Source organism: Eublepharis macularius, chromosome 7 (assembly GCF_028583425.1).
Source record: "Eublepharis macularius isolate TG4126 chromosome 7, MPM_Emac_v1.0, whole genome shotgun sequence".
In the NCBI taxonomy this organism is placed as follows: domain Eukaryota; kingdom Metazoa; phylum Chordata; class Lepidosauria; order Squamata; family Eublepharidae; genus Eublepharis; species Eublepharis macularius.
The window spans coordinates 71,044,671-71,621,386 of record NC_072796.1 but is presented as its reverse complement, the minus strand read 5'-3'; the positions used below and the strand labels follow the sequence as shown (position 1 = coordinate 71,621,386).

At 43.8% G+C, this 576,716-nt stretch overlaps 3 protein-coding genes across 6 annotated transcripts; 2 read left to right on the top strand and 1 right to left on the bottom strand.

The window, feature by feature from the left end:
• Positions 1–132,065: 132,065 nt before the first annotated feature.
• Positions 132,066–159,786, bottom strand: METTL4 (methyltransferase 4, N6-adenosine). Its single transcript, XM_054986050.1, has 9 exons — positions 159,516–159,786; positions 156,644–157,095; positions 153,686–153,748; positions 149,601–149,967; positions 147,893–147,962; positions 145,513–145,687; positions 145,130–145,242; positions 143,827–143,918; positions 132,066–133,263 (listed from the first exon to the last, which is right to left on the bottom strand). The coding sequence occupies exons 2-9, from the start codon at positions 157,058–157,060 to the stop codon at positions 133,118–133,120; spliced, it is 1,443 nt and encodes a 480-aa protein (XP_054842025.1). The 5' UTR covers positions 157,061–157,095; positions 159,516–159,786; the 3' UTR covers positions 132,066–133,117.
• Positions 159,787–159,889: 103 nt separating this feature from the next.
• NDC80 (NDC80 kinetochore complex component) lies at positions 159,890–231,045 on the top strand. Of its 3 annotated transcripts, none has more exons than XM_054985393.1 (17): positions 159,890–160,004; positions 173,402–173,516; positions 175,479–175,595; positions 175,850–175,976; positions 176,485–176,657; positions 183,128–183,230; positions 186,361–186,450; positions 187,651–187,744; positions 191,987–192,093; positions 192,229–192,373; positions 193,111–193,316; positions 193,581–193,733; positions 194,368–194,457; positions 195,733–195,825; positions 196,518–196,648; positions 223,562–223,664; positions 230,808–231,045. In XM_054985393.1, exons 2-17 carry the CDS (start codon positions 173,416–173,418, stop codon positions 230,943–230,945), a joined length of 1,971 nt encoding a protein of 656 aa, XP_054841368.1. In that variant the 5' UTR covers positions 159,890–160,004; positions 173,402–173,415; the 3' UTR covers positions 230,946–231,045. The 3 variants fall into 3 exon arrangements, with proteins under 3 accessions (XP_054841368.1, XP_054841366.1, XP_054841367.1); XM_054985391.1 differs by having other exon boundaries at positions 159,890–160,052; XM_054985392.1 differs by having other exon boundaries at positions 159,890–160,061.
• Positions 231,046–253,643: 22,598 nt separating this feature from the next.
• Positions 253,644–538,997, top strand: SMCHD1 (structural maintenance of chromosomes flexible hinge domain containing 1). 2 transcript variants are annotated; one of them, XM_054984491.1, is made up of 48 exons: positions 253,644–253,980; positions 258,804–258,879; positions 259,373–259,534; positions 297,341–297,423; positions 297,506–297,636; positions 301,590–301,704; positions 302,229–302,348; positions 302,640–302,806; positions 303,856–303,949; positions 304,272–304,482; positions 315,243–315,372; positions 315,484–315,667; positions 324,054–324,251; positions 324,757–324,870; positions 326,457–326,563; positions 326,718–326,800; positions 326,912–327,025; positions 334,822–334,899; positions 335,009–335,128; positions 336,935–337,079; positions 353,213–353,309; positions 354,065–354,137; positions 354,757–354,896; positions 356,755–356,889; positions 359,346–359,573; positions 368,293–368,441; positions 368,887–368,975; positions 380,265–380,383; positions 388,501–388,668; positions 388,841–388,966; positions 400,151–400,230; positions 409,041–409,198; positions 411,182–411,294; positions 412,392–412,453; positions 413,203–413,290; positions 418,865–418,996; positions 430,400–430,552; positions 431,687–431,813; positions 432,441–432,560; positions 458,928–459,013; positions 460,306–460,428; positions 467,933–468,123; positions 481,503–481,612; positions 486,263–486,333; positions 495,270–495,441; positions 507,434–507,592; positions 518,926–519,043; positions 538,645–538,997. In XM_054984491.1, exons 1-48 carry the CDS (start codon positions 253,840–253,842, stop codon positions 538,742–538,744), a joined length of 6,060 nt encoding a protein of 2,019 aa, XP_054840466.1. In that variant the 5' UTR covers positions 253,644–253,839; the 3' UTR covers positions 538,745–538,997. The 2 variants fall into 2 exon arrangements, with proteins under 2 accessions (XP_054840466.1, XP_054840467.1); XM_054984492.1 differs by lacking the exon at positions 430,400–430,552.
• Positions 538,998–576,716: the final 37,719 nt, after the last annotated feature.

Below are 576,716 nucleotides of genomic sequence, written 5' to 3'. Positions count from 1 at the left end.
AGAAGCCGAAGTCTTCAACTACGGAATACGGTTGTCCATCCACTGCTATCATATTGACGACGTGGCGCGTGATGCGCCTGCTCGCCCTCCGGATCCCCTCTCTGGGCACACTAGCGCCCTGCACACCAAGCATCTCCAGGAGAGAGGCTTGGCGTCCCTTTCCTGCAGGTACCCTTAGGGGGAGCGCACCAGAGGAGCCTGCCTCCTTCTGGCTAGCTGGCGGCCGTGCGGCGCCACTCGAACCCTCCTCCCGAAGAAGCACCGCCTGGTGGTGCCTCTTCATATGGTACCTCATCCCAGACGTGGAGAGATGCCGCACATCTTTGCCACGGCTGACGCGCTGCCTACAATGCAGGCACAGGGCTGCTCGGGGATCCTCCGCTGTCTGGAAGTGCTTCCAGATTTCGGAGGAAAAGGGCATCCCACGCTTCCAAGGAGAAGCACTTTCTGGATCACCCTGAGGCACCTCCTGTGAGGTGCTCTGGCCGGACACACCGTGTCCCACTCTCGGCCGGGCAGGTGGGGATGGACGAGGCTGAAGGGGCAGAGATGTGGGCTCTTCCACCACAGTCTCTGCCTCTTCCTCCCGCATCCTCTCCTCCTGCACAGCCGTGAGAGGCCTGCTGCTGGCCTCAGAGGAAACTGGGGTGGACCGCCCCAGGGGGGGTCTCACGGGCAGTTCCTCCAACATCCTCTGGGTTCCTGGGGTGAGTGGGAGCGCAGGGAAAGTCATGTGCTCCGCGCCCATCCCAGGAGACACCACATGCTGCCCCTCCTCCAGCAGCTGGCTCGCAACCACTGGAGGAGGAGGAGCCTCAGCAGCAGGCCCCCGCCCAGTGCCAGCACCTGCCTCACGCCTCTGGGTTGGGGGTGGCCCTCCAGCAGCTGCCTCAGGAAAGAGAGTCTTGCGAACCCTCTTCCTGTCACCAGAAGCCAGGCTGGTGAACGGCAGCAGCGCAGGGGAGGGCCTCCTCCGCTCAGATGGGGGGCCTGCCGCAGCAGTCCCCCTCCCCCTCCCCCTCCCCTCCTCCCCTCTAGATTTCTCCCTAGCCTTTCCCCCGGGGCCCCTCTCTGCTTTCCTCTCTGACATACTGTCCCCTCCCGAAATCTACCCTAACTAATCAGAAAAGATTTGGAAAACAAAGGTCAACTTTGTTTTCAAGACCTAACTAACCTGCTCTAAATCTGTGCTTCTAGTGGCTCTGTGACTTGGAGATGAACAATCAAGTGCCTTTTTAAGCAACCCTATTTATGTCAGGGAACCTGAGCCTGCCAATCAGCTGAATTCCTCTGGAATTGAGCTGGCCCTAAACCCCAATAACAGAGGTGACTAAGCCTTAAACACTCACACACTAGTATGCCCGGGCCGGCCTGGCACCACCACGGGTGCCATAGATGAGCAGTGGAACCCTAGTTATGGGGGCACTAATGGGAAGCCTATTGACAGCTATTACAAATTTTTATATATATATATATATATATATATATATATATATATATATATATATATATATATAGAATTCAAACCTAACACTCACTCACTAATGCTTTCCCTGCTGAGTAGGGACTCAGCAGGGAAAGCATTAGTGAGTGAGTGTTAGGTTTGAATTTAGTTTTTTTTAAAAAAACTAGGCTTGGTTTCCCTAATAATTATGTTGAGGGCAATTATCCACTGATCACCTACCAACTGGCCTACCTACCTAAGAGACACTATTTAGCGGGACCAATGTATCTGTGGTATGTCGGTGTGGGGTGTGGATGTGGTGTTTTGAAGATGAGCCTCCCCCCTCCCAAGCTAGCAAGAACCCACCCCCAAGCCCACCCAAATATGAACCCGGACTTGCTCACACTAACACCAGTCCTGCAGTCCAGCGATGTTCAGGCGGTCTTGCAGCTGGTCCTCCTGTCCTCCGCGATGCTGTCAAGAAAATTGGAAATGTTAACAGAGTCAACACCACACGCCGCACACGCAACCCCCAAAATTCAAGGCCCCGTTGCACAAGCCAAGTCAGCCCCCCCCCCTGAAAGGCTAGGGCCAACCAGCAGCAAAACAAAACACATCCACCCAGCAGAGCTTCTGGCCTGTGCAGGCCAAAAGCTGGCACGCTCATTTTTTAGTCCTGTGAAACAGTAGTTCAAGCCCACCCCACACTCAAACTTGACAAATGAAACATGAAAGAAAGCAGGCACTGCAATCAATGCTGCCCCCCCCTAACCCCCAAACAATGTCCTCTTGCCCAACCAGAAAATGCCCCCCCCCTAGCCCAAGCCATAAAGACCGAGCCAAAGCATATGCTCGCAGGTAGGCACAGCAGCAGACATAAGCTCAAAAAACAAATTTTACAACAACCCTACCAGTCCACCACTACAGATGTCCAGCAATGTTGATCCTCCACGCAGAGATCTGCAGGCCGATGTCCACCAAGTGCAGTCCAGTCCAGAAGAGGTCCACCAACGATAAACAACCTGATTGTGAAGCAAAACAGTGAGTGCCAGGCTAGCAAACGGGAAGGGTTACCAAAGCCAAAGCAGCATACCTGTGTGTGGGCCACAGGCTGGCACAGTTGTTCAGGATGGAGCCTGTTGGAAAGCCTTGCAAGCAGGGGGCCAGTCACAGGAAAAAAAGCCCACACCATTCCAGTTTGTGAAGCACAACTGTGAGTGCCAGGCCAGCAACCAAAAAGGGTTACCAAAGCCGGAGCAGCAGACCTGTGTGTGGGCCGCAGGCTGGCACAGTTGTTCAGGATGGAGCCTGTTGGGAATCCTTGCAAGCAGGAGACCAGACACAGGAAAAAAGCCCACACCATTCCAGTTTGTGAAGCACAACTGTGAGTGCCAGGCCAGCAACCAAAAAGGGTTACCAAAGCCAAAGCAGCAGACCTGTGTGTGGGCCGCAGGCTGGCACAGTTGTTCAGGATGGAGCCTGTTGGGAATCCTTGCAAACAGGGGACCAAACACAGGAAAAAAGCCCACACCATTCCAGTTTGTGAAGCACAACTGTGAGTGCCAGGCCAGCAACCAAAAAGGGTTACCAAAGCCAAAGCAGCAGACCTGTGTGTGGGCCGCAGGCTGGCACAGTTGTTCAGGACGGAGCCTGTTGGGAATCCTTGCAAGCAGGGGACCAGACACAGGAAAAAAGCCCACACCATTCCAGTTTGTGAAGCACAACTGTGAGTGCCAGGCCAGCAACAAAAAAGGGTTACCAAAGCCAAAGCAGCATACCTGTGTGTGGGCCACAGGCTGGCACAGTTGATCAGGACGGAGCCTGTTGGGAATCCTTGCAAGCAGGGGACCAGACACAGAAAAACAAGCCACACCATTCCAGATTGTGAAGCATAACTGTGAGAGCCAGCCAGAAGAAAGGCACCAAAGACACCCAGCAGAGCTTCTGGCCTGTGTAGGCCCAAAGCTGGCACACTCTTGTTTTAATCTTAAAACAGTAGATCAAGCTTAAAGAAGGCAAGCACAACAACCAATGCTGAATCCCCCCCCCCACCATCAAACATTGTCTGCCCAACCTGTCCCCCAGGCCATGCCAAGAATAAACTGCAACACCGTTTTGCAGAGGCAGGCCACAGCAGCACATTGCCCAGCATTAAAAAATTTTTCAAAAATTTTAAAAAGGCCTACCAGGTGTCCTCTCAGGATGTCCAGCAGCACAGTTGATCCTCCAGGCAGATGTCCTCCAGGCTCCAGGTGCAGTGCAGTCTCTCTTCTTCTCCTCTCTCGGTCAGCAGCAGCAGCAACAGAGGTGCTCCAGACAGTCTAGCTCCAAATTTAAACCCCCTGCTGCAGCCTCAGCCAAAGATTTAAATCTATTGGCTGGCATGAAAATGCAGCAGAGGGATTGGTGACTCCTAAAGTCCCCCCTCCCCTGCCTTTCCCCACCCACACTCCAAGAGTCACCCTCCTCCTGCTCCCCCTCCCCTACCTGTTAGTTTTGGCGGGAATCTCTGCTGCTTTGCAAATGCAAAGTGCAATGCAATGCTTGCACCTTGTATTTGCAAGGCAAAGCAGGATTCCCTATCCTCCTTTGCAAGAGGGGTGGGGGGTGACAGAAGGAGTGAGTGATTCACTCCTTCTCCCCCCCTCCCCTCTTCTAAGAGCCTGCAGGAAGCCTTTGCTTCCAGCAGGATTTTGCTAGCCGCTTGCTAAGGCAAACGGCTAGCAAAAACAAAATGGCGATTCTCGAATGCCGAAAGAAAGCCGAAAGAAAGCCGAAACATTTCGGCTTTTTTCTTTCGGCTAAGCCGAAACATTTCGGCTTCCTCCGAAACGTTTCGGCTTATCCGAAAGAAGCCGAAACACTTTTGTTTCGGCTTTCTTTCGGCATTCGGAATGCCGAAACGCACATCCCTAGTCCATAAATAGGAGTGCCATCCTGAGGGGAGGTCATGTCCTTCAAGAGTTAGCGTTCTTTCGTCTGCCAGAGTTATCTATTCTTTCATCCATACCAGGCATGATGCCTGATAATATAATGGCCAATTTGGTAGTGCAAGGCCTCCGTTTTCAATTCTGTCTTGGAGGAGTTTATATCTAATTCTTGCTTTTTTGTGTAGCCAAATAAACTTCTTTATTTTTTGATCTAGTTCATCGAGGATTTTAGACGATGTCAGGATGGGTAGATGTTGAAATAGAAAGAGTAGTTTTGGCAGTACATTCATCTTTACAGTGGCTATTCTGCCCAAAAAAGTTAGGTGAGTTTTACTCCACATGTCCAAGTCTCTGTATATTTCCTTAAATAGTCTAAGATAGTTATCTTCGTAAAGAGAGCTGCATCTTGCTGATATCTGTATACCCAAGTATCTAACTTTCTTTGAGGTTGCAAATTGAGTTTTGGTTTCTAGTATCTTAATTTGTTGTTTGGTCATATTTTTGTAAACGGTTTGTGTTTTCTGTCTATTTTTAGACCAGCATAGTCGGCATATCTTGCAAATAGGGATAATAAAGAACCAATGGAGTCTTCTGGATTTTCCAGGATAATCAAAAGGTCATCTGCGAATGCTTGAACCTTATATTGCTGTCCTTTAACCGTTAAGCCTTTAATTCTGGAGTCTTTTCTAATCTGTTGTAGTAGGACTTCTAATGAGAGGATAAACAGTAACGGAGAGAGTGGGCAACCTTGCCTAGTACCTTTTTGTATTTGAGTTGATTGCGCTAGTTCACCATGAACAATTATTTTTGTAAACTGGGATGAATATATCTGGTCTATGGCATGTAATGTTCTTTGTCCAAATTCCATATATTCCATCTGGGCCTTTAAGAAATACCAGGAAACGTTATCAAACACTTTCTCTGCATCTAAGAATATCAGAGCAGCTGTTTTTTCACTGTGTTTCTCATAATATTCTAGAACATTTAGTACCGTACGTATATTGTTCTTCATATATCTTTTAGGTAGGAAGCCGTTTTGATCTTCATGGATAATAGTAGATAGGATTTTCCTCAATCTTACCGCCAGAATAGTAGCAAAGATTTTATAGTCTACATTAAGTAATGAAATAGGACGGTAGTTTTGTATTTCCTTATGGTCTTTCCCTTCTTTTGGAATTAATGTTGTAGTTGAGTATTTCCAAGATTCCGGTATTAAGCCACCATCTAGTATATTGGAAATCAAATCTTTCAGATTTTGAGCTAAGATGTTTTCAAATTGTTTGTAGTATTCAGCTGGAATTCCGTCTGGTCCGGGGGATTTATTTGTTTTTTGTTTAGAGATAGCATTTGAGATCTCCATCATTGTGATGGGTGCATTCGTACTTATTCTCTGGTCTTCTGTCAGTTTAGGGAAATTAGTTTGTAATAAGAATTCATGAAAGTTCTTTGATTTTCCCTCGGGTTCCTTAAAGAGGTGATTAAAATAGTTTTCTACTATTGCCTTAATTTCATCTTTTTTTGAGCAGAGAACCCCACATTTATCTTTGAGTTCAGTTATTCTTTTTTTTGCCTTGATTTTACTGAGTTTCATTGCTAACCATCTACCAGGCTTGTTGGCATTTTCTTTTTTTCTTTTCTTTTTTTATTAAAATTTTTATTGGAATTAGAAATATTTTGTCATTTATAACAATCAAATTACTTTAATATTCCAGTTCTAACCCCCTCCCTTTCCCCCCCCCGTTTATTGACTTCCAACAGTTTTCCAACCCTTTGTCTATTCTTCCCCTACTTATTTCAACTTATTTTGTCAATTAAACATATACTTTCACACTCTTCTAAGCTAGTCCATTATAACACAGTGCTAAGTCAATTTCCCTTCACTTATCAACTAACTAATACATTCCTGGCATGTTATTCAATAGTAATAATACTGGTAATATTCTCAATATCCTGTACTCTAACTTATTCATTCTAATGTCATCAATATGGGACAAACAATTTATCCCTCCCTATACATAACTTGAGTACTCATAAGTGATGAATACATTTATAAGTCAACCAATTTAACTTATACTCTATATGTTACTCTTTACTTCCTCTTATATCTCTTATCTTTATAACATAAAGTCAATCAATTTGACCCATGTTCTGCACATTTCTAAATCGCTATAACCAAAAATACCTTCAGCATAAGTCAATCAATTTAACCTATATTCTATATGTTACTTCTCATTCCCCCCCCTTCTTGTATTCATGAATTTTAATTCTGTTAATTCTCAATTACACCCCTATCTGCCAGCAACATAATTAATTAATTAATTTCTATTCTTATATATCACATAATAACTATTACTTAATACTGTATAGAATAATCAAATAGAATAATTGCTTAGTAATTCTTCTTTAACTCTCCTCCCCCCGGTATAGTCACTTCTCTCTTCTTTTGTTTTTCTTCAATAATTTTCAAACTGCCACAGTTCTCCTCCCACCTCCCATTTTTTCACCAAATATTGTTTCAGCTTCTCCCAATCTGTGTTAAACTGTCCTGGATCAAGGTCTCTTAGTTTTCTTGTCAGTTTATCCATCTCCGCCATGTACAGCAATTTGTGAATCCAGTCCTCGATAGTTGGCACTTCTTGTACTTTCCACTTTTGCGCGTACAAAAGTCTAGCCGCTGCTGTCATGTAAAAAAGCAATGTCCTATGTTGTGCTGGAATATCTTCCATTCCCAAGTTCAGTAGCAGGAGTTCTGGGTTCTTATTAACTTGAAACTGTAAAATCTCACTTATTACTCTTATTATTTCCCCCCAGTACTGCCTGACTACCTCACAAGTCCACCACATATGGTACAAAGATCCTTCATGCTTTTTACATTTCCAGCATTTATTAGACATGTTCACATTCCCTAGCGCAATTTTCTTTGGTGTCAGGTACCAACGATAGATCATTTTATAGACATTCTCTTTAATGTTAGTGCATGTCGTAATTTTCAAAGTATTTTTCCACAAGTATTCCCATGCCTCCATTGTTATTTCTTTATTAAAATTTATAGCCCACTTCACCATTTGCACCTTAACTACCTCTTCTTCAGTATACCATTTTAACAACACTTTATAGACCTTTGAAATTTCCTTTTTGTCTTCTTGTAAAATTACTTCCTCCAAGTCCGAATTCTCCATTCTTACTCCTCCCTTGGCACAATCCGATTTATAAAGGTCTCTAAGCTGTCTATATTGAAACCAGTCATAGTTTGGAGACAACTCTTCTTGCGTCTTTATTCTTAATTTAGAAAATTCTATTCGTGTTATCTCCTTATACGTTAGACACTGTTGTTCATTATCAACAGTTCTCGGATCTATCACTTCATAAGGAACCACCCAGGAGGGAATTCCTTCTTGTAGGTAATCTCTGTACTTTTTCCATATTGTGAAGAGGCTTCTCCGAATGTAATGGTGTACAAACATAGAGTCCGCTTTTACTTTATCATACCATAAGTATGCATGCCATCCAGCTTGTTGGCATTTTCAAAGTAGTTTTGATTTGCCAGCTTGAGCTTGAAAGCCATTTCTTGAGATAGATATAAATTATACTGATGTTGCAGAAGCTGTATTTGGTTTGTCACTTGCTGGTTTTTGGGATCAGACTGGAGTTTCAATTCCAGTTCCTTAATACGTGCTATTAGATCTGTATATTTTTGTTTTCTCTCCTTATTTTTCTGAGCCATCTATTTAATTACAAATCCTCTAAAGTATGCCTTACCGGCATCCCAAACTATGTGAAGTTGGGTGCCTTTGTTTAGATTATTAACAAAATATTCTTGAATATCAGCCAGGGCCTCCTCTTTAAATTTTTCATCTTGCCATAATCTATTATTGAATCGCCAGGAAGAGGGTCTTTTACTAACCTTTAATGTCCACTGTATCTCATTATGATCTGAGAGAATTCTAGGCAATATTTCTATGTCTTGTGTTTCCAGTAGAAGATCTGGGGTCCCCCAGATCATGTCTATTCTGGATAGGGAGTGGTGTCGCGCTGAGTAGTGTGTAAATTCCTTTCTCTTTGGATTCTTGAATCTCCAAATGTCTTTAAGATTATGATCGTGTATCAGATCGAAGAAGGACTTGGGGAGCTTATTCCCTTTTTGTAACTTTCTATTATTAGTTTTTTGCTTGTCTAAGTCTAGGGAGGTCACCCCATTAAAATCTCCCATGATCATTGTGGATGAGTATTCATATTGCTGTAGTTGGAGGTTCAATTGCGTTAAAAAATTTATTCTCTCACTTGGATCATTGGGGGCATATACACCGCATAGAAGAGTTTTTCTATTCTGTATTTGGATCTCAACCAAAATCCATCTGCCTTCAAGATCTGAAAGTAACAACACGGGTTCATATTGCGCTTTAACATATAAGGCAATCCCTTTTTTCTTGTTGTCTGTTACAGTTGCGAGTAGCATTCCTAGTTTTGGATTGTTTAGAAGTCGAATATCTTTTTGTCTAATATGTGTTTCTTGTAAGCAGGTAATATCATTTTTAAGTTTCATTAAGTGTGTAAAGACCCAACTTCTTTTAGTTTGCGAGTTCAAACCGTTTACATTCTATGAGAGGATCTTAAGATTTGCTGTCATAGTGAGATTTCTTTTTGTTTGTTCTATCTCTTAGTTGTCTGGGTGATATAGGACGTTCCTCTTGTTCATCATTTTCACTGGGAGTTTCTTCCGGCGAACTTTGGAACCCTAACTTTTCCACATTACGTTCCAATTTTTTTTTGCTTTTTCCGTGGAATCTAGTCTTTTAGTTTTCTTGTTCCATGTAAAGATTATTCCTTCTGGAAATAGCCATCTGTATTGAATTTCATTTTTAATAAGGATTTTAGTCAGAAAATCATATTATTTTCTTAATTGGCGAACCTTCCATGGAATTTCTTTCAGTACTAAAATTTTTGGGGATTCAATCTCAATTGCTGTATCTTGGGTTCTTTTAAGTAGTCTATCCCTAGTGGCTCTTCTCACAAATTTTATATGAACCTCTGGGATATATTTATTTTTCCTAGAGTAAGCAGTAGAAAATCTATAAACATGATCAAACTCTTTACACATTTCCGCAGGTGTAATGCTAAGTAGAGGAGCCAAGTATTCTGCCATCAATGAGTATAAGTCTTCATTTGCATTTTGTGGGACATTTTGAAATCTAAGGGTATGAGCTGCGTTTTGCATCTCCTGTTTGGTGATATCTTTTATACAAGTCCTGTTCTGTTCTTCCAGGTCTTCCATTTTGATCTCAATCTCATCCTGTCTTGTTTCTAAGTCCGTAAATTTTAAAGATATGTTTGATATTTGAGTGTTCATATCCTGAAGGTGTTTTCTATTAGACGCTATATCTCTCTTAAGGTCCGTTATTGAATTTTTAATTCCCTCTAGGTTCTGATCTATTTGAGTGAATTGTTGTGTATATTCTTGGATAATACTGGCCTGAGAGGAAATTGCTGTCTGGATTTGTCTAAGCATTTCCTCAATAGATACGTGAGGTACAGCTACAGAAGACATAGTTGCTAGAGAAGGTGATGAGAGTTTAGGTGTTGTAAGAATAGTAGATTGTATTTTTTTGGATTGTTTAAGAGTTTGCTGTTGTTGTTGTTTACTCATCCTAAAGTACAAGGGGTCCTATATATAGTTAGCCTAGAAATACCTTCTAGGTTCAACTAAAATATTTAAACATAAGAAGTAGTGCCCCCCCCCAAAAAAAGTCAGATATTTTTTGTCAGTGTCTGCCTATCAAAGACCTGTTAGAGTATACTAAAGTTTTGGAATGAGTACTATAGTTAACTATCCATTAATATTGCATTAATCACCCTTCAAACCACCTGAACAAAACCCAAGTGTTAAAACAGACAGTTAAATATTATTTCAGGAGTATCTCAGTGAAAGAGTATTTCTGGTACATTAAACAAAGCAAAAAAGAAAAAAAGGGAAAAAAACAGACAAACAGAAAGGGAAGAGAGCAGAGAGCAAAAGTCCAAATCTTCAGACTGCCAGTCCCCTTGCTATTCGTTATTTGTACTCCCTTAGTAAGGTAAAATAATATGTAAGGGGATCCTCTTCACCAGTTGCACTTCACAGGTTCTTGTCGTACAGGTTAGCAGATTTCAGGAGATAAGCGTTAATTAATGACTTGAAAAAAAAAGTCCGAGCAATCAGAAGGATGGCAGCCCCTTTGTTCTTGTGAGTAGTCTTCCAATCATCCAATTAAGCATGGAAGATTAAGAGGTAGAAAGCGGCAAAGGAAAATAAGAACTGTTTTTCCTCTTGCCTTGTATGTTATTGTCAATTATTTCAGAGCTCTTTCCACTATGCGGGTACAGCAAAATTCAGAACATTGAGCTAACAATTAGTATAAGAAATGTCTCTGGTATGCAGGCTGCTATGGCTCCAAACAGCCCCAAACAGGAACTAAGGTTATCCTGGTTCCGGTTCTTTATATTCTGTGTCTTTGAAATTCAGATTCTCCAATTTCCCAGACCAGAGCTTATAGCTATTTTCATGCAAAGGAGTAGCCTGCTAAAGGGTAGAATACAGGCAAGAAACGAAGATGAGCGAAGAGAGAAACCAGTCAGTTTGTTCCCTCTTTAGAGATATTTTTCCCCCCGTTGCTGGCTCACTAAGAAGAGGGAGGGGAGAGCCCTTAGATATTCCTTTTAAAGGAAAAGTTGCTGTTTGGAGAAAGAAGAATCTGGCTGAAAGGAACTTTGCAGGGTCGAGGAAAAAAGTTTCAAAGAATTGAAACTTACAGCTTATGTTTCCCGGATCTGTAGGCGTTTGTCGCCATATTGGCTTTGTTGTCTCCCGTGTCTTTAGGGAGGGTAGCTGAACCTGCCCCTCAAGCTCTGTTGTCAGTAGAGAGGGGGGTGTCAGCTTGTCCTCCAGACTTCTTGTCTCCCTCTGAGAGGCAATTAGCTCAGTCACCGAGTGTGACTTGCCCGAAGAGACAGCGTTCAGCCTGGCTTCCCGCGGAGCTCCAGATAGCCGAGGTTGACAGCACGCCGGAACCGGAACTCTCCAGAAATTCTTAATGTTATATTGAAAGGCCAAATTCTATTAATGTTATAAAAGGTAGCAATTTTTACTCCTTTCATGGTAGCCCACGGAAAATCCAGGACATTTGAACTATGAAGCTACTTCTATAGCTCTGTAAACCACCCACAACAAAACTATCAGCTACAGGGACAAACTTAAATTATTTATAAAGAATCTGAAAAATTACAGTTTTGTTCTTAATATTCTGGAGGGGGGATGGTGCATAATTATAATTAAACAATTAAAGTGGCTGGAATTACATTTATAAGGAAATATAGTAATGCGGCACTCGTTAAAATCTCAAGAAAACGTTTATTGCTTTCAAAATATTGTAACAACTGTTAGGGGAGGACTGAGGTTCTTTCCTCAATCCTTTTATTAATCAACAGAGACATTAGTTTTCAAAGGAGCTTAATTTCTCAGGGGATTATCTTGTCCTGAGTCACTGAAACTGGTGTAAATTATCCAGAGCAGTAGCAGATGATTAACACCGAAGAGAATAGACGGCAGAAAAAACATCACATGCTTATGAAACAATATCAACTAAATAAAAGTTCCAGAAACAATGTGCACTGTTTTTGTTTCTAAAATGTCTATTAATCTTTAATTTGTGGATTATTTATGCCATTATACTGAAACTGAGGATTTTCAGATATATTTTTCTCATAAATTACATTTTGTTATGGGCTGGAGGGCTGTCTGGACATCTGGAATAACCCTTTCATAGGCATCTTGCCATAGGAATAAATCTAAGGGGATAGAAGGCAGCTTTGAGCTCTCACCTACCCTAGCTAGACAATTTAATCAAAGTAATGAATTAGCATTTTCTAGTTGCTAGGGAATGGCACCTCTGAACATCTGACAAAGAAGAGCACTACAAGTTGCTGTCTGAGACAAGAGACATATTAAGGAAAGGTTAATTTGATTTCATCCATTTTCCATTAAAAGGTGAAACTATTTCTACTATCTTGTCCAACAACAATAATTCAGGCATTGCTCTGGATGATCCTTCCAAAATTCAGTACTTTGTTGTCTCTAATTATCCAATAAACGTATAAGCAAATTAGTATCCAAGTGCAATTTCATTCTCTTTGTAAATAAGAGTGGACTCAGTCACAGGCTGAGTCATTATTTTATCTAGGTGTCACACTGATAAGCCCACTGGCAATTAATCTGTTTTTTCAGCTAACAGTTTGATATTTTTGTTTAATATTACATAATCAGAGAACACTCTGAAAAGAAGCTACATGATCACAATGGCATATGGCTTTATTCAATAATTATAATCAATTATTGCATACTGCAGAATTGCTATCAAACACATTTTTAATTAAAGCATGCTGACAATAATAAATCATTGGTGTATGAAACATTCTGATAGACTAATCATAAAGGGATGATTTTGCTGCAACTGGTGCTGTTAAAATCAAAGAAACTTTCTTCAAAAGAGTTTTCTTCTATCCACCTCTGTGTCACTTGTGGTACAGCTCAAGATATGGGACTGCAACCAGTTGTTGGGATGCAAGACCACTCTGTTAGCCCGCTCCATCAGGCACTTTGTTAATCTTTAAAATCTTTCTTAAACAACTAAACAGGAAAAAAAATCTTGTGCCGTGATATATGAGCAACATTATACCTTTCCATTCCATGTAACTCCTTTGTGCAAAACACCTGAGGATGGAGGGAAAGGGACTCTACACTTGTGTGGCACTGTGGTTAGAATTAGGTACTCATGCCAGCACAGAAGTATGTGTTGGCTTTTGCATCTTTATCGGGATTGTTCCTGACCCTTTAAGTCTCTCTTCCACCCTACTAGCTCCCAATGCCAAGCTGTAGGGTTGTCTAGAAACTGACTGTAAACTCAGTGCCAAGATTTCCAAGGAAGTTTTATTATTCAGAAATGACTCTGAATGTTATATCAAAAACAATAATATAATGTGAAATTACTTCTAGGGGCAAACCCTGCTGAAGTAATGGCTAGATGGCTAGATACATAATACGTAGAGGCAAACCCTGCTGAAGTAATGGCTAGTATGGCTAGATACATACTTAATGAGTACCAGAAAAAGGGAGTGAAAGGCCATCCCACAGTTGGGAGAAACTGAGTGGGTGGCAAATGCCAGGCAGAGTCTGGGACTGCCACTAGTTAATTCCTGGTTGTGTTCCATCAGAAAGCTAGCCAAGTGGGTGATAAGAATCTGAAGAATGCAAGTCCTCAGTTAGGGAATGATGAGCCTTTGAAAAAGTTTTAAACATGAAAGGGGAAAGCTGATATGCGAGCAACCCCCATCAGGCTCTGCCCTGCAACAGGATTATTACATTCTGGAGTAGGAATATCATTCCAGGGGAACATCTGGTTGGCACATGGTGATTGTACCTGTACAGAGAAAGAATAAGGATTGCCTATAAGAAGACACTGGAGAATACTTACCTGCAAGACTAACTTTAAAGACAACTTTTTCACCAATTGGACTTGTGGACTATATATTTCATTGCAATATTGTAACATTGAGTGTATGTGATGACAGGAAGGATTATTATATAGTTTTCTGATATAAGGCTTCATTATTATATTTATAGGTTCTCTTGGTCATTGATTATTACATTGCACATTTCATATAACAAAAAATATTTTTAAAAAATATACAAAAATATTTATTAATGTACCATTGAAGAATCTTATCAGTTTTTTCCCTTTGGAGGATGGTCTTTTCCCTTTACAGTTACTAGTTAATTCCCAGACACCTCAGAGATCAAGATATTACAATCCTCATGGGTCAGTGGGGTTGTTCCAAGACAAGACAAGATTTTACCATTGCTTCTGTCACACACATAAAAACAACAAATTCACAGTAGAAAGAAGTGGAAGTGGAATGTAAAGAAAATTATTATAGATGTTATGTTGTACAGAAAATACAGATGCAATAGGATCCTCTGAGGCTGTGCTCTGTCTGTGAGGCATTTTATTTTCATTTTGTTATCTTAGTGTTTCGGTTTTTGCTAATGTTTTGTTTTCTGTCTAATTTAGCCTTGATTTACTTACTTAGTTTTTAATCTTTATCTCTCCCCTCCCCCCCCCCATTTGTTTATAGCGCCAAAAGTTATAGATTCAGTGGTAAAACCTCCTTTCCCTCCTTCGTTTGGGTGGGATCGGAGCAGCATGAATGTTGAGTAGATGAAAAAACTTGGAGGGAGTTTGGATTGTTAGCCTATTTATTATATCATTTGTAAGTTTAGGGCTTTTGTTTTGTTCTTGATTCAAAGCAGTTGAGATTTTGTTTTGTTTTGATTTATTTTCATTATCGTTTTGGTTTGGTGGATTTTTTGCTCATTTCAGTGTTTCTGGCAGTCTTCATTGACTTCGAGTGGGGGTTATTTGAGGGTTGTGTTTTGTGCTTTAGTTTTATCCATTCTGTTTGATATATCTGTGAGCTGCTTGGTTGGTTTTGGGTTGTTATGTCTTCTTTTGGTTACTCTGTGTTGGAGCTGAAATTATTAAGGGTTGTTGTTTTTAGTGAGTGAGTGGATAACAGTATGGGGTTTTTTTACTCATGTGGTATGGGTTTTTTTACTCACTCAGTATGGGTTTTTTTACTCACATCCTCATCCCTCCCATTCTTGCCTATAGATCAGGGGGTGGGAAAAGAATAGTTTTCTGAGGAGAGAAGAGGAAATCAGTTTAGCAATTTTTGTGCAGTTAACGCTTGCATACATAATAATAATAACATTCAATTTATATACCACTTTTCAGGGCAACTTAATACCCACTCAAATCAGTTTACAAAGTTTGTTATCATTATCCCCACAACAATCACTTGGTGAGGTGGGTGAGGCTGAGAGAGCTCTGGAAGAGCTATGACTGACCCAAGATTACTCAGCTGGCTTCAAGTGGAGGAGTGGAGAATCAAACCTGAATCTCTAGATTAGACTCCCGCTGCTCTTAACTAGGGGTGTGCACCAGGGAAATATTCAGTTTTCCTGCTTCAGGTTTACTCGAAGTGGGGAAAAGATTCAGAATAACCCAAAACCCAAAGAAGCAAGCTGCTTTGGGTTCAGGTTATCAGAATCGCTTTGGTATGCTTTGTAAAGATTCGGAGCATACCAAAATGAGGCCCCCACCATCCTGATCCCCCCTTCCCCCAACCCAAACCCTACCTACCTTTCCTGCAGGCAGGGGCCAGCTCCTTCACCACCCACGCCACTTCCTCCGCCTCCGCAGCAGCCATCTGGGTGTTGGGGAAGGCTGGAGCAGGTGCCTCCACCACCACAGCGGCCAGCAGGGTGGACAGGAAGGCCAGAACTGGCACCTCCACCACCCATGCCACTGCTTCCACCTCCACAGCAGCCAGCTGGGTGGCAGGGAAGGCTGCAGCTGGTGCCTCCACCACCGCAGCAGCCAGCTGGGTGGCAGGGAAGGCCGCAGCTGGCAGCTCCACCATCCACGTCGCCCGCACCACCAATGCCAGGATGTCCCAGGTAAGTGGGGTGGTGGTGGGAAGGAGCCCTTTAAAAAGGCCCCAAACCTGCCAGAAGCAACCCAAATCACTTCAGGAAGCTTTGATTCAGTGTATCCAAATCAGGGTCATCATACTGGCCTTGATTCGGAAATACTGAATCCTTAAGAATCAGGCCCAACTCGGGTTTTTTTCTGAACCGGGAACCCAAAGCACACACCCCTACTCTTAACCACTGCACCAAACTGGCTCTGCACCAAACATATGCTAGACAATTGAAATTTCCATGCTGAGTCACTGAGTTTTATTGTATATAAGTATTTAGAATTTTGAATTTTAGCTATATTTTACCTTGTTCGCTTTTAGAACATTTTGATTTTTTTTTACCTTTTTCCTTTGGTAATTTTCTGTTTTAAGCCCCCTCCCTTAATTTAATGGGCTCAAAAAGAGCATTCCCAGGCTCCTCCCTGTCAGCAAAGGTTTCAATTGTACCCCATCGAGGATTGGGAGCCGGGTCCCCAGCTCGATCGCCCCACGACCCAGACACAGAACTTTTGTCTTCAGGGGATTCAATTTCAGGCGACTCTGATGTAACCATACCATCACAGCCTCGAGACTCTTGGCCAAGGAATCCAGAGCAAGATCAGACTAGCTGTCCATCAGCAGATAGAGCTGGGTGTCATCACATACTGCATCAACCATGCTGGACAGGTCCCAGTGGAGTGACAAGATCTTATCCGCAAAATAGTCTCTAAAAGCCTCACAGCTTATTACCGAATTTACATTTTTATTTGTCCCATGTGTGAGGGTTGTTAAAAACCAAATCACTTTGGAAAGTTGTACTGGGTGAGAACTAGCCTTCATAAATGTCCTATAAGATGTTCTTGTCACTTCATCACGGAGTCGCCACCACACTCGCTCTAGCCATCTCAGCTCCCATTTCATTTGTCATAGCTCATCAGTATACCAAGGAGCTACTCTAGTTCAGGGGCAGAGAGGGCAACGGGGAACAATCTTATCGATAGCTTCAGAGAGATGGGCATTCCAGTCCTCTGTTAGCTCATCCAATGAGCCACTAGGGGGCATTGGCTCCCACAGAGCATTCTGGAATTCAATTGGATCCATTTGACTCTGCAGGCAAGCATAAATCAGTTCGTCGCCCAAGCATGAGGGGGGGGGGGTCATGGTGCCCAGATGAGCCCTCAGGATGAGGTGGTCTGACCATGGCACTACTATAGGTTCATCCAGATCCACCTGTATCCCCACTCCAAAGATAAAATCCAGCAAGTCTCCTGCTTGATGTGTGGGCATTGATACAAGCTGGGAGAGTCCTAATGCCACCATTGAGGCTATCAGGTCCATGGCCCGTGAGGAGGTAGCATCATCGGCATGGACACTGAAGTCTCCCAAGACCAAAAGCCTGGAGTACTCCAAGGCCCAGCCAGCTACTGCCTCCAACAGGCCAGGCAAAGCATCTGCTGGTGCGCTGGGCAATTGGTACACCAGACAGATGGCTATACTCTCCTCGGCATCTCACACCAGGCCCACACAATCAATGCCGGCAATCTTTGGCATGGGGAGTGGCCTGATGGAAAAAGACTCTTGAATGAGCACTGCCACCCCATCCCCCTGGCCACCGTCCTGCGACTGGTGAAGATCAAGAAACCTGGGGAGGCCAGCTCTTTCAAGCTTACACTTTCACCTTCTCATAGCCAGGTCTCAGTCACGCACACCAGGTCCACCTCTTCCATCACAAAATATTGCTGAAGGATTGTGGTCTTGTTATTAATGGACCTAGTGTTGCACAGCAGCAGTGACAGGAGAGGGCATTGACTCCTAGCCCCACTACCAGCATCCCTTGGGATGGGGCAAAGGTTGGAAGGAACCCAAGTATAGACATATCTCCAGCTCCTTCCCTTATAATACCTAGCCCCACCGCCATACCTCCCTCGTCCCATAACCACTGGGATCCCCGACCTCACATCAACCACCAATTCAAATGATTGCCACCCTCGGCCACTTATCCCACAGTGCCTATTGCACAATAACACAAGTCTATATAGACAATAGTTTTATCACTAATAACATTAATGCTATCAGTAATATTAAGAATTGAGTTCCAAATTTCCCATCCCCCTTTAAATTATTAATTTCCCAACTTCTCTACTAAATTCCTATCAGAATAGGTTTAGTTTAAACAATTCAGCAAAGGGCTATACCTAGTGCAGTCTGCCATTCAGACATACAGTACAAACAGAATTCCCACTACCCAAACCACCCACCCCAATAATAGTAACAATCATAGAGAGGAGAAGACAACAATCAGGGTAAGATAGAGAAAATAAACATAAAACAATCAAAAATAAACATAAAACATAAAACTTCCTCCCAATAGCCCAGTACAACCTGGCCACAAAGGTCACAATCGGCAGTCAATTAAACAATTTAACAAATTCAACAGAGCAACAACAGAACCACCCCATCCATTCAATAAAATGTACACAAGACATTAACAAAACAATTCCAAGCCCGAGCAGTCTGGGGACGGGTCTGAACAGCTGAAAAAGCTCAACCCCAGGTGGAACCGCCTCCCCAACAGCAGCAGCACAGGTGCTCGCCCTGCAGTCCCAGGCAGCAGCTCTCTTCAGCCAGGGCAGTCTGGGGGCAGGGCTGAGCGGCTGAATTCAATTGACTATTGAATAATGAGAATGGGGTTCTGTGAGTACTTTCTTGGAACCTAGCAGGTTAGAAGGGTTGCTCACTGGATTTAGAGGTTTTAGATAGGCTAAAGGAATTCCAGGTGATCCTTCTGCAGGAAACCTAGGAGTAGCATCCTTTTTATTTAAGATGATATAAGACGATTACGCATCAGTAGGGATTGGGGGGGGCACCCCCAGGCTGGGCTGGCTTGCTTAATAGCTATCTCCCTTGACACTATGGTTTTAAAAATCAACTGTCAGTCATCCTTGGCCTTACCAGTCCTTTTAATTATTAATGGTCAGGTTTTCATATTTATCTCTATTTATATCCCTTCAGCTAGTTCAATGCAAGCTCTCTATTCTAACTGGGCAGAATTATACCATCTACTTGAAGGACTCTTCATGAAATTCCCTTGAGCAAAGTTCTTTCTAGAAGGGGATTTTAATGCTAGGGCGGGTCCCTCGGATGAGACTCTTCTTAATAAAATCCCAGATTTATCTACTGATCTTAAATTACAGGGGTGTTTTTAAAGAAGAACTAGAAATCAAAAGATCAGTCAAGCAGGGACTCTGTTATTTAAGCTGGTTATTCAGTTTGGTCTTTTAATATTAAATGGACTGCTGGGTCTTGATCGTCTGGGAGAGTTTACTGTTATCTCTATAAGGGGATGTAGCATTGTAGATTATTTTTTGGCAATTTTGCTGCTCTCTCTCTTTTATTTTTATATTATTAGATTGTTAGTCAGCTCTCACTGCAAGCAGATAATACAGCATAATAATATACATAAAAATAATATACATAAAGAGATAAAAACAATGGTAGAAATTATATTATATTAAAAACATCATAGTACACTGACTTTGGAGTTGGTGAATTCCTCGGAGGTGATCATTTGCCTCTGATAGCTACTCTCTACCTATCCAGTCCTCTTAATTTATCAAAAGGTCCACAAGATAAGAGTTTGAGAGATGTCCCCTGGTCTTCAAACTTAGATTACCTTTTGAAAGTAGTCTTGGACTCCAAAGAATGTCAGACTTTGTATACATTGATAATGAGTACCACTGACCATGGGAAAGAGATTGGTCTCTTTTCTAGACTGATAGAATTTTTTATTCATTTCTACTTAAGTCATTTGTTTGCAAAGCAGTTCCAAGAAATAATTGGTTTGACAAAGCTAATAGGAATGCTAAATGTTTGGTATCCCACAAGTTGTGACTTATGAGACAGCATCAGACCGACAGGTCGGTGAAAGATCTTTTGGCTGCTAAGGGTGCTAATAAGCGAATTGTGAGGGGAAAGAAAGCTGCTGCCAGAATGAGACCCTGGCAGAAGTTATTCAAGACTGCCAGGTACAATGAGTCTTCTAGATTTTGATTGATTGTTTCTTCCTCTTTAAAAACTAGAGGTAGATTTATCTCATGCTATTACTGCTCAAACTTGGGTATCACATTTCTCATTATTGTATCCTAAGACAAAAAATGGCAGCAATCTAGATACTTTACTGTCTTTTGGTCTGCCAGAATGGCTGCCAGTCCTACCTTCAGTGATAGCGGACCTTATTCAAGGACTCCACACTCGGAAGGCTGCTGGCCCAGATAGTATTCTGGCAGAATTCATTATTAATAACATGAACTGGTAGGTGCCTCTTTTGGCTAATTTTTTTACTAGAGTGTACTCTACAGGTGTGCCCCCCACCAATGGCTCTCTAGGATCATGTTCCAATCCATATAGTTGAAGATAAGGACAACCCTAAGAACTATTGACCTATTAGAGTCTCTCTACATGAGACATCTTACAGGGGGAAGCTCAAGTGTAAGGAAATGCAATGTTAGCTGGCAAGCATAGTTTAAGAGACAGAGCTGGCAAAGATTGCTCCTCAGAGAGTTTGTTAATTTCATCTTCAACTCCCCAAAGAGGAGGTGAAATTGACAGACCCTTTGAGAAGGCAAAGAGGAAATTAACAAACCCCCTGAGGAGCTATCTTTGCTGACTATGTCTTTTTAAACAATGCTTCCTGGCTAACTGCATCTCTCTATACTTAAGCATCCCTGTGTAAGATGTCTCGTGTAGAGAGACTTAGTCTGTTGTCAATTGTAGGTAAGATCTATGAAGCACTTCTGTTGAGCAGACTTCAGTCTTGGATGGCTGATTCGAAGATCATTGGCCTAGAACAGATGGGATTTCATAAGGGACAGAGTATGTTGGATCATTGTGATGTTATCCCACTTGATTAGCAAGTATTCCATTTTGAGGAATGGTCTTTTATATACAGCTTTTATAGACCTTCCCTATGCATTTGATTCGATATCTAGAAGCAGCCTATGGACTAAGTTGAAGCAAACAATTGACAGCAGATTGTTGTGGTTTATTAAAAATCTTTATATTGATTCTACCTCTCAAGTGCTGTGTAATAGTGAGGGTCATTTAACTGTTATCTTCCCCATTGTCCAAGGGGTCTGATAGGGGTGCTTTCTAGCACCATTTTTATTTAGCTTGTATCTGTCTGATTTGCCAGGCTTATTAACCAATCCCTTCTTGCATCTGCCTAAATTATCAGACATTTCAGTTCCTCTTTTACTTTATGCAGATGATTCAATTCTACTTTCTCATACCCGGATCGTTCTTCTTTGGGTTTTAAAAAGGTTCCATTTTTATTGTCTGCATGAAGAACTATTAATTTTACTAAAACTAAAATGGTTAAGCTTGCTCCTCACTCTTTGACCAAAAGAGAGACATGGACAGTTAATGGGAGAAAGATCTTGCAGGTTTCCTTTTTTAGGTATTTGAGTGTTTTATTTCAGTCTACCTTGTCCAGGAGATATATTGGTCACTCAGAAATCTATGGCCACTATGAAGGCAATTTTGCTTTTCTTTAATGGGACACATTATATCTCAGCCGACATTAGATTTTTTAACTCAGAGGTGATTTCACAACTTTTCTATGGAGTCCCTATATGGATTTTAGCAGTAGATGAACATATAAACAGAGTACAGTCCTTGTTCCTTTGAGCAATTGGAGGGCTCCATGGCTGTATCTCATCACTGACCTTTCATTATGAACTTGGTCCTAGCTCTATAGAAGCCTGTACTTGGGTACGTGCCTTTAATTTTTGGTTTCATCTATTTTTGAGGCCCCTGTTGATAGCTTGATAAGCCTAACCCTCAAGGACTCTTATACGGCTCCCTGGCTTCAGCTTTTTTAACAGAAGTTATCTCTTATAAATCCTAAGGTGGAGGATCTCTCTTCTTCCACTGTAACTTTCTCGGTAATGCAAAAAAAAAACCCCACCACCACTATGTTGCCAAACTGATTTCTGCTAGAAATAAGAGCTATACCTATTTTGATGCTGAGAGGACATGCTCTCTGCTTGCTTGGGCCTTCTGTCTAAGGGGTAAACTCCCTTCTTATTTAGACTCCTTGGTTAACCCAAAGATCTGTAGAAACTTTATGCACTCACAATTCAACTGCCCTTTTCAGTGATATTGCTGGGTTGCCTGTTATGGATCCCTTTTTCAGATCGGTTATGCCCCTACTCCCTTCAGTCAATTGACTCTCTTGTACATATTCTCTTGCAATGTCCTTATATGTCTCAGTTTAGGCTAAACTGGATTATGCCATGCTTTGATAACTGTACTGTGCTTTATCTAGCAACATTAGAGCAAAAGGTTTAATACTTAGAGGATTCTGATCCTAAACATATTTATTTTGTTGCTCGATTTCTAGAGGCTGCAGAGAAGTTTCAAAGGCAGGTGTTTTTAGATACTGGCTTTATTTAAGTTTTTCAGTTTTATTGTTCAAGACTTTGGTCTAAAAACAGTGAAATGAAAAGATGTATAGAAAATACAGCAAAAAATATTCATCATTACCTGGCTTTGATGTTAACTTTGAGAGGTAATCTAATGCTTTGATGGTAAAAATACCATTCAGCTGTAAAATTTTGATTGTTATTTATATAAGACTATGTTAAAAACTAAATATTAATTTTGAAATTTTCATATTACTGTTCTAGTTAATTTGTAAAGTCGTTTTGCTTGCAGATTTTTTTCACCTACAAATTAGTTAACCAGCAGCTGTTAATAGTCAATGGTCCGACATCTCAGTTCTTATTTCCTCTTATGAAATAATACTTTGGAGCCTTTTGTTCACAGACAATCTCTGAGGCCCCATATTCATACAATGTGAGACACAGAATGTCTTTCTATATAAACACTTCCCTCATTAGCAGTAGTAACAGTCTCTACTTTTTGAATGTATAGAGTTTCCTCAACATAGAAATCTATAGGCCTGTCTAAATACTTCTGTTTTTAACATACTTTTAGGTATCAAAAGTAATCCAAATGGAAGCAGTCATCCATGCACATATGTTACCTAAATGGGACTCCTTGCAAGTAAGAGGGGGAATTAGTGGCAAGGAGAAGGCTGTGCAAGAGGGGTAACAAAGCAGGATACTCCACCAATTTTTACGTGGTCCCCACTCCAATGAGACTAACGAGATGGGTGTTTTTCAAATAAAGAGTAATTTTTATTGAAAGGGGAAAACACACACACAAGAAGTAACTCACAAACATACAAGATTCCTAGGAAAAGCAGTGGTGAAACTGGAATAGATTTGAGGGATTTCAGGCAATAATTACCTATCCAGGAAGCAGGGGTGGTCCACAGAAGAAGAGGGCTTCTGATGTCCTGTGTCTTCAGCCAGGGAGGAAGGCTCAGAGAGAGAGACTCTGAGGGCACTATGCTTGGGTGCCAATAAGAGTGTACGATTTGAATGGGGCAAAGCCCAGATTCTTATAGGGCAAATCACATCCTGAGGCTGGGAAGCCCCCTCAGCCATTAGGACAAAGATCTTAAAAGTCACCCCCTGGGAATGATAAAGCTTTGGGCACCTTTGATTGGTGCTTTCAGGGTGGTACAAAGGAATAAGACTGAGTTCTCCTGGTGCTTCACAAAGAAACAGTTGCTAATTAATGTTCCCGGAGCTTAGCTAATAAATTTAGATCCTTGATTAGATGTTCCCAGGCAGGAGTTATAATCAGAGCTGATTGATGGCCCTCGATCATAGGATAAGATTCAAATCATGGAAAAGAGGGGAGATTGGAATGATTGGGTGTTGACTCACGAGTACCCGTATTGTCCAGATTGCACATTCTGCAGCTTGGAGGGGCAGGAGTCAATCACGTCCAGTCCTCGACATTTGCATTCGCATTCCATGCATGACTCACTCTCCTGGGAGGGACTTGGCAATGCTTTGCTGAGCCAGCTGGGACTCTAATGTGAATTAAGGTGCATCAAATTCAAGGGGCTTGGGTCTTTTGTATCACAAGCAGCTCTTAAATTGGCCCAGGTTGACTGCTCACACAGTCAACAACATAAAAAATAATCGCATTAATAATTTGTTACAATAGTTTAATAATCTAAATCTTTTCCAGATTGTAACACTTTAGACAACAGTGGTTCCCAGTTATAGAATTTTGTGGCAGTCACTTGGCAGACTACAAGTATTTCTCCTAATCTCTTAGCCTTGAACCACAGCATGTTTACATTTACATATTCGGGCAGTGCAATCCTGAGGCCTGCAGTGCTGCTGGTGCCCACATGCCTACATACCTGTGATACCACTCTTCTGCTCCTTGAGGACTTTTGCGGGAGAGCCATGCCAGCAGCCCAGCCCCGCAAGGTACAGCAAGGCAGCAGCTGGAAGTGTACGTCCCACTGTTCCCCTGACAACCCTATCAGCATCCAATGGCCACACCAGCCCCATGACAGGTGCCAAAGTGGCAAGCAAAGGGCAACCAATGCACTGGCCACAATCTCCACTGCTCATCAACACCTCCATCTATCTCACCAGAGAGCACATACCCTGTGGTCAAGGCACCTGCATAGAGGTGTGTGGATGGTGGAAGCTGCCCAGCCAAGCGTCAAGTGGGGTGTGCAGCCTCCCTCAGAGGTTCAGCACGCATTGAGGGAACATGTGGTGACCCTCCCAGTGGACAATGAGGGGGCCGTGCCTCACTGGGGGCAAGCCCCACTCACAGATGCCCAACCCCCAGCTGCACACGTGGGTGAGAGGGAATGGCCAGCTCACCACCCCACTCCTCCTGCCACCACAAAGGATCTCTCTATGCAGATGAAGGGGGCATCCAGACAAGAACCACTCTTGGTAGTGCCTTGCTGGGGAGATCATCATGGGAACTTTGCACCAGCATCTGCTGCAGCCATCTAGAACCCCCCCCCCAGAGCTTCTTGTTGGCATCTGCATGCCAGGGAGGAAGGGCTGCTTGCCATGACCCAAAAGACCTCTTGAAGATGGTGGGCAGGTAGATTGCGAGCAGGTGGCTCATCCAGTTTTGGCAGTCTTTGGCCTACCTGGGCCAGGCCACTGAGGCTGTTAACCCTGAGATTACCACTAGAGAGTGGGTGCATGCCAGAGGCACTTGGTGAATCCTCAGGGCCAGAAATTCCCTGGTGGATCAGGATAAGGGACCATCCCCAGAGATGTGCTGTGGGGCTACCCCAGAAGGAGGGGAAGCTGTTGTCAGTTGCAGGCAAGCAAAGAGTCAGGGAGGGAATAGTTGTTAGACAGACTTTATTGAACTCTCAACAGTGATAAGGATATCTGGGTGCGTGTTGCCTACTTCACTTGGCCAAGGCGAGAGCCGCACTTGTTTGTGCAGCAGTCAGATATGCAACAGCCACTCCTCATGCTGCCTTCTCAGGAGTGAGGTTGAGTCACGAGCTGCCCTGGGAACGGTTCAGATGGCAGCCAGGAAGCATCACTGGGGACTGGAACAGTCATGCTCTTTGGCCTCCCTTTCAGGTCACAACCTGCCTGAAAGGGAAACAGACACATGTGCAGCAAAGGGCTGGGCCGTGTGCAAGCCACAGCCAGGTCTGCCATGCCCTGGTAGGGTATCAGCGGCAGCTCCATCTTCACAGGTGCACCTAGCAATCAGATTATGTATGCCCCCTCAACAGGATAGTGCTCCTTGTCTTCATCTGTCTGTTCTGCTCCGATGGCTGTTTGGAGTTCTGATCCTTTGAGGGAAATAGTCAAGGGGTCATGCCCCCACCATCATGCAGCAATTGTGAGAGTGAATACCCAGTCATCTCGATCCACCACTACAGTCCCTCCTCTGCCCAAGGAAGGGAGCCTGCCTGAGGGGGCCCAAGTGGGCCCCTGGCATAGGCTGCTCGGGGGCTTCCCCAAGAAAACTGTATTGGGTATGGCTCCCTGGGTGACTGCCTCTGTAGCAGGCATGGGCTTTGCCAGCTCACTGACAGAAGCTACACACCTCTAGTCTAGCAACCTGTCTAGCACCTAAACCAAAATGAAGCAGGGGACACTCTTGCAACTAGAAGCAAACTGAAGCAAGGGAATGGACCACCCCTCCCCAGAACCAAACTGAAGCAAGGGACACTCTTGCAACTTAGCCCAACAGAACCAGTTTCATTCACAACAGCCAGACACTGGGTTCAGCCAGTGGGGCAACACCACAAAACAGAACTGAGCCGTACCCAGCCTGAAGCATAAGACAATGGCATGTGCCAAGCATAATTGCATAAGATGGATCCCATTCCCACCCACGGGCCTCAGGCTAAAACTGTCTGTGAGAGGTACTTTTAAGAAACCCAAGTAATTCTCTCTCCGAAGTAGCCTTCATCATCAGCCATCCCTCCCACCCCTGAAATGAGGAAAGTTTACAACATTAGAACAACATAACACATTACATGATTTACATCAGCCATCCCTCCCTCCCTTCCCTGCAATCAGGAAAGTTAACATTAAAACAACAACCACACAGTGCATCAGCCATCCTTTCCACCCATGCAAAGAGGAAAGTTAAGTTTTGTTAACATTAGTTTCATTTGAGTGTTTCTGTGGTTTTCCTCTGTAACATGTGGTGTATGTCATTCTCTACTTTCCCTAACATCTTTCTCTGACTTTTCCCATCCCAGGGACAAAACAGCAACATTTCTGGGGCCTCTTTTATCAATTATCTGCAGAAATTTGTGCTAACATGGGCTGGTGATTTTGCTGTTGTGGGTGGGGAGGGGTCATCCAAATTGCAGTGTGCATTTGTTCTGCCAACTGAATCAACTGTCTTTCTGCTGGTTTCTACCAAATATATGTCTTGGGAAGAGCCTTTTTTCTCACCTCACAGACTTCAAGAGGATGCAGGCCACAAAGTGGGCTCACTTCATTCACTCTGAAAGTCCAAAGTGAAAATTGAAGAGTGGCATGTTGACCTTCAGGAAGACCAAATGCTCAACTCTCCAGGGGAGTAGGCGAGTGTAATGCAAGCTGACAATGTCACCCACATGCGAAAGGGCATGCCCACTCTCCATGATCATTGGAGGGCATGTGAGGAGCTTCTGAGACTCAAGAGAGGTCTGGCCACACCGCTTCCTTGGTCTAGTAGCTCAGCAGATCGGTGGAAAGCAACTCACAGGGATGTGCAAGTTAGTCCCTGACTATTACCTCCACTGAATCCTGGCTCATGCACCACACATTCCCAGAGAGGCTGAAGGAACATTGGAGTATCTCCAGCTCCGTTGATATCCCAGTGCTGGCCATGGGGAGAGCCTGCTGAGAAGAGGCGGGGGGCACTAGAGCTGGGCCTCTCACCTGTACCCTCTACTGGCAGGAATGCTGGCATTTCTGGAGTAGACACTGGAACTCATAAGTTGCGGGATCTTCAGGTTCCTCAGAGGAACTCAGACCAAGCAGGCCAGAGTCCCAAACCACAGAGAGCCAACCACCAGCAGCAAGCAGGCGGACTGTCTCTCGATCTCCAGGCCAGAGCAAAATAGAGGCTGCTCTGCGGCAAGCCTCCTAATTTAACTCCTTGCAGTAGTTTTAAAAATTCAATAAACTTAAATTTGGTATTACTGAATCTGATTTGGTAATCCCTTTTAAGATCAGTAATACCAAATTTTACTGAATCAGGTAAAATTAGGTATTTTTTACCAAATACTGAACCCAAATTGCACACCTCTAGTGATAGCATCAAAGGAACATCATTTCTCTGCAACCATTGCATCAGCTGGTTCACAAGCATCCCAACTTTTTAAAGTATCTTGACACCTTCTAACTGCTAGAAAGAAATTGGAGGGAAACTATCATTGAATTGGATAGAGTATGCTATAGAGCCCACTGGAAGACCTATGAAGCAGAGGCTATAGTAGCAAAGAAACATTGTTACTGTTTCATCAGCTGGTTCATGACCACCCAACTGTTTAAAGTATCTTGATACCTTTTAACTCCTAAATCTTAACCTATACTGTCTCAAGAACAGAAAATTGGCTGTGACACCTTTGCAAAGTTTTTTGCTGACAAAATAGCATGAATCTGGATGCTGACTGATCTGGATGCTGACTGTAATTTAGGAGAGGCAAAAGAAATGCTTAATACACTGACTGGTCCTTTTATGGACAATTTTGACCCAGTTACAGTGATGGATATTACAGGATCCTGGCATCTGTGACCACTACTTCTGCACTGGAATCTTGTTCATCTTAGCTACTAAAATCATATAAGTACCATATAAATGACCCACCTTGGTGCCTATCATAAATCAGTCACTATTTCAAGGCACCTTCACTTGGCCACTCAAAGAAGAGGCTATCATCCACTACTTTAAAAAATCCCTAGAGAAAAATGATATGACCAATTATTATCTAGACAAAGTGAATGAAAGAGAAGTAGCAGACAACTATAGGTCTTGAAGCTTGGTCTCCAAGATCCTAATCTTAAACTCTAATCACTACACCACACTGAGTTTTGTGGGGTGCCTGCTGGGTGAGTCTAGCAAGTCAGATGGTAGTAAAACACATGGTGGTTAATGCCAGGCCTGGCCCCAAAAAGTCTTCCCTCAAAGGCCAACACAGCTCTATAAAGAGCCCTGCCCCCTCCCTACCTTTTACTCTTAGAAACTAAAGCTTATTGTTTGGCAATATTTTTCTGATTGCCTAGCAATGTCCATTGAGGGCATTAGCTTCTTAAAGCTGCTGGCATTGCTTCTATTATTTGGGGGGGGGGGAGACACCACTCATTTTTTTTAGGTTTCTGATTTTTCTCCATACTTGGGCTTTTTTCAAGTTTGTAGAAAGATCTGTCTGTTCATGGAGCCAATATCTGGATTTAAATATCCACAGACTTGGTCATGTTGAGAATTAAATATATTGATGATGGAACTGTGTCCAATGTAAATGTGATTTGTTTAATCATATCTTGACGTACTTCCAATTAAGGGTGTGCACCCCCCCCCCCAAAATTCGGTAAATCTGATTTATTTATTTTTTACAGAATCTGAGAAAAAGTTCAGAATTCCCTGAATTCCAAATTGATTTTCTAATTTGGTTCAACTATTTATGAAAAAATCCAGTTTTTTTTTCCTATGGGAAAAATCACTCTTCTTGGTGGGTTGGGGAGGGTCATTTTTCAACCAAACTTCATCAGATTTAGAGGAAACCTGCTCCTGAAGCGAGGGAATGCCTTGTGCTTGTGGCTTGGTACTGCTTGGTGCTGTTCTGTGGTGTTTCCCCACTGGCTGAACCCAGTGCCTGGCTGCTGTGAATGATACTGGTTCTGTTGGGCTAAGCTACAGGGATTCCATTCAGTTGATGCAGTTTGCTTCTGTTGGGCTAAGTTGCAAGAGTGTTCCTTGTTTCAGTTTGGTTTGGGTGGAATGGATGTGATTCTCTGCGGTGATGTTGGCCCCCTTGCTTCCCTTTGGTTCTGGAGGGATTCTATTACAGTGCTTCAGTTTGCTTCCATTGGGCTTTCTCTGTGATGAGCTCAGCTTGCATTTGGGAGTGTTTCTTGGCCATGGCAGTGTGTTTCTGCAGTGAGAGTCAGCTTTGACTTTCTTCCCATAGGAAACAATGGCGTGGCTGGGGACAACTTGTTCAGGGCCCCAAAGAATTGGCACCCAGGTTCAGTCTTCCTGAAATTTGTGGGTTCCTTAGAGGACAGTTAGGAGTAGATTCTTGAAAAAAATTGGTGGAGTTTTCATGAAAAATGCCCCCTCGAGCCCCTCCCCATATAGTCCCCAGATATTTTCTCCATAGGGAATAATGAAGAGTGCATAGGGGCACCTTGTTCAGGGGCCTATAGAATTGAACCCCTGGGTCCAATCTTCATGAAACTTTGTGGCTCTTTAGAGGACAAATAGGAATTAGATTCCCTCCAAATTTGGTGGTTTGTTTGAAAAATGATGCCTCCCAGCCCACTGGGCAGCCCCCAGTGATTTCCTCAGAAAGCAATGGTTGGATTTTACCGATTTTTTTTAAAGTTTCATAAAAAATTCAGGATACCTGGTTTTTTGATTCAGAATATCCAAATTTTACTGAATCAGCCAAAATTTGGGATTTTTAATCTGAATTCTAAACCAAACTACAAACCCCTACTTTCAGTTTTTTACTTTAGCTATATATGCCAGTTTTCTGAGCTGTATTCCAGAGAGAAGAGCAGCAAAAGAGAAAGCAACATATGTAGAAACTAAGAGTGATTGCTTTTGATCTTTAACAAAAGAAAACCCTAAGGGGTCCCCACTCAAGCTGTACTACTCAATTTTTATTTCAAGTTTGTGTTTACAGATTTGTTTAATCAAAGGCAATTTGCAAATGAAAAGGCTCAATGAATGAGGACAAGAGCCCCGAAGCAAGTAAATGTTTTCTCACAAATGTTTTTTTTTTCCTTATGAGGGGGCAAGATTTTGTTCTTTTGGAGGTCACAAATCAATACAATCAATTACATATTTTTAAAAAGAAAGAGACATTTGAGGTCTAACACATATTGAAACTGAGTTCAGTGCATCATAGATTTACTCTAATGCAACCCCATTCATTTTAGTTAGTAATCAGCAACTGCTATCCCCAGAGAGATGCCACCTGGCACCCCTCCCACAATTGCCAGCCTAGAAACAAAGTAAAGAGAGGGGAAAGCAGTATCTGAAATTAGTGATGCCACAAAATAATTTTAATGCCAGTTTCCTCTAATAATGTATTGTCATAATCAGTCACCCTTGCTCTCAAATATTAATCTTTTCACAATTTAACACAAGATGGATTTTGAGTTTATGTGCTGCTATGATATATTTGCAATCAGCACTGCAGCATTCATTACACTGGACTGTCAGCCTTTATTCACAACTAGTGCCTTAGCAGAACTTATCTGATTTCCATCTCAAGAAACTACCTAGGAAAATCTTTATTTCTGAACCTGACTTGATCTTCCAGCAAACAGGAATTTACAAAACAGTATCAGGAGTCGAGTATGTTCCGAGGTATTGTGTAAACATATGTGTCTTCCTTATAAGAATACTTTGCTTTAATTCCTTGCTTGGCCTTTTGAATTAAATGGTGGTTAATGAAACCATCCTGAGTCTTTAAGTATTGAAAACAATGAGATGAAAAGAGGAACAAAATCTTTTTGCTCCATCTTGAAACCAAAGCACAATAAATGCATGTATGCCCCAGAAAGCAAGAATACACATGCATAGATTATTTGCAATCCTACTTAGTACTTTAGATTTAAAAGGTGAACTTCTATTGTGTGCTCAAGGATGTCGCTTGTAATTGTTGTTATCACTTGTTATGATTCAAGTAGAAGAGATTTTGCCAATGTGCTAGCTAGTCATTTCCATGGGGGCGGGGTGTTGACCAATTATAAAAGTATCCTTGTTGGGGTCCAACCAAGTGGTTGGCCAAACACTTCCAAGAATCTTACAAATAGGACATGAAGGAAGCTGCCAAAAAGTGCATTGAATTTATACAGCCTGTTTTCCCTCCATTCTGTTGAAGTCACCCATCTACTCTTCATATAAAGAACTCTGCTCCTACTAACTTACTGAAAATGGCCTCAATGTATCTTCAGATATCTGTGCAAAATACATGAGGCAATTAGATATGACTAGGAATATTCTTCTTGTTTAGTTAAAACATAATTATGTGATTAATCAGGAGCACACAGCAAGATAGCTAAACTCCTAGGAGGTATTTCTTCTCCTTCAAAGACTGTATGCAGTGATTAAGTATGTAAGGGTGACATTTTCAAAAGGTAGCTTCTTGATAAAGGGCTTACTATATACTGAAAATCAAATGGCCTGGCAACCTCTCACAATATTCCTATGTATATTTAAATGAAAGAAAACTCCACTGAGCTCAGTGAGACTTATTTCAAAGTAGACTCATATATACTGCATTCTTTTTGAAAAAGGAAATTGGCATTCTAAGGCTGTAATGAAACTACCATTTAAAAACATTTACTTCAGAGTAGACTCACTAAAACCAATGCTAATGCTTTGGAGCAGTTTCAGTCTACTTTCCTAAGCACACTTACCTGAAAGTAAGTTCCATTGAAATTAGTGTAGTTTTCATTTGTGTTGCAATCTGTATGTAATTCTATTGATTAGAATTTTGTGCCCTTTAAAAAATTCAGTACTTATTTCAGATAGGAGTGCCCTTACTGGTTCAGGAGTTTGATTTGAGGGATTTTACAGGACCAGAATATTCCAGGTACTGGAACAGCTGCTTGGCAGCCCCTAGGCTCTTTAAATTTTAAAGAGTTATTATTTTCTATCGCAGTAAACACGGCCTTTAAAACTGAAAGTATAAGGTGCTACTAAACAGCTAAACTTACAGCTGAGACTCAGCTTCTCCCCTCTCACCCATCCATTTAAATTTTAAAACAAAAGGAAGGACCAAAATGACCAAAATTTAAGTGACACTGTTCTGCTGGCAGCTCTGGAGCCAGGTTTCAGTCCTTTCCCATTCACCTCTATCCTCTGCTGCCATCCTCAGAGGTGGCAAAGCCCATCCTGACTGCAGGGACATGGTGGGCCATCTGCCTGGATGGAGCCAGCTGCCTGGAGCCCCACAAGGCTTGGCAGGGCAGCCTAGAGAGCAGAGCCCATCCTGACTACCAGACATTGGGCCAGAGGGCAGGTCCTGGAGTTCTGTGAGGTTTGGCTTCCCTAAATGAACCTCCCTCACCTACTGTCCCTAGGAAATAATGAGGCCAGCATGATGGTTAGCACCTGGCAGTCACCACTTTTATTGTTTATTGTGACTGCACCCCTTGGGCTGGCTCTGACTTTATTTATAGCTTAGCTAGGGGTTGCCGGATGGTTTCAACCCAAATACCAGACACACTCAATGTCTTTTGTGCATATGCATAGCACACGCATGCTCCAGAGGCCCCAATAACATCAGTTCCAGTTGAAAACCAGAAGCTGCAGGGTCTCAGTGGGGTCAAAACTGGCCTAAAACATAGCATTTTTGCACACAACCTCACAGAGCACAACCCTAAGCCTATATATTCAGAAGTAAATCCTTTGGAGTTCAGTGAGTCTTACAGCTTAGTTTAAGATTCAGTTATGCTACAGTAAGAAAGAAACATGCCTTGAATCATGTACAGAGTGCCTCCCCTTCTCCCCTGCCCCAATTCATACATACTCTTTTCTCTCCCTCATCTAGCTTTTCTCCATCAGCTTCATTCAGTCTGATGTCATGTAGCAAACAACGCCTCTTGGTTTAAGCACTTACCTTCCCAGCCTTCCTTGGGCTCCATTTCTAGCTTTCCATTGCTGCACAAGCAAGGTGGGAAAGCAAGAACAGCTCTCCCAATCTCCTCTGTTCCACTTCCTCCACATCCTCAAGCCCAGGAATAATGTGGGAGCACTGGCAATGCAAGCAGTGCAATCATTTTGGAAGAGAGCAGCAGAATTTAAATGCTTTTTTTGTCAAGGGAGCCTGAAACTGCCTTCAGGAAAGAAGTGTGTGTGTGTTGAACATTTAATTGTTCTCTTATATTGAGATCAAGGAGGCTACTTGAATCTTTCTGCATTGGGATAAGGTGGAAAGTGAGAGTTCAAGAATATCAACATGTGTTCCCATCCTAACATTGTCAGTTATTCAACTCAGGCAGGGTCAATTGTTCACTCTGGCCATTAACTTGAAAAGGAGGACAATTGAGAGAAAAGGGGATTGCACAGAAAATTTGAAAAGCATGCTGCCACCTTGAGATGAAGAATATGATACTCTCTGAGGTGACTGGGCAGGCAACCAGCTGTTGTGTAGGAGTGGAAGGGGGTGAAGTCAGGGAGGCCCAAGCTCTGCCTCCTCAGCAAGAACCTGTTCTTTTATGGTCTTCAGCAGCAGATTGTCTGCTGGGTTGAAACAAAGGGGAGAGAGGCAAGGAGGTGGAGCCCAAGCCTGAGTCCAGCTCTCCTTAGTGAGAAGCTGTGCTTGCCCTCCCTTCTTACCCAATGCTGAGACACCTGCCAGCCATGTAGTGTATCAGCAGCCATAGCAACCTGCTGGTGCCACCAGTCACCTACCAAAATTCTTGTGCACCCAGACACAGCAGTAGCTGGCACAAGCTGTTCATCTTCCTTGCCTCAGTCACTCCTCCTCCCCACTGCACAAAAAACCCAAACATTTAAATTTCTGGTATTTTCTCTGAAGTTTTCCCAGACAGTCCAAGAAAATACTGGACTGCCTGGGTGAAAACCAGACACCTGGCAACTCTTGGTATGCTACCAAAGAAGGAGGAGGGAAAGCTCTGAGATGACTGAAATGTTCTGTCACTCTTACATTCTGGCCTCTCCTTTCCTTCTGTTTAAACCCTAACTGCCACAGTATCCATAAAAAGGTGGACACAAACTTTTACTGGATAGTAGCATGTAGCTTTGTGGTTCCTAAAGGGCTTTATGACCCTACTAATGTGGTACTTTACCATGAGGCTATTAGAAACCCCTTTCCTACACTTATTTTTGACTTAACAGAGAGAGATGAAACAGAACAATAACCAAAGATGTATTGACAGAAATTAAGTTGAAGAAACAATTCGAGGTTTGTGTGAAACAAATAGTAAGAGAAATGCACAACGGGCTTGCAACCTCACTCCCCAGAGGGTGTGTCTTTCCTCCACTGGGATTTAACTGGTTGAACCTGAGCCCAAGTTAAAATACACACAAAAGCTAATGGATGAAAATAATTCCTTTTCCTCCAAATAGGGCTCATCAACATATAAGATTCTTTTGCAACCACTTTTCCACAGCTGACAGGCTTCTATCCAGTATGAGGCTGCTCTAGCCTTGGGAACCAGAACAGTTAGATTTGGGGTGGGTCCTTCACAGGGTGCTTTTTTACTTCCATACCCAAGGCTCCTATCCTACTCAGACCCAAAATTCTAACTGTAAGCCCAAAATAAAAGCCTAACGCAGCTTACACTGTTATCCACAATCACAAAATGCCCTATTTGAGAGCGTATCATTTCTCTGTATTAAAGCTGAGGAGGCTCTTCCTCCCATTCAGTGAAATTCCAAGGGCTCTGATTGGCTGACCAGTCTCTAGGGCTTGCTTGCTTGGATTTCCCAGGATTGGTCCAGAGCCTTGGAGACAGACTGGGAATAATTGCCACAGCCAGTATTTCCTATAGGTAGACCTAGCCTCTCTAACATATATTACTTCCTATGGTGGGGGATGGAGGTGAAGTGGAAGGACTGAAACTGAAACCCAGCTCTGGAGTCATCAGTGAAGCCACAACAATTTAGATCCAAGCCAATTTGATCCTTCCTTTTGTTTTAAAGAGAAAAAGGAGCCAACTATCAGCTGTTTAGCATCACCTGTTCCCTTTAAATTTTAAAACAAAAGGAAGAACTGAACCGGACCAGCCCCAAATTACATGCCATTGCTCTACTGGCAGCTCTTGAGCAGTCTCTTTTAGAAAATAATTGCGTTTAGAATTTAAAGGGACTAGATGCACAAAACAGCAGTTAGCAGGTGCCTCCAAACCCAAAATACTTCTGAAATTCCAAGTGAATAATTGCCATTATTCCTGGAATTTCAGGAGCGTTCTTGGAATAACCGAGCTGACTCAAAAGAGCAATTTTCAGGTATATTTTCATGTCAGGTATACCCAAATGCATATGTCCACTGCTTTTTTTTTTAATTACTAGTACTACAAAAGGGGAAAAGTGGGAACAGGGAGAAGGGGAAGAAACAACACATAACAACACAAACACTACATCTACAAGTAATGCATTCCCTTCATACTGCAATTATTTAACATTAGAACTTTGTAAAATGCTATTAGATTGGTAGATCTTATAAAATACAAACTACAATCAGGATTAGGTCTTCTTCCCCCCTCTGGGTCTCGGTCGCAATTCTCTCTGAACAGCTACAGTCACTGTGCTCGTTCCCTCCTCCCCTCCTCCTTCAGGCTTGAAATTCTCTTCTTGCTGAAAATCTTGGTGTTTACACACAAAGTCCCTTAGCTGATCTTCTGATGTTATCTTGTGAGCTTGATCTTTGTAGCTAAACCAAATACCTTCCGGAAATAACCATTTGTACTTTATTTCACGTTTCCTCAGAAGAGCTGCAAACCTTTTATATTTAAATCTTCTTTTCCGAGCTAAAAATGGAACGTCCTTCAATATCTTGACCTTATTGCCCAGAAAGTCCAAATCCGCATTGTATGAATTATATAGGATAGTGTACCGGATCTTCTTAGATGAAAAGTCAATAATAATCTCGCGCGGCAGCTGACGCTTCGTTGCATATTTTGAAGAAGCCCGACGGACTTCCAAAATGGCGCTTTTTAACTCTTCTTTAGTTGCCTTCACGGGTATCGCCAAAAGTTCCAACACCAGATCTTTTAAATTCCCATTTTCCTCCTCCTTCACTTTTTGGAGACGCAGTATTGTCTGAGCACAATCCACTTGCAACCCGATCAGTTGGTTCTCCAACAGCTTTAGGTCTTTGTTCGTTGCCCTCATGAGTGCTGCGTTTTCCCGAGCAGACTTTTCCGCCCCGCCCCCCCCGCTGCTTCCTTAATGGTTTTCACTTCACTCTCAATTAAGCCAACCCTTTGATCAGTTTCGTTTAACTTGTCAACAAAGGGCTTTATTGCTTCAATGACCGACCGCTTTACTAGCTCCTCCAGAGACTCTCCTTTCCCCTGCAAAGCAGCCGAGATAGATTTGCCCATAGCGGGGCTCTGCTTTTTCATCGCCATCTTAGGGGGGGGGAATCCGCCAGCCAAGTTTTGATACTCAGTGAGGGGGAAGAAATCCGAGCCTTCTTAGCTTCAAATCCCACCAATCATTCGCATACGCTTGTAGTAACAGAAGGGATTCGCTACTTACAGGTTTTCACCTTAGATCTGCTTTTTGCCGTTCTCCATGGCCCGGCAGCACATGAAGTGTTGCGCAAGTCTGCCGGTCTCCATAGGAGCAAACGGGCAATTTACCCCCAGCATCGATTTCGGGGAGTTCTTCCCGTCGCGCTCCGGACCCTGACACCCTCACTGGGAGTCTTGGGGGCTAACCTTTGCAGGTCAGCCACCCGGTCAGGCTGCTCGGGCGCTTCCTCCCGGACCTGCGGAGAGGAGCGTCCGACATGGCCGAGAAAACAAAACTGAATCCTGTCCACTGCTGACTGTAAAACATCTTTTTCACACTGTTGGGTTGTCTTTATTTAGTGTCTGACTACACATTTCTAATATGATGAACCTTCCTTTAAAATGCAATTATTGTAGACAAAGTGCCACTCAGATCAAATAATGGCAATCCTAGTTATTTTTGAATGTAAGAAATGTTATGTTCTTCTATCTAACACCTACTGGCTGTTTATATTTAGTTTTGTTCATTAAAAATGCTATTTGACCATAATTCTATATAAAGTAGTGGATCAGTTTGGTAAAATATGGAATAGTAATTCTTTTACTATTTCCTTGTAGGTGTCATTTTAAGAGCCCAAATAATTATTTTTTCTGATTTCTTCTCTAGATATGCAGCCTCCATGAAATACAGCTTTTAAAGATTCAGAGTAGGGTCCTTGCTCTGTTCAGAACTCTCCCAATTTGATCTGTCGCTTCCCCTGTGTAATCACCTCTCCCTGTACATCTAATTGGCTCCTTGTTTGTCAAGGTGAACTTTTACAATGTCATATTAATTTCTTGAAATGTGCATGATTTCTTTGACAGTTATATAACTTGTAGATATTGGGATGAATTCCATTTTAGTGGACACCTTTTTTTCTCAAGTGAAAGAAGTTAACACTGAGCTGTATCCATGTATAAACAGTACTGTAATATTTTTTTTAAAAAAAACATAAAAATGTCCACCTAACTGTTGCCAATTGGATTCTTCAACAAAGAATTGCATTATCATACAATAATTACATTTATGCCTCTGAATCAATGGAGTACTAAAGCCTCTAATAAATTTAAGTTACTACAGCGCAAATCATATAAGTAGTTGTATTACTATCCATGTGTGTAATAGCATTCATACTTCAATATGTATTAGTTTTTTTAACAGATTTGTCTTGTTTCTGAGCTGTCAAACTTGGTGTGTCAGAGAGAGATTGTTGGGAACCACTTTGGGGGATGAGAGATTTGTAAGGTGTGAAAGAAAAGGGTAAGACAAGGGATACAATGGTAAATCTTCCCACGGGATCCTCTTAGCTGCTGGAAGACTAAGAAGTTTGCTGAAAAGAATCCCTTCCCCTTCAAACTATCTTTCGATCTCTTCCTTTTCACTCTGCTGCCAGCCTGAGGAGAATTCAACATGGCAGTAGCAGCCAGAACAAATAATTTAAACCCACTAGGATAGTGCTCCTAGATAACCCAAATTAGATCTTCTGTGTGTTCAGCAACCTGCTGTCTTATGGTGCTGGGGAGGAAGTAAGGGGACGTATGTCTGCTGCACTTAACAGAAGAACTGGAACAATGGATATTAGAGGTGATCTGACAGTAATGGAAGGTTACCAAAGCCTTCCCAAAATACTGCACTCAGCCTTGCCCTGAAATTTCACTAGTAATACATTAGTATTTTATAAAATATACATAGGTGGAATATCTAGAAAATGTTGCTAATTGTACTGTCAAAAAGAAGACAACTCCAGGAAAAATACTGAAACTTCCCTTAAATAGAGGTTTCATTTGAGGAAATGGGCAGCAGAAGATTTTCATGCTTGAACATTCATTATATTTCCTTTCCTGACAATGCTTTCAAAGTTTTAAAGTGTGCTTAGCATATGTTTTTGAGGACAAACAGTATGGAAAACATGCAGGATTATGATAGTGAATTTCATTATCCTTATACAAGCTCTAACCATATTAGGCATAATGTATAGTACTAATAAATCAAGAGATAAATTGCTCCTGTTACTGTTCTCCTGTTCTTTAATTTTTGCATTCTGCTTTTTAAACAAACCGCTTTAGAAGATGGAAGTGTCATATTTCCTTTAACCTTAAGAATATATAGGTTGCTCTATTTTATGCAGAGAGGTTTATACTCATATTTCTAGTCCATATTTTAATTATGTCACATTCTTCTTTCTTACTCTTGCCTACATTTCTTTCTTCCTATTGTTTGTTATTCCCAACTATCCCTTCCTTATGTTATCTCATTTTAAGCTCCTGAGGGCAAATGAGCAGAATAGGGGCACAACAGACCATTTTGCTCAGTACAGCGGCTCCCTTTGCTCCATCCTAAAGCAAAAGTGAAGTCAAGATGGGACAGAGCATACCTCCAGGACTTTTCTGGACTTGCAGCAGTGACATCGTTTACTTATTTATTTGTTTAAAACTGCCTTTCTCTCCAATGGGGACTCAAAGCAGCTGATATCATTCTCCTCTCATCCATTTTACCCTCACAACAACTTAACAGGCTATATTTTAATGTACTATTGTACTAATGTAGTATAAGGCACTTATGCATGTGAAATCAATGTTAGAATTATTTGAGTTCAGCTTTAATGCTGCAAATTAGTTTTTCTCCATATACGCACTAGAAAACCTTTTCTGAAGAGTTCTATTTATTCATTTTGGCTTAAAGACGGCATTATATGTACCAAATGGACAGAACTCTCAAATGTGACAATAATACTGTTTATAACTGCAATTCTATGCAAAATAACCTAGGTGTAAGTCCCATTGAGCAAAGTGGGACTTATTTCTGAGTAAACATGTACAGGAATGTACTTTATGAGACCTAAGACCTAATTCCGAGCATATATCCTCAGAAGCAAGCCCCACTGAGTTCAATGAGGCTTATTCCTTAGTAAGCGTACTTATGATCGCAGAATTCATCATTTTAAATTTGAGAAAGGAAAGATGTAACTATATGAATGAAAGTCAGAGATAAAGGCAGCAGTAAAAGAGGATCAGGGATGCCAGTTTCCCTCTGGGGGAAGGGATTTCCTGCTCTCAGTTCCTGTTGTCTGCCGCTGTCCAGTTGAGCTATAAGAGGAAATACAGGGTTGAAATGTGGGCCTTAACAGGCATCCCTCACATTATAATATTGTTGCTAGAACCACTAAGAAAGCATATCATTGTGTTGGGTAATGATCTAGCATTCACCCAAAGCCATATGGTTAAACCACAGAGTTTTGGGTGAGTGCAAGACTGTTACCCCAGCATGATGACGTAACTTCAAGTCATGCTGGAACCAACATCATCATACCAGGGATGCTGATCACACACACACACACACACACAACTTAGAAGTCACCACTTCCCCATCATTCCAGTTGCCAAGCTTTGCCTGGCAACCTTAACATAGGAGACAGAGCTTGAAGGAGAACAGGAAATGAAGAGACAGAGAGGAGCGTCTCTTGATAAAGACAACTGCAAGGTCTGAAGTACATTTGGATAGGTCACTCTAATAAAATACACTGTTTATGTTGAACTAAGAGTCATTTAAGAACATAAGAAGAGCTCTGCTGGATAGACCAGTGATCCATCTAATCTAGCATCCTGTCTCACACAACCAATTACTCTGAAGGGCCAACAGCAGGGCATACCCAGAAGCCTTCCCCTGAAGTTGCTTCTGTAGGCTCTGGTATATCTTAGGAAAGATCTTGAATCTGATTAAGGAGTGAATGAAGAGAGTTTATTCAGGAATACAACTTTGATAGAAAGCAGAGAAACAGGATACTAACTACCTCACTAAACAGGGAGAGAGGGACTTCCAGGAAGAAACAGCCTAAGAATACCAATCTGGAGCCATGCAAGAAGGACAGAAGAGAGGAGGAAAGAAGGATTCCATCCTGCTATCTACCTGTCAGACCTGCTGCCCCCTGCACGTATTCTTCTGCCTTCTCAGTACACAAGACATTGTATTTCCAACACCCTTTCTCAAGGTCTAGTGTACAGAGTCCACAAGGTTTAACTTCTTGCGTAGACTTTCGAACTTAGGGAGTGGCTTAGTGAGTATATTGGCAATCATCTCTTCTGTGCAGCAATACTCCAACTCAATAAGTGCATCCTCTTGCATATTTCTCACTAGATGTTGTTTCACATCAATATGTTTGGTTCTAGAGTTCATCTTTTCTGTTTGTGCAAGTTTTATGCACCCTTGATTGTCCTTGAGGAGTTTTATCAGTTTGGGTTCTTCTATCCCAAAGTCATTCATCAGTTGCAGTATCCACTTCAGTTGTCTGCATGCCTCTGCTGCTGATACATATTCAGCTTCAGTCGAGGACAGAGCCAGAGTTTCTAGTTTTCTGCAGCTCCAGGTCACTGCTCCATTGCCATAATGAACAAATGTCTACTGGTAGACTTTCTGTCCTTGATATCTCCTGCCCAATCTGCACCCATATATCCCACCAATCTGGGAATTTCACTTGTTGGCAATTTCATTTTCAGATGCATAGCCCCATTCAGGTGTTTGGCCAGTCTCTTGACAACATTCCAATCTCTTTTGCTTGGTGACTCAACCTTCCTGCACAACATGCCAACTGTTGCTGCTATATCTGGACGCATTAGCGTACTTATGTACAGCAGTTTTTCAATTGCTTCCCTGTACTGTTTATTGTTGGGCAGGAGTTCAACATTTCCTTGTTGCTTTAGGTAATCTAGTTCCATAGGAGTATCTGCTGCCTTAACATTTTCATTTGTGTATGTTCCAGAAATTCTAAGATTTTCTTTGGCCGAGAAGATAGCTCCCATCTTCTTCTCTTTCTATTTGGACTTACAGGTAGTAGGTGATAACTCCTAACTGTTTCACTTCAACCTCTTGACTCAGGTGTTGGACTATTTCACCATAGTCCTTCTCCTCTTCATAACACAAAATCAGATCGTCGACGTAAACCAGAATGTAAGTCCATCTATTGTCTTGGTACCATGAGTAAAGGCATTGTTCAGCCTTGCCATATTTAAAACCTTCTTTCATCAACATTTAGTGTATTTTTTCATTCCATCACCTTGCAGCTTGTTTGAGCCCATATAAGCTCTTTTGCAGTTTATACATGAGAGACCAGTCCTGCAATTGATCAAATCCTGGTGGCTCTTCCATGTAAACTTCCCTTTATTTCACCATGTAGAAAAGCTATTTTTATGTCTAGATGCTTCACATGCATCTTTTGTGCTGCAGTTATACTCAGGAGCACCCTTATTGAAGTGTGCCTCACCACTGATGCGAAGGTCTCATCATAGTCTTCACCATATTTCTGAATGTGGCCTTTGGCAACCAATTTTGCCTTGTGTCTTTGCACTTTGCCTTTTGCATCATGTTTGGTCTTGAAAATCCACTTGCACACAACTGTTCTCTTCTCTGGAGGGAGTTCTTCAAGGGTCCATGTCTGATTTTTTATGAGAGATTCAATCTCTTCCTCTGCAGCCCTTCTCCACTTCTCTAGCAGGCATTTTTGTTACGTCTTCCCATGTGGAAGATTCAAGCACAACTTCTGTCCTTGCCAGATAGGAAAGGCTTTTCAGTGGTTTGTTTTTGTTTACTCTTTCTAACCACCTGATTCTTGGCTCTACAGCCCCTTCTGGCTTTGCAGCCCCTTCTGGTTCTGTGAGTTCTGTGAGTTCTGCAACTGTGTCATGTGTGCAGTACACGATGGGTGGTTGTACAGCTCTTTGTTGCTGTTCTTCATTTTCTCCTGTTAGTGCACTTTCACCAATGTCTGCTATTTTCGTTTCATTAACATAGACAATGTAGCAGATTTTTATTGTTTCAGTTGTAAGCAGTTGGCTATATTAAATAGCTACCTGTGATATTAAATCACAAGACCCCTGGATTAAAATAGCAGTTTGGATTGCAGTCAGGGGGATTCCAGATAGCAGTCATTGAGTCCCACCCAGGAGACCCAAGCATGAATGGAATATCACATGAAAATGAAGAGTGACCAATGGTGATTAGTTTTACAGGCTCTCCAGCCCTGAAAGGAATCCAGAGCAACAAAGGTCTCACAGAGTCACCCCACTTAACACATTCCTTTCCCTCCTTCCATGATGAGATCTCCTGTCCGTGATTGAGGAGAAAATCAACTAGCATTCATAAGTATTTATAATTCATTCCTGGAAAGGTATATTCCCCACTAAATTCATCAGCTCCTGTGGACTCCATTAACAAACTGCCCCTTTTGTGCAGTTCCATGAGAGATTTTGCATTCTCTTTCACATGTCCCAGCAGCTAGCAATCAAGGTAATAAAACCTTTTGTTACTCCCAGGAACTGACTGTTGGAATGGACCTTTCAATGGCTAGGTGGGCTCTCCCACTTCAGGGCATGTTTTACCCTATAAGAGTAGTGCCTTGGCCCCATTCAAATCGTGCACACTTATTAGATCCAAAGTGCTGCTCCATTGAGGTCACTCCAAGCCTCTTGCTCTCCTGGCCGAGAACACTGGTGTTTGAAGCTACTCTAGTCTCCTGTGGACTGGAATACTCTTCAGGATAGGCAGATATACTTTGCACTCCCTCACCCTATTCCAACTTCTGACTAGCTTCCTAGGACTCTCTCTGTGTGTGTAACCATTTGATTAATTACTCCTGTGTGTGCGTGCGTTTTTCCTCTCCAACAAAAGTTTGCTCTTTGAATTTAAAGCACCAGCCTCGTTTGCTCTCTTGGAAGGGACCCCTTAAAAATTGGTGGAAAAGATCCTGTAGTTATTGCCTCTCACATAGCCGTCTTCCTTGCTGCTAAATCCCCCACTCTTTATTATTTGCAAGGAGACCAATTCAGGTAACACAGTCTTTGGGTTAAGGATTCAGTATCCTCTACAGTCTTATGCATACCCCATAACAATTCTTTCTTCTGCTCCGAGATCCATCTTAGACCTTTTTTATTTAGGAGCATAACTGTAGGCTTTTGATCCAAAGACCTTCTAGTGATTCACACTGGGTTTGTGCCCATACCATAGTTTATATGGGGTAGTGCTTGCACCTTTCAATAGTCTATTTTGCAGGTAGGTAGCAGTGCTAATTGCTTCTCCCAGAATTTCTCAGGTAGTCTTGCTTCGAGGAGCATGCACTCACTCATTTCAATGAGAGAACGATTCTTTCTCTCTGCTACTCCATTCTGCTCTGGTGTGTATGGCACTGTGACTTGATTCTGAATCCCCTGCTCAGTCATGTAATTTTTCATTTCATGTCCTACATATTCACCTCCATTGTCAGCGTGGAGTGCCAGCATGGAGTGCCAGCGTGGAGTGCCATCTCTGGAATCTGTTACTGACCACTGCTACATAAGCTTTAAATTTTTCCAGCACTTGACTTTTCTCCCTGACCACGTATGTTACAGTATACTTGGAGAATGCATCAATGAAGGCGAGAATATATTTGTTGCCACTAGGTATCACCATTTTCATTAGACCACTTAGGTCACTGTGTATTAAATCTGGTGGCTGCTTTGCCTCTTTTCCTCAGCTCCTTTCCCTCTAAAGCTGGATCTGACTGCTTTGCTTTTAATGCAGCATATACATTTTTCTTCAAAAGTATACTTTGTAAATTGCATGCCTGTTGTCAGATTATTGCTTTGAAGTGGGCTGATTGCATTTACATCTCGTTGCCTAAAACGTTTGTGCCAGATTAATGAGCAATTCTTATGTTTACAGGTCTCCTTTGTATTTGCAAAGTCAGCTACTTGCTGGCACGTTTCCAGGGCATACAGACTTCTTAATTACAGCTATTATTTATCTGTCCTCATTAATGAGACATTTTTTTCCTTTGTTCTCTCTCATATACTGCTCATGAAGGAAGCCTTGTTGAGTCTTATTCCTTTAATCAGAGATCAATCTACAAACCATCCTCTGCTACCATGTAGGCTCTGGTATATCTTAGGAATGATCTTGAGTCTGATTAAGGAGTGAATGAAAAGAGTTTATTCAGGAATACAACTTTGATAGAAAGCAGAGAAACAGAATAGATACTAACTATGTCACTAAACAGAGAAAGAGGGACTTCCCGGAAGAAACAGGAAGTAGACTAAGAATACCTGTCTGGAGACATGCAAGAAGGACAGAAGAAAGGAGGATAGAAGGATCCCATCCTGCTATCTATCTAACTGTCAGACCTGCTGCCCCCTGCAGGTATTCTGCCTTCTCTGTACACAAGACATTGTATTTCCAACAGCTTCCAGGCACTAGCATTCAAAGTTTTACTGCCTCTGAATGCAGAGGTTCCCATTAGTCACCATGACTAGTAGCTATTGATAGACCTGACCTCCAAGAATCTGTCTAATCACCTTTTAAATTTGTTTAGGCCTGTAGCCATTACTCATTGCATAAAGAACAATTTCCTTTTGTCTGTCCAGAATCTACTCACTGTTAGCTTCATTGGATACCCTTCAGTACTACTATTTTGGTGGAGGGAGAAAAAATAATCTCTGTCCACCATCTCTACCCTGTGCATAATTTTATAAACCTCTACCATGTCATCCCTTTAGTTGTCTCTTTTCTAAACTGAAAAGTCCCAGACTCTTCAGCCTTTCCTCATAGGAAATGTGTTCTAACCCAATAATCATTTTGGTTGTCCTCTTCTGTACTTTTTTCAGGTCTACAATGTCCTTTTGGAGATATGGTGACCAGAACTGCACACAGTATTCCAAATGAGACAGTACCATACAGGGACATTATAATACTGGTTTTTATTTTCAATCTCTTCCATGCTATGGTAACATCAAGGCTTGACTATTGTAATGCATTAGATACAGGTCTCCCATCTAAGCTAACTAGAAGGCTCCAATTAGTGCAAAATGCTACAGCTTGACAGTTATCAGGAGCGAGCTGGAGCAGGAGCATCCCATCCTACAATCACTCCATTGGCTACCTATCAGCTACTGTGCTCAGTTCAAGGTATTGTTTATTACATACAAAACTCTTCATGGCCTTGGTCTGGCATATCTATGGGACCGCCTCCCTCCCTATGTTCCTCTACGGCAGCTTCACTCATCTGAATAGGGTCTCCTGCAGATGCCAGGCTGCACATGGGCAAAATCAACAGCAGCCCATACATGGGCTTTCTCTGCGGTGGCCCCTACCCTGTGGAATGACCTGCCTGAGGAGGTCAAGAGACCCCCTACTCTCCTGGCTTTCTGCAAAACTAAATTATTCAAAAAGGCTTTTTACTCAAATGGGAGGGCTGTATTTTAGGGATGGGGTCTCAGATGCTTCGCTAATGAGTTAGGGACCATAGACTTTCCCCCCCAAAATTTAATACAAGAAATGATAAAACAATACAGTACAAATAAGAAAGGGATTAAAACTAACCCATAAAAGACATTATCAAAACCACTCTTGGCAAATTGTTAAAAACCCAAGAATTACAATAAAAAAGCATTTAAATTTTGTTGCATTGGGGGAATTACTTCTTTGGCATTTAAAACATCTAAAATTGGTTTCCATATTTCATCGTATTCAAATAAAGGGACTGCCATATGCAAGTTCCCATAAAATGGATTATGCATAATCCTACCCATCAAATATTACTCCCAGATTTTCTGATACCATTTTTTTTAGCAATGGGCCTTTGAGGGATTTCCAATTCCCAGCAATGACCAGATGAGCAGAGGCAACTAATATTGAGACAAGAGATCTGGTATTCCTATCTAACACAGAGTTGGGCCAAAAATCCAATAGGAAAAATTCCGGGGAGTATGACAACGAAAGACCCATCACGTTGAATATCTCTTTGTGAACCACTCTCCAAAATTCCTGAACAAAATGGCATTCCCACCACATATGTAGGGTCGTGCCTTCCTGTTTGCAAGATGTCCAATACAGAGGGCTCAACAACCTGTTCATCTGATTCCATTTATGTGGTGTTAAATACCAATTGGACAGCAGCTTGTAAAATTGGAGTTTAATATTCCAACAACTAGATTTGTTGGAAGGGGAATTCCATATATGTTTCCAATCAGATTCCGAGATAACCTGTTTTAAAGAATCAGACCATTTTCTTTGGTATGGCAGAGGGTCTTTATGTATCACCCTTAATAATAATTTGTAAAGGGTTGAAATCCTACCCTGTTTACCATCTTCCCCATTCCAAATCATTTCCTCAAAAGGAGTTAGGGGCTGAAGGAAATCCTTGGACCTGATCAGCTTGGTGAACAGATGTTTCAGCTGAAGATATCTAAACCAAGATATCCTAATTCTGAACCTTTCTTCCACTATAGATTTTTCCAGAAATGTCCCATTTTCAATCCAGTTAGTAATCAACAATATCCCAGAGTTTTTCCATTCCCTAAACTCACTTAAATCCTTTCCTGGGGGGAACCACTCTTGGTTAATGAAAGATGTTAGGGGAGAGATACCTGGAGCTAAGATTTTCCTATATTTATCCCAGGTTTTCAGCATGTTGTCTAATAGGGAGTTGGAAGAAGTCATAACTGGCCTGTTTTTAGCTGAGGACCAGATGGTTACTGGTAAGGAAAGTGGTGAAGAAAAGAAACTTTCTACAGAGATCCAGGCTTCTGCTGGGTTCAGTCTTAAAGCCTGAATCAATGGAGCCATAGAAGAGGCAGCATGATATAAAGACAGGTCTGGGACATTAAGACCACATAAATCTGAGGGCTGACGTAATGTCCGTAATGTTCGCTAATGAGTTAGGGACTATAGACTTCACCACTATGTTACCTTACATATTATCTGTTGCTTTAAATATATAGTCCTATATACTACTTGTGCTTTATGTTGTCTAATGTCAATCCTAGAAGTGATTTGTTCTGCTTCAGTATTTTCTTCTACTTTGCATTGGATTCTTGCTAACGCTATGTCTTTTAAATTTGTATCTATTTACCCTATGGCATTGTTTATGGAATTGTCCATGATACTGTATGGAAATGTACTTGATTCGGATAGTACTAATCTCATACTATGTAAACTGACTTGAGTCTCAGTGAGAAAGGTGGACTATTGATGATGATGATGATGATGATGATGATGATGATGATGATGATGATGATGACGACGACGACGACGATGACAACGACGACGACGACAATGATGACAACAACAACAACAATAATCCCCAGTATAGATTTTGCCTTTTTCACTGTTGCAGCATACTGAGTTGAAACTTTCATTGAGGTATCCATTACAACCCCAGGGTCTCTTTTCCTCTCAGACTCAGCAAGTTCAGACCACATTAGCATATACTTGAAGTTGGGATTTTTTGTTCCCATATGTATCACCTTACACTTACCTACACTGAACTTGATTTATCACATTTTTGCCCAATTACCCAATTTGTGGAGATTCTGCTGGAGCTCTTCCCAATTGGCCTCAGTTTTCACATCTTGAATAATTTTGTGTCATTTGGAAACTTCTTCTCACCCCCTTGTTCCAAATCATATATGAACAAATTTAAAAGTTTGATTGCAGGAAATGTGTTCAAACTGTGGAAACTTAGAAGCATACAAATGGATAGGCAATGGAATACGCGGCCTGAAAAACTGGAAGATCTTTCCTGGAGGTTTTTAAAAGGAGATTGATGATCACCTACCAGTGCTAGGAAACCCTGACATTTACATGTAAGGAATAGGTGGTAGAGGCCTTTTCAAAACTGCATAAATACTGTACAAGACCTTTCCACATCTTTGGGTGATTTTTTTTTGAGTGAAGAGAGAAGGGGAAGAATTGTTTTATAAAACTGATTGCCTATAATTGCCAGGGAGGGGGAGAGTCTATTAAACTAAAACTGAATTAGTCTAATCTTGTTGAAGGTCATCTTTTTATCCTATCATCTCTATAGTTGTTGAATGTTTCCTTATGCTATTCAGTACTGGCATCATGCACTTGAATTCCTGAATAACAAGAGAATATAGCATCCACCTCTGCAATCCTCAGATACTGCACATGTTGGTAACCAAGGTCAATAGTTTGTTCTCAAGGTATTCTAATCATAACAAAACATTAAAATTTCAAATTTTAATGTCAAGGGTAATTAAAAGAGATGCATATTACTTTGCTGTAAGTGTTACATGTCCTTCAGAATAGTTTGAAAAGGCCAGTAATTAACCCCAGACAAAGCCCCAGATCTGAATTTTTAAATGTGTTGTTTAAGCTTACCTTTTGCTATATTATCAGTATGTTAATGTTTCATAAACTGCATGAGAACAAATGTGTACCCATATTTCAAAAAGTACATCCATAAGTGCTACACTGAAGTGCACACTCCTCTTCCTTACATTATTTTCAAATTGCTTAAATTCCATCTCAGAATGTGAAGTGCTCTAGTGTGCCCAAACAAGAACCTCAGCCAATCTGTTCCCAGCACTATGGAATACAATCAAATGGGAAGAAGAGAGATAGAGTGAATGGAGTTTAGCAATATTTTACACATGCCCACTAAACCAAAACAATTTGCCACATGCCAGACCAAGAAGAATATAGCCAAAAGTCACCCTTGCTGATCACTGAGGTCTGGGCAAGCTCTGAAATCTTCAAAAGCACAATTCTATGCCCTTGGTGTGCTAAGAAGTTGCATAGTGCCCACTGCCCACCATCCCCAAAGTGTATGTACCCACTTTCCCCTGAGCTTCACTAGCTTTTTGCAGAAGAGGTTAAGGCCAGGCAATGTGTAACAATGCCATCAAAAGGAGAATTACAGCCTTCTATGACCTTTGAAGTAAATGTGCACAGGTGTACTTCTGATGAAGTGGGCCATGACTCACAAAAATTCATAGTGAAATAAATGTCATTAGTCTTTAGGGTACTACTGGACATCTGTTTTCATTTGCTACAGCAGGCTAACATGGCTACCCCTTTTGCAATTAAAATGGCTAAGCCCAACTCTTATAAGGCTAGAGTTATCCTATAGCCCTTGCTATATGAGCAGCTGCTAATGTCTACATAACATTGGGACAAAGTCTACATCCTGTGTTCACTCAACAGAACAGTTCAAGGGCAGCCCTATGTAGAGCATGTTACAGAGATCTGGCTTTGAAGATACAGAAACATAGATCAGTGTGGCCAGGTCAGCTGTATGCAACAGAGAGCCAGCTGTCTAACTAGATGTAACTGCAGGGGGAAAGCATTTTTGCTGTTATGGACACCTGTTTGTCCAACAGGAGACCAGGATCCATCAACACTTCCAAGCCAGTGTGCTGTAGTCAACAGAGGGCCAGACTAGGATCTGGGAGACCCAGTTCAAATCCCTTCTCTGGCATGGAAACTTGCAGGGTGACCTTGGGTCAATCACTCTCAGTCTAACCTACCTCACAGGGTTGTTGTGAGGATAAACTGGAGGAGAGAAGAATGATGTAAGCCACTTTGGTTTCTCATTGTTGAGAAAAGTGGGGTATAATAATAATAATTACACTTACATGCCACTGTTCTAGACAGATTAGTGCCCCATTCAGCAATGAACAAAATCAGAGTTGTTATTATCTCCACAATACAGCTGGGGCTGAGAAGAGTGGCTTACGCAAGGCTACCTGCTGAGCTCTTGGCAGCTGTGGCATTTGAACCTGCAGAGTGCTGATTAACAACCCAACCACTTAACCACTATTAATTAACAGAGCCTTTAACTGATAGATGCATACCTTCAATTGTAGGGGGGAAATCCCATTTAAATCAGTATCCAATATATAATGTAGATTTATTTAAAACATTTAGCACCTTGCACTTCCTTATCTTATTGTGAAATCCTAAGCAGGATTTAACTTTCTGCAATGGTCCAGGCTCACTCCGCCTTAAATGTTTTCTGTGGCTGCCTCATGCCTGTGGAACCACTTCCTGGAAGATGTCAATGGTACTTGCACCCAGAGACCTTTGGGGGTACCTAGAGCTGAGTAAAGGGGAATATCCTTCTTGTGGGAGCATAAGATGTTAGTTTTTCAGATCTGTTGTTTTAATATTTATTTATCAAATTGTTTTTTTATACATTCTATATTTTTGCTGCCTAGTTTGAGTTTTGAGATGCTTAGGAGACAAACAGGTATATAAATAAGTACATCAGCAAAAAATTCCAATTTCTTTTTAACATGCAGGTTTCTTTGCATCATGAAAAGAGACTGAGGGAAGGTACACTGTGATGCTACTAAGGATTCCTAATTTTTGTGCAAAACAAGACTAAATACCGTCAAGTCATTGATTTTACATATACAACACAATCAACTACCTATAGCATTGGCATAACTCTGAAAGCTTTTATACAAATATTATCACAACTGCTTAGAAATTATATTACATACATTAATTCCTGGATTTTTATGTTCAATTATTTAAAGCAAAAAAATCAAATCCTTACTAATTTTATTTCTATAGCAATTAAAACATTACCAAAGGAAAGTTTTCTCACAGAGAAACTTTGTTGCTTCTGTGTTCCAAACACTCAGCTAAAATACTGGGTTTGTTCTTTTAGAAAAAATGGGCTAGCTACCTGACTCGGTATCCAAGGCAACAAATCTCTGGTTAATGATCCTCTAGAATCACACTGTGGAGGTGGTTTATTAGTTTTATTAGCTTTGCCAAGTGTAGGAGAAAGAGGCTTCAGCTGAAATGCCTCCTTAAACTCATGTGCAGCATAGACTGTGATATAGTACTGCAAAATGAGTGATTTGGCAAACATTTTTAATATTGTTTTAATTTTAAGCAGATTTAAAAATGAGTTTAATAATTTCCAGGCCAAAACCCTGCACCTTTGAACCTTGTTGGTTTGTTACATGGGTACAATTTTATGTAAACAATGCTGCCTTCTCTGCCAGCACTCTGACAAGCTTCATTTCTGTGAGATCATATTGATGAATTAACAGTAGAGATCTAAGCAGAGCAATGGTTTTCTCATGGTAAACTGGGTTGGAGAGGGGGAAGGGAATCAACAGTAGTCTTGGGTACTTAAATCCATGGGTTAGGACCATGAACAAACAAGACATATCTTTCTACAAATCTGAAAAAAGCCTTGGGTTTGCAAAAAAAAAATCTGAAATCTAAAAAAAACTACATTGGGAGTTAAAAACCCCAAAATAATAGAAGCAGTACCTGTAGCTTTAAAAAACAAATGCCCTTAGTGCTATGCTGTTTAACATTGCATCCATAGTCTTTCAGGGCTCTCTCTTTTTCTGAGTCAAATGGAAAATGTATGCCTTCTCCCCCCTTTCAAAAACAGTCCTGCCTGTCCCCAAAGCAAGAGGAAAACTCCTGCCTGCCTGCCTGTCTGCCTGCCTGCACTTCAGCAACAGAGAAGATTGGCAGCAAGAATGCTCCATTTCACAGCAGAATGCTGAACATCAAAAGGAAGATGGTTCTTGTGGGTTTTCCGGGCTGTATTGCCGTGGTCTTGGCATTACACGGCATTACACGGCAATACAGCCCGGAAAACCCACAACAACCATCGTTCTCCGGCCATGAAAGCCTTCGACAATACATCAAAAGGAAGAGTTTGGATTTGCCCTTCATTGTAGGAACAAAACTACAAAGTACAAGGAAATAACAGCAACATGCAACAGCAGAATGCAAAGATATTAAGTTATTGGTCCTATAAAAAAAGAAAAAAGTGAACATGAAGCAAGATTGTTTTTTAATGTTGCGTTGTATTTGTTGGAGCACTCTTCTACTTGGGAATGCCCCACTGCCACTGCAACACCCACCAACACTCACCTTCTACAGGTCCGTTGTTGTGTGTATATATGTCTGTGATTGTGCTTAAGGAAAAGCTCAGTGCATCAATGGTTTAGACTAGGAGGAGGACTAATGGTTAATGCTGATTTTGGTTAAGCATGAAAACAGGTGCCCCAGAGCCTAATTTCCCCACCAACCTCTTGAAAAGAACAGCACATGTTTGCACATTTGTGGCCAGCACGTGTACAATGGACCAAAAGTCATGAATACAAAAAAAACCCCAAACAGATCAGTCTTGAGCCATCACCAGCTGACCTGGAACAAACTAGAAATACAACAAAATTATTCCAGAACCACTCAGAACCAAAATTGAAATTTTCTTGGTGCACACCCCTGGTCATTACACTATTTCTTATTTCCTATCAATGCTATAACTCAACATCTAGTTTGCAATTTTAGTAAATTAATGCTGTGACAGTACAGTCTGCATTACATTTCTGAACCTCATGCCCTGTATCCTCATGTTAGTACCTTTCACATTAAATACATATGCATGGTTCTTCCTCTTGCGGTGCAGTGAATTCATTTCATGTATATTCTTGTGACATCTCCTTTAGCTTTTTTATTGAAATGTTCACTAAGAATATTAGATATTTAGGATAGTTTTAGTTGGATAGCCACAGGGCCGGATTGAGGGGGGGCAGAGGGGGTAGTCTGCCCCCATCACCACCAGGGAGGGGGCACTGGGAGCAGCTGCCAGCTGCCAGAGGGCGCAGGCAGCAGCACGGGCAGCCTCGCAGACCCCCGCGCTGCCTTTTGCCTGCCCCACAGGACAGGGGGCGGCCAGCTTGCCACGTACCCCCTGTCCTGCAGGGCAGGCAAAAGGCAGCACGGGGGGCTGCGGGGCTGCCCGCACCATTCACCTGCGCTGCTTTTTGCCTGCCCTGCAGGGCAGGGGGTGTGGGGCAAGCCAGCCACCCCCTGTCCTGCAGAGCAGGCGAATGGCGCGGGTGGCCTCACAGCCCCCCACACTGCTTTTGCCTGCCCTGCAGGGCAGGGGGGTGCGCGGCAAGCCGGCCTGCCCCCTGTCCTGCGGGGCAGGCAAAAGCAGCACAGGAGGCCGCACTGCCTTTTGCTTGCCCTGCAGGGCAGGAGGTGCCCGGCAAGCTGGCCGCCCCCTGTCCTGCGGGGCAAGCAAAAGCAGCGTGGGGGGCTGCAAGGCCGCCCGCACCATTTGCCTGCGGGGAGGCAAATGGCGCGGCTGGCTTCCCAGCCCCGCACGCTGCCTCCATTCTGCCCTGCGTGATGACGTCACCAAAGTGACATTATCATGCAGCGCGGGGAGCATGTGCGCGCTGTGCGTGCACGCGAAGTGGCTGGCCAAGGGTTGCCTCAGGCACGGGCCACCCTAGATCCGGCGCTGGATAGCCAAGTTGGTCTGCAGTAGAACATCAGAATTTGAGTTCAGGGACATCTTAGAGACTAATAAGATTTACAGGATTTAAGCTTTCAAGAGTCAGAGCTCCCTTATTCAAACATCAGTTTTGGGTTGCAAATTCTGTTATTTCTGTTATGTCCCATATCTATGCTAGGCTAGGGATCCTGACCTTGGTATAATGAAGATGGGCATTCCGTACTGATCTCCTTGAATCCAGAAGTGCCAAAGGATCTCTCTCTAGTCTAGTAATGTACAGTGCAATCTTATGCACGATCATTCCAGTTTTAAAGCTACTGCAATAGACGGGAGTAACTTTGTGTAGAATTGCACTGTTAGAGATGCCAAACTTTGGCCCAAAGGACATCCACAATCTATCCTAAGCGTTCCATACTTATGAAGCTGCACCTTTGATTTTCAAGATGTAAAGAGTACTCAGTAACATCGTATCCTTCCTTAACTGTCAAGTTATGACAACTCTGAACAAAAAATAGTCAGTTAGCCTTATACCCCCCACACCCACACACACACTACTTTCTCAAGCACTATACACAATCAAATCTTATAAGGACAATATTAGGAAGTTAGCAAAATGGCTTCAAGGCCCTCATTCATGAAATAGCTGGGAAATGATCTTAGGTGGTTATTTATAATAACCAGCATGCAAAGTACTCAAACAATTTTCTGCACCAATGTCCAGTCATAGCATCTTTGTGGTTCCTGAACTCTGTGATTGTCATTAAATTTGAGTTAACATGAAATTATTACTTCTCAGAGAAAAGCATTGTAGATTTCATCAGTATAGCAAGAACCCCCTTCAGAATCTACATGTTCTGCTTTCCTCCTACAGAGATTCTACCATTTATTGCCATCTTCTTTCTCCTTCCAGTCTTGCTATCCCTTTCTGCTTTTGCTATTTTATTATTTTTATTTGTGTTGTTAGAACCAAATCCAGGGAACCTCACAGCAATGGGAAGGTGAGGGCCAAAAAGTAATGACAATCCATTGATAGACAGGATGTAATGAAATGCTACATTGTGTAAATTGCTATAGGTTTACACAGTGAGCTGTAGAAATACTGCAGACAAAAAATTAATTCTGCTGACGATGAAAGGTAGATTGACACACGTAAACAGTCCATGGTTAAAGTCTCAAGAACAAGTTGCTTGTTAGCCAATGGAGGTGACTGGCTAAAGGAGAAGGAGCCGAGGAGAAAAACTCAGAAAGGTATTTGGTTTAATGTGGGGCAGGACAAGACCATAGATTAGAACTGCATTTATACATTATTTTCACTGTACATCTTCTGTATGTTGCTTTGTTATTTTAAAGACAAGAAATAAAGATATAATTGGTTTTACCCTTTAATAGTTGGAGTGAGTGGTTTGCCGGAAATTTGTGAATATTTCCCCCACCAACAAAGAGCTCTACTTACATACTGAAAATGTTAACTTAGAAATATTTGACACCATCATAAAATAAAAATGCAGGCTGCAGCTGGTTATCCTTCCTAATGATATCTTTGCATCATATGTAGAAATATCTGTTCTTTTCTTCTATACCTTTTTTAAAAATTGCAGCTGTTGAAACTAAAATGGTCCTGAGAGTATATGAATGTGGTTCAGAGACTTCCCAGTCTGCCATCAATAAAGAAGTATGGGCAAGATTTCGTGAAGGAAATGGAATTGTTAACAAGGTATAGTGCTTTAAATAGTCCTCATTATATTCATATCTTTGTCAAATGCAAAATCTTCTAGATAACAGCAGAGGGAAAAATACATGAGAGGCATAAATCTCTGCAGGGTTATATTTGATATGCCCTAGGTTCTTTTTCACTATCGCCTCCATAGAAGTCTCCAAATAGTCACCTAAGAATGCAGAATTTAGCTTCCTAAGAAAAAACAAGAGGCCTGGGACAGGGCTTCCAGGGGGCATGGGACAGAATTTTGCATCCTGCATAATTCACCATCCTTTCCTTTAACATTCTTCCACTGCCAGCTCATATTTTATTTTCAGTGTTGCCCTATTACCCCGTCACCACCATGGTAATACCCCCAAACACCAATATTTGTGTAATCCAGAACAAATTATTATTAGATATGTGCTGTTGGAAATTAAATGCGTTTATTTATTTGAAATAATTGTATCTTCCGTTTCCACAAAGCTCAGGGGGTCTAACAATACAACCTTTAAAACAAGCTGATTAAGAACAATCAGTCCACACATTATGCTGTTATCTCAAATTGCTACAAAAAAATCAACCCAGAAATAATACAATATATACAGTCTCAACTGGTGGATGGAGAGTATACAAGGATGGGGAGAAACGTCCCGCTTGAGATGAAATTCAGACCATCAGTCCAAAGATGGAACTGGAAGTGCCAAGGAACACTGCCGACAGGCTTATGCGCAAATTTCCATTTCCCGTTTCGTTCTTACTTCTTCTTGGGCATAATGCAATGGACTATGATGGAAATTATTATGCAATATTAATTAATAAATTATTTCTTATAAAACATAGCGTCTTGTATAGTCATTCATATGCATACTCACTGGTCACAGGTCTCTCTCCTCACACCCCACTCAGTTGGAAATACAATGAAGGCTCAAAATGCAATGAGATGACAGATACAGCTAACAGATAACCACCCCGTATTTCAATAAAATGCCTTGGGCCATATCATTAAGACAATTAGGATCTACCGTTTCCTTAAAGCGGTCTAAACCACATAACAAATTTGTGTGATACAGTACACCAATTAATATTAGTTCATATAAATACATACATATAATATCTACATACATATAAATACATTCATATAAAATACATTCATATATAAAATACATTCATATATAAAATACATTCGTATACAAAAGGAGCAACATAATAAATATTTTTTATTTGTATGGTCGTAGAAGCGATGCTTACCGGAAACCTGAGGACCATAGGTCCCTCCAAAGACACAGTGGGCTGTATGCAGTCTCTCTAAACCAAAAATGGTTCCCCTAGCCTAGAAAGCAAGAGTAGTCTATTGAAAGATTCAGACCACTGGGTGTTAAATTCTTGAGTTCAAAGATCCACTTAGATTCCGTTTGTAGCAATTTCTTAGACTGGTCTGTGCTGGAAGGTGCATCAATCACCTCTAAAACGGAAACCTGCAGGTCATTAATGTTCCTATGTTTAGATAAATAATGTTCTACTAAGGGAGCCTCTCTAATGTTGTTTCTTATACGCAAGAGGTGCTCCTGAATGCGTACTCGCAATTGGCGGCTGGTACTGCCAATATAGTTAAGTCGGCAGCTACACTATATAATGTAAACTACATTGGCTGTCTTGCATGTTGAGAAGCCAATAGTTAAGCCTTTCCTGTCCGGTAAAATGGTATCAAGTCTAACCATCAAGTGGCATATGGTGCATTCTCCACAAGGAAAATGGAGTGGAGGAGAGCAGAGTGAGAGGAGGCAAGGAGGTACGTTGATGGCGGAGATCAAAGGGGGTGAGTGGCACAGGTTGAGCAGGCCAGCGAGTGGACTGAGAGGGAGTCTGGGTGAGGTATACCACCCCTCCTTCCACAGAGCAGGGTCCTGCAGCAGCCCTGGCACCCCTTTAACGTCAGGGCTGGACAGACCAGCGCCCGCCCAGCGGCGGCTGCCACAAGCCCTGACACTAACCACTATGGATGTTGACAGAATCTTAGAATCAGTGACTGCCACTATTTGTTCACTGGATCTGTGCCCTTCTTGGTTGTTGAAAGTATGAAGATCACATCAGTGAAGTCCTGAAATACATCATAAATCAATCAGATATTCTACAGATCATTCAACAAGTATTCATCCCCTACTGGAAAAAAAATCACAAGAGAAGGATGATGTGACCAATTATCACCAGATTTCCAACCTACCTTTCCTGTGCAAGATGACTGAGAGAGCACTGGCAGAACAACTCCGGGCCTTCCTAGATAAATCATCTCCCATAGATCCCTTCCAATCTGGCTTCAGACCAGGCTATGGAATAGAGATGGAGCTGGTGGCTTAAGTCAGTAATCTGTTTGAATGCAAAGACAGTGGCTCTCTGTTACTCTTTTTGAATTTATTAGCAGCTTTTGATATGGTGGATTGTGTCATTTTATTGAGGCACTTGGAAGAAGTTTGGGTTAACCTTAGATTGGCTTAAATCATTCTTTACGGGTGGGACTCAGAGGGTCACTTTGGAAAACCAACTCTCACTAATGAGGAACTTGCCTTTCAGGGTTCTACAAGGTTGTCTTCTTTGTCTGTTATTTAAGCTCTATGTAAAGCCCTTGGGAGAAATCGTTCACAGTTTTTAATATAGACAATCATCAATATATTGATGACACCCAGCTTTATATCTCTTTATCCAAATAACCTTACCTGATGGTTCCATAGAGCTCTGGAACCAGTTTTTTTACTGCTGTGGTTAATTGGATAAGGGTAAACAAGTTGAAACTGAATCTTGATCAGATGGAGGTAATGCTGGGCAGAAAAGCTAAGCTCTTGACAGACGCTGCACTTCCCACTTTTGATAGTATCCAGCTGACAGTCTCTGATTCAGTTAAAAGCTACTACTGGAGAAGCAAACCAATGCAGCTATTTAAAAAAAGCATTCTATAAGCTTCATTAAGCTCAGTAGTTGGCCCCCTACCTGGCTCAGCCAACTTGGCCCCGTGGATTCATACCGTAGTTATCTCTGAGCTAGACTACTGTAGTACACTCCTCATGGGTCTTCCTTTGAAGTCAACTTGGAAACTCCAGCTGGTACAGCATGTAGCTGCCCAATTATTAGCTGGTGTCATACAGAATAGGCAAGTCACGTCCATCCTGCAATCACTCCATGGGCTCCCAATCAGTTACAGGCTAAATTTAAGCTACTAGTTATTACCTATAAGACCTGCAAGACAGGCTCACCTACTATGTTCCACCACAGCAGCTCAGTCATCTGACCAGAATCTTTTGAAGGCTACTCTGTGTAAATTGGTAAGATTAGAAACCACCCACTTACGTACATTCTCTGTGATGGTTCCCATCTTGTGGAACAGCCTGGCTGAGGAGGTCAGGAAGGCTCCCACAGTACTATCATTCTGCAAAATATGTAAAACAGAAATGTTCAGGATGGCATTCTTGTAATGGAATTGATCTGTAGAGGGAAAGAAAGGGGTCTTCATATGGGAATGTGGAGTAGAGACTGGATTGCCTTGTAACTTTATAATCCAACGCTCAACATTGTTCACAGTATGCCAGCCTAGTCGCTTTTCTGATTATATTGACTTTTAATGTTGTATTCCTAGTCCTAATGCACCCTGATCTGGGTAGGCCAGGAGAGTCTGATCTCATCAGACCTCAGAAACTAAGCAGGGTCAGCCTTGGTTAGTAACTGGATGGGAGACCTCCAACGAAGACCAGGGTTGCAGAGGCAGCCAACACTTCTGTTAGTCTCTTGCCATGAAAACCCCACCAGGGGTTGCCATAAGTCAACTCTGACTTGAAGGCCAGATTTCATTCAATCAGTCAGTCCTAATGCATTGTTCATTTGCACAGTTCATTGTATCTCATACTGTATGTTCACATTGTCGCATGCATCGTCATTCAGTTTTGTACACCCAGTCATATTGCATTGTTCATCCAATGTCCTATACTGTATTATTACTCCCCCCTCCTTTCTGTACTCTGTAATTCACCTTGAGTCTCAGCATGAAAGGTGGGCCATAAATAAGCGAAATAAATAGATGATTGCAATTCTATCAGTTGCCTGTTGGAGGCAGCAAAGAGCAAACTCTATTTGTAAAAGAGAATACATGGGATAAAGTTGGAGGGACGAACTCCTGATCTAACAGTTTGATACCCGGGCCTGCTAAGTAAATCCCTCATTCTCTGCGGTAAAAATAAGTGCCAGAATGGCTGTTTTACAACATAGAGAACTATACTTCTTGCTTCTCTGTATGCTATAGCTGTCAAAGAGCAGAGCTTCTGCATAAATGAAAGGTTGGCAGTGCCCTTTTTGCAACACTGTCAAAACTCATCCCTGATGTTGTTCATAAAAGCTGTAACTATTCCTTCTGTGTTCATAGTTATCTGATATCCTGGACTATGTTATTCACCTCAACTTTCTTCAGGTTAGTGTAGGCACACTAGAGGTGGAAACCTTAAATGTTACTAAATATTAAGGGATGCTCAAATGAACCTTATTTCCATGTTCCCCTTCCCATTTCCCACGCACTTGCTCACACAGTCACACTTCCATTTGCTCTGCATGAGTACATTCACATGTTTGATACCAGTTCCTCCTGGACTGCTAAAAGTATCCCATTTATTGTGATGCATCAGTGTTTTCTATTTTTCCCTTTAGGTAACAATGTGGTTTGAAATTGATGCAAACTGTTGCATTATATTTCTATAAAGAAATAGCTCTGGCTATGCCTTTCTTTGCTACCCCTGTAGCAAAGAAAATTGACACGGAAATTTTCTATTTAGAACTGCCAAAATCCCAGTTTCTCCCAGTTTCACCTCCCACATCCATTCATTGAAATACAGATCTTGACAATTTATCACACCTTATCTAAATGCAAATCAGCAAGTCAAAATGAGCCTACAGTACTTGGTCTTGCAGCAAAAACAGAGCTGAATTGGAGCTCTGCCTTCCCAACTCACTTGCAGATGCAATCAGACAAAGGGAACTCCTGTGAAAGTGGCATGCATGCTGAGCATGAGACAGTCTGCACATGAATTGAGGACCACAAATATAATCTTGCATTTGGGGATCCCCAGGTACTTAATAATGTATATTTCCATTCTAGGATTACAAGCATTCTGAGACATGTGGAAGTCAGACAATTGCTCAAATTGGCGTATAGCTCCAGGTGCCACTCCCTTTTATTAGCTATGGCACTGCAAAGCCTCCAGTTTGTCTTGGTTCCATGGAGTCTTCCAGCTTTTTCTTATGTGAGACCAAATTCCAGTTTTAAATCTTAGACCTCCTGTAGACAAATTTCTCCTGCAATATGTTACTAGGTATTACCAGTCAAACTTATGTATGGTGTAGATGTTTGTATTGTGCAGGCTAACAGGATGTAATTTGTAGCTGGACTCATGGTGAAACTATTCTCTGCATCTTTCTTCACTTGTCTAGATGAATGTTCAGTACTTACTACATGCTACTTAAGCATGCTGCAAAGCAAACCAGCAACAATTTCACCATATACTCTTCTGTAGCATGCATCCATTCAAAGTCAGCATGTATTGTGTAAACTGTTCTTTAGAGATACTTTTTCAAGTATACTTTTGATTCACTGATCTGTCATAAGGGACATTTGTACTTTTGTGTGAAATAAGCACCCTCAGTTCAAAGCAGGTGCCTTTACCTTGATGTAAGATTACAATGTTGTATATTTCAATAACAAAAAAATCTGTAGTTTTATTGAATAAACACAAGAATGTGAAATGAAACACAGGGGCCAATGAGTTCCATGCTTCTGATACTTGATAAATCTGTTTCTTTGATAACAGAGATAGCTTCTAATATTACAGCTCAGGTTAGAACTAGTGCTCCATGAATTAAAGGGGTTATACGAAATAAATTTGCAATCTGTAACACCATTTCCTTTTCCTCAGATGAAAGATGGTCTGCTCTTTGAACAATACTCAGGATGCTCTAGGGATTTAGAAAAAAAATTTCCATCAATTTTGTCTGGTACATCCAAAGGCTGCCCATGTATCATCTCACTCAGATCACAATAGATTGTCAGTGTGCATCTTAATTACTGTTTGATTATTGGCTATGATTATGAAGGTAACTCCACAAATCATAACACAGTAATACAAGGTGACACAATAGAACAATCACTGTATTAAATAAAATTAATCCACAAATATTAGAAACAAAAAGTAATTGTTACATCCTGATTAGCATTAATACTAAATATTATATCCTACATGGTAAGATTTTTTTAAAAAATCAATCCATCCCTAAGTATGTATCACAAATATGTTTTATACTCCTACCCTTAATATTAAATCCTAAATAAAACTAAAACCAAATAAAATAACTGTTCTATAAATTTAGGCTGCAGTAACTTGTTCATACAAAGCCCTATTGTCTGGAATGGTAGTAAAACCAATTATGATCCTCAACTCATATTTTCAGTATATTGAACTCTACCAAAATCTCTTCTTTTGAAGGCTAGTCATGTCTATGATCTCCTTAGCTCTGCTTTAGAGAGCACAGTAAAGGTTGCTTTTTAGCATATGACCATTCCAACCTCTGAGCAAACAAAACCAATCCAATACCTATCTAATATTAAGGACTCATATATAGAGTTGACCTCCAGTATCTCTCACTAAATTTCTTGTCAGCAATGCAGCTGTTATTATCCATTCATTTAGATGTTCCCTGATCTATTTGAATACGTGTTTGAACTTTAATTCCAAAATGTGGATATATGTTGAATAGTTCAGAGTTTTTGGATTATCTCTGAAAACTGGAAGTTTCCAATAAAATAGGTGGTTCTTTTTTCTACTGTACTAATTGAGGAACCAAGTAGAAAAAGTGTTTTCTTCAAAACAAATAACTTAATTTCCCAAGCTGCAGCCCATTATGCCTATTTGCATTACTCACAAGACATTAAGTTTCACAATGGAACGTAACACATTGTGACTAATGCATCAACCTCTGACGCACTCATTTCTCAACTGGGTCTCATTACTTGGTATGTCAGCCATTTTTAGACCAAACTCTACCTCCACCCACATAGTCCTGTCATTACTTTGCTGTTTATTACAATACATTTGTGACAACTTGCAAGAAATGCTATAAGCAAAAAATGAATCCTAATTTTGGATCAGACCTCATTTGTCATCTGTAAAAACATTGTTTAAGGCATTTATTGCTGTTCTTAAACATTTTCTTAAGATTTACAAATGCAGATCTTGGGGTGCAGAGGCTCAGACTTAAGCAATATGCAATACACCTGCCACAAAAAGGCCATTAACCTAGAGGAGATGTTCAGAGGAACATATGTTGACTTCAACAAGCTTAGAATACTGTAGCTCTGTTTAGGATTACACAGCAATGTATCTCTGACTTGGCCCCTTTTCTTAAGCAGCTTCCTACACTCTTAGGTCAGGGCCATTTCTCCCAAGACACATTTGCACCAAAATTGCAGTCATTTAACATTTTTTTACTCTTAAGATTTATGGCTTTGTAAACAATGTGCCAACTTTTAAAAAATACTTACAGAACTTAAAGAATTTCTCCCTCATCCTATAGCCATAATTATACAGATGCAATTGTGAAGATTTCCACAATTTATAAACATTAAACTGTATAGTATATACCATTATCTAGCAGATGATAATTTGATGGTGAAGGTTAACCAGATCCACAAAGGAGTGTATATGAGCATGGCAGGTATGGTTACAGTTCTCTAATTACATATTGAAATAACCTGGAAGAAATTGTAACAATCATACACACCCATTATCAATGCTTTTTAAAGGGTATATAATTTATTAATATAATTTAGGAAAATATAATTCACTTATGAGTCAATAAGTAGAGAGTAAATTGTGATGAAATAGCTGATCATCTGTAACTGCAAACAGAGAAAAATCTGTGTTTTTAAAAGAATCTTCCTAAACCACAGTAGATGCTCTCCAGTATCTTGTGAATTGTGCTGAATGCTAACAATTCCTAAAGTAATATTAAATCCCATTTCCCATCATATAAATTTCCAGCTAGATCATACAGCATGAAATATTTAAGTAATTTTATTATTTTTACTAGTACTCTAAAAAGCATGAAAACAACAGGGGGAAAGAAAGGAATGTGAAGAATTTTTAGATAGAACTAGCTTTCTCTGAAAGGACAAAACATAGCAAATAAAGTTATGCAATGTTAACACCAGGCAGAGAAAAGAAATAAATTTACCTTGTGAACTCATATGCTAGTCCATTTTTTTCTCTTCACAATTTTTAAAGACTTACCCCTTCATCTGCAATGAAAAAGCTTTTCTTCCACATGATTGATACAATAAGGCAGCAAACCACAGTATATGTAGCTGTCAAGCCCACTGGCGACAGTAGGACTTATTCCCACAAAAAAGCATACATAGGACTCGGCTGCATGTCATCTATCCATCCAACCCACATTCACAGGAGCAAGCTGTTAGAATCTTGTACACATTAGCTTTGTTTTATGAATATGTTTTATTCAATATGAATCCTAGGAAATACAGATCCCTTAGTAATTCACAAACTTGCTCATGGTTTGAAAGTAACTTGTTTGAAATTGTCAAGACATTTGTCTTCCCTCTTTGTAAATTGTGTATCTATAACTTTGAAGTGGTAAACTCTACAAATCCAAACTCTTTAATTTTATTAAGAACTAGGCCTGTAGATACCTTTTGTACTGATTGTTAACATATTATGGAAACTAGCTTCAAAGGAAGTACTGTGAGTACTCAACTAATCAACAGTCTTGTTAGCACTGACTTATCCTAAATTAGCATTATGAATTAATTCATCCCCAAAGAAGATGATTGGACCACTGCTTCAAAATCTACCCCAGTTCTTCCCTAGGGTTTATTTTGAAAACAGAGGCTTGCCTACAAATAAAGTCAGATTGCTGTTCATCACATTATCAGTAAAGATGTAAGTGACTAGCCTAGTCTAGTAAGACTGAGGTTTTAGAATTAAGAAGTAGGGAGCCTATAGGACTCTTATGCCCCAATAGTCTTACTCCCCACTAGACATGGGCACGAACCAAAAAAATTTAACGAACTGGCAGTTCGTGGTTCAGTGCTGACGATCCCGAGATCACGAACCGCAACGAACATTTTCTGTTGCCGAACCGGTTCACGGTTTGCGGTTCATTGGGTGCGGAATGGCCCCCATGGTACTTAGAGAGCCCATATTCCCGGGGAGTGTTTTGCAAGCTCTCCTACAGCCATCACCCAAGTTTGGACAAGATTGCAAAAGGGATCTTGGAGTTATACCCTCTCCAATCCAAGGCCCCCAGGAAACTCCCACAAAAATCCAAGCTGAATTATACTCTCAGTCTCTCTCCCCAAAGGCTAGCAAGTGGCAAGCAAGAGCTCTGTCCCACTCCACTGCTCGCTGAAAGTGAAACCCAGCCTAGAAGCCCACGGCTATTTATAAGCACAAGTCCCATTGAGCAACGCAGGAGGTCTGTGTTTGTCCATCAGAACTGCCTATCAGGGTTTGCAGGGATGAGATTGGAGTGCCCATGGCTACAGAACACCCCCTTCCCCCTCCCTCCCCTGGGTGTCTTCTCCCAACTTATAACCACTTTGCAGCTCTGTGGTTGGAAGGAAGACCTGCCGATCAAGGTAAGCTAGGCTTCCATTCGGGTTTCCAGGGCGACAGAAGGAGCACAAACAGTTCAGGCATTCCCCCGGCTCCATTTCCAGGGGAATTGATTGCTGGCGCCTGACTGTCTGGCTTCCCGAACCGCAGCCGAATGCACCGAACCAGGCCTCTCCCAAATGCTGGTTCGTTCGCCACGGACAATCAAGAACCACCAGATTGCAATTGCGCGATCGCCATTTTCGTGGGTTTTTGAAGTTCGTAATGTGGTTCGTGCCCATCTCTACTCCCCACACTATCTCTGCTTTCCCTCTTTCCCCTAGCAGCCCCTACCGCTCTACCCTTTTTCTTCTCTCCCACCCATACCTACCATTATATGTCACCCCCAACTTTCTCTTCTTCCCTCCCCTTCACAGCCTTTGTGGCTTCTCCTCTTTCCCTGCTCTTTCAGATCCTCTATCTACTACAGTTCTCCAGTTCTTCCTTTATTTCACCTTGCAGCTTCTTCTCTTTCCCTGCTTCCTTCCCTCTCCCAGAACCCATTCCCTGCATTTTGCTACAATTTCCTTCCTTCATTCGTTCTAGCTTCACTTTCTGCTTCAGTCTTTCTTGTCTTCCCACTGCAGCCATTTTGGATTACTTAGGCAACCACAGTTCTAAAATCTCAGCATTTTAAAACTTTTATTTTATTTTACTCCTTCCTTTATATTTTAATTTTTTTTTACTTCAAACCTGGGGGTTCTCCCTGGTCTTTTTGATCTACATGGGCCTGGTTCAGAACTGGAACCAGTTTTAGAGATCATAGTAAAGTTGGACATATTTTGTGTATTTTTTGTAAGTTATCTTCAATGCTTTCATACCTAAAATCAGTCTCTAGAATTGTTAATATAAGGGCTACCACAGACTTTTCCCACTCCTCTCTGCTTACCAGCAGCTGAAAAGCACTTTGACCTCCATTTTTTTCTTGTTTAACTCCATTACACTATATCGGCTCTAATTTATAATGATCCTAGAAATATAATTTCAGTGAAAGACCCATTTTTGGACTGGGAACTAATGAAATGATATTTTATACCTCCAACTGAAATATGGACAAGTTGAAAATTTCACAAAGATGTCATCAACATCTATGATGACCAGGAACAAATGTGCTTAGTTGCAGTAAGAGGCGCATGTTACTGGCTAGGTGATCAGCAGCATACTTAGAGACACTCACGTTTAGCAGTCATCCCAAAGCAGTCCAAACCACTACTGACTGTCTGTGTGTGTATAGAGTTTTGTACAACTGAAGCTCCCCCAGTCTCTTCAATATTCATGTCTGTAATATGGCACCTTCCCTGACTTTGATGTAAATAGAGTCACTTGCCAACAATGATGAAACATGTATTTGAATATGCTTTCATTATAACAAGAAAAGTTTTTCTTTTTTTCTCAGATGCAAAGACTCTAATTAAACACTGAGATGAATTAATAATATAATTCTTATAGTTGCATTGTTTATTTGCTTTTTTTAAAAATGTGGGAGGAAAAAAGAAAAGACTTCTGTAATACAAGAGAGATCATGCTGTTGAACATCTGTTGTTATTTTGGCAGAACAAAGCTATCAAAAAGCTGAGTGATGAGCTAGCAAAACCAAGGCATGTATATGCATGCCAGCAAAATCCTGGATCAGCTCGGCTTGTGTTGAAAGGCAATTGCCACCTCATTTTGATAGAAGAAAGGCAGGAATGCAAGAGGATGGAACCATATGTTCATGTCAAGGTTTCCTTTCTCACCCTCATTCATTCAAAGTGAAATTAGCTGGGCAAATTGCTATCATGTGATCAAAAATGGCTGGATCTGATGCTACTTGAGCATTCTTCCAACAGTGCTTTTATATACAGTGTATGGACAGAAGTGTTGATTAAATGGGATATGTGTAAATCCATCAGAAAGTGAACAAAAAATGAAGTCAGACATGAACAGGTGGGGAATGATATGCCTGTATTTAATAAAGCATCCTGGTCCTTCAGCCAAAAGAAATTGATGACTTTTATAAAGTCAGATGCAGGCATAAAGCTCAAAGTAAGAGCAAAGTGAATTATTAGATGGTTGGAAAGCACTTAAGAGATTCAACCATGATGAATCTTCTTACCTTCCCAATCTGTCGCTCAAGATTAGACAGCAAATTGAGACCTGACTTTTTTTGCTTAAGGTCAGCTGGGTGAGCTTTCCTCTTTTTGCCAATTGATTGCCAAAAGTAGACACAAACAGGCTTTGGAATCAGTATTTGTAACTCCTAGCTCTAATGAAAGGTCCTAGGTGATTTTGCTTCAGGGTTGACTATCAAAAGAAGGCATATTGTGTTAGGCACTCCAAGAATGTATATCTATAAAAGAAGACATAAGTAAATTAAGCTGGTGGAGGCATACAGCTGTTGTGGGATTTTAATTTAAGATTTAGTTTGAACTCATTTCAACGACATTTCATTTGTCAATAACGCCGTTAGTTTTCATTCCTCCAAACCTAGCGTGTGTTAGCAGTATCCCAGGGGAAACCAAATAATTTTCTTTCTTCAGCCTTTTATGAAGTTGATTGATCAATATGAGAAAAATTAATGAACAATCTTTTGTTGTCGTTCTTTTTTTTAAAGGTTTTCAGCAATACATATGAGTCTACCACACCCTTTGTGCTGTGTAGGATTTATTTATTTCTCACCTTGCAAATTGTCACAAGTCTCAAGTGATACAACCACTTGAGAAGTATAACATGAGTACATGCATGCCAGAGAAGTCTCATCACTGCAAAAGTCTGTGGCTTAGTGATAGAATTTTTTTTTCTACGCTGGGAGAGGGAATCTGTTAGAATTTAGATTTGTGAGATGGGTTTTGGATTTTTAGAGGCCCCCTCCTTCTTGCATATTTTAAAATATGATTCCAAAGAAATGAAATGTTTGAGAAAGTGAATGGAGGATTTCACTTTTTGTAGAGGAGACAAACCCTTTCTCATAATAGTGTAATTTTCCAAGCTTACTAACATTTATCTCGTCATAATGCATTGTGCTGGGTTCCGGGAAGCAGCATCACTTCCAGGAGTGATGTCACTTCCGGGAGTGACATCGTCACACATTTCTGGGAGCGTGTGCATGCTTTGCACACGCACATATGATAATAGAGAGTTCAACCACCTCTTTTCCCAGAAAAAAGCCCTGTTCTGAACTGTGTATCTTTTGTATAAGAAACATTCAGAGAAAGATGGTTGTTCAGCCAATGCAGTTTTCCTATATTGTAGGTACAAAGGAAGGGAGAAATGTGCAGAGATGCTGGAGTTATTCTTTAAGACATGGTCTCCCCTTTGTGCACTGCTTTGTCCTAGCATCCCCTGTTACACCTGTGGAGTTATTTATTATTTATTTAAAGCATTTCTATGCAATCTTTCTACCCAAAATACAGCCCCCAGGGTCAGGAGTTGAAGTTGCTATTGGCTATTTGATTTTGGAATCTTGAACTGGCATACCTGTGTATATTCTTAGAAAATAAATGCTAGCAACATGCCCTTCTTTTTTTGTTAGCAGCCCTGCCTGTTTGTTGTTTATGCATGTCACAGAATGACCCCACTGACAGAGGCTGAGACACTCTGTTGCTGTCCCAAAGCGGAACATGTTCATGGGTCAGCAGAGCTATCTTGTGTCAGTGCACTCTCTCTCTCTCTGCAAAGATCACCAGGGTTCCCATCATCAAAGTTTCCTTTAGTGTGATTTAAACACACTACATAATATGCACAGAAAATAATTTGGAAACTGCAACTGGTTCACAATACAGTGGCCAAGTTGTTATCAATGGTTAGTTGCGTCACTCATACTTCCTCAATGCTGAGATGTTTACCATGGTCACCTGTTTGTTTCCAGGATCAGTTCAAGGTTCTGGTTCTTATTTTAAAGGCCTTCTTGACCTATGACCCACATACTTTTATGAACCCAAGTAGAAACTCCAGTCCTTTCAGCAGTGCCTCCTTCTTGGCCCTCTAGAATTATTGGAAATGCCCCTGCACTTAGTCCTTGGAATGGGCTTCTTGACAAAGGCACAAAGGTTCCTGTCCCCCTGGTTTCCAGGTGTCTTTGTAAGGCTGAGTACTCAAGAAACCTACTGAGAGTAGGCAACTGATCATTTGGATTGTTTCATTCTATTGTTTTGTTTTGTATTTTTTAATATGTCATACTCCCATATCCTGGGAAAACAGGGTGTAGAAAAGTTTTGAATAAATATAAGAACGAAACCAACAATTTATTCCATGCCATGTACCCTGATGTTAGTCCTGACTGTTGCTCATATTGGTGATGGTGTATCACAACTGAATCCAGAGATAGGTGGAATCATACCTTCTGTTGTGGCTATACTGGACACAATGATGACACAAACATTTCTTCAAGCTTTATTAGTAGCAATCCTTTTTTCTTCTAGTGGGCATAACTCATAGGATTACATTACCCATCTTCCATCTGTAAAAAGAAAAGAAAACAGCCTTTCTCAGTGGGCTGTTGTAAAGATAAACAAGATTGAACTGTACAATGCCATACCTATAATAATAAAAATGGATCCATCTATCTGTCCATTTGTGGCAGGCATAACTCATCAGAAAATAAAGTTGGCACCTCAGAACTGACCACTACCTTTAAAAGGATCATGAGAGTTGCAATACCAAAAATGAAGGGACTCAGAACATCCTGGCCCAGCTTTTCTCCATAAGCCACTCTTTCACCCCCATGCCCAGCTGTTTCCAATAGGAGCTAAGGTACTCTCATTTTGGCAGGTATAACTCATCAGATGAGAATTCTGGGCATTTAAAAATGGCTATCAACTTCAGGATGATCATAGGAGTTGCAGGGTCAAAAAACGGGGGATTGAAACATCAAGACCCCTCCCCCACACACACAATTTGAAACAAACAATGGTAATGTATTTGTGACAGTCATAACTCATCAGAAAATAAATATAGTCATTTGAAAGTTGGCCTCCAGCTTCAGCATGATTGTGGGACCCATGCTCAGATCCCCACTCTTTCAAATGTAGGGGCAGTTTTACCACAGGTACCTGAAAACAGTATTCTGTGAAAAACATTTTATCTGAGAGAGCTCAGAATAAACATAGACACACAGACAAAGAGACAATGATACACATAGATAAGATTTCACTGCTGTGGACCTTGCCCAGGTAGGCGAGGCTACAGGCATTTCCAGCATACATTATATACTTTTCATAGACAAAGAACTCTGATGTAAGAGCAGTGATACATCATGTGGCAGAGCGGGCCTGTGTTAACTGGCAGACACTGCTCTGCCTACCCCTCCAACGCGTACCCTGGCACCTGATGGGGTCATCTCACTCCACTGCCTCAGGGTATTGCTGCCACCACTGTCCCTGTCTTGGGCTTTGGTTAGGTGAGACAGCCTCCCCTCTGGTGTCACTAGGAACTTGTCTCTGAGCTTCCCAGGAATCTTTGGGGATCCCCTGAAGAGTTGGCAACCAGAAGTATTCTTTTTCTTAAGAATTTCCAGACCCCCGCCCCCCTTAGCATTTCCAAGCGGTTTGGAGAAACTCTGTGGCACAGAGGAACTTCACTCCTTCAACAATCAAAGGATTTATTTAAAACTCACAACTATACACAGGCATATTAGAAGTGAACAGAAGAAATAAACTAACATTGACAAAAACACATCATCTCTCCCTCCTCTAAACTCATGCCCTATCTAGGTGGTATGTAGGGCAGGCACATTACTTCATTACTTGGGGGCAAGGACAAACACAGGGGTTTTTTTGAGGGGGAATGCTCTGGAACAACGTTCCAGCAGCTCTAGAATCTGCCCAGGTGATTCCTTCCTCCTTCGGCCCGGCAAGTGAGTGAGTGAGTGAGAGAGAGAGGGAGAGAGCTGGGGCCCAGCGCTGGCTCTGCAGAGGAGACTGCTGTTTTGAGTTCATTCTGCTGTCATTCAGGCGCTTCTCTGTATGTGTGTGCTGCTTTCATTCTGTTTTATTTTCATTGGGGGAGTGGGTGGGTGGGGCTGTGTGTGTATGTGTGCTGCTTTGAGTTCATTCTGCTTTCTTTTTAGGGGGTGGGGCTGTGTGTGTATGTGTTCTGCTTTGAGTTCATTCTGCTTTCTTTTCAGGGAGGGTGGGAACTGTGTGTGTGTGCTGCTTTGAGTTCATTCTGCTTTCTTTTCAGGGGGTGGGTGGGGCTGTGCACACACGTGTGTGTGTGTGTGTTGCTTTCATTCTTTTGTTGACTGAAGTTGACATTGTTATGGTCCCCACAGCTTTTGAATGCAGATTGGTTCTGTGTTAGTTAAATATATCAGTTATGGTTATTTGTATTAGTTAAAATATCAGTTATGGTTATTCCAGTTTTATGCTAGGAATGGATAGCTGTGTCCAAGTCACAGAAGGCTTTCTTCAAAATATTCATCAGCATATAGGTGTTCTTATGTCTTAATAGCTGTAACTCAAATGGTTCTCCCCACCCTCAGCTGATTAACATCACTGAAATTGCAGTGGACATATCGGTGTTAAGCAAGTTTTTATGAATATTGTTTTGTCTGGGACATTGGAATATTTATGAGCATTTCACAATGTCACAACGGCTTAGCCATTGGTAAGGTAGAGTTGGCAGGCAACAAAAAAAGGCCATTTTAAACTAAGTATAGATCAAATGCAGCTAAAGTTGAGTATCTAATTTTGAATTGCTCCAGTAAAGCAAACCCCTCCCTGAAATTTTGAAAATTCAATATTGATTAGATTAGGAATTTCGAATTCTGTGGAATTTTAAGAAAGAATTTTGGATTTTTTTTCTACGCTGGGAGAGGGAATCTGTTAGAATTTAGATTTGTGAGATGGGTTTTGGATTTTTAGAGGCCCCCTCCTTCTTGCATATTTTAAAATATGATTCCAAAGAAATGAAATGTTTGGGAAAGGGAATGGAAGATTTCACTTTTTATAGAGGACATAGAAAGGGAAAAAACACTTTATCATAATAGTGTAATTTTTCAAGCTTACTAAAGTTTATCTCGTCGTAATGCATTGTGCTGGGTTCTGGGAAGCGGTGTCACTTCCAGAAGTGACGTCATCATGCATTTCTGGGAGTGCGCGCGTACAGGTGATAATAGAGAGTTCCACCACCTCTTTTCCCAGAAAAAAAGCCCTGGACAAACATATCCCTTCAAAATGGTCTCCCTCTCTCTCCAACTCCAACTGAATCCCTCCAACTGACTCCCACTAATCAACAAAATCACTGTTGCTGGTTTTATCTAACCACACTGTTTTGATTTATCTTGTACGTCCTGTTTTTCTTCTAAGACCCTTTATCAGACAGAAAATGAAATAGCAACCTCTGATATCATATGTGACAAGCATATTACACAACAAAGAAATGTTTCAAAGAAATGCATTATAATAAACTGGCTACATCACAAGTAAGCTTAATGGGTGATCCTGGGCCAGTCTCAGCATAAGCTACCTCACCAGGTTTTTGTGAAGATAAAATAGAGGAGAATGATGTAAGGCACTTTGGACCTTCACTGGGGAGGAAAGTGGGGTACAATGCATTGGAGAGGAAAGTGGGATACAGTGTTTTTGTAATGAAAGTGACGTTTGTCTGTGGCAGACAACTCATCAGAAAATATATTAGTGTAGCAAACTAAATGGTTAGTGAGCAGAGCGAGTGGATTAGACCTCTACTAAATAATAAAGTGCCCCCATTAAAAAACTGATTTTGTGACGAGAATATATCATATACTTTATATATATTTGCATAAACTGTTTACTGCTCCTAATCATTCTACTTGAAAAATCTGTAGGTCTTCCATGTTAGAAGTTCTCCCCCACCCCCCACACACAAGACTAATATAGGAGCTATCTTCAGATATTTGAAGGGCTGTCACATAAAGGATGGGGTGGAATCGTTTCCTGGTGCTCCAAAGGGTCAGACCAGAACCAACAGTTTAAAATTAAACCAAAAGAGGTTTGGGCTAAACATTAGGAAGAACTTCTTGATGGTTAGATCAGCTCCTTAGTGGAACAGGCTTCCTTGATAGGTGTAGGTTCTACTTCTTTGAAGGTTTTTAAGAAGAGGTTACATGGCATCTGTCAGGACTCAATATAAACTTAGGCAGATCATGAGAGAGAGAGCAGAAAGGGATGAGCCAGTGTTCGGCACTTATGGCACTTTCTTATGTGACCAGGATGATGCCACTCAGCACTTTGGAATCAAGAAGGGGTTTTCCTGCATGCCAGGTTTGCTAGGGATTCTGGAGATTTTTTGCCTTCCTCTGAGCATTGCACAGGGAATTGCTGTGGGAGTGGGGAAGGGTTGCTGTGAATTTCCTGCACTGTGCAGGGGAGTTGGAATAGATGATTCTTAGGGTCCCTTCTAGCTCTATTATTCTATAATAAGAACTTGGGCCTTGTCATGGATTTCTTAATAGCTCAATGATTTTTACTCAGCATACTTCACTGGCTTTCACAAATTTCAGCAGCCAGCAAAATACCATGAAAATGTTGCTGGAACCCTGCTAATTATACATAAGTGATGTCAGCTCTGTATGGAAGTTGCTAACCTAAGACTAGGTCTTTAGAAGAAAATGGCTGAATTTTGGTTCAAGCTGTAAGTGCTGTAAGGGTTTGTGATCTAGCACTAAATTTCTCATAGTTGCAATGGCTTAACCCTGCTTGGTTCCTGTGTTGCAGAGTGATTCAGTGAGGCCTGAAAAGATGGCTTCTCAGATGACTCAGTGATGATGCTAGAAGTAAGAGAAAAGATGAGGAAGCTACATGCTGGACACTGAAAGCTGCATGCTATTTTATCATCCTTAGCATGTTCCTATGCTGAATAGACTGAGTACAAGAGAGATGGCTCACTGTATGATGAATAGGTGAGCTATGCAACTATGGAAACCTCTCAGAGATGTTTAGTTAGCTAGCTTTTAAGTTTAGACAGAAGGTTTTAGTATTTAGCAACACTGATTTCTTGTTTTATTACTTGTTGCCTGAATAGAGTACGTCCATTTCCTCATCGTCTAAAAATAGTGTGATACTCATGGAAGGCGCGGGTTTTGACACCATCCACTTACAAAACACCACAAATCACATTTCTGGCATTTTGTAAATGGATGGTAAAAAATCGCGCCTTCCATGAGTATCGCACTATTTTTAGACTGTAGGGAACCATGTTTGTAGAGACGCTCTTTATCTTTTATTAAGCTAAGGTCTGGAATTCATGTCTTGTGCATAGGTGCACCCCAGAAATGGACCAGAGATTGGGAAGCATGGTCTTTGAGAAAAGAGAGCTTCCAGTCTCACAGATAACGCAAACTGCATTCTGTCTGCCTGGTATCTGGAGTGACTGTGGTCAGCACATAGAAACATGAGTTGCGAGTTTGTGCAAGTTCATATGAAGAATTTCATTTATTTAATTATCTCAAGCTATAACCAGGATGCCACCATAGTTATAACAGATGGTTAATGAGCAGACCTCTGGATTCTTAGGGAATTAATGAAACTGAAAAAAAACCCTTAATTAACAGTTGTGAGGGATCAGAGTGGTGTGTAAGTTTTCCTCACAGAAGATTTAACGAATCAGGAAAGAGAGTGACATTACTTTAAAAATATGATTTCTTCCTGCACTTATAAAAACAAGCTCGGGAGATTGTTTTTAGAAGCACAGCATTAGACGAAAGGAATACTTTTCTTCCGATTTAAGGATTCGGCCAAGCCATGTAATAAGAAATGTAACTCCAACATTACACAGAGTTGGGGGAGAATAAAAAAATAATGAGGAGTTTAAGGAAGCTCACTTTCTGTTATTACCCCTTCTGTTGCTTGTTCTTCTACTGCCACAAATTATAATTCAGAAATTGGTGACCCCAGGGTAAGACTTGAACATATTAGCCAGACTTTCTGACATATAACTAAGTTGGCTCTAAATTTATTCATGGTCTCATAACAATCCCAAGCTAATCATATGAATAGTTTAAAGGCCAATAGATGGAAAATAGGTGCGATGTGTAGACTGACTTCAAGAGCTCTAGGTAGCAATTGTCTCCATAAAGCAAGCTACTCCTGGGCAGCAATTGACCATAAGAATCAGATCTCTTCTCCCGTATCACCATAAATCTCCCACCAAACTATGTAAAAGTGTGGAGAAAATCCCACAATACCTCTGAGAGACCACCATATACAAATGTGTTGCCACACAGCAACAGTTGCCATAGCCTACAGTTTAGAACAAGCATAGTACTTGTTCCAAAATATACCAGCCTTTATGCAAGTTAATTTTCTCAGTGTATATATGGCATAACCTGGACCATTCCCCACAAACACACTCAGACAATGTAGATTATTTCTGTACACACGAATCTACTGTAAGTTCAAGGTTTGAATCAGATCAACTTTCTATACAATGACTTTCAAGTTCAAAATTTGAAATGAAAAAAATGAATGACAAAAATGTAGACGCTGGTGTAGCAGAAAGATGTGAAAATTTAAGTTAATTTGCACTTTTTAATTTTTATTTTAGGTAATTTGCTCATATATCTCTCAGACTCAAGTACTTTGGTACAGTGTATTTGCAAATTTTACATCAAGTAGCCATAAATAAAATATATTGGCAATCAAATTTTTAATACAAAATTATCCATAAAGATTATTGGTGCCCTCCAAACGGCAAATGCTGTCATTTTTTCATCCTCCAAGGAGGATAAGTTTGGGACAAACTAGATTACTTGTGTTGGTCTTCAGTGGGAAGATGTTGGGCAGATGCTCATGCCTGAACTGCTTTTTAGGGAGGGCATCTGAAGAACTACATCAAACAATAGATGCTTTCCAAAGGCTAACTGAAAATAGGACAATAACATGTAATTAGGTCTGAACAGCATATGCCCAAAAGAGCTTTAAAAATGCAAATGTGAAACTGGTCTTTAAAAGTAATACAGCCTAGTACAGGACCAGCGGAGTATAGCGATAGACCCAACTATATGAGAGAACAAGATTCTAATGCCCACAGTGCCATAGAAGCTCACTGGATAATCTTGGGTATTCTGTCTGGGGTTTATATAAAGTATGAGAGAGCTGTGACCGACTGAAGACTTAGGTGGTATTGTCAGTTGTGGCAGAACCCAGAATTCGATGGGATTCAAGTACAAGTGTTTATACAGGCCAGCATATACACCAGTGTGATGTTACCCAGGCACCAAGTCTGGGACATGAGCTGAGGGGCTTAGGATATGGATTAATCCCTGCTTCTCTCCTGGCACACCAGTACCACCTATTTTTGGTCTCTCCACCAATTCAGTCATGCCAGCACCAGTTGGCACTGTCGGGGCCTTATGCCAGCATATCTCCGTGTTACACTGCTGCATCTCCACATTGGGCTGAGTTGTTATCCTAAGCAGTTTGCAGACTAGGATTGCACTGCTAATCAGATATGCAGCCATTAACTTTAAAAAGAAAACTTTTAACATGGTTTACAAATTTTGTGTTATCATATTTTTGTATTTTAGTAATGCATACACAGTAATGGCATAATTTACAGATCTCAAAAGCCTTGCAACCCCCCCCCCCCCCACTCCATTTATATTTTGCAGTAGTATAGCTGATTTAAATCCAGTTATAGCTGAAATAATAAAAACTGTGAAAGAAGATTTAGTGCTCTGCCCTATGTTAAGAGCCAGAGTTCAGTTCCTATTGTGATTAGGAACATCTCAGTTTATAGGTTGTGGTTGTTTTTTTAAAAGTACATCAGTTCATTTTAGATTTAGGAGTTTCCAGTACTTAACAGGTATGTCAACTTGAGCTCTGTTCCATTCATACCTTGAACTCATTCTACCAGGGCAATTGCACAAGACACTCGAAATGCAATTTCCAATATTCTTTAAAAAAGAAAACCTGCAGAAAGTGATGCCTTGGACGGAATCTTGTATTTCTACCTGCACACAGCTATTTCTGTGTTTGCAAAAGGCTCCCTTCATAGGCTCAGAAGTAATTCCTGGGAGCATCCTGAGGGCTAGGCTTGTCGTCCATTCCTAATTTCAAGGAACTATTTCTTATTTGTTTTATTTCAGAAATACTCATGATGAAGAATCACCATATGTGCAAAAATTATCATAAATCTGATGCTTTATCAGAACACTAACAACAGAGCTCATTGTAAAAATAAATACAATGGCCTCTAGCAGTGAAGGCCCCTGTGCAGCCTTCCCATGGAAGCAGTGGGAAGGTTGCACAGAGGGCGGAGCTCCCTCGCACTGTACCTCCCTGCCAGTTCTACAGTCCCTCATAGACCACGGCATGGAGGCCCGGTGTGGAGCTCCCAAGGCCCTGCAGCAGCTGTGGGGAGACCCATCACCACTGGAAAGGCCTTCCCACCACCTCTACGGCAGCTGTGGAGCCATGGTGCACCTCCCTGCTGGCTCTGCAGGCCCCCTGTGCTGTGCCTCCCCATCGGCTCCATGGCCTTTCAGAGGCCTGCCGCTGACAACTCTCGCTTTATCCTGGCACAGGCACGTCATAGGACCCTCAGTGCACTTGCGCCAAGATAGAAAGTGAGTCATCGCCAATAAGGCTCAGCTTTTATGTATAGGATAATGTCCCTGAAATGTAGCAGTAATTGTTCTTTTGACACATGCAGGACATTGGCGGGGGCAGTCTTATAATGTATTCCTTCTTATAGCACTCTTCAGGTGAACACACAGGCCTGCCTTATACTGAGTCAGCCATTGGTCTATCAGGGTCCATATTGTCTACTCTGACCGGCAGCATCTCTCCAGGGTCTCTGGTAGAGGTCTTTGACATCTCCTACTATCTAATCCTCTTTTTTGAGGATGGTGTGCCAGAGAACACCTCTAGGATTTTTAGCATGCAAAGCAGATGCTCTACAATCATGCTATGGTGGACCCAGCTTTTCACACAACCTGCCACCCTCCCTAAACCTCCCTTCATAGGTTTGGGGCTACTCAGGCAAGTAAGGGCTGGTTACGCCACTCCACCTGTCTAGCCTCCAATTTAGCAGGCAGAAATCCCTGACACAAATCCTCACAGGGTCCCCTCTCTCCTCTTCCAGAGGCTCCACCAGACAGGCAGTCTGTACCCTGTTTTTATTTCCCCTCACCCAACTGCTTCCCAGGGCTACCAGGGAAATGGAACGTAAGAGTTTATTTGCCCTATATACACTGCCACTATTTACTTAAACTTGGCCCATTCAACATGACCAGAGCATTTGAGGTCTGTGTAAGATATTTTCCACTCAGTAAATGACTTCAAGCCAGCCAGGGTTAAGTAGGGGGGGGGGGAAGAATCTTTATTTACAAGATGGAACATAGGAGTGAATGGTTTTAAACTCATAAATATACTGGGGTTAAACAGAGAATATTTCAATGTAACAGAACAGATCTCTAATCAGCCAGCAAACATCTCTGCTGCCTTCTCTCAGCAGTGTCCAAAACCCTTCTCTCACTCTCTCCCACAGATTCCATGCTCGGCATTCTGCCCCCTCTTATTGGTTGGTTTCTCAGGAGGGGCAGAGCTGGAGCCAGGTCTGTCCATTACACATGTCATAGCCTACCTCCTGCCAAACCTATTGAGGTCTGTCAGCTCTAAGTAAAGAATGGGCCAACAATATCATGACAATGGGTCTTCTCTATTTTAGAGATCATACAGGATTTTAGAAAGCAACTCTATCCACGATCCTCTTACTATTTCTTCTATATCCTAAAATTCAGGCTTTTATTATTCTAGAATACAGCATCCTTTTAATCAATCCATTAGGATCCACCACAAGCTCTTCCCTTCTTTTCAGCTACTACAATGAAAATCCATTGTTTTTTCAAGAAATGTAGAGGAAGAAATCTTTATATTGCTATTCCATTCCTCATTGCAGCGGAGTGCTATAATATCTGCTTGAACTGCAGTGGCTATAAAATACTTTTTCTTACATTCCACAAAACTCGAGAGAAACATTTTGAGATGGTAGAAAAAATGAACATTAAATAAAGATTCCAAAGCAACATTTTTTAAAAAGTTAAGGTTTCTTTTTTACTAGTAACACTAGTATGAGAACTGATTCAAATGTTCAGGCAGTTAATAGTACAGTATGACTATACCATCTCAGAATGTGTGTAGGCTGTTTGAAAAGATTCTCACATAGGAAGCTAGCACAGCACTGAGAAAATTGAGCTGTAATACAGTTTGTAATCTAAAAGATACGAAGTATATAAATGATTTTTAACCTAAAAAAAAATAAAAACATTTCTTGATTGTATAGAATGCTGATGTGGAAACTGAAATGAGGTTCATGGAATGAAGCCATATTGCTCTATGGCTTTCAACAGCCTCCAACAATGATTTGAAGTTGTCCTGTTTTGGATAAAGTCTATTAAAATAACCTATTCCGCAATTCTGCCTAGGTATGCTGAGAACTTCATGGTGAATATCTTCACCAAACAAACATATCCTGTTCAACCACCATGACCAGCCATAAATAAAGCCTTGGCTCAGATCAGCTCACGTTCATTGCTCACTACCTGGCTTGAGCCCTGTGCTGGAAATTTTTCCAGCTACACAATAGTTGTGGTTGCCAAGTTTCATTCCCTTCTACCTTGTGGCCACTTCTGCGCCTCAATTGTAGGGATAATCTCTCTCACCGGGAACATGGTTGGGTCAGATAATTAAAAAGCATTCATTCTGTTTTCCCTCTCTTTGTGCTTCTTATAAGTGACTAATGTTGGTCACAATTCCTGCCTGCTATTGGTGGTGATATCTGTATTGATTGCAAAATTTATCCTCTAGGGACAGATAAACCTTCACATAAGGAAGCTACCTGAGATACACTAAATCAACCAATTTGAAAGAAAACATACTAATGATGGGGGGAACCTACTGCTGCCATGGGACCATCACGTGCATGAGGCAACCATTGTAGATCCAAACCATTAGCCAGTTATCTTGCTGCATCAGACAGACTCAGAAAAACACTGAACTGTGAGACTTTTTAAAAAAAAAAACTTACATAGTGCTTAAGTCTGTATGACCCTGATTCTTCATTTAAACAGTTCGTGGCAAACCTTCCTAGTTCTTTGTCACATCCCAGAGATGGTTTACCAGCTTATTGTCCTACTTTGGAGACAATTCACCAGCTCTTTGTCTTGTCCTGGAGCCAACTTCTCAATCCTTTGTTCCACCTTGGGAACAACCACTTTGTTTTTGGGGTAGAAAATGCAATCTTGTCTGTGGGTCAAGATAAATTAGGCCACCCTTCTGCCCTAAACTGTGTGCATGCTTTGGATCCAGCATCCACCCTCAAATTCCAGTCGAGCCCTTCCATCTTGAAGTGCAGGCCGCTCAACGTTCCTCCTGTCTCCTAGACATCTGGATGGTAAATACCACCCGATCTTTACTCTCTTTCCTGGTTAGCCCTGGACATGTTTTGTGTGTGAGTGTGTGTGTGTGTTTTCTGTGCTGTTGATCCTTATTCTCAATACAAATTTCCTATTTGTTGAAATATCTGTATGGTTATTGAAAGATGTTCTCTAGCTGGGACAATCCTTGTATACATTGGTAGAAATTTCTCAGTTACCCCCTCTCGCTGCCTTGTCCTTGCTGCTAATTCCCCTCAACTTGCAAGGAGACCTTCCCTTGGAGTAGCACCTGTCCCTCAAAGAACCCCATGTTTCAAGGAAATTTGACAAAGAATTTGGATTCTTTAGGACCCTAAACCAAGTCCAGGCTTTCTATTTTCAGAGAGAAAGAGAACACACTATCCAACGCACTAAGGAGAGTGGAAGGAGAATAGCAGCTCTGTGCAGCTTGGGATTGGCTGGGATTGCTCTCGCTTCTCCCTTGCAAGATCTTGATTGGAAGGGAGAAATGCCATTTCCATGAAATACTATCAAAGACTAACACATGTTATGCTGCACAGCTGGTAAGCGTCAAAACTTGAAAAAAAATGTTTTTTCAAGGACTTTTGCTTTGCATACACCTACTGTTGAATAAAAGCTTTACCACATGTGATGCAGCAAATGAAATCATTGTGACAATTTCTGATGTGACTCCAATTCAGGCCGTGAGACTGGTGCACAATATTAGAACCAGAGGTAACAGTAAGCCAGAACACATTACGCTATCATTCTAGAATAATATTTAGTGTACGAAATGTGATTCTAATAGCTGTCAACCACCTACACGTTTCATCCACCAAACTTTATATATGCCTTCTGCACTCTTTTCTCTCAGTGTCTTCTAATAGCAATAGGACTTCTGAGCCAAGCCTGACAATTATATGGGGATTAAGAGAATGTTGGTGTACGAGCAAGTTCTATTTTTTGTTTCTGAATGAGTCTTCACTTGGGATCCAGAATGCTGTATTAGGATTAAGCACAAACTATATGAAAAGCAAAAGTTCCCTGATCAGAATCCCATGTTGTTTTGTTTTTTAACATTAAAAGTAAGGGGGAAGGGGAGGTACAAATCAAATTAAAGATGTAGCACTAGAGGAAATGAAATTAGCCTTTTATTCTTGTGCTATTTTCCCAATTTAAATTATCCCTGCACCTGTTAATTGCCCTTTGGAAGAAAAACATTCAGCAGCTATAGGGCCCTCATTCCATTCCCACCCATATCTGTTTTTAAAAACATTTTAAAAGAAGAGATCTAACTATAGATCTCCTGCCATTTGGCTTAGATTACATTTGAGTTCAAAACTTTTGCATAGCCATAAAGTTTACTGGTGTTATAACTTACAAGATAAATCTCTCAAACTTATGTGTTGGACAAGTCCAGTTATTCAGTCCTTTTGGGAGGAAGTCATTACTCATTTTAAATTTGTATTAGAATGCTCATTTGTTTTTGAAGATGTTTACGTACTTCTAAACTATTTGCCTGTCTCCTGGAGCCTAACTGATGGTCAACAGAAATGGACCCTCCATGCCATTACAGTCGCTAAAAGACTTATACTATAGCATTGGGAAGACAAAAGCCCGCTTCCCATCCGTCACTGGCCTGAGGATCTTATAACATTTGAACATATTGCATATAGATGACAATTGCATTCGGACATATTTTTAGATATTTGGAAAACTTTTATAGAAGCATATGTATATATTTGCCACCACTGTTGTTTTTGTTTTGTTTTGCCTGAATAAATAAAAATAAAAACAAAAACATTTACTAGTCATATGGAATTGCTGCAAAGATAAAAGCAGGGCAACCCTATATAAAGCCACACAGGCATAGAAGCTTAGAAGAGAGGTTCAATGAAAATGTGGTAAATACATACAAAGCGCTTGGTGGGCAAGGACCATGATAGATTACAGAACCCTATTCCTGATTATTTCCCTGAAGTTTAAGTAAAAAAACTTTTCTACTTACCTCACTGATCATAACGAGTTGGTGGGAAGCCAGGACCAAACTTTGTCCTCTTCTGCCTTTGTGTCATGAATCATAGGATTGGGCTGATGGCAGAAAGACAGTAAGATGAAAATTATCCTTATCATTCTCTGGAACCAACAGAGTAAGAAGTCTCCACACAACTTTGCCTGAAGCGGATGTCTCACTGTATGTCACCATCTTTTATTTTTTATTGTACAAACTGTGGCATGTTATTAAAAGCTTTAATAAAACCAGAAGGAAAATAACCAACTTTGTGAAAGAGTGACTTAATATTACATAGCTTTTCAGAAAGTAGATTTTCATTATTTCAAATGTCTCACAGTCAGATATTTCAGTTATCTTTTTGGGAATATGCCAATTTATTTCAATTTGCCACAACCTTATAACTAACATCAAGATATTTTGCAACTCAGCTGTTTGCCAGGAAATTTTCAGATATTATTCTTTTGCATGTTATATTCAAAAGCTTGCCCTGTTCTCTGATTCCTAGAACACTTGAAAGACAGGTTTCCTATGGATCATTATGCCAAAAAACAAGCAGTAAGGCATATTTCAAAGATAATGACTACCATATCAATTCAACATCAGGGGTGTGCAATCCAGCTTTGGGAACCATCTTTTAAAGATGGGTGTATGCTGATTTGGCATAATTCAACACTGATGGTTCCCCAGGTTGACTCTGAGATCAGATCAGGGGACCAAACTCTGCTGGACCAGATTATCTAGCCACAGTAAGCAGCTGCCATAGGCAGCTGTGGCCAGATGGCATGGAGCTGCCAAACTCTACACCTCTGCTACAAGAGAGCAGCATGAAGCTGGTGGAGTAGGGGAGAAAGCAGCAGACAGAGTGGATTCCCATCCTATTCTACTCCCCATCCAAGCTCCAAATGAGCCCCTTAGAGCTGCCAACAACTGTCTTTTAAACTCCACAGCTCAGCAAGCCTCATCCCTCCCCTTGCTTCAGAGATTCCCAAAGGAATTAATCTGGTTTGACCTTGGGATTTGCTGATCCAACAATGGGATTAATATAAAACCAGAGAATCCCAAGCAAGCAAGAATCCCAAAGGAATTTAAAAGCCACTCTGCATAGGAAACAATGGAGAGTGGCTGGGGCAGCTTGTTCGGAGCCCATAGGGGTCTAATTCTCAGGGGTCCAATTTTCCTGAAATTTGGAGGTTCTTTAGGGGACAGACAGGAGTAGGTTCCCTCAAAATTTGATGGAATTAGGTTAAAATGCCCCTATCCCCTCAGACCTTATTGCCCATACAGATCAAATCTGAGATTCTCTAACCCAGATCAGAGAATCTGACCCAGATTTCAGGAATCTCAGATTTTTTTTTTCTTTAATTAAAACTGGATCCAGATCACTCAGATTTTTTATTGACATCCCTATTCAAAATCTCAGTCATCTTGTAAAACCATACCTGCCATAGCTTCCACACTGAGCATAATGCCATTGTAGAAATTTACTAGAGCAAAGGATAGAGTATGGAGAGGACTGGGGACCTTTCTGGCAACTTTGTTATCTAGTTATCATGTATGTGTACTCTGGTTTCTCTGCAGATCAATCATATGCATGTCCTGAAGCCCTATAAGCCTGTCACAGTAACCAGTTACTTATTATTGGGTTGCAACTGATGTACACAGCAGAAAGGAAAACTTACCTTAAACAATCTATTGCAAACCTGTTCTCTTTTTTTACTCTATATTTAGGAACGCTGAAGAAGGTTGCCCTCTGGAAGTCTGAATCCATTACCTTGTTCACCTCAAGATAGAACTCAAACCTCGTGATATATGCCTCCCAGTCCTCGGAGGTTGAGTCAATAGGTTCAAAATGGCCCTTGGAGGCCTTGATTCACTGTTAGCAAATCGCAACAGAGTGGCTGTGTATCAACTCTGGGTCATGTGCACAGTTACTTGGATTAGACCTATTGCAACGTGCTGTATATGAGGCTGCCTTTGCAGACTGTCTGGAAACTTCAAACGGTCCAAATGCTGCTGCACTTCCAATCACAGCTTTCAGTTACTGAGAACGGATCTTGGAAGACATACATTGGTTGCTACTCTCCTCTGGGCACAATTCAAAGTGATAGTTAAAATTATAAGTTCTAAACAGCAAACTGCTTGCACTCATAGCAATCAGTCTGCCATCTTCAGTCTTTATCAAAGGCCCTGCACTCTGTTCACTCACGTGCTGAGAGAAGGGGCTTCCACTAGTGGCAACCCATCTGTGAAACACCCTTGCCACAACCATTCACTTTGATCTTTGTTTTTTAAAATATAACTTTTAGGCACAGAATTAAAATATTTCTATTCACTCTGGTCTTTGGTTGTTTTTTCTCCTTCCCCTTCTCTGTATGTTAAATTATTGTTTTACTGAAGCTTGTGTTTCATTTTAGGTTAATTTTATAATTCTCCTTCTCTTTGTTATTTTAACTTGCATTATCATTACTTTAAACTTATTTTGTTAGCCACTTGTAAAACCTCAGTTTGAGAAGTGGGCTACAAATATATGTTTTTTAAAAATCTAAACAATTACATTATATTGGTTTTTCATGCAGCCTCAAATGTATGTACTCTTATATAAATTCCATTTCCCCTTAGCCCTGATTCTCTCTGTGAGCATGAATAATTAATCTATGGGTAAGGCTGCATCCAGTTTTTTTCCTAACATTACCATGACCATTTGGCTCATTTGATGTTGCAGAGCATGGCTATTGTCATAAACACAGAGGGGGCAATAGCAGGAAGCTTTTGCCTTCTCAATCCAGCTCTTTTAACAAGATTTGCTGATGCAATATTGCTGGTCATTAACAAAATGGAAAGTAGCTGCTTTACAGTTATTGTGCCGATATTTTTCTCTTACCCTTTCCTTTATGTTCTAATTGGCAGCTTTTTAACTAAACGAGACAAGAGCTTTTATTCACAAATTCTAATTCCCTCCAACCAGACTGTTGCTTGAGCTGGGTTGCTGATTTCTAACCTTGTAATATATACATACATTTCTTGGCAAGAGGGGGTAAGGGCAAAATTTATAGCAATGTTTTCTTTGGAATGCTGCTTTCATAATGAACACAAATTGTTAGCATTTATCATCATGTGATGTAATCATATAAAGGCCTTTTCCATCTTCATCCCCATAAGGTACCGTTCGTTATATTGCATTATCATGACAAATGACAAGATTGCTTCTATGACATTTAGGCTATTACAAAACCCTGAAGGGAATGGTGGTGTATAATGCTAGCCAAAACAAATGCATTCATTGAAAATATGCAGTCACAAGTCTAGAAAATAATCAGCATCCTCAGAAAATCTATAGGTATCTACTTTACAATATTTGTCTAAGTAAAAATACCTTATTTTAAATATAACACCAGTTATAATTTAGAAAAATGTAACTTTCTGTAGGTATCTCTGAATGGGTAATAAAAGGTGTTTAGCCTATTTGTCTAATAATAGGGATAATAATCAGGAATGGTTGCAATAGCTAAGAAGACTGCTAGCTTCTCTGAGAATAGAGTGGGTGTGGAGTAAGGCTCTGTTGTGTTAGCGCTGACAGAGATAAGTCCTGTTCAATGAAGTGGAGGACAGAATGTGTGTCTTCCTAATGTGTCCATTTACCTGATGGATAAATCTGTTTCAAGCTGAATATAGACTCGGCTGCAAGGAGCAGGAACACCCCTATATTCTTATTTAATATATTTATATCCTTCTTTTCTCCAAACTGGACTCAAAGTGGCTTACATTAATAGAGAGCAATGGACTTCATAAAATAAAATAGGACCCTGATAAAATAGAGGGCTACATTCAAATTAACACACACAATAATATAACCAAACATCAAACAAGAATTAAAAGCCCTTGAAAGCAATGTTGCCTAGCTCCTCTTTCTGAAAATCTGCGAGGAAGGAGGCTCCTTGACTATTCTGCTGATCTGTTCGACACAATAGGCACCATGACCAAAAAAGTCCACCTACCAACCAGCATTGCTATTGTTCTGTCACAATTAAGCTTCAGCTTTTTTCCGTTAGCCTCAATACACCAATTCAGACCAGAGATGAGGACTTAAAGAAATACAGAACTGGTTGGCATCATTATATTGGTGACAGTCAATCCCCATTGTTCCTGATGATCTCACTCTGATATACATTTTAAGTAGTGCTAGGGACAACCAAAATCCCTATGGTATCCTACAGGTCAAGTCCAAACTGCTGACCCAGCTTCTCTGTACAACTCTCTTCCATTCTTCTGCCTCTCAGCCAGGAAAGAATAAAACCAGAGCAATTCTGAGCCTCCCCTATCACTAGAAGGGGTGGAGATGTCCTTATGTCATGATCCACTTTAAACAATTCAATTTGGCAAGAATCAGCTGATGTAATCATGAAACAGTAGGCCTCATTTTCCTCCATCACTGTCCCCTCTGAAACCTGCAATTTGACTGTGTGGAAAGGTTTGTCTGATTCAGTCTGAGTATTCCACAAACATCATTTAAAACTTCTCCTAAGTCTTTTCATTCCTGCTAACCACAGAGCCAGAGCCCTATTAGAGGGAGAGGGGATATGACACTAAGGAGTAACATAGGCCATTTGCACACATCTTAGCCATCAAGCAAAATTGCGCAAAACTCACGGAACGATGGCATCTTCATGGCGTGATTTCCCATCATGATTCCGTTTCGTGGCACAATGACATCAGAAATCATGCTGCGAAACAGAATCATGACAGGAAATCACACCATGAAGACGCCTTTGTTCCGTGAGTTTTGCGTGATTTTGCGCAACGGTTAAGATGTGTGAAAATGACCATTATCTATACACATCAGGCTGCCTTATACTTAAACAGACCACTGGTCCAACAAGATCAGTACCATCTACTCAAACTAGCAGCAGCTCCCAGTGTCTGAAGTAGTGGTCTTTCACATCACCTACCATCTGATCCTTTTAGCTGGATATTCTGAAGTGAACTGGGACCTTCTGCATGCCAAGCAGATGCTCTGCCATTGAGCCACAGACCTCTCTTTGTCTCCAGGATAAAGAAAGGCCTCAAGCCCTGCTGAGATAGAACAACATCAGAGGAGACACCCAGACAGGTTTCAATCAGTAGCCAGGTCGACATGTGCCAGAGACCAGAGTCTCGCACTGAAAGGAACTTCCGGAAAGGCCATTTGATTGGGTCAAACTCTTGATGACATCTGTAGAAGAAGAGAGCTGCCTATCCCAGAAGTAATGGCTCTCAGCCAGTCACCACAGCCAGGTTGTCACCCTTCAGTCTGGAGTGCTGGCTCAGCTTCTCCTCCTCCCAGGAAATGACAAACTTTCAGCCAGAACACATACCTCACAGACAGGCAGCCCAGCAAGGACAAAAATTACAGACATTAGGAAGGGGGAAAATAAGATGAAAATTGCCTCCCTGCCTTGCAATGCTTAAAGCAGCATGTCCTGTAACCCCAACACCTTCTCCTTTGCTCTTAGAAAATTCATTGTAACTTTTGCTCTACTCAAGCTTGAGCCAAGAATACCATTCATGAGCCTCAGAACACTATTCAATAAGCCAGAAGGACATAGACAAACATCTCTGTTGTGTCTGACACAGCAGCAGCCATTGAGAAATGCCTCATCAGTACTTCTTGCTGCTTGTATAATGATACAACTGTGTAAAGTCGCCTTTCATAACTCTACCAAGGACTGGAGACAATGGAATTAACTATGGCAGTAATTCCTAATCAAATATCCTATAGACTAGCAGACCATGTTGCAGCAAAAAACAATTCATAAGATCAAACCGCAAGTGCATTAATGCGCTTTAAAAACAACAACAACCAAAAAGCACTAAAGGTAAGGAAAATGCCAACAGCCAGTCCAAAAACTTGCTCATAAGTAAATGCCACACATGCCTCTCCTTTCCCAGCACTTCAACCTGCTTTACCTGATAAAAACACAGTCATGGCATTTCATGTTGTCATAAAATAATGATGTCATTTGACATCAGAGATGATCTTTTATCCTTTCAGGTGAGGAGCCAAATGCAGGCTAATATTACAAATTTAAGGAGCAAGGATTTATATTTTAAGTCAATCACTGCCAATTAAAAAACATGAATGGTTACCTGAAATATTTCATGAACTTCTCTTACAATATATAAAAGGAGCTTGAACGCAGTTCTTCATCTGAGACTAAACAATAACTGCAGAAAAAAACAGCAAGACATCAGGATCTAGCTTTTAAATTATATAGACTGGTAAACTAAATATTTGTTAACATTCAAAATGTACAGAACAATTTTGGGCTACTACCCTTATCTTGGACAATCAAAACCTTTGCTTGCCTTGTTGTAGCTGCCCCCAAAAGTTACAGGAGGTATGCATGTTAACTTTTTTCTGATAAGGAAGCTATGCAATTAACAACTACCACCACTGAAAAGCAGCTTCTGCTGGAAGGGTAAAATCACCAGACAGATACATATGTATGAATTTTGTCTTGTTTACTCATTTGCTCACCTTGTCCCAGATAGCCCAGGCAAACATGATCCCATCAGATCTCAGAAGCTAGGCAGAGTTGTCCTTAGTTAGTAATTGGATGGGAGACCTCCAACAAAGACCAGGATTGCAGAGGCAGGCAATGGCTGTCAGGCCTGTGGATGACAGGCTAAGGCAGATAGATCCCTGTACCCTCACAGCAAGCACTCAATGGTCTGGGTTGAAAAGGCTTTATTCAAGGAATCAAATCATGTTCATAGATATGTCCACAGGTTGATCAGAAGTTGACAGGAATAACAAGGTCTGTAAAACTATGGCCCATATAGGTCCCAAGTACTCATCTCCCCCTCCCAACAGGAAAACATATTTTTTGGCATGAATCAGTCCTGAGAACTCCCTAAATAGTTTACATGCTTCGTCTAGACAGGAGAGAGGCAATAGATTAAAAATGAAACACGGTATTCTTCTTCCCCCTGAGAACTAGCAGTTTTGCAAGGTCAGAGACACTGAGCTTCAGAGCACAAGAGATAAGACACCCTGGATACAGCAGGCCTGTGAATACAAAGCAAGTTACGGCATCAGCAATATGATATCAAGACACAGCATAGAACAATGTTTCAGCACAAAACAATGGTTCATAGCAAAACATCAGCTGAAAATAATGGCATGGATGGGTGACAGACATGACAATGGCAAACTACTTCTGTTAGTCTCTTCCCATGAAAACCTCATCAGGGTCACCATAAGTCAGCTATGGCTTGAGGGCACTCTCCACCACCCCCACTCATTTGCTTAAGACAAGCCTTTCAAAGGCTATTTGCCATGATTGCCAAATAGGATCTCCGCATTCAAAGGCAGAATTGCAGGGAAGTAATGATGGAGGGAGGCTTTGAGTCCAGCTTGGAGCCTTCCTGGAACTATCTGGATGGTCAGTTTGGGAAACAGGATGCTAACTAGATGAACCTTTGGTCTCATCCAGGAAGGTGGGATTTTTACATTCTTAAGACTTAACAGGGCGGTGGTGAGCTGTATGAAGAAATTCTACCTATATATTCCTATAAACAGTGAGATGGGTTTTGATGCTGCTTATTTTAAAAAATCATAACATCCATATCACATGCTTTGAGGAGATTCTGCAGCTCAATTACATTATTTAACTTGACCAATAGTATTGTCGAAGGCTTTCACGGCCGGAGAACGATGGTTGTTGTGGGTTTTCCGGGCTGTATTGCCGTGGTCTTGGCATTGTAGTTCCTGACGTTTCACAAGCATAAGCAAAACTTCAACAGGAAAGAAGAAACCTTAAGAATGAACAGAGCATGGTTTCCAGTTCTGAAAGACACCAGGCTAACAAAACACTCTATACTCAACAATAGCCCTGCAGAGAAGATTAGCACATCAAGCCCCAATCCATATGTAAAAGAACCTCCTCAGGATACAGTGAAGCCTCCCACCATTAGCATTCCACACCCTGGGAAACTCTTACAGGATGACTCAGCTCAACCCCACCCCTCCTGAGTAGATACAAATGACCTGCCAACATCTTTTCCACACTGTGACACTGAGAGATCTCTGTCTTTTGGTGCTACACCTCTGAAGATGCCAGCCACAGCTGCTGGCGAAACGTCAGGAACTACAATGCCAAGACCACGGCAATACAGCCCGGCAAACCCACAACAACCATTGACCAATAGTGTTTTGCTAATTCAAATTTATACTTCTCTTAAAAAGTAATAGTTTAAAAATCTACAGAATACTTCCACAGTTGACCAACTGCACGGGACTTCTTTGAGGGATACATTTCATATGTAAATGGAATGTATCCATTTGGGAGGAGTGGCAAACACCCAAAAAGATAGAGTGAAAATTCAACAAGACCTCAGTACTCTGGAGAAGTGGGCAGTTGTGAACAGGATGCAATTCAGCATAGATAAGTGCATAGTATTACATCTGGTGATACACAAATACAGGATGGGGGATACATTTCTAAATTTGTATAAAGCTTCTTCTAAAACAAAAAAAGAATCACTCAAAATGAAGCTACTGCATACTGCTAAGAATCACTCAAAATGAAGCTACTGCATACTGCTATTGTACTGATAATGTTGAACTTATGTGTCTTCTTTACAGGAGAGGAAGAGGGGACAGGAGGACCAGTAACGAACAAGGCAGCTGAAACTCTGTGTCTATGTTTCTCTGAACCAGTGAAAGTATAGGAAGCATATTGAAGAGAGAGAACTTTGGTGGGTGCCCAAACAACTCTCCTTCTTCCTTTCTGAGGACTTCTTTAGGAAGACGCAATATGAACTTGCTACGCTGTGTGTGTGTTGCTTGCTGTTGCCAGTTCTGTCTGGCTATGCTTGTGCCAAATTTGTTGTGCTGGTTGGTTGATGTCGGTACTTTATTCTGTTTTGTTGCATTACCATATTGGCTCTGGGTTTTGCCTGGCTTCTGTGAGTGACAGTCATTCTGTTGGGCTTGCAACAGTGTCCCTTCCATCATTTTGGTTTTTCTTGGATTCTCTGGTGTGACATTGGTTCTGCTGGGATTCTCTGATTTGACATTGGTTCTGTTGTGCTTGTTTGGTTCTGTTTGGAGGAGAGTAAGCTTTGGCCAGTACTTGCTCTTGTATGATTGGCTAAGGCTCTCTCTGTGCCCTGCAAAGAAATCTTTGGGGTTTTTTCCCAGCATAGGAAACTATGGAGGATGGCTGGGAGCACCTTGTTCAGAGGCTCATAGAATTGCACCCTTGGTCAAATTTGCTTACATCTTGGGCAGTCTTTAGTAGACAGGCAAGATGATGTCCCCTACAATTTTGATGGAGTTCGCACAAAAAACTAGCCCTTAGCCCCTGGCCCCTAGTCCCTCATAGGGACTAGTGGAACCAAATATATTGGGATTCCTGAATAAAACCTCAGTCCAGATATTGGAACTAAATATCCAGAATACCAAATGAATATGGTATTCTGAATATCCAAAACCTACTGAATTTTGTGTGTATGTGCGTACGCATGAAGAAGCATGCATGAGACACTGGATATGCAAGAACTGCTTGAGAATAACAGAGCGAACATTACTCGCTTTCATGTACAATTGATGAAAAAATTGTTTGACCTACTTTGAGCCTCAGAATGCAGATGGTTACAAACAGAAATAATTAAACAGATGTTAATGTATTCCTTCCCATTGTAGACCTCTTAACAATAAGGTCAAAACATCTTTTACGATTTAATATTAAATGTGTATTGAAAGTATTGGTAATGGTAATACACCCTGAGTCTCAGTGAGAAAGACAGTTCTATAATTTTTTTAAAAAATTAGCCCTATCTTTCCTCAGAGGAGATCAGAACAGCACACGCAATTCATTTCCACTTTAACCACATCATAATCCTGTGGACTAGGTTAGGCTGAGAGAGTGTGGCAGGTATGTGGTCATCCTCTGAGCTTCACTGCTAAATGGCTACTTGAATCTGGGCCCTCCCAGTTCTCATCCAGCACTCTAAATCCTACATCCCACTAGCTGTCATATATGTCTTCCATTCTTCTGGGTTCAACAAAAATATGGACTAAAATCATGATGGAAGACTCACAGAATCTCTTCAAGATGCATTAACTCCAAACTACTTCTGTCTCCTCTGTCCTCATCTTGTTGAGTCGCAGAGGGAAGTGAAACCTGGCTTGTAAGGAATGTGCAGGAATGAAGCTGAAACAATACATTCTCAACCATCACCATAGTAACACTCACAAAAGGGAAAAGATAGAGACCCTAAGTCAGGACAGGAATCTCAAACTGTGAGAGGATTTGAATGGATCCTGGTTTGTAGCAAAAGTTGAAACCAAAGTAACTATATATGGCAGGTTGGCCCTTGATCTCTTCAAACCTTCTGTTCTCTCGCGGTGGAGACAACAAGCTGCAGTGGTTTTGAAGAGTTTTTTAAAGAAAATATAGAGAATAAGTTCAGAGTTTACCACTGGAATATCACATATTATCAGCACAATAGCATGGCAGCATCTTTCTCTTTCATGCTGGAGTATCTCCTTGGCATTCCACCTAGGCACTGTTGCCTTCTGCATTTCTTTTTGCTTTCAATGGAGATAATTTGCCCTTCAGAGACTACCAGTACCTTTATATATATATATATATATATATTGGCTATGAGAAATAAGTTATATCATAACAAGTCATCCATGTGTCACATATACCTCTAAAATATGGTCCTACTTTAACGCTCTTCCTGTTGCCAAAGCATGGAGATAACAACATATGTAACTAAGCTGTAATAAATAGTATAGCACCATCTATTGGCTATGCATTGTTATTACACATTCACATTACTTTCCCTTAGCTTCACCTAAGTGACTTCACTTTGATGAATTTCAATTGTTGTAGAGTGTTTGGAAAAGTGCAGCTTACAACTTGCATGTTCACCCTTCACCTGCCCTGCCTTATAACAATTCAAGATGGACTGACTGACTAAGTCCAGGAAATAAATGAGAGAGAAGTCCTAGCTGCCTTATAGAGGTAGTTGTGAGACTAGTCCTTCAAAAAAAACACTCCCTGGGCTCAAATTGTTTTGCCAGCTAGCCCCTAGTCACCCTTTTTCTTGGCTTGAGTGGGTGGTGGATACTCATCTTCAAATATTCCTGGATCTCATATTCTCTAGACCCATTTCAGTCTATCTTTCTGCTTGGTTATAGGTCTGAAAGTGACACATGTGCCCTGGTGGATGAACTATGCCATGATAAAGACAAGGAAAACGTGATTCTGTAGGTTGATCTGGACCTCTCAGTGGCTTGAGATACCATTAGCCATAGAAACATTATGAGCAGCCTGTCTTGTATGAGAACTGGATTTATCATGTTCTAGTGGTTCTGGTCCTACCTCACTTGGCAGATCCAGAAGGTTGCGCGGGAGTGGGCTGCTGCTCTGCTCCATGGCCTTTATGCTATGGGATTGTGTAGCTTGTCTCTCATGGTGTTTAACATCTACCCAAAACTGCTGGCAGAGGTCAATGAAAGATATGGTATGAGGCACTAACCGAGTGTTGATGAGGCCCAGATCTAATTCTCCTTTGCATCTAAATTCAGATGAGGCTGCAGATATTCTGAACAGGTACCTGGATTCTGTAACTGGCTAGACAAGGGCCAATAAACTGAAACTCAATCCAAACAAGATGGAGGTTGTGTTGGTATATGGAAAGTCTCATGTGAATGTTAGTATTATATATCTAGTTGTCAAGTGGCCTCACTGATTCAGGCCACTTGGCTACAAAATAGATGTTTCTATCAACATGAGGGAACCCCCATGTTTGCAAAAAAACTGAACCTAGGAAAATTACATTAGAGGGGTTTAAACCCCTGAAAAACCAATACCTACCTGTGGCCTGAGGTCTTGAGGCTAAAGCTGAGTGGGTAGTTGTTGTTGTCATTGCTGCCACCAAGCAGGCAATGCTGTCGTTGGGCGAGTTGGGTTTTATCACTGCCCCTGCAGCTGAGGGGAAGAAACTTGGGCCAGAGGGGCCCAGTGGCAAGCCTGGGAGCCACAGCAAGCCTGATAGCAAAGATCTAGAGACAACCTCCCTGCATTTCTTGCACCGAAGTGATGTGGTCAGGTGACTGCCCAGGAAAATCACTGACATGGCAAAGTGGCAGGGTACCTGCCCACGTCATTTAAGTGCAGGAATCACTCACCTATGATGCTTCAATGCAGGGACCACAGGCGGGGGGGGGCAGCCCCTGCTGGTAGCAAAGGGCAGGGAGGCTGTCATGGCTCCCTGCAATTCACCCCTGTGATTCTCATGCCTCCCCTCCACTGATCAGTCTGTTATGGACAGGTTCTAGGATTGCGGATACTTTTAGATCAAGCTTTGCTACTGGATGGCCAGATGGCACCTATAGTTGTAGTGCTTTTTACCAGATTCAGCTGCAACATCTGCTGCAACTGTTCTAAGAAAACCTAATCTTGCCCCTCTTATTAGTGCTCTAACATCCAAATTAGTACTGCAATATATTATATATGGGGCTGCCTATGAACAATGCTTAGTAAATGCATCAGACAGGTCATTAACAGGTGCCTGAAGATTTCATCACATTTCTCCAACTAGCTATTAGTTTATTTCCAAGCATAATTCAACAAAAACTGTAGGACTGGGGTACCTGAAAGAACACATCTCATCCATACCTTGAAATTTTCTCCTGAGACTTTGTTCTGGGTAGCATCTCTTTCCGAAGTAAAGTGGGTAAGCACTGGAAACAGGGCCTTTATGAACTGATACTCAAATTTTGTAATATTCTCCCCAAACATGTTTGTCAGGTTCCTGTGTCTTTGTTTTTCTTTAGGTTGTCATTAAAAGGTGTTTGTTTAAACAGGCTTTTAAAAAGGGTATTTCCCACACCCACCCTGCTGGCTGCAGATTTTTGTCTTATTCTGTTTTGTTTGTTTTTTATCTTGGTCTTGAGTACCTAGATTAGAATCATAGAATCATAGAGTCATAGGGATGGAAGGTAAACAGAGTGCACTGACCTCTCTATCTTTCTAATGGTTTGGTTTGCCCCCCTCAGAAACTTGAGGAGAGAGACAGCACTGGATCCTCTTCTTCCAACTGAAGGGACCTCCAGGGTCATCCAGTCCAACCCCCTGCACAATGCAGGAAACTCACAACTACCACCCCCCCCCCGACTGCCCCACTGACTTCTGCTCCATGCCCAGAAGATGGCAAAAGACCTCCAGGATACCTAGCCAAACAGGCCTATGGAAAATTGCTACCTGACCCCAAGGTGGCAATCGGCATTACCTTTGGCATGTAAGAAGGCCATGAGAACTAAGCACTAAATTAGATTCGATTGAATAGTATAAATGGATTAATAAATACAGTTAATTTCTAGAGGCCATCAGTTCTACCCAACCCAGTAGGCTTGATTTGAAATGTATAAGGGTTATAAACTTATATTTTAGAGAGCCAATGTAGTGTAGTGTTTACAGTGGTGGACAAGGATCTGGGAGAATCCCCTCTCTAGCATGGAATTTGAATCCCCTCTCTAGCATGGATGCTCTCTGGGTGGCCTTGGTCCAGTCACACTCTCTCAACCTAACCTACCTCTACATAAAATGTAGAGGCAAATAGTGTAAGCTCCATTTACATTGTGTTTCAGTGAAGAACATGTAAGAATAAAACAGTAAAATTTACAACATTACACCAACTCATTTTAAAAGAATTGGTTTTTCTTTTGCTTTCATACAATGTAGGCATTGTATACAGTTCAGTAGAAGAAAAAATTCATTCTGCAATACTTTAAATTTTATTTATTAAATTGCTTGAATACCATGCCCTTAAGAAGTTTAATAATACAATCTTACTGCATTGTGTTAGAAAACAAAAGAGTACCTTTAAGGTTTACTCTGATTACATGATTACAAATATGCAAAATTATTCCACAATATTTACAGTACAAAGCCCTAGAGCTATTATTCTTATCAAATGGGAGGTTCAATGGTTATAAATTCATTCATCACTTTAATTTTAACATTAGAATATTTAATTGGAGGGTCTTCTAGAACAGATATTCTAACAAGTAGCTCCCAAACCATGTTCTGTTTCAAGGGACAATGTTCATCAGTCTCTGCAAAACATGTAATTACTGAACAATACATTAAATCCTTGCTTAGTCTCATAAGACTCTCAGTATGAAAATGTATTCATAAATTTCAGTGTGAGCTACACATTTCAAATTGGACTAGGACAAATGAAATTCTGAGAGAGGCTGGTCCTCTCCAAAAATGATGGAATTTACCTCTTGAGATTCTTTCCCCACGCACCATGAGACAAAATGATTTTGCCCCAAACAAGCAGTAAAGGACCTGAGTATAACAACAACCCCATTTGATTTATATACTGCCCTTCAGGACAACTTAATGCCACACTCAAAGCAATTTATAAAGTGTGTTATTATTCTCATGACAATCACCCTGTCAGATGGGTGGGGCTGAGAGAGCTCTGAGAGAGCTGTGACTTATCCCAGGTCACCCAGCTGGCTTCAAGTTCAAGTGAAGGAGTGGGGAATCAAACCCAGTTGTCCAGATTAGAGTCCTGCTACCCTTAGCTACTACACTAACGGGAAATGCAATAATAACCAGTTCATGCAAATGCAATGGAATATGGAATAACGGAATATCAACGATAAGAGGGACAATGAGTTTGATAGTTAAAGTATTGATCTAGGGCCTATTCCACATGGCACATGGCACACTTAAATCAGCACTTCTGAGTACTGGCAGCTATGAGTGCTGAATCAGCTCAGGCTTCCTGTGTTCTACATGATGTGACACAAAACTGATTTGTCATCTGATTTTTCTTTCCAGACAAGTTTGGATGCACCTGTTTGGAGCTGCCTTTTGCGGGCATTCAAGCTAAAGTTGCTTTTTAATTTAAAAAAAAATAGTGCATGCATGATAACATTGCAACATTTCAATGTTGGAACACAGGGGGCTTGCTCATCCCCACCCCACCCCTTGTCGCTACATTCACTAAGTGGACATTCCTGTGCCCACCAGATTTTTTCACAATTCTGGATAGTTGATTTGTCATGGACTTGAGAGAGACCTGTAAAGTGTTTTTTCCCACTCACACTACCTTGCAGATTCTGGCAACCGGTGCAGTTCTTTGTATGTGCTCTAGTGTGTGTTGAATTGTCTACTAGGCACTTTAGCCTGGCTGTTTTGATTCTGAAGGCTCAATGAGAATCTGCATTTAAAAGTATTTTAGAAATGTGTCATGTATTCAGGCTGCTTGAATGTGGAGCTTCAATGAAAATGGGGTTTTAATAGTATGCTGGAGCGATCTCTGCTGTGTGTAGCCATATCCCACATATGGCTACGCACAGCGGAGATCACTCCAGAGGGGATGAATTCTCTCACAGTCCTCTGCTGCCTCTGGCATGCCAGACTGTCTCCCCTTCCCAAGCTTTTACTCTGCTGTCCTTGCTGCTTAGAAGTCTGAATTAGGGCAAATGCTCCAGAAGGGGAGATGCCAGAGGCAGCGGAGGGCTGTGAGAGAATCTGTTCCCTCCAGAGCGATCTCCGCCAGTTCTGTCTTCTAAACTTCCCAGCTAACATTATGATTCCCAACACATGAAAAACACAGGTCAGATGTCTTGTGTAGAGAGACTCCAAGTAACCCAGCGGGATTCTACAGCAGAATGGAGAATGAATTTCATGGGACGTCTGTTGTTGAAACAGTAGCAAGCAGCCTTGTGGTTGCTGTTGGCCTGGCCCAATAAGTTCTTCCTTAAAGGCCAAAAAGCCCTGGAAAGGGCCCTGCCCCTCTCCTCTGCCTTTTAAGTGACAGAAACCAAGGCTTGAAGGCTGACAATGGCCACTGAGGGCATTCACTTCTTTACAGCTACAGACACTGCTTGAATAGTTGTGGAGGATTTTAACCTTTTTATTTTTTAAGGTTTCAGATTTTTATGCAAACTTGGGGCTTTCTCAGGTTTGTAGAAAGATCTTTCTTGTCTGTCTATGGCTTCAGGTTTAAGTAGACAGATTTGGCTATATTGATTCCTTTAATATGCAGTTTGACATCCCACTGATGTAAGTGCATGGCTCCATGCCTGTAGTGTTTCAGTGCTGAGAAAGTTATAGTTCTAGAGTACAGTGTGGAGAATGATAAAAGTCTCCTGAGTGTTATAGAGTTGCCTAGTGGAAACAGTTCTGTGTGAGAGAGTACTCATACTGATGAACAAATATCTATATGGAGCAGGGCTTTATTTTTAGTAAAGAAATATGAGTCCTTTATTTAAGGAACTCTACTCAGGATAGGAAATGAGCAGAGATAGTTTTCTATTCTAACTAGTTAGACTAGGATTCCCAAGAAATGCAGGAAGCATGCCTGTCCTCATGGCTGCAAGATGGGGAAGGAAGAAATGAAGAGATGAAGCTGAAGATGGAAGGAAGTCCCTAAGAGTGGCAATCTACAATTCAAAGGGATAACGCCAGACCAGAGAGAGAAAGCATCTGTCACTCTGACTCTAAATAGTCCCCCACTGTAACCTGAGACTAGGGGGCAGCATAAAGTCCTTAATTTCCAACACTGAGCACAAACAGAAAAGTATACCTGATAAACTGGGTGCCAAACTAGATGCAGATATCTCTTTAAAGACAGATCTGCCCCAGTCATTTATAAAATGATGTGTTTGGGGGCTTGAATGTAAGAAGTAAAGGAAGAGACAGAGATACAGAACCACACATCTTACCTCCCCTCAGTCAAAGGTGGGAGTTTTTTTGGTTTGTTTGAAGTGTTTGTTTTGCCCAAAGTTGCCTTTGAGCTAATGGCTATGCTGGGATGAGTATTCAAGTAGTCTTTGCCATGTATTCAGACACTGAATATTGGAGGAAGAGAAATGTCTATTAGAATTATAGCATAAAATATTATTTTCAAATAATAGTTTCTGCTAAACGATATAGGCATCTCATGAATATTTTAGCATTCAGTAGAGACACAAGAAGGCTTATCATATGAAACCCTTGAAGGACAATATAAGAAATCCATTACAAAGCTAATTAAAGTGCATTTTACTTAACAGAAAATGTGGACAATGGAATACATGTATCAAACACTCATAAATATATTTGAAAATTAGGATGCAAACTTCTAGTCCTTATAAAGATCAAAATATAATTGAATTGAAGTGGACAAGAAAATCAACATTATTTGACAAATCCTGCAATATAAGTATCTTGAATGTATATTACTGCTGTTAAGCAGTTTATACAGAAGGGTTATGCAGAATCTCCAAGCAGATCTCATGCCACACTATTGTACAAATAAATAAGGATGCATGGTTTTATGCAGAAGCTCTTAATTTTCATTCTGAACAATGGGCAGAGCAAACCCTATGGTCCTGCTTGCCAACTGCTGGTAATCTCAACATCACATCAGCATAATTTAATCTTAATCCTGCACATTCTCGGTAGCAAATTAGAAAGCAAAACAGTGCCTGCAGAAACAAGAGATAATACAGCAACATAAGGAAGCATTTCCACCGCATCCATAACATAATTGTCACCACCCATCAATCGTAACATTATGCACTGATGACACTCTGCACTATCCATGTCTGTAAAATACCAATCACCATACAGCAATGGAACCATGACTTGATGATGTCACCAGTACACATTCTACACATGCACATACCAGCAGCCTGGGTAGGGCCACAGCACTATCTCCTTTGCCTTGGATGATCTCAACTGTACAGTAGAGAAGAAGGCAGCAGAAAACATCCAACAGGCACAAATACTACATCTCACTTCAGACAAGAATTCAACATCCCTAGCAACCCATTCAGCAACAGTGAGCCATCATTTTTTTCCAGTCAGACAAAGAATTTATCTGCCCAATAGCCCAGTAGGTAGGGATTCTTTTGAGAAGGGTTTGTATCTAGTAGCAGCTGGAGGTAAAAGTAAATAGGATATGGCGATTTGAGGCCTGCCAGCATAAGTGTAAACTATGGGAGGGGGGGCTGAGGGGCTCGAGCCCCCCCTGGATTTGGCCGGGGGGGCTGAGTGCTCCAGGGCAACCAGAGAACTACATGGGGGCTGAGGGGCTTAAGCCCCCTTGGATTTGGCTGGGGGGGGCAAGCAGTGACAAACTCACATGAGGGACTCAGTTATAATGGCAGATGAAGCACAGGACTGTCCATCCTTCCTGTTGTATCATATTACAATTTCCGTGATTCTTTGGGGCTTTGTTCCTGTTTTTTGCGCGTATGTATTTCTGAGTTTATTAAGAGTTTATAATTTTAAAAAGGAGTTGCAGTTTATATAAACAATTTACAAATAAATGTTACAGAAGAATTAAGAGACTCTGACAGAAGATATATGATTTTGAAAATCAGACTCCTGGAAGGCAAAATTTACACACTAGCAACAATATATGCACCAAACAATGCAAGAGAAAAATTTCTATGAAAATGTTTTCCAATCCATTTTCGATTTTCAAGAAGATAATGATCTTTGGAGACATGAATGGGGTAATGGATATTTTTAAAAAAAGATAAGTGAAAACAAAAACAAAAAAGGCAAACTTCCCAAAAATGTGTTTAATTATATGGAAATGTTACAATTAGAAGATGCTTGGAGGATCAAAAATCTGAATACTGGAGACTATACTTTCTTTTCTGACAGACACCAAACACATTCAAGGACTGATATATGCTGAATTATGTTTACTCTTTCTTTTCTTTTTCTTTTGATGTAATTATAATTGTGCTATCATTTTGATTTTATTTTCTCTGTTCTGCTTGTATTTATAAAAATAAATTATATATAAAAAAGAATTTATACACTGCCTTAAAATACCTTTGGTTATGGCCCACAGTAAGTAGCTTAGTCCTTAACCCTGGGTGGCTGCACCTACTTTCAATGTAGCAACAGTCAGATTGCAAGTCCTCTGTTGGATATAGTGGCAACATAATTGTCAAGGGCTGGGCTTGTCCAAGCTGGTAGTCCCAAGTCTAAGCCCTCACATGAAAGCCCAGGAGGTGTCCAAAGTACAAAAGCCAAGTTCAGTCTGTGGTCAGAGCATGAGGTAAACACTAGGAGTGATTCCAGAGTCCAAGAGCCAGGTCAGGTCCAATCCAAGGTCAGTTACCAATAGCATTGGATCCAAAGGCAGGCGCAAGCAAGCTGCACCACACAGAGTATAGTTACAGGTAGTTTTACACTTTGCTTCCACGCCTGGCAGTTCCCTCAGCTCAGCTTTTATAGCAAGATGTGGATTGCAGCCAGCTGCTGGGGCTCCAGTCTACTGCTACTCATCATCACTCTTCAGCAGCTGGCATTGGTTCAGGAGACGAACACTGCACTGACTCTCCTGCAGTTCCAGCCTCTGCCTTTGTCTGCGGCTTTCTTTAGGTGTGGGCGAACCTGGGAGGGTGGAAGCCCCTTTTTGGGCTTCCCCTGTGGTGTTGGCAGTCCCTGGCTGAGCTTCTCTTGTGGTGCTGGGGCTGGAGAGTACTGGTGGCTCTGCTTCAGCTGCTGGCTGTAAGCTCCAATTAGCCAGCAGCTGCAGCTCCAGATTACTGGCCTCTGCTGAGTCAGGGCCGGCTACATGCAGCTCCTCTTCTCCTGAGGAGTCCTGGCTGGCTACACAAAGCCCCTCTCCTCTTAAGGAGTCCTTGCTCTCACTGAGCTCAGACTGGGCCATGACAATAATTACTTGGCTCCAATTTACATCTGGAAAACAAAACAATGGCCCACAGACGGGAAATGCTCAATCTACATTACAATTCCCCAAAAAGGGGATGCCAAAGAGTGCAGCAACTATCGATCTATCATGTTAATTTCCTATGCAAGCAAAGTGATGCTCAAAATTGTAAAACAAAGATTCTTACCATATATGGAACAAGAAATATCAGATTTCAAGATGGATTCAGAAAAGAAAGAGGCACCAGAGATCACATTGCAAATCTATGATGACTAATGGAACATACCAGGGAATTTCAGAAGAAAATCACTGTGTTTTATAGATTACAGCAAAGCTTTTGTCTGTGTGGATCATGAAAAGCTATGGAGACTGTTAAAAGAAATGGGGGTGCCACAACATCTGATTGTTTTGATGCACAACCTGTACTCTGGACAAGAGGCTACTGTTAAGACACAATATGGGGAAACAGAATGGTTTACAATTGACAAAGGTGTCAGACAAGGATACAGATTCTCTCCCTACCTGTTCAACCTCTATGCAAAGCATATCATAAGGAAAGCTGGATTAGAGCTAGAAGGAGGAGTGAAAATTGGTGGAAGGAACATTAATAATTTGAGATATGCAGATGACATCACGTTACTGGCAGAAAACAATGAAGACATGAAATGACTACTGATGAAGGTTAAAGGATAAAGCACCAAAGCAAGATTACAACTGAAAATCAAGAAGACAAAAGTAATGACTACTGAGAAATTACACAATTTTAAAGTTGACAATGAGGAAATTGTTCAAGATTTTCTATTCCTTGGCTCAATCATCAACCAAAAGGGAGACTGCAATGAAGAAATCAGAAGAAGATTGAGACTTGGAAGAGCAGTTGTGAGGGAGCTAGATAAGATCTGTAAAGATAAAGATGTCTCTTTGGGAACCAAGATCAAGATAATCCAAACTATAGTATTCCCTGTTGCTATGTATGGATGTGAAAGTTGGACAGTGAAAAAAGCTGACAGGAAGAAAATTGATTCATTTGAAATGTGGTGCTGGAGGAGAATTTTGCAGATACAAAAGACAAGGAAGTGGGTTCTGGATCAACTCAAGCCTGAATTCTCCCTAGAAGCTAAAATGACAAAACTGAGGCTATTGTACTTTGGTCACATCATGAGAAGACAAGATTCTCTGGAAAAGTCAATAATGCTAGGAAAAGTGGAAGGCAGTAGGAAAACAGGAAGACCTAAAACGAGATGGCTTGACTCAATAAAAGAAGCCATGTCCTCCAGTTTGCAGGATCTGAGCAAGTCTGTCAATGATAGGACATTTTGGAGGTCTTTCATTCATAGGTCAGAAGCAACTTGATGGCACATAACAACAACAAGACACTTCTAACGCTGTCCCTTTCCTCAGGTTTCAGAGGGGGAGAAACCAGAGAGTTAGAAAGATAGACAGGTCAGGACATCTGTTTACTATTTACTCCTTTACTGCCCTGAACTATCCTTCGATGTGTAGATTGCTAATCTCAGGACTTCTTCCTCAGGAATAGATCGGTAGATAGGAATCTATCTCTCCACTTTCCTATCTAAGTATGGAATTCCTATAATAAAGAACTCTTACTTCTCTTCTAAAACTAAGGCAAGTATAAGTTTATTTTCTCTTTCTCATTCACACTCACACCAGCCAGCACGCTCCAACCACCCATCATCACGTTTTCTCTGCAATCAATGCTACTCTGTTGAGGAGCAGTTTCTGTTCCTTTTAATAGGGGAAAAGTGAGTCTCTGTTTTATTTTACTTTTCAGTTACTTTATCCATACATTGTATTTTGGAAATGGAACACTGGGAACGGGTATACCCCATGTTTCCTTGTAGAAATAGCTTTGTTTGTTTGCTTGCTTGCTGGTTTTTGGGGGGCGGGGCTGCGTGTGGGAGAACAATTAGTTTTTTCATGGTAGGGGGGCGCTGCTTCAGCCACTCCTAAGCTCCTCTTTCAATTTCCATTCCATTTTTAAATGGAGAGGTAGTATTTATTGCAGAAAAGGACAATTCCTAAAACATCAGCCTGAGTGCTGTCTCTCTGAAACAATGAGAAAGCCCATCTGCATGAACAAGATAGGGGGGATGCAGATCAGAGGCCTGCATGCAGCCTGGAGAGAACATTGGCAAGGAATGTGCGCTTAATTATGTGATTTTGTTAATAATGTGTTCTGAATGTCTGTGTTTTTAAGGGAGTTTTTAAGCAGTGTGCTAAGAAAGCAAGGTATTTACAATCCTAGGTAGTAAAACTGTGAGTTTTCTTTGGAGTCGTGACTAGCACTGTTCTGAATTGCCTCAAAATATGCTTGTACTTACTTATTAGATATGAGTTTGAAATGAGAAGGAGATTGCTACTACTCTGAACATGCTCAGAAATCGAGTGCACAGCAACTGTTTTGTACTGTTTTGTATTCTGCCCTGGTTCAGACTTTAACTACACATTTACCAAATGAAGGCATCTGAGATGCCACAATTTAGTAAATTTCAGTACTAAGTCACCCTTATGAATAAGGCAGAATCAAGACTCCAGTAAATGAACATCCACGAAAACTTGAAAGATGTTCCCCTACAGGCTTTTCTATGTTGCCTTTCTTAGTGTCAAATTTGTGACCATTAGTTTGTCCTATATACATGGTATGTATATTTGTAGATCTTAAAGTGACTATCCTAAAAGTGAATTTCAAAAACAGCAGGAGATCGCTGAGATAGTATTATAACTACTGGCTAACTCCTACCTTTTCCTAGGTTTGGCCCAGCCCAGTGGCATTGTTAGGGGGGTCCCCATAGGTGCCTAGGTTTCCCTAAATTTGTAGGGAGCCCCTCCCTAAATGTCCTATGGCCCCACCTCCATAGATGGTGGCAATGGAAGCCCCTCCTTGTGATGTCATTGGCTCCTCTCTATGATGTCACTGGGCCTCAGTTCTTTTAAGGACTGGATATAGCAATGCCTCTGGCCCAGCCCCCACCCACCCAGCCCGGGAAATTGGAAAGTCTATGCCCCTGCCTGCCAGTGATATGTATGAAGAAACTATTACAAGTTTATTTGTTGTGTTTTCTGACAGCACTTCAGTGATCATGGCTCAAGCCTTTCCTGTTCAATTTGCTATCACATTAGAAGCAATAAATGGCCTTTTCTGTTCTCCAAATGGAGGGTTGGCTGGGTGCTTCTGGAGAGCCAAAACAGGCACAATAATGAAAATGATTAATCACACCAGGTAGTTCTTGTGCCTAGCTGGTTCATGGGCATTGAGGAGCAGTCAGCCAGCCTTCAATCGATCTTTTTTCTTCTACCCTTCTTCCATCTTTCTCTCTTCCTTCTCCTTCTATAATGAGGTTATTTGTGTGTGTTCTTTAACAAGGGATATATTGAGAAATCAATTTAAAAGTGGGCAGGGGACAGATTAGGTGTGTCTTTGGCATGCTTGCACTGGAGAACTCTGCAGAAGCATCTTGCTTCTTGCAAGACCACAAGGCAAGAGGAAACAAAGGGCACAGAAAGAGGAGGAGGAGTCAGAGAGAAGCTTCTAGTTCAGACAAAAAGAGGCTTCATACATATTCACAGTCTGGTCCTAGAGAAAAGGGGAAATAGCGCCCCGCAGTGCCCAGGCATGCTGAGTCACCTTTAGTCCAACAGTATCTAGAATATTTCTGTTCAGACAGCACACGGTTCATCTCCTCTCCAGGAATTTTTCTCAAAATAGGTCAGCAATCTGCCATCTGAATATTTCAGACCACACAATGCCATGTTTCCTCTGCAGTAATCCTACTCGAAGGGAGATGCAGCGGAGTGATATTGTAATACAAAAATATTTCTTCACCTTCTTAGGGATTCAAGCAGTGGACAGCTGCTCCTCCATCTTCAGTAAATTATATAAGAGGTGACACAATAATGTACTAGTTAATGCCTTTAAGCCATGCCTGCTTTGGAATAGCTTTATTTATCAATGATGTGCAGGAGGAGCCAGCATGCAAGAACTAGATTGGGGAACGTTCTGTGATTGTTCAAACACTGAAGCAAAGTTTGTATTGCTTTAACAAGGTCCTATTTTTTACTGAAGTAACCCAGATGGGGCTTTACTGGAGAGACAGCTTGGGGTGAGATGTGAACTACTTCCATTCTGAGAGATATCACATGAAATCTCAAAGAAGAAACATAAAATACAGCTGGAATAGACCTAACCTGAAGTGTAAGATTTTATTTTAAAAATAATTATATTTCAAACTGCCTTAAGAACTAAGAGTCCATAATATCCAAGGGCACAGTTTGTAAATATTGATACACAGAAAATGAATGACTTTTTTTTCTAAAGATCTTAATTGCTTGTAGATATTTGAACCTACAGCCTTGAATGTACTGAATACAAAGTACAAGAGAGCAAAAAGAACTATCAAGATATAGACAGATGAGTACATGTCCACATACAAGTAGATAATGGATTGAGCGGATATATTCAAGGTTATCCCATTATCCCAACATAGTACATTTATAGAGGCACAAAAAAATCATAGCAATGCAGTAACAATGTGTCAAGCTCTCCCCCCCCCCCCACCCCATCCATGCACATGTACACCAAGGATACCTCAATTGTAACATACCATATTCATTGAAATCTCTGTGTTCTTGCTGCATTGGAGAAAAAGGGAAGGAGGAAGTTGTGTGTGTGTGTTGTCCAAAATCACACATTTACGTATTATATTGGGGGGGGGGGGGCGGGAATGCAACTATCTGTAAGCTTTTTTTTTAGTTGCAAAAACCTGAATGCAGCTGATAAAGATAGTGAATTATTTACTGGAGGAAAATGAACCCAGGAATACATATGGGAATGCTACCCAGTTTGGTTTTTTACCTTCTGCCCCAACTAAAATTAATTTGCAGCATTGTTGATGCAGAGGCTACCATGTTCCTCTACTAGTCTGAGCCAAACTCGGTGTCTTACCTAGTGTTACAGACCTTGATCCAACTGCTGGTTTTGTATTTTTAATGGGAAGCATCACTTTTACTTTCGTCTCCCCAGTATGCCAGGGGCACGATCTGATACCTGCTAGCCACACCCTGTGCCCATTAAAGTAAGCTAATCTTACAGACACCTGATGGCATGCAGTCAAAGATATGTTTTTCTCTCCCAGCCCATTTTTTGTTTTCAGCATCTAGCCTGGTGAAGAGACCTGGAAAATTCAGACGTTTCTACAACTTTTGCGTCATTTTGGTTGGGTTGATAAAATGTATTATATCACTTTTGGCTTTGGATATTTAGGCTAGAAAATTTCAAACTTTATAACATGGTCTTCTGCCATTATCAGAGATATTCAGTGTATACACAAGCAGCAGAATACATAGCACTAAGAAAATGGATTAACTGGGTCCAAAGGAAAAAACATTTGCCATCTCATTTTCAAATGGAGTTCTAAGATTTCCATGTCCTTATGCAGATGTCTTTCTTTGATCCTTTCATTCCCTGGGTGACCTCGCTTCTTGCTTCCTCATCACATTTAACTTTTCCTGCTAGCAAAGGTAGCAGTAGATAAACTAAAATGTTGGCCCTCCAAAGCAAGGCTCTACATTTCATGCTACTTAGGAGAGGGACTGGACAGTGTTTCACACATCTGCTTTAAGCATTTCCTGTGTAACATACAAAGAGAAAATTCATGCATTTTCCTTTCCTTCCACACCAAAAAATTGCATAGACACCAGACATGGGGGAAGCTCACAAAGATGTATGACATCTCTTTGGATGTCACAAGGTACAAAGAGCAGATGCCCAAATCACACATTCATCATAACTCGAGAAGCTACTTTGACAGTGCTACCCTAACCAGAATTATACCCTTCTAAACCCCAATGATTTCAAATGGACTTAGAGATCAGCTATCTCAAATACTGCCAAGGCCACAGACTACATTGCCTGCTTTGTTGGAAGTGAAGGACTGTGCAATGTCTATTTGCACCAAGCACCCCAAGTACCGTAAAGGGGACAGTAGAGCTAACAAGGTGGACAGATACTTCTGCATGCATGCATGCATACGTGCTGTCAAGTCACAATTGACTCATGGTGATCCAGTGAGGGCTTTCAAGGGAAGTGAGAAGCAGAGGTAGCTTTTGCCAGTGCTTTCCTCAGCAGAATCTTCTTTTGCTGGTTGCCCATCCAAGTGCAGAGCCTGCTTTGCTTCTGAGATCTGATGAGATCAGGCTATACCATGGTGCTTTCCCTCCCAGATCCTTCTGAATGCTTTACTATTGTCTGTTCTGCCAAAATCCTTTTTGTAGTAAGACAAGCCTTGCAAGCACCTGTTTCTGCACCACAGAAATGAGCAAGTTCCTCAGTTAACCTGGGGTCTCCTGTCTCTAGTGTTGCCAGTGACCCCGCCCCCTCCTGTTATGGAGCCTGCTCTGAACTGTGTCAGTTTCCTGCCTTGATGTTTTAGAGACTTTGCCAAAGACTCTGTTAGGGGCAGCACTGCCCATGCCTGCTTCCTGGCCTCTCTCTGTGTATGGACTGTGTTCACCAATGCCTGTTTCCTGCCTCCTTGGACACATACCCCACCTGGGCCCAGAGCCATGCCCCTAGCAGCACAGTGTCAGCCAGAGGGACCCTCTGCAAGCCTGGCCAGACACCCTCCGGTCAGTTCCCACAGGGAGCTCCTTGCAGGACTGTCACTGGGTCTGCCCTCGCCACTAGGCAGCCTGCTAGACAGCCCATGAAGAGTGCCAGGAGAGAAGCCATGTTCTCAGGCAACAGGCAGTTACTACAGACAGTTCTCCCTGAGTCCACCATTTCACTGCAAGGCTCCTGTCACATCCAAAGCTATGCCTCGCCCTGATATGCAGATCTCTTGCAACAGCCCAGGGTGGGAGCAACATGCCAACTGTCCAGAGCACCTAATGGACACATATCAATGCAGCCATCACATTCCAGGGGTGGATCCCATCAAGACAACTCAGCTTCCTGACAGATCCAATCAACCCTCCCAGCTCTCCCTTGCCTCCTTTGTCCCCTCTTCCCAAGGTGTCACTATCACACAATTAGACTCTAAAGTGACTCATCAAAGTCATAATACTGGCCCATCATATCTTTTGTTAACAACATCCTGGGAACCAGTTCAAGGCAGGCCAAAGGGCCCCCGCCCCAGGACACATTTCGGCTATTTAAGCAGGCTCTGCCTGACACTAGGTGCTCGGTGCTTGGCGCCATGCCCAGTGCCTGGTGCTGGACTCAGCCAGGTGCTGCGCCCCATCCCCAATCTCGCTGCTGGAATCTCTGCTTCTTGCCGTGATCAGGTAATGTATTGCCTCTCTCTGCCATCGATCTCAAGTGGGAACCTGCTAATGCAAATGTTTCTGTAACTTTCCAACCTTTATTTCTGAGTTCTTGTATGTCTGCTGTATGTAAGTGCTATGTTAGGCATATGCAACACTGTTAGTAAACATTATTTATTTGAATATTAGCCTCCTCTTTCTTGTCTGAGTAATCTGATAGACTGACTCTGGTATACATTGGTTAAAGATCCACGCTAGCTCAAGCCAAACTGTGTGCTAATTTCCCCTATAAAATAGCAGTTCTGGTAACACTAGACCCCCCTCTTCTTCCTCCACTTCCTTCTCAGGGTAGGCTACCACCAGCAAACCAATTCTAAGGGTGTGTATCTGGCCTCATCTTTCTTTTAGGTTACTTAAAGACCATAGTACCGATTTGTGGCTCTCTCTCCTTTTCCACTTCAGGTACATGTGGACCAAATGGAGCTAAGTGTGGTTCACAGGAATCAGGCTAACTGCATTTAAAATAAAAAGCTTAATAGAGCCAGTTTGGTGTAGTGGTTAAGAGAGTGGGACTCTAATCTGGAGAGCTGGGTTTGATTCCCCACTCCTCCACTTCAAGCCAGCTGGGTGACCTTGGGCTAGTCACAGTTCTCTGGAGCTCTCTGAGCCCCACCCACCTCACAGGGTGTTTTATTGTGGGGATAATAATGACATACTTTGTAAACCGCTCTGAGTGTGCATTAAGTTGTCCTGAATGGTGGTATATAAATCGAATGTTGTTGTTGTTAATAAAATAATAATATTTGATTCTGTTACGACCCTTTCTTTCTCTTGGGTAGATTTGGTCTTTAAGCCTTTTATTCTTGCCCCTCTTGGTAGATTGCTGCCACCAGGAATATTATATTCCAAGATACTTTATTTTAAATTTCCCCTTTAGTAATGTGCCCAAGGGTCAGGCTTTTTCCTGGTACTATGTGACCTTGAGGAAAGGAATGGAATATAAGAATGACAGATACTCTGGGATATAAAAAAAAGTAAACTTTTATTTTTATAAGAAGCGTATCGGTTTCATATTATTTCTAAAACTTGATGATTTCAAAAGAGTAGTTCTTAATTCTTAAAATTCCTTTACTTAAACCCAGTCACATAGATCTTCTCTCAGGTTTCACACACAATTTGCCTGCTTTTAATATTAATTTATCTCTTAATTACAAGTAAGACCTTTTCCCAGGCACACACACACAGTTTGCCTGCTTTTCCCTGACCTTCACAAACACCAGTTCAGGCTTCCACACACGTTATATTTCTCTCAGACAACATACTCAAGCTCAGGCTGCACACAGCTTGCCTGCTTTCTCCTGACTCAATATTTCTCTCAGAACTGCTTAAAAATACTCAGGCTGCACCAGTGGCATAGCATGGTCCGGAATCGTCCGGGGCAGGAGGTGCTTTTCCTCCCCCTCCCCACTCCAGCCCAGCGCGATGATGTCACCGCCAGGGCCACCTCCCTGCTCACTTCCCTACTTGCCTCCCCACCTGCTGTGCCGCTGGGTGCCCAGCAGCACCGGCGAAGGGGCGGAGAGGCGGCCCACCTCCCCACTTACTGCACCGCCGGAAAGCCCGGCTTGCTGGGCGCCAAGGCAGGTATCAGTGGCAAAGGGGTGCTCCCGGGGGGGGGGCTGTGGGCGAGGCACCTCATCAAAATTTTGCACCCGGGGCAGCCACCCCCCAGGCTCCCTGCACACTATGCCTCTGGGCTGCACACAGATTGCCTGCGAACACCAGACTAAATATTTTTCTCAGAAATGCTTAAACATGCTAAGGCTTGCCTCTCTTGTCCTGACTCAATAATTTTCTCCATTCTCAGTCTAAAACTGCATTTGCTCCGCCCACACTCTCAGTCATCAACCAATCATATCACTCACTCATCCCTCTCTTTCACCCCACTCTTCATCTATACCAAGCATTTAAAGACACATACACACATTTACTTAAAATCATTACAGAATCATATACCACCCTTCAGGACAACTTAACACCAACTCAAAGTGGTTTACAAAGTATCACATTGTGAGGTGAGTGGGGCTGAGAGAGCTCTGGAAGAGTTGTGACAGACCCAAGGCACTAGGTGGCTTCACATGGAGGAGTGAGGAATCAAACCTGGTTCTCCAGATTAGAGTTCTGCTGCTTTTAACCACTACACCAAACTGAATTAAAAACATGCACACACTACATAGGTTAATACCACAGACTGAGAAAAAGAAAATAAAAGTAGTTTAAATGCCTCCTCCTGTCCCTAGGTAAATTAACTTATCTCTCTGATGTTACTAAGAAATAGGCACTGCAGATCCTTAAGCTGCATTCATTTACCATGATTTCAATATTTAGGAATCATCCTTGGCTTTCTCAGGACCTTGTGCTCATGGCTGCTTACTTGAGCTAAGATGGACTCCTTCCTCCTCCTGATGGTAAGTAAAAAAATGGCTTCTTCTTCAACAAGCTGTAAAGTTTTATTTTCTACCTTTGCCCACTCCCCGCTGATGTACCATGAACAGACTCCCCCGCAGGGACCATTATATTTGCCCTTTCAAGAAGCTTCTCTGGTGTGACTGCCAGAAGCCTGGGTAACTGGTGTCACTGTATCTAGGCAGAGGTTACCTGAGAGTAGTCTACTTGTCTGGAAGCTCACAGAAACATTAATCAAGGACCCATTCAGACTCTGGACCTGCTTGGCACCCATTTGACCATAAGGAAAGGCCCAGAAATGCAGAACAATAAGCAAGTCTCCCACTTCCTCCGTACTTCCTCCAGTCCCCAGCATAACTTAATGAAGAGCCTGCCAGGACCACCGAGCATCTGCCCAGTCCTTTGTTAAACCAGCCCAAGCAGCTATGCTTGGCAGGTAACCTAATCACCCCACCTTGACTTTTCCCATACTTTCCCAGTATTTTCCTAGACACCTTCTTTCCTTTTTGGAGTTCTTTTAACCCTCTCCCCTAAAATTCAAACCTTCCAATAAGATTCAAGTTTCTAACCTGAATCCAATCCTGTGTCAGCAGTAACACTGCTCCTCTCTCTCTCTCTCTCTTTTTGCACTTGAAGGTGCATAAAAGTCACCTCTCAGTCCCCAAATTTTTGCCACTGGTTTTTGGATCCTGCCTGTTACGCCAGCCTCACAATTGGTCTACTCCTAACTCTTGCTGAACAGCTGACTCTCTTCTCTGACCCTTGAGACTTTTACCCTATACCAGATATTTACTTCCCTTCCTTTCTAGAACCTTTGCCACTAGACACTGGACTTCCCTGAAAGCCTCTCTTCTGTCTGGATCAGGCACCCATTTCTCCTGGACCAGGTGTAGTATAACTTTCTTTGGCCATTTTTTGCTAACAACCTCACCCCCGCCCCATCTTTCTCCAATAGCAGAAATGCATAAGCAGATACAGTTATGAATAGTTGCTTGACCATTCCATTTGGAGGGTTGTTTGTTTTGGAATGGGTTTTTTTTGCCATTTCTTGCATCCTGTTTTCATGGCTCAACTCTTTTATGGTTCCACCTGGAGGAGAGTGCACTCAAGTCATAGCTGACTTAAGGCGACCCCTGGTGGGGTTTTCATGGCAAGCGATTAACAGAGATCGTTTGCCATTGCCTGCCTCTGCAACTTGCTTAGGGAAATAAAAACCTTTCTATCTAGTTAGAATACCTATCTTTGTTTCCTATCCCAATAGCTCCAGCTAACATGCTTCACCTTCTGGGCAGCAGCAAGGATGGCCCCCGATCCTCAGTGCTATTCTGCAACCTGTGGCAAAGGTTCCTCCCCTTCCACCTGCATGGAGAGTGCAGATGATGGTGATAGATGCCAGTCTTTGCCACCCTTGTTGTTTGCCCACCCACCCAAGTGATATATAGTAGAAGTGGGGCAGTAAGCAATAGCACCAGTACCACCTTCAGCTACCTTAGTCTTTGTGCCATCACTGCTCATTCATGACAAGTGTGCAATCAGTAATAGTGGTCAAGATTGGCAGCAACAGCTAAAGCCTTTTTCAGTGGATGAGGTGGAGGAGCTGCCACCACTGTGCCTACCAGAGGGCATTTTATCAAGGGTCTGACAATATTTTTAGAGCTTCCTGATCCAAACTCAATTAACCAGCTAAGCTTGACCCCAGGGGAAAAAAGTGTTTGTAAAAAAAAAAAACTCCCCCTCCCTCCAAACTTTTGAATTTTTGGATTAAGGCTTCAAAAGTGACTCAAAAATTAGTTACCTGGACACTTATCTGACAAATTTGACCCTCAAAATCTCTGGGTTCAAATCTTGCTCTTCTACTGCAGACCAACATGGCTAATCATGTGGATTCCTTTGTAAACCATGTCAAATCTAGAAGAGGATCAGCAGATAAACTGTATTATTTATTAATTATCTATTAATTATCTTCTGGAGAAATGCCATCTTGGGTGTGTGTTTTTTAGACATGGGCACGAACCAAAAAAAATTAATGAACCTGCAGTTCGTGGTTCAGTGCCACCAACAAACCTGAACAAATGAACCGTAATGAACATTTCCCATTACCGAACTGGTTCACGGTTCGTGGGCATCGGAATGGCCCCCATTACACTTAGAGAGCCCATATTCACAGGGAGTGTTTAGCAGGCTCTCCTCCAGCCAGCACCCAAGTTTGGTCAAGATTGCAATAGGGATCTTGGAGTTATACCCACTCCAATCCGAGGCCCCCAGGAAACTCCCACTCGATACAGTTAGAGCCACCAGTTGACGTTGGCCCAGTGTACAAGGGGTTAGCCATCAGAATTGCCTATCAGGGTTTGCAGGGATGAGATTGGAGTGCCCATGGCTATAGAACACCCCCTTTCCCCCTCCCTCCCCGGGTGTCTTCTCCCGTGTAACCAATTGTAACCAATTTGCAGCTCCATGGTTGGAAGGAAGACCTGCCAATCAAGGTGAGCTGAGCTTTGATTCAGGTTTCCAGGGCAACAGAAGGAGTGCAGACAGAGTTCAGGCATTCCCCCAGCTCCGTTTCCAAGGGAATTGATTGATGGTGCCTGACTGTCTGGCTTCACGAACTGCGGGCAAACGCAACAAACCGGGCTTCCAACGAACATTGGTTAGTTGGCCATGGACCCTCATGAACTGCCGGATCATGAACAGATGATCAGGCGGTTCATGGGGTTTTTTGGTTCATAATGTGGCTCGTGCCCATGTCTAGTGTGTTTAACTTTCTGTGGGCTGGATGGGAGAAGATATCAAACTTTAGGTAGGCCGTGGCCTAATCTCCTCAGCTCCCCTCCCCTCCTGTTCCTAATCAGTAATCTGAGGGCAATTCCCTAGAGAGGACAGGAAATCCATCAAGGTGATGAGGAGATCTGCCCCAGAAGGCTGCAGGGGGGAGGGGCCAGTTTTCCTACCGAAACGGTCATGTGTTAAGTGAGGTCACCCCCTCTTTCCCTCAGTTCTCCTGCGCCGCCGTAAGCCCTATCTACAATACTCAAGAGCTCACAGTGGGGCAGGAGGGAGGGAATGTGTGCCTGCACGAAGACCTAGATGAACAGCAGTTACAGGTAAGTGCAACTCTGTTTTCATCTATGGTCTTCAGTGCAGTCCCACAATGGGAGATTCCCAAGCTACTCACCAAGGAAGTGAGGTGATGTTCTTATGTAAACAGTGACTGTAGAACTGCTAGTCCTACTGCTACTTCTCTGTGAGAATTCACATCAATTACGTAATGTCTCACAAATGTCTCCTCAGATAACCGAGTTGCAGCTTTACAAATGCTGATCAGTGGGACTCCACAGAGGAAGGCTGCCAATGCTACTTGTCCCCTTGTCGAATGAGCCCGCAGAGGGAAGGGACATGGGACACCTACATAAGCTAACCTAATCGCTGTCAACACCCACCATGAAATGGTTTGTGAAGATGCTGCTTTCCCTTTGGACCAGCATAACAAACAAAAAAAGCCTGGCTCTGCCTAAGTGACCATGTCCTGTCCAAATAAAACAATACTGCCCTTCTACCATCCAACGTGTGTGATGTTTGCTCTCTAGGGGATTCAGGGTTTGGAAAAAACACTGGGAGAGTTATAGTTTGCGACACATGAAATCTAGATACGACCTTTGGAAAAAACTGAAGACTCGTACGCATTACTACTCCATCAGGAAATAGTTGCAAAAAGGGTGGATGTATCCTCAAGGTCTGTAACTCACTAACTCTGCAAGCTGAGGTTACTGCTATGAGGAAGGCCATCTTAACTGACAACATCTTAAGGCTACACCTGGCCAAGGGTTCAAAAGGTTTTAACATTAGGCTTGAAAACACCAGAGATAAAGACCATTGAGGGACCATTGGGACTCTCGGTGGATATAAATTGTTTAATCCCTTTAAAAATAACTTAGACAGAAAATGGGAAAACAGCGTTTTACCATCCACATTAACATGAAACACCGAAATGGCCGCCATATGGACCTTAATAGATGAGGATGCTAGTCCTGACCTTTGTAAACAAACCAGGTATTCAAATACATCAGATAAGGGGCAGGGTCCAGGTGAAATACCCCTGTTCTCTGCCCATAGCACAAACCTGTTCCAATTCAGAGAATAAGATCTCCTAGTTGTGGGCTTACATGCAATCAGAATAATATGTGCCACTGCGTCAGAAAACTGCCCAGTGTTCCACTAACCATGCTGTCAAATACAACTTCTCTAAGTCATGGTGTAATATGGGACCAAAGTGAATCAGGTCCGGTACTGACGGAAGATGAATGTAATTCCCGTTGGCCATACTCTTTAATGTATGGAACCATGGCTGACACGACCAAAAGGGGGCTATCACTATCAGTGGTCTGCCTGAAGTTTGCTTATTACCCTCTGCAACAAGGGACTGGGGGGAAGGCGTAAAACAACCCGCCTCTCCAAATTACTTGAAAAGCATCCCCTAGCAAGCTGCTTCCAATACCAGCCCTGGAACAAAACTGGGGGGGGGGGCTTTGTATTCTCCGCCATGGTAAAGAGGTCCACCTCTGGACACCCCCATGCCATAAAAATTTCTTGAGCATAACTGTCCCCCAGAGACCATTTGTGATGTGAAATGCCTAATCTGCTCAAGTAGTCTGCTCTTATGTTTTGTGACCCTGCAATACGCAGGGCAGAAAGAGTAATGTCTTGGGAAATGTCCCGATCCCATAAACAGATAGCCTCTAAGCAGAGCTTCTTCAATGCTGTTCCACCTTTCTTGTTTATGTAATAAACTGTCGTAATCTTGTCTGAGAGAATTTGAACTTTTTTCCTAGTCCCAATATCTGCGAGTGCGTTAAGGGCATAAAACACAGCTCTCAGTCCCAGGAAATTAATATGACATTGTTTCTCATCGTCCGTCCAAAGCTCATTTACAGACACTTCCCCACAATGTTCCCCCCAGCCCTCCAAAGAAGCATCATTCGTCAAGGTCATGTCGTGTACAGGAGACCCAAATTGAACCCCTTTGTATAGATTTTCTAAGAGGGACCACCATTTCAACGATTGTAGAATCCACCTGGGAATAGAAAATCATTTCAGGGGTGGGGTTGTAATCGAGGACAAAAAGTGTTAACGAACCACAACTGAAGAGGCCTCATTCTCAAACGTGCCCAGGGAACCACTGTTGTTGTGGATACCATGAGACTCAGCAAAACTTGGATCCATTTAACAGATTGAAAACGGTTAGCCATAAAGCGTTGTGCTAAACCTACTATTTTAGCACAATGATCTGCAGGTAAGAATGCCTTCCCTTGTACAGAATCTAAGAATGCTCCTATAAACTTTATCATTCTACTAGGAACCAAATTAGACTTTTTCTTATTGATAATCAGCCCTAAAGTCTCGCATGTTGATAAAATTAAGGCAATTTGAGACTTTAATGCCTCAGCAGAACGTGCTGTAACCAACCAATCGTCCAAGTACGGGTAAATGGCACAGCCTTGTTCCCTCAAGTGAGCAACAACCATTGCTACACACTTGGTAAAAACCCTTGGGGCCATAGCCAACCAAAAGGTAGCACTGTGTACTGAAAAACTTGGTCCTGGAATACAAACCGGAGGAATCTCCTATGTTCCTGACACACAGAAATGTGGAAATAGCCAACTTATAAATCAAGAACTACAAACCACATATCAGGGGAAAGCATGGTAATCACTGCTGGCAAAGTGACCATTTTAAACCTTGATACTACTAAGTAATCATTGAGACCTCTCAAATCTAGTATAGACCTCTTTCCTCCATCCTTTATGTCCATCAAAAAGAAGCAGGAGAAAAAACAATACTGAGTCTCAGTACTGGGATCCTTCTGAAGGGCACCTTTACATAAGAGTGACTGAATCTCATCATGAAGCTCTGGCAAGACATTGACTGGTGCCTGATCAGGTAAACAAGTAGGAGGCAAAGAGTAAAATTCCAACCTGTAACCGTTTTTAATAATTGCTAACACCCAAGAATCCCTCGTAATGCACTCCCAACTACTAACAAAATGCTTTAATCTGTTCATAAGCAACATAGGAGATTCAGCCATCTGGCCTAGTCAGAACTGATCTCTGCGACCCTGGGAGACATCCTTCTGAGCCTGAATTTGTTGAGCAGGCTTCTGTCTCCCTGACGTACAGCATCGAGATTGGTTAGAAGCAGCATATTGAGGGCGATAGGGATACTGAGCCCTATAAGGCTGGAACCGGTAGGAACGATAGTCCCTTCTCTGTTGGTATCCTCGCCTTCCATTGCCTCTACTCTGTGGCTGACCAGCATACTGGGGCGGGATTCCACAGGATTTTGCCAACCGGTGATCTTTCTTTTTCTTGGCCAAATATTTGTCAGTGGATTCTGAAAAGAGAGTCGTACCCTCGAAGGGCATATCTTCAATCTCCTTTCTGGTTTCTTTTTTTTTTTTTGAAAATTTTTTTATTGGGTTAGAACATTTTTATTTTTACATTACAATCAATTTTCCCCTAATTTTTCGTTTCTAACCCCCTCCCTTTCCCCCCCTTTTGTTGACTTCCAACAGCTTTCCCACCCTCTGTCCCTTTTCCCTTACTTCTATTAAATTCCTCTGTCTAAAACAGATATACATTCTCCATTATATTAAGCAGTGCATCATTAACTCCTTTAATTATTATACACCCAAACTATACGTCTTTAGATAAACAATTTATCCCATTTTCCAGTTTTGAATAATTCTATATAAACCTATAAAAATATATAAACCATAAAAATTTCCCACATTTAAATCAAACAATTTGATTTATTCTCTATATATTACTCATTTCAACTTTTTATGGTAATTCTATATAACTCCTCAGATACTCAATCAATTTAACTCTTCTATACATTCAGTTTGGTGCATATAAATCTTGTCAAAGAAAGAAAATATTGTTAGTTAGTCAATCCTCATGTTTAAACCTTATCATTAATTATTCTCTATCAGTTGACCTATACATATCTATATATATCTCAATCAATTAATCTAACTGCTTATAAATTCACATTTCTCTTCCTCCCCCGGTAAAGTCACCCCTCTCTTTTATACTTTTATTATATTTCAGTAGTTCTCAAACTGCCACAGTTTTCCTCCCACCTCCCATTTCTTCTCCAGGTATTGTTTCAGCTTCTCCCAGTCTGTGTTGAACTGCCCTGAGTCCAGATCTCTCAGTTTTCTTGTCATTCTGAAAAGAGAGTCGTACCCTCGAAGGGCATATCTTCAATCTCCTTTCTGGTTTCAATGGGCAGAGCTGTGGCTCGAAGCCATGCGTGTCTCTGCAGGACTACTGCTGTGGCTAAGCCCCTGGCTGACACATCAAGAATATGTTGACTTGTACTAATCTGTTGTTTTGACAAAATTGTAGCTTTGTCTTTAATCAGCTTGTCCAGGGTTTTCTTATCGTCAGGTGACATGTCCACAAAAGAAGACATCTTGTTCCACAGGAAAATCTGATAGCCACTCATAATGGCTAAAAATTTGGCCATCTTAATGGTAAGGGACAACCCAGAATACAGTTTCCATCCCACTGAATCCAACTTCCTGCCTTCCTTGTCTGCAGGAGCAGCCATACTACCCTGCCTCTGTTTAGCCTGGAACTCTTCCACAACCATTGAAGATGTTGGTGGGTGACTGAAGAGATAAGGGCACTTATCCTTCTTTACTTAGTATAACACCTCCACTTTTTTCATGGTCATGGGAATTGATGCTGGCCTCAGTCGCACTTCATTCATGATTTCCAGAAACCTTTCTATTATAGGGAATGCAACCACCTCTGGGGTATCATCATAGATATACTTGAAGATCTTATCTGCTGTCTTTGGTTGAGGCGCAGAAACACCAATTTCTAATGACTTAGCCATGCACAACATCTGCTCTGCATAGAGCTTGTAGTCAACAGTTGGTGACCTCCAATCCGACTCTCCTATGGTCTCTTCAGGCATTGGATCTGACAAGATACTTGAACTGCACTCCGAAGTGAGAGGTTCAACATCTCAGTGTTGGAAGGAACCGATGTGGAAGGATACTAGGATACTAGGTCGCCAATGGATACTAGGTCGGATGTGATGTACAGGACACATCACGGCCCGAGCGCACCAATCCCGGTGCCGAAAACGGATAAGTCGGGTAGCAGTCCCAGTCCTGCGGGTAACCAGGGGGAAAGTACGGAGGATACCAAGGAGGGCGAAAGAAACGTTGCCAGTTCCTCTAACTGGAACTGGAATGCCGATGGCGCCCCTTCTCAGCCCCACCAGCTCCGTTCTTGGACTCTGACAACAAAGAACATGATCTTGCTTTATGCCTCAATACTGGGGATGCATGCTCCCTTGTGTTTGATCTCTCGCTTGGTTCCTCCATCATGTGCTGCCGCTTGGATTTATCTTTAGATTTATCCTTGTGCTTGCGCTTATGTCCCTTTGGGACAGCTGCTTCAGCAGCATCTGGAGCTGGCGACTTTGAGGCTGTATCACGAGAGGCAGACCGATTACTCTCTGCCATAATCACACTAGGCATAGACTGCACAGATGCCGAAGTCTCTCATGATCGAGAGCAAGGTCGGCTCCGAGCCCTCGGTACTGACGGTTCCGATATAGACTCCATGGACCTAGGAACCAAGGCTTACACTGGATCCAACCTGGATTCACCCATCAGGCACGGCAAGTGCTCTGCAGGAGTAGATTTTTTTGCTGGGTTAGTGGGGTTCAACATAGCCTTATTCCAAAGCATTGCTTTAAGTCTAGCTGCCCAATCCACCCTTGCTTCAGGGGTAAAGCTTTGGCAAATCTTGCATCTCTCCACAATATGGCCCTCACTCAGACAAGAAAGGCATCAGGTATGACTGTCCATTTTGGCCATTTTAGTGGTACACTCCTCACATTTCTTGAACAACAATTTGTCCGCCATCATGTTGAGGAAACAACAAGGGGAGGAACCCAACTAACGGCCGGCTGACTCACTGTTGAAGATCAGTTCCACCGGATGGTTTATAACGAAGTATGAAGAACACTAAATCCTAACTACTGTAACTACGTTAAACTTCAAACTCTAACTATAAACTATGAAACAGTAAACTTTAACTTTAAACTCTCAAAAACACTATCTAATACACAAGCCTAAGATAAAACGTCCATTCCTCGTGGTGGTAAAAAACAAACTGAGAAAAGAGGGGACGACTTCTCTTAACATGCGACCGTTTGGGCGGAAAAAATTGGCTTGGAGCGGTCTGCGGGGGAGGTCACACACACCCCGAACAGTCTATAAGGTGAGAAAAATCCTGTTCCAAGAAGCTGGCCTGCAATGAAGACTGTAGATGAATAAATAAATCCTTTGATTGTTGAAGGAGTGAAGTCCCTGTGTGACACATAGTTCCATAAAACCACTTGGAAACACTGGGCGGGGAGGGGGGGTCCAGAAATTCCTGAAGAGGTGATAAAGTGATACAATGGATATTTGCCAACTCCCAAAGACTCCTGGGAAGCCCAGGGACAGATTCCTAGTAACACCAGAGGAAGGTTAGGAGGCTGTCCCACCTAACTGGAGCCCAAGACAGAGACAGAGGTGACAGCAATACCTTGAGGCAGTGGAGTGAGGCAACCCCTTCAGGTGCCAGGACAGGTATAGGAGGGGTAGGCAGAGTGAGGTCTGCTAGTTAATGCAGGCCTGGTCTGCTACAATCTATAATAATTATAATCTGTATTGTCATTATAAACTCTTATAATTAAATGCATCATTACTATGAATTAATTGATTTAAGCAAATTGAGACAATATGAAGAAGCTTGGTGTAATGGTTAAGAGCGTGGGGCTCTAATCTGGAGAACCAGGTTTGATTCCCCACTCCTCCACTTGAAGCTAGCTGGGTGACCTTGGATCAGTCACAGCTTCTAGGAGCTCTCTCAGCGCCACCCACCTCACAGAATGATTGTTGTTGTGGGGATAATGATAACATACTTTGTAAACCACTCTGAGTAGATGTTAAGTCATCCTGAAGGGTGGTATATAAATCAAATGTTATTATTTCAAATGTTATTATACTGCTTGGAGCAGTGAAGATGGGTGATTTATTTCATGCTATCAACAATTATTTTTGAAACATTTTAATCACTTTAATACTGTAAATGAAATGGCTTTATTAAGTTCTTGGTCTCCTGTACCACCACCCTCTATAATATCCAGCCTAATAAAGAGTTCTGGAGAACTCTTTGCACACTAGTTTGTGTTATTTTGATTGGTTCCAATAAAAATATTATGTGGCTTTTGGTTTGGGATCTGTCTTTGAATCTATGCAACCTCTATGTTTACCATGTATTTATTATACTGTAATATTATTGCTGTTCTTGATCTATTTCTTTGTGCTTACTTTAGGGTTGTTATGGGGGGTAGAATTTCTTTTTCTGGAATTTTCTTTTCTACATATAAAGATTGATTCCTCTTATTCTCTTTTCCTCTTTCAGAAGAAGAATTCTCTTTGATTTCTCATTAATTTATCTTTGAGGTGTTTTGGGTGTTTTTTACTATGTGATAATTTAGGTTATATTACATAATAGTGCTACATGTGCCCTTTTGCAACTTCACCCCTTTCAGCCTTATATATCTCACAGAGTTGTTGGGAGGATAAAAATGAAGACACTGTGGTGTAGGGATTAGGATGTCAAACTGGATCAATTCTCACCTCTGCCATGGAAGCTTCCTAGGTAACCTTGGGCCAGTCACACACTCTGCTAACTGACCTCTCAGGATAGTTGTGGGGATAAAATTGAGGAGATCAATATAAGCTGCCAAGAGGGGCAGCAGTGAGGAGGAGGGTGGAAAATATCCCATCTTTACATAACTGGCTGTGGGGTGGGGTTAAGAACTTTTCTCAGCTATGCGAGATAGTGTGGTGTAGTCCTTATAATACATTATTTCTTTGAGTTCTCATTGAATCTTCTTGTTCATGAAAGAGGAATTGATTAGAAACTGACCCAAATTTCTAAAAATAGATATAGAAACAGATTGCTGGATTTCCAGAGGGAAATCGGCAAAGAGGAATTAAGACAATTGCACTTAAAAATCCTAACTCATTTGGGCTGCTTGGTGTAGTAGTATAAAAGTTGAAAAACCACAACAGTGAAAACTAAAGAATTAAAAAAGAAGAGTTCTTGCAAGGTCCTGCTGAAAATTTCTTTGGGATTCAGCATATAAAGGATCTAGAAATGATCCGTATACGCCTCTTTCCTCTTTCTTTTCATTCCTCCCAAACGTGTTCCATCCTGAATGGGTATGTACCCTAGGAGGGTCTTTTAACCCTTGTGCATCTCCTAGAAGATTTAAGACTTTATGCATTTTAACGTTCATAGTCAATTTATAGTAAATAAAGCTGTGCATTCTTGCAGTGGATATAATGTGTCAAGTTGGTATTTGAGGAAGGAAAAGAATTTCCAAACAGAAATGTGTTGTTCTCTGACATAAATAAAAAGCTTTCTCTAGCTTTAGACAAATAAAATGTATTTGCCAATTAACCGAAGATTATTACTGATTCTAAATAGTTTAAATTATGGATTAAAACCAGAAGTATGCCAAGTACTGGATGAACTTTTGTTAAGGGGTTTCAATGGCTACAATGCTCTTGGCAAAACTCGTAAGTGTGAAAGTAAAACCCAACAGACAAATTGTTTCTATTAAAATGAAAAGAAAAATTACATAGAGAAATTAAGGTTATAAAATGTAATAAACAATGATAAAACATCTATAAACTGGGTGGTGCCGAAAAATGATCAATATGCTCTGTCACTGGAGTTACAGGGATTTTAAAGCAAAACATTACCAACTGAAAAACAAGGGGAAAATCCCTCTCAGAGACAGGAGAGTAATCAAATTGAGCAAGTGAGTTTTAGAAGTATAACTCGTGGCTCTGGGGCTCAGAAATACCAACACTGGGTTCATATTTTAAAATAAAAATGTGAAGTAACTGAGAAAACAGCTATGTATTGCATTGTCCTTGGGATATGTGGAAACTACACAAGGAATTTTGGCATCATTCAGTGGCTCCCAGAAGAAATTTTCCAACATGTTTTTTTTTCTTTTAAAGAACCTGTTTTGAATATCTTACATAGGACAAGAAAAAAAGTATCAGTTTTGGACACTAAGCGGTTTAAGAGCTGTTTAAATCTGGACTGATCTGATATTGTTACCTACAGCAAATTGTTATTTTGTGGTTTGCACAAACCATTTAATACAACATTGTTTCCATGGCAACTTTTGATAGCTTCTGCATTGTATTATTGTCCTTGAGGCAAACATTTGATATTGTTATTCCATATAATCTTTCGTTTGGCAGCATCAACACTGTGTAGAGAACAAAACCATTACCTATGTAGTGGTTTCGGCAGCATTTACTACAGTCTCTATTCCTGGACTTCTCCAGTTTTTTATTACTTTAAAAAGTGCCCATCTGGGAGCCTGTGTATTGGAATGGAATTTGCATATACACAGTGGGGTAGGATGTTGACAACTTTTCTGCTTGGACATACCCAGTTTTCCTCCCCACTGCAACTCTCTGATTGCATGATTGTTGTACATAAAGGTCTCATGATCCCAAGTATAGTCTTTCCTGCAGGGCCTCTGGTGACTGAACAGTGAACAGCCAGTCATCGAAGTAGTAGATGGTGCATCCCTCCATCTGGAGGTGAGCAACCACCATCACCATGCACTTAATAACTATACACAGGGCTGTTGCCAGACCAAATAGTAAGACCCTATATTGGTGTGTGGCTCCCACACTGAAAATGCAGGAACTTGAAGTGAGAGGGGTGTATGGAAATATGGAAGTACGCATCATGGAGGTCTAGCATAGCAAACCAGGATTGATGCAACAGTAACTGCAACATCATTGTTAAGGTGACAATTCAAAATCTGGATATTTTGACAAAGGAATGTGAACTTCTTAGGTCAAGAATGGGCTTGTGCCCCCCTATCTTTCTTGTCTAGCTGGAAGAACTTGGAGAAGAACCTATATGGTGACTCAGAAGGGGTCACCTCAGAAGGGGATACTTCTTGTACTGTACCCTTTGATAGCAAAATTTGCAATTCCTAATTAAGTTTAAGTAAATGGTTATGAATAGCCTGGCTAGGAAAACACAAACATTGTGTTTTAACAAATTCAGTTTTATAATCATGTTCAGTAACATTTAACACCCAACAGTGTTACCTGATTGCCATCTGGGCAAGTCTCTCCCCAAACGCTACTGTTTGAGAGCAAGGCACAGGTTCTAGTTAGAAGGCAGGCTTATTTCCCTGTGCCTGCTGCTTAGAGAAATGCCCTTGATTATTGTGCCTGTGCCTGTTAGAAGTCTTACACTTGGATTGGTGCTGTTGTGGTGCACAGGTACGATGCTTAGTATACTGTTGACAAGGTTGGTAGAGAAAATTTCTTCCACAGTACTGAGGTTGCTGCCTGCTAGAGTATCTATCACCTGTAGACTGTTGGGCTGTGGTAGTGATACCATAGGATCTTACTGTTTGCTTTTCTGCCTTGGGGAAAGGTATTCATTGTTTTCCCAAGATAAAGCCCTTCCCTCAGATTTTGTCATGGGCTCTGAGTCCTCAGAGGATGAAGACCTCAGGGAGGATGACAGGGGAGAGAGTATTCCAAGCCCCTCCAGAGTCAGCCGCTTGGAAGACCAGCAGGGAATGGAGCAGCAGGAACCCTTGCCAGAGCAGGTTGAGGAATCCAGGGCAGACTCAGAGACAGAGGCTGTTCCCTTACCTGCACCAGCACTGGAGACCAGGGCAACATCTCCACCCAGCTCCCCTGAGCCTGATAGGCAGCGCAGAGTGCGGCGGCATCTTGCTGCACAGGAAAGGAGGCGAAGTGCAAGGCTTCAGGCACTCAAACAGCAGCGTAATGACCTTGAGTCTTAACAGGATGCAGCACTGCCCTGAAGGCGAGAGCTCTTAAGCCAGGACGCCCTTTCCCTCGTTGCAGAAGCACCTGCACACAGATCCGCCCCGGTCTACTGCGACCCAGCTCTGCTCTGACTGCTCTCTTGGCTCTGACGTTTGAATTCGGCTCCCTGGACTACGCTCCCTGCTTGCTCCCCGGTCAGCTTGGTTGAACTCTGGACTTTTAGAGAAGCTCATGGCAGACTCCCTGCCTGCATTCCAGCACAGATTTGCTTCTTGTTTCTACTGATAACACCATGGTTGCAGTGAAGGAGAGGGGAAGTTGACAGATCCTTCAGGAGGAAGATGAAATTAACAAGCCCTCTGAGCAATCTCTGCCAGCTGTCTTTTTAAACTACCCTCATGTAAAGGTGAAATTGACAGAGCCTTGGGCTCTGTCTTTTAAAACTATGCTTCCCAGTTAACATTGCGTCTCCCTACATTTGAGTGTCCTTGTTTAAGATGTCTCATGTAGAGTCTTCTAGCTTTCCTTGCTTGTTTTTAAGGTGTTCTTGCCATGGCCCATTTGACCAGTCTGTTCTGTGTATTTTTCATTAAGCCAATTGCCATTCTTGTAAATGGGGACAATTTTACTTCTACCTGCAGTGTTTGACATTTTAAATCAGTTGAAAAGCAGTGTTCCTCCCCGCCAGACCTCACAGTCTTACTACTGTATCACTGCAATGAATTTAATAATACACTTTCCCCACAATATCACTAGTGTATCTACTGTTTGCCTTCAATTTCAGACATTAACTTTATGAAAAATGCTAAGCAGATTGCTAATCACTATCCATTGCCAATGAAGATGCAAGTAATCCTCCTTAATCAGGCTGTTATGAGACTTCCATTCCCCCCCCCCATAATAAAGCACTTCTATTGCAGATGCCTGGACAGATTTTACCATGTTGCCATTTTATTGATTCTTAAATAGGGAAGCTATCAGAGTTCTGACTGCTTCTCGTGGGGGAACTAATTAGATTATTTGATTGTCTGGTTCATCAGAGAAGGAAATACTTAAGTGTAACAGCTGGTCTCAGACTAAACGTCTTATGATTTTAAATGAAAACAATTATATCTTCAATGGAAAAATATTTTATAAATGACTGGACAGTAAAAATGATGGTCAGAGATATTCTATCATGCTTACATGGGAAACCTTAGCAGCTGCAGCACTTGTGACTCTATTTACAATCATTCTTTTTTCATGTTGATGCCAAGAGCTCTCTTTACAACAAAGAGCTCTTTAAAAACCAGACACCTAATTAGGTTGCCTACAAAGACCTAAGGCTGACATTTCAGGAAAAAGAGGCAACTTCTCAATTTTAACTGAGCCCCCAACAGCTGTTCCTGAAGTAACCTTTCCAAATGATTTGTCTGTGCCTACAAATTGCTCTGCCAATGAGACTTTTAAAGATTAAAAAAAAAATCAGTCTTCTGAATTAATTTTGCATATATGCCCATTCTTTACCATCCTTTTCTGATCCTACTGGATTTCTAGCCCTTCCACAGATACTGAAAATAGGCAAGGAACATTGTCTTCAGGAAGATGGTCTGACTGCAAAGGTGGGAACCATGCACAACTGCAAGCAATTTGAAGGGCATTATATGGTAACCTGGGTTTGGAGACGGAGTCAAAACATTGTAGGACTTGATTCTGCACGTGGGGTAAGGACTAAAGAAATGCAGAGTTTGGAGCTGTTGCAGTGAACGGTGTGCGTTTGTCTGTAGGTGGAGATATACAGAACCACTGCACTTGGCAAAATGAATGCCATTTAATGAGCTGTCTCATCCCATGGTAAACATGTAGAAAACCAGTCCATGCTGACTTCCAGACTTGTCTGGTTATAGCAAAGTTGTTGCGACAAGCTGCCATCACTCTTAAGCAGACCACTGTAAGCACTCTTATGGGAACAGGCTGGACTTTTCTTGCAGCTGCCAGATTGAAATGGAAATGTGAAGAGGACTCCACTGAGAAACAGATGCGACCAAAAGGTTTGCTAAACTTCTAAGGGGCAGGAGGTTACACCATTTTTTCCTGAATTAAAATTAGAGGCACATTTCATTCATACATCTGAACATTTTTACTTTGTTGCCAGAATTATATCATTTTTAAGAGAGAATTTTGTATTTTTGCAAGGAAGTAATGATTGTATTTACCTGTAATTTCAACCTGATATCAAACATTAAGGGATTTCTGTGCATTTTTCTAGAATTTTTTTTACAGTTAAAAGTTATCAATTCTATTGCTGTGCAGTTATATATAGATTGTGGTGAGTGATGTAACTTCTATAGATGGGCAGAAGCAATACAAATCCTTCTTCTCTAGAGCATCCATGCTTTGATCTTGCCTTCTTGAGAGCAGTCACCAGTTCCCATGCATATATGCAGTAAAATGACTCATCCTCAAAGATCACCTGCTGGATCTGTGGGCATGGCTAGCTATTCTAGATTCATCTTCCAGCTGGAGGGAGGAATGCCCAATGCAGTCTGATGCAGAATTTCACCCTGCTCTGAGGGAGGATAACTAGCTTATTCAATAATGCCCAGTACAGATAGATCAGGAGGTATGATAGACCCATAAATATTTCTCAAAGCACACTGTGTTTCTCTCACCCAGTTTTGGAATGACTATACTACTGAAAGTCACCTTAGAGAAAGTTGAGCAAGTCCTGCACGCAAGTAATAAAGATCCATAAAATGAGTCATCATGAGTCTTCCTTTAACAATGTGAATAAATAAGATTCCATGCCCCCACAGCCTTCTTCACTCCATCTATTAACAGTGATTTATGCAGAACTTCCAATTTGTATTTCATGTCTGCCTCCAGTGATGGTTGGAGGGTGACAAACAAAGCCAAAGCATCATCTCCTGAACAACCACAGTAATGTCTTTTGAAAGAGTTTTTCAAACTCTTCTTTTAATCATATTAAACACTGAGCTAGACTGAAGGCAATACAGCTTGCAAGAGAACTTTTGGATCACGCACATGTGCTTCCTTTCTGCATCAGATTTCCCCTTCACATAAAGAGGTAGTTCTGGGGTTGTAGGAAGATTCCCATACATGTTAATTTCAGAGTTTTCTTACATCAATATGTCTTCTCCAAAAATATCTTATAAATAATTATTGGTCATATTTGCTTATTAGATTATAAAAATAAGTAAAGGTCATATGCTAATCTGACATTTTAAAATCAAATTCAATCCTTCACTTTCATTAAAAATAAGTTTGATTATAACATTATATGTATAATCTAAATACAGGTTTAGAATATATTCTAATAAAGCTGTCTTTTCAAATAACAGACTATCGGAACACCTGTTACTTCCATAAATTTGTTGTCCAACCATAGTCCAAGAACTAAAGTAAAAGTGGTAGAACCTGGACCATATACCGCAGTTATGATACAGCACCTTAGAACAGGTATGAAGAGCTTTTTATCATCCTTAGCTGACCACAAACAGCATTCATCTACTTTTAGAGAAACGCGTTTCTCGGCCGCATTATATAATTACAGCATACAGTGGTACATAATGTGTTTGACTAGGATTGGGAGACAGGTTCAAATTTTATTTATTTGTGTTATTTACAGTCCACTTTTCTCACTGGGACTGAAGGCGGATTACACAGCGTAAGTCAATACAATCAATGACTGGTTCATCCAACGAACAATATGGGTACAGATTGCAGAAATTTGAAAGCATAGAATCAAATGCAGATATAAACAATTGCAGAAACAGAACACAAGTCATTTGACATGGACATATTCAATGACATAAACTCTCAGGAGGAGCATATCTACATCAAGAGAGTACCCAGTAGTAGGACTACAGGCCCTATCCCTTTACCAAGATATCTATCTGATCCATTTTTGTATGGGACAGGCCTGTTTCCAAAATAAAAACTCCTTTTGATTGTTTTGTATGGTCTGAGGAAAGTTAAGAGAGTAGGTGTTTTCCTGACCTCTTCAGGCAGGCCATTCCATAAGGCAGGGCCCACCACAGAGAATTGACATGTAAAGGCAGCTGTTGATTTTGGAGAAGACCCTGTATCTGCAGAAGGCCCTGTTCAGATGAGCAAAGCTGCAGTGATGGAGCATAGGGGGAGAGGTGGTCCTGTAGATATTAGGGACCAAGGCCATGAAGGGGTTTGTATGTGATAGCCAAAACCTTGAATTGATCCCTGTAACTGATGGACAGCCATCAGTTGGACAGATGGACAGTGACTACAGAATAGGAGTAATATGCATACTTTGCCTAGCTCCTGGTAATAACTGAGCTGCCACATTTTGAACCAGCCCAAATTCTCCTCAGTCATAAAACTCAGTGAGTGACGGGCCAGTCATGTTTTCAGCCTCATCTACTTCCTAGGGTTGCTGTGAGATTAAAACAGAGGAGAAAAGAACTATCTATGCCTCCTTGAACTCTTTTGAGAAAAGCAAAATAATATGACAGACATCCCAATTATTTAAAAATTATCAGGCACATATGTATTTATTAACATTTGTTAAGTTCTACTCTTGGCTTTGAAAAGCAGGACATTCACATACTTAGAATATATTTGTTTTACTATTCTTACTCATTTTTTGCTTGTCTGAAGGGACATGGTCTTCCTTCTCATCAAATACAGGAGCACACCTGGCTTGGATGAAGACTTGCTGCTCTTCTCCAAAGTTCAAGAGATGAGGAGACAGAGGGACCCTTAAAAGAGTTTCTTTGCTAGGAACCAAGTCTAGTATCTGATTGCTGTTCATCTATTAGGGCTAATAAAAATGTGTTGACACTTGGCAGACTGAATGAAAAATTAAGGGGAGTGGATATTCAACTTTGAAGAGAACTTTTTCAGTGCTTTCTCTGACATGTTCAGTGGAAAGTTTTTTTTAAGGTCATAGTGAAACCTCTGCTTAAAAACTCTGGGAGTCACTCCCCTCCTATTCACTAATGAAGGCCTGGCATATTCTAACTGTTACAGCGGTGTGAAGTCTTCAGGAACAGAAGAGGTTCAAGGGGTAAGAGTAACACTTTGAAGAACAAAGTTCACCTAGCCACAAAGTTGGAAGACATCACTGAAATGGAATGAAAGCATGCGTTTTGAGTTAGAACTCAGACCTTAGAAATAGCTTGCACTAAACATCTGATGTTCAACTTTTTTCCTGTATAGCATATGAGAATTATTTTTATCTTGCTATACAGCCAAAGTTGACTCTCCAAACAATTTATAATACTATGACTACTAAAACCCAATACAACTGATGTTAAATACAAAGATTTTGGGGGGATGAGATTCTCAGCTATGCTGGATCCCAGTACAATGCAGCTAACTATGCAGAATGGGAAACACCACTCTGAAATGTAAAGAAACAATATATATATTTAATAAGAACTTTTATTAAAAGATTATTCTAAGATTTATTTTTAAAAAATCACAAAAATAAAAAACAAAGACAAAAAAGATAAAAAGAAAAAAACAATAAGAATTACAGATATTTCACAACATATTATTCTTATCTCTAATAAGAAACAATATTTTGTGAAATAAGCATTAAAGAAAAAAGTAGATCATTACCGGATCAATTGTCATACATTAGGAGTGAAGTCCTAAACTTAGACTGGAGTAACTCTGTTTAGGATTGCTCTGTAAGTCTGCAATCTTGTGCACACTTCATTAGGAGTAAGACCCACTGAACTAATGGGGTATACTTCTAAGTAAACATAGGTCCACAAGCAAGGGTTCTTTAACCACAGCAAACACAAAGAACTAAAAAGCAAAGAGGATATTCAGGAAACCTCAAAAATAGTCTGCAGTAAGAAAGGTGTTCAAAGGGAAAGAAAAGACCATGATTCATCTAGATGAGATTTTTGGATAGTGACTATGTAGTGTGTCCCGCTTGCTACAAAGGAAAAGGAAATGACTCGTGCAAGTTAAAAGGAGCCCAGGTAGAGGAATTCCTCCCCATTTCAGTATGCAACTTAAAAAAAATAGTTTTTTAAAGCTTTAATGGTCTTTGGAGACAATATACAAAAACATTTAAAATCACATACCTAAAACAAAGAGACCTGTAAATAATGCATCAAGACAAATATTCCTGAAATTGATCTTTTATTATTCAAGGTACAAAAAAATCTATTTGTAAACTTCCTGGGCTTATTTAAAATTTAACAGCACACTGATCAATCCAAAGTATATCCAATTTATTGTAGAAAAAGATTTATTCTTTAAATAATGATTTCTTCTTAAGATATCCCTTTCGATACAATCTTGCATATTGATGTATGGTAATTTTTATTACAGTGGTTTTGTCAAGCTAAAGCAAGACACAGGCAGTTTGTCATTCTAAAAAATAATTTAATTATTGTTGTATTTATTGTAGAACATCATTTCCAGCAAACATACAGATAAGTATTTACTCAATTAAATTTAAGTCCTGTAAGTATCAGGGGGATGGAAAATGTTAAAATAATGCCTAAATCCAGCAAAGGAGGTCCCAGTTAAGTCCTACCAAAACCAACAGAACAAGCTAATCACTATTACTGTAAATTATATGGCATTCAATGTGATAGTCATAATTAACTTAAGCTGGATAGAGGTTTTCTTTTTTACTTTTAAAAACCACCTAAAGCAGCTAGTAAGAACCAGTGCCTTAGAAATAATAGTAATAATTTTCAACTTTTACCTACAGTTAATTTATAAAACCTTCATTTCCAAATGAAAAGGGATATTCAGACATATAATGGACAAGAATTGGATGATAGTAAAACTAGTTATACATAATATAAACTTTAGATTTAAAATTTCTTGGGATGCACATGGGAATGCAAGTTCCTACTTGGGCATATGGGTATTCTTCAATATTGGGCAAACCATTGTACTGGGGCAAAATAGTATGCTTCAACATGAGAAATACATACCTGTTGGCAATACATAGCATTGAACATGCCTGATTGCTCAAACATATTTACCCTCTCTCTTCCTTCACTGAAGTATACACATATTGTAATTACTCTGCAGACAAATCCATGTGTGATAGTTTCTAATCCACAGAAATCCCGAGAGCCCTACTGCAATGGACACGCATAATTACAAAGTTCCACAAGCTGATTGCAAAAACTTAATCAGACTGCCACCAAAGCTCTGCCATTCCAGTCACTTTTTATTTTGCACTTCAGTAAAGTAATCCATATGCTGAAATTTGAGAACTTCGTTGCCCCAACTGGTCCATCCAGGCTGCAAATTCCGAGCAAATAGCTCCAAACACTCCACATCTGGTCTAGTATATTCTTTCAGAATCTCTGCAGGAAGGGGAAGGGGAAAGCCATAAGGCTGATGATAATGAAGAACTAGAAGAGTTTAGGATTTTTTTTTTTAAAAAAATCAATTTCCTCTAAGCTTTAGGTAGATGGAAAAAAGAATGTTTCATTAAAAAACGGAGAGAGCAAATTAATTTCAAGGATTTCATCAGCCTATTCCACTATTTATAGTCAGAAAGGCATATGAAATAAATGACCTTGGGAGTATGAACAATACTGTCAAAGCTTTCAGTCATTCTGATTTATCGGTATTCATTTGGAAACGGGGAATGAGGATTTCAGCACCTCCACAGATGACCTTTGAGTTTTCAATATTGTTGCTATAACATCTTGACTGGGCTTTTAAAAAATGCAGGGAAAGCTATATGTAAAGTACATTTTAAAATGTCTTCCTTGGAATTGAAAACTTCTACAGATGCAGAAGTTAAAAGGGTAAACCAAGACATGCTTAGAATTACAGGTTTTGAGGCTGTGGGCTGTTTGTAAGTTTGGGCACATCTGTTCTTAAATCAGTTACATTACCCTGGTTTCCCTCCAAGTATCTCTGGAAATTATGTGAGCATGCTATAGACCACTTTTTCTTTCCCAGGACTCCAGCTGTATTGTTCTTTTGACTGGAGCCATCAGTTAAACCAGATTTGTGCTGGTTTAAGAAATGCACACTTGGTTGTTAAACAACTAATTGTCTACACAGTAGTTTGTATGCACAATTCAGACACATTTTGCAACATTCTTTAAAACTGTTTGCCATCACTACATGGCCCTTCAATGAGAAGCTAGCAGCTGAAGACACTGCACGCTGTCCCCTAAAGTCAGCACCTACTCAAGGCAAAAAATTTAATGAACGTTTGCATGATGGATCACTGCAGTGCTCAGCATCATATGAGGCAGAACCACTGCTGATCCAGTTAAGGATACAAGAAGTTTTGTTGTATCAGATCATCCAATAGTGGCCAGTCTGGCTGTTCAGGGTATCCTACAGGAAGGCAGTAATCCTCCTCATTTGTCTGTCTCCAATAGCTTGCAGTCACTAACATATTGTGTCTGATGGAAGTTCCATGTAGGTATGTTAGAAACTGCAGACATGATCACAGAGTCATATACCTATTTATTTGGTATCTGAAGAAGTGAGCTGCGGCTCATGAAAGCTCATACCCTACCACTAATTTTGTTAAGTCTTATAGGTGCTACTGGACTCTTGCTCTTTTTCACTGCTACTGATAGATTAACAGGCTACCCATCTTGATCTATTTATTTAGATTTCCAGCCAGTTCTTATCTTAGTACTACCCCCATTTTTCCTTTGCAATTTTAGCAGCTGGATGGCAGGCAGGAATTCAGCTGGTACAGGTTTCTCTAAACCTTCATTTTATGCAATGAAAGGACCTGATGAATTTCAGCCTATCAAACAGCTGTTAAAGGCAAAGGAGCTAACAAGAAAAGGCATGAACCTTATTCTAGTCAAGGGCTCATAATTGGAACAAAAGTTGTTGGCATTCAGCACTATAAGGACTTTGGTATCCATGATATTTTACTTCACTGTGAGCTACTTGAGCTCCGGCTGCATTCAGATGACAGCAAACTGCGGCTTATCATTAAGGAAACAAGCCTTGGAAATCCTCAAGTTTGCATACTCCTTCTCCTTTCATATAAGGCTTGCAGATTATTCCTGGTTTGGAGTGCAGAAACTGTGATTCAAAAATCTGGTATGTAGCAAAAAAAAAAATAAAAAAAAAATCAAACCACTGTCCATCTTACTTAGTTCAGGCCTCAAGACAAATCTTGGTCTGCAAGGAGATTGATAGGGAAGGAGCATGGAAGAACATACAAACGCAAGGACTTCCAAGGCTTGTTCCTGTTGATGATGAACCAGGTCTCAGCCCCTGTGAGCACTAGTCCATCATAGTAAAAGAAAGCACTCAATTGGTGATGCTAACATACTAAAACCAAAAGATCAATACCATACCCAGCTTTGCTTTTCTTACGGCAGCAGATGGAGTAGAAACCTACCTACACATATTTTATAGGTCTAAAGTTGGTTAATACTGCCTCGTTGACTTAATGAAGGCTCAGATATATGGAAAACATGATGGTAAAAATTGTAATAGCTTGCAAATAAGGAAACGAAATCACTAGGTTTTTCATCACATGCATCAAAAAGACAAACAGAAGATTGAATAGAAGATTCCTCTGAGAACAGAAGGCCAGATACACACCTATTATTTTTAAGTCCATATATTTAAAAATTTTCAAGTGTTGGTTTAGAATCGAGAATTCTTCCTGTTTCACATTGGTCCAAATATTACAAAGTGATTTTTTTTAATAATAAAATCAGCATGTCCACCAACTGTTCACAAAATGCAAATTAATTTTAAGTTGCACTTGCTTAATATGGACCTTAATGACTGGTTACAGCATGTAGTATGAAGTTTTTGATGGCAGCTTATAAAATCCATCAGCTAATAAAGGCATAATAATTTAATTGAATTTTTTCAATAGAAATTCAAATTTTATTCAGTTTTTGAGCATATGAACGCTGTTACATTTTATGCTGGTCAAGGACCATTTTTAATAAAGATTGATTGACATTAGTGGCAGTCCAGACATTAATGGCAGCTCTCTGTTCTGATCATATTGCCTACCTCCTGCTGCATTATTTCCAGAAATTTATCAGCAGTAAGAAATGCATATGGTAATCATATATAAAAAAATTAGAATGTGTTTATAGAACAATCATATATTCAGCTTACTCATCATCAGAGAATTAAAAATTAATGGGCTCATGAGAACTTGAAAAGTTCCCACATCATACATTAAAACACGCCGTGCACAAAAACAAGGTCCATGAAAAACTTCAGCGACTGACAACTTTACAACTTAAATTTCTCATTCTACTCACATATACCTGTTCTAGAAAATGCTCTGCCCTTCTCCTGACTTCTCAAATTTACTTGCAAACCAGAAAGAGTTAAATCTCCTCTGCTGCCAGTCATCCCTACACATAAACTGACTGCTAAAGTTTGCTTCCTCATATAAAACATCATTATTACCAGAAAAGGGAATGCTCTTCAGCCAGAAAACTAGATAATTTAGTAACATTATCATTTACACAATTCTTAGTAGGTTTAGAAGAGCCTTGAAAACAGTAATTTAAGGGAATGAAGGCCCACGCCTTACTTTGCTTTCCTGTGTTGCTTCTGTCTCCTTTCTTAGCTATGGCATTGTTCTGAAGCTCCTGTCTTGTCCAGCCTTAAAGGGCCAGTAGCCTTTTGAGGCAAAGGAAGAAAGGAACCAGGTTGTACTTGAAGGTGGCTTAGTGCTACCCTTGGCTCGACATAAGGCAGTACTAAGCTGGCTGCAGTCAGAGAATACACACAAATTCAAACTTTCTCCTTGTAAAGGGTGAGAGCATGCCACCCATCTGGATGCCATAGTGCTGTGGAATCCAGTGCTCAGATGAATGTTAACAAGCAAATACTATGTGTTAAAATCAAGGAAGAGACTACAGATTACAATGCGGACTGAGAACAAATACACTTTCTGAAAGCAAAGCTCAAACCTTCACATAGCATAGTAGTTAAGTCATTGGGTAGGGTTGCCAGGTCCCCTGGAGCCCAAACTGAGGGAGGAGCAAATTGGGAGTATTTATCTTGTATGCACAGGCCTTCATGCACAGGGACACACTGTGGGGCTCCTGGGCCCATTCCCTGCACCTTTTCCCCCACCAGACAGGTGAGTGGTGGCAGGGGGCAGAGGCTCGGAGTGGGGAAACAGGATCCCTATTGAGCTGTGATGCAGCACTTTGCTACCATTAACTCATCAGGTGGCCTTGGGTGAGCCACTTCTATAATAATAGTAACAAGGCACTTAGTGCCCAGCTCAGAGCAGTGAATAGTCAGTGTTATTATTATCCCCACAATACAACTGAGGAGCTGGGGCTGAGAGGAATGGCTTACTCAAGGACACCTGCTGAGCTCAAACCAGCTGACTGCTCATTCAAAACCCAACTATTTAACTACTATACTACAGTAGCTTCCAGCTCAGGTTCTAAGGTACCTGGTGGTGGGCAAACTACCAGGGGTTTGCACCTTTGCCTGCCGATCTGCAAATGGTCAGCAGAAGGTGACAAGCCCTCGGGAGGTCAGCTGCCACCAGCAGATACTCCAGGAACACATGCAGTGCACGCACTCCCAAGGGGTGTAACAATTCCACTCCTGGAAGTGATGTCATTGCATTGGCCATGGGAGCACTCCCAAATCAGCCCCAAATGAAGCATGGGAGCACTCTCATGGCCAGCGCAATGACATCACTTCCAGGATTAACATCATCGCGCAAGAGCAGAAGACAAACATGCTGCCAGTAAGTGTCAGGTCTTCTCCCCCCCCACTCCTGCTGAGAGGATCTAGGGACCTGGCAACCCTATCCCAGCTGCATTGTGGAGATAATTACACTGACTTTGTTCACTGCTCTTAGGCACTATTCTGCCCAGAATAGCAGTATACAAATGAAATATTATTTTCATGTTTCATATTAATGATGAATCTTCTCAAGTCCACTATCAACATAATATGAAGTTTAGCTGCTGTTTGACACATTCACACTCACGGTGTTTAAAGAGTGAAAAAGATGGATTTATTCCCTAACTTTTCAATGCATGCTTATGGGTAAAAGAGGCATTCTGTTCCACATAAAGGGCAAGGATGGAATAAGGAAATAGTAGGGTTAATTATTCATTGAGCATAAATGTCTGATCTTGTGAAAGATCAAACTCAATTTGTGCTCCCATGTAAGGACACTCATAACCTTTTAGAAAAATCCAAAACATATAAAAAATTTTGTAAAACACTATTTCCTCCATATCTTTATGAACAGGATATGGGAAAATCTTGTAATGTCTTGTTTTTAATGCATTTAATTTGAATTTTATTTCTGCTTGCTAATATAGGTTTTTAATTTTTTTTTACTGTAAAAAGTGCAGACCACTGAGGAAAGGAGGGGGGCTGGATGAGTGAATGGAGTGCAAAATGATTGGACAGTAGCTATAACCTAAGGGGCAGAGTGAACAGCAGATTTTAGTAAGTTCTGAGAGAACGTGTTCATTCTGATCAAAACAGGCAAACTGTGTGGAGCCTGAAATAGTCTGTGTGTTTCTGAGAGAAAAATATTTACTCTAGTTAAGTCAGGCAAACTGTGTGTGAGCCTGGGTCAGTCTGTGTATATCTGAGAGATAGATTAATTTATCTAGGTCAGGCAAGCTGTGTGGAAAGGCCTGAGTGAATCTGTCTGTTTGGATAAGAGAGTTTATTCTGTTAGTGAAGACCTGTGTGACTGGGTCTGTGAATATAATTTTAAGAAGACATCATTATTTTTTAAATGACCAAACTTAAAAACTATACTCTATGAAACCAATACGCTTATCAAAACTCTACAACCATCACTCTTATGTTCTTATTAATAAATTCTACTGTTGTTTAAGCATAAAAATCCCTTTTTTCCTTACAACTACCCTCACATACTGAACATGCAGTTGAACTACCCTCTATAACAAGTCTTCCTCTATTACCAGTTAAACTGAGGAGGTGTAAGCCAAAAGTCTTTGGTGGCAGTGAAAACCTTTTGAGTGAGTCAGGGAGGCAGCAATAAAAAGGTCACACAAATACAAAAGGGAATGTGTTATTGAAGTAAAAGCTTGTGTAAAATAGAGAACACCTGAAGCTCTGTGTGAGTGGAAATAAAGAGTGCTGGATATGACTAAAGCCCTCCTGAGGCATACGTTTAAGGTAACGTAAGGAAGAGTTGGATTAAAGATCCGAAGGCAAATGTTTAAAAAGATAATAAAAACTAAGCAAACCATTACAGATCTCAGCAGCCCAATCTTTTCAATGCACTCCCAACTGAATATATAGGGTGGAAGCAGACCTTTTTCTCTTTATAGCTCCCCGCATCCATGTCCAATACCATGCACCAAAAGCACATTCTTGAATGCATGATATTTGAATTAGTAACCATTTAACATAGAAAAGATATATGGCTAAATAAAAGATTCTGGCAATCTGTGCTCAGATTCTCAGATGAACTGAACTGTAAAAAATTATGGATAGGAGCCACACAACTGGGAAGAGGTTTAACTCCCCCTCCACAATGTCCCTGCTTCAAAATCACTCTGCTGTGCTGTTGAAGCCCCAGAAGAGAGGAAAAAAGAGACACACATTATTATATGTCTTTTCTATCTCCAAGGGCTTAAGGCAGTGAGATGGGGATTTTCAATTGGAGAAATAGTATGTGTGAGGATGAGGGTAGCACCAACTGACTTCAATCCATACTGGAGCCTCCTTGGTTTCTTTTTTGCAGCTTATTTACTTGTAACAACAACAACTGCACTTATATACCGCTCTTCTAGACAGAGTAGTGCCTCACTCAGAGTGGTGAACAAGTTAGTGTTATTATTATCCCCACAATACAGCTGGGGAGCTGGGGCTGAGAGGAGTGGCTTACCCAAGGCCACCTACTGAACTCATGGCAGTAGTGGGATTTGAACCAGTAGAGAGCCAATTCGCAGCCAAACCACTTAACCACTGTGCTACAGCAGCTCAGCTGCATGCAGATCTTAAATTGCTCCCCTTTCTCATGTGTGCTTGTTTATTTAAAGCAGTATTCAGTTCATGGCTCATAGAGAGCCACATTCACAGTTACCGTCAACCAAAAGAGCCACATGACTATTGTGCATACTGTCCACCATCCCACCAAACACACATTTAATATTAGAATGTCTCTCTCCACCTCAGTCAGCCCTTGGTATCTCGAGTGAGAAGGGCTTTCATCTCAGCCTTCTTACTCGACCATGAGTCACAGTATCTCAGTGGGAGATTGCCAAGGGACCTGTGTGATGTATGGGCAAAGTTCCTGCCCCTTTCTGTCCGTCATCAATCCTCTGTATGCCTGTTTGATGTGTATGAAGAGCAGCTAACAGCCAAACCTGATCCATGGAATGGTGGAAGAGCCCGATGGGAGGGGGGAGTGGAGATGAAAATCTGTATGAGTCAGTTTGAGTCACACAGGGTTTGAGCCTCCAGAAAGTGAGAATGAAGGAATCCATAAAAGTGGGAGCAACCAAAGAGTCTCATGGGTTCTAGTTGATGGAAGGTGGGTTACCTTTACTGAGAGAACACTGAGGAAGTGGCAAGCTGAAGACCATAGCTGGTGCACAGGGACTTATGGAGAAGGATGGTCCCATAGGAAATGTGGGTCTCAGGCTGCGAAGGGCTTTAAAAGGTTATAACCAGAGTCTTGAACTGAATTCAAATAAAACAGCAAGTAGTGTTGCTAGAGATTTCAAAAGAGTAGCATATGACAGACGGGACCCTCAGAATTTTCACTTTTGGCAAGGCAGGCACTAACCACTGTGATCCAACAAATGGATTACAAGTTTTGGAGTTAAAGTTACCAAGATTCTTACTCAACTCCCCAGACACAGCCTAAGCCAACTCAAAGTTAGGAATGGAGATGGTGTGTCTAAAAAAATATTGTGCTAGCATTCTGCTCCAAACTTTCCATCCCATAGTGCTGTATGGCTGTTTCAACTTAAGTCACCTGACAGTATACAGCAGTGGCTAAGTTAAAGCTAGCTTAAAGGTAAGGGCCAAGCAAATGCCAGCATTCCCAAGTCATCTCCACAGCCCCCTGAAAAGACTAGGTCATTAGTAAGTCAGCTTAGAAGGAGAGGTTCTCACACAGTATCATTATTGAGACACTGAAAATCAGCAAAAGTTTAGTTATGTTGACTGCTCCCCTATGTGTAGACAGGCCACAGTCATGTAATCACAGAAGCGTCTGTCAGATTATTAATTTACTTGCTGAATGTCTAATTTGTTTCAAAAGAAGTAGAACCAGAAAAAAAAGGGTGGGGGCTGCTGTAATGAATGTAATTTCATTTTCCCATATTTGCATAAAATAGTTTAAAAATACATCTAAATTTACACATCGATACTTTGAGCATTAAACAAAGAACATGTATTATTAGAAACTCTGAGAATCATGATTTCATAGTTAATGTTCTGTGGGAAATAAAATGTCTTTTTGATGGCCTACTTTAATTTGTAAATTTCTTCTTTCAGGAAAAGAAATTGTTGTAATTAGTCAGTAAATGAGTATATCAGTACTTTGCAACTATGACACAAAAAAAGGGCTAGACAGTAGTAATAAATACTAACATGCCAGATTTTCATGTTCCTTAAACAAAACATTGATATATGTAGGTTATTGGGATTTCCTGTGTTTCATTCCAACTTCTAACTTTTTTTCATATTGTCCAAAATAAGGGAGGCATTTGGGACCACTTCCCTCTACTGGCAAATTTAGAGAACTATTTTTTTGCTGTTATGTATTTTTCCTTTTGTCTGAGTAAGGGAGCTGACTCTTGAAAGCTTACACTCTAAAAATCTTGTTGGGTCTCTTCATTCTTGTGCACTCTTGTGCATTCTTGTGCACTCTTGTGCATTCTTGTTTTGTATGCACTCAAATCCTACATTTTCCCTTCTTCATCAAATGAAAAAAACCTTAATATTGAAATATACCAACTAGTCTGGTTCAGTTACCTACATTCAACTGTACCCTTCAAAAATGGCTTTTTTCTATCCAAAGAGCGAACCTGTAGTTCTTGTAGAAGAACTAGAGAGCAGCAGTGTGGCTGAACAGTGTGCTAATCAGACGCCTTTTTCTGGCAAAACAACTGCAAAATTCTCCAGGAAGACTCCTCCCCGCCAACAAATGCATGCTAATTCTTACTGATTTCCTCTAGTCTTGCCAACTTTGTAGCTTTTATGCTTCTTGTTGGCAAAGTTCAGTATTTTCCTTTAAGCAAAATAAAACTATTTATTTCAATTAGTACTTTAAATAGTATGCCTTCTTTCAAAAGCTAAGAGACATGCATCACAGTTTTATTCACAGGTCAAAATAGACACAACACAGAATCTACAACACAGAATAACACTGATCAGGATCTTCTGCTTTTAAAGTTAAAAGTATCTACAAGGGAGGGAACAGTCAGTAGAACTGGCTGAGGACCATGGTATGTTGTGCATGCTAATCTTGTTTGCAGTCCCTTTTATGCCAGTTCAAAAATCAGCCCTCCCCCCTCCCCAGCTGATGTTTGCCCTGAGCAGAAGAAAACTACAGGCATTTGTAAGTTTTCCCTGCAGGGCAAATGTCAACCAAGGATCTGTATATTTCTCCCTCACAGGGCAAACAGCAGCTGTGGCAAAAGCCAAAAAGGACAGCGCAGAAAATGTAAACGCTTATTTCCTTAAAGCCATGGCTGTGACCTGGGTCATTCCCATGGCTACTTTCAATGGAACAGAAATAGTGGTTAGGATCTAGAAGAACCAGATTCAAATTTCTATTTTGCCAGGGAAGCTTGTTGGCTGACCTTGGGCCAATCACACATGCTAAGCCCAACCTACCTCACAGAGTTATTGCAAGGATAAAACAGAGGAAAGAACAATGTAAGCTGCTTTGGTTCCTCATTGGGAAGAAAATTAGGGTATAAATAAAGGGAAAAAAAGAGATCAAACAGCAGATCTTCTGCTTCCCATTAAGTTGCACCCGATGCCTATAGGATCACTTGGCATTTGTGTGTGTGGAAGGTGTTCCTTAACCCTGATTATTTGTTGGATTTTTTAATTCTATACACATCTTGTACTTGCATGGGGACATTATGATATTTTGAACAATGATAAGCTTAGGAACACAAAGTTACCATTTCCCAAGAAAATCCACAACTGCTATCTTTCTCACTTGGTTACGGTTTATTCAGTATACCATAATAAGCACATTTGAGATCCCCCACACTAAAAATACATGTGAAGGGGGGGGTGTGGGTGAAAGGGAAAGGAGGAGAGTCTCATCCTTTTGTTTTGCTCCAAATATGCTGCCTGCAAAGTGCCACTGTTACCTCTCCCACCTTGAAGTCAGCCTAGAAACCCTGAAAGCTCAACTTCCTTCATTCCGCTGAATTTGCCTGTCATAGTTAAGGCAAGATCTTTTCACATGCTGCTTTTTTCAGAAGACAAGTTAATGAATGTTAGGCAGTAATCAGCATCTTGAATTACACTGGAGGAATCCTATATCCAAATAAAACTTTCCTGAACATCTGTAAATGCCAGCAGTATCCATACCTACATTGTGGTCTAGCTCTTCTAAGGTAACTTCAGACGAAAAATGTTGAACTAATATAATCTGCTAATCATCTCTTCAGTATCAAACTAATTTTAAAATCAGTTATGATTGTTGCAAAGTATAAATAGAGTATCTGTGCCCAAAGATGTCCATCTTGAAATGTGGTGACTGAAATCCACACTTAGGTACTTAATTAAATTGCCGAAAATCTTCCACAAATGTTTATCCTTATAAGTTACCAGGGCTAAAATATTTTTTAAAATCCCACACACACAAACAAAAACATTCAGCCTATAAATTGGTGATGCAAGTATTTGTATTTTGAAAAAATCACATATTGATGCATACTGAGTTTTAAGGAGCTATTTCATACCTGTAAGAGGAGGTTTATGTGAATGAAGAGTGGAAGGCACACTCACAATTAATTTATGGCCTGGAATTGGAAGTGCTTCATCTCCCGATATTCTGTTATATAAATCAGAACAAATAAAAAAAGTACTCAGATAAGAAACTGAAACGCCTTGATAAAGATCTGTTTTTCTTAAATGGAGTAATAAGTTCTCCCACTGTCATACTGCACAGTAAGCCTCAGGGGACTAAATATATAAATGTTGACTGTTTTCTTGAAAGATAAAGGGCATCTTATAAAACTGCTTAAACTTCTGTGAAAAGACTCATAGAAGGAATAAGACTACAGGAAGAAGATAAACACAACACAACCAGTATCTGTTTGAACTGTAGAATATTACTTGCCTTGTCCAAACAGATCTACATTCAATTCAGTAGGGGCACGGTGTGTGTGTGCATGTGTGTAATCGCTTGTGCAGCAGCAACAATAGCCCTGAGGGGCTAACATGACATGCTGCAGAGGTCTAGATAGATACCCGAGTTAATGGGCTTACAATTTACAGTCAGAAGTTTGCTTGTTTTGTTGTTATGATCCTTTGTCTATGCTAATAGTAGCTATTTCACCCGCTAACATAGGAGGCATGCAACTTCAGTAAGTCACCAATTCTCAAGCTTTTTCAGTGACAGACAATGGTACTTCTACAAGGCCTGAGGAGCTTTAGACTTACACACACACAGAGCAGCTCTCCCTCGCCCCTCAACTGCTCAAATAATATAGCAGAGATTCAAAAGCAGGCTGTGACACTGAGTATGAGTCACCTGTTCAGAGAGCAAGAGACCATGAAGTTCACTGGGCATACTTGAATTCCAGCCTCTGCCTCCACATAAACTGATTAAATTTTGCTAGGGAGAAAGCAAATAGGATGAACTTGGGTCTGTGATGACTTCCCATCCACCTATTTAGTAATAGTTTGCCATGAGTTAAAGGGCATTTGTTTACAACACTTCTCAATGCCACAGCTCTGAAAAGTGAATTTTGCAGCACCATGGAAAACAAGGACTACGCTGACCACTAACATAAGAGGCCACAAGTGTGTGTGTGTGGGGGGGGCGTTAAAGGAGAAGACTGGAGCAGTCTCTTTCTTAAAGCAAGCAGTTTATAGAGACTGGAGTATAAAGTGTACTTGAGAAAGTAGTGTCAAAGAATTCTGTTAGGAAAGATTGTTGCCTGCTTCTTGAAAGTTGCTTGCAGTCTCAGCACAGTGTTCCTAATGGATGCCTTATAATGATGTACATTAATAAAACATAGAGGTCAGTGGATTCCATACTTGTTCCTTAATGGCAGATCTCTACTTCCTTGGATTCTGCCCAATACGAGAACTTCATAAGGCTTCTTGTGAGGAGAATCTAATGGAAACACAAACTCTCCAGACCTTGTAATCTGATGGAAAGAAAGTGGAAGTCAATTCTGGGAATGCAAATCAATTTTCTATTAATTTATCCTAATAACATTTCTTCATTAGTCTAGTCTACACATATGTTGTGATTATATATGTGAAACAAGGATATTTACAACAACATTGAAAGAAAAAAGTTTTTAAAATGAATGTTGGTAAAAGATCCATATATTTTCAATTCTTTCTGTAAAATGTTTAGGAAAGCATTTCAAAAATGCACTGATCGAAAAAACATGAAAAAGGCACTAACCTACCTTCACCCAGTACCACTCTACCACTCCATGCACAGCCCAGTGGGGATAAAGTTCATCCTTCACAAAACGGAGATGCTTCTGTCTGTTAGTCACCCATGTGATCACAAGGCATTCTGGGGCTGCCAGGGCTGGCACAGGAATTTGCTTGATTTGCCATGGTGGCAAGTGGCTATACCTACATTGGATATATGTAGAACATTTAAACCGGTCCAGGGCTAGAAAGGAGAAGAGCAGCAAGAAGACACCTGCATTTATTCTGACAACCTTTTACAAACTTTTTCTGGCACCAATGTTTATACAAATTAAAATCTGAGGCAAGAGTGACATCCAGTGGTGAAATCTGTTGGCATTAAAGATAGGTGCTTGTTTCATTACATTCTGATCCAGGGCAAGGGGCAATGCTAACAAAATATTATTCCATTTCCAACGACATGTGCAAAGAGAATGAACCTCTGAAGGATGTAAAAATTACATTATATTACAATTCCTTTACAATCCAAAATATTTATTGTTAGCCCCCCAGCATAGCCATTTAAACCTTGTAATCTACACTGAAGTTATACAACACATAACATTGAATTAAGGCAAATAAATGCCTTGTTTTTGTTCATCAGCTGTGACTATGGCAAAGCTTTATTTCCAGGTGTACCATTTGGACTATTATTGCCCACAAGTTCAGTAGATGCAAAAAGGAGTAGGCAAGGACTGGCTTTCCTTTAAGAGGTTTCTCAGATAATACAATTTCCCTGATTTCAGTAAGTCAGGTACTTCTTGTATTTGCTTTTGTGGGCTTTGCACTTTTGTTGAAGGAGTGGAAAAGAAGAATTTAAGCACAGCCCATGAATGAAGGGCAAGGCTAGGTTTGGAAAATGAGCTGCACCCCTTATTTATTTTCTAGCAACAGAGGCAGCAGCTGTGGAGCAGGGAGGGAGCCAGAAGGTAAGCCTTCCCCCTCCTTTTCCATGGTGCAACCTTTCTTCCAAGCAACTGCTGTCATCGTTCTGAGAAAGAAAAGACAGCACCATTCTTCATGAGCCTGGAAAAACTAGCGACAGAAGCGAGGCAAACACACACACACACACGCACAGAGAGAGAGAGAGAGAGAGAGAGAGAGAGAGAGAGAGAGAGAGAGAGAGAGAGAGAGTTTGTGTGTGTTATAACGCCCCCTGGGCATAGTACACACTCCCTTAGTAATTGTCAGTGTGCAACACTGTCCATTCTACGCATAAGATGTTACAAAAGATGTTTTATAAATACCAATGGAAACCCTTCTCTCCAAAGGGCAGAAACAAAATCACAGATATGAATGCTAACAGGTTTTGTAAAACAGCTATTCAAAAGGAGATTAAAATAGCAATAATACACATTTGTAACAGATTACACATATGCTTTGCAAAAGGATATAGTTCCTGACTGGGAAAGCCTGAAGAATGAGTTAGTGGAGCAAATCTTTCCCCACCTTCCCCTAAGAATCCAATATTTGTCATGAGAAGCTATGCCCACAGCCTCGCTAACAAAATGCACCACGGAATGGGGGGCTATGGCTATGAAGAATTAAGTAAAATGGTAGCCTTCTCCCCCCTTCTTGTAGATGCAAGCAAGCAAGTTCCATCAGTAGAGGTTGGAAGGAGGCTGCTTTAACTTGTTTCAAAACATCCACTATTGTAAATTAATGAACATACTTTACTTAGGGACTAGCTTTTCCTGCCTGGCATCCTCTTTTAAATGAAAATTAATTAGAAGCATACCTGAGCTGCTTTAAATTATTAGTGCTCTCCACAGGCATAGATCTCTTTTTATTTTGATTGACCTTGAAACAGTAGAGCACTTTGAGTATCATATTGTTCATAAATTAATATTTTGACTTACGAAGTGCTAATTCATTTCAGTGCTGTATTAATATAGTCTTAACAGTCCACTGTGTAAGAACATGCTGCAACCTTGTTCCTCTACCCCTTCCCCCAACTCTACTGTAAGTATAATATTTTACCTTAGAAAGCTATAAGACCAGATTCCCCATTGCATTATAACACTTTAATATGAAAGCCATTGTATTTTACCAATAGAAAATTGTGGTAATCCACTGGAGAATAAGATCCATGCATTATAATATAGTTGTTGTGCCTAATAGAATGCATAATATCAGAGCCCATTACACTTAAGAATTCCAATAGAAAAGAATTATAAAATGCACCCACACACCAAGAGGCTTAAGAGTTATCTTGAAGCTTGCACAACTGACTCTGATCTGTGCAAATATGCTGGTGTATGCTGCTACAACTCTCTCAATGAAACTAAGACCAAAAGTTATAGCATTAATAATAAAAATAGGAGATGCTGTTTAATATAAAAATGTAAGTCTTAAAATTTGTAAACATACCGATTGCTTCTTTTAAGAGATTTGTTCTCCCATGGTGGATCTATCACAATTACATCAAATTTTTTATTATCTAAAAAGCAAGAAAAATATTTTAACTTATTTCAAATAAGATATATAGTTGGCTTCTAAAATATAAACACCTGACTTCCAGATTTTTCAGACAGCCAGAAACATGCTACTATCATTCCTTTAAAAAGCAATGATGACTTATTTTTGCTACTCTAGTGTACCGATAATTTTGATCACACAAAGATAAAAGATTCACATCTGACTAAACAGAAATTGTTCTCGTTTCAGAATCACCAAGTTGGAAGGAGCCATACAGACCTTCTAGTCCAACCCCCTGCCCAATGCAGGATGAGCCTAAAGCACCCCTGACAAATATTCATCCAGCCTCTTCTTGAAAACTGCCAGTGAAGGGGAGTGCACCACCTCCCTAGGCAGCTGATTCCACCTTTGAACTACTGTGACCATGAAAAAGTTTTCCTAATATCCAGCTGGTACCTTTCTGCATGTAATTTAAGCCTGTTGCTTCAAGTCCTATCCTCTGCTGCCAACTGGAACAGCTCCTTGCCTTCCTCCAAATGACAGCCTTTCAGATATTTAAACAGAGCAATCATGTCCCCCCTCAATCTCCTCTTCTCCAAACTAAACATTCCCAAGGCCCTCAGCCTTTCCTCGTAGGGCTCACTCTCCAGACCCCTGATCATTCTCGTCGCTCTCTTCTGCACCCTCTCAATTTTGTCCACATCCTTTTTGTAGTGAGGCCTCCAGAACTGCACAGAGTACTCCAGGTGCGGCGTGACCAAGGCAGTATAGAGAGGGACTATGACCTCCTGCGATTTCGATGCAATGGCCCTTTTGATACAACCCAAGACTGAGTTTGCCTTTTTTGCCACTGCATCACACTGACTGCTCATAGTTAGTTTACAGTCCTCTCTTACTCCAAGATCTCTTTCGCATACACTACTACCCAGAAGTGTATCTCCCATCCTGTATCTGTGCTTCACATTTTTGTGGTCCAGATGTAATACTGTGCACTTATCTATGTTGAATTGCATCCTGTTCACTACCGCCCACTTCTCCAGAGTATTCAGGTCTTGTTGAATTTTAACTCTTACGTTGTTGGGTGTTTGTCACTCCTCCCAATTTGGTATCATCAGCAAATTTAATGAGTAGCCTGTGTACCCCTTCATCCAGATCATTGATACAAATATTGAAAAGTACCATGCCCAAAACCGAGCCCTGCGGCACCCCACTGGACACCTCTCTCCAATCTGATGAAACGCCATTGACCACCACTCTTTGGGTGCGGTCCTCTAACCAGTTCCAGTTCATATTCATTCCACTTAACAGGCCATCTATCAGTTTCAAACGTACCAAAAAATCTTTCCCAGTTATTAGTAGGACAGAAGCCTGCTCTCTTAATCATATTAAGGTGACATTATTATAGTCAAGTTCAAGTTAGCCTTTACTGGCATATATCAATAATTCAGGTTATCCACTTACAAAAAGAAAAACAAATTAAAAGGATACTACATTACAAATACATAAATACAACTGTAACTTTATGAACTGATGCTAAAAGTCGAGTACTCCAGCAATCAGGTTCTCTCTCTATCACTGCACTTTCAAAATCAGGACAAATCCCATCTGGCACTATCACAAAAAAAAGCAAAAGTGTACTTTAAATAGGAAATGTACTTACAATTCAAAAGTGGCTGCATACAAGAAATATCAGATAAAAGAAAACAGCTTTTGGGTGGAAATAAATATTTATGTCCCATTAATGTTATTAACTTTGTATAGTTCATGATGTTTTGTGTAACACAGGAAAGTTGAACCTGTTCTGGTAGAAAGGCTTCTTCATCTATCTTGCTTACAGTTGTTTGCTCTGTTTCATTCACAGAAGAATACTGTTTTGCCATCTCACATAATTCAGCCAAACCACAATCACTGGGTCTCATATCATGAGTCTTGGAACAGACTGGCTTCATAGAACTGGGCTGAAGAAAGCCACTTTTGAGTCCCTCTTGGACTAAACTTCTGGTACCCTCTGCAATCACCTTGCTTATCTGTACAATAGCCAAAGATACAAGGGAAAAACCAAGTAAATTCCAGCCACAAGACTATACACTATTGTAATGCACTCTACACAGGTCTGCACTTGAATTCAACTTCAAAAGGCCAGTTAGTAACTGAGTTGCAACATTGGGAGCTATGTAGAGTATGTATATTACTCCCATTCAGTAGTCACTGTGTTGGTGACCTATCAGTTAGTGGGTTCACTTCAAGGTACTTTTTTTTGCATCCAGTTCACAGACACCCTGGAGCCCATCCATGCCCCCTCTATGGGGCCATGGACCACAAGTTAAAAACCTCTAGTTTAATATAATTATCACTGCAATTCTAAGAATGCTTTGTCACAGATATGGCTAGGAATGTATGGGAACAGTTACTGACTTGACTGAAACAGATGATGGAGGATACTTCTGCAGGCCAAAATCAGAACTGGCCTTGTCTCTCAGCTAAGCAGTGAGACATGCTGAATAGAGAGTTCAGAAGACTACAGCAGCTTTAGAGGGAGCAAAGAACAGAGGAGTAACAGAAAAATATAGCTTCTTGTAAATAAGAAATAATATAATTAATATCGATAGATATATGTCTAGGTCCAGGTGACAGAAGTGTCTGAGAATGGCAAGGTGTCCAACTAAATACAGAAGTGATGATATAATTCAAAGATGGGTTTATTTGTTGGGAGTCCAACAGATAGCCATATCTATGAGAAACTTGTAATCTCTATTTTTGATATTCTTTGTTATGATAAAAAGTAGCAGGAATGAATTAACATCGTTTTTTATATATTTTAAGAAAATAACATGTAAATACCTAAGAACTTGAGCCCATCTAGAGATGGTACCAGACACGACAGGACACCTCGGGGGGCTAGTTGACATTGACAGAGGTTGTGGAGAGGCACCTGGCTGCACTGGATTAATACAAATCTCCTGGGTTGGATGGTGCGCACCCAAGAGTGCTCAAAGAACTTTCTAGAGAACTTGCAGAGCCTCTGTCCATCATCTTCAAGGCCTCCTGGAGGACTGGGTATGTGCCACAAGATTGAAGAAGAGCGAATGTTATCCCAATCTTTAAGAAAGGGAAGAAGGATGACCTGGGAAACTACAGGCCAGTCAGTCTGACTTCTGTTGCTGGGAAGATATTAGAGCAGATTTTAAAGGGATTGATCTGTAAGCATCTGAAGGACAACTTAGTGATCTGGGGAAGTCAACATGGTTTTGTCCCCAACAGATCTTGTCAGACCAACCTGGTTTCCTTCTTTGATTGAGTGACGAGCTTACTTGATCGTGGGAACTCTGTCGACGTGATTTACCTGGATTTCAGTAAAGCTTTTGATAAGGTTCCCCATGACATTCTAATGAGTAAACTGGAAAACTGCGGACTGGACTATAGGACAGTTCGGTGTATAGGGAACTGGTTAGAGGACCGCACCCAAAGAGTGATGGTCAATGGCGTTTCATCAGATTGGAGAGAGGTGTCCAGTGGGGTGCCGCAGGGCATGGTTGTGGGCCCAATACTTTTCAATATTTGTATCAATGATCTGGATGAAGGGGTACACAGGCTACTCATTAAATTTGCTGATGATACCAAATTGGGAGGAGTGACAAACACCCAACAACGTAAGAGTTAAAATTCAACAAGACCTGAATACTCTGGAGAAGTGGGCGGTAGTGAACAGGATGCAATTCAACATAGATAAGTGCACAGTATTACATCTGGACCACAAAAATGTGAAGCACAGATACAGGATGGGAGATACACTTCTGGGTAGTAGTGTATGCGAAAGAGATCTTGGAGTAAGAGAGGACTGTAAACTAACTATGAGCAGTCAGTGTGATGCAGTGGCAAAAAAGGCAAACTCAGTCTTGGGTTGTATCAAAAGGGCCATTGCATCGAAATCGCAGGAGGTCATAGTCCCTCTCTATACTGCCTTGGTCACGCCGCACCTGGAGTACTCTGTGCAGTTCTAGAGGCCTCACTACAAAAAGGATGTGGACAAAATTGAGAGGGTGCAGAAGAGAGCGACGAGAATGATCAGGGGTCTGGAGACTGAGCCCTACGAGGAAAGGCTGAGGGCCTTGGGAATGTTTAGTTTGGAGAAGAGGAGATTGAGGGGGGACATGATTGCTCTGTTAAAATATCAGAAAGGCTGTCATTTGGAGGAAGGCAAAGAGCTGTTCCAGTTGGCAGCAGAGGATAGGACTTGAAGCAACAGGCTTAAATTACATGCAGAAAGGTACCAGCTGGATATTAGGAAAACTTTTTCATGGTCACAGTAGTTCAAAGGTGGAATCAGCTGCCTAGGGAGGTGGTGCACTCCCCTTCACTGGCAGTTTTCAAGAAGAGGCTGGATGAATATTTGTCAGGGGTGCTTTAGGCTCATCCTGCATTGGGCAGGGGGTTGGACTAGAAGGTCTGTATGGCTCCTTCCAGCTCTGTGATTCTGTGATAATTTTTATGGTGTTTGAAGTTACAAGATAATTAGTTAGCCAAGAATATGCATCCTTCCCATGTGGGACAGTTAGCCATTGTTAAAGATGATTTTGAAAACCTACAGAAGTCTGAGCTGATTTTGAGCTGCTTCTTAGAAGATGCTCCTTACTTATCTTTGCATAAGACACTGATGCTCAAGTAATTGCTTGCTTTTAATTATCTATGTAGAAATGACAGATGGTATTGTTTTCTTTTAATTTAGTCAAAATAGTTATGTTGTAATAAAATAATAAAATTTAGTCCATATTATACTCAAAATGAACTAAAAATGTTGTTGAAGTGTACCTTTTGCCAGGAGACTAATGATCTGATACAGAAAATTTAACTAGACACCTAAGGCTTCTTGAGTGCACGGCTATATCTGAATTAAACCTGACCAGTCATAAAGAATGGCTTTTCTGAAATTAAGACCATTTAATAAAATGGCATTTACTTCTGAACACACCTGCCTAGTATTGCTCCCGAAGCCTGCAAACATTCCTATAGTCTATTTTAAAACTATTGCAAATTGCAAACTTGAACTTTTTAATCATATATAGAATAATTTTTTTACGTCCCCTCTCCTTTCTATTTTCTCCAGAAATTAATGCAACTTTATCTTTTTAGGCAAACATACCCAAACAGTTTGAGAAATTCACAAAACAAGAAAAGTTGACGTTTACAGTGCCATCTTAAATGCAGTTACACCCTTACACTGATGTCAATGAACTCAGAAAGAGCTGCTGTAGCAAAGTGGTTAAGTGACTGGGCTCTGAGCCAGCACTCTGCTGGTTTGACTGTCACTACTGCCATGAGCTCTGCCGGTGACCTCAAGGTAAGCCACTCCTCTCAGCCCCAGCTCCCCAGCTGTATTGTGGGGATAACAATAACACTTTGTTCACTGCTTTGAGCGTGGCACTAATCTGTCCAGAAGGGAGGTATATAAAATGTATGTGATTAGGACAGCACAGCAAGAGTCTAGGAACTAAAATCCAAACATACCAGTTTAATTTATGCATGTAAAGGAAATATTAAACCAGTTTTCACTTTCACATGAGCTAACTTCTAGAGATCACCAGTATGAAATTCAGTTTTTTGTGTGAGAAATGTATGCAATGGGCATCTGTTTTCATAGAAAACTTCTAGACAAGATAAATGTGTACATATACATTCTAAACTAACAATGGGAGGATAAATCTGCAAATAAACAGTTCCATGGCTACCAATATTTTTCAGACTTACTTTTAAATGATATTCCAAAGCATCATGTTCACCACGGTTGAATTCACGGCTTCTTTTTCTTTTCTATAATAAACAACATGCATAGATGTCAATAATGTTACTGTTTAAAAATATTAATGATGTGACAGCTGCTATGTTCTTTATACTGAGAAATACAGGTTGCCTGTTTGAAGAAACAGGACAAAGAGAGACAACCAAAGGTTGATTCATTATGTTCTTTCAACAGTACATATATTTTCACATTAGATCCCTTCCACATTCCAGTAATAAGCAACAGAAGGTATGCAAATTATATTGTTCTTACCCACACTATCATTGCCTGAACCTAACTTATTTCACAGTCTTATAGTGGTCAGTGATTTGTGGCATGACCACAGCTACTTCAGTCTAAATCACATTATCAGAATTATCAGGCCAACCTTTTTGGTCTAGACTAGAGCCATGATTCTTGCATTAGAACAACATAGGAAAAGTGAGGTAAAAATGACTTTTATCCTGATCTCTTAATTCTGTAACTCAGAGTCACTTAACAAATATAATTCCAAAACAGAGAAATGGAAATTGCTTCCATTCTGCAGTCACTCCATTGGCTACTTATCAATTACCTGGCACAATCCAAGGTATTGGCTATCACATACGCACTTCATGGCCTTGGTCTATCATATCTATGGGACTGCTTCTTAAGAGGGCTTTTAACTCAGGTAGGAGGGCTGTATGATAGACCATAGATTCTACTGCTATTGCTATAAATATGGTCCAACTGGGTATTTCATATGTTGTTTAATATGTCAGTCTTAGAATTGCCTGTGCTCTGTTCCAGCATTATTCAGCTCTGTATTAGATTTCTGCTGGTTTTAAATCTGTGTAAATTTGCTTGTATATACCCTATTACATGTTTATTGAAACGTTTTTGAAATTGACTACAGTGATCCGCACTTTGTAATCCGCCTTGAGTCTCAGTGAAAAAGGTGGACTATAAATAATGTAAATAAAATAAATTAAAATAAATAAATATTTGTTTCACACACTGCATTGCCATGGTATATAACACTGACAGGTAAATCAGATAGTTTTTTAAAGGGAGGTTAGACATATTTATACAGAAACAGGCTCATCAATAGCCATGATAGATAATTATAATACTAGATTCTGAAGATGTACAAGGCGGGGAGAGGCAGGGGGGGGGGAGAACACTGCTGCCTCATACCTTGCACATGGGCTTCCTAGAAGCATCTAACTACCCACTGTTGGAAACAGGATGATGGGACTAGGTAAGACTTTGGGAAAGATTGCAGCTCAGTACGAGAGTATCTGCTTTGCCCAGAGAAGGTCCCAGGTTCAATCTCTAACATCTAGTTAAAAGAATCAAGCAGTTAAGTGACATGAAAGACCTCTGTCTAAAATACAATACTATGTCAGCTTCATTTCTCAGACCCTCTGTTTTATCTAGCTAGGCTATTCTTAAGTTCATACAGCATTAGAACAGAGGGCAGAGGGCAGACTGAGGAAAGAAGAGAACTAGTATTCTTCCAGAAATGCTGAGAGGTGCCAAAGACAGCAAAGAAGACTTGGAAGACGGGAGAAGAGAGAGGTAGCCTTTGACCTTCTATAGATGTATTTATTTAAAATACTTGAATCCTGCATAATTTCTTTAGACTAAAATATTTGAATCCTGCATAATTTCTTTAGACTCCATGTGTCTAAGATTGCAACAAGCTGTTAGGACACAAAACATAAGAATCTACTAACAAAACTGGAGCAATGCACAAAGCCAAATCTGCTGAAAGAGTTCACTGTCACTCAAATGCCCTCTGTATTGCATGCCCTCTGTCCCTACTCTAGAAAGCCATTCTGGAGGACAGACCACCTAGAGAGAAAGCCTATGGCCTAGCTGTTGTTGGCAGCACAAGAAGGCTGTCTGGGGAATGTAGCTGGCACATGGGAATATCAAACAGAAAGATGGACTTTGTCTTTTCAGACTATGAAGCAAGTGAATGGGAGAGGCTACTACCTGAAAAGCTTCTATTTACAGTCAAGCAATAAACAAAAGATCTGACGAGCACTCAAGCAAACAAAAGTTGCTAGTTCCTTTTCAGAAAAAAAGATTTTGGAATTCCCCTATTTCGAACTTTCAAAAATTGTTTTACCTTATTCATGCCAGTCAATTTCTATTAAAAGATTTGGTAGTGGGGCATAGGCATTTGGATGTGCAGAAGAATGAGGGAAAATACTGTCTCACTTTTGGTCCACAGAAAAAAAAGGAAGCAGTGCCAAGAACCATTAGTTTCAATGGCACCACTGCAAGTAGATTCCTCTTGCTTTGGTTCAAGGCAAGATCCTTTTTTAAAATAAAAGTTGTCCCTGATAATGAGAAAACACTGAAAGTATATATTGCAGAATTATGGAAAGTGCAACTGTATCTCAAAAGTGATACTTTACAGCTTTACAGCTGTCATGAAGATGTTTTCCAAGCAAGCCTTGTTAAATCCTTCCAAATCTCTACATGTTACTTCCCTCCAAGACCACAACTCAATGACATCAAGAAACCTGGACATTAGAATGAACTCAGAATAGAATCAACAAGTATTAAGATGGCATAGAAGGAACAGCACCATTAATTAACCCAAAAGAATGGAATTCTTAGCCCATAAGCGTACATGAGTAAAAAATGCTTCTGTCCCAATATTAAGCTTTTACTTGTTTCCACCAGTAGCTGACTTAGTGATATATAACTTGAGTGTTTAAAAGAGCAGTATAATGGTTATTAGCACATCTAAAGAGGTGCTAAAGTTGCAGGTGAACTTTAGTTGCACATCAAAGCCACTGAATTTTGGAAGTAATCAGCTACAACATATTTTATAATAAGTTACTATGAGATTTGTTTCCCTTTCTGCAACTATTCTGAACACAACTCTATTCCAAGGGTACTCTGCAGAAACATTTCTCTTTGTAACATACCTTTCTTGGAGCAACAGAATGAGAGACGTCACTCTTGGCTCCTTCCTGCCGTTCTTTTCCATCTTCCAGACCAACCTCAAAGCTCTGCTGCTGGGGTTCCTTTTGAAAGTCTACAGCTATGTGGGGTTTAAACACATTAAAAAATTCTTCCCGGAACATGTATGTCTTATTTAGCATTGCATCTGACTTTTTCCCTGCAGTTCCCAGCTCAGAAACAGATTTTTTTCTGCAACCGTTTGAAGTAGCTGGGCTAGCATCCACAACAGGATATTTATCTGAGGAAGCAGCAGCAGAAGAAACACCAAGGAAGTCTCTGGCAGAGCGTTCATGGGAGTGGCACAATTGGTAGCCAGACTTGTTTACGAAGAAGAGGTGATCCAGTAGCCATCCTTCTGATAGACAATGTACAATAGACATTGCCAGTTTTTAAGGTATTATCCTTCTCATGGGACCTAATAACAGATTAAAAACCAGTATCTCGTTGAAAACAACAGAAGTAAACAATATCAAATTATTCCATTTTTTAAGTGGCTTGACTCCAAAGCACTATGTGGTCAGAAGAAAAGTCAAGACTGGTATTCTCTGTATAACATATAATGCTTACTTATTCAAAAACTTTGTTTTTAACGTCTTACCATGATTAGTTCAGTGATGTTGACGGAACTATCTGACCACATAGGGCCCAAGTACATATTTGAATATTCTTTGCATATTCCTGCTTGGTCTTGCTATAACATTTACACCTTTGATAGGAATCTGATTATCTGAACCTTTGTTATGAAAGGGCATATTCAGACATTTGATTACTGGAATTGTGAGGTCAAATCAAAAGTAAGGTATAGACTAGACACTACATATGATCCAGGGTGGGTAAAAATCAGATCTTTAAAAAATTAAAAATAGGATTTTTAAAATTTAAATTGGATTTTTTTTATTTAAATAGGATTTTATTTGATAAATTGCTTTTTGAGGAAAAATCTCTCTAAAGCTATTTTTCTATTTAAGATTTATTATAGCCCAAGGGTTTTTCATCAAGAAATAAGGATTGATTTTTAGTTATGTACGAGACTGTATATTTATGCAATTTTTTTAAAAAAAAACTGTAAATGAATTCTATTAATTCATTCATTAGGGCCCCAGAGTCATCTGTATGATTATTCTGTGTAATTCTTCTCTCAAGAAGACATCATCACAGTTGAGAAAGAGACCTCAATTTGCAATCTATTTACACAGAATTAATCCTTTACCTCCTAAGTGCTAACCAGCCTGAGATGTATCATACTATTCTCTCAAATAGAAAACCTATAATCACAGCAGGCTTTTGTTTAACCACATACATTAATAAACATGGACGTTTCAGCAAATACAAGAATTGTGTTAATTGTTAATGATTTTTCACCTTCCAATAAAGTACAGCAGAAAAGTTGTCCAAATATGAATGATTACCCTATTTTATTTTCAAAAGCTCATACCCTGGAAATCTAGCTGGTCTTTAAAGCTCCACTGAACCCAAATCTTGCTCTTCTACTACAGACCAACCTGAACCTATTAAACTGGAAATAGACAATTATGAAATAATTGTGAGGTGAACTATTTCAAATGGTAAATAACCAGACAGTCAGTAGTTTTGTTGATATAACTGTAAAATTAACCTGAGGTTACTGTCCTAAAAATGAAACCTTCATCTGGGTTGCAACTATTATTTATTATAATTATACCGCAAGCGGGCTCAGGGCGAGGTACAAAATTGATTAAAACACAACTTAAAATCAATTATAAAAACAGATAAAATACTGTGCCCCTTTCGGGGCAACCAGCAGGAGCGGACTCTCCATACCCCTTGTAGAGGAAGACCGGTGGAAGGCTCGGCAATGATGAGCTAAAATTACCCTCCACCATATGCCTGGTGGAACATCTCTGTCTTACAGGCCTGCCTAAATGATACAAGATCCTGGCGGGCCTGAGTGTCCTCAGACAGAGTTCCACCAGGTTGGGGCCAGGACCAAAAAGGCCCTGGCCCTGGTAGAGGCCAGCCGAGCCTCCCTAGGACCAGGGACCACCAGTAGATGTTTTCTGGTTGAACGAAGTGCTCTCTGGGGCACATACAGGGAGAGACGGTCCCTTAGGTATGCTGGTCCCAGTTCGTTTAGGGCTTTATAGGTCAAAACCAACTCCTTGAACTGGATCCGGAATTCTACTGGGAGCCAGTGAAGCTGCTGCAAGATAGGCGTAATGTGTGCCCTATATGAAGCTCCAGTTAGGACACGCGCAGCAGCATTCTGGACCCGTTGAAGTTTCCGGATCAAGCACAAGGGCAGCTCTGCATATTGTTATAACAACCAGCAAAAATGAGCTGCCCTTTATGTAGAAAACTATTATTTAAATTGTGATTATACGACCCAACTCTGTTCTTTTTATGGCCGTATGTGACATCTGGGAATTAATGTTCCCAAGCTTGCTGGGGCCTGATTTGACTTGAGAGTGCAAGGCCTGATCATTCTCATAGCAGCATCCTGCTCTCAGATGTGGTACTGGAAGTACTTAAATTTATTGTTCTGGGTGTCTTACCTTTACCACAGGTAACAGCAATGGCTATATTTTCATTAGGGTAACAAGATACAATTAAAAATGACTACAACACAAGTTGTTGGATCTGACCAAAAGTTAAAACTGACTGCCTTAAGGCATGGTTTGGAAAGCCTAAATAAAATGTAATTTATTTAACGCTTTGAAGCATCTTAATGTCAAGGATGCAAGCCTTACAACAATTCTGCAAAACATGTACGCACTGCAATACTACAGGGATGGGGGCTGCTGCACAAGAATATCTAGCAAGCTTGAGGCTGAGGTGAGATTTGAATTCGCTACTTACAAGCCCGCATTTTACGACTGGTACTGCTACATTATTAACACGCTGACTCGGAAGCCACAGCACCGGGTTTGATGGAGCTCACACCCCAGATAAGCGAGCAAGCACACAGCTCTTGGCTCAGTAGTTCTTCCTCACTGTCCGCGGAGTTTCTACAGCACAAAGGCTCGCTTGAATCAACTTCCAGCAACCGCTGCTACGGCAAAGAATCCTCTTGACTCATCCGAACGCAGTCGCTGGCTGTACCCAAGGCCTGACGACAGACACGGGCGAGAGCCTGCCGAGCCTACAGCCAATAGAAACGAACTTCCAGCGCCGGAAGGAAATGACGTCCAGAGCTTGGCTCCTCCCTCTCTCCCTTGCATATTAGAGGGAGCGTCACTGTTAACGTTTTTGACTGGCGGGTGATTTTGAAAATTGTCGAAAACCGTGAGCGGTCGAGTGGGGGCAACTGCGCCAGCGTCTCCCTCCCGCCCTTGGACAGCTTCAGAGGTGTAACTACGTGACTTGTGGTCCACACGTGCAGAAAACCGAAACGAGGTGGTAGAAGTGAGCAGCGGCCCTTGGTGGGGGAGGGAGGCTGGGGGCAGGTTTGAAGGTACTTTGCTGCGTTTCTGAGGTGTTAACGAAGAGGGACGTTTTGAAGGGTGAGCTGCTCCGGCTGCTACCTGAAGGGGCGCCGTCCATTCTGCCCCTCATTGTCCCGCGGGAGCGTGGGTAGCGGGATATCATTCCTCGAGAGCGCCACGCTGATGCCTGCGGGGCGTTTTAGTCTTTCCTCGGGCCCTGGCTGCTTGGCCGCCTTTTCCTCCCAGTTTTTGTCTTTCGGTAGGCGGGGCTGAAGCTCGCTTTCCGCCGCCGGCCCCCCCCCCCCCCTATTTTGAGGCCAGTGGGAATTCAGTTGTCTCTCGGTGCGGAAAACCGGCACCTCGTTTCCGCGTTATTGTCGGCGGTTTTCCTGATTTGCTGCTCAGTCGTTTGATAAATGTTTGTTGGTTGAATTTATTAGCCGCTTTCTCACGCATATTCCAAGTTTAGAATATAAAGCAGCGACCTTGTAAGAAAGAATAAAATCAGGTTTATGTTTTCTTCCAAAAAAAAAACATGATGGAGGAAAAAAATAAATTAGCCAATCGGGGAGGGGGACTTTGCTTTTTAGAGAAATTCGTGTCCCTGTTAAAATGGCTTCCAGCGCTTCCTACTGTAGCTAGCACTGTGTACGAAAAAAACTCAATCTCATGTAGTTACTCTAACCGAGTTACGTTCATTGTGGTCTTAGGCTGGAGTGCCTGCATAGGGTTGTATCAATAAGCTTTCTCGTTGTCTTCTGACCAGATGCAGCTGAGAAAATTTTTAGCTTTTTAAAGGAAAAAAAGCAACATTTTAAGTTCTAGCTTGTGTAGCATTAATTCTGGAAGGGTCCCCCCACTTTTTTTGGTAGGAAACAGGAATGCATATTTCCAGCTGTGTATGGAGCAAATTTGTAGGGCACAAACAAGCTGGGGTGTTTTCTTGCCCATAGATAGTTTCTCTGGTCAAGAACTGCTATGCAAAGACAGAGACAGATGATAGGCAAAAATTGCCATCCTCTAAGTAAGGCCTGGAGATCTCCCAGTGCTATAACTGATCTCCAGGTGACAGACATTGGTTCTCTTGAAGAAAATGGCTGCTTTGGAGTTAGGACTATGCAAAACTCAAAAAATACACAAGATAAGCAATGACTATTCTATTGGGGAAATGGATTGAATGAAATGGCCATTCCTCATACACTGAAAGGGGAAGTTATTTTCCTAGTTACTTTATATACTAATAGCCAAGTGTCCCTCCACTGCAAGTACTTAAATATGGGTTACTAAGCTAGAAAACAGATGCTTCTACAATTCTGAAACATGCTTTCATAAAGGGATAGGGGGTTATATAGTACTTACTGCCTGTTGCTTGGAGTATACTCCTACTATGTATTATTTGTACCTTTTAACATGTCATGTTTAAATGTTTATGCTTTAAAGCTTATAACCTGGACAATCTTGTTGGTCTTTAAGGTGCTATTGGATTCAAACCTTGCTTATCTACTGCAGACCAACGTGTCTACCCACCTGAAATGATGCTTATGCTTTGTTTCAAAAGTCTGTAATCCAAACCCTATTGCATTATTGGATGTTCCATCCTCTTGATCATAGTGATTTACACTGTGTAATCCTAGAGTCTCGGTGAGAGAGGCTAACTATAAATAAATTAAAATGTGTCCTCGGAGACTAAAGATAGCACTGATATCTGAATGATGCTATTTCTGATACCAAGCTTGTATCCATTTATCCTTTTGCATAGAGACTGACCTGTTTATTTTATGTAGACAGTAGAAGGGCATTTTTGAAAGATGATTTAGTATATCATGTTGCAGAAGTAGATGACTGAGCCCCTGATGATCTGGCTGATATTATTAGGCAGTAATCTTGTTAGCTGAGTGAATATGGGGTCAGAATTGGCATCTGCTCTTGGTCTAATGTATGTTATGAAGCAGCACTTAGAGTAGAGGACTGTCTATAAACAAGGAAGACTTGCCATCAAAGACTTTTGGCAGAGAAGTATTACTATCTGAGACTGACTATAGATCACTCATGATACTCTGGAGTAAAAACTGCCTACTCCCATATGAATCCACCTGACTTTTTCAGTCTTTGGAGACCATGCTTGGGTGCTCCCACCATCTGAAGCTAGACAGGTTGGCAAATAGAGAAAAGACCTTGTTTATGGTGCAGAAACTTTGGAACTCTCCAGAGAATTTGTCTGTCTTCCTCTATTGTCTTTTGCTGGCAGGTGAAGATTTTTTTGTTTTGCTTGACTTTCCCTTATTAATTCTTATTAGCCCTTCCCCGTTTGTGTGTTTATATGCATTTATGAGTTTTGTTTAATTGTTTTAAATATTTTATATATTTGTTTTTTAAATGTTGAAATGTTTTGATAGTTTAATGTTTTAGAGGTCTTAATGTTTTAATGTTCACCTCCTTGGAACCCTGAAATATTGGTTCAAAAGACAGCATAGAAATGTTTTAAGTAAAGAAACATGCAAAATTGTAGATGATAATATAGGGTGTTCTGTCACTGTCCCTTGGATCTGCTGTATAGTAAACTTTTCCTAGATACCAGTTGGACTATGTCAGTCTGTTTTTTCTTTGCATTGAATAGATACTATAGTTTTAAGAATGCTTGATGAAAATCCTTTTATATTTGAGTGTTCAAATGGAACAAATGCAGTTGTGTCAGTTTCTCTCTCTATGCAAAAGAAAAAAGCACAGATTTGACATCAAAAGTGACAACATGCAGTCACCATCAGAAAACATTTCAGTTTTTAAGAACGTTCTACCACTGACCTGAAAATCTATTCAACAAAGGAACTAAAAATGCTAAATTGATTTTTGCCAATATATTGGATTGTATTATCCAAAAATTAAGTAGAGATGAATAGTTCCTCATCTTACTTATTGATTCATTTATTTTCTACTGACATATAGTATGCTTTTCTTGACAAGCCTGAAGGTAGTTTACATAAATTAAAAACTACCTTTCAGACTCAGTACCAGACCCCCTCCAGATTTCAGTTGCTTTTATGTTTTTGTATTTGTATTTTAGCTTGCTTTAATTTTGCATTTTTTGTTTTAATATTTTCAAAGACATGTTTTATGTACATTCTTATTTAATGCCAAAGAGATGAGCTTTAGGTCTAGGAAAAGAAGATTGTGTTTATACCTATTTGATTTTCCTTCTGCTTAGATGATTATAGTCTTTTGTGCTGTCCAACTACACCTTATTGTTATATCCAATGTCTATTTACATACACTTAAAGATAAATCTTTTTCTAAAATTGGAGTTATTTAATATTTGTACCCACAAACACAACCTTGTTTTTGGCTTATACACATCAAAATATAAGAGAGTAGCAAGGAGAGGCTGCCTGACTGGGAATATCTTTAATAAATGAGATTTCCAAAGATTTTCCCTGGTTGCTTGTGGTCACTGGTGGCTGAAACAAGGAACTGATTCTGAATTCGAACAATTATTTTATTTATTTATATTATTTATAGTCTGCCTTTCAAGGTGGATGACACAGTGTGAGTTAGTACAGTAAGTTTCAAGGTCATTTCAATAAACAATGTAATAGGATATGTAAAAGCAATTTTGCAAAGATTTAAAACCAACAGAAATCCCTTATGGAGTTGAAGAAGTACTGAAACACAGCATAAGCAATTCTAAGACTGATAGATTAAACAACGTAGAACTACCTAGCAGGATCATACCAAAAACAACCAATAGCAATGGTAGCATATAGTAGTAAAGTCTATGGTCCCTATTCCTCTACTGATATATCTTTCTAAGACCACTTCCTTACAGGACAGCTTCCTATCTGAGTAATTTAGTTTAGCATCATTTACGTGGGAGCTTTTGTGACCTCTTCAGGTAGGCCATTCCATAAAGTGCTTGCCGCTGCAGAGAATGTATGTGTACAGGCAGCTGTTGATTTTGCCCATGTACAAGGTGGCACATGCAGGAGGACCTGTTCAGATGAGTGAAACTGCCATGGTGAAATATAGGAAGAGAGGCAGCCCTGTAGATATGCCAGACCAAGTCCATGAAGAGTTTTAAATGTGATAGCCAATGCCTTGAATTGCGCCCAGTAACTGATAGGTAGCCAGTGGAGTGACTGCAAAATGGGAGTAATGTTCTGTAATGATTCCAAGTAAATGTGTGCATGTGTCTTTAAATGCTTGGTTTGAGCTAGGTGAAGAGTGGGGGTGAGAGAGGGAAGAGTGAGTGATGTGATTGGTTGATGACTGAGAGTGTGGGCGGAGTGAATGCAGTTTAGACTGACAGGGCGGAGAGAAAAGTTTCAGTCAGAAGAAAGCAGGCTAGCTGTGTGCTGCCTGAATATGTTGAAGTGTTTTATGAGAGAAATATAACCTGTGTGGAACCTGAACTGAGCATGTTTGTGAAAGGACACTCAGTCAGGGAAAGAGAGGCCAGCTGTGTGCTGCCTGAGCAGGTTTCATATTTCTGTGAATAGGAGAAAGAGAGGCTAGCTGTGTGCTGCCTGAGGAGTTTTCTGTGAGAGAAATATTGAGTCTAGTGAAGGAGGCTAACTATGTGTGAAGCTTTAGAAGGGATCTGTGTGAATGAGTTTATAGGAAGTAACTTTAAGAACTAAGAACTACTTTTATGAAACCAATACGCTTCTTGAAAAATAAACATTTATTTTGTTTTGTTATATCCCAGTGTAGCTGTCATTGCTATATCCCATTCATATCCTCAGGGCCACATAGAACCACGAAGGAGCCTGACTTAAACACGTTACAAAAGGGAAAATTTAAATAAAACATTTTGGAATAATATATTCCTGGTGGCAGCAAACTACCCAGAGGGTGTAAGGGGGAGATTAAAAGAAAAATCTACCCCCCAAAAGTGAAGATCATAAAACAGGGTTAACATACCTGTAACTTATGTTCATCGAGTTCTTCTGTGCTGACACACATGGGACTGCGCAGGCGCAGGCCAGCCGCCGGAGAATTTTCTAGAGCTTCCATGGCTCCGAAGGGGCCGTTTGTCGCGCGCCTCAGCGACCGTTTTCCCGCCCAAACGGTCACGTGATCCTCCAGCGACCAACGGCCCCTTCCCTCAGTTCTCCCTTGCCGCCGCTTGACCAACACACTTCAGCCGTAACACCTTAAAAACACCAATATCCGTTACAGCCATCACAGTATTGTGCATTGGAGTTCACAGCGGGGTAGGAGGGAGGGTTGTGTGTCAGCACAGAAGAACTCGATGAACATAAGTTACAGGTATGTTAACCCTGTTTTCATCTTCGTTCTTCTGTGCCTCCACACATGGGAGTGTACCAAGCTTCACACAATAAGGAAGGCGGGGGTGAAGTCCAACACAATTTTATTAAGCAAACAAGAACAACAATAAATAGATATGCATATATACATCTATGTAAAAATACTGTGTAAGGACACATAAATACTCAATATTTACACATATACACACCCCCAGGTACATATATACACACTTTCACTCAAGGGTACCCAACAGGTACGTCAAGAAAGTCATACCAAAACTCCCTCAGGAAAAGAGGGAGTGTAAGACAGCCTTGGCCACAGATACATCCTGCTCCGCATTGACATCAACGGCGTAATGCCTGACAAAGGTGTCTGCAGAGGACCATGTGGCTGCTTTACAAATGTTAACCAGGGGCACCCCCCTGAGGAGTGCCGAAGAGGATGCTTGGGACCGCGTGGAGTGGGCTCTGACATGAAGCGGGCAAGCCACCCCTGCCAGGGAATAGGCCTTGCTAATGGCCGTCACAATCCACCTAGACAGGGTCTGTGAGGAAGCCCTGTTACCTTTGTCCTTGGCCCCAAAACATACAAACAGGTGAGGACTGGAGCGGAATCCCTTCGTCCTATCCAGGTAATAGGCTAGGGCCCTCTTCAAGTCTAGGGTATGGAGGGCCTTTTCCCCCTTAGAGGAGGGTTGAGGAAAGAATGCAGGCAGTGAGATATCCTGCGAGAGGTGGAAGGCGGACACCACCTTGGGCAGGAACTCAAGGCAGGGACGCAGGACCACCTTGTTGGGATGAAACACAAGAAAGGGAGGGTCAGACCGCAGTGCAGACAGCTCACTGACCCTTCTGGCCGATGTGACGGCCACCAAGAATGCTACCTTGTAGGATGGCATATCCAAGGGGCATGTAGCCATAGGTTCAAATGGAGGCAACATGAGATGTGAGAGCACCAAGGACAGTGACCACCGAGGCACTGGCGCAGACACAGGTGGGTAAAGATTGTACATGCCCTTAAGGAACTGGCGGGATTGCGAGTGAGAAAACACCGTAGCACCCTCAACTCGGGTGTGAGCAGCTGATATCGCTGCCAGGTGGACCTTGAGGGAGGAAACCTTCAAGCCCAGGCCACGCAAGTGGCACAAATACTCGAACACAACCCCCAAGGGACTGCTCTCGGGCACCACTCCTCTGGCAAGTGCCCAGAGCTCAAACCTGCGCCACTTGGCCGCATAAGCGCGCCTAGTGGATGGCCGACGAGCATTCAGGAGGACCCTCTGTACCTCGTCAGTAAAGCCTACAGGGGAGGAACGATCCGCCAAGCCGTTAGGTGCAGCTTCCTGGGATCGTGGTGGACTAGGCTCCCGTTTAGGAGAAGGTCTTGCCGAGGGGGCAGACTGACATATGTCCGTTGGGACAGCCGCAGGAGCTTCGGGAACCAAACCTGCCGTGGCCAGAAGGGGGCCACTAGGATGCAGTCTGTCCCGTCCTCCTCTATCTTGCACAGGACCCTGGGAATCAAGGGGAATGGAGGAAACATGTAGTGCAAGCCCTGCGTCCACGTAAACTGGAAGGCATCCCCAATAGAGAGGGGGTCGCTCCCTGCCCTGGAACAGAACGTGTGGGCCTTGGTGGTTGCCGCAGTGGCGAACACGTCTATCACTGGATGACCCCACATCCGGAAGATCGGCCCAACGCACTCTACGTTCAGCTCCCACTCGTGGTCCAGTAAAGGGACCCTGCTGAGGGCATCTGCCCGGGCATTGTCTGACCCAGCCACGTGTATAGCACGGAGCGACACGCCGTTCTTGATAGCCCACTGCCAAGTGAGTGTGGCTTCCCGGCACAGGGCCATGGACACTGTGCCCCCCTGCTGATTCACGTAGTACATGGCAGTCGTGTTGTCCGTCTGCACCAACACCTGACGATTTCTCAGCAGTGCTGTAAGAGACACAAGTGCGAAACGAATGGCCCTTAGTTCAAGCACATTGATATGGAGGGTCTTTTCCCTGTCAGACCAGACATCTTGCACAGACACATCACCACAGTAAGCCCCCCATCCCAACAGAGAGGCATCAGTGGTAACCGTGATGTCATGGTGTTGATACCCAAAAGGGGTCCCCTTAAACAAGTTGTCATCCGACAGCCACCAGTCCAAGGAGGAGAGGATGACCCTCGGGATAGAGAATTTGAGGGACGGAGGGTGCAGCAGAGCATTGTACCTCCGCACAAACCAGTTCTGGAGAGGGCGCATACGCAGCCTAGCGAAAGGCACCACAGAGGTGGCTGCTGCCATATGCCCTAGTAAGCACTGGATAGCGCGCACAGACTGGAACCGGTTCCTTTTAAACATGGACACTAGACCCCTTAGGGTCCGAGCCCTCTCCAAAGGGAGCAGGGCCTTACCCTCCACAGAGTCTAACAGTGCGCCAATGTAGGACACCTTGCAGCTGGGCACCAGCTTGGATTTCTCCAAGTTCACCAGGAGCCCCAGGCGTTGGCAAGTGCTAAGTACCAAGCCAATGTCCTGCACCAGCCTAGACTCCGATTCAGCCACGATGAGCCAGTCATCGAGGTACGGAAAGATGGTACAGCCCTCTTCCCGCAGGAAGGAAACCACAGGGGCCACACATTTCGTGAACACTCGTGGGGCAGTGGACAGGCCAAAGGGGAGCACCTTATACCGGAAAACCCTTTGCCGGTAAACAAAACTCAGGTACTTCCTGTGCTCCTTCCGTATGCCCACGTGAAAGTATGCGTCCTTTAAGTCAAGAACCGCAAACCAATCCCCTTGTCTCAGTAAGGCGATCACAGCCGCCAACGTAACCATTTTGAATTTGGTCACCTTGAGGAAGGCATTAAGGCCCCTCAGGTCTAAAATGGGACGTAAGCCCCCATCCTTCTTAGGGACCAGGAAGAACCTAGAGAAGAAACCCTTTACAGAGTCCTCATAGGGCAATTCTTCCACAGCACCCTTGGCCAAGAGCGATACGATCTCTGCATCCAGCTCGGCCATAGTGTTATTGACAGCTGTCAGGGGTGAACTGCATCTAGGCAGCTCAACAAACTCCAGCCCGTACCCCAGTTCAACAATAGTTAAGACCCATGAGTCAGATGTTATTGACTCCCACTCAGAGAGGAGTGGACTAAGTCTGTCCGAAAAGTTCGGGGATACGGCTGGCGTGACCCGTCAGTACTGCCTCCCGGTGCCCTGCTGATCCTTCTGCTGGGCCGGTTGTTGTGCCGGACGAGGCTTGAAGGGCCGACGCCTCCTCTGCTGTTGTGCGGGAGGGTAAGGCCGCTGCTGGTAGGCAGGATACTGCTGGTAGCCCGGCCGCTGCTGTTGGTACCTGCCCTGATAGTGGTAAGGGCCTGACCGGGGAGCGTACCGTGACCTGGAGGAGGGCTTGTCCGCTGGAGCTAGACCCAAAGACCGCGCCGTCTGCCTGTCCTCTTTTTTCTTTTTCAGGGTCTCGTCGGTCGATTTGGAGAACAGCGAGTCCCCTTCAAAGGGCATGCTCTCCACCCTGGAACGCACCTCTTGGGACAGGGCCGTCGACCGCAACCAGGAGTGGCGCCTGAGGACCACCGCCGAAGCCATCCCCCTAGCAGCAGTGTCAGCAGCGTGGCTCCCAGCGTTCATTTGCTGTTTAGACAACCGGACAGCCTCTGTTTGCAGCAGGGACACCACCGCCTTCTGCTCAGGAGGGAGGTCCCGGGTATAGGATGCCAACTTCTCCCAGAGGTACAACTGGTACCCTGCCATGATGGTCTGGTAGTTGGCAATCCTCAGACCCAGCGAAGCGACGATGTACTGGCGCCTGCCCATGGCATCAAGCTTCTTGCCCTCTTTATCGGCAGGCACCGAGGAGTGACCCGATCGTCGGGGGTTGAATTCCTCTGTGACAAGGGAGGAAGGTGGAGGGTGTTTCACCAGCGCCGGCCAGGTACCCTGCTTGATCTTGTAGAGCTGCTCAATCCTCTTGGATGTTGGAGGCTGATCACAGGGCACCTGCCATACCTTCTCCACGATTTCCTCAATACCCTCGAGCATGGGGAAGCCAACGTACGCCGGGTTGTCTCCGTAAATGCGTTTGAGGAGCTTGTCCTTGGTCTGGGGAACTGCCGAGGAGATGTCCATCTCGAGAGCCTTGGCCATCCTTGCCATCTGGTCGGCGTAGATGCGGAGGTCCTCGAAAGGCGAGTCCGCCGATGGCACTAGCTCCTCAGCCGGCGATGGTTCGGACCAGGACTCCGACTGGTAGCCAAAGCTCTCCACATCCTCCTCATCGGAACCGAGCTGGGATTCCGGAACCTGGAGCGGAGGGGGAGCCCACGCCGACCTCGATGTCGAAGGCCTCGGTTCCGACACGGAGAAACCCGCAGGTGCCCCTTCCCACTGGCAACGGTATGGCGAGGGGAGGTAGGAGGCCTGTCGATGTCGGGACGCAGTGGACCGGGCCGATCGGACACTGTCCCCAGACCGACGTCGCTCACGACCGGCAGCTGGTGGAGATGGACGGGCAGGGGAAGGACGGCTCCGACGAGGAGACGGGCTTGGTTCCAGCCTCGGCGACCGAAGAGCAGGCGATGGTCGGCTCCGACGGCGCGGGCTCGGCTCCGGCCCCGACGAGAACTCTGCGGGCACCGTCTCGAAGGCCATCGGATCCGGCACCGGCACGGCGAGTTCCTCTGGTTCGGGGGAATCCAGATGAGGGGAAGGCGTGTGAGGAAGCACGATGACCTCCTCCTGGGGAGCGGGATGCGGTGACCGATGATGTTTGGTCTTCTTCTTCTTCTTCGCCGGTTCCGAAGAAGACCTCGGAACCGACGCGCTCCTCGCCTTCGAAGGGGACCTCGGCTTCGACCTCTTAGGCTTCACTGGAATCGACCCGGTCGTCGGTTCCGATCGGGGACTCGGTACCCGGATCCTCGGTTCCGATGTCGGTCTCGGATCCGATCTGGTGGAAGATGCGCTACGGGGCGGCCGCACCGGTCCCTGCGCTGGAGAGGCCGCTCTCGACGCCGAGGCACTCGGGGGACGCGGTTTCGACCCCGACCTCGCGGAGGCCACTGAGCCAGCTCTGGAATGCCGTTCGGCAGAGGGGCTTGGGCCGGCCTTGGAGGAGGGCAACGGAGCGCCTCCGGACATGACCTTCTGCCACAGGGAGGAATTCAGTCGGGCCTTGCGCTCCTGCCGGGCCTTGCTGGTGAAACCCTGGCAAATCCTACAGGCCGACACATTGTGGGTCTCCCCCAAACAAAAGAGGCACAGTTCATGGCCATCGGTCTTGGCCATTTTCGTGTGGCATTGGAGGCAATGCTTAAAGAGAGCCTTTGAGGCCATCTTCAGGGGCACGCTAAAGAGAGAGGTCAAACAATCCGGGTCGTATTTACCGAGTCCAGTCAACGTCCAAATCAGTAAGCAGAAGAATAGTCGAGGTCCGAAGTCCAAAGTCAAAAGCCAAAGATCAATCAGAAGTCAGAAAAAAGCACAAAGCACAGAGCAACGAAGCTCACGTTCTCTCCAAGCGGCGGCAAGAAGAGAACTGAGGGAAGGGGCCGTTGGTCGCTGGAGGATCACGTGACCGTTTGGGCGGGAAAACGGTCGCTGAGGCGCGCGACAAACGGCCCCTTCGGAGCCATGGAAGCTCTAGAAAATTCTCCGGCGGCTGGCCTGCGCCTGCGCAGTCCCATGTGTGGAGGCACAGAAGAACGAAGATGAACATCTAGTTTCCGATAATAACCAAGCTACAGCTTTCTGCACCAACTGGAGTCTTTGAGTTAGCTTAGAAGCAGGGTGGATTTGATTTAAATCAAATTGATTTAAATCACTAGTCAGTAAGACTAGATTTAAATAATGGTTTTCTACATAAAGATTCATTCTTTTCTACATAAAGACTCCTCACAGTTAGCTTCTTGTACAGATCTGTGCAGAGCTTCTTGTGCAGATCAACAATCTTCTATTCATTGAATTTTTTTAAACTTAGTACTTAAGAGGTAAGGGGTTGGTTCTGTGTACAAAGATTTGCAAAGGAACAATGGGATTAAGGTCTTTTTCTCAACTGTGTATGTTTAGTTTATAACCTTTTTGCTGTGAAGAGATGTGATCTCTGCAGACACAAATTCACAGTGTTGAGAACTGTAAAACCAAGCATCTGTGATAATATCTTCTGGATAGAAAAATTGCCCAATAATCTTACAGGCTGGAAGAGCATGACATTGTGAATGGATTAATGGAATTCATTTACCAAAAAATTTAAACATTGCATGAATATACAGCCTCATGCTACATACTTAAAAACTAATCCTTATTTCATAATGATAGCCTTTGGACTATAATGTATCTTAAATAGAAAAACTATCTATAGATAGACTTTTCCTCAAAAAACACTTTATTAAAAATCCAATTTAAATTTAAAAAATCAATTTTTTTTTAAAAAAAAGAACCATTGATTTTTATCCACCCTGCTTAGAGGGGAAACCTGTGTACAATGCATTATAGTAGTTGTCTCAATGTTACCAGGTGTTGGGAAATGTTTAGCAGAGTAAATAAAAGCACAGCTGAATAAAGTAGTCACAGGCACATTTGTGTTTGGACTAGAATAAAGGGAAAGGGTTGCATGGAAGGAAAACAATAACAGTTTATATTGTCAAAGGCTTTCACGGCTGGAGAAAGATGGTTGTTGTGGATTTTCTGGGCTGTATCACCGTGGTCTTGGCATTGTAGTTCCTGAACTGATGTTTGTGTTAGCTAATGACAGTAAGTTTAGCATAAGACCAATTAAGTGTAGACTCTTCCCGCCAGATAAAGGAGAGGTATTATTCTCAATTAGGTAAACCTAAGATTGACTATTGGCTGATCAATATGGGGTGGGGGGGACAATTAAGCTATCGTGCAGGAACACAAAGGATCAGTTACAGAGATGAAAGAGTAGGGAGAGAAAGTAGTGAGACAGAACAAACTAACAAAAGGAGTTTAGTTAAACTGTTATTGGTTGTTGTGGATTTTCCGGGCTGTATCGCCGTGGTCTTGGCATTGTAGTTCCTGATGTTTTGCCAGCAGCTGTGGCTGGCATCTTCAGAGGTGTAGCACTGAAAGACAGATCTCTCAGTGTCAAACTGTGGACAAGACAGTTTGACACTCAGTTTGACACCTAATTGGTCTTATGCTAAACTTACTGTCATTAGCTAACACAAACATCAGTTCAGTTTAATGCTTTTCGTGACAAAAGGGATGACGCTTGCAAAACACAACACCATGGTTTGGATCCAGGTGTTGGTAGATTGGCCATGTCAAGGTAGGGGGCCATCTTCCATGTAAACTGAAGTTGTAGAAAGCATTTTTAGCAGCTGTTTTAATTTGCTTTTTCGAGCAGTAGCGCTGAATCAGTATAACTTCTAGGCTCTTAACTGAGTCTGCATGGTCTGATAAACTCCATCAAAAGTGGGGAGTACAGTGTCCTTCAAGGCCTCTGCCTTCCAAACAAGCATTACTTCTGTCCTGTTTGGGTTCATTTTCAATTTGTTTGCTTTCAGCCATTGACAACAAAGGGTCTGACAGCAGGCCATCAGTCCTGTTTTTAGTAGCTTACTGGTAGTACCGGAGAACAAACAATATTTGTGAGAGGGAATTGGGACAGGACTGGACAGGTGAACTTCTCATTGCAGTCTGAGGTTGAGGCCAGCTTAGTAAATCCCTCATTCACCATGGTAGGAAGAAGGGCCTGTGGTTTTTTAAAACCACAATGCTAATTTAATATAACTACAGATTCTGCATGATCACTAGTTACAACTGTTATGAACATTCTTGCTATGTATGTATACAACTTGCATTTTGTATTGAAATGTCACAGGTTTGTTCCCAACACCGCCCCCGCCCCCATAGTGTGTGTATTGTTGACTTGATAAATCTAAAATGCAATCATGAGCTTATACCACAATATATTTGGTTATCTTTAACATGCCATGAGCTCCTTTTTGTTTTTTGCTGCAAGTTACTAACACCTCTACCCATTTGGAATTCACTTGAAAGCAGTATCAAATTGTGTTGTAGTTCACTGTAGGATAATGAGCCGCAGTTTGAGTACCAGCCGCATGAGTGGCCGGCAATCAATCCAACCTCTCAGAGTTCAGGATACTAACAAGATGGGCCTCCATACCCCACAACCGTAAGTAATGTCTCTTGTGATGGGATTTCAAATTGAGAAAATACGTGGTGAATTTTGAAAGTTGATATCTGATATTTACTTGCAAAATAGTAAAAAGTCCAGTAGCCCCTTTAAGACTAATCAATTTTATTGAGGCATAAGCTTTTGAGAACCACAGCTCTCTTCGTCAGATGCATGGAGGGTATGAAGAAACTGGCCAGAGATATATAGGTGGGGAGGGGAGGGGGGAGAGGGTGCAGGGTCATATAGATGCAAATCAGTTGCAAAAGTCATGGAAGAAGTGGAGTGCACAATTCAGGCTGGGTGTGACCCCTCCCCTCCATTGCTGAATCTGAATGGAATGCCTGAAAGGCAGTTACTTCTGATTATTAGATAACCATCCAGAGTCTTTGTTCAATCCAAGTCTGATTGAGTCAAATTTACATATGAATTCTAATTCAGCAGCTTCCCTTTGGATTTTGCTTTTGAAATGTTTCTGTTGAATTATGGTGACCTTTAAGTTCTTGATGGAATATCCTGGTAGATTGAAATATTCTACTGGTTTCTGGATATTCATTTTTGATGTCAGATTTGTGTCCATTTATTCTTTTGTGCAGAGGTTGGCTGGTTTGTCCTATGTACAGAGCAGAGGGTATTGTTGGCACATGAGGGCATATATCACATTGGAGGATGAGCAGCTGTAAGAGCCAGAGAATGTGTAGTTGATGCCATTGGGTCCTGTAATTGTATTTTCTGGGTAGATACGTGGGCAGAGTTGATACCTGGGTCTGTTGCAGGGTCTGGTTCCTGTGTTGGTGACTCTGTTAGCTGGTTCATGGTTGTTAGTGAGAAGTCTTTTAAGGTTGGGAGAGGGCTGTCTGTAGGCAAGGAGAGGTCGTCCACCTAGAGCTTGTGTGAGAGAGGCATTGTTTTCCAGGATGGGCTGTAGATCACTGATGATACATTGGATAAGTTTGAGCTGGTCTACCCAGCTCAAACCCAGAGCATATCTACACAATCAACTACACAGTCAACTATACAATCTCTGGCTCTTACATCTGCTCATCCTCCAATGTGATATATGGCCTCATGTGCTAACAATACCCTCTGCTCTGTACATAGGACAAACCAGCCAACTTCTGTGCAAAAGAATAAATGGATGCAAATCTGACATCAAAAATGGCAATATCCAGAAACCAGTAGAACACTTCAGTCTACCAGGACATTCCATCATTTCAAAAGCAGAATCCAATGGGAAGCTGCTGAATTGGAATTCATATGTAAATTTGATTCAATCAGACTTGGACTGAATAGAGACTCTGGATGGCTATCTCATTATCGGAAGTAATTGCCTTCCATTCAGATTCAGCTATGGAGGGGAGGGATCATACCCAGCCTGGATTGTGCACTCCAGCTCTTTCATAACTTTTGCAACTGATTTGCATCTATATGGCCCTCACTCCCTGTACCCTCTCCCCCCTCCCCCTCCCCACCAATATATCTCTGGCCAGTTTCTTCATACCCGCCATGCATCTGACGTAGAGAGCTGTGGTTCTTGAAAGCTTATGCCTCAATAAAATTGGTTAGTCTTAAAGGGGCTACTGGATTTTTACTGTTTTGCAGCTACAGCCTAACATGGCTAATTCCTCTGGATCTATGATATTTACTTGAAATACTTAAGAATAAAAATGTGAAAAGGCCAGTAAATACAAAGAGTGATTATTTTTTTAAACAATGACACAAATTTTATTTTAAAAGGGAATAGTAAATGATTGCATTGGAAGGTGCTTTTGTTTAAGTAAGGAATAAATGGTAGAAACAATGGAATCTGCTTGGTAAATAAATACACCTAACTAAAGGCAAGATTTTTAAAAAAAAAAAAATTCACAGTTTGAAAATTTGGTAGTGAATGTTAGTTAATAAGAATTTAACGGAGGATATGAAACATACACAATGTTTGTATAAATATTATTTTATTTGAAGTCAAGATAGAACAACTTTTGGAAAGCCAAGTGTGGGAAAGCATGCACCAGGGACATCAGAAAGAAAAACCAGCATTTGGGGAGCATCAGAAAGAAAAACCAGCTTTTTTGGCAAAAGGTAATGTTAGAGGCCTGTGGCCTTAAACGTATACTTAGTTAGTTTAATGCATTAAACAGCCTTTGCTGTTTTGGGTAAAATGAGCATATGAATATTTATGTAAGAATATAGATCAGAAGGATGGAATAATGTATAAGAATTTAAAATAGTTCTTATAACTTCTGTGTTCAAGTAGCTTTGTTTGAAAACATTGTTAAATTTTTTAAAAAAATTAGGAATACCACAATTGATTTACCTTACTGTCTTGATTCTAGAACAAGTGGACCTGGAAGTTTACGAAACAGCCAATATGGTGCATTTGGGAGTATGGAGAAGATCAAAGAACCTAGGCCACTTCATGACAAAGCGTTCATTCAGCAGTGCGTTCGGCAACTCTGTGAGGTATGCAACATTTCTGAAACACTTGCATTTTGGTTGGAGCTACATTTCATTGACTAGGTTAATTTAAAACATTTTGACTGACTAAAATGGTGGCTGTAATTTAACTTGGCACAGTTTTAAAAATATGAATTATTTTAATACAAAATCAATAAGCATAATCTTGGAAAAGGGATCCTCCCTTATCTTGGAGCCAAACTAGACTTTACTTCTGACAGAAGTCAGGTCAGAAGAACCACAACTCAACTTGTGTCAGAGGTAATGTTTAGCAAGACCCATATTGCCTTCAATCTTAAAATGTATATATAATCTGAAAATGTGTTTTTCTTCAAAATAATTTTTATTCATATGCCGAAAGTTTAATTAATATATCTATTAGATTGTATAGGGTTGATTAAGGTTTCTTAATTGAATAACCACCTTAATTTGGGTCATAATGTTTTCACACTGTTTTGTAATCTAGCATGAAATCTTTCATACATGATGTTAATACATCTGTCTGTTTCCACAGTTTCTTTTATCATATGGGTATGGTCCCAATATTTCTGTGAAAGCGCTTCAAGCTCCATCGGTTAAAGACTTTGTGAAAATCTTCAGTTTTATTTATGGGTTATTATGTCCTTCTTATGAACTCCCTAGTACTAAGTTTGAAGAAGAAATCCCAAGAATTTTTAGAGAGCTTGGGTAGGTATCGGGACAGATTTTTTATATATTTTTTAGTAGGAAAGAAAATTACCTGTAGTACTTAAAATACTTTTGGGGATAATCATTGTAACACTGGCTAATAGCCTAAACTAGATTCCTGCTTTAACCAGTGCAGTTGACTATAAGGAGCTAAATTTTGAATCATGATTACTGTTCATATGATCAGTTGCTTTTTGTTCAAGTTTTCTTTGTCTAATTGTGTCCTCATTTTCAGGAAGCAACAGCAGATAATATGTGTAATAAATAACAACAGATGATACATTCCCAAGAGTGCTTTCTTGCTTGAGATTAATTCACCTCCATTAATGTACAAAAATCCTTCACCCTAGATTTAGTCTCAAGTGCAACTGTTAAAAAGATAGATTTCAGTAATATGCACATTATCCCCCCCCCCAAAAAAAAGGGTGATGAAAGGAGCAAGCCTAAACAAGTTTACTCAGAAATAAATCTCATGTTATTCAATGTGGTTTACTCCTAATACAGTGTCCTTAAGATTGCACCCTATATCTTCAGCATAACTTTCTCCTACAGTAATCAAAAGAGGCTTCTCTACTTTATAGCAACAGCAACAGAATAGCAAAATGCAGATTGCATTCTCTAATCCCCCAGAACCACCAGAACAAAGATGGACTCTTGACAGAATTTCCTTGTAACAAGCCTCAAGGATTGCTTATGGGAAAATTGACAACAGGATAAAATAAAAATACTCTTATATTTATGTATTGTTGGATATTTGAAGTAGTTTAGACTTTTCTTGAACAATAGAACATTTAGACTTAAAGGAAAACAAAATCTGCATGTAATATTGTACGTATTCTAATAATCTGTATTGCCAGTTCTTTGAGCATCTTCAGATTGTAAGATGATATTACTGGGATCAGATCTTCTGAGGAGTCAGCAGCTTTGAGATTTTTCAGACATGTGTTCAAGTACTTTTCTTGAATTAACAGGGGATCTCTAGGTGTCAAAAGTTCTTTTGTAAATACCCCAGAACTACTCAGTCTGTTTTTATAGTTCATCTACGGTCTTCAATGCAGCCCCACATTGGGGACTGTGCAGCCGCAGGCCAGCCATCGGAAAGGATTTTTCAAGCTCTCAAATAGTAGAGGGCGCTCTCGCACCGCAACACACATGCGCGGTTGTTCCCGCCACGTGCCGTGTTGCTGGGTGGAGCGATCCCTCTTCCCTCAGCTCCTTTCTTGCTGCCGCTGTGAAAGGTTCTTTCATCTTGCTCTCCTTTTTCTTCGACGACATCATGTCTCAGAAAGCTATCTTCAAGAAGTGCCTACAATGCGATACTAAAATACCGCATTCTGATGGGCATCAACTTTGCCTACTTTGTTTGGGGGAAGGACACAATGTTGGAGCGTGTCAACATTGCAAGAGTTTCACCCCGAAGGCCAGAAATGACAGGGCTGCACGTCTGCAGGCAGCCCTTTGGGAACAATCCCTCACTGGTTTGACTAAATTGTCTTCAAAACCCTCGGACAGAGAGTCCATGCAATGCTCTGATGCGATGCCTTCCACCTCGAGGGTGAGTACCCCGGATCCATCTCGGAACCTAATACTGGTTCCATCGGTCCCCTCTTTGAGTGCACCGGCTCCATCAAAGCCGCTGGAACCTGCTTCGGAGGCGAAGGAGCACCGCTCTTCGAAACATAAGGAGCAAGGAACCTTGCCTAAAAAACGCCGCTCCCCTGAGGGAGGGCACTCGGGGGAACCATCCGGGAAGAAGTTGAAGTCCAAGCATCACCACCGTCACCGGTCCATTAGTTCCACTCCCTCTCTGATTGTGGTATCTATCCGAGCGCATTCAACCAGAGCACAATCTTCTTTGGCAGTCTTCTCGCCGGGGAACCCTCTCCGAGATATCTGCCAAGCAGCTACATGGTCGTCCATGGACACATTTATCCGACACTACTCAGTTGATGTGAATGCCAGAAAGGATGCAGCTGTGGGAACAGCGGTTCTGCATTCACTATTTTCCTGATGGACTCACACCCTCCTCCAGTGGTGAATAGCTTGCTATACTTCCAGTGTGGGGCTGCATTGAAGACTGTAGACGAAAAACAGGTTGCCTTACCGTAACTGTTGTTCGTCTAGGTCTTCATGCAGACACACATTCCCTCCCTCCTGCCCTGCTGTGAGTCAGAGCACGAGGCTGGCTCGCGGCGGCTTTGGAGGAACTGAGGGAAGAGGGATCGCTCCGCCCAGCAACACGGCACGTGGCGGGAACAACCGCACATGTGTGTTGCGGTGCGAGAGCGCCCTCTACTGTTTGAGAGCTTGAAAAATCCTTTCCGATGGCTGGCCTGCGGCTGCGCAGTCCCCAATGTATGTCTGCATGAAGACCTAGACGAACAACAGTTACGGTTGTCAGACTGTGGCTTGCCAAAAGTTGCAACTTAGCCAACCTCTTGCAATAAGACAAAAGTCCATTGATTTCAAAAGGCTTTACTGAAGATTGTCAACAAATGGAGTACACATTCCAAGATACATTGATCTTAGCTGAACTGTAGAATTGTTACGAATGCTGAGCAAAGGAATAGGTACAGAGTATGCAGTTTCCCTCAGGCCCCATCCTCCCCCTTAGTTCTCAAAACAAACGGCCTGAGGGTGAGAAAAGGAAAGTTTCTCAAGGGCGGCAGGAAGGCGGAGGTATGCAAGAACAACTGCCGAGGCTTCCGCCGCCACAGGAGCAACCGCCTCGCCATCCCCTACCAAGGGGCCCAGCGCCGCAGCCATTCCAGCCCTATCAAGTACCTCCAGTCCCGCTACGCTCCCCCCCAGCCAAGGCCCCGGCAAGTACCATCCACACAACGTATACCGAGGCGCCCAGGACCACAGCCAAGACCGAGGCAAGTACCCTTGCAGTATTTACCTTTACCAGCTCCAACCCCAGTCGCTCAACAACCAGAACTACCAATGGGGTGGGTGAAGCTGGAGGCTACGTTCGACGGAGATCCTGCAAAACTGGGATTTTTTCTAGTACAAGCTCTGCAATTTTTTAATCGTTGGGGACATTTGTTTGAGGACAAAGCGAGTCAAATCGAACACCTGGGATCCAGATTGCAAGGAAAAGCAGCGGAATGGTATGTAACCTTATATGAGTTGGGGGGCCCAGAATTAGACACCTTGCAAGGCTTGGTGGCAGCTCTCAGAGCGCAATACGAAGATCCGTTAGAGGAAGATAGAGCCCGTATGGAATTGCAAACCATACGGCAAGGCAATATGTCCACCAGAGACTGTTACCAAATTCCGGCAATTGGCGGCCTCGGTCTTGGCTGTGGTCCCGGGCGCCTCGGTATAGGTTGTGCGGGCGGTACTTGCCGGGGACTTGGCTGGGGGGAGCGTAGCGGGACTGGAGGTACTTGATAGGGCCAGAATGGCTGTGGCGCCGGGCCCCTTGGTAGGGGATGGCGAGGCGGTTGCTCCTGTGGCGGCGGAAGCCTCGGAGGTTGTTCTTGCGGTTGAGGTTGCAAGGGAGGCGGCTGCTCTCAGGCGTTGTCGTCATTGGCCTTTGCTGGTCATCCTCCGGCACATTCGGGAGCTGTACGAGTTGAGGAGGGACTTGTCCCGGCGCTGGCGTCAAGACGGGGGAGCCCCTCTGAACAGGCGCTGTGCGTTGTTGCACTAACTGCTGTAGGGCTGCCACCCCATGACTCACCGTAGATCCAGGACGTTCGCCATTGGGTTGCGGCGGTCCTTCGCCCCTACTTTCCATGACTAACACCGACAACAGATGAACTGCATGGACCAGACTTTCCTCCATTGTTCCAATTCTATCCTCAAGTTTCTGGACGTGAGCTGGCACTGATGTATCGATGTCCTCATACGGTAATTCTTGGGGCAGTTCACCCGGAAATTGTACTGTATCCACATATTCCTCAGAGGAGGTGGTGGCTTGGGACCAGGGCCAAATTATGCCCATTCCTGCAGCTCCTGCCGCTTCCTATTCCTCCGATATTCCAGCAAGGATTCCTTTAGTTAGGCCCGTCACCGCTGAAATTTCTGCATCTACAGCTTGGGTTCGACTTTGTAGTTGCTGCCAACTCTGATCAGCCGACACCCGCTGTCCCTCCTGTGGGACATTCCACATAGCCACTTCGGTACAGTCCCAACTCAATAAATCGCGCCAAGTGGTCTCCCAATCCTGGGTGTTGTCGGCGCCTCTGGGGTCCCACTCCTCCAGTTGATCGGAATCTTTGTTCCACACAAACCATGGCTGATTGCTGGCCCGCGCCTCTATCGGCGTTCTGGACTGTTTGGGCAATTCCCAAATGATGCTAGGTCCTTCCTTCATTGACGAACCAACTGTCTGTCTCATGTCGATGAGTGACCGGGAGAACACTGTACTCGCTCTCCTCTCCCTTGTTTCCCTAGGTCTGGAGCCCCACTGCCTTGGCGTAGGCAGGGATATCAGGGGTTCCGCCATCGCCCGTGGTCGAGCTCCCAACTCCCTCTGGACGTTGTGGGTGCCAGCTCGCGCGGCTACGAGGGGATACACTGTAGCAGGACCAGACTCCGTTCTCCCTGGAACGGGTTGACTTGTTGTAGTAGTTTCCTCACCTCCTGGGCTGGAGACATACGGATCAAACAAAGGGTCCCTGACGAGCAAGGCCTTGGTATCCGTCTTCTCCGGCCAAGGCATTGGAACAGATGAGATTCGTAACAAAATGTCAGACTGTGGCTTGCCAAAAGTTGCAACTTAGCCAACTTCTTGCAATAAGACAAAAGTCCATTGATTTCAAAAGGCTTTACTGAAGATTGTCAACAAATGGAGTACACATTCCAAGATACATTGATCTTAGCTGAACTGTAGAATTGTTATGAATGCTGAGCAAAGGAATAGGTACAGAGTATGCAGTTTCCCCACCTGCAAGAAGCACACTTGACATACTGACTCTTTGGTTTAAACACAGTCAGAACCTGACAACGGTAAGGCAACCTGTTTTTCTTATAGATTCCTAAATATTAACACTGGGAACCTCTGAAAGTTAAGATATATTTTACAAATTGAGTGTCACTATGGAGTGGAGAATACTGTGAATGTCTATCTCCTTTTTAACCCAATATGGGAAATAGTCTTTATAAGGGAAGACTGACTGGAAGGTAAATCTAAATTATACAAGGATGCAGTAATGGGAAACTGCCTGGTTAGATGTCTTTAGTCTACATTGCCTTAAAAGAACCACTGTATCATCAATTCCTTGAAGACCCATTCAGTAGACCCATTTGGATTCTCAAGTTGGGTTTTGATTCAGTTTAATGGATAAAAACTTTGCTGGACTATTGTAGCAGTTAATAAGTTTTTTTCTAATACGATACGTTCCGTTGTTTTTTGAGCACCTGGAGAATGAGCTGAGTAGATGGGTAAATAGATTGAGGCAATCATCTGTACCCATTGGTGTGAGAAAGTAGAATTTCAGTTCTACTATGTGTGAGGATATCTGTTCTTTCAGAATCTTCCCTATGAACCTTATGGGCAAAAATAAATAATCATACTTTGTTTAAATGCAGACAACAGATTGCAATCCCCAGGGCAATTTACATGCTTTAATTTTACCAATTTACACTGACTCCTCAAAGCTACAAAATTTAAAATAATCAGTTAAAATATAACCTTAAAACAAAAAACCTATATTTTTAAAACCATATATTAAATAAAAAACCTTGAACAAACACCAGCCTGCCTCCCCACCCACCCCCTGCCAATCCAGTCTGCAGGTGAAGAGCCAAGGTATATAGCAATTTTAGTTAATGAGATGTCCCTTTTGTGCTAGCAAGTGATGAAGACACAGTCTAAGTTGGGCCTAGCTGCTATAAGTTCCCAAACAATGTTTCCCAAGCCTCTTAATTTCAATTTACCATTATCTAGCCCACTAATTCACAGTACAATCCTAAGAACATAGACCTGGGCATAATTCTGTGTAGAACTCGATAGGATTGCCTGCTTAGAATAGAAATCGATGGATTTTCATAAAAAATGAAGACAAGTTTTTCATCTTATTTTGTGTAGTAGGGTTGGCTATCTGAAGGTTTAGTTGATTGAGCAGTCATAAATTGCTTATGTATTTTTAAAGCATTAACTTTACCAGAACATAATTATTATAAACATCAATAAACGTGATATTTTAATAAAAGAAATAATTTTTATTGTAAAACATTTTGGCAGCTAGTCTTGCCAACCCACTCATCTAGTCATTCTTTCATTATGCATCCGAGGATTACATGAACAACTTGTGAGGTGTAATGAATTCGACAAGTGAGATTTTAAGATCTTGATATAGAACAATATCATTTGAATGAATATGTTAATGTGGAAAAAAGAAATGCAATTACTCCTCCTACTGGATCATACCAATAAATAAACTTTAAATTAGTGTATAGAAATTATATTTTCTTTTAATTAAAATATTGTATCATAACCATGGTGATTTTTCTTTTAGATATCCATTTGCATTGTCAAAAAGCTCTATGTACACAGTGGGAGCACCACACACATGGCCTCAGATTGTAGCTGCTTTAGTATGGCTGACAGACTGTGTCAAGGTATGACAAAACTGCCAGAATAAGTTTTCAAGATAGCTTTTATGTATGATAATTTGCCACTGGCATAAAATGCTCAGGTTTTTATTTAATAGTTAAATATAATTGTTATAAATAAGTAAACAGATTGTTAAGCTTAGCACTTGCAAGCTTGGGGCACAGAATTTAATATTTATAATTTAGTAGTTCTGGCAGTCAAACTCTTTGTAGTGTAAAATTTTAGCATTACCTCCTAGAGGTTGAAGCCTATGGTTTGATCTGGGGGGAGGGGGGTCCATGAACAGAACGAATGTTGGGACAACGTTTGGTGATTGCAGATCTTCCGTTTTGTTTTGGGGGTGGGATTTCCTGTCCCACAGAAGCAGCATTTTGTAGAGATGGAGCTGCAGCAAAAAGGAGAGTGAGAAAGTTGCACTCTGCTCTGCTGATCGAAATCCTTTTTGTCAGCAAAAATTACTGATGGATCCATTTTGTACCTTCAGTCTTGGAAAGACTGAGCAAGATCAATATTCTCTGTACATAACTGCAATTTGTAGGCAAATTAAAGATGGCCCTTTCATTTTCTTGATGGCACATGTGAGATATTTTTAAAAGTTCAGTACTAAAATGGCAAAGGGGTAAATGTGAGGTGATTTTAATTCTGTCAGCTACAAAGCATGTGGGCGTCTATGGATCTGATGCCTAATAACTCTTGTCAAGGGAACAACGTTCTCTTTGAAGTTTTCAGTTTTTTGAGTATTTATTCGGGACAAGTGGATTTAGAATAGGCACTTTTGATTGGTCAGTTAGTACACAATTTAACCACTTTCATTGGCCTTTAGCATAGAAACAATGAAGTGAAGGCCTGAAGTTTGGTCGCTCTGATTGCTTGAAGAATCTGGTGGGAGAGAATAAGAAGCCATCTTCTGCCTAATCAAAGGGGTCTGAGAAGAGAGAGTTGGGTCAGTTGGTAAATCACTTGACTCCAAAGAGTAGGATTCAGAATTTTCTAGTGGGGGCAACAGGAAAAGCTGAAAAAGAGGACCCGTGGTGTGTCTAGAACTCTGATTCCTCCAGATTTCAGCAACAGCATGTACCATGATAGTAAGTTTAGATTATCACTTTGTAAACCTAATGCTGTACCATTCTTATTGCAATTAATAACAGCTGACTCCTGGTTGGAAACTTAGCTCAACCAAATTGACTTAAAGTTTGCTGCATTAAACGTGGGCCTAAATTGGGCTGTGCTAAAACTTCAAGCTGATTGGAAAAGCTCTTTAATTTTTTTCATTTATCTTGTCAGAAAATGTTTTGAGTTGTCTAAGTATTTTTTTCTATCTAACTGTTCCAAAGTATCATCACTCTTTCCTGTTACTTAGATGCCATGTGTTACCTTCCGCCAAGATGAAGGAATTCTAGTAGAACCCCTCCTGTGAAACGCTTCTGTATTTATTGTAACAATCAAGTTGATTCAATTGCCCATATTCTTTTTAGTTGCCCTTTTACATTTCACTTCGTAACCAATATATTACTCTCTGGACTTACTGGCTAGAGAACACTTCAGAACAACAGAAGCTAAAGATATTGCTGTCAGGCAAGATAAAAAAGTGCACATATGATTTAGCCATATTTACTTATCCGATTATAAAATATTCATAAAAATACTTGGACGTATGGCTTTTCGGCCATTATGTTACAGGGAAAGGAAAGGAAAAAGACATTAGAAGAAGAGCTGTCTTAATTTTGTTTAAAACATTTTAATGCCATCTTTGTATCCAACTCAAGATCTCCAGGGGGGAAACAATGAAAACCATTAAAACAAGCTTTAAAAATGCTTATTATAAAATAATTTAAAAGAACAACTAAACAAAACACATAAATGGGAAGGATGGTCAGTGAAGAAAAGCTGCAGATGGCATCAGGCAATGATTGAGGGGCACAAACTAATGTTTCCAGGGAACAAATTCTATAATTTTCTTTTTCTTCTTGCGTTGTCACCTATCTTCCATTAGATGGCAAAGGCACCCAAAGAAAGGCCCCTGAAGATGTCCACAGTGAATGGGTAGATTCATATGAGAATAAGTGGTCCTTAAGTTGTATAGGTCTTTAAAAGTCAGTGCCAGCATCTTGATTTGGGCCTGGAAGCTGATGGAAGCCAGTGTAGCTGGAATAAGAGTAGAGTGATATGATCCTTATGACCCAGTGCAGTCAAATTCTGGCTGCCGCATTCTGTTCAAGCTGTAGCTTCTGAACAAGGGCAGCCCCACATAGAGTACATAGCAGTAGCAAAGTCTAGATAGTTCTGTGGTATGTACCACATGGCAAGATCTTTATGAAGATGGAAGCCTATGATCTGGCATGTGGAACTGAGAAGAAGCTGGAGGGGAGTTTGAGTGTGTCGGATGAGGAAGCGGTAGATGGTTGCAGGTACAGCACCTTGGTGTCTTGTTTCAGCATCTTCAGTGAGTGGTGCTGATCAGAGGAAAATTGCTAGCTCTATATTTCTTCCACTGCCTTCAAGAGCTAGAACAAGATGAGGAAAAGCTGGGCCTGACTTCTGGGAAATGCAAGCAATGCTCTGTCTGCTAGCTTGAGGTGAAGACTAAGGAAAAAGAAATTGGCCACCTGAATTTTGTTAGGGGGAAGAACTAGAAATAGAGACTGCTATCTCCTTAATACAGTTAAAGGAAACAAACAATCATAAGGTATATCTGTATAACAAATGGCCAGTTAATTTTTTTTTAATATTGATAAAATATTTGAATGGACATTTTCATATTTGGTTCTTGTACTACACTCTTCTTAGTGTCTGTCCTATGCCTGTTAGTAGTAGTATTTATTATGATATAAGTAAAAAGTGTATTTTACCTTAAGAAAACAAGGTAATACATAAGGGGTGGGCCAAGTACAACTAATACGCTTCGCATCTCACTACCCAAAATAATTGCAGGCATTTTTAAAAAAAATTATTTTATTCATGTCATTTATAGTCTGCCTTTCTCACTAAGACTTAAGGTGGATTACATAGTGTGAAATTAGTACAGTCAATATCAAGGACATTTCAATAAAAATGCCATGGGGTATATAAATGCAAATTTACAAAGATATAACTTAAATATGTTGTTAATGGGCAGTGTTTCTCTGTATAATCTAGCTGTATTCTGCTATAAAAGAAAATCCACCATCATTTGATGAAGGACAGATCTTGGGAGGAGAGACCGAAGATGGAATTGTACATAGCAAGGTACCCTAACCATCTCTTTCTAAGGAGCAGTATATATGATGCTTTCAACAGGTATATGTATGTATTTAGATACATACACCCTGCTTTTGTCTCCAATGGGGACCAAAAATTGTTACATCATTCTTCCCTCATCCATTTTATTTTTGCAACAACTACCCTGTGAGATGAGTTAGGCTGAGAGAGTGATCAGTATTCATTGTTTCATGATGTCAGGATTTGAATACAAACTAAAATATCCTTGTGGACAAACATCTGCCAAAGTAAACTAACTTTGGTTAGTTTCCTGTGTAAAGCTTGCACATTCAGGAACTGAAGCAGCTATATATATTGTAATGTAATGTATATAGCTGTATAAACATTTTACCAAAATATTAAGAGAAACCTACCATTTTCATCCATCCAGCTACCCCACCCTTGTCTCTTGTGCCATACCTGTAGGCAACTTTCCATTAAGCATCCTAAACAAGTCCTTTCAATGCATGCTTTTGATATTACCCTGCTGTATATTCTCAGTATCCATAGTACCTCTTCTTTCTGTCATGCTGTTGTCCTCTCCTCTCTATGCCTTCAAAAGCCCTCCAGGATCTGTCTTAATTACATAAGCTGCCATTTCCAAGCTCGCTTTTATGTCCTTCTATTTTCTATACTTGTTTAAAATGGAAAGAATTCTTTCTGGCTCTGCAACTATAAGGGCAAGAAATATTTGGAAAAGGAAATGGAAAGAAGGCAAGTCACAAGCAAATTCAACTTAAATTTGGAAGGGAATTTTATAAATGTATGTACTTCCTTTTCAGTGCCTGAAGATGTGAACACAGCTATGGGTTTAGGAAAAAGGCTGAAAAGAACTGAATGTATGAATTTAAGGCTGAATTATAAGGAAGGCTTACAGTGTAATCCAAAGCCGAGTTACACTCTTCTTAGTCCATTGAAGTCAATGAGTTTAGAAAGTTGTAACTCTGTTTAGGACTGTGCTGTGTTTTTCATAATGCAAAAATGAAGTCTAATGTTTGTTCAAAATAAGTTTGGGCTCCAGTTGATTTTCTGTTCCTTCTTATTCTTCCAAATGTACTATTGATTCAGGGAAGTTGAGTTGCTTAGAATGACTATCTAAATTCTTTTGCAAAAATTGACTTAAGATGTTATTTCTGTTTTTTATACAAGTCTGCTGGATTTTAGGCTTTTAAAAATTTTTATCCTCAGCTCTTTCTGGATTATTCCATAAAATGCTATGACCACTTTATGAGGGGTGGAGACACATACGAAGAGTTCGATGCTGAAATACAATCAAAACTAAGTAAGTAGGCTTTTTAGAATATAAAATAACATAACGTATTTAATCTTCTCATTTGACCCACCTGTCTTTCATTTCAAGTGTGTCAGCTAGTTCCCGGACTCTTAAACTGGGTTTCAAAAGACTGCCTTGATAGAAATAGTTTGTGTGCATGCCTACCTGCACCTCCATCTTGATACTCAATAACTAGTAACTGTTGTGCTTTCTTATGCTATTGAAAATTGAGTACTAGGATTTGTGGTAGACTTGTTTTTACTAAATAATGTTTTCATTTTCAATACATAAACTGGACTTTGCTTCATTTCCTTTCCATACACTATTGTCTCATAATCAGAGCTCTGAATCTTAACAGACTTTTATCAGAAAATGAGCTAGCTCTCTAATAGAACTTTCCTATACGTGTTTATTTGGATATGAACTGAATTCATTAGAACGTACTTCCAACAAAATATGTTTAAGATTGCAAGCCTACAGTAAAGTTTTTGGCCATTGTGCTGACAGCAAGAAACACTGCTGTGGCTCCCAAAGTTTACCAGATTTTTACCAAAAAAAAATTCAGTAAACTTTAGTTCCGTATTACTAAATTGCATCAGCAATACAGGATTGAGTTCGGTAATACTGAATTTTACTGAACCTGAATCACATCTCCCTACCATGGAATACATTGGGAATATTGTGGGTAACTTGAAACACCTACAGAACTCAGTCTTTCCTAATGTAACTCACCATTATACAAATCCAATTCAGTTAAGCCAAAGGGCTATTTTAGCATCTAGAAAGGATGTAAATGTGATTAACAAAGATCGCCCAGAAAAAATACCAGTAATTGCAAAAGTATTGTTCAATCAATAAAAATGATGAGTGTTGACTGAATTGTAAACTAGAGCAAATCCAAGAGGGGGTGGTCCCAAACAAAATGAAACGAAGCCGAAGAACAGGACCACGTACAAAAGAGTTTAATTTTCTTGCTATCAAAACTCAAATATAAGGCACAATGAAAAGCCAAAATAAATTTTCTTGCTTCCAGAACACAATTGTAAGGCACATAATAAGCCAAAATCAACCAAGGAGTTGTGAAGAATTCCCAAACTCCCGGCTGGAGGTGGCAACGGGTTTGCCGGCTTGGAAATTGGGCCCCGTTTCGCACAATGTGCTTTGTCATAAGCCACATGTAAATCTAAAATGAACAAAAAAATACATCATTTGAAATAGCCAGTGTGCCAGACAGTGTTACATAGTTACAAGGTCTCTCACTTCCAAAAGCCAAAGTCACTTTAACCACACATGCGAATTACATTTAAACTGCCCTTGCTGATATATACAGCCATTCAGAAATCATAGCAAATGTTTTTACAGAGAGAAAAACTCACCAATTATAGTCTGCTATTGCTACTTTTCTCTTTTACATAGAAGCTACATGTAAATCTAAAATAAATGAAGGAATACATCATTTGAAATAGCCAGTGTGCCAAACAGTGTTACATAGTTACAAAGTGTCTCATTTCCAGAAGCCAAAGTTACTTTAACACACATGCAAATTACATTTAAACTGCCCTTGCTGTATATACAGCCATGCAGAAATCATAGCAAATGTTTTTACAGAGAGAAAAGCTCACCAATTATAGTCTGCTATTGATACTTTTATCTTTTGCATAGATGCAAAGAATCCCATTTCCCAAAAGCCAGGTTACTTTAACAACACATGCGAATTACATTTAAACAGACCTTGCAGATACCAACATTACAGAAAAAAACTCACCGATTATAGTCTGCTACTGTTACTTTTCTCTTAGAAGCTTATGTTCCCAAATGATTTTACTTCATGGGGTGGGGTAGTGCTGACTACATCCACTATTTAAAGTTGTATTCATTATTAAAGATAAAAACCCAGTGCCTTCAATTTAAAGGGGCCAGGCTGTAATGTTATAAAAAGTATAGCTGTGGAATGCCAATTGGTGTATATTAGCCCAAAAATGGAGAAAAATCCACCTCAAGATTCAGCCCATGCGGTGCAAGGCTATTTAGTTGGACAGTCCACTGCGCTTCCAACTGTAGCAACATTCTGTGCGTGTTAACAGATTGTTTAGGGTCCACTGTCTGGAGCACAGAAAAAACAAATTCTCGTTCATGGGTATGGAATTGATCAAAATGCTGGCTTAGGGGTGCTTCCAAGTATTTGGTTCTGATTCGGGACATGTGTTCTTGGATTCGCAGTTTAAGCTGTCTAGTGGTACTCCCTACGTAAAGTAACCCACATGAGCAACGTATAACATAAACAACCTGTGAAGTAACACATGTTGAAAAACTTTTGCTGTAGAGATTCTTGCCTGTAATGGGATTAATTATATCTGTGAGACTAACTGAGAGGTCACATATGTTACAGTGACCACATTTAAAGTGTCCCACTGGCAAATTGCCAGATGTGGTTTCTTATTTAAAATCTGTATGTACCACCAAATCCTTAATGCTTTTCGTTTTTCTTAGCCCCACTAATGGTGGAGTGGCACACCCTGGAATGAATTTCAATATGTGCCAGTTTTTCCTAATGACTCTGATGATTTTGAGAGCCAAAGTAGAAAATTCCATGGACCATGTAATTCTATCCTCATCAGACCTAGTAGTTGGAGTTAGCAAACTGTCCCTGGAAATCAGATAAGATTTTAATCTAGCTTTCCTGACCACTTCCTTTGGGTAACCTCGTTGTGTAATGAGGCTATTTCAAATGATGTATTTTTTTGTTCGTTTTAGATTTACATGTGGCTTATGACAAAGCACATTGTGCGAAACGGGGCCTAATTTCCAAGCCGGCAAACCCGTTGCCACCTCCAGCCGGGAGTTTGGGAATTCTTCACAACTTCTCGGTTGATTTTGGCTTATTATGTGCCTTACAATTGTGTTCTGGAAGCAAGAAAATTGATTTTGGCTTTTTGTTGTGCCTTATATTTGAGTTTTGATAGCAAGAAAATTAAACTCTTTTGTACGTGGTCCTGTTCTTCGGCTTCGTTTCATTGAATTGTAAACTATCCAACTAATTTTTTTAACTGTTTGGATGCACCAGGATTACCAAAATAAATACTGAAGCTCAAAGTGGGTGCACCCGTCATATATTTTTAAAATTAGAATCCATTAACGCTATGCAATGGTACTCAATGCTAAATCAGACTTTTAATTACATTATTAAAGCTACAATAATTACAGGCAGTGCAGTAGGCCAGGATTTATTTATTCCAAGAACTCCTATAATGTCTACAGACTTTCTCTTTCAATTTAAGAGGCCTCAACATTTGAGTAAAATTTGCACTGGGCATCAATACAACTCAAGGATAATCATTTAAATAGTTTGTCTTGATTTTGCAAAACCCTTGCTTTGCGCACAGCACCTTTATGTAGGATACTGAAGAGTAGGAGACAGGAAAAAAACCCTATTGAATATTAGGATTTTTCATTTCCTTAATTAGTTACTTAATATTTAATTGCTTATTTGTTATAATTTACCATATACATGTAAAATTGTTGAATATAATAGTTATATAATTTAATATATTTAGATAAACTGAATTGTTACATTGAGCTATATTCCAAAATACATACGGTTATATTTCTCAATAAATTTAATTCAATGCTGTAGGTTTTTTAATTTATTTGCTTCATTTATAGTATTTCTAAATGAGACTCGAGTGTTCTGATTTCTTTTAAATAATGGCTATTTGTTGTTCAACAAATTGTATTGAAAATTCTAGGAGAAAATATGTCTATGTGCTACTTTCAAGGTTAGCCTCCAGAGCACACAGGGTAGAGCGCCTATAAAAATAATATTGCAAGCACTGTGAGCTATGAGATTGGTGAGTTAAGTGAGCTGGGCTGGGTCCTTAGTGGTAAATTTACTGGCTTTAATTGAAAGGTGTTTCTGCAAAACTAATTTCCATTTGTGGAGGGGAAGATCCACAGTTTCTATGGATTTTGTTATTAGCCTGCAGCCTCCTGCATCATCTACTACTATGTTTCTACAGGTCCCCTGATATTTGGGAACAGTTTTGTGGAGAGATACAGCAGGAGAGTTTGTATATACATTGAATGTTTGGTTCTAGTTTTTGTAAAAAATAAGAGAGAAAGTCTGGGTGGGGGTTGTATGGACATCAACAAAAGCAAACACTAGCCTTGATTCCTAATAGATTATCCATATTCAGTATAACCAATATGTCTAGTAACTAGAGGGTTATTTTGGTTTTACTACTTTTCTTTCAGAGGATCTATTTCAAGTAGCTGAAAATCGTGTAGAGACACTGGAAGCAGAAGAAAAAAACTTGAATGAGTTGATTACACGGCGTGAGAAGGAAAGAGAAAATGAACCTGTAAGTAAATGATTACATGGGTGCAGGACAATACAAAAGCTGCATAAAATATTATTGTGCTTTTTGTTTTTAAAAATATCTAATTTTGCTTCAATCTCTTCCCTCCCCACTCTTTCTTCATTTTTAATGTAAAAGGATCGCCTAGTGACACTGCGGAAATTTAAATCATCTTTACAGGCAGATGTTCAGAAATTTGAAGCTTATATGGCCAACCTGGAATTACACTCAAACAATATTGGTCAAAAGTCAAAGGATATTGATGATGAGCTTGAGGTTGCAGGTGAGGACAAAGTGCTAATTGTCAATCACTTTTTTTTATAGCTTAGCTGTTGGTGACAAGAATATGAAATTCTGAAATTTAGGGAGGTTCTCCTGACACTTAGACAATTATGTAGTAGTAGTAGTAGCAGATTTATATACTGCCCTTCAGGACAACTTAATGCCCACTCAGAAAGGTTTACAAAGTATATTAAAATAAGACTCTTAACATTCATACTAATAAGCAAAACAGCAACAGCAAAATCTAACAGAAGGCAGCATAAACACAACTTGAATGCAAAGGCCTGGTCAAAGAAAAATGTCTTTACATGACACCTAAAACACAGAAGTATGGGGAGCCAGGTGAATGGGTTCAGGGATAGAGCTTCATAAACAAGAAGCCTCAACAGAGAATACCCTGTGGTGGCCACCCACCTTTCCTCAAAACATGGGATGTATATAGCAGAGCTTCTGAGGATCTTAACAGTGTGGTAGGTTAACATGGGAGCAGGCGAATGATTTAAATGTCTTCACTTTTATAATACTGTTGATTCTTAGTGCCTTTCAAGAAATCCCAAACTTGAGGAAAAATAAGAATTACTTTTATTCTAAACAAGTGTAAACGCTGTCCACTTAAGTGCAATCCTAATATTAACCCAAGAAAACAAAATACAGTAAAAAAAAAAAAGCCTTTAACTTTGCGGCAACTTTCATTCTGTCTTCCTAACCAAGTTTCATCTTTGTCTTTTTTCAATCTAGCCATAGAAATTGAAGCGTTAAAACAAGAGAACATTCGTCTGAAGCATATTTGTGATAATCAAAAGTACTCAGTTGCAGATATTGAGAGACTAAACTGTGAAAGGGAGGAATTGAAACAGGCAGTCAATAAACTAACCAAGGAATTGGAGGCAGAACAGCGTCAGTTGTGGAATGAGGAATTAAAATATGCTAGAGGAAAAGAGGCGGTATGTGAACTTAAATTTTTTGCAACAAAACAGCCCTACGTTTTATTCCTAGTCTTGAGCAAGGAATTTGTAAGATCTGGACAGCAGTCAAATTACTACTAACATGTTTGAATTGCTCCATTTAAAACAATATGAAGAGGACATTTTGTTTGTTGAAGGGCCAAATATATCATTTTGTGGTTATGGAATAATTTTACTATGTCATATAATTTTAAAGGAAAAATATTACAAGGCTTTAATGCTTCCCTTGTCACTCTCTTACAGATTGAAAATCAGTTAGCAGACTACCATAAATTGGCTCGAAAGCTGAAACTAATTCCTATCAATTCAGAGAACTCTTGTGGCTTTGACTTTGAGATCAAGTTTAATCCTGATGCAGGGCGAAGTTGTCTGGTCAAATACAAAACTCAGATTCATGTAAGTTAGCACATGTTACAGCATAAATTTTCATCTTTTTAAAATTTTTGAACTTAATATAAGCCTGTAATCTAGGTTTAAATTAAGACAACACGACTTAATTTTTAAAACACAGATGGCTTGCTCTTCAGAGTCAGTGGCAAGTAAAAAATACGTTCTTGTAATATGTACAGTAATAGGTATAGGCATTGTACTCTATACTTTCAAGTAATGGTTTATAATACTGTGGTATGTTACCTGTTCATATTTTAATTTAAGTGTGTTAACTTTAGGGAATATATGCCAGTCGCATACTCTGAGCCTAATTTATCTCACAGGGAGGAGGAACATTGTAAGCCACTTTGGGTCCCCATTAGAAAGAGAAGTGGGGTATATAAATAAATATTACAGTCTTCCCAAGCTCTAGAATAGTTTGGGTATTTAAACAAGTTTCTCCAGACTAGGACCCCCTAAATAAGGATACTGAAAGATGGAAGTGATGTGGTCCCATGATTGTGGTCTATATTTGTTTCAATATGAATCATGCTTTTTAAAGTACTTCACTTGTTCTAAAAATGTTGTAAAACCAGTGTGATTCCACCTCTGAACAAAAAAAATTCATGATGGTTTTCTATGATGTGTACAATCACTGCAGACTCCCCTTATTCACCTTATAAACAAGACTGAAGAGGATATTGCTAATACTACCAAGAAAAAAAATTCCTTAGAGGATACCTTGGAACAGGTAAGTGTTTAGGTACTTCAGCCCCATCACAGGCCTACTTCACTAAATACTGTAATAAAGAATATATGTACAGCTATATAATGCAGGTTTATGTAGTTTCAAGTTGTCTACAGAGCTTAGGTACAGGTAGGTTGTAGATGAAAAGGGGGATTGTAATGATGTTAAGTAAATGAGTGTGTGTGTCTTTAAATGCTTGGTGTGGTATAGATGAAGAGTGGGGGTGAAAGAGGGATGAGTGATATGATTGGTTGATGACTGAGAGTGGGAGCCGTGAATGCAGTTTTAGACTGAGAGTGGAGAAATAAGATTCAATCAGGGCAAGAGAGGCAAGCTGTGTGCAGCCTGAGTATTTTTAAGCAGTTCTGAGAGAAATATTTAGTCAGGAGAAAGCAGGCAGGCTGTATGCAGCCTGAGCTTGTTTATGTTGTCTGAGAGAAATATAACCTGCGTGGAAGCCTGAACTGTGTGTGTGAAAGAACATTCAGTCAGGAGAAAGTAGGCAAACTGTGTGTGTGCCTAAGAAAAGGTCTTACTTGTAATTGAGAGAGAAATTAGTATTAAAAGCAGGCAAACTGTGTGAAGCCTGAGAGAAGATCTGTGTGACTGTGTTTAAGTAAAGTAACTTTTAAGAATTGAGAACTACTCTTTTGAAACCATCAAGTTTTAGAAATACGCTTTTTATAAAAATTAAAGTTTGGTTTTTTTAATCCCAGAGTTATTTCTATATCCCATTCTTTTCCTCAGGGCTACATAGTACCACAAAAAAGCCTGACCCTTGGGGACATTACTAAAGGGGAATTTAAATAAAATATCTTGGAATATAATATTCCTGGTTGCAACAATCTACCCAGAGGATATAAGAGAAAGATTAAAGGCAAAATCTACCCAAGAGAAAGAAAAGGGTCGTAACAGGGCTAAATAGTAGGAAAAGAATGTAAGTTAGGCAAGTCTTGGAAGCCCTTCTTAGCTATATTCTGATTTTGTTCAACAGATGCAACCTCTGCGTTTTCACACTTTGATCTTCATGTAGGCTTTTTAAAAAATGGAAATATTGATTCTTCAAATGCCATGTCTGATGCAGTGCTTGATTACATGTATTTGATTAGGATTTAAACATCATGCTGGGGAATTTTGAATGTTCCGCAACTGGAATGTGGACTCCAAAGATAAAAAATAACTCAGTACTGGATTGGGAAGTGTTACACACTTCTTGAATATGAGTTTTGACCCCATTTCCACTATTAATAACTTTTAATTAAATACCTGTTCTTTAAGGTAAGGACAATGGAAGCAGACCAGAACAGCTGTGTGAAAATGCTAAAGGAAGAAGCCCAGAAACTTGAAGATCTTTGTCAGCAGAAGATGAGGGTAAGTGAAATGTTTTTAGACATGTATGGACACTGGTACATCAGCTGTTGGCTGGCTGGGAGTATATCAATTCATAAATATATAATATATGTTTTTGGATATTGTGTAGTGGTTAGGATGTCATATTATGATCTGGAAAGCCAATGTTCAAATCCCAGCTCTGCCACAGACACTTGATGGATGGCTTTGAGACAGTCACACACAGCCTAACCTACCTCACAGGTTGTTGCAAGTATAAAAAGGAAGAGAGGAGAACAATGTAAGCTGCTTGGGGTCTCCACGGGGAAGAAAGGTGGGCTATAAATGAAGAAAATGTATTTGATGATGGGTGGGATCTCTTATCCTCATACCTTTCCTCAATGCCACAACATAAAACTGTGCACAATGGCTACTGCTTCCATATGTTCCTGCAATAAAAACAGCAGCCGAAACTACCAGGTATCACAAGACCGTTTGTATCGTTCAGATACTCAGCTGAAGTGATTGCTGGTTATCTATTAATAAACGCTGTCAGGGAAAAATACAACTTTTTTGTAAAGCAATCAGGGATAAAGCAAGACTTTTAAAAATTACCCCTTTGTTTTTTTAAACCGAGACTGCCCGCCTCCAGTTTACGTTCTTGTATCTAATCAGTGGACAAACCACTATCCCATTAAAAGATTTTAAATACCTAATTTATGCACTTATTACAGGAACTTGAAGAAGAAGAAGGAGGAGGTGTCAAAGAACTGGAATTGATGGAAAAACATAAATACTTGCTTGAGAGTGGAGTTAATGAAGGTGTCAATGAAGCTATGAAAGAATTACATGAAATTCGGTGCAGGTAAAATGAATGAATCAATATAAATCCATTTTACACTTTTTCTTATTTGCTTATTCATTATCATGTTTAATGCTTTCCCCCCTCTTCTTTGTTAAAGTTTTTAGAATATTGTTGTCTTAGTAGCAATGCTATACACATTTGTTTAACTCCAGTTTCATTGTCCGTCTTCTGTGCAGTCCCACATGGGACTGCCAATTGGTGAAGTTTTATAGCTAAAATCCACTAAGGGGGGCACGTCTCTCCACTATGCATGTGTGGTGTTTCCCGCCGCGCATGCCACTGGGAAATTGAACTCCCTTACCCTCAGTTCCTTCTTGGCTGCTGGCCAGGGAAGTTTTTGGCTTCCGCTCCATTGTGATCTGTAAAATAAGAACAAAGAAAAAGTGTGAATGAAATGGCTGAGATAGCATTATTTAAATATTGCACTACTTGTGCAACAAAGATGACGAAAACGGATGAGCACTGTGTTTGTCTAGAATGCCTAGGGGAAGCGCACAACGTTCAGGCCTGTGAACATTGCCGCAAATTTATCCCTAAGGCTAGAGTCAAGAGAGCCACTAGGCTGAAGGCGCTTCTCCTGGAAAGGGCTATGAAAACCTCAGATATTCCGAAGACTACTTTCCCCTCTGCTTCTGGGAGTGGGGACCATGCTGCACCAACTCGATCCTCTGCAAGGATGGCCAACCTTCTGCAAGGAAAGCAGTCCTGCAGTCCAGTATTGAAACATGTAACCACAGACACTAGTCTGCCCGAATGGGGAGCAGCACTAGAAGATCCACTGGTGCAAGATTGATGGTCCAGCAGTGAGATGAGATCCCCTGTTAACTTTCTGAAGCTCTGGACAATTTATCTAGCCCTATTACTAATACCAGATCAACACATTCTAATCAGAACAGACAACATGTTGGGGGGGGAGCGTGGCATCGATCTCCTGAGGAATGGATGCACATTGAAGGAGCTCCAGCTCTCCCTTGCCTGGAATCCCACTAAATAATGCTTAATACTTGCTCTTCTCTGTGGCAATGAAGAAGCAAGGAGCAGACAAGAAGAAATCACCTGCTAAGGCTGTGAAAAATCTGCCGAGCCTTTTTTCTGGAACTAATTCAGCCGAGGCTCAAGAACACAGCACAAAACTTCAAGCCAAAATGGCCGACGGAACTGCTGAAGCCAATGCAATGGTAAGCACTTTGCATATGCCCCTTGAGCAACAGTTTTCTAAATTAGAAAAATCATTAATGAGGCAAATGACTTTGCTGATTCAGCCTTTGTCAGATCAGCTAGCAGAGATTAAATTAGAGCTAAACAAAACTAACTTGAAAGTGGAATACGCACTGGATTTAGCTACTATGTCACAAAGAGATTTGAGAGATCTTCAAGATGCTTCTGACTCACACGAACTAAGATTAATAAACCTTGAAATAGCAGCACGACAGAAGAACCTCAAGATCAGAGGAACAGATGAATCCTGGACAAAAAATGAAGATTTGCTGGCTATATTAACCGATTGGCAGGGAAAGCAATTAAATATATATAATGAATCATTCCCAATCATCACCAAAGCCTATCGAATAGGCTCTGAAAAGCTAGCCATAAAGAAGAACTTAATGAGGGTTATTATAATTGAGACTGAAAGCTTCAATACCAGGAGACAAATTCTTGAAGCTGTGAAAGCTAAAGGTTCACTTTACTTTGAAAAAGCCCAAGTCTATATATTTTTAGACTTACCGAGTGTTGTTCTGAATAAAAGAAGAGAGTTTAAAGCGACTACAGCAGCACTAAGAAGGGCTAATGTTCAATACCGATGGCTAAATCACATTAAACTCTCAGTATTAATTAATGGAAAGCAAATGGTCGCTTCAGACCAGGAAGAAGCAGAGCAGCTTTTGCGTAGCCTAAACCTTGAAACATCTATGGAAACTGATAAGCCCAACCAAAAAAGGAAAAACAGGGTTAACATACCTGTAACTTATGTTCATCGAGTTCTTCTGTGCTGACACACATGGGGACTGCGCAAGTGCAGGCCAGCCGCCGGAAAATTCTTCATCGCTTCTATAGCTCCGAAGGGGCCGTTTGTCGCGCGCCTCAGCGACCATTTCCCGCCCAAATGGTCACATGTCCTTCCAGCGACCAACAGCCCCTTCCCTCAGTTCTCCCTTGCCGCCGCTATCCAATACACATAGCCATAATCCTTTAAAACATCAATTTTTGTTATAGTCATCATATTTATTATTATTTTGCATTGGAATTCACAGCGGGGCAGGAGGGAGGGATGTGTGTCAGCACAGAAGAACTCGATGAACATAAGTTACAGGTATGTTAACCCTGTTTTCATCTTCGTTCTTCTGTGCCTCCACACATGGGAGAGTACCAAGCTTCACACAATAAGGAAGGAGGGGTGAAATCCAACTCAATTTTATTATGTATCATCAGCCCTAGTACAAGGACCAAGAAATAAATAAATTTTTGTTCAGTAACATTCAACTTGTTCAATAAATACATACATATATACACAAAGTGTCATTGTCAATTATTACAATAATACCTTCCAGTATCCCTTGAAGAGAACAGGGAGCGGAGGACAGCTTTGGCTACAGAAACCTCTTGCTCTGCATTGACATCCATAGCATAGTGCTTGACAAATGTGTCAGCAGAGGACCACGTAGCTGCCTTGCAGATATTAACCAGCGGCACACTCCTGATGAGTGCCGAAGAGGCTGCTTGAGACCGCGTGGAATGGGCTTTGACCTCTAGTGGGCAAACCACCCTGGCCAGAGCATAGGCCCTACTAATGGCCGACACAATCCACCGTGACAGGGTCTGTGAAGATGCCCTGTGACCCTTGTCCTTAGCCCCAAAACAGACAAACAAGTGAGGACTATTACGGAAGTCCCTTGTCCTGTCCACGTTAAAAGGCCAAGGCTCTCCTTAAATCTAAGGTATGAAGGGCCTTCTCCCCTTTGGAAGATGGCTGCGGAAAAAACGCAGGCAGCGTAATTTCCTGCAACAGGTGAAAAGCAGACACCACCTTGGGCAGGAACTTAAGGCATGGCCGCAGGACCACCCTATTACTATGGAATATAAGGAAAGGTGGGTCAGCCCTAAGCGCTGACAACTCACTAACCCTCCTGGCAGACGTTATAGCCACCAAAAACGCTACCTTGTAGGACAACAAGTCCAAAGGGCATGTAGCTAATGGCTCAAAGGGAGGCAACATCAGCCTCGACAGCACCAGGGATAGGGACCATTGAGGCACAGGAGGGGACACAGGCGGATAGAGATTAAACATCCCCTTCAGGAACTGACGAGATTTACAGTGTGAAAACACTGTGCTACCGTCTAACCGATCATGAAAAGCGGAAATAGCCGCAAGATGGACCTTGAGGGAGGTAACTCTTAACCCTTGGTCCCTCAACTGACATAAATAGTCAAATATGAGCCCCAGCGGGCTACTGGCAGGCACCACTTCCTTAGCAAGTGCACAAGCCTCAAACTTACGCCACTTAGCCTCATAGGCCCGTCTAGTGGACGGCTTCCTTGCATTCAGCAAGACTTTTTTCACCTGCTCTGAAAACACTACAGGCGGGGTCGGATCCGCCAGACCGACAGGTGCAGCTTTCTGGGTTCGTGGTGGAACAGGCTCCCGTTCCGCAGGAGATCCTGCCGGGGAGGCAGACTCACATATGTCCGATTGGACATTTGTAACAGTTTGGTGAACCATACTTGTCTCGGCCAGAAGGGTGCCACCAGAATGCAATTTGCATTGTCGTTTTCTATCTTGCACAGCACCCTCGATAATAGTGGGAATGGTGGAAACATATAGTGCAACCTGTGGGTCCATGTAAACTGGAAGGCATCCCCAATAGAGAGGGGATCGCTCCCTGCCCTTGAACAAAATATCTGGGCCTTGGTGTTTGCTGAAGTCGCGAACAAATCTATGTTCGGCTGGCCCCACATCCGAAAGATCGGCCCAATGTACTCTGCGTTCAATTCCCACTAGTGGTCCAACATATGCACCCTGCTCAGGGCATCTGCCCGAACATTGTCTGATCCCACTACGTGTATAGCCCGAAGCATCACACCATTTTGGATCGCCCAGTGCCAAACGAGCGTGGCCTCCCTGCAGAGAATCATAGATGCTGTGCCCCCTTGCTGGTTTAGGTAATACATGGCAGTCGTGTTGTCTGTCTGCACCAACACCTGACGGTTTTGTAGAAGTGCTGTAAAGGACACAAGTGCAAAACGAATAGCTCTTAATTCACGTACATTAATGTGCAGGTTTTTTTCCCTTTCTGACCAAACATCTTGTACACATACAGTACCACAGTAAGCACCCCATCCTATTGGGGACGCATCAGTGGTCACTGTAACCTAAGGATGCTGGTAACCAAACAGGGTCCCCTTAAACAGGTTGTCATCTGACAGCCACCAGTCAAGGGAGGATAGAATGACCCTAGGTATGGACAACTTGAGAGACGGAGGGTGGCATATAGCATCATACCTCCTCACGAACCAATTCTGAAGCGGGCGCATGCGCAGTCTAGCAAAGGGAACCACAGAGGTGGCAGCTGCCATATGACCCAATAAACATTGGATGGTGCGAATGGATTGGAACCGGTTCCTTTTAAACATGGATACCAGACCCTTCAGGGACTTAGCCCTCTCCAGAGGGAGCAGTGCCTTACCCTCTACAGAGTCTAAAATTGCACCAATGTAGGAGACCTTACAGCTGGGCACCAGTTTTGATTTATCAAAATTTATTAGCAGGCCCAAACGTTTGCAAGTGTTCAGTACTAACTCTACATCTTGCAAAAGCTTAGCCTCTGAACCAGCCACGATGAGCCAGTCATCAAGGTAGGGAAAGATGGAACAGCCCTCCTCCCGAAGGAAGGAGACCACAGGGGCCACACACTTGGTAAATACCTGTGGCGCCGTGGACAGACCGAAGGGAAGCACCTTATAACGGAACACCCTTCGCTGGTAAACGAAGCTCAGGTATTTCCTGTGCTCCTCTCGTATTCCCACATGGAAATAGGCATCCTTCAAATCGAGGACAGCAAACCAATCCCCTTTCTTTAGCAAGGAGATTACAGTCAACAGTGTGACCATTTTGAACTTAGTCACTCTCAGAAAGGCATTAAGACCCCTTAAATCTAGAATGGGGCGTAAACCACCATCCTTCTTGGGGACTAAGAAGAACCGAGAAAAAAAGCCCCTCTCAGATCCGTCATAGGCCACCTCTTCTACAGCACCCTTGGCCAAGAGCGACACTATTTCCACATCCAGCTCGGCCATAGTATTATCAACCGCCGTTAGGGGTGAGCTACACCTAGGCAGTTCTAAGAATTCCAGCCCGTATCCTCTATCAACAATAGTTAAGACCCATGAGTCAGATGTTATTGACTCCCAGTCCAACAGGAAAGGTTTCAGCCTGTCTGGAAAGTTCAAGGATGCGGCTGGATCATCCCGTCAGTACTGCCTCCCAGGTCCCTGCTGATCTTTTTGCTGGGCCGGGGGCTGAGGCGTGCGGGGCTTGAAGGACTTACGCCTCCTGGGCTGCTGAGCAGGAGTGAAGTGGCGCTGAGAGGAGGCAGGGTACTGTTAGTAGTAGGTCCGCTGCTGGTATCTGCCTTGATATTGGTACGGGTTGTACCTTGCCGGATACCGTGGCCTGGATGCAGACCTGTCTGATGAGGTCAATCCCAATGACCGGGCCGTCTGCCTGTCTTCCTTCTTTTTCTTGAGCGCCTCATCGGTCGTTTTAGAGAATAAAGAATCCCCTTCAAAAGGCAGGCCCTCGATCCTTGACCTCACTTTCTGTGGGAGAGCCGTCGACCGGAGCCAAGAATGACGCCTGAGGACCACAGCTGAAGCCATTCCACGTGCAGCAGTGTCGGCAACATGGCTCCCAGCATTCATCTGCTGCTTGGAGAGACGGATGGCTTCTGTCTGCAGCAGGGACACTACCGCCTTCTTGTCAGCAGGCAAATCACCAACGTAGGATGCCAGTTTCTCCCATAGGTACAATTGATAGCCAGCCATGATGGTCTGGTAGTTGGCTATCCGGAGGCCCAACGAGGAGATAGAATATTGTCGCCTGCCCAGGGCATCGATCTTCCTGCCCTCTTTGTCTGGGGGTGCAGAAGAGCGGCCCGACCGACGAGGCTGGATCTCTTCAGCAATCAGTGAGGAGGGTGGAGGGTGCTTGACCAACGATTGCCAGGTGCCCTGTTTGATCTTGTACATCTGTTCGATACGTTTAGATGTAGCTGGCTGATCCGAGGGCACCTTCCACACCTTCTCCGCTATCTCTTCCACACCTTCCAGCATGGGGAAGGATGTATGAGGCCTGTCGGTGCCGAGACTCAAGGGAGTGTCTGGAACCGACGCTTCCCGCTTCCGAGTGGTGGTGACTCTGAACAGAGGACGCTGGAGATATCGGAATCACTGGCCCTGGCGAAGGTCGGCTCCGATGGCAGACAGACGGGCTCGGATCCGTAACGGGGGAACGATCGCTGGAGACTACGATGAAGGCCCCCGGATCCGGCACCTCCTCTGGAGCTGTTCTGTCCGGCGAGTTCAGGTGAGGGTGCGCGGAACCACCAGCACCACCTCCTCTGTAGAAGCCCGACGTGGGGACCGAGAGTGCCGATGCTTGGCCTTCTTTGGCTTTTTGGAAGGAGGCTCCGAGGAGGCCCTCGGAACCGAAGCCCTCTCGGCGACCGGCCTCTTGCTGAACCCCGGCCTTGGACCCGGCACCTTCCTGGGGGGGGGGGGTCGACTTCCCGGCGGCGAGCTGAGGCCTCGGCGCCATAACAGCTATTGGTTCCACTGGTGGCCTCAGATCCGCTCCCTTTGGCTCCGATCCCAAAGCCTTCTTTGGATCCGAGCGCACCGACGCCGCGTCTTGGGGCGATTTAACCGACCCCTGTGCTGGAGAGGCCGCTCTCGACGCCGCAGCACTCGTCGGCCGAGATTTTGATGCCGACTTTGTGGATGCCACTGAGCCCGCTCTGGAATGCCTTTCAGCAGAGGGGCTAGAGCAAGCCTTGGAGGAGGGCAAAGGAGTACCCTCAGACATCACCTTCTGCCACAACGAGTTCAAACGCGCCTGACGCTCCTGCCTGGCCTTGTGAGTAAATTTTTGGCAGATCTTGCAAGCCGATACGTTGTGGGTCTTCTCCAGGCAAAACAGACACAAATCATGGCCATCGGTTTGGGCCATTTTAGTGTGGCACTGAACACAGTGCTTAAACAAGGCCTTAGAAGCCATATTAGGGTCAGGCAAAAAGAGTTGTCAAAACAGTCCGAGTTATATTTACCGAGTCCAGTCAAAATCCAAATCAGTCAGAGAAGAATAGTCAAGTCCGAAATCAATACCAGATAATCACTCAATCAATCACTAAAAACACGGAGCTGCGAAGCAGACGTTCACTTCAAGCGGAGGCAAGAAGAGAACTGAGGGAAGGGGCCGTTGGTCGCTGGAAGGACATGTGACCGTTTGGGTGGGAAACGGTCGCTGAGGCGTGCGACAAACGGCCCCTTCGGAGCTATAGAAGCGATGAAGAATTTTCCGGCGGCTGGCCTGCGCCTGCGCAGTCCCCATGTGTGGAGGCACAGAAGAACGAAGATGAACTACAACAATCACCAACCTCGAAGAAAGGAAGTAAAATTCCAGTCTTAGACCCTTAAGCCAACAAGGAAAAAAAAATTGGACTATACGGAAGAGTAATGTAGTAATCATCAGTATGTTAATCTCTGTGGTTTTCCAGGTGGGGGGAGTTCGGTTAAGTTCTTTTATTGTAGCTCCCTAATATACACAGTTCCTATGAGTTGGTAGTAACCAAGAGCTGGAGTGTGCTGTAACACTCTAGCTCAAGGTGACTGTAGTTTGTATAACTTTGATATTTCCCATTTATTAAACACTGCACGTTGTAAATTGGGGAGACGGGAGGGGGGAAGAAGGTTTAAAGGGAAGTTAAGGGAGGGGAGGGGAGGTTGGGTTTGGCTTCAAGTAGATAACAGCTAATTAAACTTGTTAATATTAAGGTTTATAATAGAGATAGTGACAAGAAGAACAATATTAAAATACATACATATATGTAAAAAGAAGATTTTTTAAATTTCAAGTTTATTAGAAATAGCAAGTTGTAGACAGAGGAGAAGGAAGGTTTTGGGGGAAGTTAAAGGAGGGTAGGGGAGGTTAGATTTTATTTCTAGTTGAGTATTGTTAATTAAATTTGTAGTTTTTAAGGCTTATAAGAGAGATAGTAACTATAAAAAAAGTTTTGTTTGTAGGGCATAATTTAAAAACTTAATAGGAGTTGTTTGCATTTAACTAAACTTAAGTTAGTTCATCAGTAAGTTAGAATAGTATATATTGGGTTTATTGGGGGAAATATAGTTCATTGTTATTTCATTAGTTGTAAGACAGTAATACTTGAGCTGCCAAGTTCTTGGAATCGTACTGCATAATTACTAAATTGTAATAGTGTTATATTTTATAATTTGTAATAAGTAAGTTTATTGTTGAATACAGTCAAAAATAATAAGAGGAAAAAATTAAAGCAAGTATTTACAAATAATTAATAGTTTTAAGATATATTTAATAACGCTGCTTTATTGTTATTAAAAGTTGTTATAGCTGTTTAAGAGAATATAACAAGTATTTGCATAATTGATACTAATTATCCTTGCTAATTTTTTAAAAAATGATATCTAGTTTAAAAGTTATTTCATTCAATGTCCGTGGTCTTAGGAATACGATTAAAAGAAAGCGAGTAACTACTAATCTGACCAAGACAAGAGCAGATATAATACTTCTTCAGGAAACACATCTACATGCTAAAGGTATTCAGAATTTGAAAACAAATCATTACCAACAACAATATCATGCAGCAAGGACATCTAAGGCAAGGGGGGGGGTCTCTATTTTAGTCTCTAATAATGTGCACTTTTATCTCAAAGATACACTAAAAGATGTACAAGGCAGATTTATATTCATCAAGGGTACAATAAATAATCAGATATATACATCTGGCTCAATTTATGCACCAAACCAGAACCAACTAACATTTATAGAAAATACACTTTTAAAACTTTCAAAATTTCAAGAGGGAACACAGATAATAGGGGGCGACCTAAATTACATAATAAACTATAAACTGGATAGATCAAGACCCAAAAGCAACACATCTAAACGCAAGAAAATACATACTGGATTAGCAAAAATACTGGAAAATAACCACTTAATTGACATATGGAGACATCAACATAAAAATGAGAAGGACTATACTTATTACTCACCCAAATACAAAATTTACACCAGAATTGATTACTTATTTACTTCAAACACATCAGTAAATAACATAAACACCTCGGAAATAGGAAATCTGATCACGCTTGGGTGGAGTGCTCAATGATAGTAAATCAAGATCCCCCTAAACCAAAAAGGCGGTCACTAAATAAATATTTAATCACCAAACATGATCTGGTTAAACAAATCAGCAATTACATAGAGTTAGCAATTACAGATAACTCAACGAATGACATTTCTCCTGGCATACTCTGGGACACAATCAAGACAGTTACTAGAGGTCACATAATATCTCTCTCTACTCAAGTAAATAAACAAAAATAAAATGAAACAAGATTTACAAGAAAACATAAAACTCTTAGAAACTGCTCATAAAAAACAGGAAGCAAAAAGACAAGAAATTATTGTCTCAACGCAAGCTACTTGAAACATTAGATATCAGTACAATTCAGAGAGATTTGCAATATGCTAAACAGAATTATTGGTTTAATTCACCCAAATCATTACGTTTATTGTCTTATAAAATCAAAGAAAGGAAATCATTAAATTTAATTTAAAAAATTCAAGATGAGAAGGGTCAACCACATACAAGACAAATGATATTCTAAAAATATTTGAAAAATACTACACTCAACTTTATATATCTAAGAATCCAAATCAAGATAATATAACTCAGTTTTTACAGTTTCTCAAGAATTTAAGGAAACTTGATCTTGTTCATAAAAATTCATTAGACAGTACTATTACTCAACAAGAAGTGTTGGACGCAATAAAATCTTTACCAAATAACAAAGTACCAGGTCCTGATGGATATCCGTCTGAATTTTATAAAAAAATTGCAACTCTTATATGCAAACCACTAACTGATGCATGTGATGCTATTTTGGAACAGAGCTCAATGCCCCCAACTTGGGCTAATGCATCAATTATAATTATTCCAAAACCTGGTAAAGATGCCACCAAACCCAACTAAACCCAACTCTTACAGACCCATATCGCTTTTAAATCAAGATTATAAAATATTTACCACAGTGATGACCAAAAGAATTAATTCCTTTATCTCTCAGTACATACACCAAGATAAATCTGGTTTTATTCCTCACAGGGACTTAATGAACAATATTTATAAAACCTTAAATTTGATTTCATATTGTCAAGGAAATGGTTTTGAGTCGGCTTTTCTATCTCTTGATTTTGAGAAAGCCTTTGACTCGGTTGAAATCTCATACCTCAAATTAACTTTACAGCATATGGGTTTTGGTAACAAATTTTTGAACATAATCAATACTATCTACTCCCAAGCCTCAGTACAAATTAAAATTAATGACCAAATCTCCAACAGAAATTATATTCAGAGAGGCACTAGACAAGGTTGCCCATTATCTCCCATTTTGTTTGCTTTAACTATAGAACCTCTTGCTATAGCTGTTAGCAACAACAACAATATATGCGGCATAGACACGAAACTTCATAATTTTAAACTTAGTATTTTTTGCAGACGATATGTTGGTTTACCTTACAGACCCAGCAAACTCGATAAAACACTTACAGGTTACATTAACAAACTTCAGTATGATTTCAGGCCTATCTATTAATCAGTCTAAATCACAACTACTCCCAGTGTACTTACAAACCAATACCATCAACTTGATCAAAAAATATTCTAACTACCAATGGGCTCCTAATAAAATCTCATACCTAGGCATAACTATACCAACAGACTTGAAACATCTGCTGAAACTAAATCATGACAAGATAGTAAATCAGATAAAACTAAATTTAGATAAATGGAATAAAAATAACCCCTCTTGGTTTGAGAGATACCACCTAATAAAAACCTTTGTTATTCCCAAATTCCTTTTTCTTATGAGAGCGGTTCCATTAAAAATCCCCCTTAAAACACTAAAACATTGGCAGAGCCTTTCTCTAGTGGTCTGAGTGGGGCAGTCAGGACTTATGGGTAGCTCCTCCTCCGTCTCTTGAGCAGGGTCGAACGAAACACGCGATCCTGAGGGGGAGGGGCTCCCAGGCTGCTCCAGTTTTTTCGGCCCTGCTCTGCAGGAACGCACGAAATTCTTTGCTCCGAGGGAGCAGCGATCCAAAAAAACGGCAAGACTCCTTATCGAGGCGCGCGCTCACGGGGGAAAGGAAGGTTTTTTCCTCCACCCCCCCCCCCGTCCTCCCTCCTTCCACCCGAGCAAGATCTGGGGCGGCCAGGAAGCCGCGGAGGCGAGCAGCAGCGCCGACGATCCTAGTTAGCTAGGACCCGGCGTCTGCAGAGGCAAGGCAGCAAGGAACGGTCGGCAAGAAGCCGCGGGAGCGCGAGGCAGCCCGGCGCGGCTTTTTTCCTTGCGGAGGCCTCTTAATCGCGCCAAAATCGTGAGTAGCTGCTCGGACCCCGCGGAGAGGCTTGGGAACCTTGAGGACGTGGGGGGGGAGGGGGGAAGTCTTCCCTTAGGCCCCAGCTGGGCTAGGAAGCAAGCAGCCTTAAGTCCCAATAAGGGCGGGAAACGGCCAAGACGGATCCCTTTTGTGCAAGGGAGATTTCAAACCCTTTTCCCCAGGGGCAAATGGGGAGGGCGGGGGTGCCCTGAAGACCATGGCACAATAGCCCTTGCAACTGGCATTAGAAGAGAGGAATTTTTCTCTCCTGCTTGAGTCTCATGACCCTTACTGTTTCTTTGGAGGGAAAATTGAGTTTGCTTAATTCAGACTGTATAAGTAATCCCCGCCCACGCCTTTCTCAACCCTAGGCGGGAAGATTTTGGCGGGAATGACGTCACAGGCCGGGGCAGCAGAACAGAAAATGGCTGAGTCTGCCCTCACTAGCATGGAGTCCCCAAAGTTAACAAGACAAAATCATCCATCCCAAGGGGAAGGTCTAGGAAGCGGGGACCCTGACCTGACAGGCCCAGAAGCAAAGGCAAACATCTTAGCCTGGCTACAAGCAGAGATAAAAAAAGGGATTGACAATGCCGTTAAAGAACTCAAAGGGCAGCCTGCTTCCCAAAAGAAGGATAAGCGGCCAGCCACCTCCAAAGGGAAAAGGCCTGCAGAACCTACTGTCCACTCTAAAGCAAAAAAGAGTAAAGCAAGGGAATGGCAGGATGAGGACTCTAGTGAATCAGACATTTCCCAAGAAGACTCAGCAACTTCCCTTAGATCCTCAGGGAGTGAAGAAGGGGAACTGTCTGAGGAGGAAGAGGTGGACACTAACCAGTCTCAATATAGGCTGTTCCCCCCTGAAATGTTTTCTAAATTGCTCACCAAGGTATTAAGGACCTTGGAGATTTCACCCTCTGCTGCAGGAAAAGGGGAGACGGAATCCTCTTACCCTCAGGGGTTGGAAAGAGCACTGCCAAAGATGGGACCAAAGCACTCGGGAGTGTCCCTGCCGGCTATCTTCCACGATGTCTTGAAAACAGAATGGGACAATCCAGCAAAACCAAAGCTATACCAATCCATCTTCCACAAGTTTTATGCCTTGAGCCCAGAGGATGCTAAAAAGCTCAAACTACCAATCGTGGATGATCCGGTCACCAGCCTGGCCACGACCTCGGTGTTACCCATGGACGCAGAGGGCATGCCTAAGGACCCATCAGACAAAAAGATTGAACAGGCATTGCGCAGAGACTTCGAGGCTTCGGCTGCGTCCCTGAGATCATCGGCAACTGGATCCTTGTTCGCCAGGGCAGCTTTCACCTGGGCCTCAGATTTGGCAGCAGCAGGTAGAGAGGTACCCAAGGAGGTCAAAAACGAGGTAAAGAAAATTGCCTTAGCTGCAGCCTTCGCAGCAGACGCCACTCTGGATTCATTCCAAATGTCATCCAGAGCCATGGGCTTTAACGTAGCAGCACGCAGAAATACGTGGTTAAGAAATTGGGACGTGGACCAACAAGCCCGCAGCAGGGTGGCAGCGATTCCATACTCGGGATCTAAGCTCTTCGGAGAGGCTCTGGACAAATATCTAGTCGAAAATGCTGAAAAGAAAAAGGTGCTCCCATCTAAGAAGAGAGACCTCCGGTACAAAGGAAAACATTCCTTTCGTGATTTCAGGAGACCAGTCAGACACAACACCGACAGACCATTCAAGAACAGATGGCAAACCAAGTCAAGATCCGACTCCAGGCCCTTTGGCTTCAGGAAGGCGGCCACCCAGTCCAAGGGACATAAGAAGAACACCTCCGCATGACTATCCGGGCAGAGGGGAGACCGAGCTCATCGGGGGTCGCCTACAGTTGTTTGCACCCAGGTGGAGGCAGACGATTACAGACCAATGGGTATTGGAAACGGTATCCAAGGGCTACTCCTTGGAATTCGAGAAAACGCCACCCAAGAGGTTCATCCATGTGTCAAGGAACCAATCTCAGCAAAAACACCGGAAAATAAAAGAAGCCATTCATCACCTCTTACAGATCGAGGCCATAGAGCCAGTGCCTTCTCAGTTCAGGAGACAAGGGGTTTACTCAGTGTTTTTCATCGTCCCGAAGAAGAACGGAGAGATCAGAGCCATCTTGGACCTGAAGTGGCTGAACCTTCACGTAAGGTCCAGACGGTTCAAAATGGAGACGATGAGATCCACTACTGGAGCCATACAACAGGGGGATTATCTGGCATCCATAGATCTGTCGGAGGCCTACTTGCACATACCTATACGTCCCTCTCACAGAAGGTACCTGCGCTTCGCCTACGACGGGGAGCACTATCAATACACGGCTCTCCCCTTCGGCCTGAAATCTGCACCGAGGGTATTTACCAAGGTCCTGGTGACCTTGGTGGCCTACCTCAGACTGCAAGGAGTAGCCCTGTCGCCCTACCTGGACGACATTCTAATAAAGGCGCCGTCCCTGCAGGAGGGACAGGAGGCAGTAGCACGGACCATAGCCTGCTTGGAGGACCACGGTTTCATTGTGAACCGACGAAAGAGCATACTATCCCCATCGCAGAGGATTGTTCACCTGGGGGTGATTGTGGACACTGTGCTGGACAAGGTTTTCGTTTCTCAGGAACGACAGCAGAAGATCTTCTCACTGGTCAAGTCCATTCAGTCGGGCAGGCAGGTGGAGATAATGCAACTGGCCAAGCTGCAGGGCATGCTGGTATCCTGTCAGGATACGCTCCAGTGGGCCAGATTTCACACCAGACCCCTTCAAAGGTTCTTACGCCCTTATCAAAGTGTCATATGTCACAAATGGCACAAACTAGTGGAGATTCCCCTATCTCTGTCCAGGGAGTTGAACTGGTGGCTGGAACCGAGCAGATTCACAGTAGGTACCCCCCTCAGGGAACCGAACAGGAGACAGATGACAACAGATGCCAGCCTGACAGGTTGGGGAGCCCACACGAAGGACAGGATGACACAAGGGGAATGGCTTCCCGAAGAAAGAGAAGCAAGCATAAACCTCCTGGAACTCAAAGCCATAAGGAATGGCCTATTAGAATTCGAAAGCGACCTCATGGACAGTCATGTGATGATTCTAACAGACAACATGACAGCGAAGGCCTACATAAACAGGCAAGGGGGCACCAGGTCCAAGCTCTTGACAAGGGTGGCGGAGCAGATCTTTCTATGGGCAGAAAAGAACGTGAAATCACTGAAGGCAGCCCACATTGCTGGACAACAGAACACGCTGGCGGACTGGCTGAGTCGGAACAGGGTGGATCAGTCCGAATGGGCTCTGAACAGACAGGTTTTTGTGCAAATATGCCAAAGGTTCGGCACTCCAGAGGTGGACCTCTTCGCCTCCTTGGAAAACAGGCAAGTACCACTATTCTACTCAAGGTACAGCGAACCAGAGGCGATGGGAGTAGATGCACTGACTCAGGAGTGGCCACGATGTCTTCTTTATGCCTTCCCTCCACCGAAGATCATCCACAGGGTGCTTCAGAGGATCCTCGACCAAAGGGCGAACGTCATACTGATAGCGCCGTTCTGGCCTCGGAGGCCCTGGTTCCAGGATCTCAGGAGGATGTCCGGCGGGAACCCATGGACTCTGCCGTACAGGGAGGACCTTCTAACACAGGGGAACATTCGGCATCCAGACCTGGCGTCCCTAAGGCTGACAGCTTGGGCGTTGAACATGTCCAGCTCCGGGACCTAGGATACTCGGAGAAGGTCATTTCCACGATGTTGGCTTCAAGAAAAGGTTCTACCAACAAAAGCTACAATAAAACGTGGAAAGTTTTCAACGACTGGTGCATCAAGACTCGCCACGATCCGATTTCGGCGCCCGTGGATCAGATTCTTCTATTCTTACAAGATGGTTTGGATAAGGGTCTTAGTACCAGCACGTTGAAGCGGCAGGTGGCAGCAATTTCTGCCATCAGAGGCACCAAGACTGGTTCATCTCTCACGTCGCACCCCCACATCAAGAGGTTCTTGAGAGGGACCACCTTGCTGAATCCGCCCCAAGTACATCGTTTCCCGACTTGGAATTTGAATCTGGTGCTGAAGGCACTCACGAGGGAGCCATTTGAACCTATGGCAACCTGTTCTTTAAAAAACTTGTCTCTCAAGACAGTCTTTCTAGTGGGTTTGACATCTGCCAGGAGAGTGTCGGAGATAGGGGCACTCTCAGTGAATAGGGACTTGTGCATTTTTCACCAAGATAGAGTAGTGCTAAGGACAGATCCTGCCTTTATCCCTAAGGTCAACTCGTCCTTTCATAGGGGGGAAGACATTGTCCTACCCTCCTTCTGCACTAACCCTAAGCATGACAGGGAAAGGGAGTGGCACAGGCTAGACGTTAGGAGGGCCCTAAGCTTCTATATAGATAGAACTAGTCAGATTCGCAAGGGAGAGTTTTTGTTCGTTTCGTTTAAGCAGAACGCCATGGGTGAAAAAGTTTCCCCATCCACACTAAGTAGATGGATCAGGGAATGCATTGGTTTAGCCTACAAGGCTAGGAATTTATCGCCCCCAGAAGGCATCACTGCCCATTCCCTCAGGGGAACAGCCACCTCAGCAGCTTACAGGTCCTTCCCATCCCTGGAAAAGATATGTAAGGCCGCAACGTGGAAATCTGTCCACACCTTCACCAGGCATTACAGGATAGACCAGATGGCCTCGGCCGACGCGGCCTTCGGCCGTAGGGTTCTTCAGCACGTCCTAGATCCATAGAGAGCCCGCCCCTGGGTTAACTGCTATGCTTATGTCCCATAAGTCCTGACTGCCCCACTCAGACCACTAGAGAATGGAAGATTTTTCACTCACCGTGAAGCTTCCTTTCTTGGTGGTCTAGGAGTGGGGCAGTCACAATCCCACCCAATACAGACATGGTTACAAACGACAGGGACATAGCCGGCAAGGACGTGAGGAAGGGACATATAGCCTTCTTTAGTTCGTTAGACTGAGATCTAGTTATAATGTTATGTTTTTTCAATAAAGTTATCAAGTTGCCGTTGTAGTTATCTGAAACAGGACGGTTGCAGTCTTGACCAGAACTCCGGGGGAAATCGTTGAGGGCTTGAAAAGGAACTGGAGCAGCCTGGGAGCCCCTCCCCCTCAGGATCGCGTGTTTCGTTCGACCCTGCTCAAGAGACGGAGGAGGAGCTACCCATAAGTCCTGACTGCCCCACTCCTAGACCACCAAGAAAGGAAGCTTCACGGTGAGTGAAAAATCTTCCATTTAAATAAATTTTTATGGAATAAAAAGAAACCAAGAATTGCCTTTGGTACACTTAGATTAAAACATTCACAAGGAGGATTTAACTACCCGGATTTAGAAACATATCAAGCTTCAATTAGACTACTTAACTTAATATAAATTTTGAATATTTCAGAACCCATAGATTTGGTTAAAACATTACTACCAGACGACAAACCTATCATGATACAAAATATTATATGGAATGACAAAAAAGACCGCCCAACAATAACTAAAAATAATCCCTTTCTAGAAGCCATTCTGAACATATGGGACCAATATAGACACAAAATCTTGCCAAATACATCAAGATTTTCATCATTCCTCGGTCAAAAATGGTTTCCACCTGGACAATCAAAAGCATTTATGAACATGTGGCAACAGAATAAGACAATACGTATAATGGATATATCATCAAGAACAAATATTTTGAGCAAAATAGAACTGGAACAAAAACTAAAACAAAGAATCCAGTGGTTCATGTATCATCAGCTTGCACCTATGATGAACCAAATCAATATAAAAAACATCCTTAGTATACTCTGTTGAATAGTGTGTATTCAGCGTGACTGCACCAGCTTAAGGAGGATCCACAAAGAGTCCACACCTTGTTTGTTTAGTAAAGGTGTATAATACAGTTTATTTATAGGTGGATTAAGAGCAATATATACAAGTTTACAGTCCAGAGAGACAAAGTGCTTCGCCTACACCTGGACTTACAAGAAGCCCCTACCATACTGTACATAGTAGCTATTTATACATGTAGACACCCAATCAGATACATGCATGAGTTTAGCTGAGTCATTCACTTCATGGTCTCCTGACTCTTAAGTTAACCATCTGACTCTATGTCACCTGATGTGTCTACCTGTCATACTGATCGTTCTGATCTAAAGCCTCTGCACACTGGCTGTTGACACTTAGATATCAACACTCCTCCAAGCCAGTATGAGAGCAGTTTAAGGCATCACGTAATCGTTCAAATGGTACAGCATACAGACTTTTAGTGAACATGTCTGCTATATTGTCACCAGATGTACGTCTAAACAATCTTATGAATCCTTGCTCTACAGCACATCTTACGTTCAAATACCTGATTAAGATGTGTTTACTGCGTGTTTTGATTCCACCATCTTGGGCTAAGTGTTGTGCTGCTGTATTATCCCCATAAACAGCGATAGGTACTGCACAATGCATTTTCATGTCAGACATGAGCTGTTGTATTACTTCCAGCTCTAAAATACCTTGGCTCATGGCTGCAAACTCGGCTTCACAAGAGGAATGTGCCAACAAAGACTGTTTTAATGTCTTATGTGCAATGAGAGCACCTCCTACAAATATGGCTAGTCCTGTAGTGGATTTACCGTCAGGGCGATTTGCCCAACTAGCATCACAAAACATAGGGATCTGCATAGGTTCAGTGGCTTTTAGAACCAAAGAGAAATTGAGAGTAGCCTTTAGATATTTTAAGACGCGTTTTGCTGCTATCCAATCCCTATGGAAAAGCTTAGCACACCTTTGGCATAGCATGTTTACTGCTTGTGTTATATCTGGATGGCCCCAACATGAGAGATACAAAAGACTGCCCACCAATGACTGATATCTCTGTACATCTTCCCAGGGAAAATCATCTGGCTCCCTGATATACCCTGTAGTCATAGGAGTGGACACACCATGTGCTTCAGTTAATCCATACTCTGAGAGCAACTTTGTAATTTTGTCTCTCTGATTCAGTTGGAAAAATCCGTCCTGGGTTTTTGACACTTGCACTCCCAAACAGTTGGAGATAGGACCCAAATGTTTCACTTTGCAAATATCCTTGGCTATTTGTTTAAACCAACATAATTGTTCTTCTGTTTCATATATACACAATATATCATCTACAAAAATAAGGAGTTGGACTTCTGAACCTCCTACTATTTTTGTAAAAATACAGGCATCACCTTTGCCCTGCTCAAAGCCTGCTGCTTTTAGTGATTGTGACAGGTATTGAAACCAAGCTCGTGCTGATTGACGCAACCCATACAAAGCTCGGTTTAGTTTGAGCACCATATGTTTATTTGACACCTCATACCCTGGTATTTGCTCCATATATAAACATTCCTGTATAGGAGCATGGAGGTAGGCTGTACAGACATCAAAATGATCTATGTTTTTGTGTTGAGCCCCTGCCTTACATAAGGCTAATTTTACTGTTTCAGGCCTAACAGTAGGAGAAAATACCTGGTCATAGTCTTGGAATTGTACCTGAGAGAAACCACGGGCTACCAAGTGAGCTTTCCTCTGCACATTACCTGAGGGAAGTCGTTTCACCTTATACAGCCACCTACAGCCAATGATATTTGTGTCTTTTGGCTTAGGTACAACTGTAAACACTTCATGGTCAGTTAGAGACTGATATTCGGCCTTCATGGCCTCGAGCCAAGCTTTTTTCTCTTCCCCCTCATAAGTGAGAAGTTCTGAAGAATTAGCTGGCTCTTTAGCCAGTACACAGTTTGCTGCAGCCTCAAAACCATAACTTTGAGGTGGGACACCTTTATTAGGACGACTGGACACACGTATAGGAGGACTAGACCTCTGTGTGTCCTATGTTGCCTGCCTGGCTGGAGAACTAATCTCCTGTTTCACACTCACGTCCCCCTCTGGACTTGTTTCAGGCATTTCATCGGTAACTGGCAACGCAATCTGGCTTTCACTCTCATACCCGTGAAGCCTTTTCCAACTTCCATGTTCACATACACTGGCGGAGCGGCTATAAGATACCTTTTTGTTTTCATTTGTAAACCTGTAGGCCTTCATGCCACTCTGGTATCCAATGAATATCATCTTAGAAGCTTTTGGGCCCCCTTTTCTGCGCTGTTTTAAAGGGATATGCACCCAAGAAGTCATGCCAAACACCCTTAGTAACTTTAGATTAGGGTCCCTGTTGAAAAGTAACCTAAAAGGTATTTCATTCACAGCACGGGACCACAGACAATTTACCACATAACAGGCACAGATAATTGCCTCAGCCCAGTAAGTTTTTGGCAAACCAGCATCAGCTAACATAGCAGCCATTTTTTCTTGTATAATGGCACCATGCCTTTCTGCCAGACCATTTTCTTGTGGCACACTTTTATTTGCTACCCTGTGCAATACACCATATTTATCACACCAGTGAGAGAACTTTACAGACATGAATTCCCCCCCTTGGTCAGACTGGATGGCCTTTATGTCCAGCCCCAACTGTTTTTGTACCCTTTTTGCCCAAACCTTAAACAAATCAAAAGTTTGAGACTTGTGTTTCATAACATACAGCCATGAGTACCGGCTAAAATCATCCGTTAGGACCAGGGCATAACAATTTTGAGAATGGCTTTTGGGGAATGGACCAATCAGATCCATGTGAATTAATTCAAGTGGCTTTGTAGACACCCGGCCACTTTTCTTAGCTACAGGGAATGCCTTTGTTTTGACTGCTTTGCAAACAGTGCAGTCTAGGAACTCTGAGAAGCTTGACACCTTTTCTCCCTTCAGGAGTGTTAGAGTTTTGTTTATAACCCCAAAGCTAGCGTGCCCTAAACGCCTGTGCAATAAATGCACACAATTGTCATGGCTACACTTGTTAGTAACCGTGTCAGCCTTTGCCTGCCTATTTTCTACAATATAAACATTGTTTTTCAGCTCCCCATTCACTAGAACCTTGCCAGCTTTGCTTATTTGGCATTTGTCCCCCATAAACCGGACCTCAAACCCTTTTTGGGTCAACCTACTTACTGATAACAGATTATGGTCCAAAGAGGGAACACAATACACAGGTGCAAAGTCCTCCTCCAGAGCTGTAAACCGCAAAGTTCCCATAGCACTCACTGAAGATTCTCTCCCATCTGCCAACAACATATAGACTGCAGGTTGCTTTGTTGTAAATTATACAACACCTCCCCCAATCGGGAGAATGACTCAGTGGCGCCACTATCCAATAGTCATTGGGAACACGTATTTGCAGTAGATGCAGTGACCAGCCTCGCATGTTCATCCGGAATTCGAGGCTCCTGCACACGTCCTTGCTTCTGCTTCTGTTGTTTTCTTCTCCTGTCCGGGCAAAAGCGACGAAGGTGAGAAGTGAAGCCGCAACTGTAACTTCTTCTCACGGCTGCTGCTGACAACTGGGTGACCTCCCGCTGCTTGCTAGCAACTCCTCCGCCGCCAGTGGCTGAAACCCCTCGATGGGCCCCTCCGTCTGCTCGTTGCTCCGTCCTTGAATGCCAGCCTCCGTATGTTGAAACACGAGCCTCTTCCTCAAGAATACGAGACGTAACATAGGAATAAGTGAGTTTATCTGGCTCCAGGCTCTCAAGGCTTGCAATAAGAGGAAAATATACTTCAGGCACAGTTGATAACAGAATGTATGCTTTATCACAGTCTTCCGTGGGCTTTCCACGAGCAGCCAGTTGCTGGAAACATTCCGTCAGACTGTTTATATGCTTCTGCATGCTCTCCCCCGGCTTGAGAGCAAGTCTGTAGAGGCGACGTGTCAGCATAATTAATGACCCTGCAGATGTTCTGGCATGGATCAGCTTCAAATCTTCCCAGGCCTTTGAACTGGTAGCTGAGTCCCTGATGTGAAGCAATTGATCATCCCCCACAGCCAGCACGATATGAGCTAAAGCACACTCATCTGCAATCTTTTCCGCATCATTGGGGGCTGCTGGGGGGTTGCTGACACTTTTCCACAGCCCCTCTCTCTTTAGAAAATGCTCCGTACGCAACGACAAAATGGAGTAGTTCACGGAGGTCAGCTTCTCCACCAACACGACCGTACTCTGTGCCATACTTGCTTCTGCACCAGTCTGAGGGAGTTCGTTTGCCTCCTCCTCCTCCTGGTCACTGACACTTTCCACCGCCAATAATTCCTCCTCCGAGGGACCGCGGCCGTCAGGTGCCAACATCCACCACCGACTCTACTGCGTCTCTACTTCAGTAGAGCCTCCTCAGCTTGGCGCAGTCTATCTGGGCCCATAGCCCTGTTGAATAGTGTGTATTCAGCGTGACTGCACCGGTCTAAGGAGGATCCACAAAGAGTCCACACCTTGTTTGTTTAGTAAAGGTGTATAATACAGTTTATTTATAGGTGGATTAAGAGCAATATATACAAGTTTACAGTCCAGAGAGACAAAGTGCTTCGCCTACACCTGGACTTACAAGAAGCCCCTACCATACTGTACATAGTAGCTATTTATACATGTAGACACCCAATCAGATACATGCATGAGTTTAGCTGAGTCATTCACTTCATGGTCTCCTGACTCTTAAGTTAACCATCTGACTCTATGTCACCTGATGTGTCTACCTGTCATACTGATCGTTCTGATCTAAAGCCTCTGCACACTGGCTGTTGACACTTAGATATCAACATACCCATGACAGAATTTGAACACCTCTTAAACCATATGCATTTATTTCAAAAGGGCCTAATATCTAAACTATACAATTTACTCCTAAATACATATAAACATAAAATACAGAAATACCAACATGACTGGCAACATGATTGTAAATCAGAAATTACAACAAACCAATTGGAAAAAATCTGGTCCTCAAATATATTCAACACTAGTACTATCACAACTAAAATCCAATCATACAAAATACTCCATAGATGCTATATAACACCTAAGAAGCTTTCATTAATGTTACCCCCAAACCCACCACTATGTTGGAAAGGCTGTGGTTCTATTGGTTCATTCGCACATTGTTGGTGGGAATGCCCTCAACTAAAAAAATTTTGGACAGAAATCCTAAAACAAATAAAAGTGATCACAGGGTATACAATTCCATTCAACCCTAAATTGATTTTTTTAGATCAATGGGATCCCATTATGGTTCCCACTATTAGAAAAGACTTAATTCGAAGTTTATTGTCAGCAGCTAAATCATTAATAGCTTCCAATTGGAAATCCCCCCCAATTCCCACAATTGAATATTGGATGCTGAAAGTATGGGATCACTATATTCAAGAGAAAATCTACGACAGCTTGTATCAATCACAACACTACCCAAAAGAAACTGTTTTCTTCTCTAAATGGTTGCCTTTTTTTGAATACTTAACATGCAATGATATTCATCCTCCCAGGCACCTTTCCTTTGTATCTTTAAACTAAAAGAATCTGTTGCACTGTAATCATTAATGTTTCATCTGCTGTTAGATATTATAACCACGTTACGCTATCTCTTATCTTGTAGACTATAAGTGTTAATGTGTGCTGATTCACAATATTGTATTTTACAGCAGCCTTGTATTTGTAATGTAATTTTTTATAAAATAAAAATTATATATTAAAAAAAGAGAGAGAACAGACAACATGTTGACCAATTAAGTGGGCACATATTTCACCAGGTGCTTCTATCCAGAGGCTAAAGTAACTGACATGTCAATGTCACAGAGGCCACATGTTCTGCTATTTGCCTTCCACCCATTCCGATTTTCTTGAAACTAATCAGGAAGATCAGAAAACAAAAAGTAGAAATCATAGTGGGAGCATCCTACTGGTCCTGGAACCTGAGGTTTTCCATTCTTCAACAGCTGTCAACACTTTCATCACTGACACTCCAATATATATGGATATGTTCCAGCAAGGCCCAGTTTGGCAAACCACATGTTGAGTAAGTGTAACTACTTCTCCCAACCAGGCTATTTTCAATAATCGACATGCATCTGGCCTCTAGGAGACAGTCCACTAACAGGATATATATATAATGCATCATGGAAAGCCTTCACAGGAGGCTAAATAAATAAATAAATAAAGGGGTTACGGTCACGAAACCCAAGCCCAGATCCGTTCCATCCTTCCTACAGGTCAGATATGCAAGCAGTCTCAGAGCCTCAACCTTAAGTTGCCAGGTCACAGTCTTAACAACAGTGCTGCCATGCTACTGGGAGCTATGTCTATCCAGACACCCCCTATACATAGCTCCTTCAAGTGTGATAGTTTGAAAGATCCACCACAGGTTTACCAATTTACAACTTGGCAATTGCATACAGCTCTGTCTGCTCTTACGAGATACCCCTTTGTGCCTATCATGAAAATTCCTCTTAAGTGGCTGAGGATGAAAACTTTGTTCCTTACCACAGTTACCCTTCTTGTGGATGTATCGGAACCAGGTCCCCTGTCAATTAGCCTGAGCTATATATTTTACACATGGTGAAAATGGATCCTGCCTTCATACCAAAAGTGATCTCTCCCTGCCACAGATCACAGGAATTACATCTACTATCAGTTACCCGAATATTTCTCATCCTAAAGAAGAAACGTGACATACTCTGGACATAAGACGTACTCTAAAAGCATCATAGAAGCACACATTTTAAAAAAAAAAACTAGATGTACTAGCTGGGATTACTGCTCACTCAGTATGAAGTGCTGCAACCAGAGCAGCATTGCCAGACTTGCTACAGTCAAAGAGGTTTGCCAAGCATCTACTTGGTTGTATCTACTTTTGTTAAACATGATAAGCTAAACATTTACGATTCAACCGATGCAGTGTTTCGCAGAAGAGTATTATGCACATCTTACGACCAGACGATGACTCACCCAAAGAATAGGACACTGCTATGGGAGGTCCCATACCAAGACGTCCTCTGCCTCAGAGGGAGAACAAACCATTGGATACTTACTGTGAAGGGTCCTTCTCTGAGGACAGGAAGACATCTTGCCCCTTCTGGAGTCATTGTCAACTACAACATTAACTCTTATCTATACTTCCTGTTCTTCTTGTTATGATCTTGCATATAATTGTACTTACAGTTCTAAGCTCTTTACTGCTTTCAGAGTCACCAAACTGAAGGGAAGAGTGACACCTACTGGAAGACAGGAAGTCCAAATTGGTCCTGTCTTCCTGTCCTCAGAGGAGAAGGACCCTTCATGGTAAGCATCCAATGGTCCGTTCTCCCAACCAAAATGCAAGTCTTTCCTTAAAGGCTTGCCTGTTTACCCTCCTGTGTCCAAACCCACTCCTCAGTGGAGCCTGTCTTTGGTTCTAACAACTCTCATGCATAAGCCTTTCGAGCCATTAGCTACCTGTTCTCTCAAATTTCTGACAGCTAAGATGGCCTTCTTAGTGGCCATTATATCAGCCAGGAGGGTGAGTGAACTGCAAGCCCTGAGGTATGATCCACCTTTCCTCAGAATGTTTGCAGACAAGGTGGTTCTCCATCTCAGCTTCCAGTTCCTTCCTAAGGTAATCTCTCCTTTTCGCCTCAACCAGGACTTTACCAGTGTTTTGTCCATCACCTTCTACAGAGGTGACAGGCATGTACACACATTGGATATCAAGTGTGCTCTGTGTTTTTACCTGGACAGAACTCTTGCCTTCAGAAAGTACCCTAATCTTTTTGTTTCCTTCAAGGGAGCTAAAAAAGGACAAAAAGTCACAGCTCAAACTATCTCCAACTGGTTGGTGTGGCTCATTAAAGAGTGTTATGGACAATCCAGACAACTGTGCCCTTTGAACATCAGGGCACATTTGACAAGGGCCTAGTTGACTTTGTCAGCATTTAGTCTGGGCATTCTGCTTGTGGACTTATGCAGGGTGGCCACCTGGTCTAATTCGTCCATCTTTACTAAACACTATGCAATTGACAGACTCCAAAAGGGACGCTGCAGTTAGCAAGGCTGTCCTGAAGAGCTTTTTTTGATGATGATGATGATGATGATGAGCAACATGCCCACCTCTTAAGTTAACTCACTACTCTCCAGTGTGGGACTGCACAGAAGACATGATGATGAAAACAGGGTTGCACCTACATGGAACTGTGGCTCATCAAGTGTTCTTCTGTGCAGGCACACATCCCTCCCTCCTTTTCCCACCATGTGCTCTTTAAATATGCTAATTTCTCCTTCACCAGCGGCTTATTGAACTAAGGGAGGGATCTGTTCGCCCTACCTTTTATAGCCGCACCCACTCAAAAAGCATGTGAAAAGGCCGGACGAGTGTCTCGTGCCTTTTGGAGCTTTAATATGTGCCTGCACAGAAGAACACTCAATGAACAACAGTTACAGATAGGTGCAACCCTGTTTTTCTCCCAAGTGTTTATGGAGATTGGCTGGTGCTATAGAGTGCTGCTGCTCTTGGGGTTGTTTGGTAGAGCTTTAGATCTCTAGAGTGTACTGCTCATCAGACTACACCATTCTTTGCACAGAACACATCTCAGACAGATTTTTTTTTCTCTTTTCCTGAGAAACCCCTCCCCTTTTCTCAGCCACCTTCTGTAGTTGTCCCTCAGGTACAAAAATCCTTTTCTTCACAAAGTCCATCAAGCCAGACCCATGGGGTTACTTTTGGAAATAGATTCCATAAAAATTTGTGTGGGTATTTTTAACTAAACTATTTTATAGTGACCTCACTGTGCATGGCACTGTAAAAAGAAGCAGGAAAAGATTAATACTGCAATCTAAATGGAAATGGGCTGGGGGTGGAGGGGGAGGATAACAAGGGATGAATGCAAGCAAACACAGTTAAGTGTACTTAGAGGGTTTTTTTCAGTAGAAATAAAATTAATTCATAAACTTCAATAAAAAGGTGAAGTTTTGAAGGGAGGAGATTACTTCATCTATTTTTCTTCTAAACCTTGCAAGTTAATGCTGACAATAGACTTTTATATGCAAATATATTTAATCAAACATCAGTCTTAGGTCCCTAGTGTATTTTCCCAACAGGTGGCATCTCTTAGCTAATGGTTTAACAGAGAAACAACACCAAAAATGTTTTGACTTTTCTAGATAGACCTCATTCTTTTATCCAAGATAGCATAGAAATGTTTAATGCAAGTAACAATTTTCAGGTACAGCTCCTTAGGCATTGCTAAAGAATCTGTGTTGATTTCTCTGCAAGAAAAGAGCCACAGTGCTAAGCCATTCCTAGGACCAACTTCAGTCTACTGTGTTGGATTATGACAATGATGTATTTCCTTCCCAGATACCCAGTGGCTAAACAGACAACATCGGAGGAAAGCAGGAAAGTGTGTGAAAATCTACAACATCTTTTGGAACTGATATTTATTCATCTTGAGTCTGTAGAGGTAATATGCTGTGTTAACTTTAATAATCATTCTTGATTTTAAGAATACCAAGCAACACCAGTCTGTGATCCTTTAAATGCTTTTTCTTCAATGAAAATTCATGCATAGTTTGATACACACATGCTTGTGTGAGCATGTGGATTTTCCCAACTTTGGAGTGGCTGGGAGAAACTGAGTAGTCGAAGCTTCTGTAACTTTTTTGATATAAATACTGGCATGCAGGCTTCTTTTTACAGTTTTATAAATTGAGCCTAGAGTGCTTGAGACGTATAGGGTTTTTCCCTGTCAGTTTAGAAATAAGACAAAAAGATGGCAAACTGGCGGTTTACTAAAATTATGCTAGCTTCTTTCAAAACAAATATTTCAAATCATTGACCCAATGCAGGTCTTGTCTCAGAATGTGGATAGAAATTCACATCAAATTGAAAGCAAATGCAGAGAGATAACACTGACATCTAGAGGTGCATCCTATGTATACCCATGGTTCCCTGACCAGCAAATGAGTGTGTATGCAGAAACCTGCTGTTGCACATGGCTCTTCCTATCTAAATTATGGCGAGAATGTCTAACAAGTAGACAACAGCCATGTCCTTATAATCATTCTTAATGGGATAGATCCTAGGCACCATAAGTGAGACAGGAACAATTTTTCTCGCATTCACCTGTAAGCTCCCAAACAGCAATGTTGGGAATTTTGGAGACTTGCATGGACCAAACCCATACAACCAAGTGGCTGCAGTGAGAAGGGAGAAGTGGTTGAAGTCACCTTTGTCCACCTATTGTCAGTGGATCTTTTCATTCCTGCAGAAAAAACAAAGGTAACTTCATCTGCTTCTATCTTGTAGCTGTCTGTTCATCTTCGTTCTTCTGTGCCTCCACACATGGGACTGCGCAGGCGCAGGCCAGCCGCCGGAGAATTTTCTAGAGCTTCCATGGCTCCGAAGGGGCCGTTTGTCGCGCGCCTCAGCGACCGTTTTCCCGCCCAAACGGTCACGTGATCCTCCAGCGACCAACGGCCCCTTCCCTCAGTTCTCTTCTTGCCGCCGCTTGGAGAGAACGTGAGCTTCGTTGCTCTGTGCTTTTGTGCTTCGTGCTTTACTCTAACTGATTGCTTGACTTTTGACTTCGGACTTCGTGACCTCGACTATTCTTTGGATCTCGCTTTGGACTTTGACGTGGACTCGGTAATTTGACTCGGACTGTTTTTGACCCTTCTTTCGCGTGCCCCTGAAGATGGCCTCTACGGCTCTCTTCAAGCATTGCCTGCAATGCCACACTAAAATGGCCAAATCCGATGGCCATGATTTGTGCCTTTTTTGCTTGGGGGAGACCCACAATGTCTCGGCCTGTAGGATCTGCCAGGGTTTCACCAGCAAGGCCCGGCAGGATCGCAAGGCCCGGCTAAATTCCTCGCTGTGGCAGAAGGTCATGTCGGAGGGAACTCCGTTACGTCCGTCCAAGGCCGGCCCTAGCCCTTCTGCCGAACGGCAATCAAGAGCTGGCTCAGTGGCCTCCGCGAGGTCGGGGTCGAAACCGCGTCCCCCGAGTGCCTCGGCGTCGAGAGCGGCCTCTCCAGCGCAGGGACCGGTGCGGCCGCCCCGTAGCGCGTCATCCACCAGGTCGGATCCGAGACCGACATCGGAACCGAGGATCCTGGTACCGAGTCCCCGATCGGAACCGACGACTGGATCGATTCCGATAAAGTCTAAGAGGTCGAAGCCGAGGTCCCCTTCGAAGGCGAGGAGCGCGTCGGTTCCGAGGTCTTCTTCGGAACCGGCAAAGAAGAAGAAAAAGACTAAGCATCATCGGTCGCCGCATCCCGCTCCACAGGAGGAGGTCTTCGTGCTTCCTCACACGCCTTCCCCTCATCTGGATTCCCCCGAACCAGAGGAACTCTCCGTGCCGGTGCTGGATCCGATGGCCTTCGAGACGGTGCCCGCAGAGTTCTCGTCGGGGCCGGAGCCCAGCCCGCGCCGTCGGAGCCGACCATCACCTGCCCTTCGGTCGCCGAGGTTGGAACCGAGCCCGTCTCCTCGTCGGAGCCGTCCATCCCCTGCCCGTCCATCTCCACCTGCTGCCGGTCGTGAGCGACGTCGTGTCCGATCAGCCCGGTCCACTGCGTCCCAACATCGACAGGCCTCCTACCTCCCCTCGCCATACCGTTGCCAGTGGGAAGGGGCACCTGCGGGCTTCTCCATGTCGGAACCGAGGCCTTCGACATCAAGGCCGGCGTGGGCTCCCCCTCCAGTCCAGGTTGAGGAATCCCAGCTCGGTTCCGATGAGGAGGAGGTGGAGAGCTTTGGCGACTACCATTCGGAGTCCTGGTCCGAACCGTCGCCGGCTGAGGAGCTAGTGCCGTCTGCGGGCTCACCGTTCGAGGACCTCCGCGTCTACTCCGACCAGATGGCAAGGACGGCTCAGGCCCTCGAGATGGATATCTCTTCGGCAGTCCCCCAGACTAAGGACAAGCTCCTCAAACGGATCTACGGGGATAATCCGGCGTCCGTTGGCTTCCCCATGCTCGAGGGTATTGAGATCGTGGAGAAGGTGTGGAAGGTGCCCTGTGATCAGCCTCCAACATCCAAGCGCATCGAGCAGCTTTACAAAATCAAGCAGGGCACCTGGCCGGCGTTGGTGAAGCACCCTCCACCTTCCTCCTTGGTCACAGAGGAATTCAACCCCCGACGATCGGGTCACTCCTCGGTGCCTGCCGATAAAGAGGGCAAGAAGCTTGATGCCATGGGCAGGCGCCAGTACATTGTGGCTTCACTGGGTCTGAGGATTGCCAACTACCAGACCATCATGGCAGGGTACCAACTGTACCTCTGGGAGAAGTTGGCGTCCTATACCAGAGACCTCCCGCCTGAGCAGAAGGCTGTGGTGTCCCTGCTGCAAACAGAGGCTGTCCGGCTGTCTAAACAGCAAATGAATGCTGGGAGCCACGCTGCTGACACTGCTGCTAGAGGGATGGCTTCAGCGGTGGTCCTCAGGCGCCACTCCTGGTTGCGGTCGACGGCCCTGTCCCAAGACGTGCGTTCCAGGGTGGAGAGCATGCCCTTTGAAGGGGACTCGCTGTTCTCCAAGTCCACCGACGAGACCCTGAAAAAGAAAAAGGAGGACAGGCAGACGGCACGGTCCTTGGGTCTGGCTCCGGCGGACAAGCCCTCCTCCAGGTCACGGTACGCTCCCCGGTCCGGCCCTTACCACTACCAGGGCAGATACCAACAGCAGCGGCCGGGCTACCAACAGTATCCTGCCTACCAGCAGCGGCCTTACCCTCCCGCACAACAGCAGAGGAGGCGTCGGCCCTTCAAGCCTCGTCCGGCACAACAACCGGCCCAGCAGAAAGATCAGCAGGGCGCCGGGAGGCAGTACTGACGGGTCACGCCAGCCGTATCCCCGAACTTTTCGGACAGACTGAGTCCGCTCCTCTCTGAGTGGGAGTCAATAACATCTGACTCATGGGTCTTAACGATTGTTGAACTGGGATACGGGCTGGAGTTTGTTGAGCTGCCTAGATGCAGTTCACCCCTGACAGCTGTCAATAACACTATGGCCGAGCTGGATGCGGAGATCGTGTCGCTCTTGGCCAAGGGTGCTGTGGAAGAATTGCCCTATGAGGACTCGGCAAAGGGATTCTTCTCTAGGTTCTTCTTGGTCCCTAAGAAGGATGGGGGCTTACGTCCCATTTTGGATTTGAGGGGCCTTAATGCCTTCCTCAAGGTGACCAAATTCAAAATGGTTACGTTGGCGGCTGTGATCGCCTTGCTGAAAAAGGGGGATTGGTTTGCGGTTCTTGACTTAAAGGGCGCATACTTTCACGTGGGCATACGGAAGGAGCACAGGAAATACCTGAGCTTTGTTTACCGGCAAAGGGTTTTCCGGTATAAGGTGCTCCCCTTTGGCCTGTCCACTGCCCCACGAGTGTTCACTAAATGTGTGGCCCCTGTGGTTTCCTTCCTACGGGAAGAAGGCTGTACCATCTTTCCGTACCTCGATGACTGGCTCATCGTGGCTGAATCGGAGTCTAGGCTGGTGCAGGACATTGGCTTGGTACTTAGCACTTGCCAACGCCTGGGGCTCCTGGTGAACTTGGAGAAATCCAAGCTGGTGCCCAACTGCAAAGTGTCCTACATTGGTGCACTGTTAGACTCTGTGGAGGGTAAGGCTCTGCTTCCCTTGGAGAGGGCTCGGTCCCTAAAGGGTCTAGTGTCCATGTTTAAAAGGAACCGATTCCAGTCTGTGCACACTATCCAGTGCTTACTAGGGCATATGGCAGCGGCCACCTCTGTGGTGCCTTTCGCTAGGCTGTGTATGCGCCCGCTCCAGAATTGGTTTGTGCGGAGGTACGATGCTCTGCTGCACCCTCCGTCCCTCAAATTCTCTATCCCGAGGGTCATCCTCTCCTCCTTGGACTGGTGACTGTCTGATGACAACTTGTTTAGAGGGACCCCCTTTGGGTATCAGCACCATGACGTCACGGTTACCACTGATGCCTCTCTGTTGGGATGGGGGGCTTACTGTGGTGATGTGTCTGTGCAGGATGTCTGGTCTGAGAGGGAAAAGACCCTCCATATCAATGTGCTTGAACTAAGGGCCATTCGTTTCGCACTTGTGTCTCTTACAGCACTGCTGAGAAATCGTCAGGTCTTGGTGCAGACGGACTACACGACTGCCATGTAATACGTGAATCAGCAGGGGGGCACAGTGTCCATGGCCCTGTGCCGGGAAGCCACGCTCACTTGGCAGTGGGCTATCAGGAACGGCGTGTCGCTCCGTGCTATACACGTGGCTGGGTCAGACAATGCCCGGGCAGATGTCCTCAGCAGGGTCCCTTTGCTGGACCACGAGTGGGAACTGAACGTAGAGTGCGTTGGGCCGATCTTCTAGATGTGGGGTCATCCAGTGATAGACGTGTTCGCCACTGCGGCGACCACCAAGGCCCACACGTTCTGTTCCAGGGCAGGGAGCGACCCCCTCTCTATTGGGGATGCCTTCCAGTTTACGTGGACGCAGGGCTTGCACTACATGTTTCCTCCATTCCCCTTGATTCCCAGGGTCCTGTGCAAGATAGAGGAGGACGGGACGGACTGCATCCTGGTGGCCCCCTTCTGGCCCCGGCAAGTTTGGTTCCCGAAACTCCTGCGGATGTCCCAACGGACATATGTGAGTCTGCCCCCTCGGCAAGACCTTCTCCTAAACGGGAGCCTAGTCCACCACGATCCCAGGAAGCTGCACCTAACGGCTTGGCGGATCGTTCCTCCCCTGTAGGCTTTACTGACGAGGTACAGAGGGTCCTCCTGAATGCCCGTCGGCCTTCCACTAGGCGCGCTTATGCGGCCAAGTGGCGCAGGTTTGAACTTTGGGCACTTGCTAAAGGAGTGGTGCCTGACAGCAGTCCCTTGGGGGTTGTATTCGAGTATTTGTGCCACTTGCGTGGCCTGGGCTTGAAGGTGTCCTCCCTCAAGGTCCACCTGGCAGCGATATCAGCTGCTCACGCCCGAGTTGAGGGTGCTACGGTGTTTTCTCACCCACAATCCCGCCAGTTCCTTAAGGGCATGTACAATCTTTACCCACCTGTGTCGGCGCCAGTGCCTCAGTGGTCGCTGTCCTTGGTGCTCTCACGTCTCATGTTGCCTCCATTTGAACCTATGGCTACATGCCCCTTGGATATGCTATCCTACAAGGTAGCATTCTTGGTGGCCGTCACATCGGCCAGAAGGGTCAGTGAGCTGTCTGCACTGCGGTCTGACCCTCCCTTTCTTGTGTTTCATCCCAACAAGGTGGTCCTGCGTCCCTGCCTCGGGTTCCTGCCCAAGGTGGTGTCCGCCTTCCACCTCTCGCAGGATATCTCACTGCCTGCATTCTTTCCTCAACCTTCCTCTAAGGGGGAAAAGGCCCTTCATTCCCTAGACTTGAAGAGGGCCCTAGCCTATTACCTGGATAGGACGAAGGAATTCCGCTCCAGTCCTCACCTGTTTGTATGTTTTGGGGCCAAGGACAAGGGTAACAGGGCTTCCTCACAGACCCTGTCTAGGTGGATTGTGACGGCCATTAGCAAGGCCTATTCCCTGGCAGGGGTGGCTTGCCCGCTTCGTGTCAGGGCCCACTCCACGCGGTCCCAAGCATCCTCTTCGGCACTCCTCAGGGGGGTGCCCCTGGTTAACATTTGTAAAGCCGCCACATGGTCCTCTGCAGACACTTTTGTCAGGCATTACGCCATTGATGTCAATGCGGAGCAGGATGTATCTGTGGCTAGGGCTGTCCTACACTCCCTTTTTTCCTGAGGGCGTTTTGGGATGACTTTCTTGGCGTACCTGCTGGGTACCTTTGAGTGAAAGAGTGTATATATGTGCCTTGGGGTGTATATATGTAAATATTGAGTATTTATGTGTCCTTACACAGTTTTTTACATAGATGTGTATATGCATATCTATTTGTTGTTGTTCTTGTTTGTTCAATAAAATTGTGTTGGACTTCACCCCCGCCTTCCTTATTGTGTGAAGCTTGGTACACTCCCATGTGTGGAGGCACAGAAGAACGAAGATGAAAACAGGGTTAACATACCTGTAACTTATGTTCATCGAGTTCTTCTGTGCTGACACACAACCCTCCCTCCTACCCCGCTGTGAACTCCAATGCACAATAATGTAATGGCTGTAACGGAAATTGGTGTTTTTAAGGTGTTATGGCTGAAGTGTGTTGGTCAAGCGGCGGCAAGGGAGAACTGAGGGAAGGGGCCGTTGGTCGCTGGAGGATCACGTGACCGTTTGGGCGGGAAAACGGTCGCTGAGGCGCGCGACAAACGGCCCCTTCGGAGCCATGGAAGCTCTAGAAAATTCTCCGGCGGCTGGCCTGCGCCTGCGCAGTCCCATGTGTGTCAGCACAGAAGAACTCGATGAACATAAGTTACAGGTATGTTAACCCTGTTTTATGTGGTTTTTGTCCATGTAGATCACTTATTTGCTCATGGGGGGAGGGGGAGTAGGAGAAGGTGAAAAACCAACCCAATTGAGGGGGGGAAATGGGCATTCTTCATATTTTATGCAAGTTATGTGTCTTGCAGTGAGTTAGGTTTTATTTATAATTATATATAAGTTAAAATTTTGGAGTAAAATTTGACTTAATATAATTTCATTCCAGAAATACCTGAGTGAACAAGATGCAAAGTTTGATAGACAGTTTAATGAATTTATGTCTGAAGATCCATTGGCTAATTTGAGAAAAATACTACACAGCTACAAAAAGAAGACTGATACATTATATTTCTCAGACAAATGAGAGAAAACATTGATGTCTGCATCGGGTTTAAAGGTGTCTGTCATGTCATAACTTTGCTTTACTTCCATGACTATGTTAATTTTTAGCTTAATAAATGTACAAGAATAAAATTGCTTGCAATTGAAAATACTTAGCCTCTTACTGTTAATTGGTCTGTCTAGTAATGTAAATTGCTGTTAGGATCTCTATCTTCCATTCTTGCCCAAAGATGATCTGTTAAGGATGCAATCCTGCTTGAGAATGTGTATTATTACCTGAGTGGAAGTTACTTCTAAGTAAAGGTTTATTTTTACTTATATATATATACTTCATATTCATAGCCATGATCAGTCAAGCAAGCAAAACTGCAGTTGGAATCCTTTTATGAGAACGGACCTTTGGATACTCACCGAGAAGGGTCCTTCTCCTCTGAGAAGTGGAGGACATCTTGGGTGATTCCCTTTGCCCAATCAGGGAGGCAGGAAGTCAAGTTTCTTCCTCTTTCCTGTTGGTTCTGGGAACACCCACTCCCTCAGTTCGGGTGACTCCCAATAGCAGTATTTCGTATGTTATAATGTCTATACTCTGTAAGAAAGATTCATGAACAAGCAATAACCAAAAGCAAGAGAGTTGCAATACACAGGGTAAGTAAAGAGTGAGAGATAGCAACAGTAAGGACGAGGAAGTGTGGGAGGGGCAAGATGTCCTCCGCTTTTCAGAGGAGAAGGACCCTTCTCGGTGAGTATCCAAAGGTCTGTTCTCCCTCTGAGGCGGAGGACATCTTGGGTGCTCCCAAAGCAGTTACTCTCTACAGGGTGGGATAGGTTCCTCGTCCTGAATCACGTGTTGCAACACTCTTCGTCCGAATGCAGCGTCTGCTGAGTCGTACAGGTTCAGCCTGTAATGCCTCACTCACAAAGGAAGATACAGAGGACCACGTGGCTGCTCTACAGACTTCTTCCACCGACGTGTTGTTGAAAAGGGCTGCGTTAGTTGCTGCATTCCTAGTTGAGTGTGCCGTGATCCCTTTGGGTATCTCTATTGCTTACTCTGTACGACTCTGTTATACATGATCAAATATTTCTCCTGATGGCAGCTACTGACATTTTCTTTCCGAGGTTAGGACCAGAGATATTAATGAAGAGGGAGTCCGATTTTTCTAACTGGTTCTGTCCTGGTGAGGTATGCTTTGAGAGTCCTCTGCATGTCCAGATTGTTCCACTCTCTCTTTAGGATGAGTTGGATTAGGACAAAAGGATGGTAGGTAGATTTCTTGTGCCCTATGAAATCTGGAACTTGCCTTAGGTATGAACAGTGGGTCGGTATGAAGGACTATCTCTGTGAAAAATGCAGAGATCTGGCTTAATAGATAAGGCACTGAGTTATGATATTCTCCTGGCCGATGTAATTTCTCCTGGCCGATGTAATTGCCACTAGGAAAATGGTCTTTTGACTAAGCCACTTTAATGAAATGGTCCCGATTGGTTTGAAGGGGGACTTGGTTAGGGCTGAAAGGACTACGTGTAACCTCCAAGACGGAAAACGATGAATAGCAGGGGGGCTGAGTAAGTTAGCTCCCTTAAGAAAACGCTGGATGTGTGGATGAGAGGATAATGTGAAGCCCTCGAAGGGGGGTATGACCGATGCCAGTGCCACTACTTGCTTGCGTAGGGTCGCTGGCTTAAGACCAGAGTCCAGTCCGTCTTGCAAGAAACTGAGGATAGCTGGTAATGAAGGTTTCAGATGTTGCACCCTCTTCCTCCTGGACCATTGTGCGAATGCCTTCCAGGTGATGTTGTACATCCTAATGGTACAGCTCTGGTGGCAGCAATCTACCCAGATGGTGTAAGAGAAAGATTAAAGGCAAAATCTATCCAAGAGAAAAAAAGGGGTCATCACAAGGTGTAAAGGTTTATTATTACTTACATAAGTACTTCATATTCATAGCCATGATCAGTTAGGCAAGCAAAACTGCAGTTGGAATCCTTTTATGAGAAAGTGCTTAGAGCTGTTACCTGTCTAGTCAGATAAATCAGTTTTGCATATACATACAAATCCAACCATGTTGGGTCTGTGCGCACGTGTGCACCTGCTGTTTTTGTAAGCTCTTGTATCAAAAATGACCTTAAAAACCAAACATTAGCTTCAGTTTAATTAAGTGCATCATTTTGATAGTTTTTTAATTAATTCACAAAGAGCTATAGTCTTCTCCCCCCACCAAGGATTTGGAATATAATGATACTACAGCCAGATAACAATTTTTGTTTTATTTTAAATAAATAGGCATTTTATATAAAAGAGAAGCTCTTTCTCCCTCTGAGGCGGAGGACATCTTGAGTGATTCCCTTTGCCCAATCAGGGAGGCAGGAAGTTAAGTTTCTTTCTCTTTCCTGTTGGTGCTTGGAACACCACATTACTCAGTTCTTTCCTGCCTCCAGGGAGAGCAGTTGCAGGGGCAGATTGCTTTGCCACTCTAGCTCATCAATACTTTGTACTGCCTTACTTTCACTTTCTGTTTCTATTTTTCTCTTCTCTGCCTTTTTCTGCTCTTGCTCTCTCTGCTCTCTCCTCTCTATTCCTTGCCTCCGTCTCGGTGAGCTCAAGGGGACATTGAGCTCGTAGACTCCAATGGGAGCTTTATGGTGGGTGAAGAGGAGAGCCCTGCTACAGTCGCATCCACGACAGAGAATATGGATCCCCTGGTACCGTCCTGCCTTCCCGGCTGGAACAGAATCCCGGCAACTTTCCAGCCTTAGAGCTGTGTACTATTCACAAAGGAGGATGACAGAAGAAGCAGAAGGGATCCACAGTGCTTCTCTGCCTGGAGGCCAAGAACCACACTGATGCAGAGGCCGCAAAAAAGGCAGGAAGCAGCAGTGGTGGCGGCTGCACTAAAACCTGCGCGGCCAAAAATGATGTGCTTACCACCCTCCCGCTGGGAGAAGGTGCAGCAGGCCAGTGCGGATTGGACCCTGCAGAATCCAGACCTTGATGTTTCTACAGCTGGTAATATACTTAGCACTTTTGGAGTCCCTCTTCAGGGCAACCTTTTCTCCCTTTTAAGACAAACTATGGGGGAAGAGATCTTTAGATTTTGCCAATCATATAACAGGGACACTAGCAAGACAGCATCTGCCCCCCTCCTCCCCAACAGACAACGCCAAGCAAAGAGACAATGGCCCACTAAGGCAGCCCAAAGTCCACCCCAGGCAGACCCAGGGGCAGCGGCAAGGTTTGGGGGGGGGAACGTCCTCCGAAGGTGGGGATTGAGAGGAGGGTGACTTCCTCTCTGAGGAGGAGGGAGCAGAGATCACCATCCCTGGCCAAACTGACAGGCTGTTCCAAGCAGAGGGCTTCCAGTACTTATTGACCAAAGCCCCAGCTTCCCTGGATTTACAGGGGAACGCCAAAGGGGAAGAGGAAGACCCTAAGGCGGGCAAGGCCACTAGGCCCAGAGGATGTAGGGAATCCTTACCGAGGGCTGATACTCCAGAAAGAGTTTTTCCATTCCTAGAGCACTTTAAAAAAAAAATTGGATAGGTTGAAAACAAAGACACATACTTCAGTATCTTTTTCCTACAAAGTACCAATTCGCCCCAACCCACCCTTCCCCTCCCCTCCCTTCAGACCCCCAACAGCACTTGAACCCTTTAATTCATACAATATTTCCTCTAATTCTATTATTTTTCATAATCTTCAAAGGTAAAGTTACAATCAATATAAAATTCAACAAATTACATGATACTCATCAAAAATTGTCCATAGACCACAATTGGTCTTTTACATCCCAGTTCTTTTCCAAATAATCTTTAAATTTTCTCCAGTCCATCAAAAAACAATTTGAACTTTGTTCTTTTAACTTTCTAGTTAGTTTATCCATTTCCACCATATACAAAAGTTTTTGTATCCATCAACTTCTGGTATCTTGTCTTGCTTCCGGTATTGCGCATACAACAATCTTGCAGCTATAATCACATACCATTCCTAGAGTACTTTGAGAGGCAACTGGGGGCTGAATGGGCTACCCCTGTGGCCAGTAAATCATACTCAAGTTTTGTTAAAAGTTATATGCGTTACCTGTGTATGCTAATGAGTTGTTGCAGGTTCCATGGATCAACGCTCCTGTGGCAGTGCTTCAGTCTTCGAGACTGCTTGCCGAGGTTGGCCAAGGTGCCGTGAGTGAGAATTTGGACAGGAAAGCTGAAGCTGCCCTTAGGAGGGTCCACAAAGCCTCAGCCATGGCCATATGAGCCTCTGCCACGGCTTCAACTGTATCAACAGCCTTGGTGGTGTGGATCCATAAGCTTATTCAGCTACTCTCAAGAAACCACAGAAGCCTCTTGGAGGGAGCCAACAGGATTCTGAAGGCCAATACCTTGGCAGTGGATGCCACCCTCGATACCCTGACCACCTTCTCTAGGGCTATAGCATCGGCAGCAGTCGCAAGGAGATTTCTGTGGCTGAGGGCCTGGCCAGCTGACCTCCACTCCAAATTCATCCTTATGGCCTATCCTTTCCAGGGTGACAAATTGTTCAGTGTTTCCACCAAGACTGGATAAGGTCTTGGTGGAAACACTGGACAAGAATAAGGCTCTACCCAGAACACTCAGACGATCTGATGGATGCATCTTTAATCCTCAGCCTTTTTGTTCCCACCACTCCCTTGCCAGACTTCGCGGCAGCACAGACGTTTTCTCCTGAAACAATAACAGACAGAGCTTCAAGCGAAGCTCCTTCGCCTCTAGGTCCAACAGGCCTAATCAGTCTTGAGGGGACAGGCAAGATTTTAAAGTCAAAGTCCAAAAAACCTGACTCGCCTCGGGGTCGGGTGGGAGGTCTGGTGGGAGAGAGGCTAGTACATTTTCATCAAGCGTGGGTAGACTCAAAGGACCTGGACCCTCGAAGTAGTCTCCAAGGGGTACTCGATCGAGTTCAAATCCCATCCACTGGATCGTTTTCTGAAGTCCTCGTTTTCACAAGGACCCTCAGAGAAAGCTTATCTCCCTGAAAGCCTTACAACATCCTTTAAACATCAAAGCCATAGAGTCCATTCCCTATCAGGAGAGGGGCCTCAGAGTGTATTCCCTGTTCTTCACAGTACCAAATAAAAAATTGGGGACTGGTGAGCAATTTTGGACTTAAAGTTCGTAAATCACTTCATCAAACTAGAACATTTCTGCATGGAAACACTACGCTCCATTTCAGAAGCACTTTGCTCAGGGGTCTTTCTCACTTTCATAGACCTCAGCGAGGCCTTCCTCCACATTCCCATACATCCAACCCACCGTCGCTTCTTAAGATTTAGCCTTGACAACCATCACTACCAATTCAAAGCATTACCCTTTCGCCTGGCTATAGCTCCCAGAGTCTTTTCAAAGGTACTTATCAATCCTATCATTCGACTCAGAGAGAGGGGGATTCACATCCATCCGTATCTCAGCAACATCCTCCTCAGGGCAGACTCCAAAGAGAAAGCCTTCCAAGACACCTGGGAGATGATCCACTTCTTGCAACGCTACAGGTTCCTGATAAACATGAACAAGTGTGCCAGTCTTCCCTCACAGAAAGGCGGGTTCATCTGGGTCTGACAATCAACATCAAGAAAGTACGACTCTTTCTCCCTCAAAAAAGGTTCAAAAGACCAAGGGTCTCGTCAGATCCGTGATCTGAAGCAGCTCTTCACTCACTCACAACACTCTTCAAGCTGAGGGGGTCCTTAGTAGCAAACTGCGAGGCCGTCTATTGGGGATGTTTCCACTCCCGGGATCTACCTTCCTTCCTCCGACCATTTCAATTTCAGATCATATCCAAATCCAACAGACTCGTACAGGTCCCATGAAAAGTCAAGGAGAGCCTCAAGTGGTGGTTACAGGATGCCAACCATCAGCAGGGGAAAACCTTCCTGAGCCCTCACAGACTCCAAGTGTTCACAGATGCCAGGATGGGGGCAGTGTTGAAGGAGCAACCGGTCCATGGCCTCTGGTCCGAGGGGGAATCTCGGCTCCCCATCAACTTGCTGGAGATGCGGGCGATTCTATTGGTTCTATCTCACTTTACAGGAGCGTAACAGGCAAAGTGTCAAAGCACTGCCAGTTAGATTCCCAGTTACTTCACTGCAGACACTTCCAAGAGTCCAGTTAAAGTTTCTTTATTAGAGATCCATCAGAATCAGTGCACTCAGACAACAGCATTGGCAGAAGTGACGTAAAGGAGGAAAGCAATGTTATAGAGAAAGGTTCCCGCCCTGAGATAAGGACCGTTAGAATTTAGGCACACAGGGCCTAGAAGGTTGGATGGGGTAGGAGAGGAGAAGACAAGGATGAGCTCATTTCATGTCTCAGGGAGACATGGCTCTGACCCGGCACTTCAAGGACACTTTCTCATGCCAGTCGAGAAAGTGAAAGTAGCCACCTGCAAGATAAGCGATTCACAGCTACACAGTTAGACACAGATATTTCTTTACACATTCTCAGAAGCCCAGAATACAATACACTATAATAGGCACACATGGCAGATAAGCAGGGCGCATCTGAGACAAAGACATTCTGATCTGCACAGACAACACGTCAGCCAAGGCCTATGTGAACAAACGGGGGCACTCGGTCCTCCGGACCTCACAAGGAGGCGGTCAAGATCATATCATGGACAGAAGTTCTCCTGACATCCATCCAGGCAGAACACATCAAGGGTGCAGACAACTTACAGGCTGACTGGTTGAACAGACAGACCATACAACCAGGAGAATGGTCCCTCAAGCAGGAGGTTTTCCAGACAGGGATGAACCTTTTTCGTGTTCTGATCGTGGACCATGTAAACCACCAGGTCCCCAGATTTTTCTCTAGATACCTCCACCCTCAGGCAGAGGGCACTGATGCTCTCATCTCCCTCTGGCCCAAGGGCCTACTCTGTGCCTTTCCTCCAATCCCTATCTTACCCAAGCTTCTGAGGAAAATAGTGGATCAGAATGCAGAGATGTTCCTGAGTGCACCGTGGTGGCTGAGGAGACCATGGTTCTCCACGCTCCAATCGATGTCCTCATCCCCTCCTCTTCACCTTTCGTCCATCCTGGATCTACTTCATCAGGGACCGATTGGCACCCGCACCCAGAGTGGATGTGTCTGACCACATGGAAGTTGAAAGGAAAGCCCTGATCAAACAGCTACCTCCCTCAAGTGGTCCACACTCTCTTGGCCTCTAGGAAGAAACTGACAATCAAGATTTACTTGATTGCCTTCATTGAAAGCCTTCATCAGATGGTCAAAGAGAAAGAAGGTGATCCACCTACACCCTTCCTTGGCTGCAGTCCTAGGTTTTCTTGAGGATGGGCTAGACTCCGGCCTCAAGCCAGCCACACTGCGAAAACAAGTAGCAGCCCTGGCATCTGTCCTTACTTCTTTGGAGGTTTTTTCTCTCTGTCCAAGCAACCGCACGTACATTTCTTGAGAGGTGCCACCTTGTTAAGCCCACCAATTGTCCACTGTTTTTTTCCTAACTGGCATCTACATGTTGTCTTATCAGCCCTGACTAGGCCTCCCTTCGAACCAATAAGGGACAGATCTTTAAGATGGTTGAAGCTGAAGACCATTTTTTAATTCATGGCCATCACTTCAGCCAGGAGGATCTCAGAGCTTGGAGCCTTGTCTATCAAACCTAACCTATGCATCTTCCATAAAGATAAGATAGTCCTTCATATAGATGCAACTTTCCTGCCCAAAGCAAGCTCTAGGTTTCATAGAGTGCAGGAGATTAATCTCTCCTCCTTCTGTCCCAGTCCATCACACCCTAAGGAGAAGGAATGGCACATTCTTGATGTGCAGAGAACTCTCAAAGCTTATTTGACCAGAACAGATTCTATCAGATAATTGGATTCCCTCTTCATTAACACTTCCCCTCTTGACGCTAGGAAGAAAATGTCAGTGGTGACGACTGAGGAGGAACATCAGGATCTGCATCGTAGAAGCCTACAGATCAAGCAACAGAGGGATCCCTAGGGGAATCACTGCTAATTCAACCAGGAGTGCGACCACTAACGCAGCTCTGCACAACAACGTGTCGGTGGAGGAAGTCGTCAAGGTTGCCACTTGGTCCTCAGTATCTTCCTTCCTGAGACATTACAAGCTAAACCTGTACGACTCGGCAGCTGCTGCCTTTGGAAGGAGAATGCTTCAACATGTGATACAGGACGAGGAACTCGACCCACCCTGTAAAGAGTAACTGCTTTGGGAGCACCCAAGATGTCCTCCACCTCAAGAGGGAGAACGGACCTTTGGACACTTACTGAGAAGGGTCTATAGTAAGTCTCTGAATGGAGACTCTGTGCTCAGTCGCAGAGCCCATTCAACCAGAAGAATACATGACATCTACAGATCTCATGGAAGCATACCTCCATGTACCAATTGTGACAGCCCATTAACAATACCTAAGATTTTGCATGGGGGGTGGAATTAATTGGCAGTTCTGAGCTATGCCTTTCAGTCTGTCCACCACACCAAGAGTGTTCACAAAGCTCCTGATCAACACCATCATATGTCTCAGAGAAAGAGGTATTCATGTTCACTTGTACCCAGATAATTTCCTGATCAGATCAAGTTCAAAAGAAAAATCTCACCATGACACTCAGTTCACCATTCAGTTCCTACAAAGCTGGAACATTGGGTACGATAATCAAAAGAGTGTTGTCTATCCCTTACCAAAGAAAAGATCAGGAAGACCAAACAGCTGGCCGAGACTGTTATCAAAGTGCAAAATCTTAATACTTTAATGATACTGCTCATGCAGCCTATTCGGCTCTGAGCAGTGCCACACTAGAATTAGAATTAAAAGGCAAAATTTTTACTATGTAATCTGTATAGTATTAAATATTTAATAGGTTTTTTCCTTAACTGATTGGGAGAGAAACTTGGCTGGCTACTGCTAAAGTACTAAAATCCACGCCTGCTAAAAGAAGCCTTAAATTATCCTCTAAACTTCCTGGGTCCTGGACAAAGGGCTTGATTCAGCTGTCTCTTGCCACGTTTAGAATATAAAGTGCAAAATCACTTTTCATGACACTACCCAAACTGATGGGTTTGCTAGTGACCAACAATCATGCGATACCTTGGGGTCATCTACATGTAAGGCCACTTCAGACCTTTCTCAGATCTTATTAACAACAGATAATGGAGAAGACAGATCTTCTCATTCAGGTACCACTTAATAACAAAAGATTCATGACCTCTTGAGAAAAACAAATATGTACAGATACAAGCATCACAGGTTAGGCATGTCTTCCTATCATTGTCTTGGAAATGTGAGCAATTTGTCTGTCCCTGTTCCAGTTGAGAGATCAGGTAGTGAACTCACACATCCTGATCTGTATGGAAAAGGTCGCAGACAAGACATAGGTAAACTAGTAGGGGGATCCAAGACCTCGAGGCGGCACATGGAGGTGACAAGGATACTTACCTGGGAGGAAGGTCACCTAGTCTCGATCAGAACTGAACACATCAAAGGTATATGCAATGTCCAGGCAGACTGGCTGAGCAGGTAGACCATTCAACAAGGGGAATAGTTCCTTAAGAAAGAGCTCATCTAATGGATAACATCGCACTTCGCAGCACCTCTCATGCATCACAACATGACCATCAACTACCAAAGTACATGACAAGGTTTGTTCCACCCACATGCAGATGCCCTGACATTGCAGTGGCCATTAGGCCTCCTCTATGCATTACTACCCTTACCAATAATAACCAAACTGAGAAGGATCAAGGAACAGGGAGCAAAGTGCTAGTGATTGCCTGTTGGTGAACCACAGACTGCTTTTCCACACTCCAACAGATGGTGATATCTCCATCCCTCATCCTATTGACCTCTCCGGTCATGTTACAGCAGGGAATGATTGGCACTCTCATTTAGAGTCACTCTGCTTAACTGTTTAGAAAAAGAAAAGAAAACCTTCCTAAGATGGGGATATTCTGGAGAGGTGGTTGACACTCCTAGCATCCAGTTCACGCTCAGAATTTACAATTCCTCTTGGAAAGCTCTCATTCACTGGGGCAGGAGGAAAGCACTGGACATTTTACACAGCCCTGACCAAACAGCCAATTTAACTGGTCAAGGATGTTCCCATGAGAAGGCTGAGAATGAAGACCATCTTCCTCATTTAGTCATGTCTGACAGAAAAATCTCAGACCCAAGCGGAATGTCAGTCAGACCTCAGATACTGAACTCAGTATCTCAGAAAGAACTCAGAAAGATACTGAACTCAGTATCTTTCACGATACGGTGATACTTCATGCTGTCCCCACCTTCTAAAAGTCTATTCCAAATTCCATAGGTTGCAAGAGATAAGGCTACCACATTTCTACCTGTACTCTAAATATCCTAGGGAGAGGCTCTGACACAACCTAGGCATCAGAAGGACACTCAAGACCTATCTGCCCCAAACAGTGCAAATCAGAAAGTCGGACTTACTGTTCATCAATATATCTACCCTCAATTTGGGGAAGAAAATGCCTTCAGCAGTTGTAGGTGCCAATAGCAAAATATACACTATCGAAGTTCACAGAGCTCTCATTGTAGAGGTTCCTAATGGAATAATGGCTCACTCTGTGAGAAGCATTGCTACCAGTGCAGCATTACACAGGAACACTTCTGTAAAAGATGTTTGCAAGCCAGCAACATGGTCGTCAATCTCAACCTTGGTGAGGCACTACAAATTAAATCTATCATTCAGCAGACACCACCTGCAGCACATGATCTTGGACGAAAACCACATCCTACCCAGAAAGCGAAAACTGCTTTGAGAGCACCCAAGATGTTCTCCCCTCGTTCTGAGAACAGACATTTGGACACTTACTGTGAAGGGTCCTTTTCCTCTGAGGAAAGGAGGACACCTTGCCCTCCCTGGGTCTTCGTCCTCTTCTACCCTGCTGCCTCATTCTTCTATCTCATCTGGGTTATGCTTTATTTACAGTACATGTTAATGCAACAGGTGCTTTTTCTCTCAGTACTGACAGTTGCTGAATGATAAATTCAATGTTACTGCTTTGTGGAGTTACCTGAACTGAAGAGGTGTCTCGTGCCAGACAGGAAGAGGAAGAAAATTAGTTCCTGCCTCCCTGGTTGGACGGTGGGAATCACTCAATATGTCCTCTTTTCCTCAGGGAAGAAGGACCCTTCATGGTAGGTGTCCAAAGGTCCATTCCCCTTGCAAGTGATGACCAAGGCAAAGTAGGAATTGAGCTGTTCTGACCTTTCTTTATCACTTGTTAATTTTCCTCTCCCCACAATGGGCCTAACACTTCATTATCTTTTTTCCTGCTCCAAACATAACCAAAAAAACAGGGTTGCACTTACCTGTAACTGTTGTTCGTCAAGTATCTCCTGTGCAGGCACACATTGGGGACTGCGCACATGCAGACCAGCTGCTGAGAGATTTCTGTAGCTTTTAGTTTGTAAGGGGGTGCTCCACCTTTACTGTGCACTTTAAGGGGTTCCTGCCGAAATGCGGAGCACTCCTTATTTCCCTCAGTTCTCCTGAGCTGCCAGAGGTATAATACGGTACAAACAAACACACAGTGGAGCAGGAGGAAGGGAATGTGTGCCTGCTCTGAAGATACTTGACGAATAACAGTTACAGGTAAGTGCAACCTGTTTCCATCAATGTTCTTCTGTGCAATCCCACAATGGGAGTATAGCAAGCTACTCATCAATGGAGGAGTGTGAGTGGATCAGCCAAACAGGGAATGCAGGACAGCTGTTTCCACTGCTAACTCCCCTCTGACATAGTGTTGACATAGTGCTTTATGAAGGTGTCAGCTGAGGACAATATGGCAGCCTGACAGATGTCTCAAAGAGTGACTTCTTGTAGAAGTGCTGTGGATGAGGCTTATGCCCTAGTCAAGTGCACTCTGATCACCATGGGGCAAGGGAACTTTCCATTCCTGTAGCAGAGGTGTCCGGCGCGGTCGGAGTCAACACTGAGGCCGCAGGTGCCACCCTCCTGCTGGGAGGGCTTACCCTCCAGAGCCCTTGGCCCAGCTGACCTCCTTACCTGGCCGAAGCCTCGAGGGAGCCCACAGCAGGTGAAAGAGGGGCCGCCGCCGAGCCAGGCCCGACCGGCCCTGAAGACGCAGCTGGCACCAGCAAGTCAGGAGCAGCTGGCTTTGAAGGCGACACCCACTGCTGGGCTGCGGGCCGCCGTGGCAGGAGAAGCAGTGACGGGAGTCGGAGCCCGGCAAGACCCGACGGCCGACACTTGCTGCCAGGATGCGGGGCCCAGCCTTCGGCCCAACAGCGGGAAACACCCTGAGCCAGACGGAGGAGGCCCAGGCTACCCCAGGCCAGGAACGGCCACACCCAGTCGTCAGGCTGGCGAAAGGCGGGGAGGGGCTAACTGAGAGAGAATGGGAGGAGGTGGGGGAATGCAGGGATTGACAGACAAGGGAGAGAGACAGTATGGACCAAACAAAGTAAACTTTTATTTTTACACAATGCGTATTGGTTTCATATTATTTCTAAAACTTGATGGTTTCAAAAGAGTAGTTCTCAATTCTTAAAGTTACTTTACTTAAACCCAGTCACACAGATGCTCTCTCAGGCTTCACACAGTTTGCCTGCTTTTGATATTAATTTATCTCTCAATTACAAGTAAAACCTTTTTTCAGGCGCACACAGAGTTTGCCTGCTTTCCCCTCACTGAATGTTCTTTCACACACACAGTTCAGGCTTCCACACAGGTTATATTTCTCTCAGAATGTCATGTCTGTGCCCCATCCATGCTGACCTGTTGTTCCTGAACCACTGTTTCATGCTATAACTTGATGTCATATTGCCAATTCCTTGCCTTTTGCTACAACCCCTGGGTCCCAACAACCAGGAGATCTAAATGAATGGTGGACTAATTTAACTTCCCAATGGGAAAACATACAAAAAACTTTGGGAAAAGCTAAGGAGGACTATAAGAAATTTGCTGACAAGAAACACTCTGAACAATGGAAAGTACAACCAGGAGACTTGGTATATATTTCCACCAAAAGTATTAAAGGAGAGCAACCTAGCAAAAAAATTAGGGTGGAGATATCTAGGACCTTTCCCTACAAAGAAATTAACAAAGTGACTGTAGAAATTGAGCTCCCCAAGAATTTGAACCGAATCCACCCAGTATTCCACTTTAGCCTGCAGAAAAATGCTCCCCCACCTGACCAATGGCATCCAGAACAGGGACCCCCACACCCAATGTTGAAAGATGGACAAATTCATTATGAAGTAGAAGAAATCCTAGATTCTAAAGTAAAGCACAACAAACTTTTCTACCTAGTCAGATGGAAAGACTTTGATGAATCCTACAAGGAATGGTTAGAACAATCCCATATGAATGCACCTAGACTTGTTTCAAACTTCCACAAACATTATCTTGACAAACCTGGCCCTTGAGGAGAGGGGCCATCTTTGGAGAGGCAGAATGTCATGTCTGTGCCCCATCCATGCTGACCTGTTGTTCCTGAACCAATTTTCATGCTATAACTTGATGTCATATTGCCAATGCCATAACTGTTTCCTTTCACAGGTTTATTGAAGCTACAGGTGCCTTACCTCATGGACTGCAGAAATTTCAGTGCTTCTGACCTTGTATACTGCTCACTCCCATGCACTGCTAGGTCTCAACTTTGATCTCTTGCTTTCTCAGTGTCTCGACTTGATAGGACAAATATGTGAGACGTTCTCAGGACAAGTTCGCGCCGAAAGTCCTCTTTTACTGTTGGGAGGGGGAAAGAGCAAATGCGTGTGTTAAGGGGAAGGATTTTCCCACAGGTTACCATTCCTGTCAACCTGTTCTCACTGCTTAGATGCTTACCTTGCTTCTGAGTAATTCTATGGACATTATCTGTGGAAATGATCTGATTTCTGAATAAAGCCATTTAACCAAGAGCCTGGGTTTCTTGCTGCAATGGTACAGGGATCTATCTGCCATAGCCTGGCATCCATAGCCTGCCACAGACAATATAAACAAGCTCAGGCTGCACACACCTTGCTTGCTTTCTCCTGACTCAACATTTCTCTCAGAACTGCTTAAAAATACTAAGGCTGCACACAGCTTGCCTCTCTTGCCCTGACTAAATATTTTCTCCCCCAGTACCTAAAAACTGCATTCACTCCGCCCACACTCTGTTATCAACCAATCATATCACTCACTCATCCCTCTCTTTCACCCCCACTCTTCATCTATACCACACCAAGCATTTAGACTTATACACACATTTACTTAAAATCATTACATACATACATTCTGATTTTGAAGATTGTCAACCATCAATAGCAGAACCTGGTGGACATTTCCCTTGTGGGAACTGTACTATTTGTAGTTTGTAGAGTGTACTAGTATGTCCTTCAGGCTTTTAGTCCGTTTAAAGCTGATGACAGGTGGAAGTTCACAGCCTTGTATATCCTTAATTAACTGCTACTGTCTTAGCACAATCTTTCTGATATCATTGGTCAAAGGTGTGAATTCCACTGCCCATCTGTCTATCTTCCTCTTTTTCACTCTTACTAAGGAATAAATCCCTTTGTTTTTTTATGTGCTGCCCTACTATGGGCTGTAGACAATACCTTTTCTGGATACCCCCTCTCCTTGAATGCACGGAACATGTCCCTGCTTTCCCTATTGTAGTCAGTAACATCAGTAGAATTTATTTTAATGTGGAGAAACTGACTATAAGGTATGTTGTTACGTAAAGGCCTAGGATGATGGGATTCATAATACAGATAAGAGTTCTTATCCATAGATTTTTTATATAGTCTCATGCCTATTCTGTGGTTGATATCTCAATAGGCCACTATGTCCAAAAAATTGTTTTGTTTACTGTCTACCAAGCAAAATTGATGTTCACGTTAATGTTATCCATTCATCGAACGGTTGAGCATACTCTATACCTTTAAGAATGATGAATAAATCATCAATAAATCTTTTATAAGTATGTATTTTATCAAAAAAGGATTTTCACTTTCATTAATAACAAAACGTTCCTCCAAATGCACCATGTAGAGATTAGCGATACATGAAGTTTCCACGCAGCCCATTGCGACTCTCCTTACTTGAAAGTAGAACTGATCACGAAATTTAAAATGATTTTTCTCCAAAATAAGATCTAATAATTGTAACAGAAAGGAGGTAGGCGGTGAGTCATGAGTCCAGGTCAAAATTGGACGAAAACAAGGGGGGGTTGGGGGGGAAAACCCACAAACTCAACCCAAACAAGCAGGAGAACAAAATAGAGGGGTTAAGTAACAACCTATATATATATATATATATATATATATATATATATATATATATATATATATATATATATATATAAATATTAGAGAGCATTTATTTAAAAAGGAACCTCCCATATTCTCAGCTGTTAAGATTGAGGAGAAATTGTAGCACGGAGGCAGGTTTCCAAAGACAAGCAAGAATTCTGATGAACCAATTTTCTGATAGAGGCTATTCAGCTAGAATCCTGAAACAAACTTATTTTAGGGCCCAGAATACATCTAGAGCTTTGCTACTTACCCCAAAAACCAAGCAGGATGGTCATCCCTTTAACATACAATAATACGTACACATCACTTCAGGCCATCATAGATAGACATTGGCATCTTCTGTCCAATATTCCCAGATGCAAAGATCCCCCCTTGTTCACAGTGAAAAGAGCAAAAAACCTCCAGGACTTATTAAGAGTAAACTACCAGAGGTGAAGGACAGCAGCTGTGGAAGTGGGAGGATGGCTACAACAGGTTTCTTTCCTTGTCAACACTGTGCTGGATATGGTAGCTCTGCCTAAAAAAAGTTTCACAATTCATCAAATACTAAATTAATTCATCCAGCAACTGCAATTCCAGGGAGTTATCTATGTTATTCAGTGTCCTTGCAACTTGATGTATGTAGGTATGACTATCAGACCTGTTAAAGATCGTATTTGTGAGCGTAAGAGCTGTATTAGATTAAAGAAACTGAATGCCCCACTTGTTAACCACTATCTCGCTGCCGGCCATACAGAGAAGCAGCTGCAATTTTGGGTTGTGGAAGTTATACAGAACACATCTTCAGGCTCTCACAAACTCCTGCAGAAAAGAGAAGTGTTTTGGTTTCACCACTTCCAAACGCTGATGCCTTGGGGACTTAATGAAGAAGTGGACTGGACTTACTGTGTCTGAAATGGATTTGATTTGGACTATTGCCCTGAATGTGCTGTCTTTGCCATTCCAGTGTTCCCTTCCTTCTCTCTTGCTTCCCCCACCTCCCCTCCACCTCCTTTGAGAGCATATCTTCTCATCACATGGGAGACATTGCATCACCCTTCTACCTTTTCATATAGCTGAATTTTCTGAGGTTAAAGTGCCAGTTTATCTTCACTGCAGATTGATGTAACACACTCCTATACATTGGAAACCAAGCCTCAGGTTGGTTTGTGATTGGGTTTGGAGAACCTGGTGGGTCAATTAAGAGCATGTTAGAGAATAATTTTCTAATTTGGTATATTTTTTCTTTAGAGTGCAACAATAAACAAAGCAGTGTGTGAATTCAGTCCTGGATCTACTGCAATATTTGTAGTTTATCACACAATACTAGAGGTAAATTCTGATCCAGTATTTTACCTAGAAAGTTCTAGCACTTAATAATGGACTATATTAAAAATTTTCCTCCCCCCTTGTTACAGCTCTAGATAAAACACCAGGAGCATTGCATGATTGGTTTCTATATGTGTGGGTGTGTTTGATCATAAATTGTTTACAATTGACCACTGAGGAAGGCCTTAGAGCCAAAACACATCTGGTACTGTACCTTGGTCTATTGGTGTTGGTCATTGCACTGTACCATCATCTGTATTTTGAGATGTTTTAGCAAGTTTTAGTATGTATACGTAGCCTGCCATTCAGGCCTTATGTTTTAAACTTGTTTGTAATCTATATTGGTGCACATCTATAATAAATACTCTCTTATATATATATGAGAAACAAAATGGAGGGGTTAAGTAACAACCCATATATATAGAGAGAGAGTGTGTGTATATATATATATATATATATATATATATATATATATATATATATATATATATATATATATATATATAGGGAGACACATTGTCATAAATACATGGTCCCATTCTAATACAGTGCCTTCAACTAACTGAATAAAGGAGGCTGTGTCCTTAATATAGGCCGGTGTTCTAACAACCGCTGGTTGTAGAAAGCTATCCAAGTAAATAGACAAAAGCTTCAAAATTGAATTACTCCCAGATATTATACCTGAGGAAGGGGGTATTCTTATAAACTTCAGGTAGAACATAAAAGGAATTCGGGGATTGGTATTAACCAAAGCCTTATGACTAGTCTCTGGTATATCCCCCTCAGTACTGCTTCATCCAAAACAACTGATTAAGCCTTCAATTCTTGCAGTAGGATCTTGGCTAATTGGTAAGTAATTATTCCTGTCTGCCAGTTGTCCTACCTCTCTAATATAGTCCTGTTTATCTGTTATAACTATACCTCCCCTCCTTATCGGCAGGTTTGATAGTAATAGATTTATCTGCCGCCAGAGTATTCAGGGCTTCCCTCCTCTCATACCTCGAAATGTTTTGCCAAATTCTCCCTTCTCGTGATTCCAGTATCTTAATCTCTAGTGAGCATTTGCTCGAACATGTCTATTCCAGCATCTGACACGCTGGGTACAAAAGTGGCTCTACCTCTTAAATGTGAAAGTTCAGTGGGTGCTCTAAGTTGTAACCAACCCTCCCAATTTTTAAAATTTAATCTGTCTCATAAGTTTAAACACTTCTACCCTTGTCCGAAAAGGTCTATATGTTGGAGTAAGAAGAACCTCTCTTGATGGTGGTGAAAGAAAAACTGAGGGAAATAAGGGTGCTCTGCCGTGCTACCTACATTTCGGTGGAAACCTGTGCACGCACAGTAGAGTGCTCCCTTACAGACTTTAAAAGCTAGAGAAATCTCTCTCTGGCTGGCCTGCATATGTGCGGTTCTCAAAGTTTGCCTGCACAGAAGAACAATGACGAATCCTTTTTTGTTGTGTTTAGCATCTCTTGCTAGCCTAAACTCATATTGAGCTTTAGCCTAACGCTCTCTCTACAAGAACTGGCAAGTTGTTTATATTCATCCTTGGTTATATAGCCCTCCTTCCATTTCTTAAACGTATCTTTAAATTTTCAGATCTTTAGAAAGCTGTTTATGGAGCCACCTTGGCTTCTTTAGGTACCTCCGATTTTTCTTTCTCATTGGAATGGTTTGTGATTATACCTTCAACATCTCACTTTTAAGAAACTTCCACCCATCTTGAACTCCTTTCTCCCTAAATTTTTCTGACTCTGGGATTCTCTACAGCATGACTTTGAGCCAGTTAAAATTAGATTTTCTAAAATCCAACCTATACATCTTACTATGTTCAGCTTTTCCCTTACCCAATTTTGTATAGTGGTTAAGAATAGCAGGACTCTAATCTGGAGAATCAGGTTTGATTCCCCACTCCTCTGCTTGAAGCCAGCTGCTTGATCTTGGGTCAGTCAGAGTCTTTCAGAGCTCTCTCAGCTCCACCCACCTCACAGGGAGATTGTTGTAAGGATAATAATTTGTAAACCGCTCTGAGTGGGCATTAAGTTGTTCTGAAGGATGATATATAAATCGAATATTATTATTACCCAAGATCCTAAACTCCAAAATTACATGGTCACTACTACCCATGGTGCTAGGGTTCCCAGGCCCCCTCAATCTCCCGGCGGGGGGGACAGGGGCCTGGCACTCACCTTTTGGGAGGGGGGGTGCGCACGTAGAGCTTGCGTGCCCCCACAGGCACGATGACATCACTTTGGGGTGATGTCATCGTGCGGCAGGGTACTGCAGAATGCACCTGAAACAGGCCTTTCTGCCACATATTGGACCCGGTTTTGAGGTGCTGCGGAGCACAGGAGTGTTCCTGTGCTCCGCAGCACCTGAAAAATGGGCCCAATCCGTGGCAGAACGGGCCCGTTTTGGGCGCTGCAGAGTGCAGGAGCATTTCTGTGCTCCGCAGTGCCTGAAAAACAGGCCCAATCCACGGCAGAACGGGCCTGTTTTGGGCACTGCAGAGTGCAGGATTGCTCAGCAGCTGCTGAAAACGGGCCCGATTTGCCGCAGATCGGGCCCATTTTGAGCGCTGCAGAGTGCTCCTGTGCTCTGCAGCGGCCCCCGATCTGGGCCAAAACGGGCCTGATCCTGGCAGCTCTGGCGCACAGGATACTGCCGTGTGGCAGGGGAGCGTGCAAGGAAGGTGCGCGCACCCCCCGCTGCTCAGGTAAGTGGGGGTGGGGGTAGGGGGTGAGGAGCGGGGGCAGGAGATCCCCTGCCTTCCAGGGGTCTGGGATCCCTACATGGTGCCCACTAGTTTCACCTCATCAACCAGTTCTTCCTTGTTGGTGAAAATAGCAAACTCTCGTTTCTGTCTCTACTCTCTGGATAATTTGCTAGGTAAATATTGTTCAGTTTATAAATGTGAGACTTGCACCTTGGTTGACCTCTGGAATTAGGAAATGACCTGGATAGTTGATAGCTCCAGGCACCCTCCCTCAAGTGTTAGGGCCCAACGAGTCTCTTGATTTACTGAGTGGCTGCGGATGATGAAAAGACAAGGGAGACTGCTAGAGCAACAGTGGAGGAAGACTCAGGATGAATCCAGTAAGACACAAACAAAATCTCTTTTTACAGTGTATTCAGTAGTTGTGATGGCAGAAAAGAAATCATACTTTTTCTACCACAATCTGCACAGTGCAGTCCAGTAGAGCTGTTCCAGGTGGTTAAAGACCTGTTGGGATCTAGATGGGTAGCTGTGTTGGTCTGTTTGTAGCAGCAGAAAACAGGAAGAATCCAGTAGCACCTATAAGACTAACAAAATTTGTGGTAGATTATGAGCTTTCGTGAGCCACAGCTCATTTCTTCAGATACAGCTAGAATATGAGTCCATCTGTCCTTGTATCTTGGAGAGTGGAATGACTGCAGAAGCAAAATGATAATAGCCAGTGAATGACAAAGGCAGGCATAATTGAATAGGGTGGAGTATGCAGAGGAGTAGTGGGTGTGGAGAAATTAATATTGGTAATGAGACAGGAAGCCAATGTCTTAATTCAGTCCAGGTGGGTACATTTTCTTGAGCTTTATTATCAGTTGCAATTCAGCAGTATTTCTAATCTCCCTTTGAAATTCCTCTGCAGGATAACTGCTACTTTCAGATCAGCAAATGAATGTCCTGAAAGGTTAAAATGTTCCCCCACTGTTTTTTGAATATTTTGGTTTCTGATGGCAGACTTATGCCCATTAATTCTTTGTTGAAGAGACTGGCCAGTTTGTCCAATGTAGAGAGTAGAGGGGCATTGCTGCCACATGATGATGAAAATCACATTGAGCAGGGGTATGAATCCGAGAGGGTATGGCTGATGTTGTTGGGTCCACTGATGGTGTTGCTTGGATCTATATTAGAGCAAAATTGGCATCTTTGTTAGTTGCAGGACTTGGTACCAGAGCCTATGTTAGTGTTAAGTAGTTTATCATTGTGGGTGAGTAGCTCTTTCAGGTTAGCAGGCTGTCTGTAAGCAAGAAAAGGTCGGGCCCCAGTACAGAGGAATTTAAAAGAGAGAAGGCCTTCACAAAACACTGAATTCCTTGCAAGATGCAGGAAGGAAAGCCTGAAAGCTTGTTGGCCTAAAGAGTCTGGTTAAATTAGAAGTGCCTGATAGTCTTCTCTTCTCCAGGGAAGTACTGACATTCTTGTAAACATCTACTGCTGTAGAAAAAAAAGTTTGCTGTTTAGTTACCAACATCAAGGTAGGCCCTGGAATTCTCCTACAATTCCAAATGATCTCCAACCTATAATGATGGCTCCCCTGAGAGAAACAGAAGGTTTGCAGGGCAGACTGTGATAGGTGTGAAATCCAGTTCAGGGATCCTGGAGTACCCTAGATGGAGAGCAGGATTTGAGTTCAGTGGCACCTTAAAAACCAACAAGATTTTCAGAGTGTAAGCTTTTGAGAGTCAGAGCTCTCCTTCAGACACCTGAAGCAATGCTAAAAGTTGAAGCAATGCTGAAAACTGCACAGCCTTGATGCAACTATGTTCTGAAGCAGCCAACTACAAAAAAAAAGCAGTGTCCCAAGTAGTACCGTGTCCTTAGTTATATAGGATGCTAGCTAACTGCAATCTTGCCCTATGTAAAGTTTTCCAGCTTGATATAGGTGCTAGCTAGCAGGGTTCAGCAAACCACAGTAAAGGAAAAGAGTTTAATAAGCAGGTTGCTTATTTTGCATCATTGGTTTGAGCAACTGAAACATGGTGGTTCTAAATAAACAAGTACTGGGGCCTGACTCAAAGGAGAGGTCAGAAATTGAGCATATTAGTGGTTAAATAAATGGTCAAAGGTGTAAAACTGGATGGAAAAAAGCACCAGAAAGCACTATCCAAGGTCAAAGCCTTTAGGGATTCCACCTAAGGCTATAAGGGCCCAAAGAGTATCCAAAAGGGTGGAAAGGGAAGTCACCAAAATAGATGGTTATGCAGGCACAAACTTAGAATGGGCCTGGTAGCAAGTACCCATATCAATGTAAACATCAATCATAGAAGGCCTATATGGTTTAAGATGCCCTAGCAACTGCAAAATAAAACCTATTAAGTAAATGATATAAAAAAGCAGTTTTAAGCATGGGGAGACAAATCATTGCTAGATTTTTCCCAACTGGTTGGTGAAGTTCCAACAGCTTGGCCAAGCCTACTTTGAGGTAAGCATCATACAAGCTTGCAAGATAGCATTTTACTTGCATATTCAATAAAGTTACAGCAGCTTTCAAGGTACCTGAATTGCATGTCTCTCTCTCTGTGTCCTGCTGGCACCTTAGGCTCTGAAACTACTCCCTTCCTAGGTGAGAGATAGCGGTCCGTGGGGAGGCTGATCATCTCCACAGTAGGCCTTACCTCAAGGTAACATTTTTATCTATCAGGCTGTGTGGTGAGCCATAGAAATCACACGCCATTGAACTATTTTGTCCTCCTCCCACAACTCAGCTGTTCCTGAATGCACACATAGACCACCATCTCCATGAATTTTCCAAGCCATAGTTGATAACTCTAGATCTCCTTGCAGAGACTGGTCTGCCACCAACCTCACGTTATACAAAAAGCACTGTAACTACTTTCACACCTTAACAGCATCGTTGCCAGGTCCAGGATGGGAAATTCCTGAGGACTGGGTGGGGGAGCCTGGGGAGGTAAGAGTGTTGGGAGGAAAGGAACCTCAGTAGGGTGTAGTCCATCCTCCAGTGCAGCCATTTTCTACAGGCGAACTGATCTTTGTAGTCTGGAGATCAGCTATAATACCAAGAGATCTCTAGCACCACATGAAGGTGGACAACCCTAATAGCCTTGATTCCCAACTTTCCTCTTTAGTTATCCGCATAATTATGGGAGTGGATAAAAGTTTTACTCCCCGCCGCCCCCTAATTATTACTGAAGTAGCACAAGAAGCACAATGGCAGTGAGTCAGTTACAAGGCCGCTTTTCTCTCGGTTCCGAACTGCCGGTTTCGCAACGGACGTGACGTTTCCCTCCTCGAATAATTCTACAGACCGCCAGCCGGATTCAAACACCCGCGAACGGTTTCTCTTCCGGTTTTGCCACCTCCCCCCTTCCTCACTGCTTTAATTCCCCCCTCTTCCCCCGTATCGCGCAGTACCGCCTTTCCTCCCTGCTCAGCCGCCAGATGTGATGTAGGCCCCACCCCCTGCCGGTCTCTGCGCCCGCCCCCTTACTCGGTGATCACCGGACCGTCTGCTCTACCAGGCAGGGAGAGCGGCGCCGGACGAAGGAGTTCGCTTCTCGCGCTGAGCCACTGTTTACATCGCGGCGTCCCAACATGGCAGCACAGAAGAGTTGGGCCGGCAAGCTCCTGACTCTCTTCGTGTACGACCGGAGGCAGGAAGCGTCGGACGACCGCGAGAAACTTCTGAACTGTCATGAGGCGAGCTATAAGGATTTCCGCGGCGCGGTGTGCCAGGTAACGGCGCACGGGGCGGGGGGGGAAAGGGGGCTTAAGTGCGTCACCCTTTAACAGACAAACGCCTCGCGACGTTCTTATGCTAGCCTCGCGCGCCTGCGCTGCTTTGGTGTACCGGGCAAACTGCGCGGAGCGCTGGGGCGCACAAGAACATGAACTTGACGGGGCGGAGGGGGGGAGAGACGTTGTGCTCGCGGTGGGGAGAGAGCGAGACTTCCTCTCCGAGAAGGCGCGAAGAGTCTGGTTGAGCAAAGCGAGAGAGAAGCTGAGGTGCGAGTAAGGGCGTTGAAGTTTCTCTTGGTTAGGAAGTGGCAGGGCGCCGGCGGTGGTCACGGCGCCCAGAGAAGGATGGGGAAGCCCTTTCTCTAGGCTCCCTCCGAGTGTGGTGTGAAAGCCGCTATGTTTGAGGGGGCGGTGACGTTCAATTTCATGCGAGGAACCGTTCGGGCTACCTCTTAAGTAGAAAGAACTCTTCGGTGCCTTTTCCAAATACCGTGAATGCCTCGTTGACGAAAGCGGCAGTACTCTAGGGAGACTTCTTCTTGGAAGCCCCTGGGACGAAGCAGCGTTCTGCACAGCTCAGAAATGTTCGAGACATTACCAGAAGCGCCTCTTTTCTCTCTCCCTTTCTCTAACTTCGAGCGTAGTAATAGTGATACTTGTCCATCTGGAGCAAATGAGGAACCTGTTACAGCTTCGGTTCCCTCCCCGCGCCCCCTTATAATGCACAGTATTGTACAGATTGGTCTGTATTCAAAATAAAGTTCTTTTATTATATTACATAGGCTACTAAGCAAAGAACAAAGTGCCTGTGAAGTTCTGTTATTTACTAAAATAATTCAAATAGGTTTAGTTTATTGACTTAGAGAGGACACATCCACATCTCCCAACGCTCTCTAAATGAAGAAATGTTTTAGATAAGGCATTCTTTAAATAAATACTTTTTGAAACTGTTTTTTGTGTGAAATGGTGCAGAGATGTCTGAAAGATCTGAGGATCAAAAGGAACAGAGTGGAAAAAGCAGGTGAGCCCTGCTATTGTTATCATAAGACTTATTGACAAACATATCTGAAAGAATAATGTATCATTTGAATCAAGAACTATTTAGGAGTAAATAAGGAACTAATCAAAGTGCTTTGAGGGGAAATGTCTCTAGAATCATTAGCCAAACTGATTAGGAGTGAATTTTCATACCACTTTGGCCTAGGCAAAGATGTATGCTTTGGTGATCCCAGATATAGTATATAGATGGTTAGATACTGATTTTTTTTTTGCTATACCCCAACTCATCTTGTCAATTTGCTGTTCTTTAGAGAGGAAAAAGAAGAGGCCCTAATTTAAAATAAAAATATGGTTAATTCATCAAATGGTGTTAAGTTTCTTTATCTGATAACTAAGTGCAAATGTCAGTGATATGTTCTATTGCTTGCATCCTTTCTTCTACTAGAAAGCTGTTTCTTGCCATAGTACTGTGCACCAGACTAGAGACTTGGGTAGTAGTAGCAGTTGCTTGTCTGAACTTCCCATTTATTAGTGTCAAAAGTCTCTTAAGTTGTGTTTATAAATTAAAAGCTTTGCAAGTCCAGGCCAATCCGTCTCCCTGTAAAGCAAATATCTGCATATAGACATCTCTGTTGAAGAAGAACTTTGGAGTGTGCAAGGATGTCTTTCCTGTAAAAGCCAGTACATAATGAGATGTAAACAAAACTGGAAGTCCAGTTGATATGCAAAGGATACTAAGAGCACAGATCTAGTAAATCATTGTCTTTGTCTTGATGCTTGAGTTTGACATTATTAGAGATAACAGTTAAAAATTACCACATTACTTAGATTTGGGGGGAAATGGGCATCTATAAAGATTTTGTAAAGTGGGCAGTGTACTGAATGGAAGATTGCAAAGGTTTCAGGGTTTGTTTTGCTTAAAGATAGATAGTTTTTAAGATAGATATTAAGAGATTAGCTATATGCCTATCAGTATGAGTCTAGAAGGGCAGTGTGAGGACAGGAGAGCTTCTGCTAACTGAACTCCCTTCAATTCATGGTCTCACTGTCAGAGTTAACAGGAAGCTGCCATCTCCTTGTTAGTTCCCCCCTCCCCTGGTTTCTAGCTGGTACATCTTTTTAAGTACTAAAATAAATCTTTATTTTGAACTTGTTGTTCAGTACAGAAGTCTGCTGAGATCTGATTACCAATACAAGTAATGATGCAATACTTCTAATTAAAGTATTAAAAAACATAACAACTGTGTCATGATTAGGTGTTTAGAGACTTTCTGTAGAGCAGAATGAAACTGCATTATAGTAATTGTAGCTTGTAGTTTGGACTTTTGAAGAAGTTAGTAAGCTGCAGGTGAAGCTTAATAAAATGAACCAATGCCAAACCAGAGAATACCAGCAGAACCATCCTGGCAGCAGTCAACAGAACAGAAGTAAGGCACAGACAGAAGAGAGCAGCCAATTGCATGCACTACAAAACACATTGCCCTGAATTTGCAGCCAGAAGTCCAGTTTGTGTGCTATGAGAGAATCGCTGTTATTGGACAGACAGTTGAGTTCCCCCTAACATGAGATGCCATTTGCTTGTGAGAGCCTCCCACTCCCTCCTTTTGCCTTGGAAACTTGCAAACAGAAAATTTACTGCAACCTTTCAAATGGAAGCCATGGTTATTCCCAAATATTTCCAGGATTAATCAGGATAAGAATATCAGTATATCCAAGACTCCCAGATATGATCAGGATTCCTGAATATACCCCCAAAATACCGATAAGTTATTTTTTGAGTAATGAAAATATATACTGAATTGTACACCTCTACATATAACTTATGTTTTTGAAATTTATCTGGACCACCACTCTACCTGAAACCTTGACCCGTAATTAGTCTGTCAAAGCTTCCAGGTAAAAAGCAGGGACTCTATCCGTATGCACAGTTTTTCTTATCCCCTTGTTTAGTAACCATGAGAGTGTGTTTGAAGATGCTTCCCAAAAACATTGTACATTGCTTGATAAAACATGAATTTATCTCTCGTACAGTCCAATAAAGCAGAAAACCAGATAAGGATGAGAAGGAGAATGGTAATTACCCCCATGCGGACGTACTTGCTGCTGTTAAACTAAGAGCTCTGTTTATTGAGAATAATTCTCTTAAGTATCAGCATTAAAACGAATTGACTCTTTAAGTAGTCTGTACCCTAGTGAAGGAAGAAAGAATAAAAGGAACATGGCTTAGTAGTACTATTAATCAAAGCATCAGATGGAGGTACACACAGTTTAGTATTCTAGTACCTACACTTATGACTTTTATTAGAGAAAGTCTAGCTCACAGCATTAAGCTGAAGCATCATATGTGCCTGAGGGGGATGACTCTGGGGCATTTGGGCCCAGGAGTGGCTGTCAGCTAGGTAGCCCTGCCCCTACTATGGGCCACATACATTGCTGGGAAGATGTGGTCAGCAAACTTGAGGGCTGCAAGTTTTCAATCTGGTCTGCAATTCGTGTTAAAAAGGAGGGGCAGCAGGAAACTGGGCATTCAGGGTTCTCTTCCAGCAAAGAGCCACCCTCCCACACCATGTTTTCAACTTTTATTTCTGTGGTGGCTACCCATCATTTGCAATATCCTGAGGGGTGGGGGTCACTGGTTAACAGGGCCAGAAACAATTTTATCCAAGGCTATGATTGGTTAATAGACCCTGGGATTTTTTCCTTCCCCATAGCAAAGAATATATACTGTTTGTGTCTGAATGTACTGTTGCTTAAAACCACAACCGTCATAATTGGCTGCTGGAGTTTAGCCATTGGCTGGGGAACATAGTACAGGTTGTGCAAGGTTGGCTCCTTGCATGACCATAAAGGGGGCTCCCCTTATGGGCTCTGGGTGTGGGTGCACAGCAGGCAACCTTGAGACTGACCCACTAACCATTCCCTGGGAGAATGCTAATGGGTAGAAATATTGGTTTTTACCTCTTCCAACCCTAATACCAGCCCTCTTCTCTCAGTTACCAAAAAGGCAAGTTCAGGAAGGTGCTGACAGCAGTTGCACCCATTGTCCCCGCCTATGCTGTGCCAAGACATGAGGAACCTGTAATCAATAAGGCTATGGCCTGATAGTCTCAGCAAAGTGTGTTTGTGTTGTCCTTCTTCCCCCCACCTGCCCCCATGGGCTAGTACCTACTAGAGGCACAAAGTACCGTCCCTCTGTATTTTCTCATAGTTACAGTGACTGACCTGTTGTCAAAAAAAGTTTTGTAATCTGTTTCCTACTTTGGATAATTTATGGCTGGGATGTTATGAACATAGAAGGCATATCAAGATAAACCACCTCTTCATGTTACAGTTTGTTGGAACTAGTTTCCATATGTCATGGCAAACCTCTGTTATGCTTGTTTCAGAAAGCTAGGCACTAGATTTTTCTGTGTTCTGTGTTTTAGAGAAGATAGATTTCTGCTTCAAAAAAAGGAATTTTTTGTACCCATGGCTGAGGGGATGATACAGCTACTGTGGTTAAAAGACAATGGAATAACTGTAAATCTAACATTCACAGGTCTTCTCTTGTAATCTGCTGTGTTCTTAGGGTAGGTTTCAGTCATTCATGTCTGCCCATCCAGTTGCATTGTTTAGGAAGACCAAAGTAAGTCAGCTTGCTACTTGTACACTTGGTTAAATCAGCAGTATGGTGTTTGGGGCAAGCTCTTCCCTGATGGCTTTCATTTACCTATTTAGGAAACCCTATATAAGGGAGGGATTTAGAATAATTTAAGCATTTTCACCCTAAACTCCACATTAATTACACAGTAGGGAAGATAATCTTTAATTTATGTTTATAGGCATTTGGCATATCCTCAGAAGAAACATTTGTTATCACAACAACTAGCAGAAAACTGATCACCAGTGAAAACTTTGGTAAGTATATTTTCTCTAAGAGGTACAATCTAAAGTAAGTCATGTGGTAGAGGAGACAGATGACTGTGAAAAGCCTACGCCCTATACCTTGTAAGGTAAAATACAGAATTTGGTCATTGAGATGCCATAGGATTTTGCATCCTTTACCAAAAGGTCATTTGTTTTTGAATGGTAATACCACAACAGAATTTTGAAATCTGTAGGAAAATATTGCAATGTCTTAAAGTGTCAAAAAAATTAGGAGGCAATGCTGCAAATTTTAGGCACTTGCAATGCACTGCAATAAAAATAATATCCACATCATGTATTTAACTGTCTGGTTGATAGATGTATATATGTGGTAAATAACTTTATATAAATACAACTTTACCAGCAAGTTTAAAGGTAATTAAAATCAATGAACAAATCATCTGTCAAAAACTTGTTTTGTATTTTGGGAAAAATATGGATGATGAAAATGTTTTCCTTTAAAAGTTTCATGCATATGTTGCAGGTGGAATTGTTCAAGATAAGATGACTTTCTACTTGCTACAGTCAATTGATCAATCACTTGCCTCTGCCACAAAGGAGCGTATTGATTTTCAACCACATTATGATACTCTTGTGAAAAGTGGAATGTATGAATATTATGCTAGTGAAGGACAAAATCCTCTGCGTAAGTTTTTTCAGAATTTTTAAAATTACTATTCGTTACCTGCCTTTCTTACTGAGTCTCATAGCAGATTACATAGTGAAAGTAACATGATCAATGGTTGCAAAATTCCAGTAGAGAATAAAATAAGATGTAGATTTCAGAAACTGAAAACAGGTAGAAAATCAGATACGAAGTGCTGAAACAAAAGCTTTGTTATTGAATAATAAAGTTAACTATTGATATATAAATAAATAAATAAAATTTATATATAAATATATAAATACCAAATTCATTCTCCAGTTCAGTTCAGTAATGCAAAGCAAATTCAGGGAAATTTGGCCCTTGTTTCCTATGGGAAACCCAATTCAGAAATTTCTGGTGGCCTGGGGAAGGCAGTTTTGGACCACATTTTCAGGGAATTTATTATTAACTGTTCTATAACTACCACCCAAATTTCATGAAGATTGGTCTCCGTGGGGCCATTTTATGGTTCTGTCCGGGGACGGGCCTCCCCTCCCTCTCCGTTGGGGCCCCTACATACCAGGAGGCCGGGAGGCGCCGGCAGCCAAGCAGAGACAGTCGGCGGGAGAATGACGCCCAGGATGCCTTGCTCTGCGCTGCGGCGGCTGCCGCAGCCTAAACGCTCTTGCCGACGCCGCAGCGCCGCAATGGTGCGGAGCAGGAGAGCCGACGCCGGGGATGCCCGCAGAGGCAATGGAGGAGGATTCTGCAACCACGGCTCAGGGCCCCAAGAGAGGAGCGGCAGGAGTGCCGCAACTGCCGGGCATTGGCTTGCTGCCAGGCCGGGCCCGGCCGGCCGCTACACACCCTGCTGGAAAGGGGACGGGGATTGACAGGGACGCTGGGGACCAATAGGCCTGCAGGCCCCCTGGCCGAACCACCCATGGGGCCGGGCCAACCAGGGGTGAGCAGGAGGGCTTGGCAAGGGAGGCCAGGTGCCGGGATGCCACGGGGATTTGCCCAGGGCGTTGGTGGGGCCAGGTGATAGAGCCGGCTTTGGCCCAGGTAATTGGCCTCACCTGGGGAGCTGGCAGTTGGGGCGGGTTTACCCCTAGAGGTAGGGTATAAAAGGGGCATGAGGCTTCCCGGCTGAGGGGGAAGAGCACGGGGAGTCTGACCCTGACGGAAGGGCAGCTCCCCTGGCAGAGTGCTGTAAGCCTGGGCCCTCCAACCTCCCTAACAGCCTCTGGCCATCTGACGCGTACCAGAGGAAGCCTGGAGCCCCTGGTAGCACACGGGCCGCAAGCACGGCCTTGGAGGGAACCCCGCACCATGGACCCGCTGTGTACGACCCCCTCCCACGGCCAGGGCCAACATGGACTGCCACGGCACCCCCACGGACAACAGGCATCATCACAACGTGGTGGAGAATGTAGGCACCCAACCGCCGGTAAAGCCTCTCACCTGCCTGCCTACCCCGCCAGGGTGGACTAGTAGCCAGGCTGTCCTCAGGCCCCCGACCTTCCCAGAGCCTGCCCCCAGCCTAGCTGCCCCAGCGCCTCCCCGCGGCACAGGAATAGACCAGGGGGCAAGCGGAACCAGGGTGGCAGCAGCCAACCTCGTGCCAGCCTTTGACCTGGCCCAGTTCGGCCAGTGGATGGCGGAACAGCAGGGCCGCCTGTTGTGGGACATAACGACCCAGCAGACAGAGCAGCAAGGCCAGGTCCTACAGGACATAGCAGCCCAACAAAGAGACGCTCAGGCCGCCCTGCTCCACGATGTATGCCTGGCCGTGAGCGATGTCCGAGGCAGCCCTGGCATGGGAGCCCGCGGCGGCAGCCCCACCCGACTCACCCCCTTTCAGCTCACCAAACTGGGGCCAGAAGACAACATTGATGCATTCCTGGAGACGTTCGAGGGGACGGCGGAGGCCGCCCAGTGGCCTCCCGCCCAGTGGGCCTTTATTCTGGGACCCTATCTGACCGGGGAGGCTCAAGCGGCGCTCAAGGCTTTGCCCAAGGAGGAGGCGGCCGATTACCCAAAGCTGAAGGAAGCCATCCTGGATCGCTACACCATCACCCCCGACACGTATCGACAGAGGTTCCGCTCCCTGGGCTACTGGAAGAGTGACCAACCCCATGGGCTTGTGACCACCCTCTGGGACTTGGCTTACAGGTGGCTCAATCCCGAGACAGAGAGGGAGAAGGCCATCATAGATCAGGTGGTTCTTGAGCAGTTCCTTAATATCCTGCCCCCGAAGGCCCGGTATTGGGTGGCTTGCAGCAAACCAGCTAGCCTCAAAGAGGCCACCACCCTGTTGGAGAATTTCATGGCGGCCGAGCAACGCGAGCCCGGGAGAGATGCAGCCCCAACTGGACAGGAGGGCAGCTTCCCAGGGCGGGTGCGAGCTGGCCCGCGTGGCACACCGGGAGGGAGGCCCCAGCACCATGGGGACCCAGCCTCACCCCCAGAGACCCGCTAGACCAAGGTCCTTGCTTCCGCTGTGGGCAGAAGGGCCACTTGATGAGGGACTGCCCCATGATGGAATGTGACGCCGGGTGGGAGGAGGCAATGCCGCTGACAACGCGCGTGATGCAGCCCCCACCCCTGCTGGTCGTCGTTGAGATCGCCAGGCACCAGCTATCAGCACTCCTTGAAAGCGACAGCTCCGTCTCCATGATTAGGACCCGCCTTCTGCCTGAGGGGCTCCCCGTTGTCTGGCGCACGACAGTCGCCTGCTTCCATGGGCATTCCGAAGAGTACCCCGTCGTGTACATGCCCATGGGATACCAGGGCCAGAAGTGGGAGATGGAATTGGCGAGGGTGCCCGCCTTGCCTTACCCCGTGCTGCTTGGAAAGGATGCGCCGGGACTCGTGGTACACCTGACGAAGCCCTGTCGACCGAGGCCACCCCGGGACCCTCGTCAGAGCACCCTCCGGCGCCAGGCAGCCCCTCTATCCAGAGTGGCAAGGGGACCCAGCGTTCCATCATGCCCAGATGGACGACCCCACCCTGGGGCCTCCATGGGACGCAGTGGCAGTAAGTGACGGGAAAGTCCGAGATGGGAGGCAGGCCAGCCGGTACCCCCGGGTTATCAAGGATGCCGGTCTCTGGTACTGCCTAGTTGCTACCCGGGGGTGGTTGTGGAAACCAGACAGCTGCTGGTGCCCTGGGAATTCTGCCCGACCATACTAGCCTTTGCTCATGACCATGCATGGACTGGCCACCAGGGGCCAACAACACTCTGGCCCGGGTCCTAGCCCACTTCTTCTGGCCCTCCATGGCCCTAGACATCAAGGCCTTCTGCCGAACCTGCCCCGCCTGCCAGAGAGCGTCCGGATGGCCACCGTCCCGAGCCCCCCCTCTCCACTGCCGGTCATCAGCACCCCCTTCGACCAACTGGCCATGGACTTCGTGGGTCCCTTGCCGCGGACGGCCGGAGGCTGCTGCTTTCGGTGCTGGTAGACTACATAACCCGGTACCCGGAGGCCATACTCCTACGGTCCATGAAAGCAGCGGGGGTGGCCCGGGCCCTTCTATGGTTCTTCGTCCAGGTGAGGCTTCCTTGGGAGATCATCACGGACTGTGGGACCCCCTTTACGGCTGCCCTGGCCCCCTAGCTTTGCGCCACCCTAGGGGTCCGGCAAGTTTTCACATCCATCTATCACCCCCAGACCGACGGGTTGGTCGAGCGGCTCAACCAGACCCTCAAGACCATGTTGAGGAAACTGGCTTAGGACAAGCCGGCTCAGTGGGACCTCCTGGTCGATCCCATCCTGTTCGCCGTCCGAGAGACCCCCAAGCGTCCACTGGCTATGCCCCGTTCGAGCTCCTATATGGCCGGTGGCCCCGCGGGATACTCAGTGTGGTGGAGGGACAGTGGGCCGCACCCTGAGAAGGCCCCCTCACGACCGCTCCCAACTATGTGTGGGAACTCCAGGAACGCCTGAAGGCTGCCCAGGAAGCAGTCCAGTGGAACCTAGTGGGAGCACAAGGGGCCCAGAAGGAACGCTATGACAGGGGCACGAGGCTCCGGACATTCCGGGAGGGTGACAAGGTCCTGGTCAACCTCCAGGTCTTCGGGCCTCAGCAGGTGGGGAATCCCTGGAAGGGGCCCTTTCCGGTCCTCCGGGCATTAGGGCCATTGTCGTACCTGGTCCAATGGGGTCCTTCCCGTCGGCAGTCCAAACGCTTGCACCTCAATGACCTCAAGGCCTGGTGGGAGCGCAAGGCCCAAGATTGTCAGCTGGCGGCAGACCCCCTGGAACCTTCAGACGGACACCTGCCCTGGTCCCCCGGGGAAGGCAACATCGAGGAACCCCTGGTGGACCCCACGCTGCAGCCAGATCAAAGGGAACAGGTGCGGCGGGTGCTCCAAGACTTCCCCCACAGCTTTTCGTGGATACCCGGATACACCTTTCTGGTGGCCCATGCCATCCCCATGCTGGACGGGCGAGTCGTGCAGGCTCCCTGGCGTCCGCTACCTCGGAAGCAGTGGGATGGCATGGCCAGAGAGGTCACCGATATGCTTCAGATGGGGGTTCAGATTCAGATTCAGATTCAGATGGGGGTTCAGATTCTTTGTGGAAAGGTAAACGAGATCACCAGGTTGCAATTCCCATTCCGCCGCACGGTGGCGGTCAGCGTATTTTTTGTAATCCTGTTTGGCTTTGATGAGGTGTTTTTTAATTTGAGTCCATTGTTGAGCTGCCTCCCCCCACCACTCGGAGACGTCCTTGGAAACCGCAATAGGAGGGGGGAGCGCTTCAAACGGGAATGGCTTGAAGTGGAAGCCATAGACGACTTTGAAGGGAGTTTCCCCCGTGGAAGCGTGTACGCTGTTATTATATGAAAACTCTGCCAAGGGGAGCAAGTCAAACCAATTATCTTGTTGGAAATTAATGTAACATCGTAGAAATTGTTCTAATATCTGATTAGTTTTTTCCGACTGTCTGTCTGTTTCCGGGTGATGGCTTGAACTCAAACCTTGTTCAATGCCCAGCAGTTGCAAAAGCTCCCGCCAGAAGTTGGCAACAAATTGTCCGCCGCGATCCGAGATCACCTTGGATGGAAAAGAATGTATTTTTACAATGTTTTTTAGGAAGATGTCAGCTAGTTTTCTAGCAGAGAGAATTGTGGTGCAAGGTATAAAATGAGCTTGCTTGGAGAACAAATCAACCACAACCAAAATACAGTTATGCCCCTTTGAGGGGGGTAAGTCAGTGATAAAGTCCATAGAGATTACTTCCCACGGTCTACTGGGTGTTTCTAACGGCTGTAAAAGTCCTGGAGCTTTGCCTTTTCGGGATTTGGCACTGAGACAAACGCGGCAGGACGCTACATATTGGGAGATGTCTTTGCGCATGCCCGGCCACCAAAACTGGCGTTGGACTAGGTGAAGCGTCTTTAAGTACCCATAGTGCCCCGCAGTGGGAGCATCATGACAGCGTTGCAAAACTTCTTTTCTCAAACTCTTGGGTACATAGAAGCGATCTCCCCAAAACCATTCCCCTTGGCCTGAACGTTGCAATCTGTCTTTGGGCACATCCCCCCCTTCTTTTTCCACTTCAGCTTTTAATTTTTGTCTCCACCCTTGATCGGGTGGATGGGAGAGGGTTGTGCGGCTGCGTGTGGTCACCACGCCCCCTATTTGCGTAAGCGAAAAGACTATCGATTGTCTCCTCCCTTTTGCTTTTGTGTTGGGGCATGCGTGATAGAGCGTCGGCCAAGAAGTTGGTTTTGCCTGGGAGAAAATTTAAAGTGAAATCGAACTTGGAGAAGTATTCTGCCCATCGCAATTGCTTGGCGTTTAACCTGCGAGGGCTGCGTAGGGCCTCTAAATTTTTATGGTCCGTCCAGACCTCGAACAGATGACGGGCACCTTCTAGCCAATGTCTCCAGGTGGTGAGAGCCACTTTTACAGCAAAGGCCTCTTTTTCCCAAACATTCCAATTTCTTTCCGCTTCTGAAAATTTCCTGGAGAGGAAAGCGCAGGGTCTGAGCTTATCGTCCGCCCCCCGCTGTAGCAACACCCCTCCAATTGCAGTGTCACTGGCGTCGACCTGCACTATGAAGGGGCGATTTTCATCGGGGTGCTGCAGGACGGGTTCTGAAACAAACTGCGTTTTGAGGTGATGGAACGCTGTTTGGCATTCAGGCGTCCAGGACAATTTTGCACTTGGTTTTTTGGCTTGGTCCCCCTTGTCTTTGGTTTTTAAGAGTTCGGTTAGGGGGAGTGTGATTTGAGCGAAGTTTTCTATGAACTCTCTATAGAAGTTGGCAAAACCCAAGAAGGATTGTAATTCTTTGCGGGTCGCTGGGGTTTGCCAATTTAAAACTGCTTGTATTTTGCCTGGATCCATTTTCAAGCCCTCCGGAGAAATACAGTAGCCTAAATAGGTGAGATCTGTTTTGTGGAACTCACACTTGGAGAGCTTTATAGGCAGTTTGTTATTCATGAGAGTGGTTAAGACCCTTTTTACAAGGTCCATGTGTTCCTCTTCAGTCTCCGAATAGATCAACACATCATCTAGGTACACTACAACGCCCTTGTATAGAAATTCATGCAGCACTTCATTGATCATGGACATGAAAACCGATGGTGCCCCGGCCAGGCCAAATGGCATAACCAAATATTCATATTGGCCAAGGGGCATGTTAAAAGCGGTTTTCCATTCATCCCCCTCTCGGATACGGACATGGAAGTAAGCGTCTTTTAAATCTAATTTCGTAAAGACCTTACCTTGCGCCACGACGTTGAGTAGATCTCTGATGAGCGAGATGGGGTAGGCGTTGCTGGAGGAGACCGCGTTGAGTCCTCGAAAGTCCGTGCACAGTCTTAGGCCCCCATCTTTCTTTTTAACGAAAAGCACTGGCGCTGCGTGGGGGCTATTAGCCGGGCGAATGAATCCTCTTTGAAGATTCAGGTCTATGAACTTGCGGAGCTCTTCTCGTTCGTTAGGACTCATGGGATATAGACAGCCCTTGGGCAACGAGGCACCCGGTAAGATTTCCACAGCACAGTCCGTCCTCCTGTGAGGAGGTAAAGTATTAGCTTCTTCCTCTGTGAAGGCTTGGGTGTACGCTCTGTGTATTGCTTGGGTATTTGGTTAATTTCTGCTTGGGTGAGGAGAGCGGGCTCAGTTCCAGTAGGATTCTTACCCCAATTTTGATTCCAAAGATGGTCTTTGCATGATTCATGGGTGAACGTGATACTCCCCTCTGCCCAGTTGATATAAGGGTTATGATCGCATAACCATCGGCTTCCCAGGATCAAGGGGTATTTCGCTGTGGCACTAATGACGAATGATCTCACTTCCCAATGTTGCCCCATGCCTGTTATGATCGGAGTGGTTTCGGTAGTGACTGGATTCATATTAGTGCCATCCATTTGTTAAAAAATTACTGGTATTTCCAAATCTTTTACAGGAAGCACTAGTCCATTTACTAAAGCTGGTGCGATAATGTCTCTGGAGCAGCCTGAGTCAATTAGAGCTTGTACACAAATATGCATTTTCTTGTCAGGATTCACCAACGTTACGGGTATGAAGAGTATGGACCCATGGGGTCGGTTCGGAACCGGAACCGCCGAAGGTTTGATCTGCCGTTTGGGTCCTTTTACGACAGATCCATTTCGTTTCCCGAGGCGGGGCTCTCTGGATTCTCTCCCCCCGTTAGGGCTGTTGGATCGTATTCCATAACTTCTTCCACTTCCAGCCCTCTCTCGGGAAGGTTCCCCCTCAACGCCCCCCTACCTCTTGGAGCGGTTCTTGGAGCTGGAGTAGGACACGGTGGCGCCGGGTAGGCTGCGGGGGCTGAGCGTCTTAGTTGGAGCAGAGGTCTTTGCACAGGCCGATATGGGCATTGCGCCGCAAAATGACCACTTTGGCCACATTGCAAACATAGCCCTTGTTGCCATCTAGCATCTCTTGCTCCCCGAGTGGCATATCCAGCCCCCCGGCTCCCCCTGAGGGGAGTGGAGGAACGTCTTTGGCCCAGAGGTTGTTGGTGTTGTTCCACCAAACGAACTTCTAGTAGGCGGTTTTCAACTTCACAGGTCAATTGTATCCACCCTAACAGCGTAGGAGGGTTATCCTGCATGAGAGCTCGGTCCAACAATTTAGGATTTAGACCTTGTTTGTACAAAATAATCTTGGTAGACTCTTCGCATCTTGGGCATTTGGCCGCGAGTTGTCGGAATTTTGTGGCAATGTCTCTAGCTGACATGCTGCCTTGCCTAATAGCCTGTAATTCCGTTCGGGCCCTAGTTTCTTCTAGGGGGTCTTCATATTGGGCTCGGATCGCATCCACTAGCCCTTGGAGCGTATCTAACTCAGGGGCCCCCACGTTGTAAAGTCCCACATACCAGTCGGCAGCTTTACCTTGGAGACGTGATCCCAGATGCTCTATTTGACTGGCCTCACTCCCGAAAAGATGTCCCCATTGATTGAAAAATTGCACTACTTGTACCAAGAAGAATCCCAATTTGGAAGGGTCTCCATCAAACGTAGCGTCCAGTTTGACCCATCCCATGGGAAGATCTTGTCTAGGAGCTGGTGCTGGCCTTGGGTAGGCATCAAGCGGAGCGAGTTGTAAAGGAGGCTGTCGCGGCGTTGGCGGTAGCTGTGGCGGAGGATACTGAGGGTAGGGTTGAGGTTGGTGCGGCAAAGGCGCTCCCGGAATCGGCTGGGGAATCCCCGGCATCGGCTGGGGGATCCCCGGCGCCGGCTGGGGGATCCCCGGCGCCCCCGGAATCGGCTGGGGAATTGGCTGGGGTCCTCTTGGAGCCGGATGTACTGGTGTTGGCCGAGAAGGTGTCGGATGCCTCCTCGGTGGGCCCCCGGGTGCTGGTTGAAGGGGAGTGGGGGCTGGCCGCAACGGAGGTGGATGAGGAGAGATGGGTTGAAGAGGGACCGTATCCCCTCGCGGCCCCGGTGTCGGAAGAGGCCTGTCCGCTCCTGGGATGACCGGTGGCGTGGTTACTCCCAGAAGGCTTGGGGGCTGGCTCGCTTGAGTTTTGGGTGGTGGGGCGATCGGGGAAGCTGGCTCTAGCGGTCGTCCTGGTTCTCCCCCTCCTCCTCCAGTCCCACTACCCACCGGAGTTATAGGGTGATCGGGACGAGGGTCTTCCGGAATCGGTTCTCCACCTCCTCCGCCGGCACCGACGTCTCCCGGTGTAATCGGTTGCTCAGGACGGGGGTCATCTGGACAAGGATCTTCTGGGCAGGGTCCTTCCCCGGTGACAGAGTCCTCGTCTCCCGTCTCTGGTGGCTGTTGCGGCCACAGTTGATTTTGCAGGTTAGCCAAACTTTGGCTGATGTCAGGTAGACCAGCTGGCGGGACCCGACCTCTGTCCCCCGCCACTAGCACTGAGAGCAGATGGACGGCATTTGCCAAACTTTCTTCCATATTTAGGAGTCTGTTCTCCAACAGCTGTACTCTATCCGTAGTTTCCTCCTCCCGTTGTTCCGTGGACCCCACATCTCCCATCGTCTGTGAGGTTGGTACTGTTTCGGGCGGCAGTCCCGTGGTTAACGTCTGCTGCCACGGCAAGGGTGTTTCTATCCCTTGTTCCTCTTGAGATCTCGCAGCTAAAACTCCTTTAGTCAGGCCAGTGATTGCTGATATCCCTGAATCAATGGCAATCGTCCGGCTCTGGAGCTGCACCCATTGGTGCTCACTTACATCTGGTTGCCCCGACCACGGGGTGACTTCCGCATAATCCCAACTCAGGGCGCCACGGCGGGATGTTTCCCATTCCGTTTGTTCGGTCGTCCTGTTCCAGAACAACCACGGTCGGCCACCGGTTTGTTCGGGTATGGATTCCAAACTGCGCCGACTATCCAGCTGCAGCTGCGTAAACATCGCGCTGGCCCTCCGCTCCCTCATTTCCCTTGGCCTTGCACCCCACTGCGTCGGGGTGGGCAAGTTGAAGAGTGGTGCGGCTGTGGCTCTAGGCCGAGTATCAGCGTTGCTGGGAGCGAGGGTATAAATCGTTGTAACCGAGGAGCCGTCTCCTCGCGGTACAGGTTCTTGGGCTTCCAAACCTTGAGAGCCGGGAGAGGCATACGGGTCAGACAAAGGATCCCTGACTGGGGCAGCTTTGGAGTCCGTTTGATCCGGCTTAGGCATTGGAAAAGTTGATTGGTAACAAAATGTCAGAACTGTGGCTAGATAATGTCCTTACTCCAGAGCACCTTCTGCAATCAGACAACAGTCCATTGTTTCCAAAAGGCTTTTACTGGAAAAATAGTTCATTATAGTCCACTAGCCTGAATGCAATATTCAGGATGGTACATATGCATTGTTACCAATGACTAGCAAAGCATAAGGTACAAAGTAACAGATCACAGAAGGCCCAACCTCCCCCCATAGTTCTCAAAACATCCCCTTTGAAGTCAGGATAGCGAAAGTTCCCAAGGCCGGTTCTTGGTGGAACGTCGGTAGCCAAAACAATCCTCTTCTGTGAGATAGCTGCCTGGGAACCTTGGCACCTGTGGAGAAAGCACTTAAACACTGAAAGGATTAAAGATGGAGTCGGTTAAGCGAAGCAGCACATTACAGCATTCTGAACCTGACAATAGAGCCGTCTCATAGCGCCTGGCGGAGCCCCATGGTACTCCTCCCGAAACCCGACAGCGCCATCCGCTTTTGCATAGACTTCCGGGAAGTCAACCGCATCACCCAGTTCGACGCATACCCCATGCCCTGGGTCAAGACCCTCATTGACCAGCTGGGGACGGCCCGATACCTGACGGCACTCGATCTCACAAAGGGGTATTGGCAGGTGCCCATGGTGGCCACCCCCCAGGTGCCCATGGTGGCCACCCCCCAGGGCCTGTTTCAGTTCTGGATGATGCCCTTTGGCCTGCATGGGGCAGCGGCCACCTTCCAGCGGTTAGTCAATGCTGCCCTGCCGCAGTGCCAGGGCTTCACCGCCGCTTACATTGATGACATCCTCATCTTCAGCCCTGACTGGCCGTTGCACCTTCAACACCTCCGCCAGGTCCTCTGGGCCTTGGATGCCGCCGGGCTCCGGGCGAACCCTCAAAAGAGTCGAGTGGGCTTCCAGGAAGTGAAGTACCTGGGTTTCCTCATGGGCCGCAGCCTGCTGCGGCCCCTACCAGAAAAGGTGGCCAGCCTGGAAGATTGCCCCCGTCCAGGCAGCAAAAAGCAGCTGCGGCAGTTCCTGGGGTTGGTCGGGTATTATAGTAAGTTTATAAGGGACTTCGCCACCCTGGCCAGCCCCCTGACAGACCTATTGTGGAAAGGACAACCCACCAAGCTCCCCTGATCTCCGGAAGTGGATGCAGCCTTCCATACCCTCCACACCGCCCTGTCCGGGGCCCGGGGTTTGCACAACCCTGACTTCGACCACCCATTCGTCGTCCACACGGACGCCTCGGACACGGGGCTCAGAGCCGTGCTCTCCCAGAACATCGCGGGGGTTGAACGGTCGGTGCTATTTCTCAGCCGGAAGCTACAGCCCGCCGAGTGACACTACGCCACAGTGGAGAAGGAGGCCCTGGCTGTCAAGTGGGCGGTGGGGGCCCTCCAATATTACCTCACCAATAATCGGTTCACGCTGGTAACGGATCATGCCCCGCTCCTGTGGATGGCGCGCATGAAAGACCATAACACCCGGGTATTCAGGTGGTACATGTCCCTCTTGTCTTTCAGTTTTGTGACGCAACACCAATCAGGACAACTCCACCAAAATGCCGACTTCCTGTCCTGGATGCACGAGGACAACGACCCACCGGCCACGGACCCAAGGAGTGTGTGTGTCCGGGGACGGGCCTTCCCTCCCTCTCCATGGGCGCCCCACAACCCCCCCGGGGGGGACCTACATACCAGGAGGCTGGGAGGTGCCGGCAGCCAAGCGGAGACGGCCAGCAGGAGAACGATGCCCGGGACGCCTTGTCCTGCGCTGCGGCAGTCTCTGCAGCCAAAACGCTCTTGCCGGCAGCGCCACGATGGGGTGGGGCGGGAGAGCTGAAGCCGGGGACGCCCGCAGAGGCAACGGAGGAGGACGCCGCAATTGCGGCTCAGGGCCCCAATTGAGGAGCGGCAGAAGCGCTGCAGTTGTTGGGCCTCGGCTTGCCACCAGGCTGGGCCCGGCCAGCTGCTACATGCCTCGCCGGAAAGGGGGCGGGGATTGACAGGGACGCCGGGGACCAATAGGCCCGCAGGCCCCCCGTCTGAACCACCCATGGGGCCGGGCCAACCAAGGGGTGAGCGGGAGGGCTTGGCAAGGGAGGCCAGGTGCCGGGACGCCACGGGGATTTGCCCAGGGCGTCGGTGGGGCCAGGTGATAGGGCCGGCTTTGGCCCAGGTAATTGGCCTCACCTGGGGAGCTGGCAGTTGGGGAGTGGGGCAGGTTTACCCCTAGAGGGAGGGTATAAAAGGGGCTCGTGGCTTCCCAGCCGAGGGGGAAGTGCACGGGGAGTCTGACCCTGACGGAAGGGCAGCTCCCCTGGCAGAGTGCTGTAAGCCTGGGCCCTCCAACCGCCCTAACAGCCTCTGGCCATCTGACGCATACCAGAGGAAGCCAGAAGCCCCTGCCAGTGCACAGGCTGCGAGCACGGCCTTGGAGGGAACCCCACACCATGGACCTGCCGTGTACGACCCCCTCCTGCGGCCGGGGCCAAAACGGACCCCCATGGCACCCCCACGGACAGCAGGCATCGTCACAGTTTCCCCCCAAAGAAGGTACCCTAGCCACCTCCAATCTCCATTGTTGCCTACTAGAAACAAAGCCCATTGTGGGGGGAAATTCAACAGGCTCTAGAAAGGGGAGAGTGGGCAGGCAGGTATTCCCTCTTCCTCCGTCACTGATCCTGGCCAGTGAAGGCGTGGGGTTGGCCTTGCCACCTGCTGCACACCTGATCTCAGCAACATGAAGGGGTGGTCGGCTTTGCTACCTGCTGCATGTCTGATATAGGCTGGGTATGAGGGGGCAGTGACTCGCTGGACTGTAACTTTCCTCATTGCAGGAGCAGGAGCAGCAGTGGCTGATGATAAAGGCTACTGCAGACACCTGGAGAGGGGAGAGTGAGTTCAGCTGAGAGGATTGGCTCACCATCTCCCAGACAGTAGAGCTCCTGAGGCCCTTCAAGTACTTTACTGTCATGGTCTCATAAGACACAATGACCCTGAATGTTGTCAGTCCTCTGGTCCATAAGCTCCAGAGTGCTATGGCCTCATTCCTGGACCCAGACACAGGACATGCAGACCTGATTTCTGGACTGTGCACACTTGTGAGAAGGCTGCAGCCCCTCACTGAGAAAGAGTTTATTTAATTTATATATTTATTTATTTATTTATAGTTGGTCTTTCTCACTGAGACTCAAGTCAGATTACATATACTGTGATTAATACAATCCATATCAATGACATTTCTATACAGTATCAAGGGCATTTCCATAAACAATGACATAAGGTAAACACATACAAGTTTACAAAGACATAGAATTACCAAGGCCACATAGAGCTTTATACAGTATGTAATAACCAATACTTTGAACGGAGCACGGTAACTGATAGGTAGCCAATGGAGTGCTTGTCGGACATGAACATGTACATGTTGGTGACCATGTTCGACCTGTGCATCAAAGGTCCTTGGTCCAGCATACCAACAGGACCGCCTCTCTCCCTATTTCCCTCCACAGCAGCTTCGCTCATCTGAACAGGGTCTCTTGCAGGTGCCAGCCTGTACATGGGCAAAATCAACAGCAGCCTGTACATAGGCTTTCTCTGTGGTGGCCCCTACCCTATGGAACGGTCTGCCTGAGGAGGTCAGGGTAGCCCCCACCCTCCTGGCTTTCTGCAAACAATGCAAAACTGAATTATTCAGAAAGGCCTTTTTTCACTAAGAGGGTGGTATTGTAGGAAAGGGATCCCAAATGTTTCGCTAACAAGTTAGAAACCATAGATTTCACCATTATGTTGCCTTACATATTATCTGTTGCTTTAAATATTCTACCTGTGCTTTACGTTGTTCAATGTAAGTCCTAGAACTGATTATGTACTGTTTCAGCAATTCCTCAACCCCATACTGGATCCTTGCTAATACTATATCTTTGTAAAATTATATTCATCTTCGTTCTTCTGTGCCTCCACACATGGGACTGTGCAGGCACAGGCCAGCCGCTGGAAGATTTTTCCTCGCTTTCCTCAGCTCCGAAGGGGCCGTTGGGCACGCGCCTCAGCAACCGTTTCCCGCCTAACGGTCACGTGCCCCAACAGCAACCAACGGCCCCTTCCCTCAATTCTCTTCTTGCTTCGCAGCTCCATGCTTGATAGTATATGATTGATTGTTTCGGTATTGACTTGGATTTCGGACTTGACTTGCTCTTCTTCTGACTGATTTGGGCTGACTTTGGACTCGGTGTGTATTGACTTGGACTGTTATTTGACGACGTGTATTGCCTGAACCCCTAAATGTCCTCTAAGGCCTTATTCAAGCACTGTGCCAGATGAAGATGGCCCAAACAGATGGGCATGATCTGTGCCTTTTTTGCCTTGGAGAGGGTCATAATGTCCCAGCGTGTAAAATCTGCCAGAAGTTTACCCATAAGGACAGGCAAGAGAGGTCTGCGCGTTTGAAGGCGTCGCTGTGGCAGAAAGTGTTGGATGGAGAGGAGACTTCCAGACCCCCTTCGGTGGTGGGAAAAACTCCATTGTCCTCCCCAAAGGCTGCCCTTAGCTCCTCGGCCAAACGGGATTCACGAGCAGGCTCTGTGGTATCTGCTAAGTCGGTGTCGACATCTCGACCAGCGAGTGTAGCAGTCTCAAAAGCGGGTTCTCAGGTGGCGATGTCTCCAAAATCGCCGAGAGAAAAGGTGTCATTGAAATCGGATCCAAAGAAGTCGGCTTTGGGATCAGATCCAAAGAGATCGGTTCCTACCACTCTGTCGACTCTGACGCCGGATCCGAAGGCTACCGCGGTTCCAAGACCACAGACCGCTGGCAAGAAGTCTTCCGCCAAGAGGATTTCAGATCCGAGGGCCAGCTCGGAGCCGTTGTCGAAGAAGCCGAAGAAGTCCAAACATCGGCACTCTCGGTCTCCACGGCACAAGTCAGCTGATGAGGTGGTGCTAGTATCTCCAGGCACGCCTTCACCTCATCTGAACTCTCCAGACGGTTCTGCTCCGGAGGAGGAGGTGCCAGATCCGGGTGCATATGTCGTGGTCTCGAGTGAGCATCGTTCCCCGTCACTGGAACCGAGCCCGGCTGCCCCTCATCGGATCCGACGCACACCTAGGGAGCACTCGTCCGTGTCTCCGGCTTCCTCCACTCGGAGTCGATGCCCTTTCTCCAATGTGGGAAGCGTCGGTTCCAAGCGTTCCTTGGCATCATGACACCGGCAGGCCTCCTATATTCCGCCTCCATACCATTGCCAATGGAGGGGGGCCTCTGCGGGGTATGACTCCTCGGGTCCGAGGCCATCATCATCCAGGCAGTGTGAGTGGCTACCTCCACCGTTTCCAGCTGTTGAGGTGTCGGCTCCTGCTTCTGATGAGGAGGAAGCTGCTGTTGACTACAAGTATCGCTCTGATTCATTGTCGGAACCGTCTCCAGATGACAATGTGGCCCCCAGTACGATTTCCCCTTATGAGGATCTCCGTATCTACGCCGACCAGATGGCCCGCCCGTATGGCAAAGGCGTTGGAAATTTATATCTCTTCAACCACGCCTAAGACAAAGGACAAGCTCCTGTGTCGCATCTATGGTGACAACCCAGCTACGGTGGGTTTTCCTATGTTGGAGGACGTGGAGGAGATAGTGGAGAAGGTGTGGAAGGTGCCTTCGGATCTGCCAGCTACATCAAAGGGGATTGAGCAGATGTACAAAATCAAGCAAGGCACGTGGCAATCCCTTATCAAACATCCTCCACCATCATCCTTGATTGCTGAGGAGATCTAGCATCGATGGTCAGGTTCCTCTTCCGTCCCGCCAGATAAAGAGGGGAAGAAGATGGACGCCCTGGGCAGACGCCAATACTCCATCTCGGCCCTGGCCCTCCGTATAGCCAACTACCAAACCATCATGGCTGGTTATCAGCTGTACCTGTGGGAGAAGCTGGCGTCTTACGTCTCTGACTTGCCTGCGGATAAGAAGGCAGTGGTATCCCTGCTGCAGAATGAAGCCATTTGCCTTTCTAAGCAGCAGATGAATGCGGGGAGCCATGCAGCTGATACTGCGGCCCGTGGTATGTCATCAGCGGTGATCCTGAGACGGCACTCTTGGCTCCGGTCAACGGCTCTCCCTCAGGAGGTGAAGACCAAAATTGAGAATCTGCCATTTGAAGGGGATTCCCTCTTCTCAAGCACCACGGATGAAGCGCTGAAGAAGAAGGAGGAGGATAGGCAGACGGCTCGGTCGTTGGGAGTGACCTCGGCAGACAGGTCTGCTTTTAAGCCACGGTACCCTACGAGATACAACCCGTATCAGTACTATGGAAGATACCAGCAACGTCCTTACTACCAACAATATCCTGCTTCTCAGCACCATTACACTCCTGCGCAGCAACCCAAGAGGTGTAGGCCTTTCAAGCCCCGTCCATCTCAGCCTCCTGCTCAGCAAAAAGATCCTCAAGGAGCAGGGAGGCATGAACCATGACGGAATGAACCAATCACAGCCCTGACTTTCTCGGACAGGCTGAAGCCTTTCCTATTTGAATGAGAGTCAATAACATCTGACTCATGGGTCTTAACAATTGTGAATAAAGGATATGGGCTAGAATTCACTTAACTGCCTAGGTGTATCTCGCCATCAAGGGCTGTGAATAATACCATGGCTGAGCTAGAGGATGAGATCATATCTCTCTTGGCCAAGGGTGCTGTGGAGGAGGTGGCATACAAGGGGTCTGAGAGAGGCTTCTTTTCTCGTTTCTTTCTGGTCCCCAAAAAGGATGGGGGTTTACGTCCCATTCTAGATTTAAGGGATCTTAATGCTTTTCTAAAAGTGACAAAGTTTAAGATGGTCACACTGTCTGCTGTAATTTCCTTGCTAAAGAAAGGGAATTGGTTTGCTGTCCTTGACTTGAAGGACGCCTATTTCTATGTTGGAATACTAGAGGAGCACAGGAAGTTTCTGGGCTTCGTTTACAAGCGAAGGGTGTTCCGTTATAGGGTGCTTCCTTTCGGCCTATCCACGGCGCCACGAGTATTTACCAAGTGTGTGGCTCCTGTAGTGTCTTTCCTTCGAGAGAAAGGCTGCAACATCTTTCCTTATCTCGATGATTGGCTCATCGTGGCAGACTCTGAGGCTGGGCTTTTGCACGCTGTGGAGTTAGTACTGAGCACATGCAAACGTTTGAGTCTGCTGGTAAATTTCGATAAGTCAAAGCTGGTACCCAGCCATAAGGTCTCTTACATTGGTGCAGTATTGGACTCGGTTGAGGGTAAAGCGCTACTTCCACAGGAAAGAGCTACATCTCTGAAGGGATTGGTTTCCATGTTTAAGAGAAATCGTTTCCAATCTGTGCACATGATAAATGCTTGCTTGGATTCGGTTTCGTTTTCCCGGCCATGTCAGACGCTCCTCTCCACAGGTCCGGGAGGAAGTGGCCGAGCAGCCTGACCGGGTGGCTGACCTGCGAGGGTTAACCCCCAGGACTCCCAGGTAGGGGGTCAGGGTCCGGAGCACTGCGGGAAGAGCCCCCTGAAGTCGATCCAGGGGGTAAATAGCCCGTCTGCTCCTATGGAGGCCGGTAGACTTGCGCAGCACGTCGCGTGCTGCCGGGCCATGGAGAACTGGCGAAAATGTTGGGACTAGACCCACGGGAAGCATTCAGCAATATCAAACACCCACTTAAATAAATTTTTTATAAATTTTCAATATTTAAAGTGCAAGTGCTATAAACACGGTTAGTGCAATACATTAGTTATAATAAATATACTAAATAGCTAATTCTTCATAACCTCAAACAAGCAATATAGCAGCAACAATTCATGTACAATTTAAATACATTCCACTGGAACAACCGGGAACAATAAAGTTGGTGTTCATGTCCTGTCTCCATTGTCGTTTCTTCCAACAATTGTCTTAAGGTGTCTCCTCCAGATGGTAAGAAAGCTGCAGGATTGGAACTGGCAAGGCGAACCTTTTCACCCCCCTACGCGCGTTAGAATTTACTGCCGCCCAGACCGGGTCTCTGAGCCTATGTTTTCTCCGTGGTTTTGCCATTTACTCCTGAGGAAGCTTTTGTGAAATCTGTGCTTCAGCCGGCCCCAGATAGGGGGGTGAAAAGGTTCCCTGAGCAGAGTGCACATGTTGGACCACGAGTGGGAACTAAACATAAAGTACATTGGGCCGATCTTCCAAATGTGGGGCCAACCAAGCATAGATGTGTTTGCAACGTCAGCAAACACCAAGGCCCAGATATTTTGTTCAAGGGCGAGGAGCGACCCCCTCTCTATTGGGGATGCCTTCCAATTTACGTGGACCCACAAGTTGCACTATATGTTTCCACCATTCCCACTAATACCAAGGGTGTTATGCAAAATAGAGAACGACAATGCAGATTGCATTCTGGTATCACCCTTCTGGCCAAGGCAGGTGTGGTTCCCCAAACTGTTACAGATGTCCGATCAGACATATGTGAGTCTACCTCCCAGGCAGGATCTTCTGCTGAACGGGAGCTTGTTCCACCACGAGCCCAAGAAGTTGCACCTGTCTGCCTGGCGGATTCTACCCCGCCTGTAACTTATTCTGAGCAAGTAGAGAAAGTCATGCTAAATGCAAGGAAACTCTCCACTAGACAGGTTTACAATGCTAAGTGGCTTCGATTTGAGACTTGGGCAGCTTTAAGAAATGTGCTGCCTATTAGTAGCCCCTTGGGGTCCATCTTTGACTACTTATGTCATTTGAAGGACCGAGGGCTTACGGTTACCTCCCTAAAGGTACACCTTGCGGCAATTTACGCATTTCACAATCAGGTTGACGGTTGTACGGTGTTCTCACACCATAAATCTCATCAGTCTTTAAAGGGGATGTTTAATCTTTATCCTCCTGTGTCACCACCGGTGCCTCAATGGTCTCTCTCCCTAGTACTATCTAGGTTGATGCTGCCTCCTTTCGAACCATTAGCTACATGCCCTTTGGACTTAATGTCCTACAAGGTAGCGATTCTGGTGGCTGTAACATCTGCTAGAAGAGTTAGCAAGTTAGCAGCACTTAGGGCTGACCCCCCATTACTTCTTTTCCATAAAAATAGGGTGGTCCTGCAACCATGCCTTAAGTTTCTACCCAAGGTGGTGTCTACCTTCCACCTGTTGCAGGAGATCACGTTACCTGTGTTCTTTCCGAATGCATCTACAAAGGGGGAAAAGGCCCTTCACACTTTAGATTTGAGGAGGGCCTTAGCCTTTTATTTGGACAGGACAAAGGACTTCCGTAGCAGTCCCCATCTTTTTGTCTGCTTTGGAAGTAAGGACGTGGGTCACAAGGCATCATCCCAAACAGTGTCCCGATGGATAGTGTCGGCCATTACTAGGGCCTATGCTCTGGCCAGGGTGGATTGTCCACTGGGGGTCAGTGCTCACTCCACACGCTCTCAGGCCGCTTCGTCAGCGCTTATCAGGGGTGTGCCGCTTGTTAACATCTGCAAAGCAGCTACGTGGTCCCCTGCTGACACGTTTGTCAGGCATTATGCTATGGATGTTAATGCGGGACAAGATGTTGCTGTGGCCAAGGCTGTCCTTCACTCCTTGTTTCATAACAATACACTTGAAGGCTTTGCTCCAATGATGGAGAATGAAACTCTGTATTGTATATACGTATATAGTTTATTGAATAACTTTGATGTTTTTTTGTACAAGTTATTTATCTTGTGCTACTATTTTTGGTACATAATAAAATTGAGTTGGTTTTCACCCCACCTTCCTTATTGCGTGAAGCTTGGTACTCTCCCATGTGTGGAGGCACAGAAGAACGAAGATGAAAACAGGGTTAACATACGTGTAACTTATGTTCATCGAGTTCTTCTGTGCTGACACACATCCCTCCCTCCTGCCCCGCTGTGAATTCCTATTATAAAAAAAAAATTCAATTGGTAATTATTGCAAAGGAGAATTAAATTTGTGTATGGGATAGCAGCGGCAAGGCTGAACTGAGGGAAGGGGCTGTTGGTCGCTGTTGGGGCACGTGACTGTTAGGGCGGGAAACGGTCGCTGAGGTGCGCGCCCAACGGCCCCTTCAGAGCTGAGGAAAGTGAGGAAAAACCTTCCGGCGGCTGGCCTGCGCCTGTGCAGTCCCATGTGTGTCAGCACAGAAGAACTTGATGAACATAAGTTACAGGTATGTTTACCCTGTTTTCTTTTACCCCATGGCATTGTTTAAGGAAATGTTCTTGGAACGGGATTCGGTTTCGTTTTCTCGGCCATGTCGGATGCTCCTCTCCGCAGGTCCGAGAGGAAGCACCCGAGCAGCCTGACCGGGTGGCTGATCTGCGAAGATTAGCCCCCAGAACTCCCAGTGAGGGAGGCAGGGTCCAGAACGCGGCGGGAAGAGCCCCCTGAAATTGATGCAGGGGGTAAATTGCCCGTTTGTTTCTATGGAGGCCGGCAGACGTGCGTGGCACCTCGAGTGCTGCCGGGCCATGGAAAACAATGCAATCAACGAATGGCTGCTTCCTTAGAAATTGGCAAGAATGTTGGGACTAGCCCACGGGAAGCATTCAACAATATCAATCATCCACTTAAATAAATTTTTATAAATTTTCAGTTTTTAAAGTGCAAGTGCTATAAACAAGGTTAGTGCAATACATTAAGTGTAATAAATATAATAAGTAGCTAACTCTTCATAAAAGCAATATAGCAGCAACGATTCATGTACAGTTTAAATACATTCTACTGGAACAACCGGGAACTATAAGGTTAATGTCCATGTCCTGTCTCCGTTGTTGTTTCTTCCAACAGTTATCTTAAGGTGTCTCCTCCAGATGGTAGAAAAGCCGCAAGGTTGAGACTGGCAAGGCGAACCTTTTCACCCTATCTGGGGCCGGCTGAAGCACAGATTTCACAAAAGCTTCCTCAGGAGTAACTGCTCTATTAAAACACATGCATACACTCTAAAACCATCTCAAAATACAATAGGTTTACCCCAAAAATCCTTCCTCCCATTGCAAGCATACTCACACGGCAAAACCACGGGGAAAACATTGATTCGGAGACCCGGTCTGGGCGGCAGTAAATTCTAACGCGCGCCCACCTGCTGTTCCACATAACAATAAATAAGAACTCCAATTAGCGTATGACCTTCCTCTTAAGGGAACCTCCCTAAAGATAGGCATTCAATCATAGATAGCAGCTCAAAAGTAATTCGTTGTTTAGACCTCTTGGGCTTACTGTGTCTAACTCAAATATCCAGAACGCCTCCCTGCGCAGGAGGTGCGTTTGTAAGGAGTCCTGCATGCCTTTTATCACCTCCAAAACAATAACCTCAAACTCTCGGTCGGAATGGCCTTTTTCTTTAAAATGTGCTGTCAGCGGGGCTTCTTGAACATTATTCCGAATACGTGAACTGTGTTCAAGTGCTCTCACTTTAATTGCCCGTACAGTGCAGCCAACATATAGGAGATTACATGGACACTTCAATGCATAGATTACTGCTCTGGTGTTGCAGTTTGCAAAATGTTTAAAGGTGTATGTCACATTTCTATGCACCAATTCCCTAGATTCCCTCATGTTGCCACATATCTGGCAGTGCCCGCATTTATAATTGCCCTGTGGTAATTGTTGTTGTGAGTCGGAAACATTAAATCTCGCATCTGCACGGACTAGATTGTCTTTCAGATTTTTAGTTCTGCGCAGGCCCACCATTGGTGGCGCCTCACACCCTCTAATAAAGAAAAAGAAAAAGGCCATTCCGACCGAGAGTTTGAGGTTATTGTTTTGGAGGTGATAAAAGGCATGCAGGACTCCTTACAAACGCACCTCCTGCGCAGGGAGGCGTTCTGGATATTTGAGTTAGACACAGTAAGCCCAAGAGGTCTAAACAACGAATTACTTTTGAGCTGCTATCTATGATTGAATGCCTATCTTTAGGGAGGTTCCCTTAAGAGGAAGGTCATACGCTAATTGGAGTTCTTATTTATTGTTATGTGGAACAGCAGGTGGGCGCGCGTTAGAATTTACTGCCGCCCAGACCGGGTCTCCGAATCAATGTTTTCCCCGTGGTTTTGCCGTGTGAGTATGCTTGCAATGGGAGGAAAGATTTTTGGGGTAAACCTATTGTATTTTGAGATGGTTTTAGAGTGTATGCATGTGTTTTAATAGAGCAGTTACTCCTGAGGAAGCTTTTGTGAAATCTGTGCTTCAGCCGGCCCCAGATGGGGTGAAAAGGTTCGCCTTGCCAGTCTCAACCTTGCGGCTTTTCTACCATCTGGAGGAGACACCTTAAGATAACTGTTGGAAGGCTTCCTGTTTGGGATCCATGGAGGTCTAACGCAGCTCCACTTGCGGAGCTGACCGGACTGCCGTTTTAACCGGCCGGCGGGGTGAAAATAGCCCGCGGCCGACTGCTCTCAGGCGGGGAGCAGGCAAAGAACGCTCAAGACCCTAGGGTGAGCTAGATCTCGGACGAGGGGGGGCTCTTCACAACGAGTCTCCCCCCGATCCTTGAGGTCCCACCTTGCGACGGGTCGGCTATAATCTCTGCGGCAGTTTTGGGGCCAATTCGGCTGGCATAAGACCTACATACCCAAGCATCGATTGGGGGAAGAAGCTGAGAGGAGAACTTAAAATCGAAACAGCGATTACAACCCGAGAAAAGTGAAGAGAAGGTAAAGATCATTATCTTCTGAGACGGGACAGATTGATAAAAACAGAGAGGAAAAAAAGTAGATTTTTAAACTGCAACAGACTAGTGAAAAGGAGGGGAAGACTCGGCAGGAATCGAATTTAAAAAGAGACTAAGTTTAAAGAAGTTATTAAAGAAATGGGACTATTGTTTTGAATACCTGTGGCTTTGGGGCTGTGAGAAAAAGACACCATCGCGAGATCTGCTGTGGGAAGACGGGAGACAGGAAGTGCGTAATAACAATAGAGTGGCTGGAGAGAAGCGGCCCTTGCTGGAGGGCAGGAAGTAGGGAATCGCCATTTTTGAAAGGGGAAGGGTCGCGGCTTCAGCGGAAGAGGAAGTAGGCCATCTTGGATTACAAAATCATAGAGGAACCATAGAGAAAAGACGCCCGACATTTTGGACTCTTTAAAATTTAATTTCTATAAGAAGACCGGGACATTTAAAATAGAAAAACGTTAAATTTTACGCCACGGAGTTAAGGAAGAGAGCGGATTCGTGGGAGCGAGCTAAAGCAAGCCCCACGATGTCAAAAAAAGAGTGGCAATCGGCAATAGAAAACCTGGATAAAAACCTGGACAAAAAACTTTTAGATATGATTAAAGAACTTAAGGACACGAAATTGGAGCTGATAAAAGAGGTTAAAGAGGTTACACAGACAGTAAAATCGGAGCTGTCAGAAGTGAAAAAAGGTATGGAAACAATACGAAGTGAATTACAAGGAACGCAGCAGAGAGTTAAAACAGTAGAAGACGCGATGGAGAATTTAGCAGACACGCAACAAACAGAGATGAGATTGGTGAAGGGGAGAATGTCAGTTGCAGAAACTAAACATATGGAGAAGCAGCTACGTTTTCGTGGCTTGCCAGAAGTGGAAGGAAAGTCAGCGCAAGAACAGATGACTGAGGTGTTGGCTGAGTACCTGGGGAAGGAGGAGGAGGAAGTTGTGGCTCTCCTAGATGTGGCATACCGTGTGAATTCGAGAATAGCAACCCAGAGGAAACTACCAAGAGATGTGATTGTGCAGTTTACAACACGAAATATGAAAGAGAGGATTGTGACAAAACAGTTTCAAGATCCATTGGAGATTGATGGCAAGACGATTATTATAATGAAGGAACTGCCCAGATCAGTGTTACTGGACCGGAAAAAATATAAAGTGCTAATTCAGATTTTGAAGGACATGAAAATCAGGTACAGATGGGAGTTACCGGAAGGAGTGTCCTTTGAGTTTGGAGGGGCCAAAAAACGCATCAGATCTGAGCGAGAGATGGAGCGATTTATTAAGGACAATGAAAAAGACTTACCAACAAGATCATGAGTATGGAGTGTAAAGTATTATCTTGGAATGTAAATGGACTAAACTCACCGAATAAGAGGAAAAATACTTTTCACTGGCTACTAAAACAAAAATGTGACATTGTTTGTTTGCAAGAGACCCATATCAGAAAGCAGGATGTAAAATATTTAAAATCTGGAAAATTGGGCAAAGAATATGTAGCGGCCTCCAACAAGAAAAAAAGAGGAGTGGTGTTGTACATAAAAGAGGAGCTACAGCCAAAATTTGTTATGAGAGATGTGGAAGCTAGATTTGTAGCAGTGGAATGTATTTGGAATTTAAAGAGAGTGTTGGTAGTCGGACTTTATGCACCTAACGGTGCAAAAGAAAGCTTCTTTGAGGATTTAAGGAAGCATGTAGACGATCTTGCATACGACCAGATAATTCTTGCTGGAGACTTCAATGGAGTGACAGACTTGGAACTAGACAAAAAGACTACAACGGCACAAAAGAAAAGAGGACTATTACCAAAGCTTTTTTTTGAGTTGATTCAACAAGAGACTCTTGAAGATGTATGGAGGAGAGAATATCCTAAAAGCAGACAGTTTACTTTTTATTCTGCAAGGCATTCTACATTATCAAGAATTGATATGATCTGGGCCTCAAAAGACTTAGCATTATGGACTAAGGAGGTAGAAATAATGCCTATGGTAGGCTCAGATCACAACCCAATTATGTGGAAATTTGGAAAAAAGAGAAAAAGGAAAGCATGGAGAATAAATGAGGACTTGTTACAGGAAAGAGAGAATATGGAAATACTGAGAAGAGAGACAAAGTTTTTTATACAATACAACGTGAATAAAGAAGTACCAACCAATAAAGTTTGGGATGCTTACAAGGCGGTTGTAAGGGGCATACTAATGGACTTAAATGGTAGAGCAAGAAAGAAGAAAGAGGAGAAAAGACAAGAGATTGAGGAGAAAATAAAAGCCAAAGAAATACAGCTAAAAAAGAGACCAGGGAAAAAGAAGGTATACCAGGAAATTAAAATACTTCAAGAACAGCTAACAGCAATGAGCAATAAAGAATTGGAGTGGAATCTCAAAAGACTGAATCAAAAAGCGTTTGAGGGTGCTAATAAACCTGGGAAGTACCTGGCATGGCAATTGAAGAAGAAAAGGGAAAAGAAGATAATAAATAAAATTTGCGAAGATAACAAAACGTATTTGGAGCAGGCTACCATTAGTAGAGCCTTTTATAAATTTTACGCTAAGCTGTATAATAAAAAAGAAGTAAACAAAGAATCAATAGCGTCATATTTGGAGAAAACCAAACTTCCAGAAATCTCGGAAGCTTGGAGAAATAAGTTGAATAGTGAAGTAACTGACGAGGAAATAAGTAAGGCAATACAATCTGCAAATCTAGGAAAGGCGCCAGGGCCAGATGGACTTACGGCTAAATTCTATAAGACAATGGCTAATGAACTGGCACCATTCCTAAAAGAGGTGATGAATGGGGTTTTAAGGGATCAAAGGATTCCAGAAACTTGGAGTGAAGCGAATATATCATTGATCCCAAAAGAGGGCCAAGACCTGACTAATGTGAAAAATTATAGACCTATATCGCTACTCAACAATGACTATAAAATTTTTGCGAAGATATTGGCGGAGAGATTGAAGGGGTGGCTCTCGGAAGTCATAGAGGAGGAACAAGCAGGCTTTTTGCCAGACAGACAAATAAGAGACAACTTAAGGACAGTGATCAATGCTATTGAATATTATGACAAGCGTTGTGACAAAGAGGTTGGTTTCTTCTTTGTAGACGCTGAAAAAGCGTTTGACAATTTAAACTGGGACTTTATGTTTGCCACTATGGAAAAGCTACAATTGGGAGAAAGATTCATCAGAGCAATTAAGGAAATTTATAGAGACCAGACTGCAGCAATTGTGGTGAATGATGAATTGACCAAGAAATTGACGATAAGTAAAGGAACAAGACAAGGTTGCCCGTTATCTCCATTGTTGTTCATTTTAGTATTGGAGATTCTGATGATACAAATACGTCAAGATGATGAAATTCGTGGAATAAAAATAAAGGACTATTCATACAAGGTCAGAGCATTTGCGGATGACATAATGTTAATTGTAGAGGACCCATTGGAGAACATGCCAAGAGTGATAGATAAGATCAAGGAGTTTGGAGACTTGGCAGGTTTCTTCATTAACAAAAAGAAGTCAAAGATATTATGCAAAAATATGACTAAGCAGAAACAACAATTGTTAATGGAAACAACGGATTGTGAAGTAACAAGTAAAGTGAAATATTTGGGAGTCGAATTAACTGCAAAGAACATAGATCTATTCAAAAACAATTATGAAAAACTATGGACTCAGATAGAGAGAGACTTGATTAAATGGAATAGATTGAATTTGTCATGGTTGGGCAGGATTGCAGCAGTTAAGATGAATGTGTTACCAAGAGTAATGTTTTTGCTACAGACAATACCAATCATCAGAGACTCCAAACAATTTGAAAAATGGCAGAGGAAAATATCAGATTTTGTTTGGGCAGGCAAGAAGCCTCGAGCGAAAGTGAAAGTTTTACAAGATGCAAAGGAAAGAGGCGGAATGCAACTGCCCAATCTGAGACTTTATCATGATGCAATCTGCCTAGTTTGGTTGAAAGAATGGATGACATTAAAGAACAAGAAACTATTAGCCCTAGAGGGATATAAAAAAATATTTGGATGGCACGCATATTTATGGCATGACAAAGTAAAGGTCAACTCGATGTTCCTGCATCACTTTGTTCGGAGAAGTCTATACATAATCTGGAAGAAGTACAGAATTTATCTACAAGAAGGAACCCCTTTGTGGGTGGTTCCATATGAGGTGATAGACCCGAGAGCTGTTGATAATGAACAACAATGTTTAACGTATAAAGAAATAACTAAAACTGAAGCATCCAAACTTAGAATAAAGACACAAGAGGAACTATCACCTAACTACGATTGGTTCCAGTATAGACAGATCAGAGACTTATATAATTCGGACTCTGTAAAGGGAGGTATACGAATAGAGAATTCGGAACTAGAGCAGACCCTTCTTAAAGAAGATAAGAAAAGAATATCCAAGGTATACCAAGTACTGTTGAAGTGGTATACCGAGGATGAGATAGTTAAAACACAAATGGTGAAATGGGCTATAAACTTTAATAAAGAAATAACAATGGAGGCATGGGAATACTTGTGGAAAACTACAATGAAGACAACGACATGTATTAATATCAAAGAGAACATTTATAAAATGATCTATCGTTGGTACATGACACCAAAGAAGATTGCGCTAGGGAATTTGAATACTTCTAATAAATGCTGGAAATGTAAGAAGCATGAGGGCTCCCTCTATCATATGTGGTGGTCGTGTGAGGTAGCCAGGCAGTACTGGGGGGAAATAATAAGAGAAATGAGTGAAATTTTACAATTTCAAATTAATAAGAACCCAGAACTCCTGCTACTGAACTTGGGAATGGAGGGAATTCCAGCCCAACACAGGACGTTGATATTTTATATGACAGCAGCAGCTAGACTTTTGTATGCGCAAAAATGGAAAGTACAAGAAGTGCCAACAATTGAAGATTGGACTTACAAATTGCTGTATATGGCTGAAATGGACAAGATGACAAGAAAATTGAGAGATCTGGACTCAGGGCAGTTCAACACAGACTGGGAGAAGCTGAAACAATACCTGGAGAAGAAATGGGAGGTGGGAGGAAAACTGTGGCAGTTTGAGAACTACTGAAGTATTGAAGTAGAGGGGGGAGACTTTACCGGGGGGAGAAGAGATAAATGTGAATTAATAAGCAGTCAGATTAATAGATTGACATATATATAGATATATATAGGTTAACAAACAGAACATAGAGAAAATAATTAATTATAAGGACTAAATATAAGGAGCGATTAACTAACAATATTTTCTTTTTTTTTCTGACAAGTTTTGTACCAAACTGAATGTCTGAAGATATAGATGGGTCAAATTGATTGACTACGTGAGGAGAGATATATAGAACTATTATAAAAAGATAGAATGAGTAATATATAGAGAGAATAAGTCAAATTGTTTGATATAAACGAATGTATGATCTATATGGTTTATGATATATAGAAATACCTGAAATTGAAAAATTGGGATAAATTGTTTATCTAAGATGGAAACAAAGGCTTACAGTTTGGGCATATAATGTTAAAAATAGTTAAGGATGTACTGCTTAGAATAATGGAGAATATATATTTGTTTTAGATAGAGGAAGCTAATAAAAGTAAGGGAAAGGGGACAAAGGGTTGGAAAGCTGTTGGAAGTCAACAAAAAGGGGGGGGAAAGGGAGGGGGTTAGAGATGAAAAAATTGGGGAAAATTGAATGTAAATGTGGAAATAATGGATTCTAACCCAATAAAAATTTTTCAAAAAAAAAAAAAAAAGATAACTGTTGGAAGAAACAACGGAGACAGGACATGGACATTAACCTTATAGTTCCCGGTTGTTCCAGTAGAATGTATTTAAACTGTACATGAATCGTTGCTGCTATATTGCTTTAATGAAGAGTTAGCTACTTATTATATTTATTACACTTAATGTATTGCACTAACCTTGTTTATAGCACTTGCACTTTAAAAACTGAAAATTTATAAAAATTTATTTAAGTGGATGATTGATATTGTTGAATGCTTCCCGTGGGTTAGTCCCAACATTCGGGCCATGGAAAACGGCAAAGAGCAGAACTAGGCGGAAGCCTGTAAGTAAGCGAATCCCTTCTGTTATTACAAGCGCACGTGAAGGAGTGGTGGGATCTGAAGCTAAGAAGGCTCGTTCTTCCCCCTCGCTGAGTTTCAGAATTTGGTCGGCAGTCCCCCCCCCCTAAAATGGCAGCGAAAATGCAGAGTCCCGCTTTGGGCAAGTCAATCTCGGCTGCCCTGCAGGGGAAAGGAGAGTCGCTCGAGGACTTGGTGAAGAGGTCGGTTATCGAAGCCATAAAGCCCTTTGTTGACAAGCTGAATGAAACAGATCAAAGGGTGGGCTTAATTGAGAGCGAAGTGAAAACCATTAAGGAAGCAGCGGGGGGGGCAGAGAAGTCTGCTCGGGAAAATGCGTCATTCGTGAGGGCAACGAATAAAGACTTAAAGCTGGTGGAGAACCAGCTGATCGGGCTACAAGTGGAACGAACACAGACAATTTTGCGCATCCAGAATGTGAAAGAGGAGGAAAATGAGGATTTATGGGATCTGGCCTCGGAACTATTGGCGATACCCGCAAGGGCAACTAAAGAAGAGGTAAAAAGAGCCATTTTGGAAGTCCGTCGGGCTTCTTCAAAATATGCAACGAAGCATCAGCTGCCTCGCGAGATCTTCATCGATTTTTCATCTAAGAGGATCCGAGACACTATCCTATATATATATATATATATATATATATATATATATATATATATATCCATATATATATATATATATATATCCAGTCTCTGTATCAGGCATCTGACGAAGAGAACTTGATTCTCGAAAGCTTATGCTAAAATAAAATTGGTTAGTCTTAAAGGTGCTACTGGACTCTTTTTGATTTTGCTACCACAGACTAACACGGCTAACTTCTCTGCAACTATCCTATACAACTCATACAATGCGGATCTGGACTTTCTGGGTAATAAAGTTAAGATACTGAAGGACGTTCCATTTTTAGTTCGGAAAAGAAGATTTAAGTATAAAAAGTTCGCAGCTCTTCTGAGGGAACGTGGAATAAAGTATAAATGGCTATTTCTGGAAGGTATCTGGTTTAGTTACAAAGATCAAGCTTACAAGATAACATCAGAAGATCAACTAAGGGCTTTTGAGGACAAAAATCAAGAATTTCAGCAAGACACCAAGCAAGAAGAAAAGGATTTGAAGTCTGAAAGGGGGGGGGAGGGAACGAGCACTGTGGTTGCAGTTGCTCAGAGAGAACTGCGTCCGAGGCCCGGTGGGGGGAGGAAGACTTAATTTGGATTGTAATCTGTATTTTGCAAGGTCAACCACTCCATCAATATCTTACAAAGTTTTAATTTTTGAATAATGGCAGTATGAAGGGAAAGCATTATATCGTCGTCGTCCTTCTGTGCAGCCCCACATTGGGACTGCGCAGGCGCAGGCCAGCCGCGGAGAAGATTCTTTTAGCTTCTAGAAATGTGACGGGGACGTTCGGGCCCACCGCGCATGCGCGCCGGTGTTCCCGCCAATTTTGAAGTACAAGTACCCGAACGTCCCCGGCATTCCCTCAGTTCCTTTTTCGCCGCCGTTCGAAAAGGTTCTTTAGCTGTCGCTCGTGTCTTCGGACTGTTCGTCGCTTGTGAGTTATCGCTTCTTTTCTGGGACACGCCTCCACCATGTCCCATTCCTCTCTATTTAAAAAATGCCAGCAATGTGGCACTAAGATGACCCACTCAGACGGTCATGACCTGTGCCTTATCTGTTTGGGCGAGGGGCACGTCGTGGAGCGCTGTAAGTTCTGCATGGCCTTCACCCCGAAGGCGCGGAACGACCGCAAGGCCAGGCTCCGAGCCTTCCTTTGGGACGCCAACCTTCTGCCGCCCAAACCGTCTGGATCGTCCGGGAGCAAGCCCAGCTCTGTCGCTCCCTCGCCGGCTCCGCGTAAGTCGCCGGAACCGCTCCCCTCGGATCCGACGGGGCCGCCCGTTCCGGAGGGCTCGACTGCCTCCGGTTCCGTGAGTGTTCCGTCCAGTCGGAAGGCGAAGAAACGCGCTTCGTCGAAGCCTTCTTCGAAGCCTTTGGCCACTGCGGCTTCTTCGGAGCCCCCGCCAAAAAAGGCAAAGGCCAAGTCGAAAGCCAAGAGCCGTGCTTTATCGCCGGCCCCGACGTCGTTGGCTGGTTCGCCTCCCAGATCGGCCCCTCCTGCTGAGGACGTCAGGAGTCTCCTGCACACCCCTTCGCCTCCTCGTACGCCTCCTCCGGTGGTTCCGGACGACTATGAATCGTTCCCTTGTTTTTCGGAACCGTTCCAGGAGTTTGAACGCTCCCTGCCATCTGCTCCGGTCCCGTCGGAGGTCTCCGTTCCGGCGCAGCCAGTCTTGTCGGTTCCGGCGCCGTTTCACCGATCCGTTCCAGTGCCTGCTGCTCTACCTCCTTGGCAGCCTGTCCCGGGCTTTGGGAACGTGGCCTCCTGGCAAGATTTCGTGGCTTGGATCCAGCAGTCCGCCCCCTTCCTGCCTGGCCCATCGGCGCCCTTGACCTCGGTTCCGGCGCCGTCGACTCTGCCGCTTGCTCCGCCTGCTGCTCGGCCGCATCGCCATCTTTCGGCTCCCGAGCCTTGTACCTCGGCTCCAACGGAGCGCCCTTCGGTTCCGACGCAAGCCCCGGCGGTTTTCTCCGACTCCGAGGATGAAGAGGGCCTGGCGTCTCCATCTGAGTACTCCTCGGACGCAGCTTCCGACCCTTCCCCTGATGATGCTGTGGGGGAGCTCCGTTCGTCGTCTCCTAATGACGACTACAGAGTGTTCGCGGAGCAGCTGGTCCGGATGGCCGCGGCACTGGAGCTGGATGTCGCCTCTTCCACCTCAAAGCCCAAGAGCAAGCTGCTGGAGCCGCTGTACTCTGGCTCTCCTGCCTCGGTGGCGTTCCCCCCTGTCGAGGATCTCGTCGACAATGCCCTCGCGCTCTGGCAGACCCCTGCTTCCGTTCCGCCTACGGCCAAGAAGGTCGAGAAATATTATCGGCTCAAGCAGGAGGATTGCCCTTACCTCTTCACCCATCCAAAACCCTCTTCCATCGTGGCCGAGGAGGGTCAAGCTCGGTTCCGACGCGGTTCCTCTTCGGCTCCGTCGGATCGCGAGGGCAGAAAGCTAGATGGCATTGGTCGGAAGGTGTATTCTTCGGCTTCCCTGGGGTTCCGTATCGCCAATTTCCAAGTGATAATGGGCTCCTACAATCTCTTCTTGTGGAAGCGACTATCCTCCTACCTCTCTGACCTTCCCGACGATCGCCGTGCCTTGGTCAAGGCTCTCCAGGCTGAGGCTTTCCGGTTGTCAAAGCAACAGATGACAGCTGGCAAGGACGCCGCCGACTCTGCTGCACGTGCGATGGCATCCTCCGTGCTCTTGCGTCGACACGCCTGGCTTCGATCTACGGGCCTGCCCCCCGAGAAGAAGGCCAAGGTCGAGGATTTCCCGTTTGAGGGTCCCCAGCTCTTCTCAGAGAAAACGGATGAGTCCCTTTCCCTCATGAAGAAGAACCAGCAGACGGCCAAGTCCCTCGGGGTTGCGCCTTCGGTTCCGCAGACGGGTCCGAGATATCGGTACGGCAGGTTCCGGTCCTATCAGTCACCCTACCAGCAGTTCCAACAGCGCCAAGGAAGGTTCTCCTCCGGTCAATCCTATGGCCACCGTTCCTACTCTGGTCAGCAGCGCCACTCTTCGAGACGCTCCGGCCGGTCCAAGGGACGACAGCAGCCTCCCTCGCCCAAGCCCTCGACTTCGGCGCAAAAGCCCACGGTCTTCTGACTAGACCAGGACGCTTCCCAGTTGGCCTACAAGGAGACTGTTAATGTCTTGTTCTTGGACAGGCTACGGCCTTTCTTGCCCCATTGGCGGCTCATTACTACTGATAACTGGGTCCTCTCTATTGTGGCCCGTGGTTATAAGTTATCGTTCACCACTGCACCCCCTCTTTCGCACCCCCCTCGTTGTGCTTCTTGTTGTAATGTTGTGTTACAAAATAATGTTTTGGAGTTGGTTAACAAAGGTGCTGTCCGGGTGGTCGATGTCTCTGCTTCCCCTTGGGGATTTTATTCAAGATACTTTCTTGTGGATAAGAAAGATGGGGGGTCTCGTCCCATTTTGGACCTTCGGGCCCTTAATACTTACTTGAGGGTGGAAAAGTTTAGGATGTTTACTCTGTCACGAGTTTTGGAACTCTTGGAGTCAGGCGTCTGGATGGCCATTTTGGATCTCAAAGACGCCTACTTCCACATTTCCATCTTTGAGGGCCACAGAAAATATCTCCGTTTTACCTGTGGAGGCGCTGTCTATGAGTACACAGCCTTGCCCTTTGGCCTGGCCTCGGCGCCCAGGGTGTTCACTAAATGTATGGCCACCGTGGTGGCACATTTACGGTCTAGTGGCTGTTTTGTCTATCCATATTTGGATGATTGGCTCCTGGTGGGTCCCTCCTCTGATTCCCTCCGGGCCTCTATCGCCCTCACCTTGTCCGTGCTAGACGGCCTGGGGCTAGTGGTCAATTTGGGGAAGTCTGTGTTGTCCCCAGGTACGAGCATTAGGTTCACCGGGGTCCACTTTGACTCTCTGCTGGGCCGGGCTTATCTACCCCCGGACCGCTTGAGCAGGCTGTCCTGCCTGGCCCGCCACTTCGTGCATAACCGGTTCCAAACTGCCCTCCTGATTCAAACCTTGTTGGGCCTCATGGCCTCCTCCACAGGGGTGGTGTGTTTTGCACGCCTGCACATGCGGCCTCTGCAAAACTGGTTTGTTCGGGTTTTCAACCCTCTCGCTATGAGTCAACACCGTGGGTTTTCCATCCCGAGGGTGATACAGCGGTCCTTGGTGTGGTGGACTGTCCCTGAGAATTTGTCCAAGGGTTGTCCTTTTGGTCCCTTCCTGCCGGAGGTCACCGTCTTTATGGACGCTTCCAATCTAGGCTGGGGAGGGCGTTGTGGGCGCCTGTCTGCTCAGGGTGTTTGGTCCTCCCTTGAGGTAAACATGCACATTAACCTCTTAGAGCTTAGAGCGATCCGTTACTCCCTTGCTTCTTTTGCAGATGTCATTCGGAACAAGAGGGTGCAGGTCCTGTCGGACAATACCACGGCCTGTTACTATCTCAACAAGCAGGGAGGAACGGTCTCGCTCAAGCTCTGCAGGGAAGCGACTACGCTCTGGAATTGGGCCATTACCAACAACGTCCTGCCCAAGGCCGTTCATATTGCGGGGGAGAGCAACACAGCAGCAGACGCGCTGAGCAGAGTGTTTTTGCCCCAACACGAGTGGTCCCTCAACAGGGCTTACCTCCATGTGGTTTTCCGCATGTGGGGCACCCCGCTCATCGACCTCTTCGCCACAGCCCACAACACACAGGTTCCCCTGTTCTGCTCCCGGGCCGGGATTGGCCATCGTTCACTGGGGGATGCCTTCCAGATACCCTGGTCTCCAGGGCTCTTTTATGCCTTCCCGCCCTTCCCACTCCTTCACAAGGTCCTGTCCAGGATCAGAGCCTTCCGGACCCATTGTATCCTGATTGCCCCTCGGTGGCCTCGCCAGGATTGGTTCCCCCTTTTACTCTCCCTGTCACAGGGGCGGTGTCTCCCGCTTCCACACGCCCCAGACCTGCTACTCAGGGACGGGGTGTGGCATCACGATGTGGCAGTGCTAAATCTGACTGCCTGGCTCCTCTGCGCCCCAGACTAGGCCTCTCTGCTAGGGTGCTTAACGTGATCTTGAATGCCCGAAAACCGTCTACCAGGTTGTCCTACCAGAGGAAGTGGTCACGTTTCTCTAGGTGGTTAGCCCCCAAAGGGGTTTCCCCTTTCACTTGCCCGCTGCCTGTCATTCTGGACTACCTCCTGGACCTGTGCTCCCAAGGCCTGGCGTTCTCCAGTGTTAAGGTGCACATGGCTGCTATCTCTGCCTTCCATGAGCAGATTGATGGGAGGACTGTGTTTGCACATTGGCTGTCCAAACAGTTCCTGAAGGGCCTACTGAAGTCCTTTCCTCCTAGGGCCCGTCCTATTCCTCAGTGGAGCCTGACCCTGGTGCTCTCCCGTCTGATGCTCTCCCCTTTTGAGCCCCTGTCTACCTGTCCCTTGCCTCTGCTCACGCAGAAGGTGGCCTTTTTGGTTGCAGTCACTTCCTCCAGGCGGGTTGGGGAGTTGTCTGCTCTAAGGTGTGACCCCCCCTTCCTGCAGTTCTTCCCCGGTACGGTCCTGCTCCACACTAGTATGCAGTTCCTGCCCAAGGTGGTTTCCAAATTTCACCTGCGTCAAAAGGTGGTCCTTCCTTCCTTTTTTCCTACACCCTCTTCCCCAGAGGAACGTACTCTACACACATTGGATGTGAAACGTGCTTTATTGTTTTATTTACATCGCACCAAGTGTTTCAGGAAGTCTCCTGCTCTGTTCTTGTGTTACTCTGGCCCTCGCAAGGGCTCGCCAGCTTCTGCCCAGTCCATCTCTCGCTGGATTGTGTCTGCAATTAAACTTTGTTATCAGCAAGCTGGAGTCCGGTGCCCGTTGTTGATTACTGCTCATTCTACTCGAGCACAAGCTGCCTCTGCTGCCTTCCTGCGAGGAGTGCCACTCCAGGACGTCTGCCAAGCTGCAACGTGGTCTACCGCTGACACTTTCATTAAACATTATTCTGTAGACGTGAATGCACGCCGTGAATCCGCTGTTGGCACGGCTGTTCTGCATTCTTTGTTCACATAGACACTCACACCCGCCCCCATTGGTGAGATGCTAGCTATTCTCCCAATGTGGGGCTGCACAGAAGGACGACGACGATAAACAGGATTTCTCACCTGTAACTGTTGATCGTCGAGTCTCTTCTGTGCAGACACACATTCCCTCCCGCCTGCCCCGCTGTGAGTGCTTGGTTTACTCCATTGTTTCTCCGGCGGCTCAGGTGAACTGAGGGAATGCCGGGGACGTTCGGGTACTTGTACTTCAAAATTGGCGGGAACACCGGCGCGCATGCGCGGTGGGCCCGAACGTCCCCGTCACATTTCTAGAAGCTAAAAGAATCTTCTCCGCGGCTGGCCTGCGCCTGCGCAGTCCCAATGTGTGTCTGCACAGAAGAGACTCGACGATCAACAGTTACAGGTGAGAAACCCTGTTTTTGTAGTGTAGTGTTGTTATATGTTGCTGTTTTTTTTCTTTCCTTCCCCTGCCCCCCTTCTTTCCCTCTGTATTGTTAGTTAATGTAGGTAATAAAAAAAAATAAAAATTTTCAAAAAAAAAAGAAATGTTCTTGGAACTGTATTCATTTACCCTATGACATTGTTTATGGAAATGTTCTTGACACTGTATGGAAATGCCTGCCCTTGTTCTTGCCACTAATTGTACTAATCTCACACTATGTAATCCGCCTTGAGTCTCAGTGAGAAAGGCGGAATATAAGTAAGTCAATCAATCAATCAATAAGGGCACCTTCGCTGAGTGGGCCGAGAACCTCACCAGCATGAGAAGTTCCTCTGTATGCGGGTGTGGCATAGGTAGGCTGAGAGGAGCCTCCTGCCAGCAGAGGGAATGAGGGAGGGGCCCAGTCCCGGTGGTCCCCTTCTTGCCCCTTCTCTGCAGGCTCCTCCCATGGCCAGTACCAGGATGTTCATAGAGATGGAAATGCTCCTGATAGCCTTCAGCCCCTCTGGGAACGTGAGTTACATAAGCCAGGATTCGGCAGAGGCAATAATCAGGGACTACCTTGTAGAGGTACACAATTACTGTAGCAGTTAAAAACAGTAAATCAATGTCACACAGCAAAAAGCAACCGAGATGAAGTCCAGTAACTGTTAAAAGTACAAACTATATAGTGCCAGATTGTCATACGGGCTTGTCTAGAGAGGGAATTCTGTAGTTGGGGTGCTACGAGAAAGTTGTCCACTAGCTTGTGCTACTACTAGGCCCGTTTTCAGTCATCCTGAATAATGTACTTTCTTTTTTTTCTTTAGAACTTTCCCAAATCCTCTCCCAAACTCTTCTTAAATAATGTACTTTCAGTACACTTTCAATACACTTTGCAACTGGGTTTTACTGTCCATTTGCAAACAATTGCTAAAGTGCATTGGAGGTAGATTGAAAATGCTGTATTCAGCATGTGTGAAAGCAGCTGTCTTGACAGTGGGGGCACTCAGAAGAGTATCTTGTATGAAGGTCTTAGTAGGAACCAGGTTCATATGGAGAACAACTGGTTCCTTGAATCCTTTGTCATGTTCAGCCACATCTTTTGAGGGCAGTATTTTTTTACTTCTATTTTTTTGCTTCTGCAGTATCTTTACAAGTAACTTGTCATCTCTTTTTCTATCTGACCCTGTTCCAAAACTGAATTGCATAATTTCCTAATTATTGTTCTCATATCTCCAGATCTGGTATCAATAATCTTTTCTACCTCATTATAGATTTTTCCATCTTACAAGATGTACCTGATCTTAGCTTCCTTCTCTTCTCCCCACACTCTACCACCAGTAATATGATTTGTTCTGTTCATCAGGTCCTGCTCCATCATTTTGGGAACATAGATTGTCATTGACAAAGAACAGGTTATTTCACTGATGGCCCCTAAACTGTGGAATTCTTTCCCACCTGAGGTCATTTTTTCCTGTTCAGATGAGAGTAAAGACATATTTATTTCATTGTACCTTTTCTGTTTGATTTTACGTAACAATTTTAGAACTTTGGTACTATGTTAGAATTTTATCTGCTTTTCTGTATTTGTAATTGGTAATTGTAATTGTTAATTAGTTATTGTTTTAATATTGCTTGTTCTCTGTCATAAACAGTTTTGAGAACCTTGATAGCTACACAATTAATTTCACTAATTAATTTCATGGGGATTGATGACAGTGGCACATTATATCTGTGTTAATAGTATGCATTAATTATTGGTATACCAGGTTGCTAATAAACATCTGTCAATACTGTTATCAAAGAGGAAGGTGATGAAGAAAAGATTCAGGGACATTGCCTTTTGGGTGAATGTTAAAATTCAGAAACCTTTTTCTTTTTTTATTTAGCATTCGCACTTGCAGAATTAATTGATAACTCTTTATCAGCTACTTCTCGAAATACTGGTATTCGAAGCATACAGTTAAAGCTGGTAAGACACTAAATAACTATTCTAATATTTTGCAGCTTTGTGTCATATTATCTTTATTTTTATATACTATTTCTTTTTTAAGTTATTTGATGATGCCCAAGGAAAGCCAGCTGTTGCTTTCATAGATAATGGAAGAGGTATGACTTCTAAACAACTTAATCATTGGGCTGTGTATCGATTGTCAAAGTTCACGCGACAAGGTGACATTGAGAGGTTAGTAAATTCTAATCATTGTGATCTTTAGCTGTAAATTTGATGAATTTGGGAAACTCATATAAAACCTTCATGCCTTATGCATCTGCTACTGGAGCAGAATAGCAAAATACAAGAGGCAGTTTCCCTCATGAGACAAAAACAAAGACTGAATACAGCAGGGAAACTAACACAATAAATTCAATTTCAAAACCAATAAATTGTAGGATGTCAATCAATTGTATTACAAATAGAACAATATCAAAACACTTTAAAGTTCTATTTTCTATGTCACTATTACAAATACTTCAAAGCCATGCTTTCTGAAAATCTGTGCATACAAACTTGAAAAACACTCCAAACACTGAAGGTGTGCTAAGCAACAGACCGTATGTCCCCAGTCCAGTTAATCAGTCCTATGTTGAGTAATTTTCCTTCAAGGTGCGTTTCACAAGCTGGAAAAGCCGCCGTGGGCAAAACTGGACCAGGCTCCAAAATAAAGGGAAGAGAGGTGACACAATCCCCAAAGGGTGTCGTCCTGAAGCGGTTTATTCCAAAAACAGGTGGAAAAGAGAGAAGCGGAGGACCCCTGGGGGTCCCTCCCGCCCTACAAGCATCCGGTGATTCTGCTTGTTTCAAGCAAGCTTCCTCAGGGAGCAGCTCATAATCCACCTCTACATTCAACTTATCTACAAATACATAAAATACATTCTTAATGTCACGACCTGTACCAATTATTACTGTAAACTTCTCTGTAATAGGCAGTTCTTACCCATCTCTTAATAAAGAAATGCTTTGATGCATATGTTTCAGCGCATCCACTGGAACGGTCATAGGACCCCACCATCATAAGGAATTATATACTCACAGGCTAATTGAGGTTTGTAAATTTCACAACAGCAGCAACTCGCAAGGTTAATTTTAAAGAGATAATGTCAACATAGCCCTTGAACCTGAATCAGCCCAAAAAGCAAGATAAATTCAAATCCAAATTAAGACCCTTGGGTAGCAGAGTGTCCAGGCAGTATATCCACTCCGCCTCCCGCCTCAAGAGGTCTCTTTGTATGCCAATTTGTCCTTCCCTCCATGACACGTACAAAACAGTAAATTTCAAGTTGATGGTTCCTGGGTGAAACTTGTGGAAGTGCTCCACCAACGGAGCCTCCACCACTCGGTGTCTAATTCTAGAAAGGTGTTCAGAAATCCGTATCCAGACGGGACGAATTGTACTGCCGACATAAAATTTCTGGCAAGGACATGTAATCAAATATACTGTGGCTTCTGTTTGGCAAGTTGAAAAATGAGTGAATTTAAAATGCCTAAGCCTATCTTCCAGTCTGATTTCAGTTTGGGGATTTCTGAACACCTTTCTGTGCCTTGCTGTGCAGGGAAGCATGGATGAGGCAGCCAGAGAGCAGGACACAGCAGGAAGACAAGGCCAGGATCAGGTGTGGAGCAGGCAGCAATGAGTGCCCCCCACCTTCACCCAGCTGGAATCAGGAGTAGAGCAAGTGGGAATGCCGCCCCCCCATCATCACCCAGCTGGGATCAGGAGGGGAGGAGGTGGCAATGCCCGTCCCTCTGCCTTCACCAAGTTGGGATCAGGAGCAGAGTAGGTGGCAATGCTTGCCCTGCACCTTCACCAAGCTGGTATCCGGAGCAGAACAGGTGGGAATGCCCACTGGCCCTTCACTCAGCTGGGATCAGGAGTGGAGCAGGTTACAATGCCTGCCCTGTGCCTTCACCAAGCTGGAATCAGGAGTGGAGAAGGTGGAATGCCCACTTGCCCTTCATTGAGCTGGAATCAGGAAGGGATCAGGAGCTGAGCAAGGTTGCAGTGCCCACCCCTAGCCTTCACCCAGCTGGGATCAGGAGTGGAGCAGGTGGCAATGCTGATCCCCCGCCTTTACCCAGATCAGATCAGGAGTAGAGAAGGTGGCAATGCCCATCCCTAGCCTTCACCCAGCTGAGATCGGGAGCGGAACAGGTGGCAATGCCCGCCCCTAGCCTTCACCCAGCTGGGATCAGGAGCAGTGCAGATGGCAATGCTCCCTCCCATCTTCACACAGCTGGAATCAAGAGGGGAGCAGGTGGCAATGCCCATCCCTCTACCTTCACCATGCTGGGATCAGGAGCAGAGTAGGTGGCAATGCCTGCCCTGCACCTTCACCAAGCTGGTATCCCGAGTGGAGCAGGTGGGAATGCCCACTGGCCCTTCACTCAGCTGGGATCAGGAAGGGATCCGGAGTGAAGCAGGTTGCAATGCCAACCCCTAGCCTTCACCCAGCTGGGATCAGGAGTGGAGCAGATGGCAATGCCCATTCCCTCCTTTGTGCAGCTGGGATCAAGAGCGGAGAAGGTGGCAGTGCCCATCCCTGGCCTTCACCCAGCTGAGATCAAGAGCAGAGTAGGTGGCAATGCCCATCCCCTGCCTTCACCCAGTTGAGATCAGGAGCGGTGAAGGTGGCAATGTACACCCTCCGTCTTCAGCCAGCTAGGATCAGGAGTGGAGAGGGTGCCAATGCCCACCACCTGCCTTCAGCCAGCTGGGATCAGGAGTAAATCAGATGGTAATGCCTGCCCCCCACCTTCACCCAGATGAGATCAGGAGCGGAGCAGGTGGCAGTGCCCATCTGCCCTTCACCCAGCTGGGATCAGAAGGGGAGCAGGTGGCAATGTGTACCCTTCACCTTTGCCTAGCTGGAATCAGGAGTAGAGCAGGTGGCAATGCCCGCCCGCCGCCCTCACCCAGCTGGGATCAGGAGCAGACCAAGTTGCAATGCCCTCCCACCCATTACCCAGCTGGAATCACGCACAGAGAAGGGGGCATTACCTGTCCTCTGCCTTCACCCCGCTGGGATCAGAAGTGGAACAGGTGGCAATGCCCATCCCCTTCACCCGGCTGGGATCAGGAGCGGAGCATGAGGAAATGTCCATTTCCCTTCACCCAGCCTGGATCAGGCACAGAGCAGGAGGTAATGCCTGCACCCAACTTCACCTGGCAGAAATCAGGAGAGGAGCAGGTTGCAATGCTCGCCTCCCTTCACTCAGCCGGGATCAGGCTAGTAAAAGGTGACAATGCCCGCCCCCTTCACCCCTCCAGGATCATGAGTGGAGCATGAGGCAGTGCCCACCTCCCTTCACCCGACCTGGATCAGGCGCAGAACAGGAGGCAAAGCCCACCCACTCCTTCACCCGGTTGGGATCAGGTGTGGAGCAGGCAGCAAGGCTTGCCCCTTCACCCGGCCGGAATCAGGTGCAGAGCAGGAGGCAATGCCCACCCCCCCTATTCACCTGACCAGGATCAGGCACAGAGCAGGTGGCAATGCCCCCCCCCCCCGCGCCTTCATCCGGACAGGATCAGTAATGGAGGAGGAGGGAATGCCCGCCTACCCGCCCTCCCCTTTCTAGAGCCCATTGTATTTTTTTCCACAACGGGCTTTGTTGCTAGTCCTAAATAATCCTGAGAATCTAGTTTCTCAGTTGACAAGATAGTTTGGAAAGGATCCTACAGTATGTTTTCAGAAATTGTCAAAATCTGACAAATAAATAAAAAGTAGCCCTTACGTTATTACATTTTGAGATCTTAGTACGTCTAAGTTTATTTTTTAATTTTATTTATTACTGACATTGCGACAGTTCCATCAACAATGCCAGCATTTCTGTTCTGCCTTACATTTCAAGAAAGTGGCAAATGAAGAGATACATGGTAATATTTGCATTGCTAATTATGATAACCATGTGAAATGTCATTTAGCTACCATAAAGTACATCAATGTCCCTGAACATTTGTGTAAATATAAGACAGGGATATTTTGTGACCTATTTATGGTACAGTAAATTTTACACCGTTTTGTCTAGATCACAAAGAGTTCCAAATTGGAAACTTTCTCATCAGTGATCATTTTAAATTTAGTTTAATAGCACTTGTTAAACAGTTCTAGATGTTTGTTTTTATCTGACTTTCACATTAGTGATCATTCAGGATATGTACGCCCTTCTCCAGTACCTCGCAGTTTAAACAGCGACATATCGTATTTTGGGGTTGGTGGAAAACAAGCAGTGTTTTTTGTTGGACAGTCAACCAGAGTAAGTAACATTGAATCTTTTTGTAACTTTAGTCAGTGTGTGCAGTTTATTAGAATGGTGCAGTTGCTGGGATGCTGTATGTTTGCCTTCCTTTATCCCCTTTCATTATTCTGTGGCCTCTGTTAAAAGAACTCTTGCACTCCACTGTCAGGAACAGTGCTGTCTTTCCACATAAACCATAGCCTAGCACTTGGAAGTTGTAGGCTCAAGTCATGGAGTTGTCTTGCTGCAGATGAGTATTTTGCATAAGGGGGCCTGGGTTTCTGGAAGTCCACAATGGGGGTGGGTGTCACTTATTCTTTTCCTTGCCATGTTAGTACATCATGGCATGAAAGAGTTGGGCATGAGCTTCACCCAGGAATTGTATTAGGATAAACATATCTTGATGTTTCTACCAAACATGTGGTGCATTTCTGCCACATATGGGGTCCTTTCTCCTTACTCTGCATGTGTCAGGGGCCATCATATCTATTGTTAGTTCTAACTCTGAGACTTTTGATTTTTTTATAAAAAATCTTGAACAGATGATAAGCAAGCCTGCAGATGCTCAAGATGTTCATGAACTTGTCCTTTCTAAAGAAGATTTTGAAAGAAAAGAGAAAAATAAAGAAGCTATATACAGTGGATACATTAGAAATAGAAAGGTAATACAATGGCACTTCAGTTGCTTGTTCACATATACAAAGCAGCTGAAAAGTTACTCTTGCAATATACTGGTGCTTATGATGATCTGGGCAGCATATGAATTGTAGCAACTAGTTTTCTTTCCTGGGATACAGCTCGAAATGAAATATAGGATAAGTTCTTGCCTAGATCTATAAGCCTTATAGGTTCCATGTTCCAAATACTAAACCCCTTGATGAATTAGTAGATAGATTAACTCTTATGGTGTTCCTTGTCACGTAACCTCTCTTTTTCATCTACCTTTCTCTCAGCCTTCTGACTCTTCCCACATTGTTAATGATGATGAACGATTTTTGCACAATTTAATCATGGAAGAAAAGAACAAAGAAAGTTTCACTGCAGTGATTGTTACTGGGGTACTTCCAGATCATGTGCAGTATTTGAAAAACAACTTTAACCTTTGGACAAGGCAGCTGGCGTGAGTTTACCAATAAAATGTTTCTGGAAGGGATTTTATATTCCAAACTGAACATAAAACTGAAATGATCATACCCCAAGCTTTCATTGCACAGATCCCCCAAAACATGAAAACTGTCTCAGGTGTAGTGTTTATGATAGACATGGGCCTGGAGCCTTTTGGAAGGAGCATGAAGATTGATTTGTCTTCCATATGCATTTTCCTACCTACTCAAGGACTGGAAGCAGTAGAATCTTTCATGCCCTGGTAGACCTTACAGTTGGTCTGGGTGATCATTCATACTCACTGGATCAGTTCAGATATAATATGAAACCATTGTTTAATTAAACTAGCCATAGTTAATTTATCATGTGAATATAGACTACTACAAACCACAGTTAATCTTTACCATGGCTTTGCATTATTTACCGTCATAACTCAATCTTACTTCCTTTCCTCTGGGCCAGCATTCCTCAAAATTGAAACTGCTTTTGCGTTTAGCCAGCTCTGTCTAGGAAACTGCCTCTCCCACTTGTCTTGCCCCACCATAAGCTCCAAGTCCTCTTGGCAACAGGCTGTACTGTCTATCCCGCCTCCAGACCCTTAAAGGAACAGCAATATGGCATGCTCCTTCTGTGCACAATGGGCAGGGGGAGTAATGTCAATGGAGTTATAGCTTTCTTAATTTTTATTTATTTATTTACATTATTTGTAGCACATTTCTCACTGAGACTCAAGGCTTATTACATAGTGTAATTCAATACGATGAACTGCTGAGACACTCAATAAACAATATATATTGCAAAAATCTGATAAAGGCTAAAACAATATTGAAACATACCATAAACAGTTTATCATGACATAATAAACAACAGTAACAGCCAGTGCACAGTAATATAGTCTACAGTTCCTATCCCTTTATCAAAGCACGTCTTTGAACCATTCCTTACAGCAAAGCCCTATTATTCTCAGATACCAGCTGAGAATATCAAGTTTAATATCTGCTAGAATATTCCACAGTGTATATTTAGATTTTGTTCTGTACTTTAGCCAGGCTTTTAATATTTCAGACACATATATCATTACTATATCCATGGACCAAAAGGAAATGACAATAACTCAGCAATGAACGAATTGGGAGCTTTCAACAATATTGATATTGAGGTAGGACCTGTATCAATATAATTGAAAATTATTGTATTTAATATCAATAATACAATTATGTATTACTGTCTTATGTTATTTTGAATTATTTGATAAATGTTATATTTCCAAAATGATGAACTGGATCATGACAGTCAGTTCCTGCAGCACAAGGAAGTGTTTCAGTAATTAAAGAACTTCCAAATGCAACACACTGACAGGATTTAACCTATTAATTATATTTCGTAGGGATTTGATGCTTCATGTTGGTTTAATCCATGGAAGACTATGATTAGGTTTCTCTGTGGGATGTGAATTTACATTTATTTATGTTTTTATTTAGATTTCAATGTTTGAAAAAGGAAAGATACCCAAGATAGTGAATCTTAGAGAAATCAAAGATGATATGCAGACTTTATATATAAATACAGCTGCTGATAATTTTGAGTTTAAGGCTCATGTTGAAGGAGAAGGTGTAGTGGAAGGCATAATTCGTTATCATCCTTTCTTGTATGATAAAGAAACCTATCCTGAAGATCCTTGCTTTCCTTCAGGTAAGTCACAAATCATTCAAATTAGCTGGCTGCCAAATAAGAGAGGCTAAAATTGATCCTGATGAAACTAAATGTTTCCAAACATTACTAAATTTAATGGTGTGTGCCATTAGTAAAATATATCACAAAATCCTTACATTAAAATTCTTACTAAATATATTATGCAATTTTTCTCAACTGCAAATTCTTTGCATATTGATAATAAACTGATGGCATGCAAGAATATAAGAAGGTATTATAAATTACCTGTTTTCTAGCCAGGAACAATGATCTACTGTGTGGGTGAAAATGGGTGTGGAAATGTTATGGAATGTGCAAATCCTTGCACACTTTCTGGATCACCTGTCCTGTAAAATATGCCCCCATATCACTGCCTATGGATACAGGTGAACCAAAATGAGGGCAGAGTTCATAAAGGAGGTGCTTTGCTACTGTTGGTGCATCTGCTTTTCTGCAGGGAAACATTTCCACCTAGCATGAAAACAAAACATTGACAGTTGACACATACTAAGAGTTGAAGTTAAATGGCATTAATTTGCAAATGTGAGAAAGGCCACTAATTGGCTTGTGTCTAGGGACTGATTTTTGCTAACTTCCCAGGGTTGTGTGCTAGGCAAATAGGCCAGACAACACAATTATCTGGCAGCAGAGGTAGAAAAGCCAGGAGCAAACTGGCATCTTTCTACATTATGTTGCATTCCCCACTTTGATGGTGTGTGCCAGAGTGGAACACATAAGCCAAAGCCAATAGAGGAAGAAGGGAGCAAGATCCTTGGGATGGGCTTCTGGATGTCACATCACGGAATCAGCAACTAGGAGGCAGCCAGTACAAATCCAGGCATCTTTTTCAGTTTCTGGGGTGAGGTCTTGTTGGAGGAAAAGTTTGAAGAGGGAGGAGAGAGCTGAGTTGGGGACAAGTGTGCAGCCTGAATATAAAGGGTATCAGTAAGGGACACACAGTTATGGGGACCAAAAAAGTAGGGATCACTATCATGAGGGTGGGGAAGCAGAGAAGCAAAATGGAGAATATTACATCACTCAAGGCAAATACAGTCTTGAGCCAGAAGCTGTTTCTCATATTTTGCAAGCAGAAGATAAGTTTGAGTGATTTTGGGAGGTGGCAAAATTGTAAAATTTTCCCAGCTGGAACTGGTGTCAGTAATAGGGTCCTCTAACCTGGGGAGTGACTGCAAGACAATAGCAGCATTTTCTAGCCCGGGAATAGGCTGTGGAAGCAGTGCCAAGGCCTGAGGAGCTACAAATAGATCAGGATTTTGAGGAATAGGGAGACTGGTAAGAAACTACAGATCTGGTGGGTCCTTGGCTTCACTTCCCGAGACTGTAGGTAGATTTGGATAGAGACCAGGATATTTTGGAGGTGGTGGAGCTTCAGAGGGAGAGGTTTGTGGTTTCAAATCATCTGAGCTTTCAATTTCTGATTGTCTTTCTGACTAGCTATGATGGATTTTTCCCTGTAGAGTTCAGATTCAGTTTCCCAGAGATACCAAAAATCCATTTGCTTAGAGTGTTTGCCTTCTGGGTATTTTCTGAGATTTTTTAGAATAACCTGATGAAAGGTTCTTCTGAGAGGAAATGTTAGGAACCCTGCAGTAGCAGTGTATTCATTCCATAGCAATACAAATTTTGTAGATTGAGCTCCATCCTAATTACACATTTGTGCAGGAGGACTCCCTTTGTAAATCAGTCACTAACTCAAGGCAATTTCCCTCAGCCTCTCAAAAAGCCGGTTATCCACTACTTTAAAAAGCCATCCTTAGACAAAAATGATGTAGCCAATTATCGCCTAGTTCTAATCTGCCTTTTCTGGGCAAAGTAGCTGAGAGAGCAGTAGCTGACCAGCTCCATGCTTCATGGACAACTCTGGTCCTTTGGACCCTTTTCAGTCTGGTTTTAGGCCAGGTTTGGAACAGAGTGGGGCCTAGTGGCTCTAGTTGATGACCTCTACCTAAATGTAGATAAAAGCCAGGCTTCATTGTTGCTACTCCTAGGTCTATCTGCAGTCTTCAACACAGAAGACTATGCCAACCTGTTGATGCATTTCGAGGCAGAAGTAGGCATCAGGGGATGTGCCTTGGACTGATTTAAATTGTTTCTCATGGGACGAACTCAGAAGGTTGCTATTGGAGACCAGCTGTCCTCAGACTGAGAACTACCTTGTGGGGTTCCACAAGGCACCAAGACCTGCACTTGGAGCTGTACTCATATGTCAGAAACCAGTGCTGATTCTTAAAGATTGGGAAGGCATGGAACCTGAAACTTACTCCTGTCATTAACTTTGCTTCCATACTTTGGACTTGTGCAGCTTCAAGTCTCCAAATGCAGGCACACAAGGGCTCATTACAATAGTATAACTTTGATACATGGATGCAACTGCTGCACTGGTTATAGCTGGATGTAGGCACTATGTGCTGCCCAGGAGATCTGAGCCTTCATCTGAAAGTCCAGATATAAAATCACTTTCACACTGTGAACTTGCCGCTCAAGTGACATTGCAGCCCCATAAATCTTAGTTAATGTTCTTTCTTTAATTACTTTATCTGTACTTCACCTTTCTCTCTCAGACTCAGGGTGGACTACACAATGTAAAACAATGCAAAAGGACTAGAATCATACAGCTGGACGTTATCCGAAGGGTCATCTAGTCCAGCCCCTGCACAAGGCAGCAGGGCCGTATTAACCCCTAGCCCCTAGGATTTCAGATATTTTGAGCCCCCTCTATATTTTACCTCATTACAGCTGACAGCCTGACACTGGTATGGTAGGTACTAGACCACAGTACATAGCCCTATATCCATTTTGAGGGTCTCCTGAAGAATTCTATTTACAATTTTAAAAATATTTTTATTGTGCGAGTAGAACTCTTCAGGAAAGCACATTTTGGGGGTATAATTGTTCAATACTGTATTATAAATAACTGTTTTGGCTGGTCCCAACTGCCCATGGGAATGTTTGAGCACATGCTCCTGCCTATTATTACTGTCACCTGAATATTTGACAAAAAGGAACTGGTAAGCAATATGGCATTAAAGTAATGTATATAAATGTATATATAGTAAACTTATGAGAGTATCTATATGGATAAATATATATGGACACGTATTTCTACAGCACAGAGTGCAAAGTGCCTTTAACCATTGGAGCCCTAGGGCACTAAAAAATGGATGGGCCTTAGTCCCTGTGGGACCCCTAGACTTCAGCCTAGTCAGCCTTATGAATAATACAGCTCTGCAAGGCAGGAAATTCACAGCTACCCTCTCCCCATTCCTCCAGTGACCCCTGCTCAGGGCCAAGTGGAAAGCAAAAAATCTCTAGGATCCCTAACCAGTTGGTCTGGAGGAAAATCCCTTCCTGACCCCAAAGCAGTGATCAGCATTACCCTGGGCAGATAAGAAAGAGACATGAGACCTTCTTAAACTGAGGTGCCCAAATTAAGCACAGTACACTAAAAGAGATCTAACCACAGCAAAGTAAAGTGATTAAATATCCACAAGTAATACCATTACTTCACATGAATGATCTGGACACTATATTTCTGTTGCTGTAGCCCCAAATCACTTTCACCTTTTTAGCTGCCACCTCAGGTTTTCTGATGCAAGTTTAGACATCTAAGGAAGTGCTCTATTCCTAGTTTTGTTTTAGTTTATTTTATCTAGTTTTAATTAGCTTTTAGTCTATCGTATCTCGTTTACTTTAGTTAGTCTATCTTCTTTTTTTCCCTTTTCCGCTTCCCCTTCACTTTTCTCACCCCAAAGGTTTACTGGAGAGTTAGATATTAGATATACTCTTATTAGCCATATTTTAATTAGGTATATTAAGTTTTATGCTTGGTTGGTTTTATTATCCAGCCAGCAGCAATGACTTTTTTCCCTTCTCCCCTCTCCTGTTAATCAGGAATGGGAGAGATGTATATAGACACTGGTTAGCTTCTCTACATTTCTATTAACCTCTTAACCCTTTGCAGTTTTCTTCTAGCTTTTATATTCTCTATACATTATCTATAGTATGTTAATTTCTATTTATGGTTTTTAGCCTTATTTGAGTTTATTTTGAGTTTACAGGGTATTACATATTTACTAAGTGAGGAGCTTTGGTATAATTTCTTTTAAAGTCTCTCTCCTTGATTTTTTTTCTCCCTTCCTCTTCCTCTGCTCTGGAGATTTATTGTTGAGGTCTCCCTCCCCCCCCATTAGGTGTGACTGGGGTGAAGTGTAGTTTAGAGAGCTTTGAGGGAGTTTTGACCTCCAGTTCATTATTTTTCAGGCCCTTCATGTTTTCTTTCTATTTATTTTGATTTTGATTTCCTCCTTCATTATCAATGAAAGGAAGATAAGAGAAACTGGGTTAGAGCAGAGAAAAACTTAGGAAGTTAGATAGTAAGAGTTTCATCAATAAGAAAAATCCCTGAGCAATTTAGGTTGTGTGATTAAGTAAAGGCTTTGATTAATGAAGTTTGCAGCAATAAGGCATCTGCTACATTGTAGCTGTTGCCGCCCTTCCTCACTTTGCTTTGTTGCATCTTACTTTCATCTTTGTTCTTCTGTGCAGCCGCACATGGGACTGCACATGCGCAGGCCAGCCGATGGAGAATTCTACCATACTTTCTAGAGCTTCAAAGGGGCCGTTGCTCACGTGCCACAGCAACCATTCCCACCTAAACGGTCACATGACTTAACGGCAAGCAACGGCCCCTTCCCTCGGTTCTCTTCTTGCCGCTGCTTGAGGAGGAACTTTGCGCTTGAGCTCCATTAGTTAGTGTTTTCTCTGATTTCTACAGTTTTTTTTACTTTTGGACTGTTCCTGTTTACGATTTCTGCTTGCTGATTTGGATTGAAATGTCTCGGTGTGTATTGACTTGACCTGTTTGATGATGTGTTTTGGTTTTTCCCCTGTGGTCCTTGATCGCCTCAATATGGCATCAAAGGCAATTTTTAAGCACTGTACTCAGTGTAATATGAAGATGACCCATACTGATGCCCATGAACTCTGCCTGTTTTGTTTGGGTAAGGGGCACAATGTGATGGCATGTAAGATCTGCCAGAACTTCACTCCCAAGGCCAGACATGATAGAAGCCAGTGACTAAGAGCTTCTTCATGAAATAAAGTGTTAGAAGGAGAGGTGCTTAAGTCTCCGTCGTCTAAAGAGCACGGTTTCAAAATCAGTGTTGGCTTCAGCGGCTGCTGAGCGGCATTCAAGGGCTGGGTCAGTAGTGTCTTCGAGGTCAGTTCCAACATCGGATACCAGATTCCTCGAGGTCGACCCCTACGTCAGATCCAGATCGACGTCTGTATCGTATCTGACAGGTAAAACGTCGAGCTCTAAAAGGAGTTCAAAGTCGAGATCAGCTTCTGAACCACCAGCCAAAAAGTCAAAGAAGTCTAAGCAATCTTCCCGAGATGCTTTGGTTCTGACACATCACCTTCAATCACCAAGACTTGAAGAAACTGATGGTGTGGTGTTGGTTGCACTGCGTACCCCATTGCCGCATTTGAACTCCCCGGCTCTCTTGATGTCTGAGGGAGAGATTCCGGAACCAAGGATCAGGATGGAGTCAGGGAGCAGGGCCAACATTGCTGTAGTAGGATCCAACAGGTCCCCAGATGAGGAGCATATTGCAGCCGAGCTGTCCTCGCGTCAGGTCTGAAGCCATTCTGTTTCTTCGAGTCGTTCCCATCGGAACCGACAAGTGTTGAGTGATGTGGTCCCTTCAGAATGGAGGCATTCATTGGCTGTTCAACATCAGCATGCCTGCTGCATCCCTGTGCCATATCACTGTCAATGGCAGGGACCGCCAGCGGACTATGGCCATCTGGACCCGGGGCCTTTGGATTCGAGGGAACATAGATGGTTGCTGCCTCCATTTCCTGAGCTGTCTTCAGCGTCTGATGATGGGGGGAAATGGATGTTGACCGCTCCGAGTTCGGTTCTGAGTCTTTCTCGGATCCATCCCCTGATGAGAATGTTGGTCCGAGCATTGGCTTACCGTTTGAGGACCTTCAGCTATATGCGGAGGAAATGGCGCGGATGGCGAGGGCTTTGGACATCGATATGTCTTCAGCCACTCTGAAGACGAAGGATAAGTTGCTGAGCCGCATCTATGGTGACGCCCCTGCTGTAGTAGGATTTCCCATGTTTGAGGGACTAGATAAAATCATTCACAAGGTGTGGAAGACACCTGTTGAGATGCCTGCCATGTCTAAGTGGATAGAACAGATGTATAAAATAAAGTAAGACACATGGCAGGCATAGTGGAATCTAAGAGGGGCTTCTGCTCTACTTTGTTTAGGAGAGGGAGTTGTCAGGTCCTTGAAGGGGCAGTTATGCTTACGGTTCATAATAAACTCATCTATAAACTCTTCTATATTAAAATCTATATTAAAATTAGCACCAGTATTACAAAAAGCACCCTCAGAGACAATACTCTGCTTCTCTCAATCAAGAAGACATAAACAGTACAAGCCTCGTTCATCTCAGTCGTCTGTTCACCAGAAGGCTGTGCTGATGAGAAGACTTGCATGGTTACACTCTACGGCGCTCCCGATGGAGACAAGTGCCAAGATCGAAAGTTTGCCTTTTGAGGAAGATGTACTTTTCTCCTCTACTACTGATGAGGCACTAAAAAAGAAGAAAGAGGACAGGCAGACAGCCAAATCCTAAAATTCTGCATTTGATTTTTCCTGCTGTGGTTCAGAAGGATCCTCAAGGCACCCCAAAGCAGTTCTGAAGGGGGCAGGCGAACTCTAGTCTTCATTTTGGTGACCAACTTGCACATTCCTTTCTGAATGGACTTGATGTGGTCTAGGACCCACTTCTTTGTCTTTTTGGTCATCCATGGTATCTGCAAAACTCTCCTTCAGCACAACATTTCAAAAGAATCCATTTTCTTCCTGTCAGCTTTCTTCATTGTCCAACTTACACATCCATACATAGTAATGGAGGATACTACTACAACTTGTATATATATGCACCAGTTTGGAGAAGGAGAATCTGCCTGAAACAAAACTATTACTTTTTGGTATGGAATTTGGCATAGTTTAATGGTGTAGTTTAATGGTGGTTTAATGAGTTTGGCTGAGTGCTGCAGTGTTGGATCAGGGAGGTCTGAGTTCAGCTCCTCACACAATCATGGAGTCACTGGGTCTCTTCCAGGAAGTGACGTCGTCACACATTTCTGAGAGCGTGTGCACGCACGTAATACTAGAGTTCCACCACCTCTTTTCTCAAAAAAAAGCCCTGTCAGCAAGAATATCATGTGGGTGGGACCTTATCAAAAGTCTTTCTGAAATCAAGATAAACTGTGGTCACAGCATTCACCTGAGCCACCAAGGCAACTGTCAAAAAAAGAGATAAGGTTAGTCTGACATGATTTGTTCTTGAGAATCCCATTCGGACCCTTAATAATTGCAGCCTAAATGCTCAAGGACTAACTGCTTGGTGATTTGTTCTAGAAGCTTTCCAAGTATAGATGTCAGTCTGACAGATTGGTAGTTACCTGGATCCTCCTTTTTCTCCTTGAAGATGGGAGCAACATTTGCCTACCTTCAGTTTTCTGACATCTCCCCTGTTCTCCAAGAATGATTGTAGACAAAGGATCCAAAATTACATTGGCAAGTTCCATTAGTACCCCAAGATGCAATTCATCTTGGTCTGAGGATTTCATTTAAAGAAGCTGCATGTTTATGTACCACCCCTATACTTATCCTAAACTGCATCTCCCTTCCTTCATCATGTGTTCTATTTTTGACATTTTGAGCACAGTTTCCCTTGCAAGAGAAGAATGAGGCAAAGTAGGAGCTGAGCAGTTCTGCCCTCTCTCCATCATCTGTTAAAATTCTAATTTCCTCGCAGCAGGCCTATCTTTTTTTTTCTTGGTCTGAACATAACCAGATAACCTCTTTTTGTTGGTTTTTGTGTGTGTTTTTATTGTGTTGTGTGATGCTGAACTTTAGCCTTTCTAATACTCTCCCTATGTGCACTGGCCATTTGTTTATAGTCATTCTTGGTCAGAAGCCCTTCATTTCGTTTCCTGAATATGTCCTTTTTCATTTTGGCAAGCTGTTTACAAAGCCACCCTAGCTTCTTTAGGTGCCTCACATTTTCCCTTCTCATTCAAATAGTTTGTTTGTCTCTTCAATATCTTACTTTCAAGGAACTCCCACCCATCTTGAACTCCCTTTTCCCTTAGTATTTCTAATCATAGCACTCTATCCACATTTCTTTAAGCCTGTTGAAATGTACTTTTCTAAAGTCCAACCCCCACAATAATATTACTGCATTCAACTTTCTGTTTCTCCAAGATCTTAAATTCCAAAATAACATGTTATCTACTACCTAGGGTTCCCACTACCTTCACCTTGTCAACCAGTTCTTTCCTGGTGGAGAGAATTGGACCCAAGATAGCAGACCCCCTTGATTCCTCCTCCACCTTTTGGAAGATGAATTGTCAAGTCAGGAATTTTTTAGACCTTTCATTTTTAGCAGAGTTTGGTTTCCAGTAGATATCAGGCTAATTGAATCTCCCATGACCATTATGTCCTATCTCTTTAAAAGTTTTGCTGTCTGATCTAGGAATGTATCATCTATCTCTTCTGCCTGACTTGGTGGTTTATAAGCAGACCCCCACAATAATATTACTATTATCACTAGGATTACAAAAATTAGAAACAATGCAGAAAAAAAGTATCAGACATGTTCATTTTTGGTCTTCTGTGCACATTCTGGTTGCAGAAGAGAATTTTCTGTAGCATTCTAGAGTTTTAGGCAACACTGAGGAGAAAATACTTTTCTGTAACTGTTGTTCATCAAATGTCTTCTTTGTAGGCAGATATTCCCTCCCTCCTGCTATGAACTCTTCTCCATTTCTTTTATAGAGCTTGAGATGGGAGAACTGTGGGAAAGGGGGAACATTCTTCTCTCATGGCACATGAGGGTGTCATTGGGAAACTGTTACTCATGTATGGGGGACAGGTGCCCCCTCAGAGCTGCCTATAGCTCATAATTACTGCAGAAAATTCTCTTGCATGGCTGGTCTGCCCTTCCAATAAACCATGCAAAAATGGAGTTACAAAAATAGAAAACAGTGCAATCAAAACAAGGTAATAATAAAATAAGCAGTTGAATAGACTCTAAACCTGTTCCCTATTTAAAAGTGCCCTCCTGAACCATTCCATTATACCATAGCTCTATCTGCTTCATAAAAATAGTCTGCTGAGCATTCTGTTCTACATAGTTTGTAGAATAACTGAAGTACTGGGGCCCTTCTAATCTCCTCAACCAGGCCGTTCCACAAGGTGCTAGCTACAACACAGAGTGCATGTGTTCAGGCAGCTATCGAACTTACCTGTTTGCAGGATGACACCTTTAGAAGCTTCGCTCAAATAGGCAAAACTGTCATGGCAGAGCATAGCAGGAGAAGTGGTACTGCAGATATGAGGATCCAAGACCATGAATCTCTTTATCTTTGACCATCAGAATTTTGAATTGAACCTGGTAATTGATAGTTTCAGGTCTAGTTGGTTTTTAAGGTGCTGCTGGACCCGAATCTTGCTCTGGTAACTGATAGGTAGCCAATGGAGTGACTGCAGAATAGGTGTAATATGCATAGTGTCCCTAGCTTTCAGTAATAACCAAGCTGCAGCATTCTGTACCATCTGAGTTTCCAAGTTGCCTTCAAGGCAGACGTATGTAGCATCCTTTACAATAGCCCAATGTCAAAGTCACCTTAGCATGGCTAGATCAGCTGAATCAAGGTAGGGGAGCCATTTTCTGGGCTAACTGAAGATGGAAGAGAGCTAATTTTTTGCAGCTTCACCAACTTGCTTCTCCAGCAATAATGATTGGTCCAGTATATCCACTAGAATCTTAGCCAAGTCGGCAAGGATCAGCTGAACCCCATAAAATGTGATCATTTCAGGTGAATAGCCCTGTTGGTCTGTAGTAGAAGAGCAAGATTTGAGTCCAATCACACCTTAATCCATCAAGACCTCAGCCTTCTCAACCAGTATTATTTATGTCTTGTCAGGGTTTAGTTTCACCTTGTTTATTCTTCACCATTTAAACACAGCAGTCAAGCAGTGGCTCAAGAACTCTACCACATCTCCCCATCCCTCTTTATTCTGTATTCCCCTTTTCTTAGTAAAAACAAACATATTATATAAAAAAACTCTACCACATCATCAGGCAATTTGAAGCCACCAGCAGTTATTAGTTATTTATTTAGAATATGTATATATCATGCCTTTTTGTTGACACAGGACCCAAGGCAAGTGACAATGATGAGAATCATATTTAAATAATTGAAATACATAATTAAAAACAGTTAATTAAAATAGATGATTAAGACAGCTAAGTCAAGAACCCATTCCAGTTCCCCTTAAGTTCTTTTAAATTAATTTAAATCTTAATTCTTGCTGGAAGACCCCCAAGGGTAGATGCCTGCCTCACCCATTATGGGAAGTTGTTCCATAGCAGTGGGGCAGTCACAGGCCACATCCGTGAGAGCTAGGAGTCTATTAGGAGATGCTGCTGTGAGGAGCGCAATTGCTGCACAGGTTCATATTGGGAGATCATTTTGAGTAAACTTCAGTTTATTAGCACCTATCCTGCCCATTGCTGAATCTGGGTATCAGTTCAGGACTTTCAGTATACAATATGCACATGTTTGAATCTACAGTGTTCCAGTTTGTATAATGCATTCTGTTTTCAATTCCTTTGTAATTTGAATCTCACCTTTTTAATTTAGGGTTGAAAGAGGAAGAGGAAGAGGAGGACGAGGAAGAATGCATTGTAATACAAAAGGGAGGCAGAGGAAAAAGGCCTATTTTTGAAAGTTTTTGGAACGGAAGATTAATACCGTACACAACCGTGGAAGTGTAAGATGCATTAATATGTATATTACTAATTATGCTTTATAAATAATGTAGTACTTTAGTAGCTCTTGTACATTTTTTCTTAATTTCCAAACATTGTCTTTTTCTGTTAAGTTTTGAATGGTGTGCTGTTCCCAAGAAGAGAGGGTTGGTCCCAGCTGAATGTTACAACAGAATTTCTGGAGTATTATTTACAAATGATAAATTTCAGGTCAGCACAAACAAGCTGACTTTCATGGATTTGGAGTTAAAGTTAAAAGACAAGAACACAATTTTTACCAGAGTCATCAACGGGCAGGTAATGTTTCAATATATTTGCTTATCAAAATTAAATAAAGAGATTTGGAAAATGTAGTGATCCAATCAAGAATTCTTCTTGCTTTGTTTTTATGAAAATGTTGGCTTCATTCTCCTATTTTCCAACAATAAAATGATTTTTGATTACCAGTATAGTATAGCTGGAATATCAGATTTGGATGTGAAAACTTGGATTAATGCTTAACAGCTTGGGCAAGTCATTTCTTAGCTTTACCTCACATTAAAGCCAAACACTGCTATGTGTTCTTTTGAAAAAAGAGGAAAATGAGGTGTAAACTGTAATATTTTATTATGACTTGTCAGAATATGAAGTACTAGTTGATAACTTGCATTTTTAATGGTGACAGTACCAGTTCTTATGTCTCTGTAATCTGAAATAAAAGGCTTTTAAAACATTAAATATCCACAGGTTAATTGTCATTCTTCTGTGCAGTCCCACTTTGGGGCACTGTGCATGTGCAGGCCTGCCATCCAAAGAAAGTTTCTGTTGCTTCTTTAGAGCTCAATCAGGGGCCACCTCCCAGTCACGTTGATACCCATTTCTCACCTAAATACACATGTGACTATATGGGAGGAATGACCCCTTCCCTCAGTTCTCTCTTAGCCTCTGCAAAGAGGAGAACTGTCAGTTGTGAACTTCTTTCATCTCTTAAAATCTTCACTTTTACTGTTTTTTGACTGATTTTGGACTGTTCTTGACTTCGCGTACAGCTTTTGATTGAACTGATTTTGAGCTTGTGTGTTCCAACTCTGTTTATCGACTTTGGCTTTGTCTATCATTTTCCTTCAGTATGTCTCAGAGTTCCTTATTTAAGAAGTGCATCAAATGTGGTATAAAAATGACTCACACAGATGAGCATGAGCTCTGTCTACTTTGTTTGGGGGAAGGTCATAATGCGGCAGCTTGTAAATTATATCAACAGTTCACCCCCAAGGCCAGGAACAAGAAGGTACTCTGTTTGAAGGCCACACTCTAGGAAGGAGTGTTCTCAGGTTCTGACTTTCTGGCAGCAAAAACACCTGTCCTCAGGCGGCTAAACAATCTGCTGCTCCAGATCGTCCTTCCAGAACTGGATCCATCTCCTCTTCCAAGATAGCATTGGGATCAGATCCAACAGGAAGGAACTCTCATTCCCATCACCCAGCATCAGATCTGAGACACTCGTCTGAGCCTCCACCAAAGAGTCAATCCCCTTGGGCTGGGACCAAAGTCAATGATGTGGTGTTTATCGCTTCTTGGACTCCCTCTCGGCACCTGAATTCTCCAGTGTGCTTGTTGTCCGAGAGCGAACTGAGAGAAACCTCATTGCCTGATTCCATTCTAGAGGAGGAAGGCTGGAGACATGAATCCGGTGTAGAACCTGAACAACTTCCCCAAGTGGACTAGGCTCCTCTATCGGATCCAAGAGCAACTTCAACTTGTAAAGAGCCTTCTCAAACCTATTCACCAGCTCTGACAGAACGTAGATGCCCCAGACCTGGTTGCCCCACAGCATCGGAACCAACACATTTATTTTATGCGCTGCAGCACCATCACAGTTGCTGCATCCCTCCACCCTATCGTTGTCAGTGGCCAGGTGGACTGTTTGGATATGATGCTTCAGAACCAAGACTTTCCACCTCCTCGGACAGAGGATGGCTCCTGTTACTGTATCCTGTGCAGTTACAACAATGCTACAACTCTGATGAAGAAGATGGACCTGCGGTAGTGGCTTCTGAGGTCGAATCCGAAACAGCATTGGATCTGTTCCATGATGACAATGTGAGGCAAGCTCTGGTTCCTCATACAAGGATCTTAGGATCTTTTCAGAGCAAATGGATAGGATAGCAAAGGCACTAGAGCTTGATTTGTTTTCATCGGGTCCAAAAACAAAAGACAAGCTCTTTAGTCACCTATACAGTGATTCCTCTTCTACAGTTGCTTTTCTCATCCTTGAGGGCTTGGGAAAAGTAATTAATAATATCTAGAAGAGGCCTGTAGAACTCCTGGTGACTTCTAAGAAGGTTGAGCTTAAGTACAAAATTAAGCAAGATACATGACCAGCTTTAGTGAAACATCCTCCTCCTTCATCTCTGGTCACTGAAGAGGTGCAGCAGTGCCATAGACCAGGCTCTCACTCTGCACCTCCTCATAAGGAGGGCAGAAAGTTGGATGGGGTGGGTAGGTGACAGTACTCGCTGTCTGTTCTCAGTTTACACATAGCTACTACCAGACCATCATGGGTGGCTATCAGCTTTACCTGTGGGAGAAACTGTTGTCCTGTATCAGATCAGATACAGATGTATCAGATCTCCCTGAAGTTAAAAAAGCCATGGTGTCCTTATTGCAGATTGAAGCAGTCAGACTGTCTAAACAGCAGATGAATGCTGGATGGCGCACCATCAACACCTCAGCTAGAGGAATTGAAGGAGCGGTTCTTAGTTGGCACCATTCCTGGCTCCAGTCCACTTCCCTTCTTCCCAAGATCAAGACAAAAGTAGAAAAGTTGCCGTTTGAGGGGACATAACTCTTCTCTTCTACCACAGATGAAACTCTATCTCAGAAAAAGAAGACTAGGCAAACTGTCAAATCCTTGGGCATCACACCATCAAAACAACAGACCTACAAGCTTAGGTACTTTCCTGACAGTACCCATATCAGCACTATGGGAGATTGCACTGTCAGTACCATCAGTCCCAGACTGCACCTCAATGCCACTTTAACCCCCCACAACAGTCTAGGGAGGCGGGAACCATTCAGGACTAAGTCCTTTCAGTCAGCAACTCAACACAAGGATACTCAAGGTTCCTCCAAACAATTCTGCCTGGACATGGCCATCTCTAACCTTGATTGTGCATACTCAGAGAAGTTGAAGCCTTATTTCTCTGAGTGGGAATCAGTTACATCTGACTCTTGGATCTTAGCCATTGTGAAACATGGTTATGGGTTAGTGTTCCTAGAGTTACCAGAGTGTATGCCACCTATAAAAGGTAAAGGTAGTCCCCTGTGCAAGCACCAAATCATTACTGACCCATGGGGGGACATTGCATCAAGTTTTCTTGGCAGACTTTTATTATGGGGAGGTTTGCCATTGCCTTCCCCAGTCATTTACACTTTACCCCCAGGAAACTAGATGCTCATTTTACTGACCTCGGAAGGATGGAAGGCTGAGTCAACTTTGAGCCAGCTACTTGAACCCGGCTTCCACCAGGATCAAACTCAGGTCATGAACAGAGCTTGGGCTGCAGTACTGCAGCTTACCACTCTATGCCATGGGGCCACCTACTACTGCTGTAAATAACTCCATGAGGGAACTGGAAGGAGAAATTCAATCCCTCCTTGCCAAAGGCGCTATCCAAGAGGTTCGAGGTACTGACATAACATCTGGGTTATTCTCCAGATTCTTCCTGGTTCCTAAAAAAGACAGGGGTCTCCACCCTATTCTAGATCTAAGAGACTTAAACCTCTATCTCAAGGTGTCAAAATTCAAAATGGTCATATTGTCCTCTTCCTTTTCTGAGCACTGATGACTGGTTTGCGGTCCTTATCCTTAAGGACACACATTTTCATGTCTCCATAAAAAGGGAGCACAGAAAATACCTCTGTTTTTTAGTTCTAAAATAGAGTATTCCAATACACTGTGTTACCTGTTAGCCTAAGTGTATGGCACCTGTTGTGGCTCCTTAGGGCACAGAGATGTTCTGTTTTCCCATATCTCGATGATTGGCTGATCTCAGCTCTATCTAAGCGCAAGTTACTGGACGATGTGTCACTTGTTTGCACCTCGGGTTAGTGATTAATTTTTAAAAGTCTAAGCTTGTACCCTCCCAAACAGCCTCATACGTTGGAGTGGTTTTAAATGCAACATTAGGAAAGGCCACCTTACCCCTTGATAGAGCACAGGCTATCAAATCTCTAGTGGCCATATTCTCTAAAAATTGTTTTCAGACTGTTGGGAAAATTCAAAGACTGTAGTGCCATTTGCATAGCTAAACATGTGCACCTTGCAAAATTGGTTTGTAAGGAAATTCAGAGTGTCTTTACACTCCTTTAGCCACAAGTTCTCTGTACTGAGACACATACTGAAATCCCTACAGTGGTGGAGCAGGGATAAAAACTCGTTCATGGGTATTCCCTTTGGCACGAAGCATCATCAAATCACTGTAACGACTGATGCTTTGTCCCAGGGTTGGGGTGCTTGATGTGGTTCTATGTATTTTACAGGATGTATGGTCCATCAGGCAACAGTCTTCGCCTATTAACATGGTGGAACTCAGAGCCATTCGCTTTGCTCTTGTCTCATTCACAGCTTTACTTTGAGGCAAGGAAGTGCAGATTCAGACAGACAACAGCATGGCTATGTACATGTCAACAAGCAAAGAGGCACAGCATCATTGGCCCTTTGTGCGGAGGCCACAGCCATCTGGAATTGGACAATATCCAACAATGTGTCTATGCATGCTATCCACATTGCAGGTTCCAACAGTTCCAGGGGAGATGTATTAAGCAGAGTTCTGAGTTCCAGCCACGAGTGGACTATAAACGATACATATCTGAGTTCTATATTCAGTCTATGGGGTGTTCCTGTGGTAGACCTATTTGCCACGGCTGTCAATGCCAAGGCCTCTATATTCTGTTCCATGGCAGGGAGCGACCCCCAATCCATTGGAGACATGTTCCAACAAAGATGGATGAGTCAACTGTATTACATGTTCCCTTCGATTCCACTTCTGCCAAAAGTAATTTGCAAGACAGAGAGAGAGAATTCAAATTGTATCCTCTTAACCCCTTTTGGCCCAGGCAAATTTGGCTGCCAAAGTTACTTGATCTGTCCAGACAGACTTACATCTTGTTCCCACTAGTGCCAAACATTCAGACCCTCAACTCCTCTGTAAAGGTTCAACAGGTCTTGCTAAATGCTGGAAGACCGTCAACCAGGAGGTCTTACAAGGCCAAGTGGAACCAATTTGTTGAATGGGCACATAATAGAGGCATCAATGCTGCTAACTGCCCTTTACCCACCATCTTTGATTATCTGTGCAATTTGAAATCAAATTGTTTGGTTGCAACATCTTTAAAGGTACATTTGGCAGCCATTTCTGCCTTCCATGTACAGGTTGAGGGCAGAACTGTGTTCTCCCACCAAATGTCTTGTGAGTTTCTAAAGGGAATATTTAACCTTTACCCCCCCCCCCCAGTACCACCTCCAATTCCCCAGTAGTCTCTTTCATTAGTTCTCTCACGCCTCATTTGCCACCTGTTGAACCCTAGGCAACTTGTTCTATGGAGCTGTTGTCACTGAAGGTGTTTTTGGTGGCCATTACTTCAGCCAGAAGGCTGAGTGAACTATCAGCACTTAGAGCCAACCCACCTTTGCTTAAGTTTCATGATAACAGGGTGGTTTGGTTCTTCAACCAAACCTTCAGTTTCTGCCGAAGGTACTCTCACCATTTCATGTGTCTCAAGATATCTTGTTACCAGTTGTTTTTTCCTGCTCCTTAATCTAAAGCAGAAAGGGCACATTCTTTGCATCTTAAAAGACCATTATCTTTCTATTTGCGTAGAACAAAGGGGTTTTGTACTGATCCACATTTATTTGTCTGCTTTGGTGGTCCAAATAAGGGTAAAAAGGCTTCTGCTCAGATCATCTCTAGATGGATTGTTACCATCATTCAAAGGGCATATCAGCAGGCGAATGTTCAGTGTCCTTTACACACCAGAACCCATTCGACCAGGTCCCAGGCTTCCTCATCAGCCTTTCTAAGAGCTCTGAGTTCCTGTGGCTCACATTTGCAAAGCAGCAACTTGGTCCTCAACTGACACCTCTGTCAGGCACTACACCACACATGATATGGCAGTAGTGAGAGCTGAGTTACAATCTCTGTTTATGTAAAAAAGAAAAAGAAAGAAAAGAGAAGATTATGTCGTATCTTATTGGAACAATGAAAATGTAGTTAAGTGTGTGTTTCTTTAAGTGCTTGGTATGTTACAGAAGAAGAAGGGGGGTGAAAGAGGGATGGATGAGTGAGGTGATTGGCTGATAACTCAGAGTATGGGCAGAGCTGAGAAGTGTGTGTGGAGAGAGGCAATTAGCTGTGTGAGTCGAGAATTAACAGTCAATCTGTCAGGACTTAACAGTGTCTTCCAATTAAAATCCAAAATAGTGCTGTGAAAGGCATTGGGATTCTAGGGGGAAAATAAAATACTCATAGAGGGCATATTGAGGACTAGAGAGAGTCAGATCTTGATATTGCCAGAGTATCATGGGAAAGTGAGATGAATAAGCTAACAGAAATCTGAGTGAAAGGAGAAAGGATTGTGAACCTAAGTCAGAAGAATAACATAACCAGTTTTAGTATCTGAAGAAAAATTATTCAGCATTCTGAAACGAATAAGCCTCATGTACTAATAAAAATTAATTTTGTTTTTTGTTCAACCCAGAGTTATATGTGATTTCTATATACCAGTCTCATCCTCAGGGCCATATAGCCCCACGAAGGAGCCTTAACATTTGGGCACAATATTTAGGGGAAAATTAACCAGATTTAATTTAATGATAATTCTCATACAGCCAATTCACTCTGAACAGTATCGAACTAAAAATTAGAGAGAATTTATTAATGCATAGATTTGTATAATATAGAAATTTAATAAGCTTTAATTTTAATCGACTGAGAGAGGAACTTGGCAACCGCCACTGTAATATTAAAATCCACAGCCCATGGTTCAAGAATGAATGTAAGGTGATGAAAAAGCTCAGTCAAACCAAACACTGAAGATTCAGGGAATCCCCTAATCCTCTACAGCTTCAAGAATTTCTCCGGATAAAAGAGAAATACAAAAGCATGATTCACAGAAAGAAATGCAGCAGTATTTATAATGGATGGAATGCTCTAATTAAAACTTCAAGGAACAGTAACTCTAAACAATTTTGGATGATACTTTCCTCTGTCCAGTCTATGGGCAAACTAGTCACATTCTGTATTCTCCCACCAGTATGAGAACAATATTTCTTGGCATTGTATACTTCTAGCGAACCAGCTGATATTACCCTGGAACAGCCTGAGAACTTACCATATTGACCAGCAATAACAAAAGTAGAAGTTGGGAAAATTATTAGGGGAATGAAGTCAGGAAGGGCACCTGGGTCCCACTTGAATTTTTCTTGGCTAACCTCGAATGGTGATGTGATATATTTAGTAACCATGTTCACTATCATTAACCAGACAGGCCAAATCCCCACCATATGGCAAAGGGCAATAATTGTCCTTATCCATAAGAAAGGGAATAAAAATTATCTGAGTAACTATCAGCCCATTAGTTTATCATCTGTATTGGGGGAAAATATGTGCTTCCATTCTGTTACACCATTTACTTGACTGGATCTTTGTATATAATATAGGCCCTGAGCAGGCAGGCTTTATCAAAGAAATTAACTAGATTGGAATTGAATTCCTGGTGGCAGCATTACCTACCCAGAGGATGAAATAGCAGGAGTGTTTAAGGTACCAAATCTAACCACACAATAAAAAGGGAGTCGTGACAGTACCGTTTGAGCAATTTATAATGATGTACTAACTTATTACTTTCTTCTTACAAGTTGTTGCATTTATGTTTTATTTATGTCAGTAAAAGATACATTGGGAGATTCACCCCACCTCTGTTGCTGTGTAGCTTAGTAATCTCCCAATGTGGGACTGCACAGAAGAGAGCCAGTTTGGTGTAGTGGTTAAGAGTGGTGGGACTCTAATCTGGAGAATTGAGTTTGATTCCGCACTCCTCCACTTGAAGCCAGCTGTGTGATCTTGGGTCAGTCACAGCTCTTCCAGAGCTCTCTCAGCCACACCCACCTCACAGGATGATTGTTGTGGGGATAATAATGATATACTTTGTAAACTGCTTTGAGTGGGCATTAAGTTGTCCTGAAAGGCAGTATATAAATTGAATGTTGTTGTTATTGATGATGATGATGATGATGAAAACATACCTGTAACTATTGTTCATCAAGTTCTTCTGTGCAGGCACACATTCCTTCCCTCCTGCCCCACTGGAAACTCTCTGGCTATGCCCCTTGGGTCGCAGTGGCTCAGGAGATCTGAGGGAAAGGGTTGCTCCTCCCATATAGTCACATGCCCATTTAGGCAGGAAATGGGTGTCTGGGAGAAGCCGCACCTAATGGAGCTCTAAAGAAGTGACAAATTTTCTACGGACAGCAGGCTTGCACATGCACATTCCCCCAATGTATGCTTGCATAGAAAAACTTGATGAACAGTAGATACAAGTATATACAACCCTGGTTTTCAAGGCCTTCAAGTAGCATTAGTATGTACACAGATGAAAAGTCATAAATAATGAATCTGGATTTTGTAATGCATGTACTTTACAGGAGCAGAGAATGAAAATTGACAGAGAATTTTCATTGTGGCTCAAAGACTGCCATGAAAAATATGACAAACAGATAAAATTCACTTCCTTTAATGGAGTAATTACACGTACAGATCGGCCCTCAAAAAGAATGCAGAGTCCTTGGGCTACATATTCTGCTATAGAATGGGATGGAAAAACATATAAATGTGGGCAGCTGGTAAGTTAATAAGACAGCAGACATTTTAAAGTGCTTCATTAGAATGCTAGATTGTTTTGTTAGATATTTATGTTAACTGAATAGGTCTACCAAATATTTTCTTAGCATTAAATTACTGTAGGTAAAAGTAAAGGTGGTCCCCTGTGCAAGCACCGAGTCATTACTGACCCATGGGGGGACATCGCATCACGACATTTTCTTGGCAGACTTTTTACAGGGTAGTTTGCCATTGCCTTCCCCAGTCATCTACACTTTACCCCCAGGAAACTGGGTACTCATTTTACCGACCTCGGAAGGGCAGAAGGCTGAGTCAACCTTAAGCCGGTTACCTGAACCTGGCTTCTGCCAGGATCGAACTCAGGTTATGAGCAGAGCTTGGGCTGCAGTACTGCAGCTTACCACCCTGCGCCACGGGGCTCGCACTCTGCGCCATGGGGCTCTAAATTACTTTATAAAAATATATTTTAAAAGACATAAATCAGCTGAAATTTTGTTTTTGTACTAGGTAAAAACAATTAAGACACTTCCAATATTTCATGGAAAAATACTGAATTTTTTTTTATATGGAGATCATGATGCAGATATATATGCTACTGGGGGAGAGGTTCAGATAGCTTTGGTAAGTGTTTTAAATTAAACTAGTGATTGAATTGGATTCAGATATGATATAAACATTTATTGAAATCTCTAGATGGACCATTCTGTATAAACTATAATTGTAAACTGAAATCTGCTTAAAAGTTGTGTACTGTTGATACAAGTATATTGTTTAAAGCTGAATTTATTACTGCTGCTGCTACTGCTGCTACTACTTCAGTGGGGGAAGTGGTGTTTCCTTGGGCTTTTAGTTCCAGTTCGACACTGTAGCACTGTGCTGATAGCTGTAGCACCTCAACATGATGAGGGACTGGTACTGCATCCGCTGCCTCTGCTTGACCTTTATGCATTGGATTTCACATTTGTACAGGAACAGGTATTCAAAAGCCAGTATGTCCAGGCCTTGTGTGAAATCTAACACTTGAGCATGGGATGGGATGGGCAAGAATAATCCTAATCTCCCACTGAATATGAGATTTTAATTTTTGCATAGGGCTACCAAAAGAAATCCAGTTGGATAAAAGCAAAAAATATCAAAGAAAGCTCTTCTTTTTAACCATGAATTAAACCTTTGGTTATTAAGCTGCAAATTATATTTGATAAAAACTTCCTGCCTTGAAAATCTTCCAAAAATAACTACTAAAGTTTTGTGATATATAACTTTATTTAGATTGTAACAGCTGAAAATCAGCGATCCACTAAAACCTATGATTGGCTTGTCAATTTATATCTAATTCTGAACGCAACTCCAAAATGCAGATTTTAAAAATCCACATAATGGGGATTTTTCTGCAAATCCAGGACCACCCCTAGGTTTTCAGAAAAATCTGGAAAAAAGCTTGTTTGTTTGTTTTCAAAAGCCCTTAAAATTGCAGAGGCACAGCTCTAATGAAAAAATCCTAACCAACGTTTCATGAGATCATTGTATTTCAGCTCTTTTTTTAATTGCTGAGAAAAGGAAGCAGTGGGAGGAAGAGGATGTGAGGGCAATGTTATGTGAAAGTATAATGCACAGCAGCAGCCATTAAAGCACGGCAAGCTGTCACGCCTCTTTGTGAGCCTGATGATGTGATCCTATCAAATGTTACTTGTCCTTTTGTCCAGCAACAAGTTCTTCGAATGCTGCAAATGTTCCTGGCCCATCACTGCAGAGTTTACCTCTTTGTGTTCTTGTTACAAGGTGTGATGAAGGCAGCTGTCCAGGCATGCATGCGATAAACTGAGTGTTCTGTAAATTGCATAAAATGGTCTTCTTTGACAATTGGGAACCAACCGCCCCAGTCAGCTAGGCATGGAAAGAGATGGAGAGTTGAAGCAGAAAGTATGTCATTCCTGCTTTCTTTTTGAAGCTTCTTGCTATCTCCCACCTTCTAATGGGAGAGTGGAGGTAGAGAGGACAGGCTGTCCCAACACTTCTATCAGCCAGTGGTAATGGCAGCCATGACAACTAGTTTGAAAAATTAATAAAAATAGAAATGATCGTTTGCCTTAATGCTGGATGACTTTGGATTTTTTCATGTCTTATCTAAAGTGAGACTAAAAGTAGTAATGCCATGCTTTGTTTCTTCACTGTTAAAAGGCAATCAATAAAACTGCTAAATTTTTCAGGAACCTCAGGCATTATATAATGAAAAAAAGATTATTCCAATATGCAAACTTGACCGTTCAGTATCAGATGAAGCAGTGAAGAGATACATTGAGGAGGAAATGGCAAAGTAAGATCTTGTAGACTAATTAAGAAATTTGTGATTCGTGCTATTTATATTTTGTTAAAATTCTGTGTCCTTGATTTTGAAACTAAAATGTTAACGTTTTAATGTTCCATTTGATTCTACTAAAGTTATTTACAACCACAACTCTTTCTATTAGGCTTCCAGATAAGTTGTCAATAACATGGCCTGAAGGAAATGAATTGTTATCAAATGAAACCAGACATGCAGGAACTACTATAGGTATATTAATCCCCAAGACAATTTAACAAATATTAATTCCTTATTCATAATGGTTTAGAAGACACCTCTGATTTCTTTTACATAAATTTGGGTCATTTTGTTTTGTTACAGGAGCATTAAGAATTGAAATACTGAATAAAAAAGGGGAAGCCATGCAAAAGCTTCCTGGTGCAAGTCATGGGGGATCGAAGAAACTACTGGTTGAACTCAAAGTTATTTTACATGGTAAGAATATTTTTTGTTTAGAGAATTTTATTACTTTCTTATTAATGTGAATTAAAACTATTCCTGCTGTTATAACCACACAGTAAATCATATGGGCTTGAACAGTTAAAGCCCTGCTTGTTTTAATTCATTTTCTTTTGCATATGGAGAGTGTGTGTTGTAAAGTCAAAGGATTAGGACTTAAAATACTAATTGTTGAAATAGATGCCAGTTTCTTTGAAATCAACTGATGTAGTTTGGGGTAGTGATTAAGAGTGGTAGGACTCTAATCTAGAGAACTGAGTTTGATTCCCCACTCATCCTCTTGAAGCCAGCTGGTTGACCTTGGATCAGTCACAGCTCTCTCAGACCCACCTACCTAACAGAGTGTCTGTTGTGGGGATAATAATAACACTGACTTGTTAACCACTCTGAGTTAACAGTAATCTGTCCAGAAGAGCAGAGTATAAACACAAGGTTAAATAAGTACAAAGTCTTAATCTAGTCATACATTATTTAAAATGCAGTTACCATTACATGACTTTTTCACTATAGTTGTGAAACTAGATTGTGTGAAGGGGCCTGAGCAGAAAGGACTCTTGCGCGCCCTTAGCTTCAACAAGCTGGAACGTTGATCCTTGTCCAACATATAGTTGCTTTCAAACCCATCCCAAGTTGGTTCTCTTTATGACAGCCATTTCAACTGGATTGTGCAGGGGCCTGGACCTCAAGCAGAGATCAAGAACTAGGCCAATAGAGGTGGACAAGCAGTGACTCTGCAAGACTTGCTGGCGAAGGGGGGCAATCACTTCTCTGTTCCCTTTTTTGCCATCCCCCACATTGCCAGCAACCTTTCCTTCTCTCCCACCCACCTGTCTGCGTCAGTCTTCATCTTTCCTTCCCCCAGCTATGACTCCCCTTCTCTCCCTCACAACTGCCTACATAGCTTTTTCCATTTCTCCCCCTGGTGGGTAAGCTCCACCCATGTTTTTCTGTTTCCCTCCTTTATTACCATTTTTGTTCCTCTCCATACCAGCTTTATCTCCCCTTTTCTGTACTTCTCAGACTTTTCTGTAGTCTGTCTCTCCCTCCTTCTGCTGTGCTGACACACTAACTGATACTTGGAAGCTTTGATAGTGTTGGCTAGCAATTATATGGTACTGAGATCTCGCAACACAGTGGTATTATTTTCTTAAAGAAGTAGCCATTACTTCTCTTATTTTGGGGGTTAAATAACCCTACAATATAAATTTTAATGTATTTTTCTGCAAATCTGGGGCCTGTAGAAAAATATGACCTATCTGCACATGGTAACATTGTGCAGAATTTTTGATCCACACATTGAAGCCAATCTTCAGAATTAGATATAAGAAATTAGATACCAGCAAAATTAGATATAAGAAATTAGATACCAGCAAGAATCACAGGGGGGAATTCTCCAACTTCACCAACTCAATGGTGGAAGCAGCTCACCCTATCTGACTCATTCCCAGACCTGCTGCTTCAATGGTGGTGGCATTTTTCTGACCCCAGCCTGACCCCAGCTTTGCCGCCTCAACAGCAGCAGTGACCTCCCCGCACAGCCTATCTGATACCTTCTCCGCCTTAAAGGGTGGCAGCAGTGGCTCCCACCCAATCCCTTTTAAAGTCCCAGAATAAATGGCGCTCTCTCATAGCCAACCACCCCTTTTCTCCTGCTTTCTCCTCCTCTTCTTCTTCCTGCTTTTCCCCAAACCTTGCCTGGCTTTTCCTGTCTTGTTCTTATCTCATTCTCCCTGAATGTGACAAAGATGGAAGAGGCTGCCTGGAGTCCAGCAGCAGCTGCATTGTCTATACAAGTGCAAACAACGCTCTTGTTTTGGGGGGAATTAAATCCTCTTCCCCTTAAAGGTTTCAGATTTTTCTGCAAGCCGGGGGCATTCAGGTTTAAGTATCTGTAGATGGGGCTTCTCTTTGCTGTTAGAATTGTTGAGGATAAGGATGAATCAAACTGCTGCAAGGACCACAGGTAGGCAAAATGTCAGTATCAGAAGGGTGTTATGAGGGGATGATTCACTGCCCTGTCAGTTTTAGACTGCTGGTGTCTGCTGACATGAGACTCTTTTCTGTCTGCTTTATTTGGTGACTCATTCCTTGACAGGTATTACATCATACAGTTGTTTCAGGTCACCCATCTCCAGACCTCGTTGCTGGGTTGGCTCCCCTTTTGTCTGGGAACAGGAAAACCTCAGCTTGCCAATTTTGTTTCTGTCCTACTTATGTGGTGGTCTCAGGAGCTTTGATTAAAGCACCTTTTTTGTCTCCCTCAACTCTCTGTTGAGCTCTCCTTCCTGGTAAATTTATCTCCTCTGTGGGGAGCAACATGCAATTTTTGCCACCAATGATGCATCACGTCCAGTTTGTGGAGCTGGCTTGCTGTAGAATTCCTGAGAATAGGACTTGGGCATGTTAGGTGTGGCATTCTAACTGTTGTTGAGCTGACAATGTATTTAGAAGTGTGAACACATTTGAAAGACTTTTAGCTCACCCAAGTCAATTAGAAGATTTTATAGACCAAATTTATTCCAGCATTCAAGAAACTGATAAATACAGTGGGATTATAGAATTGCATGGCAGAGGGATTTATTTGTAGCTTTTGCCATGGGCAAATAGGAAAATTTGCTCAGAGAGATTTTTAATGTTTCTCTTAATGTGAGCATTAGAGAGGATTGTCTGAACATGTATTTTTGATAGTATTTTACCCAGGTCAGACTTGCTAACATTTTTGGTAAATCTGATCGTTGCTAGAAATGTGATAAGGTAAGAGGTAGTTCATCGTTGTCTCTTCCTGTGCAGTCCCACATTGGACTGCGCATGTGCAGGCCAGCCACAGTGAAGAGATTATGTGCTTTAAGACACTGTAGAAAGGGCGCCCCACTCCTGGCACCTGCATGGTCTCAGAACCGATCTCCAGTTCCATCTGTCTCAAAATATTCCTCGTCAGAACCTCCAGCTAAGAAGCATAAGGACAAGTCCAAACATCATACAAGTTCTACAGCACTCTTCCCTCACCACGAAAGTAATTGTCACTCCTCAGATCTGACTAGAGGTGTGCTTTGGGTTTCCGATTTGGGTAAATTACCCGAATCGGACCCGATCCGTAAAGATTAGGAATATCCGAATCATGGTGGCTCCGATTCGGAAATCCCTAATCAAAGCTTTCCGAAGCATTCGGAAAGCTTCGGAAAGCTTTGGGGCTGAGTTTAAAGGGCCCCGATGCTGCTTGCAAGCAGCGGCAGAGCCCTTTAAACATCATCCCACCCCCAGCCCCCCACCTCCATCCCCAGCCCCCCAGCCCCACCTACCTTGTCGGTGGCAGCGGTGGCTCCGGCTCCTCTGCCGTCATACTGCCGCCTGAGCCTGCGGGGCGGTGGGGAAGGGCAGAGCCGCCATGGCCTCCGGCCCTTCCTGCCCTTCAATTGGCCGCAGTGCATCGGCGGCCATTTGAGGGGCAGGAAGGGCCAGAGGAGGTGGAGAAAGCCCTTCCTGCCCCTCAAATGGCCACTGCCGCACTGCAGCCAATTGAGGGGCAGGAAGGGGTGGAGGAGGCAGCGGCAGCGGCTCCGGCCTTCCCCACCCCACAGGCTCTGGCGGCGGTGCAGCAGTGCAGCAGCAGAGGAGCCAAACCGGCTGGCTCCAGGCCATCGCTGCCTCATGCTGCTGCCGCTGCTCCTGCCACCGCCAGCGTGGCGGCCCCCCACCCAGCTGTCAAAGACCCTCCCGCCAGGTAAGTGGTTGGGGGGTGGAGGGGTTTCCAGTGGGAGGTGGCGGTGGGGGAGTCCCCCCCCCTCACTTCAGTATGCTCCGAATATTTACAGAGCATACCAAAGTGAGTGAAATACCTTAATTCCGAAGCGGCTTGCCACTTCGGAATTAAGGTATTTCTGGATTTTTTTCCCCACTTCGGGTAAACCCAAAGCGGGAAACCCGAAGTGATCTGGCCCTGCACATCCCTAGATCTGACTCCAGTTCTCATCCCACCTTTCAGGGGTGAGGAAAGGGTGAAGCATTCTAACACACCATCACCCCCTCTGACTCCTTCAGCACACACATGCAAGGAAAGCTTGGCCAATTCCAGACAGCCCTCCCCATCCCGAAACGTCGCGCGTCATTGCGCGGAAAACGCGAAATATCGCGTTTTCTCACGCGGGTTTTGTGCGACGTCGTGTAAAACTCGCGCAAGAAAATGCGATATTTTGCGTTTCCACGCGACGACGCGTGACGTTTCGGGATGAGGAGGGCCGTCTGGAATCGGCCCTTATTTCTACCGGAAGACATCCCTTTGGATCCAACTGTTTCACCCGTGGTTCTAGGAGGTTCAGTCACTCAGGTACAACAATCCATACACCCAGGAAAGTGGCCCACCCAACTGACCCCTTCAGCTTCAACTTAATGGCCCTCCTGTGTGACCCCATCCCTGAGCCAGATAATTTCCTGGTAGGACTTCGCAGGATGACTATAGTTTATGTTAACGGCCTTCCCATCGCCTCTGGCCCCAACAGCAGCTTCATTTCCCATGTCCATTCCAACATCAGCTCCGTCAACAGCTCCAAACCCTCAGAACCAACACCCAAGGTTGTTTTTTCTGAATCTGAGGATGTGGCCTCCCACTCAGACTTTACTGAGCCGGATTCCTACGGAGTGCTGGAGGAATCAGTAGGGGAATCTACAGCTACAGTCTTGTATGATTACTGCCTGTTTGCAAAGCAGATGACTAGGATGGCCAGAACTCTAGAGCTAGACGTTTCATCCTCAACACCGAAACCCAAGAGGAAGTTTCTACAAGCCCTTTATTCTGACGTTCTAGCCACTGTGGCTTTTCCTTCAGTAGAGGACTTGTTAGGCATAGCAAAAGGGGTGTAGGAAAAGCCCACTTTAATTCCTACTACCTCTAAAAAAGATCTACCAGCTGTATATGTTGAAGCAACAAGATTGCAACTTCTTATTTACTCATCCATCCCTTTTATTGTTGGTGGCTGGGGAGGTGCTGGCTAGATACAGGCATGGATCCCAGTTGGCACCAGCAGATAAGGACGGCTGAGGATGCCATGGGGAGGAAGGTATACGTCAGCAGCCCTTAATTTTCAGATTGCCAACTACCAGGCGATTATGGGATCATATAATCATATAATTATGAGATCATATATAAATCACCCCTCTTGTAGACTAACTTCCTCTGGCCTGAATTCTTACTTTCTTCCTCATATTCTCAGTTACTACTTAAGACTTATAGGTCAGAAGAGTGGAGCAAGCAAGCAAGAAAGAATCATATAATCTCTACCTCTGGGAGCGTTTTTTCTGCATTCCTACAACACCTTCCAGAAGCCTATCAAACCCTTGGCCAAGGTTCTTTAAGTTGAAGCCTTCCACCTTGCTAAACAACAGATATCTGTGGGTAAACACACAGAAAATTGTAAAGCCAGGTCAATGGCATCCACCATCATTTTATGACGCCATGTCTGGCTCAGATCCACATCCTTAACACAGGAAAAGGTAGGGTAGAAAGGTTTATTGTATTCAGCCATAGGCCATTACAAGTCACAAACAACGAACAAAACAGAAACACAAGCTTGAATAACAGGAAAAGAGGGCCAAGATTGAAGATTTTCCTTTCGAAGGCCATCTCTTCTTCTGAAAAGTCAGATGAATCACTGTCTCAGATGAAAAAGAACCACCAAATGGCCAGATCCCTGGGTGTCTTTGCTCCATCCCAAGGTAAAAGTACCAGGGCCAACAACAGCAGCACCAACAATACCATCCTTCTAGACAGGGGTCATTTCATAGAAAAAGAACTGCAGGAACTCATTAGCATAACTCATTAGCATATGCCACACCCCTCAATCGGGCCAAAATGGCCACGATTTGGCTGCTGCCAGATGGGGGAGTGTTCCCCCACCTGGCAGTGGCCCGATCAGGGCTCTTTTGCCCCCAATCCAGGCCAAAACAGGCCCAAAATGGCCATTTGGGGCACGTTTTGGCCTGGATCAGGCCCAAAATGGCCCAGATTGGGTCGGTGCCTGGCAGAGGAGAGGTTCCCTGCCAGGCACCGACTCAATCCTGGCTGTTTTGGTCCTGATCCTGGCCAAAAAGGGCGCCAAATTGCCAAAAATGGCCTTTTGGGCCCCGTTTGGGCCAGGATCACGGCCGAAACAGCCTGGACCAGATCCGTGCTGGGCAGGGGAGGGTTCCTCCACCTGGCACCGACCAGATCCCGGCAGTTCTGGCCCTGATCCTGGCAGAAAATGGCCCAAATGGCCGAAAGTGGCCATTTTGGGCCAGGATTGGAGCTGAAAATGGAATCAGCAGGTGCCTCCCCTTTAGACATGCAGTGTTTTGGTGGGAACACAAGAGGCACCAGGAAAGGAGGTGCCCTTTCTACAGGGTTTTAAAACTAGAAATCTCTTCACCATGGCTGGCCTGCGCATGTGCAGTCTCATGTCTGACTGCAAAGAAGAGACTGGATGAACAACAGTTACAGATAAGGGCAACACTAATGTTTATACACACGCACACGCGCGCACACACTATCTTGGATGGAAATCTAATTATTGCTACCAGAATGGAATTGGCTCAAGTGTAGGAACAGCAAACAGTTGCAGAGAAAAAAATTTATGTAGGGGTTAGGTTTGTATTGTTTATGGACAGGATCATAACCTACTAAAATAAATAATCATGGGAGACTCAAACTTGGTCATTTGTGGGAATCTGATTTAGTTTTGTGAAACTCAGAAATCTCTATAATCCATTGAATATGATAAGGAAGAAAGTATGAGAATATTCTTAATAATGTCCCCCTTTTTTCTGACAAATAATTTTATATTCTATGTTGTCATGAAGGATTTACATGGATAGAATTTCCTATGTATTAATGAATTCCTTCGTATTTGTATATATGTAAGTAAGTATTTGTTTTTAAAAAGCACCAGGGAAGGCAAGGCAGGACAAACTGAGGAGCAGATTGGTGGTAGATGCAGGATACAGGTAGACTGTCACAGCAGGTCTGCGCAGTTGCCCACGGGCTCTTCCTCCTCACTGCTGGAAAGAGATCCTTCTCCCAGCCTCTTGGGTGCTTCTCCCATCCTGGCCGCTGCTGCTTTCTCGTGTGCTTGGATGCTGCTCCTCCTCGTCTCAGGCAAGCTGGGGCTACTGCTCCTCCCTGCCTCGGCCTCCCAGCCAGGTTGCTCCCGAGCCCTGTCTTTCTCTGGGGGGGGGACTTTTCCTCAACCCTTGGCATTCCCTGTTGAAGTCGCCCGCCCTGCCGCACTTTAGGCACAAACCTTGATTCCTTCTCCTCCCATCTCGCCTAACGGGATTGGTCCTCTCACGTGAGGCTTGTCTCTTTCTCTCTTGGTGGCTCCCCGCTATTGGCCAGCTTGGTGTTGTCCTTGAGTGACAAATTGCTTGGAACAAAGAACAACAATAAGATTGGTCCATGTATAAACCTGTCTCACAGTGAATAAGCCTAGTGTCCAAGTTTCTAGTGTTGAGCTCAATAGCACCTGGCGCTGCTTACTGATTGTATAGTCACTGAACTTTGAGAGGACTGTGTTACATAAACTAGAAGTGTACAGATCCCTAGTGGGGTAAGTACTATATAGCAAGATGGAATGGAACTCCTTTAACCTGTTGAATTACTTCAGTAAGCTTATAAAAACATTTGTAAAATCAATGTGCTACATTAATTGAATCCTAATTTGATTAGAAATTTTCTTTTCTTTCTTTCTCTAGAAATTAATAATCTAACTCTATATAATTAGATATCTTTTTTTCTATTTAAGCCTCCAATGGAGATAAGGAAATAATTTCTCATATCAGTCAGCATGGCGGTAAATGGCCTTACTGGTTCAAAAAAATGGGTGAGTGCTTTTTATTAAACATATCTTACCATTTATCAATATCTTACCGTGTATCAATATCAATTTTGATTATTTCATTTTCATAACTTTATTGTCTGATTACATGCAGAAACTATTAATAAACTTGGAAGCTACACACTGAAACTGCAAGTTGTATTGAATGAAAGTAATGCAGACACTTACGCTGGGAAACCTCTTCCTTCCAAAATGTTTAAATTTAATATAATAGGTAAGCATATTAGTGATGCTTAGTTGAGGGTGCACTCATTGCATGTTATCCACACAAAATCTATGTGTGATGGATTCAGTGGGCTGTCTTGATAGAAAGTGCAGAATATACATATTTTAAATTGTTTTTTCTTATAAAAGCTGTATTATGCATTTAAAAGTGTTGCTGAAGGTATCAGTGCAATGTAAGTTAGTTAGAACACAAACTCATTGCTTCTCCTGTTTGTTTTTCCCCCCAACTAGAAGTGGGCACGGACCTGAAAACAGACCAACATTTTACATGAACCAGGCCAGTTCAGCATTTGCGAGCTGACAGGTCGTGGGACGTGCCTTTTTTCATGGACACGACGAACTTCGGCCAGTCCGTCGGTCCATTGGTCTGTGAAACTGGACATCCCAGCGCCAAGCAATCAATTCGCTAGGCAACGTAGGAGCTGCTTGTAGACCTTCTGCTGCCCTCAAAACACACGTCTTAACCATGAAAACCTTGATAGGCAGTTCTGGCTGCCAACAGAAAACTCCCATTATTTATGTGAGCGTTTAATATATAAGACACAGCACGCAGCTGTGGTTTCATTTTCAAGCCCGCAGTTACCGAGTAAGGAACTGCTTGCTGTGGGAGGGGTTTTTTTTTTTTTGCATTGTGCATCGCGAGAGGGAGGCTTGGGGCTTGTGCTGTAGGAAGGCTCTGGGTGGGAGCAAGCTTATTGAGTTTCCTTGGCTGAGGGCTCACTCTTCAGTTTAATATTTTTTTATTTCAATTCTTATTTGCTTGTGGGGTGCTAGGCTAGCCTAGGGCTCTGCCCCAACCCAATCTCAGAGCTGCAGTAAGGCTCTGGATGCAAGCTTATTGGGCTCCTTGAGGGCTCACTCTTCTCTTTCATTTTTTTGCTTTTTCAGTTCTTATTTGTGGTGTTGGGCTAGGGCTCTGCCCCAACCCTGTCTCAGGGCTGCAGCAAGGTTCTGGGACCAAGCTCAGGGGGTTCCTCAGCTGAGGGCTTTTCTTATAGCAACATAACAGTTGGAATGAGGAGGAAGGGAAGAAGTGCCAAGGTTGTCCTGGTTGCCCATCAGTCCCCAGCACCAGCAGTACTTCTCTCTCTTCCTATTCCAACCTCAGAGCAGGTTTTCTGCTCCCAGGAACCATCATTCCACTCCAGGAGCTGTCATTCCATTCTCAGAGAAAGATTCTTCAACTCAATCCAATGTTTCCTTTGCAACTTTATGGTGCTGCAAGCCAATGCAGGTCAATTGGTGTTTGCAGCTCCTATTCTATCTACTGGAAGTTTCCTGGGGCAGCCGCTTTGGGGGTCTGTAACTCGGACCTCTGAAATGCAATCTTGGCCAAACTTGGTGGGTAGCTGGAGGAGAGCCTGCTGAAGACTTGCTGCAAGTTTGGTGTCTGTGAGTGTGAAGCGGGCAGTCCCAGGTCCCCTAGAATGAAATGAACCGGGGCGGGTCCGTGAGTGGTTCGTGGTCCGTGAAAATCAACAGACCACAGACCGACGGTCCATTTTTTTATTTCGGTCCATGCCCACCTCTACTCCCAACAAATCTGAGGGTGCTAAGAAATAGTTACTTGTGCAACGCCACAGGATCATTGCTGGTATAATGCTAAACAACTTAAAAGATTGGGTTGCCCATTGAATTTTCCTTAGGTTTTCCACTTTCATTTATAAGTTTCTCACACTGTAACCATGGTTCAGATTTCACAAATAATATTTGGTACTGAAAGTAAGACAGTAACTTACACTGTGAAAATGCTATTCTCAATCAATATATGAACACTTCTTTCTCTTCACCTCAGCGGGAAAGCCTCAGAAGTTTTCAATAGGTCTTCTGGATCCTCCATTTCGTGTTGGAATTCCATTCAATATTCCTTTAAGTGTGCAAGATGAATTTGGTCAGGATACACATCTGACTGATGATATTGTACCAGAACTTGAGGCTAGGTAATAATGGTTTAATAACTTAATTTTTGCAATACTGTTTAATGATATTTCTGTTTAACACACTAATTAGAATCCCTAATATGCTAGAGGCTGAACAGGTATCCTTGCATGCTTGTCATTTTAGTAACTGGTAATCCATCCCTTTGCATTTTCACACAACTAGCTAACTGCTTATGAAATTCTCCCACAGTTTGTCAAGGTATGTGGAACCGTTAGGGAAGGAATATAGTATGTGATCATTGGATTACCACAGATTTTTTTTAGCCTTCCATCACTGGGAGAATAAAACCTCTCAGTTTTGTCTGTAGTAGGGCTCTCATTTTTCTCTCTGACTTTGTTTTCACCCCAGTTGGTTTTTCTTTCCCTTCCCTGACTGGTAGTGCTTAGATTAAAGTCAACTTTTTGATGTTTTTGCTTTTACTTGTTATTTTTTTGAGAAAGCACCACCATTTCAAAGATGCGTGTAAACTGCCCTGTCCTGCAGCAACCTGAAATTGCCAGTATTCTGCAGCCTGTAGATCATGGTTTTTCTAAGAGTCTTCTCCACCTATTGACTGGTTGCTACATTTAGAGTTTAATATTTGAATTAAATGGATCATACTTAGGTCAGACAGCAGGGTAGACGTTTGATGTGAATGGGCAGGTGCACAGGAACGCATAAGAATTTCTAACCATGATCTTCTTCTTTTTTTTTAATAGATTTTTATTGGATGGGTCAATATATAATCAATTTCAAATACAAATATATTCCATTTCAATTCCCCTGTGTATATTTCCCCACCCCCTCCCCTCCCCCCTTTTCAATAATGACTTCCAACAGTACTCCAACCCCCCATTATTAATAATACCTTATTTCTATACTAAAGTTGTTCTTTTCTTATTATTAGTAAAGATCTTAATTATATCTTATCTTACTTAATTTCTTTAAAACCCCTCGAAAGACCATAATTGTCCCTTAACATCCCATTTCTTTTCCATGTATTTTTTCAACTTTTTCCAATCTTCCAAAAATGCTTCTGGATCTTGCTCCTTCAAATTTCTTGTTAGTTTGTCCATTTCAACCATGTACAACAATTTCCTTGTTCATTCTTCAATTTCAGGTATTTCTTCTCTCTTCCAGTACTGAGCGTATATTATTCTAGCTGCTGATATCATATAATATAACAATATCTTATCATTTCTATTAACATCTTCCAAATGCAATGATAATAACATTTCTGGATTTTTTGCAACATTATAACGAAGTATCAAAGACATCTCAGTACATATTTTGGTCCAAAAGTCTCTAGCCTTACGACAAGTCCACCACATATGAAATAGAGAACCTTCATGCTCCTTACATTTCCAACACTTACTAGATAGCTGTTTGTTGGCTATGGCTAATTTTTTCAGTGTTAAGTACCATCTATATAACATTTTCTAGCCATTCTATCTAATACTGGTACATGTTGATATTTTTAAAGTATTTTTCCATAATTGTTCCCATGCTTCCATCGTTATTTCATTATTACAATTTATAGCCCACTTTACCATTTGCACCTTGACTGTTTCATCTTCTGTAAACCACTTCAATAACAATTTGTACATTTTAGAAATTATTTTACTATTATCTCCCAACAGTAATTCTTCCAGCTCTGAATTCTTGGTTCTAAAGCCAGTTTTTCTTTGGTCTGAATCAAATAAGTCTTTGATTTGTCTATATTGCAACCAACCACATTTGAATGGCAACTCCTCATTTGGTTTAAGCTTCAACTCATTATCTGTTACTTCTGTTAAGTCTTTGAGGGTAAGCCATTCTTTTCCTTTATATTCTAAGTTTAGGTTGATCACCTCAGCTGGTATAATCCAAAGTGGTTTCTTCTGGTCTATAAATGTTTTGTACTTTAGCCAAGTCAACAATAAATTTCTTCTCAAATAGTGGTGCTGAAACATTGCATCCATTTTTTCATCTTCGTTCTTCTGTGCCTCCACACATGGGGACTGCGCAGGCGCAGGCCAGCCGCCGGAGAATTTTCCATAGCTTCTATAGCTCCGAAGGGGCCGTTCGTCGCGCGCCTCAGCGACCGTTTTCCCGCCCAAACGGTCACGTGCTCCTCCAGCGACCAACGGCCCCTTCCCTCAGTTCTCTTCTTGCCGCCGCTGGGAGAGAACGTTAGCTTCGTTGCTCTGCGCTTATTACTTGTGATTGATCTTCTGGTTATTTGGACATCGGTTTGGACTTCGGACTTCGCTTTTGGATAGCAGCGTCGAAGACAACCTCTCCAGCGCAGGGTTCGGCGAGGCCGCCCCGAAGCGCTTCTTCCACCGCGTCGGATCCGAGAGCTGCCGCCTCGGGACCGAAGATCGTGGTTCCGAGCCCTCGGTCGGAACCGACGACTGGGTCGATTCCGGTGGCTAAGCCGCGCTCGTCATCATCCAGGGCTGCGTCGGTACCGAGATCTTCTTCAGAGCCACCTGCAAAGAAGAAGAAGACCAAACACCGTCATCGCTCTCCACGCTCGGTTCCGACGGAGGAGGTCATCCTGATTCCACGCACTCCATCTCCTCACCTGGGCTCTCCGGTTCCGGAGGATGTGCCGGACCCGGGCGCGTTCGAGGTTGTACCATCGGCACCTTCCCCAGTAGCTGATCCAGGCCCGCCTCCGAGTCGGCGGGATCGGTCGTCTTCTGGTCACCGCTCACCAGCAGCTGCTTCCAGTCGTGAGCGACGTCGGTCCGAGGAGGGGAGTGTCGGTTCCGGGCGATCGTTGGCCTCCCGTCATCGTCAAGCTTCGGATCTGCCTCCCGCTTTCCATTGCCAATGGGAAGGGGCTCCTGGTTTCGCGTACTCGGAACCGAGGCCCTCGACCTCTAGGCAGGCATGGTTCCCTCCGCCGGCCCGGGGAGAGGAATCGCACAGTTCCGAAGGGGAGGACGTCGGCAGCGTCGGAGAGTACGGTTCCGAGTCCTGTTCCGAACCTTCGCCAGACGACAACGTGGCGCCGAGCAGTAGTTCTCCATATGAAGATTTGAGAATCTACGCAGATCAGATGGCTCGGATGGCTCAAGCTTTGGAAATGGATATCTCCTCAGCTGTTCCCCAAACCAAGGACAAGCTGCTCAGGAGGGTCTATGCTGACAATCCTGCAACCGTTGGCTTCCCTATGCTTGAGGGGATAGAGGAAATTGTCGAGAAGGTGTGGAAGGTGCCCTGTGACCAACCTGCCACCTCGAGGAGGATTGAGCAGCTTTATAAGATTAAACAGGGCACCTGGCCATCATTGTTGAAGCACCCTCCGCCTTCATCGCTCGTCACGGAGGAGTTCCAGTCTCGCCGCTCTGGAGCACCCTCAGCGCCACCTGACAAGGAGGGGAGGAAGCTAGATGCCCTAGGTAGACGGCAGTATTCCATCGCGTCCCTAGGGTTGAGGATTGCCAACTACCAGACGATTATGGCTGGGTACCAACTCTACCTTTGGGAAAAGTTGGCATCCTATGTTGGCCTCCTCCCCCCTGAACAGAAGGCAGTGGTGTCGCTCCTGCAGACAGAAGCTGTCCGCCTGTCAAAACAACAGCTGAATGCAGGGAGCCATGCGGCTGACACAGCAGCTCGTGGGATGACTTCCGCCATCGTCCTCCGACGCCACTCATGGCTGCGGTCTACGGCCCTTTCCCAGGAAGTGAGGTCCCGGGTGGAAGGCTTACCTTTCGAAGGGGAATCACTGTTCTCCGCGTCCACCGATGAGGCCTTAAAGAAAAAGAAGGAGGACAGGCAGACGGCACGGTCCTTGGGCCTAGCTCCCACTGACAAACCCGCCTACAAGCCACGATACACTCCCAGGTACGGCCCTTACCACTACCAGGGCAGATACCAGCAGCAGCGGCCGAGTTACCAACCGTTCCCGGCTTATCAACAGCGGCACTACCCTCCTCAGCAGCAGCCCAAGAGGCGTAGGCCGTTCAAACCTCGTTCCTCGCAGCCTCCGTCCCAACAGAAGGAGCAGCAGGGCCCGGGGAGGCAGTACTGACGGGTCAACCCAGCCGTACCACCGAACTTCTCGGACAGACTGAGGCCATTCCTCTCGGAGTGGGAGTCAATAACATCTGACTCATGGGTCTTAACTATTGTTGAGAAGGGGTACGGGCTGGAATTCATTGAACTGCCGAGATGCTGTTCACCGCTGACCGCTGTCAATAACACTATGGCCGAGCTGGACACTGAGATAACATCGCTCTTGGCCAAGGGAGCTATAGAGGAGGTGCCCTATGAAGGCTCTGTGAAGGGGTTCTTCTCCAGGTTCTTCCTAGTCCCCAAAAAGGACGGGGGGTTGCGTCCCATTCTGGACTTGCGAGGCCTTAATGCCTATTTGAGGGTGACTAAATTTAAAATGGTAACGTTGGCAACTGTGCTTGCCCTGCTCAGGAAGGGGGACTGGTTTGCGGTCCTGGATTTGAAGGACGCATATTTTCATGTGGGGATACGTGAGGAACATAGGAAATACCTGAGTTTTGTCTACCGGCAAAGGGTTTTTCGATACAAGGTGCTCCCCTTTGGCCTGTCCACTGCCCCACGGGTGTTCACTAAGTGTGTTGCTCCTGTGGTCTCCTTCCTTCGGGAGCAGGGTTGTTCAATTTTTCCGTACCTTGATGACTGGCTCATCGTGGCTGAGTCTGAGCCCAGATTAGCCCAGGACCTTGATCTGGTGCTTACCACATGCGACCGATTGGGCCTCGTGGTTAATCTAGAAAAATCTAAATTGGTTCCCAGTCGTACGGTCTCCTACATTGGTGCACTTCTGGACTCTGTGAAGGGTAAGGCTCTGCTCCCCCAGGAGAGGGCTAGGTCCCTAAAGGGTCTTGTGTCCATGTTTAAGAGGAACCGTTTTCAACCGGTACGCACTATCCAGTGCTTGCTGGGCCATATGGCTGCTGCTACTTCTGTAATCCCCCTCGCCAGGCTGCATTTGCGGCCTCTCCAGAACTGGTTTGTACGAAGGTATGATGCTTTTCAGCACCCTCCGTCCCTCAAGCTCTCCGTTCCTAGGAGCATACTGTCCTCGTTGGATTGGTGGCTGTCTGAGGGCAATTTATTTGGAGGATTCCCTTTCGGTTATCAACATCCTGACATCACGGTGACCACTGATGCCTCTCTGCTGGGATGGGGGGCTTACTGTGGGGATGTCTGTGTCCAGGACGTCTGGACTGAAGGTGAAAGGGCGCTCCATATCAATGTTTTGGAACTAAGAGCCATTCGTTTTGCGCTTGTGTCCCTTACAGCTCTGCTGCGAAATCGTCACGTGTTGGTACAGACAGACAACACCACTGCCATGTACTACGTGAACCGGCAAGGGGGCACAGCGTCCATGACTCTCTGCCGGGAAGCCACGCTCACCTGGCAGTGGGCGGTCAAGAATGGCGTCACTCTGCGAGCCATACATGTGGCTGGGTCAGACAACGCTCGGGCGGACGCCCTGAGCAGGGTTATGTTGTTAGACCACGAATGGGAGCTCAACGACGGGTGCAGTGGGCTGATCTTCCAGATGTGGGGACACCCGGTTATAGATGTGTTCGCTACGGCGGCGAACGCCAAAGCCCAGACGTTCTGTTCCCGAGCAGGGAGCGATCCGCTCTCTATTGGGGATGCCTTCCTGTTTACGTGGAACCAGGGATTGCATTACATGTTTCCGCCCTTCCCCTTGATAGCCAAGGTCCTGTGCAAAATAGAGGAGGACAGGACAGACTGCATCTTAGTGGCTCCTTTTTGGCCAAGGCAAGTCTGGTTCCCAAGGCTCCTGCAGCTATCTCAGCGGACCTATGTGAGGCTGCCCCCTTGGCAGGATCTTTTGAGGAATGGGGACATTCTTCACCACGACCCCGGGAAGCTGCATCTGGCAGCTTGGCGGATCGTTCCTCCTCATTGAGTTTTTCTACGCAGGTGGAACGGGTCCTCTTGAATGCCCACAAGCCATCTACCCGGCGCTCTTACGAGGCCAAGTGGCGGAGGTTTGAGACCTGGGCACGTGAGAAAGGGGTGGTACCTACGGATAGCTCCCTAGGGCTGATTTTTGACTATTTGTGCCTCCTGAGGGACCAGGGATTAAGGGTTACCTCCCTCAAGGTTCACCTGGCAGCTATCTCTGCTACCCACTCTCGTGTTGATGGTAGCACGGTTTTTTCCCACCCAAAATCCCGCCAGTTCCTTAAGGGAATGTTCAACCTCTACCCACCAGTGTCGCCTCCTGTACCACAATGGTCACTGTCTTTGGTGCTGGCACGGCTAATGTTGCCTCCCTTCGAGCCTTTGGCGACCTGCCCCTTGGACCTGCTGTCGTACAAGGTGGCATTCTTAGTGGCTATAACCTCTGCCAGGAGGGTCAGTGAGCTCTCTGCGCTACGGTCTGACCCCCCCTTCCTTTTATTCCATCCCAATAGGGTGGTATTGCGTCCCTGCCTGGGCTTCCTACCTAAGGTAGTGTCCACTTTTCATCTGTCGCAGGAGATATCGCTTCCTGCATTCTTTCCTCACCCCTCTTCCAAGGGGGAAAAGGCGCTGCACACTCTGGATTTGAAGAGGGCGCTAGCTTTCTATCTGGACAGGACAAAGGGCTTCAGAAAGTGTCCTCACCTGTTCGTGTGTTTTGGGGCCAAGGACAAGGGCAATAGGGCTTCCTCGCAGACTCTGTCCAGGTGGATTGTGACGGCCATTAGTAAGGCCTATTCCCTGGCTGGGGCGAGTTGCCCGCTGCAGGTTAGGGCCCATTCCACGCGGTCCCAGGCTGCCTCTTCGGCTCTCCTCCGGGGGGTTCCGTTGGCTAGCATCTGTAGGGCAGCCACCTGGTCCACGGCTGACACCTTTGTCAGGCATTATGCTGTGGATGTGGATACAGGGCGAGATGTGGCTGTGGCCAGGGCTGTATTGCATTCCCTTTTTTCCTAAGGGGTTCTGGGATGCTACGCTATCATGCTACAATTTTGTAGTTGTATGTTTTATATGTATATATGCTTATATATATATTTATTGAATATGTCCTTATACAAGTGTGTATATATGGGAGTATGTTGTATATATGTATAGTTGTGTATAGTTATAGGTTGTTTACACTTGTTGATGGTTCTTGTGTGATACAATAAAATTGTGTTGGACTTCACCCCACCTTCCTTATTGTGTGAAGCTTGGTACACTCCCATGTGTGGAGGCACAGAAGAACGAAGATGAAAACAGGGTTGACATACCTGTAACTTATGTTCATCGAGTTCTTCTGTGCTGACACACAACCCTCCCTCCTACCCCGCTGTGAATTCCAATGCACAATGCTGTGTGGGCTATAACAAATATTGGTGTCTATGCAGGTTGTGGTTATGTGTATTGGTTCAGCGGCGGCAAGGAGAACTGAGGGAAGGGGCCGTTGGTCGCTGGAGGAGCACGTGACCGTTTGGGCGGGAAAACGGTCGCTGAGGCGCGCGACGAACGGCCCCTTCGGAGCTATAGAAGCTATGGAAAATTCTCCGGCGGCTGGCCTGCGCCTGCGCAGTCCCCATGTGTGTCAGCACAGAAGAACTCGATGAACATAAGTTACAGGTATGTCAACCCTGTTATACTTATCGTACCACATATATGCATGCCATCCAAATAGTTTATTATAACCTTCCAAAGTTAGTAGTTTATGATTGGTTAAAGACACCCATTCTTTTAGCCAGACTAAACATATCGCTTCATGGTAAAGTCGAAGATCAGGTAACTGCATTCCACCTCTTTCCTTAGCATCACAAAGAACTTTCATCTTTACTCTTGGTTTCTTTCCTGCCCACACAAATTCCTATATCTTCTTCTGCCATTTTTCAAATTGTTTTTTGTCTTTTACAATTGGTATTGTTTGCATTAGGAACATCATTCTAGGCAACACGTTCATTTTAACTGTGGCAATCCGACCTAACCACGACAAGTTTATTCCATTTTATCACATCTCTTTCAATTTGTGTACCACTTCACAGTTTATTAGTTCCTGTTGTTTCTTCTTGGTCATGTTCTTAGTTATTATTTTTGACTTCTTTTTATTTATATAGAAGACTGCCAAATCTCCAAATTCCTTAATTTTTTCCAGTAGTCTTGGCAGAGTTTGTAGTGGATCTTCTACTATAAACATCACATCATCTGCAAACCCTCTTAACTTATAGGAAGATCCCTTTATTTTTATTCCTCTTATGTCATCATCTTCTCTGATCTGCCTTAGTAATATTTCTAAGACCATCACAAATAACAACGATGATAGTGGACATCCTTGTCTTGTACCTTTTCTTATTTCAAACTTCTCTGTCAGGTCGTCATTGACACAGATCGTCGCTCTTTGTTCGTTGTATATTGTTTTTACTGTTTCTATAAATTCTTTGCCTAGGTCCATCTTTTCCATTGATGCGAACATAAAGTCCCAGTTCAAGTTGTCAAAGGCCTTCTCTGCTTCTGCAAAGAAAAAGCCAACTTCTTTGTCTGGTCACTTATCAAAATATTCAGTGGCATTTATAACCACTCTCAAGTTGTCCTTTAGTTGTCTGTTTGGTAGGAATCCAGCCTGGTCTTCTCCTATAAAGTCTATTAACCATATTTTAAGCCTGTCTGCTAATATTCTTGCCATTATTTTGTAGTCATTGTTTATAAGCGAAATTGGTCTGTAATTTTTCACATCTGTCAAGTCTTGTAGTTCTTTCGGGATCAAAGCAATACTTACTTCATTCCATGTATCTGGAAGTCCTTTTCCTTGAAGTATATCATTCATTATATTTTTTAATATCGGTACAAGGTCTTCCTTCATTGCTTTGTAAAATTTAGCAGTGATCCCATCCGGTCCTGGTGCTTTCCCAATCTTTGCTGCTTCTATTGTTTGTACGATTTCTTCCTCTGTTACTGGAGCATTCAGTCTTTGCTTCATTTCATCTGTTATCTTTGGTAGATCTGTTTTTTGCAAATATCGGTCTATTTCTTCCAAATTTACTGCCTTCCTCTGGAATAATATCGCATAATATTTGTAGAAGGCACGCTTAATTGTTTGATGATCTTTCAATTCCTTTCCTTCCTCCATTATCCTACTAATGATTTTTTTCCTCTTTTTTCTTCTTCAGTTGCCAGGCTAGGTACTTTCCTGGTTTATTTGCTCCTTCAAATGACTTCTGTTTTAATACCTTTAAATTCCATTCTAATTCCTTGTTGCTAATGGCTCTTATTTGCTCCTGCAGTGTTTTAATTTCTTGTCTTATTGATTTTTCCCAGGTTTTTTCTTTAGTTCCTGTTCTTTTTTATGCAATTTCTCCTGTATTTCATGCCGTTTCTCGTTTTCTTTTCTTGTCCTTGTTGTTTAATAAAATTAATTTTCCTCTTATGACTGCCTTGTATGTGTCCCATACCATTTGGATTGAAACTTCATTATTATTTATTCAAAAAAAATGTTTTGTCTTCTCTCAAATAGTTCAAGTTGTCCTGATTTTGTAATAGATCTTCATTTATTCTCCATCTTACTTTTCTCCGACCCATTATTGCTTTCCATAATATTGGATTGTGGTCTGAACTCACTCTTGGCAAAATTTCCACTTTTTTTGTACTTAAAGCTAGTTCTTTTGATGTCCAAATCATATCTATTCTTGAAAATGATGAGTTCCTCGCAGAGTAGTATGTGAAGTCTTTGCCTTTGGGATTTTCTTTTCTCCATACATCCTCAAGTTATTCTTGCTGGACTAACTCAAAAAATATTTTGGTAACTTTACAGATTTTTTGTTACCTCCCTTTATTTTCCTGTCTATTTGTAAATCCACAACACCATTGAAGTCTCCAGCCATTAACATCTGGTCATATGAGTCTTGATCCAATTTGTCCATTATTTCTCTATAAAACTGGTCTTTTGCACCGTTGGGTGCATAGAGACCTATTATCGATTTTTTTTTGGCATTTACACTAATTTCCACCGCCACATATCTTCCATTCTGATCTTGAAAAATTAATTTAGAGTCTATAGTCTCTTTAATATAAATCACTACTCCTTTTTTCTTTTGGTTGGATGATGTTATATTTTTTTTCCTAGTTGTTTATTTTTTAGATATTTAGTATCTTGATCCTTGACATGTGTCTCTTGTAAACAAATTATATTGCAGTTTTGTTTTTTTAGCCAATTAAAAATTGTTTTTCTCTTTTGGGGTGAGTTTAGTTCATTTACATTCCATGATAATAATTTGTATTCCATTATGTTAAATTCTTAATGGTCTGGGAAAGTCCTCCGCATTTTCCTCAAAAAACTTTTCCATCTGCTCTCTTGTTTTGATGTTGACTCTTAAAGCTTTATAATAAAAGCTTAGTCCTTCTGGTATTTCCCATCTGTATCTGATGTCCTTTTCTCTTAATTTCTGGGTCAGCTCTCTATATTTTTTCCTTTCTAGGAGAATCCTTTTTGGCATTTCTTTCATAATCTGGATTCTGTTTCACTCCACTATTAAGGGATCTTCAAAATGCCTTTTGATAATTTCCTCTTTCATTCTTTTTGTCACTAATTGGACAATAATATCTCTTGGTATCTTCTTTCTTTGTACATAAGCTGAGTTGATTCTATATGCCAGATCCATATTTGCTGATATTTCCTGTTTCTTTATTTAGAAATTCTGCTAGAATTTCTGTCATTTGTTCTTGTGCAGTTTGCGTATCCGATTCCTGCACACCGCGAATTCTTAGTTGCCTTTCCGTCACCTTGCATTCCATCAACGCCATTCTCTCTTGCATCCCTTGATTTTCCTGCTTTATATTCGTTGCTAAATCCTTAGTCTTTTGCTCTACCTCTTCAACTTTTTTGTTGGTTGCTTGCAATTCCTCTTTTATTCCATCTATATTTTTTGCCAATCCCGCTACTTCCACCTTAATAGCACCTTTCATATCTTTTAAATCTTTTGAAAGCATTTCCTGCATTTTCTGCAGCAATTCTTTGTATTCTCTGCAACTCTTTTTTCTAATCCTTCAATTGCTGCATCTACTGAGGCTTGCCAATCTCTGTCTGCTTTTTTTGCTGCCATCATAGGACTCGGCTTCGCGCCTCCCCACGTATCTGCTCTTTTCCTTAAATCCATTTTGAATTCTTTTAGTTCCTCTCTTATTTCAATATATTTAAATAACTCTTATTTAACAGTTAAAAATATTTCCTTTTGATTCCAAAATGTCGGGCGTTTTTTCTCTATGGTTTCTTAGCCGCTTCTCTATGGTTACTGGCTTCGCTTCATACCTCACTTAAAATGGCATTCTTCCTGTTCCTGTAGTCTTTGTAGCCTTTCCAGTACTTCCCTTGTTTTGCTTCCGGGTCTTGCTTCTTCTAGTCGGTCTGCCTGCTTCCTGCCCTATGCTGTCTTCTCTAGGCAACACGTTGTCTGCTCCCCTGTTTACTTCCTGTCTTGCGATGCTTCCACTAGTCCACACCTCCTTTCTCACGCTGGTTATCTCTCTTCTAACCGCAAGTATGTATAAACAATATTTCTTTCAACTTTTTTAGTCCTTAAAACTTCACCAGCATGCAAAATTTTACTCAATAATTGATCCTTGATGTTTACTCTATTAAATTCTGTCCTTTTAAATTTTTTATTCTGGTCTTTTCACTGCCGTTTTGATTTACAAAGTCCGATAATGATCTTTACCTTTCGACGATTCTGCGGGTTGTCTGTGCTGTTTCCTTTGCTTATAGTTGGTTAAAGCTGTAACTGGAGCTTGGTTTCTGACGATCTTATGCCAATTAAATGACTCCTGAGGCACTGCAGAGTTAGTAGCTCGCCCTTCTCCAAGGGGACCTCAAGGGGGTGGGGAGAATCTTTGATTCAGAACCCGCCCCCTTACCGAGATCACACTCTCGGGGTGCGCAGCATTCAAGCCCAACTTCTCCCTGAAGTTGGGTTGGTAGCAGGCGTTCCAGCGCCTCGCTTTCCAAAAAAACAGTGCCCCGGACAGCCCAGATCACTAGGCTGCTTCAGATCCCCATTAATCCCAAACCGGAAGTCAGAATTTCTAGCCATGATCTTGACAGTCTCTTATGGTTCATTCACTTCATATCATGATCCTAGAGAGAGAGTCCTAGAAATGACCACAAATATTCTTGCCAATCTCACTGTCAAAGTCCATCATCCAGTTAGACTGATTAACCTGGTAGCTGGGTTGAGAGAAGAGAATCCTCACGCTCTAGCTCCTTCTCCTGGTTTATCTTGATCAAGGGAAAGTGGCAGTGTTTCACAAAGGCAAAATAATGAATTTCACAGCTATGAGATCTGAACCATGAAAAGTCATTGCCATTCTCTGAGCTTTCTCTATCTAGACTTTTACAGGGAAGCAGACCAGAGAGAGAATTTCAAATGAGCCCCCTCGTAGATTGTTTGAGGCACACTCTATTTCACTTCTCTTCTTAACTGCAGCGGCTTGAGAACCTTATTCAGGATTCTTCCCCAGCAATGACTCGCATTCTTAAAACAAAGAATGGCAATGAGGTCTTTCCTAGGGTGGCTTTTCCAGTAAATCACATTTCCTATAGGCTATGCCAGAGTACTAAGAGGAATGGGATCACTCAGGACCAGCTGTGACTGTTCTAGGCCTGGTCAGAAATCTCTGTGTATTTCCTCATGGGAGACAGGATCATTACACATGTGCTTGTGGATACTCCAGTGGTAGCTCTTTCTTCAGGGGCTATCCTTCCCAGATTGGGATGTGTTATTAAAGAAAAATAAGCAGGCTTGGGTGAGGTATGTGACTGATTCTGCCTTTGTTAGGGTATTTGATCACTAGGCCGAGGACATCCTGGCAGAGATTGTCTTAGAGTTAAAACATGTCAAAAAGGAACTTGATAATTTGGCTGAGGCACCTTCCTTTATGGCAGACTCAAGTCTGAACTGCATGCAGCTTTTACCTAAAGATATGGCAGATTCTGTAACCATTAGGAAATTTTACAACTGAATCATTGAAATACAGAAGTTGACATGTATCTACTCCCTTTTTAGAGAGCAAGCTTTTGCAGTAGTCCATGGAGAAAGTTTGGGGGGGAAAACAGGTCATGTCTAGAATAAGATAAGAGAATCATAGCTTTGTACTTACAGAATTATAGTTTTGTACTTACAAAATCCTGTTTAAATCTAGCGAATGTAGTTTTTCACAGACTTTCTAGTTAAGATAAAATAATTCCAGATCCAATAGACTCATGCATAATTCAATGTCAGGGAGACCTTATCACAAACCCAAGTAACTGCAGCACAAACAATTCTAGGACATTGTGCCACCTCCCCCCCCCCTTCCTGGCATCAACCTTGTCCCCTCATGCAGTGGTATTCCTTGCTTATTAGATGCCAGCAGCACTTTCTGTCAGAGAATGAGAGTCCTTTGTGATGCCCCCCCACACACACACACACGAGACACACACGGGCAACACTTCAAGTCCCAACCTACTGCCCTCAATGAAATGAGGAGGAAGCTGAGTGGGGCTGGAGCCTCCAAGGTGCAATTTGACACTTGCTCCTGTTGGCAGCAGTGGCCTCTTCAGGGCCACTCCATCCATACCAGCCCACAGCCAGAGACTATTCACTGAAATGTGTGAAAAGGCAGCCCTACCAGGAAGTGGACAGAGGGGCCTACTGTCATGTACGGACACGCAAACAGACAGGGAGGGAGTTGTTATTCCACATGAACTTTACTGAACTGCCAAAATTGAACAGGATGTCTGGACACATGCTGCCAGTGTTCCTTGCCCAGGAAAGGAGCCAAGCCTATTTGCATGGCAGTCAGAGCCAAGAGATTCATTCCCTGTGCTGCCTTCTCAGTAGCAGAGTGGAGATGTGGGCTGCCCAGGCAACTTCTCCTGGGGCCATGCTCAGATGGCAGTCGCGGCAGATCACTGGGGGCTGGAACAGCCATGCTCCTTGGGCTCCCTGATGGGTCTCGGCCTGGCTGAAAGGAAAACAGACACATAGGTGGTGAGGGGCCCGGCCTCGCACAAGCTACAGTCCAGTCTGCCATGTCCTGGGAGCATGTCCATGGCTAGGAAAAGTGGCGGCGGCTTCATTGTCGTAGGTGCTGCCAGCAACCTGATGACAGACACCTTTCCAGCAAGGAGGTACTCCTCAGCTGCAGTGGATGCTCTGCTCCCATAGCTGCTTGCAGCTTTGATCCTGTGTGAGAGACAGTTGAGAGATAGTGTGCCTGCCATCGAGAGGGAGTTACAAGAACAGGTACTCAATCACCATGATCTGCAACTGCATTCCTCTGCCTGAGGGGGGAGCCCAGCCAGGGGAGATTGAGTGGAGCCCTGATATGGGCAGCTAGAAGCCCACTCCCCAACAGCTGTGTCAAGCATGGTTCCTCAGGTGATTGTCTCTTTGGCGAGCTTGCGGGCAGGAGCAGCCCCCTCCCCAGTAGGCTTTAACTGTAGGGGCCAATGCTGAAGGGGCACAGGTGAGGGGAGGGGGGACTGATATGAATGAGCCGCTTGCCTGGCTCCTCTTTACCTTTTGGTACGCCCTCATCCCTCCTCAAGCCAGGACTCGGGAGAAAGGAAACCTGTAAGGCAGCTCAAGAGGAAGTTGTTAGTTGGACATTCGGAACCCAGCTCTCCTCCCCTCAGTGAGTGGTACTCCCCAAATTTTGTTAAGTCCCCCTGGTGTACTCTTGCCCCGCCACCATATTCACCCTCTCCTGCCTTGTGCTCTAAGTCTCCACGGCAGGGAGGTCTCGGGCAGGGCCTCCAGCCCGCCCCCACTTACCTGGGGTCATGGCCACCCCAGCTGGAGGTTATGTAAGGTGGGCACAGGACAGATTGGCTGCTGGGGCAGGGGCCCAGCCACAGCAGGGGTGCAAGCGGATTGGTTCCCATAGTAGTTGGTATCCTGTCCTCTGCCGGCCTGCTTGGGCAGGGCTTAGTTGGCTTCCTGAGCACATTCAGCCCACCCCCTCAGGATTGAGCTGAAATTCATCCACCACCTTTGAAAGGTGTAAAGGTTAAGTTTGTATATAAACAAGCAGTGGCAAAAACTTCTTGGACATTTATTTTTATGTCATACATCTTAGCCAATTTTCTTCTTTGTTACAGGCTCTATTTCATATGGCTTTTATCTGTGGAGGTCTCAAAATCCCAGCCTTTGTGGTGGTCAAAAGAGACCCTCTCTTCCCTTTTTTGCCATCAGAAAAAGTGGTTAGATGCAACCTGTGCTTCCACTGAAAATTGCCGAGAGACACTACAACAAAATCACTGCTGTAAATACTAGGCACAACAATAAAATTTCTAGATTCCATGCATGGCAAACTGAATCAGATCCCTGCCTTTCTCCCCAGCGGGACCCAAAGTGGCTTACATCATTCTCCTCACCTCCCTTTTATCCTCACAACAACTTTGTGAGGTAGGTTAGTTTGAGAGTATGCAACTGGCCCAACATTGCTCAGCAAGCTTTCATATCAGAGTGGAGATTCAAACCTGTCTCCCAGATCCTGTTCCAACTCTAACCACTACACCACAGTATTCTGATTTTTTCATAGCATTTTTTTAGTATCAGTCTTGTGCATAAATGATTAACAGTAAGACAGTCATTGGAAAATGCATGTTCCACAGACACAGAAGATCCTGAAGTTCATAGTAACTTTGACAGTTTTCCAAAAATGTATAAATATTTATAGTGATATATAAATGGTAAACAAATCCTTATTGTTTAATCCTTTACACTTCTAATGCCCTTTAGGGATAAAATTAGAGAAGCAAAAGGTTAAAAAGCGCACACACATCAATTTTTCCCTTCAGAAAAGCATCCCCAAGAACTACATTTGGAAGAGAAAAAATCTTTTAATATGGTCATGGAACTAACTATAATAATAACAACAGCATTTGATTTATATACTGCCCTTCAGGACAACTTAATGCCCACTCAGAGCGGTTTACAAAGTATGTCATTATTATCCCCACAACAAAACACCCTGTGAAATGAGTGGGGCTGAGAGAGCTCCAGAGAACTGTGACTAGCCCAAGGTCACTCAGCTGGCTTCAAGTGGATCAAACCCGGCTCTCCAGATTAGAATCCCACACTCTTAACCACTACACCAAGCTGGCTTATAGATGTTAACTCATCTATATGTTTGCTTCAGTTCTTAAATTATCTTTAATTTTTTTTTGTTGTAGTGGTTTAACATTAAAGTATGAAGAAATAGATAGAGGACCAAATTATGCTATAAAAGGTGTTACTGCTAAAGGTCCTGTGAATAGCTACCAGGGGAAGGTAGGTTGAATGATTTCCAGTATGACAGTACTGTAATATTGTTTTCTTATAACCAGTGTATAATTGTATATAATTTGTATATTTGTCATCTTTATCTCTATCTAGCTCTTTTATAACAAGTCAATTGTCTCATAATAATTAATTTTTTACTGAAATTTGTAAGTATATCTAATCTGTTTAAGTTTTTTGGTGATGCTGAAAGCCAGTACTGTAGCAGGCTTTGAAGTCTTTATTGTGAAGTAGAATAATGGTATCTTAAAGTAGGTTTTGGACAGAGATAGAAAGCTTACAGTACAATCCCATGCAGAATTCAATCTAAACTCATTGAAATCAGTGGTCTTGGGATGGAGGAACTCTGTGCAGGATTGTACCATTAAATGAAGATATTAAAATGAACATAATGGAGTAGATGTATAAAGGTAAAATTTAAATAAGTCACACATGGTCACATATGAAGCTGCCTTGTACTGAATTAGACCATTGATCATTCTTTGATCCATCATGGTTAGACTGACAGTGGCTCTCCAGCATGTCATGTAGAGATCATCTACCTTCTGTTCATTTGAGCTGGAGGTGTTGGGGATTGAACCTAGAACTTTCTGCGTGCAAAGCAGAGGCGCTTTCACTGTGCCACAGCCCCTCCCCTAAGTACTTCCTAGGAGAACTCCTGAATCATTGTTTTTCAAGATTAAATGTGCAAATCAAGCAAGGCAAATGCACAGAACATTAATATTTATATTGATCTTTTTCAATAGAATTTTACTTTGAAAGTTATTCTTCCTGGTTTGAAGGAAGAATCACAGGTTTTGAAAATTAAACTTCTCCCAGGTAAGTAAAATATTTGGAAATCTTTGCAAATATTTGCTGAATGATATTCAGGAATCTTACATAAGAAAGCATTATTTTTTTTAAAAAGCCTAAAATGAAGATGTCCCCTTTCCGGCCAAAATAGAATATAATATAACACCACACTTCATGATCTTTTATTCTTGTAGAAGCAGAGATAGCTCAAAACTTTATTCATTGTAATTGTTTTTTTGTGGATTTTTACTTTAACGTTAATTTTGCTGACCGAATAGTCATCCTATTTCTTGCTTCCCCTTCAGATACATAGTCCCATTGAGAGCAGTTCAGTGTTTGTGCCATTACTGTTGCATCTGTTTAGTTGCCTGGAATGAATTATGTTCATGAAATAGACATGGAAATCTTTGTCATGTTAAGATTATTCTATAGCAATTTAAAAATATTGGTGTGTATTCAACCATATGTAGACTTTACAGAAATTTTGTTCCTGGGGTCAGCAAATGCCATTCCATCTAAGGAGCTATGTGGCACTGGCTAGATAAGTGCCACTAATTGTACCAGTTGACTTTTTAAAGGCTTATTGACAGGTTGCATTTTGAAATTCCATAAACAGACAGTAAACTTTTCTTTGTAATCTGAACAGGCCCTCCCCGGCAGCTAAATGTCAAACCAAATTCTAATATCTTGAAAATTGAAAATGGTACAGCATTTCCTTTTCAAATTGAAGTGCTGGATGAAGTTGGAAACATAACAGCGCAACCAGAACTAATTGTTCGTTGCAAGGTACATCAATTGCAAAAATTTCTATATTTTTTTTAATGCAACCTGAGCCTGATTTGATACATGACCTCATGTTACTGAAAGTGAAAGTATAGAAAGTTCTTACATTTCTTGCGGTTTCCAGTAAAAAGTAAATTGTGAACTTTTACCCAAGATGTTGTTTTGTTTTTTAAACTCTGAAATCTTGCTACAAAAAAATCTCCAAAACACCACTATCATTACCTCACAGCTAACAGAGTATAAGAGAGAAATGCATTAGGCACAATTCAAACAACTTTTAAATCTTGCTGAATTCACTGAGAAATCTAAGTAAATGCTTAACTGTCATCCATGGAAATAATAATAATAATGACAACAGCATGCTTATATACCACCCTTCTAGACAGATTAGTACCCACTTAGAGCAGTGAACACAGTCAGTGCTATTATACTCCCCACAATACAGCTGTGGAGTGGCTCACCCAAGGCCACCTGCTGAGCTCATAGCAGTAGTGGGAGTCAAACTAGCAGAATGCTGACTCACAGTCCAGCCACTTAAACACTATGCTACTGCAACTTTGTCTGGAACGTGCCCATTGTATATCAAATGTTTGAAATCCCAAAACTCATATAGATAAGTATACAATTAATAATTTCTAACAAGCACAACATACCAGCATTATTACTTTTTCCATCAAAGGAAGATAGTATAAGGATTACTCCTTCCAAAAAGCAGAGCTATGCAAAACAAGCAGACTCTTATTTTATTCCAGTGGAAGGAGTGCCCTCCCCCACATATTCAGTGCCTAATGCAAGTGAAAAAACACCAAGAAATAATAGAATGTGTATAATTAAACTGCTTTCTAACCATAAATAATGCTTACGAGTTGGATTATTCTTTTTAAAATATTTGGCAATCCACCAGACTGCCAAGTCCCATTTTAGAAGCACTACATCAACACACAAGCACATAAAGCTGTTTTATACTGAGTCAGAAGATTGGTTTTCCAAGGTTAGTATTGTCTACTCTGACTCGCAGTGTCTGTACATAGTCCCAAATAAAGGTTTATCACATCAACTTTTAACTAGAGATGCTGGGGATTGAACCCTTCTGCATGAAAAGCAGAAGCTCTACCATTGAGCAATGGCCCCTCCCTCACAACCTCAGTATGATTACCCAGGTGGATCAGACTATCCTCCACCACTAAGAAGGATCCCTTATAGTACTGGAGCATGGTATTGGTTTCATTCTTCCATACATTCTATGGCAGAAGCATGAAACTTAGATTGTAAACATTTGGGCATAGCAGTTTCTTTTGCTGTTTCTTATTGATTGTACATTGCCAATGCGTATATGTGTTGTGTATTTCTTTGTTTTACAAGATTAGTTTTTAAACAAATAATAAGCTACTATATTGAGAAGCCATTTTTTGCAGAATTATATAATTAAACGTAGCAGTGTTGCATTTTTAAGCAGATGAGCATATCTATGATACAAAATAATTTTAGCTAAAATAATTTTTTCTTATTTACAGGCTATCCAATTTTTCATTTTCTGTGGTTGACACTTATTCCAAAGCAACAGATTTTATGCACACTTCACAAACATCTTTATAAAGATGCTGCTTATATGAATTGCACTGATGTTTCTGTTCAGAGAAGTTAATAAGAGCTCCTTTATATGTCAGATGTTGCTGTCCTCTCTGAAGATAGAAGTTTAATGTCTTTTTATAATGCTTTTATTTTGTCTCAGGAACAAAGGTTACAAAGAATCTTATCCCATTCTTTATAACCTTTGTTCTTGATACATATACTGTAACTTGATATTTCTACCTTCTTAAGCCGACATGTTATGAATTGTTATATCATATGATTATATTAGTTTTCAGGTGCTCCAGACCTTCCTTTATATAGTGTGGACTGCAGTAATGCTATGTTGAATATCTTAACTGGACCAGTTTTGCATGTGCAAAATATAAAGAAAGACCAGACACTTAAAGCAAAGATTGAAATACCTGTAAGTAAGACCATTTCTTTATCACAAGTGTTTTAAAAATTATTATGGAATAAGTTGACCTCTATATTATGCAGAAGCAGAGTTCTGTAGATGCCAATCCCACCATTTGTAAACTTTCCACATACGTACAGAACTGAACCATGAAGGATCTTTGCTGTTTACAAGTTCCACCTGGCACTAGGATTCATTGCTGTTCTCCAATTGAAAGAAACTGTTTGAGTAAATTCCTTATTATAATGTCATATTAGATGCTGGAATGCATGGGTGTAGAAGAATTTCTGATGGTGATTTACATTGCAAATTGTAACATAATACTGTATAGAAACTAGTAGCTGCAAAAAAAATCTTAAAACTTTAATATTCTTTTTTTGGAAAAGTGTAAGACCTAATGATTGTGGAGAAATAGCTGAACAAATGGAAATGATATGTGTTAGTTTTAGTATAACATGGACAGTTCTTTAGCATTGTAGCTTCTCTGCAGTAGAACCAATGCACAGCTTCTTACCCTTCATCGCATCATAAGTATTTTCAATACCGGCATTTGTATTTTTGTACTGTCTTGAATTACAGCGTATTAAGGACTACAGATCTCTAATCCTTCATAAATACACTTTTTCTGGTTTTTAAAAAATGTTTGTAATATTACCTTTTGTTTATGATGACACAACACTTCACCGAAGTAACTTTTTAAGCGTTTGCTGCTTTGCTTTGTAACTGCTGGCTTTGCACTCTAGTGAGCTCAAACTGCCTTTATAGGAAGTCTGGTTAAAAGAAAGGGAGTTCCCCCCCTCGCCCCCCTCCTGGTCTCAATTCTTTCTAAAGAACTTCTGAAGAAGTTGCCATTCATATGAATGCAGCCCCAAAGGGCAAAGGAGAGCCAGGTGTGGCTTGAGAGTAAGTAGGTTTCATCCTCAGAGCTTCATCCCCAGTGAGACCAAGTGATTTTTAGTTTCTTTTCCCCCCTTGCCCTTAGTGAATGTATATGGGTAATGGCTTGTGGGGCTTGTGGGTGGCACCCTTTAAGAGAGTGGCAGCCATTCTTGGAATGGTCATCTTGGAGAAGCAACCATTCAAGGGACATGCTGTGGCACAGGGAGGAAAGGGTAACTGGGATGATCTTAGTCTGAACAACAAAGCCTGGAACCATCAAGATATTTCTCTCTCTTTAACATCACAGGAGATAAGTTTTAGACCTAGGACAAGGAATGCATTTAAACCTATTTGACTTACTCTATGCTCATGTGTTGTGGTCTTGTTCTGTTCAACTGCACTTCTTGTTTACTTTTAGATCTATGGTTTGTTTATATATTTAAAGATTTTTTTTCATTTTCTCAAATTGGATGTTTTGGGTCTTAACATCTGTGAAATTGCTTCTCTAGAGGTCTCACGTTTCAATTATGTTTACTAAAGTATAAGAGAGAAGCAGGGGAGCCATTTGTATAGTAATGAATGCAGCTCCAAAAGACAAAGGAGAGTCAAATGTGGTCTGAGAAGCAAGTAGGCAGAAGTTCAGCTTTGAAGTGTCCAAATGTTTCTAAGTTTCTTCCTCTTCCCTGTGTTGGTAAATGTACCAAACATCTTTAAGCTGGGTGATGGAAGGAGGGAATTCAAATCTTGTTAAGTTAGTCTGATTGCATGTTGTCAGACTGATTATATTTATGCATGTGGTGATCTGTGGAGAGCCAGGAGAAAGGAATGGAGTGGGATAAAAGCTGGAGAGTGATCCATTCCTCATTGAGGCCTAGTACTTAAGACTAGTGCTACCACTGTAAATCTCTCACTCCTGATAATAACAAGGATCTTAAGGGGTCATTGTACCACATTATTAACCACCAAAGGAACTATAATATTTGATTTTTGTATAATTTACGGACTATTGGCAGACATTCAAACAGGAGTACAGTCACCCTGCATAAACTGGTGCCATTCATGTCTTGATTTCATGTTTTTTTAGTTGATACAAAAGCCTCCCTCTCCCCTCAACATACAGATTGACAAATATAAAGCAAACTTGACTATACTATTTTTGGTGAGATTGATTTTGCAGTTGTATCGAACTGGAACCTGAGTAGTGCCAGTAATGAAAGCAGCAAAACTAGTCCCCCTGAAGACATGATGGAAGTCTTTGCATACTTAGGTAACTCAACAAGTATAGAGAAAAATATGGCTTTGCAAATTAGCTAGAATTTTTTTTAAAAAAACCTGAACAGCCCTAATGAGCATGTTAACCCAGTACTTGAGAAAAAGGGGTGGGGGTGAGGAATTAGCCAGATTATTATTTGAAAGAATTTATAAAATCCTGGAGGGTGAGACTTTGGGGAGGAGTTGAAATTGCCAGCTTCTCTCCCTGCCTCCTACAGTTCTTTGCAGGCCCCTGCTTGTTTAAGTATATCTTTGAATTTATAGGCATCCTGTTACTTCCATTTGTTTATTACTTTCTCTTTGTTTATCTTTAGAGTTGCCAAGATGTACCACCAGTGGAAAAGACTATTAAACTGCTTCCTAGCAGTCGTGTTGCAAGACTACAAGTTTTTAGTATGGAGGGGGAAAAAGCCACTCGGATCAAGGATGGGGATGAAATTAGATGGATTGCAGGTGACGTGATGCAAAATCTTATCTTCCAAATGTATGATGAGATTGAAAGAGAGATCATAATAACATCAACTCTGGCAGAAAAAATTAAGGTAGGTATTTTTCAGAAATTTTAGATTGAACATAATAAGGGAGAAAAGTTGCTTTGTAGAAATGTTACAAAAATATATGGTTAATGAATATGATGTAGCATTTCATTCTAAGCAATATAAAACAGAACATTCTGCTGGAACAAATGGGGCATATTTTCTGAACAAAATAGAATGCTCTGGAAAATGTGTTTTCCATGCATTGTTTTATTTATGTTCAAATACATTTGTAGGCTGTCCCAAATCAAAGGCATGGGGGCAGATAGCAATAAACATTTGTAGGAAGCTGCTAGCTAAAATAATGAACTGTAATCTGTTAGTCTTGGTTCAAATGTCATCTCTGGTACAAACTGACAAAGTAGCCTTAGGAAGCTTTTCTTCTGTCATAACTTTCCCATCTGTGATATGAGAATAATAATACTGGCCTTCTTTACAGGGCTTTTGTAAGAATTAAATACTGTCTGCAAAGCACTTAGAATACTGAAAATACTGTGTTTATCATCGTTGCCAACCAGATGTCCTGTAAGTCCACAGCAAAAGTACAGAGACCAAAGCCCCTTCCTTTCAGCAATTGGTATTGATTGTCAGGGCTTGCAGCAGCAGCCGCTGGGCGGGGCCCCGGCATGGCCAGTCCTGACGTCAAAGGGGTGCCAGGGATGCTGCAGGACCCTGCTCTGTGGAAGGAGGGGCAGTATACTTCACCCAGACTCCCTCTCAGTCCACTCGCTGGCCTGCTCAACCTGCGCCACTCATCCCCTTTGACCTCTGCCATCTCCTCCTCCACCAACTTTCCTCCTTGCCTCTGCTCCACTCCATCACTCCTACTCAATCAACCCACCCAGAATGCTCTCCTGAGCCAGCTTTTATAGGGTTTCCCTTGGCTGCCTCCACCCTTCCCTCCAAGCTCCTTCTCTCTCCTGAGGCTGCCCAGCTGTGTCTGCTCTCAGGTATTCCTTCTCTCTCATTAACTCCTCCGAGCCTTCCCTGCCTCTCTAGTAGGGTGGGGCTGAATGTAAAGGTGTCCCAGCTGAGGCTTCCTCTAGGTGTGCCTTCTTCTCTCCCTCCCTCATTCTCCTTTAACCTTTCCTGCAGGACTGGGCTAGCAGGGCCTTTCCAGGTGTCACGCCTTGGCCATCTCTGCCTCTGCTCACGAGGTGCCCTTCCAGCCAGCATCTGGGCTGCCTATCCCTTGGAGCTGGGCATGGCTGAACATAGAGATTAGTTCAGTTATCATTGCTAGTAGCCAGGGATGGACTTTTGTTCCATGAATTTATTTAATTTCATTGTAAAGCAATCTTAGCTAGTGGCCATCACTTCCTCCTGTGACAGTAAGTTCAACAAATTACTTCCTCTGCCTTGCAGCTGTGACTGGCATCTTCAGAGGTGTAGCACCAAAAGACAGAGATCTCTCAGTGTCACTGACAAAACATCAGGAACTACAATGCCAAGACCACAGCTATACAGCTCGGAAAATCCACAACAACCAATATTGAACTTTATTTAATATATACAGTAAAGCAAACACAAACTATGAGAGAAAACTTGTTCATGACTTGTACATAAGATAGATAGTTACAGTCAGGGCCGGATCAAGGGGGGGCAGGGGAGTAGTCTGCCCCCAGCACCGCCTGGAGGGGGCACCGGGAGCAGCTGCCAGCTGCTGGGAGCGCACACACAGCCTCGCAGCCCCCCAGGAGCGTGCAGGCAGCAGCGTGGGCAGCCTCGCAGCCCCCCGCACTGCCTTTTGCCTATCCCGCAGGATAGGGGGGAGTGGGCTTGCCACACACCCCTGTCCTGCAGGGCAGGCAAAAGGCAGCGCGGGGGGCTGTGAGGTGCCCGCGCCATTCGCCTGTCCTGCAGGGCAGGCAAAAGGCAGTGTGGCCGCCTGCGCCATTCGCGGCAAGCCAGCTGCCCCCTGTCCTGTGGGGAAGGCGAAAGGCAGTGCAGGGGGCTGCGAGGCTGCCCGCGCCATTCGCCTGCCCTGCAGGACAGTTGCGAATGGAGCAGGCGGCCACGCTGCCTTTTGCCTGCCCTGCAGGACAGGGGGCAGCCAGCTGCCCCCTGTCCTGCGGGGAGGTGAATGGCGCAGGCGGCTTCCCAGCCCCGCACACTGCCTCCACCACTTCTCCCTGCATGATGACATCACCGAAATGATGTCATCATGCAGCGCCGGGAGCACGCACACGCTGCACGCGTAAGGGGTCAGACTAGGTTTGCCCTGGGCGCCAGCAACCCTAGATCCAGCCCTGGTTATAGTAACACACCTTTTTTAACTGACACAAAAGCAATGTTCATTCAAAGCAGGGAAGGGCCAGTTCCATAGCAACATATAAACAAACTGTCACTATACAAAGTATCAAGTCCCCTTTTCATCTGCAAGTACTCTTCACTCTTTCTATTCAGATTAGGTTACAATGATTTATTCCAACAATATTAACAAGCAAGGAGTATGAGAAACTACTTGCTGGAAAATTCCCCCACTGCTGCCAGGAGGGAAAGATGAGGGCAAATTTTTCTTTTCCCTACCATTACTGTTCCTCCCCCCCACCCCCCACCCCAAGGGTGGCGAGGAAGGCCGCTGCCAGTGCCCGCTCCACCTCTTCTGCCACAGCAGCGGCCAGAGGGGCAGTGGGGAAGGCTGAAGCTGCCGCGCCGCCGCCTTTGCCAATATGTATTGCTTCAGGAAGCTTAGATTCAGGGTTCCATGCTGGCCCCGATTCAGAACCCCTGAATCTTTATGGATCGGACCGAAGCAAACACCTCTAATTAAGACAGAATGTTTTCCTGTGTACAGAATGTTTTCCTGTGTAAAGTGCAAGAAAAAGCAAGAGAGCACTTGGTGCAGGGGGGGAATAATTTATTCCACTTAACAATCCCCACACTTTTCAAATATATAAATATAAACAAGTCTTGAATGATAGACACATGTATTATTTAAAACACATGGATTTAAAAACAACGGTTAAAGGACAGTGGGTAGTTGAGCATATCCTATTATATAAAAGGAAAACCATATTCCAGACAATTCACTTCTTGCCCTGGTGCACCTCCAGAGGGCGCTGCCATGGAGGGAAGCCCAGATAAGGGCTTCCCTCCATGGCAGCATCTCTCTTCTCTCTCTCCAGAGAGTGCGCTGTGGTGGGAAACCCAGGCTGGGATTAGGAGAGGAGCAGGTGGCAATGCTTGTCCCCCGCCTTCACCCAGCTGGGATCAGGAGCAGAGCAAGTGGCAGTGCCCGTCCCCTGCCTTCACCCAGCTGGGTTCAGGGGTGGAGCAGATGACAATGCCCGCCTCCACGTTCACCCAGCTGGGATCAGGTGCGGAACAGGCAGCAATGCCTGCCCTCCACCTTCACCCAGCTGGGATCAGGAGCGGACAGGAGGCAATGCCCACCCCCCACCTTCACCTAGCTGGGATCAGGTGCAGAGCAGGAGGCAATGCTTCCCCCCACCACCACCTGGCTAGGATCAGGCATGGAGCAGATGGCAATGCCGCTTCCCCTGCCTTCGCCCGGCAGGGATCAGGAGTGGAGCAGGTTGCAGTGCCCACCCTCCTTCAACAGGCCAGGATCAGGCATGGAGAAGGTGGCAGTGCCTGTCCACTCGTAACCTGGCTGGAATCAGGCATGGAGCAGGAGGCAATGCCCGCCCCCTTCACCCAACCGGGATCAGGAGTGGAGCAGGTAGCAATGCCCGCCTCCTTCACCCAGCTGGGATCAGGTGTGGAGCAGGTGGCAATTCCTGCCAACCCCACCTTCTTCTGGCCAGGATCAGTTGCAAAGCAGGGGGCAATGCCCACCTTCCTTTACCAGCTGGGATCAGAAGCGGAGCTTGAAACAATGCCCACCCACCCTTCACCCAGACGGGATCAGGTGCAGAGTAGGTGGCAGTGCCCGTCCCCCACCTTCTCCTGACCAGGATCAGGAGCGGAGCAGGAGACAATGCCCACCCCCCTCCTGCCTTCACCTGGCTGAGATCAGGCACGGAACAGGCAGCATTACCTGCCCCGCCACCTCCACCCAGCTTGGATCTAGCACGAAGGAGGCAGCAGTGCTCACCTGCCCACCCTCCCCTTTCTAGAGCTCATTTTTTTCCCACATCAGGCTTTGCTCCTACTATAGAAATATACTTGATAAACTGATGTCCTGATAGCCAGAAACTGTTGCATATAGAATGGATCAATCTCAATTTCCTCGCAAGTTCATTTTGAAAAACATATTATAAAAGCCACACTATTCGAATCAGGTCTTAAACAAAAAGTACAGACTATTACCACAAATACACCCAGATTATGTAGTGGAGTATATCTAACCTATCGAATGTTGTTGCCATAAATTTCCCACTTCAAATAAACTATACATAGGACACTGATACGTACTCTCTGACTACCGCATTGTGATTTCATCGACTGTTGGAAATGGCCAAAGACCAATATTTTCTACTTCCCTACATACCCGATCTCCTGTCTTATGAAGGAACTCAAGTACCTCGATGTCTCCAAACGGAATCTTACAACATGGCTAATTTGTCATTAACCTGCCTGATGAGGTGGCTGAAATTATACTCAGTGCTAGAGTATTTTATTAGGAAATGGTCTAGGCATGAAAATTAAATGGGAGCCAAAGGAGTTAATTGTTATACCAGTGCCTTGGCTACTGTATTAGAATACCTTGCGGCTTTACAAGAGGGAAGATTTATCCACTCCTCTGTTAAAGTCCACATGGTGGCTATTTCTGCCTTCCACTCCATGGTAGATGACAAACTGTATTTTCACATTACATACCTACTGTTCCTATTGGAAATGAGTAACGTTTCCACGAGTCACTTAAATAGTTCCACGTGCTCACTACAGCTGGTCCTAGATAAGTTGATGAAGAAACCCTTTGAGCCTTCAGCCAAATGTCTCTTAAGGATTTTGCCTTACAGGGTACCCTTTTTAGTGGCAATTTTGCCCGCTAAAGAGTACATGAACTAGCAGCTCTGAGGATGAACCAGCCATTCCTTAAAATACATCCAAAGAATATAGTACTCAGACTAAGTATTGAGTTTCTTCCTAAGTGGTTCCCAAATTCCACATGATACAAGAGATGGTACTACTGGTATTCTTCTCATCACCTACTTCGGAGGCAAAAAGAGGACTTCATACACTGGATGTCAAAGGATCCTTTTGTGCTATTTTCAATAACACAGCCCAGTTTAGAACAAGTACCCTACTGTTTACTTGATATGCGGGGCCTAAGAAAGGAAAAAGACCATCTTTGCACTATTGTGAGTTGAGTGATACAGATCATCAATTCATGTTATGTAAACTCTGAGGTGTCTTGTCCATCTGAGATCTATACACATGCTGCTGGATCTCAAGCGACATTGACAGCACTTCTTAAGGAGTTCCATTACATGAGATATGCAGACTGCAACAGGGGCATCCGCTGATGCTTTTGTGAAGCACTATGTTGTGGATGTCTTCATTAAGAAAGAAACAATTTTTGAAAGCATTGTTTTCAGTGAAGAGTTAACTCTCCTCCTGATAAATAGCTTACTAAACTTCCAGTGTGGGACTGCACAGGAAGTCCAACATTGAAAACTGGGTTGCACTTACCTGTAACTGTTGTTCATTGAGGTCTCCTGTCCAGGCACACATACCCTTTCTCCTGTCCTGTTATATACTCTTCACTTCTCATCTTGGAGAGTTTGGCAGCAAAGGAGAAACTGAGGATCAGGGGGCACGTTCCCTCAGAACTCAGGTGTTTTGGCAGGAAATCGCTGTGCAGGCACTCTGGGAGGAAAGTGTCCCCTCTTAGAGGATAAAAGCTATAAAATCCTTCCAATTGGCAGGCCTGCACATGTGCAGTCCCAATGTTTGCCTGCACAGAAGCTCTTGATAAACAACAGTTACAGGTACGTGCAGCTCTGTTTTCCACATCTTGATCTAGCCATAACGTTGTTTCTTGGTTTGCTGGGAGAGACTGCCACTACCAGTACAAGGTACCATCCAGCTTTTCTGCTGTCCTGAGAGTTTTCACCAACAGCATTACAGTGGTTGCAGTACATTTGGTGCTAAGGAATCATCATCTTTCTTTATATAGGCAGTTGTCTTCTTGTCTTTCTCTCCTTTACCATATGAGAACTATATTGTGCTTCCTTGTCTCATTAAGTCTTTGGGTGAACAGAGACTTTATTGTGCTTCTGATCTATGCCACTGTGGTGGGTATACTTAACTCTGGACTAGAAAAATGACCTTATAGATTCGGCAGTTCTATAAGGTCATTTTGAAGCATACCGAAGCGATTTCCGAAAACCCGGTTATTCCGGATTGTTTTCCTGCTTCGGGTAAATCTGAAGCGGGAAAACCGAATCTTTTCCCCGCTGCACACTCCTAATTAAAATGTCAGCTTTAAGACATTTGAGACGTTATAACATCATGTAAAATAAAGTATATATGAAATTGTTAAACAATTCAATAAAACATAAATGCATGTAACAACACAACCAGGGAGGAGATTATTTGGGGGTGGGGACACCAAATAAAACAGAAAAGTTTTCTTCACTCACAGGTGGAAGACAGTGTAAAAGGGAGACAGACTGATCTCCTTGGGGAAGTTTTTCCAAAGGCCCAATCCACATGGTCAGTTTAGGGCAATTCAGTTTCTATTCTGCTTCTTTCAATCTCCAGATTTCCACATGAGGAAAGAAAGCATGAGATGCAGAATCTAATTTCCCCCCAAATTTTTTCTCTGTGCACATACAACAACTTTTTTAAAGCTGCTGTTGAGTCACCACTAGAGATGGGCACGAACAGCAATATGAACTAAAAAAAACCCATGAACAGCCCAATCTGCTGTTCACGAACTAGCTGTTCGTGAAGCCCCATTCTAAACGAACAAGTGGTCGTTGCAAGCCTCGTTCATTGCTGTTCATCAAGCCAGACAGTCTGGTACCTGCAATCAATTCCCATGAGAACTCAGGCAGGGATTGTCTGAACTCTGTCTGAACTCCTGTAAACCCCAATCTAAGCCCAATTTCACTTGATAGGCAGGTCTTCCTTCCAAGTGTGGACTGGAGCTCCCAATTTGTTACAAGAGGAAAAGACCAGGGGGGAGGGGGGCTCCCAGCTCTCACTTTCAGGGAGAGACAGTTGTTGTTAGAGAGAGAGGGTGAATGCATTGGAGCTTGAATTTTCTTTGTGTGTGGTGGGATAGGGATCTACCCCTTCAGGTTCTGGGCCTGCTGCCAGGCTCTGGGGCCAAGCTGTTATTTATTATTGGTACCTTTCCTGCTGCCTTCTCAAGTAGGATTTCTGGGAGTGGTGCGGAAGGGATCTACCCCTTCAAGTTCCAGGGCTGCTGCCAGGCTCTGGGACCAAGCTATTATTTATTATTGGTACATTTCCTGCCGCCTGCTCAGGTAGGGTTTCTGGGAGTGGTGCAGTAGGAATCTTGATGGCTGGAGGAGAGCCTGCTAGCCCCCACGAACAATGAATGTGTTCGTGAACAGGATCATGTTTGTCAGTGTTCGTTGTTCATGGATGGCAATGAACAACAAACACCATGTTTGTTTTTTTCTGTTTGTGCCCATGTCTAGTCGCCACTGATGCATCTTACGTGTGTGCAGAATTCTTAGTCCTGTACTGCCGCCCTCCCCCCCTTCCTTTCTTGTGTGCTGATTGGTTGGCCACCAGGTGGAAACCACTCCCTCCCCAGCTCTCCACACACACCTTATTTATTTTTGTTTTAAATGAGGGAAGAGTCATAAAACTGCAATGTCATCTCTCATAAAGAAATGGTTTCAGGGGGAAGATAAAGCCAGGCGATTCTCAGTGCAATTGGAGCCTCTGCTGGCCCAGGTTCAAGGCTCCTGTCTACCTCACCCCCCCCCCAAAGCTGATTTGCATTAAATTTGCTCACAGCACTGATCAGCTCTTTCCTCTGGTACTCAGTCTCCAGGTACTCCAGCCTTCGCCCAAAAGTTCTCTATTAGGAGTGTTTGCTGCTTGATTATGAGAGGAGGGAATTGAAAATCTTTTAAAAACTCGGTGTCTGCTGGCTAAAAATATACACATAAGACAGAAAGAGAGAAGAAGAGAAAGGGGGAGAGGGATCTGATCATCTAATCAAATCTCAGTACTTGCAGTTGCATTTTGCAAACTTTTATTTAAACCGGTTAAGCACCCTTGCTGATTTTAAATGGCTTCATCTCAGAAATGCAATTTAAGTGCCTCGTGGATTGCAGACTTTTAAGTCCTTATATTATAAATGGTGGGCACAGGCCTGCCCAATCGGCAAATACAGGGACAGGGAGAAGGAGGTGAATGGTGAACACACTGGGTTTCAATATTGCAATGTTAGGATGCATGCACTGAAATTTAAAAAAAAGTGATGTGGTCTCCAGCCCGTACAAAAGGCGACTTCAAAGAGAAACCTCTCAAGTCATCTGGAATAAGCTCAGAAGCACTGGCTTAAAGAGTTCCATGCAGAATGGGCCAACGTTTAAGGCCCATGACCAAGAAGGCCTTTCTAGGGTTGCCACTCATCTAGCCTTAGACATCAGGAGCACCCAAAGCAGGGCTTCTGGCTAAAGTGTGGGGGGGATGTAGATAATCAGTGGTTGAATTTTTAATTTATTTTATTAGACAAGATAAAAAGCAATGTTATCAATAAAAACAGAGAAAATGTTGTTTTCAATTACACTTGACACTGCCAATTGAATTTATTTTTGTTTTTTAGGTTAATTGGACTCCCAAGATTAGTAGAGAACAACTGATGAAAGGATTATTGCCTGATATTAAAGTACCAACATCTGTAAATGATACTCGCTATTGTCAAGTTACATTCCATGATGACCATGTATCTCTGGAAAGTGCATTTACAGTTAGGTTTGTACATTTTGAAATTCTAGAAGATATTCTATGATCGGTTATAGTGACAAGAACACATTTTTATTGTTACTGGTAGCTGAGCAATTTATGCATGTAAGTATTATGAAGCATATATTAAAATGTTCACTGCTTTGAAATAAGTGTACTGCAAGAACATATTTGGTTAGATAGTGTGTGAAGGCAATTCCACTTGTGGTGGAGGAATTGTAATGTCTATGAATTTCCTTCTCAAGCTTCAGCTGCCTATACTGTATCCCACACTGTCCCTAAAGGGAGGTGTGAACTGTGTTCCACAAGTTTGATTCTGCATGAAGATCTTGAACCCAATCTATTGCTCAAAATAGTCAATATAAAAACAGGATCAGTGTGCTTAGATTGGAGTAACTCTGTTTATGATTGTACTGTAAATGGCTTGTAAAAATGGAAAATATTTATTACTTAGGCCACTTGCTGATGAGCCAAAGCATATCAAATGCAAACTTAAAGGATCAAACATACTACAGATGGGTGAAAAGTTGCAAGCTGAAATTGGTAAGTACTTCTACTGTTCAACGTTTTATTCTGGTTCCCCGTTCCTACAGATATGCATAGCTGTGATGGCACCAAAAGTGCTTTGTAGCAGGTTACAGCAGCAAACTATGCTTAGCAAGTGACAGATTGCAGTCCATTGAATTACTCATCGGTGTTTCTGGTAAATATGACCTTGACTGCCACAAGTAGTTCTGTGGTGGTAGGTAAGTATGCTAAGGATGTGGAGTGTGTGAATCATTCCAGGTCTTACATCCTATCCTATCCAGTTCTGTGCAGAGCTTATCAGAGTCCAGACTTTCTGAAAATAGCTCCATCAAAGCCATCCATACACTGAAAACTAATTAAATAGTATGATGCAAAGGAAGTTTGCACATTCCTATGTTTTGAGCTTGTGTTTCCCTAAACAAGATCTCTGTATCACTGTTGATTTCTTCTACGTTTTCTTTTGGAAATTTGGGGGATTCAGTGGCCCTGTCTTTTGTTCTTTGACCTTCTTATGTGTCTTTTGTTGAAATGCTAGAAATTTTTAGATAAATGCCCACTTTGTTTGTCAAGTAAATATCATTTAATAACTTTAAAGATGCTCTTAGGGAGCATGCATTGATATTTGTGAAGTTGCGTATATAGCTATTGCTTTTCTCTATGATTACGTGGTTAATTAATCTGTTTTGCAATAACTATGTATATTAAAGGAGCCAGAGCAGTGTAGTGGGTAGAGTATTAGACTCGGATCTGGAAACTCAGGTTCAAATCTCAGCCTAACCTATCTCACAGAGTTGTTTTGACAACAAAAGTGAGGATGGTAGAAATGCACTTGTGGTCCTTGAAGGCTAGGCAAGATTAAAATGGGCTAAATAAATGTTCTTTGTCCTCTCTTATGTGCAGTCCCACATGGGATCTGTACATGCACAGACCAGCCGCAGACATTCTAAAAGCAATGCACAGGCCAGCCTTTTTGCACACTTTCCCCCCAAGTGTTATAAAAGGTAGGGAGAACTGTTCCCTCCCTCAGTTCTTTTGCCACCACTGAACTGGGACTTCTTTCTCCACTCCTTTAATCCATCATGTTGAATACGAGTTGAGGCCTTCAATTCCATGGCGTCAAAGGCCCTCTTCAAGAAGTGTTTTTGTTGTGGGATGAAGATGGCCTTATCAGATGGGCACAACAAATACCCTTCTGTCTGGGAGAAGGACATGACACCTTGCAGTGTACAGTCCGTAAATAATTTATGCCCAAAGCACACCATGAAAGGGCATTGTGGCTGAAAGTGGCACTTTGAGAGTCAGCCCTGAAGGGCACCACCAACTCTGATCACATGGCTGCAGATAAAAAACTGCAGTGCCTAGAACAAGCCTCCTTGGTTCCTCCTGCCTCTTCGGCTCCTGGTTCATCTGCTAAGAACCAGTTGGCCCCTGATGCGTCTATGTCAGTTCCACCTTGATGCCAGGTGAGGCTGCCTGCTAATAAGCATGTGGACCAGTCTTCAACTTGAAAGGGCCTCAAGAAGAAATCCGCGTTGTTGAACCCAGCTACATCGGATCCTTTGAGTCCATCCAGGTTTCCAAGAACACCTTCTCTGAAACTAAGATGTCGTTCCACTTGGGTTCTGTTCCTTTCCAAAGGGGAAATTCTCAAAGTTATTCAACCATCTATGGCTATTTCCCCACTACCACCACCTCTTGTACATCCATCAGAGATCCACAGAGATTCCTCAGTTATGTCTAACAATAACAATCAACTAGAACTGGCTCACAACAGAAGTTACCATTGCTTCCATTAATCACCATATACTTCACCCTACCATTGTTATTATGCTTGTGGATATGAAGGTTCTCCAGGAATTTACCCACCTCTTCACTATTTCTTCCACGAGGAAGGTCCATATATCCTAGTCCACTCAGAACCAAAGTGAAAATTAAAATCTGCGTTGGTTCCCAATACAATTCCAGAAAGTAATGCTCCACCAGAGCTGACGTTGAAGCCTTCCACCTAATTGGATGACGACCCCATTATTGGTTCCGATTTTGTTTTGGAACCATCCCCACCAGAATATCTTACAGAAGACTCTGCTGTTTCCTCAAGTAAAGACCTTCAATTATACAAAAAACAGTTGATTTGTAAGGTGAGGTCCTTGGAAATTGAAGTGGAAAGTGAAGTGAACTTCACTCCAGCCTACTCAGATCTGGTCTTCAAGGTGCTGCACTTGGAGGCAACTGGTCCTGTAGCATTTACAATCTTGCAGGGAATTCTTGATGTGACAAAAGATATTTGGGCCAAACCAGCTTTGACTCAAGCAACTTCAAAAAAGCTGGAAAATATGTATAAAACCCAGCAAGAAAGGTCAGGATTCCTTTTTACTCACCCATTGGCTAATTCCATTGTCACAGAGTCCCTACAAGGGAAAAGCCTCCAGGAAACCATGGGCCACTCAGCTCCAATTAATAAAGAAGGGAGGAAGCTTGGCAAACTAGGCAGAAAGGTGTATACCTCAGCAGCGGTAGTTTTTTAGATTGGAAAGTATGAAGGTATTATGGCCCACTACCTGTTGTTCTTATGAGAAAACATACATTCGTACTTAAATTTAATCATAAATTACAAACAAATGCTTGCTAAGATATTACAAGGAGAAGCCTTAAGGCTTTTGAAACAACAAATCAACATAGCCAGACATGTTGGTGATTGTTCATCCCACGTTATAGCCCCTGCTATAGTAATCTGTAGATATGCATGTCTTAGAACCAAGGTGCTATCCCCTCACCATAGGATAAGTGTAGAAGGCATTCTCTTTGAAGGCTCAGACCTGTTCTCATCTACTACAGATGATGCACTAAAGAAGATCAAAGATGATAAAGTCACAGAGGTATGATCCCTGGGTATCATACCTCTCTACACAAATCCATTCAGACAAAGATATCCCCCTTGATCTTACATTCCTTATAACAGGTACCATCAGTTAATTCCCAGAAGATACACTCAACATCCAGAGGCTCTCAGTAGCCTTCATCCTCTACCTCCATTCAATCCCAGAGAAGGTCCTTTAGAACTGTCAAAAGATAGTTCTCGATCTCCAAAAGATCAGTCTGGTCCGAATAAATGGAGCTTTTGACACCAGACCCCCTTTTGCCCCTCGAAACAAGCTATCACTAGGCCTAGGTATCTATCATTCAGGAGGCTTGGGAGTTGTCCATTGTCATCCAAGGCTATTGTCTGGAGTTCAAGACTCCTCCTCCAAACATCCCACCTCTGGTCAACCCTCCACCTCATCTCATCTTGCTCACAGAGGAAATACAGTCATTGCGGAAAAGAGAGGCCATCGAACCGGTTCCACTCATTTCCATGGATGGAGTGTTTTCTTACTGTTTCATTGTGGACAAAAAGTCAGAGGGCTCATGCCACATTTTAGACCTCTGTTCCCTAAATAAGTTCAGTATTAAAGAAGTTTTGAATGTTATTAAGAGATGTTTTATCCCTGTTGAAAGTTCAAGTTTGGTTTGTTGGTGTGGATTTAAAAGATGGATATTTTCATGTTCCAAAAAATGTTCACTTCAGAAAGTTCCTTTCCTTCCGATGTTGCTCCAAAAAATACCAATGCAAGGTCCTCCCTTTTGGTCACTCTTCTACCCTTCATATCTGTCTGAGGGTCATGGCAGTGATGGTAAGCCACCATATCCCCTATCTCAACAATTGTTTTCTAGTGGGTCAAACCAGAGAGTTACTGTCTCAACACACATCCCTGGTTCTGAGCGTGCTGGACCAACTGGGTCTCATGGTTAATATGGAAAAATCCCTGGTTCCACAACAGAGAGTGCTTTTTATGGGGGGAGTCTTAGACTCCTCTCGAGCCCTGGTCTTCTCTACTCTTAACAGGGTAAGAAAATTCCTCCTCACCTTGAACAAGGTCCTTTCAACAGGCTCACCAACAAACTGCCCTTGAAAAAGCTTGTGTATGTATGAAACAAACTGAGGTGGCAGTTTGTCGGGCAAGTTTGGAACCGTTATCTCCCCATGGAGACTGCCTGGCTGGACAACAGAATAATTGTGCCATGGAGCTCTTCTTTAATTAATCCAGCCACCTGGAAACGAGAGAAGAATTGGCTAATGCAATAAGGAATGACTATTGGAACTCACATGGACAGTACTTTAAATTGATTACCGGACACACCTTAGATGTTGTGAATGAATTGTACCTTTATTAATTGTCTGCATTTAATATTCTTGACATACTGTATTGATTGTATTGATGATCCCATGATGTAATATTTATATTGAGCACAGAGCACTTTACATACTGATTATATATTGATTTATACTGAATTTGAGGGAGCTTTTGTTTCTACCCTTTCATACAGGCACCAAAGTGCAAAACAAATACAACTGATAGTTCTATTTGCCATATTGAGACTTCATGTTGTCCAAAACTGGTTCATCAGAGTTTTCAATCCACACATCCAGAACCCGTACAAGTGGTTCTCCTGTGGTCCTGAGTGGGGCAGTCATCACTAGTGGGTAGCTCCTCCTCCGTCTCTTGCGCAGGGCCGGACAAACTTGCGATCCTCGGGGGAGGGGCTCCCAGGATGACTCAGTTTTTCCGGCCCTGCTCAGCAGAGCGGACGCAACTTCGGAGCTCTTAGAGAGCGGCGATCTTCAAACACATCTTCAGGCGCTGACTCACTGGGGAAAGGAAGGACCTGTTCCTCCACCCCACCCCACCCCACTCCCGATTGAGTGTTCTTTGAGCGGCAAGGGAGCCACGGAGGCGAGTCGCACAACCGACGATCCTAGCCAGCTAGGACCCGGTTGTTGCAGAGGAGGCACGGAAAAGCGGCAGGAAACTCAGCGGCCACAGAGCTGACAGGAAGCTTAAGGGCTCCAAACAGCAGAAGCCTCCGAGAGCACGCCAAAAACAGTGAGTGCGATACAACCCCGCCGAGGGGCCTTTGCTCTCCGTGAAGCGGGGGGGGGAGGACGAGCCCCGGCCCCGTTTGGGAGCACAGAGAGCAAAAGCGGCCTTGGACACTAGGGGGAGGGGGAGGGGGAAGCAGCCTCTTACTGCACCTTCCTCTCTGGGCTTTATGGCTCCGTTTTTGGGGTGGTTAAGAAAACTCTTCCTAATGCACTACCCTGTGAATTTGCTCCATTTAAACACTGAGTTTTGGGAAATTTTGTTACTATTTGGGTAATGCCTGCCCACGCTTGCTCCCACTTTAGGCACCACGTTTTTGGCGGGAATGACATCACAGGCTGGCCCTTCCGAACAGAAAGCCTCTGAAAGCATGGATGCATCAGAAAGGCCTAGTCACTCCCATCCTAACCAAGGGAAGAGTTCAGGGAGCAGTGAACCCGATCTCACAGGACCAGAGGCTAAAGCCAACATATTGGCCTGGCTGCAGGAAGAAATTAGGAAGGGAATAGACAGTGCAGTCAAAGAGCTTAGGGAACAGCCTGGCCCCAAGAGGAAAACCCCAAGTACCTCCAAGGGGAAAAAGAAGGCTGAGTCCTCCACCCTGTCCAAATCAAAGAAAAGGAAGCTGGATAAATGGACAGAGGTGGACTCCAGTGCCTCTGAGGAGTCTCAGGAAGATCCAGACTCATCCTCGCAGTCCTCAGGGAGTGAGGAAGGGGAACTGTCAGAGGAAGAGGAGATAGAGGCTGATCAGGTGCAGACCAGGCTCTTCCCACCGGAAATGTACTCTAAGCTGCTCGCAAAAGTACTGAGAACACTGGAAATCTCTCAGTCCTCAGTGAGTAAAGCTGAGATGGAATCTGCCTATCCACAAGGTCTGGAGAGGGCCTTGCCCAAGGTGGGTCCGAAGCACACAGGGGTGCCCCTGCCAGCCATCTTCCATGATGTACTGAGAATGGAATGGGATAACCCGGCTAAGCCTAAACTCTATCAGTCTGTTTTCCACAAATTCTATTCTCTGGAACCAGATGACGCCAAGAAAATCAAACTCCCTGCAGTGGACGACCCTGTCTCAAGTCTGGCAACGACCTCAGTCCTCCCCATGGATGCGGACGGTATGCCCAAGGACCCATCGGACAAGAAAATTGAGCAGGCCCTGCGTAGAGATTTTGAGGCATCCGCGGCCTCCCTGAGATCCTCATCTGTGGGATCACTGTTTGCGAGGGCAGCCTACACATGGGCCTCAGACCTGGCAGCAGCAGGCAGAGAGGTACCTAAAGAGGTCAAAAATGAGGTCAAAAAGATTGCCCTGGCCGCGGCATTTGCAGCAGATGCCACCCTGGACTCCTTTCAAATGTCCTCGAGGGCCATGGGTTTCAACGTTGCTGCAAGAAGGAACACCTGGCTGCGGAACTGGGACGTGGACCCGCCAGCCCGCAGTAAAGTGGCAGCAATCCCATACTCAGGGGAAAAACTCTTTGGAGAAGCATTGGATAAGTATCTTGTAGAAAACTCAGACAAGAAGAGGGTTCTACCGTCAAAGAAAAAAGAGATGAAGTATAAAGGAAGGCACTCCTTTCGTGACTTCAAGAGGTCAGCTAGGCAAACTTCAGATAGGCCATTCAAGGGCAGATGGCAGTCCAAGACTAGAGCTGACAGTAGATCCTTCGCCTACAGAAAGCCAGCCTCTCAATCCAATGCCCAGAAGAAGATCAACCAAGCATGACTATTGCAGCACGCCTCGTCACATAGGGGGGCGCCTGCAGGAATTTTTGCCCCAATGGAAAAAGACTGTTTCGGACAAATGGGTACTGGAGACGGTCTCCAGGGGCTACTCATTGGAGTTCGAAAAAATCCCAAAGAGACGCTTTATTCCAATGGCTCAGAACAGCTCCCAGCTGAAACATCTTCAACTCATGGAGGCGATCAAGCACCTGTTGCAAATCAGGGCCATAGAGCCAGTGCCCAAACACTCCAACAAGTTAGGGGTGTACTCGATCTTCTTCACTGTACCGAAGAAGAACGGGGAGATCAGGGCCATTCTGGACCTCAAATGGCTAAATCTCCACATCAGGTCCAGGAAATTCAAGATGGAGACGATGAAATCAACCACGGAAGCCATTCAACCTGGGGATTTTTTGGCCTCCATAGATCTATCGGAGGCCTATTTACACATCCCCATACGTCCAGCGCACAGGAAATATCTGCATTTCGCCTACAACGGACACCACTACCAATACAGAGCCCTCCCCTTCGGCCTGAAGTCCGCCCCGAGGGTCTTCACCAAAGTCCTGGTTGCGCTGGTGGCTTTCCTCAGGATCCAGGGGGTGGCGCTGTCGCCCTACCTGGACGACATCCTGATAAAGGCACCCTCCCTGCGATCTGCACAAACTGCAGTGTCTCTGACAATACAATGCCTGGAGAGCCATGGTTTCATTGTCAACAGACAAAAGAGCATGTTGGCCCCAGCACAGAGAATTGTGCACCTGGGAGTGATTGTGGACACAGTACTGGACAGAACCTTTGTGTCTCCGGAGAGACAGCACAAAATCAGGGAGCTGATACAGGACATACAACTGAGAAGGGTGGCGGAGGTCATGCAATTGGCCAAGCTGCAAGGCATGATGGTATCCTGCCAGGATACGCTCCAATGGGCCAGGTTCCATACCCGACCTCTTCTGAGATTCCTGCGGCCATACCAGCGGGTCATCACCCATAGGTGGCACAAACTGGTGGAGATTCCCGAGGCGCTGCACAGGGAGCTGAGCTGGTGGCTGGTTCCGAACAGATTCAGGGAGGGGTCCCCGCTCAGGGAGCCAATCCGTCTTACGGTGACGACCGATGCCAGTCTGTCAGGATGGGGAGCACACATGAGGGACAGGATAACTCAAGGGGAATGGCTCCCGGAAGAACAGGAATCCAGCATAAACCTGCTAGAGCTCAAGGCCATCAAGAACGGGCTCTTGGAGTTCAGGGATGCCCTCCAAGGAAATCACGTCATGGTACACACAGACAACATGACGGCAAAGGCTTACATAAACAGACAAGGAGGCACAAGATCCAGGCAACTGAGCAAAGAAGCGGAGGAAATTTTCCTCTGGGCAGAAGAGAACTTGAAATCAATAAGGGCAAGCCATATAGCAGGACAGCAGAACACCCTGGCGGATTGGCTGAGTCGGAACAAAGTGGACCACTCGGAATGGACACTGAACAAACAAACCTTTCGGGAGTTGTGCATGAGGTTCGGCACCCCAGAGGTAGACCTCTTTGCCTCTCTGAAGAACAGGCAGGTCCCCAAGTTCTTCTCAAGGTACAGGGAACCGGAGGCGTTGGGGGTAGACGCACTGAGTCAGGAGTGGCCGCGCCGACTACTGTATGCATTTCCCCCAACGAAGATCATCCACAGAGTCATACAGAGGATCATAGATCAGAAAGCGGACGTGGTCCTAATTGCACCATATTGGCCCAGAAGGCCCTGGTTCCAAGACCTCAAGAGGCTGTCTCACCCGAATCCGTGGACCCTTCCGTGCAAGGAGGATCTACTAGCACAAGGGGAAATTCTACATCCGAACCTGGGTTCTCTGAAGCTGACGGCTTGGCGGTTAAGTGTGAACAGCTCAAGGAACTAGGATATCCTGAGAAGGTGGTGGAGACGATGCTCGCCTCGCGGAAAGGCTCGACCAACAAGAGCTACAACAGAACGTGGCAGCGTTTCTCCCAATGGTGCATAGAGAAAGGTCGGGATCCCATGTCGGCATCGGTGACGCAGATCCTTGTTTTTCTCCAGGATGGTCTAGACAAAGGTCTCAGCACTAGTACGCTCAAAAGACAGGTGGCGGCGATCTCTGCAATCAGGGGATCAGTGAATAGAGCAAAATAAAGTTAATTATCATGTCCAGTTCTGTCTTTAAAAAAAAACCAAGATGAGAAATTAAAACAAAGGAAGTTTTAGCAGCATTTCTAAGTATCTGGACTTTATTTATGAAATATTCTTGTAATCCTTTAATAATCAATTAGGTTGCTGAAGTATAATGAAATAAAATGGCAGCTTATCTCCATGTTGAAAACTGTATTCAATTAAAATCTGTAAACTTTTGTAGACACACAGTTTGTAAACTGAAATATAATGTGGATGATTTTGAAGTCAAATATCCAAATAATATTTTTGAAGCCAAGTATTCAAATAAAAAGTAAATAGTTGTGTTTAATAAAAAACTGAAAATCTTGTTAGCTTTCTTCAATCATATAAAAGAGAGGCAGAAAAATAAAATACAACTATAGCTTATAGCTTTTAATCAAAATTTCTTAGAGAAAGGAGACAAATCTAGATATAGTCTAAACAAATTCCAACTAATATATAAACAAATATTCCAAATGGCTGACTTACTTAGCCTTCCAACTAGCCTCACTCCATAACTGCTTGTTGTTGTTGTTGTCTGCATTCTATGGAGACAGAAGATGTTGCAGTCCTCTAATTAAAAAGGGCCCCAAATCCTCTAATCTTCCTCCACACAACAGCTGGAGCATCTCTTAGATTTAAAAAAAGGGGGCTGGGGTTGATTATACAACCCTGCCTGGCTGTTAAGCCCAGAACACAGAGCAGGGGTGAGAGCACACTGGAATGTATGCTTTCAGTTAGTCGCCATCTTCCAAGTCCCCTCTGCCCCATCATTTCAAGGTGGGACTATCTGACCATAGACCTCATTGCCACACATCTCAACAAGAAATGTGCATGGTATTGCTCAAGGGCAGGGAAAGGGATTCCCTGGTGAGGCACCCTCCTGTATGCATTTCCTCCTCTGACCCTTACGACTCTAGCACTTATCAAGATGATGAGGGAACATTCCTCGGCAATCATAGTAGCCCCTTATAGGCCAAGACAGGCTTGATTTACCACTCTGTTTCAAATGGCACAGGGCAGAATCCACTCTTTTCCTCTAACCCCCAGATCTGCTACAGGATGATGTGATTCTCCACCATGACTTGGGCACTCTAAAACTCACAGTATGGTTTGTCTCTCCACTGAACTAGTCTTTTCCTCCCTAGTCCAAGAGATCCTGTTAGAGACTAGCAAACTGTCCACCAAGAAATCATACCTAGCCAAGTTGAAAGGATTTTGTCTTTGGGCCAAAGATAGCAATCTGAACTCTTCCTCATTGCCTTCCGTTTTGGTCCAGTTAAAGGACCACGGATTGGCTAATTTCTCTATTAAGGTTCATTTGGCAGCCATTTCTACCTATCATGACAGTGTAAACAGTAAATCCTGGTTGGAATAGAGGTCTAGCTAACTAATATCCTACAGTGTCCAGGCCTGTTCCCCAGTGGAATCTCTCCTTGGTTCTCACCTCAGTCATGCACAAACCCTTTGAGCCCCTAGCTACCTGCCCCCTCAAGATACTAGCAGCTAAAACAGCTTTTCTGGTGACCATAACCTCAACTTAGAAGGGTGAATGAATTGCAAGTCCTGAGATCCAATCCTTCTTTCATAAAGATGTTTTCAAATAATGTCATTCTCCATCTGAGCCTCCCTTTTCTGCTAAAGGTCGTCTCCAGTTCCACATTAACCAGGACATTGTCCTGCCTGTCTTCTTTCCAACACTTGAGGACAATGCAGAGACTTTTACACACTCTAGATATTAAAAGTGACTTGTGTTTCAATCTAGACAGGACTGCTCCTTTTCAGATGGACTCTACTCTTTGTGTCATTTAAAGGAAGCAAAAAGGGCCAGAAAGTCTCTGCATAGACTATTTCCAAATGTATAGTGGGGCTCATTAAGACTTGTTACAAACAGTGTAATCAACTATGCCCATTGCCCATTACATATAAAGGAGCATTCCACAAAGGCTCAGTCCACCTTGTCAGCCTTTAAATTGGGCATCCCACTAGTCAACTTATGCTAAGCGGCCACCTGATCAACGCCATCTACATTAATCAAACATTATGCCATTGATGGGACACAACTGTTGGCAAGGTAGTCCTGAAGTCTTTTCACACCCTCTTCCTGGGTAAGTTAGCTTGCTAATGTCCCATGTGGGACTGCACAGAAGACGTAATCATGAAAACAGGGTTGCACATACCTGTAACTGTTGTTTATCAAATGGTCTTTTGTGCAGGCACACATTCCTCCCACCTTCCCTACCATGAGCTCTTATTCTTACCTTCCTTCTGCACAGGTGGCTGAGAGAACTGAGGGAGGGAGCTGCTCGCCCTACCTTTTATAGCTGTGCCTGGGAAAAAAGCATCTTGTGCCTCTAGGAGCTTTAGAATGTCTGTGTTTGGCCTGCGCATGCACAGAAGACCACTCAATGAGTAACAATTTCAGATAAATGCAACCCTGTTTTATACATTTTGCAATATTCTCAATTTTTAACTTGTTTTTTACAGAGGTAATGATTACAGATCAGCATGGAAACCAGCTTCAAAATCTGACATCGTCATCTGCAAATTCTTTGGGAATTTCTGGGAATGGTCTGGATAAGACAGATTTGACAACTAGTTGGAAGGTAATAACTCATATACACACACACACACTTATATCCATAAAGCAGCATTATCTTACTTGGACTGAGGGAGAAACAAGTTTTTTCACATCTTCATGCCCATCTGTGAACCAACTAAAATGCATACGCACAGGCAGTGGAAATAACACTGGAATGATGGCTGATGAGGTGTTCAAAGGTCTACTTCCACATGGTTTTCTCTGGGTTTTCTTTTGTTGTCACTGGATTTGCAATTGAGGCCTTTGCGTGGAACATTTTGCCTGTACAAAAGATTTCAGGAAGTGGTTGAAATATTTATCCTGGATTGTCAATTCAGTTACTGTTGTGTGGATAGCATTTCTTCTGTTATGTTTAAACCCATACATCCTTGGGTGTTGTGTGGCATGGGAGATGTCATACTTGTACAGTTATAGAGTTGGAAGCCATTAAAAACTGTCAGTTTCAGTTCCTTCATCTAGAGAGCAGTTTTCTCCATGATTTCAGTCTCCTTGTTGCGTTCCAGCAGTCGAGACAATGGGATGTTTTTTTCCTCCATCTTCTAGGAGGCAGGCTCTCTTTAAAAAAGAAGGATTGGCCTGGGCTGGACCTCTCCTTTTCTCTTGTTAGTCTTTTTTTTATGCCTCTGCAGTGAACAGCCCTTCTGGTATATCCCTTGGCAACTTTCTCAGGGTCCTTTCTTTTTCTGCAAGTCAGGGTTTAGTAGAAGAAAAACGCCATTGTTGGCAGGAAGAGCTAGTAAAGAGGGTGGGGGGGCACTTCTTGCACTATAGAAAGCGCTGGAAAGTTTTAGAACTTTCATTGCCATAGCTGGCCTGCGCATGCACAGTCCCATGTGCCTGCACAGAAGACTGCTCTGTGAAATGGGGCCCCAGACTTACCTGGGCCCCCCATTGCCGCCGCCGGCTGGGGGGGCAGCTGGACGCGGCGGTTGCCTTGCTCGCTGGCTCGTCCGGCATGCCCCGTGCGAACCAGCGACCAATCGGTTCAAACTTCGGGCCAGCCAATCGCGGCGGCCCGGAGCTGAGCCGGCGGGGGGGCGGGGCAGGCTGCGGAGCTCGCAGCCACAGTCTCCTCCAAGGTCCGGCGGCCAGGTATTTAGCCGGCTGCCGGACCCACCCCCGCCCACTTCATCGCTGGCAGCAGACAGTGAAGATGTTCGGGAGCCGAGCGAAGAGGCGAGGACGAGGCGACGAGGAAGCGGCAGAAGCCCGGACGGAGGGAAGCTGGTCAGGTCGCCGGAGGGGTCTAGCTGAGCCCCTTGCGCTGCGGCGCAGCGCGCAAACGGCGAGGCTTCGAGCCCGGCGGAAGAGGAAGTTTTCGTCAGCGTGGGGCACGCGCAGCGGAGGGCCAGGAAGCGAACGGCGAGGGATCGACAGGCGGGCATGCTGCGCCGGCCATGTGCTCAGCCCTCCCAGTACTCCCCCCTACTCGGCACAGTTTCCCACTGGTGCCGACATCCCCTGGGCCGTGGGAGTCATGGCACCAGTGAAGAAGGGATCCGCAGCGAGGGCGGGCTCGCTCACGGGCCTCGTCCGTAGGGGGGGGAAACAGGCAGGGGGGGAAGCGGTAGGCCCCCCACCGGGGGGGAACAAAACAGCGGGCAGGGCCGGAGCGGCAAAGGGGCAGCCAGCCAGCGGCAGCCCCTTACCCGCCATCTCACGCTCACCCAAGAAGGGGGTGGGAGCAGGCAAGAGGGCGACACCAGGCAACCACACACAAGAGGAGGCTGCAACCAGGGGCACGAGAGTCGCCAGCCAGAAGAGGGGCGCAGCCAGAGGGCCCAAGGCCCGGGCAACGGGTCAGGCCAGCCCGGGGGAGAATACAGAGGAGGCTGGCCCCAGCACACTGCTGGACATCTCCCGTGCCTTGGAGCGCCTCACGGCACGAGTGGAGCATTTGGGGAACTCCAGGCCTGGGACAGCTCAGCCTGCCCCTGAGCCTGTCGAGGTCCCCCAACGCAAATCCAGGGAGAAGCCGAAGAAGGCCCACGCAGTCGCACGGCACCGCGAGGCACGCTCCCCCTCCAGCTCTGAGGATAGCAGCAGCAGGGAACGCCAGAGGCCAGCGAAGCAGAGAAGAACATCTCACAGGAAGGGGGGACGGTGCCGCCGGCATGAGGACACAGACAGCGGCTTGACCTCAGGTGAGTCCTCTTCCTCGGAAGATGGGGCTGCCGGGGAGGATTATTGGGAGCTAGCAGCTAAGGTCCCGGGTCTCCCCGGCTGGGCCCAGCGGAGGAGGGACAGGACCCGGCCAGGGGAGGGTGACCCCAGGGAGGTCTGGGGTTCCATGGAGCCCCCCCTCAGGTTTCATCCTTCACGGATGACGAGGACCCCCCGGGGATCCATTTGGCACGCAGGATCAGGGAGCGCATACTGGACGGCTACTATGTAGACGTCCTTTCCCTACTCCGGCCAGAGGCGGAGCATGGGAGGTGCGTACCTCCGGCCAGGCAGGACAAACGCGGGGGAAAGAAGGAGGTAGTCGAGAGGACGTTCGCCAACTGGCTTGAGGGTTTTACGGTCTACATGGGGGTCATCCAAGCAGCTTATCCAGAGCGAGGGTGGCACCTGACCAACCACTTGGGGAATATCCTTTGGGTGCGGGCTTTGGCCGGGGAATCCGCAGCCATGGATTACGACGAGGCGTTCCGGAAACGGGCCTCGCACAACCCCAGGGCCCGGTGGGATCTGATTAGCCAGAAGCTCTGGTTCTGGCTGGTAGGCCCACACATGAAGGGCAGGGGCGAGCCCCTTCGCGGGGGGCGGTGGCAGCCGCGCAGGGACAAGTCCCGGGGCGTGTGCTGGGAATATAATCAGGGGAAATGCCAGCGCTCGAAATGCCGCTTCGAGCACAATTGTGACTCCTGTGGGGGGCCCCATTCCCGCCCATCCTGCCCTCGGGGGGGGACCTCATCGCACTCCTTTCGCAGGGGCCGGTCCTCCAATTCCCGTAAGGATGGAGGACCGGCCGCTCCCACCACCCAGCCCGCCAGCAGCAATTAGTCTGACCCATGCGGCGCTGGGGTTGGCCCGCACCCCAGTCCACCTACGCGTTCTGCTCCCCTTGCTAGCGCGCTACCCTAACGGGGTCGCAGCCAAGTGCCTGCGGGAAGGATTCGCATCAGGCTTCCGCATCCCATACACGGGGCCGCGGGTGGTTTCCTCATCGGGGAATCTTAAATCCGCCAGAGAGCTCCCCGGGATGGTGGCGGCCAAAATTGCTAAGGAGGTAGCAGCCAGGCCCCTTCTCCAGCCCCCCCCCACCTGAGGGTGTCACCCCTGGGGGTCATCCCCAAGAAAGCCCCAGGGGAGTTCCGGCTCATACACCATCTGTCATACCCCAAGGGGTCTTCGGTCAACGAGGCCATCCCCCCTGACTTATGTACGGTCAAGTATGCATCTTTCGACCATGCGGTGCGCCTGGTCAGGGCTTGCGGGCGGGGGGCCCTCATGGCCAAGTGCGATGTTCAGTCGGCTTTCCGGCTGCTGCCCGTTCACCCGGGGGATCATTGCTTGCTGGGTTTTAAGTTTCAAGATAACTGGTATGTGGACAAGGCCATGCCCATGGGATGCTCTGTCGCCTGCGCGGCCTTTGATACCTTTAGCACCTTTTTAGAATGGGTAGCTAAGGACCGCATGGGGTCTCCATTTATTACTCATTATTTGGATGACTTCCTCATCATGGCCCCACCCAACAGCTCGTCTTGCGCTGCCCGGCTCGGCGCCTTCCAGGCCTTGGCCGCAGAGCTGGGAGTCCCCCTGGCCCAGGAAAAGACCGAGGGCCCTGCCTCGCGGCTCACCTATTTGGGGATCGAGCTGGACTCGGTGGCCGGACTGTCCCGGCTCCCCAAGGATAAGCTCATTCGCCTGCGGGACCTGATCACCAGCATCCTGCCCCACTCGAAGTGCTCCCTTAGGGAGCTGCAATCTGTCATCGGCCATCTTAATTTCGCCTGCAGGGTGGTTTCCCCGGAGCGGGTCTTCTGTGCCCGTCTCGCTCAAGCCTGCCGGGGTGTGACGGCCCCTCACCACCATATACGGATCACCGCAGGCCTCAGGGCAGACCTGAGGGTTTGGCTGGAATTCTTGGACAAGTTCAATGGGGTTTCCCTTTGGCAGGATCCCCTGGACCTGGGGTCGGATCTGCAGGTCCATTCCGATGCGGCCGGCAGCCTGGGGTTTGGGGTCTACTTTCGAGGCTGCTGGTGTGCCCAGCGCTGGCCTGATTCTTGGACGGGGTCGGAGATCCTTCGGGATCTCACCTTCCTGGAACTGTATCCCATCCTGGTGGCCGTGTCCATATGGGGGGAGCTCTTGCGGGACAAAAGGGTGACATTCTGGTGTGACAATATGGCGATGGTTAAGGTTATCTGCCGTCAGTCTTCTCGCTCTGAGCGGGTTATGCGTTTGGTCCGCCGTTTTGTATTATGCTGTCTTGGGTCTAACATCACCTTCTTTGCCCGGCACATAGCAGGCATTGATAACAGCCTGGCGGACGCGTTATCTTGCTTCCAGATGAAGAGATTCTTCATGCTGGCACCAGAGGCTCGTCGCGTGCCCGACCCATTCCCAGAGGAGCTGTGGCAGCTTGGCAAGAGTCCATAGTACAGGGGGTACTGTGCTCGGTGGCTCCTTCCACCCTCCGAGCCTACACCGCAGCGGCATCCAGATTTCAGTCCTTTGCCGAGGGCACCGGGGGAGGGGCGGCATGGCCGGCAACACAAGCCACGGTGCTGTGATATTTGGCCCATCTTCGCGAGCAGGACTTGTCCTCCAGGACCATGAGGAGGGACTTGGCAGCCATTGCGTTCTTCTCCAAGGCATCTGGTTCCCCAGATCCTTGCGACAGCTTCTTGGTCCACAAGGCGGTGGAGGGATGGGCCCGGTTGGCCCCCCTGCTCCGGACCACAGACGCCCCATGGCTATACTGGGGGGGATCCTCCGTGCGGTCCCTGACCTCTGCTGGTCTCCCTTTGAGGCACAGCTGTTCCGCACAGCCTTTTCTTTGGCCTTTTTCGGGGCACTCCGGGTTGGTGAGCTGGTAGCGGGTTCCCGATCGGACGCAGGGGTTCGCGCCCTGCGGGACTGCGACGTCAGGTGGTCCCCCCGCTGGGTATCCATCACCGTGCGCCGTTCCAAGACGGACCAGCGGGGGAAGGAGCACACCGTCACCCTGCGATCTTCTAGCAACTGGGCCCTGTGCCCCGTCCGGGCAGTGGAAGCTTACCTGGCACTACGGCCGCATCTCCACGGGCCATTCCTCCTGCACAAGGACCTCTTGCCCCTCACCCACTACCAGTTCGCAGCCGTCTTGCGCTCCTGCCTACGGGGCCTAGGGCTCCCCTCTCAGGACTTTGGGACCCACTCCTTCCGCATCGGTGCCGCTACGGAGGCACATGGGTGCGGCCTGCCCACCTCGGCCATAAAGTCCATCGGGCGTTGGCGGTCCCGGGCATTCCGGACCTATATTCGCCCGGACAGTGGAGCCTGTCATTAAATCGCTGGTTTTCGTGTTTCTTTCCTGCAGGGCGGAGGAGGACTGTGTGGATCTGTGGGCACAGCATTGTGCACTGGGCCGGCAAGTATGCGGAAACATCAGGCTGGGGCAGACACGTGGGTCTGGAAGAACGCCTCCATCTTCGCTGGCTGGAAGTCCGCGGAATGCTCTGGGATGCCCTGGTCCCCATGCTGCTGCGACAGGCGCGCCAGTCGGCCCCTCCGGACGTTCTGGTCATACAGCTGGGAGAGAACGATCTGGGCAAGCGCGAGGGTCCTGAGCTGAAGCGAGCCATGTGCGCGGACTTGGAATACCTGCGGGGACTCTTCCCACAGATCTCCATCCTTTGGTCGGACTTACTCCAGAGACTTTTTTGGCGGGGGGCTCGATGACCCAAGAAGGTGGACACCATCAGGCAGAAGCTGGCGCATTCCATGGGCCGATACATAACCGAGGTCGGGGGCTCCCTGATCACTCACTGGGACATCTCCCATCACGTGGCCCCTCTTTTTCACCAGGATGGGGTCCACCTCTTCAGTTGGGGCAATGACATCTGGTTGCAGGACCTGCGGGACGGCCTGCTGGATTGGCTGCAGCGTTAGGAGTGTTGGCGGGAGCCACTCGTGGCTCTTGTGGCGGTTGGGCATTGGATCGGATCCCATTTTTTGTGGAGCCGTGCCCTCGGGCGCAGGCTCTTCATGGAGGGAATTCCCATAAGGAATCTTGGGAGGGAGTTATGAAGGCACACTCAGCTCGGGGGCTGCCGGGGCATTCTCCCTCCCAGGTGGCAAGGGGATCACCAAAGGGTGTACACCGGATGATCCCCTCCTCGCAATGCCACTCCTTGGTTCCCCCCCTCAGCTGGCGTCTGGGGGGGGCAGGGGGTCATCGGCTGGCAGGCGGGTCAGCCGATGCTTGTGGGGATCCGATCCACATGCTGCGCCAATACTCCTGTGGCTGTTGTCATGTTAATAAAGTTGTGGCCATTTTTTCTCCAGCCTTGTGTGTGCCTCTCATTTAACCGCGCGTCCCTCCCCGCTCCTCTCCTTCGGCCATAGGCGGCAACAACAGTTACAGCTAAGTGCAACCATGGTTTTTTGCTGCCTGAAGCTCCTTGACCCACTGAATTCTGATTCCTCAGGAAGCTTGAGGGGGTTCTTCTCTGGCTCAGATATAAAATCCTAGCCTGAGAAGAACTTAAAAATCATAATGTTGCCTTTGTATTAAAGGTGAGCTTTATGAGCTTGTATTCTAAAGCCAGGGAATGCAAATTTCAGCAGCACTTCTAGTTACTTAATTCTCCAGGATACCTGCTCAGCTTAAAATGTAGTCCTTACTTTCTCTGACATGATTTTAGCATTCATGCAGATAGTTCTTTGAATTTGTTACTTTGTTATTTAACTACCTCTTTTGGCCCTCCAACCTGGAACTAACTTCACAGTCTTGGCCATGTTCTTGATCTTCAGTTTCTTATTCTCTAGTAATTATAGTATCTTTTACCTTTAAAATGGAGAGTCCCCACTGCTACTACTTCTTAGAATACTACATCTTTCACAGAAGCATTCACCCTGCAATTATCTCTTTTTTCCATAGATTCTGTGATTTCTACCATCATCTCCCTGTCCTCACTTTTGACTCATATTTTTCCTCTGACCCCATTGACCTTTTCACTAATCTTGTTTCTCCCTTCTGTCCAGCATCTGCACTCTGCTCTTGTGATGCAAAATAACTGAAGCAAATCAAATACTGATTTTATACATTTTAAATTTATTTTACCTACTCTGGCTTTTGGAGGGAGCTTAAGACTGCTCTACTGACTCTTTCAAGAGGAAGAGACTCCTGATTCTTCCAGCTGGTAAGACAAAAATGCTGCATGCTTCTCCTCTCTATCCCAAACATGAAGGAATGTAGGGGGACAGGAGAAGGGTAGAACAAAGATGCCAATTTAAAAGGAGATGGAGAGATGGAGAAGCGAAGCTCTGCTTTTTTTTGCTACTAAGCAGGGTTGGTCTGGAAGGATCAGGAGTCTCTTCCTCTTGAAAGAGTCAGTAGAGCAGTCTTAAGCTCCCTCCAAAAGCCAGAGTAGGTAAAATAAATTTAAAATCCTCAAGACCACAGTCAAGATACAACATGGTGCCAAAGTGAGTTGTTGTACAGAACATCAGAATGAGCCTCAACTCTTCCCTTGCAGCACAGTACTTGGAAGACTGCTGGGCCGCCCATCTCCACATGAGTGTTTGCACAAGCTTGTGTGGTGGAGTAGTTAATGTGTTGGATTAGGATCTGGGAGACCTGGGTTTGAATCCTTGTACAACCATTAGGTGACTTTATGCTCTTTACACACATGAAGCTGTCTTCCAGAGTTGTGAGGATAAAGTAAAGGTGGGGAGAATTGTTTGCCACTGAGCTCCTTAGAATAAAAGAGGAATGAAAATTTAATAGACTTACATGAAATAGCTGTGTATTACATTTGCTGATCTGGTTCCACATGGAACAAATGTATAAAATCATTAAACTCTATATGCAGTGAAACATATATAAATTCTCCCCTTGTTCTCACCATCAAATAGCTTTCTCCTTGTAACTGTAATAAGATCAAAATTCTGTTTTTTTCTTTGTAGGAAGATACACAAACCTTCTGTATTAAAGGCATTAGGTTTAAACCCGGCAATCCTGGAATCAAAGAATTGTGTTTTGCTTGGCATGAATTTTCTCACTTTTTGAAATTAAATGTGATTGCGGGACCTCCATCAAAATTGATTCTTATGGACTGGACAAACTTAGAGGAAGTAAGTCAGCTTCACCCATTTGGAGAGGATACCATGAGGCAGAACTCTGAAATTTTTGGGAAACTATTAATTGAGGGGTTTTATTGATAACTATATTAAATTCTACCATAGTGAGTACTGTGCATAGCTGTCATATTTGTAATGTTTAATGGTGATTTCTGACTGTTTCCAGTCTGTGCCAGTGATTAATGGCAAAGAGCTGCCAAAACCTCTTACAGTCCAGCTCTGTGATCAGTGGGATAATCCGTCTCCTGAACCAAATGTCAAAATCAGCCTTGTAAAGTCAAGCATCATAAAGGTAAATTTCTATAAGTTATTGCTCAACAGCACATTTCATTTTTAAAAACTTTCTGAATATTCTGTATCTAGACTATACTATCATATGACATATCTAAAATACTTAATATATTTTAAATGTTTTTACCATAGTAAAATTAATAGTGGGATGAAATAAATAGATTAGTAAGTATTAGCAATGTATACAGTGTTAAGGATTAAAATCCAACTGTTGTGCTTTATATGTCACTTACTGGGAATATCTGCACCAGAGATTTTTGAGGGAATATATAGTAAAGAGCAGGTTCTTCATTCCAAATAATAAAGGGTAAATTGAGAGCCTCTGGTCTTCAGCTTGGTTATGTTCCTTCAGTGACTAGAGTACATTTTTATCTGGATCAGTGGATGACAAAGGAGTGAAAGGATTACTTAAGGAAAATGGGGAGATGGCAGAGGATTTGAATGCGTTCTTTGCTTCTTTTTTTACAGTAGAATATATAATCATGCCAGAGTCACTATTTTCAGGAAGATTTGTGAGTCAAATTGAGATAAGAAAATCTTGCTCTGACTACTAGGCAAATTAAACATTAGTAAGTCTCTCTCAGCATGGCTTCTGCAAAGGGAAATTCTGCCTCACCAACTTTTTTGAGTTCTTTGAGAAAATTAATAAACCTATGGATAAGAGCATGCTGTTAGACTCGCACTTCCAAAAGGCTTTTGGCAACGTCAGTTACCAAAGACTCCTGAGTAGAGATGGGCATGGAACAAAAAAACCCTGAACCACTTGGTTCATGGTTCGTTCATTTTCACGGAAAACACAAACTTAACGAACTCACCCAATTTCCAAACCAGTTCAGGGTTGTGGGGGGACCAGGATGGCCCCCTTCACACTCAGAGAGCCCAAACTCGCAGTGAATTTTCAGTAGGCTCGCCCCCAGCCACCCTCCAAGTTTCATGAAGATTGCAATACAAATCACTGAGTTATAGAGCCCCAAAGCTGGTGCCCCCGGGAAAGTCCCATTCAATAGAATTGGAGCCATCAATGGCAGTTGCCTTATGCCTCCATTTGAAGTGATGGACCCCCAAATGTGGGTCATGTCTGTGGCCGCTCCCTTGTCACAGGCGGGCTCTGGGGGCGTCCAGTTGCCTCCCAAATCAGTGGCTGGGGGTCTTGCCGCCGCCTGGTGGCACCCCCCTACCAGGGCCCGCATGTCTGGCATGTGGGGCATGTCGGCAGCCGCCTCCTCTTCGCGGGCGGGCTTGGGGAGGCATCCTGTCACCTCTCAACTTGGGGGCAAGGGGTTTGGGTGCCGCCTGGCGGCAGCCCCCTATACCCACCCACGCAGCCTTACAGGTGACTGCACGTCTGACGTATGGGTCATGTTGGCAACCTCCCCCTCCTTACAGGTGGGCTCAGGGAGGCATCCAGCCACCTCCCAACTCCGGGGCTGGGGGTCTTGCCACCACCTGGTGGCACCCCCCCTGTGCCCACCCGCACGGCCCTACGGCTAACTGCACGTCAGGCATGTTGGCCATGTTGGTGGCTGCCCCCTCCTTGTGGGTGGGCTCAGGGAGGCATCCTGCCGCCTCCCAACTCGGGGCATGTGGGAAATGTTGGTGGGCCAAAAGGCGCCCAAGTCCCACAGATGGTGTGCAGGGTATCCTTCCCAGATGGGAAACAGGCTGATTGACACCCATCTCTCATGCCAAGAACCAGTGAGTGATTGGCCGCTGACAAAATTCACCTCCTGAATGGGGTGCACTGATGGAGACTCCCCCCCTTGGGATGAAGCTATTCTACGTCCCGCTGGTGGGGTTTGTAGGGTCCTATTACCATCCCACAGCATGGGGCCCCTCTTCCCTAGAAGACGTGGCTGCTGACCAAACCAAACCAAGTCTGCATCACACGTTCATTGTAGCATTTCATATAATTTGTTGGATATTTTCATATTATCACAGTATTTGATATCACATTGCTGCATATTTTCACCTAATTACACATTAGAACACTTTCTGAGTACGAGAGTTAGATTCTAAGACACCTCTCAGATGAGTCGGCAGTCACGGATGCCTTCCCCACCTTGGGGGAAGGCCATTCTAAGTCCTCGGGATAGGATGTGGCAGCTGCAGAATTCAACCACCAGCCAGACGTGGCAGCAATGACAGGACCCCTTCCACCCACCGGGGAGTGAGAGCAGACAGGACAGGTACTCAACACTATTTCCCCCAGCACGGTCTCCCCAGGAGAGCAGCGTGCAGCTGAACGGTGGCATGGAGAAGTGGTGGCTGTTGCCGGCATGACCCACCTACCATGTGCAGTCAGGGAGGGGGACACCTGGCCCTCCCCCAGAGGGAAAACAAAGCAATGCAGCAACATCGTGCATGCCCCTGCCTTGCATGGAGGGGCACCGGCTAGACTGGACAGGGTGCACAAAATAAGTGACCCGGACAAGGCCACCTGAGGAGATCAGCGATCAGAACAAAGCAGTGACATCGTGCACCCCCCTTGCTCGCATGGAGGGGAGACGGCCCGGCTACACAGGAAGTACAAAATAAGCAGCCGGACCATGAGAGTAGCGTGTAGCTGAAAATGTGTGTGGAGTAGTGGAGGTTGTTGCCAACATCACTCACCCACTCGACGTGGCGGAATGTCCCTGACCCACCCGCCAGATGTGGCGGGTCACAGTCAGGGTGTGAGACCATGTCTCTCCCGCCAGATGTGGTGGGTCGCGGTCAGGGTGGGAGGAGACCTGGACCTCTCCCCGTGGGAGAGCAGAGCAGCAACGCGACATCGTGCAATTCCCTCCCTCTTAATTTTATTAGATCAAGTTTATTACTTTGAAGTAGGCGAAAGTATAGCTGGCGATCACTGCTCATTAAACTAGTACTAAATTTTAACAAATTTTTTTAAGGCCAAAATCTGAAAATAATGAATATCTATTACCTGCTGCTAGGAGACTCCAATGGTTGGAGCAGCTACAAAATGATGTAGCAATAGCTCTATAAAGTTCCAATCTAGAATCAAAACAAGCCTTGCTTACCTCAGATCTGAATACGATCTGTCACTATGAAGAGATAATTCAATCTCTTAAAATCAACAATTTTACTCCTGGAACAATTGGTTTGATCAGGAATGCAGGGCATATAAAGCAAAAATATCTAAGGTTTTTTTTTTTAACCAATTTTTGTTTATTTTGAAAACTCACCCCAACATTTAAATATCAAATCCCTCCCCAGAACTGCCAGTTGGCACTCTGCCACTGGAACTCCCCCTTTCATACAATTAGGTTAAATTAGAGATTGGAAACTCCCTCCCCACATGGCTTTGGTTTCCATCAAACACATAAGTAAGTTTAACAAGTGCAGGTTTCACAGCTTTGGCCAAGAACTATTTGCTAGAGATTCTTGGAGAGGGAAAAATAGATTTGCCAAAACAAAGATTTCCCCTCCCTGCACCACAGTGCTCAATGCCCTGCACCACAGTGCTCAATAAAGAGGGAAGGGGAGTATTTCAATCTGAGTCCTGAGCATACAGCATTGTTCTTGTAGAAATGAACATTTTAAATCAAAGCAACTCTCACTGATTTAATCCCAGGATTTCCAAGTGTGACTATCAAAAAATCTGGAAGGCCAATTCCCACTCGTACTGTGAAGCAATTTCAGGAGAGATTCTTACATTTTAAATATAATGTCCCAACATTCAATCCGGCCTGCACTTGCAGTTGCTGGTTTGGCTCAGTTCTCAATAAATTAACAAAAAGGCTCACAAATGCAAAGCTAAGACAGGAAATTGGCCAATAACATAAAAAGACATCAAAAAACCTGCTTGGTAGCGCCTCAAACATATAGTAAGCTGTAATTTATGGTATAGTTCTATTCCCTAATGGGGTGCACAAAGTGCAATGGCCCATTTCAGGTCCATTTTCTCAGCACAAGATGGCATAGGAATATGATAGAGTAGGATCCTGTGGATATGCTCTGAGGATGGTGATGGTTTTCCATGGTGAAGCAGCTTTCTTGCATTGCAGGGAACATGCCACCATTTGCAGAACAGATCCACAGGATCGAACCCAGTGTTTTGGGCAAGCATTCATGCTTGCCCCTTGGCTCTGTGTCAGACTATGGAATCCCAGTTATCTAGAGTTCATCTCCCCCTTTCTGCAAGAAGCACAACGTTTCTTGATTCCAAAAGGTTTATTGAAAGACAGTGCTCAAGATACAGTATCCGTATTCCAAGGACTAGAAAGGCCTTGGCTGAACGGAAGCTTTGTTGAGAATGACACACAAAATGAAAGTAACACTTCAAACACCCATTCCCAGCCTCCCCCCTTAGTCCTGTCTAGAAGGCCTGGGAAGGTGAGGACGTCAAGGTTGGCCGGAACGGTTTGATAAGAATTCTTCGCTCCCATGGCTTGGGCAGCACCTGGGCCTAGAGGGAGAGAACTAAACAACTACAGATTATAACACAAGAACATGGCATAGCTCTGGCTTGAGAACGGACTTGCAAACTGACATTCTGACACTCTTTGACAGCAGCAAGACCCATAACTGAACTCTTGATGCTTCCAAGGATGTCCAGGAAGCAAGTTCTAATGAAGTTATGAAAAAGTGAAGCAAGCCAAGTTACTGGATCATGTTTATTACCTGGAAGCCAGGGACATGAATTTGAGAAAGCAAAAGAAATCAGCTGTAAATAGAGCAGAAAGCTGAATGTAATAAGGAAGACGAGGATGAGGGAATGTCTCTTGTGTGGGGAAGCCTCTTGGGCTTCTGAACAAGCATTGTATGTTCCTAGACAATGATAATCACTAGCAAGCTAAATGATCAGCCATGAAGGCAGCTCTCCCCCACAACATGACAAGGCACAATGTCCTAACAGAGAGGGTAAACACCTCAAAAAGAATTGAGTGATAATTTGTTCCATATTTAAGGAGGAAGGTAAGTGGACTTCAAGAGTTGCTGAAGATCCCTTTTGTAAGAAGCATTTGAGAGAAGCCCATTTTTAGATATTAAGCCTCGTTTTAGTCTGTTCTACTATATTTGGTTACAAATATACCTCAAGAGTGTCCAGCTATCCTATAAACAAGGAGATTGGGAAAAAGGGAAAGGGAGCTTAAACTGATGTCCCCCCACCCCCCATGCACAAACATACAGCCATGTACACATACAGAACTATACCCAAGGGTCTTATCTTTCTTGAAAAACCTGGGTTTAGTATCTCCTTTTTAATGAATTGATTGGGTAACGGACAACCATATATTACATCACTATCAAGCAGGCTTCAGAAGAGTCCAGTGCACAACAGATTACTGTCAAACACTTCTCCATCTAGCTTATGCAGATATGAATGGCCCAAACAAAGCCCTGTATGTGACATTTGTCAGTCTGGCCACAGCTTTTGATTCAATAGACCAGGATCAGCTTTGGGAGAAGTTTGCCCAGACTAACATAGATAAGAGACTATTGTTTCTTATACCTGAGCTGTATTCAAATACATTTGCAAGAATCAGAGTGGGTATTTTGGGTTCTCTAACCAAGGAAATCCCAACAGAGAAGGGAGTAAAGCAAAGGTGTGTCCTAGCCCCTCTACTCTTTAATCTGTTTATAGATGATATTATTACGAAGTTATCCAGACCAGAATTTGTTGTGCCAACTTTAGGCCACCGGAAAGTGTCAGTTTTGTTATATGCAGATGCTATGGTCCTAATTTCTCTAACTAGGATTGGATTAATGAGACTTTTAGATAATCTAGGCGTTTTTGCCCTACCAAAAGGGACATCAACGGCCTTGTTATGAGCAGAAATTGGTCTCCTTCCGGTCAGGGCATGCACCCACTTGGTGATTCTTAAATTGCAGAAAAAATATCAACAAACCCTGGTTACTTCAGCCATTTGAGTTACCAGTTGTTGCAAAGTAAGGATAAAAGTCGGTGGGCCTTCCTTAAGGATATTGCATTTCAATATACCATCCCAGACAAATTACTTCAACCTCCAGGAAACAATGTCGACTTAAGGGAATGGATTTATAAAGAAGATGTCCTAATTGACAAATTTTTAATCAGTAAATCAAAATTAGCTCCATGGTATAAAATTATCAAAAAAGATCATACTAGAGCAGGGGTGGGCAAATTGCGGCCCGTGGGCCACATGCGGCCCGCTATAGAGCCACATGCGGCCCTCCAAGACAGTCACCTACCGGGCGCCTGGCACTGAAGGTTAACTAATGAATGCAATCATTTTAAAAGGTGCAGCCCTCCACTAACCTCCGCTCCCACAAAGTGGCCCCCAAGCCAAAACAATTGCCCAATAGAGCATGCTATTTGACTGAAATTACAACTTATAAGTTTAGGGCAGCAGTCACATCATTACACTTCCAGTCTATGCCAACTGAGATGCTATTCAAACAATTTTTTTAAAAAAAATCCATCAATCAGCGTATGTGTATCTGTGAAACCTCAATTGAGGATTTACCACATTATGTTTTAAACTGTCCCTTATAACAGGAATCAAGGGGAAAATTTCTCGCCAATCTTTTATCTGGTCTCCAGCTTCTGCCTGATTTTGATAAATGAAACTTTATGCTCTCAGATACAGATCCTTTTATTTCCTTTTATTATTTATTTTAAGAGCAAATGTGGCAACTAAGAATGTAAAAAGCAGATACAAATTGTTGTCTTTTAGTCCGCTAGAAATCTTCTGATTTTAAAGCTGTTTATATTTCAGGTAAAATGCATTTTATTATAATTGTATCTGCACGCATATTTTATTATGAAAAGTTTTGGATTGTGAAGGCCTATGGCCATATACAAAAAATTCTCTCTTAAAAATCTTTAAAAAACAATCTTGGAATAAGATGTCAGTTACTTTATGGATTACAAATGGGTTAAAGATTAGGAAACAGAGAGTAGGGATAAGTGTGCAATTCTCACAGTAGAGGGAAGTGAACATGGGATCTCACAAGGATTGATATTGGAACAAGTGTTATTTAATTTATTCATAAATGATCTGGAATTGAGGATAAGCAATGTAGTGGCCAAGTTTGTAGATGATACCAGGCTGGTAAAAACCAAGGCAGATTGTGATAGGCTCCATGAGGATTTCTCTAAATTGGATGAGGGGGCAACAGTATAGCAAATGAAGTTCATTACACATTGGAACAAAAAAAATCCTAACTAAATATACGCTGATGGGCCTGAACTAGTGAAGGAAAGAGATCTTCGAGTTGTAGTAGATAGCTCAATGACAATGTTGACTCAGTGTAGAGCAGTCATGAAAAAAGCAAACTTCATGCTGAGGACTATAAAGTAAGAAAATGAGCATAAAATGACCAATAATGTAATGCCTTTATATAGACTTATGGTGTGGCCTCCTTTGGAATCTGTACATTTCTGGTCAATGTATCTCAAGAAGGATATTACAGAGCTGAAAAAGGTACTGAGGGAGGCAATCAAGATTATTAAACAATTGGAGAACCCTTCATATACCAAAAAGCTAAAGAGTCTATATAGAAAAAAGATAAGGAAGAGGTAAGATGATAGAGGTGTATGCATATGGTAGAGAAAGTGAATAGAAATTTTTTTTCTCTATCATAACATTACCGTAAAAGAGTTGTTAATTGGCATCCATGGGGAATTGGAGCTGTTGGTTAATCCCATGTGCTGATTAATAAAGCATTTACAACACAACAGTGAAAAATTGGTGACAGCCTTGGTCAGCAACAGGATCTCGCTCTTCCTCTGCCCACCCTTCACTCGTTCTTCCTTGTCTACTACATTCTACTCTCAGGCATGCCAGTAAACCAGGTGCCAGATAACAGCACTTTTGCTGTGTAATTCTAGGTCACCCAGTGAAGTTGATGGGCAATAAATTCATGTTGAACAAAAAAAAATTACAAAATGAGTAATTAAATTGTGGTGTTCACTGCCAGTAAACATAATGATGGCTTTAGCATAGATATATTGAAAAGGGGATTAAACTTGTGTTGACAAACAATTCCAATATAATTGTAAGTATAAGCTCAGTTTTCAATATCAGTTGAACGAGATTAGATAGAATCATGAAAGTCAGCATGGTGTAGTGATTAGAGTGTTGGACTAGAATCTGGGAGATCCAGGTTTGAACACCAGCTGTGCCATGGAAACTTGCTGGCCAAGTGACTTTGATCCAGTCATGTAATCTCAGCCTAATCTACCATATAGGGTTTTCGTGAAACATAGAAAGAAACAGAGCTGGAAGGAATCCTAAGGGTCATCTATTCCAACCTTCTGCACAATGCAGGAAATACATAGCTTCCTCCCCTCTCCCCCACCCCATCCCAGTGACCTCTGCCCAAAGGAAGCCCCCCCCCCAACCCCAGGATCCCTGACCAATCTGGCCTGGAAGAAAAATCCTTCTTGACCTCATTACCCTGATTTGGTTTAGTTTAGTTTAGTTTATTCGGTGTTTAACCCACCCTCCCCACAAGTGGGCTCAGGACAGGGTACAACAGTCATAATTACATAGCAGATTCTACACTAAAATTCAGCAATTAAAATTATATATATACAAAAACTTGATATAGTTGGCTACACATTCCTGCCCCCAGCATACAAACAGGAGGTAGACAGACACACAAGCTGTACTCAAATACCGGAGACTGATGGGAGGCTCAATGATGGTCCTGACACTGGCCTCAACCGTAAGCCTGGTGGAACATCTCCATCTTGCAGGTCCGCCAAAATGATACAAGATCCTGGCGGGTGTCCTCAGACAGAGAGTTCCACCAGGTTGGGGCCAGGACCGAAAAGGCCCTGGCCCAGGTCAAGGCCAAACGAGCCTCCCTAGGGCTAGGGATCACCAGTAAGTTCTTACCCACTGAACGAAGCACTCTCTGGGGCACATACGGGAAGAGACAGTCCCTAAGGTATGCGGGTCCCAATCCGTTTAGGGCTTTAAAGGTTAAAACCAACACCTTGAAATGGATGAGGAATTCCACGGGGAGCCATTGAAGCTGCTGTAGGATTGGTGTAATATGTGTCCTGTATGGAACACCCATCAGGACATGAGCAGCAGCGTTCTGGACTTGTAGTTTCCGGATCAGACCCAAGGGAAGCCCTGAGTAGAGTGAGTTACGGTAGTCCAGCCTGGAGGTGCATGGATCACTGTCGTTAGGTCCCAGGCTGAGAGATGGGGGCAAGTTGCCTGGCTTGCCACAGGTTGAAAAAAGCAGTCCGGGCAACAGATGCGACTTGAGTCTCCATAGACAGGGAGGAATCCAAGATCACACCATGACTTTTAACCAATGAGACGGGCACCAACGGGGCCCTCCCAAAGGCTGGGAGATGGAACCTCGCATCCGACAGCCCAAGGCCCAAGTACAGGACCTCCGTCTTCGCGAAGTTCAACTTCAGTCTGCTCTGCTTCATCCAACCAGAGACGGCCTCCAAAGCTCTCAGAAGGGCATCCGGGACAGAGCCAAGTCAGCTGCCCATCAACAGATACAACTGGGTGTCATCTGCATACTGGTAACAACCCAGTCCGAAACTGTACCAGCTGGGCGAGGGGGCGCATATAAAGATTGAACAACAGTGGGGTGAGTATCGCCCACTGCGGGACGCCGCATACCAGTGACTGGCACATGGACACCCTCTCCCCCAGCGCTACCCTCTATCCCCGACTGTGGAGAAAAGAGACAAGCCACTGCAAGGCTGTCCCTCAGATCCCCACATCGGCGAGACGGTGGGCCAACAACTCATGGTCAACCGTGTCGAACGCTGCTGAGAGATCTAGCAATATCAACAGCGCCGACCCGCCTCGATCCAGGTGTCTGCGGAGATCATCTGTGAGGGCGACCAACACTGTCTCCATCCCATGGCCCGGACGGAAACCGGACTGGTATGGGTCCAGGACAGAAGTCTCTTCCAGGAAAGCCTGCAGCTGTTCCACCACCACCTGCTCAATCACCTTTCCCAGGAACGGGAGGGTCGATACTGGGCGGTAACTGGACGGGTCTGTGGGGTCCAAAGATGGCTTTTTAAAGAGAGGCCTCACCATGGCTTCCTTCAACGCCCCGGGAAAAGCCCCAGAGCTTAACGATGAATTAATAATATCCTCCAATTGGGCCCCCAACCTATCAGCGCTGGCTTTCACCAGCCACGATGGGCAGGGGTCCAGGGAACACATAGTGGGCCTAACCAGCTGCAGAATCCTGTCCAAGTCCTCCCGGGATACCAGGCTGAAGTGATCTAAAATCGAACCAGAAGACAGCCAAGGGGCCTCCAGTTCCCTCACTGTATCAACCGTGGCTGGCAGATCGCACCAGAGAGACAAGATTTTATCTGCAAAGAAGCTCCCAAAAGCCTCGCAGCTAATGGCCGAATTCCTAATTTGGCAGTCTCCCTGCAAGAGGGAGACTAGAAACCGAACAACTTGAAACGATTTTGCCAGGCATGAGCTTGCAGACGCTATGGAGGCGGCAAAGTACTCCCTCTTCGTCACCTTCACAGCCACCTCATAGGCCTTCATAAATGCTCTATAAGATGATCTTGCCTCTTTACTCCGATTCCGTCGCCACACTCGCTCTAGCCATCCCAGTTTCCATTTCATCTGACGTAACTCCTCCATATACCAAGGAGCCAGTCTGACACGGGGACGGAGAGGGCAACGGAGAGCGATCTCAGCATATAAGAAAGGGCCTCTAGAGCCTAGCACTGGCTAATCCCTTCATGCCCTCCCTCTCCAGATCTGTGTACATTCATACTGAGTCACAGAATCATTATTATTGTTAGGTGGCCATCTAGCCTATTCTTAAATACCCCTAAGAAAAGAGAGCCCACCACTTCCCGAGGAAGCCCACTGAGGAACCACTCTTAACTGTGAGAAACTCTCCCTAATGTTTAGCTAAAAACTCTTTAATTTTAACCTGTTGGTCTCTATGCCCTGCTTGTTGGTTTCCCAGTTTCTTTGGCCACCTTGTAAAACAGGCTGCTGTATTCAATTAACCATGGTGATCCAGCTGGGCTGACCTTACATGAGCTAAGTACCCATCTAGTTTCAGTGGAATACTGCTGGAAGCACATGGGCTTTGTTACCCTTTCATTTCCTAAAGTTTCTTTTCCAGTGGAATTTGCACAGTCATGTTGTTGATATGTAGGGTAATTTTTGATGTTGAAGGTAAACATTACCAGTGTTTCTCTGTTATTAAGGGGGGGAATCAATTTTGTTGACAGATCACTCCTTCAAATCAGCAGTATAAAACAGATGAAAATGGTAGAGCAAATTTGGGATATCTTAATATTCATGCACCTAGGTAAGTGACTAAAATATTTAACATTATAAGATATTATCAGATGCCCTCATATTAATTAGAATGGGCTGGATCCAAAGACTCTTTCGAAGCTTCCTCTGTAAAGAAATACTCTTACTTAGCAAAAGGGAGCCTTTGGATCCAATCTTTTTTTTCTTTTTCTTTTTTTCTTTTTTTTTTTGCCAGTAATCCAGGTATGAATGATGTGCATATTTTTTTAACCTGTTCCTTTTATTTTAACCAACAATTTTTACAAGATAAACCCAGTAATGCTATGCAGGTTCCTTTTCCTTACCCTCCCCTCCCTCCCTTCCCTCCTCTAATCTTCTTCTGTCATTGCTTCAGCCACGGGCACAAGGTCCAAAGCTTCCAATTAATATCCTTCTTGGCTTCTTCCTCTATAATCCAGTGAAAATAAGGTGACCATTTCTTTGTAACCAAACTCTTCTTTTCCTCCCAGGTCTTCTCTTCGGTAAGTAAAGCCACAATGTCTGATTGTATAAATTCAAAAAGATAACTATTCCAATTCTCCATAGTCCATTTGCTCTCATTTTTCCATCCCAATACTATTACGGCTTTCCCAGCTAATATCATAGCCTTGAGAACCTCTTGGTATTTACTTTCTGTCTTCTCAGTCTTTAAGATACCCAGTGTCACTAGGTTGATATCTATTGGTATTGATACCCCTATCTTATCTTTTATCCTATCTAATACTTTCTTCCAAAACCTCTGCACTCTATCACATTGCCACCACATATGCGAATACCAGTCTTTAGCCTGATTACAATGCCAACAATTCGAACTCATCCCCTGTAACATATTGGCTAGTTGAGCTGGTGTCCTATACCATTTCGTAAAGTATTTCCACTCCATTTCTCTAAATTTATCCAGTTTAATCTTTTTCACCCCTGCCATTAATTTTTTAAGGTTATTTCTGAGGTCAGCCCTTCCCTATGCCATTTCTCCTGGAGACTTTTAATTATTGAGTCCTCGTTGGTGGTCATTATTTTATATATCTTACCAGCTAGCCCTTTACTTGTCTTCCTCTTCTCCTTATACAATACATCTGCATTTTCCTCCAAACCCCTTTCCCCCGTTTGCTGTTGCTTTCGTATTACACTATATAATCTCATCAGTTTCAACCAATATTGTTTTCCTATCATTTCTATCATCGTTTGTAAGGGTTTAAGTTGACCTTCTTCGTTATACATGTCCCTTACCCTGGTAAAGCCTTTTTCTTTAAGTACTTCCCACCAGTGCGGGTCGTTAGCTTCCTCATATATACTTTCTATTGGCGCCCAATCGGAAAGTTTACTTAACCAAATTGGTTGCCACTTCTTCCAAACCTTCAGTGCCGTTTTCGTAGGCCCCCTTGCCTTGACATATTCCTTATTCACCTCTCTTGTAAATATACCAAACCTCCCTGCTCCCTGGTTTAACTCATTTTCCAGTAACCCATTTCTGGTCTACGTCCTGTTCTATATCTATAAGTGATTTAATATTGAAGGCTTCATAATAGTTTATTATGTTAGGTATACCCCACCCCATTACATTCTGCAAGTTATATATGAACTTATGTTGAACTCTGGTTTTTTTATTTCCAAAAATCCACTCTCTAATTGCCCCATTCCATTTTGCTAGCTGTTTTGTATTCAACTCTACTGGGAGCATTTGAAGTAGGTACATCATTTTCGAGATTAAAAACATCTTAACCACTCTAATTTTATTTGAGATACTCAGATTCTTATTGGCCCATCTTATCATGTCCTTACTGATCTTCTTCCAAGCTTTTTTGAGATTCCCTTCTCCTGTTCTACTCAAGTCTTTCCAAATCTCGATCCCTAAATATTTTATTTTCTTTACGCCTAGTCCCATTCCTGTCATCCTTGCTATTTCTCTCCTCTCTGCCTTATCAACATTGAAATACATAATTTCAGACTTGTCCATATTCACCTTCAGTCCTGAGTATGCTTCAAAATCTTCCAATATAGTTCTTATTTCTCTAATTCCCTCTTTAGGATTTGTCATTGTTACCATTATGTCATCGGCGAACAGATGAATCTTTAACTCCTCCTTTCCAATGCGATATCCATCTATTCTACCATTATTTCTTATTCTATCCACTAGTATCTCCATACCCATTATAAAGAGATATGGGGAGAGGGGGCATCCCTGCCTTACTCCTCTCTGTATACTAAACTCCCTCGAAAGCTCCCCATTCACTCTTACTACTGCCTTCCCTCCTTTATATACTTCTTGTATAACATGCTTAAAGTTTTCACCTATCCCATATTCGTCCATAATCTTCCAAATATATTCATGTGAGAGTGTATCATAGGCCTTATACACATCTAGTTTAAGAAGGCCAAACTTTTTCTCTGGCCATGTTCTATTATATTAAGAACGTTCCTAATTGGATGGCCTATATTCCTTCCCTTAATAAACCCATATTGATCTCCCTTCACTATTTTTGATATCACCTCTTTTAACCTATTTGCTAGAATTTTAACAAAAATCTTATAGTCCTGATTTAATAGGCTAATTGGCCTATATGAGGTGATTACTTCTAGATCTTTTTGAGGCTTAGGGATCACCACTATTTCCACCTTTCTCCACGAGTTTGGGGCTTGTTCCCCCTTCATTATAGCATTAAATAGTATCTGGAGTTCAGGTGCTAATACTCCTACCATTTCCTTATAAAACTCTGCAGTAAAGCCGCTTGCCCCGGAGACTTCCCCTTTTTTAGTTCTTTAATTACCTCAACTATTTCCTGTATTGTTATATCCTTTTCTAACTTTAGTCTATCTTCCTGTGTAACTGTAGACTGTATTTTTTCTTCAAACTTTGCCATTCTATTTCCTGCATATAAATTTTGATAAAATCTTGCAAAAGCCTCCCTAATTTCTTTCGGGTCCCTCAGTATGTTAGATCCTTCTCTTATATTCTTCACACATTGCTTCTCTTTTTTATTCCTTAAATATTTGACTAATCTTTGAGCTGATTTTATGTTACTTCTCCAATATTCATTTTTAATTATTTCCTTTTTCCTTAATGTTATGGCATCAAGCTTATCTAATTCTTTTTGTAGTTCTTTAATTTGGATCTGCACCTGTGGGTTATACCTCCAAAGACTCTTTTAAAGCTTCGTCTGTAAAGAAAGACTCTTACTTAGCAAAAGGGAGCCTTTGGATCCAATCTAGTATGTGTGAATATGTATTTAAATTTCTAGTCCTGCAATATGTGAATGTTCAGGTATATAATAATATTTTAAGTTATTGATTAAAAGTTTTTTAATGACATCTTCTCCCTCCCTGTTTACTAGCTGGCCTAAGTAAACTATTCTATACCGTACTGTATAGTCATTTGAACTAAATGAGTTTCTAGAAAGAGGAGTTAAATATTCATGGCATGGTTGTACAGTTGTTTTTTTAATTAATCAAAACTAAAACAGGATATGCTGTGTTCTTAAACTGTTATTATTATTATTACTAACCTGAACTGGAAAATTAATGATATCTGATGACATTGGGAAATCTTCCAGTCTAAATAGTATTCTGGCTGCTGTCTTGTTTAGAATACACAAAGGCCAGGGAGAAGGAGAAGACTAAGGTATGTCTTACTCAGCAAATATATAACTGACAGGGACTGGTTGGCATAGTTACATATAGATCTTGTCACCAAAAAGGTTTACATTGATGTCTGTCTTCCTTGATTTGATTCTATGTAATCACAGTGACTCCTGTTGGTTTGCTCTAATGTTTTCTCTCAAGCTGTATCTGCTAGGCAATTGTTTTGCTTGTATACATTGACATACATCACTGTAGACTGGGGGGAACAGATAGTTACAAATGCCATAATTGTCTCATTGTCCTCCCTCAGTGATGGGCAGCACCTTCTGTGCCATCTTAACAAATATCTTGTGCATCTTAACAAGTATCTTAGTAATGTGACAAACAGACCAGTGCTAAACCAGACAAGTTTCAAGCAATCAGTGATGAGAATGAATATGAGATCTCTCAGCATCTTTAATTTCATTAGAAAATAGCAACACTGTGGCCCTGAGCTGACATTAGTCATAGCAGGGGGAGGGGGGAAAGAACTTTTTGCTTACAGGTCAAAAAAAGGATTGGGGTGTCGAGTGGAGCATCTATTTTTATATAAAAATGAAGTATTAGGGAAGCTAAACCTGGCCTATTATATGCCTTATATTGCTGCTCTTCAGTGCCTGATGATTCCTCATCCCCCCTCCCAAAAGCCTGGATATAACCCTACCTAGGAGAAATAAATGCCAGACTGCAGTGAGAATAAGATATAGGGGAGGTCTAGGTTAAGCTCCTCCCAACCACATTCTTCAGATAGATCCTGTCATGCCCTGTTTTACATATGAATGAGAGGATTCCTATAGGATTCCTTCCTTATATATTATTTGTATCCACTACTGCCTGTGCCCTGGAGGGTGCGGTGTTAAGTGTTGTGGTCTGTCTGCTGCGGAATTTTGACTTTAGGTGACAGATACTGTCGCTTGAGAATTTCATTGCCATTGACTGAAAAACAAGTAAAAGCATGTTTCCTTTGAAATGAATGCAGACAAACGGGGAAAAAATAATAGGTATAATAATAACTATAATTAAATGCAATTTAAAAAAAAAAAAAAAAACCTGGAAAATGACCCATAAAAAATTTCTGTGCACATTCCTGATTTGTGGTGGTTGCTATAAAAAGTTTCCTTCACTTCCCTCAGTATAGTTCTCCGAAGTTTGTTTGTAGTTAAAGTTGACAGAATATTAACTTGGCCTTAAGATCATGGGCCAACTATGTTTGCCAGCAGGCCTCCGGAGGAAGTGCTATGTGAAAAGCCTTTTTTTTCCTAGCTAGCCTCTCAATTTGGACGGCTATCTCCCTTGCTGTCTCTGACTCTCTGCTGTCTTACCATCACTATATATCTCTTGTTAAATACTGACCAGCAGGCCTTTTTTTCAGCCAGAACATGGCAGAATGCTGTTCTAGCACCTCTAGAAAATGGTCACATGACCATTAAACTTTAAAATCTCCCCTTGCTCCAGCTGACTACTGACACTCAGCTGCAGCAAAGGAGGCTGGAGCAAGGGAGGGAGTTTAAAGTTTAAAATCTCCACCCCCTTGCTCCAACTGACTGCTGACAATCAGCTGGAGCAAGGAAGGGAGTTTACAGTTTAAAGTTTAAACTTTAAAATCCCTTCCCTTGTTCCAACTGACTATTGGAGCAGGGGAGGGAGTTTAGAGTTTAAACTTTAAAATCTCTCTCCCACTTGCTCCAGCTGATGCAGGGGTTTAAATGCCCTTTCCATGCATTTTAACCCAGTCTGCTCACTTCTGCTGCCTGGCCAGCAGAAGAGAGAAGGGGGGGGCATAATGAGGGAAAGAGACTGAATGGACTGGGAGCAAGGAGGAAAAGAGGCGGAGAATGGGTGGGTGGGTTAAGAGGGAAAGAGTGTGACAGGAGGTGGAGGAAAGGGAGAAAGAGTGAAGGGGTGGAGGAAAGAGACAAGGGGGAAGGGGACAGAATGGATTGAGGAGAGGGAGGAAAAGAGATGGAGAATGAGTGTGTGGATTAAAAATGGGAGGAGTGATTGGAGGGGGAACAAGAGAAAATGGACTGTGAGCAAGGAGGTAAAAAGATAGAGAATGGGTTAAGAGCGGAAGAGTGAAGGGGAGTAATGGGGGAAATAGAATGGATTTTTGGGCAAGGGGGCAAAGGGCCGGTAAGGAATCACAAAGGATGGGTGGATTGATCAAGAAGGAAAGAGTAACTGGAGGCGTGAAGATGGAGAATGAGTGGGTGGCTTAGGGCAGGGGTGGGCAATTGTTTTGGCTCGGGGGCCACTTTGTGGGAGCGGAGGTTAGCGGAGGGCCGCACCTTTTAAAATGATTGCATTCATTAGTTAACTTTGCATTTCAGAAAAGGTATAAATTGTATCATAAAAATCAATAAATATAAATTAAATAAAATAGTGGTAGTTTTATTCAATTTATTTATTGTGCTAATTTCATATCTATAGCTGCAAGCACATTTAATTTTAGAATCAGTTTAATGAGACAAATGTAGGAATGAAGGGAATGAAGGAAATCTCGGTTTAAGGCGGATTTTTCTGACTGTCTTGGCGGGCCACAAAAAACTCTGTAGTGGGCTGCATGTGGCCCGCAGGCCGCAATTTGCCCACCCCTGGCTTAGGGGAAGAATGGCAGGAAGTGGGGGAGGAAAGAGAGGGAAAGAGTGGAGGGGTGGCGGAAAGAGATGGGGTGTTAAAGGGGATAAGAGACAAAAATGATTGGGAGGAGGGAAGCTTTCCTCCATCTCTGTACCTCCCTGCTCCGAACCCATTCTGTCTCTTAATTCTTTTAAACCCCTTTATCTCTTCACACCTTTACTCTTTCCCCCTGCCCACCACCTCCTGTCACTCTTATCTTCTTAACCCACGCACCCATTCTCCATATCTGTACCTCTCTATTCCCAGCCCATTCAGTCTCTTTCCCCCATTAACTCTCCTTTCTCCCCTTCCCCTCTTCTCTCTGTCCCTTCACTCTTCCCGCTCTCTGCCACCTCTCACTCTTTCTCTCTTATTCCACCCACCTTTGCCTTTACCTCCCTGATCCCAGTCCATTCCATCTCTTTCCCCCATTAACCCTCCTTTGTCCCCTTCCTCTCTTCACCCCTTCACTCTTCCCCCTCTCCGCCACCTCCTCTCACTCTTTCCCTCTTAATCCACCCACCTATTCTCCATCTCTTTTCCTCCCTCTCCTCAGTCCATTCTGTCTCCTTTCCCCTTGTCTCTTCCCTTCACCCTGTCCCTCTTTCTCCCTTTCCTCCACCTCCTGTCACACTGCCCCTCTTAACCCACTCACCCGTTCTCCAGTTTACCTCCCTTCTCCCAGCCCATTCAGTCTTTCCTGATTACGCCCCTCCCATTGTCTCTTCCCTCCATCCCTTCACTCTTTCTCCCTCTCCAGCACCTCCTCTTACTCTTTCCCTCTTAACCCCCCACCCATTCAACATCTGTTTACCTCCCTGCTCCCAGTCCATTCTGTTTCTTTCCCACATTAACCCTTCCCCGCTCCCCTATTCCAAACCAAAAGTTAGTGATGCCTTGTTTTCCAGCACTGCTTCTTGAAACTCCTTATCCGTTTGTTGCATCTGTGTTAAAGCGTTTTATACTCTTGCTTTAATTCTGTACACAAAATTTTAATTTGACTTGAAAAGGAAGAGATTATTTTTTGAGATATTTTATCTATGATTAGTTCAGCTTTAGTCTTTTTCGTAACTACAGCCGTTTCCCTCAGTTTGGCTTATCTCCTTCACCTGAATACGGTAGTGAGAAATGAGGAAAGTCAGTTCATTCTTCAAGCCAGTAGATGGTGATTATGTAGTTAAAATAATCTTATAGTTCAGTTTACTCTTAGCCAACAGATGGTGATGTATTTTAGTCTGTAAATTTCCATAGTAAACTTACTTTAAATATTCTGCCATTTCCTTTTGTTAAAAAGAGTAGAGACAGTAAAGAAAACAAAATTATTTCCAACAACAACAATCTAAGAAATGTGTATTCTTGATATATTATAGTTCAAACAGTAGGGGGGGGAAGTTAACTGAAGGGGTAACTTTATAACTATGACTGTAAATCCATTCTTGATATGAGGATTTGTAATCCAAATAGTTTGTATTTGTATTTACATTACAAACAAAAGATAGAATTTTAAAAATGATTTGTAATCCACAGGTAGTCAGTAATCAAAAGTCAAAGAGTCTTCTTTTAGCGGATAGTTTGAGATAGTTCTTTAATTAGTCTTTTTATATGCCACAATTAAACAGCTAAACGGTAAACAATCTTCTCCAGTAGAGACTTCTTTTGATTTTAATTAAAGTTCCCAGACATTGTCCACCCTGAGTCAGAGCAAGATAGTTGTAAAATCAACATCTAAAGAAAACTCAAAGTCTAGACATAAATGTTTAGTTTCATGGAGAAAGCTTAGTTGTTGCAAGCCTCCTCTCCCCAAACACCCAGATAAAGCAGTGTTTATAATTTTCTGTTGGATTCTTATTTAAAATGAAAAGCAAAATAAAAGATCTTGGCACAATCTAAAGAGTATCTAACAGTAATAGAAATATATAAATGATCCATGGCAGACTTATCCGGCCTCCAGCTGCTTGGTTCTGTTCCCGCTCAGTCTTCCTGTGTCTTCAGAGCTCTAAGGATTCATCAGCCCTCTCATTAGAAAGAGCTAAAATACAACCCAGATAAAATGGCACATGTAGCTTGGAGGGTCTCCCGTCAGTGGGAGATAGGCTTCAGGTTAGATTCCCAACCCTGCCTGGCTATACAGCCTAGGAAACAGAACCAGCTCGAGAGCTAACCTAGATGAGCTACTCATCAGTTGTCATGTTGGATCCTCCTCCACTGTGCCTGTTTTTTTTAATGATTTTATTATTAGAATTTTAGTGTGCTACGGATTGTTTTAACATTTGATTTTGAGAAGCAATACATAAATTCCTAAAGACAGCATCTTTCTTTTTGTGGTGGGTTTTCTCTGGATTTGGTAAAAGTTACTCTTTCCTATTTGAAACGAGGATATGCAAAAACCTTATATTTTACATTACAGCCCATAAACACCCAAAGAATACGTCTCATTGATTTCAGTGGAGCCTGTTTTTTACGAAGCACTTTATTTAGCACCTCATGTAAATATTTTTCTGTGTTATATTAAAAGTAATGAAAAATCTGCTATTTGGAACATTTCCAAAGAACTATTGGAGTGTTAACTAGTGTCATTTGTTTCAGGGGAGAGCATAAATTGCAGTTTAAAGCATCATATAACAAGACTATGTTAGATTGTTCAGAAATCAAGTTAAATGTTCTGCCTGACCGGAATAAACCTGTATCCCTGAATGTTAAATATGATAAGAAAGCTGCCTTTGCAGCTGGAAGCACCTTTCCTGGTAAGTAGTTGATCCAGTTGCTGGGTTTTTCCCCCTACCATTGGGCAGTTGGAGTTCTTTTCATCCTGTCCTTTAATTCTTACTTAGTTTTAGAGAAAATGTTAGTTAATGTTCAGCACAAGATACACAGATTAATTTAATCTTTGGAACCTTTACATAGTAATAGAGTTAGAAGTCCATTGACTTAGAAGAGTGTAACTATGTTTAGGAGTGCACTGTTGGATGTCCAGCATTACCAAGAGAGCATGCATCTTCCTCCATTGTGTCAACTTCATTTTTATTAATCTTTCAGCCACTTATAGGGATCTGTTGATGTGGCTCTGATTCCTTAAGGTACATGAGAGGTTTGCATCATACTGCAACATAGGAAGATCTAGAACTAGTCTGTGGGAATTTCCTTTTCCTATTCATAATTTTTTTTAAAAATCTGCCGTTCAGTCACCGCAGAAGGTGAATTTCTTTGAAATTACTCAAATTTACAGCACAAATTAAAGAGCTCAAAAATGTTTTTTCCCCCAAAATAAGCTGAGAACAGCCTGTCGAATTATGTTACAACCTACAAGCCAATCACTTTGAATGTCTTGTTTAGGAAATACTTTCCAAAATTTTCAGTTCATCATTGTGGTAATGATGCAGTCCCATATGGGTATTGTGTGTGCACAGGCTGGCCACAGAAGAAACTTCTAGAGCTCTGAAAAGCACTAGGAATGCTCCCTCTTGCACTGAATTTTCCTGCTTTTTTCCAGTTGCAAGGAATGCGGCAGGAAGTGACTTCTCTCAGGGTCAGAACACACAAGACAAACTCCATGTGAAGAGCACTTGATTGGTCCCACAATCTCTGCTGGGAATAGTAGTCTAAAAACCCCACCCCTCTCTGAGCAAAGTGGAATTTCTTGCAAAGAACAGCCACTCAACTGAAGAGATTGTCTTTCAAAGAGATTCTCTCAAAGAGAGAGTAATCCAACCAGCTGGTTTTGCTTCAGCTCAGAGATGGAGGTGGGGTGAATCCGAGCTGCAATTCCCTGCCGGGAGGGATGAATTTCTCTCTTGCTCACAAAACACCTCTGCTTTTTTTCTGTCTCTTGTTACGTTGTTCCCCCACCCACCTCCATCTCAGAGGATTTTTGAAAGAGAGAAAATGTGCGTGTGTATGCGTGTGAAACTCCCCCCTCCTCCCCAGCTGAGAATCATGTTGAGCAGATGGTTTTTTAAAACTACAATTCCCAGGGATCATTGCAGGATCTAACACATGCCCATGAGTATCGTGTGTTTTGACCCTCAGTTCTTTTTCTGCTGCCATAGAGAGTTGACGCTTCTTCTCAGACTCTTCTTTACCTTCTATTTGCCTTCCTTTTCTATGAGGGAAATAAATCAAAGGGCTTTATTTCAGAGGCAGAAAGGAGGATAGAGTCTTTTTTTTCTTTCTTATACCACAAATCCCAGTTATATAGTGAACAACATCAGAATGGCACATTATCTGGAGACAGAAATTTCCTGTACATCTCCTCGATCTGGACTGGTGGCTTTCCCAGTTATGGACCGTCTCAAAGGTGGCTACAGATCCATGTCAGAATCCAGTATCAGTTCTGGCATTTTTGAAAATCAAGAATCCCTACCACACCAAACAACAGAGTTGCCCTTTTTTATTCACTCAGCCTTCTGTGAGTTCTCTCCTGGTACTTCTGCTAGTTGCATGATAATAAGCTCTCCTGCAGCAGCATTGAGGAACTAAGGGAAGTCACTCCATGCCCCTCATGCCTGGAAAAAGGCAGGAAAATTTGGTACGTGAGGGGATAGGGAGCACTCAATGCACTTTTCAAAGCTCTCGAATTTTCTTCCACAGCAGGTCTGTATATGCAATAGTACCCATGTGTAACTTTACTGGTGACAACTCAATGAACATCAGGTACCTAAGTGCAGCCATGTTTTTTGAAATATAGAATGGAATTTCATGGGGATTTTTTCCTTCTCTATTTCCAACAGATTTCATGATCAGTGTTGTTTCTGAAGATGGTAGTATTATTAAAAATATAAATCCTGGAAGAATTTCTATGAAAATGTGGGAAGGGCACAGTAGTGAAGCTCGATTATCAAATGTAAGTAACAGGAAATATTGGCATGTTAGAGAGCAGAGTGAATGGTTTACTGATGACAGGTATGTATGTGCCACTTGAACTCCATGGGGCAGCTTTTTTCATAAGGCGAGCTCTCTTTTCAACACTGGGAATTATTTTTAATGTGATAGCAGATATCCAAAATGAGAGATATGTAGTAATATAGTGTATCACAACTGTGGTTGCTGAAAGTGTGCAGGGGTACAGAGGCTTCAAACCAGAGTCTACCAGGATCACACATCATGGAAGCTGACATGCAGAGAAAAGGAACTTGCAATCATAGTCCCGCAATCCATAAGGAACAGAGAGTTGACACACTCAGAAATACAAATTGAGGGGTACATACTTAATAATTTTATCAATGAATTAAGCTGTAAAGACAGCGTTCCAAATTATTCAGGTGTATACCACAGCAGAGGGACTATTCTGTATGACATTTGTCAAAGCAGGTATCTTTCTAAGCATGTAGGGACATCTCTATTTTAACAGAGTTGTCTCTTTTCCTAGAAACAATGTGTATGTTACAGGCAACTGTCCTGCCAAGAGGACCATGTTACATAGAATTGTATACAAAGCATGAACAACTGAAATATTTATATGTCCATGTAATTAATATAAAGCTGAAACACAGTTATTATTTCTTACAGTTTCTGTTGCTGAATTAATTGGGGCTCAGTTTGTAGAGCTTTGTTTATGCCATCCTTAATATGTTACTAATAGTACAAAGTGACCCATACTTACATTCTTCAGAGTGAACCATTAGTACCTATTGTTTGAAACAAGTTAATGCCTCTAGCCAGGAGAGTTGAAGTAAGTGAGCTTTATGTGTCTTCTCTGGCACATATTTTTTGTGACAGTGCATTTGTTGTTAGGCACAGCTCCAGGACCTTTGAATTAAAAGTGGCTACAAGGATTGGAGAGTTCATGCTGGACTCTGTTTACAGAGTTCTTAGCTAATGAAGTTCCCTTCTCTGCAACCTAGTTTTGATTATACAGCTTATCTGTATAAGCTGTATAATGTTTCAAAGCCATTATATTTAAAATGTTTATATGCCTGGGACTTTCTGTCTTTTCTTAAGGTTACAACATTTGGCTGTACCAAAACTAAGGATGACAAGGATGAGGGCTTTTTTTACTTCAGGTATGCAAATTTCTTTGGGTACTTTTGGTTCCAGTATGAGTTTCAGTATGTTATTCTTACAGGAAAGGAAACCAATATATGGGGTATTTAGAACATTATTTCTGAAGGTAATTTTAGTATCTGAATATGAGTGCCTGGGCAAACTGGAGTTTGCAGCCCCCCCCCATCTGCATTCTAAGACAGAATTAACCCTTAGTAGAATCCTGGTTTGAAGAGAAGAAACAACCTCTGGTTTGTCCAGATACCCTTAATTAGATGCCACACCAAACTGGAGTTGGATGGAAATGTTCTGAAAACAGAAACCCTTCAATCATGTGTACAGTGAGCACAGGTGGGGAGAGGGAAAGAACATGTGAGCACATCCAGTATCTAGGTGCATATCCTGAATGAACAGAGATATCGTTTGTGTCTAATTGAGTGTGTTACTCTGTTGAAAATCTTACACTCAAAGTAGATGTTGAATTATAGGAGGACTAACATTTCTCAAAACATTTGGAATAACGTGGGAGAAAAAGATGAGGGAACTGAGTATATTTAGCTAAGAAAAGTGTTGTTTGAAGCATATGACTGGATGCCCCTTATGGTCTTAAAAAATATACAGGGCTGCCTTTTATCAAGTGATGCAATACACTTAATTTACAGGTAGGCTTGTTTAGATATATGGGGAAGCAAAGAAATAGCAAAGAAAATTAGGAACTATAAATACTTAGTTGCAATTTCTCACTAAAATTCACTTTTTTGAAATTTAGGGGGAAAATAGTTCCAGAGAGAGTGGGTTCATACAGCATCCAATTCGCTTTTGCCATTGACAAAGTGAACATACTTACCAGCGAACAGGTTTGCTTTTGAAATAATATGCATACAAGAATAATTTGATGTTGATACTTTTAGCCAATTTATAAGCAAATGTTGATATTGTGAATAATCTGCTCAAGCTTTTCCAGTTTTTTGGTGTTGTGTTGTAGTTTCCTGATTGTGTCGTCACTTCTTGTTCAGAGATAAGTAATGATGAAAAAGGGAAAGTTCACACAGTATAGGCAGACAGCAAGAATGACACCGTATGCATCAGAGGACAAGGGAATGTATATGCTGCCAAAAGCCAAGTATATCCCACTGTCAGTCTATGAATGACAGGCCATGGCAGAAAGACCCCTGTACCCTCACAGTAAGAAATCCATGATCTTGGTTGAAAGATTTTATTCAGGAATCAATTCTAATCCATAGATACGTCCACAGAATTGTTCAGAAGACAAGCAAACAGATAAGCAGGTTGACGGGAATACTTAAAAGTGTGAAAGCCATTCTTCTTAATAGAGCCCAACTACCCATCCGCCCTCCCAACAGTAAAACATCACATTTGGCGCGAAGCAGTCTTGAGTACTCCTCACATAGTTTACATATCAAGTCTAGATACTAGGAAGGCATAAGATTAAAGCTGAAACACAGTGATTCATGAGAATGAACAGTTTACAAGGTCAGAAGCCATGGGAGCAGTTAGATAGGGCACCTGCGGCTTTAGTAGGCCTGTGAAAGCAAGACAATTTATGGCATTGGCAATATGACATCAAGGTACAGCATCAAACACTGGTTCATAGTAACAGCAATGGTTCATTGGAACAGCTTAGCTTAAAATAATGGCATGGATGAGGTGCAGACATGACACGCACAATGGATCAAAAAATCTGTGGGGGTGGGACACACAAGGCTAAGGTATGTTTTTTCTGTGAACCAAAGGAAAACTCCAAGTTTGCAGAAAAAAATGAAAGCTTTTTTTTTTTTTTAAAAAAGGACTACCCTCCCCCACCCCAAACCCCACTAACAGTGACTTCTGCATATGCATGGAATTTTTTTTTTAGTGTTGTAATATATTTTTATTGTGAAAAACAAAATAATAATAAGGGGATACAGAAAGAAAAAAAGGGATAATGTAACATAATTGTAGGTCAGAGTCAATCAATCAATAAGTTTATTTGGTCAAAGACCAGCTCAATATCATCCAACATATCCATTATACAGAAAATATGACAATCAAAAGATATTAGTTTAAAATTTTCCAGACTAATAATAAGGGAATACAGGAAAAACGGGGTTATATAACATATTTGTGTAAATTAGAGATAGTTATATAAAATGCAAAGTATTTCACCTCACCATCCCCATCATTCATTCTTTTAAGACACTAAATACAATGATACTCACTTATATTAGGATTAGGGCTGGTCGCTTCGGGTTTCGCTTTGTGTAGCTTCGGAATTTCCCAAAGCGGGGCCAGCAAGATGGCCCCGCTTCGGAAATACTGAAGCTAAGCAATCCGAAGCGATTAGTATTGCTTTGGGTCGTTTTGGGGCGGTTGTGTGAGCAGCCGCGCGAGCGCCGGGTTTGGGAGTTTTTTTTAGCACGGGAAGCTTTTACTTGCTGCTGCTGATCTCTATTGCCGGCTGCTTGCAATTGCTCACTCTAACCTCCTCCTTCCCCCTCCCATCCCGGAAAAAGTGGCAGGAGCTTTTGCTTTCTGCTGCTGATCTCCATTGCCAATGCAAGCAGCAAGCAAACCTGCACATTTGGAGGGATTCTTTGCACTGTTTGCAGACTTTGCAATGAGTGCAAGGGGGAGGAGGGGTTAGGAGTGGCCAATCCTGCAGTAGCATTCTCCTTCCAGCCCAGCCAATGGGGATTCTCTGGCAGGAGAGTGCCTTTTTTAAAATGTTGCAGTGCAGGGCTATAAATTGGAGGCTTCCCTTTAGGAATCTTCCAATTTACCCTGACATTGAGAGAGCGGCTTGCCTGGACAGAAATTGGAAGAGGAGGACCCTGCTGCGGAGTGCTGCTGACTGGCCCTGCATCTCACTGGTAAGTGAGTCTCACTGACTCACAAGATTCTTTGATCTTTGGGGGAGGGGTGGTTGGGGGCAATGGGTTTGGGAAAGGATTTGTTTTAAGTTTGCATTTTATTTTTATTTTTTAAATTTAACAGTGGCTTCCTAGGGGCAGACTCACGCCAAGCCCTGGTGTGTGCCAAGGCCTTGGCCTAGGTGGTGGGGAGGGGGGTAATTTGAAGCTGGCTCACTGCTGCTTTGTTTAAAGTTTTTTTTTCCGTGCCTGCCTTTCATTTCTACAGTGGGTGGCTTCCCTGATGTGTGCCAAGGCTTTGGCCTAGTTTTTTACTCTGGCTTCCACTGAGGGGTTAGAATTTAGAAGTAGTTTTTAAAGAGTTAATATACTTATTTAATAACCAGTTTCCATTCTGCTCTTTCCTAGAGACTGAGAGACTTGAGAGACTCCCACTGCTGCTGTGGCTGGTCAAGCATCTCGTCTCTGCAGTCTTGCTGTGGAGGAGGACTTCCCCCATTGAATTCCTGCCTGTCGCCTGACCATCGTTGGACTGCAGGAGTGGTGAGCGAGTCAGTGACTCACAGGGTTTTCTCAGGGGGGGGTTGTCTTGGTGGGTGTGGGGAGGGGAGGGGAGGATTAGGGGGTTGACTGGGTGGGAGTGAATTTTTTTTAAAAAAAAAAATTTCTACGTTTTTTCAGAATTTTTTCTTGATTCATTTTTACTGTTGTTGGTTGGGGGAGGGGGTTTGTACCTGTTTAAAGTATTTTAAGTTTTCTTGGGGGGGGGGATTGTCTTGGTGGGTGTGGGGAGGGGAGGATTAGGGGCTTGACTGGGTGGGAGTGAATTTTTTTTAAAAAAATTAATTTTTTTTCTACATTGTGTGTGTGTGTGTGTGTGTGTGTGTGTGTGTGTGTGTGTGTGTGTGGTTAGAGGGGGGAGGAGTATTTCCGGGTGCGTGTGTGTGTGTGTGTGTCTGCCCTCGGTGTTGTATTCTTGCTGTGTAACTTGAATCTCAACCGGAAAAAAAGATTTTTTGCACGTAACTGTGTTTTTCAGATTCTCTGGTGTGTAGTGAGTTGTGTTCCTTTGGGGTGGGGGGGTGGCTGCGATGCCCTCGGTGTTGTGTTCTTGCTGTGTAACTTGAATCACAACAGGAAATAAAGATTTTTTGCATGTAACTGTGTTTTTCAGATTCTCTGGTGTGTAGTGAGTTGTGTTCCTTTGGTGTGGGGGGGAATGGTGTGCTGTGTCACACTACCGTGCCTTTTCTCTGTATTTGAAGGTTGAAAAATAAAGATTTTAAACTTTATTCAGTGTCTGTTTGTGGTTTTGTTCTTCGGTGTTAGGTTAGTTCCCATCATAGGGAACAATGGGGCTGGCTGGCCAGCCCTCTCTGTAGGTGGTGGGGGAATTTTGGGGAGGGTGTCTGTGGTTCAGGTGTGCTTTCACAGGGACAAGCTTGCACTCAGGAGTGTGCGCTCCATTATGGCACCCCTGGGATGTGCATAATTGCCCTAGGAAAGAGAGTTTAAAAGTTCCCATCATAGGGAACAATGGGAGATGGCTGGCCAGCCTACTCTTGGGGTAAGGGCAAGTGTGGGAATGTTGGGGAGGGTGTCTTTGGGGCTGTGTGGGGCTGTTGGGGGTTTCGAGTTAGGCCCCCCCAAATGACCCCCTAAAGTGGGAGCAGGTTGAGCCTTGGTGGGGGGTAGGAGGACAGGTAGGAGGAGGTCCCCTCAGGGTTGGGGGCATTTTGCATGCAAAATGCCACCCCTAGCCAGACAAGCCTCTTCTCCCCCCCCCCATAGAATATAATGGAGAAAAGGAAGGGGGCTAAGGGCAGCTTCTTTGGGAGGCCATAAAATGCCCCCCCCCCCAAAGTGGGAGCAGGTTGGGCCTTGGTGGGGGGTGGGAGGACAGGTAGGAGGAGGTCCCCTCAGGGTTGGGGGCATTTTGCATGCAAAATGCCACCCCTAGTCAGACAAGCCTCATCTTTTCCCCCCTCATAGGATATACTGGAGAAAAGGAAGGGGGCTAAGGGCAGCTTTTTGGGAGGCCATAAAATGCCCTCCCCCAAAGTGGGAGCAGGTTGGGCCTTGGTGGGGGGTGGGAGGACAGGTAGGAGGAGGTCCCTTCAGGGTTGGGGGCATTTTGCATGCAAAATGCCACCCCTAGCCAGACAAGCCTCTTCATTTTCCCCCCATAGGAAATAATGGAGAAGGCGAGGATAGGGGCACCTTCTTTGGGGGGCCATAAAATGGCCCCCCAAATTGAGACCTGGTTGAGATTTGGTGGGGGGTGGGAGGAAAGGTAGGAGAAGGGCTCCTGAAAGTTGGGTGCATTTTGTTTGCAAAATGCCACCCCTAGCAACCTAGAAAGGTCGCCTGTTTTTCCCATAGGGAATAATGGCGAATGGAGGAGGATGGGGGTACCGTCTTTGGAGGGCCATAACATGGCCCCCCAAAGTCCAAACTTTCCGAAACTTGGGCGGTTGTTAGAGAAGAGGTAGGAGAAGGTCCCCACCAAGTTTGGTTTGCCTCGGAAAGAAATTGCCCCCCCCCCAGGGCATCCGAAAGCCGGAAGTGAAATTGACACCCGAATCTTTCCGAGGCAAACCTGAAGCTTTACGAAGCTGTATTTCCAAAGCTGCTTGCCACTTCAGAAATACACTTTACCCGAAGCTGTTTCCCGTTTCGGGTAAACCCGAAGCAGGAAACCCAAAGCGACCAGGGCTTGCACAGCCCTAATTAGGATACATTTATATTCAGCATTTTAAATGCATGGAATGTTGAGAGGGAGAGAACTTGGCATGTCATTTTAAATTGTTGTAGCAACCCAAAATGATGCCTGACAACAGGAGGAGGGGAATGTGGAACGAAAAACTGTAGCAGCTCTAAGAGAAGAAAGGAAACTATCAGTGTTCACCTGGCTGGCATAGCAATGGTTGAAACTCAACAGAAAGGTAGCTAAGCCAGTACAGAACTGAAGCTGTTCACTTAAAATGATGGGGCATAGTCCAGTAGAGTACAGAATTATCCTCATCAGGTTTGATAGAACCATATTTTCTCTTCCTTCTCCCCAGTAGAAGTATGCTCAAGCCTTATGAAGGGACATCGCAAGCAAAAGGAATTCAGTACATACTGGCTGTATCCCATCCCTCCCTCCCTGTTCCATTCCATATAGTTTCAGGTGTGTAGCCATGTTGGTCTGCAGTAGAACAACAAGGTTCTGGCCTATCAGCACCTTAAAAACCAAGTAGATTTCCAGAGTATGAACTTTCAAGAGTAAAAGTGCCCTTCTTCAGATAGAAGTGGAAGTATGTTAAGTTTTACCACCTGTGATAATTGTATAGAAATTGTCCACTCCATATGGTTATCCATTGCAGATGTTACTCCCAAGGACATGCAAAGCAGCCACCACTGCAACAAAGCAAATGTCTTAGTATTGTACATTTAAGTCTGTGCTTCAGTTTTTATCTGTGTTAAAAAAAACAGGTTGCCTGTGTTCCATTGCTGTTGATAACTGTTTAGTCTGTAAATGAAGTATACAAATGTTTATGGTGGTATTCTTTTCTCAAGATTATAGTTGAAGTGATGCCTAATGAACCAGCACAATTGATGCCAGCATCTTCGCCGCATACTCCTGCAGTCTCTAATGCTGCGGCTGTTAGCAGTCGGACCCTTGTCAAGGAATTAAACCTCATTATAATGGTAATTAGAGTTGAATTTACATCTTAAGCATTTAAGTAATAGTACTATTAGTACTAGTTATTTGTTATTAGTTTTACTGTTTTCGTTCAGGCCAGTTACTTCCTTTTCATTCTTAATGAAGACATATGTACACAAACAGGTTATTCTTCCTATGTGCAACCATAGAAGTTGCAATACACCTTAACTTATTCTATCTGAATGTTGTCATTAAATCCTAAATCCAGCCTTCCAGGAAAACTTTTCTTATTCTGTGTCCCATAATTCCCCTGTGATCAATAAAAGAAATCCAAAATCTCAGCATTTTTCATATTTAAATAAATATTCTTAGATTTTACAAATGTCCAGAGTATATTAGTTTTGAACAGACACCTGAAATTTTGTATTGTCTAATTTGCAGGCTATTACAAATTTTTTACCCAGTTTAATATATCATGTCTACCAGTTATCTGAAAATGTTGTTGAAGTCAGCCTTGCTTATAAATACTTCTAATTAGAAACTCGAGTTATAGCAAGTTTTACATAAAGTAATCTTGCATAATATAATAGTTTGATAAACTACAACATCTGCATATCAGTATCAATGCAGGATAAAGTATGCCAGATTAATGCAGCACACAAGCTAAAATATAAGATATGCCAAAAATCAAAACTCGTGTTTCAAGTTAATTGATGTTTATATCACAAGAGAGGGAGAATATTTTTTCAGAGCTATTTTTTCAGCAGATGCCTTTCCAAATACCTTGAATTTTTCCTGTGATCCTAGGAGTGGGGCAGTCCTTACTCTTCGGATATAGCTCCTCCTTTCTGAAGGCAGTCAGTTGATTTTGATCCCGGAGGGGAGGGGCTTGTCCCTGGAATCACCAGTCTTTCTGGCCCTTCCATCCAACCAGGACGTCTTTGGCAGTGCTCTGCAGAGCGCAACAATCCTGGTGAAGAAGAAACTGCCAGAGATGAACCGGGTGTGTGGTTGCACATGCCTGTAATCCCAGTACTCAGGAAGGCCGAGGCCACAGGCAGTGTGGAGCTCGCACGGGAAGAGAAAGGCCCTACTGCCCTACCCCACTCCCATTTCCTTGGAGCAATGGCAAGCATTAGAGCCAGAGGTTTCTAGGTTCTCCTAGGTTCCACATTTCCAACCACAAACTCCACTGAGGTCCCCCACCTTCAGGCTGGGAGAAACCCCCCACCGCAGGCAACCAGAGGGTGCAGTGTTTGAGTCCGTGGTAGCCTGTGATGGAGACTGATATTCTCGGGAACTCCCTCAGGCTTTGAAGGAGCAGACTCCAGCAGCAGCAGAGGAGCTGCTCCAATCCCAGCAGCCCCAGCTGAACAGTGGTAAGACTGAACCAGCGGGGAATGGGGCCGCGAAAGGAAGGAGGGAGGAGATAAGAGCAGCAGAAGCCTCGGAGCCAACTCGTCCCAAATAAAAGGGAGCCCCTTTTAATTCTCCTCCCTTCAGCCGAAACCTCTGAGGGATGCTTTCACTTTTGTTTTCTCCCTTTGGTGGGAAAATTCTGTTTGCAGGGATATCAGTAATGGCAGGCCTAGCCACCTCCCAGGCCTCATAGGGCACAAATCTGCAGCCCAATGGTGCCAGACTCACAGGCCTTGTCCCCCTCATGGGCTTCTTAATAGGCCAGGGAAAGAGAAAAGGCCCAAGGGCCTGTACCCGGCAGGCAAGAACCCCAGGAAAATTTCTGCTTGCAGAATGTCAACAAAGGCAGGCCTAAGCAGGGGGTGTGACGCAAGCATGGCAGACATCTGAGAACTTCATCCCGAGCCCAGATACCCTGCCATGGCCAAAATTAAGCGTCTAGCAGCGGCAAGCCTTAAAAAAAGATAAGTAAAGTCAGTGGAGGTAAAGGCAAGTCCTCCAGCTTGATAATCCCCCCATTAAAAGCATTTTTAGCGCCTGTAAAGGCAACTCAAGAACCAGCAGAGAAACAACAAACACAATCTAAAATGGCTGTTGCACAAAGCCAGGATGACTCAGAGGAAATCCAAACTCTTGAAAACAAACTAAAATGTGCTCTAGAGAAAATGGAAGAAAAAACTGTCTCCAGGATAGAGGGATTCTCAAACCTATTACAAATCAGCTCAGTGATATTACGGAATCATTGCTACAGGTGCCCCAAATGGCAGAATGTGCAATGGAATTGGGAGGTACATGACCTTCAAGTTAAAAAAGGCATTGGAAAATAAACTCAACCTGGATAACAAATTAAGGCAGAATAATATTAAGCTGAGGGGTTTTGAAGATAAGGATGAAGACTCCACAGACCTTATTGCCTTTATAGCTGAATGGCTCACCCGTGAACTGAAACTGGCGGAGGGTATTACCCCCACCTACAGAGGTAATGCCTACAGAGTGGGTAATGCAAATACCCCCAAAATAAGGCAAAGCAGAGACATAATAGTAAGCTTCATGGATAACAGAACAAGAGAGAAAGTGATGAAGGAAGCATGAGCAAGAGGATTTTTTTCCTTTCAGAACAAAAAATATACATTTACCAAGACCTCTCTAACGAGACTCTCACAAAAAGAAAGGAAATAAAGCCTATTATGGCCAAACTAAACGAAGCTAGCATCACGTACCACTGGGGAGCATCAACAAAACTGGTGGTGCACTACCAAGGAAAGACTTTTCAAGCTTCTGATGTGGGTAGTGGGTCCAAAATGCTGAAAGATTTGCAACTGGACATCCCTAGGAATCCCTAAACAAGAACGGACTGGACAAAGCATGTACACCAACAAAGAAATGGAGCAGAATTCCCATAAAGAAAGAAACCTGAAGAGGACTCTCTTAATACTAATTCTGCAGTTCTTGTATTTAAATTCTTGATTTCCCTGTGTTTGTAAGAAGTAATCTTTAGTTCATAATGGTATTATATGTTGGCTGGGGTGGGGGGAGGGGCACTGGGGTGGGGGCACAGGAAGAGATTCTGAAGTTCTTAAAGCCACCCAGACACTTAAAAACCCTGGAAACTATGCTTTTAGCTTAGTGACAACAAAGTACATTTCACCTAGAGCTTTAACTCTACTACAGTCCTTTTTTCTGTTTTTTGTTCTTTTTCCCCCCATTTAAAGGGGACTGTTCTGGTGGTTTTCCTCTATTATGAGGAACTTAAGTAATAAAGTGTGAAAAAAGGCTTTCCTGTTAGCTTTTTATCATTCTTAACTTTTTTCTATACATTGTATAATATCCTATCTCTAACTATCTTCCTTCTCATCTTTCCTAGATTAATATATATCCATAAAGTTACAGACTGTTTGTTTGTAAATAGTGTATAGCTTGAGCTTGGTTAAAGGATAGAGATGGGCACAAAACAGAACACAAACCAAAAAGAACCACAAAACTGGCCCGGTCATCGTTCTCGAACCAGCGGTTCGTGGAAGCTCCTTTCCACGAACTTTCAAACTGGTATGCTGGTTTGTTTGGTTGGTTCATTTAAAAAAGCAATGCCCTTTCCGTGCCACAGCAAAGCGGCACAGAAAGGGGCATTTAAACTCGCCGATCAGCTGCTTGTCGGGGAGATCCCTGACAAGCAGCTGATTATTTAAACATTGGGGCTTGGCTGGCCAGCCGGGAACAGCAGGGAAATGGCCATTTAAGCTGCAGGTAGGGCTTGGCTGGTCAGCTGGGAACTCCTGGCCAGCCAGCCAAGCCCAACTGTTTAAATGATCAGCTACTTGTTGGGGATCTCCCCAACAAGCAGCTGATCCATGGGTTTAAATACCCTTTTCTGTGCTGCTGCTAAGCGGCATGGAAAGGGGCATTTAAACCCCATGTACGAACCACGAACTGGTTCGCAAACTTGCCCCAGTTTGGGGAAGTTCGTGGTTTGTGAAAACGCACGAACCAGGAACCACACGGTTCGTTTTTTTCACGGCTCATGCCCACCCCTATTAAAGGATTTAGTAAGTAAGGTTAAGCAGTTAACTAACTAATACAAGAAAGTTATACAAACTTAAGGTATTTCCAGGAAGATTGACAGCCAAGTTACAATTAAGTACAATTAAATACTCATAAATTAGCCTGTTATTTTTTCTATAGGTATGTCATTTAAAGTTGTGTCATTGAATTGCAGAGGTCTTAACAATGTAATCAAAAATAAAATAATCCTGACAATGTCATTAAAGCAGCGTCTGGATATACTACTGCTACAAGAAACCCACTTAAAAGCAAAGACTCTACAGGTATTTAAGTCAAATTGGTGGGTATGCCAATATCATGCCTATGGCACATCAAAGTCTAGGGGTGTCACTGTATTGATATCTAAGAACATCAGATTTGAATATATAGCATTAGAACCAGATCAGCAGATTCTTAAAAGGCTTATTTGAGTCCAAATTAATGACAATTGCTTCAATCTATGCCCCTAATAATAATCAGAATCTGTTTTTGAAAGAAACTCTAACTAAACTGAAACTATTTCAGGAAGGGGACATTTTGCTAGGAGATCTGTGTCAGACTGTGGCTTGCTAAAAGTTGCAACTCAGCCCACCTCTTGCAATAAGACAAAAGTCCATTGATTTCAAAAGGCTTTACTGAAGATAGTCAACCAATAGAGTACACATTCCAAGATACATTGATCTTAGCTGAACTGTAGAATTGTTATGAATGCCAAGCAAAGGATTAGGTACAGAATAAGCAGTTCCCCTCAGGCCCCATCCTCCCCCATAGTTCTCAAAATAAACGGCCCGAGGGTGAGAAAAGGAAAGTTTCTCAAGGGCGGCAGGAAGGCGGAGGTATGTAGACGATAACAATCCCTCTCCCTCTGCTAGGCTCTCAGCAGCAGTCTTCCCACCTGCAAGAAGCACACTTAACACACTGACAAAGTTAAAATGGAGTCTCTTTGGCTTAAACACAACCAGAACCTGACAATCTGAACATAATTCCTAACCCTAAACTGGATTATGCAAGCCATAAAAGAACTAAATTTCAAAATTTAAATAAACCAAAAACAACGCAATTGGCAAAAATATTAGAGGATTTGGGCTTAGTAGACAAATGGAGAGTACATCATCCGGAAGAGAGGGATTATGTCAATTTCTCACCTTAACACAGGGCGTACACCAGTTTTGATTACATCCTTGCGTCACCAAATTTAGTGAAGCAAATCTTTACAATTGGCTTGAAATTATAGATAGACCACTATGGGTGGAATGTTCCCTGCAAATATCAGACCAAGAAAATAGACAACCAAATTTAAACAAGTTGCTTTTATTTGATAATAGCTCATATAAAACAATAGAATCTAAAATTCAAAACTATTTTAAGTTCAATTTGAATTGCGGAGTTTCATTGGATAATGTGGGACATACTGAAGGTAGTAGTAAGCGGCAAATACATCACAATTGCTTCTGCCTACAAAAAAAGAAAAGGAAAAATCAAACAGGAAATAAAAGATGACAACTAACTTAGAGCAAATTCATTAAAAAGTAGCAAAAAATATATACGCAAATTCAGGCAGAAAGGAAAAAAATTGGAATCCCTAGAGACATTGAATATTTAAAAAAAATATTTTTAAAGCAGAAATTTTGGCACAATTGCCCTAAGTCGTTAAAACGATTGTCCTGGAGAGTGGGGAATAAGAAGGCAAACAGATTAATAAATTTTATTAGATACGATCAGGGTCAAATTCAAAGTAAATCAAAACAAATTTTGAAAGCATTTAATAAATTTTACAAAAAGTGTATTGGACAATCCAAATATAGATGGAATAAACAATTGTTTAAGCAACTCGGGCTTTAAAAATAAATTATCAAAGGAACAAAAGGAATTCATGGACCAACCTATCACTGTCCAAGAAACCCTTGATGTAATTAAATCCCTAAAAATAATAAAACCCCAGGGATAGACAAATTCCTGTCAGAATAGAAGCACTTATGGGCTACAAGGTACCTAGAACCCTGGAAGTAGTACTACTGAATTATTGGAATAACCCAACAATTCCAAAAATCAGAATTAATCTTATGCTAACTTTATTATCAATAGCTAAATCAGTTATAGCTTCCAGTGGAACCAAAAAAAATCTTCCAACAATCACCATATGGCAGGAACGCCTCTGGGATCACTTCATAAAGGAAAAACTTTCAGACCAATTAGCTCATCTCAAAAATCAAAAACACCAATCCCACCTACTGGTGCAATGGCTCCCAGTTCTAGAGTACCTAACCTGTAATGATCCTAGGACACAAACATTTGCAAAAATGGAATATTATTATTCGCTGGCATACCTTTAACTACATAGAATGAGTAAAGTTAATTCTTTTTGAATGTATATAGTTGTACCCTTTGTGACTAAGTATTAACTGTTAAGCTAAATGGCTGAATTTTTTATAAATCTTGGTTAAGGAGATAGGATTTTCAATTGTTATGAAGTTAAGTAAATGTTGTATTTCTGATAGTCAGTATTTGTTACAATTTTTAAAATTGTTGAATAAAATATAAATTTTTTTCGGCTTCCTCTGCTGTCCTGCGCGCCCACTGGGCATTGGAGAAGGCCAAAAAGGGCCCTCGTGGGTTTTTTTGGTTCATATTTAGGTTTGTGCCCATCTCTACTCCTGATCCTCTCAGCAGGCCAGTGAAAGAGAAAAGGCCCAAAGGCTTGGACCCATCAGGTGAGAATGCCTGGAAAATTTCTGCTGGTGGAATGTCAGCAAAGGCAGGCCTAGCCACCTCCCAGGCCTCAGAGCGTGCAAGCCTGCGGCCTAGACCTTCCAAACTCCCAGACCTTGGCCGACTCCTGGACCTCTCAACAGACTAGTGAAAGGGAGAAGGTCCAGGGTCTGGACTTGTCAGTCAAGGACACCTGAAGTGAGTTGCTGTAACATTGTGGTTAAGTAACTGGGCCATGAATCAGCTCTTTGCTTGTTCAAGCAAATAATTGCTTGAGTTCAGTAGCTGACTTTGGGTAAACCACCCATTTTCAGTCTCAACTACCCAGTAGTTATGAGGGAATAATGATAATTCTGACCTTATCACAGCCCTTGATCTGGTTAGTCCAGGCAAACCAGATCGCATCAGATCTTGGAAGCTCAGCAAGGTTGGCCTTGGTTAGCTATTGGATGGGAAATCTCCAAAGAAGACCAGTGTTGCAGAGGCAACTATGACTGGATGGCACTTTCCACCACCAAAGGGAAATAAGTTAATGCCCCTCTATTTACATAGACACAGCTGTAGTTATTATTTATCAAGTAGTCTAGCAGCTAGACCTCAGATGGGTAAAAGGGACATCCCAGTGGGGGGTCTGACCTCAAGAAAGGTAGAGGGGCAGGGTCCCCCCCAGATTAAAGAGGAGACAAGTGCCTTTAAGAGCACAGACCTCAGTTAAGCCTCCAACCTGAGGACTCTGAGCTATCGGATTTTCCGTCAAGCAAGCAAAAAGGGGAACTGTTAAAAGGAGCAAAAATTCTCTAGTACACAGTCATCCCGATACAAACAAGGTTTTCCCCCAGGTGTTGTATCCTAGAAGGCTCCCTAAGGTGCTGAGAGTCCTCGAGTTTTTTCCCTTAAGGCGAAGGGAAAGGAGGAAAGATACAACAGGGTCAGAGAGAACCCTTCTTAAAATCAGGAATAACTCCTTCAGCAATTTCCGGCAAAACTAACCACTCTATTTAGTTTTTTTCAAGTCTTAAACATTGATTCCAGAGTCTACTAAGAGGATCAAGCTACCATTGGTGAATGGTCTGGTAACCAGCCTGCCATCTAATCCTGTGCTGCCCATGGACAAGGACGAACTACCTAAGGATTCCAACATCAAGCAGTTCAAACTGGCTATGCATAGAAAATTGGAAGCTTCCACTACATCCCTCAGAGCATTGACAACAGCTTCCCTCTCTCCTAAAGTAGCATTCTCTTGGGCATCAGACCTGGCTGCAGTGAGCAGCAAGGCCCTTCAAAGAGCTAAAGGGCAAAACTAAGAAAAAAGCCCTGATCTTTGCACATTCCTATGCCATGGTCAACAAGAACTATGGTTTTCAGGTGGCCAGGCACACTTGGATTAGGAATTGAAATGTGGACTTTTTGCCCCAAAGCCAAAGTAATCGCAGTTCCCTTCAAAGGCATCAATCTGTCTGGAGAAGCTCTGGATAAAGAAAAGAAGACCAAACATCGAGAGGGGGGTAGTCCCTCCCTTCTCAACAAACCTAGTCGGAATACCAATAGGCCAAAGAAAGGAACTCAGTGTGTCTGTGCCAAGGCAGCTGGCACGATTGTGATTGGGCAGCACTTAAAATGCTTGGAAACCCCTTGGCAGCAAACAGTAAGAGACAGGCTGGTCCCAGATACAGTGATCAGTGGAATTTAACTCTGTGCCACCTGGGCCCTTTTCCTCCAGATCTAAAAGAATTGGTCAAATAAAACAGACACCTAGGAACAAGAAAGGTTGCAATGGAAAGCCTCAATTTTGTCATGACTGCCATTCAGAAGGGAGATTGTCTGGCTTCCATCAATCTCTCAGGGGCACTTCCAATATCAGGCTCTTCCTTTTGACCTGAAAGTGACGCCCAGGGTGTTCACGAGTAGCAGTGATAGCACAGCTAGACTGCGGAGAATCACTTCTGCACTTTACTGTGTGATCTTCTGAACAACTCTCTGCAACAGCTGTACTGGGGAAAGCATACAGAGTTGTGGAGGTAGCCCACAGCTCAGGGAATCTATTTCTATGGTTTGAGGGTTTCTTTTTCTTGAGCCTTGCTGAAACTCTGGCAGTCCAGTTGGGGAATCTCTTTGGATAGCATTCATTCTGCTTGGTCCATCACTCTCTGGCTTAGCTAGTCCACTGGGGAGTTGTCCTGGTCTATTACGTTTTAGAGAGCTGAGGTGATCTTTCATCTGTATAAACATATGGTTACCTGTGGGAAGATCCTAGGATTCCACCAGACCCAGTCTGATGGCTCTGAGTTCCAAAGGGTTTATACTGTTGACCATTTCTTCTTCAGCCAGATGCTCTATGTCATTCTTCCCTGGAGGTGGGATCCCCATTTCCATAGACCTTTGTTCATGATCATCACCATTCTCTTTGGTTCCCTGAGTGGAATGCCATCGTGAGACCAGATGAGGTCCAGCTATCAGTTGGTCCCCTGTTTGAGGATCTCTGGCAACTAAACTATCTTGGGCCTTTTGTGCTCTAACACCTCGTGGTATGGTAACAAGAATCTCTGTAGTGCACTGCACGGGTCCGGAATCTTGCCTCCTGGAGGACAGTCTGATAGAATATCCTCATTCCCAGCTGCTGAGCTAGAAGCATCACTTCTGCCTTCTGTCTCCTTAAGACCTCTGTTGCCATTACTGACTTTTTGTTGCCTTTCCTGCGACACAAAACACTCTCTCTTGAGCTGTCTCTCTCACTACTCCCAGGTGCAGTATTTACTGGGTTGGGAGTAAAACTGGTCTTTTCTTTGTTGACCATGAATCCATGGTCCCGCAGGCAGGCTACCAACAATTTTATCGCTTCTTCTTCTTGTAGTAGGGATGGAACCATGACCAAGGTATCATCTGGATACAGGAAACAAGCCATTCTATTAGCACCCCTCAGGTCCAGAAAGACATGGCCTCAAAACCTGAAGAGGCTTTCAAGCATGGATCCCTGGCACCTCCCACTGAAGGAGGGCCCATTGATGCATGGAACAATTCCACACCCTTGACCAGCTCTGACAAGCCTCACAGCATGGAGGTTGAATGCAAACAACTAATAGATTGGATTATACAAAAGGCATAATTGGTACTATGTTAGCCTCCCGGAAGAGTTCCACAGAGACTATAAAGATATCTGCCAAGTTCCCAGAAGTGGTGCATGGATAAAGACATGAAACTCTTTAGAGGCCAATTAGGGAGATACTATCCTCCCTTCAAGAAGGGTTGAAGAAAAATCTTAACACCAGCACTCTTAGACAACAAGTAGCAACCATCTTGGTAATTAGGGGTTCTAGGAAGGGACAGTTCCCTTATACAACAGATTCTAAAGAGGTACCTCATTGTCAAATCCTTCAAGGACTCGCTGATTTTCCCACATGGAATCTTAATTTGGTACTGAGCATTATCCAAAGGACTGCTTTGACCCTATGGCCTCATGTCCTCTAAAGGAATTAACCTTTAAAACCATCTTCCAATGGGAATAAAATCAGCTAGTGAAGTGTCAGAACTACAGGTACTAGCAGGAGATAGAAATCTATGCCTCTTCCTACAAGATGGTAGAGTAAGTTATGAACAGAACCAACTTACTTCCAAAGGTGAACTCCACCTTTCATAGGACAGAAGAGATAGTATTTCCCTCCTTCTAACCTAATCCAAAGCGTGGGAAGGAAAGGGAATCTCAATGCCTTGATATATGCAGAGACGTGAGATTCCACTTGGGCAGGTCTAAACAGTTTCCTCAAGTCTGAAACACTAGTTGTGTGTTTTCAGGAAGTCCTCCTTGGGTCAGAGAGTGTCCATTTCTTTGCTAAGTAGGTAAAGCAGAGGATACATAATTCTGGTATATCAAGCCAAAGGTCTGGAGACGTCTCAAGACGTCAGGGCGCACTCACTAAGGGAAGCAGCGATATTGGGAGCCTATAAATCCTTTCTTTGTTGAAGCAGCCACATGGAAATCAGTATAATCATTCATCAGGAACTCTAGAATAGATAAGTTGTCTTCTGCAGAGACAACTTTCAGCAGGAGGGTACTACAACACATCCTCTAGGCCTGGAAGCCAGACTACCCAGCCTGGGGCACACTGCTTTTGTGTGTCCCAAGAGTAAGGACTGCCCCACCCCAGGACCACTGGAGAATGGAAGCTTCCTTTCTCGGTGGTCCAGGAGTGGGACAGTCTTACCCACCCAAATTTTCTTGGGGGGCGGCTTCTAGGATTGGATGAAGAGTTAAGAAGATAGTCTTCCTCCCACTGGCATCAGGGGAAGGTCCCTTTATATATTTAAAACATTGAGAGGAGTTATTTTTCTGTCTTAGTATCATGATGGGGAGTCAGGGCTTAGGAATGGAATAGCGATTCCAAGAACAAGCCCTTCCCCTCCGGGATCAAAATCAGACCCTGCCTTTGGAGAAGAGGAGCTATATCCCAAGAGTAAGGACTGTCCCACTCCTGGCTCACCAAGAAAGGAAGCTTCACGGTAAATGAATACAAATCTTCCATTCTTTCTGACCTGCCCTGAATTAAAAGAGCAATTTCCCCCAGTTTTTTTTTTTTTTTTGAAAAGCTGGATCTAATTGCTAAACTGGGTTTTGAATTAAGAAATTCAAAGAACATTTTGCAGTGACTACTCATGTAAAATCCCAAAGATAGGATTAAAAAAAATAGAGGAACACAGAAAATATGAGTACACTACATTCAGTCTTAAAATATGCCATGAGCAAGAATTGCTTTAAATTTTTAATTTTGGTATTTTCTTAATTTAAGGATCGATACCAAAACTGTACTGGGAATAACTTGGATGGAAAAATTGTGGCTAAAATTGAAAGTTCTACTGAGGAAGATGCAGACATCCCTCTGTTTCAGGGTAAAACTAGTACAATTGAGTTTCCATTTCACAAAGGAATAGTTGAAATTGAGGTGAGTCTTCTATAAAAGATACTAATCGGGTTAAGTTTCTAGGATTCCTAAATTGAGATATTTTTAAACTCATAAGTAGTTCTTTTTGCACCAGTATCGCTTCTCATTTTTCCTCAAGTTATAGATTTTCCTGCATTTCCTAGAATAGCTGTATTTTTACATTTGAAAAGATGCTGATGAGAAAATTTATTTATTTATTTATTTATTTATTTATTTATTTATGTGACTCTGTGTCCCTAAAGGGTCCCAAGGCCACTTACAGAAAATTCCAAACTTCAAATTTAAGTTAAATAAAAAGCAAACCACAAAAACACAAACATATCCTTCATTCATTGAGCTACTTAGCACAGGGCACAGGCTGCAAGCCAAAAGCTAAAAGCCCTTTGTCTTTCAGCTTGTGCCTCTGGTCACATGGAGGCTAAGTAAGTACAAGCAGAGGAGAAACAAACAAAGCCCAGATAGCTGCTTCTAGCAAGTTAGTGGGATCTTCTCTACTTTGTCCCCTACCAACTTCTATTTTCTGCAGTGGGAGAATTACCAATAACTTCTCTCCTTGAAATCCTTAACACTGGTTAGCTTTTTATATAAACACTGGTTAGCTCATGCTGAGTATCTGCAAATAAGAAATGCCTCTTCTTTCACTTAGAAGCATGTCTAATCCCTTGGAATCATTGTCTGTTTCCTTAGTAACAGCAGTCATTTCAACACCACCTTGAGATCTAAATGCTATCTTTTACTATATTTTTCACTTGGATTACTTCAGTGTTGCTTTCATAGTATTTTTAAATAAAAACTAACAAGGAATAAGAAGTAACATTTTATCAAGAGCGTGTACAAGGAACAGGATTTTTTATAAATTGTGTTTTAATGTGTGTTTATAGGAGGTACTAGGAAAATATTAAGTTGGTTGAGAAGGTGGTTACTCTTTCTTTCCTAAAATTGCAAGATAAATGTCATTAATAGGGGGATAATTATAGCAAGAAGTGTTTTTAACATATGCTTTAAAATGGTTCCATTACTAAGCACCAGCATCTTTATTGAATGAAGCATTGCAAAATACTTTTTGCTACAACTATGATTTGATAAACATAATTCATTAATAATATGATGTATACATTTTTGTTTGTTTTTCAGGCTCTTGTGTTGGCAGAAAATAGTCCAGGGAGAGATAGTACTGAATATATTCTTGTGTTTGAGCCCATCATACCAACTTTGAAAAGATATTTGGAACCTTACCGACTTTCATTTATGTTTTACAATGGTTAGTGTCAGGCCTGCTATCCACAGTACTGCCATGTTGTTTTCTGAGTGTCTTTAACTGCTGTATTCTCTAGTGTTGTTTGTCTGCAGGGTCACAGAGAGCTACAGAAACATCTGTGTTCCGAGGACGGCCTTATCTAATGCAGCTAGCCACAGACCTTGGAGGAGTTACTTTCGCATCCCCAAACCTCTACTTTAGCTAGACATGGGGGGGGGGGAACAGAAAGGAGGGTTTGATATATTGCAACATGTAACTAACACATCATTCTCAACAAAGCTTTGTGTTCAGCCAGAAGCTTTCTTGCCTTTGGATTATCTATGGACACCTGTACTTTGAATATAATCTTTCAATAAAGAAACTTTGACTCAAGAGAACTTGGATTTCTTGCAGCAAGGGGTTGGCAGATGAAATCAGAGTAACTTGAAATCCATAGACTGACAGTTAGCTTTGCTCTGTGTAATTTCCTTCTGAGCTAGAAAATGTCTATCTTCCTCCATAATACTTTTAAAGTTATTTTTCTTACCACCTTTTAATTAACTGTCATTGCATCATTTAATTTTGTGTGTTGTGATGTTAAGGGGAAATTCTGAAAGCTTTGGTATACTAAAAACCTTGATTTCTCTTTAGATTTTAAGAAACAGCAGCAGATGGCAAGACTTACAGAAGAGAAGGACAACCTATCTAACTCAATACACTTGTACAGAAAGTTGTTTGATACCTCTAATCAGCTTCTCTATGAAATAGAATGTAAGTAATGTAAAAAATATAATTTTTTATTTTATTAGTGCAAAGAAGAAGAAAAAAACAAATAGGAGAAAAAAAGAAAACAGTGTGCTGCCCACATAAACACTCTTGGCAAAGCTATACATAGGTATCTATAAAAGATTTCCAAATAAGTCCATGCGCAGTTGTTTTCTATATGCGATACATTAATGTTGATAAGTTTATAAGATCTTCAATCCAGTGATTTACAGGAAGTGAGCTTCTATCTTTCCAGTGCTGAACTATAAGTCTTTTAGCAACTGTAAGGGCACAGAGAGTTCATTTCCATTGACCACTGGTAAGATTCCAAGAGACAGGCAAGTAGTTTAACATTACATTAACATCCTCAAGGTTAAATGAGTTTTTAACACAAAATTAATATGACTAATAGCTTCCTCCCAAAAGGGCTGAATGACTAAACATGTCCAAAGCATATGCTTAAGAAATAACATTTTGTAAATTACACTGCCAACAATTAGACACTGTGCTTAAACTTTTAGTAAAATGTTGTTGTGGTGTCCAGTATACCCTAACCATATTTTTTTTTTTGCTGAATAAGTCGCAACTTAGCAACAGCTTAAAGCCTTATCGCTTTAGCAAAATTGGATTCTCAAATTATTTCATTCATCTCTAAGGCTCTGTGTATCATATTTCTTAACCAACCTCAAATATTTATATACAAACATTATATACAAACATGTAGATTTCACTGTAACTGACCCAAGGTCACCCAGCTGGCTTCAAATGGAGGAGTAGGGAATCAAACTCTGTTCTCCAGATTAGAATCTGGCACTCTTAACCACTACACCAAACTGTCTACTTTAACATAAGTAGACCCTAATACGTTCCACTTAAAAAGTGGTTCCAAAAAAGAGGCCCCCAAAAGAGCCCAAGATGGATAGTCCAATTGTGGGGAGGGATTCCCATAATTTGTACATATTAATAAATATGCCTGAGGATAAGCACTAAGATCCAGAAGACCCAGTCCTCCTTCATTAATTGAAAGTTGCATTCTCTTTAAAGAAATCTTGGGTGGTTTTGAACACATAAATTTCCAAAACAAAGTGTTAATTTTCTGAATATACCTACAAAATATATAAAAAGGGATTGCACTCATAACATATAATTTGAGGTATAATATTCATTTTGAGTGTATTTACTTTACACCATAATGGCAGGTTTAAGGCTGCCCGTCTCTCCAAAGCCAAGAATATATCCAAGATCAGTTTATTAAAATTCAACAAAATAATGTCCTTAATATTCCTTGGGATCTATATTCCAAGATAATTAATAGCATCTGGGCACCATTGAAAATGTCCATCAGTAATTACACTCTATGATATATTGTCTCCCAATGGCATTGATTCTGATTTTGTCCAATTAATTGAATAACCAGACAGATCACCAAAATTTTACTTAAACTCATTAATTCAGGAATGGAAGATTGAGGGGGACTACCAGTTTGAGATTCATGGAGGTCTAACGCAGCTCAGGGAGCTGGGCTGTCCGTGCCGCTGTTTGTGGAGGCTGGAGGGGCGCCAACTGCCCGCAGCCCCCTGTTCTCAGGCGGAGAACAGGCAAGTATGCTTAAGAACCTGAGGGTGCGTTGATCTTGGGTGTGAGGGAGGTTCTACACAACGAGCCCCCGTCCACTCTTGAGGTCCCACCCGAAGAAAGGTTGCCAAAATCTCTGCAGCGGCTCTGGAGTCAGTTTCTGGCATAAGACCTACATACCCAAGCTTCAGTAAACCGAAAAGGGAATAAGAACTAATTAGATACTCGAAGCAGCGATTACAACCCCAGAGAAATGTTTAAGAAGGTAAAGATTGCTATCTCTTAATACGGGACAGATTATAAAAAGGAATAAAGTGATAAAGAGAATCTAAAAACTGCAAGAGACTTGTTATGTAAAGGAGGAAGTTCCGGCAAATTAAATTTTAAAAAGTGACACTGTAAAGAGAAGTTAATGCGGAAAATTGACTATTGTTTACATACCTGCGGCTAGGAAGAGATAGCAGACTGTGAGAAAGTTCTAATATCGTGAGAACTGCTGTGAAAAGAAGAGGAACAGGAAGTGCGTCAGAATCATAAAGACTGGCAAGAAGCGGCTTGTTAACAACGGAAGCGGAAGGTCGACATTTTGAAACAGGGCAAAGCTGTGACTTCAAGGAAAACGGAAGTAGGCCATCTTTGGTGAAGGTAAGGGCGATTGCTTCACACCAAAACCATAGAGAAAAAATGCCCGATATTTTGGACTATGCAAACTCTTTTCTCTAAAAAATAAACTGAATCTGGACTTTTAAAAATAACAGAAAGCAACAAACTAGCGCCACAGAGTTGAGGAAAAGACACATGGGAGCGAAGTAGAGCTAGCCCCACGAAGTCGAAGAAGGAGTGGCAAACCGTGCTGGAGAATTTGGATTAAAAAGTTTCAGAAGGAAATAAAGAGCTTAAAGAAATGATGCAGGAGAATTTTAAGGACTTTAAAGAGGCACTAAAATCGGAGATGGCAGAACTCACAAAAAAAATGGATCAAGTACAAAATGACTTGCAAGCTACACAGCAGAGAGTTAATGTAGTAGAGAACGAGGTTGACACCTTAACAGACGTGCAGAGAACAGAGATGCGAGGAATGAAGGGAAGAATGGCCGTAGCTGAATGTAAACAAATGGAAAAGCAACTCAGATTTCGCGGGATTCCGGAGATTGTGGAAAAAACAGCCCAAGAGCAGATTACAGAAATTTTGGCGGGCTACCTGGGGAAAGAAGAAGAGAAGGTTGCAGCTCTTCTGAATGTGGCATACAGAATTAACTCAAAATTTGCAGCTCAGAAGAAGTTACCAAGGGATATGATCGTGCAATTTACGACCAGAAACACAAGAGAGTCAATCGTAAGCAAACAGTTTCAGGAACCATTAGAAGTCGATGGGAAGGTGGTGAGAGTTATGAAAGAACTGCCCAGAGCAGTGTTGTTGGAGCAGAAAAAATATAGAGAGCTGGTCCAGATGTTAAAGGATTTGAAAATTAGGTACAGATGGGAAATACCAGAAGGACTGGCATTTGAATTTGGTGGAGTAAGGAGAAATATCAGGTTGGGTCATGAGATGGAAAACTTTATTAGGGACAATGAAAAGGACTTACCAAAAAGTACAAGAATGTGATCATGGAGTGTAAAATAATATCTTGGAATGTAAACGGACTAAATTCACCTTGTAAGCGTAAGGCTATTTTCCACTGGCTTTTAAAACAAAAATGTAATATAGTATGTCTCCAAGAGACACATATCAGAAAGCAGGATTTAAAGTATTTGAAATTTGTAAAGCTTGGAAATGAATTTGCTGCAGCCTCCAAAAAGAAGAAGAGAGGAGTTGTGTTGTATATAAAGGAGGAACTGCAGCCAAAATTAATTTTAAGTGATGCAGAAGCTAGATATTTAGCAGTGGAAATAATTTGGAACTTGAAGAAGACCTTGGTGATTGGAATTTATGCACCCAATGGCGCGAAAGAAAACTTTTTCAAGGATTTACAAAAACAACTCGATGAGCTGACCCATGATCAAATAATTCTGGCAGGCGACTTCAATGGAGTTACAAACTTGAAGAAGATAAGAAATCTAAAATTGCACAGAAAAAAAAGAGGACTTTTGCCAAAGTCGTTTTTTGCGATTAAGGAACAGGAAAGTCTAGAAGATGTATGGAGAAGACAAAATCCAAAAAACAGACAATATACCTTTTATTCTGCGAGGCATGCTACTCTATCAAGAATTGATATGATCTGGGCTTCCAAAGAACTAATGTTGTGGACTAGAGATGTGGAGATAATGCCTAAGGTAGGCTCAGATCACAATCCTATCATGTGGAGATTTGGAAAAAATACTAAAAGAAGAGGATGGAGAATAAATGAAGACTTGCTGCAGATAGAAGATAACATAGTGTTGCTACGAAAGGAGACCAAGTTCTTTATACAATACAATTTAAATAAGGATGTGTCAACTCATAAGGTATGGGACACTTACAAAGCTGTAATAAGGGGAATATTGATGGACTTGAATGCAAGGGACAGAAGGAGAAAAGAAGAAAAAAGAAAGGAAATAACCGAAAAAAATAAAGCCAAAGAGATACAACTTAAGAAAAGACCAGCGAAGAAACGTATATATCGGGATATCAAAATATTGCAGGAGCAATTGACGGCAATGAATAACAAAGAGTTGGAGTGGAACTTGAAAAAAATGAATCGAAAAACATTTGAAGGTGCAAATAAACCTGACAAATATCTAGCTTGACAATTAAAAAAGAAAAAAGAGAATAAAACCATAATTAAAATACGAGAGGAAGACAGAACATTATTGGACCAACCAGCTATTAGCAGAGCTTTCTATAAATTTTATGCAAAACTGTACCAGAAAAAAGAAGTGAATAGAGATTCAATAGCGGAGTATTTGGAAAGAATGAAACTTCCAACGATGTCAGAGGAATGGAAAAAAAATTAAATAGGGAAGTGACAGAGGAAGAAATAAAAGAGGCCATCCAATCCACAAACTTAGGGAAAGCACCGGGACCGGATGGACTGACGGCAAAGTTCTACAAAATGACGGCTAGCGAATTGGCACCTTTTTTGAGAGAGGTAATGAATGAAGTTATGCAAGGCCATAAGATTCACGATTCATGGAACAAAGCTAACATATCACTGATTCCGAAAGATGGACAGGATCTGACCAATGTTAAAAATTATCGGCCAATTTCGTTGCTGAATAATGACTATAAAATATTTGCAAAAGTTTTGGCGGAAAGGATAAAGGGATGGCTGTTGGAATTTATTGCAGAAGAACAGGCCGGATTTTTACCTAATAGACAAATTAAAGACAATTTAAGGACAGTAATAAATGCTATTGAATACTATGATAAGCACTGTGATAGGGAGGTTGGTTTCTTTTTCGTGGACGCAGAAAAAGCATTTGACAATCTGAACTGGGATTTTATGTTTGCCACAATGGAAAAGCTGCAAATAGGAGCAAAGTTCATACAAGCAGTTAAAGAAATTTATAGAGACCAAAGTGCAGCGATTGTAGTGAATGACGACTTAACCAAAAAGTTGAAAATAAGCAAAGGTACAAGACAGGGCTGCCCTCTGTCTCCATTGTTGTTCATTTTGATTTTGGAAATACTGATGATTCAAATACGAGAGGACGATACAATTCGAGGCATAAAAATAAAGGAATTTTCCTACAAGGTCAGAGCATTTGCGGATGATATAATGTTAATAGTAGACGATCCAATTGAGAACATGCCTAAAATAATAGACAAAATAAAGGAGTTTGGAGATTTGGCTGGATTTTATGTGAATAAAAAGAAGTCGAAGATACTATGTAAAAACATGACCAAGCAGAAGCAGCAAGAACTAATGGAGATAACGGATTGTGAGGTAACTAATAAAGTAAAATATCTTGGTATTGAACTGACTGCAAAAAACATAGATCTATTTAAAAATAACTATGAGAAATTGTGGATACAAATAGAGAGAGACTTGATAAAATGGAACAAACTGAATTTATCATGGTTGGGAAGAATAGCAGCAGTAAAGATGAATGTTCTACCACGTGTGATGTTCTTGTTGCAAACAATCCCAATTATCCGAGACTCTAAACAATTTGACAAATGGCAAAGGAAAATTTCAGACTTTGTGTGGGCAGGCAAAAAACCACGTGTGAAAATGAAAGTATTACAGGATGCGAAGGAAAGAGGTAGTTTGCAACTGCCCGATATAAGACTATACTATGAAGCAATTTGTCTGGCATGGTTAAAAGATTGGATAACATTAAGAAACCGTAAATTGCTGGCTTTGGAGGGACACAAAAAGTTGTTTGGATGGCATGCCTATCTGTGGTACGATAAAGTTAAAGCAGACTCTATGTTTTTGCACCACTATATTCGAAGAAGCCTCTTCACAATCTGGAAGAAGTATAAGGTTTATTTGGAAGATGGAATTCCTTCATGGGTGGTTCCGTATGAAGTAATAGATCCGAGAACTGTCGACAATGAACAGCAACGTTTGACTTACAAGGAGATAACACAAATACAATATTCAACAATAAGAATAAAGACAGAAGAAGAGCTGTCTCCTTGTTATGGATGGTTTCAATATAGACAGATCAGAGATCTTTTCAATTCGGACTGTTTAAAAGGAGGAATAAGAATAGAAAACTCAGAATTAGAAGAAGTGATATTACAAGAAGGCAAAAAAGAAATTTCAAAGATTTATAAAGTACTTCTAAAATGGCATACGGAGGATGAAATAGTAAAAGTCCAGATGGTGAAGTGGGCAGTAAATTTCAATAAAGAAATAACAATGGAGGTGTGGGAGCACCTGTGGAAAAACACATTGAAGATTTCAACTTGTACGAACATTAAAGAGAATGTATACAAAATGATCTATAGATGGTATCTAACACCAAAGAAAATTGCACTAGGAAACACTAACATGTCAGACAAATGTTGGAAATGTAAAAAGGGTCACTATATCATATGTGGTGGACTTGTGAGGTAGCCAAGCAATACTGGGGAGATATAATTGAAGCAATTAATGGAATTTTACAAATCCAAATAAATAAGAACCCAGAATTGTTGCTACTGAACTTGGGAATGGAAGGCGTTCCAGCGCAGTACAGAACATTGTTATTTTATCTGACCACAGCGGCAAGACTTTTGTACGCGCAGAAATGGAAAATACAAGAAATACCAACTATAGAAGATTGGATTTATAAATTGCTGTACATGGCGGAGATGGACAAAATGACAAGAAAACTTAAAAGATCTTGATCCAGGACAATTTATTGCTGATTGGGGGAAATTGAAACAATATTTAGAAAAAAATGGGATGTGAAGGGAGAACTGTGGCAGTTTGAGAACTATTAAAATGTGATGTTGTAAACAGAAGAGATAAGCGACTTTACCATCAATAGGGAATTTAATTATTACAATCTAAGCTAGTATTATGTTTAAGCAAATCTTACTTAGAATATAGAGTTTAATCAAGGAAGAGTAAAATGGATACATTGGTGGATTAGTGATTTTAATATAGTATATATATAAAACAATTTGAATATGCTTAGAGTAAGAGATATTACGATATATGTGTTATAGAAGAATATAAGTGAAGTCTAAGTAATAAGAAGGGTTAAGGGTTGGAAAGCTGTTGGAAGTCGATGAGGGGGGAGGAAAGGGTGGGGGTTAGAGTAAATTAGATATGATGGGAATGTATGTATTAAATATGAAATATAAACTCACCAATAAATTTTTTTAAAAAAGGAATGGAAGATTGAGATTTTGAAATAAATAATGAACGATCATCTGCATATAAAATAATTATAAAGAATTATGTATAAAGCCATGTATATTATTACTTTGTCTAATAGTACAAGCCAGAGGTTCCAAACATAAATTAAAAATGAGAGGAGAAAGAGGACAACCTTGCCTAGTACCTCTTTCAAGAGGAAATGGTGCAGAAAAAATACATTGGTCTGTAGCCTAGACCTAGGGAATGTATACAAAATTCTAATCCTTTTTTAAAATTCATAAGGGAAGCCAAATGCAGAGAAAATACATGTCCAATATATTTTGTCAAACACTTTTGCAGTATCAAGTTAATTAATACCAAATCAGATCAGCGAGCAATCTAAGATTATCAGATCCTTGCCTGCTTTGTATAAATCCTACCTGGTCTGCATGTGCTAGCTCTAATAACCTTTTGAAGTCTGTTAGCAAGAATGACAGTTAATATCTTAGCATTCACATTCATCAAGGAAAGTGTGTGTGTGTGTGTGTGTGTGTGTGTGTGTGTGTGTGTGTGTGTGTGTGTGTGTGTGTGTGTGTGTGTGTGGTTTTTGCCAGACGTTGGAATGACAGTAATATAAGAATCCTGTGGTGGTGATAGCAATACACCAGATTAAAAAATCTCATTACACAATTGATACTGACTGGTGCCATGGTCAGACCACTTGGTTCTGAAGGCTCAGCTGGACATGCCCCCCCTCCCTACGCAAGGGCGGCAAGCTTATTTATGTTTGCCCGCAGAGACTTATGGATCCCATTGGCTTCCAGAATGCTCTGCGGGATCCGATACTCCCTGGTGGTTCATTGGATGAGCTGGTGGAAGACTGGCAAGTCCATCTCTCCGAGGCCATCGATAAAATCGCCCCCCGTTGCCCTCTTCGCCCCCGCTCCAGATTGGCTCCCTGGTATACAGAGGAGCTACGATGGATGAAGTGGGAGCTGAGACGGCTTGAGCGAAGATGGCGACGATCTCGCGACGAAGAAGCAAGATCATCTTATAGGACATTTATGAAGGCCTATGAGATGGCGGTGAAGGCTGCAAAGAAAGATTTTTATGCAGCTTCCATTGCGTCACCTAGCTCACGCCTAGCAAAATTGTTTAATGTGGTTAGATCACTGGTCTCCCTATCAGGGGAGACCGTCAAGTTTTGAATTTCGATATTAGCTGTGAGGCTTTGGGGAGCTTTTATGCTGATAAAAATCTTGTCTCTCCACCGTGACTTGCTGGCCACAATTGACACAGTACATGAACTAGAGGCCCCTTGGCCATCTACTTGGATGATATTAGATCATTTCAACCCACTCTCCAGGGATGAGATTGAAAGGACTCTGCGAGCAGTAAGACCTACCACGTGCTCCTTGGACCCGTGCCCATCATGGCTGGTGAAGGCCAGTGTAGATGGGCTACGGACTGCCCTGGAGGCCATTGTCAACATGTCCTTGAGCTCCAGGATTATTCCCAAAGCCTTGAAGGAAGCCATGGTTAGGCCTCCCTTGAAGAAGCCATCTTTGGACACCACCGACCCAGGCAGTTACCGCCCAGTTTCAAACCTCCCATTTCTGGGTAAGATGATTGTGCGGGCGGTGGTGGAGCAGCTACAGGGTTTCCTGAATGATTCCTCATCTTTAGATCCCTTCCAGTTCGGCTTCCTCCTGGGACATAGGGTGGAGACGTTGCTGGTCACCCTCACGGACAATCTCCGCAGGCAGCTGTATCATGGCGGATCAGCGCTGCTGATACTACTGCATTTGTCAGCAGCATTTGATACGGTCGATTATAATCTATTGACCCACTGCCTCACCGATGTGGGGATACAAGGGACTGCCTTACAGTGGCTTGTCTCTTTTCTCCACTGTCGGGGACAGAGGATGGCACTTGGGGAGAAATTGTCATCCCGCCACCTGTTGGTGTGCGGTGTCCCTAAGAGGGCAATACTCTCCCCGTTACTGTTTAATGTTTATATGCACCCACTCACCCAGCTGGTATGGAGTTTTGGACTTGGATGTCATCAATATGCTGATGACACCCAACTATATCTGATGATGGACGGCCAGCCTGACTCTGCCCTATATGTCTTGGAGTGTGCCTTCGAAGCTGTGACTGGATGGTCGGAGCAGAGTCAGTTGAAATTAAATCCCATAAAGACGGAGGTCCTGCATGTGTGTCTGGGGGCCATGGGCACGGGACTCCGGCTCCCCACTCTTGATGGAGCGCTACTTGCACCGGTTTCGAGAGAGGGGAGCCTGGGGGTGATCCTGGATACCTCCCTGACTATGGAGGCACAGGTTGCAGCGGTTGCCCAGTCTTCATTTTTCTATCTAAGACAGGCCCGGCAGCTTGTCCCCTACCTATCAACCCATGACTTAACTGCAGTGATACAAGCAACGGTCATCTCTAGACTAGACTACTGCAACTCGCTCTATGCAGGGCTTCCCCTGGGCCTGATCTGGAGGCTACAGCTGGTCCAAAATGCAGCTGCACAAGTAATTACAAGGGTCTCAATTAGGGAACATATAACACCTATACTACGCCAGCTGCATTGGATACTAGTGGATACCAGGTCCAGTTCAAGGTTTTGGTGTTGACCTATAAAGCCCTATGCAGACTGGGCCCAGCATATCTGCAGAACTGCCTCTCCCCATATGCACCTCAGAGGATGCTGCCTTCAACAAATAAACAACTGTTGGTGGTCCCTGGCCCAACGGAGGCCCGCTTGGCCTCGACCAGAGCCAGGGCTTTTTCAGTCCTGGCACCGACCTGGTGGAACTCTGTATGAGGAAACTGGGGCCCGGCAGGATTTGTTATCTTTCCACTGGGCCTGTAAGACAGAGATGTTCTGGCAGGCATATGGTGGAGGCTAGGTTGGGCCCCTACTGGCCACACTAAAGATCTGTCCACCACCCTACATATGAGCCTACATATGAGCCAGTGCTTGAAAACCAGTATATTATCGTCACCATCTGAAGAGAAGCTTTATTGTATTTATTGCATAAAGCTGTTTTAATGTTATTTGTATAATGTTTTATCTGTTTTTAATTCTTATTTATGTAAATTGAAATGTTGTACTCCGCCCTGAGCCCACCTGGCAGGGAGAGTGGACTAAAAATATAATAATAATAATAACAACAACAACAACAACAACCATAATCATAATCATAATCATAAATCATAATCATAATAATTTTGAAATTAAAAATAGGTTATTATACCATTTAATAGGGAACCCATCTGGTCCTGGAGATTTGCCAGTACTCATATTCATTATCACAGCCTTAATTTCATCCATATTCAGAGGTTCAGCAAATAGCTGTTGCTCAGCCATATCTAAATATGGAAAATCAAGATGAGAGAAAAATGTTTTGAAGTCTTCTCCTGATGGTTCTTTGCCGTTAATAAACAATTCAGACTAAAACTTTTGAAACTGTCAGTATATTTCAGTAGAGGTAATATGCGTTACATTCTCCTCATCCTCAATCTCAGGAATATATAATTCATTGTCATTGTTCTGTGCAGTCCCACATTGGGACTGTGCATTCACAGGCCAGCCACAGAGAGATTTCTTCAACTCTTTAAATCTGTAAGGGGACGCTCTGCCTCTACTGCTCATGCAAAGGGGTTTTCCTGCTAAAGCATGGGTTGCGAGACAGGTTCTTCCTTTGATCTGTCTGTCTTTTTCATCAATATGTCTCAGAAAGGATTTAAAAAGTGTTCTCAGTGTGAAATGAAGATGCCTCACTCTGGTGAACATGACCGCTGTCTGCTCTGTTTGGGCTAATCTCACGTTGTCTTTAACTGCCAGCACTGCCAGTGTTTTTCTCCCAAGACAAGCAGCTATTGGGCCTCTTTTTTTAAAGGCAACGCTTTAGGAGAAAGTGCTTTCAGGCTCCAACAAACCGGCAGCAAAGAAATCTTCTGCGAAAGAGCCAGAGCCCCAATCCAAACTGCCCTCATCGGTTCTGGGTGCACATACACTGGATCTGACCAGACATCATTCACCGGTTCTGTTGAGGTCTTCTTTGGATCTTCTGTCTGTGTCCTGTGACACCTCATCTGGCCGTCCTTGTTCTTGCACCCTGGAATGCAAGAAAAAGCATTCACTGGTTCCCACCCAACCAAAACATGCTACATCTGAACTGCCAGCCAAAAAGTCCAAATCGAAGACAACATTTAAAGCTTTGCTGTCTTCAACAAAAGACAATCACTGTCTTTTCTCTGAACAAATGCTACAAATGGCCAGGGCATTAGAGCTTGATGTGTCAGCTTCTACCCCCAAGCCTAAAAATAAAGTACTACAGGATCTGTATTTGGACTCAGCTGCATCGGTGGCCTTTACGGCTGAGGAGGACCTCTTAGGTATTGCTCATGGCATATGGGAGAAACCAGCTTCTATCCCTGCAACCTCCCACAAGATTGAAAATTATTACAAGGTAAGGCAGCAGGATTGTTTTTTCTTATTTGGTCAACTTAGACCATCTTCTCTGGTGGCAGAGGAAGTTCAGGACTGCTATCGACATAGTTCCCTGTCAGTCCCTGCTGACACCATTAGTTGAAAAATTTATTCATCTGCAGCACTCAACTTTAGGATCGCCAAAATTCAAGCCATTATAGGATTCTACAATTTGTTCTTATTCAGTTACACCCAGGAATTACCTGACAATTGGCGAGCCCCTGTCAAAGACCTGCAAGGAGAAGATGCGAGATTGGCAAAACTACAGATGACATCTGGGAAACATGCTGCTGACTGTTCTGCCAGATCCATGATATCTACCATCGTAATGAGATGCCATGCTTGGCTCCGTTCAACTGCTCTCCCTCAAGGGAAGAGGAGGATTTTTCCTTTGAGGGTACGCTCCTGTTTTCTGAAAGAACAGATGACTCCCTCTAACAAATGAAAAAGAATAATTAGACTATGAAGTCTTTAGGAATCATTTTGCCGCCTAAGCAGAAGCTATCAAGGCCCAGATACCAAGGAAAGCAACTATACCAGCATCATCCTACAAGATATCCTAACCACCAACCATACGCCCAGAGGTCCTTTCCTCCATCTCAACACCAGACCTCAAAGAGGGTGTCCTGGCCTAGGATGAAGCAACCTCTGTTGCCTAAACACATATTCCAGGGCAAAAGTTGCTCTTCTGACTGACTGACTGACTGACTGACTGACTGACTGACTGACTGACTGACTTGCAGCCTGACATAGCTATCTCATTCCTGGATAGATTATCTCCGTTTGCTCCCCATTTGGACACTGTTACTAACGACTCTTGGGTCTTATCAATAGTTAAACATGGTTATTTTTTACATATTTCAGAGTTACCACTGTTATCTTCTCCCACTGGTTCAGGCCCCTGTTCCCCTGCTTTCCAAGGGGCTATTAATGACCTATTATCTAAGGATGCCCTCCAAAGAATTCCCTCAGGTGACTCCCAGTTGGGGTTTTACTTCCTGGTTGAGAAAAAATGCTGGTGGAATCAGACCTATCGTAGATCTCTTACCTTATCTACTGTCATTCAACATTTGGAGTTAAATGTGGGGTTTGTTGTCCTTGAATTAAAGGATGCATATTTCCACATCTCTGTGCATCCTGCTTACAGAAGGCAAATGTTTTCAATACACGCTTATGCTCTGCACTGAAGCTACATTGCTCTGGGAATGGGCAATACAGAACAATGTATTCCCACAGTCCATACATATCGCTGGCATGAAAAACAGTGAAGCCGACATCCTAAGCAAGGTTTTCCACACTCATCACGAGGGGACAATCAACAACAAATACATCCTACCCATTTTTCAGCATTGGAGCTTTCCTTCTGTGGACCTCTTTGCCACACACCTCAGCACCAAGGCCAGGGTTTTCTGTTCCCTAGCTGGGACAGATGACAATTCACTAGGGGATACATTCCAAATCCCATGGACTCAAGGTCTCTTTTATGCCTTCCCCCCAACTCTGTTGATCACTACATATTAGTCATCCCTTTTTGGCTCCAGCAAGAGTGGTTCTTCATCCTATGGGCCTTGGCCCAGGGCAAGTACTACTACCTACTAGTGGTTCTAGATGTTCTACATATAGACTCAGTATGGCATCACAATGTAACCACATTGAAACTCATTACATGGTTGCTGAACCCTCCTCATCTACCTTCACTAGAGAAGTAACGCACATTATTCTTAATGCAAGAAAACCTTCTACATGTACTTCCCATGGCCAGAAATCGAACCGTTTCACTACATGGTTAGAACCCAAACAGGTTTCTCAATTTTCCTGCCCCTTGGCCTTTATCCTGGACTGCTCTTCCTTTTAGAGGAAGGGCTTATCTGTCTCTTCCCTTAAGGGTCATCTAGCAGCAATATCAACCTTTCCGGAGTGGATAGATGGCAGGACTGTTTTCTCACACCACATCTCTAAACAATTCCTTAAAGACATACGCAACACTTCCGCCCACCCCCCAAGGACACTCCCAATTTCTCAGTGGAGTTTAACTTTCATTCTTTTATGATTAATGCCACCCCCTTTTGAGCCCATGGCTTCTTGTCCTCTGTATTTATTGTTCTGGAAGATGGCTCTCCTGGTAGCTGTCACCCCATTGAGCATGTGGGGGAACTTACAGCTCTACAAGTTGACCCCCCTGTTCAAAAGATTTTTTTACGCACCAGACTAGAATTCCTCCCCAAGGTAGTTTCTAAATTTCATTTATAACGAAGGGTTTATTTTCATTCTTCTGTGTATCCCCACATGAGGACTGCGCAAGCGCAGGCCTGCCGACAGAGGAATCCGATAGCTTCCAAAGAGCTCCGCTAGGGGTCGCCACCGGCCAGTCACGCAGTCCAACCGCCTTTCCCGCCTAAACGGGGCACGTGACCTGGGCGGGGCGACCCCCTCTCCCTCAGTTGTCTCTTTTAAAAAAAAAAAAAAATTTATTGGATTAGAAATCTCTATAATATCTATTACAATCAATTTCCTTTAAATATTCCAGTTCTAACCCCCTCCCTTTCCCCCCCTTTTGTTGACTTCCAACAGTTTTCCAACCCCTTATCCGTTTTTTCCCCCCTACTCATTTCAAACGTATTTTATTCTATTAAACATATACTTTCACTCTCTTCTAAGCTTCTATTATAACACAGTGCTATCACTATTCCCTTTCCCACTTAACTTATCGACTAAATATTACATTCCTGGCATATATTCTTTAATAATAACAATCATTTGTCTACTTTTGTACTCCATATTCTATCTTATTTCTTATCTCGTCAATATGGGGCAAACAATTTGTCCCTTATTCTGCATAACTTTAAGTACTTCTATGAGCATTATATACATTCACTGTAAGTCAATCAATTTAACTCATACTCTATATGTTGCTCTTTACTTCCTTCTATCTTATATTCATTCTATCTTAGTTATATAATTCCTCCATTATACAATTATCTGCCAGAAATAAAATTGGTTAATTTCTATCCTTATAATTCTTATAATAACACCTCTATTACTTAGTACTATGTATAGTAGTCAAATAAAATATTTGCTTAGAATTTCTCATTTAACTCTCCTCCCCTCGGTAAAGTCACTTCCCTCTTCTTTTGTTGTATTTCAGTAATTTTCAAACTGCCACAGTTCTCCTCCCACCTCCCATTTTTTCACCAAATATTGCTTCAACTTTTCCCAATCCATGTTGAACTGTCCTGGATCAAGGTCTCTCAGTTTCCTTGTCATTTTGTCCATTTCCGCCATGTACAGCAATTTGTAAATCCAGTCCTCGATAGTTGGCACTTCTTGTACTTTCCACTTTTGCGCATACAACAGTCTAGCCGCTGCTGTCATGTAAAATAACAATGTCCTGTATTGTGCCGGAATATCCTCCATTCCCAAGTTCAGTAGCAGGAGTTCTGGGTTCTTATTAACTTGAAATTGTAAAATCTCACTTATCACTCTTATTATTTCCCCCCAGTACTGCCTAGCTACCTCACAAGTCCACCACATGTGGTACAACGATCCTTCATGCTTTTTACATTTCCAGCATTTATTAGACATGTTTGAATTCCCTAACGCAATTTTCTTTGGTGTCAAATACCAACGATAAATCATTTTATAAACGTTCTCTTTAGTGTTAGTGCATGTCGTGATCTTCAATGTATTCTTCCACAAGTATTCCCACGCCTCCATTGTTATTTCTTTATTAAAGTTTATAGCCCACTTCACCATTTGCGCTTTAACTGTCTCATCTTCTGTGTACCATTTTAGCAACACTTCATAAGTCTTAGAGATTTCCTTTTTATCCTCTTGTAAGATTACCTCCTCTAATTCCGAATTCTCCATTCTTACCCCTCCTTTCCCCCAGTCCGAGTTATAAAGATCTCTAATCTGTCTATATTGAAACCAATCATAGCTTGGAGACAACTCGTCTTGCGTCTTTATTCTTAGTTTAGAAAATTCTATTCATGTTATCTCCTTATATGTTAGACACTGTTGTTCATTATCGACAGTTCTCGGATCTATTACTTCATAAGGAACCACCCAGGAGGGAATTCCTTCCTGTAGGTAATCTCTATACTTCTTCCAAATTGTGAAGAGGCTTCTCCGAATGTAATGGTGTAGAAACATAGAGTCTGCTTTTACTTTGTCATACCACAGATATGCATGCCATCCAAATATTTTTTTATATCCTTCTAAGGCCAGTAGTTTGCGGTTTTTGAGCGTCATCCAGTCTTTCAGCCACACCAAACAGATTGCATCGTAGTAGAGTCTTAGATTGGGCAGTTGCATTCCCCCTCTCTCTTTTGCGTCTTGTAATACTTTCATTTTCACTCGAGGCTTCTTGCCTGCCCAAACAAAGTCCGATATTTTCCTCTGCCATTTTTCAAACTGCTTAGAGTCCCGAATAATTGGTATTGTTTGTAACAGAAACATCACTCCTGGCAGCACATTCATCTTAACTACTGCAATTCTTCCCAACCATGACAAATTCAATCTATTCCATTTAATCAAATCTTGCTCTAATTATTCTTGAATAGATCTATATTCTTTGCAGTCAGTTGAATTCCCAAATATTTCACCTTACTTGTTACTTCACAATCTGTTATTTCCGTTAGTATCTGTTGTTTTTGTTTGGTCATATTTTTGCATAATATCTTGGACTTCTTTTTATTTACATAGAATCCTGCAAAGTCTCCAAATTCCTTGATTTTCTCTATTACCTTTGGCATATTCTCAATTGGATCTTCCACAATTAACATTATGTCGTCCGCAAATGCTCTGACCTTATAGGAAAAGTCTTTTATATTTATTCCACGGATTGCATTATCTTCTCGAATCTGTATCATCAATATTTCCAAAACCAAAATAAACAACAGTGGAGACAACGGGCAACCTTGTCTTGTACCTTTACCTATAGTCAGTTTCTTAGTTATCTCATCATTCACCACAATTGCTGCACTCTGGTCTCTGTATATTTCTTTCACTGCTATTATAAATCTTTCCCCCATTTGTAGCTGTTCCATAGTGGCAAACATAAAATCCCAGTTCAAATTGTCAAATGCTTTTTCAGCGTCCACAAAGAAGAAACCAACCTCCTTATCACAACGCTTGTCATAGTATTCAATAGCATTTATAACTGTCCTTAAATTGTCTTTAATTTGTCTGTTTGGTAAAAAACCAGCTTGTTCCTCCTCAATGACTTCGGAAAGCCATCCCTTTACTCTTTCCGCCAATATCTTTGCAAAAATTTTATAGTCATTATTAAGTAGTGAAATAGGTCTGTAATTTTTAACATTAGTCAAATCTTGTCCTTCTTTGGGGATCAATGATATATTAGCTTCACTCCAAGTGTCAGGAATCCTTTGATCCCTCAAGACACCATTGATGACTTCTTTTAGGAATGGCACCAGTTCATTGACCATTACCTTGTAAAATTTGGCTGTAAGTCCATCAGGTCCTGGTGCCTTTCCCAGATTTGTTGACTGTATTGCCTTCCTTATCTCTTCCTCCGTTACTTCACTGTTCAGTTTGTCTCTCCATCTTTCCGAAATTACTGGGAGCTTCATTTTCCCCAAGTACGTCGCTATTGAGTCCCCCTCAGTTCTCTCTTAGCAGCCGCGAAGAGAGGATCTGTGCTTCTGAGCTCGTCCCGCTATTTTTTCTCTGACTGAAAATTTTGGTATTGAACTTTAGGACTGGTTTCTTGGATATCGCTTCGTTGTCTCTCGTCGTCTCGGTAAAGTTGATCTTGGTATTTTTGCTCACGGCCCGTTTTTTCGTACTGCCTGATCTTTTGAAATGGCGCAGAAGGCCCTCTTTAAAAAATGCGCCCAATGTGGGATGAAAATGACGCATTCCGATCAGCATGATATGTGCCTTATTTGTTTGGGGGAGGGCCACAAGGTGGAGACCTGTTGTTTCTGTCAACGATTCACCCCCAAGGCATGGAATGAGCGAGCCCAGCGCCTTAAGGCCTCTCTTTGGGAAAAGGTCCCCGCAGCCAACCTGTCCATATCGGGGAAATCTGGGAAGGGGTCTCACCCTCTGACTCCTACTTCATCTAAGCCGGCGGCCACTCCGGATCGGAGGTCTCGTGCTGGGTCTGTGGTTTCCAATCGTTCGTCAATCCCAGCTCCAGCGAGATTGTCCGAGTCGAGGTCCCGGGCCAGATCTGTCGTGTCAGTCCGCTCAGCTCCGAGGTCGGATCCGATAGTCGTGAAGCCTTCAGATCCACCTGCTCCGTCGGACCCCAGATCCACTTCCGAGCCGCCTGTAAAGAGGGCGAAAAAATCTAAGCACCGCTCTAGCTCTAAGCCTGATCGGAACCATGAAAAGTCCGCGCAGCGCTCACATAAGGCGCATCACTCGGATCCGAAAACACCATCTCCGCATCATGATAGATCGGCCTTGGATGCTGACATGGTTGAGGTGGTGCCAGCTACTTCCAATGCTGAGAAGCTGGTCTGGAGCTCCAAGTATGGCTTTGAACAAGCACCCATGCATGAATGGTTGCATGAGGAGGAGATTGCTTCTCGCTGCCATTCCCTGTCCCCAGTTGCAAGAAGCGATTCTAGCTCGGTGGTCTGTCAGATCGGGCAACCTGTTCGCTGTCATCGTTCGATGCCTTGTTGTGTGCCTCCGAGTCATTATTGCTGTCCAGGGCTCCTGCCTGTTCCTGACTACCCAGATCTGAGGCCTCCGGCTTCGACCAGAATGTCGTGGCTGCCTCCTCCCTCCCCGGTTCCAGAGCTTATCGACTCCGAAGAGGAGGGTGCAGTTCCCCAACAGGCGTCTCAGGATGCCGGATCCGAGGCTTCGGATCCACCGCCTGATGAAAATGTGGGACCTGTGGCTACGTCCCCTTATGAAGATCTGAGGCTTTACGCTGAGCAGATGTCCAGAATGGCGCAGGCGTTGGACCTTGATGTCTCCTGATGTGCCCAAGGGAGAAGGGAAGCTGTTGGGAAGGCTCTATAGTGACACACCTGCGGCCATTGGGTTCCCCATCGTTAATGGCTTAGACGAGGTCATCCTAAAGGCGTGGGAGAGACCAGCTGAAATGCCACCTACTTCCAAGAGGGTCAAAGCGATGTATAAGGTGAAACAAGATACCTGGCCTTCATTGTTCAAGCACCTGGTCCCTTCCTCCTTGGTGGCCGAGGAGTTTCAGCGGCAGCGACCTGGTGCGCTTTCCACCCCAGTTGACAAGGAGGGCAGGAAGCTGGATGGCCTGGGAAGACATCAGTATTCCATTTCGGCGCTTGGCCTTCAGATTGGCAATCACCAGGTGATCATGGGAGGCTACCAACTGTATCTCTGGGAGAAGTTATCGGAGTATGTTACTGGCCTCCCTGACGATAAAAGAGCACTCTTCACGCTGTTGCAGACTGAAGCTATTCGGGTATCCAAACAGCAGATGAACGCTGGCAGACATGCTGCGGAAACTTCGGTGAAAGGCATGGCGAGTGCTATATTGCTGAGACGACACGCTTGGCTCCGGTCCACTGCCTTGCCACCCGACACCAGGGCTAAGGTAGAAGAGATGCCCTTTGAGGGGACTACCCTATTTGTGGCTGCGACTGATGAGGTGTTGTCCCAGAAACGGGAAAATCGCCTGACTGCGAAGTCGTTGAGCATTGTCCCAAGTGATCAACGCTTTTACAAGCCGAGGTATTTTCCCAAACACCACTATGGGTACCAGCGCTATGACCAATCTGGCCGCCATTACCAGCAGCAACAGTATGCTTACTCGAGGCCCTTCCAACCCTACCAACCTCACCAGCCCAAGAGGCGATCCTACCGACAGAGGCCACCTCAACCTCCTGCTCAACGCAATAGATATGCCCAAGGCCCCGGGAAGCAGTTTTGACTTCCGGCATTGCCACCCGATCCTGATCCCTGTTACACCAAGAGACTGATGCCATATCTTCCTGAATGGGAATTGATTACGTCGGACTCTTGGGTCTTATCCATCATTGGACAGGGGTATGGGTTGGAGTTTATGGCCAGGGCTCCATGCATGTTAACTGCAGAGGCGTTCACTAATACGATGCCTGAATTAGAGATGGAGATTCAATCTCTAATGAATAAAGGGGCAATTGAGGAAATGTCTGGTTTGCCTGCTATGACCGATCTGGCCGCCATTACCAGCAGCAACAGTATGCCTACTCGAGGCCCTTCCAACCCTACCAACCTCACCAGCCCAAGAGGCGATCCTACCGACAGAGGCCACCTCAACCTCATGCTCAATGCAATAGATATGCCCAAGGCCCCGGGAAGCAGTTTTGACTTCCGGCACTGCCACCCGATCCTGATCCCTGTTACACCAAGAGACTGATGCCATATCTTCCTGAATGGGAATTGATTACGTCGGACTCTTGGGTCTTATCCATCATTGGATAGGGGTATGGGTTGGAGTTTATGGCCAGGCCTCCATGCATGTTAACTGCAGAGGCGTTCACTAATACGATGCCTGAATTAGAGATGGAGATTCAATCTCTAATGAATAAAGGGGCAATTGAGGAAATGTCTGGTTTGCCTGTTTTTCGTGGTTTCTTCTCGAGATTCTTTCTAGTACCAAAGAAAGATGGTGGTCTACGACCTATTTTGGATTTGCAGGGTTTAAATCTATATCTCTGATCTTCTAAATTTAAGATGGTCACCCTTTCAGAGGTCTTGTCTCTTCTCTCCCAGGGGGACTGGTTTGCGGTCCTGGACCTGAAAGATGCTTATTTCCATGTGGGAATTAGAAAGGACCATAGGAAATACCTGTGTTTTAAATACCATGATAGGGTGTATCAATACACTGTGTTACCCTTCGGTTTGGCTACTGCCCCTAGGGTGTTCACCAAATGTATGGCCCCTGTAGTTGCTTACCTGAGGACACTGGGTTGCTCTATTTTCCCGTACTTGGATGACTGGCTTTTGTCGGCACCATCGGAAGATAAGCTGAGAAGGGATGTCACCTTGGTCACTACGGTCTGTCTGCGACTGGGCCTAGTGATAAATACCGCCAAGTCTAAGCTGGTACCATGTACAAAGTTGTCCTATATTGGGGCAGACCTCGACTCTATATTCAGTAGAGCGACCTTGCCCCTTGACAGGGTTAGAAAAATTTGCTCCATGGTCTCGCTGTTCTCTAGGAATAGATATCAGACTGCCAGGGGTATTCAAAAACTTCTGGGACACATGGCTGCTGCCACAGCAGTAGTCCTGTTTGCCCGCCTTAATATGCGGAGCTTGCAAAATTGGTTTGTGAGACACTTTAACCCATTTTTACATTCTCCAAGCCGACGTTTCGCTTTCCCTCGGTCAGTGCTTCGCTCCTTACTTTGGTGGACCTTGGGTTCTAACCTCACTTGTGGCGTCAGTTTTGGACCCCAGTATTGGGAGCTGAGTGTTACGGATGCTTCCACATATGGTTGGGGAGCGTACTGTGGCTCCCTTTCTATTCATGAGGTTTGGGGGCATTCTAAGCAATCACTTCATATTAATGTGTTGGAACTTAGGGCTATTCTCTTCGCTCTTGTCTCTTTTACAGCTCTCGTCAGGAACAAGAGTGCAGATTCGTACAGACAATACCACTGCAATGTGTTATGTAAACAAACAAGGCGGAACTGCATCCTTAACCCTGTGGGCAATTGCAAATGGTGTGACCCTGCACGCTATTCATGTAGCAGGAACCGACAACTCCAGGGCGGATGTGCTCAGCAGAATGGTGCTCTCCAATCACAAGTGGTCGCTGAATATGGTGTACCTCGAGCCTGTGTTTCTGCTGTGGGGTTTTCCAGATATGGATTTGTTTGCCACAATGGAAAATGCAAAAGCCCCGTTTTTCTGTTCCCTTGCAGGGAGCGACCCCCACTCTATGGGGGATGCCTTCCAGTTAGTTTGGACAGGTCGCCTCTACTACATGTTCCCGCCAATTCCCCTCATTGCCAAGGTGCTCTGCAAAGTTCAGCAGGACAACACAGATTGTATTCTAGTCACCCCGTATTGGCCAAGGCAGATTTGGTGGGCAAAACTTCTAGAGCAGTCCAGACGGATGTTCATGTCCCTTCCCTTGGCCCCAGATATCCTGACATGGGGAACTCTATTCCATCATGACCCTGAGAGGCTACGTTTGACGGCTTGGAGAACATACCCTCAATAAATAATTTTTCTGAAGAGGTTAGGTCAGTTTTGCTTAATGCTAGGAGACCGTCCACTAGGCTCTCTTACAAGGCTAAGTGGGCACATTTTTTCAAGTGGGTTCAAACTAAGGGGTACTTACCTGACTCCTGCCCCCTCTACGCTGTCCTGGATTATTTATGTTACCTAAGAACACAAGGGCTGGCTACGTCCTCTCTCAAGGTGCATTTGGCTGCCATTTTGGCCTTTCATCAACAGGTTGAGGGAACCTCAGTATTCTCGCACAAGCTCTCTCAGAGGTTTCTGAAAGGGATGATGAATTTATATCCTCCACTGTTGCACTCTGTCCCACAGTGGTCCTTGTCCCTTGTGCTGTCGCAATTAATGTTGCCACCATTTGAGCCTTTGGCGACATGCTCTCTGAAACTTCTATCTTGGAAAGTTTGTTTTCTCGTTGCTGTTACATCTGCGAGAAGGGTAAGTGAGTTGTCTGCACTAAGAATTGACCCACCGTTCTTGCAGTTCCACCCAAATAGGGTGGTTTTGAGGCCATGTATAAAATTTTTGCCTAAGGTGGTGTCATCTTTCCATATAGTACAAGACATTACCTTGCCCATTTTTTTCCCGAACCATCAGTCGGGTGGGGAATGGGCCTTGCATTCCTTGGATTTGAAGTGTGCCCTGTCTTTCTATCTAGATAGGACTAGGTCCTTTAGAAGCAACGAGCACCTGTTCATTTGTTTTGCAGGTAGCAATAAGGGTAAGAGAGCTTCTTCTCAAACCATCTCTAGGTGGATCGTTTCTGCCATTCAGAAGGCATATAGTCAGGCCAAGGTACCTTGCCCCTTGCAAGTTAGGGCGCACTCCACGAGGTCCCAAGCTTCATCTGCAGTGTTTCTGAAGGGGGTCCCTTTAGCGCATATATGTAAGGCTGCAACTTTGTCTTCATCTGACACTTTTATTAAACATTATGCAATTGATGTCAACACTTCTCAGGATGTGGCAGTGGCCAAGGCAGTGCTGCATTCTTTGTTTGTGTAATTCAATAATGATGATAAAGCAAGGAGGAGTTTTTTGGGTGATTACTGTTGTATTGTGTGTTCTTATAAGATGTCATTTTAGTCTGACTTTCATGTTTGTTTTTTATTGATAATAAACGGTGTACTTCTTCTGCAGAGTTCTCACCCGCCTCCTTTTATTGTGTCCGGAGCTTGGTACTCTCCCCATGTGGGGATGCACAGAAGAACGAAAATGAATGCGGGGTTTACATACTTGTAACTGTTGTTCATTGAGTTCTTCTGTGCAGACACACATCCCTCCCTCCTGCCCCGCTGTGAACTCTCAGATGTGGAATGGTGGGGTTCGCGGCGGCTCAGGAGAACTGAGGGAGAGGGGGTCGCCCCGCCCAGGTCACGTGCCCTGTTTAGGCGGGAAAGGTGGTTGGACTACGTGACTGGCCGGTGGCGACCCCTAGCAGAGCTCTTTGGAAGCTATCGGATACCTCCGTCGGCAGGCCTGCGCTTGTGCAGTCCCCATGTGTGTCTATATCATGTAAAGCTATATCATGATGCAGTATGTTTAACACGGATGAAGGAATGGGTGAACTTAGCTAATCAAAAATTGTTAGCTCTAGAGGGTTTCAATAATGTATTTGGATGGCATGCGTATTTATGGTATGAGAAGCATAAACTGGACGGTATGTTCCAGCACCATTATGTAAGAGGGGATATATTTAAGATTTGGCAAAAATATTAAAAAATTGTAGGGGAGAAAAGACCATTGTGGATTGTCCCAGCAGAAGTGATAAGCCCACGTTCAGAATATAATGGAGAAGAATGGCTAACATATAAAGAATTATTGACGGCAGAAGGGAATGTCTACAAATTGAAGAGTCAAAAAGATCTACCATTCGAATATGGGTGGTTACAATATAGACAAATTAATGATATATATGAAATTGATAAAAGGAAGGTGGGGTTTAGGAAAAAGAATTCAGAACTAGAGGAGTTATTGCTAGGAGAGGGACCAAAGATGATCTCTAAGATATATAAATTGTTACTGAAATGGGACACAGAAGATGAAGTAGTTAAGACGCAGATGGTGAAATGGGCAATAAATTTTAATAGAGAAATAACGATGGAGGCCTGGGAATATATGTGGAAAAATATGTTAAAAATATCAACATGTGTCAACATACGAGAAAGTTGTTATAAAATGTTGTATAGATGGTATTTGACGCCAAAAAAGTTGGCCAATATGAGTAAAGATATGTCAAATAAGTGCTGGAAATGTAAACAACATGAAGGCTCCTTTTATCATATGTGGTGGTTATGTGAAAAAGCTAAATCCTTTTGGGCTAAGATTCATGAGAAAATGGGGCAAATTTTGAAGGTTAATTTGAGTAAAAATCCGGAACTGTTACTGTTAGGATTAAATATGGAAAAGATTAATGCTAGAGATAGAACATTGTTATTTTATATGATTGTGGCAGCAACGTTGTTATATGCAAAATACTGGAAACGAGAAGATACCGGAAATTGAAGAATGGATTCAAAAACTGTTATACATGGCGGAGATGGACAAAATGACGAGAAAACTGAGAGAACAAAACTCAAAAGAATTTCAAGAAGACTGGCAGAAAATGAAGGATTACTTAGAAAATGAATGGGATGTAAAAGGAAAATTAGTAACCTTTGATAACTACTGGAAGATAGATATTAAGTGACTTTACCTGTACTCAAAAGGATTAGATGTAAATTAGATGTAATGAGCGGGGATAGAACGGTTCTAACGCTGTTGGAAGTCAAAATAAAAGGGGGGAGGGAAGGGTGGGGCGCATACACTAGTTAAGGGAAGAATAATTAATGTTTTTATATTGGATGTATATGCTAACCTAACAAAATAAATAAATAAAAATTAAAAAACCACTTAATTTTTTAAAACCAATGAAGTAAGCATCTGCAGACTGAAGATTGTAAAACTTCTTAATTTGTTCTTGATACTGAGCAGAAAAGATGGCAGAATACTTGATGTAGTATTGCAAATTCAGTTCTCTTAAAAGAGCTTTTGCTTTTGTAAATTGATTATGTAATATATCCAGTTTAATATGGGTAAAGCATGATCTGTTCTTTATTAGGACCTTAATACAAGTCCAGTTTCTCTTTTGCCAAATGTAAAAAGTGATCTCTCACCCCCACACATAGAAACTGGATGGTTTGTTTACACTGCCTGGTACCTGAGAAATCCTGTAACCTTGTTCACTCTGCAACTGATAATCAGCAGGAAGCTGCAAAACCTCGCGAAGTAATGACTCCATGAGTTCAATTAGCCTCTTTGGCTCTGACATTCCAGACTCTTCTGTTAATCCAAGAATACAAATATTTAGACGCTGGATATAAGTCTCTAAATGAGAAATTCAGTTAGAGAGAACATTATGTGAAGCTGAGACAGCCGTCTCATAAGCGATGGTTTGGTCTTCCACGGCAGCGTATCTTTCCTTTCCAGTTCATTGTTGAATGTTATAAGCCCACCTATCTCAAGTTGATAGTAAAGGAAAATGCAGTACAGTAAATATAATCAAATTACCACTGCATCAAAGAAGATAGGTCCACATCAATGCATAACACACAGAAGAGATAGGAACTGCACAGCGTTGCTTCTGATTACTCCGACATCTTTACCAGAAGTCCAGATTATTATTATTGTTCATATATTTTTATATTACAGACCACCATTTTCATATGCAGAGTTACTTTTCATGTCTTCCCTACAGTGTGTATGTAATTTTATATGTACTCAAACTTTCAGTAGTGCAGAAATGTAGTTTTGGAATACCAAAAAGCCACATAGGTCAGGGGAGCACAGTGAGTGGGGCAACTAAACAAAACCTTTTGCTTACAGAAGAGGGAGGGGGTGATTTTGCCCAGTTGCCTCTCCTCAGTGCAGCCATTCCCACCTTAACATATTTAGTCTTTTGTCCACCTAGATCCCATGGCTACAAGAAATTTCCAAGGGTCAAAGAGGAAGAGAATGAGAGTGAGAGGGAACTCTGCATCTACCATCCTGCTGACAGTTGGCTGGATAAAATCCAGTGTTCTGGCAGCCAACTGTTACTACAGGGGAGAGAAAAAATGTAGTTTTGAGCACAGAGGTAGCTATGAGCTCACTGCCTGTAACTTCATGCTAACCTTTCTCTGTGTTATGTACATGTGTACCAAATTGCATGGAGAAAGTTGGCTGTGTGAATTGGCCCCAGAATCATTTAATGGTTCTTCACTGAGTGTGTGAACTATCACAATTGAAATAATTTTTTGTTTGAGATATAAGTCATCACTTAATACTCGTTTCATCAGGTAATATACGGTATGAACTCATCCTCCATCCAGCCTTAACTAATTTCCTCTGGTTAATATATTGTTTCAGGTCAGGCTCAGGAAGCTGAAACCAAAGAGTCCCATCTGAAGGCTGAACTGAGAAGACATGAGATTAACGTACCTCAGAAAGATGTTGTATGGCTTTTTTCCCTCTTAATGATCAAACCATTTTACAAATACTCATTAAGATAAATTCCATTCAATTATTGTCACAACAAAGGATCTAAACAAAGTATTTTTTAAAAAGCATACATTCCTTTACTTCATGACTAAATAGGTACCTAACAAATTTGGAATAAGAGCTTGAAATAATAGCTTCGTTCATTCTTTTCCCCCCAAACTATACTTATTTCCAAACTACAGAAGCTGTTGCTGTCTTATCTTGTTTTTGGAACCCACACAGGTCATCTTAAAAACTTCACTCCATCTTCTTCTCTAATCCATGCTGCAAAAGGGCACATTTGCATCCCTTTACTTATTGTGACCCATGTCATGGAAATTGACATTGCAGAAAATTCTCTTAAAATCTAACCTGATGTCAATCATTCCTGTCCAGTCTAGCTTCTTGTCATTTAGAATGGGTTGTTAGTTTATGCCACTAGAAATGACAAAAAGGGATGTTTTGCAGTAATATGTTTAAGGAATTTGTGTCCACCCTTCCTATGTTCAGAGTGGATCATTAAAAAGTACAAAATTGAGACAAAGCATCTAAATAAAACTTAGAGACAAAATGAGTGGCAGGAGTTGATCCACATGATGATCACCTGCACAAAAAGTGTTTGCCACAAGGAGCGACTGTAGCACATGGCAACTGTCATATGTAAAGAAGGAGGGAGAATATTCGCAGTTTAGGCATACCAGAACATGTCTGTCTAGGATTCTGTTTATTAGGAGCTTGCCAGAATATATGTCGGCATAATTATACCAGCATTGCTGCTAATCAGCATTTAAGCTACATTGTTAAATAATTTTTTATATACAATTAAACTTGCAAATATTTGAGAGTGCACCTTCCTACTTACATTAAACTTATAAAATTTAATGTCTCATATATAAATAAAATAATATTTTGTAGTTTTTGCAAATTAATTTTATTCTGCTGGTTGAATTTGAAACACACTATTTATAGTGGATATCTTTCCTTATATTGTTGAAGGCTTTCCTTTTCTTGGTTGCTGTGTCATATCATTGTTTTGTGATGAAGCCAATCATTTAGAATAGTGTAGTTGAAAAGGGAACACATTCCAAATTCTATTGCAGAAGTCTTATAGAGAAAAGTATAATGCTCCCCCTTTCTGTCCTTTTAAGACCAGCTGGAAAAAGACATTGCATTAGTATCTGAGTAGACTCATAGCAAGCCCTGATAACAATTATAACCAAGCGAGTATCTGTAATACTAGTAACAGTGTTACTGTCTTAATTTTCAGCTTCAATATGTTGATACTCTTCTGAAAGAGAAGATATCTGAGCAGGAAGAAATAAAAAGGCAACCTAGAAGGACATGTGCAGTTGTCAACTATCCCAGATGCAGCCAAGATGTTTTAGGAAAGGTAAACATATCCTTAATTCTGTACAGAGCAAGTATTTATCTAAAACATTTAAATGCTGCTTTCCCTATCCAAAATAGGGTCTCCAAGGTGATGAACAACAGATAATTAGAACAAATAATTTAAAATGCATATATGAACAGATAATTTAAACTGCATCTATACATACAATTTTTAAAAAAGAGACTTAAAACACACACACAACCAGGGAGTTTACTGGGGGTATGCCAAACAAAACAGTGATGGAAGACAATGACAAAGGGAGATAAATGAATCTTCCTGGGGAGAGATTTCCAAAGTTTTGGTACCATAACCTAGAAGCCCTTTCTCAGGTTGCCACCCATCTAGCCTCAGATAGTGGGGCACCCAAAGCATAACCTACGAAGATGACCATAATTGACAAATAGTTCCATAAGGGCGAAGGTGGTACATAAGATACACTGGTCCCACACTGTATAGGGCTTTAATGGTCAATACTAGTACCTTGAATTCGGCCCAGAAGCAAAATGGGGATCACTGTTGATGGAAGAAGACTGAAATGATATGATCTCTACAACCCACTCCAGTTAACATTCTGGCTGTAGCTTCTGTACCAACTGCAGCTTCCAAACAGTCTTCAAGGTCAGCCCTACACGGAGTTCATTGCAGTAATCTAGATGTTACTAGGGCATGCACTACAATGGCAAGATCTCTCCCACACAGGAAGGGCCGCAACTGGCTCACCAGCTGGAGCTGGTGAAAGGCGCCACTGGCCACCACTGCTACCTGTTTATTGAGCGGGAGGTCCAGAGTGCAAACCCATCCAGAACAGCAGATATCCTCATTCCTGGATCAACCCCCGCCCCCACTAGTAACACAGTACTAAAGATGCTACATCTTAGTTCCTTGTTTGACTGTGTTTTATTGTTTTATTATTTTATACGGTTTTAAGTTATATTTTATATATTTTATAGTATTTTATGGTATTTATATATTAATTTGTTATAATTGTTATACTATGATATTGTGACCCGCCCTGAGCCTGCTTGCGGGGAGGACGGGATATAAATCCAATATATAAATAAATACATAAACATCCATTTCGTCAGGATTAAGTTTCAGCTTGTTAGCCCTCATCCATCCCAAAACTGTGTTAGTCCTTGGCGGGTAAAATCTCCAAGTTCATCGACAATCTTCCTGTGCAGTCCCACATGGGGAACTGCGCACGCGCAGGCCTGCCGATACCAGAAAATTTCCAAAGCTCAACGCCACTAGGGGGCGCTCCCGCCTCTCTGCGCGCCTGCGTGGCCGTTTTCCCGCCAAAACGGCTCCTAAGAGGCGGAGCGTCCCCCACATACCCTCAGTCTTGTTTTCGCCACCGATCGAAACAGGTTTCCTGGCTCGTTCACCGCGATGTCCGAGACTGCACTTTTTAAAAAAGGTGAGTCCCGTGGAGGAAAGATGACGAGATCGGATGGCCATTCGTGCTGTCTTTACTGCCTAGGAGAGACGCATAACACCCAGGTGTGCAAGCACTGTCGGGTGTTTACGTCGAAGGCTGGAGCAGAGCGGGCGGGTCGTTTACATGCGTCCCTTTGGAAGCGGGCGATGGCGGTTCATGATCCATCTACTGAACTTGCAAAGGTGCCAGAAAAATCTGCCCCACGACCCTGCCCTGGTTCGACCAGCTCTCGAGCCTCTCATTCCCGCCCTTCTCCAAGTCAGTCGGAACCGAGGCCTTCGGAGTCGCAGGCTGTCCCGGCGCACAGCACTTCGAAACCAGCCGTCGCCAGTACGGAACCGTCGGTTCCGAGGTCCCATCGGAAGCATCCGTCATCATCGAAGACGCCCTCGAGAGCTTCACGAGATCCTCTGGAACCGACCCCTCCTTGGAGTAGAACACCTTTGATTCCGAGAGCAACTCCTTTGGACCCGGTTCCATCGGAACCATCTTCAATTCCAAGAAGTCGGGATTCGACGGGGGACAAGGAGAAGAAGAAGAAGTGCTAGCACTCCTCCAAGAGCGATGCAGCGGTACTTGAGAGCATCATCTCTACTCCACCCGTTCCCGCTGAAGCTCGTCCTATGCCATCGAGTGAGACCCATCGGGGTTCGGGTGACCATCGCTCGCCCCGAAGCCCTCGGAACCGAGCAAGCTCGGTGGACGACGTTATAATTCTGGACAAGCCACCCACGCCATCAGGGCGGCTGCGGTCTACTTCTCAAGACCCTCGTTCCTCGAGATCTTCTGAGTGCAGCAGGGGTCGGACTCTACACCGACGCAGTCCCCAGTCATATAGAAGTAGGTCCCGGGATAATTGTTATAGTGAGGAACCTGCTTCTTCCATCTATTGGGGTCGATCTTCTCCTGATTCCGATTGTTTATACCAACAGGACTCTCGGACCCCTTCGTTCCGAGACTATACTTACAACGACCCTCGGGGGACACCGCAGTACTACGAACAGGAGCGTCCTCAGAGCTGAGCTCGCTATAGCGTATCCCCCTTGTCTGATTCACCTGTCAGAGACATAGGGCCTGCTGAGGAGGCTTCACCAACTGACGATTTCAGAGCCTATAATGATCTTTTGCAGAGGATGGCTAAGGCCCTGGACATTGAGGTGTCGTCTACTGAATCTAAATTCACTGACAAGATTCTCCAACATATCTACTCAGGCTCTACACCGACGGTGGCCTTTCCACTTATCAATGGTTTTGCCGACCTCTGGAAGGGTCTACACCCTAAACCGGCTTCCACTGTAGCCACCAACCGTAAGGTGGAGAATTTGTACCGACTTAAGGATGATACCCACCCATTTTTGTCGGTCCATCCGCCTCCTTCTTCACTTGTCACCGAAGAAATGCAGACTAGACCCAAATGGGTCGATGTCTGTCCCGGCCGACAAGGATAGCAGACGCATAGATGCTATGGGTCGGAAGGTCTGCACTTCAGCCGCTTTTGGAATCAAAGTGGCTAACTATGCGGCCATGATGGCTTCATACCAGTTATTACTCTGGAAGAAAGTAGCTGCCTTCATCCCCAAACTCCCAGATGACCAGAAGGTCTTCCTTCGAGTGATCCAAGAGGAGGCGGTGAGGTTATCCAGGCATCAGATCAATGCGAGCCGAAGTGCAGCGGATACTTCAGCGAGAGCATTGCTATTGGCCGTGGTCCTCCGCCACTATGCCTGGTTACGTACCACAGCACTTCCTCCAGACACAAGAAATAAAGTGGAGGACCTTCCTTTCGAAGGGACTACTCTTTTTTCGGAGAGGACGGATGAGTACCTCTCGAAGAAACAGACTGGCAGGCTGACAGCAAAGTCGTATGGGGTGCTGCACCAAACTCCCTACCAGGCTGCGAGACCGTATCACAGGTTGTTCCAACACTATTGTCAGCAGCGCTATCAGCCCTATCAGGGGTACGGCTATCAATCACGGAGGTCATACCAAAGTCCTCAACCTGCCTATAACAGGCGTAGGCAGAACCAGAGGGGTCGGGCCGGCTCACACCAACAGCAGCAGCCGAAGGACCAACCTCCGATACAGAAAAATTTCTGACAATTACAGGGCTCTGACCCATTTTTCAGAGTCAGACTGAGTTCCTATTTGGCCGCTTGGCGTTCCATTTCTAATGACGTTTGGGTGTTGTCTGTTGTTGAAGTTGGATATAAAATAGTGTTTGTTGAGTTACCTTATTTACGTCTCCCTGTCTTTACTTCTGATCCACCCAAAAACGAGGTCCTGGTTGAATTGACCACATCGTTGCAAAAAGGGGCCATTGAGAAAGTCCCAAAGTCGGAGTCTTGGTTGGGTTTTTACTCTAACCTATTTATGGTAGAGAAAAAGGATGGTGGTCTGACACCCATCCTGGATCTCAGAACCCTGAATAAGTTGGTTCGGGTTTGAAAGTTTAAGATGGTCACTCTTCAGGTGGTTTTGGCATTAATACCCCCTAACTCTTGGTTTGCAGTCTTGGACCTCAAAGACGTTTACTTCCATATCTCTATATTTTCAGAACATAAAAAATTTCTCTGCTTCACATATGGTGACCGTATCTATCAGTACAGAGTGCTGCCTTTCGGGCTGGCATCCACCCCGAGAGTTTTTACAAAGTGTATGGCCATGGTAGTGGCCCATTTAAGACTCCAAGGGTGTTGTATTTTCCCATACCTTGATGACTGGTTACTAGTAGGGGATTCCCCTAGTCAGGTCACGAAGCAGGTGACTCTAACGTTAGAGGTATGCCTGAAGTTGGGGTTATTCGTGAATCATAAAAAATCACAGTTGACCCCTGTTAAGAAGATTCAATTTATTGAAGTGGTTCTGGATGGTTCCAGAGATGTGGGGGTTTTGCCTGAAGATAGAGCACACAAAATTAAAACCCTTATAAACAGATTAAAGTGCTGTTGCTTTCAACCCGCTATAGTACTGCAGTGCCTGCTGGGGTGCATGGCGTCTACAACTGCAGTCGTACCTTTGGCCAGACTCCATATGAGACCACTTCAAATGTGGTTTAATTCTTTTTTCTCCCCTGAACGAGATTTACAGAGTAAAAAGTTTTCTGTACCCCGGAGGGTGGTGTCTTCTTTGGAATGGTGGTTGAATGATTCAAACCTCTTTGGTGGTGTGCAATTTGGTTATAAACAACCACAGGTTACGGTCACTTCGGATGCCTCACTTCTGGGTTGGGGGTCCCATTGTGAGGGCGCTTATGCCCATGGTGTCTGGTCAGAGGATGAGGGTAAAGAGCATATTAACTTGCTGGAGTTAAGAGCAATCTTTTATGCTCTGGTTTCCTTTTCAGATGCCATCCAGAACAAGTCCGTGCAGATCTTGACGGACAATATGACGGTGATGTGTTACGTGAACAAGCAGGGCGGAACAGCATCGGTGTCCCTGTGCACCAAAGCGGTGAAACTGTGGCAGTGGGCCCAGGAACACTCGATGTGGCTGCAGGCTGTGCACATCCCAGGGGAGTCGAACTCCTTGGCGGATCACTTGAGCAGACTTCAGGGGGACCAACACGAGTGGTCTCTCCGGGAAGAGAACCTTCTCCCTGTCTTTGCTATGTGGGGGTCCCCGGGGATAGATCTCTTCGCTTCAGAAGAGAACTTCAAGGCCCGGGACTATTGTTACAGGGGAGGAGTGGGACAAAAATCTCTTGGGGACGCGTTTCAGCTCAGGTGGTGGGGTCACCTGTATTACGCGTTCCCACCGTTTCCGCTGCTGGCCAGGACCATCAGCAAGATTCAGCGGGACAGAACATCTGTCATCCTGGTAGCCCCGTTCTGGCCACGCCAGCCGTGGTTCCACTCCCTTCTACAGATCCACGTTCAATCCTTCGAGCTTCCGGTGGTTCCAGATCTCCTTTCCTGGAGGGGGGTCTTCCACCACAACATCGAGAAGCTGAAGTTAACAGCTTGGCTCATCAGGCAGGATTCTCCTTCTCCTCGGCCGTAACCCATGTTCTGGAGAATGCTAGACGTCTGTCGACCCAGCAGTCGTATACACTTAAGTGGAACAAATTTACAGATTGGTGTCACAGGAAAGGGATTGAATCTTGGCAGTCTTCCCTTCCAGAGATCCTGGATTTTTTATGGGAGATTAAACAGACAGGACTGGCTAACAGCTCAGTAAAAGTACACTTGGTGGCCATTTCCGCTTTTCACCCTTCTATTGATAGGAGATCGGTATTCTCACACTATACGTCCAGGTTGTTTTTAAAGGGGTTGAATAATCTTTTTCCCCCTGTGAGAGCCATTGTGCCACAATGGTCACTGCCTTTGGTCTTATCACATCTAATGTCGAGACCCTTCGAGCCTTTGGCATCATGTTCCTTGCAGTTCTTGACCCTAAAGGTGGCCTTTCTGGTGGCTATCACCTCTGCCAGGAGGGTAGGAGAATTGGCAGCATTATCTTGTGACCCACCATATTTGAAAATACACAATGAAAAGGTGGTTCTTAGAACCAAACTAGAGTTCTTACCTAAGGTGGTGTCTAACTTTCATTTGTCTCAAAACATTGTGTTGCCAGTCTTTTTTTCCTTCGAATACCTCGAGGGCTGAGAGAGTCTTACACTTCCTAGATGTTAGAAGGGCACTCCTCTTTTATTTAAACAGGGTAAAGCCTTTTCGTTTGGATTCCAATTTATTTGTTTGCTTTGCGGGGCACAAGAAGGGAAAGAGAGCCTGTTCACAATCTATTTCTCAATGGGTAGTACAAACCATATTGACATGTTACAGGTCAGCGAACTTACCTTGTCCCCTAGAGGTGCGTGCTCACTCCACTAGAGCACAGGCATCGTCAGCAGCACTGCTAAGGGGTGTTCCCCTCCATGACATTTGTAGAGCAGCAACTTGGGCCTCTGCTGATGCATTTGTGCAACATTATGCCCTGGACATTTTGGACAGAAGGGAGATGGCAGTAGGCACTGCGGTTCTAAAATCGATGTTTCTGTAAAAAAAAAGAAAAAGAAAAGAAACAGAGGAGGAAATAATTGAAAAGGAAAGTGTGAGGTGACAGACCTGTTAGGATGAGTACATTTTTTTGATGATGGTATATTTGTTGTCTTGAGTTGTAGGTTGTGTTGCATCTAATAAACACGTTTTTACTTACCTCTTCCCAAGTGTTAAGCTTTGTAATCTTCCCATGTGGGACTGCACAGGAAGACCGTCGATGAAAAACAGGTTTTACTTACTATAACTGTTGTTCATCTAGGTCTTCTGTGCAGGCACACATGCCCTCCCTCCTTCCCCGCTAAATCTCTTGGTTTTTTCCTTGCAGTATGGCGGCGAAAGAGGACTGAGGGTATGTGGGGGACGCTCCACCTCTTAGGAGCCGTTTCGGTGGGAAAACGGCCATGCAGGCACGCAGAGAGGCGGGAGCGCCCCCTAATGGCGTTGAGCTTTGGAAATTTTCCGGTATTGGCAGGCTTGCGCGTGCGCAGTTCCCCATGTGTGCCTGCACAGAAGAGCTAGATGAACAACAGTTATAGAAGTGACATGAATGGGGTTGGTGATGTTAGTTATAGGGAAGGTTCCCATCAGGCTGAGGACCATTAAAGCTTTGGGCGCAAAATAGCCAGGGGGGTTGAAAGGGAGAAGTTAGGTTTAGGCTAGAAAGAATGAAATCATCTCAGTTCCCAAGAAAGATACATTTCGAACTGGCCGCAGCCAGCCTTCAAGGACACTTCTGGAGGCAGCGAGGAAAGAGAAAGTAAATACTTGTGAGATAACCTACTGCCTTAACATCAATAAGAAACGTCTTATGCTCTCAGAGGACCAGTACATAATACAGAATACTTTCTTGGCATACTTTTCTGTGCAGCTTTTTGTCCCTTTTTAGGCTATGGCAAAATGGGGTGGGCAGAGATTTTCAGCAGTCTTAGCACAGATAGCCATGCCTCAAGATTGAAGCTGACATCCCACCCTTCTGTCTGAACTGAAGGTGTGGGGGTATTCTTCCCCTACTAGTTAGAACTCTCTGACCCCCTCTCCCAGATTTGATGTTTTAAATTTTATGTACCAGATCGCACACTTAGCACAGATTGAAGATAATGAAGCAGCAAAGGTTATCTCATGGCATTTGGCGAGTGACATGGACTGTGTAGTCACCCTGACAACTTCCGCTGCTCGTCGTATCTTTGATGAAACTCAAGGCCGACAGCAGGTGTTGCCTCTTGATTCTATTTACAAGAAGAATCTTCCAACCTGGAACAGGTAAAATGTGTTTTCTTGCTAATTTAAGTAATTTTTAATAGTTAAGAGCCAATTATAATTATAATTGTTATAATAATATAATATAATATAATATAATATAATATAATATAATATAATATAATATAATATAATATAATATAATATAATATAATATAATATAATATAATATAATATAATTATATAATTATAATAGTTATAATAGTTAAGAGCCAATTATAATAATATGAACATGTTCAGGTATGTTTGTTATTAAGTTGTATGTGGCTGAAAAATCACATGGTATGCATCTTTTATAAACTGGCAGCCCAGTCTTTTATCCATATTTCCTCAGTGGGACTTACTCCATTGTAAACGCACATAAAATTTGAGATGAGTTCTACAAATACTCTTCCAAGTAAAAACTTTCAAGCTAGTTTCTTCGAGAGCCAAAGTAGACATGACAGCAGCAGATCCATGTGCTTAAATATGAAGCATTCCAAATTATGTAGAAATAGGCATGGATCCAGTTTTAACAGCAAAGGAGATGCACTGTTAAAGAGTGTAGAACTTCCACCATTCAGAGGAATGGTGCAAGGGAAAGCGTTAACTGCCTCTCCTCCCCAGTGTCATGGTCCTGTTTCATATCAGAACGATTCCAACTGTTGGGCATTGAGGGATATGATCATGGATCCCTAACACATGAAACTTGGCCCTTAGCTAGGCATACAGTAACTAGTGAAAATGATGGTACAGTGTTCTCATGCATGGAAGTAGTATTGTGGGTAAAATTGCACTACAGGTTCATCTTCGTTCTTCTGTAAAGTCCCACATTGAGGACTACGCATACGCAGGCCTGCCAACAGAAACTTCTTAGCTTCTTTAGAGTTCTGTTAGGGGCCGCTTCTCCCCAGTCACATTACTAACTTTTTCCTACCTAAAACAGGCACGTGACCTATAGGAGGAGCAACACCCCCCCCCCAGTTCTCTCTTAGCTGTTACAAAGAGAGGAACTTCGCTTCTGATTTTGTTCGTGTTTCTTCTGGTGAACTTTGTTTCTGACAGATCTTCAGTATACTTTGACTTCAGACTGGATTTTGACTTCAACTTAGCCTATCAATTCTAATTCCAGCATCTTGGACCATGTTCTCAATCTGAATCAGTTAAATGCGGCTTCGGCGAGTTAGTTCACGATGGCTGAGAAGGCCCTCTTCAAGAAATGTACCCAGTGTGGTACTAAAATGATGAGATCTGATCAGTCTGATCTCTGTCTTCTGTGTCTTGGTGAGGGGCATAAAGTTGGTGCCTGTGCCTTCTGGCAATAATTCATCCAAAAGGTCAGAAATGAAAGAGCCCAGAGACTTAAGGCCATGTTATGGGAGAGAGTCTTCTCAGGAGCCAATTCTGTGTCAGGGAAGAAATCGATCTCCAGGGGGCACTCAGCTATTTCAGATACAATAGCTGACAAGCCCTTGGCCACTCCGGACTAACATTCTAGGGCAGGATCCATCACCTCCATCAAATTGACTCCGAGATTGGATCTGACGGCCTTAAAATCTCCAGTTCCGCATACTTCTTCAGAACCGAGATCTTCTTCAGAGCCCCCTGCGAAGTGGTTGAAAAAGGTGAAGCATTCGTCCAAGACCAGCTGGACCCGAGACCTTCAAAGTCGGTCAAGGGAACATTGTTCTGAGGACAAGATGATCCTTGTTCTTCCCAGGACTCCATCTCCTCATCTCCATTCACCCAGCCATTCTTTGTCAGCTGGGACCAACCCCACTCTGATGTCTGAACAACAGAACAAGGATTTGAGTCTGCTTCCTTTGCTAAGCTGGCTCCAGTGAGTGAGTCATCGGGTCGGATCCAAGGTATAACTCCCAGGGTGAGATCTTCAGCTCCGAGTTAACATACTTTTTTTCTTACTCTGCTTTTCTGACCTATAAGTCTTAAGTAGTAACTGAGAATATGAGGAAGAAAGGAAGAATTCGGGCCAGAGAAAATTAGTCCATAAACTACAAAAAGAGTGATTTCTTATAAGATGCCCAAATTCCCATGACCTAAACTAAAAATTTGGCTAAAATGAGTAAATTTTCCACTCTTGAGTATGTTAGCAATTTAGGGACTAAAATTTAGGGTGTAAAATCTGTCAGGGGTTTGATCTATTTTTGTCTCGCCTTGTTGTACCATGGACATTCAAATAAAACATGGGTTACAGATTCGATAACACCCACACCAGAGGAGAAAGGTATACTCAGAATGAGGCCTTCAGAGACTGCAGAAGATAGTACATTTAGTCTTACAAGCATAGTTGCTCGTCTATATTTAGGAACTGTTAAGCCAAACAAATACGTTGGAATCATAAAACTTGATCCCCATATAAAGGGAAGAACAGACTGTCTGAGCTCTACAGATGGTGCCGTGAATATCTATCTTCAAAATTAATTCCTTGATGGTTTTACGAGCTGAGGACCATCCTAGAGCAGTGATTACATCCTCTGAACATTGTATAATATTCAGTTTTCCTTCAATTGCTTCGCTCCATGCACTAGAATAGTTATCATGCTTCAAATAAAACAGTAAGCTATTGTTCTCTGAGAAAATTATTTTAAGTTTCATGTTCAGAGCCAGAATCTAAGCTCTGGCTTCAATAGAATGCTGGCCTAATTCTGTTTTGAGGGCAGTACCTGCCACAAACTTCAGTATTCCACAAATCTGGCATAAAAACTGAATTAGTGGTTGATCTATAGTTTCATCTATCCTATGAATCCACACTGCTGATCTGTATAGTATTGGGGGCATTACTTTGGCATTAAAAACTGTAATTGCAGCTGGAAGGTATTGTCCACCTTTTCTATTGAAGAATTGTTTTATTGCTGCTGATGCCATCACAGCCTTACACTGGGGCTTCCAGGATAAGTGATCATAAAAAGTTGCTCCAAGATACTTGAAAGATCTGACCTGCTCCAGTTTGTTGTCTTCTAATCTCCATTTATATTTACAGTCTCTTCTTTGTTTTATAAAAACAGGAATCTTTCTTAGCAACATTAATTGACAGGCTGTGTTCCTGACTATATTTGAAAAAAGATTGTATGAGCCTTCAAAGCCCAATAGGAGATTGTGATATTAAAACTGCATCATCAGCATAGAGTAATACAGGAATTTCTAAGGCTTCCAGATTTGGCAGTTGGAATTTATCTTGTTTAAGAAAAGGTGCCAGATTGTTCAGATATAGATTAAAAAGGAGTAGAGCCATTAGGCATCCCTGCTTAATACCAGACCTCATAATAAATGTCCTTGAAAGTTGTCCCTCTGGCCCAAATCTAACCTGTCCAGATGGGCCATCATATAGCATCTGAATTAGCTATAGCAGTCTATGGTCAATTGTGGTTTTCATTAGTTTTTGCCATAAATGGGTTCTAGGGATTGAATCAAATGCAGATTTCAGGTCCATAAAGGCAACACATAACTTTCCTCTGGTATTGCGGGTATATTTTTCTCCTAGATAGTGCAGAACAATACATTGGTCAATCGCTGATGCTCCCTGGATGAAGCTTGCTTGCTCTACACCTATCACTGATTCAGAATAAATCCAGTCAGTTAACTTGCAATATGGGTAGGATGTATATAGTTTACTGATTACTGGTAGTAAACTAATTGTCCTGTAATTACAGTGGTCCATTCAATCACCTCTCTTAAAAACAGGAATAATAAGAGTGCATTTCCACGTTGCTGGAATTTCACCCATCTCGTGTGGGAAACACCAGTATTCCATCTCAGTCCTCAACTTGAGAATTGGTAATCACCAAGTTATGATGGGCAGTTACCAATTATACCTATGGAGAAGCTTTTGGACTATGTCACCAATCTCCCAGAGGATAAGAAGGCAATGTTCAACCTACTCCAAACTAAGGTGTTAAGTGTATCCAAACAGCAGATGAATGCCAGCTATCATGCTGTTGAAACATCAGCCAAGAGGATGGCTGGTTCCATACTAATTAGATGTCATTCCTGGCTAAGGTCCACCACCTTACCACTGGAGACCAGAACCAGGGTTGAGGAGATGCCCTTTGAGGGCTCAACGTTATTTGCAGCCGCTACTGACAACACTCTTTCAAAAAATTGTCAGACAGCAAAATCCCATGGCATCGTTCAGGAGCAGCGTGCCTTCAAGCCCAGGTACTTCCCTGGGCATCAATACGGCTACCAACACTATGACAGGCCATATAGACAATATCAGCAGCCACAGAACCAGTTCCACTGGTCCTACCAGCCTTCTCAGCAGGCCAGGTGAAGAGGGCAGTACAAGCAGAAACCTACGCAACCTATGTCTCAGCAGAAGGACAATCAAGGTCCCCCAAAGCAGTTCTGATTTGTTGCTGCCACACCTAACCAGAACCCATGTTTCACTGAAAGACTGTCAGCCTACTATTCTCAGTGGGATTCAATAACATCTGACTCTTGGGTCTTAGCCATTGTTGAGCATGGCTACGGGTTGGAATTTGTGGCAACACCTGATTGCACTCTGTCATCCTTGGCTGTGAACAATACTTTTTGCTTGAACTCAAGGCTGAAATTAAATCCCTGTTAGAAATAGGGGCTATTCAGGAGATTCACGATGCTGAGAGCATCTCTGAGTTTTTCTTGTTTTCTTAAGAGCATCTCTCAAGTTTTTCCTTGTTCCCAAAAAGGATGGTGGCTTATGACCCATTCTGGATCTCAGGGGTCTAAACTGGTTTTTCAAGGTGTCTAAGTTCAAAATGGTCACCCTTTCTGCTATACTCCCTTGTTGAACAGGGGTGACTGGTTTGCTGTATTAGACCTCAAAGATGCATATTTCCATGTGGTGATCAGAAGGGACCACAGAAAGTACCTCTGTTTTAAATATCACAACAGAGTGTTCTAGTACACCGTGTTACCCTTCGGGCTGTCTGTTGCTCCTAGAGTATTCGCCAAGTGTATGGCACCTGTGGTTGCTCATCTTAGAGCACAGGGCAGTTCCATTTTTCCATACTTGGGCAATTGACTAATCTCTGCTCCCTCAAGAGAGAAATTGGTCCAAGATGTCATGCTGCTGGTAAACACATGCTTGCATCTAGGACTGGGCATCAATTTTGCCAAATCTAAACTTGAACCATCTAGAACAGTGGCTTACATTGGCACCATTTTAGATGCCACAGGTGGCAGGGCTACCCTGCCACTTGAAAGAGCAAGGGCCATTCAATTCCTTGTTGCCATATTTTCAAAGAACTGATTTCCATCTGGGTGGAGAATTCAAAAATTGTTAGGCTACATGGCAGCCACCACTGTGGTGGTGCCTTTTGCCCGTTTATTATTGTGGGCAGTACAGAATTGGTTTGTCAGGAGATTTAAAGCAAGGTTGCATTCTCCTAACCATAATCTTTCCATACCAAGACAGGTGATAAGATCCCTATGCTGGTGGTCAGTGGAATCTAATCTGTTTAGAGGTGTTCCCCTTGGTACCAAACATTGTAAAAGGGTTATAATAACTGATGCTTCCACTTATGGCTGACTCTGAGAAGAAGATTCTTGTCCCTGCCCCCACTCCATCGGTTTAAATGTACACCTTAGCATTGGTAGTAAATCAAGTATACTAACATTATTTCACTTGCTCAGGAAGGTCAGTCTTTGGCGACTTGCTTCCTGGATTTGCTTTCCTGGAAAGTTTGTTTCTTGGTAGCAATAACCTCTGCAAGGAGAGTGAGTGAACTCTCTGCACTCAGGGGTGACCCTCCCTTCCTGAGAATCCACTCTGACCAGGTGGTGCTTAGACCTAGCCTTCAATTCCTTCCTAAAGTTGTATCACTATTTCATGTCTCTCAGGGTATCACCCTACCTGTGTTCTCAATCCAAAGCAGAAAGAGCACTCCATTCCCTAGACTTGAAAAGGGCACAGTCCCTTTTAGACAGAACAAAGAGGTTTCACACTGACCTGCATCTGTTTACATGTTTTGGTGGTCCAAATAAAGAGAAGAGGGCTTCAGTTCAACCTATATCCAGGTGGATTGTGTTAACAATTCAGAAAGCTTACCAGCAAGCTGCAGTGAAGTGCCGTTTACGTATCAAAGCCCATTCCACCAGGTTGCAGGCGTCTTTGTCCACCTTTCTGAGAGGAGTACTGGAGCCCACATCTGCAGGGCAGCAACTTGGTCCTCTTGAGATACTCTTGGTCCTCTTCAGATACTTTTTCTAAACATTATGCAATGGATGTGAACGCGACACAAGAGGTTGCAGTTGCAAGGGCTGTGTTACATTCTCTGTTTGACCTGATGACGTTTTGGTGTTCAACTGCCTAAAGAGGTTTAACAATATAGGTTACATTGAATTGACCTGATTCCTCAGGTTGGTTATCTGTATATTACCCTCAAAGAGTTTTCTCTACTACTGTTATACAGTTTACATGACATTCATAATTACAATTGACTTACTGTTTTTGTAATGATTGTTTATTCCTGAGGTTTCGGAATCCAAGGTAATGTAATAGTTGTATACATCTGAGGTTATGTAGTTTATGATTGCTGTTGTACAGCTTGGAATGTTTCTTTATGTTCTTTCACTTGCTAGTTGCAGTGATGCTTTAATGTTAATGAAATAAAATTGAGTTGGAGAGATTCACTCTGCCTTCTTATTGTGTATAGTTTGGTAATTTCCCAATGTGGGACTGCATAGAAGAACGAAGATGAAAACTGGGTTATACATACCTGTAACTATTGTTCATTGAGTTTTTCTGTGCAGGCACACATCCCTCCTTCCTGCCCCACTATGAACTCTGGTTGTGGTTTGTGGCGACTCAGAGAACTGAGGGGGGGGGGGTCGCTCCTCTTATAGGTCATGTTCCCATTTTAGGTGGGAAAAATGGTTAGCTACGTGACTGGGAAGAAGCTGCCCCTAACAGAGGCAGCTAAGACATTTCTCCATCGGCAGGCTTGCCCATGTGCAGTCCCCAGTGTGTGCCTACACAGAAGAACTCAATAAACATTATTTACAGGTATGTACAACCCTTTTTGTCTTCAAAAGGTTTCTGTTCCTGTATCAGTCTTAAATTATTTGCTCAATAAATATCAAGGGACCAGTTCCTTTTTAGGTTTCTAATTTCAATGTATTTTCATTTATATCTTGTCTTTTTCCCTAAGACCCGAAGTGAAGTAGGTGTCACAACCCCTTGTCCCACAAAAAGGCTGTGCGGGTCAGGAGCAAAACACTCAGTACTGGGGGGAGGGGTGAATAATCTCCCAGGATAAGGGAGCCACCACCAGTGTCTCTTAAATAACCCTCAGCTGAGGAACCAAGTATCCAGCCCTACCAGGTGTCAATCAAGAAGTCAACCTTCAAGGTAGGACATCTGCAGGTTGAGTTCCACAAAAATAATTATTTGGTAACTCTAGCCAAATAGGCCAAGAAGATACTGAATGTTGATTGAAGCTTCAAAACCCAAATAACACCAGAGAAGTATAAATAATAAAGTTTATTAAAGAATGTGCAAAAGATTACAATTATAGAAAGTGTACAAGACAGGGGGAAAAGTAAAAGTAAATAACTACCTTAAAATACTGTAGAGGCTTTTGACACAGATGTCTGACTCTTGTCAGACTAGAAGCACAAAAGTCCAGGTAGAACTCCAAAATTCAAAGACAAGGATCCTGGGCTGATACCTGTCAGGTCCAGGCATATAATGGCAGATATTCCACCAACAGCCACTCAGCGCCCAACTAACTAAAATGAAAACCCTTGCTTTATGCCAGGCTGCCCACAGCATGGTCTGATCCTGCTTGACCAATCAATGGGTGTTACATTTGACCACGTTCCTCTGCAGCTGGAGCATATTCACAGTAAGAATAACTTAACGCTCGCCCAAAGTTCCTTACATTAATGAGATGGAATGTGAGTGCAGAACTCCTTCCTGGTCTCTCGCCTTGAAGCTATCTAATCCTGTGATCTCATCTGCAGCTGTATCTCAGTTCCATCAAATTTCTTATATTCTCTGGAAAGTGCAAAGTCATAGTGACTGTATTTTTCCAGAGATAGAACTTCTGTACCTTAACTAGGCCCACAAGCCTGAACCAAAGATTTGAAAAAGCCAAGAAATGAACTAAGAGAGGCCAGTTTCTTGACAGTAGGTTACTCTGAGTGAGCGAGCGAGCGAGCAAGTTGAGTCTGGGCCAAGGTCACTGAGCAAGTTTACATGACAGAGAATTTGAACCTGGATCTCCCAGACCTTAGTACAGTGATCTAACTGCTATACCACAAAAGCTTCTTAATCTATGTAGTTCACATTATGTTGAGTAATCCTTAAGGGAACTGAAAAAGTCCTGAGTCTTTCTATTCCACAAACTCTACTGTAAAAAGAAATGGAAGTTGCAGAAGAAAGTTTTTGAAGGATTACACCCATGAGATCTGATACCAACATGTTATGTAACTTAGACCTGGCGTGCGTGACCGAGACCTGGGTACGGGAAGGTGAAACTGTTAGCTTGAAAGAGCTGCCCCCCCCAGGTTTCTCGGTCCTTCGCCAGTCACAGGACAGTGGCCAGGGGGGGTGGCGGTGCTCATTCAAGAGTCTCCATCAGGCCGCTCCCCATACCAAAGATTGCCGGCACTGATTGTGTGGGCCTGGTGTGGGATGCCAAGGAGTGTATAGCCATCTGTATGGTGTATAGATCACCCAGCGCACCAGCAGATGCTGTACCTGGTCTGTTGGAGGCGGTGGCTGGCTGGGCCTTGCAGTACCCCCGGCTTCTGGTCTTGGGGGACTTCAGTGTCCATGCCGATGATGCTACCTCCTCACGGGCCATGGACCTGATAGCCTCCATGGTGGCTTTAGGACTCTCCCAGTTTGTATTGACGCCCACACATTGAGCAGGACACATGCTGCATTTGATCTTTGGGGTGGGGACACAGGTGGATCTGAATGAACCTATAGCAGTGCCATGGTCAGACCACCTCGTCCTGAGGGCTTGTCTGGGCACCATGACGCCCCCTGCTTGGGCGATGAGCTGATTTATGCTTGCCCGTGGAGACAAATGGATCCAATTGAATTCCAGAACGCTCTGCAGGATCCGATGCCCCCTGGTGGCTCATTGGATAAGCTGATAGAGGACTGGAATGCCCGTCTCTCTGAAGCTATCAATGAGATCGCTCCCCGTCGCCCTCTCCACCCCTGAACTAGGGTAGCTCCTTGGTATACTGATGAGCTATGACAAATGAAATGGGAGCTGAGACGGCTAGAGCGAGTGTGGCTGTGACTCCGTGATGAAGAACATCTTATAGGACGTTTATGAAGGCCTATGAGATGGCTGTGAAAGCTGCAAAGAGAGACTACTATGCAGCTTCCATTGCATCCGCTAGTTCTCGCCCAGCACAACTTTCCAGAGTGATTTGGTCTTTAACGTCCCTCACACATGGGACAAATAAAAATGTCAATTCGTTAATAAGCTGTGAGGCTTTTGGAGACTATTTTGCAGATAAGATCTTGTCACTCCGCCGGGATCTGTCCACCACGGTTGATGCAGTATGTGTACTGGAGGCCCCTTGGTTGTCCTCAGTGTTGATATTAGATCAATTCAGGCCACTCGTCCAGGAGGAGGTAGGCAGGGTCCTGCATGCTATGAAACCTACCACATGTCCACTGGACCCGTGCCCATCATGGCTGGTGAAAACTGGCAGTGATGGGATTCAGGCACCATTAGCTGACATCATTAATCTTTCTCTGAGTTCTGGGTTTTTTCCAGACTCACTGAAGGAGGCAGTGGTGCAGCTCTTATTAAAGAAACCATCACTGGATCCTGCTGATCCAGCCAATTACTGCCCAGTTTTGAATCTTCCGTTCCTGGGTAAGGTAATTTTTTTTTTTATAAATTTTTTTTTTTTTGAAAAATTTTTATTGGGTTAGAATCCATTATTTTTACATTCAATTTTCCCCAATTTTTTCATCTCTAACCCCCTCCCTTTCCCCCCCTTTTTGTTGACTTCCAACAGCTTTCCAACCCTTTGTCCCCTTTCCCTTACTTCTATTAGATTCCTCTATCTAAAACAAATATATATTCTCCATTATTCTAAGCAGTACATCCTTAACTATTTTTAACATTGTATGCCCAAACTGTAAGTCTTTGTTTCCATCTTAGATAAACAATTTATCCCATTTTTCAATTTCAAATATTTCTATATATCATAAACCATGTAAATCATACATTCATTTATATCAAACAATTTAACTTATTATCTATATATTACTCATTCTATCTTTTTGTAATAATTCTATATATCTCTCATAACGTAGTCAATCAATTTGACTCATCTGTATCTTCAGACATTCAGTTTGGTACAAAACTTACCAAAAGAAAGAAAATATTGTTAATTAATCAATCCTTATATTTAATCCTTATAATTAATTATTTTCTATCTATGTTCTGTTTGTTAACCTATATATATCTATATATATGTCAATCTATTAATCTGACTGCTTATTAATTCACATTTATCTCTTCTCCCCCCGGTAAAGTCTCCCCCCTCTACTTCAGTACTTCAGTAGTTCTCAAACTGCCACAGTTTTCCTCCCACCTCCCATTTCTTCTCCAGGTGTTGTTTCAGCTTCTCCCAGTCTGTGTTGAACTGCCCTGAGTCCAGATCTCTCAGTTTTCTTGTCATCTTATCCATTTCAGCCATATACAGCAATTTGTAAATCCAATCTTCCATAGTTGGCACTTCTTGTACTTTCCATTTTTGCGCGTACAAAAGTCTAGCTGCTGCTGTCATATAAAATATCAACGTCCTGTGTTGGGCTGGAATTCCCTCCTTTTTTATAAATTTTTTTATTGGATTAGACACATATAAAATTTATTACAATCACATTCCCTTAAATTTTCCAATTCTAACCCCCTCCCTTTCCCCCCCCTTTTGTTGACTTCCAACAGTTTTCCAACCCCTTGTCTATTCTCCCTCTACTCATTTCAAACTTATTGTACTTATTATAATATACTTTCAAACTCTTCTAAGCTTTTCTATAGTAACATAGTGCTATCTCTAATTTCCTTCCCAAATGGGTAAAAGTATGACAATCTTAACTTACCTTTTTCAATAATAATAATAATCATCATTTTGGTATTCTGTACTCTATCTTACTCTTTCTAAGTACTTCAAAATGGGACAAACAATTTGTCCCTCTTTATACATAACTTCACATACTTCTATAAACATTGCATACATTTATTATAAATCTATCAATTTGACTTGTACTCTATGTGTTACTCTTTACTTTCTTTTACATGTCTTGTCCTTTTTGATTAACTAATTTCTCCATTATAAAACTACACAACAAACCATTCATGTACACATTCAACAAAAGTCTATCAATTAGACCTATATTATGTTTGCTAATGTATATTAATTCTCCATTGTACAGTTATCTGCTTACTTATAAAAAATTAATTAAATTCTATCCTTACAACGTTCCTGGGTAAGGTAATTGAGAGGGCGGTAGTGGAACAGCTGCAGGTATACCTGGATGATGCCTCTATCCTGGATCCATTCCAGTCCAGCTTCAGGCCTGGCCATGGTACAGAGACGGCTCTGGTCACCCTCACAGATAATCTGCAGAACACCTGGACCGGGGCGGGGCGGCACTGCTGATACTTTTACATCTTACAGCAGCGTTTGACACGGTCGATCATAATCTTCTGACCCACCGCCTTACTGATGTGGGGATTTGTGGAACAGCCCTGCAATGGCTGAAGTCCTTCCTTCGCAAGCGGGGACAGAGGGTGGCACTCGGGGAACAGATGTCCGCTTGCTATTCTTTGGTATGCGGCGTTCCTCAGGGGGCGATTCCTTCCCCGATGCTATTTAACATCTATATGTGCCCCCTTGCCCAGTTAGCCCGCAGCTTTGGGCTGGGTTGTCACCAGTATGCGGATGACACTGAGCTCTATCTGCTGATAGACGGCCAGTCTGATCTCGCTCTGGATTCCTTGGCCAAAGGTCTTGAGGCTGTGATGGTATGGTTACATCAGAGTCGCCTGAAATTGAATCCCCTGAAGATGAAGGTTCTGTGTCTGGGTCGTGGGGCAATCGAGCTGGGGAACCGGCTCCCAGCCCTCGACGGGGTACAGTTGAAACCTTCACCAACGGTGAGGAGCCTGGGTGTGACCTTGGATGCCACACTTTCAATGGAGGCCCAGGTCACAACCATTGGCAGGTCTGCCTTTTTTCATCTTCAACAGGCCAGGCAACTGGCGCCCTATCTTTCGCCCCGGGACCTGGCCGCAGTAATCGATGCAACAGTCACCTCCAGGCTAGACTACTGCAACTCATTCTATGCTGGGCTGCCCTTGGGCCTGACCTGGAAGTTACAGCTGGTCCAGAATGCAGCAGCACGCATCCTTACCGGAATGCCAATCCAAGCGCACATTCATCCTGTGCTGTGCCAGCTGCACTGGCTCCCAGTGGAGTTCTGGATCCGGTTCAAGGTGTTAACCTTGGTGTTTAAAGCCCTTCACAGACTGGAACTTGCATACCTGCGGGACTGCCTCTTCCATTACGTCCCCTGCAGGGTGTTGCGCTCTGCAGACAAGCAACTCCTAGTGGTCCCCAGCCCAAAGGACATCCATCTGGCCTCAACCAGCGCCAGGGCTTTTTCTGCCCTGGCCCCACCCTGGTGGAACGCTCTCCTGCTGGAGATCCGGGCCCTGTGGGACCTGTTACAGTTTTGCAGGGCCTGTAAAACGGAGATGTTCCACCGGGCCTTTGGCTGAATGCCAGCGGGTGTCTTCCTTCTTCCATCTAAGACCACCACTTCTTCTGGGGCTGCCCTCAGCCATCTGCTATGCCCGTATACGGACTCCCAATATTTGTCTAAATAGCCTGCTCCTGGACTATTTTAATGATTTTTTAAAAATTATTGTTGATTTTATGTTTTTGTGATTTTAATGTATTTTTTAATGTTGTTAGCCGCCCTGAGCCCATTTGTGGGGAGGGCGGGGTATAAATTGAATAAAATAAATAAATAAATAAATGTATAAGAATCAGTTTTCCTTCCTGTTGTTTTAGTTAGTATACTGGGCATTGTGATTCGAGTTGCTCATTAGCAGCAGAATGTCCAGATGCTGGCTAAATACTCTTTGGCACCATATTTAGCTGACAGACTATGGATACGGGATCTTAAAGACTCACAAATTTATTGTGACTTGCAAGCATCTGACAAAGTTGGCTCTGGCCCACTGAAGTTAATTCCATAATAAATGTGTTGATACCACCATCACGTTTCTTTCAATATTTTTTCATATGCTGGATTAATTATGTTCATTAAGGTGTCAGTAGACTCTCTACTGTGCTGGCTACAACAAACTAATACATCTGTCCCTCTGTAACTTTTAAACATTATTTTCAATTAGGCCTTTACCTCACATACGAAATGGAAAGACCTGTTTCAGTCCTCTTGGAAATCCTGTCTTTGCCAGAGATTTGCTAACATTTCCAGAACATCAAGAAAGCTGCCAGACAGGTAAATTATCATGGAGGGACACTTAGAATCATATCTGTATTTAACAGAGCCTAACATTCCCGAAGTGCCTATAGAACTTAAATAGGCCTGAAATGCCTATAAGTCAGAGAGAGAGATCAGGTGGTTAGGATGTTTAATGATTGATTGTATGCCTGGGAATTTTTAAGCTGTAATTATTTAAGAGCTGGTAGCTTGGGCAGATAGAGCAAGCCAAAGGGTGGTGGATGAAGGATTGGCCAGTATGGAGTCAGGGATCCCAGTTCTCTGGGGGTGAGGGAGGTATGGCGGTGGGACTCGGGCCAAGATGAGAAGGACACAGAGATATGTAGAGCTCAGTGTCCTTCCAACCTGCATCCCATCCTGAGAAATGCTGGGTGTGGAGCCCCTTCGAGACTGATGTTGTGCAATACCAGGTCCATGAATAATAAAACTAGAATGCTGCATGATTATTTTGCAGCAAATGATATGGACCTGGTGTGCGTGACCGAGACCTGGGTAAGGGAGGGCGAAACAGTCACCTTGAAAGAACTGATCCCCCCTGGCTTTTCGGTCCTCCATCAGTCCCGAATGGGTGGCCGGGGGGAGGGGTTGGTGATCCTTGTTTGAGGTTCTTTCTCCTTCAGACCACTCCCTGCCCCGGAGATCTCCGGTATTGATTGTGTGGGCCTAGTGTGGGGTGCCGAGGAGAGTTTGGCTATCTGTGTGGTGTACCGACCGCCTAATGCACCAGCAGATACCCTGTCGCACCTGTTGGAGGAGGTAGCGGGGTGGGCCTTGGAGTATCCGAGACTGATAGTGCTAGGAGACTTCAACATCCACACCGATGATGCCGCCTCTACTCGGGCTGCGGATCTGGTATCCTCCATGGCCACACAGGGACTCTCCCAGATTGTTTCAACCCCCACGCATCAAGCAGGCCACACACTGGATTTGATCTTCGGAGTGGGGATAAATGTGGATCTGGAAGCAGTTGAACTGGTCCTATGGTCAGACCACTTGGTTCTGAAGGCTCACCTGGATATGCCGCCCCCACCCTGTAAGGGCAGTGAGCTTATTTATGCTCGCCTGCGGAGACTTATGGATCTAATTGGTTTCCAGAATGCTCTGCAGGATCCAATACTCCCTGGTGGATCATTGGATGAGCTGGTGGAAGACTGGCATGTCCAGCTTTCCAAAGCCATCGACAAAATTGCCCCCCATCACCCTCTTCGCCCCTGCACCGGATTGGCTCCTTGGTATACAGAGGAGCTACGATGGATGAAGCGGGAGCTGAGACGGCTTGAGCGAGGGTGGCGGTGATCTCAGAACGAAGAAGCAAGATCATCTTATGGGACGTTTATGAAAGCCTATGAGATGGCGGTGAAGGCTGCAAAGAAAGATTTCCATGCAGCTTCCATTGCATCAGCTAGCTCATGCCCAGCAAAGTTGTTTAATGTGGTTCGGTCACTGGTCTCCCTATCAGGGGGAGACGTCAAATTTTGAATTCAGATATTAGCTGTGAGGCTTTGGGGAGCTTTTTTGCTGATAAAATCTTGTCTCTCTGCCGTGACTTGCCGGCCACAATTGACACAGTACATGAACTAGAGGCCCCTTGGCCATCTACTGGGATGATATTAGATCATTTCAACCCACTCTCCGGGGATGAGATTGAAAGAACCCTGCGAGCAGTAAGAGCTACCACGTGCTCCTTGGACGTGTGCCCATCGTGGCTGGTGATGGGCTATGAGGAGGCCATTGTCAACATGTCCTTGAGCTCCAGGATTTTTTCCGAAGCCTTGAAAGAAGCCATGGTTAGGCCTCCCTTGAAGAAGCCATCTTTGGACCCCACCGACCCAGTCAGTTACCGCCCAGTTTCAAACCTCCCGTTTCTGGGTAAGGTGATTGAGCAGGTGGTGGTGGAGCAGCTACAGGGTTTCCTGAATGATTCCTCATCCCTAGATCCCTTCCAGTCTGGTTTCCACCCGGGACATGGGCTGGAGACGTTGCTGGTTGCCCTAACGGATGATCTCCGCAGGCAGCTGGATTGCGGCGGATCGGTGCTGCTGATACTACTGGATCTGTCAGCAGCATTCGATACAGTCGATTATGATCTACTGACCCACTGCCTTGCCGATGTGGGGATACGAGGGACTGCCTTACAGTGGCTTGTCTCTTTTCTCCATGGTCAGGGACAGAGGGTGGCACTTGGGGAGAAATTGTCATCCTGCCATCCATTGGAGTGCGGTGTCCCTCAGGGGGCAATACTCTCCCCATTACTGTTTAATGTTTATATGTGCCCCCTCACCCAGCTGGTGTGGAGTTTTGGACTTGGATGTCATCAATATGCTGATGACACCCAACTATATCTGATGATGGACGGCAGGTCCAACTCTGCCCCAGATATCTTGGAGCATGCCTTCGAAGCTGTGACTGGATGGTTGAACCAGAGTCGGTTGAAATTAAATCCCACAAAGACGGAGGTCCTGCATGTGGGTCTGGGGGCCATGGGCATGGGACTTCGGCTCCCCGCTCTTGATGGAGCACTACTTGCGTCGGTTTCGAGAATTAGGAGCCTGGGGGTGATCCTGGATGCCTCCCTGTCTATGGAGGGAAAGGTTGCAGCAGTTGCCCAGTCTTCATTTTTCTATCTAAGACAGGCCCGGCAGCTTGTCCCCTACCTATCAACCCATGACTTAACTGCAGTGATCCAAGCAACGGTCACCTCTAGATTAGACTACTGCAACTCGCTCTACGCAGGGCTACCCCTGGGCCTGATCAGGAGGATACAGCTAGTCCAAAATGCAGCTGCGCAAGTAATTGCAAGGGCCCCAGTTAGGGAACATATAACACCTATACTACACCAGCTGCACTGGTTACCAATTGTGTACCAGGTCCAGTTCAAGGTTTTGGTGTTGACCTATAAAGCCCTATGCGGACTGGGCTCAGCATATCTGCAGGACTACCTCTCCCTATATGTACCCCAGAGGATGCTTCCTTCAACAAATAAACAACTGTTGGTGGTCCCTGGCCCAAGGGAGGCCCGCCTGGCCTCAACCAGAGCCAGGGCCTTTTCGGTGGAGGCTAGGTTGGGCCCCCACTGGCCACACTAAAGATCTGTCTACTACCCTACATATGAGCCAGGGCTTGAAAAGCAGTATTTTATCATCGCCATCTGGAGAGAAGCTGTATTGTATAAAGTTGTTTTAATGTTATTTGTATACAGTTTTATCTGTTTTTAAAAGTCTGACAAATTTTATGTATTAATTTTCAAAAGTTTTCTTTTTGAAAAAATATTCACTTAAAGTATGGAAAGTTGAGGTAAAAAGATTAAACAGAAATTTGACTATTAACACAGTGGTCAGCTTTACATATTGAATGATATAAGCAGTGAAATACAAAAATATCCCTCATGATCCTTAAATATTTTATGGTAGTAGTTAATAGATGATTAATAACCAACAAAGTCTTTGGAATTAGCATGCTCTATGGAGCTGATCATTAAACCAAATCATCTAGATAGGAACTTGGCCCATACTTGTTACTAACTGTGTTAAAAGTGGCCTTTTGTAGAAAATGGGATTCTTTTTATACCATAACCACTTTAGAATTTCATTCATTAGTAATTTATCCATTCATTCCACTTGATAATGTTATATTCATTGCAGTTGTTCCCATATTGTATTTTTATGCAGAATTTTGTCCATTGTTTGAAATTGTCAGGGGCTTTCGCTTCCGCCCCTGACGCTAGGGGTTGCTGCGCTGGTTTGGAGGTGCCGGGTGGGTCCATACTGACCCCGGACTCCGGGGTTGCCTGCTCGATCCAGTCCATATTCCCCCATGTAGCTTGAAGGCTCCCCCTTTGAAGGCCTCAGAAAGGATGGGCCCATTGCTGAGTGCAAGGCCCACGCAGGACGGGTGCCACCTGCGAAGCTGCCCCTTGGCTTTAGGGACAGACCTGCACTCTCTCCTCCCCAGCCCAGGTCTGGAGCCCTCCTTAAATACCTCCCTCTCTAATGCCATCCCCGCCCCATCTCCCATGCCTCCGCCCCCACCGTGAGATCCCCCACCTGGGCCAGGTGTGGCCAAACCCCTCTGCCCCACCCTGACACCCCACTGCCCATAGAAGCCAGCTCCTGCTCATCTGCCTGGCCTCCTATCCCTTTCCTCTTCTCCTGGGACCTGCCATGCAGCCAGCCAATCACCATCAGCGAGGGCTTCCGGCCCGCCAGCCTTGTTCAGGGGTGTGTCCCCTGCCCCGCATTGAGGATGGCATCTGCTGTAGGTATTGGGCAACGGTGGCATCCTGTATCCCTCACCACCACCGCACTTCCGGGCCAGGCATTGGGAGGCAGAAGCAGCTGCCGCGGCATCCTCTTAGCTTCCAGCTGAGCCTTGCTGCTCCAAGCCTCCCCATCATTCCCAGAGCTATGCTTGTCTCTCCATCTCGTGGGCACTGCCTGGCCACCAGGGGTGCAGGTGGGTCTGCATGGGGCCTTCAAAGGGGCTTGCGAGGGAGTCCGTGGGGTGCCAGGAGGCCGTCCCAGGACAGAAATGCTAAAGTTGAACTGCCATGTCAAGATGTCATGTGCTGATGTGATTGGAAACAGTAGGTTACGTAAACATTAATAGACTGCGGTTTTGTTATTGAAATCTCACTGTTTAATTTCATAGTGTTTGGAATGATCTTGGGGGACACCATTATTGTTGACAGTTTGGATGCTGCCAATCATTACAGAAAAGAGGTATGTATTATAGATTCATGTAGATTTGTTTGTGCTTTTCTAATAGTGCAAGGGATTGAAAACAGAATTCAGTCATATTTATATCATCACAGAATATAAGGCCTCAGTCTAAGAACCCCGTAGAGTTTGTTCAAATTTATGTTGTCCCTTACAATGTTTTAGAGGTTGCCTTGGAGTTGTAAGTGCTGGTAAATAGTGTTTTGCACTTAGGAAAAAAAGTAGTAATTTAAGTCTGTTGAGAATATTTATCACACCTAGTCATCTTCAGAAATGATCCAGTCCTTTCTTTGTATTTCCCAAGCTTTGGATTCATGGCCAGATTCATGCTTTTTTTTAGCATTCTGGTCTAGAGAGGAATGCTTGTTTTGGTCCAAAATGAAAATACAGGACTTCCAGTTTTGTGTATTGGAGTTAGACTTCATTTATACATGATGTAGTTCATGAGTAAACTACTTGCTTTCATAACAAATTCCAGAGGAATAACTATGTCGGTCTGTTGCAGCCCAAATGGCAAAGAGTCTTGTGGCACTGACTAAAAAATGCACTGTGGTTTAAGTTTTCATGAGTCATATGCCCTTTACATGTAGTGAACATGCAGTCAGGTGCAATACGGGCTTGCTAATGAATGGGTTAGTGCATGTCATGGATCTCTTTAGGTATGACAAGGAGACCTGTGGAATGTTCAGTTGGAAAACACTTTAGCCATGGGCCACATCATGTATTAGTCAGGGCACTGAGTTGGTACATGCTCTTGAGAGCTAATAGATATTGTATGGACTTTAGGCTGCCTAATAGTCTGTTCATAGTCAGATTCAAAGGACACCTCAACTGCTCTGGAAAGTTCCTCTTCTGAAACAACAGAAGTCAGGAATTTAATAGAAGCCTGTTTCAAGAGAAGGAGGTTCCTCTTTCAAGCCAATCTGTTTTCTACTTCTGAGGAGACAAAGAATCTTCATCATAGCTCTTTCTAAATCATTCACAGCAATGAAAGATAGGCTTAGTTTGCTTGTAACACAAAACCAAGGTTTATTTTAAATATTAAGTTCGTTTGGCTGATTTGGTAAAATGCGGGTATTTTGAATCAAAAATCAGGTATCCTGATTTTTTTCAGAATTAAAAAAATGGTAAAATTCAGCCTTTGTTTTCTATGGGGAAATCACTCTAGGAGCTACCTGGTGGGCTGGATGGATCATTTTTCAGCCAAACTTCACCATATTTGGTGGGAATCTACTCCTGCTGTTCTATAAAGACCCCCAAGATTCATGAAGATTGGACCCCAGGGGCCAATTTAATGGATCCCTAAAGAAAGTGCCCCCACCCATTCTCCATTATTCCCTATGGGGGAAAATATCTGGGAACTATCTGGGGGCTGACATTTTTCATGCAAACTCCACCACGTTTTCATGGGACCTACTCGTGACTATTCTCTAAAGACATCCCAAGTTTCAGGAAGATTGGACCCTGGGGGCCAATTCTATGAGGCCCTGAATAAGATGCCCCAGCCACTTCATTGTTTTCTATGGGGGGAAGTCAAAGCTGACTCCCATTGCAGAGACACACTGGGGCAAGGCTGCCATGGCCAAGGCACACTCCCAGATGTAAGCTGAGCTCATCTCAGAGAACGCCCAATAGAACTGAACTGAAGCACAGGACTGGAATCCCCCCAGAACCAAATTGAAGCAAGGGGACCAACATCACATCAGAGAATCACATCCATTCCACCCAAACCAAACTGAAGAAAGCAACACTGTTGCAACTTAGCCCAACAGAACCAGTATCATTCACAGCAGCCAGGCACTTGGTTCAGCTAGTGGGGAAACACCACAAAACAGAAACAAGTAGTTCCCAACCACAAGCTCAAGGCATTCCCTTGCTTCAGTTTGCTTCTGTTGGACTAAGTTGCAACAATGTCCCTTCCTTCAGTTTGGGTTGGGTGGGATGTATGAGATTCTTTGAAGTGATGTTAGTACCCTTGCTTCAGTTTGGTTCCAGGGAGATTCATTCCTGTGCTTCAGCTTACTTCTGTTAAACTAAGTTGCCTTCCCTAGCAGTCCATCAGCCAGTTTACACAGACTAAACTTGGACAGGAACTATTCTAGGAATAACATGAAACAAACTCCACAGCTTTACAATTACCATTGCTAAGAGAGAGTTCTTATTGCAATTGTGTTCATCCTGTCTCTGGGTTCATTCCTGTATAACGCCATTTCTAACAAGAGCCAGTTTGGTATAGCACTTATAGCATTGGGCTAGAATCTGGGAAATCCAGATCCAAATGCCATTGTGTCCGAAAGGCTTACCCGTGACCCTAGGTATAAAATGTTATAGCCACTTTGAGTCCCCAATTGGGTTTAAGAGGGGCTTAGATAAATTCCACAACTATATTTTTAAAAGGACATCTTATATTTATACTCAGGAATGGTGCCCCAGGACAAGAAGTCCTTGACACACAAACGTTCATTAAATTGGCTGTTGTCAGGGCACCTATTGCAGTCCTTTATCAAATTTATTCTTCATTCCAATGGTCATCATTATTGTTCTTGATGGCTTGCAGATTAAATAGCATTTCATCTCTAAATCAGTGACTGTAGTGTGAATGCTATAAGCTGTTAGGCTGTGTGGGAAGCAGAATTTCCTGCTGCAATTTTTCCTTTAAGCTGATAATCAACAGGCCATTATGATCCTTTTCCCATCCCCTTTGAAGGGAGTATGACACATGTTTTAACCCCTCCTTGGGGCATAAATGGTATTTGCCAAAATATTACAGTTGAGATCATTGAACAACTCCAATGGCAGATTGCCTCTTTGTATAATAAGATAAAGGCTCATATTTAATATGAGCTTTTGAGAGTTCAGCTTATGCCTCCATATATCTGTGTCTTTCACAGCCTATAACTGTAGTGTATGTGACCAGTCTGTTGAGTGGCACCTCTCAGTGGGTAAAAGTCTCTACTGAGGCTATAGCATGGCCCCTGCTTCTTGTGATATTGATCATGTTTGGGACTCAGGCACTCTAAACTTTCCTCTTCCTTATTAGATTTCCAAAGACATTCAAAGTAGGGTGTGTAACTCCTTGTTAACTTTTTACACCTCCCTATTGTTTCATTTTTAGTAAACAACACTTCCAACTGTGGAATGAGGACATTGGAGGGTCTAACTTACGTCCCTCGATTCATAGCGTTTCTCAGTGTTAATGTATCATGTGCCCTGGCCAGGATTCCCTAGCGGGGGTTGGTTTTCAGCCCTCATGTCTCACAACACTATCAATTGTATTAGTCATTCACGTTCCAAGAGAGACCTAGCAGTATCCTCACACAACTCTTCCTTTGTGGGTTGGTAGAGGCTACACAGTCTCTTGAGTGCATGACTGTTCAACCTTCTTTACCATGCACAACTTTCCCCACTAGAACATTGTTTTTTCCTTGCTCCATTCCTGCTTGTACTTCTTTAGAAGCACCTCCAGGTGCATGTCAATGAGACACTAAGCATCTGTTGGGAAGGTGATCCTCCATAGTATCTTAATTTGAGAGCATCACACACCTGTCCTTCAGTAACTTGCTACTCTCCCAGTGTGGAACTGCACAGAAGCCACAAAGATGACAATAGGGTTTACACTTACATGTAACTTTTGGTCATTGGGTGGTGGTCTGTGCAGGCACACATCCCTCCCTCCTGCCTGGCTGTGAACTCTCTGGAACTTTAGTTTCTGGGGGTTCTCCAGCAGTGGCATGGAGAGAACTTAGTGAATAGCACCCTCTTCCTGGTCGTGATGATTTTGGCAGGAAAACACCAAAAGGAGGAGAGGCACTCCTAGTTTTCTAGAAAGCTCAGGAAATCTTCTCCGTGGCTGGCTTGTGTGTGTGTGCAGTCCCCAATGTTTGCATGTACAGAAGACCACTCAATGAACAGCAGTTACAGGTAAGTGCAACCCTGTTTTAGTCTTTAAGGTCCTCTGGATTTTTGTTTATTTTGCTGTAACAGACCAACATGTCGGCCCCTTTGCAATCAAATGTGCACAGCCAAGTCTTGGGCCTGGGTGGATCACGTTCCTGACCTTCCACAAGGCTTCATGGAGCTGTTGTCCTTGTCCCAGCATATTCTTCTCAGACTGCAATTCATTGGAACAGTATGAGCCACCTTGACAAAATGTTCAGCATTGAGGAAGAACTTGAAGGATTTTACGAGTTCTTCAGTCTTTTCTTTGGCTACCTATTTATAAACAAATCAGTACCTTTCCAGTGGCCTCACACTATTAAACAGAGATTCAGATGGAGATAAGAGCCTCAACCATTAATTTCATGTAAAGGGGGGGGAATGACTTCAGTCGTTACTGCAAGTTAGAAATTGTCTTGATGATCTCTGGCCTCATCTACATCGAGAACTTTACATCAGGCTTTCTGTGTATTCAACCCATGAGGATTGGATCCACTTTACTCATCAGTTCTGGCTCTGTAGTGCTTCGATTCTTTAATTCCACACTTTGAAGGAGTTGAATCAAAGTGATGTCTGTTTTTTATTTCTGTACTAGAAAAATTCCGTTTCTGCTGTGGGCTTTGAGGACATGACAGTTTCATTAGCTGATGGGCTGAGATCGTATCAATTTTATTAGCTGATTGGCTGAGGACTCCTCAGTTTCCTCAGTTGGTGGGCTGAGGACAGGTAAGTTTCCTCAGTTGATTGCTGAGGAAACTAATAAGGGGTTTTTTTGGTCTTTTTAAATGGCACCATTGTTGCAACATTTAAATAAAAAACCTTGCCAAAAATGGACTAAAAAGTATAGGAAGCACAGGTGAAAACTTTAAAATATCAAGTAGGATTCAGGGCTCTCTGAAGTTTTCATGTTAGCTGTATTGCAGCGTTTCCCCTGCCCCTCAGGGACAATATATTCTTTTTCTTTAAGGCACCAACATTGAAACGTTGCTATTTATTATTTTTTTTAATTCAGGAAAAAAAACCTGGATTGGTTGCTATTCAGCTAATCAATATGCAGGGGAATAAAAGGAAGGGAGAAAGGCAGGACTAGGGCCAGGCCTCTCACCAAAGAAAGTATTCTGCACTTCAAAAAAGCCATGGTTTGACTTTGCTATGAAAAAAACATCAGGATATTTGTGCAGGGGGGAAAGCTGGGGAAAGATCGATTCTGAGGCAGTTGCAGCCTTTCCCTATGTGGAATGCAAAAAAAAAAATCTGGGAAGCAGTTTGGAGACTGAATTGTGGTATTTTGACCATGCATGCAGAACTCTGGAGAGAAATCAGTGCAGTACGGGGCCAGCCCAGAACTGATGAAAAAGCCCACACGAAAAAGACCTCTGTCTTCCTAGGCTCTTAACTCCTGGAACCAATTCTTGTAGAGACCAAGGAAAAACAGGATTCTTTAATCTCTTCTGAAGAAAAATGAAAGAAGTTGCTCCTTTCATGTCACTAACTAACTAATGTCACTAACTAACTTCTTCAAACTCTCACTCTAGTTTCCATAAGTGGAATGGATCAGGCTTCCAAAATATAAATGTTTCTTCTGTAAATGTTGCTCAATGTTTGTGTAATGTTGATTGTTTTATCTTTCTAAATTATTTTATTCAAAGCCATCTTATTTTTACTGATATGTGGGATATAAATGATTTTTAATTTAAAAAATCCCAGCATAATAGGGCAAGAAACCTTCCCAACAATTAAACTAAAGAAGCACTTTTGATTCACTAGGAGAAAGTAACTTCAGATTGCTGCACAGTAAAGAATAACTTTAGAAGTTCATATTGCTGCACAGCAAAAAGAGGGTGTGAAATCTTAAATTTTATTGATTTCTGAGGGGCAGAAATCCATACAAGTACTTCTAAAGCAAAACCTTTGATGTAGAGCTTCTGCAGTGACAAGGGGAGCTTTCTGCTCTCCATTAATGCCATTCATATTCCCTGGGATCTTTCCATGGGTCTCTTGCATTTTCATTACAATTTCTCCCCACACCTGTTGTCCTCATCACCTATAATCTGCCTAAAACACCAAGACCTGAATATACTTGCAAAGGTGTTTTCTCCTCAGGGGAGCCTGAAGAGTGTTCGAAGGACCCTGGTTTTATGTGTGTGGGGGAGCCCCTTTAGCCAAGTTTTTTTTTATCTTTTAAATTCACCATCTAAAGGAAAGCTTTAACACTGTTCAGAGTTATTGCAACCATTTCTGGAACAGATCTCAAACTGCTAAGACTTTTGTTGTCTTCCTGGACAAAATCCTCAACCAGGTCTTCAAAGCCCAGTAAAGTTTATGGGAATCAGAAGATCCTGAATAGAAACTGCTTCAGCTTCCAGGGTTGTGAGGCCCAGTCCTAGAAGCTGGTAATTGAAGGCTTATAGAATGTCCTCCAGGAGCATCATTTTACTTGAGCAGTATACCTTTGATACGCTGACCTTCCGAAGCAAGTGAGAGAATGTTAGTATACTTGAATTACTACCACTGCTAAGGTGTACATTTAAACAGATGGAGTGAGGGCAGGGACAGCAAAACACATCCAGGATTTCATAAATAGCTAACTTTCTAAAGCAGAAAATATTTGATCCAGGAAAGTAATTTTTCATCCCCTGATCTTGGGTGACTAATCAACAGTTCAGGGTTTTAATGATGGAAACATTTGCTTCAGCAAAAAAGTATTTTCTATATGGGCAAAATCTATATTATTATTGTTTACTTATTTAAAACATTTCTATGCCCCTTTCCACACAAATAGTGTCCCCGAGGTGGGAAACACCAAAACATTTAAAAAAAAACATTTAAAATAAAGTATATGTAAAATGAATAAATAGTTCAATAAAAACATAAACACACATATTATGCTCAAATTTTCCTTAAGGTGAATTAATCCTTTCACAGGTTGCATGAGTTCTTGTCTGTATTTTGCCCATATCTAAAGCATTCCAAGAAAGGGCCTGCTACTGTTCATAGTATTTACTGTCACCCTTAGAGTGTCAAACTTGGAAATATGACTAATAGGGATGGAGTATACAAGGCATCAGAGGAAACTATACCAGATCAGATTGTGGCCCACTTTGTGTAGGAGGGGGCTTTCTTCAATGGCTTTCTGGGGCAACATTCCTCTAGTGAATGTTTTCAGTCATCCCATTATTCCTTCCCCAGGCGCTACAATGAGATTTCTTCCAGAAAAGTCTTACAGTTACAACCAAGTTCTCTTCTCTTCAAGGATGTCCTTCCAGTTCTGGCTGACAAAAAGATATTTTGTTTGCAACCCTAAGAACACTTTTTTGGGTATAAGCCCCATTGAATAAAATGGGACATTTATAAGAAGGCCTGCTTAGGCTTGCACCCTTACTGCGCCATCCTAAGCAGAGTTACATCCTTCTAAGTCAGTAGTCTCAGAAGGATGTAACTCTGTTTAGAATTAGACATGGGCACAAATCGAAATACGAATCAAATTTTGTGACGAATCGGGCCGATTCATGTATCGCAAAAACACTTTTCGTGGGGTCATGTTTTCCATGAAATCCATGACTTTTGGGGCCAATTCGTTCGATGCATGAATGCTTCATGATGCCAGACAGGCTGGCACCAATCCATTGATTCCCTAGGCAACATAGGCCCAGAATATCTGCAGACCTTTTGTTGCCATGGAAACCCCAGTCTTAACCACATAACCTTGATAGGCAGCCCTCCTTGCCAACCTGAGAGCTGAGCAAAGCTACAAATGACAAATTACACGTGGCAGGTCTGTGCAAGTTTACCTGGAAACTAGTCGAAGTCTCCTTCCCCTCTCTGTTTCCCTTCTTCATTTTTAAGAACAGGATGATGGAGTAGCAGGGGCGGTGGCAGCCTCAGCAGCTCCTTCTGCCACTGCTTGCCAGCTTCAGGATCCCTTCCCGGACTTCTCTACTCCCATCCTCCTGCTGCTCTGACAGGCCTTCCCATCCATCCCCTGCCCCCAAGTTCCCTGAAGTGGATCCTGAGCAGATCTGCTTGGCTTTTCTTTCGAGAACTTGGAAGTGGGGGGAGGGAATGTCAGAGCAGCAGGAGGATGGGAGGGCGGGAAGGAAAAGTCAGCAAAGAGAACCTGAAGAGCGGAAAACCCAAGCAGATCCACTCTGCTTGACTTTTCTTCCAGCAGTGGCAGAAAGCAGGAGGCCAGGAGGGAAAAGTCAGCAAAGAGAGCTTGAAGAGAGCTACATGGAGGGTGGCTGGAGGAGAGCCTGCTGAAGTCTCCCTGCGAGTTTGGCATCTCTGAGTATGAAGGGGGCAGTTGTAGGGCCCTGCGATCTGATGAATCATGAACCTAATGAATCGTTTCGCGAAACGGGACAATTTCGTGAAAGTTCATGGTTCATGGAACGCAACGAACCACAAAACTCAGGGTTCTTTTTTTACCATTTCATGCCCATCTCTATTTAGGATTACACTTTCAGACTCTTGCCTGTAAATCACTACTCTGTTCCTGTTTCCTGTTGTCCCAGAGAAGGGACTTTCTGGCTTGGATCCAGGAAAGCTCAAGTGGAAACATTAGTAGACTATGCAGTTTTGCTGATGCAAGATCTTGTGCAACACCTAGCACTTACCTCTCTATTTATTTTAGTGCCCAGAAATTGTTTGCACACAAGATTTTGCAGCAGAAAAAAAGTATATAATAAGTTTGAGCTGGTGCAATCAACTACCATGGGTCTTTTTCTTGTGCTTCTTCCACTTGCACAAAAGCACCAGCACAAGTAGAAATTTTGCCTTGGATCCCTGATTAGAAGGGAAATTTGGAGGTAAGTTTACAGTTTTCCCAGATATACTAGGCAGAGTTTATAACTGATGTTTGTGGGATATATAACTTACTCCCAGCTGTAACTTTTAAGCCAATTTCTTTTTTTTCCAGAGATGAACATGGTGATTTAAGAGGTATATATAACTTTCTGACATATAGTATTTATTAAGTAATAATACTGTTTCTGTCTACATAGATTGTTAAAATTGCACATTGCCCAACTTTACTAACAAGAGGAGGAGACAGAATTCGCAGCAATGGAAAATTTGGAGGCCTTCAGAATAAAGCTCCTCCCATGGATAAACTTAGAGGAATGGTATTTGGAGCACCTCTGCCACAGCATTACTATGCTCTCTCCACACAGATAGGTATGTTCAGAACATAATATATGAAATCTCTTATACAACTTTATGTTAATATTTCCTAACACCTAAAATTAATTTAGAATATTTTAACTAAAATATGCTTATATTATTAGTTTGCCTTATATATCTAATGGCAGTAGACATTTGTCCTTGTAGCTTTTTGCCATCTGCTTAGATTTGAGCCCCTGCCCTTCTGTAAAGACAACTGATCAGACTAATGCTGAATGTTATCACATTTTGCAGATCCTAGCCAGTAACAACTGGCTTCCAGTTGTTTATTTTTTATTTGTGTAACTTGTACCATTTAAAACTTTTTAGTGAAATCATAGAAAATTTTTGAATGGTTTCACGTATTTGGAAACTGTGTATTCCATCACATGCATCAGCATTAGAGATGCGCATGAACCACATTACGAACATCAAAGACCAACGAAAATGGCAATCGCGCGATCGTGGCCCGGTGGATTGTGATCGGCCACAGCCAACGAACCAGCGGTCGGGAGAGGCCTGGTTCGGGGCGTTTGGGTGCGGTTTGGGAAGCCAGACACTCAGGTGCCAGCAATCTGTTCCTCTGGCAACGGAGCCAGGGGAATGCCTGAGCTCTGTCTGCCCTCCTTCTGTCACACTGGAAACCCGAATGGAAGCCCAGCTTTCCTTGATCAGCAGGGCTTCCTTCCAACCACGGAGCTGCAAAGCAGTTACAAGTTGGGAGAAGACATCCAGGGGAGGGAGGGGGAAGGGGGTGTTCTGTAGCCATGGGTACTCCAATCTCATCCCTGCAGACCCTGATAGGCAGCTCTGACGGCAAAACACAGACCTCCTGTGTTGCTGAATGGGACCCATGCTTATAAATAGCCATGGTCTCCCAGGCTGGGTTTCACTTGCTGCGAGCAGTGGAGTGGGACAGAGCGCTTGCTTGCCACTTGCTAGCCTTTGGGGAGAGAGACTGAGAGAGTACAATTGAACTTGGCTTTGGGGGATAGGGATCTATCTCCTCTGGTTCCAGGGCTGCTGCCTGGCTCTGGGGCCAAGCTCAGTGGGCACCTCGGCTGAGGGCTCACATTGATTATTAATCAGTGCCTGATCTGTTCAGGTCTGTGGGAGTGGTGGGCTAGGGCTCTAGTCCCTCGCTCCCTCTGGTGCCAGGGTTGCTGCCAGGCCCTGGGGCCAAGCTCGGTGGGTACCTCGGCTGAGGGCTCACATTGATTATTATTAATCAGTGCCTGATCTGGTCACGTCTGTGGGAGAGGTGGGCCAGGGCTCTAGTCCCTCCCTCCCTCTGGTGCCAGGGCTGCTGCCAGGCCCTGGGGCCAAGCTCAGCGGGTACCTCAGCTGAGGGCTCACATTATTATTGATCAGAGCCTGATCGGGTCAGGTCTGTGAGAGTGGTGGGCTAGGGCTCTAGTCCCTCCCTCCCTCTGGAGCCAGGGCTGCTGCCAGGCCCTGGGGCCAAGCTCGGTGGGTACCTCGGCTGAGGGCTCACATTGATTATTATTAATCAGTGCCTGATCTGGTCAGGTCCGTGGGAGCGGTGGGCTAGGGCTCTAGTCCCTCCCTCCCTTTGGTGCCAGGGCTGCTGCCAGGCCCTGGGGCCAAGCTCAGTGGGCACTGCGGCGGAGGGCGCACAGAGTCATCTCCTTTCCTGTCTTCCTTAATTCTAGTTTGGTGGCACAATGAGTCTTCCTATGTTGGCTGCCAAGGGCGGTTGTGGGATGAAGTGCAATGGCAGTCCTCCTGGTTCAGTTGTGGAAAGCAGTTTGGGGTGTGGCTCGGGGGCCACAGGGAGTCCTGCCAGCCCAAGAAGTCTTTGTGCAGGAGGGAGAGAATCTCAACATTTTGAGGAGGGGTGGGTGGGCGATGGATCCCTGAAGGAATGGTATGTGTGTTATGAAAGATCCCTCCCATCCCCATCTCAAACTCTCGGTGTTGTCCCCTCCCACAGTCCACCCCTCACCCCGTCATCCATGTCCAGCCCCGCAGCGCAGCCTGTAACTGTTTGTCCTCCTTCCCCTGGGACAGTTAGCGGTCAGAGTTACAACGCCTCCGTATGGAGGCACTTTCGGGCTCTTCCGGATGACCCCTATGTGGTGCAGTACTGTGCCTGTGGTGTCCTGGTGCGCAAGGGCAAAAACCCAAAGCACCTGTCTTTGACAGCCCTGACTCGGCACCTGAAGAGGCACCACCCGAGCCTGTCTCCCTCCTCACCCAGTGAAACATCCATTGGGGGGAGAAAGGGGGCCACCCGCTCTTCTGAGCGGGGGTCAGTGGGAGGATCACTTTGCCCTGAGTGTGATGCTGGTGAGAGCAGAGCACTCCGGCAGGCTGCACTGGCAGAGTTTGTCCCCTCGTGGTCTCGTACAGCGGCTCTTACAACCTCGAGGCTGATGGCTCAGGAGGCGGCTGCCGCCGCACTGTTCCTCAGTGGGACCCTCGGGTGAGGACCCACGGTGGCTGGGGGATCAGGCCCCCAGTCCGAATGACACGTCCTCTCCCTCCCACGTCGGGAATACCAGCGCACTCCTCTTTGGCCTGGCGGTTGTGGGATCTTCCCACTTACCCCCCACATGACAGGTCCTCTCCCTCCCATCCATTCCGGAATGGCAAGAAAACGGGTGATACTGATGGCAGCCTCCTTTGGGCACTTGCGCAGCAGCTCAGGAACTGTTCCACACATAGTTCAGCCGCACGGTGCCCCCATCCATCGCAAACACAGAGCCCTCTGAGCAGGGGGAAATGGGTCACTCGACTGATGTCCTTCCCACAAAGGCAGTAAGGTGGCCGATGTCAGCTGCTGCTGCTGCTGTCACGTTTCCGTCTCCCCCTCTCAGGAACTACTCTGACCAGTCCAAACAATGCCTCTTGTCCTGCCCATCCCCTACTTTCCGCAAAGGCAGGACGGTGGATCAGGTCAGCTTCTGCTTCACGAGGGACTATCCTGTTACTGCTCCCTCCTTGGTTACACAGCTCGGTTGCGCTCGCACAGCCGATTGTATTGTGTACGGATACAGTCAGTTGACAATGTGGCGTCACCCCTGTCAATGGGACTGACGGGACCTTTTTCAGCTGGGTGGGAATGTGTCCCACAACTTCTGTCCTTTCCGTCAAGGCAGGAAGGTGTGTACTGTTGGCTGCCACCGCCGCACTGTTCCTCAGTGGGACCCTTGGATGAGGACCTGCGGCTGCTGGGGGATCTTCCCCCACCCCTCCTCATGATGACAGGTCCTCTCCCACCCACTCCGGGAATAACAGTGCGCTCTTCTTTGGCCTGGAGGTTGGGGGTGGGATCTTCCCACTTACCCCCACATGGCAGGTCCTTCCTCTCCCATCTTTTCGGTCAAGGCAGGAAGGTGTGTACTGCTGGCTGCCTCCGCCACACTGTTCCTCAGTTGGACCCTTGGGTGAGGACCCGTGGATGCTGGAGGATATTCTCCCTCTCCCGCCTCATGATAACATGTCCTCTCCCTTCCAACCTTTCCGGCAAGGCAGGAAGGTGTGTACTGTTGGCTGCCTCTGCCACACTGTTCCTCAGTGGGACCCTCGGGTGAGGACCCATGGCTGCTGGGGGATCTTCCCCCACCCCTCCTCATGATGACAGGTCCTTTCCCACCCACTCCAGGAATACCAGCGTGCTCTTCTTTGGCCTGGAGGTTGGGGGTGGGATCTTCCCACTTACCCCCCACATGACAGGTCCTTCTTCTCCCTCCCATCCTTTCCGGCAAGGCAGGAAGGTGTGTACTGTTGGCTGCCTCCGCCACACTGTTTCTCGGTGGGACCCTCGGGTGAGGACCCACGGATGCTGGGGGATATTCCCCCCTCCCCATGATGACAGGTCCTCTCCCACCCACTCCGGGAATACCAGTGCGCTCCAGTTTGGCCTGGCGGGTGGGCACATGGGGGGCGCCACCGGCGAGGAGCCAGACCCCCCGCCCCCTGAGGGGAGGTGGCTCGTCGCCTTCTCCCCATGCCCGGCGGCCACCCCCAGTACACACCTTTCCTTTCTCGCCGGGAATACCAGCATGCTCCTTTTCGGCCTGGCGGGTGGGCCCATGGGGGGTGCTGCTGGCGAGCAGCCAGACCCTCCGCCCCCTGAGGGGAGGCGGCTCGTCACCGTCTCCCCATGCCCACCAGGCCCAGCGGCCGCACCCAGTACACACCTTTCGTTTCTCGCCGGGAATACCAGCTCGCTCCTTTTCAGCCTGGCGGGCAGGCACATGGGGGGTGCCACTGGTGAGCGGCCAGACCCCCCGCCCCCTGAGGGGAGGCGGCTCATCACCGTCTCTCCGTGCCCACTAGGCCCGGTGGCTGCCGCCAGCACCCACCGTTCATGTATCGCTGGAAACACCGGGGCGCCTCACTTTGGCCTTCACAAACTGGGTCGGCAACGGGAGAAGCTCATTGCGTTTCGGGAATTCGGGATCATGGTCTGCACCGAGCCACGATCCGCTGGTTCGTTAATTTTTTTTGGTTTGTGCCCATGTCTAATCAGCATCCATTCTTAGAGAGGTTTTGCAGTCATTGTGTCTTATTTTTCATTGCTACAGTTCCAATGAAAAAGATTAGATAAAATGTATGTTATGGAGAGCTTAGACTCAGGTCCAAGTACCAATGCAGTACTCCAGGTTGTACAGATAGTCTTTCATAAGTTTGGACCGTGTAAGAAACTGGGGGGAAATAATCCATTAAATAATCCATTTCTCCCCCCCCCCAGTGCATAGCTGTAGGACTAGATAAGTAGCTTTCAATTCAGTCTAGTCCTGCAGCTAGTTTATTGCAAACTGCTTTGGTTCAGGGCTATGTTAAGCTTATAGTCTAGTCCCAAGCCTGAGTCATATAGGCAGGAAGGGGTTATCACTTTCCCTTCCAACACTGTATGGAAGAAGTTTGGGGGATAGGGGTTGAGTATATATCTGAACTCTGACCTAGGCTGTTTTTATCAGATCTCAAAAGCTAAGTAGGGTCAGCGCAGGTTAGTACTTGGATGGGAGACCACCAAGAAAGACCAAGGTTGCTACGCAGATGCAGCTGGTTGCAAAACTCTGTTAGTCTCTTGCCTTGAAAAACTGGCAGGGATTGTCATAAAACGGCTGTGATTTGACAGCACTTTACACCCACATACACCTGAAACCTAATTATGTTCTTTTTTACCATTCCAGCATTCTAGCAGCTGATAAGAGCTTATAGATAATGTGCTGTCCTAATTATTTCCTCTCTCCTCCCCCAACTTCTAGCTTCAAAGTTCCTAAGAGTAGCATTTTGGTCTTGTGAGGGTGGGTAATGTGTGCTTCATGCTATGCATCCCCCGTCCTTAATCCCCCCAGATGCTATAAGGAGTTCAGGATGCTATAAAGAGCTTCTCATTCTGTTTTCCTTTTCCTCCTCTTCTGACAGCTGCCTCCTCATTATTCCTTTCTTCCTGGAGGGCAATGAAATTGCTTAGTCCTTGTTGTATTGTTGCAGGGGTCTTTTAAATTACAAATCATTATTTTTGCATGACTTGGGAAGCCCCTGATGTTTGCTATTAGGTAGATGAATCTTGAGAGGAGCACAGTATGTCACCAGATTTTGTCTCAACTTGTGTTGTCACAAACAACAGTTTTCCTATTATGTATTGTTTCCATTTACAGGAGAGGTAAGAAAAATAAAAAGTGAAATCATTGTGTGTTTACTGCAGGTTATAGTATAAATACTGTATAAAAGCTTTTGCTGCAAGGATTTTATATCCATATAGGAAAATATACTTCCGGTTTGGGATTCATGGAGGTCTAACGCAGCTCCATTTGTGGAGCTGACCGGATTGCCGTTTTAACCGGCCGGAGGGGTGAAAATAACCCGCGGCCGACTGCTCTCAGGCGGGGAGCAGGCAAAGAACGCTCAAGACCCTAGGGTGAGTTAGATCTCGGACGAGGGGGGGCTCTACACAAGGAGTCTCCCCCCCGATCCTTGAGGTCCCACCTTGCGACGGGTCGGCTATAATCTCTGCGGCAATTTTGGGGCCAATTCGGCTGGCATAAGACCTACATACCCAAGCTTCGATCGGGGAGGGAAGTCGAGAGGAGAATTTAAGATCGAAACAGCGATTACAACCCGAGAAAGCTGGAGAGAAGGTAAAGATCGCTATCTCTTGAAACGGGACAGATTGACAAAAACAGAGAGGAAAGAAAGTAGACTTTTAAACTGCAACAGACTAGCGAAAAGGAGGTGAAGACTCGGCAGGAGTTGTATTTTAAAAGAGACTAAGTTTAAAGAAGTTATTACAAAAATCGGACTATTGTTTTGAATACCTGTGGTTTTGGAGCTGTGGGAAAAAGACACCATCGCGAGACCTGCTGTGGGAAGACGGGAGACAGGAAGTGCGTAACAACAATAGAGTGGCTGGAGGGAAGCGGCCCTTGCCAAAGGACAGGAAGTGGGGAATCGCCATCTTTGAAAGTGGAAGGGTCGTGGCTTCAGCGGAAGAGGAAGTAGGCCATCTTGGATTATAATAACATAGAGAAACCATAGAGAAAAGACGCCCGACATTTTGGATATAAAAAATTAATTTTGGCAAAGATTGGGACATTTAAAAAAAAGGAAAACGTTTAATTATACGCCACGGAGCTGAGGAAGAGAGCAGATTCGTGGGAGCGAGCTAAAGCAAGCCCCACGATGTCGAAAAAAGAGTGGCAATCGGCAATAGAAAATTTGGACAAAAAACTTATAGACATGATGAAAGAACTTAAGGACACGAAATTGGAGCTTATTAAAGAGGTCAAGGAAGTTACACAGACAGTAAAGTCGGAGCTGTCAGAAGTGAAAAAAGGTGTGGAAACCATTAGCAGTGAATTACAAGGAACGCAGCAGAGAGTTAAAACAGTAGAAGACGCGATGGAGAATTTAATAGACACGCAACAAACAGAGATGAGGCTGGTGAAGGGGAGGATGTCAGTTGCAGAAACTAAACACATGGAGAAGCAGCTTCGTTTTCGCGGTCTGCCAGAAGTGGAAGGGAAGTCAGCGCAAGAACAGATGACTGAGGTGTTGGCTGATTACCTGGGGAAGGAGGAGGAGGAAATTGTGGCTATCCTAGATGTGGCGTATCGTGTGAACTCGAGAATTGCAACCCAGAGGAAACTACCAAGGGATGTGATTGTGCAGTTTACAACTAGAAATATGAAAGAGAGGATTGTGACCAAACAATTTCAAGATCCATTGGAGATTGATGGCAAGACGATTATTATAATGAAGGAACTGCCCAGATCAGTGTTATTGGACAGGAAAAAATATAGAGTGCTAATTCAGACTTTGAAGGACATGAATATCAGATACAGATGGGAGTTACCGGAAGGAGTGTCCTTTGAGTTTGGAGGGGCAAAAAAACGCATCAGATCTGAGCGGGAGATGGAGAGATTTATCAAGGACAATGAAAAAGACTTACCAACAAAACCATGAATATGGAGTGTAAAGTATTATCTTGGAATGTAAATGGACTAAACTCACCGAATAAGAGAAAAAATATTTTTCATTGGCTACTAAAACAAAAATGTGATATTGTTTGTTTGCAGGAGACTCATATTAGAAAACAGGATGTAAAATATTTAAAATCTGGAAAATTGGGCAAAGAATTTGTAGCGGCTTCCAACAAGAAAAAAAGAGGAGTGGTGTTGTATATAAAAGAGGAGCTGCAGCCAAAATTTGTTATGAGAGATGTGGAAGCTAGATTTGTAGCAGTGGAATGTAATTGGAACTTAAAGAGAGTGTTGGTAGTCGGACTTTATGCACCTAACGGTGCAAAGGAAAGCTTCTTTGAGGACTTAAGGAAGCACCTAGACGATCTTGTATATGACCAGATAATTCTTGCTGGAGATTTCAATGGAGTGACAGATTTGGAATTAGACAAAAAGACTACAAAAGCACAAAAGAAAAGAGGACTATTGCCAAAGCTTTTTTTTGAGTTGATTCAACAAGAGACTCTCGAAGACGTATGGAGGAGAGAATATCCTAAAACCAAACAGTTTACTTTTTATTCTGCAAGGCATCTTACATTATCAAGAATTGATATGATCTGGGCCTCAAAGGACTTAGCGCTATGGACTAAGGAGGTAGAAATAATGCCGATGGTAGGCTCAGATCACAACCCAATTATGTGGAAATTTGGAAAAAGGAGAAAAAGGAAAGCCTGGAGAATAAATGAGGACCTGTTACAGGAAAGTGAGAATATGGAAACACTGAGAAGAGAGACTAAGTTTTTTATACAATACAACGTGAATAAAGAAGTACCAACCAGTAAAGTTTGGGACGCGTACAAGGCGGTTGTAAGGGGCATACTAATGGACTTAAATGGTAGAGCAAGGAAAAAGAAAGAGGAGAAAAGACAAGAGATTGAGGAGAAAATAAAGGCCAAAGAAGTACAGTTAAAAAAGAGACCAGGGAAAAAGAAAATACATCAGGAAATCAAAATTCTTCAAGAACAGTTAACAGCAATGAGTAACAAAGAATTGGAGTGGAACCTTAAAAGACTGAATCAAAAAGCTTTTGAGGGTGCTAATAAACCTGGGAAATATTTGGCATGGCAATTAAAGAAGAAAAGGGAAAAGAAAATAATAAATAAAATTTGTGAAGAAAACAAAACGTATTTGGAGCAGACTACCATTAGCAGAGCCTTTTATAAATTTTACGCTAAGCTGTATAATAAAAAAGAAGTAAACAAAGAATCAATAGCATCATATTTGGAGAAAACCAAACTTCCAGAGATCTCGGAAGCTTGGAGAAATAAGCTGAACAGTGAAGTAACTGATGAGGAAATAAATATGGCAATACAATCTGTAAATCTAGGAAAGGCGCCAGGGCCAGATGGACTTACGGCTAAATTTTATAAGACAATGGCCAATGAACTGGCACCATTCCTAAAAGAGGTGATGAACGGAGTTTTTAGGGATCAAAGAATTCCAGACACTTGGAGCGAAGCGAATATATCATTGATCCCAAAAGAGGGCCAAGATCTGACTAGCGTGAAAAATTATAGGCCCATATCACTACTCAATAATGACTATAAAATTTTTGCGAAGATATTGGCGGAGAGATTGAAGGGGTGGCTCTCGGAAGTCATAGAGGAGGAACAAGCAGGCTTTTTGCCAGACAGACAAATAAGAGACAACTTAAGGACAGTGATCAATGCTATTGAATACTACGACAAGCGTTGTGACAAAGAGGTTGGTTTCTTCTTTGTAGACGCTGAAAAAGCGTTTGACAATTTAAACTGGGACTTTATGTTTGCCACTATGGAAAAGCTACAATTGGGAGAAAGATTCGTCAGAGCAATCAAGGAAATCTATAGAGACCAGACTGCAGCAATTGTAGTGAATGATGAATTGACCAAAAAATTGACGATTAGTAAAGGAACAAGACAAGGTTGCCCGTTATCTCCATTGTTGTTCATTTTAGTATTGGAGACTCTGATGATACAAATTCGACAAGATGAGGAAATACGAGGAATAAAAATAAAGGACTATTCATATAAGGTCAGAGCATTTGCAGACGACATAATGTTAATTGTAGAAGACCCACTGGAGAACATGCCAAAAGTGATAGACAAGATCAAGGAGTTTGGAGATTTGGCAGGTTTCTTCATTAACAAAAAGAAGTCAAAGATATTATGCAAAAACATGACTAAGCAGAAACAACAATTGTTAATGGAAACAACGGATTGTGAAGTAACTAGTAAGGTGAAATACTTGGGAGTTGAGCTGACTGCAAAAAATATAGATTTGTTCAAGAATAATTATGAAAAATTATGGACTCAGATAGAGAGAGACTTGATCAAATGGAATAGATTGAACCTGTCATGGTTGGGCAGGATTGCAGCAGTTAAGATGAATGTGTTACCAAGAGTAATGTTTTTGTTACAGACAATACCAATCATCAGAGACTCTAAACAATTTGAAAAATGGCAGAGGAAAATATCAGATTTTGTTTGGGCAGGCAAGAAGCCTCGAGTGAAAGTAAAAGTTTTACAAGATGCAAAGGAGAGAGGCGGAATGCAACTGCCCAATCTGAGACTTTACCATGATGCAATCTGCCTAGTTTGGCTAAAAGAGTGGATGACATTAAAGAATAAGAAACTATTAGCCCTAGAGGGATATAAAAAAATTTTTGGATGGCACGCATACCTATGGCATGACAAAGTAAAGGTCAACTCGATGTTCCTGCATCATTTTGTAAGGAGAAGTCTATTTACAATCTGGAAGAAGTATAGAACTTACCTACAAGAAGGAACCCCCTTGTGGGTGGTTCCATATGAGGTGATAGATCCGAGAGCTGTGGATAATGAACAACAATGTTTAACGTACAAAGAAATAACTAAGATTGAAGTATCTAAACTTAGAATAAAGACGCAAGAGGAACTATCACCTAACTATGATTGGTTTCAGTATAGACAGATTAGAGACTTATACAACTCAGACTTTGCAAAAGGGGGCATACGAACAGAGAACTCGGAACTAGAGCAGACCCTTCTTAAAGAAGATAAGAAAAGAATATCCAAGGTATACCAAGTATTGCTGAAATGGTATACCGAGGATGAGATAGTTAAAACACAGATGGTGAAATGGGCTATAAATTTCAATAAAGAAATAACAATGGAGGCATGGGAATACTTGTGGAAAACTACAATGAAGACAACGACATGTATCAATATTAAAGAGAACATTTTCAAAATGATCTATCGTTGGTACATGACACCAAAGAAGATTGCGCTAGGGAATTTGAATACTTCTAATAAATGCTGGAAATGTAAGAAACATGAGGGCTCCCTCTATCATATGTGGTGGTCGTGTGAGGTAGCTAGGCAGTTCTGGGGGGAAATAATAAGAGAAATGAGTGAAATTTTACAGTTTCAAATAAATAAGAACCCAGAACTCCTGCTGCTAAACTTGGGAATGGAGGGAATTCCAGCCCATCATAGGACGTTGATTTTTTATATGACTGCAGCAGCTAGACTTTTGTATGCGCAGAAATGGAAAGTACAAGAAGTACCAACTATTGAAGATTGGATCTACAAATTGCTGTATATGGCTGAAATGGACAAGATGACAAGAAAACTGAGAGATCTGGACTCAGGGCAGTTCAACACAGACTGGGAGAAGCTGAAACAATACCTGGAGAAGAAATGGGAGGTGGGAGGAAAACTGTGGCAGTTTGAGAACTACTGAAATATAATAAAAGTATAAAAGAGAGGGGTGACTTTACCGGGGGAGGAAGAGAAATGTGAATTTATAAGCAGTTAGATTAATTGATTGAGATATATATAGATATGTATAGGTCAACTGATAGAGAATAATTAATGATAAGGTTTAAACATGAGGATTGACTAACTAACAATATTTTCTTTCTTTGACAAGATTTATATGCACCAAACTGAATGTATAGAAGAGTTAAATTGATTGAGTATCTGAGGAGTTATATAGAATTACCATAAAAAGTTGAAATGAGTAATATATAGAGAACAAATCAAATTGTTTGATTTAAATGTGGGAAATTTTTATGGTTTATGATATATAGGTTTATATAGAATTATTCAAAACTGGAAAATGGGATAAATTGTTTATCTAAAGACGTATAGTTTGGGTGTATAATAATTAAAGGAGTTAATGATGCACTGCTTAATATAATGGAGAATGTATATCTGTTTTAGACAGAGGAATTTAATAGAAGTAAGGGAAAAGGGACAGAGGGTGGGAAAGCTGTTGGAAGTCAACAAAAGGGGGGGAAAGGGAGGGGGTTAGAAACGAAAAATTAGGGGAAAATTGATTGTAATGTAAAAATAAAAATGTTCTAACCCAATAAAAAATTTTTCAAAAAAAAAAACATATAGGAAAATATAGGGCCATGAAGTGGTCCTTATGAGACCATAGAAAGTTTCCTTTTTTATTTTTCACCATTGTTCTTAAAGTATTTGTTCAAGAATAGAAATAGTTTACAGACAGTATGCATTATATCCAACTGTTCTTTTACCTGTTAGAACTCCTTCAACAGTACCATACAGCAGTTACCAGACTTACTAAAGTGAATAGAGAACTTAAAAAGCAAGAGCAGTCATTAAATACTCCAGAAATGCAGAAAAAGAAAAAAGAACTTGCTGAGCAGGAGAAAAAACTCAAGTCAATAGAGAAGGAAATAGGTAAGTCACATATTCGCTTGTAAGTCACAAATGTAAAAACAAATTTAAATATACTTATTTTAACTGTGCTACTCTTCATACCACAGCAAAATTCGTCATAGAATCCATTTCATTAATGCATTCTGATTTTACCTTTGCTTTGTTGTGTTTTATACATTTAGTTTCTTTAAGGTAGCAAACATTAGAATCATAAAAATATACCAAATATCTAAAAACAAAACTATAATTATTTTTAAAAATCATCCAGCAAAATTCTTCAGAATGTACATATGGGGGTTCTGTTACTTTTTATTGATTACAAATAAAAACAATAAATATTCAGCAAACCAGATGTATAAAGAATACAAAAATTAACTGTGAACTAGAGGTGGGCACGGACCGGGAGTCGGCCACGGACCACCAGTTTGTGGTCCGTGGACATTCACGGTCCACAGACCTTGAACTTTTAAACGGACCAGCCCAGTTCGCAAACCGGTTCGAGAACCGTTTTCATGCAGTAGAAGATGGGAAGCCTCGAAGGAGCATCTATTCGGAAGGAGCTTTCTTCACGCCTGGGAGAAGAAGACTTGTGCTCTCCCATTTGGAAGCACCATTCCCCATGCTTGGGGAAGGAGACTTGGGTTCCCCATTCAGAAGGTCCCTTCTCTAAGCAAGTCAGGAGCCTGGAGACCACTAAATTATAATTTTTATTTTAAAGGGGTGGCCCCCACATCGCAGAAGTGGGTATTGATGGTGACCACCCCCTCCCTTTGGGGGCCCCCTTTCTTTGGACCAGTGGGGTTAGGGTGGGGAGAGGGCGGCCACCATGTCGTGGAAGTGGGTATCGACAGCGGCCACCCCCTCCCTTATGGGGGGCCCCTTTCATTGGACCGGTGGGGTTAGGGTGGGGAGAGGTTGCCACCACGTCGTGGAAGTGGGTATCGACGGCGGCCACCCCCTCCCTTCGGGGGCCCCCTTTCTTCAGACCAGTGGGGTTAGGGTGGGTAGAGAGCAGCCACCATGTCGTGGAAGTGGATATCGACGGCAGCCACTGCTACCTTCTGGGGCCCCCTTTCCTTGGACCAGTGGGGTTAGGGTGGGGAGAGGGCTGCCGCCATGTCGTGAAAGTGGGTATCAACGGTGGCCACCCCTCCCTTCGGGGGCCCCCTTTCCTTGGACCAGTGGGGTTAGAGTGGGGAGAGAGCGGCCACCACATCATAGAGGTGGGTCTCGACGGTGACCACCCCCTCCCTTTGGGGGCCCCCTTTCCTTGGACCGCATGGGGTTAGTGTGGGGAGACTGCAGCCGCCACGTTGTGGACATGGGTATCGATGGCGGCCACCCCCTCCCTTATGGGGGCCCTCTTTCATTGGACCAGTGAGGCTAGGGTGGGGAGAGAGCGGCCACCATGTCATGGAGGTGTCTTTTGAGTGTGGCCTCACCCTTCCTTTTATGTACCTTTATGACTGCCTTCCCCACGCCTGGGGGAAGGGAGTGGAAGCAGCCGCCCCGCTCTCAGGGGGCTGTGCGCTCGCAGAAGGAAGATGGTCACCGACGATACCCACTTCGCTGAACGTGGCGGTGTCAGCAAAGGGAAGGACATGTGGTTGCTGTGGCCACCTTCCCCACACCTTGGGGAAGGGAGCGGCCTCCCCACTCAAGGGGCCATGCGCTCCCAGGAGGACAGTCACCAACAATACCCACATAACCAAACGTGATGCCGTCAACAAAGAAAGGACATGCAGTTACCACAGCAACCCCTCCTTGGTTACTCCAGATAACATGGGTCATGTCCAAATCATGTTCTGCAACAGGATCCCACCTCTAAGACCTGGTGGTAGAAACTGCAGCAGAAAACTCAGAAAAAGTAACCATCGTCACACCCACAGGTTGGACAGAAGGGATGCCTTCCTCGAGCCTAATCCCACCTCACTGAGAAGATTTACCTCCCCTGTTGAGATGTAGTGCCCGTTGTCAGAGCCAGAACCCACCTCTACGATGGGGTGGTTGTGATTAAACAGACAGGAACTGATGCCTTCTCCATGTTCAGAGAAGGCAACTTTCCTTTGAGGATGGTGCCTCCCAGATAGTAAGGGATAGTAACATGGACGTAAGTAGTGCCACATTTGCAAATGCTATATTCAGCAGCGAAACCAACATCTGTGACGTGGTGTACCAGAGAGAGTGGGTGAAGCCTAGCTGGTGGATTGAAATGATGGATCTTGGATTTGCTGTTTAAGTTGCAGCAGGACATAAGACACTAGATTATGAAAAGAGAAGCTCAGAGATGAGAAAGAAAGCCTGGTGCAGAGAGGGAAGGCACCTGTAGTCTGGAATAGGGGTGTGCAAGCCAAAAATTTTCGGCTATAGCCGAAAGTAGAAAGCCGAAAGAAGATTCTCTATCGTTAAAGCCGAAAGCCGAAACAAGAATCTCTTTCGGCTTTCGACTTTCGGGATTCTTTCGGCATTATTTCGGCATTCTTTCGGCTTTTTTCTAAGGGAAAATGCCTCCGTCTTCCAGGACGCCTGGAGGAGGCATTTTCCCACCAAATAAGCCCAAAATTGGTGGGGACCTTCCTCTAACCCTTCTCTAACAACCACCCAAGTTTCAGACAGATTGGACTTTGGGGGGCCATGTTATGGCCCCCCAAAGCAGGTCCCCCCATCCTCCCATAAGAAAGCGAAGGAGCAGCATATTGTTAGCATGCTGCTGCTGATCTTTCTTCATTATTTCCTATGGGGGAAAAATGAAGAGGCAGGCTTCCTTTGCCAGGGGTGGCATTTTGCATGCAAAATGCCCCCCAGCCCTCAGGGGCCCTTCTCCCACCCCTCCTCCCACCCCCCACCAAGGCTCAGCCTGCTCCCACTTGGGGGGGCATTTCATGGCCTCCCCAAGTAGGTGCTCTAATCTCTACCACTGACAGCTGGGGGAGGCTTGTGTTGCCAGGGGTGGCATTTTGCATGCAAAATGCCCCCCAACCCTCTGGGGCCCTTCTCCCACCCCTCCTCCCACCCCCCACCAAGGCTCAGCCTGCTCCCACTTGGGGGGGCATTTCATGGCCTCCCCAAGTAGGTGCTCTGCTCTCATCTCTACCACTGACAGCTGGGGGAGGCTTGTGTTGCCAGGGGTGGCATTTTGCATGCAAAATGCCCCCCAGCCCTCTGGGGCCCTTCTCCCACCCTTCCTCCCACCCCCCACCAAGGCTCAGACTGCTCCCACTTGGGGGGGCCATTTCATGGCATCCCCAAGTAGGTCCTCTCAGCCCCTAAAGTCCACCCCTTACAGCCCCACACAAACCCAATTCCCCCCCAGCTGCCACACACAGACCCAAATCCCCACATTAGCCCCTCACAGACCCAAATCCACCCCCCACCTGCCCTACACCCATAACCCCAGGAACAGGCTGGCAAAGGCCAGCCCTCTCCCTTTGTTCCCTATGCTGGGAACTTCTAAACTCTCTTTCCCTGGGCAATTCTGCACAGCCCAGAGGTGCCACAATGGTGGGCACACTTCTGAGTGCCAGCTGGTCCCTGTGAAAGAGCACCTGAACCACAGACACCCTCCCTCAAATTCCCCCACCACCTACAGAGATGGCTGGCCAGCCAGCCCCATTGTTCCCTATGATGGGAACCAACTGCACAACAAAGAATAAAACAAGAACACAAAATAAAGTTTAAAAAAAATTATTTTCTCCCTTCCAAAGTACAAGTAGGCAAAGCATTATGACACATTACACCAGCAGTCCCCCATACAGAAAAATTAAAACAAAACTCACTTAACATCAGAGAATCACAAAGCATGATTCCTGTCAAAAACACTTTATTTCTTGAACAGCTTTAGGTTACACAGCAGGGGGGAACACCAAAGGGCATGGCAGCACTATCTTACACAAAAATAACACAACTCACTTAACATCAGAGAATCACAAAGCATGATTCCTGTCAAAAACACTTTATTTCTTGAACAGCTTTAGGTTACACAGCAGGGGGGAACACCAAAGGGCATGGCAGCACTATCTTACACAAAAATAACACAACTCACTTAACATCAGAGAATCACAAAACACAATTCCTGTCAAAAACACTTTATTTCTTGAACAGCTTTAGGTTACACAGCAGGGGGGAACACCAAAGGGCATGGCAGCACTATCTTACACAAAAATAACACAACTCACTTAACATCAGAGAATCACAAAAACACAATTCCTGGCAAAAACACTTTATTTCTTGAACAGCTTTAGGTTACACAGTAGGAGGGCACAACAGGGCATGATAGCAATGTACTACAAAAAATAATACAACCCACTTCACCGTTTTTGACAGCAATTGTGTTTGTGTGATTCTCTGATGTGAAGTGAGTTGTGTTATTTTTGCGTAGTACACTGCTTTCCTGCTCTGCGGTGCCTTCCTACTGTGTAACCTAAAGCAGTTACAGAAATAAAGTGCTTTTGACAGCTATTTTTTGGGGTGATTCTTTAATGTGAAGTGAGTTGTGTTATTTTTGTGTAAGATACTGCTTCCATGCCCTTTGGTGTCCCCCCCACTGCTGTGTAGCCTAAAGCTGTTCAAGAAATAAAGTGTTTTTGACAGGAATTGTGCTTTGGTGATTCTCTGATGTTAAGTGAGTTGTGTTATTTTTGTGTAAGATAGTGCTGCCATGCCCTTTGGTGTTCCCCCCTGCTGTGTAACCTAAAGCTGTTCAAGAAATAAAGTGTTTTTGACAGGAATTGTGCTTTTGTGATTCTCTGATGTTAAGTGAGTTGTGTTATTTTTGTGTAAGATAGTGCTGCCATGCCCTTTGGTGTTCCCCCCTGCTGTGTAACCTAAAGCTGTTCAAGAAATAAAGTGTTTTTGACAGGAATCATGCTTTGTGATTCTCTGATGTTAAGTGAGTTGTGTTATTTTTCTGTGTGGGGGACTGCTGGTGTAATGTGTCATAATGCTTTGCCTACTTGTACTTTGGAAGGGAGAAAAAAAAATTAAAACTTTATTTTGTGTTGTTCTTGTTTTATTCTTTGTTGTGCAGTTGGTTCCCATCATAGGGAACAATGGGGCTGGCTGGCCAGCCATCTCTGTAGGTGATGGGGGAATTTGAGGGAGGGTGTCTGTGGTTCAGGTGCTCTTTCACAGGGACCAGCTGGCACTCAGAAGTGTGCCCACCATTGTGGCACCCCTGGGCTGTGCAGAATTGCCTAGGGAAAGAGAGTTTAGAAGTTCCCAGCATAGGGAACAAAGGGAGAGGGCTGGCCTTTGCCAGCCTGTTCCTGGGGTTATGGGTGTGGGGCAGGTGGGGGTGGATTTGGGTCTGTGAGGGGCTAATGTGGGGATTTGGGTCTGTGTGTGGCAGCTGGGGGGGAATTGGGTTTGTGTGGGGCTGTAAGGGGTGGACTTTAGGGGCTGAGAGGACCTACTTGGGGAGGCCATGAAATGCCCCCCCAAGTGGGAGCAGTCTGAGCCTTGGTGGGGGGTGGGAGGAAGGGTGGGAGAAGGGCCCCAGAGGGTTGGGGGGCATTTTGCATGCAAAATGCCACCCCTGGCAACACAAGCCTCCCCCAGCTGTCAGTGGTAGAGATTAGAGCACCTACTTGGGGAGGCCATGAAATGCCCCCCCCAAGTGGGAGCAGGCTGAGCCTTGGTGGGGGGTGGGAGGAGGGGAGGGAAAAGGGCCCCTGAGGGCTGGGGGGCATTTTGCATGCAAAATGCCACCCCTGGCCAAGGAAGCCTGCCTCTTCATTTTTTCCCCATAGGAAATAATGAAGAAAGATCAGCAGCAGCATGCTAACAATATGCTGCTCCTTCGCTTTCTTATGGGAGGATGGGGGGACCTGCTTTGGGGGGCCATAACATGGCCCCCCAAAGTCCAATCTGTCTGAAACTTGGGTGGTTGTTAGAGAAGGGTTAGAGGAAGGTCCCCACCAATTTTGGGCTTATTTGGTGGGAAAATGCCTCCTCCAGGCGTCCTGGAAGACGGAGGCATTTTCCCATAGAAAAGCCGAAAGAAAGCCGAAAGAATCCCGAAACGTTTCGGCTTTTTTCTTTCGGCTACCCGAAACGTTTCGGCATTCCCCGAAACGTTTCGGCATTCCCCGAAAGAAGCCGAAACACTTTTGTTTCGGCATTCTTTCGGCATTCTGAATGCCGAAACGCACATCCCTAGTCTGGAAGAATGGATTCAATCCGGAGGGCTTCCTCACAACAGAACATGGACTGGCGGTGTTCCAGAGCCTGACTGAAGGCAAAGCAACTTGGCATTGGTGCAGAGACTGGGGCTTCTCAGAGCCAAGATTCCGAGTCCCCAATGTCCAGGGAAGGATACCCCAGCAGGGGGAGGTTGATCTTGATGAACGCCAGTTGATCAACCAAGGCGGGATCCAGGCGTGAACGGCAGGGACGGAGGATGTCTCCCAGGTGGGAGAGCACCCGCTTGGTCTGGACACTGATGGAGGGGCAGGAGAGGAAGTTCATGGCCACGGATGAGAGGTCGAGCCAGGTGGCAGAATTACGTGCCAAATAATCCAGGAGATTGGATTCAGGGGACTCGGGGGTCTCAGCAAGGTACTCTTGCACCATCACCTTTGCTGAGTCCTCAGCAAGTGCAACCCTTTCCTTCCTCATGCCAGCAACCTCCCAGTTCAGCACTGAGGACCAGTAGTTGGAGTGGTCCCTGTGGGGTAGGCTCTCCTGGCCTGGCGCACTAGGCTCATCCTCCACCACTGCTACCTCCTCCTCCTCCTCCAGCTCATCAGCCAACAGCCCCTCTCTTCCATGCCCTCTTCCCTCCAACCCTGTCTTTTAGCCTGAAACCTGTGAACCTCCGCGGAGCTCCTTCTTCCATCATTCGAGTTCACACTGGTGCATGGCGATGGCAGCCTTTACACATGGATCGCACATGCAGACCATTCTGTATGTCCACTGTTTGCAGAGAGGGTGCAAGCAGGTGGCCATGCCTGCCTGCAACCTCTTCACCAAGTCCCTGACACTTGGAAGAAGGGGTTCCCCTTGCTCCAGTTCTTTGGCCAGTGACCGGTCCAGCCCATGAATCAGGGGGATGGCTTGCCCCAGGCTAGTCTGGTAGGAACTGAGGAGATCGGTGGTATCCCGAAACGGCTTTAGGACATGGACCATTTGAGAGAGGACTAGCCAGTCCACAGAGCTGATGCTGAGCACATTTCCCGCATACATGATGGGCATTGAGGACATGATGTCTTCCAACACGTCTTTGCTCCACCAGATGCGCTATCATCACCTAGGTAGAGTTCCAATGGGTGGCCATGTCCTGGAAGAGCTCGTGCTCTGGATCTCCACCCTCCCCCTGCTTCTTGTGCAGCTGGCGGGCTGACTTAATGCTGCGGAAAAAGTGGGCACTGAGACAACGAAAGCCATCCAAGAGGTTGTACATCTCCAGTGTTTCCTGGTCCCAGCTGGCCTTGACCGCGCTACCCAAACCAAGAGCATCCCCCACGACAAGGTGCAGCTTATGCGCCAGACAGACAATGCCCTCTAGGGATGCCTCATTCAGGGCTGCCAGCATGTTTCTACCTGTGTCTGTGACCATGTAGCCATGGACAGCATCACCCAGGGGCACCCACTCCCTCAGTGAACCCTTCAATACGGCGGCAATGTTCTTCCCGCTCTGATCCGCATCCATCCCCTGTGCCTGGAGCAGAACCACTCTGTAGCCCGCCTGCAGGGATGGCTTCTCCTCCCAGGGCCCCAATTTGACCACAGTGCTCTGGAGGTCCTCCGGTTGCTACCACTGAGTAGTGATGGCAAGGTAGCCGTGATGACAGCTGCTCCACAGATCCACTGTGAAGTGCACGGTCCGCCCTCCTGCTCTGGCCTGCTGGTTCCTGACCATCTCTGCCATGCAGTTGTAGATCCAACAGGGGGTAGTCCCAAGCAGAATGAGACAAGGCGATGAATAGGACCACGTGAAGCAATGCAGTGATAAATAAGGTTTTAATGTTATCTTCTTCAAAACTCAAATATAAGGCACGACAGTAAAACAAGATCAACCAGAGAGTTGTAAGAATTTCCAAACTCCCGGCAGGAGGTGGCAACGGGTTTGCCAGCGTGAAAATTAAATCCTGTTTCGCACAATGTGCTTCCTCACAAGCCATGTGTAAATCAATTGTGATCTACTATCACTACTTTTCTCTTTGAAACTTTTAATCCCGAATAGTTCATTTCCTGGGGTTTAAAACCTTATTTATCACTGCATTGCTTCACGTGGTCCTATTCATCGCCTTGTCTCACACAGTTGTAGATGGCAGGCAAGACTCGCCGGCCAATGGTCTGCCGCGAGGGTGGACTGAACCAGGGGGCAAAATGATACAGCGCCCGGTGAAAGCCCACACCCTCCAACACAGACAAAGGGAGTCCATCCAGGGCTATCATCTCAGCCATGACATGAGTTCCCGCCTCCTGAGCCTTCCCCCTGAATCTTTTGCTTGGCAGGGACGACCCCGAGGGAACAAGTTCCTGAAGGGTAGTCTGCCTAGAAGTTTCACTCCCACCCACAGCACTCTCGGGGGTGTGAGTCTTCTTCCTCAGGGTGAACACCCATTCCATTTGCCCTTCTCCCTGCTCAAAAGCCCTCTTGACCCCACTACTGGATGGTTCTTGAGACAGCAGGCTCGGGTGATGTCTCTGCAGATGCCTGCAGAGGATACTGGATGACAGGTGATTGGGGTCCACACCCCTACGCACCATGGCATTGCAGACCTGGCAACACATCAAACAGGGGTCATTTGTGAGGGCTTGGAAGTGCCGCCAAAGTGTGGGATTGAAAAGGCAACCAGGAATCTGTGGCTCAGGAAGAGGACGAAGCCTTAATGGCTGAGATGTGCACCTGGGCTGGGAGGGTGGAGTGCAGGCAGGGGAAGCAACAGGAGGTTGGGATGGGGAGGAGCTGGGTGTTTCTGCCGGACCCCCCGGATGCCCCCTGACACCTTTACACAGAAAGTGTTAGCAGCTGATCTTCCACCAGCAACGCTAAGAGCTCTCCTGCCTCCTCCCTGATCCCCAAAAGTAGATCTGTAGAATGAGGTGCTGCCTCCAAGGTCTCCCTATCCCTGTTACCGCTGGTACTGGGCACTGATGGGCACCCAGGACAACCTTTGCAATTCTTCCCCCCATGACCACTCATTCCTCATTCCAACCCTCATGGTGCTATGATGAGAAAAGATCTCTGCATTCAAGTAAGGATTTTAAATGAAGCACAGAACCTCAAAAGCTTGGTGCGGGGTAGGGCAGAGCACAGTGGCACCCAGCTGGACCCCAAAAGAGAGGGAAGAATGCACCCCAAAAGGTACTCAAGAAAGGCGTTGAAAGAACTCAAGCAGAGCCCCCAAAGTGAGCTGCCGATCATCAGAGAGTGGGTGTTTCACAGAGCCCAGTAGCGGCCCCCTTGCACCTCAAAAGCCAGGCAGGAAAGCTCCCCCAAAGTCACCCACTATTTAGGGAGAGAAAGGCTTTGAAAGAACTCAAGCAGAGAGCCCCCAAAGCGAGCTGCCAGTCATCAGAGAGTGGGTGTTTCACAGAGCCCAGTAGCAGCCCCCTTGCACCTCAAAAGCCAGGCAGGAAAGCTCCCCCAAAGTCACCCAGTATTTGCAGAGAGAAAGGCTTTGAAAGAACTCAATCAGAGAGCCCCCAAAGTGAGCTGCCAGTCATCAGAGAGTGGGTGTTTCACAGAGCCCAGTAGCAGCCCCCTTGCACCTCAAAAGCCAGGCAGGAAAGCTCCCCCAAAGTCACCCAGTATTTGCAGAGAGAAAGGCTTTGAAAGAACTCAATCAGAGAGCCCCCAAAGTGAGCTGCCAGTCATCAGAGAGTGGGTGTTTCACAGAGCCCAACAGCAGCCCCCCTTGCACCTCAACCGCCAGGAATGAAAGCACCCCAAGAGGCACTGACTATTTGGAAAGAGAAAGGCTTTGAAAGAACTCAAGCAGAGAGCCCCCAAAGCATGCTGCCGGTCACCAAAGAGTGGGTGTTTCACAGAGCCCCCTGGGCACCTCAACAGCCAGGAAAGTGGGAAGAAAGTGGAAAGAAGGAAAGAATTCAAGCAGACAGCACCAAAAGCTGCCTTGCACCTACTGCAGGTCTGCAAGTGGGTGGGGTCAGAGCACAATAGAACCCACCGGGAACCCAGAAGCAAGTAAGAGTTGGGGGGGGGAATCGAGCCCCAGAACCCAAGGATTTGAAAGGGAAAAGAAATCAGAGTAACCCGATAGTATGGTAAAAGGATTTAACAAAAAAAAAAAGTGCTCTCAAGCAAGCAAGAATTGAAACACGAAAAAAATTAAACAGGAATGGAGGATAGAGTAAGCTCTCTTGCAACCGAAGCCCCAAAGCCCTTGCTAAGGCACAAGCTGCTCTTGCAAAAAGAAAAACTTCTGCAGCAAGCAGTTGCTAATTCGCACGCACGCCAGCAAAGTGAAGCAGGGCTTCGCGCACTTTCTCTTTTATACAGAAATGCTAGGCGCTCTCTGTTTGGCTGACAGAGCTGCCAATTAAGGTTTCCTGGGCTGAGATTGGTGTGTTCCAAACGGGGAAGGTGGCTCCACACCATTGCCTAGGAAATTGTTTGAGCAGGGACGGCGGGAATCCTGGCATAACGGGCCAACGGACAGACGGACAGAACGCCCCAAAGTTCGGTGCTTTTGTGAAAAGCACATGTGCCCACAGCCTGCATGTTCGCAAATGATGAACAAGGTAAATCCATGGGGAAATTAGTTCCATTGTGCAGTCCGTGCCCACCTCTACTAAGAACATTTCTTTGAATGTACAAAATGCTTTTTTCCCCAAAAGTGACTATAGTGCAACATATTCTCTCTCTCTCTCTCTCTCTCTCTCTCTCTCTCTCTCTCTCTCTCTCTCTCTCTCTCTCTCTCTCTCTCTCTCTCACACACACACACACACACACACACACACTTCATTTGTAATAATCAATATCTTACCTTTAATTATCACTCCAACTATTTGTAAATTGGCTTGACCTTTTGAAAGTACCCCAGGATCCTAAAAGCAGGGCAAGACAGAGTAATATAGGTCTCTACTGACTGCAGAGGTTTCCTGCTCTGGCAGAGAAAAAAACAGAAACTGTAGAACAGGTCCCTACCACACTACCCCAAAAAATAGGATCAAGAAAGGTTTTTTAATATAACCAAGCTACTAAGAGCCACTGAGCCCAATTTTATCAACGCATAACTCATCAGGTAATTACTGGTGCATAATATTCTTAAATTGCAGGTATTTTTGTAGGTTGAAAAATCATTAAAATCTAATTTATATTTATATATTTGAGTCTTTATTTCTGAATGTATTTTTAAAAGCATTCATATTTGTAATCTTCATAGGTATGACCCCAACAGTTCGATGCATCAAATCACCCCTTCAATCAGAAGTGCCTGATGTGGATGACAGTCCTAATCCTCCAAAAAGAATGCGGAGAGAAATAGTAAAAAGGTTACTCAGGTTAGTTAATCAAATCTATACTGAAATCGAATTTTAAAAGCTCTTTTTATTTTAATTTTTAATATAATACAGAACAGATAAAATGTTGTATCACCTATATCAGATGATTTTGTATTATATTATTTTCATTAATGCTCATGTCACCTAATGAAACATTGGTAGGATGATGCTGTGTAACATCTATATGAGACTTGAAGTTGTCAATTATGATTTCAATTTGTTTTTCTTAAGGATTTGGTTTACTGAATTATTGCTGTTTATGTTTCTAGGTAGATAGTTGCTGGGCATTTCTCTATCCAATATTGATTACTCATTCCGCAACTGCCTTTTTCTTGTTGTGACTAGTCAAAGCATGGCAACAGCAGCGATGCCATGATGTTGTGCCTTGTCTGGTGTACTTGCACTCCTCCTTTACATAATGACATGTGTACTCCCATGAATGACTGCCTATTCTGTTGAAGAGTCCCATAGCCTAGTACTCAAAGGCTTCTATATAGAATATAGAAACTTTCCAGAAGAAGAGTCCATCCTGACTACATTAATAACATTACACACATGTGTGCACACACACAATGTTCTGATGGAATACTTTTTGCAAGAGGGAAGGCAGCTACAAGCATAAGGTAGAATGAAAACAAAATCAAGATTTTTTTTGTATTACTAGAATTAAGAGCCCAGTAAAAAGAGCAAAGAAATAAAAGAAAGAAATTAAAAATAATAGAAAACAATAATACGTTTCGTTTTCCATTTCTCTCTACAACACCTATCATATTTTAACAAACATTTTAATCTCTCCAAAGTTTCCTTTTCCAATACTGCCCCCCTTCTATTTATTTTTCCCAAATTTGTCTGCTTAAAAATCAAAACTCACAAATCATCAAATCATTTTTCCTTGTTTCATGCAGAAAATCAGTAAGGGGTTTCCAGTTAACCATTAAAATAGACAATGCTTTATCTCTGATCAAAGCTGTAAGTTTAGCTATTTCTGCTAACTCCATCCTTTTCATAACCCAGTCCTCAATTGAAGGCAATTCTGTATTTTTCCATTTTTGTGCATATAAAAGTCTAGCTGCTGTAGACATACCTTTACTCATTTTTGCTAATTTGTCAGAGACATATACCACCAATACGTCATTTTGTAAAAATTTTCCTTAACTGTGGATCTCAATGTAAATTTAAGCCCCTTTACCCACATATTTTCCCACTGATCCATCGGTATGTTTATACCCAAAATGTTTAGCCCAGTTTACCATACAATCTTTCACAGATTCTTCTTCTGTTTCAAATTTCAATAACAGCTTATACATTTTGGAAGTAACATGTTCATCATTTGAACAAAGCTCTTTTTCAAACTCAGTCTGTTCATAATCAAAGACCCATAGTTTTTTTATCTAATTTAAACCTTTCCAGAAGTTGAGCATAAAAAAACCATTGACATTTATAACTAGCTATTAAATCCTCCCTTGTCTTCAATTTACAATCTCCTTATGAGAATTCTAGTAAGTCTCCATAAGTCAACCATCCCTGTTTGGAAATCATCTACCTTCTGTAAAATGCTTCTTGTGTTGAAATCCAAAGCAGTGTCTTCTGTGATAATCTCAGTTTGTATTTATTCCAAATTCTCAGAATGGCTCTCCTAATATAATGATTTTTAAAGTCTACATTGACCTTTACTTTATCATACCACAAATAAGCATGCCATCCAAATCTCAGGTCATGACTTTCCAATGTCAAGAGCCTCTTATTTCTCAGAAGCATCCATTCATTCATCTACATTAGACATGTGGCGGCATAGTACGCTTTCAAGTCCAGTAAGCCAAGGCCACCTCTCTCCTTTGCATTCTGTAGAATTTTATATCTAACTCTTGGTTTTTCCCCTTGCCATATAAATATTGAAATGTCTTTCTGCCACTGTTTAAATGGCACATCTGAAGTTAACACAGGTATTGTCTGGAAGAGGAATAACATTCTAAGTAAAACGTTCATCTTAATAACTGATATTCTCCCCAGCAAGGACCACTGTAATCCATCCCATCTTAACATATTTTTTATTTCTTTCCATGTCTTAACATAATTATTTTGAAATAGCATATAGTTCATCCCTGTCAGTGTAATACCTAAATATTTTACCTTTTTTTCAACCTTAAAACCTGTTGTTTTCATCAATTCTTCCTGATTTTTAATATCCATATTTTTGTTAACATTTTTTTCTGTTCATTTATTTTGAAACTTGCCAGAGTATCAACTCTCGCAACTTCTCCATCAGTATTTCAATTCCATCTAATCGGTCTTCCAGGATCAAAACTTAGTAATCTGCGAAGGCTTTTAATTTGTATGACTCTTTTTTGTATGACATGGTTTGGTTAGTTCTCCATTAACAATGATTTTGGCATTCTGTAAAGTATAAATCGATTTCACCCATTTTATAAAGTTTCCACTAAAATTCATCTTTTCTAAGACTTCAAACAGGAAAATCCAATTCAAATTGTCAAAGGCCTTTTCAGCATCCAAGAAAATTAGAGCTGCTTGTTTTTCATTATGGTTATCCAAATATTCCACTATATCTTAAAATCTTATAGTACCAAGCTGGCTAGTAACTCACTAGAAAAGAGCACTGCAGTGGAAAATGGGATATGAGTTTTGGGTCTCCATAAGACAACTCACCTTTTAAGGGTTCTGCAGCAACACCTTAAAGATTCTTTTTGAAAGGAAAAATGTAAATATTTTAAAACATTTTAGAAAGAAAAAGACGCAATATGGAATTGGAACACCAGGCATTCTATTTACATAGGGGAAATCTGGAAGCAACATCTCTCCTCTTTAGGAAGGCTGAAACTCTATGGTAAAACAGAGTTGTTGGCAATTCCTAGAGAGGACTGATGTCACTTTCAGGGGAAACCCCAAGTAACACCAGTCCTCACTAGGAATCCCTGAAAACACTAATGGTTTTAACATAGAATTTCAGTCAATTTCTAGAGAGGCGTGATGTCTTCTAGGTTTTCCCAGAAGAGGCATCATGCTGTTGTCTGATGGCCATTTTTCTATTTTATTTTTTCTCCCACCACTAGTAAGCAGCAGCAGGAAATTCCAGCTGAGGGCAGGAGATCCCCATCGGTGAGGTGGCAACTCTAACTTCATTAGATGTTTTAACATGCCACATTTTGGCAGATTTAATGTTACATTGACATTGGTGTGAAAGAGACCTTTGAGGAATATAGGATTCCAACTTAATCCTCTTCTTCATCACATCCCCCTCAATTCCACTCAAGCTTCCTGTTATGGTACTGGCTAAGGGATCCTCCTGCTGGCACAAGTATGTTACTGTGTGGGTCTTTCTGCCCATGCAGCATTGGGATCCCCTCAGAAGATGTAAATTAAAAATAGGATTTTTCTGGTTGATCCTTTAACAAAAAATCCTGAAAACAGCAAGAATACATTAAGCAGATCAAAAGATTAAAATTGCTGCTCTCTCCTCATTAAGTAACATCCCATAAATCAGTAATATGTAAGGGATTCTGTGAATGTATGCTTTCTCCAGACCTTGAGAAAACTTGATTCATCTATGGTCTTTAGTGCAAGCCAGCCACTCAGAACAGGACTTTTCTCAGTTAAAAGGTTATTAAAGGGGGCGACCTCAGCTAAAAGGTTATTAAAGGGGGCGACCACAACCACTCTGAGCTGTTTTTTTCCCACCGAAATGGCCATGTGATTGGGGAGGTTGCCCCCTTCCTCCTCAGTTTGTTTCTTGCTGCCACGGAAAACAGATGTCTCAAAAGCTTTCAGTCTATTGGATTGGCTTGCATTATAGTTGTAAATAGTTGTTGGTTAGTTTAGATTGTAGTTTATAGTTGTAGTTTTTAGATAGTTTTAGATAGTTTGTTTAAAAAAGAAAGAGAGAGAGACTTTGGCTGGAAGACAGCATTGGAGATTGCAGGAGTGGTAAGATGCATTTATTGCTTTCGTGCCTGTTAGTGCTTGCCCCAATTTCTGGAGAGCTTGCAATCACGAACAAATCGCTGTTTAAAAAGTGTACACAGTGTAGCCCTAAAATGGCCAAAACAGATGGACACTCGCTATGCCTAGCTTGTCTATGTCAGGTCCAGATTGCTTTCTTGTATGCCTTTGCTTAACTGACTCCATTTTAATCCTTTCAGTGTGTAAGTGCTCTCTTCCAGGTGCCAAGGTTCCCAGGCAGCTATCTTGCAGAAATAGATTGTTTTGGCTACCGACGTTCCACCAAGAACCGGCCTTGGGAGCTTCTCGCTCTTCCGTCTTCAAAGGGGTTGTTTTGAGAACTGCGGGGGGAGGTTGGGCCTGCTGTGATCTGTTACTCTGTATCTCATGCTTTGCTTGTCATTGGTAACAATGCACATGTACCATCCTGGACCTTGTGTTCAGGCTAGTGGACTATAATGAACTAATTCTTCAGTAAAAGCCTTTTGGAAACAATGGACTGTTGTCTAATTGCAGAAGGTAGTCTGGAGTAAGAACGTTATCTAGCCACAAGTCTGACATTTTGTTACCAATCAACTTTTCCAATGCCTAAGCCGGATCAGACGGACTCCAAAGCTGTCCCTGTCAGGGATCCTTTGTTTGACCCGTATGCCTCTCCCGGCTCTCAAGGCTCGGACACTCAAGTACCTGCACCGAGGGAGGATAACTCCTCGGTCACAACGATCTATACCCTTGCTCCAAGCAGGGCTGATACGCAGCCTCGGGCCACGGCTCTCCCACTGCTATCGCTGCCTACCCCGACACAGTGGGGTGCGCGACCAAGGGAAACCAGGGATAGGAGGGCCAGCACGATGTTCACGCACGTACAGTTGGATAGTCGGCGTAGCCTGGAATCCATCCCTGAACAAACCGGTGATCAACCTTGGATATATTGGAATAGAACGACCGAACAATCGGAGTGGGATACGTCCCGCCGTGGCACCCTGAGTTGGGATTATGCGGAAGTCACCCCGTGGTCGGGGCAACAAGAAGTAAGTGAGCACCAGTGGGTGCAACTGCAGAGCAGAACGTTAGCCATTGACTCAGGTATATCGGCAATCACCGGCCTGACAAAAGGAGTTTTAGCCGCGAGGTCCCAAGAGGAGCGAGGAGACGAGGCACCCTTGCCTTGGCAGCAAACGCTCGCCACGGGACCGCGGACTGAAACTGGGCAAACCTCGCAGACGGCCGAAGCTGCTGAGGGTGAGGAAACCATGGGGAGAGTACAGCTTTTGGAAAACAGACTCATAACTATGGAAGAAAGTTTAGCCAGCGCCGTCCACTTGCTGTCGGTGCTAGTCGCGGGGGACGGCGGTCGTGAGCGGCCCGCTGGATGGCCAGACATCAGCCAGAGTCTGGCCAATCTCCAAACGCTCCTGCCTCGGCAGGAGGATCCGATCCGACCCTGGCCGCAACAGCCACCAGAGACGGGGGATGGGGAAGAGGTCCCCGGAGAAGGACCCGTTCCAGATGATTCATGTCCAGATGATTCCCAGCCTGACCAGCCGGTCGGACCAGTTGACGACGGAACCAGTGGAGGGGGTGACGGACCGCAACCGGGGGAGCCCCGTCCTACCAACGGCGGAGGGGAACCGATACAACCGGGGGGCCCAATCCTCCCTCCAACCACGACGCAAGCTGATCAGCCGGTAGCCCCTCCACCTACAACGCAAGCGGGACCAACCCCGGGGCCGCGAGGTGATACGCCTCCGCTTCATCCGCCACCACTCCATCCCCAACCATTACGACCGGCCCCTCATCAGCCGCGGCCGAGAGGGGCAGCGGCCCCAGCACCAACGCGGCCAACGCAACCTATACCGAGAGGACTTTTTCCCCAGCCACGCCCGGGAATACCTCCACTGCGCCAGCCGCGACCGCACCCGCAACAACCTCTACCACAGAGACCACAGATGCCGCCAGCTCCGCAACCCCTTGGCCCGCTAGACGTCTATCCAATGCCGGCCCCAGCCCCGCGACAACCCCTCGAACTGCTCGATGTCTATCCAATGCCGGCACCGGTCCCTCGACAAGACCTCCCGATGGGTTGGGTCAAGTTGGATGCTACGTTCGATGGGGACCCTTCCAAATTGGGATTTTTTCTAGTACAAGTAGTACAATTTTTTAATCGTTGGGGACATCTTTTCGGAAGTGAAGCTAGTCAAATCGAACATCTGGGGTCACGTCTTCAAGGCAAAGCGGCTGACTGGTATGTAGGACTGTATAACGTGGGGGCCCCTGAGTTAGATACACTCCAAGGGCTGGTAGACGCAATCCGAGCTCAATATGAGGATCCCCTAGAAGAAACCAGAGCCCGAACAGAATTGCAGGCTATCAGGCAAGGCAACATGTCGGCTAGAGACTATGCCGCCAAATTTCGACAACTTGCTGCCAAATGCCCAAGGTGTGAGGAATCCACCAAAATTATCATGTTTAAACAGGGTTTAAACCCTAGATTGCTAGACAGGGCTTTAATGCAAGATAATCCTCCTACGCTGTTAGGGTGGATACAATTGACCTGTGAAGTAGAAAACCGTCTGATGGAAGTTCGTTTGGTGGAGCAACACCAACAACCTCCGGGCCAAAGACGCTCCTCCACTTCTGCTCGAGGGAGCCGGGGGGCTGGCTACGCTATCCGTGGAGCGAGAGATGCTAGATGGCAACAAGGATTGTGTTTGCAGTGTGGACAAAGTGGTCATTTTGCAGCGCAATGTCCTTATCGGCCTGTGCAAAGACCTCTGCTCCAACTCAGACGCCCAGCCCCCGCTGCCTACCCGGCGCCACCGCGCCCTACCCCAGCCCCCAGAACGGCAAGAGGTAGGGGAGCGCCGAGAAGAAATCCCCCTGAGAGGGGGCTAGAACTGGAAGAAGTTATGGAATATGATCCAACGGCGATGGCGGGAGGGGAGAATCCAGAAAGCCCCTCCTCGGGAAACGAAATGGATCTGTCGTGAAAGGACCCAAACGACAGATCAAACCTCAGTCAGTTCCAGTTCCGAACCGACCGTACGGGTCCATACTCTTCATACCAGTGACTTTAGTGAATTCTGAAAAAAGGATGCACATCCGGGTACAAGCCCTTATTGATTCGGGCTGCTCTAGAGACATTATTGCACCAGCCTTGGTAAACGGACTAGTGCTCCCCGTCAAGGAATTAGACATACCAGTCATTTTCGAGCAAATGGATGGCACTAACATGAATCCAGTGACTACAGAAACCATGCCAGTCATCACAGGCATGGGGCAACATTGGGAAAAAAGATCTTTCGTTATTAGTGCCACCGCAAAGTACCCTTTGATCCTGGGAAGCCGGTGGTTATGCGATCATAACCCCTACATCAACTGGACAGAGGGAAGCATCACCTTCACCCATGAGTCATGCAAAAGTCATCGGTGGGATCAAAATTGGGGAAAAGATCCGACCACAACCGAACCGGCTCTCCTCTCCCAGGAAGAAGTCAACCTAATACCCAAACAATACAGGGCGTACACACAAGCCTTTACAGAAGAAGAAGCCAACTCGTTACCTCCTCACAGGAGGACAGACTGTGCTGTGGAAATTTTACCTGGCGCCTCGCTGCCCAAAGGCCGCCTATACCCTATGAGTCCCAACGAAAGAGAGGAGCTCCGCAAATTCATCGACCTCAACCTTCAAAGAGGATTTATCCGGCCAGCTAACAGTCCCCATGCAGCGCCAGTACTTTTTGTAAAAAAGAAAGATGGGGGATTGAGGTTATGCACGGACTTCCGAGGTCTTAATGCGGTCTCTTCCAGCAATGCCTACCCTATTCCGCTCATACGAGATCTACTCAACGTCGTGGCTCAAGGTAAGATCTTTACGAAATTAGATTTGAAAGATGCTTACTTTCACGTTCGTATTCGAGAGGGGGATGAATGGAAAACGGCCTTCAACACTTCACTCGGCCAATTCGAATACTTAGTTATGCCTTTCGGCCTGGCCGGAGCCCCCTCAGTTTTCATGTCCATGATTAATGAGGTACTGCATGAATTCCTCTACAAAGGTATAGTGGTGTATCTGGATGATGTGTTAATTTATTCAGAAACTGAAGAGGAACACGTAGAACTGGTTAAAAGAGTCTTAACCACCCTCATGAATAACCAGTTACCTATTAAACTGTCCAAATGTGAATTTCACAAGACGGAACTCACTTACTTGGGCTATTGTATTTCCCGGGAGGGTTTGAAGATGGATCCAAGTAAAATACAAGCAGTACTACATTGGCAAACCCCCACAACCCGCAAGGAATTACAATCCTTCCTGGGCTTTGCCAACTTCTATAGAGAATTTATTGCAAATTTCGCCCAAATCACACTCCCCCTAACTGAACTGTTGAAAACCAAAGATAAGGGGGACCAAGCCAAAAAACCAAGTGTGAAATTGGCTTGGACGGCGGAATGCCAAACGGCGTTCGATCACCTTAAAACGCAGTTTGTATCAGAGCCTGTTCTGCAACACCCCGACGAAAGTCGCCCGTTCATAGTACAGGTCGATGCCAGCGATACGGCAATTGGGGGTGTACTACTACAGCGGGGGGGCGGATGAAAAGCTCAAACCCTGCGCCTTCCTTTCCAGAAAGTTTTCAGAATCGGAAAGGAATTGGAATGTATGGGAGAAAGAAGCCTTTGCTGTAAAAGCGGCTCTCACTACCTGGAGACATTGGTTAGAAGGAGCCCGCCATCCGTTCGAAGTCTGGACGGATCATAAAAATTTAGAAGCCCTGCGCAGCCCTCGCAGACTAAACGCCAAACAACTGAGATGGGCGGAGTTTTTCTCTAAATTCGATTTCACTTTAAACTTTCTCCCTGGGAAAACCAACTTCTTGGCGGACGCTCTATCACGCATGCCCCAGCACAAAAGCAAAAGGGAGGAGACAATAGACACAGTCTTCTCGCCTACGCAATTAGGGGGCGTGGTGACAACACGCAGCCGCACCACCCGCTTTCCCCAACCTGACCAGGGATGGAGAGAAAAGTTAAAAGCTGAAGTGGAAAAGGAGGGGGAAGATGTGCCCAAAGACAAACTGCAACAATCCAATCAGAGGGAATGGCTCTGGGGAGATCGCTTCTATGTACCCAAAAGCTTAAGGAAAGAAGTGTTACAACGCTGTCACGATGCTCCCACAGCGGGACATTATGGGTACTTAAAAACACTTCATTTGGTACAGCGCCAATTCTGGTGGCCGGGCATGCGCAAGGACATTTCACAATATGTAGCGTCTTGCCCCATCTGCCTCAGCGCCAAATCCCGAAAAGGAAAACCTCCGGGACTCCTACAACCCCTAGAAACGCCAAGCCGACCGTGGGAAATAATTTCCATGGACTTTATCACAGACTTGCCCCCCTCCAAGGGAAACAATTGTATTTTAGTCGTGGTCGATTTATTCTCCAAGCAAGCCCATTTTATACCCTGAACTACTATTCCTTCGGCTAAAAAACTAGCTGACATCTTTATAAAAAACATTGTAAAAATACATTCTTTTCCATCCAAGGTGATCTCGGATCGCGGCAGACAGTTCGTTGCCAACTTCTGGCGGGAGCTTTTACAACTACTGGGTATTGAACAAGGCCACCACCCAGAAACAGACGGACAGTCAGAAAAAACAAATCAGATATTAGAACAATTCCTGCGCTGTTATATTAATTTCCAACAGGATAATTGGTTTGATTTGCTCCCCTTGGCAGAATTCTCGTATAATAACAGCGTGCACGCCTCTACGGGAGAAACTCCCTTCAAAATCGTTTATGGCTTCCACTTCAAGCCCTTCCCATTCGAGGCGCTTCCTCCCCCTACTACAGCCTCCAACGACGTCACCGAATGGTGGGGGGAAGCAGCCCAACAATGGACGCAGATTAAGAAACATCTCATCAAAGCCAAACAGGATTACAAAAAATACGCTGACCGCCACCGCGCGGCAGAATGGGAATTACAGCCGGGTGATCTGGTCTACCTATCCACAAAGAATTTGAAAACAACCCAAACCAGCCGCAAGCTAGCATTGAAATTTTTAGGTCCGTTTCCTGTTCGCAAAGTAATCAACAAAGTGACTGTTGCTCTAAATCTGCCAAAGAATCTTCGTCATGTACATGATACCTTCCATGTAAGTTTGTTGAAGAAAGCCCCTTCTGCTAACCAATGGCACACCCGTGCACCTCCAATCCCCACTCTGATCGATGATCAAACCCACTATGAAGTGCAACAAATACTGGACTCTAAAATACAAAGGAACCAGTTATTTTATCTCATCAGGTGGAAGGACTTTGACTCAGGGTTTGATGAATGGGTGAACTCTGTACATGTTCATGCCCCTAGATTAATTAAAGCATTCCACTCCCGCTACCCACAGAAACCTGGAGGGGAAGCATCTTAGAGGGGGCAGAATGTCAGGTCCAGATTGCTTTCTTGTATGCCTTTGCTTAACTGACTCCATTTTAATCCTTTCAGTGTGTAAGTGCTCTCTTCCAGGTGCCAAGGTTCCCAGGCAGCTATCTTGCAGAAATAGATTGTTTTGGCTACCGACGTTCCACCAAGAACCGGCCTTGGGAGCTTCTCGCTCTTCCGTCTTCAAAGGGGTTGTTTTGAGAACTGCGGGGGGAGGTTGGGCCTGCTGTGATCTGTTACTCTGTATCTCATGCTTTGCTTGTCATTGGTAACAATGCACATGTACCATCCTGGACCTTGTGTTCAGGCTAGTGGACTATAATGAACTAATTCTTCAGTAAAAGCCTTTTGGAAACAATGGACTGTTGTCTAATTGCAGAAGGTAGTCTGGAGTAAGAACGTTATCTAGCCACAAGTCTGACAGTCTAGGGGAAAGCCATATTGTGGAAAGGTGTAAGCATTGCCAGCTTTTCACCCCCAAGGTGAGAGGGGCTCCTGCCTTCCAGCTGAAAGTAATGTTGTGGGAGAAAGCCATGTCCAGCGCCAGTAGCCCGGCAGCTAAGGTATCTGCCCTGGTAGAGTGTGTGTCTCCAGCTGTTTCGGAGCCAGCACGAGAATCGAAATCTACCTCAGACCCGAGGTGAACAGTCATGTCATACCCAATGGCTCGGTCTTGAGGCTGACAACGAAAGCAGTTAGGGTCTCAAGACACTTTCACTTCGATCCATTCTATGGCGAGTGTCGCCCTAATCGAAGATAGTTCCCGTGAAGCCACGGAGGGTGCATCTGAATCCCTGACAGTGGTGAGACCAGAAGGTTCTTCCTCAGATCAGCCACCCCCTAAAAAAATGCAAGAAGACCAAGCACTTAGAGAAGCCTGAACCATTTGTGGACGCACCACTCACTCCTCGGCAGAGGTTGAGTTCACGATCCCCATCACCTGAAGAAGACAGTAGAATGGAAGTGGGCTCCCAACATCAGGGCTACCCATCTGTGGACCGAGCAGGACAAACCTTCCACCGCCTGCCCTGGTACCCACCTTACCCACAGACTGGGTATCCGTATGACTGAGAAACGTATCCTCCTTTCCCATATGCATCATCGGCCTCAGAACAGATGGTTCTGACGAAGCCCCCTCACCATTCAGAACCAACGTGGTACACTCAGTTGCATACTGCTACTTCACATAGATTGGAATCAGGGTTGGAGCAGGAGGCAGAAGGATTGGATTGGAGCCTGACAGGCACCTCAGATCTGTCACCAGAGGAGACTGTGGGGGATTTGGAACAGAACTCCCCCAATATAGACTTTAAGCTATATTCTGAACAGATGCTTCATATGGCTAAGTCCCTGAACATTGATGTTTCGATGGTTCAACAGAAACCTAGGGATAGCATCCTAAAATATATCTACTCTGACACACTGGGCACGGTGGCTTTCCCTATGATCTAAAGCTTCATGGACATTATGGACAGCTTGTTCCAGAAACCTGCCTCAACTCCAGCAACCTCTAAGAAGGTGGAAGCTCTGTATAAAGTCAAACAGGATAAATGTCATTACGTGTTTACTCACCCTCCAGTCTCATCTATTATTGCAAAATGGCTTCAGTCCAAGCACAGACAAGGGAGTATGGCAACAACTGTAGATAGAGAGGGAAGAAAACTTGATGCAGTAGGCAGAAAGCTTTACTCAAATTCGGTGATAACTATCAAGATGGCGAATTATTTTGCCGTAATGAGTGGATACTATAAAAATTTATGGCAAAAGATGGCTGCATTTATGAAAAACTTGCCAGAGGAGAAGAAATCTCTCTCTAAGCTTATTTATGATGAAGCACTAGTGCTATCCAAGCACCAAATCAGTGCCAGCAGATATGTCCTGGATTCTTTGGTGAGGGACCTCAACACTGCTGTAGTGCTACGCAGACACACATGGCTTTGGTCGACAGCTTGCCTTTTGAAACACAGGCAAAAATTGAAGATATGCCATTTGAGGGTACCTCCCTATTTGCTGAAAAGACCGATGAATATCTCTCTAAGAAGAAGAAAGATAACTAGATCCTATGGGGCCTTACCTGCAGTGTCTGGAAGTCCGGTGTTCAGGTGTTCAGGAAGGCGAGACTACCAGAGGAGGAATTTCCATTCCTATCGATTCCAGCCATACCATCCACAGTATCCCTATAAAGGGCCATACACGGGCCAGAACCAGTCGAGGAGGAAGCAAACTGGACACACCAAATCTTCATACCAGAGCCAGGCTAATAAATAGCAACAGCACAATCAGAAGGGCCAGTTCGGACTAAAAGTGCAGGAGCCAGTGGCTTTACCATTGTTTAAAAATAGACCGGCTAAGTTCGTCCATGGCAGGACATTACATCTGATTGTTGGGTTTTGTCAATACTTAAAATAGGTTATAGATTAGAATTCTATTCCTTGCCTCCTATTTCTTTACCATCATGGGGCCCCTAACAATACTCTACTTGAGTTGCAGGAAGAGATTCACACTTTGTTACATAAAGGGGCACTTCAAAGAGTGCCTGTGTCGGAGACACCCTTTGGTTTCTTTTCACGATTCTTTTTGGTAGACAAGAAGGATGGAGGAAAGCAGCCTGTCTTACACCTTAGGGGTTTAAATGCTCATCTGGAAGTCTCAAAATTTAGCATGGTGACACTCCCCTGGGTTATAAATATGATTTCACGCAGTACTTGGTTTGAGGTCTTAGACCTGCAAGATGCGTATTTCCATATCTCAATACATCAGAAACAGAAAATACTTGAGGTTTGTGTTCAAAGGTGAAGTTTTTCAATACCTAGCACTCCCATTTGGCCTTGCCACAGCGCTTCAAGTTTTTACAAAATGCGCAGCTGTAGTAGTGGCACATCTAAGACAACTGGGATGCTGTGTTTGTCCTTACCTTGACAACTGGTTGATTTCTGCTAGTTCCTCAGAAGAACTGGAAGAACATATAAACATGGTCCTTGATACATGTGACTCCCTAGGGTTAGTGGTCAACAGGAAGAAATCAGAGCTGGTACCTAAATGCTCTATAAGGTTTATAGAAGCCGTGTTGGACTCAGTATCTAACAGAGCGTACTTATTCCAGATAGGCTCACCCGTTTATTCAGCCTGGTTCAGCGTTTCCAATCCAATAGGTTTCAGCCTGCACAGTCCATACAGGTTTTATTAGGAGTGATGGTTTCTACTACTGCAGTGGTTCCCTTGGCACGTTTAAAAATGCGACCTATACAACTATGGTTCATCAGACGATTTCACCCAGGGGTTCAATCCCCCCATACCAGGTTGTCAATTCCGAGGAGGGTTGTGCAATCCTTGGCGTGGTGGCTAGACAGTAATAACTTGTCTAGAGGGGTGGAATTTGGCATATACAGTCATGAAACCACTATTACCACAGATGCCTCCCTATAAGGGTGGGGAGGTCACTGGGAAGATTTGTCAGTTAATAGGGTTTGGTCTGAGGATGAAAAGAGAAAGCATATTAATTTTTTGGAATTGCGAGCAGTTTACTACACTCTTAACTCACTCTCAGATATGCTTTCTGGCAAAAAGGTGCAAGTCCTATCAGATAATACAACCACAGTATATTATATAAACAAACAAGGTGGAACTGCTTCAAAGAAGCTTTGTGAAGAAGCTATTCGTCTGTGGGACTGGGCCATTGCCCATGGCATTACGCTTTCAGCCCTGCATATTGCAGGCATAGACGACACAAAAATAGACTACCTCAGCAGAGTAGAAAGGACGCACCATGGACAAATATGTGTGCCAAATATTTTTTGGTGGTGGTTTCCACAGACTGACCTGTTAGCCACACAGAGCAACACAAAAGCCCCCAGGTTTTGCTCCAGGGGAGGGGGGAGAGACAAGAATTCCCTGGGAGATGCCTTTTGGATCCAGTGGACGGGAGGGCTGTTTTACACATTCCCTCCCATTCCATTGATCCACAAGATGGTTTTCAAAGTTCTAGTGGATCAAACCACATGCATATTGATAGCTCTGTTTTGGCCACATCAGCCCTGGTTCCATATACTGAAATGCTTAGCCAAAGGACGTTATGTGCACTTACCACTAGCTCCAGATTTGCTCACCTATGGGCACACTCATCACCACGATTTGAACAGACTGCATTTAACAGTGTCGTTCCTAGGGTAGAGGGCATGCAGCTTTCAAGTGCGGTGGCAAATGTTTTACTCAATCCCGGAGGCTATCCACCAGATAATCATATGCCTGTAAATGGAACAGATTTGCCCTATGGGCGAATGCCTGGATGATAAACCCAGAGACATGCTCCCTGTCTAATATTTTTGACTACTTGGTATCCTTACAGACATCAGGCCTGGCTTCTCCTTTGATAAAAATTAACTTAGCAGCCATTTCAGCATTTCATAGGGGAATTGATGGAAAGTATCAAAACTGTTTTTGAAGGACTTGTACAATCTTTACCCTCCCAGAGCCTCCTTGGTCCCCCAATGGTCCCTCTCATTAGTCTTAGCTAAGTTGATGCTGAAGCCATTTGAACCAATGGCAACTTGTCCTCTGTCCATTTTGTCTGCAAAAATGGCCTTTCTACTGGCAATTACTTCAGCCAGGAGAGTTAGGGGACTCAGAGCACTTAGTACAAACCCTCCCTTTCTGCAGATCTATCCGGATAGAGCAGTAATGCGCGTTTGCCTACAATTTTTACCTAAAGCGATTTCCATGTTTCATGTGTCACAGGTTATAACCTTACCAGTATTTTTCCCTGACCCTACCCCCCCCCCCAAAGAAAGGACTTTACATGCATTAGACGTTAGAAGGGTTATTTTATTTTACAAATATAGAACTCAAGCTTTTCGTAAAGAGTCAACGTTTTTCATCTGCCACTCAGGTCCCAATAAAGGCAAGGCTGCGTCATCGCAGATGATCTCTAGATGGGCCGTATCAGCAATTAAACACTGCTATAGATTAACTAATGTTCCTTGCCCCATTTGTTCTGTGAGCTCATTCAACAAGGGATCAGGCTACATCAGCAACCTTCTTGTGAGGGATCCATATTGCTGACATATGTCGTGCTGCTACATGGTTGTCTGAGGAGACCTTTGTAAAACACTATGCAATGGATGTCAACTCCAGGAGTGAAGCAGCAGTAGGACAGGCAGTCCTTCAATCTCTCTTCATCTGAGAGTTTTCTTCCCACCACCAGGTGAGTAGCTTGCTATTCTCCCAATGTGGGACTGCACCATAGACGGTAGATGAAAATAGGATTGCACCTATCGGTAACTATTGTTCATCTAGGTCTTTGTGCAGGCATACATTACCCTCCCTCCCACCCCACTGTAAACTCTCTGACAATGTTGGGGAGGATGTGGCGGCACAGGAGAACTGAAGAGGAAGGGGGTGACTCCCCCAATCACGTGGTCGTTTCGGTGGGGGGAAAACAGCTCGGAGCAGTGTAGCAGACCCCTGCCTTAGAGAAAAATAGCTGACCTCTGCCCTAGAGAAAGAGAATGGAAATTTACCAGAAGACAGTTTGAGATCAGCAGAGTAGTACGCAACCCTCTCCGGGAACAAGGGGGAACTGATAAGCACTCTTTCCGGGAACAATAGGGAACTGATAGGCACGTAGCCTTATGTGGTAATCGCTGAGCAATAGGCACGTACACGTGTTCAAGCTATGCGGCAAGCAGTATGTATCCAACAGTAAATTTGTAACTGTGACCTGTGTTGTAACCCTGCATTTTGCCTAACGAAAAGCGTATATAAGACAAGTCTGTTCTTGTACTCAATGGGCTCAGTCCTCAGTGGCATTAGTCGTACTGAGTCCCGCTGGCTAATAAACGCCTTTCCTTCCTGAGTTACTGTCTGGTCTCAATCCTTGATACCCCTAGTTCTGCTACATAATTAGGGGTTCTGGAGCATCAACGGCCCTGCAAACAGATCAGGAAGGACTGAGCTAAAGCAGTCCCGGGTGGTGAGTATGGAATAAGTTGGGGAACTGTTCCTCTTTTAGGAACAAAGAGGGGTCTGATCACCCCCTAGTGCAGCCCAAGTAGGAGAGTCGGTGGGACTCATCCGAACCCGCTGTTGCTGTAGATACTGGGTTGAAAACTTGTTGTGTGAGTGACGTGAGTGGAACACCACAGGGCGATCGGTGTGTGAGTCTCTGAGGCGCAGTTCCTGGCTGGGCGACTGTCAGGTCGCCAACGACGAGAAGCGAGTGTGTAGGGCCTCCTGAGGAGCAGACCCCCTACTGTCTCCTCACTGTTACCCCTTTCCCTAGGTTGTCTTGTCTGGTCTCTGTGTAACAATGGGTGGTTCATCCCCCAAATCAACTCCTTTGGAGTTAATGCTGGAGCATTTCCAAGAGGTGTATGGAAGATGGGTTCAATCAGGGGAGAATCCAACCCCTGAAATGTTGGAAATTTTCTGTACCTCTGAATGGCCTACATTTGATTTAGGTTGGCCACCGGAGGGTATGTTTAACTAGTCAGTTGCCCTAGAAATCTATCATTTCACTCTTAAGTATCATGAGGATCAGATTATATATGCCCAGTCATGGTTTGAGACCTGTTTAAACCCCCCTCCCTGGGTTAAAAAGCGGCCAGGATACAGGGCTAGGAAGGAGATGCGGCACCTGGCTCTAGGAAAAGGATGGCAAATAAACCCACGGCTGAAGGGGCGGCAGCCAAAGGGAAGCCTCTATCCTGTTTTGCCGGTTAAGAGCACTGCTGCGTGTCCAACAGCCCCTCTAGAAACTGGCCTCCAGCCAAAGGCAAAGCCTGTCCAACAAGGCCAAGAGGAAGAGGTACCCCCACTGCCATATGCTCCCTTAGAGCCTGGAGGAGGAGTGAGAGAGGAGGACCGTGCAGGTGGAGAGCAAGCGGGGGGGCTGGGGGTGGACCAAGAAATCCTTCCAATGCTACTCCTGCCAAAACCAGATCTCAGACATGGAAAGAGGGTGCAGAGGCAGAAGATGAGTACGAAGATCTCCCAGATCTAGAAGAAGGGAAAGAGAGCAATGTCTATCCCTTGAAGGAAACTAAGGCTTGTCCCCTAAGAGAGACTGGGGACCTCCGCTCTGGGACCTCACACTTAATATACATACCATTTACAACCACTGATCTGTACAACTGGAAAACAGGCTCTGTTGAAAGGGATAAAGGCTGCAGGGGAAAAGGCAACTGATATGAGGAAGACACAAGAGTGTCAACAGGGACCAAATGAGCCTCCTGGTGCTTTCCTAGAGAGGGTCTACCAGACCTACCGTCAATACACTCCCTGTGACCCAAAGGGTGTGCTACTTCAGTGTTTTAGACATAGAAGATGCTTACTTTTGCATAAGACTCGCTCCTGTTAGCCAGCCCCTCTTTGCTTTTCAGTGGGAGGACCAACATACAGGACACACGTTGCAGTACACCTGGACCAGGCTTCCTCAGGGGTTCAAAACCAGCCCTGTTTTGTTTGGCCAGGCATTGGCTCAGGATCTAGCTCATTTTCCTCTTGACCCTGAGCAAGGAGTGCTAATTCAATATTCAGATGATTTGATGATCGTGGCTGTGAGTCAGGGGGTTTGTTATGAGGCTATCCAGAAGTTGCTAGAGGTGCTATACGAGGCTGGCTACAAAGTGTCACGGCAGAAAGCACAGCTCTGTCAGCCCCGAGTGAAATATTTGGGATCTGAGATATCAGAAGGAACCAGGTCCCTGGGCCATGAACATAAGGAAGCAGTCTGCTCCATTCCAGAGCCCTCCTCCAGGAGGCGAGTGCAAGAATTCCTGGGGTCTGCAGGGCACTGCCGAATTTGGATTCCCAACTTTGCAGAAACAGCAAGGCCCCTCTATGAAGCTACAAAGGGGGGAGAACGGGATCCCTTCTTGTGGAGGAAAGAGCAGAAGCAAGTATTCCAGGCCCTTAAAAGACAATTGCTGGAAGTCCCTGCACTGGGTCTGCCGGACCTTATGAAGCCCTTTAGCCTGTTTGTGCATGAGAGGAATGGCACGGCAGCTGGAGTATTAACTCAGCGTCTGGGAAATTGGGAGTGGCCTGTAGCTTACCTGTCTAAATAATTGGATGCTGTAGTAAAGGGCTGGCCAGCCTGTCTCCGAGCAGTAGCAGCCACAGCAGAGCTAGTTAAGGATTCACAGAAGCTAACTTTGGGACAGAAGGTCTGTGTTAAGGTCCCGTCCCCCATTCTGTGCTCGCCCTGATGGAATACAGGGGAAGCTATTGGTTCACAAACGTACGCATGTTGCACCCAAACAGGTGCAGCTAATAAAGATGCGTAGGATGGAATTCTCCCCAGAGGAACAGTGGGAGGAGAATTTGTAGACCAGGGGCCAGGAACTTAAGTCGGCTTTCTTTTTGCTTCGCTTCAAGGCTGAAAGGGGGGAAATGTAGCAGACCCCTGTATGTAGCAGAGAAAATAGCTGACCTCTGCCCTAGAGAAAGAGAATGGAAATTTACCAGAAGACGGTCAGTTTGAGATCAGCAGAGTAGTACGCAACCCTCTCCGGGAACAAGGGGGAACTGATAAGCACTCTTTCCGGGAACAATAGGGAACTGATAGGCACGTAGCCTTATGTGGTAATCGCTGAGCAATAGGCACGTACACGTGTTCAAGCTATGCGGCAAGCAGTATGTATCCAACAGTAAATTTGTAACTGTGACCTGTGTTGTAACCATGCATTTTGCCTAACGAAAAGCGTATATAAGACAAGTCTGTTCTTGTACTCAATGGGCTCAGTCCTCAGTGGCATTAGTCGTACTGAGTCCCGCTGGCTAATAAACGCCTTTCCTTCCTGAGTTACTGTCTGGTCTCAATCCTTGATACCCCTAGTTCTGCTGCAGCAGTTGTGGAGGAGGTCGCCCCTCTTAATAGCCTTTCAGCTGAGAAAAGTCCTGTTCCGAGTGACTGGCCTGCGCAAGCACAGTCCCAATGTGTGCCTGCACAAAGACCTAGATGAACAACAGTTATAGGCAGATGCAACCCTGTTTTTCCTTTTCATAACTAATAAATCCATTTAGTTATATTTTATTGAAAGTAACTGAAATTAGTTACATTAAACTTGTTTCTCTAATGCCCATGGAATAGTCTTGATTTATTTTTATAACATACATTCTTATAACATACAATTACAATGATCTATAGCAAAAAAAATAGTCTTATTATAATGACTTCTCTATCTAGAATCACTTATGCCTGTTTTTATTGTAGTTCAGAAGAATGGGTATCGCCGCCTCCTACAAAAAGGCAACAGCAAACCACAACCTTTACATCTGAGGTGAATGGATCATCCAGAAAAAAGAAAACTTAACCAGTGAGATTGCTTACAAAGTACTTGTATATTGAAATATGCATAAGCAAAACATTAAAAGATTATTGTTACTGTTGTTAATAGTTGTATACTGATTAGCGAGAAACATTTTTGTAGTAACAACAACCATTTCAGTTTGCATAATTTTATATACTTTTTTATTTCTGTTGTCCAGCAGTAGACTGTAAAATGTGCATATACATATTTTTATTTATGAACAATTTCAAATTTTGCAATAAATGTTAAAATATTACATTTTTAAGTACCCTTGAATCTTTTAATGTAGATTGCTAAAAATGTAACAGGTTCTCAATTTTTTAAAATAGTACTTTTATGGAAGATACCATTCAAAACTGTTTTATATTTAGCAACTGAAATGCAATGCAAGCTTTAGTTTGGAAATATTCTGGGTCCACATATAAATTGCTTAAGCATCATTCCCACATAAACTATAGAGACTATCTAAAGAGTTGAAGATAAGAATGTATGTAATTTGAAGACTAATAGCAAGATCACCTCCTGTCTCATAATACTTGCACTCTATAATCAGTAGGAGGCAGGGTTTTTTTTTTTTACAAGGTTCTTATTGCAGCCTATGAGTAAGTATCATCCCCCTCAGCACAGCTCCAGTTCTGGCACAGTCAGGATTTGAGGAGATCATTTGTCAGAACCACCCTAAGATTAAAACTGGGGATATCTTTGATGGCAACACTCGTCCAATGTCTAGTTTGGATTGAAATGTTCAGAATGGAACCATTTATTTTCCTAGTCCTACAAAATATTCATAGAGCTATAACCAGTAATAGTGTGGTTTTATCCCCTATCAATTGGAATGAAATTCTCATGGATTAGTACCCCACTCATGCAATCCTTCCTGATAAATTTCAGATTAAGTGAAAGCACTCCTGTTTTTTAAGTAATTACACTTCTCTTTTGCAGAATGAGACCAGGAAAGTATCAGGAATGTAAGAAAAAAAGTAACGTGGCATAGTGGGCAAAAAAATTTAAATGCCTTTGGGCAACCACTGCGTTTAGGAAAATTGTAGAGCAGGGGTCCCCAACATGGTGCCTGTGGCTTTAGAAAGTAGGTTCAGAAAGTAGGTTGCAGCTGCCACCACAGTGTTGGTTTAATTTTTATTCCTCTTTTGAGTTGTTGTTGTTGTTGTTGTTGTTGTTGTTGTTGTTGTTAAATCTTCCCTACACTTGGGCTTCCTCTATGTGTGGCTGTGCCTCCTGCAGCAGCCATTTTGCAGTTGTACCCACTATCCTTTGACATAATAGTAGAGTCCAGTAGCATCTGATGAAGAGAACTGTGGTTCTTGGAAGCTTATGTTACAATAAAGTTGGTCTTAAAGGTGCTCCTGGACTGTTTACTATTTTGCAACTACAGACTAATCCCTCTGGATCTATATCCTTTGACAGAATTCCAAAGGTGCCCACAGGCTAAAATGTTCAGGACCTCTGATGCAGAGTGATGTAAGGGCAGAGCTTGCAGATCCACCACTCTTTTGCTTGTTCTGTAACACTGCTGTGTTTTTCCTTATCGTATTAAAACACAAATCCGTCCATGTCTAAAGTAGCCAAGGGGAGGGAACCTTGGTCTATTTAAACAAACATTGAAATGTTATTTTTTTAATGGAGCATTTGTTGTTTGGGTTTTGATTACTTAACATTTAAATGCACGTCCCTATAGAACATGTACCTTTACATTTTTTACAACGTTACTTTTCCAATCCAGATTGCTTTCTCTGGGCTATATAGCTAATTTCGCTATAATTTAGAAGCAAAAAGAATATACAACATAATATCTGAACTACCAATTTATGTATATACTGCACTGTATCTTATTAAGAGAAACAGCATTTACTGTAAAAAGCCAGAGCTAGCCTGAGCAACTAATGAACTTTTATACAAGAGTGATTTAGAGTAGAAATGCTTTTTAACACAGTCTCATGAGAAGGGAAGCAAGATTCTGACATCTATAAGAAATCAAAAGTAACATGGCCTATAGGTGTCAGAAGCATACAACTAGTCCACACTTAGGACAACTACACTATTTACTTACTGTCTTATTTACAGGATTGTTACTTTGCCTTTCTGCCCTTACAGAATGAATAAGGCAGCTAACAAAGCATATGAAACTATCTGGAAAGACATTAAAACCAACACATAAATATGTTATTAAAACAATTTAAAACCAGAATTTAAAATATATACAAAAGATAAAAACAACAGTTAAAACAGCGGTCCCCAATATGGTGCCCATAGGCACCACTGTACCTGCCAACACCCTTCCTGGTGCCCTCTAAGTGTTTTTAGAAAGTGGGTGGGGCAAGGTGGGGCTTTTGCCAAGTATGGCTTCTGATTAGCCATTGGAGATTTAAGTAGCTAAGCAGATTTCTAAAAACATTGCTTTGGCAGAAGCAGCTCCCACCACACAAGGATCTTCAGTCACACAGTGACGGATAAGCCATGGCAGCCATTTCGTAGCTGCAACCCCCACATGGTGTCAGAATTCTGCAGGCTCAAAAAAATTGGGGACCCCTGAATTAAAACACTGCGGAGGGAGGAGGGATCACTTAGAGAATGCCAAGCAAAACAAAAGTCTCACCCATTGGCAGAAGACAGCAACAGAAAGGGGCAGCCAAGGTAGAGTTCCAGGTTGCCATTCAACTAATTTTGGAAGGCAGGGTTGCCAGAAATTAGGCCTGCAAAGATGACCAGAGTGGTCAGATAGGTGAGTTGGTGATCCATAATCATATAGAGCTTTAAAAGTCAGCACCAGCACCTTGAATTAGAAACAGATTGGAAGCTAGGGTAGATAAGCTAAGGCTGGAGTGATCTGTTCCTTGTAACTCATTCTAGTCAACATCCTGGCTGCAGCATTCTGCACCAATTGAAGCTTCTGAACACTTTTCAAGGGCAGTCCCCCATAGGATGCATTGCAGCAATTTAACTTAGATGTAACCAGGGCATAACCAGTGGCCAGATCTTTCCTGCCCAGCTGGCTAACTCATTGAAGATGGTAAAAGGCACTCCTGGCCACATCTGCCACCTGTTAATACAGCAACAGATCTAGGTACAAAAGCACCCCCAAACTATGGACCTGTTCTTTCAAGAGGAGTGCAGCCCCATCCAGAATGGGTGACTCCATCCTGGTCAGAACTTCTGTTCAACAGTAGCATTTCTGTCTTGCTGAATTAAGCTTCAGTTTATTAACCCACTTCCACTCCAAAATTGCCTCTAAGCACTGGTTCAAAGCTTTTACAGCCTATCTGGGATCAACTGGAAGTGCAAGATAGAGCTGAGTGTCATATGCATATTGTTGAAACCCAGCCCAAATCTCTGGATGATCTCACCCAGTGCTTTCATGCAGATGTTAAAAAAAACATGGGGGCATGATGGAACTTTGCAGGACCCCATAGGACAAAGGCCAAGGGATACAGCAGAAGTCCCCCCGCATTGCCTTCTGAAACTAAGCCTCCAGGTAGCACTGAAACCACCACAGAATGATGTCTCCCAATCCAGCCCAAAATGGCGGTCCAGAAAGACACTATGTTTGATGGTATTGAAAGCTGCTGAGAAGTTCAAGATAATCAGCAGTTACACTCCCTCTGTCCATCTCCCGTCACAAGTCTTCCACTAGAGTGACCATGGCTGTTACAGTCCCATAACCAGGCCTAAAACCAGATTGGAAAGGATCTAAAGAAAATCCCCTGGAGGATTTTAGGATTCCAAACACATCCTCTATTGAAACAGTGGTAGGGGCTTGGAATGTGAAGCTCCTCAAAGATCATGAACATTGCTCCATGCCAACCTCTCCAACTCTTGGGACAGAACCAGCCCCATGGTTTACCACAGAGCTGGGTGACCTAAAGAGGGCTGGAAAGATGCTGGTGGAAAATTTGCACTGAATCTGATAAAAGTTGCTACAGAGCTCATCGGAAGACCTTAGAAGCAGCAATGGAAGCGGCAAATAAACATTATTGCTCTGCAACCATTGCATCAGCTAGTTCACAACCATCCCAATTGTTTCCAGCATCTCAACATCATCTAACTCCTAAATAGTAAAGAGTCCAGTAGTACCTTTAAGACTAACCAGCTAAAGGTGCTACTGGACTCTTTACTATTTTGCAACTACAGACTAACACAGCTAACTCCTCTGGATCTAACTCTTAAATATGATGCTTTGCAGTCTCTTTGCAAAGTTTTTTGCCAATAAAATAGCAGGAATATGCTCTGATCTGAATGCACACTGTAATATACGTGCAGCGGAAGAAATGCTTAATACACCATCTGGTTCACGTATGGACCACTTTGACCCAGTTACAGTGATGGATATTGACAGGATCCTGGCATCAGCCACTAATTTTGCACAGGATTCATGCCCATCTTGGCTGTTAAAATCATGTAAGGACCTTATAAATGAGCCCTTGAGGTCTATCATAAATCAATCAGTAACTCAGAGCACCTTCCGTTGGCCACTCAAAAAGGCAATTATCTGCCCACTAATTAAAAAACTATCTCTAGACAAAAATGGCATGGCCAATTATCGCCCAGTCTCTAATCTGCCCTTTTGGGGCAAAGTGATTGTGAGAACAATAGCTGACCAAGGGCATGTTTCTTTGTTGTTCCTCCAGCATCTGAATGCAGCATTTAATACAGTAGACCATGCCATCTTGCTCAGGCGTTTGGACGCAGAAGTGGGTATTGAGGGATGCACCTTAGACTCCTTACAAGTGGGTTCGCCACAACTTGTTTCAAGGCTGGGGCAACTACCCCCTTACTCAAGGAGGCCTCTCAGACCCAGTTAACTAGCCCTCCCCCAAGCAGATTTAATTAGCCAGGAAGGACAAGGGACATACAAGCAGGTCGTAGGCCTCAAACCTCCAAGGATCCTGTCTACTAAGTGTGTGCACTTTAAAAAATCCATTTCAGTTTTGGAACCAGGGTTTCCAAAGGAGCCATATACCATTATTGCTTTTTTCCAAAATGAGCTATTGCCAGTTCAGATCTAATCTGTTTGGGTTTTTTTCATTACCAAGTTTCTGCCCTGTTCATTGCAATGACAACTTCCACACTCTTTGGGGCAGCTGCTTTTGCACTTATCAGCACCAAAATCGCACCGAACACAATACTCCCTCTACATCACCAATCCACCAAGTTTCTCCTCCGTTGACACCCCCCCACACACACACACACATACACACACACAAATAGACCTTAAAGCAGATGAGTGTTGATGGGAGCACACTAGGGAGGAAAACTGGCTGACAATTGGGTAGTGAGGCGGCAGCAGCATTAAAAACTATTCTGCTTTATGTGCACTTTTTTCTTTTTCTATAATGCCAATAAATTATTACCTTTGTAACCTGCTGTTGCCTGTTGGTGTCATGTTTCTTTGCTCTTTGCAGTTTTGTTCCCACAATGAGGGGGTGTTCTGGCATTAATTGCCACCAGACTTCATCACCCGAGTGCAGGCAGGCAGGCAGACAGCATGATTGTTTGAAACTGTCTTCCCCGCCTAAGCAAATCTGTGTTTTTTTCCATAAATTTTCCTTTTATTGTGGGCAGGCAGGATTGCTTTTGAAAGGGCAGAGGAGGCGAATGGCTTGCAGGAAGAAGGGGAGCAATCCTAAACAGGTCTACTCAGATTTAAGTTCTATGTTATTCAATAGTGCTTACTCCCAGAGAAATGTATTTAGAATTGCCACCTGATTGAAGTCTTCTGGGGTTTTTATGAAGTTTGACTGATGGAAGAAACCACTTGCACAAACTCCTCAGTGACCCTTTCCCTTACAGCAACTGTCCAAATGCTCTGATTGGAGAGAGGGAGACAGACCAGTGCCAGGTAATGCCATAAAACAAACCAAGATGTAGCCTAGCAGGTCTAATATGATGTAAGTCCCATGTTATTCAACAGTGCTTTACTCCCAAGTCTTTAGAATTGCACCTATGAATGAAATGTTTTCAAAGCCAGTAGGTGAGGAGGAGTCTCCCTTTGTGAGGACTCAGTTGGCAGGGAGACAATGCCATTGCCTGGGTAGCAGTGGGGGGAAGAAGATGCACTCATGCACATTGCGTACATTCCCTTTTCCCGCCAACAGAATACTATAAGGCTATCTCCTCTTGGGATCTGATTGGTGGCTGCCATTAAGGAAAACAAGATGCTGCCATGTGGGCCCAGTGCCTGTCTGCTGCCACCACTGATACAAGGTAAGAACTGAAACAAAATGAAACACAAACTTTCTGGTGGGAGTATGTCATTATTATGTGGTTTCCTAGATTGAATTAATCGTTCCAGAAGCTGCTTTAATTAAACAAAACAGTGATTTCCAGGTGTATTCTGAGCCCATTTATTTCATTTTGCACACCCCTACTGTCCACATCTTCAGACTGAATAAACTGATAAAGTAAACAACAGGACAAATCAGCACATTAGAATGGGTCTCCTTAATCATAGAGTTGGAAAATACCTTCAGGATCATCTAGCCCAACCCCCAAATCAGTGTTGTTATTATAGCCGCAATACAGCTGGAGCTGAGTGGAGTGACTTACCCAAAGCCACCTGCTGAGATCATGGCAGTAGTGGGATTTGAACCAACAAGAGTACTGTCTCACAGCACAACCACTTAACCACTATGCTACAGCAGTTCATATATTAATTCATATGTATGTTCGGCAAGTAAAATTATTATATATAAAGAGTTGCTAGACGATAAAGGACTACTAAAAATAAAAGAAGAACTACAAAACCAAGATGTTAATTTAGACTGGTAGTCAAGAGTTCAGATTGAATCCAGATACAATAAAGATTTAGAAATGGAGGGCTTTTATCTAGAACAAAAAGAGTTTGAAAAACTGTTATGTGACTCAGATGAAAAGTTGATAAAGAAAATGTATATTTTCCTAATGGAAATGAAAGAAAATGATGAGCTGGAGAAATGTAAAAGACTATGGATACAGAATTTAGGTAAAAATATTGACCAAGTACAGTGGAATAAGATATGGAAAGTAAATGTTAAAATAACTAAATCTGCTGTGTTTAAAGAGAATTTATAATGCCAGTTAGACTGGCTAAAATGTTTAAAAATATGTCAAATAAGTGGAAATGTAAAGAAGGTATAGGGACATTTTCCCACATGTGGTGGTCCTGCAAAGAAGTACATAGATATTGGATAATGGTACATAAGTTATTACAAAATGCCTTACAGATAACAATTCCTTTGAAACCAGAAATTTTTCTCTTAAACTGTATGTCGGATATAAAGAGAGAGCAAGAACACTTAGTAATCCATATAGTAACAGTGGCTAGAATCTTATTAGCAACCTACTGGAAACAACAAAGAATCCCCCAGCAAGAAGAACTAATAACAAAGGTAATGGAGACAGCGGAAATGGATAAATTAACATGGTTAATGAAAGGGCAAATGGAAGAAGACTTCTCTGTACCATGGGATCCCTTCTACAAATGGTTGACAAATAACTATAACCGGTAAACACAAATATGATATTAAGATTAACTGTATAATGACATAATAGAACTCACAATTGATGTAATAAGATAAAATATAAGAGATAAAGAAATAGGTAACAGATATTGACAAGTAAAATGATAACTCTCTCATGTTTGTATATATATATGTGTTGGAAAACAATAAAAGTAGTATTAAATATATATATATATAATTTAATATATTAAAAGATAACTATTGATGGTCCTGATTTTGAGGAGGGGGAATAACCAGTATTTTATCAATAGAAATTGCCCCCCATCTAAAGTGTACCTGACTTTTTTTTCTTTTTTAGCCCGTGCGAATAGTAGCTAAAGGGCCTAAAGCCTATGTGGAGATAGTTCCACTATCATTCATGCCTCAGCCACAATCAAAAATGGATGCCTCTGCACTAGGGTTGCTAGGTACCCCTCACCTCCCATTGGGAGGGTGGAGTACCTGGCACTTACCTTGTATGGAGCATGAAATGTTCTTTCGCACGCGCATGCCTTGGAGCCGGCGTGATGACATCATTTCTGGAAGTGATGTCACCAGCTGCTCGTGCAAGTGCTCCTGCGCTTCACACAGGGCCAATTCAACCCGTTTGGGACCCAAATCGGCCCCAAACAAAGCGCAGAAATGCTCCTGCAGGCAGTGCAACGTCACTTCTGGAAGTGACGTTGCCGTGCTGGTTGGGAGCGGAATGCACTCCTGAGATGCCTGCCGGTGGCAGGCAATCTCCACAAGTGTGTCCCGTCCTGCTGATCGCTGGGCAATTGGAGGACGAGGGGGAAAATCTCTCAGAGTTTGCACACCACCAGTGGGCACCTGGGAACCCTACTTTGAACCTGCTTTTTAACATTAAAAAATAAAGCAGGAAGTCTAATCACAGATGTCTTGTGTAATATGTAGCTCAGCCCCCAGCTCTTAAACTTTCCTGTAAAGCAGGATATGACAGAGTTCTATTTAAATTCTGGGAAAGTTCAAAAGTAAATTGCCAAGCAACTTGGGAAAGCTACTGTTAATTTGCAGTGCAGTATAGGAAGGCGGCCCTTTGTGAGGTTCTTGCATAGCGAGGACGGAATCATGAGTAAGTAAAAGTTTCATAGTGTTGTGACTGAATTTGGAGGACAGCCAAGCACCTTTCAAATAGAATCAAACTTGTCAGTGTCAAGATACTGGCTGTTCCCATTAACTGGGGAGAACAGCAATCTGACACATAAAGACTACTACCAATCAAAGTTATCCTTTTTGTTACTTAGAGCTAGGGTCCATGAAACACTGGAATCTTCTGCACTGGAATCTTTTCGTTTACTTTGAAGCAGATATTGGAAAAGTGAAGCAGTGTTGGGAAAGGGGAGATAACTCTTCCCCTCAATGATGCTTTGTTGATACAGATACTTTTTCAGTTTCCCCAGAAGGGCAAATAGCTTTGTGGGATTATCTAGATCAGATCACCAGTTATTCTGAACTGAAAAATATACATTTAATCTAGCTTTATCATTCTGCACTGTTCTATATTGGATGTTGCTTCCGCAGTGGTGTGGCAAAAGCTGTACTCAACTGTCTCTTGAGAGAAAGGCCACTGTTTTCTGCAATAAGGAAGCAAGTTCTTTAGTGTGTTGTGGTCCATGTTTTTCTGAGGCAGAGTTTACTAGACCCTCTAAAGAACTCTGAAAATCTTCTAATTACTGAGTGCCAGTTGAAGCTTCAACTTGCAAAGTTCTAAAATATAGGTTACGTTCGTCCCAAATCAGTAGGGAAGTGACCAGTCAATCATTCCTTCAAGGTCTCCCACAATGGTCTGGCAATAGACAAAAAGAGAGTGTCTTCCTGTGTGCAGTAGGGCAAATCCCAGCTATCCTATGCCTTGGTCCATGATGAGAGAAGTAGCCTGCTAAATCAGTTATTTCATTTTATTTTGTTTGTTTAATTTCAGAGTTGGAAGATACCACTAGGGTTATCTAATCTAACCTTCTGCTAACATAGGAACTACAACTATAATATCCCCATCAAATAGGTATTCAATTGATATTTAAAAACTTCTCTCATGAAGGAGACTGTTCATGAGGGTCAAACCTACCGCACTGTCAGGAAATACTTCCTCAAATTTAATCAGAACCTCCTTTGCTGTAGTTTATATCCATTCATCCAACTCCTGTCATCCAACAAACTGAGAACTAGGGATGTGCGTTTCGGCATTCAGAATGCCGAAAGAATGCCGAAACAAAAGTGTTTCGGCTTCTTTAGGGGAATGCCGAAACGTTTCGGGGAATGCCGAAACGTTTCGGGTAGCCGAAAGAAAAAAGCCGAAACGTTTCGGGATTCTTTCGGCTTTCTTTCGGCTTTTCAATGGGAAAATGCCTCCGTCTTCCCGGACGTCTGGGGGAGGCATTTTCCCACCGAATAAGCCCAAAATTGGTGGGGACCTTCCTCTAACCCTTCTCTAACAACCACCCAAGTTTCAGACAGATTGGACTTTGGGGGGCCATGTTATGGCCCCCCAAAGCAGGTCCCCCCATCCTCCCATAAGAAAGCGAAGGAGCAGCATATTGTTAGCATGCTGCTGCTCATCTTTCTTCATTATTTCCTATGGGGAAAAAATGAAGAGGCAGGCTTCCTTTGCCAGGGGTGGCATTTTGCATGCAAAATGCCCCCTCACCCTCAGGGGCCCTTCTCCCACCCCTCCTCCCACCCCCCACCAAGGCTCAGCCTGATCCCACTTGGGGGGGCCATTTCATGGCCTCCCCAAGTAGGTGCTCTAATCTCTACCACTGACAGCTGGGGGAGGCTTGTGTTGCCAGGGGTGGAATTTTGCATGCAAAATGCCCCCAAGCCCTCAGGGGCCCTTCTCCCACCCTTCCCCCCACCCCCCACCCAGGCTCAGACTGCTCCCACTTGGGGGGGGCATTTCATGGCCTCCCCAAGTAGGTGCTCTTTTCTCTACCACTGACAGCTGGGGAAGGCTTGTGTTGCCAGGGGTGGCATTTTGCATGCAAAATGCCCCCCAGCCCTCTGGGGACCTTCTCCCACCCTTCCTCCCACCCCCCACCAAGGCTCAGACTGCTCCCACTTAGGGGGGGCATTTCATGGCCTCCCCAAGTAGGTCCTCTCAGCCCCTAAAGTCCACCCCTTACAGCCCCACACAAACCCAATTCCCCCCCAGCTGCCACACACAGACCCAAATCCCCACATTAGCCCCTCACAGACCCAAATCCACCCCCACCTGCCCCACACCCATAACCCCAGGAACAGGCTGGCAAAGGCCAGCCCTCTCCCTTTGTTCCCTATGCTGGGAACTTCTAAACTCTCTTTCCCTGGGCAATTCTGCACAGCCCAGGGGTGCCACAATGGTGGGCACACTTCTGAGTGCCAGCTGGTCCCTGTGAAAGAGCACCTGAACCACAGACACCCTCCCTCAAATTCCCCCACCACCTACAGAGATGGCTGGCCAGCCAACCCCATTGTTCCCTATGATGGGAACCAACTGCACAACAAAGAATAAAACAAGAACAACACAAAATAAAGTTTTAAATTTTTTTTCTCCCTTCCAAAGTACAAGTAGGCAAAGCATTATGACACATTACACCAGCAGTCCCCCACACAGAAAAATAACACAACTCACTTAACATCAGAGAATCACAAAGCATGATTCCTGTCAAAAACACTTTATTTCTTGAACAGCTTTAGGTTACACAGCAGGGGGGAACACCAAAGGGCATGGCAGCACTATCTTACACAAAAATAACACAACTCACTTAACATCAGAGAATCACAAAAACACAATTCCTGGCAAAAACACTTTATTTCTTGAACAGCTTTAGGTTACACAGTAGGAGGGCACAACAGGACATGATAGCAATGTACTACAAAAAATAATACAACCCACTTCACCGTTTTTGACAGCAATTGTGTTTGTGTGATTCTCTGATGTGAAGTGAGTTGTGTTATTTTTGTGTAGTACACTGCTTTCCTGCTCTGTGGTGCCTTCCTACTGTGTAACCTAAAGCAGTTACAGAAATAAAGTGCTTTTGACAGCAATTTTTTGGGGTGATTCTTTAATGTGAAGTGAGTTGTGTTATTTTTGTGTAAGATAGTGCTGCCATGCCCTTTGGTGTTCCCCCCTGCTGTGTAACCTAAAGCTGTTCAAGAAATAAAGTGTTTTTGACAGGAATCATGCTTTGTGATTCTCTGATGTTAAGTGAGTTTTGTTTTAATTTTTCTGTGTGGGGGACTGCTGGTGTAATGTGTCATAATGCTTTGCCTACTTGTACTTTGGAAGGGAGAATATAATTTTTTTAAAACTTTATTTTGTGTTGTTCTTGTTTTATTCTTTGTTGTGCAGTTGGTTCCCATCATAGGGAACAATGGGGCTGGCTGGCCAGCCATCTCTGTAGGTGGTGGGGGAATTTGAGGGAGGGTGTCTGTGGTTCAGGTGCTCTTTCACAGGGACCAGCTGGCACTCAGAAGTGTGCCCACCATTGTGGCACCCCTGGGCTGTGCAGAATTGCCCAGGGAAAGAGAGTTTAGAAGTTCCCAGCATAGGGAACAAAGGGAGAGGGCTGGCCTTTGCCAGCCTGTTCCTGGGGTTATGGGTGTGGGGCAGGTGGGGGTGGATTTGGGTCTGTGAGGGGCTAATGTGGGGATTTGGGTCTGTGTGTGGCAGCTGGGGGGGAATTGGGTTTGTGTGGGGCTGTAAGGGGTGGACTTTAGGGGCTGAGAGGACCTACTTGGGGAGGCCATGAAATGGCCCCCCCAAGTGGGAGCAGTCTGAGCCTTGGTGGGGGGTGGGAGGAAGGGTGAGAGAAGGGCCCCAGAGGGCTGGGGGGCATTTTGCATGCAAAATGCCACCCCTGGCAAGACAAGCCTCCCCCAGCTGTCAGTGGTAGAGATGAGAGCAGAGCACCTACTTGGGGAGGCCATGAAATGCCCCCCCCAAGTGGGAGCAGGCTGAGCCTTGGTGGGGGGTGGGAGGAGGGGTGGGAGAAGGGCCCCAGAGGGTTGGGGGGCATTTTGCATGCAAAATGCCACCCCTGGCAACACAAGCCTCCCCCAGCTGTCAGTGGTAGAGATTAGAGCACCTACTTGGGGAGGCCATGAAATGGCCCCCCCAAGTGGGATCAGGCTGAGCCTTGGTGGGGGGTGGGAGGAGGGGTGGGAGAAGGGCCCCTGAGGGTAAGGGGGCATTTTGCATGCAAAATGCCACCCCTGGCAAAGGAAGCCTGCCTCTTCATTTTTTCCCCATAGGAAATAATGAAGAAAGATGAGCAGCAGCATGCTAACAATATGCTGCTCCTTCGCTTTCTTATGGGAGGATGGGGGGACCTGCTTTGGGGGGCCATAACATGGCCCTCCCAAAGTCCAATCTGTCTGAAACTTGGGTGGTTGTTAGAGAAGGGTTAGAGGAAGGTCCCCACCAATTTTGGGCTTATTCGGTGGGAAAATGCCTCCCCCAGACGTCCGGGAAGACGGAGGCATTTTCCCATAGAAAAAAGCCAAAAGAATGCCGAAATAATGCCGAAAGAATCCCGAAAGTCGAAAGCCGAAAGAGATTCTTGTTTCGGCTTTCGGCTTTAACGATAGAGAATCTTCTTTCGGCTTTCTACTTTCGGCTATAGCCGAAAATTTTTGGCTTGCACACCCCTACTGAGAACATATCCACCCTATCCTCTGCATGGCAACCCTTTAGGTATCAGAAGGAGGCAATCATTTCACTCTCAAGGGTCTCTTCTCCAACAAAGAGACTCACATCTTCAGCCTTTCATAGGACATGACCTCCAAACCACTCACCAGCTCCACTGCCTTACGCTGGACTAATTCCAGCTTATCAATATCCTTCCTAAACTGTGTACCCCAAACTGAACACAATACTGCAGGTGAAGTCTAACCAAGGCAGCATGCATCAGCCCCAATACCTCACATGACCTCAACTCTACACTTCTTTAGCAGCCTAAAATCTCATTAGCCATTTTTACCGCTGCATCACACTGCTGGCTCATATTAAGCTAATGGTCCACTAGAACACCCATATCTGTTTCACAGCCAGTACTGTGTCCAGTGCCTAGGCCAGACTTGGAAACCTTCCCAGGGCCGCACACCCCAAAAACCAGGCTTAGAGCTAGGGTTGCCAGTGTCAGACTGTGGCTAGATAATGTCTTTCCTACAGGTTCTCCTTTACAAGCAAACAAGAGTCCATTGTTTGAATAAGGAAACTTTACTGCAGAAATAGTTCATTATAGTCCACTGGCCTGAATAGGAGATTCAGGATGGTACAAGAGCATTGTTACCAATGAAGAGAAAAGCATGAGGTACAAAGTAACAGTTCCCAGCTGAACCAGCCTCCCCCCACAGTTCTCAAAACAACATCTTTCAGGCTTGGGAAGCCGGTCTCTCTCAAGGCCAATCTTGGGTGGAACGTTGATAGACATAACAATCTCATTTGAAGAGAAGTCTGCTTGGGAACTTGTGCACCTGTGGAGAAAGCACTTAAACACTAGAAGCATTAGAAAATGGAGTCAGTACAGCTCATATACACACTGAACCTGACATTCTGCCCCCTTTAAAATAAATCCCCCCCAGGTTTATATGGATAGCGAGCATGAAAAGCTTTGGTTAGTTTAGGAGCATGAACATGTACAGAATTCACCCATTCATCGAACCCAGAGTCAAAGTCCTTCCATCTGATGAGGTAAAACAACTGATTGCGTTTGAGTTTAGAGTCCAAAATTTGTTGTACCTCGTAGTGTATTTGGTCATCTATCAAAGTAGGGATGGGTGGAGCCTTGACGTGCCATTTATCATCTGTTGGGGCCTTCTTCAGCAGGCTGACATGGAAGGTGTCGTGGACATGGCGAAGATTTTTGGGTAAATTTACAGCAACAGTCACTTTGTTGATTACTTTGCGCACCGTAAAAGGTCCGAGGAACTTCAACGCCAGTTTGCGGCTGACTTGTGCTAGTTTTAGATTTTTGGTGGATATATAAACATGATCTCCTGGTTGCAAATCCCATTCGGCCGCACGGTGGCGATCTGCGTACTTCTTATAATCCTGCTTGGCTTTCTCTAGTTGTTTTTTAATGAGAGTCCAGTGCTGGGCTGCCTCCTCCCACCATGAAGACACATCTGGCGAAGTCGGTGCAAGGGAGGGGGGAGCGTCTAATGGAAAAGGATTGAAGTGGGCCCCATACACAACCTTAAAAGGGGCTTCTCCTGTAGATGCCTGTACACTGTTGTTGTATGAAAACTCTGCTAGAGGGAGGAGGTCTACCCAGTTATCTTGTTGGAAATTAATGTAACAACGAAGGAATTGCTCTAGGATTTGATTAGTTTTTTCCGACTGCCCGTCGGTTTGCGGGTGGTGGCTTGAACTGATTCCTTGCTCGATATTCAACATCTGTAAAAGCTCCCGCCAGAAGTTGGCAACGAATTGTCCGCCGCGATCCGAAATCACCTTGGACGGAAAAGAATGTAATTTTACAATGTGTTTTAGGAATAGGTCCGCCAGTTTCCGAGCGGTGGGTATAGTGGTACATGGGACGAAATGAGCTTGCTTGGAAAATAGATCCACTACCACTAAAATGCAGTTGTGTCCCTTGGAGACTGGTAAATCAGTGATAAAGTCCATGGATATTGTCTCCCAAGGTCTACTGGGCGTCTCCAGGGGTTGTAACAGACCCGGAGGCTTTCCTTTACAGGTTTTGGCGCTGAGGCAAATGGGGCAGGAGGCTACGTATTGGGAAATGTCTTTGCGCATGCCCGGCCACCAGAACTGCCGTTGTATTAAATGTAGCGTTTTTACGTAACCATAGTGCCCTGCGGTGGGGGCATCATGACACCGCTGCAAAACCTCCTTCCGCATACTGTCGGGCACATAAAAGCGGTTTCCTGCTAGCCAATCCCCCTGCTGGGATTGATTCAGTTTGGCTTTGGGTGCGTTATCCCCCTCCTTTTCCACCTCAGCCTTAAGTTTCGATTTCCATTCTTGGGAACTGGTTGGGAGGGGCTGGATTGTGCGGCTGCGTGTAGTTACCACGCCTCCCAATTGCGTAGGTGAGAAGACTGTATCTATAGTCTCCTCCCGTTTGCTTTTATGTTGGGGCATGCGCGATAGGGCGTCTGCAAGAAAATTGGTTTTGCCTGGTAGGTAGTTTAAGGTGAAATTGAATTTGGAGAAAAATTCGGCCCACCGTAATTGTTTGGCATTTAGTCGGTGGGGACTTTGGAGGGCTTCCAAATTTTTATGGTCTGTCCAAACTTCGAATGGGTGGCGCGCCCCCTCCAACCAATGCCGCCAATTCGTGAGGGCAGCCTTTACTGCAAAGGCTTCCTTCTCCCACACATTCCAATTTCTTTCAGCCTCAGAAAACTTTCTCGACAGGAATGCACAAGGTCGAAGCTTCCCATCCTCCCCCTTCTGCAATAACACTCCCCCAATTGCAGTATCGCTGGCGTCGACCTGTACTATGAAGGGGTAGTTTTCATCGGGGTGGCGGAGAATGGGTTCTGTTATGAACTGCATTTTCAAGCGTTCAAAGGCTAATTGGCAATCCGGTGTCCACGGTAATTTGGAGTTGGGCTTTTTTGCTTGATTCCCCTTGTCTTTGGTTTTTAACAGTTCCGTCAGGGGAAGCGCAATCTGCGCGAAATTTGCAATGAATTCCCGGTAAAAGTTGGCAAATCCCAAGAAAGATTGCAGTTCTTTACAGGTAGTGGGAGTTTGCCATTCTTGGATCGCCTGTATTTTGGCTGGATCCATTTTTAAGCCATCTTGGGATATACAGTAACCAAGGTAAGTGAGTTCAGTCTTACGGAATTCGCATTTAGACAATTTAATAGGCAGTTTGTTATTCATTAGGGTTGCCAGGACTTTTTTGACCAATTCTATATGGTCCTCTTCCGATTCTGAATAAATTAACACATCATCCAGATACACCACCACTCCTTTATACAGAAATTCATGTAGCACTTCATTTATCATGGACATGAATACAGACGGAGCTCCAGTTAATCCAAAAGGCATAACTAAGTATTCATATTGTCCAAGAGATGTATTAAAAGCGGTTTTCCACTCGTCCCCGGCTTTGATACGAACATGGAAGTAAGCATCTTTCAAATCTAATTTTGTAAAGATCTTACCTTGAGCCACGACGTTGAGAAGATCTCGGACGAGTGGGATGGGGTAGGCGTTGTTGGTTGAAACAGCATTAAGTCCTCTAAAGTCTGTGCATAGTCGGAGTCCTCCGTCTTTTTTCTTTACGAAAAGTACCGGTGCCGCATGGGGACTATTGGCTGGACGAATGAATCCTCTCTGGAGATTGGTGTCAATGAACTTTCTGAGTTCTTCCCTTTCTTGGAGACTCATAGGGTAGAGTCGGCCCTTTGGGAGCGAGGCTCCGGGTAAAATCTCTACCGCACAATCAGTCCGTCTGTGCGGGGGTAGGGTATCGGCTTCCTCTTCGGAGAAGGCCGGTAAGTAAGCCCAGTAATGTTCCGGTATTTGGTTTATTTCCTCCTGTGTAAGGAGGGCCTTTTCGGTGTGGGTCGGATCGGTACCCCAATTTTGATTCCACCGATGGTCTTTGCAATTGGCATGACTGAAGGTGACGCTACCTTCTGCCCAATTTATGTAGGGGTTGTGATCGCAGAGCCACTTGCTGCCCAGAATTAGCGGGTATTTGGCGGTGGTACTAATAACAAAAGATCGTTTTTCCCAGTGTTGGCCCATGCCCGTCACCACCGGGATTGTTTCAGTGGTGACGGGGTTCATATTGGTGCCATCCATTTGTTCGAAAATGACTGGATTTTTTAATTCTCGCACTGGTAATACCAGTCCATTAACCAGGGCGGGGGCAATGATATCTCTAGAGCAGCCTGAGTCAATTAGGGCTTGCACACAGATATGCATCTTTCTTTCAGGGTTTAACAAAGTCACTGGTATAAACAATATGGACCCTTGTGGCCGGTCCCTTATTGGGACGGACCGAGGGTGGATCTGCCGTTTGGGTCCCTTTACGACAGATCCATCTCGTTTCCCGACTGGGGGCTTTCTGGATTCTCTTCTCCGTTTAAGGCTGTAGGGTCGTATTCCATGAGTTCTTCCGCCTCTAACCCCCTGTCGGGGACATTTCGTTGAGAGGTGCCACGGCCCCTGCCCAATCTGGGAGCTGGTGTTGGGCGTTGCAATGGGGGAAACGGAGCAGGGGTTGGACGCCGGAGTTGGAGCGGAGGTCTCTGCACAGGCCGGTATGGACATTGTGCTGCAAAGTGACCGCTTTGCCCACATTGCAAACACAAACCTTGTTGCCATCTAGCATCTCGCACTCCTTGGGCAGCATATCCAGTGCCCCGTCCTCCCTTCTGCAAAGTTAGGGGTCGTCTTTGTCCCAATTGTTGCTGTTGCTCAACGAATCGGACTTCTAATATACGATTCTCAACTTCACAGGTTAGTTGAATCCATCCCAATAGTGTAGGAGGATTGTCTTGCATGAGAGCTCTATCTAAAAGTTTCGGGTTTAATCCCTGTTTGAGCAATATTATTTTAGTGGATTCCTCACACCTGGGGCATTTGGCGGCTAGTTGTCGGAATTTTGTAACATAGTCTCTGGCCGACATGCTGCCTTGCTTAAGAGCTTGCAACTCCATTCTGGCTCTAGTCTCTTCTAACGGGTCCTCGTATTGTGCCCTTAGCGCATCTACCAACCCTTGTAAGGTATTAAGTTCCGGGGCCCCCACATTATATAGTCCTACATACCAGTCTGCCGCTCTGCCTTGAAGCCGTGATCTAAGATGTTCGATCTGGCTGGCCTCGCTTCCGAATAGATGTCCTCATCGATTGAAGAACTGTACCACTTGTACTAGAAAAAATCCCAACTTGGAGGGATCTCTGTCAAAAGTGGCTTCCAGTTTTACCCAGCCCATTGGGAGATCTTGTCTTGGGACTGGGGTGGTGGTGGGGTAGTAGTCCATCGGAATGGATAGCTGCGTTTGCGTTGTGATAGGAGGCTGCTGGGGGGTGGGGGTCGTTGGGGCCAGGGTTGTGGCGGTGGTAATGGTTGCCCGCCCCCCCCCAGCTGCGGCAGCAGATGCGGGGTCGGTTGAATTGGTGGCGGTCTTAGTGGTTGGGTTGGTGGCGGTATCGCCGGCTGAACTGGCGGTGGGCGCACCGGTTGGGTTGGGGGTGGCCGCTGGGGTGCGGGTCGAAGCGGTCGAAGTGGGGGAGGCCTTACCGGTTGATCGGGAGGCGGTAACGTCGGTTGTGCTGGTGGTAGCCTTACAGGCTGCTGTGGTGTTTGTTGAGGTTGGAGTGGAAGGGGCCGCTGCGGTGAAGGTGCCGGACCGCGCGGGCTTGCCCCTCCTGGCGTTGTCAATCTCGGACCTGGAAGTAGTCCTCGGCGTATGGTCTGCAGAGGTTGACCCCCCCCGGAGGTTGCTGCAAGGGGGTAGTTGTATGCGTTTGGTGTGGTGTCTCCCCCCTTGGAGGAGCTGGACGTTCTTGCTGATCCGTTTGGAGATTTACCGGAGAAGTGGGGGGGGTATTACCGGAGTAGTTGATCCCGTCGGGCGGGTTGGTTCGCCTTCGCCCTCTCCCGGGACCTCTGTCGGGGTATCTCCAGGACCGGGGTCTTCAGGGACTTCTGTCGGAGTATCTCCGGGGCAGGAATCTTCCTCTTCCTCCGTGTCAGATGTAGACCCCTCAGGATCGTCTGGGCACAGGTTATCGGAATCCCCTTCACCTCCTGTCCCTTGTCCGTCCGTGGTTGTTGGCTGGACTGGGGCGGGCTCCCGCGGGTTGGAAATGACGCTTTGGAGGGTAGCTATTTGTAGAGCCATTTCTTCGGGTGATGGCCTCTCTCCGTTTCCTGTCACCATTACTGAGAGTAGATGTATGGCATGAGCTAGGCTTTCTTCCATATCGGCTAACCTAGCTTCTAGTACTTGAACTCTACTTGGACCCGGTTGGTCCGTTGGTCTTTCACTCAGTGTCGATGAGTCTCCTGTGGTGGTGGCCACCGGGGTACTCGGCCTCCATGGTGGAGGGTCTCCCTGATTGTCTTGCGACCTCGCTGCTAGAATTCCTTTGGCCAGTCCTGTAACTGCAGAAATGCCGGAATCCACAGCCAGGGTACGACTTTGCATTTGTACCCAACGTTGTTCGGAAATCTCTGGTTGTCCCGTCCACGGGGTGACTTCCGAGTAATCCCAGCTTAGGACGCCGCGGCGGGACGTTTCCCATTCCATCTGTTCGGTCGTCCTGTTCCAAAATAGCCATGGTGGGCTGCTGTCCTGCTCAGGGACTGTCTCTAGGCTTCAGCGCCCATCCATGGGTAACGGATGGAGCATCCCGCTGGCCCTGCGTTCTCTCGTTTCCCGAGGTCTGGGTCCCCACTCCGAGGGTGTAGGCACCAAGAACAGTGGAATGGTGGTGGCCGTCGGCTTTTCACCCTCACTGTCGAGATCGATGAGAGGAGGAGTGGTAGTTGAAGCTCCGTTCCCCGCCAGTGCAGGGCCTTGAGGTTGCAACTGTTGTTCGCCAGGAGACGCATACGGATCAAACAAAGGATCCCTGTCCGGGACTGCTTTGGATTCCGATGAGCCCGGCTTAGACATGATTGGTAACAAAATGTCAGACTGTGGCTAGATAATGTCTTTCCTACAGGTTCTCCTTTACAAGCAAACAAGAGTCCGTTGTTTGAATAAGGAAACTTTACTGCAGAAATAGTTCATTATAGTCCACTGGCCTGAATAGGAGATTCAGGATGATACAAGAGCATTGTTACCAATGAAGAGAAAAGCATGAGGTACAAAGTAACAGTTCCCAGCTGAACCAGCCTCCCCCCACAGTTCTCAAAACAACATCTTTCAGGCTTGGGAAGCTGGTCTCTCTCAAGGCCAATCTTGGGTGGAACGTTGATAGACATAACAATCTCATTTGGAGAGAAGTCTGCTTGGGAACTTGTGCACCTGTGGAGAAAGCACTTAAACACTAGAAGCATTAGAAAATGGAGTCAGTACAGCTCATATACAAACTGAACCTGACAGCCAGCCTCCAGGTGGTGGCTGGAGATCTCCTGGAATTACAACTGATCTCCAGGTGACAGAGATCAGTTCACCTGGAGAAAATGGCTGCTTTGGAGGGTGGACTCTATGGCATTACACCATTCTGAGGTCCCTCACCTCCCCAAACCCTGCTGACTCCAGGCTCCACCTCCCCAAATCTTCAGGAATTTCCCAGCCTGGACCTAGCAACCCTACTTATAGTCCCCCACCCTGTCCTGCCTGTCACCCTTAGCACTCACCCAGTGAGGCACTAACAAGGGCCAGGAATGCCAAGTAAGATTCAGGAAGCCCAGGCAAGGCCTTGGCAGCAGCCGGCAAGCTAGATGGTAGCCCCTGGGTCCTAGCTACCACCTGCTTTTCAGCCAAGGCTCCAGGGCAGCCCCTTGCCTCTGCCCATGGGAAGCGCAACAGCCCAGCCAGAGGGAGATGGTACAGGAGGCAGAGACAGCTGGCCAGCGCTACTGCAAGCAGCAGATCAATGGTGACAAAGGTGGTGCCGGTCCACACCCCAACACAAAGGTAGGCAGAGGAAGTGCAGCAAACCAGCAGGCAGGCTAGAGGGGGTTGGAAATAGCCAAGACAGGCTGGAAACAGAGCAACCACAGGTATGGCTACCTAAGGCAGCCAGGGCAGCAGCTAGATTGCTGGGGGAAGGACTAGGAGGTGGAAACTGGGAGTGGTGAAGGGATAAAAGGGAAGTCTACCCACAAGCAGAGGTGAAGAGGAAAGAGTTTTGAGGAGAGCACAGAGCGAGAACAGAGCATAGCCAAGAGAGCAGTGAGGTACACCTGGGTGACATTAGTCCACTCCATGCTCTTTTCCTGAGACCCGGGTCACCCAGCTGGGACTTACCCAGTCAATGATGCTGCAGCTGAACCTGCTAAGGCAGGGACAGAGTAGGGGTGAGCCTCACAACTACTCAGCCAGGTTTCACCCATCCAATATTTATATAAATGATTTTTATTACCCAAGTGCAACACTTTACACTTTTCCCTATTAAAATTCATTTTATTTCCCTGGGCCCAATTCTCCATCCTATTCAAGTGTAGCTACATCCGATTTCTATCTCTCTCCCTCAGTTTATTTTCTGGAAACTTGATAAACATATTCTGTACTCCCTCATCTAAGTCATTTATAAAGATGCTGAACAGTAGTGTACCCAAAATAGAACCCTGCAACACCCTATTTGTAGCCCTCCCTTCAGGCTGAGAACTACAAACTATCACCCTTTGGGTATAATCTGCCAACCAGGTCTAGTCTGTATCTCACCAACTTCCCAACAAGAATATCATGCAGCACCATGTCAAAAGCTTTACTAAAATCCAAATAGACCACATCTGCAGCATTCCTCTGATCCACCAAACTAGTAACTCTATTGAAAAAAGAGATCATTTTGGTCTGACTTGACTTATTCCTAAGAAAGTCATGCTGAGATTTAACAATCATACTGTATCTCTCCAAATATTCACAAACAGACCCCTTAATCAGTCCTAAAATCTTTCTGTCCAGAGTTGGTTCCTCCAACCTTGGTCTTTCTCCCTCCCCCTGCTACAGTGACACCCAGAGAAACACCTCCTCCCCAGCCCAGAGCAAGTTACCACAGCGTCCCTACATTCAGTGGGACCTGGAGCCAGAGGAGACGGTGCTACGGCAGTGGGTTACAAACCCAGCCGGCAGGTCTCCATTGGAGGCATGCCCAACAGCTGTGGCATCGCAAGGCAATAGCCCCTAGGGCTGGGCATTACTCAGGCTGACAGAAGCAGAACCTCAGACAGGGAAACAGAGAGCAGGAACACAAGTGACGCCTGACACAGGTTGGACACTAGTCAGCTTCCCTCAAGTTTTGATGGGAAATGTAGGCATCCTGGTCTTGCAGCTTGACTCTCTGACTGCTGTCCAATGGACTTTTCAACTGTCACTTGTCCAACATTCCGCCAAGCTGCCTACATTTCCCATCAAAACTTGAGGGAAGCTGGCAAGTGTCCAACCTGTGTCAGGCGTCACTTGTGGTCCCGCTCAGAGGGCCAACTTAAACAGAAGCTCCCAGCACCAACAGTCGGAAGCAGAGGAGGCTCCAGCCCTCATACAGGAGGCCTGAAAGGCCACAAAACTGCCACTGATGCCAGCAGCTCCAACAAGGACAGCATTGCAGGCTGCAGCCACCCAGAGAGACATGCAGCCCCTTCCTCCTACGGGATGGTGGCTGTGAGGGACTAAGGGTTGGGGGTGGGACCTAGGAACTCACCAGCCTAATGGCCTGCCAGCCCTGAGGAAGCCTTTCAACAAACTGATGAGGAGGCAGAGTCTGGACTGCCCCTCCCCTGAGAAGACCTTTGAAAGGCCAAAGGAACAAGGGCTGTAGAAGAAGAGCACAGGTACATCCTCGGAGCAGGAGCGATGGCCTGACACTGGAGGAAGAGAGGAAAGAGGGTGCTCTTCTAACCCTTGTCCTTCCTCATCCTTTCTGAAGCACCTCCAACTCTCCCTCTGAGTAGCCTGGAGAAGATATCTCAGGAGGGGGCTTCTGCTCCAGATTCCACCCCAGGCAAACAGGCACCTATACTCTCCTAGAACTGACATCAAACTAACCAGCTGATGATTTCTTAGATCATCTTTTTTTCCCTTTTTTAAAAATAGGTACAACTTCAGTCTTTTTCCAGTCTCCTGATACCTCCCCAACCTCCTAGATTTTTCAAAAATTAAAGAGAAATATTCCAAGATGACATCCACCAACTTCTTCAATTCATCAGGGCTCAAGGACTTACATAGATTTAAAACAACCAGGTGTTCCCAGACCATATCCCTACTTATTCTAAATCAAAATCCATCTATTTGATCATCTCCATCCTCCCCTTTGTATACAAGTTCCTCTAGTATACTAGCTACAGATTCATTTTATTGTATATGGCCATTGGCCTTCACAATATCAAAACACTCTCAAATATCAGTATAATACATTATCAAAATAATCAGGTAATCAAAGACTTCAAAACCACATAAAACGCCCTACTAAAAAAACTTTAAAATTAATAAAACCTTTTAAAAGCAATCACAGTGAATCGATGGCTGATTCCTTTGCTCTGATCTTCCTAGCAGCTAAAGCAAAAAGTGCCAATCTTAGTGAAATAAAAGAATCCTTGCTGGAGAACATCGTAACAATCTTATCAGAGTCAGACAAGGGATGTAGAGCAAACAAGATCTTAGCCAGGAATTTATTCCTAGGTTCTGCGTATAGAGGGCAAGCCAGGATATAATGAGGGAGGTCCTCCACTGAATGACCACATATACAGATGCGTTGGTCAACTGGCGTCTTTTTACATCGACCCACTAGCATCTCCGTAGGCATTGTTTGAAAGCGCAATGAAGTATAGGTTCTCCTAAGATTATACGCAGTTATGTTGGTTAAGTAGGAGACTTAGGTGGACCGAGCAGTTGCACAGTACCATTGCATCAGCCTTGAATAATGCCACTCTTATAACCACCCGACAATTGTTACTTCAACTAGCTGGAAATGCGATTGAAAATTATGAAAAGATAATTCAAACCCTCAAACCCCTTCTTGTGAATAATAAAATCCCTAAACAGCATTCTTACCCTAATAATGGCTGGTTTGATCAAGAGTGTAGAGCCTTTAAAAGGAATCTAACTAAGCAGGCAAGTCTAACCCATCACTTCAAGGATGCTCCTAGAGTCCAACAACTAATAAAGCTTAGAACTCAGTACAAATACTTGCTTAAAAATAAGAAAGCTACACATGCCAGGCTTTTATGGGGAGAATTGGTTCAACCTGTTTAGTATACTAGTTACAGAAAAAACTGTAACAAAATAAGAATGTAAAAGCTCAGTCATTTCACTATTAGTTGTTAAAACTCGCCCAATGACTGGGAAGAGAAATGAAAGATCAATTCCCTTTTTAAAAGAAAAAAGAGAGAGCAAGAGGAGTCAATGGCTATATTTTAAAAAGTGAATTTTGGAAAAATTCCAAATCCCATAGTAACCCTACACCTAGGTCTCACACTATTTGAACCTCTTCTACCAGAGGAGCTGGGTTTGCAACCCACTGCCATAGCACCGTCTCCTCTGGCCCCAGGTCCCACCTGTTAGTAAGAATAAGGTCAAAATAGCAAGAGCTCTTATTTCCTCATCCACCCTCTGCAACATAAAGTTGTCTGTTAGGCAAGCCAAAAAGTTATTAGACCTTTCAGTACTAACAAAGTAAGTCTCCCAACACATAGCAGAATAGTTAAAATCACCACTTTCTTCTTCTTACAAACTAATAACAATTGATCCGAAAAGACCTTATCTAATTCCTGCATCTGACTCACTGGTCTATAATAAACATCCCACCCTCTCCTTTTATTGTTATCCAACTGTTTCAAACAACCCTTCTCCCTTCAAACTATGAACTCCTCCACAGGCATAAATTTCCTAAACATACAATGCCACTCCCCCTCCCTTTTCTGCTGATTCTATTTTTAAAAATATTATATCCTTCAGTTTCCATATTCCACTTATATGCCTCATCCCACCAAGTCTCAATTATTCCAATCAAGTTGTAATTTCCTTCTCTTATAGATTTCCAGCTCCTCTTGTTTGTTCCCCATATTCTGCGTTTTCATATAAACACAACAAAAGTCATAGAGCGTGTAACCCATCCCATCTTTACCAATTCTATCCCCCCATCCATCACCCACATCACAACATTCGGTCCCACACAATTTTCTGGATCATCACCTTGGCCCCCATCCAACTTAATTGAAAGCCCTCTTAATCAGATGCATGAGACTCCCTCCAAACATACTCCTACTAGCCATAGTAAGATGCCAAACAAGCCGAATGATCTAGCCAGCAGCTTGTAAGGCCAGGGGGGGCCCTTGGGGCTCTTCTTTCTTCCTTTGGAGTCCACCTATAGAGAAGAATCATACTCAGATTACTTAGAGTACGTCAGTTTACCTATTTTCTGTTTGCGACGAGAGGAGCTGCTGAGACCATTCAGATCTCCTCCTCCCAGTCCTTTGCCTGCAACAGAAAATCCATATCTGCTCACAGAACAGTCAACTACGTGGGAGTCTCCGGCGTTTAAGGATAAGAACAAACGTACAAAATAAGAATTTTCAAGTTTGCATTGAGAAACTTTCTTAAAGGGATACAGTCATTGATTATAATTCTCAATTGAAATTGACGGTTGTGTAAGATTTTGTGTGTTCATTGATACTTTGTAAATTTATCTACATTGTATTATACATTTTGCACTGAGCACTTTAATATAAGAGAGAACTGTTGTAAATTTGTATTTATGGTATGATTAATTTCTTTGTCCAAGTATTGCTTGCTGTTGGGTCAACCACAGAAAGAAGCAATGAAAAAGCAACCTACACCCTGAGTTCTGTAACCGTTCTACCCAGAGAGTCTCATAATCCTTGAACATTTGTTCCAGGTTATGTCTTAAATTGTCATACAATGAGCAAAGAAAGTTTACAACCTTCCAACTACTATCAAATAGGAAGATACACTAGGAAAGAATAGGAAGAACTGTTCTCTCTTGCAACCCTGTTACTCAAAGTCTTGCTTACTCTTCCATAAATTGAGCCCTCTTGTTCCATATCATCTGCCTGGTATGGGAAATAATTGACCAATCACTCAAAAAGCTGCGGGATCTTGCTGCATTACAGTTACATTTTTATGAAAAGAGATTATTGGTTTGCCTTTTGAAGATGTATAATTTACAAAGACTGTGCAGAGTATAAAGACCATTTTCCTAAACTGAATGTGTCTGTATTGTTATTGTTTTTTAAAGCTTGGGAAATGTTGGTTTTCAATACAATCAACTCTTTGTGATTCCAAGATCTGTTCACATTCAAAAAAACAAAAAAACGTTGGATGTGTAAAAGAGTGCTGAATTCACACTGATGTGTGTTAACTACATAAAGTAACAAATCTTAAATACTTGACAACTTTAACTGAGCTGAAAATGAAGGGAGTTGCTGCTTGACAAAGACAAGGCATATATGGTCCAATAATAGACTTGAGGACTTGTCCTAGGCCATTTCCAGACGGCTTACCTGCCTCCGGAACGTTGCACCATCTTGCGGGGAAAATGCGAAATACCGCGTTTTCTCATGCAAGTTTTGCGTGACGTCGCGTGACGTCGCGCAAAACTCGCGTGAGAAAACGCGATATTTCGCGTTTTCCCCGCAAGATGGCGCAACGTTCCGGAGGCAGGTAAGCCGTCTGGAAACGGCCCTAGTCATGATTAGTGACTATTTGCAAGAGCTAATTGAAACCTGTGATTGCTGAGAAGATAGGATAATAAGCATATAGCATGGCGTTCCTGTGTTGTGAGGAAGTGTTCCATCAGATTATCTATGAATCACAACTATACTGAATTTGTAGATTTACATGACCATGTGTTGTCCTTTTGGATTGTAGGCCCCCATGAGACACAGCTCTCTTAAAGTATGAGCAAGTTCATCCTGAAAATCGCACCTTTTACTTTTTTCTGAATAGACAGCTTTCCTCCCTTTTCTTTTTAATGGGATATGGGAAAGTTTAAGAGCCATTTTACACATTCAGGCTAATTTGGAGATCCTCTTATTTCCATGTGCTTTGCATATGAATACTTTCCTGTATTATTTTTCTTTTTTAGAACTGTGGTGGAAATATCCATTGATCTCTGTTTCTCTCTCAGCATGCCCCTTCTGGGACAGGGATGTGTGGGAGGCTATGGTTCTTAATAAGTACAATATTGCGCATTTTTACCTACCTGGGTTTTTTCTGAAAGCATCCCCGGTCCCTGCCTTTAAGGTGGTCTAGACTTCCATAGATCCAAGAGGGAAATAATGGAGAACATTTGACTACAAGAAAGCTTAAGAAAAATTGAAAGAGGAACAAGAAACCAACTGTGAGAGGAAAACAGGAAAGGAATAGGGGAAGAGGAGAGAATAAAGCTATCTACAAAAACTATACTGGATAGATGATCTACAAGTATTTAATACATGCAGAATGCTAACCATGATGCAGGGTGAATGTGTAAAGTGAATCAATCCAGATGTTTGTTCCCCTTACTTACCTGCTTAGCAGATGTTCAGCTGTTTGATGGGTAGAGGTGACTCCTCCAGTACAGTTTCAGTTATACAATCTTCTGCTGTGATAGAATATCCCTGGATTGGGAAGATTGTGTCCATTACTGAATCTCAGAGATACGGCAGGTGTTGCAGCATATTGGATATCTGAGTGCATGTTTTTGCTGCCTGTGTAAAACATTTGAAGCACAACGCTTCCTCAAACAAAGAAAATATCATTTTTGGACTGTATTTTGAGTATGCAAATCAGTATATACTGGTAGGCAAAATGTAAAACCAACAAGTTTAACATCTTCCAGTAAATGCCAAACAGAAAATTGTTCCATGTTACAGCTTGCAATACCTTTATTTAAAGAATGCAAATATTATAACTGCATTAAACAAAACATGCATCTGCTCTGTGTATTTTGTTCTCAGAATGTTTGTCTACTCTAACATTCGACCTTTTCCAAATCTGTCTTTTACATGTACGATATCTCTTCTATGCATGTTAACTGTTCATGCCACCTCTGTCTTTAACGCAGCAATTCTGAAGAATATCACAGCAGTCCTTAGGTTAAAAGGCTCATGCTTTAATTGGTGGGGCCAAAAAAACATAACTTTTTGACATCACGAGAAGCAATATGCTTTAATTAAAAGAATGAATGAGACATCATTCATCAGTATCAGTCAAGAAACACTAGAATTTACATTCTGTGGTAAAATCCTCTCTGTGTATTTACATATCTGTTCAAGGTATTATTGGACATTCTTCTTGATTTGTTTTGTAGTTTTAGAGGCAGTGCTACTGGAGTCTGGCATTAGCCACTCAATCTAAGCTTTAAAGTTCTTGAAATCATTGTTATATCATTGTCTCTTAGTAGGGCTGAGGAGGGACTGCATCTGTGAATCTTTTCTATACTGAGGACAGTATTTCAGCAAGATTGCTGCACACATCCTAGGAATTGTTCCTCTCTTTGTTCTGAGACCTAGTTCCAGGACAGGATGAATTTTACTCACAAGTTCCATAAAATGCTATCATATGTAGATTAATCCAGATTCAACAGCCTACACTCTATAGAGCTGCACTGTTGTTGGTGTTCATGAAATAACAGTATCTTGTTTTGTGGGCAGGCATGTCTGGTTAAATGTGTGTTTAGCAGAGTAATTCTCAAAGATGAACCAAGAACTTCAGAGACTCCTGCATTACAGCCTCTGAGTAATGAAGTCCTCTGAGTAATGAAGTCCTCAGAAGATAGTTTGCCATTTATGGCAGCAATGTGGACTCCAGGCTTGAAGTACTCAAGAAGATGATGTGAAACAGCCAATGTAACATTCCTACTGCCATGAGATATATTTTTACAATACAGACATACCTTGGCAGCTATGTAAAAATGCAAGTTTGCTTGGAGCCAAGGCTCAGCTTGAGAACATGTGAAATCATGTGTTTTTGTGGGTTTCACCAGATACAGAAGACTATTCTTCTATTATACATTCATTCAACTAATTCTTCAAAACAAATTGTGCTACTATCTGGCACTTAACTCGTGACAGACTCTGAGCCATCCTTTGGGGGGAAATCTATTTCTATAGACAAAGGAAGTTAATCAGCTATATGGCTTTTCTCACCTTTAGATGATAACCCCCGTCTGTAGAAATTAGGCCACTTTTAGAAATCCAAGGGGACTGGGGCTTCTTTGCACTGTCTCAACAGACCTATTTTCTCTTAGGTTGAAAGATGGTGTCCAGGCAGGCATCTTCCTCTGCAGCTCTCCATTTTCTAAATTAAAACATTGCCATCATGGCCTATAGATCTTTCTGTCAATTATCCTATGGAAGCAATATGTTCTAAAAAGACATTTTCAGCATCAAAGTTCTGTCATACTTAAAAGATGCATCTCATGCTTTTGTGATATATCTTTAAAAATTCCCCTGCTGGTTTAACACTCAGACCCAGAAAATCTCACACTGCATGTGGAAAATGTTTAGGCAAAGATCTTGGGGGAGGGCCAAAAAAAGAAGTTCCACTTGTGAGGCAGCCAAGAATGCCTCTCCATGAGCCAAACTTTGCTATTTAAATACAAAACACAAATGGTGTCATAAACATTTATTTATCTTAGCTTCTATTCTGCCTCTTCTTTTACACTTATGTGCTTTTTTAAAAAAATGCAATAAAATCAGTATGCCATTTAAATGTATCTATAATTTATAGAAATTAAAATCTTCACGCCTGCTTAACCTCAATTGTTAAAAGCAAGCAAGTCTTAACCTCAATTGTTAAAAGCAAGCAAGCAACAAAAGCAATTGTTGAAGCAAGCAAGTCTTACAGCCTTTCCAAAAGGCATACAGGCTCAGATTTAATGAACCTTCTTGGGTAGAAATTTCTGCCACTGAAGTACAGCTACTATGGAGAATACTTTACTGTATGCTTCAGCTTTTCTAATTTGGCAATATAAAAGGGTTTTAATTACATTTTATTGATCTTTAATTTTTCTTTGTATTAAAGTCATGATAATAGATTAACATTTTCTTCTATAAAACTACCAATCAAAACAAATATAATGGATTCTCTAAGTTTAACATCATCAAAACGTTTTCAGATTATAAACCAAAGAGAATCACCATTCTAAAAAATAGAGCTATTTTATCTCCCTTGAAAATGTCCCTAAAGGGTGGAGAAGAAACGCTTAAGCTGCAGCTGGCTGATTAACTTTTTGATACTTCACTACATGGAAGCAATCAGCTGTTCATAGTTGACCGCTCTTTACTCTTTAATTAGGCAATTAAATGTGCAATCTAAGACAGTTAAAAGGTATTCATGGCAGAATTAGTATTCATTTTCAAAGGAGATTTTCAGTATAACCAGAACAAGTTTGATCTGCAAGAATATAAGATCAAAACAAATATTTTCTATATAAAGAAGAGACAATGTTTCTTGGTTGTTATGATTAAGTCATTCTATGTTAATGCTTGTTACTTAGTCATTCAGAATAGCCATGACCTCAGAAGATATGTGCTAATTTGTTTATGTATTTCTGTCCTGCTTTTCTTCCCACTGGGGTCTCAAAGTAGCTTACAGAGAAACACAAAAAGTTTTAGACAGATAACAAAACCAACTAAAATAGTACAACACAACTCCTGGGCTGGTTCACTCAGAGCTTTGATTCTTGCCAAAATGCTCACGTCTCTGACATTGCCCATGCTGAAATAGCTATAGCTGAGAGGAAAGCAGAAGCTCCAACCAAATTTCATTAACGACAGCCATGCTCCTGAGATTATTTTCCCCTTTAACTTGTCTGGAAGCCTCTAACTAAGTTTATTTATTTTCAGGGTATGTGTGTGGGTGAGTGTACACAAGAAGTACCCCATTATGACATTGACGATTAAAATAGATTTTCAGTGCAATCCTAATGCTTCTAAACTAGGGTTAGACTTCTAAACTAGGGTTGGTAAGATAGAGTTACCAACTCCCAGGTTGACCAAGAATTCTCCTAGAATTACCACCAGTCTTCAGACTACAGAGATCAGTTCTCTTGGAGGAAATGGCAGGTTTGGAGAGTGGACTTTATGGCATACTGTAAGTATAGCATGTAGAGCTTCCTCCCTTCCACAAACTCCACCCTCCCCAAGCACCACCTCCAAATATCTATGAATTCCCCAAATATAAGTCGACAACACTACCATAAAATGAAATGTTATTGCATACATAAACAAAAATAGAGTGTACAATCTGAACTATCTTTCTAACACTAAATAACTCACAACTAGTAGCAAGTAGCAAATGCATGCTAGTAGCAAATGCAAAGCATGCAGATTATTATAGACTAGCAAAATGCCCCTCTCTTTGATGGTTGGAGTGAGGGCCTGCAAACTGTAAGGACCCTAGTGGCTCATGACTAGAGATGGGCACGAACTGCATTACGAACTTCAAAAACCCACGAAAATGGCGATCGCGCAATCGTGATCTGGCGGCTCGTGATTGTCCATGGCCAATGAACCAGCGTTTGGAAGAGGCCCAGTTCAGTGCGTTTGGCCGCGGTTCAGGAAGCCAGACAGTCAGGCGCCAGCGATCAATTCCCCTGGAAACAGAGCTGGGGGAATGCCTGAACTCTGTCTGCATTCCTTCTGTCGCCCTGGAAACCCAAATGGAAGCCCAGCTTACCTTGATCAGCAGGTCTTCCTTCCAACCACGGAGCTGCAAAGTGATTACAAGTTGGGAGAAGACACCCAGGGGAGGGAGGGGGAAGGAGGTGTCCTGTAGCCATGGGCACTCCAATCTCATCCCTGCAAACCCTGATAGGCAGCTCTGACAGCCAAACACAGACCTCCTGCGTTGCTCAATGGGACCTGTGCTTATAAATAGCCATGGGCTCCCAGGCTGGGTTTCACTTTCAGCGAACAGTGGAGTGGGACAGAGCTCTTGCTTGCCACTTGCTAGCCTTTGGGGAGAGAGACTGAGAGTATAATTCAGCTTGGATTTGGGGGATAGGGATCTATCTCCTCTGGTTCCAGGGCTGCTGCCTGGCTCTGGGGCCAAGCTCAGTGGGCACCTCGGCTGAGGGATCACATTGATTATTGATCAGTGCCTGATCAGGTCAGGTCTGTGGGAGTGGTGGGCTAGGGCTCTAGTCCCTCCTTCCCCCTGGTGCCAGGGCTGCTGTCAGGCCCTAGGGCCAAGCTCAGTGGGTACCTCGGCTGCAGGCTCACATTAGTGCCTGATCTGTTCAGGTCTGTGGGAGTGGTGGGCTAGGGCTCTAGTTCCTCCCTCCCTCCCTCTGGTGCCAGGGCTGCTGCCAGGCCCTGGGGCCAAGCTCGGTGGGCACCTCAGCCAAGGGCTCACATTAGTGCCTGATCTGTTCAGGTCTGTTGGAGTGGTGGGCTAGGGCTCTAGTCCCTCTTTCCCTCTGGTGCCAGGGCTGCTGCCAGGCCCTGGGGCCAAGCTCGGTGGGCACCTGGGCTGAAGGCTCACCAAATAATTCTTATTATTATCACAATCCTAATCATTTTAATTATGATTCTTATTATTACTATTATTATATCTCCTTTCCTGTCCTCCTTAATTAAAGTTTGGTGGCACAATGAGTCTTCCTGTTGTGTTGGCCGCCAAGGTGGTTGTGGGGTAAAGTGCAATGGCAGTCCTCCTGGTTCAGTTGTGGAAAGCAGTATTGGGTGTGGCTTGGAGGCTGCCGAGAGTCCTCCCGCTCCCCCCAATTCACCTGTGTGGGTTGTGAAGGAGGCCAAAGAGGTCTTTGCACAGGGGGGAGAAAATCACTCTCAACATTTTGAGGAGGGGTGGGTGGGCGATGGATCCCTGGAGGAATGGTATGTGTGTTATGAAAGATCCCTCCCATCTCCATCCCAAACTCTTGGTAGTGTCCCCGCCTGCAGTCCACCCCTCACCCCGTCATCCATGTCCAGCCCCGCAGCGCAGCCTGTAACTGTTCGTCCTCCTTCCCCTGGGACAGTTAGTGGTCGACGTTTCAACACCTCCGTTTGGAGGCACTTTCGGGCTCTTCCTGATGACCCCCATGTGGTGCGGTGCTGTGCCTGTGATGTCCTGGTGCGCAGGGGCAAAAACCCAAAGCACCTGTTTTCGACGGCCCTGACTTGGCACCTGAAGAGGCACCACCCGAGCCTGTCTCCCTCTTCACCCAGTGAAACATCCATTGGGGGGAGAAAGGGGGCCACCAGCTCTTCTGAGTGGGGGTCAGTGGAAGGGTCACTTTGCCCTGAGGGTGATGCTGGTGAGAGCAGAGCGCTCCAGCAGGTGGCGCTGGCAGAGGTTGTCCCCTCGGGGTCTGGGACAGCGCCACTTACAACCTCGAGGCTGACGGCTCAGGAGGCAGCTGCCACCGCACTGTTCCTCAATGGGACCCTCGGGTGAGGAACCACGGTGGCTGGGGGATCAGGGCCCCGGTCCGAATGACACGTCCTCTCCCTCCCATGCTGGGAATACCAGCGTGCTCATCTTTGGCCTGGCAGTTGCGGGGGGATCTTCCCACTCCCCCCCCCACATGACAGGTCCTCTCCCTCCCATCCTTTCCAGAAAGGCAGGAAAGTGGGTGATGCTGATGGCAGCCTCCTTTGGGCACTTGCGCAGCAGCTCAGGAACTGTTTCACATATAGTTCAGCCACACGGTGCCCCCATCCATCACAAATGCAGAGCCCTCTGAGCAGGGAGGAATGGGTCGCTCGACTGATGTCCTTCCCGCAAAGGCAGGAAGGTGGCCGATGTCAGCTGCTGCTGCTGCTGTCACGTTTCCGTCTCCCCCTCTCAGGAACTACTCTGACCCATCCAAACAATGTCTCCTGTCCTGCCCATCCCTTACTTTCTGCAAAGGCAGGATGGCGGATCAGGTCAGCCCCTGCTTCACAAGGGACTATCCTGTTACTCCCTCCTTGGTTACACAGCTCGGTTGCGATCGCGCAGCCAATTGTATTGTATAGGGATACACTCAGTTGACAATGTGGCGGCTCCCCTGTCAACGGGACTGACGGGACCCCTTTCAGCTGGGTGGGAATGTGTCCCGCAATGCCCGTCCTTTTCGTCAAGGCAGGAAGGTGGGTACTGTTGGCTGCCACCATATTACTCCTTAGTGGGACCCTTGGGTGAGGACCCGCGGCTGCTGGGGGATCTTCCCCCTCCCCCTCCTCATGTCAGACAGAACAAGACAGAGAGACAGATAGATGTATTGAAAAACAAGAACAAAACCATTGGAAAAAGATGGGCACACAAGCCTACATATGGATGATGATAGAGAAAGGAATATAGAAAACAATATAGTTATAGAAAGAGAAAAAAAGACAGCTAGAGATGGAAAGAAATAATAAAGGACAGATATATACGTAGAAAGAGATAGATTCAGATAAATAGTGGTGGAATCACATAGGAAGAGACAGAGAGATAGAAAGTTGCAAACAGACAGTGAGAGGGAGAAACAGAGGAACAGATAGAAAGGGGCACACAGATATCAACTGTTCTAGAAGTAGAAATAGAATGCGAATGCATCAAGGAGATATAGAATCGAACAGAACACGCCACATCCATGGAGAAAAGGATTGAAAATCAAAAACAGAGAAAGAGACAAACAGTACAGAATGTATCAGTATAATGAAAAAGACACTAGAATGTATGCACAAACATTAGAGAATGAATGTTAACAGTTCGAGAATGGTATATGGTTGAAGAACTGTATGTAGAGACAGAGATTCCCAGCCCCTCCACACCGGGAATACCAGTGGGCTCCTCTTTGGCCTGGAGGTTGGGGGGGGGGTCTTTCCACTTACCCCCCACATGACAGATCCTCTCCCTCCCATTCTTTCTGGCAAGGCAGGAAGGTGTGTACTGTTGGCTGCTGCCGCCGCACTGTTCCTCAGCGGGACCCTCGGGTGAGGACCCACGGATGCTGGGGGATCTTCCCCCTCCCCCTCCTCATGATGACATGTCCTCTCCCACCCACTCCGGGAATACCAGCACGCTCCTCTTTGCCCTGGAGGTTGGGGGGGGGGATCTTCCCACTTACCCCCCACATGGTAGGTCCTCTCCCTCCCATCCTTTCTGGCAAGGCAGGAAGGTGGGTACTGTTGGCTGCTGTCGAAATTTTCCTCAGTGGGACCCCAAGGAGAGGACCCACAGTTGCTGAGTGATCTTCCCCCTCCCCCTCCTCATGATGACATGTCCTCTCCCATCCTTTCCGGCAAGGCAGGAAGGTAGGTACTGTTGGCTGCTGTCGAAATTTTCCTTAGTGGGACACCGAGGGGAGGATCCGCAGTTGCTGGGGGATCAGGCCCCCATCTGGATGTCATGTCATCTCCCACCCAGACCCCCCCGTGCCCACCAGGCCCGGTGGACGCTGCCAGTACCCACCTTCCTACATAGCTGGGAATACCTGCGCTCTCCTTTTTTTCGACCTGGCGGGCGGACACATGGGGGGTGCTGCCGGTGAGCAGCCAGACCCCTGCCCCCTGAGGGGAGGTGGATTGTTGCCACCTCCCCATGCCTGCCAGGCCCGGTGGCCACTGCCAGTACCCACCTTCCTACATAGCTGGGAAAACCAGCGTGCTCCTTTTCGGCCTGGTGGGTGATCACATGGGGGGTGCCGTAGGTGAGTGGCCAGACCCCCCACACCTTCCTGCCCTCGCTGGGAATACCAGCACGCTCCTTTTTGGCCTGGTGGGCAGGCACGTGGGGGTGCAGCCAGCGAGCTGCCAGACCCCCCACCTCCTGAGGGGAAGCGGCTCTATGCCGCCTCCCCATGCCCGCCAGGACCGGTGGCCGCCGCCACTACACACCTTCCTGCCATCGCTGGGAATACCAGCATGCTCCTTTTTGGCCTGGCGGGCGGGCACATGGAGGTGCCACCAGCGAGCGGCTAGGACCCCCCCCCCCCGAGGGGAGGCGGCTCATCGCTGTCTCCCCATGCCTGCCAGGCCCGGTGGCTGCCACCAGTACCCACCTTTCTATATAGCTGGGAATACCAGCATGCTCCTTTTTGACCTGGCGGGCAGGCACATGGGGGGTGCCACCGGTGAGCAGCCAGACCCCCCCGCCCCCTGAGGGGAGGTGGCTCTTCGCTGCCTCCCTGTGCCCGCCAGGTCCTGTGGCTGCCACCAGAACCCACCTTCCTACATTGCTGGGAATACCAGCGCGCTCCTTTTTGGCCTGGCGGGTGGGCACATGGGGGTGCTGCCGGCGAGTGGCCAGACCCCCTGCCCCCTGCAGGGAGGCGGCTCGATGATGCCTCCCCGTGCCTGCCAGGCCCGGTGGCCGCCACTGGTATACACCTTCCTGCCCTTGCTGGGAATACCAGCATGCTCCTTTTTGGCCTGGTGGGCGGGCACATGGGGGGTTGTTGTTGTTGTGGCTCTCGAAAGCTTATGCTACACTAAAGTTGGTTAGTCTTAAAGGTGCTACTGGACTGTTTGCTATTCTTTTTCTGAATCCAGCTTGAACATCTGGCATTTCTCATTCTATATATGGTAAGAGATTTTGCTGGAGAATTTTGAGCACCACTTTGCTTGCATGGGAAGTTAATGCATTAGTCCAATAGTTGCTGCACTCTTTGGCATCTCCTTTTTTTGGAACTGGAGTATAGACTGAGTGTTTCCAGTCTGTGGGCCATTGTTTTGTTTTCCATATTTGCTGATTTTGATGGACTTCATTTCTGTTGCTTGAAATAGTTCTATTGGTATTCCATCTACTCCAGTTGCTTTGTTTCTCCGAATTGCTTTGAGTGCAGCTTTTACCTCACTTTCTAGGATTTCTGTTTCTTCATCAAAAAATTCTTCGTCAAAAGTATTTGTCATCCTTCCATCTCTTTTGTATAGTTCTTCAGTGTATTGTTTCCATCTTTCCTTTATTCTGTCCTGATCAGATACTGTATTTCCATGTTGATCTTTCAGCATCCCAAGCTGTGGTTTGAATTTCCCTTTGATTTCTTGGATCTTTTGGAACAAATCTCTTGTTCTTCCTTTTTTCTTGTTCTCTTCTATTTCTTTGCACTGGTTAGATTTCTTTTTCTACGCATGCAAGTCAGTGAAAAGCATTTAGAATTTTGACCCTATTTCCTATAAGCACACCATTTTAAGAGTTTCATATGAGCACACCATTAATTATATAAAAAACAGGAAAGGAAAATAGTTTAAAAACAAAGAAAAGGGAAGTGGGAAAATATGGTTGATGAGGGGATTTGTGGTCATAAAATCTTTCCTTTAAAGAGATCAGTTTCTCCATAACTTCAAAAAAGTATGACTCCATACATTTTTTTTTAACTTTTTATTTTGCATTTTTATATAACTTTTTCCAAAACTACAAATAACCAAATTAAACAACAGCATAATGGGCAATACATGGAAGAGATGAAAACCTTGATGTTTTAACAAACAGCCAATATTAACATTGAAAACAGTACACTGAGTATAAGAAGTCACATTATAGCAAAGAAGCTAAGTGTATGTAAATCTACGTTAGGTAACTGATTGGTATTATGACAATAGGTTAAAAATGGTAGCCATTGTACAAGAAAGCACGATTGATATTGTGGATTATCTAAGCCTTTAAGGTGATCCGCTATTTTTTCCATTATGAAAATGTCCCATAGTTTTCTGAGCCATTGTGATACACTTGGAGTTTTTTCCTGTCTCCAGGTTGAGGCTAAAAGCAATTTTGCCGCAGCAATCAATAAAAATATCAGAGTTTTCCTAGTTGATGGGACCGTCTGATCCTCCCAGAGTCCTAGCAGGATTACTTCAGGGCACTTGGGAATTGCATAGTTTGTTATTGTTTTAATTTTTTGTATGATTCGATCCCAGAACAATTGAATTTTAGGACAAGACCACCATAGATGAATATAGTCTCCATTT

What these genes read in the sequence shown, in the direction of transcription:
- METTL4 (XM_054986050.1), bottom strand. Translation starts at nt 157,060, where the DNA reads ATGTCTATTGTACATTGTCTATCAGAAGGATGGCTACTGGATCACCTC. An exon ending in ATTCTGTTGCTCCAAGAAAG is followed by an intron (nt 153,749 to 156,643) that starts GTATGTTACAAA and finishes TGTTTATTATAG; the next exon opens with AAAAGAAAAAGAAGCCGTGA. An exon ending in ACATAAACCTCCTCTTACAG is followed by an intron (nt 133,264 to 143,826) that starts GTATGAAATAGC and finishes CCCTTCCTGCAG; the next exon opens with AGATTCTGAAAGAATATACT.
- NDC80 (XM_054985393.1), top strand. Translation starts at nt 173,416, where the DNA reads ATGAGCCGCAGTTTGAGTACCAGCCGCATGAGTGGCCGGCAATCAATC. An exon ending in AGAATTTTTAGAGAGCTTGG is followed by an intron (nt 176,658 to 183,127) that starts GTAGGTATCGGG and finishes TTTTTCTTTTAG; the next exon opens with ATATCCATTTGCATTGTCAA. An exon ending in TGATGAGCTTGAGGTTGCAG is followed by an intron (nt 192,374 to 193,110) that starts GTGAGGACAAAG and finishes TTTTCAATCTAG; the next exon opens with CCATAGAAATTGAAGCGTTA.
- SMCHD1 (XM_054984491.1), top strand. Translation starts at nt 253,840, where the DNA reads ATGGCAGCACAGAAGAGTTGGGCCGGCAAGCTCCTGACTCTCTTCGTG. An exon ending in TAAAGTCAAGCATCATAAAG is followed by an intron (nt 388,967 to 400,150) that starts GTAAATTTCTAT and finishes TTTTGTTGACAG; the next exon opens with ATCACTCCTTCAAATCAGCA. An exon ending in CCAATCATTACAGAAAAGAG is followed by an intron (nt 486,334 to 495,269) that starts GTATGTATTATA and finishes CTGTCTACATAG; the next exon opens with ATTGTTAAAATTGCACATTG.